General features: G+C 44.0%; 11 protein-coding genes, 2 long non-coding RNA genes, 1 other non-coding gene and 2 pseudogenes across 90 annotated transcripts; 11 read left to right on the top strand and 5 right to left on the bottom strand.

Moving 5' to 3' along the window:
* Positions 1-145,276: 145,276 nt before the first annotated feature.
* Positions 145,277-161,472, bottom strand: HIF1AN (hypoxia inducible factor 1 subunit alpha inhibitor). The gene is made up of 8 exons (XM_003125588.5): positions 161,276-161,472; positions 160,752-161,002; positions 157,202-157,350; positions 153,732-153,877; positions 152,532-152,638; positions 152,048-152,111; positions 151,697-151,807; positions 145,277-150,838 (listed from the first exon to the last, which is right to left on the bottom strand). The coding sequence occupies exons 1-8, from the start codon at positions 161,450-161,452 to the stop codon at positions 150,794-150,796; spliced, it is 1,050 nt and encodes a 349-aa protein (XP_003125636.1). The 5' UTR covers positions 161,453-161,472; the 3' UTR covers positions 145,277-150,793.
* Positions 161,473-162,544: 1,072 nt separating this feature from the next.
* Positions 162,545-164,203, bottom strand: LOC102158751 (uncharacterized). Its single transcript, XR_307758.4, has 2 exons — positions 164,164-164,203; positions 162,545-164,060 (listed from the first exon to the last, which is right to left on the bottom strand). It is a non-coding gene; the product is annotated as an uncharacterized LOC102158751 (long non-coding RNA).
* Positions 164,204-164,300: 97 nt separating this feature from the next.
* Positions 164,301-171,006, top strand: NDUFB8 (NADH:ubiquinone oxidoreductase subunit B8). The gene is given in 5 exon segments (NM_001144842.2): positions 164,301-164,389; positions 164,655-164,781; positions 167,833-167,932; positions 168,408-168,563; positions 170,822-171,006. Coding segments are annotated over 5 exon segments (561 nt in total). The 5' UTR covers positions 164,301-164,304; the 3' UTR covers positions 170,915-171,006.
* Positions 171,007-173,784: 2,778 nt separating this feature from the next.
* SEC31B (SEC31 homolog B, COPII coat complex component) lies at positions 173,785-205,990 on the top strand. Of its 50 annotated transcripts, none has more exons than XM_084995120.1 (26): positions 173,785-173,841; positions 176,299-176,385; positions 176,742-176,865; positions 184,746-184,941; positions 185,156-185,251; positions 186,171-186,311; positions 186,670-186,812; positions 187,652-187,751; positions 187,875-188,036; positions 188,615-188,704; positions 190,623-190,853; positions 193,334-193,408; positions 193,666-193,764; positions 194,107-194,206; positions 194,722-194,900; positions 195,171-195,297; positions 195,665-195,810; positions 196,515-196,688; positions 197,190-197,351; positions 202,056-202,233; positions 202,759-202,962; positions 203,209-203,267; positions 203,578-203,724; positions 204,012-204,128; positions 204,582-204,653; positions 204,879-205,990. In XM_084995120.1, the coding sequence occupies exons 2-26, from the start codon at positions 176,307-176,309 to the stop codon at positions 205,056-205,058; spliced, it is 3,381 nt and encodes a 1,126-aa protein (XP_084851246.1). In that variant the 5' UTR covers positions 173,785-173,841; positions 176,299-176,306; the 3' UTR covers positions 205,059-205,990. The 50 variants fall into 50 exon arrangements, with proteins under 50 accessions (XP_084851246.1, XP_084851238.1, XP_084851233.1 ...); XM_084995112.1 differs by having other exon boundaries at positions 202,648-202,962; positions 203,578-203,679; XM_084995107.1 differs by having other exon boundaries at positions 202,648-202,962.
* Positions 205,991-207,933: 1,943 nt separating this feature from the next.
* Positions 207,934-235,319, bottom strand: WNT8B (Wnt family member 8B). Of its 2 annotated transcripts, XM_084995162.1 has the most exons (7): positions 235,095-235,319; positions 220,729-220,786; positions 214,657-214,690; positions 213,108-213,246; positions 211,948-212,073; positions 210,887-211,029; positions 207,934-210,671 (listed from the first exon to the last, which is right to left on the bottom strand). In XM_084995162.1, coding segments are annotated over exons 2-7 (990 nt in total). In that variant the 5' UTR covers positions 220,731-220,786; positions 235,095-235,319; the 3' UTR covers positions 207,934-210,125. The 2 variants fall into 2 exon arrangements, with proteins under 2 accessions (XP_084851288.1, XP_003125637.4); XM_003125589.7 differs by lacking the exon at positions 220,729-220,786.
* PKD2L1 (polycystin 2 like 1, transient receptor potential cation channel) lies at positions 211,282-398,573 on the top strand. 7 transcript variants are annotated; one of them, XM_084995149.1, is made up of 18 exons: positions 211,282-211,355; positions 222,870-222,958; positions 233,661-233,771; positions 362,938-363,217; positions 363,882-363,995; positions 390,152-390,279; positions 391,132-391,385; positions 392,019-392,243; positions 392,412-392,640; positions 393,303-393,473; positions 393,650-393,831; positions 394,133-394,253; positions 395,086-395,184; positions 395,397-395,518; positions 396,023-396,149; positions 396,918-397,036; positions 397,280-397,403; positions 397,713-398,041. In XM_084995149.1, the coding sequence occupies exons 4-18, from the start codon at positions 362,983-362,985 to the stop codon at positions 397,884-397,886; spliced, it is 2,424 nt and encodes an 807-aa protein (XP_084851275.1). In that variant the 5' UTR covers positions 211,282-211,355; positions 222,870-222,958; positions 233,661-233,771; positions 362,938-362,982; the 3' UTR covers positions 397,887-398,041. The 7 variants fall into 7 exon arrangements, 5 of the variants coding, with proteins under 5 accessions (XP_084851275.1, XP_084851274.1, XP_001927156.3 ...); XM_084995148.1 differs by lacking the exon at positions 222,870-222,958; XM_001927121.5 differs by lacking the exons at positions 211,282-211,355; positions 222,870-222,958; positions 233,661-233,771 and adding an exon at positions 336,847-336,969 and having other exon boundaries at positions 397,713-398,573.
* On the bottom strand, positions 319,818-336,003 carry SCD (stearoyl-CoA desaturase). Its single transcript, NM_213781.1, has 6 exons — positions 335,801-336,003; positions 335,000-335,282; positions 330,085-330,215; positions 328,521-328,726; positions 326,820-327,052; positions 319,818-323,865 (listed from the first exon to the last, which is right to left on the bottom strand). Exons 1-6 carry the CDS (start codon positions 335,825-335,827, stop codon positions 323,666-323,668), a joined length of 1,080 nt encoding a protein of 359 aa, NP_998946.1. The 5' UTR covers positions 335,828-336,003; the 3' UTR covers positions 319,818-323,665.
* On the top strand, positions 341,280-342,602 carry LOC146397023 (large ribosomal subunit protein uL10-like; annotated as a pseudogene).
* Positions 398,574-399,776: 1,203 nt separating the features above from the next.
* BLOC1S2 (biogenesis of lysosomal organelles complex 1 subunit 2) lies at positions 399,777-406,311 on the top strand. Of its 2 annotated transcripts, XM_001929529.6 has the most exons (5): positions 399,777-399,850; positions 400,222-400,338; positions 402,019-402,138; positions 403,620-403,724; positions 405,389-406,311. In XM_001929529.6, the coding sequence occupies exons 1-5, from the start codon at positions 399,796-399,798 to the stop codon at positions 405,418-405,420; spliced, it is 429 nt and encodes a 142-aa protein (XP_001929564.3). In that variant the 5' UTR covers positions 399,777-399,795; the 3' UTR covers positions 405,421-406,311. The 2 variants fall into 2 exon arrangements, 1 of the variants encoding a protein (XP_001929564.3); XR_014826756.1 differs by lacking the exon at positions 405,389-406,311 and having other exon boundaries at positions 402,019-402,335; positions 402,794-403,724.
* A 3,355-nt stretch (positions 406,312-409,666) lies between these two features.
* CWF19L1 (CWF19 like cell cycle control factor 1) lies at positions 409,667-442,795 on the top strand. Of its 8 annotated transcripts, none has more exons than XM_084995156.1 (15): positions 409,667-409,754; positions 412,820-412,904; positions 413,798-413,860; positions 414,383-414,484; positions 416,607-416,821; positions 419,291-419,409; positions 421,833-421,917; positions 423,270-423,336; positions 424,060-424,200; positions 425,136-425,250; positions 426,540-426,619; positions 436,294-436,503; positions 438,247-438,366; positions 438,785-438,882; positions 441,813-442,795. In XM_084995156.1, the coding sequence occupies exons 9-15, from the start codon at positions 424,087-424,089 to the stop codon at positions 441,955-441,957; spliced, it is 882 nt and encodes a 293-aa protein (XP_084851282.1). In that variant the 5' UTR covers positions 409,667-409,754; positions 412,820-412,904; positions 413,798-413,860; positions 414,383-414,484; positions 416,607-416,821; positions 419,291-419,409; positions 421,833-421,917; positions 423,270-423,336; positions 424,060-424,086; the 3' UTR covers positions 441,958-442,795. The 8 variants fall into 8 exon arrangements, with proteins under 8 accessions (XP_084851282.1, XP_084851281.1, XP_084851280.1 ...); XM_084995155.1 differs by having other exon boundaries at positions 413,782-413,860; positions 416,607-416,793; XM_084995154.1 differs by having other exon boundaries at positions 413,782-413,860.
* Positions 437,896-438,041, top strand: LOC146397022 (small nucleolar RNA SNORA12). The gene has a single exon (XR_014828614.1). It is a non-coding gene; the product is annotated as a small nucleolar RNA SNORA12 (small nucleolar RNA).
* A 2,880-nt stretch (positions 442,796-445,675) lies between the features above and the next one.
* On the top strand, positions 445,676-493,746 carry CHUK (component of inhibitor of nuclear factor kappa B kinase complex). Of its 7 annotated transcripts, none has more exons than XM_084992539.1 (21): positions 445,676-445,833; positions 454,270-454,364; positions 456,146-456,260; positions 457,287-457,356; positions 458,954-459,042; positions 461,524-461,613; positions 461,748-461,872; positions 462,357-462,464; positions 463,629-463,764; positions 468,751-468,945; positions 470,737-470,839; positions 475,473-475,596; positions 476,505-476,656; positions 478,620-478,681; positions 479,903-480,012; positions 481,172-481,221; positions 487,398-487,494; positions 487,757-487,904; positions 488,707-488,820; positions 491,139-491,238; positions 492,674-493,746. In XM_084992539.1, the coding sequence occupies exons 1-20, from the start codon at positions 445,729-445,731 to the stop codon at positions 491,205-491,207; spliced, it is 2,157 nt and encodes a 718-aa protein (XP_084848665.1). In that variant the 5' UTR covers positions 445,676-445,728; the 3' UTR covers positions 491,208-491,238; positions 492,674-493,746.
* A 2,250-nt stretch (positions 493,747-495,996) lies between these two features.
* On the top strand, positions 495,997-532,331 carry ERLIN1 (ER lipid raft associated 1). 2 transcript variants are annotated; one of them, NM_001142896.1, is given in 12 exon segments: positions 496,015-496,130; positions 496,429-496,552; positions 498,301-498,382; positions 502,691-502,737; positions 504,682-504,743; positions 507,946-508,071; positions 510,363-510,436; positions 517,925-517,983; positions 519,479-519,570; positions 527,190-527,279; positions 528,648-528,727; positions 530,065-531,276. In NM_001142896.1, coding segments are annotated over 11 exon segments (1,047 nt in total). In that variant the 5' UTR covers positions 496,015-496,130; positions 496,429-496,439; the 3' UTR covers positions 530,287-531,276.
* A 5,170-nt stretch (positions 532,332-537,501) lies between these two features.
* Positions 537,502-538,721, bottom strand: LOC146397021 (10 kDa heat shock protein, mitochondrial pseudogene; annotated as a pseudogene).
* Positions 538,722-542,260: 3,539 nt separating this feature from the next.
* Positions 542,261-570,510, top strand: LOC146397020 (cytochrome P450 2C23-like). 6 transcript variants are annotated; one of them, XR_014826752.1, is made up of 9 exons: positions 542,261-542,467; positions 544,245-544,407; positions 549,371-549,520; positions 550,153-550,313; positions 550,828-551,004; positions 557,031-557,172; positions 559,233-561,027; positions 567,087-568,615; positions 569,891-570,510. XR_014826752.1 is itself a non-coding variant. In XM_084995157.1 (9 exons), the coding sequence occupies exons 1-9, from the start codon at positions 542,288-542,290 to the stop codon at positions 570,070-570,072; spliced, it is 1,485 nt and encodes a 494-aa protein (XP_084851283.1). In that variant the 5' UTR covers positions 542,261-542,287; the 3' UTR covers positions 570,073-570,510. The 6 variants fall into 6 exon arrangements, 2 of the variants coding, with proteins under 2 accessions (XP_084851283.1, XP_084851285.1); XM_084995157.1 differs by having other exon boundaries at positions 559,233-559,420; positions 568,474-568,615; XR_014826754.1 differs by lacking the exon at positions 569,891-570,510 and having other exon boundaries at positions 559,233-560,241; positions 565,446-567,258.
* Position 570,511: 1 nt separating this feature from the next.
* Positions 570,512-575,516, top strand: LOC146397019 (uncharacterized). The gene is made up of 3 exons (XR_014826757.1): positions 570,512-570,617; positions 572,094-572,244; positions 572,531-575,516. It is a non-coding gene; the product is annotated as an uncharacterized LOC146397019 (long non-coding RNA).
* The last annotated feature ends 1,200 nt before the right edge of the window (positions 575,517-576,716 follow it).

The following is a 576,716-nucleotide window of genomic DNA, read 5'->3' as shown; positions in this document are numbered from 1 at the left end:
GGAATAATTAAGATAGATGTGCGGATGGATTAGCTGTCCTGCAAGGTCAGGAGCGCATTGCCGGATCACTCTATTATTTCACCGCGCCACAGCTACCCAGCTAACGCCTTTTTCATGATATTTTGAACATCCACACAGAAAAAAAACCAAGTGAGTGCACGAGAGATACAAATGGATCGTTTGGTGGAGAAATCCGTCTTCGTCACCGCCGCCAGGCTGGGATTAATGCGATTGAAGGCTCCTCCAGGCTCCGCCGGGGAGACGGGCTCGGGAAAGCAAGAGAAATTGGTTTGTACCCCTGGGAGCAGGATTGATGGACCGGGCCGCCAGGCTGGGCTGGGCCATAGCGTTCTCAGGCTGGGCTGGGGGTGGGCGGGGGTCTGGGACCTGGCCTTGGCCTGGGTGGGGCCCTGCCCTGGATGAGAAGCCTATATTGGCCGGAACCTACAGGAGCTTGCTTTGGAGGCCGTGGAGGTGCTGGTGGGGAAGAGCTCAGGCTCTGATGCCCCAGGTAGTCTGAGAACAATAACAGAGGTGCCTGATCCCCAGTGACTCCCATCTTCCTGGAGTGGCCAGGAAGACTGCTAAAGACTCAGGACAAGGGCAGTGTGGTCCATTTATTCTCAGAGCAAATATTTACTGAGCCCGAACCATGGCACTGTGCTGGGTGTGATAAACATAGTATGGTTCCTGTCTTCATGGAACTTGTAATCTAACTGGGAAAGAAAACACTGAGCAAGTCATGCCAACCAAGTGTCATGGGGCTTGTGACAGTGTTTAATCTCCTTGACTAGGAGATTAGGAGGTTTTCCTTCAGGAGTGATGTGAAGCTTGAGTCTTTTTTTTTTTTTTTCCTTTTGCTTTACAGGGCCGCACCTGTGGCATATGGAGGTTCCCAGGCTAGGGGTCGAATCGGAGCTACAGCTACCAGCCTACACCACAGCCACAGCAACGCCAGATCCCAGCCGCATCTGCAACCTACACCACAGTTCACAGAAGCACCCGATCCTTAACTCACTGAGTGAGGCCAGGGATCAGACCTGCATCCTCATGGATACTAGTTTTTGTTTGTTACTGCTGAGCCACTACGGGAACTCCAAAGCCTGAGTCTTGAAGGGTGGGTAGGAGTTACCTTGATAGGGAAGGGAGAAGGGCAGCATTTTATAGGCAGAGGGGACAGACTGTTAGATGATCTGGAAGTTAGTGGGCTTATGGCAAACTCTTCACCCGCCTGATGGAGGAGGCAGAACTTAGCCTCTGAGAGGTCCAGTGACTTGTCCAGGATTACACAGCTAGTGAATGGCAGAGCCAGGACTGGAACGAAAGTCCTTGGCCTTCAGGTGACTGTAGATTCCTGCTCTTCTGGTAGAAGAGACGAGGTCTTCCGTCTCTGACAATGGTCCAGTGTGTGGGTCCCCCTTGGGAGGTCTCCATCAGAAGAGGGGAGCAGGGCACACCTGTGAGCCCAGTAGGTGCACACACTTTCACATAATAGAGCAGAGATGGGCTCAGGGGAATAATCAGAGAAAGCTTGAGAAAAATTTTTTTAATTTTATTATTTTATTTATTTGTTTTTAATTTATTTTTTTAAAATGAGGGTTGCAACATTTATTTCAAGTTCCCTCTTAATATTTTTTTTTTCCTTTTTTGCCGCACAGGCAGTATGTGGGAATTCCTGGGCCAGGGATTGAACCTACACCACACAGCAGCAACCAGAGCCACAGTGGTGAGAATGCAGGAACCTCAACCTGCTAGGCCATCAGAGAAGTTCTGAAAAAAAATAATTTTTCTTTGTTTTTACTTTTCTGCATGTGAATGGCAAAAATATAAAAATTATACATGGTATACAGGGAAAATTACATCCCTTCTTACGCTTTACTTTCAAGTCTTATATTCTCCTTCCCAGAAGCAGCTACTAATGTTGTTTTGTGTGTGGAATTATTGTACCCATACACTGTAGAAATATTCTCTACATTTACAAATGATAGCAAACTATACATGTTGTTTCATATCTTTTTTTTTTTTTTTTTTTTTTTTTTTTTTTGTCTTTTTAGGGCCACACCCACGGCATATGGAACTTCCCAGACTAAGGGTCAAATCAGAGCTGCAGGGAGTTCCTGTCGTGGCGCAGTGGAAACAAACCTGAGTTGTAGCCATGAGGATACAGGTTCAATCCCTGGCCTTGCTCAGTGGGTTAAGGATCCAGCATTGCTGTGAGCTGTGGTGTAGTTTGCAGACACATCTCGGATCCTGCATTGCTGTGCCTGTGGTATAGGCTGGCAGCTGTAGCTTTGATTAGACCCCTAGCCTGGGAAGCAAAAAAAAAAAAAAAAAAAAAAATCAGGCTGCAGCTGCTGGCCTATGCCACAGCCACAGCAATCCAAACCACGTCTGTGACCTACACCACAGCTCACAGCAATGCTGGATCCTTAACCCACTGAGTGAGGCCAGGGATCAAACCTGCGTCCTCACGGATGCTAGTCAGATTTGTTTCTGCTGAGCCACTATGAGAACTCCTTGTTGTTGTTTTTTTTAACAAATTATTTTAGAGATGATTTCAGAGTGATGCATGAAGATCTCCCTTGTTCTTTAGCTCAACAGTATAACATCCCCTTGGAAGAGGTACTCTTCCTTGTTAAACCAGTACTGATGCACATTTAGGTTGTTTCCGGTCTTCCACTACTGCACAAAGTGACTGTCCTTGAGGTGGAATTGCTGGATTAAAGGGACTGTGTCAGAGGGAGTTTTGGCTTTGGGTTGGAAGGGAGAAACCTCTTTCCTTAGAGGAGTGAGCGGAAATGGAGAGGGAGAAGGGCCAGGAGGGATGGTAAGACCGAGGGGCTCCCAGTCAGTGAGGCTGGAAGCTTGTCTCCCCATCTTGCTTCTGTTTCCTGTGGGCTCATGAGCAAGTTGTTGAACTTATCTGAACTTTTTTAAAAAATAAGAATATGGGAGTTCCCATCGTGGCGCAGTGGTTAACGAATCCGACTAGGAAACATGAGGTTGCAGGTTCGATCCTGGCCTTGCTCAGTGGGTTAAGGATCCGGCGTTGCCATGAGCTGTGGTGTAGGTTGCAGATGCGACTCGGATCCCGCATTGCTGTGGCTCTGGTGTAGGCTGGCGGCTACAGCTCCGATTTGACCCCTAGCCTGGGAACCTCCATATGCCGCGGGAGCAGCCCAAGAAATGGCAAAAAGAAAAAAAGAGAGAGAAATTCATTGACTTGTGTGAAGGTTACAATTTTGTCCACGGTTGTGTATGGGGAAAAGAGTGGCCATACTCTGCAATAAAAGCAGCCACTATCTTTGGGGAGTGGTGTGTGAAATGTTTTTATTTTTATTTTATATTTTCTGCATTATCTAGGTTCCCTAAAATGTCTACAATGTACACACATTAGTTTTCACAATCAGAATTAATACAAAGGATAGATGCTTGTGGTGGAGCATGGGAGAGATGAAGGTAGAAGCCACTGCAGACTCAAATATTGGGCAGCTTACTTGGCAGAACCTGCCAGGGGTGGGATGGATTTACAGAAAACAGAGCTGGCAAGAAAGCATATCAAGTGGAGGGACATGAATGAGCATCTGTGGGAAAAGCAGTCGTGGAGCAGATTGTACTTGTTTCTTTCATTCATTCCTTTAACATGCATTTACTGAGGTTCAATTCTGGGCCAGGCACTGCTGTGCCTTGTGGACAGGATGGTGATCAGAAACAGAAAGGACCCCAGGCCTGCAGCATGTGAGTAAGTACAACAAAGAGGGTGTTGTTGTTGTTGTTATTTTGTTTCATTGTTTGTTTGGCTGTTTCTGTGGCATAGGGAAATTCCCAGGCCAGGGATCGAACCCGGGCCACAGCAGCGACCTGAGCCACTGCAATGACGATGCTGGATCCTTAACCCACTGCACCACAGCAGGAACTCCAAAGAGATCTTTTTTAATGAGAATGTCTGCAAAGGAGCAGTTTGAGCCTTCTGAGAGCCTCCAATAGAGAGGTTTGACCTCATCAGGGAGGTCAGGGGAAGCGTTCCAGAGGAAGTCCTCATTGAATTATGGATCAGATTGGAAGGACAGATAGGCGTTAACTCAGCAAAGAGGGGGAAAAGAGAGTGTTCAAGAAGAGGGAACAGAACAGTGGATGGCCCAGTGTCAGCAGGAGCCTGGTGAGTATGAAGGATGAGGGCAGAAAGCAAGGGAAGGGGGCTGAGATGTTGGCAGGCCAGGCTGTCCAGGGCCTTACTCGTGGGAAAATTTGCGAACTTTATATCGAGAGCAGTGGGGATCCCTGGAAGGCTTTAAACCCACAAGTGACATGATCAGGCTTGTGTTTTCTGCAGTCCCTGCTGACTATAGAGAATGGAGGTATGAGTATGAGACAGCTGGGAATAGATGGTGATAAGGCGATAGAGGGGAGTGGGGATGAAGATGGGAGGGAAGGATGGGGCTAATAGAAGAGGAGAGGGAGAAAATCTGAAGGGGTGTGTGTGTATGTGTGTGTGTGGCCTGTGGGGTGTGAATGTAAGGCCAGGATGAAAAGTTTAATCAGTTGGCCACCTAGCATCTTTGACAGTGATGTACCAGAAACCACCATTCATAGAGTGAAGTGCCTACATTTGCAGAGCCATGCATAACTATTTTTGGCATATCTACTTCGATCCTTTTACCTACCCTGTGAGGATGGTACTCTTACTCCAGAGTTATAGATGAGGCTAAGCAACTGGATCTGGGTTACCTGCCACTTAAGAAAAGGAGCTGAGCTTTATACCCTGCATCCTGGTTTCAGAGTGTTAACCGTTGTGGAAGCTTTTCGAGTCAAAGAAGGTTGTGATCAGGGTTGTGACTTTGGAAAATTAATTTGGTGGCCGTGAGTTGGTTGGATGGGTTGGAGAGAGGGTCCCACTGGTTGGGCAGAAGTGAATAGATAGGATTTAAGATAAGTATTGGTTCTTTTTTTCTTTTCTTTTCTCTTCTCTTCTTTTCTTTTCTTTTCAGGTCTGTCTGTAGCCTTGTGTTGTATGTATGTATGTATGTATGTATGTATGTATTTAATCTTTCTAGGGCCGCACCCGAGGCATATGGAGGTTCCTAGGCTAGGGGTCGAATCAGAGCTGTATCTGTAACCTACACCACAGCTCATGGCAACGCCGGATCCTTAACCCACTGAGCGAGGCCAGGGGTTGAACCCACATCCTCATGGCTATTAGTTGGGTTTGTTTCTGCTGAGCCACTACGGGAACTCCAAGTATTAGTTCTTTATTGCTGCTGTAACAATTTACCACAAACTTAGTGGCTTAAAATGACATCCATTTAGGGGCTTCCCATTGTGGTTCAGTGAGTTGCGAACTCGACCAGTATCCGTAAAGATGCAGGTTCCATCCCTGGCCTTGCTCACTGGGTTAAGGATCCAGCATTGCCATGAGCTGTGATGTAGGTCACAGACTGTGTCTTGGATCTGGGGTTGCTGTGGCTGTGGTATAGGCCAGCAGCTGCAGCTCCGACTCAACCCCTAGCCTAAGAACTTCTCTGCTGCGGGTGCCACCCTAAAAAGCCCCCCCCAAAAGAATCCATTTGAAAATGTCATAGTTCCATAGATCAGAAGTCTTGAGTAGGCTGGATTCGTATTTATTTATTTATTTGTAATTTTTCTTTTTACGGCCGCACCCGTAGCATATGGAAATTCCCAGGCTGGGAATGGAATCCAAACCATAGCTGAGGCAACGCCAAATCTTTTAATCCACTTCAAGGGGCTGGAGATCAAACCCACATTTCTGCAGTGACTTGAGCCACTACAGTTGGATTCTTAACCTCCTGCACCAGAGTGGGAACTCCCTGGTTTCTTTTTTAGAATTTCACAAGGCTGAAAGCAAAGTTTCCCAGGTAGTCTGGGTTCTTATCTGGAGGCTCTGGGGAAGAATTTGCTTCCATGATCATTCTTGTTGACAGAATTCCATTCCTGTGGTTGTAGGACTTAAGTTCCTGTTTTCTTAACTGGCTGTCACCTGGGACTCACTCTTAGTTCCTAAAACACTCACCTGTCCTTGCATGTAGCCCTTCTCTCTTCAGAGCCAGCAATGATGCATTGTTCTTGTGCTTTGAAAATCTCCGACTTCCTCTTCTGCCAGCAGCCAGAGAAAGCTCTGAGTTTAAAGAACTCTGTGATTAGATGAACACCGCCCCCCAAGTTCCCTTTTGCCATAAAACATAAACAGAGGGAGTTCCCGTCGTGGCACAGTGGTTAATGAACCCGACTTGGAACCATGAGGTTGCGGGTTCGATCCCTGCCCTTGCTCAGTGGGTTGACGATCCGGCGTTGCCGTGAGCTGTGGTGTAGGTTGCCGACGCGGCTTGGATCCAGCGTTGCTGTGGCTCTGGCGTAGGCTGGTGGCTACAGCTCCGATTAGACCCCTAGCCTGGGAACCTCCATATGCCTCAAGAGTGGCCCAAGAAAATGGCAAAAAGACAAAAAAAAAAAAAAAAAAAAAAAAAAAAAACATAAACAGAGGAGTAACACCAGTGTGCAAAAGTCATGGGACCATGTTAAAACTCTGTATAACTGGGAGTTCCCGCTGTGGCACAATGGGTTACGGATCCGACTGCAGCAGTTTGGGTGGCTTTGGAAAGCGGGGTTTGATCTCAGACCCCAGGCAGTGGGTTATGGAGCCAATGTTGCAGCTATGGCTCGAATTTGATTCTCCCACCACCAAAAAAAATCTGTAGAAACACGAGACCAGTTGTGTTCATTCGTCTTGGAAAGCTGGGTGAGGGAGGGGAGAAGTGGTGGTGTGGGGACATGACAGCCCTGAGATTTGGAAACTGAATAACTGGGAGAATAGTGGTGACAACACTGGGAATGGGAATCAGAAGGATCTGATTTGGGAGGCCGGGAATGATCCTGAGTGGGACATCCAGGTGGACACAAAGCAGTTAGAAATTAGGAATTCCAGAGTGCCTGTCATGAATCAGTGGTTAACGAACCCAACTAGTATCCATGAGGATGCGGGTTCGATTCCTGGCCTTGCTCAGTGGGTTAAGAATCCAGCATTGCCGTGAGCTGTGGTATAGGTTGCAGATGCGGCTCGGATCCCTCATTGCTGTGGCTGTGGTGTAGGCTGGCAGCTACAGCTCTGACTGGCCCCCTAGCCTGGGAACATCCATATGCCGTGGGTGTGGCCCAAAAAAGAAAAAAAAAAAAAAAAAGAAATTAGGAATTCCCTCTCAGGGGAGTGGTAGTATCGCAAATTTTAAACTTTTTCTTATTGAGCTATACCACACATGTAATAAAAAAAACATTAATCCTAAGCTTACAGTTCAGTGAACTTTTACATATGCAGACACGTGTGCTCCCACCACTCGGATCAAGATTTCTGGCCCCTCTGAGTTCCCTTGGGCTCCCTCCCAGTCCCATCTTCCCGCAGGCAACCACTCTTCTGACACTGATCACCATGGATTCATTCTGCCTGCTCTTGAGCTTCGTATTCATGGAATCATACAGTATAAACCCCCATCAGAGAATTTACTGGGTGCCTGCTGGGTGCCAGGCACTGTGCCAAGCCCTGGGGATGCAACAGTGACAAGACAAAGTCCCAGCCCTCATAGAACTTCAGGCTGCTCGGAAGGAAGAGATCAATACTCTCGGTGGCCACAGGATGACCAAGGGGGAGCGTGTGGACAAAGGAGAAAGAGGACAAGGATGAAACAATCCGATGTGCTTCAAATGGGGCGGGGGTGGTGAGGGGTCGAGACTGAGAGAAGCCAGAGCGCGAGGCAGCACAGAAGCCTGGAAACGAACGCTTCAAGACGGAGGGAATGATCCAGAGCGTCATATGCTGCTGAGAGGTTAATCAACACATATTTATGGGGCACCTGCTTCGTACAAGGCTAGGCATGGAGTGGAATAGAGAGTGGCATAAAACTCCCTGTAATAATGATCTCTAACATGTCTATAGAGATAAGAGAAGGCCCCAGCAGGGGAAAACACCATAAAATTCAAATATGATCATGTCATTGCCCTGCTTCAAACATTCCTGTGGCTTCCTTTTGCCATTGGGATTGAGATCAAAGCCTTGGAGTTCCCGTCGTGGCTCAGTGGTTAACAAATCCGACTAGGAACCATGAGGTTTTGGGTTTGATCCCTGACCTTGCTCAGTGGGTTAAGGATCCAGCAATGCCGTGAGCTGTGGTGTAGGTCACAGACGCGGCTCACCCCCGTGTTGCTGTGGCTCTGGTATAGGCTGGTGGCTACAGCTCCGATTAGACGCCTAGCCTGGGAACCTCCATATGCCACGGGAGCGGCCCTAGAAAAGACCAAAAGACAAAAAAAAAAAAAAAAAGAAAGAAAAAAGAAAAAGATCAAAACCTTGCCACAGTCTCCTGGGCCCTTGGGGTCTGACTCTGGATTTCCATAGCCTCAGCTCTCCCTCCTGTGAGTCTGTCTCTCCAGACACCCTGGCTTTCTCTTTTCCCTTAATCGGCTCCCTCCTGCCCCAGGGACTTTGCACACATCATTTCTTCAGCCTAAAAGAGCTTTCGCCTTCCCTCTACCCCTGGAAAGTCCTAGTTAATTCTACTTTCCCTTATTCCTGTCTCTGCTCAATGATTGCCTCTTCAGAGAAGCATTCCCTGGTTTTCCAGCTTAAAATAGTTTCCTGTGTTTGCACTTCCACAGCTCACTTTACAGAACTTTCTTTCCTAAAACTTATCATGGTGAGGGATTATTGCATAAACAATCACCTGTGTGATTATTGCATAAATGTTTGTCTCTCTCACAAATCGGAGGCCCCCCTGAGAGCAGAGACTTTACCTGATTATGATTGTCAGTGATCCCCAGCACCTACCTCAGGGCTGGGCCCCTAATGAGGGCTCAGTAAGTGCTTAATGAATGAGCTGATGAATTTGAATGTGAATTCAAAAGTTGTCTTTAAGTTGTGGCTATGTGACTTTGGATAAGTGACTTTCTCCTTTTCCCAGAGACTCAGTTTCATCCTCCATAAAATGAAGGGATAGACTCTCTAAGGGCCTTTCCAGCCTTATGTCCTCGGATTCGATGACTCACCCTCATAAAAATGTCACTGGGCTGCCCGCCAGCACATTAGCACTGATATTAGTTAGTGCTGAGTAAGAAGGTGCAAAACATCAAGCACTGTGGAGACAGGACAGAGCAGTGTGGTCCGGGATGATCAGAGAAGACCCCCTGGAAGAGGTGGGGAGAAGCGAATTAAATAGGTGGGGAGAAGAGAGGTTTTTCAAGAACCAGAGAAGCACAGAGGCATGAAACATGACAGGAGACCACAAAGAGATGGGGTTGGCTAGGCCTTGTGGGAGGATCTAGCTCCCTTAAAATAAGAGTAGTTCCTGTACTAGTTTCCTATTGCTGCTTAGTGGCTTAAAACACCACGTTTTATTGTTTTCTAGCTCTGGCGATCAGAAGTCCAAAATTGGTCCCATTGGGCTAAAGTCAAGCTGTGCACAGAGCTGGTTCCTCCTGGAGGCTCTAGGAGAGAACCTCTTTGCTCACTTTTTCCAGCCTCTAAACGTGTCCTCATTCCTTGGTTCATCGGCCTGCCTCCCAACACCTCTTTCTCTGACTTTGACCCTGTGGCCTCCCTCTTATGAGAGCCCTTGTGATTACATTGGGCCCACGCAGATAATCCAGGATAATCTCCTGACTGCAAGACCATTAATGTAATCACATCTGCAAAGACCCTTTTACCATGTAAGGTAACAGGTTCACAGGTTTTGGGGATTAGGATGAGGACCCCTTTAAGGGGCCCTTTTCTAGCTTATCATACCCTAGTGGTCATTATGTGGCCTCTGGAGCCAAAATGGCTCAGCTCAAGCCTTGGCTTTGTCACTCCTTAGTGGCTTAATCCCAGGTGATTTATTTAACCCCTCTCCGCCTCATGTTTCTTCTTCGTGAATAAGGAAATAGTGGTACACACCTTATTTATTTTAGCTGTCTATGGCTATATGACCTTACTGGTTCTAAACAATGATTTAAAAATTTTTTCCATGATGGGAGGTTCTTCTGCTCTCTGTGGTGCTGGTTGCATTCATTCTTGCAGCTGCTTCCATCTGGAAACTCAGCTGGGATCACAACATCCAGGTTGGCCTCCCCGACACATCTGATGGTTGATGCTATGCTTGGCTGGAGAGCCCGAATTCTCCTCCAGGTGGCCTCTCAACCCGCAGGGCCTCCCTGGCTCCACCGGCCTCTCCAACGAGATAGTTCAGACTTGTTTAAGTGGTAGCTGACTTCTAAAGAGGTGATTATGGAAGCTGCAAGACTTAAGACCCAGAAATCACAAGGTACCACTTCTGTAAAGTCTGTTGGTCAAAAATATTACATGGCCAGCCCAGAGTCAAAGCAAGGGGAAATAGACTCCACCTCTTATGAAAGTCATGTTGCCCAAGTCTTGTGAGATGTACAATTTGCTGTCATAGTTGTGAGGATTCTATGAATTAAAATAGTTAAAATGGGAGTTCCCATCATAGCTCAGCAGTTAACAAACCCGACTAGTATCCATGAGGTTGTGGGTTCGATCCGTGGCCTTGCTCAGTGGGTTAAGGATCTGGCCTTGCTGTGAGCTGTGGTATAGATCGCAGACACGGCTCGGATCTGGTGTTGCTGTGGCTGTGGTGTAGGCCAGCAGCTATAGCTCCGATTCGACCTCTAGCCTGGGAACCTCCATAGGCCATGAGTGCGGCCTTGAAAAGACAAAACAAAACAAAACAAACAGGTAAAAGGACTTAAAACAGTGGCTGGTATTTAGTAAGCGCTCAATATGATTGGGAAAAGGACAGGATCCAGTGTTCAGCTGCCTAGATTCAAAACCCAACTCCACAGTTTATGGTCTTGTGACCTTGGCAAATTAACTGACCCAAGACTCAGGGCCCTAATCTGTAAATGAAATTAAAACTTATTTACAGGGTTGGTGCAAGGATGAAATACAGTAGTAAGCACCAGCTCTTAGCTCAGAGCCTGGTGTATTGTTAGCATTTGCTTCTGATGTTACCGAAGTTCTGTCAAGTACAGTGCCAGGCATTCTCTCTCTCTCTCTCTCTTTTTTTTTTTTTAATTTAAGCCTATTGTCAACCCTGTGTGGTCCATGTGTAAACACATAGATGTGAGGACACAGAGGCCCAAAGTACTTAAGAAACTCAGGGAAGGAAATGTCATACTTGGGCCTGGGACCTGGGTCTTTGTGACGCTTTCCATTTTACTAATAATGTCAAATATTTATTTTTAGTAAAGTACCTTTCCTCCTCCTTTTCAAACAAACCCAATGGATAAAACTGAGAAAGACAGTATTTTATCAGCGCATATTATGAAGGCATTGTAGCTTTTTAATCATTGGGGAAAACATATGTTAATTAGCACACACGTTTATCTAATGTGTTAAAATTCAGCTGATACATTTCTGTGAGCATATGATTTTTTTTTTCTTTTGTCTTTTGTCTTTTTAGAGCTGTGCCTGTGGCATATGGAGGTTGCTTACACCACAGCCACAGCAATGCCAGATCCAAGCCGTGTCTGCAACCTGTATCACAGCTCTCGGAAACACGGGATCCTTAACCCACTGAACAAGGCCAGGGATCGAACCTGTGTCCTTGTATATGCTAGTCAGATTCGTTTCCACTGAGCCACGATGGGAACTCCAATTTTTTTTTTTTAATAGGAATAGAATACTGTTATATGTACTGTTATACTGTTATATGTACTGTTTGACAGAGTTTTATTTGTGCCTAACTGGCGGACTAGCCCAGAAGCCAGCTTCCCAGATCGCCCCGAGAAGCTACTCCTGAGAAGCAGGGTTTTCAGCACAGTTTTAATTAATTATTTATTTGTTTGTTTGTTTGTTTATTCAAGTATAGTTGATTTACAATGTCGTGCCAATGCATGAGATCTTTTACTGAGCTTTTAAAGACTATATCTTTATACAAATCAAAACTCCATGGACCCTCTAAATACATCAAAGGAATTTTAGGGTGCCATGGATTCCAGATTGGAAATCCCTCTAACAGACCACATCCTTCCACATAAGGGAGAAGTAGATGGAGCATCTGGGTTCTGAGCAATGAGTGTTGGTGGGGGGGGTCTCAAGAACCTGGTGAAGGAGTTTTGACATGTCTTGTGAGCAATGGTGTTTCCTTTAATGTCTTGCAATGCATTATTTATTGGATTTTTGAGGATTTGTGATCAAGAAGAATAAAGGCAAAGAAAAGTAACCACAGCCAATATTTATTAAATGCTTACTGTGTACCATGTACTACTACTCTTTCCGTGTTTTATCTTATTGAGTTATCTCAGTGCTGTGAGGTACATACTGTTATATGTACTGTTTGACAGATGATGAAACTGAAGCTTAGACTGAATAAGTAATTTATCACGCTAGTAAATAATGGAGTGGGATTGCAAATGTATAGGAAGCCATTGGAACTTTTTATCAGGAGGTCACTAGTGATCTGGTGAGTGGGAGCCGAGAGTGGAAGGCAGAGGCCAGTGAGTGTCAGGACCTGAGGATGTTTGACAGTGAGGGACGGGCAGAGTAGGAGGCCAGATGGTGGGGCATGGAAGGAAGACTCTTTTTTTTTTTTTTTTTGTCTTTTTGCCATTTCTTGGGCCTCTCCCATGGCATATGGAGGTTCCCAGGCTAGGGGTCCAATCAGAGCTGTAGCTGCCGGCCTACGCCAGAGCCACAGCAACGCAGGATCCGAATCGCGTCTGCAACCTACACCACAGCTCATAGCAATGCCGGATCCTTAACCCACTGAGCAAGGCCAGGGATCATGGTTCCTAGTCAGATTCATTAACCATGCACCACCACGGGAACTCCGAAGGAAGACTCTTAAGGCTGAGAAGAAAGAGCAAGTGGGGAGGGCAAGCCTGGGAGTGCCGGAGGGAGGAGAGGGTCATTGAAGGAGCACGTGCTTGGAGGACTCCTCTCTTTGTTGTCCCTGCTTCTCCTGAATCTCCAGGGGCATTGGCAGCAAGGGAGCTGAAGCCTGAGATTCTTCTTGAGCCAGGCCTCCTATAGCAATGGCCTCTGGCCGTCCACGAGATGGGGTAGCACGCTTGCAGGCAGTGATCATTATGGGGCAGCTGCTATTTCTCCTTCACACATTCTATGCTCCAGACAAACTAGGCTACTTCCCTTTTCCCAAACACACCTGGCACCATAGTATAGAGAAAAGATCATGGGCTTCAGAAGCAATCAGTTCTAGGTTCAAGGCCAGATTCTGTTGCTTAGTAGCTGTGACCTTGGTCAAGTTATTTAACCTCTCTTCACTTTAGTTTCTCAACTCTATGCATGGTGATGATACCTCTCAAAATGATGGGAGGGGTTTATGAGATAATATAGGTGAAAGCTTCCAGCATATGCTTGGTACAGACTAGATGCTCCTTAAATGTTGGTTTCCTCCCTCTCTGAGTCTCTGTGCATGCTCCTCTCCCCTCTGGCTGTACTGTGTCCCCAGGCTCTACCTGTTGAAGCTCTGCCCAACACCTGCCCAGCTTCAGGGGCACTTCTTCCATCCATTCTTTCCCTGACCCTGCCAACGTGTGGAGATCTGTCTCTTGCTTGTATACCAGAGTATCAATATTACTCACAGGGAATTACAGTACACTCAGTGCTCTGTAGTGTAGATATTTGCATTTGGCTTTAGTAAGCATGTAATAAATATTTATAGGAAGAAGGAAAGATGTGTTAGCTTGAGCTTTGGGAGAAAGCACAGGGCCAGTTTCACATCCCTTATATTTTGTGGCAGCTGAAAGGCCTCTGGCAAAAGCTGGAGGAATTGGCAGACATTTAGTTGACTTTTGGTGGAGGGCAGGCTGACCAAAAATGTCCTTGTTCAGTTCTTTGGTGGAAGGAGGTATTGGTATCAATAAAACTTCAGTGTGGAGCAGTCAATGATGACTTTGGCTGGACTGAGGATTCAGGAAGACTTGACCAATTGAGATGAGGTGCCATGGAGGAAGGTTCCCTAGGGATTAACCAGAGAGTTTGATGTTGAATTGATTCTAAGTTGAGATCAGGTTGGAGACTGGTGGGAACTGGTTGGAGATGATACCACCTTCCTGTGGGAGCATCCCAGCCAGCGCTGACGGTTGGGCCCATGTAGCCTCTCTGGGATAAGGGTAGAGGGTGATGTATCTGGAGCCAACTGAGAAAGAGGAAATGGCCAATGTGGCCAATGTGGCTGGATCTTGGAGAGGTGGCATCTGATTTCCCCACTCCTCCTCTCTGCTACCACATTCTCCTGGGATACCCAGACCATCACCTGCCGCAACCCATCCGCACCCCACCCCAGGCTTCTCTCTCCTCTTAGGAAGGCATCCTTGTTCACTCTGAGCATCTCCAGGTCTTCCCACTACCACCCCCCACCCCAACCAGCAACATTTTGACGCTGACAGCCGAGACCTAATGGGTCCATTCCTATTTCTCAATCCCTTTTCCAAGGAAAACTTTGTTTTCTAATCCCTGAGGCTGGTTTCCTCAATGGAGATAAAGAGTAGGAGAATGTTTTCCTCTGCCCTGTTTATAGGTCAGGTTAAAGAGTCAATCATGGAGTTCTTGCTATGGCACAACGGGTTCAAAATCCAACTGCAGTGGCTCAGGTTGTTGTGGAGCCAAGGGTTTGCTCCCCGGGCCCGTGTAGTGGGTTAAAGGATCTGGCGTTGCCAGAGGTCGCCGCCGCCATGGCTCGGATACAGTCCCTGGCCAGGGGACTTCCATGTACTGCAGGTGTGGCCACTAAAACAAAAAGTCAATCATATAATCAGCACGTCATTTCTTCCTGGCACTTGAATAAGCTCAGTATCCCAACTGGGAGATGAAACTCTTCCAGTTATTTTGACAATAACTTATTTGACAAAAAGCATGACATCCCGAGGCAGCATGTGGGTGGGGACCCAAATGTAGGGGAATCATAGGAATAATCATGTTTCCCCAAGATTTTCTACTTTATAGAACAACTTCAAACCCATTATCTCATAACCCTCCTATGATGTGGGCCTAATTATCTACCTTTGACAGATGGGAAACTGAGGCTCAGAGAGGTGAAGTCACCTGTCAAGATCTGATAGCCAATAAGTGACAAAACCAGAGGGGAAGGAGTGGCTTATCTGGGAGTCTTCCACTGGCTGAGTACTGCCTGTGAGCTGTGAACTCTGCAGTGTGGAGATGTGTTCCCCCCCACCTGCCCCCTGCCAACCCACCAGAGAATCCTTCTGCTTTTACTGCCGAGGTCCTAGGCTGGGAGGACAGGGAAGGCTCTCAGGCTGGGCTCCTTCCCAGGCACACCAGGTTGATCCCCATGGCTATTTGGAGGCCCTACAAATCCCCTTGCCTCCCTCCTGGCCCTAAGCGCCAGTCTGCACCCCTTGCTCATATCCTGAGATCCTGAAACAAACCCTGAGCCATCCGTCTGGGTCCCCTCCCCGCAGGTCAGTGTTCCCCCCCGCCTTGGACAGGCTCCTGTGATGATGGATCGCTGGCCCCAACGCACATATTATTATGAAATGGGTTTATTACACTCTAAATCTCTCACTAATGTGCCGCTGTTTAATCCCTTTATCCAATTCTCAGTCTCTCAGGCTCCGCCACAGTTCTCTCTACCCAGAACTAGGTCTGAATGGTTTATGGGATGATGTTGGGCTTGCGGGGGGGTGCCGGGGCAGGGGGGATGTTTAGAGGAGGGAGTGGGGAGAGGGAGCCATGCAGCCCTTGAGAAGAGAAGTCCAAGGGCTCTCAGGGGCTTCTAACCTCCAGCCTTCCAGGGCCAAGTTCACCGGGGGCCCCTTACTGTCAGTCTGTCTGCCCCGTCTCATCTCCTCCATCTCCATGTCTCTGACTTGGGGCCTCACTCCATCTCCTACATCTTGGCTCTCATCACTTTCTCACTTCCTCTCTGTCTCCTCTTGAAGCCAGACAGTGGTTAGGCTGTGGTGTCTAGTTCTCCCCCCTGGGATGCAGAGGGCAATGAGCCCAGGCCTTTCCCACCCGCCTCCAGCCCCTCTTCTCTGGAAGTTCCTTTAATGCTGCTGGCTTTCTGTCCTCTCAAGTCATTTCTTTGCCCCATCCCCACTGAGCAGCCACCTTCCTCCTTTGGCATCTGCTACCGATGTCCCCATTGGGCTTTCCTCTGGGACCACCCCCCTCCCCGGCTCCTCCATCTGCCCTGCTCTCAGGCCCACGCCCAAGGCCCTGCTGACACAACAGCCTCCACCTCCTCCTAACCCACCCTGGACCGCCCCTGTGTCCCCCCATGGCTGACATCTCAGTCTTCCTTTCCCTCCTCACTCCCGCTCTGCCACCTCCTGGACGGCCTTCTCTCCCTCCCTCCGTCTCTGTCTCTGTCTCTGTCTCTCCCAGTGTCTCTTTCTGAGCCGTCCCTCCCCACTCTGACACACCAGCCGGTAAGGCAGCCAAGGCTTCCTGCTGTCAGCTGGGGAATAGATAAAGATAAATGATATTATGTTAAATTCCACTTAATGACAAATTTTTAATTTTCTGAACATGGTCATTTTCTGGCTAGTGAATCAAGTGGAGGGAGCTAATTACATGAAGATCTGAACAAAAATAACTCCTAATTTTCAAGGATAATGGAAGAGAAATGTTGGAGATTAATGGCACTATTTATCTTTTTTAAATTTCTATCTTTCTCTGTGATAGCCGTGCTCCCCAAGGAAAATATTCATAAAATGAAATTGAAGTCGTAACTTAATAGGTTATTAAAATTTTTGAGTGCATATCACTTTCCTTCCGCAGCACTGTAAATTTAAATTGAAGTTTGCGGCTCCCCGAGTCACCAGCGGAGTTTTTTTTATGATGGCACAATAGAGAGAAACATGCATCTTTGTCAGGAGGTATTTGCTAGTCTAATTTTATGGCAGGCCGGATTATCAGACGGGAATGGCAGCGCCGGGGGAAGCTGACAAGCCCGCAGCCGGCAGCCATGTGTTTCCATTAGCGCCCCGAGCCGTCCGGGGTTTCTCTGGACTCTCATTTTCCACTTCAGTCTTTTATCTTGATTTAAAGTGAGGGCGCCCAATATTCAGGGCCTGTCATTTTTCTCTCTCCCACACTCTCACGGCTCTTCCTCACTTCTCCCCTCCCACTTCCTCTGCGCCAGGGCCTGCTCCCTTTCATCTGGGGGCTCAGGCTCCGTGCCCCCCGTCCACCACCCTCCCCGACCCTCTGGGCTCCACCCCTGGAGGAAGAAGAGAGAGGAGGCAGGAGAGGCTGGCAGGGCAGCCACTGGAGTTGGTTATAAATTTGAGTGAAGCCTTCTCCCTGGGGGCCCATCAGAGGAGCCCTCGGATGGGGGCTGCGTGTGTCTGGGGTGGGGAGAGGGCTCCCTGGCTTGAGCCCATCAGGCCCTCTAATTGCGTGTTAATGGAGTTGCGAGGGGGAGGGGGCGCAGCTGTTGGCTCTGGGGACCTGAGGGCAGTGAGGATCACGGGCCAGTCTCTCTTCCTGTCCCTGTCTCTCTTCTCATGTGGGTCTCTGCCCTGGCTTTGCCTCTGAGTCTCAGAACCTTTGATGCAGCGGGAAACCTTAAAAAGGGTTCATACCAACTCCCGAATATTAGAGATGGACACATTGAGGCCTCAACACGGGGGGGTGTCTTGTCCAAGGTCTCATGGTCAATTAGCGGCTGAGACCCAGCAAAACGCCGGCATCACAGATGCACTTGCCACTGACCCGCACTGCCTCGCTTCGGCAGCATTCTGCCCGGTTGGCTGAAAGCTAACGTCTTTGCATCAGTCTCAGCTCCCACCCAACATTGCCTGCCTTGTTATTGGCGCCAGTGTTCGCCAAAGAGCTGGCCTTTAACCTCAAGGCCATCATTTAGTCCTATCCTACCCTCAGCCCCCCCCCCCACGGCATCACTTACCAAGTGTTGCCATTTCTTTCTTCCCTGTCTGCTTCTTTCCTCTTTGCTGGGGGCATTGGGCCTGTTACATCAGCCCCCGCCCTGCTCACTTGTGTCCCTGTTTTCCTCCCACTCCTTTCCCATAGTGACTTTCCCCAAATACCCTAAATCCCAAAACATTCTCCTGCCCTCACTCAGAAACCCGCTGTGTGCCCTCCGCCCTGGGCCTGCGGGCTTGAGTTCCCACTCCTCACTCAGCCCCATAGCCCTCAGTGCCCATGGCCCACCATTTCCCTGCTGTCCTCCCTCCCCTTGCCCACCAGATCTATGACTCCTGCCAGGGTCGCACCTCCACATCTTTTTTCCTCATGTCCCCACTAGGAGTATCCTCTACCCTTCAGCTCTATCCACCATTCATGACCCACCTCAGGCCACACAGCTGCTGGGCCGCCCCCGGCCACAGGGATCTTCCCTCTTCCCTGGCCTCCCGTAGCCCTCACCATGCAGACGGTCAGCAGCCTGTTCATCTACCACTTGAAACTCCTGCACTTGAACCCTCCGGAATTCAGTTCATGTGCCTTATGGTCACGAATGCTTGCTGGGTCACACACCCTGTCCCATGCATCCCAAGCACAGCAGCCGAGACCCCTGGTTAAAACCTCCAACAGGAAGCCTGCCTGCATAGCATCATAGCATATTAGAGCTGGAAGGGATAGAAGACTTTAATGCTCTCATTTTGTTGATGAGGAAACCGCGGCCCAGAGAGAGGGGTGATGCTCAGGCTCCTGCTGTGAGTTAGGAAGGGAACAGAGACTCAGATCTAGGTCTCTGGACTCAGGTTGCAGTGCCCTCTCCGCTTCATCATTCTGCTTCTAGGGTTCAGGTGTAAATTGGCAATAGTTTGTTTGTTTGTTTGTTTGTTTGTTTTTTATTTATTTATTATGTAGTGTCTTTTTAGGGCTGCACCCGTGGCATTTGGAGGCTTCCAGACTAGGGGTCCAATTGGGGCTTCAGCTGCCGGCCTACACCACAGCCACGGCCATGCAGTATCTGAGCCATGTCTGTGACCTACACCACAGCTCACGGCAATGCCAGATTCTTAACCCACTGAGCAAGGTCAGGGATCGAACCTGCGTCCTCATGGATACTAGTCAGATTCATTTCTGCTGAGCCATGATAAGAGTTCCTGCAATAGTTCTTTTCATCTCAGTGGCTTGGTTTCTCCACATGGAGAAAAGCAGTCCTGGACCCTGTGCCTCCCTCCAAGTGGGGTCAGGGATTGTCGCAGAACCCTGTGGCTGCGGCAGGACTTTTCAGTGCAGATCTATTTGCCCCTCCTGCCCTCCCCTGCATCCCAGGCTCCCCAGCCCTGCCCTATGTCCCCTGGTCTGGCCACTTTCAAGGACTGGGACCCCTCCTCCCCTCTCTACCGGCTCTCCACTGAGCTACCCACCATGGTGTCCCCTGTCACAGGTATGTGGCAGGCATGTTGCAAGCATGTTCGGGTGTGTTTCAGGCATGGCCATTTCCACTTGGCTGCCTGTGCCGCACAGGTCAGGTGGTGAGTGGCCTGGGCCACCCCCACGCCGTGTTTAGCAGTGGAGCTGAGTGGAGGCGGTGCCTGGTTCCCCAGCCACAGTCTCTCGTTAGAAAGAAATTAAAAGCCACTCAATTTTGGCTAATATCCCTCTGAAGGCCTTTAACTCCACCTGTGACTAACCCATTCATAATCGCTCCGTTTTAGTGGCTCAGGCTGATGTCGCCTCAATTAATTTGGGAGGAGAGATAAACGGCCATTCCTCTTTGTCTCCCGTCCCTTCCTCCCTTCCTGCCCTCTCTGTCGTCTCCCCCACAGCCTCTCTGTCTCTCTGTCTCTCTCTGCCTCTGGCTCAGTTCTTCGTTCTCCCTTTCTCCATCTCACCTCTTTCTCATCCCAGATTGATCGTCATTTCTCTCTTTTGAAGTCTCCGTCTCCCCAACTCTTTTTGTGTCTCTTTCAAAGTCTGTCTGAGTTTTTGTTCTCTCTCTCCTTCGCTCTCTGACACTCTTCCTGCCTCGTTCTCTTTCATCCCGTATTTCTCTCTCAGTCTGGGCCTCTGCTCTTTTGTCTCTGTCTCTCCCTCCTGGTTCGTGTGGGCCCTGCTTTTGGGTCACTTGAACCATCACTCACTCATCTTGGGAGCTACGTTCCTCGTCCACGAGCGTGTTCGTGTTTCTGATGCTGGTTCTCTGGCTCCCTCTCCCATCTCTTTCTCTGTTCTTTTCTGTCTTTGTCTCAACCCCTCTGTCTCCGAATCCCTGAATCTCCCGTCAGTCGTTCCCTTTCAGCCCCCGCCCCAGCCACTCCTGTTTGGTCCCTTCTTCCTTCGTCGCCCCTTTGCTTCCTTTCCTCCCTTTTCCTTTATTGGGCCTCTGCCTCTCCATTTGTCCATTTCTGCGGTATCTCCCGGAGTTTTTCTCTCTTCCCATCCTTTTTCTGTCACAGAGATGACTCTTCTCTCGCCCCTCCCCCATGGCTCAAGCACCTTTTCTCCTGGTGCCTCAAACCACCCCCCACCCCAAGCCCAGGAGTCCTTTTGTCTCCTTCTCCCCTCTCGATTATTATTAATGATAAAAGCTCAAACATCACATCAGTAATTTCTGAGTGAGTTTTGCCATGAAACTGGGGCCTTCTCAGCCCCTCCCGAGTCCCACAAATTTTACTTTTGTAATTTCACGCCTCTGGTTATCACCACGCTGCTCCGTCCCTCTCTGCCTCTCAGCTCTCCTCCCCTCCCCCCACCCCCCCGGAGAGAGCACTTAAACTTGTTTTCATTCCCTTATTCTTTATTTTTTTAATGTCCACTCTCTCCGGAGTCAGTAATGTTCTTCCTCTCTTTCCTCTCCCATTTTCTGTTAATTCTGCGCCATCTGCCTTAGCATCTGTTAAAAATAAAATTTCCCTCACACAATGAGAAGCCTCCCTGCTCCTCCCTCCCCCCTATAGCCCCCCAGGTTTGGTGCTGGGCCGTCAGATGCCACTTCCTCTCCTGGGATCTTCCCCCCTCCCCCCCAGTCCCGAGTCTGGTGTTCAGAGAAGAGACACAGCGCTGGGCGTGCAGGCAGCAGGGAGGGAGGGGGCTGCCCAGGGGGCCTGGAGCTGGAGGGGGCAGCTGCAGAGGGCACTAGAACTTGGGGGTACAGAGGATGGAACCAGGCTCCACCCACTTGCCTTCGGGACCGTGCCCAGGCTGGAGCTCTGAGCTGCTGAGACAGAGCACCTGCACAGGTAGGTGACAACAGGTGGGGGAAAGGTTTGAGGAGAAAGCCCGTTTTCCCCAGGGAGGGAGGTCACCAATGAATCCATTTGCCCCTTCCCAAAAGCTATCACTGGGGCATGAGGCTGGATGGTGGTGGGAGGGAATTTAGGAGATGAAAGAACTGCCCTCAAGTCCCAGGGGTTGCCCCAGCTTGGAGTGGATATTGTGCAGGACAAGGTGTCCTCAAGACTGGTTGTCCAGGCACCCTCCCCTCGTTTGCTGGAGGACTGTCCCCGGCTGCCTTGGGCTCAGCTGGGAGAAGGAAGAGGAAGGGAGTCAATTGACCTCCATGCCCTGAAAACCTCAGGAGGCAGGAAACTCTTGGGTTGAAGCCAGCTTCCTGGAGAGTTCGAGAAGAGGGTTTTGTGTGGGTTTGTGAGCATGTGGTTTGTGTGCTTGTGAGATTATGGTTCCCTGCCACCATTGATCTGTGTAGGTGTGTCTGAGGAGTGTGTATATGTGAACTGAGTTTGATTGATTTTCTTTTCGTGTTGTACTCTGCATGGCTACATCTCTCAAGTATAGACGTACTGCATATGTTATAGTGGGTGTGTGCTACACCTCTCCATAGATGATGTGTGACAGTGTGTGGTAGTGGGTATGTTGTAATCATGCATCTCTGTACCTATGTGTGTAAGTGGTGTCTCACAAAAAAACCTCTTTTCCTGTGTATGTGATGCTGTGTGTAATTTTTCATGTCTTTCTAGCTTGTTTATTTGTATGTGAAAGTGTTGTATACTTTGTGTATTCGTACTTCACTTTCTCTCTCCTGTGATGTCGGATGTAACTGCTTCTCTATGTGACCAGTTCTTTACCTAGCGATGTGTGTGTGGAAGCAGCTTTCTGTGAGAGGGTGATCATATATGACCGTCTCTGGTGACACATGCTTGTGTGCATGTATGTGTGTGCACCTGTGTGTGCTGTATGCTTTTTACTCATTGACATGCATATGTGTGGGTATCTGAAGTGGGCTTGGTTGTGTCAGGCAGGGTGGGGCAAGGCATGCCCAGTTTTGTTGGTGGGTCCCGTGAGGTCAATGGAGATAAAAGGTCATAGGTGGGGGACTGAGGCAGCTCAGCAGCAGGATGGTGAAAGGATACAGGCTTTCATACCAAGAGTCCTGATTTCAATTCCTAGATCTGCCCCTGATCAAGTCAGTAGCAGAGCAAGTTACTTAAACTCTGGGTCTCAGTTTCCACGTCTGTAAAATGGGGATGATCATATGTATGGAATACTGTTGTGAGGATTAGGGACAAAGGATGTCAAGCAACTAGCCTGGCACCTAACAGTAATAAAATAATGGTAGTAGCAGTAATAATAACAATAAGCTATTAAGTGTTTACTAACACATATTTACTTCCTTTACTCCTCACATCCATTCCTGAAGGGTTCTTACTGTTTTAGAAAAAGTAAACAGAGGCACAGTGTATAATAACCAAGGTCAGACAGCTAGTAAAGGCAGAGTACTTGCTCAACAAATGACAGTTTTATTTGGGAAGTAGGTGCTTCCTGCAACTACTGCTAATATTATTCATGGGACTACTGGGCGGGGGGTGCATTAGACAGACAGTAGTACTTTGCTCCCTTTTATAGGGGCCTCCTTTCCAAGTCATCCCCTCACCCCTGCCCTCGTGGCCTCACAACCCAGCTGAGCTGTTGGCTCCTAGGACTGTTTGGGGGGCTGGACAAAAGAGAGAGGCTGAGAAGGAGGAAATGCCCCATGCTCCTGGCCGCCTCTTGCCAGGCTTGATCGACACCAAAGACTCCGTAATCTCTCTCTGCCCCGAGGGGAGCAGCAGCGTTTGTGAAACAGATTTTTACAAAATGTTTTGACCCTGCTTTCCCCTCCCCCCGCATCCCTGCCTGGCACTGTGTCACCTAATTAAATCAGCCTTCGCGGCCGGCTCTGCTCCCTGCTAATTGTGCCCTGGGCCGGCTTCCGGAGATGGCTCTCCCCACCCCAGCACGCCCCCCGCAGCTCCCGAGGACGAGGGGAGCTAAGGTGGGCGCCTGCTCCGGGCTCTGGTTGAGGATGGGGGGCGGGGGCATAAATCCCCTGGGGGCCTCCCTTCCGTGGTCCTTTCCCCTTCCCTCCTCCGCCCAGTGGCTATTCTGAAACCCGGGATACTGAGTCACGGGTTCTAGCCCCCGCCTGGTCCTGCTTCCTGCTCAAGGAAGGGGGCCCAGGTCTGAAGGGACCCGGGGCCTCAAGGAGACCAGCCCGAGCGTATCCGGGTAATTGTCTCCGCCAGACGCGTTGCCGAAGCAGGCGGCTCGGCAAATCCCGGATTTCTTTCCCCTTCACCGGCGGCGCGGGGCCGGCCGGAAGCCGGGTGGTTTTACAGACCCTCCCGCGAGCGCCGGCAGAGGCGGGGTAGGGGGCGCGGGCCGCCGCCACCTCTGTCCAGGGTCCTGATCGCGCCCCGGGCTGGGTAGCTCTTCTGCCTTTGCGGGGATTGTAACAACGACTAAAAATCATTACAGGAGACTTTTATTGAACGATTACCGCCAGCCAGGCACTGAGCTAAGCACTTCCAAGATCTATGTAATTTAATAATCTCAGCAACTTTAAAAAGAGAGATTTTCCCATTTTAAAGATAAGCAAACTGAGCCTTCCACAGGTTAAGGAGCTGGAGGTGGGGATGGTTAAGGATTTCCCTTGATCTGTGGTGGCTGATTTCTTCTGTTTCCTACTTCTTCTTTAATAGCCAAGAATATGTTCATGTACTACCTATGCATTAAAAGTAAATTTTTTTTTTTCCCTTAACGTGGGTGGTTCTTCTGGACAGATGACTGAGGTTCTTCCATGAGAAGGGAGAGAGAGCAATAACAATCCCATACATTGTGGGTGGGCCTCTCTTGGTTCCTTATTTGAACAAGCCAATTGTGAAAAAAGATGAAACGTGAATATGGCTCAGGTCCTTGATGACTTAGGGAATTATTGCAGGTTATCTTAGGTGTGATAATGACATTGTGGTTATGTTTTTAAAAACATCTTTAACTGTTAATTTTTTTCCTTAAAAAGAGCTGTTAAATTTCCTGCCCAAGATTACTTAAGAGCACATCACCAGAAGATATGAACATGTCTACAACTTGGTGTGTTATTTGGGCCTGTCTGCAGGTTTGTGTGGCTGTCTCCGCTTGGGTTGATATAAGTGTTGTGATTGTATCTCTGCATGTGAGATCTCTATGTGGGAAATTTTGAGTGCCTACTCTGTGCCAGATCTTCTATTATGCTATCTTGCAGCATTTTAAACTCAGAACCATCCTAGGAGGGAGGAATTGCTATTCCAGTATTGTAGATGCAAGGAACTGAGGCAGAGAAAGTAATTTGCCTGCAGTCTTACAGTTAGTAAGGGATGGAACTGGAACCCAGGTATTTTCACTCTACTCCCTAATGTTCTCGGTAATTGCTTAAACCACAGTGGCCTTATTAGTGTGTGTAAGACTTTTGCCTGGGTATGACTTCATCTAGTCAGGGGGAAGTAAGGACCTATGTGCATAGTGACAGCAGGGCTCCTCTTCCTGTGATGCCCTGGGGTGGGAAATGCAGGGAATTACAGATCAGTGAGAAAAGAAGGTTGATTTGAAATGAACTAATCAATGGGAATGATCAGGTTCACTAAAGATGTACATGAAGAATTTACCTGGTGACAAAAGGGATTTAAATTTGATTTGGAAGTTAGAATCTTCCTCTCCATAATGATAAAACCATCCACTGAGCACCTGCCAAACCCTAGTCTCCTTATCTATAAAGATACGTAGAAACTGTGTATATATAGCACAGTGTCTGGGATAGAATGAGAATTCAATAAAGAATGACCTTCGTTATCAAAGGAAGAGGTCCAGTATAATTCACGGAGACCAGGCTTGGATTCAGGGATTCAGAAGAGGATATAATCTTCATCTCAAAACCCACTAGCTGAGTGACCTTGGGCAAGCAACCTAACCTCTCCAAGTCTCACTTCCCTTTTCTATGATAGGCAGATAATCACACTTAAAGAGATTGTAAAAATTAAATGAGATAATGTATATAGTGCTTGGCATAGTGCCTAGCACATAGTAAGTGTCCAATAAATGTTAGCAGTTATTACTTTGTGCCAGGTGTTTTACATACATTCTCTCTGAACCCTTTTACCATCCTATGAGGTATTTGATATTCCAACAAATTCAGGCTTCTTTGTATTCCAGATTCATACTTGTTCCATTCACCTGGCTGCCTGCCTCTTCAAGGCTGTCTGTTTTATTTGAATGTCTCTGAGATTCAGTACCAGGGCTTGACATAGGGGGCCGGAAGGGAGACTAAGAGGGAGGGGCTTTGGCATATAGGAGAAACCGCGCTAGGGTGGGGGTCATGATATTGGAGTTGACATAATAGATTTGCCATCAACTAATTGTGTGACCTTAGTCAAGTCAAGGTTTTCTTCTCAGAGGCTCAGTTAACCTATCTTTAAAATAAGGAGGGTAGATTGGCTGAGTTACGACATTATAAGACTCTCTGGGTAATTATGTGTGTTCAAGAGAGTTGGGTAAAATATGAAAGAATGAGTGTGAATTCTGTGGGAATCTGAGAGTGTGTAAAAGGGGATTTCAGGGTGGAGATGTAGGCTATGGAGTTGAAGTTGCAATGACATAAATGACAATGATTAGGAGGAACCTGTGACTACACTTCCTTAGGACAAATTATGGCAGTGTGAGACTGTGTAGGAGAGAATATTGGGTAACTGAGTGTGTTTATGTAAGTGGGTGTATGTAAGCATCAAATTCTATGAATGTATTGAATGCAAGATGTGGGTGTAATGGCATGAAAATGATTACACTCAAATTTTGTGAGAATGAGAGTGTAGTTATAAGGGAAGTATATGGGTTGTGGATTATATATGAATGTGTGAGTGCAGAGGTGATGGATGTGAGAGGGAGACTGACCCCGGAGGGAGATGGAGAAATCTGCAAAGTAGGCACCACATGCAGGAAAAGGCTGAACCACATCACCCTCCTCCTTTCCTACCCTATGGGGCCCTCCAGAGTGATTGACAGCCAACTCAGACTTACTGATTTGGGATGATCTGCTCGCTGTCTCCACACGCAGAACTGGAGACCCACAGTCTTATAGTGCTCAGCTGTGGAGTCCGGGGCATCTTCTGAGGAGAGGCTGGATTGACAATTGAAATCCTACCATGGGCAAACCCAGTCTAGCCTTCCTCCTACCCTCTCACTAACTACCTTGGCCAGGAGACCTCAGAGACAGTGGTAAGACTGACAATGGGTGAACATCTTTGGGGCCAGGGAGGCTGAAACAGACCTCATCCATGCAAAGAAGATTTGGTAGGAGGAGAATCCTGTTTTGAGAATTTTCATGTGGGACTTCAGTTTATGAGGTAGAGATTATATACAGAACACATACAGATAAACAATCACACTTGTATACCAGGTTTACAATTGGACCTTCAAATTACACACAGATGTGCGTGCGCACACGTGCACACACACACACACACACGCAAAGAGAGAGAGGTAAACTGCTCTGAAGAATCAGGTATTTCGGTTGTTGTTTTGCCTTTGAAGAAAGAGCCCATTCATTTAAGCAAAGAGTAAAGGACTGATGATACCCTCCTTGGGTAAGAATAAAGGCGGTACAAACTTTTGAGAAGGTGGTATGATAATACGTGCCCAAATGTAGGATGTGTATTTTTTTTTGATCCAATACTTCCATTTCTAAGAACTTACCCTAAGGAGACAATTGTACAAGTGTGAAAAGATCTGTCCACAAATACATTCATCTCAGAATGTTTAAAATAGTACAAAACTGGAAATAACCTAAATGTCTATCACCAGAGGAGTGGCTCAGACAATAGACTAGAATACAATAGAATCGTGCAACAGAGTATAGTGCAACTATTACAACAATCACATAGCTCTATATTTATTGAAACAGAATGGTATCTATGACATATTTTTCTGCAAATGGACGATTACAGAACAGAACATAGAATTTGGTCCTGTTGTCATATTACACACCTGTGCCTATGTTTACTTAGAAACAAAAAGCATTGTTTGGTAGGATGGTCACCAAAATAGCAAAAATAGGAAAGAGAGATGCTTCCTGTGTACCTTCTCTTTACCCATCTGCACTTAGCACTGAGGGCACAGTAATGAGTGAGGTGCTGATCCCTTTGGAAGATGCGCAGGGTGACACATCCACAGCAAGTGTTGAGGCTGACCATGTTCTTGACGGTGACATCCCAAATGTTCTACATCCACAGACTCTGTCATCTTCTTCCCTCTGCCTGCTCTTGCTGGATCTGTGTTCATTTTTAGAAGCACAGTGAGAAGATATGGATCCCTGGAGAGTTTGTGGGCTTGGAAGTAAGGGGAAAATCATTGTGCAAGGCCGGAACAGCAGTGGAGACACCCTGGGGGAGGGAACCTGGGGCAGTCTCTGTCCTTGGTGCACCTCCCCCTGAGAAGGGATCCCTGTACCCAGACTGAATCAATTTTTTTTAAACTTTCTTGTTCAAAATAACCCTCTTGAAAATGACTGAAATAATTCTTCTCTGGGAATGAACTTCTTAGGGCTTTGAACCTGAAAATGATTCTAGAGGCCAAGATGCTACCCATAATGGTCCCATTTTGGAGAGCTTCTACTTGAACACCTGCAGGGCAAGAGACTGGCTTCCTTCTGAAATGGGCTTTTTGGTTTTAGGCAGCCCTAATAATTAGAAAATTATTTCTTAAAGAAATAACACAGGAGTTCCTGTCGTGGCTCAGTGGTTAACGAATCCAACAAGGAACCATGAGGTTGTGGGTTCGATCCCTGGCCCTGCTCAGTGGGTTAAGGATCTGGCGTTGCCGTGAGCTGTGGTGTAGGTTGCAGACGTGGCTGGGATGCCGCGTTGTTGTGGCTCTGATGTAGGCCGGTGGCTATGGCTCCGATTCGACCCCTAGCCTGGGAATCTCCATATGCCGGGCAGCGGCCCAAGAAATGGCAAAAAGACCAAAAAAAAAAAAAAAGGAAAGAAAGAAATAACCCAAATCTGCCTCCTGGAAGGTGTCTAGGCTCTGTCCCACAAAGGAAATGTTCTTCAAGAATGGTAGAAGGTAAAGTAGTGTCTGCAAAGAGACCTGAGGTCAAGGGAGATGTGAGCCACGTCAGTGCAAGGATACAAGTAGGAACCAACCCAGCCACTGCCATTGTACCCTCCAAGTGCCATCGTGCCAACATGTGGACCAATGTGTGGGCACAGGGATTCCCACTTTGAGAAAAGAGCTAAGCAAATCTTAGCAATGTTGGGGAGACAGACATTGTAACAGGGAAAGCGAATGGTGTCAAATACCAGTGAAATCACTTATGAATTAAAGTGACATTTGGCTGGTCACCCTTTGAGCTGGTCACCTCTTTGTGACCAGAATCTGGTCACCAATTCTGGTCACAAAAGAATTTCCTAATTCTTATGAGATATTGCAAAATCCCTTTAGATTTGAGATCCTCTATGAAGAAAGAAGGAATCTATTTGATCTGATTTTATTCCTTGAAAATAATATACCAAGGATCAAGTTCAAGTCCCTTTCCTGGGCATGTCCAATAGATACGATACAATCTGATTCCTGACAATATGGGGAGCTTCTTCCCTTCTCTATGCCTCCGGTTTCCTCAAGCAACACTTACCAGAGTCATGTTCTCCTTCATCTCTGCTCTTTTGAACTTTCTGTGCCCTCTGCCAGGAATTCCACGTCCCACTCTCGTGACTGGTGAACTCTCCCTTTTTTTTTTTTTTTTTTTTTTTTTTTTTTTTTTTTTGTCTTTTTGTCTTTTTGCCTTGCCTAGGGTCGCTCCAGTGGCATATGGAGGGAGGTTCCTAGGCTAGGGGTCCAACAGGAGCTATAGCCACCAGCCTATGCCAGAGCCACAGCAACATGGGATCCGAGCCACGTCTGCGACCTACACCACAGCTCACAGCAACGTTGGATCCTTAACCCACTGAGAAAGGCCAGGGATGGAACCCGCAACCTCATGGTTCCCAGTCGGATTCATTAACCACTGCACCATGACAGGAACTCCTGAACTCTTTGTTTTACGTACTCAGTCCATGCTAAGCCCTGTGCTCTCTGCCCAGGGCATGTTGGGCTACTCGGCCTGTATCTTGGACACTGCTTTGTGGTTGATTAACCTGTAGGTCTTCCTCCCTTACTAGAACTGTTGAGTTCCCCTACATCTTATGTTTTGTACCTCCAGTGCTAATTCAATGCCTGACTCTCAGTATACATGCATAAAGCAGTTGAATGAATAAGGAGATGTTGAAAAGGAGGTGCATGGCCTTTGTCAAAGGCAAGTTCATCCTCTTTTCAAAGTCAGTCTTGGAATGATGAGATGAAGGGGAGAGGCGTTCTCTCTTATCTAGTGTCAATGTTAGGATGGTTGTGTGGCTTTGGGCAAGTGACTGAGCCTTAGTTTATTTAACAGTGAAGTGGGGGTACATAACAGTATTTGCTCCCCAGAGTTGTTATGAAATCAAAGGTAGCAGTTTAGTGTGAAGTGCCTGATATGGTGCCTGCCAAGATTAAGAGCTATTATTACTGTAATTTTCTCTGTTTGGGGTGGTCACAGGGATTCTTATCACTGTTATACAGTAGCCCATTTCTCTCACCTAGAAAACTGCCTTCAAGGTCCTAATTCAAATGCCATCTCCTTTAAGAAAACTTCCCAGACTCCCTCAGGAAATCAGTCATCTGCTCCCCTCTTGAATGCACAGCTTCCATTTGGGTGCTCACAGGACCCTGGGATATTTGTAAAGATCTGTCTCCCTGCTGGATGGTAAATTCCAGGAAGATGAACGTGGTCTCCAAACTCCTCTGGCCCCAGCAAGTCTGACATGTGAGCGAGAAGTTCAAAAATGTTGAGTGAATTGGAGAAACTTCAGAGCTCCTGCAAACCTGAACATGTGCTGGAAATGAGTGAAATGAGTAGTGTTAATGATGACTTGAGGCACTGAGTTGCCACTGCACCACAGGCTGGGTTCCAAGGCCTAAAATGTAATGCAGATGATGCTACAGTCTCAATAGAGAGTTTTCTTTTGTTTAAGAAAAGGAGGCAGAAACTCTGGAGATATCATTATTCCAGAGTAGGAAGGTGGTCCCCTCTGTCTTCTTCTTTTTCCTCCTGCTCCACATGGGCCCCTCCCCAGGACCCCCAGAACGGGGCTCTCAGTTTTGGTCTTGCTCTGGTCTGGGCATGCTGTAAGTACTTTCGTAGGGCCTGGCCTGAAGAACCACTCCCATAGGTGTTTATTTACCCCAAGTATAGCTTAACAATAGCAAACTTAGGAGGGTTGGGAGAGATGTGTCCCAAACTCAGAGGGAACTGTGGTTGAGATCTTATTTTCCATGCACTGATATGTCCACTTGTGGCCTTGTGCACAGGTATTTCCTGTGACCACAGCAGGATGTTAATAATAACTAATGCTTAATAATAACAATTTCCTCACTTGTACTGCATTTAATGGCCTCTCAGATCACGTTTACATGGCCTCATTGTACCCACCAATCTTCGAGGAGTGAGGTTTGGGGGGCAGATATTATTCCCATTTTACAAATGGGGAAACTGAGGCCAAAAGGACTTGCACTGGGCCACCCGGTTACTTAGAGGCAGATCTGAGAGATGAACGCAGGGCCCTGCAGAAACCCCGGGCAGTATTTGGGTCCTGGGCCCTGCAGGCGTTGCCTGCGCACACCTTGGGGAGCGCAGGACTGGGCAGCGGCCTTAAAAGAGGGGAGGCTGAACCATCTTCAGCCTTACATTTAGCTCCTTTCTTGGGGGACCTCGCGCCTTGGGCCGGTTCGGCTGCGAGGCGGATGCGCGAGCGCGGGGAGCGAGGAGGGCAGCGTTGACCAGGCGGGCGCCCTCCAGGGCGAGAGAGCTGCGCGCTGGACCATGCACCCACCCTCCTGGCGGGAAGACTGAGGCTCGGGCGGCGGGCGGCCGCCCTCTGGTGGCGGCGGCGGGGCGGGCGGGCAGCGGGGCCCGGCCCGGCGGCGGCGCGTCCTCGCTCGCCGGCCCGGCTGAGGAGCCTCGGCTCTCGCGGCGCCCGCTCCCCCGCCGCCTCCCCCGCTCCCTCCACTTTGGGGATAATTTAACATGTTTCACACTAACTTTGCCGTAATGGCCGCGGAGCCTTTAGAAATGCAGCCTCCCCGCTTTATCGGCGGCCGCGCTAATGGTTATCTCGCAGCCGTGCCCCCGGCGATCCTGTCAGGAGTAAATAGAAGCTGACACAGTCATTTGCTTAAATCTTCTCCACACTTTTGCTGCATTTCCCTCCAGAGGATACCCCTGAAACAACAATTATTTGAAATGTCACGCGTTTCTGCCCCTGGGCTACCAACAAATGAACATTAAATCTATTAACAGCAAAAAAAATTAAATGTTTACTTTTCCCGAGAAGGTGTGAGGGGCCGGAGTCAGGGAGGGGCCGGGGGAGAGAGGCAGAGACAGGGACAGAAACCCGGAGACAGAGGCCCAGTAACGCAGAGGCCGCCGGGGCTGCGGGGAAGACGAGAAAGCGGGAGGAGCCCCTTGAGGCTGACCCCACAGACAGCAGGACAGACCGAAGGACAGACAGGCAGATGGGGACCCATGGAAGGGGGCGGGGTGGAAGGAAAAAGGGCCAAAGACACAGAGATTGAGACCAAAAAAGACAAATGGGGAAAGACAGCCTCCAAGAGAGAGAAGGAAGGAGGGCCAGGGCAGAAGCCCACAACATGAAAAATGAGAAAAAGCAGAAAGAAGCATCTCCCGCCCATAATGCTGCCATCCTTCCAGTTTGAAAAGCAAAATTAAAAACAGAACCCGTGGAGTTCCCGTTGTAGCTCAGTGGTTAATGAGCCCAACTAGTATCTATGAGAATTCGGGTTTAATCTCTGGCTCCCCCCTTCTCTCTTTCTTTCTTCTTCCCGCCACCTCTGCCGCTCCCCCCTCGCCCCAGCAGCGGGTTAAGGATCCAGCATTGGTGTAGGTCATAGACACCGCTCCCACTCAGGTCCCTTGTTGCTGGGGCTGTGGTGTAGGCCAGCAGCTGCAGTTCTGTTTTGACCCCTAGCCTGGGAACTTCCATATGCCACTGGTGCAGCCCAGCCCTAAAAAGACAGAAACAAACAAAAAACCCCAACAACCCTGTCCCCCACCGAAAAAAACAACTTATGAGCCTTTTCCCAGAGGCATGCCAAGGTGAGCGGTCTTTGATCTGGTACCAGCTCTTACTCTCTTAGGCCTTACCCTGCAGCTTGGTTTCCTTTGGCCCTCAGGGGCTGGCCTGGGCTGGCAGCAGGATGGGTGAAAGGTTGAGCGCTTGGAGTTGGAGACTCTGGGGACAGCAGGTGTTGGGTGAAGCTGGTAGGTGTCGGGGTCCACTGCTGGGGGTCCGTAGTCATCCTAGCCCACTCTGTGACTCAGTTCCCCATCTGTATAATGGGAAGCAGATTTCTGGGCCTCCACTCCACAGGTCACCTGAGTGCTAGGCTTTCCCAATGAGTACAGCGGCTCAACTGACCTCCCATGGGCCTGTGTGACATTTAAGGGATCTTATACTTGGTCATGTGGAAGGATGTGGAATATGGATGACCTTGTCCTTTGGTTCCCCAAGGTCAGTGCCTTGCCCTTGAAGATGGATGTGTCCATAGAACACCCACTGTAGGAAACAGCCCATGGGAGGGCCAGGAAGCCCCCTGATCCCTGAGGGCCACTCTTGCCTCCACACCTCCAACCAGAACCTGGCCTCAGTGAGGGGCACTGAGAGGGTTAAGAGCCAAGGGGCACAGGGGGTGGGGTGGGGGAGGCCGGGGAGGAGGCCAGTGAGGAGCTGCTCCAACAGGAAGGACAGTTGGAGGCATTGGTGGGGATGAGGGAGGTGGGCAGTGGTGAGGGGCCAGCATGAGCTATTTCTACCTCCTGACTCTCCCCTACGCTTGCATTTCCTGGTCCTCCAACGGACTGTGTTAAAACAAACAGGTCAGGTTTCATTTCAGTGTGAGGTGAGGGCTCTCTGTCCTGGGCCAACGCAGTGCGGCCCGGGGCCTCTGGATTCTGGTTTCATTACTCTCCAGGGGACATGTGTCCAAGCCGAGGCTGCACGCCAGGGCTCTTCGTTAGTGTGTAACTGGGTGTGAACACTAGCTCCATACACACGCATCTGCCTGCACCAGTAACTCATATGCAAACATAGAAGTGAGGCTATGAATTGGCTCTGACACTGCTGCTTTGAATGTGCATATTTTTAGGCTCAGAAGAACCCAATTTTGAAACATTACACTCAGAACACACTCATGTGGGCACAGATACATTCCATATTCAGACATAACCTTGTACACATAACCTTGTACATTCAAAGTGACTCCTTCCCCCTGCTCTCCACCCTGACCAGGCATACTGCCAATCCTCTTACTCCCAACAAGAATGGCAAAAGGGTCTCTATGTCCAGGTCACAGAGGCTGTGTCCCTTGTCAGAATATAGAGCCGTGTATGTGTGTCTGTGGGACAAAGAAAATGTGCATGTATTTTTGTGCTTTGAATGTGGACATGTTGCCGCATAAAGGAAATCGTGTGTGTGTGTGTGTGTGTGTGTGTGTGTGTGTGTGTGTGTGTGTATCTCTTGGAGTGTTGTGTGCCCGTGTGGTTGTGTGTGACTGAAAGTGTGGTGGGGGTGTGGGGGGGTGAGTGCTATTTAAATAAAAAAGAAAGGAAGTGAATCAGGGTCGTTTCCATTTTAATTGTAAAACAGATAAGCACTAAACACTTTGAAAAAGTAAATGACTTGAGAATAATTACTCTCTATTACCCAGCGTCCCAGGGGGGCAGTTGGAGGAGCCCAGATGGCTACAAAAATGGGATTTAGCAGAAAATTGAAGACATTATTCACCGTAACACATTATCAATTACCTTCATATCAATTACAATAACCTTACATTAGCGAGGGGCCCCGAGACCCTCAAGCCCTGAGACTGTGGAATCACAGCAGCCCCGTGGGGGAGGGGGCTGGGAGGAGGGGTAAGAGGATGGGAGGGGACTGGGCGGGTCTTGCTTCCTTCTCTCTCCTGGAAATGCTGCCGGCTCAGGCCCTCACACCCCAGCCCGGGTCTTCAATCCCCAGATTTGCCCCATCCCAGTGCCGGGAAGTGGAAGATGATGAGTGGAAGCAGGCAGTGAGCTGAGGGGTGAAGGGCTGAGAAGCTGACAAAGAGAGAAAGAGGCCAAGAGGTGGAGATGATTAGAGGCTGAGGGGAGAGGGAGATCGGGTGGTCTAAATAGGTCGAGAAATCTGAGAGGCCTAGGAGATTGGAAATCTGAAGGGATGGGGGGGCCGAGGTACTGAAAAGTCATATTCTAGAAATTCTGCTTTTATTCTGCAGTCACTTCCTAGTTTACTCCCCTCCCATCCTCTCTCCCTCCTTCCAAGGACTTAGGGCTTTTCTAGGCTTTCCCTTCTCTCACTGCCCACTCCCTGCCCATTTCAGTTTCTGCTGGGCCTTTCCTCCCAGCCCAAAGGCTCTTAGATGGGGGGTTGGTGGGGGTGCGGGGGGGAATGCTCAAGAGAATGAGCTGCACAGGGGATTCAAAACTGAAGGTGAGGAGCCTTAGTTCCCTACAGTAAGAAGCACGGAAGTGAGACTAAAGGAAGAACTTCCTAGAGTAAGATTCTAAAACTGAATGCATGTGTCTCCCCTGTGACCCGGGAACCAGGCAGTGGGAAAGGACCGCTCAAGGGCAGGGTCTGAGATAAAATCAGAATGACGAGTGCACTGATTCCAATCCTGACTTCTCTCTGCTCTCCCCGCTGGCACACACACCACCCCTGACTTGTGGAGAACCAACCAAGACAGTCCTGCTCAATATGGCAGCTACCAGCTTCATGCGGCCACGGAACGCTTTGAAATGTGACTGATCCCAATGGAGATGTGCTGTAAATAAAAAATGCTCACTGATTTTTGAAGAGTTGGTATAGAGAGAGAATTAAAAAGTCTCATTAATACTTTAAAAATATTGGTTACATGTTAAGAGGGTATTATTTTTGGCTGTATTTTAAGTATTTCAATTGTAACTACTTAAATATTAATTTAAAATTTAATAAAATAGAATTAATTTCATCTGTTTCTTTTTATGTTTTAAAGAATGCAGCCACTAGAAATTTTTTGAATTGCACATGTGGCCCACCCACAGGATATTTCTCGGACAGTGTTGGGCTAAAGCGCCTGGGAAGGAACAGGGTTTGGGGAAGGGGGGGCAAATTCCCTCCCCGGCATTCACTTCCAAAGGCTCCTACTTGTCCCACAGGAAGGGGGGTGCCCTAAGGAACAGCCCTTCTGAGATGGAGCTGGCCAGGAACCGCTTTTCCTTCTTCTTTTTCCTTTTTTTTTTAATTTTTAGGGCCACATCAGAGTCATTTCCCAAGCTAGGGGTCCAATGGGAGCTGCCGGCCTACACCACAGCCACAGCAAGGTCAGATCCCAACCGTGTCTGCGACCTACACCACAGCTCACAGAAAGGCTGGATCCTTAACCCACTGAGTGAGGCCAGGGATTGAACTCTCAACCTCCTGGTTCCTAGTTGGATTTGTTTCTGCTGTGTCACAATGGGAACTCTTGCCTTTTCCGCTCCTGAAACCCAGCCCCGCAAATCAGTCTTTCAGGCCAGGATTCCCAAGGAAACAGAAGCCCATGTAGTTTTGGGGTTCCCACATCCAGTTCATCCCCTCTCAATGCCTGTCCTCAACAGGACACGTATGCTTTCTGTCCTCAAGTGCTCATTTGCACGTTGACACATTCTCCCCCAGGGCATGCATGTAGCCATCTCCCTCACAAGTGCACACAAACTCCCCGCTCACCTGCACCATCTCACATCCACACAGGCTGCGCACATGCCCTCACACTTTCTGCCATGAGACAGCTTCACGTGGATGCACATGCATTCACACACCTCCTCCACGGACACGTGCGTCCCGCTCCACACACAGAGCAGGGCGAGGAGGGCAGGCCTGGGCAAAGATGTCAGCTTGATTCATGGTGTGTGTGTGTGTGTGTGTGTGTGTGTGTGTGTGTGTGTGTGTGTCCAGGGGAGTGAGAGCTAATAGTGGCCCCCCTCCCTCAGGCTGGGCCCAGAGGACTAATTGCCAGTAATGAGCTAAAAGGAGCTCAGAGCTGGCCTCAGGCACCGGATGAAGATGTTTCCAGAGACCAGCCAGAATCTGTCCTGCTGTTTTGTTGATAGAAAATCCTTCTCCCCTGGCGTCCCCTCTCTGTCTCTGTCTCCCCTCCTGAGACTCCCTCTGGTTCCCACAACCTCTGAGGGGTCCAGTTGTACCCCATCCTCAACTCTCCCGTCAGCCTCTCTGCCTCCTCCCAAAGGTCTTGCCCCATCCCAGCACCTGCCCTCTGTCCTGCCCACTTCTCTACCCCTGATGGAGGCTTCCCAGGGTATCCACTGAGCAGGAGACAGATTTCCAAAGGCTCCAGATGCCACATCTAGGGCTAATGAGAAAGGTTACAAGGAGGCTGATTATAACTGGATCTAAGAAAAACCTTTTTGATAATGAGATCTGCCCAATAACGGAACAGGACGTGCCTCGCTCTCCATCCCTCAAGTTTCAACAGCAACCACTGAGAATGCCACAGAGAAGACGGCCCTCAGGAAGAGAAGCTGCACAGAAGGACCCAGGAGGCCTCTTCTTGGGATTATCATTAGAATTACGTATAAAATATTCATACAGTTATTCACTAGTACTAATTATTATAGCTACATAGGTCAAGTGCCTATAAAATGCCTGGTACTTTGCATTTTTAGTTACCTCGGTTCATCCTCACAAAGGTCTATCTGCAAAGTAGACATAACCATATTATTATCTTCACTTTACAGATGAGTAAACTGAGACTCACGGAGGTCAAAGCATGTTGCCAAGGTCACAGGGTGAGTCAGTTACAGAGCTGGGATTTGAATAAAGTCTGTCTGCCTTTATGCTCATACAATTTCCACTAAAACTGATTCATTCATTCTCTCAATAGACATTCATTCATCACATAGAGATCCTCTGATTTTGCAAGTAAAGACTAAAAGGGACTGGAGTCTTTAAATTTGAAGGAGTTTTTGGCGGTTGTGGTGGTGGGAACCCATGTCTCAGTTTAGAAAGAGAAAAAGAAAAACCCTCACTGGAGACTCCCTCTGCCATCCGCTAAGCGGCCATATGTGTCCAGTGTTGGGCAGGCATATCTGTGTGTATATGACTCCACCGGGGAACACACAAAGAACTAGCAGCCAGAGGGGCCTTGGGGAGAACTGGAGGGCACCACAGCCCAGGGCATGCTTTGCTAGTCAGTGAGAGGGCTCTGGGTCCAGCAGGTCCCCCCTGCCCGGTATTGCATGTCAGTGATGGCAAGCTGGATTTGCGGGCCCTCTAAGCACACTCATTCCCTTTCTCCACCCTCACTCTGTGACATGTGGAGCAGGGGGTGGGCAGAAGGGAGGGAAGGAAGGAGAAAAAAGGAGGGACAGGAGCTAGAGTGGCACAGGGCAGGGGTGGCACCCAGAGATTTGGAAGCTGTTTATGATGCAAATATGTGTAAAAGCCTTGCATTGCCTCCCTTGAGAAAGGAGCCTAAAATTGAAGTCTAATTATAACGAATGATTGTTAATGAGTTGTCTAAACATAATAGATGGAAAGAATTAAACGCCCAGAAAGAAGAAACAGGGTTTCATTAACACACAATAAAGAAACCACAAGTGGGGTGAACAGAGGACCCCCCTATTGTGGAAGACAACACTTCTTTCCCCCATGGATAGGCCTGGCAGGTGGGAGTAAGGCCAGGATCCCACAGCTAGGAAGGTTGGAACCAGCAGGTGACCTTGAATGTTGAGGGCACATGTTTACTAAGGTGGGCAGTGTCTAGGCCCACACCTGCTTGGGAATACATGGGTATCTGCCTTAAGACAGGCTTATCTGTAGCCCTGCAGGCATTTAATCAAAGTCAGGAGGTATGTCTGTTCCTATGAGCGGACTCTGGTGGATGGTAGAATGCAAAATCTCAGAAAGGACACCTAGGTTGGGAGCAGCCTCTAGGTTTTGGTGGTCCTGCTGCAGCCAGCCTTCTGTTCTCCAAGTCTCTTGGCTCCCAGGGAGGGAAAACATCTGGGAAATGGTGCACCCATGTACACATGTGTACAATTCTGAAGGTCAAGCATCAGCCATGTTCATCAGAACTCAGAAGGCCAGGAGGAGGAAGAACATCAGAGATCATCTAATCCAAGCCAGATGACCTAATACGGATGAGGCCCCTGAGGCCCAGAGAGGGAATGTGCTGATTCCAAGGTCACACAGCTAGGAGCTGGATCTCCTCATAATAGTCCAGGGTGCTCTAGCTTTTAGAGCTGTCATCTCTCATGACTACGTGGCTTGGAGCAAGGCCACACACACAGTAAGATAATGTTCTACATACACACATAGCACACACAGTATCAGTGGGACCTGGGTAAGGCATGAATGTTTAGGGGTTCCAGGGGAGGTAAGAGGAGCTATATTTGTGTGGGGAGAGGGTGGGCAATGCCACGTGGTCCCAGGATGGCACAATGTGCGGGAGCACACGTACATATGGGCTATTAGAGGGTAGGGTATGAGAGTTGGAGAGCGGGCTTTGATTGACAGGTTAATGAAGCGCTTTATACTGGTGGTATAACTGCAGAGGCAGGCTATGAGCAGGCACACACACACAGACACACAGACACACACACACCCAGATACACAAGCAACATGCAGCATGCAGAAGCCAGGCTGGCCCCACCTCCAGAGTCATCTCCCCACATCCAGAAGGATGCCCTCTGGGCACCTCTACCCCTTACTTTCCAGGGTTCTTGTGGCTTGGAGCAGTCCTGAAGTCACATTGGTTTAGTCCAGGTCACACATAGTAAGGTGTGTGTGGGGGGGGACCCAACAGGACCTGAGAGCCCTGATTCTCAGTGTTTAGTAGTAGTGAACTGACCCCACCCACAGAGGAAGTGAGGACAAGGCTCCCTCCAAGACTGAGCCCAAACACCAGGCAGGTCCCTAGACAGGGATGGAGGTGGGGTGGGCTTGGGAGTTAAATTCTGTTGGGATGGGGGGGGGTCCACAGCCTAAGGTGCCTAGACCCACCTCAGACCTGTTAGCCTACCCTCCCCCCATCTTCGCCCTTCCTTTGACCCCGCCTCCCTTGGAGCCAACACTGATTGGCTACTATGTAGGCAGTGCCGGCCAACCAGCCCCCGCAGCGCCAAGAAAAGTTAATTTGGAGTTCTGGTCTCTTCCCAGGATGCATTTGGGCGGCCGCCCGTAATGAGATGCATAATTGCGGAGGCCTGCCAACAAAAGCAGGCTGGATTTAATTGAGTCAACGCATGGCCATTAATAATCTGACAGCGGTCCTCCCCCACCCCCACCCCACCCCCACCCGCCGTCATCCAATGCTCTGCAGCCCCCACTGGGCTCACTGGGCTCCCATTCCTCGCTGGTGTCCTGCTCAGGAGGAAGCGGGTTTGACTACCCTCAGCCTGCCCCCTGTGCTGGAGAGGATGAAGGGAGAAGCCACACTCCCCTAATATAGCCCATATAAACCTGCCCACCCCTCCTTCATACCTTGGTTGGCACCAGTCCCCCACCAATTCCTTTCCTCAATTCGGTCATTACACAAATATATTCCGAACTCCTATCATGTGCCAGGCACTGGGCTTGGATCTGGGAATACAGCAGCCAACACAGAGCTTAGGGTCGCCATTCACTGGTCCTTTCACATCCTTTCCATGTTCCTGACCCTCATGCTTGTCCCCACATTTCCACAACCACACACCAGCCCTCAGTAGACCTTCCCCCCTTGCCTGCCTGCTACACCTGTCCTCAAGCCCTTTCCTCATACCTATCCTTTTTATGTCTTATTCATACATAGTATATTCTTTCACACAGTCCTGTCCCCAGCATCTATTTCCCCATTCATGTCCCCAAGTCTCCTACCTACCCTCATACACAATTCCTGCAGAGAACCCTGTTCGCACACACCCCTCTCCTGCACATCTGCTCCTCTCCTCTCACACCGGTAACCCCATCATGACTGTGAGTGCGTCACTGGTACCCTCTCCTGCCATTTATCCCTTTCCACCCTCCCCCCTCATCCCTCCCTTCCTTAGTCCACCTACCGTCCCAGGCCCACAGACCTCATCCAAACTCTCTAAGTGGCTCCATCGCCTAGAGCTGTTCCTGTGTCTGTAAAATGGGGATAATATTAGTAAAGGTCTCATGGGGTTGCTACGAATGATTATTTCATGAGTTAATCCTGGCAAAGGGCAATTGGAAGCATTCCTCAGTGTTGTAGACTTTTACTGAGCAAAAATAATCTGATATACTCCCCCAACAGTAAGCTCTGGACTGCCCAAGCTCCCCAGTGATCTCCTAGGATAATCTGCTTTTTATAAGATTAGCCTGGAGTGGGCCTGGCCAACTCCCCATGCCTGAGGCTCAAATGGTAGAAATCTCAGCAGTGACCAGCTTTTCACAGCTCCCCAGGAAGCTGTGCTCACCTGTTCCACATACACCTGTTTATCCACGGTTCCCCCAGGGGAAGTGGGAAGACCTAGCATCCCTCAAGGTGAGTATGGAGCTAGGGGCAGGAGGGAATGGCTCACACTACTCTTCTACCCACTCTCCCCCTTTTAGGAAATCTCTCCTACAGTGGGAGAGGTCAGTCTGAGGGTGTGGGTGGAATCCTGGGGGCATTGGGAGGCAAAGTTCTTTCTGAAGGGAGAAAAGGGCTCTCTCTCCCATTTATTTCTCAGTCTCCTCTGTCAAGTCAGAGGAGGCAAAAGAATAAGGGAAAAGAGCCACTACTTGGGGGAGAGGAGAGGACACAGGAGAGGTGGATCTGCAGCCCCCTGTTCCCACTCCTACCCACCAAATTCCCTGGTCAGGGGCGTCGGGCTGTGGCTGCTTAGCAAGGGAAGATACCCCCCTCACCCCTCCACTCCCGGCTGGCTCCGAGCCTCTCCTCTCAAACCAGAGTCCGCCCGCGGGCTTCTGGGAGGTGGTGTCGGGGCCGTGCTCTTTTGGGGCTGCCCGGTGGGCGCGCGCGGGCACGCGACTCCTCGGAGAATCCCCGTCACCGCCGAAATCGCCGAAATTGGCTGCAACTAGTAAAGATGCCAGGAATTTGCACCTTGCTCTGTGACCTAAAGCAAAAATGACATGAACATTGACAAATTTGACAAGGAAATTTGTGCAAAAAACAACTTCTATTTGGCTAGCCAAGCAGCAAATATGCCGGATGATACGCTTTATTAAGCAATCCATTTCTCAGCAATAGCGGCGCCATCTGCAAAGGTTACCGCGCATCAGGCTCGGCACAGAATTTCATCTGCGTCTGCAGTCGGGGCCGCACGCGGACACATTTTTCATGTACATGCGATTCCGGATGCAAATAGAATCCGTGATGAAGGAGGTGACCTTCTGGGCCGAGCCGCGCGCGCTAAAGTCACGCGCGGGCCCGCGGGGAGCGGGCGGGGCAGGAGAGGGGGAGGTTCCTTGCGGTGAGGGAGGGGGGCTGAGGGTTGACTGCAGAGGGGGCTGTGGGAGGGGTTAGGGAGCAGGGGTCGTGGGGGAAGTGATCAGAGATTGCAACGCTTTGGGTCTGAAAGGGATTTACCCTCAGTCCTCTCACTTTACAGATGTGGCAACTGAGGCCCAGAAGAAGGGGCTTGGCCAAGGTCATCAGCACAGCGATGGCACCACTGTAACTGGACCCTGCTGTCTTGACTTCCAGCCCAGTACTGGCAGTGGGGGCTCTGAGCATAGTGAGTCAGAGTATGCTTGGGTTTGGCCTCTTTCACCACTGCCAACTGTGTAACCTTGAGCAATTTAATAAAGTCCTCCAGGCCTCAGTTCCTGTTCTGTAAAAGGGGAATATGCTATTATCCATCTTATGGCCTTACTAAGGAGGACTGAGTTAACATAAGGTGTTTGGAGCAGTGCCTTTCAGGGAGTAAGCTCTATACAAATGTTTGTTGATTAAATGTTTGTTGATTAAGTAAGTGTGTGTTTCTAGCCTTCTTGGGCTAATGGGAGATGAAGGGGAGGACAGGCACAGAACTAAAGCTGTTGTGGAGGCAGAATGGGTGCAGATGGGGGAGAAGTGGGTGAGCCAGCAAGCTTCTCACAATGCGGTAGGACAGATACTTCATCCCTTTCAGAGGAAAGCCACTTGCTCTCTTCTCCCATCCCTTCATCCCATCTTTCCATCACCTCATTCTCCTGGTCTTCCTTTTCCCCTCATGCAAAGAAATAAAATATATCTTCATTTCTCACTCCCAGTCCTGTTCAGTCATCCTTTTCCACTTGTGGCCCATTAGGATCAGGACCAGAGTCTTATCTTGTAGGATCTCCCTTTATACTTATACCTTCAGTTATGCTCATTCCTCTGGGCTTTCTATGGGTGAGGGAGGGCTTCACTTAGGGAAGGGCTGTGCTTCTCACTGATGAAGCCACTCTAATGAAATCTGTCCCTCCCACCATGAGTGAGCTCACTCCGGCTCACCCTGGCACCCTTGGTAACATACTGTCCAGTCTCTGATTTGAGATGAAGCTCTACCTTCTTCTCTGGCCTACATTTTCCTTCCCATTTGTCCTTTTCCAGAAGTTCCTTCCTCTCCCCCAAGCCAGGACTAATGCACTGATGGTACTTATAGAAATCATTGTGATGTTTATTCTCTGGTTCCTAACCCCACCCCAACACAAACACTGGACCCCTGGAGAAAGTTCAAACACCAGCCCCCCAGACCCCAACAGACAAGGTTCACTACTTACCTGGTCTGATTCCTCTGTGCTCCTCACACTCTCTCCCCACAACCACTGTGCAGTTTCTGAACCCACTGCAGCCTCTGCCCAAGTCCCATGACTATGGGAGAGAGAGAGCTGGAGTGTGACAGAGCCTCGAAGCTAGGCTTCCTAACTTAACAATACTGTGACTGTGAGTTAACCTCTTAACCTCTGGAACCTCAATTTTCTCATCTGTAAAATGGGGGGCATTAATAGTAACAGCTTCCTTAGGTTGTTGAATGGATCCCCTGAGTTAAAACGTATTAAATCAATCACTAAATAAATAAATGACTTTTCTCCTCTATTTCCCTTTGGGTCTGCCTATTTTCAGGGACTACTCAATCTCTCCAGTCCTTTGCCACCACCTCCCCCATTTGGGGGTTTGTTTCTTCCAAAAGACCAGGTGTTCAACTAAAAGAAAATCCAGTCCTGCCCCAAGTCCTCACGTGGGGCTCTGAGCCTGGACTACGGGGCAGAAGTCAGAAACTAATGTTTGTTGGTCTGTTTAACCTTTATTGAGTACCTACGAGGTCCCAGTCGACCTCAGCTCCCTGAGGGCGGCTCTCATTTACTCCTGCCTTCGATGTAGCTGTGGGGACAGGTTAGCCCAACGAGGAGGTGGTTTTGGAATGCCCTGTGTCCCTCCACGTACCCCCAAACCTGGCAGTCAAGAGGGCAGGGAACCTCTTGACTAGGAGAAGATGGGGCAGGGAACCACCCGAAAACGTTTGCCAGGCTGGAGAGGACCTATCCCTGGCCTTGACTCTCCTCTACTCCTCTTCCCTTCTTCCAACCCCCTCCCCAAAGAGTTCAGCTCCGGCTGGCCCTTGACTGCCCGATGCACGGGTTCCGAGGGTAGGAGTCGGCACAGGTGCCACCTGGTACATAAGGACCCCCACCCTCAGCCCGTGGAAGTTTCTGGCTTCGCCCAGAGGCTGAAGGGGCGGGGCCTGGGCGAGGGGCGGGCCCATTCCCGGCTCAGCCCACCCCTCCCTCCACAGCTCCGCCCCGCCCTTCAAGGCCCTCGCGGCCGGCCCGCCCCTTCCCCGGCCCCGGCACGCTACAGTAATCCAGAATGTGTATTTCTGCAGATGATTAAATCAATACAATCCTGACAGGACTTGTTGGAACATGCTTCTTTATTTTGCGCAATTCCTTCCCCGCGTCGCCGGCATTTATCACCCGCTCGGCTGTCAGCGCCGAGATTGTGCGGGGCGAGGGCGGGGTGGGGTGGGGGAGGGTCGCTCTGGGAAGGGGGTGCTGGCCCTTGGGCTTGCGGAGCGGACTCGCCGCCACCCTACACTAACACAGACAAATACACTTAAGGGTCAGACTACGCCCCCACCCACACAATGCCCGCTCCGGGCTCCCAACGGTCGTGTAGGTGGGGGCAGGGAACCGGGAAGTTTGGGACGGGGCCGGAGGCAGGGGACGCCGCCGAAACCCGGGCCGAAGGCCTCAGGCCACGCGCACACTTCCCTTTACACTCCGAGCCCCTTCTCGAGGTCACGGCCCCGACGGAGGGTGCTCGCGCGAATCCTCTCACCCTCCTCTGACTTGGTGCTGGCAGCTGGGGACCCTGGTGTGGGATAGGGGAGGGTGGGAATCAGGGTCTGTGGCCCTACCGCAGGCCGGAGGAGGAGGGGAGAGAAGGCTGGGAAGGAGCAGGAAGAGGAGGTAGAGGAGGCGGAGGGAGGGAAGAAGTAGGGTGAAGAAGATCAGGAGGAAGAGGAGGAGGGAGAGGAGAAGGGGGGGAGGGAAGGAAGGTTGAGGGCGAGGAAGAGGAGCGGGAGGCGGGTGAAGGGAGGAAGGCGAGGAGGAGGACGGGGAGGAAGGCTCCAAGGCAGCGGCGGCGGCCGGTGACAGGTGCCTCCGCGGTGGCGGCCCTCGGCAGACGTGATTGCCGCCGTGGCTGCGCGCCGGAGCGTGACTTTACAACTAATCCTGTTTGTAAGTTATTATTTATCTTCAGGAAAGTTTGTCAAACTTGGGCTTTGATTTTTCGCCCTGATTTCCCTCTTGTGGCGCGCTCTCGCACGCGCTCCCATATAATTTATGACTGCCTCTGGTCCTGATGACAGATTATTAAAAGTAGAATTAGTTTTTCGCGCAGAATTTTTCCACTGGGAATTGGGAAGGCAGCGCTCTCCGCGGAAGGTCTCCGGCGAGGTCTCCATTACTAATAGAAGTTTTTTGATGGGGTGAGGAGACTAATGATTTGAATTTACTGTGGCAGCAGTCACGTGGGCGGGAAGGCATCAGCCGAAGAGACAAGAGGTTAACTTTCTCCCTGTGGAGAGGTTTATTGGATTGTTTAGCAGCAGAAGGATAATGTTTTTGTCATAGACTGCTGGTGCCGCGCTGCAGTGCGGTGGCCGCCAGAGGAGGGGAGAGAGGGGGAGAGGGGGAGCCGGGGAGACCGTAAGAGGTGGACGGACGGACGGACAAAACCTGGGCGAGCGAGAGAATTAGAGAGGGATACACAGGCGTAGAGACGCAAGAAAGGGTGGGAGAGGCAGGAAGGACGAGGGGGAGAGAGCGCGCGGGAGAGAGCGAGAGAGAGTGAGAGAGAGAGAGAGAAAAGCAGAGTGACAGAAAGACGAGAACCTCAAGAAATACGACAGAGGGAAGGAGAGGCAGGATGGAGAGATCAGGGGCAAAAAGCCAGCTAAACGGGAAGGAAGGAGGGGCGGAGGGGCTTTAGCAGCCCCCAGGGCTGAGAGGGGAGACCCAGGAGGAGGACAGGGTCCCGGGGGCTGCAATCCAGGCACCCAGCCCTGGGGAGGGGCGCGGGGGCGGGGGGTGCGGATAATGTGACCCGGGACCCGGCTGCCCTCGCCTGGCGGATCTGTTTGGGTATCTGGAGGCGCAGGCAGCGCGGGCGCCCCCAGCGGGGCGGGGGTGGGCCAGGCGGGCCCCGAGGGAGGGGGAGGAGGAGGGAGTGGGGGCGCGCGGCGGCTGCGGCGGCGCGTTCACCTGGCCGTGCGCTCGGAACTTGTACTCCCAGCATGCCTCGACAACATGGGAACCGGAGGGGAGTCGCTGCGCAGCTGAGAGCCTCGGCTTAATCTTATGCACCATTAAGCACTCAGCAGCAAGCCCGTCCTGTTCATATACATCATCCACGCTTAATAAACATAATGATGACATAAGATGTAATTCTAGATGAATTTTCATTTTATAGGGAAATGGAGAATTCCTGTAGAAGGGAAAAAAAGTAAATTATCTGGGAAGTGCAAAATAAATGATGTTGCTCCCAGAGATGAATAGAGGTGTTAGAGGGAGAGAGGGAGAGAAGGAGGAAGGAGGGAGGGAAGGGAGGGGAGGAAGGGAGAGAGAGAGAAAGAGAGGGAGAGAGCGCAGAGACAGAGAGATAGTCACACACAGAGACAGGCAGCAGAGATCTGGACTGGGAAAGCCACGCGGGTATGGGGGTGGGGCGGGATGCTGGACCCGGGGGAGGAACCCGACGTGATAGAGGCAGCAGGGATCCGAGTGGGAGCTGTGGGGGGTCGGGGCGGGCGTTGGATGGAGGGGCCGAGGCTGGGAGCGGCAGCGGCCCGGGCCGAGGCGAGGGTGACGGTGACGGACGGGGCCGGGCCGGGCGGCTCATTCATCAAGGGAAGGATCAGGGGCCCGCGGAGTCACTTACGGGCGGAAATTGAATTCTGATGAAAGCGCGGAGAGGCGAGGGCGGGGGAGCGAGGGCCAGGCTACCGCCGAGTTCCCAGACTTGCTAAGGGGAGGGGGAAGGGCCCACAGAGACCTTCCAGATTGAGGTCCACGCCTCCTTCCTGTCTGGAACCCACCGGACCCTCCTCTTCGCTCCCCAGCACCTGCCCAGGCACCTGGCAGGGATGTCGGGGCTCTGCTTGGGAAGGTGTGGGGCCTGGGGTGTCTAGAAATGTAGCTGGAGCCTTCTTCCTGAGGATTTTGCCTTCAGGGTGCTCCAGACCAGCCAGGGGATATCTGTGCTGATGGGGGAAGAGGAGGGAGGGTAGGGGGTTCTGTGAAAGAATTAGAGGGAAAGGGGGGGCAAGGAGGGTTATGGAGATTTGGTGGTGGCTCTTCAGTGAGAATCAGGGAGGGGAAGGGTGGTTTAAACGGGGAGGGGGTGCTTTCAGAAGGATCAGGGGCAGTTAATGGGGGAAATCAGTGAAAGGGTCTTGGGAGCTGAGGGATACAGTGGAGGGTCTGGTGATGGGCTTGGGGAATCTCTGGTAGGAGGAATGGTGTAGATAAGGTGGAAGGCAGGCCTGGGCCAGGAGGAGTGGGACTGTCAGCACATTAACCACAGAGTCTTCCCCTATTAAGAGGGAAGGACCTCACTAAGAAAGCAGCAGCCTGGAGAACACTGACAGGGTTCCTGGGAGTCGGGAGGAGACCCCCCTCCTGCAGGGCAGCAGGAGGGAGATTGAGTTCCAATCATAGTCTCCAGTGGGGATGGGGACCTCTCTGCTGGCAGAAAGCCCCCTAGCCTCTCCTACCAAGGGCATGGAGTGGACATTTCCTCTGCCACAGAGAATGGAACAGGATAAAGATGGGGGCCATGGAGAACTGAGGCTGGGGTTTAAATCTGCTGGCATAGTGAGAAGAGCTCCAGACATGAGCTTTACCTCCTGAAACATGTACCTAAACTCACCCCAACTCTGTACACCTGCTCTGCAGCCAAACATCAGTTCACACACAAAACCTTTGAGAGCTGCTCCCTACCCTCACTCAGGGGTATTCAAAGCCTGGTGCCCAAAGAGACTGAAGCCCAGAAGGTCTTGTTCCCAGCAGGCAAGGAAAAGGGATACGAAATTCACATCACAGAGGCAGAAAACTCATGCTCCAGGAATCACTGGGGCTATGGATGGTAGGCCTGGTGAGGGCCAGCATGAAAGTCTTCCTGAGAAAGTGGTATTAAATCCAGCCTCAATAATCCTTAGGACCCCACAAGGCAGAAATTGGGATGGGGGTGAGGGTAATGGTGGCATGTGAAGCAGAAGGAAGAACATGGACAAGAGTAGGGAAGAGAAGAAACTGGAGGAGGTCAGGAAAATATCTAGTTACCCTCTTTGCTAGGATGGGGCTCAGGAGGTGTACTGAGGGGGTAGGATAGCATGACTGAGAGACAGGGCTAGAAAAGCAGGAAGGGGAAGGGAGTGTCTTATCATGAAGGGCTTGTCTGCCTGATAACAGAAGAGATATAGACTCTTTCTTTGGGCAGTGGGGAGCCATTGATGGTTCCTGAGCTAGCTGTGCTTTGGGGCTGATTGCATGGGTAGCAGAATGGATTAGGGGAAAGGAACGATGGGGAGGTCAAAGCCAGAATGACACTTTTGTCCCTGTGCCTGGATGTCTCACCTCTCCGAGGACATCAGAGAAGTGTGAGAAAAGCAGCCGTCCCCAAGGAGAGCCCCTCACTCTTGACCGATCACCTCTCACCCCTCCTGAACTCCTTTCCTTCAGCATTTCACCTCTGAGTGATTTTTCTCTACCAGACCTTCAGCAAACAATCTGAGTCTCTACCAGCTATTCCACAGTGTCCTGTGCTGAGGAGAGGGGGGTGGTCTTTTTTTTTTTTTTTTTTTTTTTGGTCTTTTTAGTGCCACACCCATGGCATTTTGAGGTTCACAGGCTAGGGGTCCAATCGGAGGTACAGCTGCTGGCCTATGCCAGAGCCACAGCAATGCCAGATCCAATCGGTGTCTGCGACCTACACCACAGCTCACGGCAATGCTGGATCCTTAACCCACTGATCGAGGCCAGGGATCGAACCCGAAACCTCATGGTTCCTAGTCAGATTCTTTAACCACTGAGCCACGAGGGGAACTCCGAGAGGGGGAGGTCTTCATGTCTGTGGAAAGGAGTGCCGTGATCTCATGGAAGTTGTGTGACTGGTTCTTTCCGGTCCAGGCTGAGAGGTGAGCTGAAAGAAGGTGGGCAGCAGAAGATGATTAGACTGCGAAGATGTTATATCCACAAAGACTGAAGACACACAACCTCACACCGGGACAGGATGTCATTCTTTTGCCTCCAGAGCCTGGGTTTTCAGAATTCTAAAGCTTCGAGAGCAGCTCTTAGTGGGGATTCCAGGGTCCCTGGGAGGCCTTGGTGGGTGGGCCCATCATCTGCTGCCCTTTCCTCAACCCCCTTCACCCCATTCCCAACTCTTCCAACTAATCCAAATTCTGTCTTCGGCTCCACTCCACAGTGAGCCTCATGCAGGTGCCCTTTGGCCCTCGGAGGCGATGGAGCGTTGAGGGATCTCCTACCAGCCCACTCAGGAGTATCTTTGTTCAAGTGGAGCTGGAGCTGGAAGGCCAGTGGTGTGGCCCGTCCTCACAGGGCCAGAGGGCGCTGTTGGTATGGAACAGATCCTGAGGCCCCAGTGCAATTAGCTATTGGGTGGGTGAGGGGTTAACCACTCTCAGAAAGGTGTAGGTTCTAGCAATAGAGCTAAATACACCACTCCAGGCAATGGAGAAACCACGCAAATACCCACCGTGTCCCACCGCCTCTCTTTCTTTATCCACATCATCTATGTAACCATCCATCCCAGACACACACAAGACACCCAACACCTAAAACTAGACATGCACACAAATCCACATACATACACGGACAGGGATGCATACCTAAACACACACACACACACACACACACACACACACACACACACACTTTGTGTGTGTGTGGTTACACTGTGTGTTTGTGTGAATGGTTGGGTTTCAGTTGTCACAGTGTATGATGATATGTTATAATTTCACAATACACACATGATTGTGTATGTGTCATATGGGGTGCTTTTACCTATGCATGAATAAATACATCATGCCCAGTTCTCCTACCCCGGGGATTCATTTAAAGAAGGGGGAGGCAAAGGGGAGCAAGAACATGATGGGGGCAAGTAGGGGTGGGGAACGTGGCGGGGGCAGCACGAAATTGCAAGAACTACAGGAAAGCAATGAGCTGAAACACCCAGGCCGAGCTCCTCCCGCCCCCCACCTCTCCATAGGCCCTCCCAGAAGGGCCCAATGCTGCCGTCCCCTCACCTCCCTCGGAGCCCGAGTTTTAATTTGGGCGGTGTAATTTTGGTGCGAACGGTTGGGCGCCTTTCGTTGGGAAATTGGGAGGAATGCAAACAAGATTTCACTTCATTAAACAGGGGCAAACAGTAGAGAAATTGCACTTACTTATGGAAATGACTTTTAAACATGCACAGCATTTACTGGCACTGCCCGCGCTGAAATTCTGCGAGGATTATACATGTGAATAATTCACCGCGGGCCAATTAGAGCTCACTCTGACCCTAACCCCCCCAGCCCCCATCCCACCCCATCTAGATGATGGCTCAGCCTCCTCCCTCCTCCAGCTCCCTCTTTCCCTCTCATTCCTAGTGTTTTACTTTTGAACCAATGCTGAGAAAGAGATTGTCACACACACTTTGAGAGACACCTCAAACATGGTGACATACAGGTATTGAAACACCTGGAATATGTTCAGATACACATCGACACAAATGTGCAAACCCACAGGGTGACACATTCTGATACCTCAACATGGCAACACACATATATTTTGACAACTCAAACGTGGTAATACACTGAACAATTGTGACAAACAGGCTTTGTAACACTGTAAACACAGCAATACACATCGTGACAACTTGAACATGATATTCACAGACACCTATTGTAACACTGTAACATAAATACAGATGCATAATTCATACATGGTGACATACAATCATACACTGTGACCATTGAAACACAATGATTCACACACACACACATTGTAATAACATCAACATTTGATAACAGGATGCTCAGACATGATGGCATAGCCATTGCGCCAACTCTAACAGAGAGATACACACCAGGTTGTTAACATGCAAATACATTGTTTTGTAAAGATAACCCCTGATAACTCAAACTGGGAGTCATACAGAGACACATTGTGAACATTCCAACCTGGTGAGACTCTCACGATTTGGGGACAGTTAAAGGAAACGTGATACAATTACACATCTTGTATCAACTCAAAACAGTGATGGCCAGATAACTCAAACCTGGCAACACATACAATGCAAATACAATGGTAGAGTCGTGGTGACAGTTTAAACATAAAGACTCACACTCAGCCTGCCGAAACATGATTGCTCCCAAGAACACACGATGACAACTCAGGCATGGAAACACACATTGGGCCACTGAAACATGGTGAGATAGATTTAGGTGCAGGTTCTGTCAACCCAGGCATCATGATGGCTCTGGCATGATGGCACACGGATTCTGACAACTCAGCCATGGTAACTCACAGAGCACATGGTGAAAATTCCAACACAAGGACATTCACATTCTGACATGTCAAGGATTCATTTATTTTCATGTTGTATGAAACAGAGCACAGGGACACACGGACATCCAGAATGTCACATTCGCAGAATACAACACGTATTGAAAGCAATGTTGAAAGAAAATATCTGGTGCATTGATATAGAAATAGCGAACACAAACACCTCCCAACCCATGGACATGCAAATAAGCCAATGTCACATGAATGACAAGTGAAACACTTTTTTTTTTGGTCTTTTTAGGGCCCACCCGCAACATATAATGTTCTCAGGCTAGGGGTTGAATCAGAGCTGCAGATGCTGGCCTATACCACAGCCACATCAATGCTAGATCCAAGCCGCATCTACGGTCTACGCCGCGGCTCACAGCAACACCAGATCCTTAACCCACTGAGTGAGGCCAGGGATCGAACCTGCATTCTCATGGATACTAGTCAAATTCGTTATCGCTGAGCCACCATGGGAACTCCAAAGAGAAACTCTGAGACATAACGACACTCATGACAGGTACATAGTAGCATTTATGTACAAGTACACTGCTACTGTGACCCCCTCATTGGCAGATAGACCATGATGCCTGATGCCCCCTAGCCCCACTAAACCCCTGGTTGCTCTCCAATTAAATGTACAAAGGAACAGGCCTGCGGCCTCCAAGTATGAGGGTAGGGCTGAAAAGGATGCAAACCCAAGATAGACCTTCTGAGAGGAAGGAAAATACCAAATGTGCTTGTCCCATCCTCTTCACATACACCCCTGAGGATTCATGTTGACATCTCAGGGAAGGGACAGAGCTCTTCTCTACCCCCACCACTCAGGGAAGGGATCCGCCTCACACAGACAGGACCCTGGGCCCATCCCTGGTGGCCTTCATTGTGGGTGGGGCCTGTGGAGGAGGTGAGGGTTTGGGGGGAGCTGGGCCCCACCTGGCGATGCAATCTCTTGAGGTGTCTCTTTGGCTCTGCCCGGCACCCAGAGTTTGGGGAAGAGTTTCGTGGCCTGGGTGGTCTTTCCCCCTCATGCTGGTCCACCTTTTCAAGTTGCAGAATGTTTTCTGTTCAGAGGGTCACGATCTTTTGCCTTCTCCGGATAGCATTGAGGGCAGGGCCAAGTAAACATAGGTCAGAATCTGATTAGTAAAGAGGGGTGCTGTTCCTGCTAGGAGCTTCCTGGGTTACTGAGTTGCTGCGAGAATCAGTGAGGGTATGTCAGCATCCGAAAATGTAACTCGTGTGTTCATGTGTCAAAGTGTGTTTGGCCTTGGGCACAGCATGCATCGGGGTGTATATACCACTAGGAATCAATGCCTCTCGGGCCCAAGTATATCTGGGTGATATTTTTTATTTTTTGCTTTTTAGGGCTGCATCCTTGGCATATGGATGTTCCCAGGGGTTGAATCGGAGCTGGCCTTCACCACAGCCACAGCAATGTGGGATCAGAGCCGCATTTGCAACCTACACCACAGCCCACAGCCACACCGGATTCCCAACCCACTAAGCAAGGCCGGGGATTGAACCTGCATCCTCATGGATCCTCGCCAGGTTCATTAACTGCTGAGCCGCAGAGGGAACTCCAAGGCTTTTTTTTGTTTGTTTATTTGCTTGTTTGTACCTGAGGCCTGTGGAAGTTTCCAGGCCAGGGATCAAACCCGAGCCCCAGCAGCCACCCAAGCCACTCTAGTGACAATGCTGGATCCTCAACCTGCTGCACCACAAGAGAACTCCTCTCTGGAGCCTTTATGTGAGCCCCTGGGAGTAACCGGGTCTATGTTTAATTGTTTATACTGTGTTAACAGTGTGTGTGTGTGAGTGTGTCATCTCTGACATAAACGCAGGTGTCAGTATGAATGTATCATCATCATGTTAGTGTTGTCACAATATGTGCCTGGGATCGGGTCAGCAGGTTTTTATTGTCACATGGTGGGTAGTGAAATTTCTTCTGCCAAGACCTCAAAACCATTAAGAACACAAAAGACCATGTTATTGCCTAGTGCCACAACAGGTCACCTTGCCTTAGGGGCTGGGGACTGAGAAGCGACCTCTCAGAGGACTACACTGTATCAGGTGTCTTGGCCCCACGAGGGGCCATCACCTTCAGGTCACTCCCATTTCACAGAAGGAGCAATTGAGGACAGGTGACCAGCAAGGTTACACCAAGTGTGAGCAGGGGGGAGGGAAGGAAAGTCTGAACCACAGAGAGGCACAGGGAGAAAGCAGAGGAACCAGACTGGACCAGCCCTTCCCACGCACGATGGCAAGCACCAGGGCCGCAGCTGCTCTGCTGCCCTCACCACCCTGCCTCCCTCTCCCCCAGTCCCAAGTCCTAGCCTCCCTCCCCCTGCCCCTCCCCACTTTCTCCCTTGCTCTCTCTCTCTCTTTCCAACGGGCACATGTCAGAGAACATTATGTGCACCGTGGATTTGCATAATTCAAGAAGCATCAAATTAAATTTGCATAATTCCTTTGATTACACTTGTTATTAAATGTAAGTGACATTGATTTACAAAATGGCCCAATATAAGGTTAATAGCAAATGTCACCTTCCAACAGGGTGAGTGTGGGTGAGTGTGTGTGTGAGTGTGTGTGTGTGGCAGGGGCAGGAGGATTGCGGGGGAATGGACCTGAGTCCTAGCATTTCTTTTCTGCCAGGCTCGGCCCCTCTCTGCCTGCTCCTTCCTGTCCCTCCCCTCAGCTGCCCTAGGTTCTGAGTCCCAATGTAAGGGGAACCACTGGCCACAGAGCCCCCCTTTTTCCTTTCCCTTTCTTCCAGGGCTGGATCCAGTGAAATTAGGTCGAGGGGCAGAGGCTGTAAGTCAAAGGAGAGAGTGTCAAAAGTTGTGGGGTTAATGGTTAGGGTGGTGAGGGATCAGAAGCTGTGAAGTACAAGGGCACTTGGGAATGTACCTCCAAAGACATTTATGTCACTAAATGGATGTGGGGGGGGGGTTTCTGGTCTGAACGGGATGGGGGGAACTCAGCAGAGGCTGAGTGGCAGCACATGAATGAATGACTTTCCCAAAGCTCCAGGCACATAGCAGTGAGGACTCACACTCCCTTGGGCAACCAGGAGACCCAGGTTCAAGACCACGAGAGCTCAGGGAGGGTCCTTGTGAGCAAAGACTGAAGATGGGGTCAGGGATCCATAGTTTGGTGTTTGAGTCACCATGACTTGCCTTTGAGGCTCAGAGAGAAGTTGAGGGATGGAAGCTTTGTTCAGCCCCCTTCTCAGCAAGAGAAGACCAACCAGCCTCTTCCTAGAACATCAGGAAGTGGGTTCGGGACCCAGAACAGGATGGGAGGAGAGCCTCCCTTGACAACTGTGAAGAGCAAGGACACAGAGGTACAAATAGCAGGATTCAGACGCCCCCCCCCCAAACACACACACACAAAACTATATATGCACACCCTTACATACAGACATAGGTGTTCTCCCGGAGATATTGTGTATACACACATGGTTGCAGGCATACGCAGTCATATATGAACATGGAGGGACAGAGGCCCAGATGTTTTTGTGGGCTGTGTTGCACATTCAGATACATGGATGGCTGGACACCAAAGCGCATGAAAATAGAAACACACAAAGACACAAAACCATGCAGACACATGCACATTCAAACACACGACAGTGGGAACTAGGACAGGCAGGCTCTCCCACCTCAAGAAGGGCCTCCCCTCACGGTGGTGGTGGGGGGGGTCTTCCCACAGCCTCCCAGAACCTGGAGGAGTCAGAGGAGAGGAGTGGGGGGTGGGGTGAGAGGAAGTGCTCGTTCTGCCTGCAGGCCACCACCTTTGTTGGGGTCACTGGAGGACCACAGGGGAAGCTCCCCCCAAGACCTCTGCAGAGCTTCTCCAGAGCTGCCCTCCCCCAGACCCCTTTGCTGAAGGGTCCCTTCCTTCATCCTTAATCTGCCACAGAATATGTGTGTGTGTCAGGGGCAGGGGCAGCGCCTCGCCATTCATCCTCTCCTTGGGTGAGAATATCGACAAGGCGGTAACTAATCATTAAACCCACTGGCCCCTTTAAACAAGGAAGGAGAATTATGGGCAGAACCGTGGGGGTGGGGGTGGGGACCCCCCCCACCCCAGGCCCTCTGAGGGGGAGGTGGGCTCAGGACTGATCTCTGAACATGCCCGAGAGCCAAGCTCCACCATCACTGCCTCAAGCAGAAACAAACTGGGGCACTCAAACCTGGGGGCAGGGTGTAGAAGAGTATCTGATCACACGGTTGAACCTAGGCGTACCCTTCACACAGATGTGCAAAGTCGTGTGGGCGTGCACACACACAAACACAAAGCACACACCATGCAGGTACCTACAAATGCATGCACCTGTGGACACCCACAAATACATACAGAAGAGCACAGAACACAGACACAGGTCCCCTCCACCTCTAACTCATACCTTCTAGGAGGAAAATAATGATCAAGAATGAGAATTCGAGCAACACTTGGATGTGGGTTCAAATCCTTCTTCTAAATTTCCCAGCAGAGTGGCCTTTGGAAACTTTTACTAAATCATTCAGATCTAATTCTCCACCTGTTAAGTGGGGATAACAACACTATCTGCCCAGGAGCTGTGGTGAGTATGAAATGAGATACGTAGCGTAAAGTCCTCAGCATCCTGTACATGCTTAGCAGACCTTGGACGTGGCCATGAGGTCATTGTTATTTCCAATCATAAGTATTGACCCAGCACCTACTGTGTGCCGGACACTGATTTGGGGCTTGGGGTTACAGTGATAGACAAGAGCGACACTAGTGGGGACTCCATGTAGATTAAAGGACTGAGGACAAGGTCCCATTTCCCTTCCTCCACCAAGTGCAGGCACCACAGAAACCTCTACTAATGACAAGGGGCTTCTGGGATCCAAGGATCTCTCACCTGCCTGGGGCATCATGGCTCGCAGCCCTCCACCCTCAGAGATGCTTCATCGGACACTAAGAGTTACCCTCCCCTTTCCTGAGCCGTCTGTTTTCAAGCCTCACGGCTGGTCATCTCCCCCCTTGCAGACCCTGAGTCCTGACCTGTCCCTCAGCATGATTTTTGTTTTCATTTTGTTTTTGCTCTCTCTCTGGGACTGACCAGGTCCACACAGGTGTGAAGAGGGCAAGAGCGTGTGGGCAGGTGCACACGTGTACGTACACACAGTGCTTCTCTTAATGCTTCGCCCAGCCGCCTCCTGACCTGACGGGGGGGGGGGGGGGGGGGACACTGCCGCTGGTCTCCTAATTAGCAAATCCGCAGGCCTCTCGTAGTTTCTTCTCATCGACCTCTGCCGCATTTGGCAGCAGCTCCACCCCTCCTCCTTGAAACCGTCTCCTCTCTCCATTCCCTTGACATTGCACCTTCCTACTTCCCTCCTCCGTCTCTGAGGTTCCTTGTCTGGCCTCGTATCAGCCACTCTGCCATCTCCCATCCCCTAAATGTAATGTAACAGTGCCCCAGGATTCCACCCTCAAACCTCTTCTCTCCCCTCTCTGCATTTTCCTAAACTCTTTCAATGCCAGGTTGACCTGCAATCTCTCTGAAAATGAATGCCCAATCGAGATTTCTAACCCCAAACTCTTTCTACCAAATGACAGCTTTGAATTTCCACCCACTTGTTTCAGATGGTAAGTCAGATTCGCCGTGTGCAAAACTGAACGTGTTCGTTGCTTTGGCAAACACTTCTTGAGGACTTCTGATGTCCAGATGCTGCGCCAGGCAGTGCGGGAAGACACCCAGTGAAGGACACAGCCCCTGCTCTCCAAGAACATAGACTCTAAAGCACTCTTCTTCTCCTGCTCCCCCTCCTCATCCCTTCACCCTTCCCCTTATAAAGCCTGAGCCGTCTGGACCCTCCCTTCTCTGCACTTCCTCTTCCTTCCTCATCATAACAGCTGTTGGGTTCTACAAAATCTTTATCCCATTGCCATGGACCCAGATCAGACCCTCTCATTTCTTGCTTTCCGATCAGTCTCTTTGCTACTTGTCTCTCCAGAATGAAGATTGTCCTGCTCTCCCTACTCAGTCACTCTGTCAAAGCACAGCCCTGATCGTGTCTATTATGGGTCGAATTGTGCCCCCTCCCCTGCCTCAAATGTTGTCCAATTAAGTCCTAACCCTGGTACCTCTGAATGTAACCTTATTTGAAAGTAGGGTCTCTGAAGATGTAATTAAGATGTAAATTAACATCAAGTCACACCAGGAGTTCCCACTGAGGCTCAGTGGAAAGGAACTCCACTAATATCCATGAAGATGAGGGTTCGATCCCTGGCCCTGCCCAGCAGGTTAAAGATCCAGCATTGCTGTTGTCGTGAGCTGTGGTGTAGGCTGGCAGCTGTAGCTCCAATTTGACTCCCAGCCTAAGAATTTCCATATGCTGCAGGTGTGGCCCTAAAAAGCAAAAAAAAAAAAAAAAAAATCAGGTCACCCCTGAGCAGGGCAGGCCTTTAGTCTAATAGGACTGATGTCCTTGTAAGAAGAGGAGGCTGCTGGGTGAAGACACAGACGCAGAGGGAAGGCGGCCATGTGAAGATGGAGGCAGAGATCTGAGTGATGCAGCCACAAGCCAAGAAACACCAGGGCTACCAGGAGTTGAAAGAGGCGGGGAAGGACCCTCTTCTAGAGGCTTTGGAGCAAGCATGGCCCCATTGACACCTGATTTTGGTCTCTGAGCCTCCAGAATATCTGTGAGAGAATAAATTTCTGTGGTTTTAAGCCACTCAGTTTGTGGTACTTTGTTAAAACAGCCCACGGAAATGAATACTATGTCACAGCCCTACTTGGAAACTTCCATGGCTCCCAATATGTATTAAAATCTATCTCACTTTATGATAATCTTTATCACTTCAAATAATTATTTTCATCTATTATTTAACTCAGTGTCCACCACAGTCCTAAGAGGTAGCTATTTTTATTTTGCCCTCTTTTACAAAGGAGGAAATGGAGATATAGAGAGCCCAAATAAGTTGCCAGGATCACATACCTTGGATACCGTTAACCTCCGGGCAATTTTATCTCTGGTCAAGACTGGCCACAAACACATCGCCCTAGCTCCATTCCCACTTCCTTTCCTGTTTATAGCCTAAGCTTTAGCCAAACCGGTCTATTTACTGTTCCCCAAATCCATCTCACCCTTTGGCCTGTCTCTTGACTCACAACGGTCCCTTTGCCTGGAATCACTTCCCTGAGCCCATATATCTCTACCTGCTGAAATGTCACTCGCCCTTCAAGGACCAGGTGAAACACCACTTCCCTTGCTGATTCCCTAAAGAGCGGTGACTTTTTTTTTCATTTTCATATGTTCCCTTTTTAATTTTAGAATTATACTAAAGTGTCTGTACAAATAGGCAGGGTTAATAACGGCTTTTTTTTTTTTTCCCATAATGTTAAATAATGAGAGGTGACTTTTTTCTCACTGTCTGTAACTCCCTGTCTGCTCCACTGTCTCCCTCTCTGACTGCCCCACACAGCTTAGGAGAAGGCCTGGCATTCTAGAAGGATATTTCACATTGACGTGCTGTTCCACCTCTCAAGGAAATCAGAGTTAAACATGTCAAGGGCATAGGTGTTGGAGTCAAACAGACCTGGCTTTGGGTCCAGACTCTAGGCTAATTAGTCTATGTCCTGAGTCTCAATTTATTCACCTGTAAAATGGGGGTGATAACAATCTCACCTCACAGACTCGTGAAGCTTAAAACTGACATAATTGTAGCAGACAACTGGCAAGCACAGCTGGGAGTGGCAATCTCTTCTTTTGGAAAACAGCATGAGGTCTCAGAGAGTCTCTGAACCATATGCCACCCCTAGCCAATGTCCCCTAGTCCTAAACTGAACACCTAATCTGTGGGGACCAATCTGGGTCCCTCTCTGGGATCCATCACACTGGAACTGAGAGGAGAGTTGGTCCTCCCCTCGTGGTGGGAGCTGCAGGTGAAAGTCCAGAGATATAGCATCTTGTGTCCATCCAGGTTCCCTTTGGAATGTTCCAGAAGCTCTATACCAACTCTGCCCTTCCTGCTCTTTGATGATTTGACTCTTGCTTTGATTACCTGAGATGTCCACATCCCTTCCAACAGACTTCCCTCTTTGCCAAAACTGGTTCAAACTGGGTTCTTATCACTTGTGACCAAGTGAGTCCTGATTGACAGGACATACAAAAGGTCTGATGCATGGTACTGAAGGGAAGAGACTAGTATAATCCCAAGTTCCAAAGAGTTGTCCCTTGGGACTGTCCCTGGGGGTATAGAATCGCATCTTGATTTTCAGATGTTCATGTTTTCCAAGTGTTACTGGAACTCAGTGCTGATTAGAACCGTGGAGACAGTTTTGGGTGAAGGAGAAAAAATAGCTTTATTGCTTTGCCAGGCAAAGGAGGGTCACAGCACACTAATTCCTCAAAGACTGTGCTCCCCTTTAGGAGAGTTTGGGGGGTTATAGTTTTAGGAGAGAAAAATAGGACCTCAGATAAGGATCAGGGGTGAAGCAAGGTTGCATTGTTTTCAAAGCTGGTGCTCAGGAGTTCCCTTCCTGGCTCAGTGGTTAACAAACCCGACTAGTATCCATGAGGACGGGGGTTCGTTCCCTGGCCTCGCTCAGTGGGTTAAGGATCTGGTGTTGCCATGAGCTGTGGTGTAGGTTGCAGATGAACCTCAGATCCTGCGTTGCTATGGCTGTGGTGTAGGCCGGTGGCTACAGCAGTGATTTGACCCTTAGCCTGGGCACCTCCATATGCCTTGGGTGAGGCCCCCAAAAGCAAAAAAAGCTGGTGTCAAGTGGCCTGGTGATCTTCCTTCCAGAATAAAGAACACGTCATTGACATCTTCCATTTGTTGGGAGGTTTAGTTCTGCAGAAGAACTCAAAGATATTGTTATCTATATTCCTCAAAGAGGGACCAGGACGCTGCCCTAAAAGCTGCACTATTCTTTTATTTTCTTTTTTTTTTTCCTCTTTTTTGTTTTTTGTTTGCTTTTTAGGGCCACACCCACAGCATATGGAAGTTCTCAGGTTAGGGGTTGAATCGGAGCTACAGCTGCAGGCCTATGCCACAGCCACAACAACGACAGATCCGAGCCACACTGGCGACCTACACCATAGCTCGCCAGATCCTTAACCCACTGAACGAGGCCAGGGATAGAAGTCGCATCCTCATGGATCCAAGTCGGGTTCGTTAACCACTGAGCCATGAAGGGAACTCCTGCACTATTGTGTTTTGACTATTCCTCCCATCTCTGCATCCCCTCCCTTCCCTCATTAGCAACTCTTTGAACCTCCCCTTTGGAACTCAGAGAAGGTCATGGAGGCTTAAGTTTATTCCCTAAAAATAAGAAATGGGGGACACAGAAAGACTTGTGTGCGAAGGAGCCCACAGGGGCCTGCTTGGTTTCACAAGGGGAGAGCCTGTCTGGGGCTGGATGCTCAAAACGACTGGGAGATTCTAAAAAAGGTCCATGCACACCTTTTGATTACTAGCAAAAAAAAATTATGAGCAAACCCAAACAAGCTGAACTAAAATTTAAAGACAGGGAGATACTTATGAAACTAAAAAATGGGGCTTCGCATTAAGAGATGAAGAGAGATTTTTTTAGTTCTTGAGAGATGGTAAAGGTCAGTAGAAATGGAACCTTGAGAGATGATTTCCAGTCAGACGAGGGGCAGAGGAGAACTGTGTTAGGTCCGCACTGCTGCCCCGTCACCCGCCCCCTTGCAGGGCTAGTCTTCAGGGAAAGCCCGGCTTGACCAGACTATGACCATGACTGCAGCAGAGCCTCACAAAAGAAAGTGGCCTTTCTTGAAGGCGAGTGTTAAAACTAATTGCTTCTGAAAGAGGACGTCAGGGGGCAGGGGCGGGGCGACTGTGGGCTATGGGAGAATTTTCGTATTTTACTCTGCATGCTTTGGTATTGTTTACTCCTCTGCTTTGGGCATGGACTGTGGTGAAATAGAAAAATATTTAGAAAAACCAGAAAGTGACTTGCCTGTGTGTGTGTGTGTGTGTGTGTGTGTGTGTGTGTACACACGTGAGGGCCGCGGGTGTGCTTCTGGTACCACACCCCCTGTGGCGTCCTCCTTGGGACACTTGCTGAACGGAGAGCTCCCCTCCTTCTGCTCCTTTTCCTGGCTCAGCGCAGAGGCTCGGGACCAAGGAGGGGCGGGGCAGCTCCGTCTGCTTCCCATATGGGGACATTGTCTGTCCCTGCCTGAGGGCCACCCCCCTCCTGCCTCACATTGTCCCCTTGCTGTCTCCTGCTGGCCCAAGCCCCGGCCAGCCTCTTCCCTTTTCATTAGCCTCCCAGTGGCAGCCCGGGGCAGGACACAGGGGGCTGGGAAGGGGGCTGGGATTCGGCTTTGCTCTTCTCCAGCCTCAGAGCCCCTGGCCAGCTCCCCCTGGACTCTTCCCAACCCAGTGTCTCAGCCTCATGTGCACACGCGGGGTTATGTAGAGGGAGCGGCAGGCTGGGCAGGGCCCCCCGCTGCTCCAGTGACCATGCTGGCCCTGGCTCAGGCCCCAGAGGAGAAGTGGGGAGAAGGCTGCAGAAGCTCCCCCACCCCCCCTTCCCCTTGCAAAACACCCCCTCATTTTGTGAATCTGGGCCTGATGAGAATGAGGCTGGCATCCCTTGCACTCATTCAGGGCTGGGGGCTGACACTTTGGGGGCATATCTAGGGGATGTGGTGGTAGGAGGGCATCCCCTGCTCTGGCAATGTTCCCACCCCACAGGAGGCACCTGCTGGGGCTAATCTATAGTGGACAAATCCCTGCAAAGCCTCCCTCCACATACTCAAGGACAGGTCACTGAGCAGAATACGGTATCCAGGAGAGACCAAAACACATGCACCAAACGGCTTCAGTCTCCGCTTGCAGCACACTCTCCACCTGAAACCTTTGCTTCAACAGGCCAGACTCCTCACCCGCGCTCATCAGACAGTATTCATTCCAAACCCTTCATAGTTCTCTCTTCTACCCATTGTTCAAGGCCCAGGTCCAGCATCTCCTCTTCCAGAAATTTCCCCCAGCCCACCCTGTTCTCTTGAACTTCCACAGCACCTGGTGCCGAGCCCATGCCCACAGTTACTGATTCGGCAGTTGAGGGGCCCTGAGAATCTGCATTTCTAACAAGTTCCTGGATGATGCTGATGTCACAGGACCAGGACCACACTTTGGGAACTACTGCTTTGACCAGTCCCTAGGGGTGGGGACCTTAAAAGCAGAGATGGGGGGATGAGGGAAGGTTGGGGAGTCCGATACAAAGGCAGAGAAATTTTCCTTAATTTACACACCGACACACACATTCCGGGGTATGTTTCTTAGTGAAAAGGACATGGAATTTAAAGTCAGAGACTTGGCTTATCTATCACTCACTTTCTCATTTGCTGCCAGGCTTTGTACAAATCATTGGTCTCTTTTAGCCCAAGTTTCCTCGTCTGTAAATGGGGTGAGAATAATCCTGTCTTAGAGTTTATTGAGATGATCTATGAGCTTATACATGTGACAGTGCTCTGCAAACTCTAGGAGCTGGACGGGTATTAGCTTACAAGATTGTGAGATTTATTTCTGTTTATCAAACACTGTGTGTTTGATAAATATTAACTAATTTAACATTCACAATAGGCCCATAAAGCAGGGCCTACTGTTATTGCAACCATCTTAAAGATGAGAAAGCCAAGGTTAAGTAACTTACTCCAAGTCATAGAGCTGGTAAATGGCAGGGCTTGGATTTGACCTGTCTGGCTCCTGGAGGTACTCCCAGTCACTGCTCTATGCCACCTCCACGTGTTGGCCTATACTTCTGCCAGCGTGGGCATATCTGCACATATGTGTGCATTAGCCAAGTTTAGGAGAGGTTCTGATTTGGATATGTGCTTACAAGTGGGTGCAAAGCGGGTATAATGTAAGTAAGTAGTTCCTGAACACTTACTCTCTGCCAGGCACTGAGCTGTGGCTCTCACTGAATCCTCCCAGTCCCACAAGACAGGTACAATTATTATTCTCATTTTCCTTTTGAAAAATGCTGAGTCGGGTCAACTAACTCATCCAAGATTACACAACTAGAGATGTGTGGAGCAGGTAGGTTTAAACGGATGCCTCAGAGCCTTCAGTCTTAACTCCTATGCTGTCCTGAATGTGTCTGTATGATCAGTGTGGAGGTATGTATGCTGGGGTGTATTTGAATCCATCAATCTATCATCTCTCTGTCTGTCTGTCTGTCTGTCTGTCTGTCTATCTATCTATCTATCTATCTATCTATCTATCTATCCATTCATCCATCCATTTATCCATCCATCCATTCAGCCAGCCAGCAATCTCTACTTATCTATCACTGGCAACTAAGTCATTGCTCTGAGTCAAGTTTTGTGGAAACCAAGCTGTGGGGGAACTGGAGGAGAGGTGAAAGAGGAAGCCATGGCCTGTTTTTCAGCTGTCCCTAAAAAGATCCAGGTTCCTATCTTGTGCTCCCTCTAATCCAGAGTGCCTGGAAGGGACAAAGCCCTATCTGAGTGTGCAGGGGGAGAGGTCTCACCCGAAAGGATGGATGCATCCTCTTCCTCATTCCCACCAACCCAGACCAGTGACCTGCCCCAGCTGGGCACAGGGGGGCCTCATCCCACTCCTCAAAAGACAAATCGGGAGCTGACCATTTCATCCCTCAGGGTCAGGGCTCGTCCAGAGGACCAGAATCTGTACATTGGAAGCCAAACTAGTCTGGATCTTCAAGAGAGACTTCCTTCATGTGCCTCCTTAGCACTTACTAACTTTTGGGACAAGGTGCTCAATCTGGTTTTAAACAGACAGAAAGCTGACAGTCAGAACCGAGTTTATGCTTCAAGGAAAGTGGGATTGGTGGGCAAAAGAATAAGAAGATTGGGAGACAAGACGGGAACTGACCAGTATGACTAATAAGCTACCTTGGGGGCTGGGGGCCAAATCACCTGGATGTGATGGGGTAAGTGTTATTTTCTATCTTGAAGAAAAATGTGTGATGTTTATACTGTCTCAGAACAAATAGGCCTGTGACTGATGGATAGTTTACCATTCATGTAGCTGGTTTCATGTACTTTTGACAGCTCAATCAGGATTCCAACAGTTATAAAAAATGATTTTCTTCATGGAAGTTGCAGGAGGGAGCGTGGACCCCTCGCCCTGGGCTGTGCCCACTGGATCCTGAACTTCTGAGTGAGGAAGGCCGGATGCTCAGAGCAGCAATGGGGAGTGGGAAGAGGCCCGGGGGTGCCCCTGAGTCTTTCTGGATTGGACATAAGGTGTCTCACTTCTCAAGGGCTTCCGTGGGACTCTGGATGACTTGAGGTCCGGAGGGCCATTCAGGAAGGTCCACGAACCCTCCCTGTCCCTAGGCCTGGGATGGGGAGGGGATTGTGAGCACAAGGAAGAGGAGATAAGCCCCTGAGAAACCCAAGAGAGTCAGACCCAGACCAAGGCTGGCCTTGAGGCTGTGAGGAGGTTTGGGTCTCAGCTGAGCCACTTTCTGGAAAGAAGGATATCATGAGGATGGGGAGAAGAGCTGTGGTCTCCCAGTTTTCAAGAGGTGACAGCAAAAATGACAGGGGCCAAAGCAGGAAGGAGGAAGGTAGGAGGCAATATTTTGCCATGAGCGTGTGCCTGGGGCATTTGGAGTCTGGATCCATCCTCTTTGAAGCAATTTCAAAATAGAGAAGTCTAGATGGCACCAAAGATCAACTAGGGATGGTGAAGCTGAAAGCATAGGAAGGTCTCAGCCAGGTTTGGAGATTTTGCCCACACTGGGGCAGGTGACAGGTCTAAGAGCCACCCAGAGCTAGCACTGCCCATTTACCTGGCACAGACCTGCCACCAGAGACATTGTCAAGCCTCTAGCCTATGACTTTGGTAGGATTAGTGGGACCTTCAAAATGACTTTCAAGGAGGCAGCCTCAAGGCCCAAGTGGCTCTGTCCCATGGACACACAGGTCCTCCTGAATAGCAAGGCTGTTCCGGTACTTTTTTCAGCGCCCCCCAATCTGAGCAGGCTCTGGAGCCAGAATACCTGGGTTCCACCCCTGCCCTTCTGTTTACTGGCTGTTTGAATTCGGATAAGCCAGTTCTCCTCTCTTTACCCACTTCCTTCCTTTGCAAAATGGGTATTTTTGCAAAATGGGTATGAGCAAACCAGGGGCTAGCTGAGAGGAGTCCACGAAATAACCTTCTGTCTCTAATGAGCACAGTGCTTGGCACACTGCAAACACTCGCTAAGTCATCATCGTTTCTCCGCCTCCCTCTTTTTTCTAATTACTATTCTATTAATATCGACTATGTGCTGGGCATAATTTAACATAAATTTACTTTAAAATGTATATCAAGCACTACAGTAGGCATCGAGGATAAAGTAGTGGATGCTTATTATGATATTGTACAGCATTTATTAAGCACCTACTCTATACTGAAGCACTACTAATTCCTCAGCATACAGGACCTCATTCACGAAGGTGCTTGCTTTCATGAAGCTAACAGTTTAAAAGTTTTTTGTGTCATATCTCATGCAACCCTCACAAAAAAACCCATGAGGCAGATGGGGCTCCAGTTCCACAGAGGAGAAAACTGAGACCGAGAAAGGTCAAGCAGATTGGAGATGAGGGGGCATAGATTCAAATCCAGCTAAGGAGCCCAAATAGCCACTCAGGAGCCACTCAGTAGCCCCAGTAGCCCAAAGCCCATGCTATTTCCACCACACCAGTCACTACCCCTAGATTGCCAAATAGGGTCAAATTAATTGTCATGCCTAGAAAAGTGTGGGTCTCACGTACAGGGTAGGTCCTCTTGTGTGTCCGCACACCTGAGCCTGGATGCACCTCACTAGAGAATTTATTTGTAACCATATTTCTGCATCTCATGCCTGAAGGGACACTGTTTATGTGACTTTGCAGGATGGAGCAGCTAAGGGCACCTCTGTTCTGATGAAGGGTCAGTGTAGCCCTGTGGGTGTGTCTGCTCAGACGCCTGCAGGTCTGTGCGGCTGTGGTGGCTCAGGTTGCCCTCGGCTGTACCGGGCGAAGGGCCCTTCTGACTCTCCCCTTAAAGGAAGGGACAGAGGTGCTGGGAGCCAGGGCGGGGTGGCCTGCTAGAGAGGCCCTTCTGGGTGGGGACATCCACGGGGCCCAGGCCTGGGCCTTGCCTGCTGGCTCCAGTGCCTGGTGCTGGGCTTCAGGCCGAGAGATGGAGAAGCTCATTTCCCCTTAAGCACTGCAGATGAAGGGCCCGCAGTGGGCATGGGCGGGAGGGCGCCGTGTCGCTCCTGTTACAAATCAATTCATTACCGGCACTTGCAGTCGCCTCCGATCTTCAAGGATCGGGGGTTTGATGAAGAGGATTCATTTCAAGAAATAAACCTTTTAAATTAACCAAGAGATGAGGGAAATTTCTTTATTTAAAAAATGCTCAGGCTCTGCCGCCTTTGTTTTCTCTCTCTTATTAGCGTTGTTATTAATAACCCCACCCTCTCTCTCCAGGGCATGTTCGCCCTGTCCAGGGAGGCGGAGTGAGCCCCTCGGACCTGGGGGCAGACTCCCCCTCCCTAGGCTCCTCTAGCCAGGCCTGTCAGCTCCACCAGGCTGCCAGAGTCCAACAGCAGGGCCCCACCTACACCCCAGACAGACTCCCAGGCAAGTGGCCATGGACCTGCTGGGTGACCTTGGGCAAGTCACTTGAGCTCTCTCCCCTCAACAACAAAATGAACACAAAATCACCAGAATCACCCATTTCTACAACTAGACCTTAAAGATAGGCGTTTAGCCCTTGCAGGTTATCAATGAGAAACCAGGGCCAGAGAGGGGAAATAATTTATCTAAGGTCACCCAGAATCTTTATAGCAGAGATGGCTTTGACGTCCACCTAATTTCTGGGCTACTTTCTACCTGGAAACAAGCATTTGGATTTATGATCTATAAATTACAAAGCACCTTGATGCACTTGATCTCACTTGATGTGTATTTTTTAAAGTTTTATTAGCATTGATTTATAATGTTGTAATAATTTATTTTATTTATTTTTATTTTATTTTATTTTATTTTTTGTATTTTTGCCACTTCTAGGGCCGCTTCTATGGCATATGAAGGTTCCCAGGCTAGGGGTCTAATCTGAGCTGTAGCCATCGGCCTATGGCACAGCCACAGCAACACGGGATCCGAGCCGCGTCTGCAACCTACAACACAGCTCACAGCAACGCCAGATCCTCAACCCACTGAGCAAGGGCAGGGATCGAACCCGCAACCTCATGGTTCCTAGTCAGATTTGTTAACCACTGAGCCACGACGGGAAATCCATTATAATGTCATGATGATTTCTTCGGCACAACAAAGTGCTTCAGTTATACATATACATACATCCATTCTTTTAGCTTCTTTTCCCATATAGATTATCACAAAATACTGGGGAGCATTTCCTGTGTGAAACAGCAGGTCCCTGTCAACCAACCACTCACTGTTAATAACTTGTCAGTTGGATGTCATTACCCCGGTTTTACAGTGAGGGAATTGAGGTGCTCTGGGAACGTACCAGCCAGAGTTTTGATGGGAAACATATGAGATAGTCTATTGGGTTAGCTGCAAAGAGTTTAATGAAACAACTATTTGCAAAGATGTGGGCAGAGATTAGGAAAAGTACCAGTGCTGGTGCAGTGTCCTGGGCTAGTAACAGTGGCTAGTAACCCAGGTCTAAAAGGGACAAAGGAGTTCCCGTTGTGGTTCAGCGGTGAATGAACCTGACTAGCATCCAGGAGGACACAGGTTCAATCCCTGGCCTTCCTCGGTGGGTTAAGAATCTGGTGTTGCTGTGAGCTGTGGCGTTGCTGTGAGCTGTGATGTAGGTTGCAGACATGGCTCAGACTCTGTGTTGCTGGGGCTGTGGTGTAGGCTGGCAACTATAACTCTCATTTGACCCCTAGCCTGGGAACCTCCACATGGCACGGGTGCGGCCCTAAAAAGACATAAATAAATAAATAAATAAATAAATAAATAAATAAAAGGGACAAAGGCGGAGATGAAGAAATATAACCAGAATCAGGAGAGAGCGCTGAGTGGAGGGGTGTGGAGAGCTGTGGCCTCCGGGAGGGAGAGGCAACCTGGGCCAGAGGGAGCCAGGCAAGGAAATATCCCCACTCCCTCCCCTGTCCTTTCAGTCAAGCCCAAGGGGGCCAATTGTTGCAGCCTGTGCAGGCCAGGCTCCTGGTCACTGAGTAGGTGGAGGAGGGTGGGCAAGGAACTGGAGGGCAGACATCCAGGGAGTTAGGGGCTTGCTAGTAAACGGCGGTGAGAGAAGGTGACCTCAGGACTCCCCAGTCTGAGGGTCTCCTAAACCCAAAGCCATATCGTTTCTGCCACCCTGCTCTGTCCCAGTGATACCTGACCCTGTCTCACAGAGTTCTGCACAACTCAGATGCAGTGCTGGGCCTGGAGGTATGGCCTCACCTGAGGAACGGCTGTCCCTCCTGATGGCCACTCCAGGGGGAACCAAATGCTGGCATCAAGCGATGACAGGTGACAGTATCTCACTTCCCAGGGAGTGGATTTGCATCAGAGCAGGAACTTCTGGAAACCCAAGGCTTCATCCAGCCAAGTAGCCAGTGGGGAGTCCTTGGGCTCCTTTCACTGAGACAAAGGTCAGCCCTTAAAGGGCCTGCTGCACACCGCAGAGCTAGCACAGGGACCAGATGGAGCAGATGACCCCTGCCAAAGGACCCCACCCACCACTTCCTTTGGGATTCACGCCACACTTGATGGAGGATGGGCTGGGGGATCCCAGAGAAACGCGGATTAGAGCCCCTTCTCCTTGCCATCCCCCCAAAAGGAAAACTAGGTTAAGGTCAGATTAAGGTCATAGGGAAACTTGAAAGGCAGCGGCATCCAGAAGGGTGTGGAGCTCAGAGCTCTGGAGGGTCCAGGGTGTGGGGACCCCAGGGAATCTGAGGTTCTACAACTGTGAAGAAGGAGGGGATGGAAGTCATCAGAGGTGGGGCACAGCCAGGCTCAATAGACCCTATTCTCCACATCGCAAGCCATCAGTTATCTACAGAGTCCTTTCTAGGGCTGGGGAGTCTGACTTCCTCCTTCAAATGGGCTGCCCAAGGCCAGGACTGTGGTTTTCATCATCAGACAAGGGTCTCTAGCTCATCCTCTGTGTGGCCCCCTAAATGCAGCCCAAGGGCCTGATCTCAGGTGGGAGCGTCAGCTCAGCCAAGCCCTTCCCATCGAGGAACTCCAGACCCCAAGGCTCCCCCTCCCTTCCCAGGTGCCCTCCCAGCCTCCCCCCTGCCAACTGGGGGAAGGCAGGGAGGAGAAAAAGGCCTTCCCAGCCCGGGCATAGACCTGCCCAGGTGTGTGGGGGGGACCAGCTCACCATCTCATTAACGTGGAATTGTTTTTAGGTTAATAATCTTGCGTTAATTTCCCCTTAAAATATTGTCTTTGACCGTTAAATGCTCACACTGTTATAAAAAGAACGTAATAAATGATCTTGAAGCAAATTCTCCTGCCAAATGTCATAATTTATTTGCATAATTAGCTCTTAATTTTAATTCAATATGCAAATCCACGCTTCCTTTCCATTGCAGCCGCCTGTTTCCCAGCCGGGCAGCCATGAATTTACTGTGACGCTCTCTCCACGGCTGTCAGAGGAGGGGGTGGGGAGGCAGGCGCCTTCTGGGGCTGGTGCCTGGAGGAGGGGTTCAGACACACAGACTCAGATGGACAGGTCCATAGGCCCCTGCTGCATGGATGCTGGCTCTCACGGATGGACATGTGTGGACATCAGGATATCAACACAGACTGACATGGGCAGAGACTGAGAAGTGAAGGCACATGGACCCAGACTTATAAGCTGACACGTTAAGAAACCCATGGTACCCACTGAGGCACATTACTCAGGCAGAAACAGGGGCACTGAATCCCATGAAGTACCACGGCCTTCAGACAGATGCGCTGATGCTCAGAGATATGGGCGTGCCCAGAGATACCTACAGACACAGACCAACACAGAGAGACCCAGCCCATGAGCAGAGGCGCCTGGGCATAGTTAACTCTCACCACGGAGAGGGCCATGGGCCTAGCTGTAGACATGCAGGCCCCGCTTGCCAAGACACACAGAGCTGGGAGACCACATCTATGTGTGCACACACATAACGAGACACACCGTCACAGACGAAACTGGACAACCCTACAGGAAAACCAAGATGCAACAAGGACACCTCTACACAGGCGGACTTGACCTTCAAGACTTCTGAGGCATTGTAGGGCTTGTGGGAGGAGCACTGAATTCAGAGTCAAGGGACCAAGTTCCAGTACCAGTGCTGCCACTTACTTGCTAGGAGACTTTGAACAAGATACACCATCATGTTTTTTTTTTTTTTTTTTTTTTTTAGAATAAGAGCTTTATGGAGATATAATTCACACACCAACCAATTCCTCTATGTAAAGTGTACAAGTCATATTCATAGCATTGCTCAACAATCACCACAGAATGTTTAAAAATATTTGAGGAGTTCCCTGGTGGCTCAGTGGATTAAGGCCCCTGCATTGTCTCTCATGTGGCTCCCGTTGCTGCCATGGTGCAGGTTTGATCCCTGCCCTGGAACCATGCAGAGGGCATGGCCAAAAAAAAGAACATTTTGATTATCCTCCTAAACCCTATTCTATCCGCAGTCATAGGGATAGTATAGGGTTTTCTCTTTTCCCCCAACACCATCTCCTCAAACACCCCTCACCCTCCCCATCCCTGAACAATCCTTATCTATGTTATTTCTCTGCCTATTCTGGACATTTCATATAAAAGGGATCCTACAATGCACGGCTTTTTGTGACTGGCTTCTTTCACTTAATGTTTTCCATATTCATTCATGTTGTAGCGTTGAATCAGTACCTCATTCCTTCTTATGGACACATAATGTCCCATTGCATGGTTGTAGGACCGCACTCATTTATGCATTCGTCAGTTGGAGATCTGGATTGTTTCTCCTTTGGGGTCTTTATGAATACTACAACTATGAATATTCTTGTACAAATTTTTTGCGGACCTATGTGTTCATTTCCCTTGAGTTTATTCCTAGGAGTGGAATTTCATTGTCTGGCATTTGGTTTTCCCCTTGATGAAATGAGAGGGTTCATTCTCATGGCATCTCACAGGCTTATTTAACTGCATTTGTTTATGATTAACGTGGCATTCTCCAGCTGAGATTGTTGTTCTCACACAGCCAGACACACACAGTCACTCAGATAACACCGCCCCACACACACACACAATCACCAACACAGTCACCAAGACATATACCACAGCCACAAAGGCACAGGTGCACCCAAGATGACCCATATCCCTGCAGGGACCTGTCCCTGAGTTTGGGGCCTAGAGAATAAGACAGAAATGCAGCCAGAGAGACTGTGAGAGTCACAGGGAGGGTCTTTCAGGACGAAGGGAAATAAAGTCTGAAATTTGAGAAGGAGGAGGTCAGCCACCAGACGGAGAGAAAAGGCAGGATGCAAGGGTGAGGCGTTAGAGACGGGGTTGGGGTCAGGAACTGGTCTGAACACGGGACACTTGGGTCCCCTTCCCCAGCTGTTTCTGCCTCACCCCATCTACGAGGTTACCCTTTGTGTCCCTGTTCCCTCACCCTGGAGGAAATGTGACTCCTCCCCCACCCTTCAGCCACCCCCTCCCCACCACCCCAACAAGCTAAGGAGACAAAGGGGATCCTTTTCCAGGATAATTAAGCCTCAAAGACAGCAGCTCCTCCCAGGGAAACTGATCAGGTTTGCCCTGAGCGAGCCCTTTAGTGTGGGAGGGGAGGGGAAGGGAGACAGGGAGATACAGAGAGATGCCAGGAGACAAGAAGGTGAACTCAGAGAGCGCTGGGCTGACACGGATTCCTGTGGCCATATAGTGCCGGTCCCCAAAGTCGAATCTTTAATTCTCCCTCTTAGGAGAGGGGTTTATGAGGCTAGAGGCCTGATTACCTCCAGAAGCTAACACACTGCCTCCCCAAGATCACAGAAGTCCTGGGTGTGGAGGAGTGGGAAGTGCCTGAGCACGTGTGTGTGTGTGTGTGTGTGTGTGTGTGTGTGTGTGTGTGTGTGTGTCTACTGTTATTATGGACGCCTGTTGATGTTGCTGCTGTGTACCAGTGTGTGTGAGTGTGTGTCTGTCCCCAACCCTTTCAGGCCCCAAACCCCCACCCATGCCCCCCTGCAGAAGACTCACTGTGCGGCCTCAGCGGAGTTTCTAACCTGGAGTGATCGCTTTCCTGATTTGCCACTTTAGTACTCTTGTTAATGAATTTTTAATCTTCTTAATGACATTAAACACGGAAAGTAATTAAGGAAAACAAGTTTGAAACTGCTGACTTCAACCCTTTATTCACAACTATTTAATGTAGAATTAATTTGATTTTGCCCATTATTCAAATGAACGCCCTACCTTCTCCTCGGCCCCAGGCCTGTCCCCTTGCCCAGTTCCCACGTGCCCAGAGACCCCCTGTTGCGACCACCCAGTTATCACTGACCCAAGTGGGCAATGGGTTCTGTGTGACACATCTGGCTGGGAGCCTGCGCTTGAGGAGGGAGCCAAACTCCTAAAGGGTGAGGAGAATGGCTCCGGAGGGAGCCAGGAAGGCCCTGGAGTCTGAAGAGCTGATGCTGCGATGGTGAGAACTCCCTCCCATCTCAGATTTCCAACCGGACATGGTCCACTGTCAGCCCCTGGATGCTCCATGACCCATGTGCTCAAATGCTTGGATGTTGGGGGACCTTCGCAGTCACAGGTATTTGGTATTAGAACATTTAAATCTGCCGACCTCGAGAGAGTCAGTGTTTGGAGGCTCAGATACTGAGGTCCTATGAGTTCCAATTTCAGACCGTTTTTCAGAATTTCAATTTCAAAATTTTAGAGAAAGAAGCTCCTCCCTCTAGGAGGAGCATCAGGCCACTATTTGGATGAGGCCAAAATGGGCAGGTTATAGCTGTTTGAAATTAGGCTTGAAATAGATCCAAGTCCTGGGAGCAGAAACCAAGCCCCAGGGCAGAGCCAGCCAGTCCCTGGGCCTCGTGGGTTTGGCCTCCACCTTCCAGAAGGGGTTTTTAAGTGGCCTCTGAGCCCTGGGGTGAGAAGGAAGACAGGGTCCAAAGGAAGCCCTGGGGGCACCCAGGGCTTGGGCCTGAGTGCTCACAGTGGGGGTAGCTGGGGGAACCAGCAGTAGGTCAACCCCAGCCTCTTACTCCCCAAAGCTCTCCCCACTTGGACCTTGGGTCCCAGATCTTGTTTGGCATGTGTATTGTACCTGTGTGGTGGCAAGGACGGGAGAGGTGGGGGAGATGCGACCCTAGAAGGCAACAGAGGGGGTGGGGACGTCTCAGCAAGTGGCCTCAGGGGGAATGTGACCTAAATCCTGACTCTGCACTTCCGCTGGACTTTGGGCCAACCCTGACCTCTCCCTTCCTCCTTCTGAAGTGGGACTTTGATCCCTACCTCAAAGAGTTGCTGGGAAGAACAAGGCGGAGTCACAGGTAAATCCCAGCACAGCGCCCGGTGCGTTTGGTGGGCCCTCCTTGTCCATTTCCCCCAGGCCCCACCAAAGGGGAGAAAAGAGACCCCAAGAATGTGCCAGAGAAGGAAAATTGAGGGCTTCTGAAGCTGGGGACCAAAAGAAGGTCTCAGGAAGCCGTGGACTTGCCCAGAGGCACTAAGAGCAGGGAGGGGAGCTGGCTCTGGGGAACTTACTCCCTCTTATCCCTCGAACATCCCCAGAAATTTTCCTTGGAGGCATTGCCCTGAATTATATCCCCAGGAGGGGTTCTCTCTTCCTCCCTCTCTCTTAGCCAAGAGTGTCTCTTCTCTCCAAACGAGCCTCCCCCAAGTGACTCCACTCATCTCAGCTCCTGGAAGAAAACCAGCTCTAACCCTTTGCACGGCGCCCCCTCCCACTCTGCACTGAGCCATGACTGGGCCTGAGCTGCTGCAGTCTCTCTCGCCCCTTCCTCCCATTCCAGGGACTTTATGGGCTGAGACGCTGCCGGCTTGCTCACTTCTCCCTCTCTCCCGCTCCTCTCTCCGTCATCCTCCACGTCTCTTTCCTCTCTTTCTGTCCTCCCCTGCCAGGGCCTGCCTTGCTCAGCTCTGCGTCTGTCTCCACCGCACCCCCTCAAAGGCCTCTCTTTTTCTTGTGAGCCCACAGATTCTAGAACATGACAGCTACCGCTGTCCAGCACACACTCTCGGGAGAGGAGACCTGGTGGAGGGAATAGAAGCGCCCCAGCTTGAGGGCACCCTGGGATGCAGACAGTCCTTGAACCTAGCTGTTCAGCTCCGGGAAGCCCAGGGCTGGCGTGAAGGGATCCAGGCCTCTTGTCTCCCAATTGCCCTGCGTACCTCCCCTCCTGTGGACATCCCGGGAAGGGCCAGGAAGGTTCTGAAGAAGAGGACCTGATCCTTTTGCTCCACCTGCTCCACCCTCCCACGCGTACACACCCACCCCAATTCTCTCACACTCATAAAACCCTCTCACAAAGACCCACACTATCTCTCTCTCTCTCTCTCTCTCTCACACACACACACACACACACACACTGGACAAATCTGTCCCTCGCTTACACACAGACGCACGCATATCTGTGCGTGGGCACAGAGACACACACATGCACACTCACAGACACACGCGGTGCCCCCCCATGCGTACGCGCGCGCACACACACACACACATACACACGCAGAGATCCCACAGGCGCCCAAAAGCACAGGGCAATGATTAATGTCCCCTCAGAAAAAGAAATTATATCGAATAAATTAAACTACTGTGGCAGCAAATTGAAAAATAAGGATGTAAATGAGGTTTGAATACTTAATATCGAAGACAAGGGGGGAATGAGAAGGGATGGCTGGGTCCCCTGAGAGGGGAGAGGAGGGTTCCTCCTGCCCCCCAATTCGACTCTGACTCCTATCCAGAGGTCTGAGACGGAGGCTGGGGTAGCACGGGGGCTGCAGTCCGCACAGGGACCTTCTCCCTGGTGGCCATTGCAGAGAACGTCCCGGAGCCTTTAGAAAGACTCGGGGAAGGGGGATGGGGAGGAGACAGCGGGACCACCTGGGAGCACCTCAAAACTCACCTGGGACAGGCCCAGCACACAAAGAGACACTCGCTTTCAGACACAACACATCCCCTTTGGGAGTTCCCGTTGTGGCGCAGTGATTAACGTATCTGACTAGGAACCATGAGGTTGCGGTTCGATCCCTGGCCTTGCTCAGTGGGTTAGGGATCCAGCTTTGCCACGAGCTGTGGTGTACGTGGCAGATGCAGCTCGGATCCCGCGTTGCTGTGGCTCTGGCGTAGGCCGGTGGCTATAGCTGCGATTCAACCCCTAGCCTGGGAACCTCCATATGCCGTGGGAGCGGCCCTAGAAGAGACAAAAAGACAAAAACAAAAACAAAAAAACACATTCCCTTTGAAGGCCCATCCTGCCTTACCTGAGCCCATTCCCTTGTCCCCAAGACCCCCCCCACCAGCCCCAAGATACCCAGACACATCTGATCACACATGCCTCACTCAGCCCTGCACAACCCAACCCCAAAGCTGCGTACAATCTCGGAGCTCGCCTGCCTCCTCACCCCCACCCCTGCAAAGTATCCTAACCTCCCCCCACACAGCCTGACCACACCTCAGACATTCTGCCCACTGCCCACCAAGGACCCAGTACTCATCTGCAGGGTCCTACCCACACCACATACCCCAAACACACCTGTCCACACATAAGCGTTCACAAACACAACTTACTTCTTTGGATCATGTCATGACATACCCATCACACACACCCTACATACAAATTATTGCCATGTGCACATGCATGCACACACACACACACACACACACACACACACACACACACACACACACACACACACAGCAGGGGTAGGCCCTCCCTGGATCCCACTCCCTTCAGAAATTATGAGGAGGGACGATAGGGTTGGAAGAGGCTTCACTTTTCTCCCTAAGCTTTAAGCAAGTCTTATATACAGACACACAGACAAACACACAGACACACAGACAGACAGACAGACACACACACAGAGTCAGGTTCCATTCCAGCCCCTATCTCTGTTTCTCTCTGTCTCCATCTCTGGGGCTGTCTCAGTTTCCCTCACTCTTCCTGTCAATTGCTTTTTCCCGGTCGCCTTTGTCTTGGACATCCCAGTAGATTCCTGCCCCCTCCTCCCCATCGGGGGCTGTTCCTGGGCTGCTACCCACCCCCCCACCCCTTCCCCCCATCTCCGCTTCTCTCGCTGTCGTCTCTGTTCATATATATTTAGTATTTATTTACAAGGCTGGGTTTTTTCCCTGGGCGGGAAGCCAGCCGTGCACAGAAATCCTTAAGATGCTATAAAGCTGGTGAGGTATAAAATGGAAAGTGGTTAGTGCGCTGTTTGGAGATATCTCACCGGCGGCCGGGGGCCCGCGCCGCCCAGCCGCCCGCTGTAAATCTCCCGGAGTTTAGCGCGCTTGTTTGTATGTGGCCGGGAGGGGCGGGGGCGGGCGGGCTAGGCGCCCCCCAGCGCAGGGACCCTTCTGGAAGGGCCGGCGCTCCCTTCTCAAATGCAGGAGGGGTGACAGGAGGGCTGGGAAGTCCTCCTTTTGGGAAGCAGAGGCTCCTCAGCTGTGCCTCTTCTGAACTTCGCCTTGTCCCCCAGGGGGACTCAACGAAAAGGAGCGAAAACCCAGAGTCCAGAGGTCTCCCATCAGTGTGTGACCAGACAGAGACCCTGCAACACTAGGCGCCCGTTTGTGAACCTCCTGCCCAGGCATCCACTTAATCTACCCCCTGGCCCCAAAGAGCTGGTGGGGTGGAGATGGAGTCAGTGACCCTGACCAGGAGTCACTCTAGGAGGGTGAAGAATTTAGGATGTGGAAACACAGCTCTGTCACTCATAAGCTGGGTGATCACATACAAGTTATTTCAAGCCCTGAGCCCCAGTTTTCTGTTCCTCAAAGGAATCATAAGAGTTCCTACTCTGAGGCCCAAGGGATGGTTGAAGGAGTCAGTGCAGGGGAAGGATTTGGCACAGGGCCTGGTACTTAGTAGGTGCTCAGTAAATGCTGAGAGCGGGATTGGCGCTCATCTGCCCAGCGCTTTGTTCATACCCGTGCCTAGTTAATTGCTCATTTTCTCCTTTATTTCCTCAACTATTCACGGCATCCATCCACCCATCCATTCAGCAGCTTTAGTCTGTGTGGTTCTGGGCTCTAGAGGGGAGAATTCCGCAGAAGGCACCAGGGCTCTCAGGGGAGCTGCAGTCTGAATGGGCAATAAGATTTAAACCAAAAGGGTAAAAGAGCCATTTGGGGATTAAGTGGTGTTTCAGGGCTGCTTAGGGGAAAGGGCTTGCTGTCTCCTGCCCCCCGGTTAGTGGCCCATCCCTGTCCACAGCCACGGATGGAGCCCTTTGAGTTCCTGTGGTCTGAGAGTTTCAGAAGGTATGAAGGAGCCAGTGGACTGTGAACCCCCAGAGGGCAGCCCTCTTCCCCTCCTCATCCACCCTCAGCAGAGCCCCGAGCCGGCTTTCAGGAGCTGTCAGTAAGTGCCCTTTGATTGATGAGTTGGGAAGGCTGAACTCTGCCACACTCCCCTCTCGCTCTGGAGTGATGACACACCTGTCATACCTCCTGCACACGTGTGTCCCAGCTCACCTGGACACATGTCAGGAGGGTTGGAAGTAATGACAGGGAACTCTTAGGTGGTCACTGTCCAGAACAGGAGGCTCAGAAGAGCCAAGTCTCTGTCACACAGCCACATCCCAGCTAGTTTTGCTCTACTGGTTCATTTGTTCACTCATTCATTCATTTATTCAACAAGTGTTTACTGAGTCCCCTGGGCTAGAGATGAGGAGGACACCTATGAATGTTACTTAGTCCTGGCTCTCAAGAAGTTTCTAGTCCAGAGAGCTGTTGGGCAAACATCCTAGCAATAACAGTATCAGGAAAGCTATGATAGGAGCTAGAAAAGCTGTAGAGAGGACTAGGAGGTTCCTAGGGAGGAGAAAGCACTTCTGGTCATCATGGGGAATAATAATAACAGTAACAACCAACAGGCACCTTGCTAAGCATTTTACAGGGCATATTCCAAATAGCCTTACTTGAATCCAGGCTTGCAGAGGATGAGAATTGGTGGGCAGGGATAAGCTGGGGTGTTGGAAGGTGATGCTGTTCCAGAAGGAGAAGAGAGGCTGAGCATGAACCAGTGCACAGGTGGGGAAATCGCTAGGTGGGGAGTGTGCAGGGGAGCCACTCAGAGTCCAGTCTGGCTGGCAAATGTGAGCGCAGAGGAGAGTAATGGGAAAGCCTGGAGAGGGAGTAAGTAGGGTCGGATCACAAAGGGCCCTGAACATCAGAGTAAGGAGTTTGTACTTTATTTAGCAGGCAGTGGGGAGCCATTGAGGGTTTTTGAGCAGGGGAGTGACAGGATCGGAGCTGTGCTTTAGGAAACGTAACCTGGCAGCAGTGTGTAGAACTATTGGGAACATAGGACTTAAAGGCAGACGGCCCCATTTAGACGCCTTACCCGGTGACTGGTGCAGGGTAGGCGCTCAGTAACAGTTTGTTGGTTGAATAGAAGAGATCCAGGAGAGCTATGATAAGGGCTTTCCTGGGGCCAGTGACGATGGTGAGGCCAAGGCGGGGGTGCAAAAGACATCAGGGCATAGCTCCGAATTTGTAAGCCAATTGAAGATAGAGAGGAGGACAGAGGATGAGCTACGGACTCCATGGTTAATGGGAGGGAAAATGGGGGGTGTGTGTGACAGGGCTGGTAACAAAAAAGGGAGTCACATGTTGTTGCTGACTTCAGGAGAGATAGAGGCGTTTTAGGAAAGACATGAGCTTTTCAACATTTTAGCCTTGTACTGCCTGGCTTGTGGGCCTGGATCTCAAGAGAAGCTTGGCATTAGAGGTCAGAGTTTCCATCACCTGCAGGGAGTGGATGAGATCACCTGAGACGCTATTGGCGTGTAGTCAAGGGCTGGAGCTTGAGTTTTGCACTGTAGCTGTATTTGGGGGAGGATGTAGAAATGAAAGTGGTGGAGCAGGTGTGTTAGAGATGTGGGCAAAGCAGGAGAATGCAATGGGCAAAGGGGCAGAGGAAGTGCGTTTTCCATGAGCAGTATCCCAAGGGTTCCCAGGGGGCAGGGCCTGGGAATCAGAAGGGGAGTCTGTTGTCAGGAGGTTGGATGAGAGGCCATGGGCAACCCTCTGGGGAGAAGTGCTAGTGGAGTGGAGGCTGGAGGGTGTTCCTGGGAGCAGGGGATACTCCAGGGCGTGGCATTCAGGGACCCTTCATCACGTACTACCATGCAGACCAAACCTCCACTTGAGGTTTCCCCAGAGGCGTCTTTTGTCCTGTGAAGTGGCTGCCAACCTGGCCTGGAGAGGAAAGTGGGAATCAATGAGACCTTCTGCTCCCCAACTCAAGATCCATCCCTGAGACCCTTAGGTCTCAGCACATTTGGGGGTAGCTGGGTTTGTGCTATTTCTTTGGCTGCAAACCATACCACTGTGCTCTTCTCTCTGATGTAGGTGACCCCCTTGTTCAGTCGTCCCCTGGACAGGCTTGGCCGTCCTCCTCCTTGGCATTGGAGATCACCCTGGTCCACGGCCTACTACCTCTGTCCTGGGCTATACCCGAGCTGGTGATGCCCAGGTCCCCCTGGATCCCCAGGACTGTGGGGTACAGGAAGTGGCTGGGGCTCTGGAGAGTAGAGGGGGCACAACCCAGAAGCTTGCTTTCCATTTAGGAAGAGCAAGGCATGGGAGGTGGTGGGGGCCCCCACCCTCCCGGAGGGGACCCGCAGTCCTAAATGCCCCCGCGCCTTCTCCATATTGTGGGAAAAGCTGCCGCATCCATCACTGTCAGGCGCCGAGTTTGAATAAATTTGAATGCACTGAGCCGTGGGCTGCAGTTTCTATAATATCACTTTCCAGTTTGAATATTTCACTTACTTTTTTTTTTCGAATTTCTTTTTATCCAACAGTTTCTCCTCCTTTTCATCTACCCCCGCTGCAGCCCAGCTCTGGATAGAGAGAGGACAGTGCCTTGAGGGCGTCTGAGATAGGAAGAGGCCAGGCCTTTACCAGCTTTGGTATCTCTGTTCTCCCACCCTCCACCCCCACCTAGAACGGGGGCTCCCTGGGCTGGGAGCTCCATCTCCCCCTGCCCCCCGCGTGTGGATGGGGAAACGGCAGGCCACTGGGGATTAAGCCACCCTTGCGCTCCCACCCTTTTGCATGGGCAGACTGTGCACCAGGGTCCTGCTTCTTCCCTACGTGCCCCCCCCTCCCCCGCTGTGGTCCTCACCTACCCACCCTCCATCTCACACACACACACACACACACACACACACACACTATCTGAGATGTTAATATATACCACTAGGAAACTTGCTCTTAAGTCCCTCCAGCCACTGTCCAGCCTCCTCCTGTAAATGAGAACCTCCCAATTCTGAACCCACCCCCATCTCCTGCATCTTTCACTCTCCATTCATCAGCGTGGTACCAATAGCTGTTGCTTCTGGATGAGGGCTGCTGGGAGGCAGAAAGGACTAGAGTCCGAGTAATACCCTCCAGAGGACTGCCTCCAGTTCCTGGCCACAGGACTCGAAATTTTCTAGACCATGGTTCATGCTGTCTCCCCTCCCCACCAAGAGCTCAGGAACCAGGGAGAACTGAGATGCAAGCAAGGAGAGAACATCCAGGAACAAAACGAGTCAGGGTTGCCTGCAAAGTCAGATTAAGATGGGGATGGGGGCTGAGCAGGTTGAGAAGGGTACTCAGAGGACGTTCTGTGTTTATATCTCTCCATGGGAGGTCTGGTCACACTGCCCCTTGGATCATTCGTAAGGCACCCCCACTACAAGGACCATCCCTAGAGGTCAGTGACCATCCAGGAGGCTCATGGCAACGCTGCCCATCAATGAGGACACTCTACCCTACAGGTCACGCTAACTAGCTAGAGGGTCATTGAGCACCCAGCCATCTAAAAAGGAGTCACAGGAGTTTCCTGGTGGTGCAGTGGGTTAAGGGTCCAGCATTGTCACTGCTATGGCTTGGGTCACTGCTGTGGTGGGGGTTCGATCCCTGGCCCAGGAATTTCCATGGCAAATAAATAAATAAATAAATAGATAGGACTCACAGTGACCATATATGGATCCCTGACCCTCCAAGGAGTCACCAGCCATCTAGGCCATCTCCTAGACATCATTTATAGGGCAGCTTCTCCTCTTCCCTGCCAGAGACAGCACTTACTTTGGATATTAATGGTCCCCCAGCATTGCCTGCATCTACCCCAAGGTAGGTATGTACCAGGTGGGAGGCAGGCTTCAGCAAATCTGTGACTTTGGGGGGTGATGTATAGTTCCCTGCTGTGTGCCTGCTCCTGTGTGCTCACTCACAGTGGAAAAGGCAGGTGACAGGGAAGAAAGGGCCAGAGTTTGAGAAGCTCAAAGCAGAGTTGGGGAGATGAAATTGTCATTAAGAGGAGGTTCTCATCATGGTGCGGTGGAAACGAATCCAACTAGTATCCATGAGGATGTGGGTTTGCTTTTTTTTTTTTTTTTTTTTTTGTCTTTTTGCCATTTCGTGGGCCGCTCCCATGGCTTATGGAGGTTCCCAGGCTAGGGGTCGAATCGGATCTGTAGCCACTGGCCTACGTCAGAGCCACAGCAATGTGGGATCTGAGCTGCATCTGTGACCTACACCACAGCTGACGGCAACACCAGATTGTTAACCCACTGAGCAAGGGCAGGGACAGAACCTGCAACCTCATGGTTCCTAGTCAGATTCGTTAACCACTGCGCCACAACGGGAACTCCGAGGATGTGGGTTTGATCCCTGGCCTTGCTCAGTAGGTCAGGGATCTGGTGTAGCCGTGAGCTGTGCTATAGGCCGGCAGCTGTAGCTCCCATTGGACCCCTAGCCTGAGAACCTCTATGTGCTGTGGGTGTGGCCCTAAAAAGCAAAAAAAAAAAAAAATTGTCATTAAGAGTAATATTTATTTCTACTTTACATTTTGCCATGTTCAAAGGGGGGGGGTTGAGTGACTTTAAGACACACATACAAATGCAAAAGCAGTTAAAGAAAATGAGAGAGGAAGCCATTTAAAGGTAGGAGCAAGGTAAATGGAGTGGAGATCTGGTCAGAGCGAGGATTCTCAGTCTGCATGGCCATCGCAGGATGGGGCCTGTGCTGCAATCGTCCACCTCTCTGGAGCCTCACTCTCTGTGGGTCAGGAAGTCAGGGAAGGCTTCCTGGAGGAGGTGGAACCAGTCTGGGCTTTGACAGGGTGAGAAGTTCTAAACAGGGAGAACTAATAGGAGCAGCAGTATTCCAGCCAGGGGACTGGAGTGAGGAAAATCAGAGAAATGGAACTGAGCGTGTGGCAAATGCTGGGTTGGGGAGGGATGGCAGTGGGAGTGGGGAATATGAGGTAGGGGTAGCACATGAGAGAGGTACAGTACATCCAGGGGACAATGAAAAGACAAGCGTCCCCATGGACCACTGATGGAGAGGTGGTAGGCTGGTCAGTGTGCTGGGAGCACTTAGGAGGTGCCCCAGACTAACTTGGCCTCACCCTAGTATTTCCTAATTCAGGTACAGGCCCCTCGGCACCCTCTTCCTGCAGCCCCTGTCCCCCTGAGCTCAAATCAGCATCCCAGCAAAGACAGACCTCACCAGGGGAGGATGAGCCATCCAAACCGTCCCCCTCCTGCCCCCAGAAGGCACATGTCCCTGTTAGAGTGGGGGCCCCCCCGAGCCTCCCCTCCCCCAGTGTACCCCGGCCGGGCCTGCAGTAGGAGGGAGCGTGGTGTGAATGGAGAGGCTCTCCCGCCGCACCATGACAGATGATTGACTCGAAACAATATCTAAGGCGATCAGGATAAAGTGCTGGCCATTTCAAGGCTCAGCAGAATTCAGATTCTAATTAGACTTCTCACCACATTCCAAATAAAAATGGTTCCCCTGGTATCCTCTTTGCCTATCAGGTGTCTCTCCCTGATCGCTGGAACAAAACGCATAAAGAAAGTGATTAAAGCCATAACAAAGGCATAAAATTGGAATTATCGCTGCCACCACATCTGGGAGCACAGAGTGTCACCACACCACCCCCTCCTCCCCAAACCCTCTCACATGCCGAAGTGCTGTCCCACCTCAGCTCGTAGCTGGGCACCCTGCAATGATACCATCAGTTGGGTGAGGAGGTGGGGGGTGGGGGGGAATGGTGGAACTAGGGGGTCCAAGGAGCCAGGAATTGGGGGTTAGGAGACAAGTAAAGTGGGCTAATGAGGGGCCCAAGGCCTGGGGAACAAGGGGGTAAGTGGACCAAGGAGTGAGGAGGGTTGGCCCAGACCATGGTCACTGTCTCTGGTGTCTAGAGGTTTACTAGTGGGAGGGGTCTTGGGGCTCTTGCCTTGAAGACTTCATCACCCCCAGGACATAGAGGCTCACATGCAAACATGTGCACTCGTGTGTCCATCCCTGTTGGGAGACCTTCCTGCTGTCAAGAGACCATTGTGTCCCCCAGCCTACACATCACTTGGGCCACTGGACCCAGTGTTGGCTTTCAGACCCCCTTTCCAGCCTACTTCCAATAGGGGGCACCCACCTACCAATGCTAAGGCCCCATTGGTCCCCAGAGCCTGTGTGTGCACAGCCAGCATGCAATCCAGAGATCTCAGCCCCCTATGCCACACATTTGCACACATGCACACCATGCCAATAACAACACCCTCACACAGTGCATTGCACTCTGGGAATACAGCAAAGGGCCCCCATCTCAGCGGGGTGCCCTGGCCAGAGGGGTGTCTCTGGCCTCTCCAGCTCTTCTGCCTCCCTCGCTGCAGCCCCTCCTCCCCTGACTGCCCCTCACAGCAGCCTGGTACCTGGGACCGAGCAGCCTTGCTCCCTGCGAGTGGGGCGGGTAGGCGGGCGGGAGGTCCGGAGGAGGGCGAAGGAGTGGGAGCGGGGCTCTGAGCGGGGACGATATAAAATTAAAAGGTAAAAAGCAGGAACGCAAATGGAGGGTGCTTTCAGCTTTCACATTATTAATGACTCTTCAAAAAATCGGCGAGTTTTCCAATCTTCTCTGAGAAGCGCTTGAAGGAGCTCACAGATGAAACTGACCTTCAAAATGTTCTTTGGTCTTTAGTTAAGAAATTCGCTCGCCATTATGGCATCATTAGGGAAACAAGGATAAAATTACTCCATGGTTAATGACCTATAGTATCTCCCCACCAAAATTTGTTTCAGATCTAATAAAACTGTGCTTAACACACTCGGATGAGTTATGAGGACTGTTCTGCAGGGTATTAAAATGTGGAAAATAGATTTTCCGAAGCTGGGGGGACTGGACTTTTTGAATCAGATAGCAGAATGGAATTTTCTGGGCAATAAATTCTTCCATGTCTCAATTTCATCTCGCGCTCTCTCTCTCCTGCCTGCCTCTGCCCCTCTCTCTCTCCCTCACTCTCTCCCTCACTCTCTCTCTCTCCCACTCTCTCTCTCTGTCTCCCTCTCTCTGTTTCTCATCTTTTCCTAAAATACTGAAGCGACACAGAAATTTTTAGAATTTGAAGCCTACATCAACTTTGAAAAAGGCAGAATGACAAAGGCCATCTGCATGTGACAGTGGGAGAGTGAGTGTGTGGGCACGTGTATGTTTGTGGGTTCCAGCTCCCTCACGAGAATGGAGGCGACTCTCTCCATCAGCTCACCCAAGTGCTTCTGTACACACCCAGGGTGGGAGTGACCCCCTCCATCTCTCTACTGCCAACCAAGCTGACAGATTTCACTCTCTACACCAAAATCATAGGGCACACCCATGCCAGTGACCCTTCCTAGGACCCCTGCCCCGACTCAGGGCCTCAGCACACACCAGTGCCAGGTGTCAGCCTGTAAGACAGTCCACCTGTCCTAGTCCCCACCAAGCTTCACAGTGACGGGTGGGGGAGGTGGTACTTCACTGGCCTTGCGAAGGGTCAGAGCTGCCCTGTTTTGCACACATGTGTGCACATCAGCACATCGAGCGCTCTTCATGGGGCACACCCAGATGCCCCAGCCAGCCAGGCTGCAGGCAGAGACCTGAGCCCCGGCCCAAGCACTGGCCGAGGGTTTTCGGGGGCTGGATACTGCCGCGGAGAGAGGTGGCTGGCGAGGTAATGGCATTTTGCTCTCTTTAAACTTTAATCTTTCCTATTAATTCCCTGCAACTGGAGAATGTGTGAGAGTTAATGTTCCGTGAACGTGTTTCGCACTCGGCAGTCTCTTCGAGCTAATTACCTTCAGGTGCTAAATGGAGGGAAATTGCAATCCATTTGGATGTGAAAAAATTTCGCCTTCCCGTCCCCTGTGAGACATCCTTTTTCCTGAGTGCTGCAGAAAGAATGCTCTCTGGGTGGGAGTTTTTTTCCTAATGTTTTTTTTCTTCAGCCCTCTCCCCCGCCCCTTTCTCCCAGAGTCTAAGTTCTCCAGGACCATGGTGGTTGGAGACAGGAGGAGGCCTGGGTCTTGGCACAAGGTCCAAGTCTGGGGTGGAGGCCAGGTGGGAAGGGACTTACATGCAGGGGAGACCCTGGGGCTGAGAATCCGGCCCCCATCCTTTGGAGGCCCTGGAGTGGAAGTGTATTTACACGCTTAATAACACGCTTATTACCAGTGTTTCTCAGCTGCTAGGTTTTGAATACAGATATAATAGAATTTTACAAGCCACATAAAAGCTGTCCTTCTCTTGGACCCTGAACTGGGGTGTCTGGTAGGGTGGAGGATGGGGAATGGGGAAGGGAGATGAGGAGGGGACTCAAGGAGGGAGGGAATGAAAATGGGCCAGAGCATTAGATGCGGAGGAAAGGAGAATGAGGTGGGAAAGAGAGGGGCCTCGGATGGAGGCCCATGAGGATGAGAGTGGGGAGAGATGGTTCTCTGGCACTATCCCAGAGGGTACCTGTAATGGCGAAGATAAAAGCATGAAGGCCAGGAGAGTCTGTTCCCAAAGCCTGTGAGATTTCAGCAAAGCACACCCACCATAGCGAAGCATTCATCACTCCATCCTTGATCTCTGATCTTGAACCTCAACCTCAACAAAGCCTCACCAAAAGAGACATCTAACTCTACCCTCTTCCTCTGTGCTGGGTCCAACCTACTAGACTTTGCAAACCCCATTCCTTAACCTAGGTTGGATCAGGGAGATGCCTAGATAGACTATTTTCTTTTCCCACCCAACAAGGAACAGTCTAGTTTAAAAACACAAGACAGAGGCTCCCTTGGAGTTCCCGTCATGGCGCAGTGGTTAACGAATCCGACTAGGAACCGTGAGGTTGCAAGTTCGATCCCTGGCCTTGCTCAGTGGGTTGAGGATCTGGAGTTGCCGTGAGGTGTGGTGTAGGCTGCAGACGCGGCTCGGATCCTGCGTTGCTGTGGCTCTGGTGTAGGCCAGTGGCTACAGCTCCGATTCGACCCCTAGCCTGGGAGATTCCACATGCCACGGGAATGGCCCAAGAAATGGCAAAAAGACAAAAAAAAAAAAAAAAAAAAAAAGAGAGAAAAGAAAAAAAAAAGAAAAAAAAAAAGACAGAGGCTTCCACAGTAAGCAGCAATCCACTTGAAAGAGGATTAGGTCCCCCACAATACTCTGGGCTTCACCCTCCCCTTAGAATTCTCTCTCCGAACTCACCTGTGCCCTACTTGTGAGGGGATATTCATTCTAACACCCCTCCTTTGGAGAATATATTGGAAAAATACAGGGTGTCTTGGGTTTACTTATTTGTTAAAACTTCATTATGGAGAATTTCAAATATATATATATTTTTAAAAATCCATGTACCTATCACCTAGTTTCAACAACCATCAACACATAGCTGGTCGTATGTCTTCTATACCCCTTTCTTATTCCCCTAGGATTGTTTGGCAGCAAGTCACAGACATCAAATCAGTTCACCCATAAATATTTCAATACTCATTTCTACCAGTTAAGGACTCTTTTAACAGAATCACAATATTATTATCGCTCCTAAATAAAAATTAACTCATCTCTTACTCTCATCTAATGTCCATTCAATGTTCAAATGTCCCCGAATCAGGTTTAATCAAGGTCTGTGTACTGTGTGTGGTTGATGAGGCTCAAATTTCTTTTATTCCATAAGTCACGCTTTCTTTCCTTTTTTCCCCTTGAAATTTATTTATTGAAGGAACTGTGGGCCATTTATCCTATGAAGTTTCCTTCATTCTGGATTTTACTGACAGCATCCCTATGGTATCATTTAACGTGTTTCTCTGTCCCTTAAATTGGTAGATTCTGGAATTGCTTCACTTCAGGTTTGATTTTTTTGGCAAGAATGTTTTACGGGTAGTGAGGATTTCCTATCCCATCACATGAGGACCACATATTTGTCATTTTTCCTTTTATGATATTAAGATTAATCAGCAGGTCCAGTAGCTATTAACCAGATATACCCATTAAAAAATTCCCTTCAGCTTTTTTCCCCTCTTATCAGTTTTTCAATTAATGGTTTTAACAGCCATTTACTATCTTCGACTAGATCCATTATTTCATTAAGGATTGTTGTATTTGTTTTATAATTGTTTCTTTTCTTCAGATTTTTATTTTGAAAAACCTTAAACCTACAGAGAAGTTCACCCTTGCAGTGAACACTCACATACTCTGACATAAATGAACAATTTGTAACTATTTCCCACATTTGGTTTATATCTCCCTTTCTCTTTTTGAAACATATGTGGGTTCTTTGCTGACATAAATGACACTTCGCCGCTAATTATTTCAGCATTTATCTCTTAAGAACAAGAACATACATCTGGACTGCACAGTGCAATGGTCACTTTCAGGGAATTTAATATTTGTCTAAAATATCAAAACTCCTTGATTGCCCAAGTAATGCCCCTTAAAACTGCTCCTCCTCATCCCAATCCAACATCCCCCATTGCATTTAGTTATTTTGCTTTAAAACCTCCTTTATTCTGGAATCATTCTCCAACTTTTTTGTCCTTCATGAATTTGGTAATTGTAAAAGCCAGGCTGCGGGATGTACCTCGATTTGGCTTTGTTTCCTTATGGTCTAAACATGTGGGGGCAGACATACCAAATGAGGTGTCTTTCTCAGTGTACCATATCGAAAGGAACGTGATATCAGTTGAACATGATATCCTTGTTGAATTGTTCCTTCTATCAATAAATAATGTCCCAGGGAGTTCCCATCGTGGTGCAGTGGAAACGAATCTGACTAGGAACCATGAGGTTTCGGGTTTGATCCCTGGCCTCGCCCAGTGGGTTAAGGATCCGGCATTGCCACGAGCTGTGGTCTAGGTCGCAGACACGGCTCTGATCCGGCGTGGCGTTGCTGTGGTGTAGGATGGCAGCAACAGCTCTGATTAGACCACTAGCCTGGGAACCTCCATATGCCACGGGTGAGGCCTTAAAAAGACCAAGACAAATTAATAAATAAATAAAGTCCCATTTTATCCCTATTAATGTTGTTGCTCTTAAATTCTTGTCTGTTATCAATATTGCTAGTCCACCTTCCTTTGGTTAGTATTGGCCTAGCATATCTTGTTCCATATTTCCATTTTCAATCTTTTTGTGACTTTTTTAGATAAGTCTTTTGTGAACAGCCTACACCTGAATTTTTAAAAAATCTACATTAAATGTCTCTTTTAATGGGTAGAATTGCTATGTCTACCTTTATTGTGATTAATGCATTTGGATTTCTATCATCTTACTTTGTGTTTTCTATTCTTCCTGCCTTTTCTTTGCTTTTCCTCTTTCCCTCTTTGTTTTCCCTCTTTTATGCCTCCTGTAACATGATAACATTTTCTTCATTCTGTTTTTTTTCTTTTCTAATGGTTTGGAAGTTAAACATTTTATTACTAAAGACATAGAGGTACTCAATTTTTTAAACATTCTTACATTTTTAACATTTTTTAGTGAACAAAGACTAAAGTTTATATTTCTGTTCTCTTAAATAATAAAAGTATCTTAGAATGCAAACAAACCTCTTCCATTTTTTCATGTTATTTTTTGATTAGTATTTTAGTTCCATCATATTTAAAAATATATTTCAAGGTATCATTATTACTATTATTATTATTTAGATTTACCTACACATTTACAAATTTCTTTGCTCACTACTGCTTATATTACACCAATTCTTCCTTTTGGGTTCAATTTCCTTATCACCAGAGTCTTTTAAACATTTCTTCAGCAAAGATCTGTGAATAGTAAATCCTCTTTCATTTGTTTCTGAAATTGTCTTTATTTCACACTTTCTGTGTTGAACAATAATTATCTGGATTATAGTATTCTAAGCTGACAGTTATTTTCCTTCAGTATTTTGAGACAATAATTATTTATCTCTGGTTTCTGTTGCTCCTAATGAGAAGCCTACGGTCTGTTTAATTGTCATTATGCTGTTAGCTTTTAAGACTTTTTTCTTTGATATTCTGCAGTATTACGACAATGTATTTAAGTGTAAACTTTTTTTTATTCTTCTCAGAAACCCAGTTGTGTTCCTTCTTACTGAAAATTTTTGCATTCAATACTGGTCAATTCTCCACCGTTGTATCTTCATATATTGCTTCTCTCTCTTTCTCTTTGTTCTCTCTTCTGGAATTTCTGATATCTCTTTGGACCTTCTCATTTTATTCCTCATGTCTCAACTTCTTCATATTTTCCATGATTTTAGCTCTATGAGCTGCATTTTGGGTACTTTGGAATTTGTTTTCCAATTCACTAACTCTTGAGCAGTGTTATCAACTGCTTAGACTTTCTATTGAACTGTTTTTATGTAAATATTATTTATTTCTAGAAATTCTATTTGGTTCTTTTTCAACTCTGCTTTTCCATTCTGTCTTATTTGTTTTGGATCTTGTTCTTTCCTTTTTTTGTGGCAACATTTTAAAGTATTTCCCATATTGTTTTGTTACCTAGAGAGTTATTTTAATTCTCCAATGTATTGTGTTTATTAATTCTCTTTCTTGCAGTGATTCATTTCTTCTTGTGGTTTGTAGCTTTTTGGGTGTTTGTTTGGGTTTTTTCTGGCTGAACCTGCAGCATGTGGAAGTTCTGGGACCAGGAATCAAATCTGCACCACAGCAGCAACCCCAGGCTGCTGGAGTGAAAATGTCAGATATTAACCCACTGCTGTGGATTGTAGGTTGTTTTTTGTTTTTGTTTTGTTTTCAATACTTCAGCTGCATCTATGGCATATGGAATTTCCTGGACTAGGAATCAAATCCCAGCCACAGTTGTGACCTATGCCACAGCTGTAGCAATGCCAGATCCTTAACCCACTGTGCAACAACGGGAACTCAGGTTTGCAGTTTTTGATTGTCAACTCATCTCTAGCAGGACTTAGTTTCCGTGGAAGGTTTATATGCCATTGGCCATGGAGAGAACATCATGTCACATCAAAATCTTGCATCTAGTGAGATTCTATGGGTCTTACCATCAGTTTATCTGGTATTTTCTTGAACTGAGTTCCCCACACCTTGTGAGTAGTACAAAATTTGCACAGCACATCCATGTTTGGCACAAACTCAGGGTTCTACTTTCTCATGGATAACTCTTATTGTACCCCCACTCCCAGAAAGATGACAAGCTTCTCTACGGTATCCTTATCAGTGAGTGGAGTTTTCTGGTTCCTGTTGCATAGATAAGTAACACATCATGGCTCCTAACTTTATGAAGGGAGTTCAGTTTCAGCTTCCCCAAATGCAGAGGCCAGGAGCGTGCTCTTCTATCCTCATCAGTGTTAAACTCTAGCTCTTAGGACATATTACTGGCTCCAGGGACTCTGTGAAATCCTCCTGGCTACTTTGGCTCTGAGTTTACTTTTCAGTCCTGGCATGTAGGCACTTCCATTTATTGCTTTGGAATGTGGTTATATACTTTTCAATTGTTCTATTTTATACATTTTAAATTTTATCACATATATAATTATAAAGTTTTTACTTCTAGTATGGGACATTTTCCTATATCAGTTCAGTCTGCCATGTTGACCTGAAATCCCTTTATATTCTTGTGTTTATGTTCCAGTCAATCTTTTCTACTAGGTTATAAACTCTTTTAAGGGCGGAGGGTTTTTACTATTTATATTTTTATACTACGCAAGTACCTAGCCCAATTCTCTGTACTGAGTAGGTCCTCAGTAAACATTATTATTTTTCTTCTTCTTATTTTTACTATCTCCAACCTCACTGTTTAGGGGTGACAGAAAACCATCTTCTGGATCTGCTATGAGCATTTAAAGTATACAGTCAGTTTGTTCAGCCTTTGGCATTGCTCATCTGAATTTCATTATTCATGAACAACATCTTCCTCAATCACTTTCAAGGACAATTCATCATCTATTAGACCAATGTTTCTCAAAGTGCAAGCTGCAATCCATTAGCAGGTCATGAAATCAATTTAATGAAATAGAATAAAATAGAAAATAAAATACCAAGATGCATCACATATGTAAGTGTAGGTACTACTTACTGAAACTGTTTCAGGTAGTGTGTGTGTGTGTGTGTGTGTGTGCTGTGCATGCCTGTGGGCTGAGGGAGTCACCATGCAAAATGTATTTCAGGATGTAAATCAGAGTAAAAATGTTTGAGGCTCTCCGATTAAACTTTTTCCTGAGCCCACTCAACCTACCACCCATTTCTAGCAGGCCCATCTTCAAAGGGAAAAATTAATTGCAAAACCAGAAAAACTCTAGGCCTATCTTTTTCATATGAAGTTCTTAGAGTATGATGTCATGCCCCAGGGAGGAGGGCAGGTCCCACAAAGATCCACACTGCCCAATACCGGAAGCCCCACGAGTGGTCAGGAATACCCAGTGAGTTCTGTGAATCACAGATATTCTCTGTGCCCCAGGCCCCCAAACTTCACACTAATATCCTTATCAACTCTCAGGACAAACCTTTCAGCTGATGCTTAGCTGGCCTTTGAGACCCTTAAATGCAGCTTCTCTAGGGTCTTGACCCCAGACAACTCCTTGAATGTAGCTCTCAGGGCCACCATATAGTATCCACCTGGGAGGACAACTGGGAAATTACTCCCTTGCACTCAGCATCCACCGAAATTGTCATCTGCAGAACTCCCCCTACACAGTCTAGAAGGTAGAAGTGTCAGCTGTAAAGACTTTGAGCATCAGAATATTGAGAAGAGCCCCAGCACTTGTTCCTCCTCTGCACCCTCTTGAACGTCTGCAAATCACACAAAGATTCAACCCATTTCATATACAATGATCCCTGGCACGAAGGGATTTGAGCCTCATTTAACTTCCACATTCACTATATCCCAAGGATCCAAAATAAAAGAAAGAGCCAGTTATCTCTCTCAAAATCAAACTGATGTTTGTTGAGCTTCTATTACATGTCAGACACTTTCCATGCATTATCTCATTTAATCTTTATAGCAAACCTATAAGGTTAGTATGATTATCCCCACTTTATAAATAAGTTAAGAATTAGGTTAAATAACTTGCTGAGCTGAGATGTGAATTTTAGCTTGACAGACCCTTGGCCTGAACACTTGACCACTTTCCATGTAGTCTTTCAATAAAGGGACCTCCCTGCCAGTAAAGACACAGACTCTAGGACTGACTTATGCAGATCCAGTGCTTTCTCTGTGTGACTGGCCTAAAAAGTGAAATGATTAGAGGGTGGATACCTGCTCCCTCACTGTCACTGTATGTCCTTAGGCAAGATACTTACCTCTCTGAGCTTCAGGGCACTCAGCACAAAGTAAAGGCTTCACAGATTTTTTTAGGGCCACACTCGTGGCATATGGAGGTTTCCAGGCTAGGGGTCAAATTGGAGCTGTAGCTACCAGCTTACACCACAGCCACGGCAACGCCGAATCCTTAACCCACTGAGCGAGGCCAGGGATCGAACCTGTAACTTTATGGATACTAGTCAGTTTCGTTAACCACTGAGCCACGACAGGAACTCCTGAAATATCTTATTGTTAAAAAACATTAAAAAAAAATGGAGTTCCCATCGTGGCTCAATGGTTAATAAATCTGACTAGAGAGCCCCTTCGTTGGATCCAACCGTTCCTTGAATAAAACTCAAAATGCCATCTTAACTTGTGAGGCCTCATGTTCACTGCTTCTTTTGCAATGTGTTCCAACTTTACCAGCTTCTCTGTTCCCACCCTGGGGCCTTTGCATATGCTGTTTTCTCTGCCTAGTACATTTCCCACCTCTGCTCATAACGTCTACTCTCTGCTCCTACTTTGCCTATCTTCTCATCTTATAAATATCAGATTAATTTCCGTGGGATAGCCCAAACATGAAGAGTTAAGGTCACCGTATTACACACATTCATAGCATCCCCTGTTCCTTTCTTCCATAGCACTTTGGAATATATTTACTTTGTATGCATAGTGAGGGTGGCTGTTTGTGGTTTAATACATGTCTTCCCCGTTGTAAGGGATATTTGATAAGAGCAAGGACCATATAGATTTGAGCAAGTCCTGTATCCCCAGAACCCGGCAGGGCACTCAGCACAAAGTAAAGGCTTCACAGATATTTGTTGAACACACTTCAAGAGTCAATATATGTGAGCAGAGACTGCTTTACTCTTATTTTATCATGTATTAGATGTGCTACAAAGGTTTGTCATGCTATGCTACAAACTCTGTAGACTGGCATTTCTGAGCACGAGACCCATAGATATAAATAGTTGTGTATTGCATGTGAAAAAGGGGTCTGTGATCAAATAATTCAGGAAACAGAAGGTTGAAAAAATGTAAACAGGATTTTCTTTCTTTTTTTTTTTTTTTTCTTTTTAGGGCCATACTGTGGCATATGGAAGTTCCCAGGCTAGGGGTTGAATCAGAGGTACAGCTACTGGCCCACACCACAGCCACAGAAACACAGGATCCAAGCCGAGTCTGTGACCCACACCACAGCTCATGGTGATGCCGGATCCCCAACCAACTGAGCGAGGCCAGGGATCGAACCCACATCTTCATGGATACTAGTCAGATTTGATTCCTCTGCCCCACAACAGGAACTCTCTGTAAACAGGATTTTAACTTTTTTTGTTTTTGTTTGTTATTTTGTTTTGACTGTAAGATTTCTTAGAGCTATGCTTGGTTCCCTTAGAGATGACAAGCCCAGCCAAAGCAGAACTCCAGCCCAACCACGATGTACACATAGTAAGAGTGAGAAATGATCCTTGCCTTAAACCACTGAGACTGGGGGTTGTTACGGACACATACCCCAGTCTATCCTGACTAGTACATCATCCATAGACAGTGTTTTTTATATTGGAAAATCTTCAGAAATAGAAAGCCAGAAGGTTTCCCATGGAGAATGGGTCCATTGAGGAAGCTAGGTGACCTGCACTTGCTCATTTACTAGGGTCTGGGTGGAGTGGGGAGTATAAGCATCATTTTGCCCCACACATGATCAGGGAGACAGAACCACCCTTATATAGCTGATGAACGTTGATGGTGAGACTTTCAAACCAAAGACTTCTGAACTACACAATAAACAATATTCATTGAGCTACATGACAAACACTGTTAGGGGCTAGGTCATGCCAGTGAACAAGACATAAGTTCTCAGAGCTGAGAGCCCAGAGAAGGAGACATAAACAACAAATCAATTACAGTACAGTGTTTTAAGAGCTAAAAAGGCATGCAATACAGATGTGGGATTGAAGAAGCTTCTTGGAAGAGGTGACATCTGAGCTGTGATCCAGATGATAATTAAAAGGTATTGAGGTAAGGAAGGCAGAAAGGGCATTCCAGGAAGAAGGAGCAACTTGCAGGAGGTGAATAATTTGCTCCAGACCGTGGGAGGGATCTAGCAAGAGACAGGGAGGCACCAGGGAGCACACTGCCTTCTCCAAGGTATAAGGCAAAGGAGACACCAGACCCAAATATCAGCCAGGAATCTGAGTGAGAAACTAGCTTAAGCCTTAGCCAGTAAGTCTAAGTAAGTATGCTTTAGGTAATGGGTTTTAAAAGAATAGGAAAAGGAGTTCCCGTCGTGGCGCAGTGGTTAGAGAATCCGACTGGGAACCATGAGGTTGCAGGTTCGATCCCTGCCCTTGCTCAGTGGGTTAAGGATCCAGCGTTGCCGTGAGCTGTGGTGTAGGTTGCAGATGCAGCTCAGATCCCATGTTGCTGTGGCTCTGGCGTAGGCCGGTGGCTACAACTCCGATTAGACCCCTAGCGTGGGAGCGGCCCCAGAAAAGATAAAAAGACTAAATAAATAAATAAAAGAATAGGAAAAAAATCAGTCCGAGGGTAAGAAAAGGGCCTCTTCTAAGGATATGTTACCCAAGAAGCAGAAGACATGGGAATGGGTGGGGAGGAGGAAGGCAGAGGGGACTGAAATCTAACATAGAATGAGCCAAACCTTGACTGTTCTTCCTCGCTGGGAGACTAGTAGAACTCCAGGCGGCCACAGCCAACCTGAGCCGAGTCTGCGACCTCCACCACAGCTCATCTGGCCAGAAGACAGATGCTCGGAGAGAACTGCTAAAAAGAAGATCTGGGGAAGAACTGAGCCTCCCCAGCTCCAGGTCTGATCATGGTGCCAGCCTGAATCCATCATGCTTGATCCACCCAGGGCTGAGGTGAGAAATTGAAATGAGAAGGTGTTTGGCCCACAAACCTTGGCAGCCAAGTTTAGCTTCTGGTATGTCAGGATCATGAGTCCAGGCATTGAGAGTGTAGCTTTGCTGTCTTCCCTTTGTTTTGTAATTAAGATTTTAAAATTCTGGCCAGATTCAGTTGAAATAAAAGAAAGCAGAATTGAACTAAAGGGAGGCCAGTGTTGATGGCTCTCAGAAGTCTAGAATAGATAAAAGAGAGGGAACCCACATGTCCCAGCAGCAGGTGTAGGCTTCCTCCATCACTCTCGGGGGGATTCCCCTGACTCCCAACTCCTCCAAGAACATTCCACCCTCTCACCTCAGGAAACTGCCAGGAATGACAGAGTTCCCATGTGGTGAAGTGGAAATGAATCCAACTAGTATCCATGAGGATTTGGGTTTGATCCTTGGCCTTGCTCAGTGGGTCAGGGATCTGGCGTTGTCACAAGCTTTGGTGTAGCTCACAGACGCAGCTCGGATCCCTCGTTGCTGTGGCTGTGGTGTAGGCCTGCAGCTGTAGATCCAATGTGACCCCTAGCCTGGGAACTTCCACAGGCCTTGGGTGAGGCCCTAAAAAAAACTGCCAGGAATGAGCCAGTTGGTCTTTAAGGGGACATTTTCCCAACTGTAGGAAAATGTCTCCCAACTTCAAGCTTTTCCCTATTCTCTGCATTCACTCATTCATCCATAAGACAAATACTAGAAATAATTTAGCGTAGTGCAAAAAAAGCACAGATTTAAAAATTCGCCAGAAACTCAGCTCTACCACCTAATAGCTATGAGAACTTGAGAGAGTTACTGGACTTCATTGAACTTCAGTTTCCTTATCTATATAATGGGGATAATACTTTCTTCAGAAAGTGATTAATTGAGATATGTATAGAAGCATTTAATACGATGCCTGGTGCAAAGTAAGCTCTTGATAAGTGTAAGTTATTATTACCGACATTATTAAAATGGAACTTTAAACAACCTGCACTTACCTGGCTCACTGGCTTAACTGACACCATCAATTCTTTTGTAAAACATACTGACTTATACTCATGGCTCATCAGACCTTCATGGCTAGGATGCTGTGCTCCCCCATTTGGCTGAATTGCATGCTTATCAGGAGTCATTTGTTTTTAACTCCGCGTGTTTATGCCAGCTGTGCATATTATTCTTATTATATAATTTAACTAAATGTTACATAAACTAATCGAATGAATGCAAAACTAATGTTGCAGTTTGGAATGATTCCATAACAGCAAGTTGCTAAAAAAAAATTTGTTATCAAATTATGTACTGGTGACACAACTGAAAAAGAAGAGAAAAAATCGTTTAAAATCTAAGGTTCTGAATTCAGATTGTTTCTCAGATACTTTTTGAGTTTCCAATCCATATTACTGAAATCAAAACTGAAAATAGAAGTCAATGCATTCTGGGTGCAGCTCATGCGAGAAAGATGATAGTGGAATGCCAACTGGCACTCCCATTCACAAAGAAAGGGCTTGGCCCTATACCTAAAAACCAGGGACTAAATAGTCTTTTATTTGTTTTAACTTAAAAATAAAACATTTAAGATATGCAGAGGCAAACTGAGAGGTGATCTCGGCCCTCAAGAAATGTGTGGTCTAGAGGAGGAGACAGAAAAGTTAAATTATTAATCGTAGTGGATTGTAATGCAGGTTAATGGAGCAGATGGGAGGGATACCTAACTTGTGCAACTATGCAGAGGATTCCTGAAGGAGGTGGCTCCTAAGCTGGCTCTGTCTTCCCTCACATCTGTCCTTCAACTCCTTTCATATCGTCCTCCAACATAAAAACCCAAGACTTGCCCTCTAGCTTTGCAATACAGTTCCTTTAATTTCAGGTCCCAATACCTACAAAAGTCCCACAGAGTGATCCAGGGGACGTGGCTGCCCTCCCTGGTATTAAGAAAGAGCCCCAAGCATCATATAATACCTTAGGGACCTATCTAAATCCATTTATTTAGATTTTCTTTGATTCTTTGATTTTAGCTGTGCCCCATCTCCCAGGGTGAGGTTATGAAGGGCTTGTACAAAGCAGTTGCTGACCTTCTTTGATCATTTTTTTAAAATTAAACTTTTTATTTTGAGATAATTAGCATGCAGTTGTAACAAATAATATAATACTCTTTACTCAGTTTGACTCAATAATATTTTACCAAATTGTAGCACAATATCATAATCAGAATATTGACACTGATAAAGGCAAGATACAGAACATTTTCATCACCACAAAGACCTCTTATGTCCTTCTATATACACACCCACTTCCCTCCAGCCTTCATTCTCTTTCTAAAAAATCTTTTTAGGGCTGCACCCTCAGCATATGGAGGTTCCCATGCTAGTGGTCGAATTGGAGCTACAGCTGCTGGCCTACGACACAGCCACAGCAACGCAGGATACTTAACCCACTGAGTAAGGCCAGGGATTGAATCTGCCTCCTCATGGATGCTAGTCAGATTCATTTCTGCTGAACCACAGCAGGAACTCCCTCATTCCCTTCTTAACCACTGGCAACCACTAATCTGTTCTCCTATGTTGTAATTTTGCTATTTCAAAAATATTATATAAATGAAATCCACAGTATATAACTTTTGAAGATTGGCTTTTATTTTTTTAACTCAGCATAATTCTCTGGAGTCATCCAGGTTGTGTTATGTATCAATAGTTCATTCCTTTTTGTATTGCTGAGTAGTATTCTGTGGTGTGAATGTACAACAATTTATTACCCCAAAGAAGAACATTCACCTATTGAAGGACATTTGGGCTGTTTCCAGTTTTTGGTTATGATTATCAATTGCGTACAGGTTTTGCGTAGACAAAAGTTATCATTTCTCTAGGATAAATGCCTAGGATTACAATTGCTTGGTCATATGATAAATCAATAAATAGACAGGCAGGTAGGTAGTTAGGTAGATAGATAGATAGACAGACAGACAGATTTAAGAAACTGCCAAACCATTTTCCAGAGTGACTATACCATTTTACATTTCCACCAGCAATGTATGAGTGATCATTTCTCTGCATCCCGGCCAGCATTTAGTAGTGTCAGAATTTTTTTTTTAATTTTAAGCCATTTTAATAGGTGTATAATCTCTCATTATGGTTTCCCCTCCCCATTACCCTGAATATTTTTCTGTGTAATTATTTGTCACATGTATATCCTCCTTGGTGAAATGTCTTTCTTCATGTCTTAAGCCCATTTCTATTGCATTGCTTGACTTTTTTTTTTTTTTTTTTTTTTTACTGTTGAGTTTTAAGAGTTTCTTATATATTCTATATACTAATTACTTGTTGGATATATGATTTGCAATTAATTTATCCTGGTCTGTAGTTTGTCTTTTCATCTTCTTAACAGAGTCTTTCACAGAGCTTAAAGTTCTAAATTTTTATGAAGTTCAATTTATCAGTTTTTCCTTGAACGGATTACACTTTTGGTATCCAGTCTAAACTCTTTGCCTAGTTCTAGACCCTAACAGTTTTCTCTTATATTCTTTTATAAATATTTTTAGTTTTATATTTTACATTTGAATCTGTGATTCATTTTGAGTTCACCTTTATATAAGATGTGAGACTTAGGTCAAGGTTTTTTTTTTTAACCTATGGATATTCATTTGCTCTAGCACTATTTGTTAAAAAGACTATCTTTCCTCCATTAAATTGCTTTGGCACCTTTGTCAAAAATCAGTTGGGAATAAATGTGTTTATTTTTGTATTCTTTACTCAGCTCCATTGATCTATGTGTTTATACCTTCACAAATACCACAGTCTTTGTTACAGTAGCTCTATAGTAGGACTTGAAACTGTATAGACAGATTCCGCCTACTTCATTCTTCTTTTTCAGTGTTTTAGCTATTCTAGCTCCTCTGCCTTTATATACAAATTTTAGAATAACTTTGTTTATATTTACAAAAAATACCTTGCCGGAATTTTCATAAGAATTGTGTTAAACCTGAACATCAATTGGAGGAGAACTGACATCTTTACTATAGGAAATCTTCCAATTTGTGAATATGGTATGTCTCTCCATTTTTGTAAAAAAAGATCTTCTTTGATTTCGTTCATTAGTATTTTGTAGTTTTCAGTTTTCAGTCCTGCCCATGTTTTATTAGGTTTACACTTGAGTATTCTACTTTATTTTTGAGCAATTGTGCACAGTATTTTAAATTTCAGTGTTCTCATGTTTATTGATAGTATATAAAAATACAGTTGATTTTTGTATATTTATTTTGTATCCTGCAACCTTGCTAAATTCACTTATTAATTCTAGGAGGTTTTAAAAATATTTTTATAGGAGTTCCCTTTGTGGCTCAGTGGTTAATGAACCCAACTAGGAACCATGAAGATGCAGATTTGATTCCTAGCCTGTCTCAGTAGGTTAAGGATCTGGCATTGCCTTGAGCTGTAGTGTATGTCACAGATGCAGCTCAGATTCCATGTTTCTGTGGCTGTGGTGTAGGCCGGTAGCTGTAGCTCCAATCTGACCCCTACCTTGGGAACTTCCACATGTCATGGGTGTGGCTCTAAAATATATATATTCATTCCTTGGGATTTCCTATGTAGACGTAATGTCTTCCTTTCTCATTCATATAGCTTTTATTGTCTTTTCTTGCCTTACTGTCTTGGCTAGAACTTCAAGCATTAAGTTGAACTGGAGTGGAGAGAATGAATATCCTTGCCTTTTTCCTGGTCCTAAGGGGAAAACATTCAGTCTTTCAACATTAAGTATAACGTTAGTACTAGGATTTTTGTGGCTTTATCAAATTGAGAAAGTTCCTCTCTATTCCTACTTCAGAGATTTTTTCTTTCATTTTTAAAAGTTTTATTGAAGTAGAGTTGATTTACAATGTTGTGATTTCTTCTGTACAACAAAATGATTCATTTATACATGTACACACATCCTTCCTTTTTCAGATGTTTTTCCTGTATAGACCTCACAGGAAACTCTATATTGGGTGGAGTTCCCTGTGCTATACAGTAGGTCCCCACTGGCCAGTCACTCCACATACCACAGTGTGCATGTGCCAGTCAAATGCCCAGTCTATTTCAGAGATTTTTAAAATCATAAATGGGCACAAAATAACTACCATATAAAATAAACCCAAGGAGGAACATCCTGAGACACATGTTAATCAAACTGACCAAAATTAAAGACAAAGAGAAAATATCGAAACCAGCTAGGGAAAAGAAACAAATAACATACAAGGGAACCCCAATAAAGTTATTGGCAGGTTTTTCAGCAGAAACTCTGCAGGCCGGAAGGGAGTGGAATGATAACTTGATGTGATGAAAGAACAGAACCTCCAACCAAGATTAGTTACCCAGCAAGGCTCTCATTCAGATTTGAAGAAGAAATCAAAAGCTTCACAGACAAGCAAAAGCTAAGAGAATTCAGCAACACTAAAGCAGCTTTACAACAAGTACTAAAGGAACTTCTTTAGGCAGAAAAGAAAAGGCCACAGCTAGCAACCACAAATGACAAGGCTCACCAGTAAAGGCATATATACAGTAAAGGTAGGAAACCATCCACAAACAAATATGCTACCAAAATCAGAAATCATGAGACGAGGAGAGTACAAATGCAGGACACCAGAGATGCAGTTGCAATTAAGAGGCCTACAACTTAAAACAATTTCATGTGTATATATAGACTCCTATGTCAAAACTTCAGGATAACTGCAAACCAAAAATCTACAATTGATACACACACAAATAAGAAAAATCAACAACACTAAAGATAATCATCAAACCACAAGAGGAGAGAACAAGAGAAGAAGGGAAGAAAAAAGAGCAACAAAAACAAGTCCAAAACAGTTAATAAAATGGCAATAAGAACATACATATCAATAATTACCTTAAATGTAAATGCCCCAACCAAAAGGCATAAACTGGCTGAATGGATACAGAAACAAGATCCATATATATGCTGTCTTCAAGAGACTGACTTCACTCCTAGGGACATATATAAATTGAAAGTGAGAGGATGGAAGAAAATATTCCATGCAAACAGGAATCAAAAGAAAGCTGGAGTAACAATACTCATATCAGACAAAATAGACCTTAAAATAAAGAGTATTATAAGGAAGGACATTACCTAATGATCAAAAGATCAATCCAAGAAGAAGATATAACAACTGTAAATATATATTTACCCAACATAGGATCACCTCAATATATAAGGCAACTGCTAAAAACCTTAAAAGGAGAAATTGACAATAACACAATAATAGTGGGGGACTTTAATGCCCCACTTACAGCAATGGACCAATCATCCAGACAGAAAATCAATAAGGAAATACAGGCCCTGAGTGAAGCATTACACCAGATGGACTTAATAGATATTTATAGGACATTCCATCCAAAAGCAGCAGAATACACATTCTTCTCAGGTGCACACAGAACATTTTCTAGGATTGATCACATTCTGGGCCATAAATCAAGCCTCATTAACTTTAAGAAAATTGAAATCATATCAACCATATTTTCCAACCACAATGCTATACAACTGGAAATCAACAAGAAAAAAACTACAAAAAACACAAACATGTGGAGACTAAATAACATGCTACTAAACAACCAATGGATCACTGAATAAATTAGAGAGGAAATTAAAAAACACCTAAAAGCAAATGACAAAGATACGATACTCCAAAACATATGGGATGCAGCAAAAGCAGTTCTACGAGGAAAGTTTATAGTAATACCAGCCTACCTCAGGAAACAAGAAAAAGCTCAAATAAACAACCTAACTTTACATCTAAAGCAGCTAGAGAAAGAAGAACAGACAAGACACAAAGTTAGCAGAAGGAAAGAAATCATAAAGGTCAGAGCAGAAATAAAAGAAATAGAAACAAAGAAAACCATAGAAAAGATCAATGAAATTAAAAGCTCGTTCTCATGAGGTTGCGGGTTTGATCCCTGGCCTTGCTCAGTGGGTTGAGGATCTGGCGTTGCCGCAGGCTGTGGTGTAGGTTGCAGACGCAGCTCGGATCCCAGTGTTGCTGTGGCTCTGGCGTAGGCTGGCGGCTACAGCTGTGATTAGACCCCTAGCCTGGGAACCTCCATATGCCACAGGAGCGACCCTAGAAAAGGCAAAAAGACCCCTCCCCCCAAAAAAGCTGGTTCTTTGAAAAGATCAACAAAATTAATAAACCCTTCGCTAGACTTATTGAGAAAAAAAAGAGAGAGGACTCAAATCTATAAAATTAGAAATGAAAAAGGAGAAGTTACAATGGACATCACAGAAATACAAAGGATCATAAAAGGCTACTACATGCAACTATATGCTATTAAAATGGACAACCTAGAAGAAATGGACAAATTCTTAGAAAAGTGCAATCTTCCAAGACTAAACCAAGAGAAAATAGAAAAGATGAATGGACCAATCACTAGTATTGAAATTGGAACTATGATTTAAAAACTTCCAACAAACAAAAGTCCAGGACCAAATGGCTTCACAGGTGAATTCTGTCAAACATTTAGAGAAGAGCTAACATCTGTCCTTCTGAAACTATTCCAAAAAATTGCACAGGAAGGAACACTCTCAAACTCTTGCTATGAGGCCTCCATCACCCTGGTACCCAAACCAAACAAAGATATCACAAAAAAAAAAAAAGAAAGAAAATTACAGGCCAATTTCCCTGATGAATATAGATGCAAAAATCCTCAACAAAATATTAGCAAATGGAATCCAACAATACATTAAAAGGATTGTATATCATGATCAAGTGGGATTTATCCCCAGGATGCAAGGATTCTTCAATATCCACAAATCAATCAGTGTGATACACCACATTAACAAACAGAGGAATAAAAATCATATGATCCTCTCAACAGATTCAGAAAAAGCTTTTGACAAAATCCAACACCCATTTCTGTTAAAAAAACCCTTCAGCACAGAGGGAACCTACCTCAACATAATAAAGGCCATATACGACAAACCCAGAACTAACATCATTTCCAATGGTTCCTCTGAGATCAGGAACAAGACAAGGATGTCTGCTCTCACCACTACTCTTCAACATAGTTTTAGGAGTCCTATCCATGGCAATCAGAGAAGAAAAAGAAATAAAAGGAATCCAAATTGGAAAGGAAGAAGTAAAACTATCACTATTTGCAGATGACATGATACTATACCTAGAGAATCCTAAAGACGCTACCAGAAAACTTTTAGAGCTCCTCAGTGAATTTGGCAGTCAAGCATACAAAATTAATACACAGAAATCGACTGCATTTCTATGTACTAACAACAAAGGATCAGAAAGAGAAATTAGGGAAACAATTGCATATACCATCATATCAAAAAGAATAAAATACCTAGGGATAAACCTAACTAAAGAGACAAAAGACCTGTACTCTGAAAACTCTAAGATGCTGATGAAAGAAATCAAAGATGACAGAAACAGATGGAATGACATACCATGCTCTTGGATTGGAACAATCAACACTGTCAAAAGGACTATACCACCCAAGGCAATCTACAGATTCAATGCAATCCCTATCAAATTACCAAGGACATTTTTCACAGAACTCGAACAAAATATTTTAAAGTTTGTTTGGAAGCACAAAAGACCCAGGATAGCCAAAGCCATCCTGAGAAAGAAAAATGGAGTTGGAGGAATCAGGCTCCCTGACTTCAGACTATACTATAAAGCTACAGTCATCTGGAGTTCCCATCATGGCACAGTGGTTAACGAATCCAACTAAGAACCATGAGGTTGTGGCTTCGATCCCTGGCCTTGTTCAGTGGGTTAAGGATCTGACGTTGCTGTGAGCTGTGGTATAGGTTGCAGATGTGGCTCAGATCCCACGCTGCTGTGGCTCTGGTGTAGGCCGGTGGCTACAGCTCCGATTAGACCCCTATCCTGGGAACCCCCATATGCCGCAGGAGCGACCCTAGAAATGGCAAAAAAGACAAAAAAAAAAAAAAAAGCTACAGTCATCAAAACCATGTGGTACCGGCACAAAGACAGAAATATAGATCAGTGGAACAGGATAGAAAGCCCAGAATTAAACCCATGCACCTACATCCAACTAATCTATGACAAAAGAGGCAAGTATATACAATGGAGAAAAGACAGCCCTTTCAATAAGTGGTGCTGGGAAAACTGGATAGCCACATGTTAAAGAATGAAATTAGAACACTTCCTAAGACCATACACAAAAATAAACTCAAAACGGATTAAAGACCTAAATATAAGGCCAGATACTATAAAAACTCTTAGAGGAAAACATAAGCCAAACACTCTGACAAAACCACAGCAAGAATCTTCTCAGATCCACCTCCTAGAGTAATGACAATAAAAACAAAAAAAGACAAATGGGACTTAATTAAAAGTTTATGCACAGCAAAGGAAACCCTAAACAAAACAAAAAGACAACCCACAGAATGGGAGAAAATATTTGCAAATGAAGTGACTGACAAGGGATTAATCTCCAAAATATATAAACAGCTTCTGCAGTTCAATACCAAAAAAACAAACAACCCCATCAAAAAATGGGCAGAAGATCTACATAGACAATTCTCCAAAGAAGACATACACACAGCCAAAAAACACATGAAAAGATGTTCAACATCACTCATTATTAGAGAAATGCAAATCAAAACTACTATGAGCTACCACCTTACACTGGCCAGAATGGCCATCATCAAAAAGTCTACAAATAACAAATGCTAGAGAGAGTGTGGAGAAAATGGAATCCTATTACACTGTTGGTGGTAATGTAAATTGGTGCAACCACTGTGGAAAACAGTATGGAGACTACTTAGAAAACTAAAAGTAGAATTACCATTTGATCCAGCAATCCCACTCCTGGACATATCCAGAGAAAAACATGACTCAAAATGATACATGTACTCCAATGTTCATTGCAGCACTATATACAACAGCCAAGACATGGAAACAATCTAAGTGCCTGTCGACAGAGGAGTGGATCAAGAAGATGTGGTACATATACACAATGGAATATTACTCAGCCATTAAAAGGAAGGAAATAGCAGCATTTGTAGCAATATGGATGGACCTAGAAATTATCATGCTAAGTGAAGTCAGTCAGACAGTGAGACACCATCATATGCTATCACTTACATGTGGAATATAAAAAAAAGACCCAATGAACTTCTTTGCAGAACAGATACTGACTCATAGACTTTGAAAAACTTATGGTTTCCAAATGAGACAGGTTGTGGGGTGGGGAGGATGAGCTGGGGGTTGGGGATGGAAATGCTATAATTTGGTTGTGATGACCATTGTACAACTATAAATGTAATAAAATTCATTGAGTAACAAAAAGATCATAAATGGGTATTGAGGAGTTCCCGTCGTGGTGCAGTGGTTAACGAATCTGACTAGGAACCATGAGGTTGCGGGTTCGGTCCCTGCCCTTGCTCAGTGGGTTAACGATCCGGTGTTGCCGTGAGCTGTGGTGTAGGTTGCAGATGCGGCTCAGATCCCGTGTTGATGTGGCTCTGGCGTAGGCCGGTGGCTACAGCTCCGATTCGACCCCTAGCCTGGGAACCTCCATATGCCGCGGGAGCGGCCCAAGAAATAGCAACAACAACAACAAAAATAAATAAAATAAAAAAATATATATAAAGAAATGGACAATAAAAAGTGAAGAAATCTTTAAAAAAATAAATAAATGGGTATTGAATTTTGTCAAATGATTTTTATGCACCAACTAACATGTTCATTTGATTGTTCTTCTTTAGCCTGTAAATAGAGTAGAATACATTGACTGATTTTAAAATATTTAACCAGCATCTCATGCCTGGAACTCCAATTGGTCAGGGCATGTAATTTTTTTTATACACTGCTATATTTTCTTTGCTAGTATTTTGTCAAGGACTTTTGCATATATTCATGAGGGATATTGGTTTGTAGTTTCCTCTTTTTTGGATACTATCTTTGTCTGGTGTTATTCAGGTAATATTAGCTTTACAAAACTAATTTGGAATTGTTCCCTCCTCTTTATTCTTTAAACATTTGGTAGAATTCTACAGTGAAAATCTTTGGGCCTGGAGATTTCTTTTATAGAAGTTTTAAAATTATTTTTAAAAGTCATTTCAACTAGTTTATTTAGGGCTTCCACTTTTACTTCCCAATAGATTTTACGAATTATATGCTTCTTCACTCATCAGTTCTTCAAGTTCTGAAGGGTTACTGATTAACATCTTTTTAAAAATGGTTTTTATTTTTTCATTATAGTTGGTTTACCGCATTCTGTCAATTTCTACTGTACAGCAAAATGACCCAGTTACACACACACATATATATTCTGTGAGTACCATCTTGATCAGCCAACCATCTTCATAACAAGATTTGTTGAAAAATCCTGGATTTTCTGCTAGAGTTTCATTAATTTCAGTTGCTTTTCCTGATAGAGGAACACAGGTAGTTCACTAACAGCTTTCACACTTTCCAAAGCATCAAACTCCTCGGTGTTCAATTTTGTTCCAACTTCAAGCAGATTACAGTAAACATCTCCCAAAGCTTCCTGTGCAAAATTGCTAAATCAACACTTCCCAAGGTTCCAACACCGTTTTCTGTTCATGTTTGTCTGAATTTGTGCATGGAGAGTAGAGTGGGGCCAATGCACTGCACCTAGAAGATGTCAGCTTGCAGCCCCCAGGGCCATGGCACACACAGAGACTGTGCATGGACTGTGACCTGCAAGCTCCACACTGCTCACATGCCATGTTCGCAAAGGCTAGGAGTTTTAATATTTTTAATTCAATTTCCTTAATAGCAAGAATGCTATTAGAAATTATCTATTCCATAGTTAGTGAGTTGAGGTAGTTTGTGTTTTTCAATATATGTAGAATTGTTCATATTATTCCCTTATCTATTTGATGTCTGCAGGGTCTGTAGTGATATCTCCTGTTCATTCTTGATATTGATAATTTGTGTCTTCTCTCCCCCCTCCTTTTTTTGTTGGTCTTGCTAAATGTTTGTCAATTTTATTGATCTCTTCAAAGAACCAGATCTTTGTTTTACTGATTTTACTGTTTCCAATTTCATTGATTTCTGCTTTTGTATTTATTATTTCCTTCTCCTGCTTGTCTTATGTTTATTTTGCTATTCTTTCTCTAGATTCTGGAAGTGGGAGCTTATATTTTTCTTTTTATAGCCGCACCTATAGCATATGGAAGTTCCCGGGCTAGGGGTCAAATCAGAGCTGTAGCTGCTGGCCTGCACCACGGTCACAGCAATGTGGGATCTGAGCCATGTGTGCCACCTACACCACAGCTCATGGCAATGCCAGATCCTTAACCCACTGAGTGAGGCCCGGATCGAATACCCTCAATGTATTTTTAAAGTTTCCATTGAGATTTCCTTTTTAAAAAATTTTACTGAAGTATAATTTATTTACAACGTTGTATTAATTTCTGCCATACAGCAAAGTGACTCAGTTATACACATATATATTCTTCTTCATATTCTTTTCCATCATCGTTTATCAAATGATATTGAATATAACTCCTGTGCCATACAGTAGGACTTTGTTGTTTATCCATCCTACACATGGCTAGTTTGGAGGCTTCCTTTTTGACCTATGGATTATATACAGTGTGTTGTTTTGTTTCTAAATGTTTGAAGAATTTCTTAGCTTTATGTTATCAGTTCCATTTTTATAAAATTCCATTTGTGTTTAGTGAATACACCGTGTACGATTTCGATTCTTTTATATCTGTTGAGGTTTGTTTTATGCCCCAGGATATGGTCTACCTTGGTGTATGTCCCAGGTACACTTGAAAATAATGTGTATTCTGCTGTTGTTGGATAGAGTGTTTTGTAAACATTAGTCAGATTCTGTTGGTTGGTGCTGGTGTTGAGTTCCGATTTTCTTTCTAGTTGTTCTATCAGTTATTGTGAGAGAGGATGTTGAAGTGTTGGACAATAGTTTCAATTACAACTATAGGTTTGTATTTGTCTATTTCTCCTTTCGGTTCTACCAGTTTTTGCCTTCACATATTTTGTAGCTCTGTTGCTTGGTGCACACACACACATCTTCTTGATGAATTGACTCTTTTATCATTATATTACCTCCCTGTCCCAGGTAATTTTATTTACTCCGAAGTCTACTTCATCTGATATTAATATGGCACATGGACTGATATACATATGAACTTCTGCTTTTAATTTTTTTTATTTTTTGCTTTTTAGGGCTGCACTTGCGGCATATGGAAGATCCCAAGCTAGGGGCTGAATTGGAGCTGCTGCTGCTGGTCTACACCACAGCCACAGCCACATGGGATCTGAGTCACATCTGCAACCTATACCATAGCTCACAGCAACACTGAATCCTTAACCTACTGAGCAAGGCCAGGGATAGAACCTGCATCCTCATGGATACTTGTCAGGTTCACCACCTGGTGAGCCACCATGGGAACTCCTGCTTTTTAATGTTTTTATGACATACCTTTTCCCAGCCTTTTGCTTTCAATCTACCTCTATATGTATGAGATACACTTGAAGTGAATTCCTTGTAGACAGCTAGTATATAATTAAGTCATGATTTTTAATCATTCTGCCAATCTGTCTTCTTTCTTTCTTTCTTTTTTTTGGGTGGGGGGGGTGCTGCACCTGAGGCATATGGAAGTTCCCAGGTTAGGGGTCGAATCAGAGCTGCAGCTGCTGGTCTACACCAGAGGTCATGGCAATGCCAGATCCTTACCCCACTGAACGAGGCCAGGGATTGAGCCTACATCCTCACGGATACTAGTTGGGTTCGTTTCCACTGAGCCACAATGGGAACTCCCCAATCTGTCTTTTAATTTGTCTATTTATACCATTTACATCTAGTGAAATTATATATTAAAGCCTATCTACCTTTTTATTTTCTGTTTTGTTTGTTCTGTTTTTCTTTCCTGTTTTCATTTCTGAATTCTGCTTTTTTTCTTTCTTCTTTTTTTGGTCTTTTTAGGGCCTCACCAGTGGCATGTGGAGGTTCCCAGCCTAGGGGTCAAATTGTAGCTGTAGCTGCTGGCCTACATCACAGCCATAGCAACATGGATTCCAAGCCATATCTGTGGCCTACACCACAACTCATGACAACGCCAGATCCTTAACCCACTGAGCAAGGCCAGGGATTGAACTTGCATCCTCATGGATGCTAGTCAGATTTGTTTCCACTGAGCCACGAGGGGAACTCCCTATTTTCTTTTCTTTTCTTTAGGGCTGTACCCAAAGCATATGGAAGTTCCCAGGCTAAGGGTCAAATTGGAGCTGTAGCTGGCCTACACCACGGCCACAGCAACACCAGATATGAGCAGTGTCTGCAATCTACATCATAGCTCATGGCAATGCTGGATCCTTAACCCACTGAGCAGGGCCAGGGATTGAACCCATGTCCTCATGGATAATAGTCAGGTTCCTTACTGCTGGACCACAATGGGAACTCCTTGGCTTTTATTTTTCTATGGTGTTTTTCAGGGTATCTCTTTGTACAGCTTTTTTAAAAGTGGTTTCTTTAGGTATTGGACTATATATGCATAACTTATCACAGTCTACTGGTGTCATTATTTTACCAGTTCAAATAAACTATAGAAACTTTACTTCATTCAACATCCCTTTATCCTCTCTCACTTATATCACAGACTTAAATATTTCCTTTACATACATCAGACAGTGTTATTACATTTTTTTTTCTTCAAAAGACATAATTTAGAAAATTCAAGAGGAGGAGTTCCCGTCATGGCGCAGTGGTTAGCGAATCCGACTAGGAACCATGAGGTTGAGGGTTCGATCCCTGCCCTTGCTCAGTGGGTTAACGATCCAGCGTTGCCGTGAGCTGTGGTGTAGATTGCAGACGCGGCTCGGATCCTGTGTTGCTGTGGCTCTGGCGTAGGCTGGTGGCCACAGCTCTGATTAGACCCCTAGCCTGGGAACCTCCATATGCCGCGGGAGCGGCCAAAAGAAATAGCAAAAAGACAAAAAAAAAAAAAAAAAAAGAAAATTCAAGAGGAGAAGGAAAATCTATTGTATTTGTCCCTTTTTTATCCTTCCTCCACCCCAACATGCCAGCCGCTTGATATGGGATTTCAGTTCTCAGACCAGGGATTGAACCCGGGTCTTTCCATACCTTTGCTGAAACTTGCAGTGGTAAAAGTGCCAAGACCTAACCACTAGATCACCAGGGGACTCCCATTTATTCATATTTTTGCTTAGCATGTTCTTTCTTCCTTCCTGATATTCCAGGGATTCCTTCTTTTATCAGTTTCTATTTTGAGTATTTCCTGTAGCCATTCTTTTAGCACAGGTCTGCTAGTAGTGATGCATTCTCTTAGTTTTCCTTCATCTGAAAATATCTTCATTTCCCCTTCATTTCTAAAAGATATTTTCACTGGGTATTATAGGTTGACAGTTCTTTTCTTTCAGCACTTAAAAAAATGTTTTGCCACTTGTTTCTCGCCTGTATATTTTCTGATGTGAAATCCATTGCTTTTGAATTGATTTTCCTCTATAGGTACCATTTCTAACTTCTTTCAAGAGTTTTGTCTTCAGTGTTTAGAAGTCTGACTATGATGTCTTGGTGTGGATTTCTTCGGGTTTATGTTGTTTGGAATTCACTCAGCTTCTTATATCTGTATATTTATATCTTTTGCCAAATTTGGGGGAGTTTCTGCCACTTTGAGTATTTTTTCAGCCTTGCTCTTTCTTTTCTCTGTCAGAAAATCCAATGACAAAAATGTGCAACTTTTTGTTATAGTCCTGCAGTCTATTTTCTTTGTTGTTCAGATTGGGTAATTTCTACCATTCTTTCATCCAGTTAACTGATTCTTTCCTCTATTCTCTCCATTCTGTGTTTGCATTTTTGAGCCTATACACTGAGGTCTTTAGTTTCAAAGTATTTCAAAGACCTTTAGTTTAATAGTATTTTTGAATTCTAAAATTTCCATTTGTTTCTCCTTTATGTTTTTTATTTCTTTGCTAAAGCTTTCCATACCTTTGCTGAAACTTTCTATTTTTTCATTTGTTTCAAGTGTGTTCCTAATGGTTCCCTGAGGCATTTTTGTAATGGTTGCTTTAAAATTTTTTGTTGGATAATTCTAACATTTTTTTCATCTTAGTACTGGCATTATTTAATGTCTTTTTTCATTTTGTTTGGGATTTTCCTTATTCTTGGCATTATGAATGATTTTTTAATTGAAACTTAAACGTTTTGGGTATTATAAGACTTGATTTTATTTAAATCTTTGGTTTTTGCTGGCTTCCTTTGACACTTCTCTAGCCAAAGAAGGGGGAGAGCACAGCTTTCTAATTGCAATGCAGAGCAGAAGTTCAGGTTCCCCACTTGGCTTCTCTCTTTGTTAGTGCTGGATGGAGGTGAAGGCTCCAGCTCTCCACTAGGCCTCCTCTGATACCTCCCTGGCTGCAAGGTAGGGTAGGAGTGCTTTGTTACTGCTACCTACATGGCTTCCACTGACACCACGGAGGCATAAAAGTCCTTACTCTCTACTAGGCCTCTTCTAATACCACCCCAGTGTTGTGGGGCGGACGTGTTGCTTCACTGCTGCTGGGTGTGGATGGAAGTCCAGCCTCTACATGTGGTCTCTGAGGACACTATGCAGTGAGGGTAGGGAGCTTGTTACCACTAGTGGGTATGAACATCCAGGCTCCCTTCTTAGCCTTCTCTGACACCATCCTGCAGGTGGGGGGGATGCCTCTTTACAGACTGGTGAAAGTAGAAGTCTACTTGCAGGCATGGGTGGGAGTGGGGTCACAGGTTTTTCTGTGGCACTCAGCTGGAGTTGAGCAGGTATTGTCTAAAAGCTGTGTTGCTAGTCTGCTCCTTTCCCAGTCCTTTGATGAAAGAGCAGGCTTTCACTGAACTTTTTTTTTTTAAATCCATACTTTCTTTTTTTTTGGTCTTTGTGTCTATTTTCTAGGGCCGCACCCACAGCATATGGAGGTTCCCAGGCTAGGGGTCCAGTCGGAGCTGTAGCTGCTGGCCTAGGCCACAGCCACAGCAATGCCAGATCTGAGCCACGTCTGCCACCTACGCCACAGCTCATGGCAACGCCAGATCCTTAACCCACTGAGCGAGGCCAGGGATCAAACCCGCAACCTCATGGTTCCTAGTCAGATTCCTTAACCACTGAGCCACGATGGGAACTCCGAGAATCCATACTTATTGATGCTTCTGGGTTGCTGGCTTCTCTATCTCCAGGTCTGAGATATGTGAGGTGAAACAAAAAGAAAACACTAGGAACTCACCACCATGTTGTTCCTTGGGTTTCAAATTCCATAGCTGGTCTGCCTTCTTCCCTCTACCTTCCAGAGTTTTCTGATGTTTCTTTTATGCATTGTGTCCAGGGTTTTTAGTTGTAATTAATGGAAGAAATAGGGGAAAGTATTTCTCGGATAGAAACCTCCTTTTTTTTTTTTTTTTTAATAACTTTGGGGTTTTTTTTGCCATGTCAATGGCACTCAGAAGTTTCCATACCACAGATCAAACCCAGGCCACAGCACTGACTCAGGCTACAGCAGAGATGATGCCAGATCCTTAACCTGCTAGGCTACCAGGGAACTCCAATAGTTTTGATGCCAATCAATTAGCTAAGCCTTCAGGACATAGCAGACACTGCATAGACACTGTAGGGTGGCAGAAATACATAAATCCTGGCTCCTATATACCAGCACCTTACCACTTAGTAGGATAGACAACCATGTCCTGTTTAGTCTGGAACATAGTTAGAAGCATGGTTTGGAATTAGATAGGACTGATCCCAATTCCAGCTCTGCCACTTCTAAGCTCTGTGACCCTGAATAAATGAGTTAACCTCTCTGAACCTCAGTCTCCACACTTGTAAAATATGGCATAGATTAGCACTGATCTCATAGGCTCTTAGTGGATTAAATGAAATAGTACATGTAAATCACTTTGCGTAGTGTCAACACATAGCAAGTACTTAGTAAATATTAGTTGGTGTTGTTGTCATTATTACAAGGCAGACTGGGCCAAGTGTAATAATTCTCCCTTAGCCTTGTCCTCTCTAGACAGAGGAGGCCTTCTGGCTTACTTCATGCCCACTGCCTATCTCCTTGATCAATTGTGGGAACATTTTCAACCTCATGAAGGGAATGAGATGGATGTTGCATGGAATGAAGAGGGAATATAATATTTACTATTTGTTTTCACTCATTCATTGCTTTATTTATTCATGAATTTCCTCAGCAAATCTTTGTTGAATAATAACCCTGTGCTTAGAACCATGTGGGAGCTTATAATCTAGCATGATAGCCATCTAAGTAATGATAATTTGGGGCAAACTCGAAGTGCCAAGAAGGATACAATTAGAATATTCTGAGAGTTCAGAAGAGAGAGAAATCACATTTGGATGGAAGAATGAAGAAGGGATTTCGGAGTTCCCGTCATGGCGCAGTGGTTAACAAATCCGACTAGGAACCATGAGGTTACGGGTTCGGTCCCTGCCCTTGCTCAGTGGGTTAAGGATCTGGCGTTACCGTGAGCTGCGGTGTAGGTTGCAGATGCGGCTCGGATCCCGCGTTGATGTGGCTCTGGCGTAGGCCAGTGGCTACAGCTCCGATTCGACCCCTAGCCTGGGAACCTCCATATGCCTCGGGAGTGGCCCAAAGAAATAGCAAAAAGACAAAAAAAAAAAAAAAAAAAAAAAAAAAAAAGAAGGGATTTCATGGAGGAGGGCATATCTGAGCTTGACTTCAATAAGCAGACATGGAGGAAGAGCATAAGATGAGCAGAGGAACAGAGAAGGAAGGTACAAACTACCCTTAAAAAAAAGAAAATAGTATGGTTTGACTAGAACGTGGTGTATTTGTAGGGGTTAGAAAGAGAGGTGACTGGAAAGTATGTTGGGGCTAATATTTGGAGAGCTTTGAACATCAGGTATATCAGTCAGGGTTAGGGTTGACCACAAGCAGTCAAATTATAGTAGTTTAAACTCATAAGGCCTTATTTTTTTCTTAGTTAAATAACTTCAGAGTTTGGTGATCTGAGATTGGTATGGCAGCTCTACTGCCACCAGGGACCCTGTCTCCTTCTATCATAAGCAAGTGTTTTCATCTTTAAAGTTGTCTCATGGTCCAAGATGGCTCCTGAAGCTCTAGCATTCCAGACATGGGGAAAAAAGTAAGGGATGACATAGACTCTGTCCAGCTATCTTCCCTCTTTATGGAACCTTTCTGGAAGTGGCACCAACAATTTGCATTCACATCTTTTTGGTCAGAATTTAATCACATGACCATTTATTTGCAAGGATACCAAGAAATATAAGTTTTAAAACTCTGGGCATATTGCTCTCCTGGATAAGATGTGGTTTCTACTGCTAGAGGTAAAAGGAGAATGAATATCAAATAGGCAACTGGAAGTCTCTGCAACATCAGAGTAAGGGGTTTGGACTTAATTCATCTGGCAATGAAACCCTATAGGGGATTATTTAGCAGGAGCCTGGCATAATTCTAGTTGCTGACTTCAAAGATTGGTCTGGGAGTATGTAGAACAGACTGTAGTAAAATAAGACTAGAGAAAGAGAGATCCAGTTAGAAGGCGACTTCACTGGGCAAGGAGGAAAGTGATGAAGATATGAAAGGAAAAGTGAAGATGACAGAGCAGAGACATATTTCAGGAGTATATTATGGCAGTTGATTGGATGTGAGAGTTAAAATAAACCACAGATTACTTTTGCAGAGGGAAATTCAAACCGTTGACAATGGACTTGGAATTGGATGTGGGGCCAATTCCGCATCCAAGAGGGAGGTCAGAAGAAGAACTTAACTGGGTCCAGGTGATGAGCTTGGTTTGGAACAATAGGTTCAGGCATAAAACTTATGTCAACAGTTCTCAGAGTGTGGTCCCCAGACAAACAGCATTAGCATCACCTTGGAACTTGTTAGAAATGCAAATTCTGGGACCATATACCAGACCTACTGAATCAGAAACTGTGGAGCTGAGGCCTACCAATCTGTTTTAACAAACATATATTGTATTTCTATAAACTAGCAATAAACAACAGGAAATAGAAAATCTTATAGTACCATCAAAAATATTACTTAGGGCCTAAGTTGACCAAAGATATGCAAGGCTATACTCTGAAAACTATAAAATATTGCTCAGCGAAATTAAAGAAAACCCAAATAAATAAATATTAGGTCCATAATGGAAGACTCAATATTGTTAAGCTGTCAATACTCACCAAATTGATCTATAGACAAAAAGCATTTCAATATCCCAGCAGGTTTTTTATTTGCAGATATTGACAAATGGATCTAAAATGCATATGGAAACATAACAGTCCTAGAAAAGTGAAAACACCTTTGAAAAAGAACAAAGATGGAAGGCTTACATTACCTGATTTCAAGACTTATCAAGATACAGCAATACAGTGTGCCACTGGTATAAAGATAGAAAAATAGATCAATGAAGCAGAATACAGAGTCCAGAAATAAGCCCATGCATTAATGCTCAATTGATTTTGGGCAAAAACACCAAAATTCAATGGAGGAAAACAGAATCTTTTCAACAAATGATGCTTGAATATTTGGATAGCCATATGCAATAAATAAAAAATACATACATACATACATAACCAACCTTGATCTTTACCTCACACCACATAATTAAGTCTCACAGACCTAATAAAAGAGCTAAAACCTTTAAATTTCTATAAGAAGATGCAGGGGAAAATATTAGTGATCTTGGGTTTGGCAAAGCTTTCTTCAAAAAAGTGCAAATAATTTTTAAAAACAAAAAATAAGACTTCATCAAGTTTGCTCTTCAAAAGATATTGTTTAAAGAATGAAAAAGAAATATATATATATATGAGAGAAATTATTTGTAAAACATACAGTGACAAAGCACATGTGTTCTAGAATATATAAAGAATAACTAATGGCCCAACAGTAAAAAGACAACAATTTAATGTTTAAGATAAGCAAAAGAGGAGTTCCCGTTGTAGCTCAGTGGTTAACAAATCCAACTAGGAACCATGAGGTTGCAGGTTCGATTCCTGGCCTTGCTCAGTGGGTTAAGGATCCTGCGTTGCTGTGAGCTGTGGTGTAGGATGCAGATTCAGCTCAGATCACGCATTGCTGTGGTTCTGGCACAGGCTGGTGGCTACAGCTCTGATTGGACCCCTAGCCTAGGAACCTCCATATGCCGCAGATGCAGCCCTAGAAAAGACAAAAAACAAAACAAACAAAATAAGCAAAAGAGGGAGTTCCCTTGTGGCTCAGTGGATTAAGGATCTGGCGTCATCACTGCTACAGCTTGGGTTGCTGTGGCATGAGTTTGATCCCTAGCCTGGGAACTTCCACATGCCTTAGGTGCAGCCAAAGAGAAGGAAAAAAAGAAAAAGATCCAAACATTTAACCCAAGAAGATAAATAGATGGAAAACATGCACCTGAAATGCTGCTCAATATCATTAGTTATTAAAGAAATACAAATTAAAACTACAGTGAGGTACCACTACATACCCACTGGAAGACTAAGATTAAAAAGACTGATCATACCAGACACTGACAAAGATGTGGATCAAATGAAATTCTCATACACCGCATGTAGCTGTGTAAAACAGTGTGACCAATTTGAAAAATAGTCTGGCAGTTCCTTAAAAAGTCAAACATACACTTACCATATGACCCAGCCATTTCACTTCCAAGAGAAATAAATGCACAAAGATTTTTATGCAAATATTCTCAGCAGCTTTATTTGTAATAGCCCCAAACTAGAAAACCAAATGTCTATCAACTAGTGAATGGAGAGACAAACTGCTATACATTCATACAGCAGACTACTACTCAGTAAGAAAAAGGAATGAGCTCCTGATACATGCAACAAAATAATTATGATGAGTGAAATAAGCCAGAAATAAAAAAGAGTACATATTTTATGATTCTATTTACGCAAAACTCTAGAAAATGCAAACTAATCTATAGTGACACAAATAGGTTAACGGTTGCCTGGGGATGAGAATAGAGATTGAGGAGAGAGAAAGAAGGGATTATAAAGGGAAACAAGGAGCCTTTTGCAGATAGAGATATGGTCATTATCTTGGTTGTGGTGCTGGTTTCATGAGGGTATTCACCTGTCAAAACTTATCCAATTGTTCACTTTAGGTTTGTGCAGTTTATTGTATGTCAAATATACCTTGAATAGTGCTGTAAAAAACATTCTCAGACTCCACCCCAGGCCTGCCGAATCAGAAACAGTGGGAGTGTGCCCCGAAATTTGTGTTTCAACAAATACTGCAGGCGATTCTGATGCATGGCAATGTCTGAGACACATGACTTAGGTGATAAACTTTCCATCAGGTGGTTGAAATAAGGCTCTGGACTGGAGTATAGATTTGAGAGTCACCCGCTCGAAGGTCATCGCTGAAATTGTAGGATGACAGGATTTAGGGTGTAAAAAACAGAAAGCAAGAGGTGGGGACTAGAAAAAACCTATCCTCAGGAAACAGAAGGAAAAGGAGAAGCAGGTGAAAGAAGCAAGGAAGGACTAACAGATGCCAAGGAAGGTATTTTGAGATAGGGGGTGATCAATACCGAGGATACCATTGAGGTTAACATATCTGCATAAGTGCTGTCCAGAAATTAGTGCATTAATCATGCCAGGACTGGGCAGGCAGACATTAATAATAGTACACCTGGAAGGCAGCACAGTTGCAGGGAGGAGCCCAGGATTTGGAGTTGAACAGGTCTGGGTAGAATCTAGCTCCTTCGATTACTCATGTGTCTATTTTGCTAAGTTTCTTGCAGTGAGTCTCTATTTTCTTGTTTTCAAAATGGAGATCATTCTACCCACTAACAGGATGGAATATGTGTGGTATGTAAAATACTCAAACCGAATGACTTGCAAAGTTGTTCGTTTCTTTATGTTCTTCACCTCCTTCTCATGATTCCTCATCTTACATAAAAAGAAACGGAGGTCCAGAGCGAGGGAGTGATATACCTCAGGTCGCAGGACTCAATTTGGAAGCACATTCCTGAACTGAAACCCATGGGAGCACTGGACAGATCCACAGATGTGCCAGGTGTGAGACTCCTGAGATTATACGCAGACTGGATATGAATGCATGATGCATGTTTTTCCTGGAGCAAATGTTCATTATTTTCATTGGCATCTCCAAGGGATCCAGTATCTGGAAAGGTTAAGAACTGCTGCCTCCTCATATTCTCAGCCATCCTTCTTTCCATCACACATCTTCCAGAGCATAGTTTTACTATTTCTCTGTGACTGACCAGTCTGCACATCAGGAAACTTGCTTCATGGTCTCGCCTCAGATCATTCATTCACTCCGTAAACAGCTGCTGATCACCTGCAGGTCCAGTCGGCACCATATATCTGGTACAGGGAAGGACCCCAACATGGAAGAGGATCCCAGCTTGAAGGAGCTTGCAGTAGGTAGAGGAGGAGGCCAGGGACAGAGATAACTATGAGAGGTAGAGTCAGTCTATGATGGAAACATGAGAGAAGGGGCACAAGCAAAGGTCATCTGGGAAGACTGCATTTGGACTGTCCCGGCATGCACTTTGGTGGCTCTCTCCATCCATAGGTCTGTCCACTCAGAGATGTACAGCCCTCAGCTTCATTTTTATTCTTCAAACCATCACAATTTGCCTTCCACCTACCACTTTGATGAAATGCTCTCTTCAAGGTCAACCTCCAGGAAACCCTTGCTCTCTTCAACAGACCTTGCCACTTTGGAGCTCTGAGACACTGACCTGTATTGGCTGATACATGTGGGGTCTCCTTCCTCCCTTGGCTTTCATGAAGCAGCATCTGCTTCTTTCTCCTGCTCCTCTGGGATCACTTCTGTCTCACTCCCAAGCTCCCTTTAATGATGGTGTTTGCCCTACTTCATCCACAGCCCACAACTCATCCCTTTCCATGTGCTCACCCCAGTGACCTCATCCAGGGCCATGGCTCCCCTGACCACATTCACACAGTCCCCACAATTTTTTTCTCATCCAGCCTTTCTCAAAGCTCAATTCTGAACACCTTATCAGCATCTCCAGCTGAATTCCTTAAGAATCTCCATTTCGACTCATCCACCATGAGCTTACCACTTCCCCCAAATGCATTTGTGTTTCCCAGAATCTTTCACCCAACCAGAAACCTTGGAGTCATTGTGAATGCCATCTTTTTCATCACCTCGTTCCTCCAAGCAATCACTAAGTCCTATGACTTTTACCTCTCAGAAGCTTTTAAACTGGTTTCTCCTTTTACACCTCTGCGGCCTGTCCTAGTTATGGCCTTACCATATCTTTTTTGAATATCTGCAGTAGCCAGCTCTTTCTCCTGGCCTCTGCTCATCCCAATCCAGCCTGTAACAGCTAATAACAGCAGCTAATCTTCACCAGGGGTTGCCACATGCCAGTTCTCTCCATGTTATGTCACTTCATTCTTAACAACTCAAAGAGACAGGTACTATTATTATCCCCTTTTACAGATGAATAAATTGAGGCACTGAGAGGTTAAGTCATTTTTTAGTACCATAGATAGTACGTTGCATGCCAAGATTATTCTAAAATGCAAATTTATTTATTTAGGGCCACATGTGCAGCATATGGAAGTTCCCAGGCTAGGGTCAAATTGGAGCCACAGCCACAGTCACAGCTACGCTGGATCCAAGCCACGTCTGTGACCTACACTGTAGCTCTCAGTAATACCACATCCTTAACCCACTGAGTGGGGCCAGGGATCGAACCTGCATCCTCATGGATACCAGTCTGTTCATTTCCACTGATCAACAATGAGAACTCCCCTAAAACACAAATTTTAATTATGCTATACATTGTTCTAAAACCCTTAAAGACTCCCCATCCTCTTAATACAAAAACTCAAATTCTTTAGCACAGTGGTACAGATCATAAGATCCAAGTTCCCTGTGCCAGCTTTGCCTCTGGGTTTTTGTACATGCTGTTTTTTCAGCCAGAAGCTCCCCTTCCCCTACATGTTTCCCCTCCTGACTTTTCTCTATGCCTTATAACCCCTATTCATTCTTCTAAAAGAATTGTCTCATAGGTGGATGCCTTGCTCTGCCCTCTGCAGCTCAGGTAGCTGCCTGTGGTAGACACTGTGTACTGCCCGATCCCCTTTGATGAAGGACTTAGCCCAGTTACTGGGGGTGCTAGCAGACAGTCCTCAGCTATCAGCTCTGTGGGAGAATGGCTTCAGCTGAAGAAAGCTGTCCAACCCAAAGTCATTCCCACTTCTGGGGCTACTCTTGTCCCAAGATGCAACAAATAGGGGTGTAAAAGCTGAGACCCCTGGCCCCAACCTGGGGAAAAGTTGAACGGCCATTCCAGGCCCTGAGTTACCCAAAGGGTCAGCCTTTGACCAGTCCCAATTCCTCCCTCTTCTTCCCTAAGTTTTGATCCCAAGATCTTCTGAACACCCTGCACATTAATCTCTATCTCTGAATCTGCTTCCTAGGGAAGCCCTCAGTGCTCATGTCTCCCCAGCTAGGCTCCCTGAGGACTCAGTGACCCAGGGCTGGGGCACTACTGGAAAAAGGCACCAGTTCCCAGGAGCCCCAACCCCAGGGGTGCAGCTCTTTAAATGCAGGGCAGTAAGTGACAAAACCTTCTGCCTCCATTGATCCACCTGGTCATGGCTTCTTAACCAGATAATTCATCTCCAGGTGGCCCTGGACTTCCTGACCCTAGGCAGGCCATTAATTTGGTGACTCTTGCTGACCTCCAGTACTCACCTGCCCCCTAACCCCCCCCCCCCGGAAACCCCGTACTGTGAGGCCAGAGCATTCATTTCAGAAGGCAGAGGGTGGGGATATATGGCAGTGGGTTGTAATCCCAATCACACACTGTGACGTCTCTGAAAAAAAGTTACTCATACTCCAACTGCTCTCAGTCAAGATAATGTGGACCCCCTCCCTCAGACCTCACATCCTTGAATTGTTAACTTCAAATCCTGAACTCTTGATCCTCGAATTAAAGAAATAGCACAGTGTCTTGAAAAGGCACAGCTTTGGAATCAACTAAATCTGAGTTCAACTCCTAAGTCTTCCCTGTATGAGTCACTTCAGCTACCTAAAGCCTCATTTCCTTGTTCATGGAACAGATGTGGTGACAATCCTATCTCACAAGGTTGTTGTTTGTTCATTTCTTTGTTTTGCTTAAGGGCCATAACCGTGGCATAGGAGTTCCCAGGCTAGGGGTTGAATCAGAGCTACAGTTGCCAGCCTACACTACAGCAATGCCAGATCCAAGCTGTGCCTGCAATCTATACCATAGCTCATGGCAATGCCAGATCCTTAACCCATGAGTGAGGCCAGGGATCGAACCTGCATCCTCATGGATACTGGGTGGGTTCCAAACTTGCCGAGCCACAACAAGAACTCCCATTGTTTTGTTTTTAATCGAGGCACCACATGTAAGACACTCAGCACACAGGGGCTGCTCAGTAGCTGATAGATCTTGTCTTCTAAACTTGAGAATTCTGTATCCCTAAAGCCGGAAGCATAATAAAGTCAGAAGCAGAACTCTCACTTTCATAGAGTTGTGAAACTATGTATCAGGCACTGTTCTAAGCACCCTACTAATTCCAAGTCAATCCTATCAACAATCCTGTGAGGTAGGTACCACTATTAATCTCATCTTGTCGATGAGGAAATGTGGCACAGAGAAATTAAGGAATTTGCCTGAGGTCACACAGCTAGGATGAGGTGGAGCCAGAATTATAACCGAGGCAGTTGGCTCTGGATCAATGCACTGAGGGTGGAAGGAGCACATTCTACACCCAGTAGGCTCTCAAGGAAGCTTGTTGATGTTGAGAAGGAAGAGGAGGAGGAAGGAAGGGTCACTGGGCAGATAAGAAGGGAAGTTGAGGGAACAGGTGAAGGGCTATCAACCAAAAAATATACTTGGCAAGAGTGGGACTGAGAATATGAAAGGTCTTGGGGATGGGCCATCTCTGGGCCTGGAGGAGCTGGGACTCTGACCAGAGCAGGGCAGAGAGCACAAGGCATTGTGGTGGAATGTCTTGGTGATATAATCAACATTTGTAAGTTGGAGGTCAGTATGCATGCATGTATTTAGTGCCTGTGGTCTCAACTGGAGCCTCTTGCAGGGGGAAATCAGGGAAGGCTTCCTGGAAGAGGCAGCATCTGAATGTGGCTTTAAAAGATATAGAATGTGTTTGGTGGGAAAGCAGGAAACTGCAGACCTGTCAAGGAAGGTGGCCAGTCCTGAAAGGCTTGTGGGGGGTGGGAGTGAGAGTGGTGGAAGGGGTAAGTTGCAGCCCACTGTGGAGAGTTCTGAATGCCATGCTGAATTGTCTTGGTCAATAGAGCACTTGCTCAGAGTAATGCTTCAGAAAGAATAATCAGGCAGCAGCAGATGAAGGGCAAAGATGAGGAGGAGGGGCTCTGACAGGGGAATACCCTGAGGACCACCCACTCCCTGCATCTGTATGAAGTCCTCTCCCCCCCTTCCCTGGTCCTCTGACTGAATGGTTATCCTGGGGGAAAGGAGAAGGGGGCACCACAGAGTCAGTCTCCTGGGTCTCCTATTCTTGGAAAGTGCCTGCCACACTGGCTGCAGCCCAAGTGGGAACTGGAGCCTGAGAGTGCAGGTGGGACGGGTGTGGAAAGACGGGAGTAGAGAGAGCCTAAGTGTGGCATATAGTGGCCACATTGTATCTTGATCCATTAACTAACAGACAGAGATACTCAGAGAGATGCAGAAAGGGAAGAAGAAGAAAAGGTGCCTCCAGGAGAGGGAGTTGTCTTATTCCCCATTTGGTTCCTGCAGCACCAGGCAGTACCTTATACACCATAGCAGCTCAAGAATTATTTGTGTGTGTATGTTTGCTTTTTTGTTTGTTTGTTTTGTTTTTTGGCCACCCTGTGGAATATGGAAATTCCTCGTCCAGGGATTGACCTATGCCACAGCTGCAGCAACACCAGATCCCTAACCCACTGCACTGGGCTGGGGATTGAGCTAGTGCCTCCACAGAGATGAGCCAGGTAAGAATTATTTGTTGAGGGAGATCCTGTCATGGCTAATGACATGGTGGTTAATGAACCAGCCTAGTATCCATAAAGATGAGGGTTCGACCCCTGGCCTTGCTCAGTGAGTTGAGGATCTAGCGTTGCCATGAGCTGTGGTGTAGGTTGCAGATGCAGCTCAGATCCCGAGGTGCTGTGGCTCTGGTGTAGGCCAGCACCTATAGTTCTGATTTGACCCCTAGCCTGGGAACCTCCATATGCCACAGGTGTGGCCCCCAAAAGACAAAAAAAAAAAAAAAAAAAAAAGAAAGAAGAGACTAAAAGGAGACTCAGAAAGGGGCCAATACCTGAGATGGACACAAAAGGTGGAAAGAAGGAGGTTTGGGGTAGAGGAGCCTGGTGGATCTCCCTTCCCTGCGGCCATTTATATTTGCCACTATTTCCCTGCCTTAACAAAAAAGTAAGTCCTGAGTCTGCTCCCTTTCCTCAAACCTGGAAAGTGAAGAGATCTCAGAGGAAGACTTCAAAGGCCTAACCCCAGGTTCTTGGACTCAGGGAGCGGGCAGGGATGGGGAGGGACAGTCAGGAAAAGAACCCTAAGCCAGGACTTCGTTGTCAGATTTTGGAGAGATCCTACCTGGGGTGGCCGAGGGTGGGGTGGGAGTGAAAACTGGCTCTCTGCCTTCCATGGTTCCCATGCTTCTTCACCATCCCAAATCCTAGCCCAGCTCAGAGGCAGCCTCTGTCACACAGGTAACGTGACTTCTCATGGGAGGCAGAGGGTCAGCTATGAGTATGGGGACTTTTAAGGACAGAAGCAGGTGAGGTGGGGGAAGAAAGCAGAGGTGGGAGGACATGGGGGAACAAGAAAAAGAGTGGAAAAGAGGGAATAGGGACAAGATGGGAGAGAGTATGGGGAAAAAGGGAGATAAGGGAGGGAGGGGGGTGGGCAGAAAGACAGAATTTTCCCCCAGAAATAAAATTACATAGTTAATGGAAGTAGGTAGGTAACTAACAGGTGATAAACACTGGGGTCACTGAGCCTGATGGCCGTTCAAACTGTCTGCTGCCCACTTTATCTGTTTACTTCTGTCCATCTCTATCTATCCATTAATGTACTCATTTCTCTCTTTTTACTCTTACATTTGTCTAGCCAGATATCTACATGTCCTAGGTTTGACTACCTGTCTGTCTTTGTTCATCTGCCCATTTGTTTTTCTACCTGTTTTTGAGCTACCTAACCATTTGTCTGCCAGCTTGTCAATTGATTTGTGAAACAATTAGGATGCTTTTGGCTGCAAGTGACAGATGACCCTATCAAAAGTGGCTTTGATGATAAGAAAAATATTATCTCACATAACAAGAAGTTTGGGAGCAGAGAGATTCCAAAATTGGTTAATGTGGCCCAGGGGCATCATTTGGCACCCAGATTTTCCCAGCTGTCCTCTGTCATCCCTGGCAATCAGCTTTTGACTCAAGAGGAAGCTCAGTGTTTCAAAAAGGCTGTTTCAACTCAGTACATGACAACTTCACATAGCAAAGTCCAAAATCGTAAAGGAGAGAAGTGGGCACAGCTCATCCATGAGTCTTTATATAAGTTGGAGGTGAATTTTCCCCAAAGTCTCCTTAAGACTTTCAATGATAAGAATTGTATCATATATCCATTCCTAAATCAATTCTCCAAGGATTTTCCTGGAGAAACTGAGATTTACCTCTAGGGCAAGGAAGAGGTTCAACCTTCCCCAAAGCGCTCGGTCTCCTAACACCAAACAAAAGAGTGGTTCCACCAGAAAGGAGGGAGGACAGAGTGTGGGGCATGGCTGTTGGGTAGGCCCGTTCTATATGCTGAGGTACACATCCATCTGCTCTGTGCAATCAGCTGTCCATCCGGCTGTCTATCGATTGGTCTGCCTGTCTGTTGGTCTGCCAGTCATTCCTCGAGACTGTCTGCCTGCCAGACGATCCACATCAGTCTGTGTGTCTATCTGTACATCTATTTATCTGTGTCTCTATTTGTCTTTTGGTCTATAAATAAATCGTTTATTGAGTTTATGTTTAGTCAGTATGTCTACCTGTCTCTGTCCATCCATCCATCTTGAATTTCTGTCCACCACTGCCCTTCTCTCCCTTACTCGTCCCATATTTTTTAAATGGATAGCGCATTCCTTTTTTTCACCACAGAACAGTGTGAAGTAAGTCTTGAAACTCATCACTCTGGACAAAGCACAGCCCACTGGGCCGACATCTCCTAGCAAGAGACATGGCAGCAGGGAAAGATGACCAGAGCTCCCACCTCTCCACCCATGGAGCACCTCCCCTCTTCCCAGGTCCTGCCGGAAGCTGGGCTGCTCATGGTCTCTATCTGTGATGATCAGGCCCTTCCTAAGCTCCCCGAGTTCCCAAAGTGACTTTGTTCATTCATTCCTTCTTGAATATCTATTGAGTATCTACTGTGTGCCAGGCCTTTCTTAGTGATGGGGATCCAGAGGGGATACACAGTTCCCGCCTCTGTGGGGCTTACTGTCTATGCATAGACACAGCCATACTTACACAGGATTATATACCAAATGGACATTCCCCTGCCTGTGCACACACAGGTTCTCAAACACATATTTGAAGACAAACACAGACATGCCCAGGCCCTGCCAGCCTCTGCAAACATGCGTTGAGCCTAATATGTATATGGTACTTAAGTTAGTATTGTTTAAAAGCACGTCTCACACACACATGAGTGCACATGCCCAGAGTTTACTGCCCTGGGATCCCAAAGGCAGGGCACAGGATTCTTATTTCTGTCCCCACATCTAGGCTTGACTTCCTTCGTGACTTTGAGTAATCACTTCTTGACCTCACAGTATCCCCTTGTACAAAATGGGCAACGCCTGGCCCAGAGATGATCAACTTCGCCTCATTCCCTTGAACTACTCACGTTCCTTTGTGGCACGAAAGTTGCTTCTGATCTGTCTGTCACTGGCAGTATGTCTCTCTCCTGCCTCCCCTCTCTGCTTGTCTGGTTCCCTTCATGTCTCCAGAGGGTATCCCCTGACAGTGCCCCTGCTTTTTTGTTTCCCTTCAGAGTGTGACTGTTTCTGGGTCTCTGTCTTTGTGTGGTGTTTGAGTGTTAGGATAGAGTGTTTGAATTCCTGTCTGAGTATATGGTTGGGCGTGTGTATTCCGATGTGTGTCTGCTGTGGGTCTCTGTGTTTTTATCCAAGTGTGTGTGTGTATGTGTGTGTGTGCGTGAGACACACACACACAGGCACGCGCTTGGCTCCCCTAATATGCTGAACGGGCCATTACACCTCTTGCATGTGGGGCTGGGGGTGGATGGGGACGGGGGACAGAGGGAGGCAGCAGGATTCTGTAAGAACATTAAATCCCAAATAAAGTAGAAAATATTTTTTAAAATTACCGACTTCCCGTTTTCTCCGAAATGGAGTGAAACGAGGCTGGTCCCGAGGCGGGGGCTCCGCAGGGCCAGCCACTGGAAAGGGGCAGCGCTTTATTTTTTATTTTTGTAATAAGAGGAACTGAATTAGAAAAAACGGGGAAGGAAGAGCAGAGTCAGATTGTTAAAGGATTCAATGAGCTGTGGCCAATGTATTCGAAAGGTGCTTAAGGCAGCAGAGCCGCTCACCAAACACACGCTCGCACGCATGCACACACACACACTGTCACACACAGCCACACCAAGGCACCACATACCGCCATCACACTCACACGACTGAGACAAAGGCACATTCAACCACACTTGCATTGGGACACACACCCAGAGAAAGACACACAAACCCATCCCCACACGTCCCCCATTCAGCCAGGGTACACTCCAAGACACACATATCCATTTCGGGTGCCAGGGAAACTCGGATACACCCCGAGACCCCGAATCACCTCGTGCAAACAGATGCATGCAATGATGCAGATACCCAAAGACAAACACACATTCACACAAAAACACTCGCAATCCCACTCTTGGATCCGCACAGATATTACTGCAACTACCAAATACACTTCAAACACCTGTATGCTCACTCCCGCCACAAACTCGTCGCTAATAAAGTTCCCATTTCTGAACACACCTGTTCTCTCACCCACACACCCACGATGACTGATACACAAAGACACTCAGGCCTCCAGACACACCCACACCTTCACACACAGCCACCCAACATGCCCCCTGTGCAATTATTAACAATGATTCTGAGCGTTTATAGAGAGGTTTACAGTTGAACGTTTATTTCACTCTATTTAAGGCCCACAATCATCCTGTGAAAGATACCCTTATCCCTACTTTAGAGATGCAGTAACAGAGCTCAGGGAGGTTAATGACCTGCCCAAAGCCACACACCCGCAAGAGGCTAAGCCAGGACAAGAGCCCCCTGTTTAAAAATTTAAATTGCCACCCGCAGAGAGCTGAACAAACACAAACACACAGGGTCTTGGTCTTGTTCACACGTTCTCATGAACTCAGCCTCACACTCATTTACATACTCAGGTTCCATTTCACACACACAAAACACAGTAAACTGCACGTGCTGTGCCCACTGTCACCCCCTTCTCTACTCCCTTTCTGGTTTTCTGTTTCTCCAGCTACTCCCTAATCCTGTCGCCCCTGGAAAGCCTGAGCTAAGATAAGGTTTTAGGGGACAGAGATGGGGCAAGAGCCAGGCTCTTCCTCTCTGTTACACCTATGACCACATTCCTCCCATCCCACTGAGAGCAACCCCACCTCCTGGCTGCCCCAGCCCCCCTCCAGGGCCTGGGAAAGGTGAGCTCCAGCTTCCCTCGCCCCATTCCTCCCACACACTCTAACCAAGGGGACATTAAAAAGTGCTGACAGGGCAGGGGAGAGGCCACCTGCCTGCTTGCCAGTCTGGCCACTTTCATCTCAGCCGCCTCCTGCCTTAGCCACTGCCCTGCCCTTCCCTCCCCCAGGTCCCTCTTTATTAATCTGGCCCTGTCTAGTCAGCCTCACCCCACCCAGTTGCCCCCATCACCCCTCTTCCCTCCAGCACCAGTGGGGGAGGCTCTGGCTCCCCAGCATCCCAGGGCTGCACCAGGCGGAGTCTCTGTTCCTTGCATCAATCATCCCAGAGGCCACAGAGAGTGCCTCCAACAATCCAGGGAAGCTTGTTCTCCTCCAGATTTACGGCAGGAGATGGGGGGTCTCCCATGCCCCCCGCCGACACACAGACACATCACACACTAAGCCACATACCGACAGACTTACATTCACACAGCACAGCAACACACCCACACCCTCAGCCATACCCTGCTGCTGTTACATTGAGTTACACACAACACCCACAGTGACAGTCACACACAAGGTCACCAAGAGGAGATGGACACCGGTAGCCATATGATAACACAGCCAGCTGCAGTGGCTATCATTTGGAGTACAGGGTTCAAGACAATCACACACAGGCACCCACACATAATGACACAATGCACCAACATCACACACTAGAACACAGGATCACCCAGTCTGTTGGTTGCCCATAGCAATAATCAAATGGTACCTGGCCCCATAGTTGCACTTAAAAACTTAACATTTATTGAATGAACAAATGATACAGTAGCAGCACATTCACACACGACAATGTACACATATACCTTAGAGCCAAAAAATGTCATAAAAAGTGGAAACAAGCCCTGCTAAGAACACCCCAAGCAGCATGTGACTGATGTCAGAAAAGCAGACAGAAGGAGGAGATGGAATAAAAGGAATCCAGCTGGGACAGGGTTTGGGATGGGGCATTCAGTTACCCTTTGCAACTGGAGACAGCTTTTCAAAACACAAAATCTAGGGAGTTCTCGTCGTGGCTCAGTGGTTAACAGCTCCGACTAAGAACCATGAGGTTGTGGGTTCAATCCCTGGCCTAGCTCAGTGAGTTAAGGATCTGGCGCTGCCGTGAGTTGCGGTGTAGGTCACAGATGTGGCTAAGATCCTGAGTTGCTGGTGGCCCTGGCGTAGGCCGGTGACTACAGCTCCAATTAGAACCCTAGCCTGGGAACCTCCATATGCCACAGGAAACAGCCCTAGAAAAGGCAAAAAGCCAAAAAAAAAAAAAAAAAAAAAAAAAAAAGAAAAACCCACAAATCTAAAGAATAAACCTAGACTAAAGCCCCAGCACTTGGCAACAGTCTGTGCAGCCCTGTCTTGAACAGTCTGTGCAGCCTGCCAGGCCAAGGCTTCCCTGCCTGCATTCCAGCCACACCTGCCTCTTCTCATCCTCTCGTTTCTCATCCCACCTTGATCCCTCCTGCCACAGGGCTTTGTGTACACCACTCCCTCCACCAGGAACACCCTTCTCTCCTCGGTTCTCCTAGTTTGCCTTTAGCTCTTGGTTGCAAGTCACTTCCTAAGTTGAGTCCCCCGTGCTATGGACTGAAGGTGTGCATTCCCCTCAAACCCATCTGTTGAAACCTAATCCCTAACATGATGGTATTTTGAGGTGGGGCCTTTGCAAGGCAATTAGTGCCTGTATGAGAGGGACTCAAGTGAGCTCCCTTGCCCCTTCTGCTATGAGAGGACCAGGTGAGAAGATGGTCATCTATGAATGAGGAAATGGGCCTTCACCAGACACCAAATCTCTCAAAGCTAGATCTTGAACTTCCCAGCCTCTGGAACTATGAGAAATTTGTTGTTTAAAAGCCACTCAGCCTATGTTTTGTTTGTTTGTTCTAACAGCCCCAAAGGACCCCACTTATAAGCCCACCTTATCACACCATTGATCTCTTCTTTACGGCACTTTTCACAGATACAGCTGTTCTGCCCCCAATACTAGACTGACATCCCTCTAAGGGCAGACAAGTTCTACTTTTGCTTCCATTGATTTCCAAGACTGGTACCTAATAGTCCTGAGGGCCTACCCAGTACCCAAAGCATAGTAGGTATTCAATAAATATCTAAATGAGTGAATGACAAACACAACGTACCTAAAAGAACACTAGAGAGACAGATTGGCTAGAAGTTAATAAGTCCTAGATGCTAGAACAGGGAGGAATATGGGGAAATCCTGAGATTTTGCTCCTGCTATGTGGCTCTAGGCAAGTCTCTCCATCTCTCTGGGCCTCAGTTTCCTCACCTGTAAGTGAAGGTATCAGACTTTCAGAATGTGCTCTGTGGAGCTCTAGGGGTTCAGGAGCGTTCAAGCTGCTATACAAGGGTGGGAGTGAAGATGAGCAAGCTTCAGTCACAGCATTTCTGCTTTTATCTGTATATGTGTGTGTTTTCAGAATTAAATAGAAAGATATGAAGTTTAAAATATTCTTTGAGGAGTTCCCGTCATGGCGCAGTAGTTAACAAACCCGACTAGGAACCATGAGGTTGCGGGTTCCAGCCCTGGCCTCACTCAGTGGATTAAGGATCTAGCGTTCCCTGAGCTGTGGTGTAGGTTGCAGACGTGGCTTGGATCCTGCGTTGCTGTGGCTGTGGCGTAGGTTGGAGGTTACAGCTCCGATTAGACCCCTAGCCTGGGAACCTCCGTATGCCACTGGTGCGGCCCTAAAAAGACAAAAATAAATAAAATATTCTTTGAAATCCCTGAACTAGGTGATCTCTAGGTGCCTTTCAGAATGTTACAATGCAACAGAAGCAGAAGGATTCCAAGACAGGAAAATGCCAGAGCACACGCTGTTTTATCTGCAAAGTTATCTAAGTGGACCCCCATCTGCAGAATCGGCAGAGGAAAGGAGCAATAAGAATTGAATGAGCCCAATTGGAGGAGGATTCCTTGAGGAGAGGAGTTTTCAACATCCTCTGCTGATTCCTAACTCTGGTGACAGACTCAAAGGGACCAGGGAGTTGGTGGGGGAGGGATCAGGGAACCACTTCCCCAAAGGGACTGTGATCAAAGCAACTGAGAAAAAACAGGCAAGTCTTGCCTGAATAGGAGGAGCAGAAGACAATGGAGGGAGGGGGAGAAGGGCACAGGGTGGTCTTCAAGCTTTCTGAAAAGCCCACATGCACTGAGGATGGCAAACAGGAAAAAACCTCTACAGTCAAGTCTCCTTATAGGAGCTGAACTTTATCCTGGGAAGGGAAGGCTGAAGGCACAGGAGTTAAGAATCGCTGAGTGTGGAAGGCAGGGTAGGAAAGCCAGATAAATCAGGATAGCTCAGGATGTGAGCTGTTTTTCTGTGTTCCCTGAGCCTGGGGCAGATGAAAGAGCCTAAACTGGGGGCTGAGAAAGGGGAGCAGAAAAAAGCCAGAGAATGGAACCTGGAGAAATCCCCTGCCTTATGCGAAAGGGAGGCGTGGTTCCTTGGGAACCCCTCAGCTCAGAGAAGAACCTCTCCTCCTGCTCCACCCCTTCTGCAGCCTCAGGGTTTCCTCTCTATCACACACACCCTCTTCCATCTACCTTGGGAACCTCGGTTCTCTCCCTCGCTCCTGGAACTCCCAAATTTCCTCAGCCCACCAGCCATCTTCACCCACTGCCTCCTTCCTTCAGAAGCTCCATTGCCTGTCTCGGGCCCCACTGGCTGCTGTCCTGAAGTCACCAGCTCCTCAGCTTCTCTCTGGGGTACCTGGTGCCAGCAATACCCTCCTGGAAGCTCTCTGCCCTCTCCTAGTTCTCCAACCTCTGAGACTCTCCCCCAACAACTCTTCTTCTCCGTTAGCTACAGAAGGGGCCCAGGCTCAGCCTGAAGGTTTTTAGTGCTTTCCCCTCCACACTCTTTCCCATGACGAACTTAAAAGCAGGACTTGATTCAACTAGCAACCCCAGAGGAATGACCCTCAAAGGGGTCCTATTTCATATGTGTATTGAGTATCATGAGGACTCAATAGACATGGATTAATGACTCCCAAATTGGCACTTCAGCCCTGACCTCCAAGCAGCATCTCTAGTTCCTTGCCAGACATCTCCCAGTCTCCCTATCATTACATTATATTTGCTGTGATCACCTTGAGTCTCAAACCAACCGATCTCTCCCAGAATTCTCCACCCAGGTCATGTAGCTGCTAGATCAGGCCCAGCCCACTCTCCATTCATAAATCTTCACAATGGAAATTTCCTTTCAAACATGCCTTAGTGTTACCCCTCATGTGTACACTTCCACCCCAAACCCAGTTCAACTCATGTGCCTTTCCTCCAGGGTTTGGCCCAGATTCTCCTCCTCTCACCCAGTGTCTTCCGACTGCATTTGTGGTCTTCCTAAATATGCTGTGTCCTTGTCCAGAACCACACATGTCGCCGTTTCTCTGCTTAGTGTCCAGAGCCCTCAGCCTGGCCTTCTGGGATGTGCTCCTGTCTCCTTTGCAGCCCTAACCCTGCCTTTCCCTCTAGGGAAGCTTGCCTCCAACAAGGTCTAATTCTTCCCAGCCCAACAGATCTTCAAGCTGCTCCCATCCCTGTAATTGCTACTCTTCTGAGGAGTCAAATTCCAAACATCCTTCCTGAGTTTCTCCTGCACATTCTCAACTGGGACATTACTGATCGCTGTTAACACCCCTGGTTCCTGCCCACCAAAGCCCAGTAGCTCCTCCAGGCCACATCAACGAAAATATCCCTCATTGAGAACCACTGGTCAGATCCTATTCTTTTACCTTCCCCCAATTAGCTGTCCCTCTCTAAATTTCCAGGATGCTCCAGGACCTTCTTTCACCTTCCTCGAAGTGCCTGGCTTCTGACTGGAGGCTATGAGGAGTAATGACAATAATAATGATGATAATAAAAATAATGGCCCCTTAAGTAGCACCATGTACCAGACACTGTTTTAAGTCCTTTACTTAAATTAGTTTATTTAATTGTCACAAAAATCTATAACATTATTATTATACCCACTTTTCAGATGAGGAGAGTGAAGAAAAAATTAGGTATCTGTTCAAGGTCACTGACTAGTTAGTAGCTAATTAAAAGGCATAGCAGAAAGCATACACTTTGGAGTCAGAAAAACAATTCAAATACTAACTCTGACACCAACTGGCTGTGTGATCTCAGCCAAGCTACTTCTCTTCTCTGGACCTCAACTTCCTCCTTTGTAAAATGTTAATAGTACCTATCTAATTCATGGACGGTCTTGTGAGGGTTAAACGAGTTAATCTAGAACGGTGTTTGGCACACAGCAGTGCTCCCTTTCTGCATCTCCTTGTGTTCATCTCTCCACTCAGACTCATCTCAGATACTTAAAAATAGTAACAATGATAATGCCTCACATCTGAACTCAGGCTCTTCCCCCGTCCACTGGCTGCCCCTGTTCCATCAAGCCCTCCCAGGCCTGTTCTGGCAGCTGTCCCTCCCTTCCCCAGTGAGGCCCCTCTTAGATTTCATGCCAGCCTGGCCTCTAGGCCCCTGAGACTGTTGTAATTTTGTCACACCATGGATTGCTTGCTCTACCCTGCCCCCAGAAGCACAGCATCAGACCTGATCCAAGGCAAAACCCCAACCTGCCCACCATTACTTGAAGGAAAAGACTTCAACCTTGGCTCCTACTTCCAAGGGGTCAAAGTCTAGGTCCAACTGGAGTGCCACAACTTCACCCCTTTCTTCCCACCTGCAGCTTTGACCCTTTCCAGGACCTGGCGTCCTGTCCTTTCCTTCCTGTCTGTAACTTGGCCCTTCCCAGTGTCTGCTCAATCTCTTCCTCTCCAACAGCTCCTTCTGCCCTGTCCATAAGTTTGTTCCTCTCCCCCTGGCTAATAAAGTTTTGCTGCAGTTTCTTTTTTTCAAAATACTGCTCTTCTCCAGTCCTCTGTGTATTTCTCAAAGGATAACCTAGAGTAGTAGTCTACATTGGTTCCCATTTCTTCTCCACCAACTCACTCCTTAACCCTTACTGTCCTGCTGACCTCTTAATCACAAACTCTAATGGCCTTCACTGGGTCCTCACTCTCACCTCCTACCCCAAAGTACTCTCCCTAGTTTAAGCCTGCAACCCCCTCTCCTGTGATCCCCTCTATTTCAATGACCTCCACTCTCTGGGTTCCACTCCTGCACACTTGGGCAGTGCTTCTCTGACACGCATGTTCACGCCTGCCTCTGGAACCCTCTTCTCTGTCTCTTTGGATGTTCTCATCTGCTCCTCAAGCCTCAATCCTGTGTCCCTACTCTGAGTCCAACCCTGAGTTTCTTTCCTCTGGCTTCCAGCCTCGTTCCTCGCCACAGCCAGACTTCTCTGACCTTCTCTCTTACTTTGCCCTGACAGGGGTTCCAGCCCTCTAACCAAGCTGGTCTCCCTACTGGCTCGAAACCTGAGATGGTTTCAGACCTCTGTAGCTTTCCTTCCCTACAGATGGAGGAAGATGCCTCACCCTCTCATTGCAGTATTTTTCGTTTCCTTCATTTTTCATAAAATCATAGTAAAAACAAAAGTTAACTAAAAATAACTTCTACACATTTTAATGTGCAGCTCCAGCTGCCCTGCTCTAGGGAGACTTCTGTAGGCGCTCACCCACCTCTGACTTCCTGGCGTTCACCAGCAGAACACAGAGCCCTACCTGACTCTGCTGTCTCCCTTTCCCTAGATGATGCATGAGTCTTGTCTCCCACACCAGACTCTGGGATGCCCAAAGGCTCAGAAAGCAGGGTGTCCTCACAAGGTGTCGATTCCCTAGGAACAAGTTGAGGGAGATGGCATCAGATGGCATCTAAGTTCTCTCCAATTCCATTGTTCAAGGAGTTGAAATTTGAAGATTCTTTCTAGAATGTTCCTCTAGGAAGGTCTTCAGAGTTTCTGGAAGGTGTTTTCAGTTAGCAGACACCCACATGTTCATGAACTGCCAACAAGAGTGCCCCCTTTTGGAGAGTTGAGCCCCAAGAGAAACCAGGCATGTCCAACATTATTTTGTATGTGAAGGTAGAGGGGAGGAGAGTGTCCTGGAGACTGACTTCCTCTCCTCAAGTCAGTCAGGAAATCCAGAAAAGGACTTTTGAAAATCTCATTGCATAAGCTCACCTTCCCCTCCCCATTCTCATTCTCTCTCTTTCTCTCTCACACACACACATACACAAATGCACACTTGACCTATACACCCTGGGGGCAGGAAAGTTCTCCCAGAAGCTTACGGAGCATCTTCCTTCCCTCTTATGCCAGAAAACAGAAGCCTGGGCTCAATGTCTCACCATAAATCACAAAGCATGGCTGCCCCCGTGGGGTTTCAATGAGCATCACAGTCTCCGCCACTTTGTCTTCTTGGCGCCATCATGATACAAAAAACCTTCTCTAGCCTCTCAAGAAAACCCCAAAGGACACCTTCCCATCTTTCAGCTCCCTCCCCTCCCAGTACACTCTCACCCCAATCCCTTCAACAGCACATTACGCTCAGCACACCAATACACTGTCACGGTCCCATCACCCCACCACTGTGCCCCTATCCCTGGGGCCAGCGCCCCAACTCCTCTATGGCCTGTAGTACACCCAACCTCCCCAAGTATCAAACATCCGTTTGGAGCTTAAATAATTGTCCCCATCTCCAGACCCATCCTTCTCCCCCCGCCATCTGGCTACAGTCATCTGGAGAGCAAACCAGTGTATTCTGTCCTTCTATGGGCTCTGAGAAAGAGAATTAATGCATACTAGGTAGCTTCATATGACCTAGGTCAGTTTCTCAGAATGTGGCCAGAGAGCCACGGACATCAGAAACACCGGGGCAGCTGGTTAAAATAGATTACTGAGCTCCCTCTAGAACTACTAAATGACTGGTAGTGGAACCCCAAACTTGCACTTCCTACAGCAGTTCAGAGTCATTGCCCTAGATACCGGAATCATTCATTTCTACAATTCTATGAACTTGGCAGTGTTATTCTACTTCAAACAGTTAAGAAACCCAAGAAAAACGGAACTCAGTTTAGGTAAACTGGTGACAGCCATTCAGCCAGCCAGTAGCAGTGGATTCTCGCTGGACCATGACTCCACAGAGATGGCATTTAGAGCCAGGGAATCCTCTTGCCATAGGAGTAGGCCTGTGCACTGTGGGCTCTGTGCCAAGGCAGACAATAGGTCATGTGTAGTGTTACTCAGGCCTGAATGTGTGGCCCTAACAGGAGCTACACCTGGGCTCCATGTGCCTTTGTGCCAAGAACAAGCTCTTCCAGGGATCGAACCTGCACCACAGCAGCGACCTGTGCTGCTGCAGTGACAGGCGGGATCCTTAACTTGCTGCACTGCAGGGGAACCCCCCCCCCCCACGCCCAGTCTTCTTGCTGCACAGGAGACCCAGGCCAGGTGGGCCTAAGAAGAATGGCCCCTCGGGCTCCCCGCAGTGGGGAGTGCGGGAAGCGCACCTGCGGCCTCGCTACCCACTCTGCTCCCGCCATTGACTCAGGATCCCCGCATGGAGCGAGGGCGCCACACTGTGACCGAAGTGAGGACTGCACGTCCCGGGGGAGGGCACTGGAAGTGCTTGAGGTCCAAATTTGCAGGTTTCTTCCTACTATACTGCCCGGTTTTCTACCCACTCCCACACTGATCCCCATCTTTAGACCCCTTCTAAGAAACCCCTAATCTTGACTTCAGGAAAGCCTGGGATGAAATTCACAGACCAATACCTCTGGGTGCCCATGGGAAGTAAGGAAAAGCAGGCCCTGTATTTTCTCCCAAATAACAGAATAGTGCTCCAGATACAACTGATTTTGCCTGGGGTCAGACCATACCCTCCTGCTCTTCATCCCAGACCCTTCAGCACCACAGAATTTCTGGTAGTATTCAGGGCCAAGGCCATACTGGCTGCTTGTCCAAAATATTCTCTCATTTGTCACTGAAATCCTTTTGAAAAAGAACCACAGAATTGGACCCAGTAGTCCAGAGGTGGCCTATCAATCTCAGAAAGCAGTAGGGTAAGCGCCTCCCTTGATCTGGCTGCTCCTTTTTGGTTAATGCAATTCGTGATTGTATTAGAGGTTTTAGCAGTCACATCACACATCTGACCCATATTGAGCTTGCAGTCAACTAAACCCCCCAGGTCTTTTCTTCATGAACTGCTGTCAAGTTGGGTCCACCACCCACCCGGTACTTATGTCATTGATTTTGTTTTAACCTAAGTGCAGGACTCTACATTTATCCCTGTTAAATTTAATCTTGTTGGTTCCAGCCCAGTGTTCCAGCCTGTTGAAATCATTTTGAATCCTGACTCTTTCATGCAAAGTATTAGCTGCCCCTTCCTTGCTCTATCACCTGCAAATTTGATGAGCCTGCCACCTTGGTCAGTTGTCAATAAAAATGTCAGACAGGACACAGGCCCAGATTGAGCCCGAAGGCATAGTGCTGGAGATATCCCTCTAGTCTAGGCTGACATGGATGTATTAATCAGCCCTCACTGGGTCTTGTTTCTCACCAAGCTTCATGACCATTTGGTTCAGATTGTTTGTGTGTGTCTACAGATATTGTGAGAGACTGTCAGCAGCATTGCTGGAAATCTCTCCTGCCCCAAGCTATGGTCCATGGTCCATCATGGCCATGCCCTCTTCCTACTCCCCAAACCCCTAGCATCATTTACGTAACCCGAACTCCAGGGAATTAAAGACTTCCAACAGTGCCCACTCCTGCGTCTCTGGAGGTGTTGTTTCTGAACTTTGAATCCTGACTCAGGAATTCAGAAACCTCTCTCCTGCTGCCTTCTCCTCTGCCTACAAATATGTGCAGTGGCCTCTCTCAACTAAAAAGCCTTCTACTGGCTGCCTCCTTAAACTGTGGTTGGTTTCTGCCTCTGCCCTTCTCTTGAATATGCAAACACTTCCAACCTTACTTCCCATATCTCCTGAACCTTCGACAATCTTCTATCCCTCAGCCAAGTAACCAGATTACCCAGAGAGTGAGCAGTGATGGTGGAGATGGGGTTGGTTTTGGGAGTCTGAGTCAGAAGGTTCACAACCAAGCCTGACAGACCAGGTATAATCAGGTATGAGAGCTTCACAAAGCAGAGCCTGGGAGCCCTCACACTCCAAAGTGAGGCTGCAGTCAAATAATGAAAGTAAGCAGGAAGTTCGTAGGAACTGAGACATGAAGTTAGAGCCCAAATTGTCTGGGCAAGAGAAGATCTGGAACCAGTCTGGTTACAGACAAGAGCAGCACATAGAAGTCTGAGCCTAGGAACTTCCTGCATATTTCCCCTGGGACCAGGTGGATGGGAAAAGATCGCCACCTGAAATGGGGATGATGAGAAGTGGGGGCCAGGGGGGTTGGAGTGCTGCACTTTTCCTGAGCTCTTATCCCAGGCTATAAATCAGCTGTTAGGATCCTCAGAAAAACTCCAGTTCAAGGGTCACATGCAAAAACCTATGTGGGTCAGACAAGCCACAAAAGTGAGATAAACCAGGTATTAAGTACCAAAATGAAGAGAGGTGACTGTGGCAAACTGGAAGGAACATGCCCAAAGGGATGGTAGCTACTCGGCTTGAGAAAACTGTTGTCATATGGGAAATGTGATTTTCTCATTGCCAGAGCTTCTAATTTTCTAGAGAAGCGAAAAGCTTTTGAACTTTTTTTTTCCAAAGAAAATTTAATCCAATAAAAAAAATTCAAAAACATGTCTGTAGTTATGATTTGACCCATGGTGGCCATCTTGACTGCTGCCAGTTGCCTTGAGAACAACTGACTTGGGTTTTTTTTTTGCTTTTTTTTTCCCGCCTTTTTGTCTTCTAGGGCCACATCCACAGCATATGGCGGTTCCCAGGCTAGGGGTCTAATTGGAGCTGTAGCTGCCGCCCTACACCACAGCCACAGCAACGCCAGATCCGAGCCACATCTGTAACCCTCACCACAGCTCACTGAAATGCTAGATCCTTAACCCACTGAGAGAGGCCAGGGATAGAACCTGCAACCTCATGGTTCCTAGTCGGATTCATTTCCACTGCACCACAAAGGGAACTCCTGACTTGGGTTTGTGATAACACTACATGTAGAGTTTCTCTGAATGAAAGACCTGTTTTTGATATCCGTGAGGAATCCTTTTGTGTATAGAAATAATTATCCAGAAATTACTTTGATTTTTAGAGCTACACTCAATTTTCAAACTTACATATTCAAAATTCTAGTTCTTGTCTAAGCTTTTAAAAAGTTCAGATTATAAATCTTATTGTTTATAAAACAAAGGAGCTTAAAGTTCATATCTTTAAGTATTTCATTTATCTGACTAAAACAAACCCTCCGAAGTACTTATTACACCTCCAATAAATTAGGTTCACAAATACAGCAAATCTCAAATCATTTTAAATGTTCCAAAATATATATAGAAACTTCGCAAGATTTCAACTTAAAATTCATGTCTAGACAAATTATTCAACACTCTTTAGTTGGTATTACTAGGTAAACTTATCAAACTAAAAGGCAAATGCTCCTCCATATGGCAAGGATTTAAGAAAAAAAACAAAAACAAAAAAACACTGCAGGAGTTCCCACGGTGGCACAGCAGAAACGAATCCGACTAGTAACCATGAGGTTGTGGGCTCGACCCCCGGCCTCGCTCAGTGGGTTAAGGATCGGGCATTGCTATGAGCTGTGTTGTAGGCAGGCAGCTACAGCTCCGATTTGACCTCTAGCCCGGGAACCTCCATATGCTGTGGGTGCAGCCCTAAAAAGCAAAACAATAAAAAAATAAAAACAAACTGTGTTGATTCCTTAGTGAAAACACAGTAATGCTATAGGTTCCAGGTTCTTAAACATGACTATCCTTCATTCAAAGTTCTCCAGGGTTAAAAGATGCTTAATAACAACTGATGCTGCCCCATGTATTTTGGTGGTTGCCTCCTCAGATGGCTGAGGTGGCAAAATAACCAGGAACATTGATTGGGCTCCTGGCTGGATTCTAAGAAGGGACCCAGAAATTCCTATTTGTGGTCTCTGAAACCCCTATCACAGGGCCTCCATTACCTAAGAAGATGGTCACCCAGCCCACATCCCTGAGATTGATGCACTTTGTACCTAACTGCATTTTCTCAGACATCCCCTCCTAGGCTGCCATATACCCTGACTGGGTGGTACATTTCCTTGGCTCCATCTTGAAGATCTCTGCTTTCTTTTTACATTTTTCCTTTCTGGGAGGAGCCCAACTCTTAGAGACAACAGTTGGTTGAATGTAGGACTTTTCTATCAACTTTGACTTACAGTCATACTTCCTAAGGTTCTCCTGGCAGAACTCTGGTTTCATCTGTTCTATCCACTCTGCCCCTCCTTGACTGGTTCTTCCCTCTATCACTCGGCACCTACTTCTTGCTTCAAACTCACTTCTCAACATCATGCTTCTTCAACCACCTCCATGCCAACTAGATGACCAGAGGACCTCTGCTCCATCTCCAACATAGTGGAGTCCTGCCCCCTTATCCCATGACTTTTCCATACTCACACTCTCACTCCTTTAGGGCAACTGAGCTCACCCTAGAAAAGGGAATTTTTTTTTTTTTTTCTTTTTCTTTTTGCCTTTTCGAGGGCTGCTTCCCACGCATGTGGAGGTTCCCAGGCTAGCGGTTGAATCAGAGCCGTAGTCACTGGCCTACGCCAGAGCCACAGCAACGCGGGATCCAAGCCTCGTCTGCAACCTACACCACAGCCCACGGCAACGCCGGATCCTTAACTCGCTGAGCAAGGCCAGGGATCGAACCTGCAACCTCATGGTTCCTAGTCAGATTCGTTAACCGCTGCACCACGACAGGAACTCTGGGAATTCTGATATTATTTGTTCACACTGAGGCACAGACAACTGAGTCTCTTTTATGCTGCATAAAATAGATGCTTCCTAAGGGAAAAAGAAAGCAAACCCGTATTTATTGGGCAATAGGCACTCAGTTTCACTTGTAATGTCTCATCCATTCCCAACAGCCACATGAAAGGGCCTGTTAAGAAAGCAAAGCTCAGAGACATTACGTAATCTGACAGTCTCAATGTTGGCTATGGTGAAACCAACATCCATAGAACTCCACAACCTATGCTCTTTCTCAGCACACTGCTTTTCCTTCTTAAATCAAAATAAAATCCTTATCAGTAAAATGTTGGCAGAATGAAAGGACAATGTCTGGGTGGGAAATGCTGCTTTACTATTTCCTGCTGGAAATGTAGGAGGCTCTTATCTGCGAACTTCAGTAATTCTATGACCCACTCACTCTGGAAAAGCTTCCCTAAACCCTCATCCCAACCACCTCTCAACATACAGTGCTCAATTTACAAAGCATTTTCACATATATTGTCCCATCCACCCTGCAAGGAAGGCAGTAGTAGTATAACCACCTTTAAAGATGAGGGGACTGAAGCACAGAGACAAATGTCACCCAGCCTGTAAAAAGGACATCTAAGATTTACACACAGGTTCATGCCCCTGAACCCTGCGTCCTTTCCACTTAGCAGCACAGTGTCCTTCCCAGATACCCTCCTGCCCTATTCCCTTTGTTCTTATGGGGATCAGGTGTAACCCAGAGCCTAGGTCTCTGCTTCTGCTCCTCCAGACCCCACCTGAGCAAAAGCATCTCTGTGCTCAGCCCTGCCTTCCACAGACTTCCAGTCTCTTCCACAAGCTGGTGATCTTTTCCATTTTGCACCCTCCACCCCCACAGAAGTCATCTCTTCTGTGATTCCACTTCAAGCATCATTATCTTGAGAGAGTAGGACCAAAAAAGCCCAGCTCTCCAAGCAGTAGATACTGGGTCTTCATAACAAACCATTTCCTGAGTGCGCCCACTGAATTTGGTGCTTTAGAATCATCACAAGTACTCATTAAAAACGAAAAAAAAAAAAAAAAGAGAGAGAGAGAGAGAAACCAAATTCTCATAGCAGTGCTGCAAGCCATGTGCCATTTTCCACCCAACATGGTGAGTGGCAGAGACCTAGGGACTAAATTTAGGATATGAGGTTACAGTTAGAAAGTGGCCAATAGGAATTCAAACCCAGGAATCACACTTATACTTCCATTCTTGCCAAGACATCATATAAACCCTTGTAGGAACAATGACCACACTGATTGTAAAGTGGGTGCGGTTTTGCTCAAACATAATCAAAAGCTCAATTCAAAAACATGGAGGGAAGCTTTGCAAGCCTATGGTCCTGCTGCCTCTAGACTAGCACGATAGCTCTTTGCTCCTCTCATCTCCTGTGTCTCTGCTTACTGCAACCCCTTCACGACTGCTGTACCATCAGCTCGTACACACTTCTAGTGCCTTTTATCCCCTTGGTGGCAGCAGGTCTGATGTCTTCTACGTTCCCTGACAACATGTTTCTTTTTTCTTTCTTTGTCTTTTTTTTTTTTTGGGCCACACCTGTGGCATATGGAAGTTCCCAAGCTAGGGGTCAAATCAGCTGCAGCTGCCGGCCTATGCCACAGCCACGCCAGATTCAAGCCACATCTGTGACCTACACCACAGCTCACAGTAACATAGGATCCTGAACCCACTGAATGAGGACAGGGATAGAACCCTCATCCTCATGTATACTAATGGAGTTCGTTAACACTGAGCCACAACTGGAAGTTCTATTTCAGGTATTTTTAATACCATAAAAAATTTAGGAAGATTACTCCCTAGTGATGGCAGTATGAGAGTCCTTGTGAGCTGGTGTCACTGAGCAGGGGTAGAGACTGCTAACACGAGCAGAAAATCTATGCTCATACCTCTGCTCTGCCTATGACTTGACAACAAGACTTGCTCTGGGAGTAGAAGCAGTACTTTTTTCAGAAAGCTGGATGGGGAAGAGAAGTAAACGGTCTGGAAGCAAGGGCTGGACCGCCAGAAGCCAATGACAACCGAGCCTTTGCTCAGAACAGTCACCCTGCTCAGTCTTTCTTTACATACCTTACGTCATATAACCCTGGCAAGATAGGGTTATCCCCACATATATGAAATTGAGTTTCAGGCAGTTTGTCATTTGCCCAAGGTCACACAGGATGAAGGTCTAAGATTCAAAGCTAAATAAAAGCCTTCATTCTTAACCATTACTCCATACTGCACCCTTCACTATACATTCAGGAAGTAATAAAAACCTAGCCCCGAAGCAGCTTGGATTTGGAATCATGAATCAGAGCTTCCCTGAAGCGCAGGATTGACCTCAATGACCAACTGATTAAGCTTTAAGCAAACTGAATAAACACAGTAACATTCTCTGGGGGAAAAGAGAAAGCTTCCAAGCCCAGAGCCCAAGAGATGACTGCAAAGTGACTACAGAATGGCCTGCAGTCCAGAGATGGTGTAGCACTAGCTAGAGAGGGGTCTTCTTCACCCAAGGGGCTGGAGACCACAGCCAGAGGCAAGAGGACATGAGTGGTTAGAGGGAAGCCGAAGAGAGGCATGGCTCACATGGGGGTGAGGGGAGCAACTAGGGGTAGACTATCAGTGTGGAAGAGGCTGAGAATTTCAGGCAGTCACCTCGGGCTGGTGACTGAGAAACTGGATCTAGCACTCTTCCAAGCAGGGTGGCAGGGTGAGACTTCAGAGGCCAGAATGTAGTCTTCCGAGGAAGCAGTGAAGGGGTTACAAATGAGCAAGTCCAATCTATCTGTACTCCAGGACAAAAGGGCTGACAACCAAAATGATTTTCAAAAGTTTCTGTGGCTAACCTAAGGGTTGTGTGTGTGTGTGGGGGGGGGGGGGGTGTCTGGCTCTTTCCTAGGAGTGATTTGTGAAAACCTTAAACATGGAGGAATAGAGTGCTTGCTTTGGGATTGGGAGAGAGACAGAAGCTAGAGGAGAACCATGTCTTTTACTACTCACCAATTCCTGGTTATCTTCCAGATACCAGCTTAGACCTTGTGACTTCTTGCAGGAAGCCTATCGTGAACGCCTGAGCTTTCAGATGCTTCTCCTCCGCCGACCTTGTAACAGATTGTCTGTTCGACACCCCAGTGAACTGGGAGCACATGGGTAGAGACCAGCACTGGCTCTAGAACAGAAATGCTCAAGGCTCCACAAATGATAGCTCTTAAGACCTCACCTTTAAATTTTTCAGAATTCTCTTCTGAATGCCCCTCTCACATAGAATAGTCTCAACCCATATATAACTTGAATACACAGAAGGGCATGAAATAAAACTGAACCATAGGGGCCTGATTTGTTTCACAGTATATGAGGCTGGCAACAGCTTCTCCAGGTGTAATGGGCACATTCAGCTGCCTTCACCCACCTCACAGTGTAAGAAGGGCTCACACCTGCCAGCTTCTCATGGTGGCCCTGGGCTGGTGTGGACAGTGGGAAAGGCTGGCTGACCAAGCACAAGGCATCAGACTCTTCCCTGTTTCCCTCCCTCTCAGGGGGGTTTAAGTACGAAGGCTCTTCTGTTTGCCCCCAACTCAATATGAGTTTCTCCAGCATAATTTCCTTATTTCCCCCTATGCTTCAGAGGGAAGGAATCACTGAGATCAGGTTTCTGAATAAGCCATATAATAAATGTAACAACCACCACCACAGCCATTTATTAAGTGCTTTCCAGGCACTGTGCTAAAGCTTTACAAACATTGTTTCAATCAATTCATCAGCCCTGAGGTAGACATTTTCAACACCCCCCTTCCCCTATACACATAGCATTACAGTTGAGGAAACTTGAGGCTCAGAGAGGTCAAGTCAATCAACAAGGTCAAACCCAGCTGGTAAGTAGCAAAGCTAGAAATCTGAACCAAATACATCTAACTCCCAAATCCATGGTATAAACACTATAGACTGTTTCTCAGTGAAGTTAAAGACACAGGCTCCTTCTCAAAATACTCCTGAGGAACAGATTTTAGGTGGCGAAGAAGTTAAGGCCCAGTTTTTTTAAACGTCTTTAATCAGCTATTGTACTGAACATTGGAGGAGTGAAGCAAGTCTGAGTAAATAAGCTAAGCACTGGGTCCCTTTCTCCTGCTACCACACCTTCCAAGGCCTTTTTCATCTAAGACCTCCACTCCTGACACATGACTACTCGATATGCTATTTTCCTTCCATCAAACAGTGAAATGCAGAAGTCAGCCAAATTTGGTGACTTGGAGCATCACCAAAGACACCTGAGAAAAATTAGGCGACATTCACAAAACACCCACCATCCCTGAACTGTTGGACGCTAAGGCACACAGATGCATTAGACAGAAACACAAAATTCAGTTCTCCCCTGCTCCTGGCTTCCCAGGCCCAGCCTCCCTCCCAGGGAGTCTCCTGCTCAATCTCCCCTTACTGGTTCTCCACTGCCTACAACTCTCTACGTTCCCCCCCTCACTCATCTCTGGAGGCCCAACCACAGATTTCTGGGCCTCAAGGCTGCTGGTATTTGAGGCTTCACTTCCCAGAAATGCATCAAATGTGCTCATCAGGGTTCCACTGAGGATCCTAAGCCCTATGAGGATTAAACAAACTGGCTGAAGACTAGCAGAAAGGGCCCCCAGAGTGAGAAAAGCTAAAGCAGGATGTACAGAAGTGACAAAAGAATAGCAACAGAGCAGACACAGAACAGATGGACTAACCCAGAGTAAATAAAATATTGCCGATCAGAAAAGGAAGATGAGAGTTCCCTTGTGGCACTGCAGGTTAAGGATCCAGCATTGCCACTATAGTGGCATGCATCACTGCTGTGGCGTGGGTTTGATCCCTGGCCCAGGAAATTCTACATAAATGCAGGTGCAACCAAAAAAAAAAGATGAATGGATCCTAAAGAAAATATTTAACCACTTGCACCCATGGAACTTCTGAGGAAAAATGACCTTGGTGAAGGGGCTGCTGGAGAGACCAGGCAGAAGTAGGAAAAACTGGGGTGCCCTGGAAAAGGAAAATGGTACATCTCTTCAGAGCAGGCAACTTGAGAGGATACCAGAGAACTGGGCAGGGATTTGTGGGTGGGGGGAGCATTGGAGGTCCCAGAAAAAGGGAAGACAACATGGACAGAAAACCATGGCCTCTGGAACCTCATGATCACTTCTGGGTGCATCCCAGTATTCACCCTGTTTGGGTAAAACTGGTCAGAGGGCCATGCCCTGCAGTCCCACCAAACCCTGCACTGTATCTGAAGGGGAGAAGACCCACAGGTACGGAACTTCCCAGGAGAAGACACAGCCCTGTCCACAGAAGTTCACATTCTGAGAGGAGACAAAGTACCGCCACTGCTGCCTCCAATCCTTGAGGGAGCCCAACAAGTCACAAAGCTGAGAAACAAATAATTGATGCAAATACTGTCCTTGATGTTTGAAGAGATGGATGAGAGGTGGGGTGACACGGAGACCTAGGAAGATCCAAGTTGGGCCTCTCCACACCGTAACGCTCAGCCTGTTCATCTCATCACCTGCTCACACATTTGGGAAGGGGTGGGGAGTGTAAGAACAACGTTGCTGGGAGGCCTAGGATGGAGAGTCCTTCCTGGAGGGCCCAGGGGCTTGGGGGGTGGGAGTGGAAGCTGAGCTCTGCTCCCTCCTGACCTTCCTCCTCTCTCAACAGTCTCTAATCTTGTCCTCACAGGATACACAATACATGGCTTCATAACCTCTGCCTGTTTTGTGTGGTTTCCTCTCCAATTAAGCAGAAGCTCCTAGAGGATAAAGAGCAGGTTGTCTCCACACCCTGCAGTGTTGGAAAGTAACAAATACTTGCCACAGGTGGGGTATTTAGTGTTGATTATAAAAATATTTTCCACAAACATCAAACACATGTCAAAACCATTCTACTGTCATTCTTTGCCCTATCACCTGCATTTGACACCTTTCTGTTTTTGTTGGTTCGGGCCTCTAGATGTCTGTTCCATCAACCACCTCAAACCGGAGACTGGGCCCACCTAATCTTTGTTAAGAAGCATCAGTTCAGCCTGCTGTGGGGACAAAGAGAGGGTTTATGGCCCCAAAGTCTCTGAAGGGCAGGAAGGTCTCCTCACGTTGGGCTGGCCCATTGATAAGGATCCTTCCCCTGTCTCCTAACAGATTCAGATTAATGATTGCTCATTCCTAATTGTCAAATTTCTTTTCCTTCATCCTGTGTCTAATCACCAGTGACAGAAACCATTACGCAAATGAGAGCAGACGACTTCCCCCAACTGTTCGCGTTGGTAAAAACCTTGTAATTTAGAGCTCTGATTTGTAGGGGAAGCTGGTCTCCCCCAGGCATCCTGGGCATCTGCTCAACTGATGCCCAGAACAGCCCCTCCTCCACCACCCAAATTCCAACCCCCCAACAAATATTTGACTTCACAAGACAGTAGCTTCTTCTGTACCTGCTGGTGTAACAAACAGGCGCTTGCAACATGGCTAACCCTCATCCAGGCCCATCTTCCCTTGGTATGTCTGCCTTCCCACTGCCAGATAGGACTAAGCAACAGAGGAAATGTTTCCCCCGCTATGAGCAGTTTGAGCTTGAACAGCCCTAACCTAGGTATGTGAAGGAAAGAGCCTCAATCACTTTCATTTGGAGAAATGGAGGCAGAACATGCATCAAAAGTTCTTAGTATCTAGATCCACATCTTCAATCCTATAGATGCAGAAGCCTACTGGGAGCAATTATGGGACCTATTCAAGGACACACAAGTAATTCAGTGGGATCCAGAACTCAGTTTCCCCAAGAAGTCTTTAGCTGGAGCCCAGAAGAGCATTCGTCTTGAGCTATACCTTCTATATTGTTTTGGCCTAAGTCTATCTGCACTAGATACTGCTCAGTAGGTGAGACCTGAGAACAGCCTATAGTCCAAAGGAGGTAAGGTAGGAGAATCAACATAGTTTGGTGGAAAAGAGCAGCAGGGGGGTTTGTAGCCAAACAGTACTAGGAGTGAATCCTGACTGACACTCATCACTTATTTTTCAGCTGTAAAATGAGAATACCTACCTTGCAGCATAGTGAAGGATAAAGATAAAAGCACTAGGTACGTATGAAGTGTCTATTAAGTTGGGGTCGCTATTATACTATCCAAGGATCAGGACCCATTTGTGAAGGACCCTCCCCTTCGGTGTGGCCTGTTAGCATAGCACCCAGAGAGGACCAGCTGAGTAGCACATGCTTCCCTGCCACCCAACACCCACATCTTTAAGGAATAAGCCAGGAATGCAGCAGACCTGCTGAGGAGAAAGAAATAATCTGCTATCTTTCCAAGTGTGATTGTGGTCAAGTTTACCGTCTGCCTTGTTTTCTGTGCTGCGGTCCTTTCGCAAAAGAGATGTAGGGAGGGATGGAGATCACTGCAATCACATTTTCCAGCATTGGCTATATTTGAAAGAACTACACTTGAGAAGGTACCGTGTTTGCACACCCACACTGCATCAGAGACCCCCAGGATGGGGTACTAAAAATAAACACCCCTCCCCAAAATACACACAGGTGCACACATGCACACACACGTATCCTCTCAGTCGGTCAGTGCACTGTAACTGTAAACTGAGCTGTGGGGGTAAGGGCCAAAGCTCAGACACTGGAAGTAAACCTTTGGCCAAAAAAAAAAAAAAAAAAGGAGAAAAATGAACCCAGACACTTCCAATTCCTTTTTCTTTCCAGAGAGTAGGGGCATGGAGATGGGGATGGAGGTGAGGAGACGCAGGGCCACCACACTGCCCAATTCCAGGGGACCCACTTTCACTGAACAGCTGTGACAAATGGCCCTTTGAGTTGCGCAGTGCACAGCTGCCTCGCTGTAAGCTGCAGCCCTGAGAGGGGTTCCCGTGAGTAGCGATTAACAGAAAAGGAAGTTCAACTCCATGCTCCACAAGTTGCCCTGACTTCTGAGGGTGTTGTTGGAACACTGCAGTGGGGTCTGACGGAGGCGCTGGCTTTAAGACGCAAGGCTACATTTTTGCCCTTGCCATGAGGTGGATGACAGGGTGGTGAGTTAGATGCCCAGGCTTGACCCCATTTTGTCTACTCGGCCAAGAAGCTCGGCAGACGTAGAGGACGTGGCCTGGCCCGAAAGGGTCATAGGACCTGCAGGCTCTAGCCAGTCAGCCTCAGGCAGGTTGTAGTGAGACCTGACCAACACCCAATGGCTAAAAATGAGTTTAAAAGCTTTAGATCAGGCCAGGCAGTACTGCCTTGGGGCTCCCGTTGTATGTCCCACTGCACGAGGTGAAGTAGTACAAACATGGTAAGGAGAAGAGGCAGGCCAGTGTGGACACACATGAACACACACAGGCACACACATCCACACAGAGGCTTGCACTCCTAGAACCTAGAGAAGCCACTGCTAGGAGGGCTCTCCTGACACCCAGGACAGAGAGCAAGAGCTGGTGCTGGAAGAGAGAAGCTTATGTGTCTGTAATCTGGAAGCTATGCACAATCCTTGGTTCCTGTGTCCCAAGGCGCTTTTCTGTGTATGGCTTGAGTTTGAAGGTCCAAGTTGGAACCCAGTCTGATTCGCTCTCCTAGGACACTATCTAGGCTCTCAAAAGCAAGCCACCCTCCCGCTCCTCAATGGAGTCCCAGCAACCATCCTCACCAGCCTGGAACCTCACTCTGGGAAACCTGGGAGGGGGGCAGACTGACTGCATGGTTACGGTACTGTGGCCCTGCAGCCCAGATGTAGTGGGTGTACAAGAGGCTCTCCTCTCTCTCAGGCTGAGGCACTGAGGTTGCAGGAGACAGAGCTGAGAGCCAGAAGTGGCATCCTGACCCAGAGGGGGAGACCAAGGAACAAATACATCCACGCGTGTGCACGCACACACACCCCGAGGTCGACAGACTGAAACACAGACATGATGACAACCGGAAGCTGGGGACTCCACACACTGAATGCAGGACTTTAGGGGGCAGAGGGGGAAGGTGCTGGGGCACAGGGGCAAGGGTAAGAAGTCCCTCCGAATGGGAGTGGAGTGCCAACCACCCTGCCTTGCCCCGAACACCTGCCTCCAGGGCCATGGCAAGAGTCCAGTCCATTAAGTGCAGCGTGCAATACTAGCGCTTGGAGTCTCCTGTCCTCATCAATGAAGCGGTGTGGACGGGCTAGCAGTCACCTGGCAGGAGGCCTCGACTCCTGGCAGGCTAGTTGTATCGGCCCTTGATCATTGTGTTCAACAAGGGCCCCACCTGTGAAAAGACATGAGGAGCCAGTCAGAACTGCCTGTCCCCTGGCCCCTGGCCCCAGAGCCGGATGGGGTGCATCTGGAGGCATAGATGTCCAGCCAAGGTCAAGGACAAGGCTTTCATTTAATCTTGTAAAGCCTCCAACCAACTCTCTTCCTGGAGGTCAACTCAGTTCTGTGGGGCATGGCCCTCTCCTCTGGGTCCATCTCTCTTACCTTCCCTCTCACAACACCCAACATCTGTAAGCAGCACCAAACTGACAGAAAGTCAGAGGAGCTAATAATCCCCAAACAGCCCAGACTGTTTGTCTGCATGTTTCATTAATGTGCCTTAAGAATGTTAAATGGCTCTACATCCTGGAAAGGTCACTTGGAATGGGGGCTGATGCTATCGCCCACCCCCACGGGTGCTCTGGATGCTGAGGCTGTCCCCAGGACGGAGGCAAGAGCACTACAAACACAAAACCTCCCTCATTTACCCAATGGGCCACTGGCTCACCTGCATGGGAAGCAGGTCTAACCATTATCTAGAGCAGCCTTGGCACAGCTGAGAGAATGTGAGGAGATGTGTTACTGTACGCTTCCCGTTCCAGAAGAATCCCCTCAGGGGTCCCCAGCTGGCACACAAGCCCCATGGGGAACATTACTACTAGCATGGAACAGATTATAATTGATCCGCCAGTCAAACCCAGCTCTCACCAGAAAATAAGGGTTTTCTAAACATACCCATAACCTCTAATGGAGAGAGAGGACAGCAAATACTGAAATAGAAGAGCTACAGACAATGTGACACCAATCCTGACTTTTCCTGGTCACTCTGCCCAATGAGCCACAGGAGTGCAACCTTGGGGCAGCCACATACCTCTTGTGGGTTCCCCAAGGCCTCTCCAAGCATCTTCTCAATGTTCCTCATTATGGCCACTTTCTGATGGGCTTTGAGAGGATATTCAATTCTCTTAGGGGTGGGGGCCCCCTGCAAAGGAAGCAGCAGCTCAGGAAATGTCTTTAGCAGGCTTCAGTGTCACCCACTGTTCCTAGCACCATCTTCCCTTAAGAAACCCAGTTTAACCCCATCCCTATTCATCTCCCCAAAGACCTTGGGATCCTTCCAGAGATATCCAACCTCCCTGCCCTGCCCCAAATAATTTATTATATCTACCTCACACCAGTCCCATCTAGTAAAAAAAAAAACAAAAAAAAAACCCATATTCACCTTATACCAGAAGTTCACAGTGATGGTAATCCCCCCATTTAGTAATGACTCTATGTGATGCCACCTGCAAGAAAATAAACAAGCTCCTGTTTGCCACCAGTACTTTTCAGAGGGAGGGAACCTCTGAAACTGGGTAGAGTCCAGTTAAGGGAAATAATTAAGATAGTATCTTCACACTCATCCTATCAAACACACCCTGGGGCTAAAGGCAATCACGTTCAGTCTCCAAATACCAAAGAGCCAGTAACAGTTTTTCCAGCTTCAAATCTGGGGAACCTCTTTGGACTTGAGGAACTGTCATGTCTAGAGACATGGCTGTCATTTCCCCCACATCCAGTATGCTTACCATCTGGATATGCCAACCTGCCTGTCTATTGCCTAAGACCAATCCTGCCATAACTCAAAAGAAAAGATACGGATAAGGCTTTCCAGGGCATGCAAAAGAAAGCTCCCCAGAAAGCCCCAGTCCTAGCCCCATCCTCACCAGTACATTGGGATGTAAAGAACATCACCAGGGCCAACCACTGTCTCGTAACCAACCACGTTCTGGAAATTGGGGAACCTCTCGTAGTCAGGATTGTCAAAGTCCACCTGAGAGGTTCAAGAGAAGAAAAAAAAAAAAAAAAAAAAAAATCAGTCAATCACCAAATTTTTAATCAGTTACTTTGGTAATCAAGAAAGATGCCTTAAAAAGTCTTTAGAATTTATATCTGGCAAAGACACAACATACAATAAACATACACAAACTCCTTCTCCCTCTCTCAGACAATGTTAGAAGGCAGACATTGCTGAATGTTAAATGATAAAGAATTCCAGGCCTCAGTGCTCCTGAGGTCAGAAGATCATCATCGGTTTGCAAGACCAAGGTACACCTGCTCATGGCATGTAGAGCTGAGCAATTAGGACTCACCTTTCACCCAAACCTTCAGAAACGTGCTCCCAAACACATATTCTAACCAGCAAGGACTCCGACAATGAGGTAGCTAAGCAGTCCTCTCCTCAAGAAAGGAGAAGAGGAGTTCCCGTCGTGGCGCAGTGGTTAACGAATCCAACTAGGAACCATGAGGTTGCGGGTTCAATCCCTGCCCTTGCTCAGTGGGTTAACGATCTGGCGTTGCCGTGAGCTGTGGTGTAGGTCGCAGACGCGGCTCGGATCCTGCGTTGCTCTGGCTCTGGCTCTGGCTGGCAGCTACAGCTCCGATTAGACCCCTAGCCTGGGAACCTCCATATGCCGCAGGAGCGGCCCAAGAAATGGCAAAAAAGACAAAAAAAAAAAAAAAAAAGAAAGAAAGGAGAAGAGCTCTCTGGTTGGCCACAAAGTCAACACATACCTCACTGAGATCCAGAAAAGACACTGACATACCCCAATTCTATTTATCCTTCTGTAATCAAAAAGAAGCACCCATGACAAATGAAAACATTATTAAATCCAATGGAGATGTACACATTTTGTTCCATAAATTTATAATATAATCAAACAGAGTGACCACAGTCCACCAACATCAGTGATGGGGTCTGCCCTAAACATCTGGGGTCCACCACAGGGAGCTGGAATTTGCAAGCCATACAGTGAAATTATCTTCTGAGTTTGTTTAAATCTGGCATGCCACCACAGAGAAGGGGAGACAGTCCTGCCTTTGATCCCAAAGGAGTTCGACACCTTCCTCAGACCACATGAACTCACCTGGCTCTGTCTGTCACACGGGTGATGAACAGGATACGGGTAGAGGCATTCAAACTGATCCGGAGGGAACAAAATGCATCGCTTGTAGCCTTTTATCTGAGCAAAGAAGTTCTGTTGCTCATCATAGTGAGCAGGTGTCACATTTCCTAAGGGAAGAAAAACATTTTCTAATTAGGAGTGGTAGCTCTATTGCACAGGCTGGAAGACAGGCCCCAATGCTGAAGAGAAACCCAACCTGCCCTCTAAGCAAAGGGTTCCAAATCAAAATTTCAAGCAAAATCAGGGAGACTGTCATTATGACTCTGAGCAAATTAGGTATCATACTTTTAATGGGTGATATAAGTCTAGCAGCAAACAACACTGGCAAAGCGTTTACCATCAATTAGCAAAGTAAACTTAAATGATGCCTGTGCCCTTAATGGAAGCAACTGCACATCAAATGACACAAATGCAGAGTTCCCGTCGTGGCTCAGTGGTTAATGAATCCGACTAGGAACCATGAAGTTGCGGGTTCGATCCCTGGCCTTGCTCAGTGGGTTAAGGATCTGGTGTTGCCATGAGCTATGGTGTAGGTCGCAGAGGAAGCTGGGATCTGGCATTGCTGTGGCTGTGGTGTAGGCTGGTGGCTACAGCTCCAATTGGACCCCTAGCCTGGGAGCAGCCCTAGAAAAGGCAAACAAACAAACAAAAAAACCAAAATGACACAAATATGACAAAATAATACACTCTGCATACAGGTATGCCCTGCTTTTCAAAAGTTCACTTTATTCCACTTTGCTTTTACAAAGACTTACATTAGTACCTGTCTTTGCTAACAATAACAACAAGAAACCAAATGGGATTTTCATTTTTACCAAAAAAAAAAAAAAAAAAAAAAAGCACAAACATCACTCAGTGCTTTGCAGCAAGCCATTATATTAGCACTGCCGATCTCCTTCCCTGGCAACTACACTCAGCATCTCAGCATCAAGCCAGCATCTCTCAGTATCAAGGCACCATAGCTTTGAACTGTGTCTGTGAGCATCTGTGCTTATCTCAATTTACACTGTGCATCCATTAGCGAGATGCGTCCTAAAGTAATTGCTTCTTTTACACCATCTCAACTTACAGAAGGTTTCGCAGGAATGCTCTACTTTTGGGTAGCGGGGGGAGTCTGTACTTGCACTTTTCTTGACTATGGGAAGCAAAACAAGCTAGAACCAACTGAAATGACTGATATCAATAATGCATGCACAATCTTCTTTGATAGAGTGAACTAGTCATTTTAAGTTGAATGAGTATGTACTCGCTTTGGGTAGCTCTTCTACAGCTCAAAGATACTCAAACTTTGCTCCACTTCAACACACCTATAGGATGCACTCCTTTAGATCAGCACCAGAGTTGTTGACTCTCATCAAGGGGAAGCATATCAGATTCCTGAAGAATGTTGTATACTTTCAATAAGGCAAATTATTTAAAATGCCATCTTGAAATAGTTCTGCCCAAGTGTATGTATGCTCCATCCACTATAACTGGAACTGCATCTGATGTTTATCCTTTGCATAATCCTTGAGAGCTCAAGGGCCCTCTGCAGGGCATGGGGTTTAGGAAACATTCCCAGGTCTGCCTGGGCGAGCCAAGACGCTGCCTTCCCGAATGCAGAGAGTCCAGGCATATCCTCAAAGGAGATGTGTTCTCTCACCTCTACCTGAGGGATCTGCTTCCCTGTCCTCTACCACAGGACAGAAAGGGAACATAAAAATTCAGAGTCAAGTGGAGTTCCCGCTGTGGCACAAAAGCATGCCACCATGCTTTTGGTGGTGTCTCTTCAGTGCTAGGATGCAGGTTCGATCCCTGGCCTGGCACAGTGGGTTAAGGATCTAGCATTGCCGCAGCTGCAACACAGTTTGCAACTGTGCCTTGGATCTGATCCCTGGCCCAAGAACTCCATATGCTGCAGGTAAGGAAAGGGAAGGGAAGGAGAGGGGAGGGAAGAAGGAAGGAGGGAGGAGGAAGGGAAAGGGAAGAAATTCAGTCAAGTAAACAAGAACCGGCTCTCGGCAAGTCAACCAGGAGTTTCAAAATGGCAGGTTAAGGGTCAGTTCATAAGCCGCAACGCTGAAAATGTTTATTAATACTGGCAGCAAAGGATATAAATGTGAAGAATCAAAGAAGAAGAGACTTCAGAGCCCAGTGATGAATAACAATCAATAATTATTCTGCTACCTTGTTCAATCCAATTTACTCACCATTTACTAAATACAGACTATGGGCGGGGCACTGAGCTAGGGACAGAAATAAAAATAAGAATAAGACGATGACACTGGCTGGTAAAGCCAATGACAATGGAGTTTAAAGGCTTCTCTTTTTACTCAAAAGAAATAGTAGTCACGTATTTGCTTATGTATGCATTAACTCCTCTAGCAAGGTACAAAAGCAACTAATAACATACAGTGCCTCCAGGGAGGGAAGAAAACTGGAAGGCTGGAAAACAGAAGTGGAAAAGAGACTTATCACTATTTACCTATTCATACCTTTTGAATATAACCCCATGAATGTATCATCTGTTCAAAAGATAAGGTTCCTGGAGTTCCCGTGGTGGCGCAGTGGTTAACGAATCCGACTAGGAACCATGAGGTTGCGGGTTCAGTCCCTGCCCTTCCTCAGTGGGTTAACGATCCGGCCTTGCCGTGAGCTGTGGTGTAGGTTCCCGTGTTGCTGTGGCTCTGGCGTAGGCCGGCAGCTACAGCTCCGATCGGACCCCTAGCCTGGGAACCGCCATATGCCTCGGGAGCAGCCCAAGAAATAGCAAAAAGACAAAAAAAAAAAAAAAAAAAAAAAGATAAGGTTCAACTTATACTGGAAAAAATGTTCCCTCTTCTACTAGGATTAAAAAAAAAAAAAAAATCTTCTGAATACAGACAGCTCCAATAGAAAAACAGCAGGATTTTAGAGCTCCTTAATATCTGTGTATATGCACTCACACAGCAGCTGAGGAAGGAAAAAGGAAACCTTCTTTTTAGAGTGCCTGAAACCAGCTTAAAGATGTAACATTTGTTACATCTCACTGAATCTTCATAGTTCATTATATCACTGTGTTCCTTTTATATTCAGGAGGCTGAGACTTAAAGTTACACGACTCGGAGTTCCCACTGTGACTCAGTGATAATGAACCCGACTAGTATTCATGAGGACTCAGGTTTGATCCCTGGCCTTGCTCAATGGATTAAGAATCTGGCGTTGCTGAGAGCTGTGGTGTAGGTCACAGATGCAGCATGGATCCTGTGTTGCTGTGGCCGTGGTGTAGGCCGGCAGCTACAGCTCTGATTCGACCCCTAGTCTGGGAACTTCCATGTGCCGCAGGTGTGGTCCTTAAAAAAAAAAAAATTACATGACTTGTTCAAAGTCATGGAGCAAATAAGTGGTGGAGAAAGGATTAGAAATCTGTTCATAGGACTCCAAGCCATGCTGCTTTCTGAAAGATTTCTTACCTTCCATGCCAATGAGCAGCAGGTTAGAGGTCAGCTGTCCCCAGCCACGCTTTCCCTGTTGCTTATTAATCCAGTTCCAGTTAAAACCCAAGAAGTCCATGACAATCTTCCTGCCCACAGTGTCATTGAGTGTTTGCTGCAGATACAACCTATGTTCCCCAAGAAAAAAAAATCCCATTAGCGCATATACACTGTCCCTGGCATGGCCTCCCTACCCCTGGAAATCCAAACCCAAGCCCACACCAGCATTTCCTACAGAGAAGAGCTGCAGTCATGGGAACCTCACAGAACTGAATCCTTAGCTATCCTTCTCTGAGCTCTGTTCAACCCCAAATTTTGTATTTTCAAGAAGTGATTCTTAACCTTTTCTAGGTCACAGCATGAATCCTTTCAAGAATCGGGGGCGGGGCAGGGGGGGCAGAATCCAAGGAAGGTTCCCCATAAAAATGCACACACACATGAAACTTTCATTTAATTTCACAGGCCTTAAGGCCTGCCCATAGACCCTAGAATGAAGGGACTCTGCCTTGTTCCAGAAACTCTCAGAGCCCAAGACATCCTCTTCAACCCTTGACAGCTACTGTGGCAGATTGTTATCACTGTTTACCAAGAGCTAGTTCTCTCCCTGTGGAGTCATTCTTCTGTACCCCCTTGAAGCCAGGCTTGCTTATTTAACTTGCTTTGCCAATAAAATGTCCACAGAAGTGACTGGTGCTGCTTCCAAACCGTAATTTTAAGAACCAGTACAAACTACCACATCACTTTCCCTCTGCCACAGCCACTTCAAAGTTTCAGTCAGCAACTACTGGAGCAATCTGGGTCCCAAACTAGAGAAGATATAAAAATAGAGTCTCCAGGTCATCTGAGATGGACATGTAGCATGAGTGAGAAATAAACCTTTGTTGCTTCAAGTCACCAAGCTCTGGCCCGAACCCTAGTTTATCTTAACTGATTCAGCCACCTATCTACAGCAGCCATCTATAGCAGGATATCTCACCCAGATTTCTGCAGACCTAAAGCTCCTAACATGTCTGAGGAAGGGCAGAAGCTACTTGAGGGATGTGAAGACCCAGACACACCTGGTCAAGCCCTTGATCAAGAAACATTGATTAGGAGACAAACATGAAGAAAAGTAACAGAAACACTCCCTCCTGGTCCTGAGAACATTACTTCAAAAGGCTCAAAGGTGGACTTCCCGATGTGGTACAGGGGGTTAAGAATCTAACCACAGCTGCTGAGGTCACTACAGAGGCACAGGTTTGATCCCTGGCCTGGCACAGTGGGTTAAAGGATCCAGCATTGCTGTAGCAGTGGCAAAGGATTCAATCCCTGGCCCAGGAACTTCCATATGCTGAGGGTGTGGCCATTTAAAAAAAAAAAGGCTCAAAGGTATCTCACTGCCTGAAATTATGATGTTTAAAGCAACATTAATTAAAAATCTTGCTAATTTGGAAACAGCTGTCTGTCTGGGGACAAGAAACCCTCAAGACTCAAATGCAATCTTGCAACTCTCCTTAGAAATTATGATGTATGTATGTTCATACAAATATTTTTCAAGTAACTTTGAAAGAGTCAGGAATACCCCCCAAAAATGAATCTAAGCAATCCTATTAAAACTTAACAGTCAATGCTCAAAATAACATAAAGAGGATCCTAATACTCTTTACCCCAGAATCATAACAACCTGTACGTAGTTATATAATGGAGTTGGCTGGTGCTAAAGTCAGCTGGTAGAGCAAAACTTTTACACAGTAAAAAAAAAAAAAAAAAAAAAAAGTTTCCTTAAATCAGTCATAAAGTACAGATTACATCCATAGCTCATACTTAGGCAAAATGCTCACTATGGAAAGCAAGAAACTTAAAGTGACTGAGTAACCAAAGGATTCATGCGTCTCATCTCATGCTCATTCCAGTGCATACATTCATTCAATAAATAGATTTACACTGCACCAGCACCATTTAAATCAATCTCTCTTCTTAATTGGGTGCATGTGCATAAATGCACATGTATGCTATGGTAAACTTGAGGACATTAATAATGTCTGAGATGGGTCAACAGAACCAGTCTCTATAAAACATAAAGAAACAAATCAATCATAGTTCAGATCCTAGAAACTATTTTGGTCAAAGTCCTATCAAGACAACTGCTAAGGAGTTCCTGTTGTGAAGCAGTGGTTAACAAATCCAACTAGGAACCATGAGGTTGCAGGTTCAATCCCTGGCTTTGCTCAGAGGGTTAAGGATCTGGCGTTGCAGCAAGCTGTGGTGTAGGTCACAGACGAGGCTCAGATCTCACGTTGCTGTGGCTCTGGCGTAAGCTGGTACTACAGCTCCGATTCGACCCCTAGCCTGGGAACCTCCATGTGCCACGGGAGCGGCCCTAGAAAAGGCAAAGGAAAAAAAAAAAAAAAAAAAAAAAAAGACAACTGCTAAGAGTCAAGAAGCTAGGGGGGAAAAAAAAGGGAGTTCCCGTCATGGTACAGCAGAAATGAATCTGAACAGGAACACAGGAACCATGAGGTTGCAGGTTAGATCCCTGGCCTCACTCAGTGGGTTCAGGATCCGGCATTGCCATGAGCTGTGGTGTAGGTTACAGACGTGGCTCGGATCTGGCATTGCTGTGGCCCTGGCCTGGGCCGGCAGCTGTGGCTCCAATTAGACCCCTAGCCTGGGAACCTCCATATGCCACAGGTGTGGCTCCCAAAAGACAAAAGACGGGGGGGGGGTAATTTCAAATCCTCTCACTCTGCCACATTTTGCTAACAGGGTTAGGAAAAAAACTGAGGCAGGAAAATGAAGAAAAGCCCAGGGTTGGGCACCAAAAGTGACAAGGAGCTGGTTATTCACCATGAAGTACTCAGTGACTGCCAATTTCCCAGAGACAATGTTATAGTGTGGGACTGAATGCTGTCTGGGACCTACAAAAGAGGCAGCCCTCATAAAGAGATCAAGAGGGAGTTAAGGAATCAGCCCTGTGTGTGGGTGTTCTGTTTACTATCAATAAAATGCAGGATATCAATATTCCTCACCCTCACCTGTACAACTTTCCAGCCTACACTGCCTCCAGTGCCTTAGGACAAAAGCTACAAACCCGCAATCTCAAAAAACCCAACGACAAACATTTTTAATTGCCCCCTTGTAGCATTTTAGAAAAACCTGAATTAGTTGCCCATATTTAGACGTCAAAAAGACTTTAAATAAACATCCTGACTTCTGACTTCTTATGAAAAATCAAACTATCTGGCAACACTGGACTGCACTCCCAAATGAGAGTCAAGTAATGATTTCTCACTCTGAATAGGACATGTGCCTTAAGCTTCATCATGGTTTTCACCCCAACGACTTCACTCATTCCATTCACCCCCGCCCCCACCCAGATTCTGCTAGGTAATTCCTGACTCTCATTGTATGGATACGATAAATTTGAGAATCGAAACTCACGTCTAACCATTCCCTCATTCCTCAAGCTAGAGAACACATCCTCAAATAAGTACAAGAAAGGAAAATGGATGCCCCACATCCAATGGAAAACCATGATCTGGGAACTTACCTCTCTTCACCTCCTCGCCGCTGAATATCCTGCAATTTCTCAACAAACTCATGAAATTTCATTTCTTCCCTGTTGGACCTTGGCTTAAAGTTCTGGAAATTAGCCATCTTCTTCTCATCGTAGTACAAGAATTTGTGGGTGCTGGCACTGTACACAGAGAAGTCTCCGTTGCCAATATTCTCTTGCAGGTATTCCAGGTCCCATTTTAGGGCAGGATATACAAGATTTGTGTCGGTCAGCACCACAGGCTCCTAAGAAGGAAAAAAAAAAACAAGTGAAGTCGTGCCAAAGAGTTGATGGGTTTTGGTCCAAGATTCCAACAACTTCCCAACTTCAAAATAATTTCTCCTGTTAACAAGCACGAACCCCGCAAGTCCCATTTCTCCTCGCTTCCCTCTCCATCTCCCTTTAGGCCCTACTCCTCAGCCCGGCTAGTCCCACGCTTCCAGCACCGCTCGCCTTTGACCTCTCCTCCCATCCTGGTCCCTTCCCCCTCCTTGTTCGGACACGGCCCCGCCCCCTACCTCATTCTCGATAAGCTCCTCCGCCCGGGGGTCGCTATGACTCAGACGCGGGATAGGCCGGGTCGGGAAGCTGTAACTGCGCAGCTGGGACTCATCCCAGGCGGGGCCGGGGGCTTCAGCCTCTTCCCGGGGTTCTCCTGAGCCCGAGGCCGCGAGCTCCGCCGCCGTCGCCGCCATCTCCGCCGCTGGGGCCGGCCCCACCGGAACCGGAAGCTCCGCCCATTCCGAAGAAAAACAACGGAAACCATAGAGATAGGCTGCGCGCGCGCGCGCGCGCGAGAGAGAGGCCCAGAGACACTAAGAACGCGGCGCCGAGTCCTGGGGGAGCGCCTCCTAATGGTGACCTACAGCTCTACACCCTACAATCGGCCCCGGAAGACGGGGACTAAATATTATTCCCACTGATTAGGGGTGATCATTGGGTTAACCAACTCACAATTTTTTTTTTTTTTTTTTTTTTTTTGCTGCAAGGCATACACAACAGGCAAAGAAGGAGGCAAGTTTAGTGAGGCATTAAATTTTACACTCATGGATGGGGAGAGACACAAACTTGACCTACCTAAGTCAGAAGGAAAAGCAAAGAAGAATGGAAAAGCGATGGATAGACGTTGGGCAAAGAAAGGTTGCTCTGAAGGCCTCAGCAAAAGATATATGGCAAGAGCCCAGGAGTCACTGGTGAATTCCATCAAACATTTAAAAAAGTATTCTTTTTTTGTTTGGTTGGTTGGTTTGTTCGCCTTTTAGGGCCGCACCCACAGCATATGGAGGTTCCCAGGCTAGAGGTCTAATCAGAGCTACAGTTGCCAGCCTACACCACAGCCACAGCAACGGCAGATCCAAGCGGGTCTTCCACCTACATCACAGCTCACAGCAATGCCGGATCCTTAACCCACTGAGCAAGGCCAGGGATGGAACCCACAATCTCATGGTTCCTAGTTGGATTCGTGTCTGCTGCACCAAGACGGGAACTACTAAAAAAGTATTCTAAAAAAAAAAATTGGAGTTCCCATCATGGCTCAGCAGAAACAAATCTGAATAGTATTCATGAGGACGCACGTTTGATCCCTGGCCTGGCTTAGTGGGCTAAGGATCCAGTATTGCTGTGAGCTGTGGTGTAGGTTGCAGATGCTACTCGGATCCCATGTTGCTGTGGCTGTGGTATAGGGCAGCAGCTATAGCTCTGATTTGACCCCTAGCCTGGGAACCTCCATACGCTGCAGGTGCAGCCCTAAAAAAAACAAAAACAAAAAAACAAAAAAAGCACGTGAATAGATGCTCAATATCTTTAATCACCAGGGTAATGCAAATCAAAACCACAATGAGAAACCATTTATACTCACTAGAATGGCTATGATAACAAAGACAGATTAATAACAAATGTTGGTGAGAATGTAGAGAAGTTTGAACTCTCATACACTGCTAATGGAAATGTAAAATGGTGCAACTTCTTTGAAAAATAGTTTTTATAGTTTTGCACAAAGTTAAACACAGAATTACCCTATGACCCAGCAATTCCACTACTGGGTTTATACCCAAGAGAATTAAGAAAATACATCCACACAAAAACTTCTACAAGAATGTTCATAGCAGCATTGTTCATAATAGCCAAAAAGTTGAAAGAACCCAATGTCCATCAACTAATGAACATATAAACAAAATGTTATATATCCATATAATGGAATATTATTTGGCCATAAAAAGTAATGAAGAAATGAAACATGCTACAACATGAACAAACCCTGAAAACACTAAGTAAAATAAGTCAGACACAAAAAGCCACATATTGTATGATTCCATTTATATAAAATGTCCAGAACAAGCAAGTCCTCAGAGATAAAAGGTAAGTTAGTGGTTGCCAGGGGGTGGAAGAAGGAAGAATACTCTATGTGTATATAGGGTTTCTTTTGGGGGTTGAAAAAAAAGTCTTAGAATTAGAGAGTAGTGGTAATTGTGCAACTTTGTAAACATATTAAAAATCACTTTATTGTCCACTTTAAAGGGATGAATTTTTTGGTATGTGAATTATATATTAATAAAAATAAACAATTTAGACCAACTCTGTTTCTTTACCAAATTAGTCAGAAATTGCTATTGATTGAATACAAATGTCATCCAACCATTCCGAACTTTTAATTAGATGCTCATTTACAAGAGGGCAAGTTGCTGTGAAGCAGTTCTTCCTCCAAATTCATATACCGAATACTACATAACAGTTCTTATTGCGCTGATAAATATGAGAATGTCTTTAATTTTGGGCTCTGCTCCAAATAAAAATCACCCTAAAAGTTCCTGGAAATATCAGCATATTTATACTGTGTAAATTAAATCCCATTTAAGTACATAAAAACATTCATATGCAAACCATAATGCCCCCTATTCTTTTGTTAGGCTAGTGTTTGTTAATTGTGGTTTGGCTTTAAGTGAAAGCCAAGTCCTAGCAAATCTGAGGCAGGTTCAGATGATAGGAAAGGTTGAGGTAAACATGGACTGAAACTGAAGAACCAGTTCGGCGCCGATTTTTGTGTTGCACTGTACATCTAACAGAAGGAGGTAACTAATCTAGAAAGCCGAACAAGAACAAACGAGACCAAGGGCTGAATTTCAATAATGATCATGTTGGGAAATGGAAGGAGAAACGGCCAGTGAAGGAGAGGAAAAAGGCAAGCAGCTAGAGATTAAGGAAGGGTCATTTTACTTGTAGAGCTCCTGGGAAAGGTGGGTCAGCCGTCCACCTGTGATGCCCCGGTTCTGAGTTCCTGTTATCCCTGGATGCCTCTGATTTCAACTGAGGGAGAAAAAGGACACAACAATCTTAAATGTCAAAGCAATGGTTGGCTTGTTTTTCTCTCCTTCCTGCCCTCCCTCTCTGCCTCAATCCATCCGCTCACCTTCCCCCGGGCTTCCCAGCACCATTTAAGCCACGCCCTTATGGAACCTTTGAGATGTTTCTCCTTTATCGTGTTTGGCCCAGCTCAGCCGCCGTGACAGGCCTTTGCGCATGTGCGGGGTGAAACTGGAAGAAGGTGAAGATGGCGGCGGCCAAGGCGGGGGTACTGGGAGTACGATGGCTGCAAAGGGCAGCCCGGAAAGTGGTGCCGTTGGGTGCACGTACAGGTCCGCGAGAATCACCGAGGTCTCAGTGTGGGGAGGGGTCGCCTGAGGTTTGGTGTGTCGAATGGAGGGTGCCTATCGTGGATACTGAGGCGGCTGAGTCCGGGCGGGGGCGGAGGTGGAGTTGGTACTTTTAAGAAAAACAGGTAGCGGGTCTGCTGGTCCTCTGAAGTCTCGGGCTTCGACCTCTGCAGCCACTGCACCTCGAAGCCTTCACAGCGGCAGGAGGAATGGGGGCGCTTCTGACTTACCCTCTTTTGCTCTCTAGCCTCCCATGTTACCAAGGACATGTTCCCAGGACCCTATCCCAAGACCCCGGAAGAACGGGCTGCCGCCGCCAAGAAGTATAATATGCGGGTAGAAGACTACGAGCCTTACCCAGATGATGGCATGGGGTGAGACAGGGTCTCCTCGCCCTTGGGCAGTTGTGGAAGAAGGTCGGCTGGGTTGGGTGGCTCTACTCTGACCCTTTTCCCCCGAACCTTCTCTTGATCCCTCAAAGTCAGTGGTGTGGGTGCCTTTCTCTATCTGTCGGGAGGTGGGAGGGGATGGGTGAGCAGCTGCAGCCGAGAGGACTTTAATTTTCTCCTTGGCTCAGGCAGTTTCCTCAAATGAGGAAGCCGAGGTTTTAATAGCTCCCTTGAGGGCCCCTGAATAGCAGGAACCTTCCTTGGCTCCATCCAGAGCGCAAGGTTTCATTTAGATTGAGCATCTGCTGGGCTCAGGTGCTGTCATCCAAGCACTTGACCAGGCTGGAGCTGGACTCCTGTCATGAGAGCTTTATTTATAGATGGAATACGCTACATTTATGTGTATATCTTTTTTTTTTTAACAATATCTTTGCCATAAGGCCGTGGAAATCATAACGACTTTAAAGCAGATTAAATAGCCAATCCCTTACTACAGTTGATAGTATTCCCCTGAACCCCATAATATCCCTATGGTTAATTATCTGAGGTGATTACCAGCACCGTCCTCTTCTGTCCTAGAATCACTCTTTTCAGTCGTGGTTTTAGCAGCTCCTATTCATCTTGTTGTTTTCCAATCACTTTCTGTGACACATATCTAGTTGTCATCATTTCCTATGTATTTTATTGTGCTGTGGAGAAGACTAGCCTCTTGATCAGTCTGTATAAGTTGAACCTGGAATTATTGGGGGGAAAACCCATCTTATCAAGAAATCCCATGAAGTGTTTGAGATATGGAGATGTATGCCAACTCCGTGGTTGAGGAACATAGTTGTAATGAAATGAGTGTTCTTCTTATCTGTATTATTTATTCTGATTAGCTGGGTGAACTTATGTTTAGACTCTAAACTTCAGTTTTATTTTATAATGACGGAAACAGTGATTTCGCACTAAATTTCCTTCCAGTGCTAACATTACAACATTGTGTTCCTTTTGTTCTTTTTATTGAACGAGGTAAGAAAAGCTTATGTAGGGGGTTCCCCTTGTGGCTCAGCAGTAATGAATCTGACTAGCATCCATGTGGATCGAGTTCGGTCCCTGGTCCTGCTCAGTGGGTTAAGGATCGGTGCTGCTGTGAGCTGTGGTGTAGGTCATAGACAAGGCTGGCCTGGGAAATTTCATATGCCACAGGTGCAGCCCCACAAAGCAAAAAAAAAAAAAAAGGCTCATGTACATTAAAATGTTTCAGAGTTTGACATGAATTCTTTTTTTTTTTTTCCCCAGTCCCTGATTCAATCCATAGTCCAGGAACTTCCATATGCTGTGGATGCAGCAATTTAAAAATAAATAGGAGTTCCCATCATGGCTCAGTGGTTAATGAACCCGACTAGTATTTGTGAGCACCCAGGTTCGATCTCTGGCCTCGCTTATTGGGGTGAGGATCTGGAGTTGCTGTGAGCTGTGGTGTAAGCTGCAGATGCAGCTTGGATCCTACCTGGCTGTGGTTGTGGCTGTGGCCAGCAACTACAAGTCCAATTTGACCCCTAGTCTGGGAACTTCCCTATGCCGTGGCCCTAAAAAAAAAAAAAAATAGAAGTTCCTGTCGTGGCGCAATGGTTAACGAATCCGACTAGGAACCATGAGGTTGCGGGTTCGGTCCCTGCCCTTGCTCAGTGGGTTAACGATCCAGCGTTGCCGTGAGCTGTGGTGTAGGTTGCAGATGTGGCTCAGATCTTGTGTTGCTGTGGCTCTGGCGTAGGCTAGTGGCTACAGCTCCGATTCGACCCCTAGCCTGGGAACCTCCATATGCCACAGGAGCGGCCCAAGAAATAGCAAAAAAGACAAAAAAATAAAAAAATAAAGTTTGTGTATATCCTTTTTTTTTGGCTGTGCCTGTGGCATGTGGAAGTTCCTGGGCCAGGGATTGAACCCACACCACAGCAGTAACCCAAGCCACAGCAGTGACAATGCTGAATCCTTACCCACTAGGCCACCAGGTAACTCCTTGACATGAATTCTTTTTTTTTTTCTTTTTGCAGCCACACCTGCAGCATGTGGAAGTTTCCGGGTTAGGGGTTGAATCAGAACTGCAGCTGCCGGCCTGTGCTACAGCCACAGCAATGCCAGATCCAAGCCACATCTGATCTGTGCCTCATCTTGCGGCAACACTGAATCTTTAACCCACTGAGTGAGGCCAGGGATTGAAACCACATCCTCACAGACACCATGTCAGGTTCTTACCACTGAGCCACAATGGGAACTCCCTGACATGAATTTTTTTTTTTTTTTTTTTTTGGTCTTTTTGCCTTTTCGAGGGCCGCTTCCTGCGGCATATGGAGGTTCCCAGGCTAGGGGTCGAATCGGAGCTGTAGTCACTGGCCTACGCCAGAGCTACAGCAACTCGGGATCCGAGCCTCATCTGCAACCTGCACCACAGCTCACGGCAACGCCGGATCCTTAACCCGCTGAGCAAGGCCAGGGATCGAACCCACAACCCCATGGTTCCTAGTCGGATTCGTTAACCACTGTGCCAGAACGGGAACTCCCCTGACATGAATTCTTAATGACAGCTTGGACTTCTACAGTTAGTTCTGTGTTTAGTAAAAATTGAGATCTTGGAGTTCCCGTTGTGGCGCAGTGGTTGACGAATCCCGACTAGGGATCATCATGAGGTTGCGGGTTCGATCCCTGGCCTTGCTCAGCGGGTTAAGGATCCGGCGTTGCCGTGGGCTGTGGTGTAGGTTGCAGACGTGGATTGGATCCCGCATTGCTGCGGCTCTGGCGTAGGCTGGCGGCTACAGCTCTGATTAGACCCCTAACCTGGGAACCTCCATATGCCTCGGGAGTGGCCCTAGAAAATGCAAAAAGACAAAAAAAAAAATACTGAGATCTTGACTTGAAGATCATATCTTCTGTCCCTGAGTGAGGCAGTTATCTCTATCATTTGGTTTCTCATCTCTGAGATGAGGTGAGGTGACTGAATTGTCTAAGTGAGGCTACTCTTTTGAGCCTTGTCCAGAAGTTCTTGCTGTCTCTCAGGTATGGTGACTACCCGAAGCTCCCTGACCGCTCACAGCAAGAGAGGGATCCATGGTATGACTGGGACCACCCAGACCTGCGGTTGAACTGGGGTGAACCGGTGAGAGAAACATATCCCATTCGACCTTCTTTCCTTTTCCTTAAGGTCTTCCTGTAGCTCAGATGTCACTTTCCCGCCCAAGTAACACTGAGTCTTTTCTGCCAAAGGAAACAAAGTCCAGCTATCTGAGATCTGAGGTTCCGTGTGGCATGAGGAATGGGACTTCTGGGGATTAGCAAAGCTCTATATTGTGCATTCCCATGGTTGGGCTGTCTCTGGTCAGCTGAACCTAGACATAAGTCAGCATCCAGTCCTGTGGGCCACAGTATCTCAGATGTAGCTCTCCGAATACTGATAGGAGTATTGCTACTCCAGCTTTCTTTTGAACCCCGTTTGCATGAAATATTTTAGCTCTCCAAATACTGCCCAGGGTAGTAGAATGCCTTTCAAGCCTTGGATGAGGCCCTGATCACTCTGACTGCCTGCCTTTTGCAGGAAGAGCAGTGTGTGACCATTATCTGCCTTTCTGCCTCAGATACACTGGGACCTAGACATGTATATCAGGAACCGTGTGGATACATCCCCGACTCCTGTTTCTTGGAATACTATGTGTAAGCACCTCTTCGGTTTCGTGGCCTTCATGCTGTTCATGTTTTGGGTAGGAGAGATTTACCCCAGCTACCAGCCTGTGGTGAGTATCTGAGAAGTGCTTCCTCAGCCTCATTTACTTAGCCCATTTCCTGAGGGAATGAAGACTCCAAAGTAGGGATCCAGCCCATACCAAGCTTGGCTTCCTGGGAAGACCTGTTGAGCTCCTCACCCACTGGCCTGGTGCAAACACCAGAGGACTGCTCCTGCCTACATCCTGGGTCAGTCTGAGTGAGAAAGAATTTAGGACTAGGTGAGGAATGAGAATGGGGAAGCCAACTAGTCTCTGGAGTTGTCATGTGGGGCCTCTGCTTACCGATAATATTTCAGCAAGTGATCTTTCAAAGAATCTAGAGTCAATCTAGAGTTCACACCTTTGTTGGTGTGAAGGGCACTTCCTGTAGGGTATTGGAAGCAATTGTTTACTACAGCATGTATCATTAGATTTTAGAACGTAAAGGACATAGAACATATACTATCTAGTTTGAAGAAAGTTTAATTTGGATAAGAAGAAAATTTAGATAAATGACATGAGCAACAATGGAACATATATGTAGGAATTTGGCACATTTTTATGCATATGTGTGGTGAATGTGTGCTGGGGGCTATCAGGTGCAATTAAGGACAAGGATTATATTAGAAGGCTATGTACACACACACACACACACACACACATTTATATTTTTTGCCTTTTTTTTTTTTTTAGGGCCACACACATGGCATATGGAAGGTCCCAGGCTAGGGGGTTGCAGCTGCCGGCCTGTACCACAGCCATAGCAATGCAGGATCCAAGCCACATCTGTGATCTACACCACAGCTCACGGCAACACTGGATCTTTAACCCAGTGAGCAAGGCCAGGGATCAAACCCGTGCCCTCATGGATACTAGTCAGGTTCATTACCGTTGAGCCATGACGGTAACTCTTTATATTTTTTTTTAAGATGGTGGGGCGAAGTTGAAGAGAACATTTGAGGCAGGAGAAAATAGAATGAAGGAAGGAAGAGGACAGGGAATTAGCTGGAGTGGAATAGGCTTATAAAGAGTTCCTAGATAACCAACTGTATTGGTTACCTGGAGAGCTGCTAAAAATTCAGATTCCTAGGCTCCATTTCCTGGAGAGCCTAATTCAGTGCCTCTACCATGGGGTTCTAGAATCAATATTTAACAAGTTCCCAGGTAATTCTGATGTCCTGGAAAATCAGGTGTAGAAACTGCTGTGTTAAAAAATATCTTGAATTGACTTGATCATTTAGGTTAGGTTGGGTGCCTTTTATTGCATGGCTAAGAGATCTGGACTTGATAGTATAGTAATGCATTAATTCAGTAAATGTTTATGAAGCCCCTATCACTTAGCAAGTACAGAAGGTGCTATTGGGGTTGGGGATACAGTGATGAGGTCTGTCTCTAGGCAGCAGGGAGCCATGTTGGGTTTTTGAAGAGAAGAATGCCATAATGAAGGCTAGGTTTTTAGGAGGGTTAATCTGGAAGTAGTCTACAGGGTAGATTGTGAGGAAAGGAACTTGGAAGCAAGAGGCTGCTGTGTTTGCAGCTGGCTGCACACTGCTACCTCTGCAGAGAGAATCAGTGTCCTAACGGTAGCGGGTCTGTCTGTGTGCACTGACACAAGCCTTCCTACCGAGCCCCAGGGGCCCCAGGCTAGAGAGTGCACATAGGGCTGGTGTGAGCACTAACTTCTTTTCAGGAGAGCAAGAAACACAGTGTGGCTCTCCCATCTTTCGGTTCTGTAAGCACATCACCCTTCTCTCCTCCTCTTGAGCTGTGTTCTCTGACAGCTGTTTGTTGGTAAAGCCAGCAGCCCCTAAAGCACGTCCCAGTCGTGTCTCCTCTGTGCTTTCCCCCACTGCTGCTCCTGCACGCCTCATTTGCTAGGCCACTTTAGTGGTGGAACCATTAGAGGCTGAGTGACTTAAAGGAGATTGAGTCTGTCTCGACCCCGAGAGAGAGTGGGATGGATGGATGCATCGTCTCATTTAGAAAGCTCTCCCTCACACTCCCTCTCTCTCTCCTTTCTCCCCCCACCCATCTCTCTCTGTCTCTCTCTCTCTCTCTCTCTCTCACACACACAATGTAGGCAGCACTTCTCTTACAGTCTAGGCTTTCACTCTGCCTTGGGCTGAGCGGAGAAGAGGAGTGCTGTGCCTGCTGTTCTAGCCAGGCCAGGTCTGACCAGAGGCTACTACGTACCCAAGTACTGTGTGTAATTCTTCCCCAGAGTAAGGTGTAGCCAGGCCAATACCTGGATATATGTTGTTCTTGCTGACCTGTGTTTTTTCCCTTAGGGGCCAAAGCAATATCCTTACAATGATCTGTACCTGGAACGAGGCGGCGATCCTACCAAAGAACCTGAGCCAGTGGTTCACTATGAGATCTGAGGAGGCTTTGTGGGCTTTGTGCCCCTGGACTGACTCCCTCAATCCTAGAGATTTAACCTTAGTGAAATCCCTAATAAAACATAGTGCTGTGCTATCTGTGCCTCATTTTCCCAGGAGTAGCCACTGCTGTGAGGAACTTCACTCTGTTCCTTTTTTTTTCTTCCCCTGCCTGCTGTCTCCAAGATTGGAAGGATAGGGGATGGGGGCGGGGGTAACACAAGAAGATGTTCATTTGTTAATTTTGCTGGGAAAGGTAGCTGAAGATTCCAGTTGTACAGCAGGTGTAAGGGTAGCTCCTTCCCCAATTTACAGGGTTGAGGAAGAAGGAAGATAAGTTGCTGACTTCTCATGTTGGAACAGGATTTCCCATTAAAACAAACAAACAAACAAAAAAACCTTTAAATAATAATACATACTCTAACATGTTTCAAGTATATTATAGAATATATAGTTGTTTTGAGACTGCCCTAGGGCTGTGACTGCCTCTAATCTTAACATCTCTTAAAAGAGTATGTTTTTATTCCAAAGCAACTTCTGAATCCTAGACTTAAAAGTTGACATTCCATATATTTATGAATTAAAGGATAGTCATTGAAGTTATTGAGTCATTGAGGAGGTTATTACTGAACCTATGCATGGTTTTCATTACCTTAATGATTCATCCAAGCTCCTGTAATAGTCTTAGAGAAAAACCATGTTTTTGAGGGTCTAGCTCTAATGCATCTGTTTTAAAGAGAACCCATTTATGTTCTTCCCTTTGGTGATGTCTTAAATTACAATCATATTGCCTGAAAACGTGTCCTATAAAACATACATTCAGGAGTTCCTGTTGTGGCATAGTGAGTTAATGATCCGGCTTGTTTATGTGGTGCTGCTGGTTCTATCTCTGGCCCAGCACAGTGGGTTAAGGATCTACCGTTGCCACAGCTGTGACTAGGGCACAGCTACAGCTCAGATGCAGTCCCTGGCTCAGGAACTGCCATATGCCACAGGTGTGGCCAAGAAAGAGAAAAAAAACCCATACACATACATCCAACATGATCTGTGGAAGCAGGTCCTTTAGTAGTGAAAAGTCCATGCAGTGCAAGACCTTCATAAGGTCAGGATGTAGGTACTTCTACAGAAATGCCTCTCTGAAGGTCTCCACTGCTTTTTGTGTGTCTTCATTTTCTGTCCTTTAGCGCATTTGATGATTATTTAACCAACATCTATCTGCCTAATCTCAGACATTGATGGGCCCTGGGAATGTAAAGTTGAACAAAAGATTGCCTTCTAGAAGTTACCTAGAAGAGGAGACTGGCAAGTTACAAAACAAAGTGAAAAGAGTTAATAAGATGTTTGAGTTGAGGGAAGAGTGCACTTCTTGTTTTTGGCCTGGTCCATGGCATGTGGAAGTATCTTGGCCAGGGGTCGAACCCAGTCCACCTAAGTGAGGAGGCCTGATCCCTAAGCTGTTGCTGCTCTATAAGAGAACTTTCTCTTCCTTTTTTTTTTTTTTTAAATCATGTCCTACTTGAAACTGACCTTATGTCTTTGGTTCAGCTATCTTTCAGAGCATTCCAGTGACACCTAGGCCTCATTCCCTACTTCAGGGTGTTGCCTGAGGTTGTTTCTCACCCATTGCTATAGAGCTAAGAAGTCAAGAAGTACTTAGTGCGTAGAAAGAGCAGGCAGGTACCACCAATACCCTAAATTGTTTTCTGTCCTGATTTAAAAACTCCCAAGTCCACACAAAAAGGAAATCGAGAGCTGTGTCAATGACTTGGAGCCCCGTGATAAGACAGCCAGCTCACCATCTTTGGAGGTATATCAAGTGGGAATACAGTAAAATTCATGCATTAGAGTTTTGAATCAACTTAGGTCTAAGATTTTCAGCTGCTTACAAAACATTGTTTGGAAATGCCATAATTCAGTCAACAAAAAAATATGTGATACCCCCCTCCCCACACTCCTCACCTTAATCAGTCACAAGAGTTTATAGAGCTTTCTTTTACAGTCATTGCCGCTAAATTAATTCAGGTGACTTTTCATCACCTGGTACCTGGATTCTTCTATTGTAAGTCTCCTAATTTGATTCCCTGTCTCCAGATCTGTTCTCTCGCCAAAAGGATCCATGTTGTTAGTCTGATATAATCTTAATGCATTTCTTCCCATAACTTTCAGTAACTCCCAATTACCTGCAGCGTTGAATTGGTAGTCCATAATCTGTATCCAGCTCACTCCTCCAACTGTAACCTCTTTCATTCATGGTATGGGAAATGCCAGGGTGTCTATTAGCTTGTTTGTCCTCTTCCTCCTTGCTGGGACTTCACCTGTCTTCTTGTAGCTTCAACGAATAGCACTTTTCTCTTGTCCCTGAGATACAGGAAGTCCCTGGTCTGCAGTACCTCGCCCTCCACCCATCTATAGCCCTTAATTCATTCAACCAGCGGCTTGAGGGCTCCAGTTGTTGCTGGGATGCGGTGCACCACTCACCGCTATTTATGGTCTAGATTGCTTTTTACCTTTTCAAGTAAGTGGATTCCACCAAGAGCTCCTGGAGCTAGGGCCACCTCTTCTCGGCTTCAGTAAGTAAATGATGAGTTACTATTTTCCCTTTTAAGAGGCTGCTCCTGGAGCCTGACTCAAATTGAATAGGCCAGAACATACTGGTCACAAGATCTGACCCACTGCGTGATCACAGGTCAGGTGAGGGAGGGTCGACTAAAAGCCATAATTCTATTAGGGAACGTGCTCCATTAAGTCAACCTGGACCTAGGACCTGGGCCCCAAACTCAGCGGCGTGTGGGCGGCGGCGCCCTGCAGGCCAGGACTACTTTTGGCCCTTCGCAGCCGCCGTCCACAGCGCCCCGCTGAGCCCCAAAGCCCTTGGAGAGGACCGGCTCACGCTCCGCACTGCCAGGCCCCCACCACGGCTCTCCGTGCAGGTTGGTTTTCCCCGCCTGTCCGGGGCCCCTGAGAGCAGAGGCCGGCCCCGACCGCCGCTCCTCTGTCGGGAGAGCGCCGGGGGTGAAGCGCTTTCCCTCCGCGGAGACCCCCGCCCCAGGCGCTCCGGCCAGTGCGCTTCTCAGGGGCGCCCACGACGCCGGCCGTCGGATTGCACCCGGTTCCGCTCCCGCTGCTGCGCGCCCAGGCTTCCCCAGCCCGACGAGGGTCTCTCTCTAGCGCTGCCCTCGCGCCTCCCTGTCCGTCCTGGGCCCAGACCAGGCCTGGGTTCAGAGACAGCAACGGGTGTCTGCGTCCTGCCCGGACTGGTAGGCCTGTGAGTGCTGACGCTCGCGCGCCGCGCTTCGGGGAAGGCTGACCGCCCTCTGGAGGGACTGGAGGTAGCTGGCCAGCTCTTGGTTAAAGGGTCGTAGATGCCCACTTTTAACGCCCCCGGCCCCCGCCATTCTGACCAAAGCGAGGGACCTTCCTTGTGAACACGTCTGAACAGGGTTGATTAAAAGCTCACCTGCCCAATTTCTAGGCTGTCTATGAATTAAGCACCTTATGGAATTGAGTTTAGACTGGTATAAGGTTAAAAGCACTGGGCTCTGAAGGCTGGTTAGGGCTCACATCTTGGCCTAGACAGTTTTCTTTGTAAAATGGGGATGGTAATAGGATGGACAGCACAGAACCGTTGTGAGAATTAAGAAATACGCAAGTCAAGTGCACAGTGCTAATTACAGCTCCCACTTATCAGAGGCTTTCTTTCCAGAAACGTGAAAATGGTTTTGACCGGCAGGTGGCACTGGTGACTGTATGGTATGATGTGCAGACTTGTTCAAAGATTCCTTCTGTAAAAAAGGGTTTAAAGGCCCCCAGGAAATCTTGGCCGAGTTGGCAGCTTTAAACTTTCTTCAAGCTAGAAAGTACATTTGAGATTAAGTAATACTAATCTTGTTTTTGTAGGTTGGGACTAACCTGGCTATGGCTTGCTCAAGCAGGTCACAGTGGGTCTCAAGTTTGCTCCTTCAAGTTCAGTGTTACTTTTTTTTTTTTTTTTTTTTTAACCTCTGATGCTTTGCTAGCCTGTTGGGATGGCACCTTGAGTATGCCTTAGAATTGGTTTGGAAACTACAGAGTTAAAATAGATGTCTACATTCATTCATCAAATATTGTAGAGCACTTACGATGTGCCAGACATTGTTCTGACACTAGTTATAACATGGTGAACAAAACAGATACAGTGCTAGCTAGCTCTCATTGAGTTTACTTATTAGTGGACAACACCAACAATATGACTGTAAATAAGTATAGAATTATAAATTGCTAAGAAGAAAAAAAAGGAGGCTGTTTTGGATCCGGTGGTTCACTTTGTTGAGGAGGTGAGAAGCTGAGCCCAGAAAGATGTGATAAGGAGCCAGTAATGCGGAGAATGAAATGAAAAGCCTTCAAAGGATAGGAAACAATTTACAAAAGCTCTAAAGTGGGAAAAAAGCCAGGAAATGAAAAAAGGCTAATGCAGCTGAACACAATGAGTAAAGGGGAAAAAGTAGCAAGAGATGAAATTGAAGTGGTGGCTGGAACCTTTGAGCAAAGTTCAAAGGGGTTTGCATTCCATTCTGAGTGTGTTAGAAGCCACTGAAAAATCTCTAAGCGTGGACTACCAAAATCCTGTTTTTGATTTAAAAAGTACTCCAGCTGCTATGCAGAGAATGAATTAGGTGATGGAAATGAGTAGCAGGGAAATGACCAGTAATCTAGATGCGAGATGGTAATATCTTCAAGTAGAGGGGTGGTGGTGAAGATGGAGAAAAATAGACAGATTAAGATATATTTTGGAGGTAAAATCTGGAAGACTTAATGATGGATTAGATGAGAATTAAGAGAAAAAAGGATCTATGATGATTTTCAGGTTTTGGGGTTGAACAGTTGGGTGGATAGTGATACCGTTTGCTGAAATGGAGAAAACTGGAGGAAGAACAGGTTCAGGGTGGAGTGGGGAGATGGTGGACTAGAGAATTCCATCTTAGACTAATTTTTTTATATATATTTGATTAGCAATTGTATATAAGAACTTGTAGCTCAGAGGAGAGCTTTCTGTTGGTGATGTAAACTTGAGAGTCGTCAGCATATGGATGGTATTTAAAGCCAAGGGAATGGATAAAGTCACGGAAATTATCTGTTTTCTCATTATCATCACCGTTGGGCCTGTGGCCACCAATGCAGTTGTGTATCTTTGGGGGTTTAAAGCACTAGATTTCAGTAATTAAGTATGAACTGTCATTACAGCTGTGCAGTCATGTATTTGTCACCCCATATTGCCCCCACTTTCCCCACCCTATGGTAGAGAAACAAGCTCTTGTGTCCACAGGTGCTTCTTTGACCTGGCCTTTAAGCTTGCTTGTGAAACGTTTGTAGTAGGCGGAGGACCATGACAGTTTTCTGCTTACCTACAGGACAGACGATGAAGTTGAAGGAACTTGAGCGACCAGCTGTCCAAGTGTGGAGCCCAGCCAGCCAGTACCCTGTGTATCTGGCCACAGGTATGGTGATACAGTAGATGAGGGTCTGCTGAAGTACATAGGTTGAGGGGAACTTCATGTCCAGAATTGTTTATTGTGCTTCAGAGAAAACTTTAGAGTCCTGGAAAGGTGGGACTGGCTAGCAGCATAAGCAAGGGGATACTAGGGGGTTTTGGTACCTGGGAGCAGCCTTGGATTATGACTCAAGGCTAAGCATGTCACGCGTTCTTGCTTTCTCTAGAAAAACCATTTGAAAAAAGGGTATTTCCACTCCTCTTTTGTTCCTGCTCTTCCCTACTGTCTAACCATTTATACATCAAATCCATACATAGATTGTTGTTCATATGCTGCCTCTTCCTGACTTTTCTTATGCCTAGGAACATCTGCGCAGCAGCTAGATGCCTCCTTTAGCACAAATGGCACATTGGAAATCTTTGAGGTTGATTTCAGGGACCCCTCTCTGGACTTGAAACGCAAGGGCATCCTTTCTGCCTCCAGCAGGTACTATGTCTGACCTGTTAATGGGTATGCAGGGTGGATCCTGACGTAGACCGTGATGGGGCCTGGGAGTCACGTGTGCTTCTCAGGGCTCATGAGGAGACAGGTGAGGGGAGAAGATTCTTTAATTTGAAGAGACGTTAACTCTGGGTTAATTTTGCAAAAGAGTGGTGAAAACAACCCCCCCCCCCCCCCCCCCGCCGTGGTCACAGCAGCAGTGTCAGGCAGAATCATGCAGTAGAGATGCCGCACACAAGCCTGGACCCACGAGTACCTGGTCTCTCTCTGAACCCAGATATGTTGGCTCCTTCCTCCCTTGGTTCTTGTGAAGATAACAGCCTTACACAATATCTTTCTTTTCTGCCAATGGCAGATGAATGAATGATCCTCTCCTCATTGCTGTTGGGCACTGATTAGGCCCTCAAGGAGTTCCTGGCTCTGGCAGGCTTACAGGGTTGGGTTCCAGCATTCACTGAGCACATGTATACATGCCAGGCACTGGGCTAGAGGCTCTGCCTATCTTATTCATTCCTCAAAATGATCCTAAGCAGTAAATACCATGATTCCCATTTTACATAGAAGGGAACCAAAACTCTGAGAAGCTAGGATTTATGTCTGGGCCTGACTCCAAAACCTACCTTATTTCAACTGCTCTTTTGTAGGTTTTGTAAAGATGAGGCTTATGCTCTGAATCAATGGTCTCCTTATTTTTGTACCATCAGGAAAAATATAAATATTCACTATACTGAAGTATATATTCAATATAGATAATATGATATTACTCAACTATTTTTGAATATTAAACTTACAAATTTTTTTTTTATAGCCCAGAAAATTATCTTGCCCATCCCAGTTTAGAGATTGCTGGTCTAGAATGTTGCTGTCCATCCTCTTGTGCATTTTTTGGTTCCATCTGAGTAATTAGGTTAAGATATTTAGACAGAAGTATCCTTTCTTTTCATAGTTTAACCTAATAATGAAATTTAGTTATTCGTCTCCCTTTCTTGAGCTCCTATATCACTTTATGCACTTTATGAGAATATCCCTTATTTTGCAGTTTTTTATATTTCTTGGTTTTTCCAGAACCTGTACCTTTTACCTTTTGAAGAGTAAGCCTTGGAGGGCTTACCAATAATGCTGAGATATTCTTAGCCTTCCTAAGCAAGCATTTCAGAGAGGGCTGCTGAAAGGGTTGAGCTAATTTAATAATGTTTATACTCTTGGAGATAAGATGGGAGCAGTGAGCAAAGACTCTTTTTTTTTTTTTAGATTTGTTTATTTACTTTTTAAGATTTATTTATTTATACGCACTCACGGCATATGGAGATTCTCAGGCCAGGGGTCTAATCGGAGGTACAGCTCCTGGCTTACACCACAGAAATGCCAGATCCGAGCCATGTCTGCAACCTACACCACAGCTCATGGCAACACTGAATCCTTAGCCCACTGAGAGAAGCCTGGAATCGAACCTGCAACCCCGTGATTCCTAGTTGGATTTGTTTCCACTCTGCCACAATGGGAACTCCAAAGGCTCTTTTCTTTGACGAGCCAAGCAGCAGCTTCAGCACAGTAATGGCTCTTTAGGGCTATGAGTTCTTAAGACAGAGGCAATGTAATTAATTGCTTAAGAAACCTTGAAACTGACTCCTGAGATCCATGTAGGTAGAGATTTTTATTCACTGCTTTAGTCACTGTTGTATCTCTAGCATCTAGAACAGTGCCTGAAATTAGGTGGTTAGTAAGTATCTGTTGAATAAATGAGTGATATCAGAGACTTCTAGATTACCAAACAGAGTGTTCATATCCATCACTTCAGTTAGTTATAGTTAGTCTTCAGTCAGTCTTAGTGCCTTAGGTGAAAGAGACCCTTTCTTTTCTTTTCTTTTCTTTCTTTCTTTTTTTTTTTTTTTTGCTTTTTAGAGCCGCATTCAAGGCATATGGTAGTTCCCAGGCCAGGGGTGAAATTGGAGCTGTAGCTGCTGGCCTCCGCTACAGCCACAGCAACACCAAATCCAGGCTGTCTGCAACTTAAACCATAGCTCATGGTGATGCCAGATCCTTAACCTAACCCACTGAGCTAGGCCAGGAATCAAACCCACATCCTCATGGATACTAGTCAGATTTGTTACTACTGAACCATGACTGGATCTCTGAAGGGACCCTTTTTGAAATGTTAGTACGTATTCAGGAATCATGAAGCATCACCTCATACTCTTCCCTTCGGGAACTTGGGGGCTACAACCAAAACAAATACAGTTAACACTCTTGGTAGTATTTCATCTCTACTTTTTTTCCCCACCTCTATAATTGTGTCCAAAGATTGATTCTCATTCTCAAAGATCTAAGGTATTACCTTTGACACAGTCCTGTTGGGGCTTTCTTTTTCTTTTTAGTCTTTTTAGGGCTGCACCCAAGGCATACAGAAGTTCCCAGGCTAGGGGTAGAATCAGAGCTGCAGCTGCTGGCCTACTCCACACCCACAGCAATGCCAGATCCAAGCCTTGTCTGCAACCTACACTGCAACTCATGGCAACACCAGATCCTTAACCCACTGAGCGAGGTCAGGAATCGAACCTGTGTCCTCATGAATTCTGGTCAGATTCATTACCATGAGCCACAACAGGAACTCCCTGTTGGGGCTTTCTGGAGAAATCATCTTAGACACTCCAGGGCCTAGGACATCCACTTCTTTCCATTCCAACCTGGGTTAGGTCACTTTCTCAGAAGTAGCATCCCAAACAATTGAGATTATCAGGGTCAATAAAGGACAGCCCATTCTTTGCTTTATGCTTTCCTCTTTTCTGTGTCATCTTCTGCATGGTTTAAGGGAAAGCATAGTTGTGTTGGATTGCTGCCTTGGCTGAAACTATGTAACTTTGGGGAAATTGAGTTCCATCAGTTATCTTAGATTTCCTCACTTATATGTAAAAAAGAGGTTGTACAGGATGACTTGTAAGAACCTACTGAACTCCAAATTTAGGTTTTATATTCAGTCTCTCCTTCCCTTTTTCTAGCTTAGTCTCCTTTTTTTCCCCCAAAAAACAAAAACCCACTCCTCTCTGTATCTTTTCATTATTAACTAAACATACTTTTCAAAATCTTCTCCTTTCCACTGTCTGCCCTTTTTACCAGATCCCTGCCTCAATCACATTTGGATCCCGATGAGTCCCTTATCTTCAATCCATGTTGCATCAGAGAAATTGAGAAATACCTGACTGAAAGGGAGATGTTCTGAAACACTAGTAGGATGTAGATGAGGGACAGCCTAGAGCTGTAAATAGGCTGAAGAGAGTGCGTGGATAAATGCCACTGGACGCAATCAGAATCAATATGGATTTGCATGTGCACTGAAGCAAGTGATATTTGGTTTGTTCAGTGAATCTCCCTCAAGAAGAAAGCTTTCTGGGAGAACAGTACATGGCTTATGTACTGACTTTTGAGCTGAGAACATTGCTGCTGTGGCTGAATGAGTTCAGAGGTAATGGGTGATTTGCTACTCTCTACCCTCTGTCTACACTGAGGTTCTAGATCTCTGAGTAGCCTCTGTAACCTATTCCTGACTCATCCTCTAGTAACATGGAGAAAGTAGATGAGCGATCTTTCAGTACGTTTATCTCATTTCTAGCTACTTGGGGTGCAGTTTGACCCCTCTTTAAGTGCATGTGTAGGGGATAGCACCAAGCAGTAAAAGATCATTTTGGCACAATTCCTAGTTTTCTTGTTTCAGAGACTTGCCTGCTGTCTCGAGGCATCAAGATCGCAGAGTAGGGAGTTCCTGTCATGGCTCGGCAGTTAACGGACCCCACTAGCATCCATGAGGACGTGGGTTCCATCCCTAGCCTCGCTCAATGGGTTAAGGATCTGGCATTGCTGTAAGCTGTGGTGTAGGTGGCAGATGCAGCTCAGATGGTGCTTTGCTGTGGCTGTGGTATAGGCTGGCGGCTACAGCTCCGATTAGACCCCTGGCCTGGGAGCCTCCATATGCTGCGGGTGCAGCCCTAAAGGACAAAAAAAAAAAAAAAAAAAAAAAAGATCTCAGAGTAGAGAGCATGGGTGTTGTTGTTAGACAGATTTGGATTCAGATCCTAGCTCTGCTCTCAGCTCTCCTGGACACATTATTTCCACTTCTCTGACCCTGTTTTCTCTAGTGTAAATTTGGGATACGTAGTCAGCATGTAGTTGCCTGGTACACACTAGGCATTCAGAAAAGTAGTTCTCTCAAACAGCCATCCCTCCACCCCACTGTTTTCCTTCTCTAGCTTGGAGCACTGCCCTTAGTGCTCTGTTTAACTGTTTTTTTTTTTGCTTTCCAGGACCGCACCCGCGGCATATGGAGTGTCCCAGGCTAGGGACTGTAGCTGCTGGCCACAGCCACAGCCACGCAGGATCCAAGCCACGTCTGCAACCTACACCACAGCTCACGGCAACACCAGATCCTTAACCCGCTGAGTCAGGCCAGGGATGGAACCCGTAACCTCATGGTTCCTCGTTGGATTTATTTCCAGTGTGCCGCAACAGGAACTCCTGCTCTGTTTGACTTTTAAGGAAACTTAGATTTCCTTTAAAAACTAATTTTCACTTTGGTCCACTAACATGAGGTTGAGATTTTTCCAAAGGAACCTTTCTAAGCAAATGAACTCAAAATGCAAAACAAAGAAGAACAGAAATCATGGGAGCAAGAATTTGTAGAGCACGTATTTCCTAATCATGAGGTAGCTCAAGCTTGGCCTCAGATGAACTTAGCTGGTGTGATGTTCTGATCTCAGAGGTCTCAGTCTGTTTTCTCCAGCCTTATCTTTTTCTTCCTGTCAGGAGCATAGCCACTAGTTGGCTGTTGGGGCTAGTTCTATCTCTATGACATTCAGCATCTTCCTGTTGTTCTAGGCTGGTATGCAGTCTCATATATCTAGTTCAGTGCTTCTCAACCTTGGCAGCTTGTTAGAATCACCTTGGGGCTCTTGTTAGAAATATGGGTTCCGAGGACCTGTCTCTGGAAATTCTCCTTCACAAAGTCTGGGTATGAGTCAAAACCTATATTTTCTGTAGGTGCCACCCCCTCATTCTATGATGCTAGATGGTCTCCATCACTCCCATTGTTATCCTAGGAATCTCTTTAGCAGAGGATTTCACCTGTATTCTCATGTTTTCAAAGTTCCCACCGTCCTATGCAAACTCTTCTCCCTATACCTTCTCCTTAAATCTCCTAGTTCCTATTTGCCCTATACTTTTTTTAATTTTTAAAATATTCAAATTTGCAAATAGTACAGTGAATAATTATATACCTTCACGTAGACTCATCAATCATTAGCATTTTGCCACATTTGCTTACATGCTTGTGTGCTCTCTGTCGACACATGTGCACGCACGCGCGCACACACACACACACACACGGCTGTTTCTTGTTTCCTCATCCAGGGGCTAGAGCTAGAGTTCAGCATGGGCAGAGGGCAAGGCAATGGAATAGCCAGAGGAGCCCGTAATAGCTCAATGTCACAGAGATAGTACTAGCCCCAACAGCCAACTCATGGCTGTGCTTGTGCTCTTTTGTTTCCTGTCTATTTGCACAGCAGAGATGATTGCCATTCCTTGAGCCCACTGAGTGATCAAGTCTCTGCCCTTACCTGCCTGGTCCCAGGTGTGCCCCCTCTCCCAGGTGTTCTCTGTCACATCTATTAGGGCTCCAGTTTCACCCACACTAGGGGGGTGTTAACCATAGGAAGGTGCATGCTTCCAGGAAGAAAATCATTTGCCATGCCTGATAGTCTGCATTTGGGCCACTCTAAAGTAACTGGGCACTCTTCTCTGACCCTTTGGTGACTCCCTCTTGAGGTCTCAGGTACCTTTTACTCTGGTTTGTGTGTCATGTGTTCTGACCGTAGTGAGGTCACTGCATTCCCATACCAGTTTCCCTAGCCATACCTTCCTCTGGTTTCTGTGTGACCTATTATGGGCTCCCCTGGCTATTTCATTGCCTTGCCCTCTGCCCATGCTGAACTCTAGCTCTAGCCCCTGGATGACAAGGCAGCCTCTGGAGCCAGCATGGGACACATTTTTCTGCTCTGTTAAGGTCAGCGCAACCTTAGAAAACATAGCTTTTCTGACCGTGGCTTTAGATCCACCAATTGTTACATCTCTGCTCTTTTGTTCAGATGCTGACCTGGTTCTGAACTGTTACTCAACTCTTCACTTCTGACAGGCTAGCTCTGCTCTAATGACTGGCCAAACAGGTCCTGTCTGGTTATCCCATTCAGTTTCTTTGCTGACTGTTCCCGGGGTGTGGGAACATTTCCTTTTACTTAAGGATCTTATGACACCATTCATTGTGAAATCTCAGAAGGGCTGTGGAAATATCCTTGGCTAGCAGCTGTGAAGGAGGACAGATCACCATCTGTCTCTTGTGTACTGTACAAGAACTGGCAGTGTGAGATGCTCAGAAAGCCAGAAGAGTGTTTCCCAAGCAGTGCATTTATTCTTCATGCCTTTGTGTCTCTAGGGCTGGTCCACTGAATCCACATGGTAGCTCCAGTGGGCCAGCCACATGGGAGAGGCTTGGAATGGTAAGGTCCTTAGATCTTTTCTCACTTCCAGCTTAATAGGAAAGAGGGCACAGCAACTGTTGGCCTAGGGAACTTGCTTCTTCTTTTTAGAAAAATTTTATTGGAACATAGTTGACTTACAGAGTTGTGTTAATTTTAGGTATACAGAAAAGTAAATCAATTATGTGTATACAGATATCTATTCCTTTTCAGATTCTTTTCCCATAGAGGTTATTATACAGTATTGAGTAAATTTCCCTGTGTTATACAGTAGGTCCTTGTTACCCATCTATTTTATAAAGTAGGCAACTTCCTAGTTTATCTCTCCCCTCCACATTTCCCCTTTGGTAAACATAAGTTTGGTTTTGAAATCTTTGAGTCTGATTCTTTTTGTAAGGTCTATTGTATCATTTTTATTAGAGTCCACACATTAGTGATCTCATATGATATTTGTCTTTCTCTGTCTGACTTACTTTACTTAGTGTGATAATTTCTAGGTGGGAACCTACTTCTTTTCAGTTATGGAAGAGTTTGGCTCTTCCTCTAAGTAGAATACAGTGTTTTATGATGATTAGGAGCTCAGGCTCTGGAATAAGATAGGCCTGATTTTGGAGTTCGAGTTGTGGCTGCAATCCAACTAGTATCCATGAGAATGTGGGTTTGATCCCTGGCCTCGCTCAGTGAGTTAAGGATCCGGCGTTGCTGAGAGCTGTGGCATAGGCTGGCAGCTATAGCTCCAAATTCAACCCATAGCCTGGGAACTTCCATATACCCAAGTGCAGCCATAAAAAAAAACAAGAAACCTGTTGTTTTTTTTTTAAATGATTTTTATTTTTTCCATTATAGGTAGTTTACAATGTTCTGTCAATTTTCTACTGTACGGCGAAGTGACCCCCTCACGCATACATATATATATTCTTTTTCTCACATTGTCCTCCATCATGCTCCATCGCAAGTGACTAGATATAGTTCCCAGTGGATAAGCAGTGAGCTAGGCCTGATTTTGAACCTTGACTCCATCACTTCCTAGCTGTCAAATGGGAATACAATTACTAGCTATATATATACAGAAGTTTGTATTAACCCCCAATAATATTATCAACAACAAAGCACCCTTCCCCAAGCCCAAGGCGGTGGCTTCCTGCTTCTAGTGTAACATAAGTTGAATACTTTTTTAGGACCAGGCAAAGGAGACCTCCGTTCTGTGTCTGGGAAATGAGGGAGACAGGCAGGCCCTGATTAAGAGTGGGGATGCCTGCGTAATGGCAGAGGCTGACACAAATGCCCGGTCTCTACTTACTGACCTGGACGCGAGTTGGTGCTGATGCCAGTTCCTCCTCTTTGTAGGTTTCACAAGCTGATCTGGGGGAGCTTTGGCAATGGGCTTCTGGAAGGCTCCGGGGTTATTGCAGGCGGCGGGGACAATGGCATGCTTACTCTATACAATGTGACCCACATCCTGTCTTCGGGAAAGGAGCCTGTGATTGCCCAGAGGCAGAAGCACACGGGGGCTGTCAGAGCCCTTGACTTTAATCCTTTCCAGGTACTTCATTTCAGTTGATCAGACATGGCTGAGCCATGGAGCAACAGATCTGAAGGGAGGCATTCACTTGTGACCTCTGGTCTCTAACTCTGGGCCCTTCCCAGGTCGTTACGGGGGAGGCTTTGGAAGCCCCACATATGGGTCTCTTTCCTCCTTTTTTACTGTCATTTCTTCCTGGGATGTTGTGTCTCCAAAGGCCTATTCCTTTGTACAGGGCAACCTCCTAGCCTCAGGGGCCAATGATTCTGAAATCTTCATTTGGGATTTGAATAACTTGAGTGTGCCAATGACCCCGGGATCCAAGTCACAGGTGAGGAACCACCCGGTGCTGCTGCTTATGAGGGTGCAGCTGATTTTCCCTGGACTTGAATTCTAAGGGCACCGGAGATTGCAGTCTTTACCACTGGAGGGCAATAAAGCTCCACAGACTAACATGCTACCTACCAGCCAGTCCGGGGAGGGATAGAGGGGGGCCCCGGGGTGTGGAGGGGGTGGGGTGGTTTGTAGTCATTAAGTGTCCTAGGGGTTTCTAGGAGGCAAGAGAAGGGTGAGGGGAGTGAAAGACGTTGAAAGAAGGAGTGAGAGTACTGTTCATTGTAGGATAGTTTAGGCGGGGTTGGGCCCTGGACTCAGCTGACCCAGTGCAAGGGGAGGACCCCCAGATATACCCCCTGCCCTTTTTGTGGGAGGATCAGCCTTGTCTTTGTATCTGGTTCTCGCATGCAGTTGGGGGTCTCCTGTGCTTCTGTCTGAGTGTACCTATTTTGTCAGTTGTAACCAAGTCCATCTTTTTCTTCCTGGCTTTTCCATCTTATGCTTACAGTATCGTGAGGTAAGTTCAGTGTGAATTTGATAGCACCTTGGGCCCTAAAAGTATCAATGACTTTTCTTTCTGTCTCACTCTCTCCGCGGGTCTCGAGTGTCTGTATTTCCCTCCCTCCCCTTCCTCCTCTCCTTCTCTTTGTCATAGACAGGAGGGCCCTTTTAAAATCTTGACTCTATGCCCTAGGAGCACCAAGGGTATCTGTCCTTCTCTCAGCTTCTACAACAGTTTCCTAAAGGATCCTCCACGGAAAACTCACCAGCTTCCTGGGACTGGCTTGGTTTGGGCAGCCCCATGTCTACCCTTGGTCTTCCTGTGGGTGGCTGGAGCAGTGGGAGATGAGCTGTCTCTTGGTCCAGGGGTGACGGCTTGTCCTCAACCCACCATCCCAATCCTGCCTCAGCAGCCCCTAGAAGACATCAAGGCACTCTCTTGGAACCGCCAAGTTCAACACATTCTGTCTTCTGCTCACCCCAGCGGCAAGGCAGTCGTGTGGGATCTCAGGAAGAATGAACCTATCATCAAAGTCAGTGATCACAGCAACAGGGTAAGTTGGATAAAGGCAGAATGTAGACTCAGGTTCTGCTGTCTCTCTCAGGCCTAGCACTGGAGCTGCTCTTCTCCAGGCCAGGGTTCTGCTTTCAGTTGTTACGCACGTGGATTCAGCCCCTTAGCAGATTTCCTGCTGAGGGTGAAAGCTTAGGGAAGCTAAACTGAGCTGATCTGGAGGTTTCTAGAGCTCCTTACTTGTGGTCATCACCTATTCCCTGATGGCTGTGGTGTTCCTAGTCACACAGAAGAAACACAAAACCTGCCCTCAGAGAGGTCCTATTTCACCTGGACAAGAAAGGTCATAACCAGAAGAGTCAGATTACACCATCCATTGGGGTCTGCTTTGTTCACAGATGCACTGCTCAGGCCTGGCCTGGCACCCAGACATAGCCACCCAGTTGGTGCTATGTTCAGAAGATGATCGTCTTCCAGTGATTCAGCTGTGGGACTTGCGCTTTGCCTCCTCGCCCCTCAAGGTGCTAGAGAGTCACAGCAGGTAACTCTGTCCACATCCCTGGTGGAGGGTGAGGGCATAACTGACCGATGCACGCCTCACTTTGGCTACCAGATTCCTCCCTCACTTCAGAGTCATCCCAGTGAACGAACACACAGTTACCTGGTTCTAGCTCTAGCTCCAACCAACCAGAGTTCCTTTAGACCCAGGGGTTATGGGAAAGAGCCTGTGATTCCATCTGACTTCCAGAGATGAGAGTGAGGACAGGGTCTAGAGAAATGTTGGAGCCAAGGTTTAGTCTCCCTGGAAGAGTCCCCAGGCTCTGATCTGAGGACCGTGCTCATTTGTTTAAGGTGATGAGGTTGCCTCCTCCAAGACTTCTCCTTAATTAAAGAACCTTGGCTTGGGCCTTTCTGTGAACAGGCTTGCCTCTGAAGTGGTAGCTCTTGGGCCCACAGCAGAGAAAGCAGCCCCACGGTCTGTTCCTAACTCAAGGGCCATGCCTTCCTCGCTCCTTGGGGACTTTAGAGAGTTAGATCCTCGTTATCCTCCTGGGCCAAAAGCACCTACAGAGATGGGTGCTTGCCTGATTCGTGCTGATTCACAGTTCCTACCCTACAGTCTGGGAAGAGAAGCAGGCCGTTGTGCAGTGACCTGTGGGAGGCAAAGTGTATGGTGCACAGGCCCTGGGATTGGACTTAGGTTTGGGCTGCATGACTGCTAAAAGTTTCTTAATTTCCTCCCAAGCCTTACTTTCCTCATTTGCATAGTGAAATCAGGCTGCTCATCTTGGGAAGATGAAATTTAGCCAAGATACACAAGGCATCCTACTCATAATAGGCATTCAACGAATGTTAGTTCCTCTTTCCTTTCCTTCTTAGGGGAATCTTGTCAGTGTCGTGGAGTCAGGCTGATGCTGAGCTGCTGCTCAGTAGTGCCAAGGACAGCCAGATCTTGTGCTGGAACCTTGGGAGCAGTGAGGTAGGCTGGGCCTTCCTTATGTGGGCATGCTGGGATGGTTAGGGAATCCTGGATGCACTCATGTGTTCTGGGTTGCCTTACCTAAGTCAAGATCTCCGTAATGGCTGTGTTCCCTCCTCTTAGGTGGTGTATAAGCTGCCCACACAGAGCAGCTGGTGCTTTGATGTGCAGTGGTGCCCTCGGGATCCTCCAGTGTTCTCTGCTGCCTCCTTTGACGGCTGGATCAGTTTATACTCCGTGATGGGTAGGAACTGGGAAGTCCAGCAGATGAGACAGGCTGACAAGGTTTGAACGGCTTGGCGGAGAATGCTGGAGGGAAGGGACTGTCTCTATTTTGGGGTGAGAAGGACACAAGCCTGGGAAGAGGTGGGGACTGTTGGAGACTTGGGAGACCAGGGCCCTGGGCTTGGGAGGGCTGAACCTTTGCTCCAGCTTTCACCTTCCTGGAAGGATGTCAGTTTCTGCCCAATACAAAGGACGCCTTTACCTTGACTCTTGGTCTTGGATGTTCCCTGTGGTAGATCAGGGAAATTGGACCTCCCATCATTGTTTTGGAAATATGAACTGTCTTACCTCCCTGTCTCCTATAGACCTATTTTATGTCACACTCCACGGTAGACATTGGATGTAGTAGGCTTTCCCAGAGCCTTATGCATGGGATTTCCATCCTCACTACCAGTCCCCTGGAATATGAGAGTCCTGCCTTTGTGGGCCAGATTGGGTATCTCAGGGATCCCCCTCAAGATGGAGTTTGTAGGTGGAGCTCCTGGCTAAGCCACCACTCCACATTGGTGATGCAGGTGTCCTCTTGCCCTCAGATCTCTTCTTCCTTCAGCAAAGGCCAGCCTCTCCCACCATTGCAGGTGCCAGAGCAAGTGGTCCAAGCATCACTGATACCTCCTCTGAAAAAACCCCCCAAATGGATGAGAAGGCCAGCAGGTGTTTCATTTGCTGTAAGTGTAGCAGTGTGTGTGTGTGTGTGTGTGTGTGTGTGTGTGTATGAAACCTGCTGGAGCCCGGAGTTATGTCCTGCAAGAGGTTTATTCACATTCCTGTGTCTCAGATCAGGTCCCTCTTTACCGCTCCAGCAGAGACTTGCTACAGTTTTCCTCTCTACCCCTTTACTCTGTGTCCTGTGCCAGTCCTGTCTAGATTGATTGCTCTAGAACTCTCAGTTATGGAGAACTGCCTGAGAGTCCATCTGACATCTCTCTAGCCTCGACATACCTGGACTGGTAGTGAGTCCAGACATATAAAGGTTAGAACACAAAGCAAGAAAATGGTGACTACAGAGCAGGAAAGAAAAAAATGTAGATTTCATTCTCTGCTCCAAACCTTTTCCCCCTGCCATTGCCTTATAGACTCAAGACCAGATATACACAGAGCCCCGCGTGTGTCCAGTTGTTAGTCCCCCCTTATTCTCGTGGGTTTGCTCTGCTCCAGGTCCATGTGACTGCTTTCTCTTCCATGAGTAACTCAGCTCTGCTGCCTCCAGATTCTCTTCAGCTTCTCTTCTGAACATTGACTCCTCCTGCAGCCTTTCAAGGTCCCTGCTTAAATGCCACCCCCTCCATGATGCCCATCTTTAACCCTTCAGAGGTGAAGAACTCCAAGGTCAAGATGCCCAAGTTCTTAGCTCTGTCTCTTAGCAGCTGGGTAACCTTGGCACGTCCCTTAACTCAGGACTTCTGTGTTCTTACCTGTAAAACAAGGATAGTAGTACCTGCCAAGGTTACGTTAGTGAATTGCCATGAACCTCAAATAAGAATATATGTAGGAACTTTGTAAAACTATCCAGTGTTTTACAAACCAAAAGTTAAGATGGTTCTGTTTCACACTCATCTGTAGTGTAGAAGTTGTGCTGTAGGAATCAAGAGAAGACTTCTGGCTGAAAATGTTCACTACGGAGGGGGTCGTAATGAATAGTTGGGGAGTAGAGCAGTAGTTGTCAAGAATGGCCGCAATTGGAATAACCTGAAGAACTGGAAAAACAAACAAACAAACAAAAAAACAAAACAAAACAAAAAAAAACCCCTATGCCCCGTACCACCCCTATGGCTTTGTCTGGGGTACAGCCTAGCGACTCGGGATAGTTCCCCAGGTGGTTGTAATGTGCAGTCAGGGCAAAGAACTGCTGGAGTAAAGGAACTTTACTGAGCTCTGCTTTTGTGCCAGGTGCTTTCTATAAAGTACCTCATTTGGTGAAAAAGATGCTCTTGTGGGGGGTGTTGTGATGTATGACGCAGGAATGAACCAGGCACTTTGGGGCTGTGGAGCGATCACATAAATGAATAGGGAGAGAGGTGCTGGCAAAACGGGTCTGGTCCTGATTCTGAAATATTTTGTGCGCTATGAGTGAAAGAGCTTAGGCTGTCTCCCATGGCTTTGTGAAACCAGTACCAGCTGGGAACACAAGGGTAGGATGGGAACAGGGGTAGGGTGATCACCTAAGGCTTGGAATGGAGGAGGTAAAACCCCAGAGCTTAGCAGCGTTTTCCAGTAATCTAGGTTTGCGAGCACTGAGCGTGAGGCACATTGAACAAGAGGTAAGACTTTGTTGTCGCTGGCTGTAGCGGGTGTAAAGACTGATGATCCCAAGGAGTTCAGTCCAGGTGACTGGGAGGATGGTGGTACCAGCACAGGTGAGGAAAAGATAAGTACTACGTCCTGAATTTCGGAGCTGTTGGTGCCACAACTGCAGAGGTGGTTTTGGGTTGGGAGCACATTCGCTCCTCACTTCCTGATCTTTTCTACCCCCAGGAGTTCTCTTATTTTTGCTGTCCTGTCCTAGGGTCAGCCAATAGAGAGCCTTCCCAGTGGTCCTGACCCAGTATTAATTTTTGGCTTTCCCTTCTTGTTTTTCCTCACCAGTTTGGGGGGAAGCTGGTTACCTTTGGCCTTCTCAGCACCACTGCCCATCAGGTGCCACAGCCTTGTCTCCACCTGGTGTTCATCAGTCAGGTCACCACGGAACCTGAATTCCTGACACGGTCAGCTGAGCTGCAGGAAGCCTTGGGATCAGGAAATGTCCTGAATTACTGTCAGAACAAGATCCAGCAAGTGACACTGCCAAGTGAAAAGATGCTCTGGCAGTTCCTGAAGGTAAGAAGCCTGAAGGCTGGCAGCTCAGAATTGTTTCCCCAAAGCCAGGTACTCCAGCCTTTGTCAACCCCAATCTCTGTCAACAGTCACCCTGTGACCAAGAGTCCAGAGGCCCTAACCCATCCCTGGACACAAAATCTTCACCCTTTACTAGAGGCTCAGAGACCATTTATGGCTAGGAAATGAGGAGTACAACTGACATTTGCCTTTTTTTTTCCTACTGTCGCTGATGTCCTAGATTCTACCACAGCCAAGGTGAAGGCTTTCATGGTGCCATGCCTTGGGACAGTTAAGGTGATGGGAAGGGAGAAGAAAGGGAGGGAAAGGCAGGGGAAAAATCAGCTGAAAGGCTTTGAGTTTTTTCAGGGAACCCAAAGCAAGTCATTGTGGTGGCCTCAGGACTCTCAAATCCCACTCTATTCTGGAGGCATATCTTCAGTTCCAGTATCAAGTTAATTTCAGGTTGCTTATGACACCAGGATGAATGCTCTACCTGTCAAAGGAAATGAGCCAAAGAGAGGAGAATGCTGGAGGAAGAAAGAGAAATAACTGGACAGGCAGTGATAGGATTAATCAGATTTGGGGGATTATAGAGAAGAATGCAAAAAAGAAAGACAGGGCCTGTCCCGGAGGGTCTGAGAAGAACTCGAGTCTGTGCTTCAGAGACAGTAGAACTTCATGAAGGTAGACACCCGGAATCTGAGAAGGAAAAAAGGATTGTGAAAGATCAACTGTAGAGGGAAGCAAGAAAAAAAAATGGGGGGAATAGTAAGAAATAATGCTTTTGTTATAAGCAGGAGGGAGAGAGGTAGTAGCTCCAGAGTGGTGGGTGGGAGAGAGTAGAGGGAATAAGCAGGAGGTCAGCCTTTACTCTGCTAAACAAAAAAGGTAGCGGCACCCACAGGACAGAGGGGGCATCTGAGTTGAAAAACTATCTAGGAGTTCCCGTCATGGCGCAGTGGTTAACGAATCCGACTAGGAACCATGAGGTTGCGGGTTCGGTCCCTGCCCTTGCTCAGTGGGTTAACGATCTGGCGTTGCCGTGAGCTGTGGTGTAGGTCGCAGACGCGGCTCGGATCCCGCGTTGCTGTGGCTCTGGCGTAGGCCGGTGGCTACAGCTCCGATTAGACCCCTAGCCTGGGAACCTCCATATGCCGCGGGAGCGGCCCAAGAAATAGCAAAAAGACAAAAAAAAAAAAAAAAAAAAAAAAAACTATCTAAGAGTTCCTGTCGTGGCACATGGTTAACGAATCAGACTAGGAACCATGAGGTTGCGGGTTCAATCCCTGGCCTCGCTCAGTGGGTTAAGGATCCAGCATTGCCGTGAGCTGTGGTGTAGGTTGCAGACGCAGCTCAGATCCCACATTGCTGTGACTCTGGCGTAGGCCTGCGGATACAGCTCCAATTGGACCCCTAGCCTGGGAACCTCCATATGCCGCAGGTGCGGCTCTAGAAAAGGCAAAAAGACAAAAAAAAAAAAAAGCTATCTAAGAACCATCCATCGTGATGGTTCCGAAGCTGAGTACAGATGAACATTTCCAGGGGAAGGGCATGGAAGAAGGAGGGGCCCCTGAGGAACTATGAGAAAGATCATAGTCAGAATTCATGGTTCAGTGTGGGATGAACGAAGGGCCCAGACCAGCAAACCCATTAGGGCTTCAGGAGGCCTTGGCCCTCAGTATCTGGGACACTGAGTGGGTAAGCTGATTCTGTTTACTATATCTGTGCAGCTTCCAATAGGAGTCTTCTCACCTGGCCCTTTCGACTACCAAAGGCTCACTTGGCATCAGTCCCCTCAGAAGGACAGAGGGCAGGAACCACACCTTGTCAGCAGGGCAGCACCAGGGGGTTCTCTTCTGTGGGAGTCCTTGTAGCAGCCCATAGGGCAGCTTAGAGTTCTCTTCTTCAGTTCCCAGGAAGACAGGTCAGGTGCGAGAAGGTGAGATATAGATCAGGCTGATGTGTAATCTGCCCTGGTTTAGAAGCCTCAGGCCCTCAAGAGCCAATAATCTCTCTTGTACAGATTCCAAAACCATAACTTCTAGGATCCCTGCGAGGGTTCTGTTTAGTACAACAGCCCTCAACAGTCAGGGAAGCCTAGACCATGGTGTCCACTTCAGGTGTTTACGTAGTTTTACGTAGTTCCAGTCCAGATGCAGTTTACCAGTCACGAGCTCTGTTGCCCAGAAACATAGCTGACATCTTACTCTTACCAGGTTACAGGGTAACAGATCTAGGAAATCAACAGGAAGGTCCTGTTCTCATTCAGAAAGGGGAAAGGGTGTGTTAACACATCTGCCCACAGCCCAACGGGAATCAAATCCAGGGAGAAAAAGGAAGAGATGGCGGTGGCCTCAGGGGGCACTTAGGGTAGTACCAAGAACTGTATTTGAGGTACACTGGCACAGATGTCCAGCTGGTGTGGGAGACAATCATTCGTATTTGTTTAACGGAGACTGCTGTGTTCTGTGGTTCCTTAGGTGACCCTAGAGAAGGACTCCAGAATGAAATTCCTAAAGCTACTAGGATACAATAAAGATGAGCTTCAGAAGAAGGTAAGCTTTCACATCAGAAACATTTACTTGATGTGGAGAAGCGAATCCTGCCAGTGGAAGCCATCTCAGAATACCTCTTCCTGGGCTTCATGAATGCATATTTGGGCATTTTACCTCCTGGAGGTAGTTTCTTTCCCAGGAAAATTGCTCAAGGATCTTAGCAAGTCCATTTGGTGGAGTCTGGAAATCAGAAGAAAGTGTAATGCTTATTTGACCTTGTGCTGGGAAGAGAAGGACTCATAGATCTCTCCTTGCAGGTGGCCATGTGGTTGAAGAGTGATTTGGGGCTGGGTGAAAGCCCTCAGCCCAAGGAGGATGCCCCCAACAGTAGCAGACGACAGGCCTTCTGCAGCCAGGTCTGGTAGGAGCCCAGTCAGCCTGACATAGGGGAGCACAGAAGACCCGCCTTCAGGGCCTCTTCCCCTGCCTAGACCTTTGCCTTGCTGTGGCAGAGCTCTTCAGACTCCTCACTCACTTGGAACTAGAGTGACATACAGAGCCCAGAAGCTTTGGGCCGGGGGTGGAGCTGTATCTTAACCTTGAAGTAGAGCCCTTCCCAAACCTGACCTGGTTATTCTTTTAGCTTTACCCATTAAGGGCCAACTCTTACTAGCACTCCCAGAGAGAGCTACTAAACCAGCTCTGTCTTCTGGGCTCATTTCCTAAGTATCCACCTCTGTCTGTCTTTCTTTGTACAGACCTCTGAACATAGCGCAGAGGAAGCCTCTGCCTCCTCATCCTTCTTTGATGAGCTGGTCCCTCAGAACATAACTCCATGGGAGATCCCCATCACAGAAGGTACCCAGACCCTGAGGGAGAGGAACCCTCTGCGGAGGAGTTGGTGGGCTCAGGGTTCTCTTCTTGAGGACATTCCCTTGCCCCTGGCCTCCTGTCTCCCTCCGCAATCTCAAATGCTGGGTGGTTCTGTACTAGTTAGAGCTTTCTGTGGCTGTAGATTTTCACAGATGGGTCCTTCCTATGAAAGGTCTTATATCAAGGAGTTTTTTCCTATCCTTTTGTCTTCTTGCTTAAAGAACTGTGACCCTGTTCTTGTTGAGCAAGCGCACATCGTACCTCTGATACTGCCACGAGTCCCTCCCTTGTCCTGGGTCCTGTCCTTAGAGAGTTACCACTGGACCTGGGCACCCCAGGACACCCCACTACATTTCGTTGTGAACGAATGAATCTTGGGGGTTTGTCTGGGGCATGGGAGACAGGGACACAGAGTATAGGAGGCAGGCTGTGGCCCTTGCAGGGACATGAAGCTGGGGTCTGAAGGCGGGCTGATGCCGAGGGGATACCTCTGTCTGCAGACGCAGATGGACTCCTGAGCCAGGCTCTCCTGCTTGGAGAACTGGGCCCTGCCGTGGAGCTGTGTCTGAAGGAGGAGCGCTTTGCTGATGCCATCATCCTGGCCCAAGCTGGGGGTGCAGACCTGCTGAAGCAAACACAGGAGCGTTACTTGGCCAAAAAGAAAACCAGAATCGCCCCGGTAACTGCTCACCATGCAGGAGGGGAGGGCAGGGGATTACTTGGACCTTACCATGTAGATGCCTACACTGTGGAACTGATGTTTAGGGGATCTGCCTTTCTCTCTCTCCTGTTTTGCCCACCACTGCCTCACCCCTAGCCCCTCATCATTGGTCTAAACAGGAAGGCTGTTTATGAGGAGCTTTTGTCAGCACGGCGTGTGATCCAAGTGTGACCCCTGCTGCCTGTGCTGGAGATGGCTGATGGCCTCTTTCACTCTGCCCATTTACAGCTGCTAGCCTGTGTTACCCAGAAGAGTTGGAGAGATATGGTGTGTGCCTGTAGCCTGAAGAACTGGAGAGAGGCTCTGGCCTTGCTACTGACCTACTCAGGGCCAGAGAAATTCCCTGAGCTCTGTGGTAGGTGGCCCTCGGCTCCAGGATGGAGCAGTGTGGCTCTAGCATGGATTCAAGGGACATGCTGAGTGAGGAGGCAGAGGAACAGCTGAGCTCTGGGAAGCCAGGCCGTGTTGTCAGGGACTAGAGTGCATGCCCCAACTTTCAGTAGGGGTCGGTTGGTTTTTTTTGTTTTTTTTTTTTTTAACTTTTTCTTGTCACATCTCAGTGCAAGAGCTTTGCCCTTCACTGCAGAGCAGGATTAGCCTCAGTGTTGTCTTAAAGCCGCTATGGCTGCTTGTCCCATAGGTCATGGTCCCCTACCTATTTTCAAACAGGAGAAGAAGTGCAGGGAAGCTGTGCCATTTCAGAAGTTTCCATCTCTCTGCAGACATGCTGGGAACTCGCATGGAGCAGGAGGGCAGCAGAGCACTAACCTCCGAAGCCAGACTCTGTTACGTGTGCTCAGGGAGTGTGGAGCGGTTGGTGGAGTGCTGGGCAAAATGCCACCAGGCTTCATCCCCAATGGCTCTGCAGGTACCCCTTCTCTGCAGGGCCCTGGTCCCTCCACACCAGGCTTTTGCAGAGGCTAATGGTGGAGATGTGCAGGGACATGAGAGGCAAGTCTTCAGGGTACCCTAGCTGGAATCAGGGTATTAAGGAAGAGAGAAGGGCCCTCAAAGTCTAGGACCTTTTCCCGTGGATCAGCTGTCATCTCCTTCCCTCTTTCTCAGTCAGGGGAGACTGAGCAGCAGCTGCTTAGATATGAACCCTCATAATTTTTTTTCCCACTTCAGGTTTGATAAGTTTATATTTGAGAAATTGTGAGTTTGGGCCTTCTATTAGCTACCAGGGAAAGTCCTGTGGTTGTAAATTGTACCAGACACTCTGCGGGTATCCAGAGAAGGTGGGGGGGTCACAGACTCATGGGGAGACAAAATCACACATGAAATAAGAGTTCAACAGAAATTGAAATTGGTGATGCATTAGCATAAGGGGTAAAGAATCCAAAAAAGTAGAGGCAGAGATTACCAGAGTGTAGACCCAGACAGCTTGGGAGGTGAAGCCAAGTGGCCCTTCTCTGATTGTCATGTCTCGTGTATCATCACCCACTGCCGGTGCCTGGCTATGGCCAGGGGCCCTCATGCCCATAACAGGGACATCCTTGGATGAGCTACCCAGGTTTCGAGAACAGGATGTGCTTGGAAGAGGGCTGACTGCCCTTATCCTCGTCCCTGTAGGACCTGATGGAGAAGGTGATGGTCCTTAACAAGAGCTTGGAGCTACTGCGGGGTCCTGATGGGGTGAGCCCAGGCCCTGCCACAACCTCCAGGGTCACTCAGTATGCCCACCTCCTGGCAGCGCAGGGCAGCCTGAACGCTGCCATGAGCTACCTACCCAGTGACTGTGCTCAGGTGAGTGGGGCCCGGTGGAAAGAGTGAACCATTTCACTCCTCTCACACTGGCACTTCCATGTTCCAAGCACTATGGTCATGCTGAAAAAATCAGATGTCAGTGATTTATCATGTCGTAACAGTAGCTTATACAAAGCACTATGGGACGCCACAGCAAGGGGCTGGCTTTGTCTGGAGAAGTCAAAAAGGGCTTTCCAATGGTTAAAACTGTTGAGGGGGACCTTCAGAGAGAAGTGGCTCATCAGCAGGTGGTGTCAGACATTCCAGGCAGAAACAGCAAGGAGGAAGGTTTGGCAGGGATTAGAAGACCTTTGAGTTGCGTATGGCGGGTGAAGTGTAGCGGGTCAGCTGAAAAGGTGAAAGATTTATGCAACCTGAAGGAAACCCAGACTATAGAGGGTCAGCTGACGTTTGAATGCTGGAGGGGGCCAGGCTTGTAGGAGAAGATATTTGCTTGTTTTCATTTTATTTAACAGTTCTTTGTTATTATAACTTTTATAGCCACCAATTCAGCAGCTCAGAGATCGGCTTTTTCATGCCCAGGGTTCTGGTGTCTTGGGCCAGCAGTCTCCCCCTTTCCCCTTCCCCCGGGTTGTTGTGGGAGCTATCCCCACCTCTCAAGAGACATCATCTCACAGACTGGGATTCCAGTCTTCTCACCAGGTAAGACTGGAATTCATTTAAAAACACCTTGTTCATTCATTTAAAAACACCTATTAAGTGTCTACCAAGTGTCAGGCATGGATCAAGGCACTTGGAATATATATATATATAGTAGGAGAAAAAAAAGATGAAAATTCTGGCCTTCATAAAGCATAGATTCAGTTATTTTTCTTTTTCTTTTTGTTTTGTCTTTTCTAGGCCCGCCCCAGTGGCATATGGAGGTTCCCAGGCCAGGGGTCTAATCAAAGCTGCAGCTGTCGGCCTACACCAGAGCCACAGTGATGAGGGATCCAAGCCGTGTCTGTGACCTACACCACAGCTCACGACAACACCGGATCCTTAACTCACTGAGCAAGGCCAGGGATCGAACCCGAAACCTCATGGTTCCTAGTCGGATTCGTTAACCACTGAGTCATGACGAGAACTCCCAGTTATTTTTTGATTAACTGTTTATTGAACAAATGCTAGGCACCCAGAACAGAAAGGCACACAAACCATGATTCTTGCCCTTAATTAGCTTATAGTCTAGTAGAAAGATGGTTATGTAAAAAATAACTACAGTAAAATTCGTAAATGCCATGATTAGAGTATGAAAAAGATCCATGAGATCACACAGAAGGAAGCAACTTGCTAAGGGATGAGGGAAGTTTAGAGAATGCTTCAGAATGAGTATGAGGTTGATCAGAATCTTGAAGATTAAAAGTTATTTCGGCAAAGGAGGAGGTAAGGAAGGGTATTTCAGGCAGAGGGAATGGCATGTACAAGTCACTGAAGGAAAAGTTAGAGCCCATTTGAGGAACGACTAATATTTTAATGGGGCTACAAAACAGCTCTTTATGGTAGTAGAGTGAGTTAGATGAAGCTGGGGTAACAGGTAGTAGTTAGATCAGGGGAGACCTGGCCTTCTGTGTTCAAGAGTTTAGACTTGACCCTGAAGGCAGGAGCTATTGGTCTTATGCATAGGAAAGGCTAGCTATGTGTCTAGAAAGGGCAGGCTAGAGGCAGTTAGGAGGCTATAGCAAGAGATGATTAGGGCATGAGATGATCTAAAGCTGGAACTGAGGTTGGATTTGAGATACTTAGTAGGTAGAATGTACGGAAACTGGTGATGGTTTAGTGGAGTGTGGGGATTTGACACCAGTTTCTGTCCATTCTACCTACTAGCGGCGGGGACTGACCACAGTGCCCAGAATGATAGGATGCTGTTAACTCATGAGACCAGGAGCCTACTAAAGGGAAACAAAATCTAAGGAGATTGTAGATAGAGGTATCTATCTGGCAGAGGTCTGATTCATCCTGACCCACCTGTAATTCCCACCCTAATTTTCTTCCCTCCCTTGCCTTCCCAGTCCACCCTCTTCCTTCTCTGTCCTTACTTGCTCACTCTCAATCCCTCCATCCCTCCCTCTCACTCTCTCTTTTCTATTTTGAAACAATTATAGATTCACAGAAAGATACAATGAAATGTACTGGGAAGTCTTCTGCATCCCAAGCCCACCCCATCCCATGCCAGTGTCCCACACAACAGTACAATATGAAGACCAAGAAAATGACATTAGTATATAATCTAGATGCAGATTTCACTGGTTTTACACAGACTTATTTGTGTATCTATGTGTGTAACTGTGTAAGAATTTGTTTTTTCATCTCTTTAACAGAGTCCTTCACAGAGCAAACATTTTTAATTTTATAAGCTCCTTGGAGTTCCTGTCGTGGCTCAGTGGTTAACAAATCCGAATAGGAACCAGGAGGTTGCGGGTTCGATCCCTGGCCTTGCTCAGTGGGTTAAGGATCCGGCATTGCCGTGAGCTGTGTTTAGGTCACAGATGCAGCTCAGATCCCATGTTGCTGTATCTGTGGCGTAGGCTGGCAGCTACAGCTCTGATTCAACCCCTAGCCTGGGAACCTCCATATGCTGCGGGAGCAGCCCAAGAAATGGCAAAAGACCAAAAAAAAAAAATTTTTTATAAGCTCCAAGTTTTCCTCCTATGGATCATGCTTTTCATGTAAAGTCTAAGAAAGCTTAGTCTAGTCCAGGGTCCCCCAAATTTCCTATTATGTTCTTTCTAGACATTTTATAGTTTCATAGTTTTACCTTTAAGTCCATGTTCCACTTTGAGTTAATTTTTATATAAGATGTGAAGTTTGAGTCAAGGTTCATTTTTTTGCCAATGGATATCTAGAATCATTTATTGAAAAGGCTGCCCTTCTTCAATTGAATTGATTTTGCTCCTTTGTCAAAAATTAGTTGGACATATTTGTATGGACTTATTTCTCAGTTCCCTATTCTGTTCCATTTATCTGTGTGTCTGTTCCTGTGCCAGTACCACTCTGCCTTGATTACCACCTCTATATAAGAAAGTCTTAACGTGGGAAAAAGTAATTTCCCCTACTTTATTTTTCTGTTTCAAAATTGCTTTGGATATTCTAAGACCTTGTCCTTTTAACATAGATTTTAGAATGAGTTTATTTATATCTAAAAAGAAACTTGCTAAAATTGACAGGAATTGTATTAAAACTATAGCTTCGTGTAGGGAGAATTGATGTCTTTACTATGTTGAGTCTTTCTATCCATGAACATGGTAAATCTCTCTAGTACTGTCTCCATCAGCACTTTATAATTTTATTTTCTTCCTTTTTTTTTTCCTCTCTGCTTTTTAGGGCCACAAGTGTGGTACATGGAAGTTCCCAGGCTAGGAGTTGAATCACAGCAATGCTGGATCCTTAACCCACTGAGTGAGGCCAGGGATCAAACCTGCGTCCTCATGGATGATAGTTGGGTTCATTACTGCTGAGCCATGAAGGGAACTCCAGCACTTTATAATTTTCATGATACCACTCCTGACATGTTTTGTTCAATTTAAACAAATACGTAAGTTTTTAATTTGTCTTCAACAATTTGAAATTAAATGGTAATGCATTTTAAATTTTGGTTTCCACTTGTTGTTAGTACACAAGAAAATAATTGGTTTTTATGTGTTAATCCTGTATCCTGTGACTTTCCAGTGCTCAGAAATGAGATTCCTGAACTCATTAGTTCCAGGAGTGTTTAATGGATTCCTTGGGTTTTTGTTTTTTGCTTTTGTTTTTTGTTTTTTGCTTTTTTGGGCCGCACCTGCAGCACATGGAGGTTCTCAGGCTAGGGGTGCAGTTGGAGCTGTAGCTGCTGGCTTATGTCACAGCCACAGCAACACTAGACTCCAGCCATGTCTGTGACCTACACCACAGCTCACGGAAGCACCGAATCCTTAACCCACTGATCGAGGCCAGGGATCGAAACCACAACCTCATGGTGACTAGTCAGATTTGTTTCCACCGTGCCACGATGGGAACTCCCCTTGAGATTGTCTATGTAGATAGTCATGTTGTCTGCAAATAGAGACAGTTTTATTTCTTTTTTCTCCAAATTGTATATTTTTAATTTCTCTTGCCTTGTTATAGGCCTAAAATAAGAATAGTGAGTGTGAATACTATGACCTTGTTTCCCGTCTTAGAGGAAAAACATTCAGTCTTTCACCACTCAGTATGATGGTAGCTCTGCATTTTTTTTGTAGATGTTCTTTATGAGGCTAAGGAAAATTTCCCCTCTATTCCGTTCTGAATCATGAATCAGTGTTGAATTTTGACAAGTGTTTTTTTCTGCATCATTTTGTATGATCAAATGATTTTTTTCTTTAACCTATGGATTATGTTGATTGATTTTTAAATATATCATGGTATATATTGCATGACCTGGAATAAATCCCACCTTATTGTGGTATATTATTTTTATATACATTGTTGGATTTGATTTGCTGAAATTTTGCTGAGGATCTTTGTGTTTAAGTTCATGAGAAAATTGGTCTGTATTTTTTTTTTTTTTTTTTTTTTTTTGTGTGGTATTGGTATCAGGAGTACTGACCTTAAAGTGAGTTAGGGAATGTTCCTTCCTTTATATTCTGGAAGAGATTATGTAAACTTTGTGTTAATTTTGCCAAACTTTGAATGTTTGGTAAAATTCTCCAGTGAAACTATCTAAGCCTAGAGATTTTTTTTGTGGGGATCTTTTTAATTACAAATTTAATCTCTTTAATAGTTATAGAACAGAAGTTCCTGTTGTGGCTCAGCAGGTTAAGAACCAAACATAGTGTCCATGAGAATATAGGTTTGATCCCTGGCCTCTCTCAGTGGGTTAAGGATCCATTATTGTCACAAGCTGCGGCAGCAGAGGTCACAAATGCAGCTTAAATTCAGTGTTGCTGTGGCTGTGGTGTAGGCCAGCAGCTGTAGCTCCAATTCGACTCCTAGCCTGGGAACTTTCACATGCCACAGGTGCAGCTGTAAAGAAACAAACACACACAAAAAATATAGTTATTGAACTATTCAGGTTTTCAATTTTATTTTGGCTGAGTTGGTAATTTGTGGTCCTTGAAGAATTGGTCCATTTTTTTTCTACATTGTCAAATTTATGATGTAATGTTATTTATAGTATTCCTTTATTATCTTTGCAGTGGCTATAGGGTCTATTGTAATGTTTCCTGCTTCATCCTTGATCTTAATGACTTGTATCTTCTCTCTACATCTGTGTCAGTCTTTATAAAGATTTATCAATTCTGTTAATTTTTTAAAATTAGCTTTTTGTTTCATTTTGTCTGTTGTTTTTCTGTTTTCAGTTACTTACCTTTCTTTTCCTTTCCAAATGTTGACTCATTTTTTTCTTTACAGGTTCCGACTCCATCTGTAAGGCCAAGGATTTCCACACCTCAGTCATCACTAGTGATGCCCTCGACATCTTCCCATCCTGTCCCTTATCAGGGCTCCCGAATGAAGAATACAAGTGACTATAGGCCACCTGGTTTCCAGGAATCCCAGCCTTTGCCCCTGGGCCCTGGGGTAAGGCCCGGTGAGTGACTGAGTGGAGTTCAGTCTAGGCAGAGGTCAGAGGAAAACAGTTGGCATGGCCAGCATGTATTGGGGGGATAGTATGTCTACTTAGTGAGAGGAGCTTGGATTTGAAGCCTGAATTCTCAGTATTATCAGTTACTGGCTTTGTACCTGTGGACAGGATACCTAGTCACTTCGTATCTTTTGAAAATAGTAGTCGTTCTATAGTCATTTCAACCCCACAGGATTGTTTTGAGAGTCAAATAAGGAATATAGTAAAATGACGTGGTAATTGGTAGATCTCCATTCACATGTGTTAATCATTTATTGTTACGGATTTTTTTATATCACTACCTTACTCCTCCCTGAGGTGCTCTGAGTCTCTTCCACATTGAAATTTGGTGACAAATGGCCTGTTACTGTCCCATTTCAGCTTCCTCTCAGCCACGGCTGTTAGGAAGGCCACGGGTGCAAGCTCCTAACCCTGTGAGATTCCCTGGAACATGGCCTCTTCCTGGTCCCCCTCCTCCCATGGCACCCGCAGACATCATGCCACCTGGCTCTGCCTCCCTGCCTGAGACTCCTCGACTGGTCCCTCTGCTTCCTGTGAGAACACCAGGCCTCGGTCCCATGAACTCCCAGCCGCCAGCCCCTCCTGTCAGCCTCCCTGCAGCACACCCCTCAGGAGGCCCAGGCGCTCCATGTGCTAGCGCCCCACCAGCCACCGACCTCTTGACCCCTCAGCCAGGTCAGTCTTCCCCCATGGCCTTCCCCTTCCGCGTCATGGCCTCTCTCTCCTCCCTCCCCCACTACCACCTTGAGAGTCTCTTTCCTCAAGCCCATGAGCTGGGATTGGAGAGTGTCAACTGAGAGTGTGCTGGTCCACAGAGAGACCTGTGGCACACTCCAACTAACATAAGGTTGCTGCCCTTCAGACCAGAAATCTCGGTGTTCCTGATCATGCCCCTAAATACCTCTATATTTTACTCTCCAGGGCCTCAAGATTCCTTGAAAAATGCTCCAGTGCCCAGGGGAAGCCTTCAGAGGAAAAAGGTCAGTGCATCTCTCCCCACCTAACCCCTCGTACATTCCGCGACGGCTCACACGCTAGATGCTTACAGAAAGCAGCCCAGTCCTTCCCATTCTCAGGCATACACTCTGTCCTCTCTATTTCCCCACCCACTCTTCTCCTCCCAGCCCCCTCCTCTTTCCTTCTTACAGGCAGTCCCCATCTTCCCACTTCCAGGTCCCCCACTCACTGTTCTGTCCCCTTGTTCACCCATAATTTCTACTGCTCCCTCAAAGCAGGGCCGAAGGAGTCTTGCAGCTTAAACTCATGTGCCTTTCTTTTCTCTCTCTCTAGTTGCCAGAGACATTTATGCCCCCAGCACCAATTACTGCTCCAGTTATGTGCCTCACCCCTGAGCCACGAGGGCTCCTTTCCTCACAGCCAGCTGTCCCCAGTGTGAGTCAGGCTCCCTCTGGAGCCCCAGGAGAACTCGGCCTGCAGGTGACAGGAGCGATGTTCCCCTCCTACTTTTCTTGGGTGTAGAAAAGCAGGGCGCATGGTAGATGGTTTCATTCCTCAAGGTGCAGGCAGACTCTGGGCCGAAGGAGATGGGGGGTGAGGGGCAGGTACCAGGTGTCCCTACTGCAGAGAACGGTGGGTGCCCCCTCCCCAGCTCTGCCCTGCCTGAGTGGGAGCAGTGTGACACTGAGTCATTGAGGACTCGTCCTGAGATGAGCCATGGGAAGGACAGCTTGCTCAATCTCTCCTACTCCCTGCTCCCTCCTCAGCGGCTTCAGCAGCCACCTGAGAAGATGGACATGAAGGAGCTGCCCCCCGAACATGAGTCCTTGAAGATCAGCTTCGAGGCACTTCTGCAACGCTGCTCCCTTTCTGCCACTGACTTAGTGAGTCTAAACCTTTCCCATGACGCCCCCACTCATACCCCAGCTGGACCCAGGACCACTTAGTTATAGACCAGTTCCTTGTGTGACTCTTCTTACTGTCCCTGGACATGCTGCCTGTATCTTATACCTATTTGGTGTCCATGCAGAATCAGGAAGGACCTGTCTGGTCTGGAGCTTAGCCCCTTGGTAGCAGGGCCAGCGGCACTGAGACTTAGCTCTTGGAGAGGCAGCAGGGAGTACTGGAAGAAGGGTGAGACCAGGGGTAAGGAAGCCTGCCGCTCCTTCCTGGCTGTTTCTGCCTGAGCGAGTCACGTACCCTCTTTGGGTCTCCATTTCTTCCCCTGTGAAGTGAAAGAAGGAACATTAAGCCATTCTAGCTCTAAGGTACCGTGCTTCTTTAGAGCCCTGTGTAGTGTTAGGGGCTGGAATCGGAATCCATTTCCCTCCTTGCAGAAGACAAAACGGAAGCTGGATGAGGCAGCCCAACGCCTAGAATGTCTGTATGAGAAGCTCCGTGAGAGGACAGTAAGTGTGCTCAGTGGTGCTCCTCCACCTTCCGCCCTTCCACCCTCGCCCATGGCCAAAGGGCATCCAGTATCCCTTCCACAGGCCTCAGTGGCCCTGAGTCCCCACAGAATATGGACACCTTGCCCGGCCTGGGCTCCAGAACTTGTCCTCTCTTCTCCCTCCTGGGCCTCCGAGGCAGGGGCTGGGCTGGGCTGATTAACCTCTGGGCCAATCCCCCCACAGCTCTCGCCTCCTGTCCTGACTGGGCTCCACGAGGTTGCCCGATGTGCGGACACAGGAAGCTTTGAGCAGGGCCTCGCCGTGCATGCCCAGGTGGTGGGCTACAGCAGCTTCAGCGAGGTCTCCAGCTTCATGCCTGCCCTCAAGTCTATCCTCACCATTGCTCTTAAGCTGCACGTCTGAACTAGCAGCTCCTCCTGCCAGGAGGCCACTTCGACTGTTCCTTAACTCCTGCCTTCAGGGGAGGAGAATAGATTCCGTTTGTTTTTCCCTTGCTGCGGGTGTATGATGCTGTAGGCTTGGCTCCAAACCAGCAGAATGCCTGTTCTCCACCCCTTAATACCTGGCCCTCTGGGAGCTGCCCCGGGCTCTCTCAGCCTGTTCTTCTTCACTTTCCCTCAAACTGTACTTCGACAAAGCTCGGCACAGGATGTATTCTCCCCAGGGATATTCTAAACGGCTTCTGAATTCTCCCCAGGGATATTCTAAACGGCTTCTGAGGGGGTAAGCAGGATCGTTGCTTCCAAGTCTACCTCTGCAGTACCCACCATGTGGGTCTTTTGTTTTACCCCTTCTATGGACCATGAGCCTGACCTTACATTTCCAGGTCCGTATTTCTCTGAGTCCTGGAGGCTGGGGTAGAGTTGACTGTTCATCCTTTGAACAAATCATAGATGTGAGGGATGGGTGCTGAGCAGAACCGAGAAAAGGATCTTAGTCCCTTTGGGGAAGGGGCTTCTCATCTGCCAGCATTGTGAAGGGTGGGCTAAGTGAGATGGAAGGTGGAAGGGGTGCACTGCCTTTCGCCGAGAGCTGTCTTAGGCTATGGAATAGGAGCAGAAGGACCACACTGCCTGTGGGGAATGGCCCCTGACTTAGCCTGAGCCCTGGCCCAAGGCCTAGACCATTCATTCTGTGTTAGAATCCCAGTTCTGGAATAAGAGCCATATTAATGACTCTTCTGGCACTGCTTCTCAAGGCTTGGAGACCCTTCTCCCCCACCCCCCACTCATCTCAGGGCTGCCTTCTCTGGCTGCACTTTCTTGGTTGGACTCTGCGTTTGAAGCACTGATGTACTTAATGTGCAATAAAGCTGCTTTAATTTGGTTTCCTCAGTTATCTCCCAATTATTATGTCCTCTGGGTCCTATTTTGCCCTTACCTGTCTTCCCAGGCTCCTTTGTTCTTGTTCCCTGTGCCCTGATAAGGCAAGAGAGAGGCTTGGGGACAGATGGGAAGTCAGGAGATTGAAGAAAGGAGGTGGCACTGAATTAGGCTCTCTCCTTGCAACATATATGGTCAGCCTGGGGTGTGTGTATGTGTGTGTGTGTGTGTGTGTGTCTGTCTGTCTGTCTGTCTATCTGTCTGTCTCCATCCGTGCCTGATGTTCAGCTCCAGGGTTTTCCCCATACCACTTCAGGGCTGAGCTCAGCTGCACAAAGGGGCTGGGTGTGAAGCCTGGGGTACTATCTCTAATCCTGTTGTAGATCCCATCATGTCTGCGGGCTAGATGGTGTGTGTTTGGGAGGAAGGGATTGTTAGGCAGTATTTGTTTGTAAAGCCACTTGCTCTTCAGATAATACTTGCACTAACTTCTATTGATGAAGCAGTGTGAGCCCCAGCAAAGTCCTTTCCCAAAGTGTCTTTGAAGCCAAGAGCCCATTGAAGGGAAGAAAGGCCGGGAGAGGGGATTAGTTTGTTCAGCAGCTGTGAATTTCAGTGGGAGGTTGATGAACTCCGAAGTCTTTGTTTAAATTAAAGGGGGGGAGAAAAAAGCCGCTGCTGGAGCGAGAGCCCCACTTGGGGCCCTGAACTAACACAAGGAGAAGTCTGAGCTGCGGGGAGCTGTGTACTGACTGCGAAGACTTTTCCCAAACACTTTCGGGAAAGGTGTTGTGAGAAGAGAAGGGGGCGGAGTGGGGGATTAGCATGTGAAATGAAGTTTTCATTGACTCCGGCGGGGGTAGAAGGCTATTTTAATGGCATTTTGTTCTCTTATTTTCCCTTCCTGAGCTCTTTAGAGATATTGTTTTGCTAAGGCAGGCTTTCTCTTCCCCCTTCTTTCCAGTCTGCAGATTGCCTCTATGGGAGCCAACATAAATATTTCTCCTCAAGGAATGCGGGTTAATTAAAAGGAAATGAATGAGTGGAAGCATCCAATCCAGACCCACAATAGGCGAGTGCCCTGGCCTGCCCTTCCCTCCCACCACCACCAGCGCTGCCAGCGCTGAGCGCGACCCTGTCTCTGTCTTTGCCCTAACCTGCTGCTAAGGCCAGTTGAGGCTGGGATTCTTTTCAAGAAAAGAAAGCCCTGCCTGTGTCTAGGCTCACAGGCCAGGGACAGGAAGGAGACAGTGTTTTGTCCCCTCCACCCAGCATCCTTGTCACTTCTCAGGACCTCCCTCTGCTTCTGTCCCCTGGCTGAGACAGATGGACTTCTACCAAAGAACACACAGGAGGAGGGAAAGGGCCTGGGTTCCAGGACCCACCCCATGGTTACTTACTAGTTGGTGGAACAAGCCACACATCTTTCTCTGTGACAGTTTAAATCTGTAAAACAGGAGTGCCCGTTGTGGCTCAGTGGGTTAACAACTGGACTAGCATCCGAGAGGATGTGGGTTCTATCCCTGCCCTCTCTCAGTGGGTTAGGGACCTGGTGTTGCCATGAACTATGGTGTAGGTCACAGATGAGGCTTGGATCTGGCATGGCTGTGGCTTTGGCGCAGGCCAGCAGCTGCAGCTCCGATTCCACCCCTAGCCTGGGAACTTCCATATGCCACAGGTGCAGCTCTAAAAAATAAAAATAAAAAAAAAAAGGAAAAAAAAAATCTGTAAAACAGGTTTCACTAGCTGACCACGAAGGTGTCTTCCCAAGCAACCGGTCTGGTTGTCCACGTTTGTAAAGGAGAATATAGCACAGGAGACTGATTATAAGAGAGAATCTAAACTCTGTGAAAGAGGAGGTCAGTGTGTTGTTCACCACTGTATTTCCACTCCAGAGTTTGTTGAATGAATAAATGAATGGATAATGCAAGAGGAGGAAAAAAGCAATCCAGATCTAAGGTAGCTCAGCCATGTTTTCTTTATAGATGCAAATGAATCATATCAATCATATCCATTTGGGAATATAAAACAAGAACCAATGAAAGAACTTTATGACAGCATGACATGTTTTGAGTACCACCTGGAATTATCATATGTGAAGCACAGTAGTTCTCCTACTTGTATGCTGAGAGACCTCCTGGAAAATGCAGCTTTCCTTTCCAACATTGTATTTTTATATTTTCTAGCTGCCTTGCCAGATTTTCTTACTGTACACTATCAAGTAATTTTGCCAAGTGGAACAGCTGCTTGAGGGATGGAGGGCAAGTTGGGAGATTCAAGAGGCCCAGATCAAAGCTGACAGAAGGAGCAAAAGGCCTTTTGCTGGCTGAACTGGGAATGAAGCACTAGGAGTCCCTGAAAGGAAGCGTGTCCCCTGTAAGGAGGGAAGGGGAATCTCTCTCCTCGGTGTTAGTGGGACCAGAAGATGTGTAGGGATGAGGCCAGGGGCTTGGGCTGTTTCTCAATTCGGAACATGGCAGCCCTTCCACTCTCACAGGTTCGCCCCTAGAGCCTTTGCCCCTTTTAGCCACTTGGAGCCATACCTCCTCTATGCTCGCCTCTCCTCTGCAAGAGTTGAGATGAGGGTGTCTAGCATTTGACCAGTTCTGCTCTGGAAGAGCTACCTGGTGCCTAGACTCAGGAATTATTTCCGGGAGGGAAGATGACTGGGAAGCTCTTTGGGCTGCAGAGGGTCCTTCAGGGATTAGTTTGTCCCTTCCCAGAGCCCTATTTCATCAAGTCCCTGGTGCACTGCTTCCTTCTGAGAAGAGAACCAGAAAACTCAAGCACCACAAGCAGCAAGATCCTAACTACTGAGTGAATGTATTAGTGGAAGATTTATGGGGATGATTTGTTAAACCTTGGCAGATTAGCCTCAGTCAGGCCAGGAGTACTACTTAGGCCATCAGGGAAGTGAGGCTTATGGGAGGATGGTATCCTGGCAGGGTTGGAGGGAGGAGAGGGCCTAGAGGTTATGTCTTCCATGTGCCCTTCCCTATATCCCCAAGAACAAGTTCAATACCTAGGGAGTGGGGGGATGTGTATATCACAGTCACTGCAATAAATTAAGGTTCAAGGTGCTGAAATTCCTATTAGCAACAGTTTTATTGCAAGGTTTTACCTAATGAAGGAAGGTATCCAATGCCTTGAATCCTGCCTGTTTGAGAATCAGGTTAGTGAAAAGGAAGGGGTCACAGCTTCTCTTTCTTCATGACCTGTCTTCAGAGGTGCAAATTCTCAATGGGAAATTGCCTTTATTTATCTCAGTCTTGACTCAGGGGAATAAGATACTTGGGGGAAAAGAAGGGGTAAAGTTGATTGCTAGGAGGATATAGGTTAGAAATATAAAGAAGTTTACTTTAAAGGGTAGGAAATGACTGACAGTTTGGTCTTACATCATTCCTAGATGTGGGGATGTGTCTGGAGCACCTTGGGTGATTGTCTAGGAAGGTCATTTCTCCCACTGGCAAAGTCCCTTAGAAGCATGTTATCACAAGTGGCATCCTTGGTTTTCTGCAGGTCCACACTGTAGGGTCCCCACCTCCTCCACCTTCAGCCCGTCCCTCTGGGGACCGACTCCCAAAGACATGCTTATGCCTGGGTCAGTTTCCTCAGTATCCCTTCAAGGAAAGAGGGAAGAAGAAGAAGGGAGAAGGCAGAGATTCCTGGAAAGCCTGTGCCAGCAGAGGGCCTCTGCAGAAGGAAGACGTGGCTACAGCGGAGACCTTTCAGCAGAAACTTGGGGCGGGGAGAGATGAGTAAATGCGAAAAGCCATGCTTTCCCGGACCCTGCATATCTCAGAAGCATTCTTCCAGTTTCTAAGATCCACAGGCTTTAGGGCAACGAGGACAGAGAGGAGGAACGCCTGTACACATCCTGGTCTGAGAAAAATCACTAGCTCAGACTCTCAAAACGGTTCCCAGAGCTAAGTGTGGTGAGCGGACGATGCAGATAGCTCGAGGAGAGCGCAGAGGAATTGTGGAAACAGGTTGGGAAGTGGCAAGCATCGGAGAGAATGCAGAGTCTCTCCCTCTCGGGATCCCTGGCCTTGGTAGTGTGGAGTCCCTATTCCCTAGATTCCTCTATTTGGGGTCTCTAAAAGAAGCCAAGGACAAATAAGGAAACAAGAAGGGAGAGAGGAGGCCCTTAGGGTTTTCTCCCAGGTTTGTGAGCCGCGCCCCCCGGCGGCCGCTCCGCGCGACTGCAGAAGTATTTGGTAACCCGCCGGCGGCACTGCTCGCAGCGGACCGCGCAGCACCAGTGGAACTTGCAGTTGCAGCTGGACACTGTCTCCGCGCGGCGCTCCTCCACCGACAGGCCGCAGTCGCCGCAGAGCCGACGGCAGCTGCGACGCTCCCAGCGGCCCAGGGCCCGGCCGCGCCGCAGGCACTCTCTGCCTTCGGTGCCCAGCAGTCCTAGAGTTTTGTTCTCCAGGCAGTAGTCCGGGGAGTCCTCCAGGTGCACCAGCTCCCGCGTGGAGATGGAGCGAAAGGTGTCGGCGATGGCGCCGCGGCCCGCCGCGCTGTTGCCAGCACCCTGCAGCAGATCCACCTTGAGAGCTGCGTGGTACTTCTCTTTCAAGTGCGCGCCCACCTCTCGGAACTCGGGCAACTGCAGCCAGCAGGTCTGCGTGGTGCAGCTGCCAGAAACGCCGTGGCATTTACATGTGCGTTTCATGGTGCCCTTTACTGCCTGAGGAGAGAGCTAGGAGTGAGCAAGCCAGGAATTAAGCGCGTGAGGAGCCTCGGCCTCAAGGGGGTTGCGAAGCGTCTAGCTAGTCTACGTGGCCAGCCGGCCTGGTACCTCATTTCCCCAGTCTGATAAATGAATTGATGAGCTGTCCGCACCTAGCTCTGGCAGTGGGTTCATGGAGCCAGCTGCCTGATTCCAGGGGCTGCGGGACTCACCTTGCGACCAGCCTCGTTGTTGTGTAGATTCATGGCTGCCCGGGCATCCTGTCCTGTCTCCAGGGCATCTACGAACTGTTTGGATATTGCCTCTCCGAAGCCCACGTTGTCGCTGCAGCCTCCCCACAGCCAGCCTTGGCCCCCTGGAAGCGTGCGGTGGGAAAAAAGGCCGTTACGGCGGGCGGGCGCGGAGCCTCCTGGGCTACTGATTCTAAGTGGGTTTGGGGAAGGATTCAGGTGGGGCGAGTGCTCTGTCTCCAGGTTACTGTCACCCTAGATTTGTTTTTGCCACCTTTGTGCTCCTATTTCCAGCCTCAGCCAATCCCCTGCGCAGGGCCGTATGACGTAAGTAGCTGACAAGGGAATTCTCAGCCAGGTGCTTGCCCGCCCTCCTCAGTGTTTCCGGCCCTTGCGCACAGCGTGCACGTGCTCCGCCAGCGATGGCCGGGACAAAATGGCGCGGAAAAAGGTGAGGAAAGCGCGAGTCCTGAGGGGGAGAGAGAGGCGCAATTGAAATTATATGGAACAAAGAACTATGTCTAGTCACTTATGAGGGAGCATGACAATGGGAGAAAAAAGAATGTATACATGTATGTGTAACTGGGTCACCATGCTGTACAGTAGGGAAAAACTGTATTGGGGAAATAACAATAAAAAATTAAAAAAAAAAGAAATAGTATGGAGCAGCAGTTGGAAGGTGAGCTGGAGGGCAGAGGATTGGACAAGGCAGTGAAGGTAAACAGTGGAAAGGAGACAGGGAGAGGCGGCGTAGAAGGGCGTTCGTTTCCCCTATGTTCGAGATCATACTAGGATAGAGTCCGCAGAGAGTGTTCTTTTATCATTATTGTGTTTAAATTAGGGAAACCACACAGTCAGAGAAGGGCCCTCACCTACATTTAGCCTGGTTTGTCCCTGTAGGGTTTGAGGCCAAACTGGTTCGCCCTGATTTTCCTCAGATTTAGAAGAATAAAACGCTTCTTCACCACACCAAGTACCCACCAAGTTTTTCCTTAGGTGGACTTTACTGGGCCACCCTCCCCACCCCCAGTATCACTACTCACCCAGTTGCCCATTGCGGGAATCATCACAGCCACAATTGTCAAAATCCCCAAGGCTGCAGTTTCTAGTCAGAGTGTACATGACCCCAGCAGAACTGATAGCATGCACGAATGCCGTTTCCCGATTAGCTGGCAGGAACCAAAAATGGAGCGAGTTAGAGGGAGGAGTTACTGCCCAAAGACACGCCTCTAATACCATCCTGATACCCTCCTTTCCCTACTCCATCCTAATAGCCTCTGCTCCAGCCCTGTTCCTTTCCCTTTCCATCTTTTATGACTAGGTGGCTAGATTGTTGTTCATGTGAGTGGGATTTAGGTGGGAAAGAGCCGGAGAAAGAAATGGGGGAGACTCTGAAGGCCAGGTTGTGAAGAACCCATCCCCAATTCCTCCTGGAACACTGAAGTCTGAGAGGCAGGTGGTAACTAGTCCTGAAAAGAATCCCTGATTGGCAGCTCTTTCACTAACCGGTTGGCCACTTTTTCTCTTCTCCATGGGAACCTGGTCTCCAAGTCAGTTCCCACTTGCCCTGTCTGTCTGTACCTTGCTGCTGAGCCTGTGGAAGAAAGGGGCTAAGGGAGTGCCCATTGTGGCTCAGTGGAAATGAATCAGAATAGTATCCATGAGGACGCAGGTTTGATCCCTGGCCTCGCTCAGTGGGTTAAGGATCCAGTGTTGCCGTGAGCTGGGGTGTAGGTCGCAGATGTGGCTGGGAATCCCACATTGCCGTGGCTGTGGCATAGCTGTGGCTTCGACCCGTAGCCTGGGAACCTCCATATGCCGAGGGTGCGGCCCTAAAAAGACAAAAAAAGGGAAAAAAAAGAAAGAGGCTAAGAAGCATGGAGATTTATGACCCCTACCTACCTCCTGATGTTATATTTTGAGAAAGCCTTTAGCCAACTGGGAGGCTGAGGATGTATGGGATTGGGGCTGAGACAAGGTCCACTTGTTGAGTAGTGAGGGTGTTGAGAAAGAAAGAAAAAAGCCCTATACATAGGAAGGAGGACCTGGAGAAGGAACCGAAGATCCCAGAGAGGGAGATGACCTGGAAGCAGAGACCAGCTGAGGAACAAGGCGAGAGAGGAGGCAGGGGGCCATCCCTGGAGAGTGGAGGTCTAACCTGTGGCCAGGGGGTCCAGGGAGCTGTGGCCAAGGCTTTCCTTACCACTTCGAAGTCCACCATGGCTGGACAGCTGCAGGGCTCTCTCAGGGCAGTTCCAGCGATCCCATGCAAACTGGTATTTGCATTCTTCAATGCCACTCTGAGCGCCAGCAGCTACACTGCTGGAGTAGATCAGGTAAGCCTGCAGGGACACAAACTTCAGACTTGCAGCAGCTGACCTTGGGAGGCATTTGCACTAAAGTGGCCAAGTGCTTTTCCTGGGCACGTTCCCATCCCTCCAGAGTTAGGAGAGTGAGCACTTTCCATATGCTGTCTCATTTAACATCACAAATAACCTTGTGAAATAGGTACCATTTTATAGATTCGAAACCTGAGGCTCAGGGAAATGATGTAAAGCAGTTTGCTCAAAGTCCCACCACTAGCAAATGGTAGAAGTAGGAATGAAAATCGGTTTCAGTTAGACCGATCTCACTACCTCTATTCACTATAGTGTTCTGTCACTCCAAAATGAGCCCCAATTACATCGTTCACAAATTTTTAGGTGTTCTCATTCTATTACTAGTTTAGAAAGAGCATTTTGGTAGTTCTCTTGTGGTTCAGTGGGTTAAAGATTCAGTGGCTCGGGTTGCTGCTGTGGTGTGGGTCCAGTCCCTGCCCCAGGGACTTCTGCGTGCCACAGGAGCAACCAAAAACAAAAAAAAAAAAGAGCATTTGTAGCTGGAAATGTACTTAAAGATCATGCAGTACAGTGCCAGCATCTTTTTTTTTTTTTTTTTTTTTAGGGCCACACTTGCAGCATATGGAGGTTCCCAGGCTAGGGGTCGAATCAAGAGCTACAGCTGCCAGCCTACACCACAGCCACAGCAACGCAGGATCTGAGCCACATCTGAGACCTACACCATAGCTCACGCTCACAACAATGCAGGAGCTTTAACCCACTGAGCGAGGCCAGGGATCAAACCTGCAACCTCATGGTTCCTAGTCAGATTTGTTTCTGCTGTGCCACAACGGGAACTCCACCAGTACCAGCATTTTAAAGATGGAAGACTGCATCCCACCCAGTGCTGAGAAGGATGGCCAACTGTAACCTGACACTGTAAAAAAAAACTTTTCTGGCTCTGGAAATTCTGGCCATAAATTCAGAATCAGTATTCCTGAGTTCTTGTCCTAGCTCTGACACTAATTTGCTGTGTGGTTTGCAGTGTGTCCCTAACCCTTTCTGTGCGACAGTTTTTCTCCCTGTAATATATCCAGCATAATAAGAGGTATGGATATAATGAAGAAAAATTGACATGTATAGTCTCCAGTTAAGAAGCTAAGATGAGGAGTTCCCATTGTGGTGCAGCGGAAACGAATCTGACTAGTATCCATGAAGATGCACTGGCCTTGCTCAGTGGGTCAGGGATTCAGCATTGCTGTGGGCTGTGGTGTAGGTCTCAGATGTGGCTCAGATCCTGCGTTGCTGTGGCTGTGGCTCCGATTTGACCCCTAGCCTGGGAACTTCCATAAGCCTCAGGTGAGGCCCTAAAAAAAAAAAAAAGCAGCAGCAGCTGAGTGAAATCCAAATAAATCAAAAGAATTTTTTTCTTACCTTTGGACCAGTCATCAGGAAATTGTTCACTGACCTAGAAGGGAGAAAAACCACAGAACATAAAAGAGATACACCAATTCATTTCTGCTGCCAAAAGGATTACTTCAGCAAATATACAGGCGTGCTTCAGAGAGATTACTGGTTTGGTTCCAGACCACTGTAATCAAGCAAATACTGCAGTAAAGCCAGTAACTGAATTTTTTTGTTTCCTGGTGCATATAAAAGTTATGTTTACACTATACTGTAGCCTATTAAATGTGCAATAGCATTATGTCTTTAAAAAACAGGAGTTCTCCTGTGGCACAGTGGGTTAAGGATCCAGCATTGTCACTGCAGTGGCTTGGGTTGCTGCTTCGGCATGTTTGTTCCCTGACCTGGGAACTTCCACATGCTGTAGGCACAGCCAAAACAAACAAAAAGCAATGTACATGCCTTAATTTAAAAATAGTTTATTGTGGAGTTCCATTGTGGTGCAGTGGAAAGGAATCTGACTAGGAACCATGAGGTTGTGGGTTCGATCCCTGGCCTTGCTCAGTAGCAAGGATCTGGCATTGCCATGATCTGTGGTATGGGTCACAGACTCAGCTCGGATCCTGGGCTGCTGTGGCTGGGGCATAGGTTGGAAGCTGTAGCTCCGATATGACCCCTAAGCTGGGAACTTCCATGTGCCTTGGGTGCAGCCCTAAAAAGAAAAAAAAAAAAAAGTATATTGCTAAAAAGTGCTAACCATCATCCTGAGTCTTCTTTGACTGACTGAGCAAGGCAACCTCATGGTTACTACTCAGATGCATTTCTACTGGGCCACAATGGGAACTCCCGTCATCTGAGTCTTGAGCAAGTCTTAATCTTTTTTTCTTTCTTTCTTTTTTTTTTTTTTTTTTTTTTTTGCTATTTTAGGGCTGCATCCAAGGAATATGGAGGTTACCAGCCTAGGAGTCCAATTGGAGCTGTAGCTGCCGGCCTACACCACAGCTCACTGCAATGCCGGATCCTTAACCCACTGAGCAAGGCCAGGGATTGAACCTGAATCCTCATGGATCCTAGCTGGGTTTGTTAACCAGTGAGCCACAAAGGGAACTCCAAATCTTAATCTTTTTCCTAATAGAGGGTCAGGACTCGTTGATGGCTGCTGACTGATCCAGGTGGTGGTTGCTGAAGCTGGGGTGGCTGCAGCAATTTTTTAAAATAAGACAATAAATTTTGTCAGGTCAATTGGCTCTTCCTTTCACAAATGATTCCTCTGTAGTATGCAATGCTCTTTGATAGCATTTTGTCTACAGTAGAGTTTCTTTCAAAGTTGGAGTCAAAAAGAAAAACAAACAAAAAAGGAAATTGGAGTCAATCCTCTCAAACTCTGCCACTGTTTTATCTACTAAGTCTATGTAATATTCTAAATACTTTATTGTCATTTCAACAATCTTCGCAGCCTCTTTATCCTGGGTAGATTTCAACTCAAGAAACACTTTCTTTGCTCATCCAGAAAAAACAACTTCTCATCCATTCAAGTTTTATCCTGAGATGGCGGCAATTCAGTCACATCTTCAGGCTCCACTTCTAATCTAGTTCTCTTGCCATTTCCACCACATCTGCAGTTACCTCCTCTGCTGAAGGCTTGAACTCCTCAAAGTCATCCAGAAGGGTCGGAATCAACCTCTTCCAAACTCCTGTTAATATTAGTATTTTGACTTCTTCCCATGAGTTATGAACGTTCATAATGGCATCTAGAATGGTGAATCCTTCCCAGAAGGTTTTGATTTACTTTACTGAAGTCCATTAGAGGACTCACTATCTATGTCAATTCTACCCTTGTAAAATGTATTTCTTAAAGAAGACCGGAAAGTTGAAGTGACTCCTTGATCCATGGACTGCAGAATGGATGTTGTGTTAGCAGGTGTGAAAACAACCTTCATCTCATGGTACATCTCCATCAGAGATCTCAGGTGACCAAGGGCATTGTCAGTGAGCAGTAATATTTTGAAAGGAGTCTTTTTTTCCCTGAGTAGTAGTTATCAAAAGTGAGCTTAAAATATTCAGTAAACCATGTTGTAAACAGAGGTGCTGTCATTCAGGCTTTGTTGCTCCATTTATGGACCATAGGCAGAGTAGGTTTAGCATAATTCTTAAGGGCCCTAGGATTTTCAAAATGGTAAATGAACATTGGCTTTAGCTAAAATCACTAGTTGCCTTAGTCCCTAACAAGAGAGTCAGCTTGTCCTCTTAAGCTTTGAAGCCAAGCATTGACTTCTCCATTCAAGCTCTGAAAGTCCTAGATGGCATCTTCTTCTAGTAGAAGGCTCTTTCCTCTACATTGAAAATCTATTGTTTAGTGTAGCTTCCTTCATTAATTTTCTTACCTTGATCTGGAATCTGGATAACTTACTGCAGCTTCTATGTAAGCATTTGCCGTTTCCTGTTGCATTTTTATTTTATGAAGATTGCTTCTTTCCTTATTCCTCATGAACTGACCTCTGCTAGCTTTGGACTTTCCTTCTGCAACTTCCTTACCTCTCCCAGCCCTCATAGGATTAAAAAAAGTAAGATTGCTCTGGGATAGGCTTTGGCTTAAGGAAGGGTTGTGGGTGGTTTAATCTTCAATCCAGACCACTGAAACTTTCTCTATATCAACAATAAGGCCATTTCACTTTCTTGTCATTTGAGCCAATCTCAAAAGGATACATACTGCACGATTTCATTTATGTAACAGCAGTGAAATACATCATTTTGTGGAGCTAAAGAATAGATTAATGGTTGCTAGGGGTTATGAATGCGGGTGGATACCCCCATAAAGTGGTAATACCAGACAGTCTATGGCGATAGTAAAGTGTCTTGATTGTGGTGTGGTTTTGCAAAGCTATACATGTGGCAAAGTTGCATTAAGCTATACACATACCTACATTAATATATACATACACACATAAATGAGTGAGTATATGCAAAACTGGTGAAGTCTGAATAAACTTCACGGATATCGTTCTATCCATTGTAAGATGTTAACGCTGGGGGAGGCTGGGGAAAGGGTGTATGGGACTTTCCTGCATGTTTCTTTGCAACCTTCCGCAAATCTATAATTATATAAAATTAAAAATTAAATACATAATGAAGAGTGCTGGAGATTTGGCAAATGAACTTCAGTATGGGCACTTGAAAATTAATCCAAATATGTCACCTATTATCTTTCTTTTTCTATTATAAAAAGTAACATGGGAATTGTTATGTATTATTCCGTGAAAGTTGGTGTAATCTGTGTGTCTAAAGGCCAGTAAGGTTCTGGCCATCATCAGAAAGCAAATTGGAAATGAAATAGGCTGAGAAATTTCAGTCTCTCATCAGGGGCCAAAATAGCTTGGCTGGCTTCATACAGAACACACACAACACCTAAAGTGTGGGGAGTTTTTGAAAAACAGTATTGATGATCTGTGGGGCTGCCATATGAGAAAAGATGGAAAAGATTCAGAAAGAAATATAAGAGAATTTTAGAAAAATCACAAAAGACTAGAGTCTAGCCAAACCAAGGCCTACTTTTTAAAGCTTGGCACACAAAATTAAGTTGAATTAAAAGAAGCACTATTATCTTCGGGGCAGTAGCACCAGCAGAGCACAAAAAATAAATTCAAAACTATTTGAATGGGTTTGGAGATAAATTTCTTTTTTTTCTTTTTGTGCTCTTGATTGTGATTATTTCCTTTTTTAGAAAAGTTTCTCATTATAGTTGATTTACAATGTTCTGTCAATTTCTGCTGTACAGCAGAGTAACCCAGTTATGCATATATATACATTCTTCTTCTCATATTATCTTCCATCATGTTCTATCACAAGTGATTTGATATAGTTCTCTGTGCTATACAGCAGTACCTCATTGCTTATCTCTTCTAAAAGTAATTTTTTGCATGGAGATAAATTTCTGATCCTTAATGGCTGGTATCAGAGAAGTCAGCCAAGTCCTGTGCCTCAGAGAAAGGAACCTGAGCTTACTATGGCTCAGAAGGGCAATCTTTATGTGAGGGATAACTTTCAAAGACTTTTGGACATTTCCAGGCCAAACAGAGGCTGGTTGCCATTCCACAAGAGTGAAGGAAGGAAAACAGAGCAGCAAAACAAAAACTGAATGGCAACCATAGGTAAAAGCTTTGCTGTGAGCCTGGGTCAAGGAACTTCCTGTAAGAGGGTACTGAGTTGGAGTCACGCGGCGTGATGGGCAGAGATGCTAGAGGATTCTTCTTTCCTTGAAGATCCTACAGTATGTGAAGATTTGTGCGATATGCTGGTCTAGCCCAGTTGATTAATCAGTCGGATTTAATTGAGCATCTGCCATGGGACACGACTGTAGGCCTTATATGGAAAAATATTCCCATGAGTTGACTTGGGTTGTTAACCCCCAAGGTATTTGTAGACATATTTGAAACACGTGGTAGGCGTTACTTTTATCCAAAATATCCAGTATGAAGAAAAGACTGTATATCCTTGGCCTGATCACCAAAGGAAGAGGACTTTGTTCTTGGTGAATCAAACAGTGGCAAGATGTCCTTTTGGAGATTAAGGTTATGGAGAGCACAGAGAGTGTGTAATGTGAGAAGGTGGGAGGAGAGTCAAAGAAGGAGGAATTTAAGTGTTTGTAGGGGTGCCACCTAGGGACAGTTATATGATTAAAGGAAAGATGTTAATAAACAGTGAAAGATGGAGGCAGCTCTTTGCAACATGGTCCAAGCAGTATACTACTCAATAGATGCACAAGCTTCCCCTTCCCCCTATATACATTTGCTGATGGTCCTACCCCCCAGGTTGGGTGTCAGTCAAAAGGTATATGTCCTTCTGGACCCTCCCAACTCTTTTCAGACCTTTGATTAAATGCAAGACTTGCGTATCCAACTATACTGTTGATATCTCCACTTTAGTCTTTAATAGGCAGCTCAAACTTAACACATCCAAAACTGAACTCCTGATCTTCGCTGCCACCACTTCAAACCTGCTCCTTCTGTTGTCTTCCCCATCTAAGGAAAGGACAGTTCTTTTTTCCAGCTGCCAGACAAAAATCTTAGAGTCATTTTTGACTCCTTCCTTTTACAGCCTGTATACAATCTGTCACCAGCTCTTGCCAGCTCCGGCTCAAAATATATTCATATTTTAACCAGTTCTCAGCACCTTCACTGCTGTCACCTTGGTCCAAGTTGTCATCATTTCTTACCTGGATTATTGTTAAGGCTTCCTAACCGATCTCCCAGCTTCCATCCTATTCTCACATATCCTGTGTTCAAAATGACTTGTCCCTTTAAAGAGTGATCCATTTAAAATATAAGTCAAATTTTGCCCATATCTGCTCAAAATCCTCTCATTTGTGTGTGTTTTCATCTCACATAGAGTGCAAACAAATTCTTACTGTGATTTATAAGATCCTATACAATCTGGGAGTTCCCTGGTGGCTCAGCAGGTTGAGGATTCAGTATTATCACTACTGTGGCTTGGGTCACTTCTGTGGCACAGGTTTGATCCCAGGACCAGGAACTTCTGCATGCCATGGGCACAGCCAAAAAAAAAAAAAAAAAAAAAAAAAAAGATTTTATGCAATCTGGCCCCCAGTTATGCCTCTGGCCTAATCTCCTGGTACTTTCCCCTCTCCCCTCACTTACTCTGCTCCAACTGCACTGGTGCCCTTGTTCCTCCAAAACACCCGGCCCTCTCCAGCCTCTGACCATTTCACTTGCTGCCTTTTCTGCCTGGAATGCTTTTTACTCATATATCCACATAGCTTGTTCCTCCACCTGCAGCTGCCTCTTAATCAAATGTGTCATTCTCTCTAAGGCTTTACTGAATCATCCACTTAAAACTGCAACTTCCCCACCCTCTTTCTCTGCTTCATTTTCCTCCATGGCACTTTTCATCATTAGAACACTAGGTTTTACATCTCTATTTGTATATTCTTTGTCTCTTTCCACTCGACTGTAAGCTTCGTTAGGCAGTTTCTTGTGAGTTTTTTGGTCTGTTTTATTCACCAAGTATTATCAATGCCTTGAACAGTGCTTGAGGATAGTCAGCATTTAGTAAATATTTGTTGAATGAAAGAGCAAAGGAACTCACATTTAGGGGTGAGAGCAGGAAGAAGTATCATCTGAGGAAACTCAGAAGGAACAGCAATCTAGAGAGATGGGGGAAAGGAGAGAATCCTTCATTCATGCCCAAAGTCTTACGCCATGATTATGCAACGTCTCCCAAATCTTTACCTCCAGCCCTGTCTTTGATCTTGAGGTCCAGGTCTGCATTGTCAAATGAATGTTAGACTTCTCTACTGGAAATGTTTCAAATTATAAGGACAGTATGTTTAAAAGTTAACTCTTCTTCCCTGTCAAACCAGGCCCCTTCTGACTTTACTGTCTTAACTCTCTCTGAATCCATTCTTAACATGCAATCAGTTATTAAGACCTGTATCTTACCTCTGTACCATTTCCCTATTTTCTTCCTTACTGTCTCAGTGACTTTCATTATCACAGCCTTAGTTGTGACCTCTGACCCAGACGCTCCACTAACTGACCTCTCTACTTAGAGTTTTTATCCCTTTCTGATTCAGTGTGTAGTCTACAGCTAGATCACTTTTCTGAAAGCCCAATTCTGATGTCATCCTGCTCAAGAATCTTTTGTTGTTCTCCAGCTCTGGATGCTCAAGGCCCTCCATAATCTGACCCATGTATCTTTCCAGCCTCATTTCCCATTAACTATCCTTCATTGTCCAATCTTCTAGTCAAATTGAACAAGTTGCTATTCCTAGAAATCCATGCATTCATGCCTGTGTGCATTTGCTCATACTGTTCTGTTAAATCTTTTTTTCTTTTTTTTTCTTTTTTCTATTTCTTGGGCCGCTCCCAAGGCACATGGAGGTTCCCAGGCTAGGGGTCTAGTCAGAGCTGTAGCCACCAGCCTACGCCAGAGCCACAGCAACGTGGGATCCGAGCCGTGTCTGCGACGTACACCACAGTTCACGGCAACACCAGATCGTTAACCCACTGAGCAAGGGCAGGGACCGAACCCGCAACCTCGTGGTTCCTAGTCGGATTCGTTAAACACTGCGCCACGACGGGAACTCCTGTTCTGTTAAATCTTATCTCTTCTTAGTATTTTTAACCATTGGTGCTGGGACAACTGGATATCCACATGCAAAACAATGAAGTTGGACCCCTATTTGACACCATATGAAAATTAACTAAAAGTGGATTACAGCCCTAAATGTAAGAGCTAAAACTGTAAAACTCTGAGAAGAAAATAGGTGTAATTTTTCATGTCCTGTCAGGGAATGGTGCTTTAGATATACCAAAAGTACACATAACCAAAGAAAACATAGATAAAATGGACTTTATCAAAATTAAAAACTTCAGTGCTTCAGAAGACATCATTAAGAAAGTAAAAAGATAACCCACAGAATGGGAAAAAATATTTGCAAATCATATATCTGGTTAGACACTTGTATCTAGAACATGTAAAGAACACTTACAACCAAAGAATGTTTAAAGCAAATAACCCAATTTGAAAGTGGACAAAGGATCTGAGTAGACATTTCTCCAAAGAAGACATACACATGTCCACTAAGTATATGATAAGATATTGAACGTCATTAGTTACCATGGAAATACAAATAAAAAATATAATCAGAATTCATGCCCACTAAACTAAAATTAAAAAAACAACAACAACACTGTAACAAGTGTTGTCAAGGATGTGGAAAAATGAGAACCTTCATACATTGCTGGTGGGATTACAAAAATGGTACAGCTACTTTGCAGTACTAGTCTAGCAATTCCTCAAAAGATTAAACATGGAGTTACCCAATGACTGAGAAATTCCACTCCTAGGTATTTACTCAAGAAAATTTTAAACATGGGTCCAGCAAAAAACTTATACATGAGCATTCATAGCAGCATTATTCATGATAGCCAAAGAGTAAAAACAACCCAATGTCTATCAGCTGATGAATGGATGAGTAAATTGTGGTCTGTTCATACAATGGAATATTATTTGGCTATAAAAATAAATCAAGTACTGACAAATGCTACAATTTGGATAAACCTTGAAAATAGTATTCTCAGTGAAAGAAGCCAGATACAAAAAGCTTTATATACAAAATATCCAGAATAAGCAATTCCATAGAAACTGAAGTAGATCAGCAGCTGCCAGGGGTTGAGGGGTGGAAGAATGGCATGTGACTGATAATGGATATGGGTTTTTTTTAGGGTGTTGAAAATGTTCTAAAATTGATTGTGATGAGCATTGCACAAATTTGTGAACATACTAAAACCCATCGATCTGTACATTCTAAGAGGTAAGTTTTATAATGTGTGAATTATATCTCAATAAATGTTAGGTAGGACTGCCTTAATTATTATTGTATCTCCTCCAGCTCCCAATATAGTACCTGAACATAGTAAATTCTCTATAAAAACAAATTAAAGGGTTTTGAAAAAATAATGGAAGAATCATCAGAATCAACAGAAATTTCTAGGATAATACGGACTGAAAAAAGACTGGGTGGGGGTAGATATGACAAGGAGGTTTGTGGCAAGGCAGTGTTCCCATTAGTTGTCTAGCGTTGTGAGCAGAGGACCAGAAGATTGTTCCATAAGAGCAACAGACAATAAACACGGAGCATATATACACAGAGGCTGATGTTATAATCAAAACTTTTAGCAAAGTTAATCTGACACACTTAATGCCATATATAATTGTCATTGGGCTTCATAGTAAGTAGGCATATGTAGCAAGCAATTTACATAAATAACTGTAGTTAATTTTGTTTTCATACTGCCAAATAAAAATTTTATAATTATTTCTTCTCCTTTTGTTAATCTTCCAAGTATATATACTGATACCATATAAAATTTAATTTCTATCACACAGTAATATCTAACATTTATTGGCTATATTGGCTATGCTAGGAGCTCTTCTGAGTGCTTAACCTGTATCATCATTTTCAATTTTTATACATATATAACTGTACAACTTATTGAGTATTTATTCTTCGCACACAGACTACTATTTTTAGTGCTTTACATGTTTTAAGCTCACATAATTATTATAGCAATTATAAGGGTGCCTGGGGCTTCCCTGTACATTTCTTTGCACCCTTTTGCAAATCTGTAATTATGTAAAAATAAAAATGTGACATACATTCAGATATACGTAATCTGGAGTGCCAGAGATTTGGGGAATGGACTTCATTAAAGGCATTTGGAAAGCAATCTGGACATATTATCTGTAGAGTGCATGAGACTCTTCTGGGGAATTTATTAAACATGAAAGATCCCAGCTCCAGAGACTTTTGCTGAGCAGTGGTAATGGGGGAGTAGGTGGTAGGAATCTGTATGCACATTTTCCTGAGATAATTATATTGCAGATGATTCTGAGAGTCCAACTTGAGGAACATTGATTCAGAGGGAGAAGAGGGAGGTACCTACAAGCATCTGATACCTAGGTATAAAGTGAGGGCCTGGAAGGCTCAAATTATTGCCTCATTATTCTGGAAAATGGCTACTCCAACTGCAACAGTAACAAATAGGTAGACGTTTTCTTCTTTTGTATCTGGATGGAGCACCTTCTGGTTTCTGTAGCTTCCAAAGCTCTCACTGGTCACTGCCTTGAGGGACTGAGTCTCTGATTGTATTCAGCATTAAAACTGTGGACCTCTTTCCTTCCCTGCCGTTTTTTCCTTGGTTTCTATAGTATTTTCCTGGCAATTATAGCTGCCCTGTTTATGCCCACATTCCCATACCAAGACACAAATATTGGGGAGGAAGGAAAATGCCTGCAAGGATTCTGAATCTTTGTCCAGGGCTCTCTGTCCTCTAGGAAATATGTTAACTACTTCTACTCATGGAAGTCTTTAATCAAACCCTGCAGTGAGTCTTTAACTCTTTTTTTTTTTTTTTTTTTTTGATCTACGGTTTTCCCTACAAGCTTCTAATGCTATTTTATTCTTCTCCCAAGTTAATTTACCAACAGTAAGAATTTGAGACAGCAATCTGATCTCTCTCTCTTTCTCTCTCTCTGCCTCCCTCTCCCTCTCCCTCCTCCTCTACTTGTCATTCACTCTGAGCTCTCACAGTAATGTTTCACTGTTTCACCATAAGCAGCTTAGGTTGTCACTTGCTCCCATCTGGGCAGATTGGCCAAATTGTGTCCTTTTGTCCTATCTTCACTACCTGTAGCCACAGTTCCTCTAATGGCAACAGTAAAAGTTCCTTCCCACTTCCTTTTAATGTGTGTTTAAGTCTTTGCTATTTTCTTCGTTACTAAATATCTTTTGAACGCTGGTTAAGGAACCATCCACACATACATGTGTTGATGGTTTTGAAGTTGTGGCTGACGGCTAAAGCAGAGCCCTGTGGACTTTCCTTTTCCCATTGCTTCTCTAATCTAGAGATCTTCTAGCCTTGCCTCACCTCATTGGCTGTAATCTGGCTACAATCTGACCGCAATTCAAAATTCTTTCATCTAGGGCACCAACACCCATAGCTTTCAACCATGTACAGCTTTTTCTCTTGGGCGACATGGCCTCCTGAATTGTCTGTTGCACAATTCAGCCTGATCACCAGCAAAACTTTTTCCCAGGGAGCTGGGGCAGGAGGGGAGGGACTTTGGATTAACCCAAATACAAATGCCACAGCTTCTCTTTTAGCTCTTGGAAAACCTCCAAGTTTCTTTTGTTTGTTTGTTTATCTTTTTTTAACTAACATTTATTACCCATAAATCCATACACTAAAATTTGCAAAGCCCTTCTTCATCTGATACCATTTGAAGAAATTTATTTTACCCCCTTAGGAAGTGCAAGTTCCAATTCTCTGTCAGTTATGGCTAATTATGGATGAGCTGGTAAAGCCACTATCTAATTAGTGTGACCCATATCTTCCTTTTGGGGGGCTTTCTCCAAGCCAGCATAGCCCATGAAGCAGTCTGTAGCACATCACCTTGTACAGTGAGCTGTTTGGCAGCCATGGTGAGGACACATGCCCGATTCTGTAGAGCCCGTGGCACAGATAGGCACAGGACCAGCAGCCCCCAGCACCGTGCTATCTGCAGACTTACTTCTCCCTTTTCATGACCAGGACCTTGTTACTGGGCCAAGTTTATGTGCATGACTCCCTCTTTTCTCAGTATCCGAGTTCCCTCCCAGGAAAGCCTCTTGTAGGCTAGCCTTACTCGTTTGCCAAGTGTTCCCAGATACATTCGAATTCCAGTGGTTGATGTAGCTTCCATTTAACTTAGGATTCCCCTTTTCCTTCCCCCTACATATTTTAAAAAACAAAGGTTCTGAATGTAATTCTCCAGAACTTGTTTTCCTCTCAACGCCCAGGACTTGCATCTCAGCACCCTCTGATCCCATCCTTTGTTCTGTCTCCCTTCACTTTCCCCACGAGTCCTTGAATAACAGGTTGGGCTTCTCCTTACCCTTGGAAGGCCATAAAAAGTCTCTGGGTCATGAAGCTCTAGTTGGCTTGCATTAGGAGGGATCTTCTGATATTACAATTTTGGGTGATGGCCCAGAGAAAAGGAGAAGTGGTTTTGAATAAATGTAGGTACAGATCTCCATCTGGTGATTTGGTACAGAAAGTATAGGGGAAAAGGGTGAAAAGATTAAGGGGAGAGTCCAGAGCAGGGGAGCTGCCTGGAGCTGCAGCAGAAGGTGCTCCAGTAAAACAACTTTCTCTTAGAATAAATGCCTGATGGCTAGGTTTTTCACCTCATAGAACTCATGAGATGCCTTGGGACGTGGAAAGCCCAAAGACAGCTCTTTCTGAGCTGGTTTCACTGTGACTCTAGTCTCTATAACGTCTGACCCACAGACAGAGCGCACGCGCGTGCACACACACACACACACACACACGCTCACACAGATGTGTACACACACACACAGTTATGTACATAGAAGGCAAGCCTTACTAATGACTGTGAAATAATATCTCATTGGCCCCAAAATTTTCACTAGCTTTGTTGACAATGCCTGAGGATATTTAAGCTAGAAACAATTCACTGTACAATTAGAGAGAGATGCAGCTTTTTCTAAGAGAGACCAGCATGACTGATTCTTATCCATTGTAAAGTAGAAATAATTGAAATCAGGCTCTTTCCTATTTAGTTAGGGGAAGGGATTAGGAAATAGAAGGCACAAGATAGCCGAAGTCTTGAAGGAAAGAGAAGTATTCAGAATTTCAAAGACAAGTTTCCTCCTACTTAAAAATTTGTCAAGAGGGAACAAAGGTGATATCAGTGGAGGGATCTGTTTCAATCAAGAAATAGAACAGAGGCCAGAGTAAAGCAAGGAAGCAGTTATGAAATGAAAGGAGCTAGTATAGGTCCACTGAAAGAATACAGATGTGAAAGGAAAGAGAAATGATGCAGTGAAGAATGGGGCCGAGTGAAGGTTTTTTCAAGATGAGTATAAAAGGACAAATTAACAAATGTGCAGTTGTAGCCATATCCCCATAATCTATTTCACTGATTTAAATTCCCTTTCTTCAAAAGGAATTCAGCCCTATGAATAATTCTGTTTTATAGAAATGTAAATTTTCTATATTATAAGGCAGTACCCTAAAATATTAAGGAAAAAAGTCTTGTAAACCACTTGCCTAAGAAAGTTAAGCAGATGCCTCAGTTTTAGCAGCTGTCTTTACGTATCCTAAAATCCTATGTTATCTCCAGTCTAGCCCTTGCCAAGTAACTACCGGCAAAGACCATATAATGGCCCACAGGCCACTGTGTACCATGAGGCTCTCAGGCAGATTCCTTCCCAAGCAAATCACAAACTTTCAAGGGATAATCTTTTCCCTTGAAACTGAAAAGTCATTTGTATTCCAGGATATTTTATAGAGGATAGGCTGTCATTCCGTGTCCTCATTTCCTTCCTTCTTTCTGTATTGTAGCAAACTCTGCTGAGAAACACTAAGCTACAAAAAAGCATTTCAGCACTTAGCATGTCAATGAGGACTCTAACTGGGAATAAGCTGCACTCATTCTCTGTTCCGGGGTCTCTAAGAGAAAGCTTCTAAGGAACAGCTCAAACCACTGTTCCCAGAAAGCATGGGACTGCAGGAACCTCTTCCAGACTGTTATGGAGGCAAAGGATTTCTTTCTTTCTTTCTTTTGTAAGATACTGTAATGTTGGTTCCTATGGTGCAAACTTTAGAAAATATTCATGTTCTCAGTTGCATTGATGGATCAGTCAGTCTGTTTATACCAAGCTAAGAATTATCCTACAAAACAACCCGATGACCAGTTTAAGGTAGCAAAATTGACAGGCTTTGGCACTTTGGTGCCATTTTCACTACTAAATCCAAATGGATGGTAGAATTTTTCTTTCCTCAATCTGACCCAACTATCAATTTTCTGATGCCTTTACTAACCAGCTACACAGCTCAGACAGAAATAAGCTCAAATATGTATTTGAATAAACTCTCTTTTATTAATTTTATTCTTGATCCCCCCCCCCAAGGGCAGTCATATCTGTATGATGTCCTCAAGATTCACTCTAATTACTGGCTCAAGATCTCTCTCAATTCAAGTTTCCTTTTCCTATCCTTCTTTTTCCTATTTAGAACCATGGTAACATTTGGAAGATTTAGACAAAGGGAAACATATGCAGTTGACAGTGCTACAAAAAGTATAGATGAAATAAGATTAGCCAACGGGTGATAACTGTTGAAACTGAGCTATGGGGGTTCATTATGTATGCTGTTCTGTCTTTGTAAGAAAATGAAAATGTTCATAATATAAAATTAAACAACAGAATTATAATCTGAGCAGAATCAATACTCTGTGCAATCTAGGCTCTACCAGATGACTTGGATTAACATGAAGAAATGCCGAACAGAATAAAATGGTCCACTATTTATTATCTTGGGTATTAGTGTGAAATGAAACCTTCGAAGTCTGATACGGTGAATCTGGAGAGCCTGAGTAAAGCAAAAGCACTGCGATTTATGGTAGCAAAAAAGAATTACAGTTTTGAATGAAGGGAAATTTCTTTTAATACTGGCTGGTTTAAGCTTAGCCTAGCAAACATAAGGATTTCATCTATGGAGTAGCACAGAAAGATTGAACTAATGGTTCACTTACAGGGTCTTATTGAAACTACTGGCACATAGCCTTGTACTGTGCTGGAACCAGAGGATGCTGCAGTTGGGAAAACAACCTATTAAGAAAAGTGAATTCAAACTGGTCAGATAATGGTGAATTAAAATGATCCCCCTATGGTCGGATTTCTCTTGGCCTGGAGAAAACTCTGACCTTAGAAGCATACAGTGAAATGATATGATCAATAACAAGAGCCGACAATAAAGATTGAGAAAAACAAACCATAAAAGTTTGGCTTATGAGAGTTGTCCAAAGTGGATGGTAGTTTCTTTCGAGAGGCCCTCAGAGTGTAGGTATATTTCAAATGGGAGGCAGTGAGGAATGTTATTTATGTGAACCAAGCTCAGAGTTCCCCCAACTGTTAACCCAGCCTGATCTTTTACCAAGGAAGAAAAATCCGCTTTCTGAAAAATGAGGGCTTGTCTTCAGAAAAATTGTATTGACCTCTTTCTCTAGGCCCTATGAATTCTCCTCTGCCTTTCTGATGGAAATAGGAAAGAGGGTTTTTGGTTTTGATTGTTTTGTTTTTTTGTTTTGAAGGCCAACACTATACTTTTATTCTACACATCTCTCCATCATGTGCCTGAATTAGGGATCCTGGGGAATTTAGTTTTACCATTGGCTAGTTACTCTGATAAGCAAAAGGCAAAAGAGCTCTAAAGATTCCAAGTGTCTATTTAAAAGCTGTTAAATGAAAAACAATGAAATGGAGTGTACCCATAATAACTCTTGGACTCCTGGAAATCCTAAGAGATGCAACAAATATAGGTCTTTATTCTTAGGAAAATATAAGCAGAGCTTCCTTATGCTATACGTAAACTTTTAACATCAGAGGCAGTACAGATAGTTTTTGTACTGATCTCCAAACGAACGCAAATCCACTATGTTGAAAAGAACAGGTAATTTGAGGTTTGGGGCAAAAGCCAGTTTATTTAATCTAATCCCAATCAAAGAAATTGCAGACAGTTTTCAGTGAGATGAAAGAAATGAAATAAGTATCAATTCTATGGATAAATACATGTAAGAGACAATTTAAATAAGCTAACAGAAGAAATACTTTTTAAAAGAAAAATACTCATTAGGGACAAGCTTTTGTTTCTCAGTGTCAGACTTCTGCATGTTTATTAGACTAAACTGTTAAAAATTCCCAGAAGAATTGGAGTGCCAGACAGAGAAAGATGTCTGGCCATAACAAGAAAGAACATGGTCCAGTGTTCTGGTTACTGAGCTACAAGTCATGGGCAGAGGAAACAAAGCAGGGTTCTGTCTGATGCAGGATGGTTTAGTGGCTCAGAGTAGCAGGTGGTATAGAGTCAAATTCCTGACTCACCAAAGACAAGCTGTGTATCTTTGGCCAAGTTACATACTGAATGCTCACTAAATGTTGGTTCACGTTATTACTATTCCTGAGTATAGATTTTGTCCCAGGATATGGGGCAGAACCAAGGCTAATCATAAATTACTCTTTCTCAGGTCTACAGCAGTATGGCAGTAAGAACTTCAGCAAACTAGGAAACTTCTGCTTTTAAACTAGAAAACGAAAAAGGTGTACTTCTGAGACTTGATACCTATTCGTGAAAATTTCTGAACTCAGGAAAAGATTCAGCTTAAATTGTGGTTAAAATTTTCCTGTCATGGTTCTCACCTCATGTAAAATAGTTTATATGAGTAGTTCAATTCAAAATGCATGTGCTGCTGGTAGGGTAGAATGGTTAAACTTGCAGGCTCCACAATCCTGTTTTCTGTGTTCACATTCCGTCTGGATCATTACTAGCTGAGTGATCTTACCAAGTTACTTAAGATCTCTGGACCTCAGTTTCATCATCCATAAAATGGAGATGTTCATAGTACCTACTTCAGAGGATCAGCATAAGGATTTGTAGAGCACTTGTAACAGCGCTTGCCTGCATAGCAAGTTACCCCTTATTACAATTGTCATTCATTTCCAGACATCATGATAGACATGAGACACAATGATAAATAATGCAAGGTGTCTGATCCTAGAGGAGTTTCTGGACTAGTGGAGAAGACATTCAAAAGCAAAATTCCAATAAAATGTGCCAAATACAACCATGGCTTAACCTACCACTGTATACAATGAGGGCAAAAGGAGGGGTAGCTAATTTGACCTGGACAGACTTCCTGGAGGAGGGAATGCCTGAACTAAGTCTATAGGATGAGTAGATGGCAAAGTTCTGGTGGAATTTTTGGAATGTTTTAGCTAAAAAATCATTTCCCCCAAATGGAAACAAATAAAATCCTTTCTAAATGTCTTGATTTATAATAGCAATAGTAATTAACCAGCAGATAAAGATAATTGGATCATATCAGTTGGAAAAAAAAAGAAAAGAAGAAATGGAATCCCAGGAAAAAGGGATTTTTTTTTTTAATAGTCCCAAGAGAAAACAGTACTACCCAGTATAGAGCAGCATTAAACTGATTTTCCCAGCTGGGGAAAAAAAAAAAAAAAAAAAAAGGAAACTTTCCATGGAAGAGAGAGTGTTTGGCTTGAAACTCCTTTTCTTCTTGCCCTTTCCAAAAATACCCCCATTTATATAATATCACAAAAAAGGAGATCCTTCTTTGTATCATATTAGCATCCACACATTAAAAAAAATTGAAGCTGGAGTTCCCGTCGTGGCGCAGTGGTTAACGAATCCGACTAGGAACCGTGAGGTCGCGGGTTCGGTTCCTGCCCTTGCTCAGTGGGTTAACGATCCGGCGTTGCCGTGACCTGTGGTGTAGGTTGCAGACGCGGCTCGGATCCCGCGTTGCTGTGGCTCTGGCGTAGGCCAGTGGCTACAGCTCCGATTCAACCCCTAGCCTGGGAACCTCCATGTGCCGCGGAAGTGGCCCAAGAGATAGCAACAACAAAAAGACAAAAGACAAAAAAAATAAATAAATTAATTAAAAATAAATAAATAAAAATAAAAAAAAATTGAAGCTGCACCATGGAGCATCCTCCTCATCGCTTACAAACTGGTTTTGTAAGAAAAGCTGTAATGATATGTCTCCTCCCAGACCACACAGCCCTAGTAAATAATAATAATTATTAACATTATTATCCATGGCATGAGATACAGAGACTCTGAAAGGAAAAGCACAGGGCTCTGCTGTTAAGAAATCAATAAGAAAATGGGAATTAAATTTCAGTGATCATGTCTCCAGCCTTAGAAGGACTTCCTACAGTGCAGCTGCCAACCTAACCCTCCTCGGTGTTAGCCTATGAATCCCAGACCTTTTTTTTTTTTTTTCTCATGGACTATAACCTTTTTTTATTGAGCAGGGAAGCTATTAAGCATGTGAGTCTTTTATATTGGCATATTATCTTCATATTCCAAAGCAATTTCACACACTTTACTTTTTATTTTCTAAACTTTGGAGATTCCCAACCTCCGTAAGGATGAGAGTCCCTTTTTTAACCTGACAAAGTTTAGTGGATTCTCACTCGACTGCACCTGTTCCTTGTGTATCTGCCAGTGGGAAGAACTCAACAAAAACTTAATGTGACAACAAAGTACCTTGAATTCAACCATTTTAAATGAATGTGCATTTTATTGTTCATAATAGATATGAAAAATATTTTCACATATATGCAGAGAATAATAAACTGTAGATGATGTTTGGTGAGAATATGGATTCAACTTCCCCACCCCACCCACACAGTAATTGAAGTGCTTGTTAATTAGAGGTCTTGCATGACATTAGCAGATAAAATTTTGAGAGCCACAGAGGGGTTACCCTAAAAACATCCCTGAAGAGAACCAAGGAATTATGTATTCCAAAAGCCGCCTTAAAACCCAAAGATTTCAGATAAATTCTTGCTCTGTTGAACTCCGTTGGAAAGAAGTAGAGGTAGTGATCTCTGTTGAAGGATAGGGCAAAGCCAGGGTGGACTTCTGTGTCCTAGTGCATCTTTCTGATTTGGTGGTTGATTGGAGCAGCGAGAGAGAGAGAGAGAGAGAGAGAGAGAGAGAGAGAGAGAGAGAGAGAGAAATAGGCAGAACTGAACAAAACCCAGTATCATTATGAGACATCATTGGGAGTAAAAGAAAGGCAAGAGTTAAGGAAAAACACGTTCTAGGCCTGTTCATTCCAGATGAGTAAGGATATTGGAAGTGAAAAGTCAAATTGGTTCATCCCGGGCTACCACTGTAACCATCGCCATCTGCTTAGCTGTATCATGGGCTTGTGCATTCCCATTCTTTTATTTTTTTGGAGCCATTAAAATTAAAAAAGCAAATTCAAAGAGAAGATTTTTCTTAGGTTACTAAAGGAAATTATCCTCAGAAGTATCCCAACAAGAAGAAACTGTGGAGGATGCTCCCCCCCCAATTATCTTGCACTGAGATACCAAGTAAAACTGCACATTGTAGGTGAATGTCATCTTTATTCTCTCCTTTTCAAACCCAGGAATTTCTGTTGATGGGCTCTTTTAGACAGTAATTTCAGGAAAGCCTACAACTGAACAGCCAAGCAGAAATTGTGGTTTTCTATTTGTTAAATGCTTTTGAGGTCCTTACATAAAAGGTTGATAATGAAGTATTAAGAGAAACTCTGAAAGGCTGCGGTTGGTCAAATTTCTCTGCCTGGCACAAAGGCGAGGATGACCTTATGCAAAACCCTGATAGTTCCATTATAAGAATAATCAAGATTTAATGTGAAGTGTAAAAAATCGCTTTCCAGTGCTACCAAAACCAGACTCTTGGCAAAGTATAAATGTTTCATTCAAGCTGGGACTTATAGGGGAAAAGCAATTAAAATCTAATTGCATTATACAGGAGATTTGTACATTTTCTCCTCAAAGTCAGGCAAGGCGAGAAGGGGTTCTTAAACCCTGTTTTTAAATTAGAACTTTCTTTCACATCTCTTTTTTTCTTGTCTCTTTTTGAATCCAGACACTTGAATTTGGACAGACAAGCAACCCAGCCACCTTTCAGTGTGGCTGTGTCAGTATTGGAATGAAATGAACATGACCCCCTCCAGCAGGGAAGGAACACACAGTAAAGGTATTTTTTATAGAACAATTCTTCACACTGCCCTGGTGACTGGGGAGAGGAATCTCGTGTTTCTCTTTTGCTGATACTGAATCAGCTGAAGAATACCATGAACGTTAGTAGAAATGCTCTGAAATAGTCTCCTCTCCCTTTTGTCTTTTTGTTCTCAGAGAAGAGAGATTTTTTTAAAAAACGTGAAATATTTAATGAAAATGCCAATTAAAAATTGACCAGTTATTTGGTGGTTCAGTTTATAATCAGAAGTGTTGCTAATTATTGCATTAACTTGCAAATCGTTGTAGTAATTGGGCATACTTCTGATCCACTCTCTAATAAAGATGGCTATTCTCATTTACGATAAGAACACACTCTCAACTAGCAGAGAAAACTGATTTCAGCAAAGAAATTCCCATTCTTGTTTTCTCAACAGTTTATGTAGTGATTGGATTTATATCTTGGCAACATAGATTGGCAAAATTGGAACTGATAAAGAGAGAAACTGAGTTTATATCTTAACTGGGGAGAAATTCCAAACACCCTAGCAACATGCATCTCCCAGGTCTTACTTCTGTATGTTATTGCACACTTGCTTATTAACATTTCCTTATATAGATACTTATATGTTTTCCAAGAGCTTAATGAAAATGATGATAATATCATCTATCCTCTCTGCAATGGTTTATAGTTTACAAAGTACTTTCACACACATTTTCTCATTTTCTGAGCAATTTGGAAATATGTGTAAATGGAATAAAGTAAATAAATTTGTAGAGAAGTTTAAACTTCTAAAATAGCTTATTTTGAATATGTTTGTTAACCCAAAACCAACTCAATAGCTCAAATAAATTTTTAGTCTCTAGGAAGTGTCAATATGAGCAGTTACTTAGAATATTCTGAAAAAAATTAAAGTCCGAAAGTACAAAATAAGATCCTGTTGAATTCTGTCTCCAGTCTTTACCTCAAAGGTCAGATTCAACACACAGTAGAACTTGCTTTGAACCACCTTCTTCTTATCCGCAACGCTGACATCAGGATTTGATAATTAAAAAAAAAAAATCTACTGTCCATTTTCCCCAAGACTACTTAGAATATTTATGGTCCAGCAATTTATAAAAGTGAGACTGCTTCCATCTTTTAATCCATGCCTTTATTGCTAAAGCTTTACTAAAACCAGCCATAAATTTAGGAAGAACCTTAGTCCATAGAACAATTTTTTTTTTTTCCTAGAGGAGATCCCAAGGCTTCCTACAATTCTAGAAATGAAAATAAGCTCTCTCCAATAGATTACATACATGTACCTATTCCCAGTTCCAGGTAAGAGTCTAGGTTACTTACCAGGTGTGGCTGAGTTGGAGGACACAGGTAAAAAGAAAGATGCACACAGAAGGCTTCATAAGCAACATAATCCTCTGGAGTAACAAGGATAGAAAATTCTAAAAACTTGGGAGACGAGAGGTAAGATGGAAAAGTAGTCTCCTCAGTGGTAGTGGGGGAGAATTCTCCTCAAACCCCAACTTCCTTGGTGTAAGCGATCCCAAACAGAGTTAAGGGGAGGTGAAATGGAGCTGCCAAACTTCCAAAGAGGAGATTATCTACTTAATTAAAGTTTTTTTTCCCCTCTAAGTCCTTCGGCCAATCAGAACTCAAGTGCCAGAGAAAGATTGAGTCGATCAAAAGAACACTCCAGGATCCTCCCAGACAAATGCAGAAGAAGGGGACGAGGAAAGGGGGACAAAGAGAGGAACACGGAGAAAGAGGACAAAGAAAGAAGGGGGAGGAGGAAAAGGGACATAGCAAATCCCCTCCACATAATCACTGCGTGGAGTCTCTCTCCTCCCTCCTGCCCCCTGCCCTCCCCCACCCCAGCCCCCCCACCCACGCACACTCACCGCAGACACAGACACACGGAGAGGGGAGCCTGGTCCCCAAGGGGATTTAGAAGGGACCGTGCTTTCCTGGTTGTCCTTTGTAGGGCTTTGAGACTTAATTTGCATTCAGGGTAGCTTTCTTCAGAGCAAAATACACCATGTACTGGGTGAACCTCAGCCCTCCGATTTGAGAATACAGAAATATGACCCAACTGGCTCTGGTATTTGTTGTTAGAAAGATGCTTAGGAAGCTTTAAGGAGCCTGATGGTTTCTTCCTTTCAACTTTTCCATCAAACACTTACTTGTTGAGCACCTATTACGTTCTCAACCCTACACTAGGCATTGCAGACATTTTTAACACCAAAGTATGATTTCTGCCCTAAAGACGTTTACAAGCTAAGAAAGTCATAATGAAAGAATATAATCTAATGAGATAGTAAATTGCTACAAACTGACTATAAATCATATAGGCTTATGTGGAGAAGGTTTTCTGGAGAAGGTAGAATTTGAGCTTAAGAAAGGATGAGATTTCAATAGGCAGCCAAGTCCCTACCCCCTTAAACCTATGGTGAAGCCAGGAGGGCGCCTGAGCTTCTTGTTCTCACAGCCCTGAGAGACAGCCCTTTGCTGTCTCTTCTGTTTCAGTAGGAAGGAAGGGTCATCTGAGTCACAGTTGCAGGGGTCCCCAAAGGGCCCCCAACTTCCACATGATCACATCCTTTCCTCAGGGCTCCCCAGAGAAAAATGGCCTGTCTTTGTTTCCTTCCCTTTATCTTTATTTCGAACCCTCTCTGGCCAAATCTACACTGGCAAATGGAACTGGAAAATAAAGGATGATTAGATTATTTCATTGTCAGATTGTTCAGGCCAGATGATTTAGAGTTCTTGATTTGAACATTTTGAATGGATAACTTTGTTGTCCATTTGGAATCTTTATTTGAGAGTCCTTATTACGAGATGAACTCCATCAGTATTGACCCACACACAAACAACTTGAGGTCCTTCACCCTCATTTCTTTTCTCCTCAGCTTTATTGAGGTGTAATCAACAAAATTACACACATTTAAGGTGTCCGATGCGATGGTGTGATATGTATCTATGTTGTGAAATGATTACTACAATCAAGTTAATTCATACATCCATCACCACGTGGTTATGGGGGGGTGTAAGTGGTGGGGAGTGAGAACATTTAAGATCTACTTTCTTAGCAAATTTCAAGTATATAATGCAGTACTGTTGACTGCAGTCACCATGCTGTACATTAGATCCTCAGAACTTGTTCATCTTGTAACTGAAAGTTCGACCCTTTGTAGGGCCTTCTCTTCGTTCATCATTTGGAAAGGGAGGAGCTGCTGAGTCTATCCAAGACCCAGAGTCCAGCCTAGGAAAGTGAGGCATGATGACTCCTGAATTTCAATCTTGATTTCTTCCCTGATGACAGGGACAGTGTTCTCATCATTTACTTGACTAGGGGATGGAAAAACTTGAGGAGATAGAACAGACTTGGGTGATTTTTATGTGAAAAGGGAGAGCCAGTTTCTTGATGTGCTCTCCCACCCTCTCAGAATTTTTTCTCACAAAGCAAAAACTTAATACCCTTATTTTTTGTACCAAAAAAGTGGATGTCTTTCAAGTTTTAAAATATGCATATGTAAATATAAATACGTACACACACATTTTTCCTAAAAATGAGATTAGATTATATTTTGCAAGTTGCTTTTCTTATTTAATAATATATTATATAGCTTTCTATGTTAGGGCCGAAAGATCTCTCTCTTTTAAGAGTAGAGTAGTATAGGGAGTTCCCATCATGGCGTAGTGGTTAACAAATCCGACTAGGAACCATGAGGTTGCGGGTTCGGTCCCTGCCCTTGCTCAGTGGGTTAACAATCCGGCGTTGCCGTGAGCTGTGGTGTAGGTTGCAGATGCGGCTCGGATCCCGCGTTGCTGTGGCTCTGGCGTAGGCCGGTGGCTACAGCTCCAATTCAACCCCTAGCCTGGGAACCTCCATATGCTGAGGGAGCGGCCCAAAGAAATAGCAAAAAGACAAAAAAAAAAAAAAAAAAAAGTAGAGTGGTATAAATTTTTGGATATATAAATTGTCAGCACTCTTATTTTGCTGAATACGTAGGTTTTTTTCAGTTTAGCAAAGGAACTGACAATTTTTTTTTGCCACACCCGCCCGTGGCATGTGGACGTTTCCAGGCCAGGTGGACAACTTTTTAATTTATTTCAATGTGGAGTCAGGTATTGCTGTTTTAATCACTTCCATACTAGAGAATGGAGTTACCTTGATATCTGCGGTACAATGGATTATACATAAAGTTATAAGTTCCACGGTACCTTTGGGTTTGTTCCCAACCTTATAATCTTCTTTTGAAAACTGAAATATAATTGCCATGTAACTTCATGTAAATTTAAGGTGTACAACATGTTGATTTGATACATTGCAATAATTTTACCATCATAAGATTAGCTAATACCTACTATGAACAACTATACGGCAACAAGTTTGACAATCTGGAAGAAATGGACAATTTTCTAGAATCTTACAGCCTGCCAAAACTGAATCAAGTAGAAACAGACCAACTGAACAGACCGATCACTAGAAATGAAATTGAAGAGGTCATAAAATCACTCCCTACAAATAAAAGTCCAGGACCAGATGGCTTCACAGGTGAATTTTATCAAACATATAAAGAGGAATTGGTGCCCATCCTCCTTAAACTCTTTCAAAAGGTTGAAGAAGAAGGAATACTCCCAAAGACATTCTATGATGCCACCATCACCCTCATTCCAAAACCAGGCAGAGATACCACCAAAAAAGAAAACTATCGGCCAATATCATTGATGAATATAGATGCAAAAATTCTCAACAAAATCTTAGCCAACCGAATCCAACAACATACCAAAAAAATGATACACCATGACCAGGTTGGGTTCATCCCAGGTTCACAAGGATGGTTCAACATACGCAAATCAATCAGCATCATACACCACATTAACAAAAGAAAAGTCAAAAATCATATGATCATCTCAATAGACGCAGAAAAAGCACCTGACAAAGTCCAACATCCATTCATGATCAAGACCCTCACCAAAGAGGGTATAGAGGGAACATTCCTGAATATAATCAAAGCCATTTATGATAAACCCACAGCAAATATAATAGTCAATGGGGAAAAACTGAAAGCCTTCTCACTCAAATCTGGAACAAGACAGGGATGCCCACTCTCACCACTGCTCTTCAACATAGTTTTGGAAGTCCTAGCCACAGCAATTAGACAAACAAAAGAAATAAACGGCATCCATATAGGAAGAGAAGAGATAAAACTGTCACTGTATGCAGATGACGTGATACTATACCTAGAAAACCCTAAGGACTCAACCCCAAAACTCCTTGAACTGATTCATAAATTCAGCAAAGTAGCAGGATATAAGATTAACATTCAGAAGTCAGTTGCATTTCTGTATACCAGCAATGAAATATTAGAAAAGGAATACAAAAATACGATACCTTTTAAAATTGCACCTCACAAAATCAAATACCTTGGAATACACCTGACCAAGGAGGTAAAGGACCTATACGCCGAGAACTATAAAACTTTAATCAAAGAAATCAAAGAAGATGTAAAGAAATGGAAAGATATTCCATGTTCCTGGATTGGAAAAATCAATATTGTGAAAATGGCCATACTACCCAAAGCAATCTACAGATTCAATGCAATCCCTATCAAATGACCCATGACATTTTTCACAGAACTAGAACAAACAATCCAAACATTTATATGGAACCACAAAAGACCCAGAATCGCCAAAGCAATCCTGAGAAACAAAAACCAAGCAGGAGGCATAACTCTCCCAGACTTCAAGAAATACTACAAAGCCACAGTCATCAAAACAGTGTGGTACTGGTATCAAAACAGACAGACAGACCAATGGAACAGAATAGAGAATCCGGAAATAAACCCTGACACCTATGGTCAATTAATCTTTGACAAGGGAGGCAAGAACATAAAGTGGGAAAAAGAAAGTCTTTTCAGCAAGCATTGCTGGGAAACCTGGACAGCTGCATGCAAAGCAATGAAACTAGAACACACCCTCACACCATGCACAAAAATAAACTCCAAATGGCTGAAAGACTTAAATATACGACAGGACACCATCAAACTCCTAGAAGAAAACATAGGCAAAACACTCTCCGACATCAACATCATGAATATTTTCTCAGGTCAGTCTCCCAAAGCAATAGAAATCAGAGCAAAAATAAACGCATGGGACCTCATCAAACTGAAAAGCTTTTGCACAGCAAAGGAAACCCAAAAGAAAACAAAAAGACAACTTACAGAATGGGAGAAAACAGTTTCAAATGATGCAACTGACAAGGGCTTAATCTCTAGAATATATAAGCAACTTATACAACCCAACAGCAAAAAAACCAATCAATCAATGGAAAAATGGGCAAAAGACCTGAATAGACATTTCTCCAAAGAAGATATACAGATAGCCAGCAAACACATGAAAAAATGCTCAACATCGCTGATTATAAGAGAAATGCAAATCAAAACTACCATGAGATACCACCTCACACCAGTCAGAATGGCCATCATTAATAAATCCACAAATAACAAGTGCTGGAGGGGCTGTGGAGAAAAGGGAACCCTCCTGCACTGCTGGTGGGAATGTAAACTGGTACAGCCACTATGGAGAACAGTTTGGAGATACCTTAGAAATCTATACATAGAACTTCCATATGACCCCGCAATCCCACTCTTGGGCATCTATCCGGACAAAGCTCTACTTAAAAGAGACACGTGCACCCGCATGTTCATTGCAGCACTATTCACAATAGCCAGGACATGGAAACAACCCAAATGGCCATCGACAGATGATTGGATTCGGAAGATGTGGTATATATACACAATGGAATACTACTCAGCCATAAAAAAAGAATGACAATGCCATTTGCAATAACATGGATGGAACTAGAGACTCTCATCCTGAGTGAAATGAGCCAGAAAGACAAAGACAAATACCATATGATATCACTTATAACTGGAATCTAATATCCAGCACAAATGAACATCTCCTCAGAAAAGAAAATCATGGACTTGGAGAAGAGACTTGTGGCTGCCTGATGGGAGGGGGGGGGAGTGGGAGGGATCGGGAGCTTGGGCTTATCAGACACAACTTAGAATAGATTTACAAGGAGATCCTACTGAATAGCATTGAGAACTTTGTCTAGATACTCATGTTGCAACAGAAGAAAGGGTGGGGGAAAAATGTAATTGTAATGTATACATGTAAGGATAACCTGACCCCCTTGCTGTACAGTGGGAAAATTAAAAAAAAAAAAAAAAGATTAGCTAATACCTTTATTATGTCACATAATTATCATTTCTTTTTTATTGTGAGAACAATTTAGATCTGGTCTCTTAGCAACCTTGAAGTTTATACAACCTTTTTTTTTTGGCCACACCTGCAGCAAGCAGAGGTTGCCAGGCCAGGGATTTAAGCCGTGCCCCAGCAGTGACAATGCTGGATCCTCAACTGCTAGGCCACCAGGGAACTCCTATACAAACTTCTTAATCTCCTCCCATTTTTTTTTTTTTTTTTTTGCTTTTTAGGCCACACCCATGGCACATGGAGGTTCCTGGGCTGGGGTCCAATCGGAGCTACAGCTGCCAGCCACAGTCACAGCCATAGCAACGCAGGATCCGAGCCACGTCTGCAACCTACACCACAGCTCATGGCAGTGCCAGATCCTTAACCCACTGAGACCCTTAACCCACTGATCAAGGACAGGGATCAAATCCACAACCTCATGGTTCCTCATCGGATTCATTTCCACTGCTCCACTACGGGAACTCTTCCTCCCATCTTTTCTAAATCCTAGGTCTGGAGTTTCCTCTTAGTGTTCTCACATCAACTGTCCCAGGTAAAGGTGAACTACTTTTGCATTATTCCCTAAAAGTGAACTATTTTACATTACTCAATAACGTTCAGTATTACAGATATTTTAAAATAAGATGTTCTTAGGTCTCCTGGAATTTTATGCAAGCATCTGTTATATCAAAGAATTTTTCAACCAAATTTCTTAATTTTTTTATCTCCTAGTTTATCTTCTGAAGTTGTTTGCTTGATAATATTATTTTAGACCTAAAAATGTGGCAGTTGAAGCACAAGGCAGACCAGCAATATATCGAATACTCAAATGATAATGCATTTAAAAATGATTGTTATTGGGAGTTCCTGTCGTGGCTCAGTGGTTAACGAATCCAACTGGGAACGATGAGGTTGCAGGTTCGATCCCTGGCCTTGCTCAGTGGGTTAAGGATCTGGCGTTGCCGTGAGCTGTGGTGTAGGTCGCAGACTCGGCTCGGATCCCGCGTTGCTGTGGTTCTGGTGTAGGCCGGTGGCTACAGCTCCTTTTCGACTCCTAGCCTGGGAACCTCCACATGCCAAGGGAGCGGCCCAAGAAATGGCAAAAAAGACCAAAAAAAAAAAAAAAGAAAGAAAAAAGAAAAGAAAAGACAGCTTAGATGAGACTAGAGGCAGAGACAATTTAGGGCCACTTTCAGAAATCCACATGAGAAGAGACAAAGGCTGAATAAAAAAAGGATGCAATTTGATTGCTAGCAATATAACAGAGGTTGCTATGATTGCATATTTGCTTGGCACTTCATACTCATTAAGTATTCAAGCTTGTAATCTATTTCTAAAAATTAAAAAAAAGGTCATTAAAGTTGATCTGAGGACAGTTCATATTTAGGTAAAAGCATTGTTTTGGATTTATCCAAGCATCAAAAAAAAAAGCTCTATAAACAAAATAAAAATACTAATATAGATAGAAATATTTTCAACATAGATCTTGAAAAATAAATTTCTTATATATATATAAACAGCCATTATGAGCCATTAGGATGAAAAAGAATAGCACTATTTTAAAATGGCTAATTTGTATGATTAGAGTCTTCAAAAATGCAGAAATATCCAAAAAGCAGATTAAAATATTCGGCTTTCCGGAGTTCCTGTTGTGACTCAGGGGTTAATGAAACCAACTAACATCCAAAAGGACGCAAGTTCCATCCCTGGCCTAGCTCAATGGGTTAAGGCTCCGGCGTTGTGGTGAGCTGTGGTGTAGGTTGCAGACACAGTTTGGATCTCAAGTTGCTATGGTTGTGGCATAGGCCTGTGGCTACAGCTCTGATTCCACCCCTAGCCTAGGAACCTCCATATGCCACAGGTGCGGCCCTAAAAAGACAAAAAGACAAAAAAAAAAAAAAAAAAAAAAATCAGCTTTCTTGATTATAAGAGAAAAGGCAGATAAAAACAGAGACACCACCTGCATTTATCAAACTGCCAAAAGTTAAAAAAAATGAGACCCAATATTAACAAAGGAATTGTGTTTTATCAAATGATCATTTTATATATTGCTGGTAGAGACTGAATGAATCCAGTGCTTTGGAGAGCAATTTAATAACATGAATTTAAAACTTTAATCATATTAATACATTTGACCTGATAATTTCACCTTTAGGAATTTGTTTAAAGGAAACAATCAAATAATGTTTATGAGGGTCTCTCCACAGGGTATTTACTGAACTATTATAAACAATAGTTTTAGTAGAAAACTTTCACAGTATCTGCCTAGCTCATAATGACTGCTTTTGTTTATTTATTTTTTGTCTTTCTAGGGCCACACCCATGGCATAGAGAGGTTCCCAGGCTAGGGGTCAAATCGGAGCTGTAGCTGCCAGCCTACACCACAGCTACAGCAACATGGAACCCGAGCCGTGTCTGCAACCTACAGGAGAGCTCACGGCATTGCCGATCCTTAACCCACTGAGCAAGGCCAGGGATCGAACCTGCGTCCCCATGGATGCTAGTCAGATTTGTTTCTGCTGAACCATGATGGGAACTCCAAGGACTATCTTTTTTCCAATGGAGGGCCTCCAGCAGCAATTTTGTACCCCTTGGCAGCCTTTTCCCACCCCTACCACAATGGTCATAACTAGGTCGGTACTCACCCCAGCTGAGTCAATCAGGTTTCCTTCCCTGGAAGTATGAATGGCAGAGATAAGGACAGAATACCTCTGTCAACCTGAACTGAATAGTCCAGTTTTTTTGTTTTTTTTTAAATGTCTTTTTGTTCTTTTCCAGTTTTGTTTTTTTTTTTTTTAAATGTCTTTTTGTCTTTTTGCCTTTTCTAGGGCCACTCTCACAGGATATGGAGATTCCCAGGCTAGGGGTCTAATCAGAGCTGTAGCCACTGGCCTACACCAGAGCCACAGCAATGTGGGATCTGAGCCGCGTCTGTAACCTACACCGCAGCTCACGGCAATGCCGGATCCTCAACCCACTGAGCAAGGCCAGCGATCGAACCCGAAACCTCATGGTTTCTAGTTGAATTTGTTAACCACTGCGCCACGACAGGAACTCCAATAGTCCATGTTTTGTGGTTGTTTTCAAAAAGAGAAGAATGCTGAGAGCAGAAAGGAGAAGCATGAGATAGCAAAATGCTTTCTAAAGCAGATGACTTAGAGAATCTAGAAGTCCTGTAAGAGCTTGTGGCTGTACCGCTCCCACCTCTGCCTCTGTCCTACCATGGTGCTCTCCCTGTGTCTGTGTCTCTGTGTTTCTTCTCTTCTTGTAGGGACAACAGTCATTAGGTTTAGAGCCCACCATACTCCAGTATGACCTCATCTTAACTACACCAGCCATGACTATTTCCAAATAAGGTCACATTCTGAAGTACTGGGGGTTATAACTTCAAAATCTTTTAGGTGTCGCAATTGAACCTGTAACACATCACACACACACACACACATACACACACACACATACATATATACATATACACATATATTTAAGCATTTAATTCCAATAAACCTTGAACTCTTATTCAGGTGTTGTATAATCTCATATTTTAACATTTTGGATCCTTTCACTTGGGTGGTCAAATCCCACACATCAGATGTTGGAAAGTTTTCTGATTCTAGAGCCTGCACTTCCTCACTGAGGCATTTGATTTATTTTGAGGAGAATTCTTCACTTATTTGCCCAAAGGGTAGATACTTGGCTGATGGAGGGAGAGTGGAGTTAATGGCTTGGCTGTTGTGTATACAGACTTTTAATTAATAAACACCATATCTCACTTACTCCCTCCGTGGTACCTGGTGTTTCCCAGCTAAGAGCTTCTCCAGATTCCAAGGACCTGATAGTGCCCCTGGCGATATCACTCTCCACATACTTGGGCGGTAGCTTCCTCCCCCTGGCTTCATTAATTGCCTTTTCTTTTTCCATTCTCTAACTTCCACATATTTGCTGAAATCTTTCATTTACTTATGGGCTCCCTCCTTAGTTTCACCACTGTAAGTTTTATGTATGTGTGTGTTATTTATTTGTCATCTTTTTTTTTTTTTTTGCTTTTTTTAGGGCCACACCCACAGCATATGGAGGTTCCCAGGGTGGGGGTCTAATCGAAGCTATAGCTGCAGGCCTATGCCACAGCCACAGCAGCTCGGGATCCAAGCTGCATCTGTGACCTATACCACAGTTTGTGGCAACACTGGATCCTTAACTCACTGAGCGTGGCCAGGGATCAAACCCACAACCTCATGTTTCCTAGTTGGATTCGTTTCTGCTGTGCCACAACGGGAAATCCTCTTTGCCATCCTTTTAATGGGCTGTTGTCCCAACAGGGAATGGGGAAAACTGTTTTCGCAGCCATCTAAAACCTGCGTATAGGAATTCTCAATGTGGCACAGTGAGTTAAGAATTCGACTGCAGCAGCTCTGGTCCCTGCAGAGGCATGGGTTCAATTCCTGGCCCCTCACAGTGGGCTAAAGGATCCAGCATTGCCATGGCTGTAGCTCATATTCAATTCTTGGCCCAGGAACTTCCATATATTATGGATGTGGCCATGAAAAATAAAAAATAAATAGGAGTTCCCATTGTGGCTCAGCGGTAATGAAACTGACCAGTAACCATGAGGATGCAAATTTGATCCCTGGCCCCGCTCAGTGGGTTAAGGATCCAGCTGTTGCCCTGAGCTGCAGTGTAGGTCACAGACTCTGCTCAGATCTGGTGTTGCTGTGGCTGTGGTGTAGGCCGGCAGCTGTAGCTCCCACTCTGACCCCTATCCCAGAAACTTCTATATGTTGCATGTGTGACCCTAAAAAGCAAAAAAGATAAATAAATAAATACATTGTGTATATACTTTTTTTTTTATGGCTGCATCCTAGGCATGCAGAAGTTCCAGGGCCAGGGATTGAACCCATGCCACAGCAGTAACAATGCCAGGTCTTTAACCTTCTGAACTGCTAGGGAACTCCATTAGCTTTTTGATAGATATTACCAAATTACTTTTCCTTTTTAGTATTTATATTTGTCAATTCTTTTTCTTATTTTATTGCATTGAATAAACTTGAATAGTGAGCTGGTTGTGGTTGGCCTTATCCTATTTAGGTGGAAATGCTAATATTTCATCATGAAATATGATTTCTGTTGTAGATTAGTGTCCTTCATGAGGCTGAGAAGTTTTCTTAATATTTTCTGCTGAGTTTTAAAAAGATCTATGATGGGTTTTGATCTTACTAAATTATTTGGGTGGTGTCTATTGAGATGATGGGACTTCCTCCTTTAATATATTAATATAGTAAAGTATGTTAATATAGTTCCTAATTCAAAATTATTCATGGATTCTTGGGATGAACCTTTCTTGATCATGATATGTTATTACTTTACACATTGCAAGATTAATTTGCTAACACGTCATTTCAGATATTTCATCTATGCACATAAATTTGGCCTACCTCCCTGCTTTCTTAAAATGCCGTCATAGTTTGGTGTTGGTAGCAGAATTGTGCTAGATTTTTGGAACAAACTGGAGGACTGTTATCCTTTTCTAAGCCCCGATACAAATTATGTAACATAAAAATTATCATTTCTTTTTTCTTTTGGCCACCTCCCATGGCATATGAAGCTCCCAGGCCAGGGATCAGACCCAAATCCCACAATGGCAAGCCAGGGATCAGATCTGAGGCCCACAATGTCAGTGCCACATCTTTAATCCACTGTTCCTGGCTGGTGATTGAACCTGTCTGCCAACGCCCCCAAAATGAAGCCAATCCCATTTTGCACCACAGTGAGAACTCCAAAATTATCATTTCTTTGATTTGTTGGACTCACATACAATTATCTGAGTCAGATGCTGTTGTTTCGAGGAGTGAGGCTTTTCCATTTCTTTTGTAAATAGTCTTTTCAGGTTTTCCACATATTCTTGAATCATTTAAAAGTACTTAAAATATTACAAAATATATCAAACATAGCAAATATTAGTATCCATTCCCCCTCCTTCAAATCTGAACATTTTGTTTTACTTGCTTGCTTATTTATTTGTCTTTTTAGGGCCACATCCTCAGCATATGGAAGCTCCCAGGCTAGGGATCAAATCGGAGCTGTAGCCATTGGCCTACACCACAGCCACAGCAATGCCAGATCGGAGCCATGTCTGCAGCCTACACTGCAACTCTCGGCAACACCGGATCCTTAACCCACTGAGTGAGGCCAGGGATCAAACCCACATCCTCTTGGATACTAGTTGGGTTCGTAATCCAAAGAGCCACAATGAGAACTCTTATTACTTGCTTAATTTTTAAAAAGGAAATAAAGGATTACAGACACACTTGAAGTTCCTAGCATTCTTCCCCCACTGTGTATATGGTATTTTGTTTTAATTTGCATTTGACTGGTTAGTAATTATAGGTATTCAGATTGTTATTCTGCAGGTTGCTTCTTCCTATCATTTGTTTTCTATTTCATTTTGGCTTTTATCTTTACTAATTTCATCTGCTTTCATTGGGTTTACTTTATTTTTTAGAGCTTCTTATATTATATACTTTATTTATTTTCAATCTTAGTTAATTTCTAACATATACATTTAACTTTTTTTTCCTGAGAACTATTTTAGCCACAACCGCCTTTTTTGATTTCAGCTCTAATCTGAATTATTTCATCAGGCATTTAAAATTTTCTAAATGGGAGTTCATATTGTGGCTCGGCAGGTTAAGAACCCAACTAGTATCCATGAAGATGCAGGTTCAATCCCTGGCCTTGCTCAGTGGGTTAAGGATCCAGCATCGCTGCAAGCTGTGGCATAGGTTGCAGATGCGGGGATCTGGCGTTGCTGTGGCTGTGGCGTAGACTGGCCAGCTCTGATTCAGAACTTCTATGTGCTGTGGGTATGGTCCTAAAAAAAGGTTAAAAAAAATCTAAATGGATATATTTTTTAAAAATTATTTTTAATCTTTAATTTTATTTCATCATGATCAGGAAATGTGGCCTTGTATACTCTTTTTTTTTTTTTTTTTTTTTTTGTCTTTTTGCTATTTCTTGGGCCGTTCCTGCAGCATATGGAGGTTCCCAGGCTAGGGGTCGAATTGGAGCTGTAGCCACCGGCCTATGCCAGAGCCACAGCAACGCGGGATCTGAGCCGCATCTGCAACGTACACCACAGCTCACGGCAACGCCAGATCCTTCACCCACTGAGCAAGGGCAAGGACCGAACCCACAACCTCATGGTTCCTAGTCGGATTCGTTAACCACTGCGCCAAGACAGGAACTCCTTGTATACTCTTTATTTTTTGAAATTCATTGGGATTTTTTTTTCAAGTTATGTGTCTGTTTCATTTGTGTTTGAAAAGTGGGTATAAAAAGTCTTACATGTACTATTATAGCTAGCTTTTTAAAATTGTTTTTAGATATGAATTAAATAGAAAGCAAAATTTATAAGTGCATACTAAAAATAAACAATCTACAATGAACACCTCTACAGCTTAATATAGTGGTATAATTCTATTCTGTTTGAAATACACATTATGCATTATCTCAATCTCATCTCCTTATTCTCCCTTCAGAGATAAATAATATCTTGAATATTTTTTTTTAGCATGCCTTTGCTATTCACGTGTTTTATTCCTAAAGCATGTTTGGTTTTGTGGTTTTGAACTTATATTAATGAAATCATACTGTATGTATTATTCTGCAATTCCCTGCATTTTTTTTCACTTAACATTACATTCCTGAGATTATCCATGCTGTTATATGTAATTGTAATGAGTTTATTTTCATTTAATTACCTAAATAGTGTCCCATTTATCCATGTTACTATTGGTAGTATTTGGGTTGTGTTAAATCTTTTGCTCATCCATGACCGTGGTGCTGAGTGTTCTTATACATGTGTATCCATGCACAGCAGTTTCTTCAGTACATATACCTAAAGTAAAATTCCATGATCTTAGGGTTAAGGCATCTTCTACACTACAAGATGATGTTAAATTGTTTTCTTTCTTTTTTTTTTTTTTTTGTCTTTTTGCCATTTCTTGGGCCACTCCCGTGGCATGTGGAGGTTCCCAGGCTAGGGGCCCAATCAGAACTGTAGCCGCCAACCTATACCAGAGCCACAGCAACGCGGGATCTGAGCTGAATCTGTGACCTACACCACAGCTCACGGCAACGCCGGATCCTTAACCCACTGAGCAAGGCCAGGGATTGAAGCCACAATCTCATGATTCCTAGTCAGATTCATTTCTGCTGTGCCATGACAGGAACTCCTGATTCATAGAAATGCTTAATGATAATGTTTTAACAAAATATAAAAACTTACTATTATTGTTATTAGTTTGTTCATTTATTGTCATCAATGATATGTATCACCAATACAAAAGGTTTGTGCCTTTTGTATTTTATTTAAGAACTTCTTCCCTAACCCTAGGTTGTAAATATAAACTTACAAATTTAACAAACAAGTGAATATATGTGAAGCTCATAGAACAGTACCTGGCATATTAAAGAGCTCTATAAATTAGCTAATATTGATAATATCAATTTTATCAGTTCTTCGATGTACATTTTTCACACTTTAGCATCTGCGGTAGACTGAACAGCCTCCCACTCCCAGGCTCCGCAAAGATAAAGAGGTCTTAAACCCCGGAACTGGTTTGTAACTCTTACCTTATATATGACTAAAGTTACTTTGCACCTGTGATTAAATTAAGGATCTGGAAATTCCCATAGTGGCTCAGAGGTTAACAAATCTGAGTAGGAACCATGAGGTTTCGGGTTCAATCCCTGGCCTTGCTCAGTGGGTTAAGGATCCGGCGTTGCCGTGAACTATGGTGTAGGTCACAGATTCAGCTCAGATCCCGCGTTGCTGTGGCTCTGGTGTAGGCCAGCAGCTACAGCTCCAATTAGACCCCTAGCCTGGGGTCCTCCATATGCTGCAGGTGAGGCCCTAGAAGAGACAAAAAGACAAAAAAAAAAAAAAATTAAGTATTTGGCATTGGTGAGATTACCCTGAGTTATCTGGGTCGGCCCTAAATTAGCAAGTGCTGTAATAAGAGAGAGGCAGAAGGAAGCTTATCTGCAGTGACAGAAGGGAGAAGGCAATGTAACAGTGGAAGCAGAGAGAAATTTGAAGATGTTGTGCTGCTGGCTTTGAGATGGAGGAAAAAGCAATGAGCTAAGGAATGCAGCTCTAGAAGATGGTAAAGGCAAGAAAATGGTTCTCCCTTAGAGCCTCTGGAGGGAATACGGCCCTGCCCACACTTTGGTTTGGGTCAATTGAACATGATTGCAGACTTCCAGCCTCCAGAAATGTTAAGAGGATAAATGTGTGTTGTTTTAAGCCCCATGTTTGTGGCAATTTCTTACAATAGCCGGAGGAAACCAGTACAGCATCCCTTATAATTGGCAGATCTTACAATCCTGCCAGCCAGGCAATGAGTCGTGATGTAGTTATTACCTTTGAATGAATACAGGGACTTAAGGTTGTTACTCCTGATCTCATTATTGGACAACTGCAATCCTTTGACATTTCAAACAACAGAGTATTTAAAGACTATATGGTAGAATTTCTGCTGTGGTGCAGCAGAAAGGAATCCTACTAATCCGTAAGGATGCGGGTTTGATCCCTGGTCTCACCCAGTGTGTTAAGGAACCAGCGTTTTGGTGAGCCATGCTGTAGGTTGAAGACACGGCTCAGATCCTGTGTTGCTGTGGCTGTGGCTGTGGTGTAGGCCAGCAGCTGTAGCTCCAATTCAACTCCTAGCCTGGGAACTTCCACATGCTGAGGGTGTGGCCCTAAAAAGCAAAAAAAAAAAAAAAAAAAAAAGACTGTAAATCCTGATTATTATCTGAAATATTCTGTTGACCCTTTCTTGTAAATCAAGGAAATGTTAACCTCAAAATTTGCTAAATGGGTGCCAGTGGCTTGAAGACATAGTGATAGCATGGAGTACTCTTTAAGAAATTCTTTGATCACCAGCGTTCCTGATGGCAGAATGTGTCACTGTGTGGAAAACTGTGATGTCAAGGATAGATCCAAAAACTGTTCATAAGATTCAGGATCTGAATATGAAAACATTTTAGGACTATTTTAAACAGTTTATTTATCTCAATTCTTCTTTCTTATGCATGTACATAAAATCTGTGTTTAGGAGTTCCACTGTGGTGCGGTGGTTTAAGAATATGACAGCAGCGGCTCAGGTCACTGCAGAGGTATGGGTTAGTTCCCTGGCCTGGCACAGTGGGTTAAAAGATCCAGCCTTGCTGCAGCTGTGGCTCAGATTCAATTCCTGGCCCTGGGAACTTCCATATGCTGCAGGTGCTGCCATTTAAACAAACAAACAAAATCTATGTTTAAATAAGTTTATAATAGTATAAGATAAAAATTCTGATTAATAAGAAAACATTGTCCTATAGTTTAATTGGCACACTTTCCCTCTCTTAAAATAGTGGTGCATCAGAATTGTTAGTATCTGAGGTTCTATGAAACTTTATTATTATTGTGGTTGTTTTTGTGGTGGTGGTTTTTTTGCTTTTTAGGGCTGCGCCCACAGCATAGGGAGGTTCCCAGGCTAGGGGTCCAATTGAAGCTACTGCTGCCGGCCTACGCCACAGCCATAACAACGTGAGATCCGAGCCCCATCTGCGACCTACACCACTGCTCACGGCAATGCCGGATCCTGAGCAAGGCCAAGGATCAAACTGCAACCTCATGGTTCCTAGTCAGATTTGTTTCCGCTGCACCTACAAGGAACTCCATTATGTTATTTTATTTTAATGACTTGTGCTTTTTGTGTCTTGTTTAAGAAATTCTTTGCTACCATAGATTGTAAAGGTAATCCCTGATATTGTATTCTAAAAATATTATAGTTTTCCCTTTATATTTAGATTCTAGATCACTTAGAATTCATTTTGTGGGAGTTCCTGTCGTGGCGCAGTGGTTAACGAATCCGACTAGGAACCATGAGGTTGTGGGTTCGGTCCCTGCCCTTGCTCAGTGGGTTAATGATCCGGTGTTGCCGTGAGCTGTGGTGTAGGTTGCAGACGCGGCTCGGATCCCGCGTTGCTGTGGCTCTGGCGTAAGCTCCGATTCAACCCCTAGCCTGGGAACCTCCATATGCCTCGGGAGCGGCCCAAGAAATAGCAACAACAACAAAAAGACAAAAGACAAAAAAAAAGAATTCATTTTGTGTATGGTATAAGGCGGGGATGCCATTTAGTTATTTTTCCTATGGATAACAAAGTACCATTTATCAAAAAGAGGTATCTATCCTCTTTCCACTCTCTTTATTACCAGCTCTCTCGTAAGTCAAGTTTTCACTTATTCATGTGTCTGTTTCTGGGCTATTTTATTTCATTGGCTACATTTTAATCTCTAAATTAGTAAGATACGTTTTAATTACTAGGGACTTATAATAATGCTTTATACTTTGCATGGCAGTTCCTCCTATCTAGTTCTTCAGAATAACTTTGTCAGTTCTTCCCTTCTCCCAAAAAACTTTTAGGATTTTCATTAGAATTTATCAGACCTACAGATCAGTGTGGGGAGAATTGGCATTTCACAGCACTGAGTGTTGCAGTCTACAACTATGACACAGCCCTCCATTTCTTCCGTTCTGTAATGTTATTCAGTGCAGTTTTATAACATTCTCCTCCAAGCTCTTAGCTGTACTTTGCTAGGTTTATTCCTAAGCACTTCATATTTTTCTTGCTATTGTAAGGGATATGATTTTTTTTTTGTCTTTTTTTTTTTGTCTTTTTTGGGCCACACCTGTGGCATATGGAAGTTCCCAGGGCAGGGATTGAATCTTCCCCTATGGAAGTTCCTAGGGGTCGAATCAGAGCTGCAGCTGCTAGTCTATACTACAACCACAGCAATGCCAGATCCAAGCTGTGTCTGTGACCTACACGCAGCTCATGATAATGCCAGATCCTTAACCCACTGAGCTGGGCCAGGGAGCAAACCCTCATCCTCATGGACACTAGTTGGGTTTGTTACCACTGAGCCATGACAGCAACTCTGGGATATGATTTTTTAAATTGCATTTTATTTGTTTTTTTTTTCTTTTCTTTTCTTTTTTTTTTTTTTAAGGACTGCACCCAGAGCACACGGAGGTTCCCAGGCCAGGGGTCGAATTGGAGCTACAGCTGCTAGCATTCACCACAGCCACAGCAATGCAGGATCCGAGCCACATCTGCAACCTACACCACAGTTCACAGCAACACTGGATCCTTAACCCACTGAGTGAGGCCAGGGATCGAACCTGCAACCTCATGGTTCTTTTCCGCTGCACCATGATGGGAACTCCTAAATTGCATTTTCTGACATTGTTGCTGGCTTATAAAAATTAAGCTGATTTTTGTACGTTGGCTTTGTTTTCAGAAACATATTATTCACCTTAATTCTTACATCTTGTGGTATATTCTTTTGCCTTTTCTATGGTGACACATCATATGATCTGAAACCCATGACAGTTTCTGCCTTCTGTTTACTCTTCTTGTTTTTCTGTGTCAGCTAAGACCTGTAGTTCCATGTTGAGTAGAAGTGGCAACCTTTATCTTGTTCATGAAATGAAAGGGAATATTTTGAATGCTTCACCATAAATTAAAATATTTGTCATGGCATTGTGATAACCAGTCCCCAGGATGGTCCCAAATGATTTTTGCCTAATGATATTCACACCCCAGTGCTGAATAGGGCTCACCTGTGTAATAAATAAGAAAAGGCAGTGTGTGACTTCTGAGGCTAGATTATAAAAGATATTGCTGTTTCCACCTTGCTCTTCTTTGGAAACCAGATGCTGTGTTGGCAGCATATTCAAGCAGCCCTATGGCAGGGTCATGTGGCAAAGAGGTCTTTTGCCAGCAGACAGCATCAATTTTCAAGCTCTGTGAGTGAGCCCCCTTGGGAGAGGGTCCTCTAGCCTCAGTCAGGTCTTCAGTTGACTGTAGTACTGGCCAGCATTCTTGACTGAAATCTTACAAGAAACCCTAAGCTAAAAGCACCAAGCTCAGCTGCCTTGAATTTCTGACCCACAGAAATTATGTGAAAATATAAGTGTTTATTACTGTGTTGAGCTATTAAGCTTTGGGGTAATTTGTTGTGTGAAAATGAATAACTAATACAGAGAGTTTTTGTAGAGGCTTTACCAGATTAAGCAAGTTCCAATTGATTTCTAGTTTCGTAACAGATTTTTTAAAATTATGAATTGATGTTGAATATTATTGTGTACATTTGTCAACCGAGTGGATGAACATATATCTTTCTTTAATATGCAAATATGATTATATTGGTTTATTTTCTAATATGAAAACAAACTTGCATTTCTAAGATAAACCCGAGTTGGTCATAATGTATTGTCATTTTTTGCACATTATCAGATTTAATTTTCTCACACTTTATTAGGGTTTTTTGGGGGGTTTTTTTTGCTTTTTTAGGGCCTCACCTATGGCATATGGAGGTTCCCAGGCTAGGGATCAAATTGGAGCTACAGCTGCTGACCTACACCACAGTGACAGCAGTGCCAAATCCAAGCTGTGTCTGTGGACTTATGCTGAAGATTATGGCAACACCAGATCCTTAACACTCTGAGCAAGGTGACAGATCAAACCTGAATCCTCATGGACACTATATTGGATTCTTAACCCACTGAGCCACTGGGAACCCAAGGAATGTTTTCATCTATGTTACTGAGTCAGTCAATCTATTATCTTCCTTTTGTAAAGTTAGTTGGGGAGTGATTTATCCTTTTATATACTCTGGATTGGTTTCTATAAGGTGAAATTGTTTGGAGTTCCCATCATGGCTCAGTGGTTAACAAATCCAACTAGGAACCATGAGGTTGCTGGTTCGATCTCTGACATTGCTCAGTGGGTTAAGGATCTGGCATTGCTGTGAGCTGTGGTGTAGGTCCCAGAAACGGCTTGGATCCTGCATTGCTGTGGCTCTGGCATAGGCTGCCAGCTACAGCTCCGATTCAACCCCTAGCCTGGGAACCTCCATATGCCTTGGGGCATATGGAGGCAAAAAGACAAAAAAAAGAAAAAAAAATTGTCTTTGTCTGATTTACTTCACTTGGTGTGATAACCGCTGGGTCCATCCATGTTGCTGCAAATAGCATTATTTCATTCTTTTTTATGGCTGAGTAATATTCCTTTGTATGTATGTACCACATCTTCTTTTTTTCCCCCATTCTCACCCCCTTGGTGACCACAAGTCTGTTCTCCAAGTCCATGAGATTATTTTTTCTAGAAAGTTTCCTTTGTGGCATATGTTACATTCCAGATATGTGATATCATATGGTATTTGTCTTTCTCTTTCTGACTTACTTCACTTAGTATGAGTTTCTAGATCCATCCAAGTTGCTGCAAATGGCATTATTATTTTTTTTTTTCTTTTTAGGATACTCATACGGCATATGGAGGTTCCCAGGCTAGGGGTCAAATCGGAGCTACAGCTGCCGGCCTATACCACAGCCACAGCAATGCAGGATCCAAACCTCGTCTGCGACCTACACCACAGCTCATGGCAACACCTTAACCCACCAAGCAAGGCCTGGAATCAAACCCTCAACCTCATGGTTCATAGTCGGGTTGGTTTCTGCTGAGCCATGACGGGAACTCCTATTTTGTTCTTGTTTAATGGCTGAGTAGTATTCCATTGTGTATATATCCCACATCTTCTTAATCCATTCATCTGTCGATGGACATTTAGGTTGTTTCCATGTCTTGGCTATTATGAATAGTGCTGCCATGAACATATGGGTGCATGTTTTTTCACAGAACGTTTTGTCTGGATATATGCCCAAGAGTGGGATTGCTGGGTCATATGGTAGTTCTATGTATAGTTTTCTAAGGTACCTCCATACTGTTTTCCATAGTGGTTGTACCAATTTACATTCCCACCAACAGTGTAGGAGGGTTCCCTTTTCTCTGCACCCTCTCCAACATTTGTTATTTGTGGATTTATGAATGATGGCCATTCTGACTGGTGTGAGGTGGTACCTCACTGTAGTTTTGATTTGCATTTCTCTAATAATCAGTGATGTTGAGCATTTTTTCGTGTGCTTGTTGGCCATCTGTATATCTTCTTTGGAGAAATGTCTCTTCAGGTCTTTTGCCCATTTTTCCATTGGGTTGTTGGCTTTTTTGCTGTTGAGTTGTATATGTTGTTTGTATATTTTAGAGATTAAGCCCTTGTCAGTTGCATCATTTGAAACTATTTTCTCCCATTCTGTTAAGTTGTCTTTTTTTCTTTCTTTTTTTTTTTTTTTATGATTTCCTTTGCTGTGCAAAAGCTTTTCAGTGTGATTAGGTCCCATTGGTTTATTTTTGCTTTTATTTCTGTTGCTTTGGGAGACTGACCTGAGAAAACATTTGTAAGGCTGATGTCAGAGAATGTTTTGCCTATGTTCTCTTCTAGGAGTTTGATGGTGCCTTGTCTTACGTTTAAGTCTTCAAGCCGTTTTGAGTTTCTTTTTTGTGCATGGTGTGAGGGTGTGTTCCAGTTTCATTGATTTACATGTGGCTGTCCGGTTTTCCCAGCACCACTTGCTGAAGAGACTGTCTCTTCCCCGTTTTATATTCTTGTGTCTTTTGTTGAAGATAATTGACTGTAGGTGTCTGGGTGTATTTTTGGCTTCTCTATTCTGTTCCATTGGTCTGAGTGTCTGGTTTGGTACCAGTACCACACTGTCTTGATTAGTGTGGGAGAGTTATGCCTCCTGTTTGGTTTTTGTTCTTCAGGATTGCTTTGGTGATTCTGGGTCTTTTGTGGTTCCATATGAATTTTTGGATTGTTTGTTCTAGTTCTGTGAAAAATGTCATGGGTAATTTGATAGGGATTGCATTGACTCTGTAGATTGCTCTGGGTAGTATGGCCATTTTAACGCTATTTTTTCCAACCCAGGAGCATGGAATATCTTTCCATGTTTTTGAATCCTCTTTGATTTCCTTGATGAATGTTTTATAGTTCTCAGCATATAAGTCTTTCACCTCCTTGGTTGGGTTTATTCCCAGGTATTTATTTTTTGGGGGTGCAAATTTAAAAGGCATTGTGTTTTTATATTCCTTTTCTAATACTTCATTGTTAGTACACAGAAATGCATCTGATTTCTGAATGTTAATCTTGTATCCGGCTACTTTGCTGAATTTGTTGATCAGTTCAAGTAGTTTTTGGGTTGAGTCCTTAGGGTTTTCTACATACTGCATACAGTGACAATTTTACCTCTTCTCTTCCTATTTGGATACCTTTTATTTCTTTAGTTTGTCTGATTGCTGTGGCTAGGACTTCTAAGACTATGTTGAATAAAAGTGGTGAGAGTGGGCATCCTTGTCCTGTTCCAGATTTTAGAAGGAAAGCTTCAAGCTTTTCTCCATTGAGTATTATATTTGCTGTGGGTTTGCATAAATGGCTTTTATTATGTTAAATTTTGTTCCTTCTTTACCCACTTTGGTAAGAGTTTTTGTCATGAATGCATGTTGGACTTTGTCAAATGCTTTTTCTGAATCTCATGAGATGATTATGTGGTTTTCAACTTTTCTTTTGTTAATGTGGTGTATGACATTGGTTGATTTGTGTATGTTGAACCATCCTTGTGAACCTGGAATGAATCCCACTTGGTAGTGATGTATGATCTTTTTTGTATGTTGTTGGATTCGGTTGGCTAAAATTTTGTTGAGAATTTTTGCATCTATATTCATCAAAGATTTTGGCCTATAATTTTCTTTTTTAGTAGTATCTTTGTTTGGATTTGGTGTTAGGGTGATGGTGGCTTCATAGAATGACTTTGGGAGTGTTGGTTCTTCTTCAACGTTTTGGAAAAGTTTAAGAAGGATGGGTATAAATTCTTTGTATGTTTGGTAGAATTCACCTGTGAAGCCATCTGGTCTTGGACTTTTGTTTGTAGGGAGTGTTTTTATTAAATACTCAATTTCATTTCTAGTGATCCATCTGTTCAGTTTATCTATTTCTTCTTAACTCAGTTGGGTGGGCTGTAAGTCTCTAAAGGGTGTTCATTTCTTCTAGGTTGTCAAGTTTGTTGGCATATAATTGTTCATAGTATTCTCTTTTTTTTTAATTTCTGCAGTACCCATTGAGATTTCTCCTTTTTCCTTTCTTATTTTGTTTGTTTGGGTTCTTTCTCTCCTCTTCTTGGTGAGTCTGGCCAGAGGTTTGTCAATTTTGTTTACCCTTTCAAAGAACCACTCTTGGTTTTATTGATTTTTGTCTATTCTTTTTTGAATCTCTGTTTTATTGATTTCCTCTCTGATCTTTTATGATTTCCTTCCTTCTGCTGACTTTAGGTTTTATTTGTCTTGTTTTTCTAGTTCTTCTAGGTCATATTACATCTTCTTTATCTATTCCTCTGTTGGTGGACATTTAGATTATTTCCATGACTTAGCTATTGTAAATAGTGCTGCTATGAATATTGGGATGCATGTATCTTTTCAAATTAGAGTTTTCGTCTCTTCTGGATATATGCCCAGGAGTGGGAGTGCTGGATTGTATAGTAACTTTATTTTTAGGTTTTTTTTTTTTTTTTTGTCTTTTTGCTATTTCTTGGGCCGCTCCCACGGCATATGGAGGTTCCCAGGCTAGGGGTTGAATCAGAGCTGTAGCTGCCAGCCTACGCCAGAGCCACAGCAACGCGGGATCCGAGCCGTGTCTGCAACCTACACCACAGCTCATGGCAATGCCCGGATCGTTAACCCACTGAGCAAGGGCAGGGACCGAACCCGCAACCTCATGGTTCCTAGTCGGATTCGTCAACCACTGCGCCACGACGGGAACTCCTATTTTTAATTTTTTAAGGAACCTCCAAACTGTTCTCCACAGTGGCTGTACCAATTTACATTCCTACCAAGTGTAAGAATGTTCCTTTCTTTCCACACCCTTTCTAACATTTATTATTTGTACGATGGCCATTCTGACCTGATGTGAGCTAATACCTGATTGTGGTTTTAATTTATATTTCTCTAATAATTAGTGATGTTGAACATTTTCTCATGTGCCTCTTTTCCAACTATATGTCATCTTTAAAGAAATGTCTTCTGCCTTTTTTTTTTTTTTTTTTTAAGGCTGCACCTGCGGCATATGGAGATTCCCAGGCTAGGGGTCCAATTGGAGCTACAGCTGCCAGCCTATACCATAGCCACAGCCATATCAGATCCGAGCCACATCTGCAACCTAACCACAGCTCATGGCAACATGGGATCCTTCACCCACTGAGCGAGGCCAGGGATCAAACCCGGCAACCTCATGGTTACTAGTCAGATTTATTTCTGCTGCACCACGATGGGAACTCCCCTTCTGCCATTTTTGATTGGGTTATTTGTTCTTTTCTTTTTCGGCCATGCCCACAGTATGTGGAAGTTCCAGGGCCAGGGATTGAACCCATGCCATAGCAGTGACAATGTCAGATCCTTAACCTGCTGAGCCACCAGAGAACTCTTGAGTTGTTTATTTTCTTTGATATTGAGTTCTATGAGCTCTGTGTGTGTGTGTGTGTGTGTGTGTGTGTGTGTGTGTGTGTGTGTGTGTCTGTGTAGTCTTTTTAGGGCCACACCCATGGCATATGGAGGTTCCCAGGCTAGGGGTTGAATTGGAGCTGTAGCTGCTGGCCTACGCCACAGCCAGAGTAATGCCAAATCTGAGCCACATCTGTGACCTACACTACAGCTCATGGTAACGCCGGATCCTTAACCCACTGAGCAAGACCAGGGATTGAACTTCTGTCTTCATGAATGCTAATCGTATTCGTTTCCACTGAGCCACGATGGGAAGTCCCGTGTATTTTTGATATTAAATGCTTGTTGGTTGCATTGTTTGTCAGTATTTTCTCCCATTCTGTAGGTTGTCTTTTTGTTTTGTTGATGGTTTCTTCTGCTGTGCACAAGTTTTTAAACTTTTATTAGGCCCCATTTGTTAACCTGTGATTTTGTTTATTTTGCCTTGGGAGATTGATCTAAGAAAATATTGCTATAGTTTATGTCCAAGAATGTTCTGCCTGTGTTCTCTTCCTCTTCTTCTTCCTCTTCCACTTCTTCTTCCTCTTCCTCCTCTTCTTCTTCCTCTTCTTCTCCTTCTCCTCCTTCTCCTTCTCCTCCTTCTCCTCCTCCTCCTCCTCCTCCTCCTTCTTCTTCTTCTTCTTCTTCTTCTTCTCCTTCTCCTTCTCCTTCTCCTCCTCCTCCTCCTTCTCCTTCTCCTTTCTCCTCCTCCTCCTCCTCCTCCTCCTTCTTCTTCTTCTTGCCTCCCTGCATCATATGGAGTTCCTGGGCCAGGAATCAGATCCAAGCCACAGTTGCGACCTAAGCTGCAGCTGTAGCAACACTAGATCCTTAATCCACTGTGCTGGGCAAGGGATCAAACCTGTGATCCAGCACTCCCTGTGCCACAGCAGTATTTCCTGTGTTATCTTCTGTGTTGTATGATTTTCTTAAGTTAACAAGTGCTAAGAATTTAAAGCAGTAACCAGCACATAGAAAGTGCTATGTGAAGTCTTTTTTTCCCCCCTCTTTTTACAGCCACACCTGTGGCATATGGAAGTTCCTGGGCCAGGGGTTGAATCAAAGCTGCAGCTGGGACATATGCCAAAGCCACACCACATCTGTGACCTACACTACAGCTTGTGGTAACACCGGATCCTTAACCCCCTGAGTGAGGCCAGGGACCAAACCCACATCCTCACAGACACTATGTTGGGTTCTTAACCTGCTGAACCACAATGGGAATTCCATAAAGTCTTATTTTCTGATGTCATTTTTATTATTTCCTTCCTTTTACTTAACTTTCTTTGGATTTACTATGTTTTCCTTTTCTTAACTTCTTACATTGTCTTTCATTTTGTTCTCACACTTGGATCACTTGCTCTGGGGCAAGCCAATTGCCATGTTAGAGGAATACTCAACTATCATAATCATTTTCTTTTCAAAAGCATATACTGTTATAAATTTCCTTTTAGGTACTGCTTTAACCATACCACGTGTGGTATATTTGTGTCACTCGGTTTTAAGTTTTTTGGCTTTTTTTTTTTTTTTTTTTTTGTCTTTTTGCCTTTTCTAGGGCCACTCCCACGGCATATGGAGGTTACCAGGCTAGGGGTCAAATTGGAGCCACAGCCACCAGCCTACACCAGAGCCACAGCAACGCGGGATCTGAGCTGCATCTGCGACCTACACCACAGCTTACGGCAATGCCAGATCCTTAACCCACTGAGCAAGGGCAGGGATCGAACCCACAATGTCATGGTTCCTAGTCGGAGTCATTAACCTCTGAGCCACAACGGGAACTCCAATTTTAAATATTTTTGAATTCTAAAAGAGTATATACTTTGTAGTGTTGAGTATCTTCTAGAAATGCCTGTAGATTAAATTGTGAATTATGGTGTTCAGAATTGTAAAACTTTCCTGATGAATTGATCTTCTTTATCTCAAGTAATGCTTTTTGCTTTAGAGTTTATTTTGTCTGATATTAATATAGCTAACCAAATTGTTGTTGTTGTTAGTGTTTGGTATATTTTTTTCCATCCTTTTACTTCAAAGCTTTCTGTGTCCTACAGTTTATGTCTCTCTTGTCAAACCTCATATAGATTTACTTTTAATGAATCTATCTTTGCTTTGAATGGGACTGTTTAAGCCATTCACGTTTATTGTGATTATCAACATAGAATTTCCTCGTATATGATTTCTATTTGTCCCACCTTTCTCACATGTTATCTTTTTCTATCTTTTCTTGCCTCTTTTTAAGTGATTGAATATTTTTTCATTCCTTATTTCCCTGTAGTAACTTAGAAGTTATATGCTCTCTCTATTCTTTTAGTATTTGTCCTTAAAGTTTTATTACCCATACTCAACTTTCCAAAGTCCAAAGGTAAGCAGTGTCTTTACCACACCTGACAATAAAAAGACTCCAGAAAACTTTGACTCCAGTAGTCTCCTTTCAAATTCTTATGCTATTATTTTCACACACTTTAATTCTATCTTGTTTTATTTAAACCCAGTAAGATATTATCATTACTATTATTTCACCTAGTATTGCTCTTTTGGATTCATCTATATATTTACCACTTTCTTTGCTAATTATTTTATATGTGGTCTCAAGAAACAGATCATTTTCTTTCTGAGTTACAACCTTTAGAATTCCTGCAGTGTTGTGGCAAACCCTCAGTTTTTGTTTGAAATGTTTTTATTTCATTATTGTTTTTGAAAGATAGTTTTTACTAAATATACATTTCTAGGTTTATAGTAATTTTATTTGAATGTATTTTATATATATATATATATATATATATATATATATATATATATACACACTCTTTTTAGGGCTGCACTGTGGCATATGGAGGGTCCCAGGCTAGGGGTTGAATCAGAGCTATAGCTGCTGGCCTACACCACAGCCACAGCAATGCTGGATCCAAGCAGCATCTGTGACCTATACCATAGCTCACTGCAATGCTGGATCCTTAACCCACTGACCAAGGCCAGGGATCAAACCTGCATCCTCTTGGATGCTGGTCAAATTCAATTCTACCAAACCATGATGGGAACTCCTATATATATTATTGTTTTCTGGCTTCCATTGTTCCTACTGAAATGTCAGCTATAAACCTAAATATTTCCTTTTTTTTTTTTTGTCTTTTTGCTATTTTCTTTGGGCCGCTCCCTCGGCATATGGAGGTTCCCAGGCTAGGGGTCAAATCGGAACTGTAGCCACTGGCCTATGCCAGGGCCACAGCAATGCGGGATCCGAGCCGCGTCTGCAACCTACACCACAGCTCACGGCAACGCCGGATCGTTAACCCACTGAGCAAGGGCAGGGACCGAACCCTCAACCTCATGGTTCCTAGTCGGATTCGTTAACCACTGCGCCACGACAGGAACTCCTAAATATTTCCTTTGAAAGTTGTGACTTTCTGTTTGCTTTCAAGATGGTCTTTTTAAAATTTTTATTTAATTTTTAAAATTTATTTTAGGGCCTCACCTGTGGCATATAGAAGTTCCCAGGCTAGGGTTCCAGTCAGAGGTACAGCTGCCAGCCATAGCCACAGCCACAGTAACTCCAGATCCGAACGACATCTGTGACCTACGCCACAACTTGTGGCAATGCTGGATCCTTAACCCACTGAGCAAGGACAAGGATTGAACCAGCATCCTCAAGGATTCTAGTTGGACTTGTTTCTGCTAAGCCACAGTGGGAACTCCTCAAGACAGCCTTTTTGTCTTGGGAGTTCTGCATCCACGCTCTGCTGTTTCTAAAGGTGGGTTTCTTTTTACTTAACTTTCTAATGATTTCCTATGTTTCTTGAATCTGTGGGTTGATGCTTTTTATTAATTCCAGAAAACTCTCAGCCAATTTCTCTTCAAATATTGCATTTGTCTCATGTTCTTCTCTTCTAGAATTGTGATTGAATCTGTCTTAAGTACTTTTTCACCATGTCCTCCCTTACCTCTTTTTCTTCTTTTTAATATCTTTGTTTTTTGTACTGCTATGGGGGTAATTTCCTCACATCTGTGTTCCACTTCACTAAATCTCTTTTCTTGGCTTCTAATTTGCTGTTGAAAGGAGCTACCTGACATAGATCCACGGAGGAGCATTCTAGTGAATGGAATAGTAAATGCCATGTCCGGAGGTAGGAACAACTTAGGTTTATGGAACAAAATGAAGATCAGTATGGTTGAAGCATAGTAAGCAAAGATTGGAGAAGAGTTGGAGATAAGGTCTAAGAGGTGGAATAGACTAGATCAGGAAGAGCCTTGAAGATATTTGGATTTGATTCTAAGAGCAATGGGAAGCCATAGGAGGGTTTTAAGCAAGGGATTATCGAGATATGATTTATATTATTGAAAAATGTATTCTGGTTGTTCTGTGAAGAACACATTAGAAGAATGGTAGAGGAGTTACCTCATGGCTCAGCAAGTTTAAGATCCAGCGTTGTCACTGTGTGTGGCTCTGTTTACAGCTGTGGTGCATGTTCAATCCCTGCCCCAGGAAATTCTGCATGCTGCAGTCATGGCCAAAAAAAAAAAGGAGTGATAGAATAAAAGCAGAAAGAATCTTACACTGAGGTATATGGAATGGTTGGCCAATGGGACCTGCCATTGCAGGTCTGTGCTACTCTGTATCACAGAGAGCTCTACCCAGTAGTCTGTGATAATCTATGTGGGAAAAGAATCTGAAAGAGATGGATATGTGTATATGTATGACTGAGTCATTTTGTTGTATAGCAGAAATTATCACAACCTTGTAAATCAACTACACTTCAATAAAACTTAAAAAAAAAAAAAAAGCAGAGAACCATTTAGGAGACTGCTTTGGTAGTCCGGGTGGAAGATGGTGGTTTAACCAAGGGTGGTATAAGCAGACATAAAGAAAGTGGACAGATAAGAAGTTTTTTCCCTAGTATGTTGGTTCTGTGTTTTTCCAAGGAAATTATGTTTCTTTTATTTCCCAAAAAAAATAATGCAGGCAAGAAGCATGACCATTTAACTGTTAGTGCCTATGATTTCACAATAGCTCATACATTTACATTGTTTGGGGATGGGGAAGGCATTCTTTGAAACGAGAGTACTGATGAAATCAGTGTCCTAGTGTTATGGAATGAGCTCGATGGAAATGCATTCTCTGCTTTGTACACTGACGGTGGCTCTTTTCTTCTTGTCAATCCTCTAAAGTCATACCATGCTTAATAGTGATAAGGCGAGAAAGATAAATTATGTCGTATCATGCAGAACCTTGTATTATAATCTAAGGACGCTATATTTTATTTCATAGGGGGTGTCATTGAAGATCTTTCTGAACAGAGGGTACTATGATTAAAACTTTTTATTAAAAAATGTTAATTTGGTAAAGAATGGATCAAAGGGGACAGCTCCTGAAGAAAAGAGACTTATAAAACTCTTACAATTATCCAGGCAAGAAATAATAAGGCTTTAGATTAGGAAAGAAAAGGAGATTGGAAAGGAAGGGACTGATGTGATGACAAACATTTTGGAAGCCGACTCAGTCAATGCAACTTACAGATGGAACTGCAGCAAGTGGAACAGAAGTAGTTGAGGGTTATTTCTGAATTTTCTGGTTCATTCTGAGATTTTGAGTCAGATGACTAAGATGCTGTTAAGAAAAAGTGGAGTACAGAAAAGGAGATGGTTTGGGGCTATAAGGAAGTAAAGTAGATCTGTTTCACAGTGAGAGTTATAGATAACACTTCTGAACTGTACACTTAAAAATGGTTAAGATGGGGGAGTTCCCATCATGGCTCAGTGGTTAACGAATCTGACTAGGAACCATGAGGTTGCAGGTTCAATCCCTGGCCTCGCTCAGTGGGTTAAGGATACAGCGTTGCCGTGAGCTGTGGTGAGCCGCAGACGCGGCTCAGATCCCACGTTGCTGTAGCTGTGGCATAGGCTGGTGGCTACAGCTCTGATTGGACCCCTAGCCTGGGAACCTCCATGTGCCGCAGGAGTGGCCCAAAAAATGGCAAAAAGACAAAAAAAAAAAAAAAGAAAAATTGTTAAGATGCTAACTTTTATGTTATGTGGGGGATTTTTAAGCCACAATTTTTTATAAAAAAAAGAAGAGAATAAAGGAAACTGTAATAAAGGCAAGCTATTCTGTGTCAGCAGCAGCAATCTGCCAAGGGACAGGCTGGAGAGGTAGAAGAATGCCTTAGTTTGGGGAATTATGGGACAAGTCAAGGAGACAAATGGCTGCTCTTCAGCTTAAGTCCTGCAAGAGTAAAACATGCTGTCTAATGACCATATGAGCCTGTCCAAAAGCCAACCCTGGGGTTTTATTTTACTCCGGATTTCTGAGGAAATATGTTTCACATTAAAAAAAAAAAAACAAACAAGAAATACACAGATCTGTCTCACCTAAGTGCTCATACCTCTGCTAATGCGCTAGGGTAGGAATGATGAAATTACACCTCACCTGTGGCTTTCAGTGGCTTCTTGCCTGACCATTGCCTGTATTGTTTAGCCATTCAGCTTTTCTGAGCACCAGCCTGGATGGCTCCCAGTGAGGGTGTTTTATTGGTTTGTTTCCTACTGGTTGTGGTTGTCCCTTCTTTATCAGTCATTCCCTAGTCTCTCTTTTTCTCTCTCTCTCTCTTTTTTTTTTTTTTTTTTTTGTAATTCAGCCATATTGAGGTATAATTGACAAAACTGTAAGATATTTAAAATGTATAAATGATGATTTAATATACATATACTTATGAAAGGCTTCCTCCTATTAGTTAATTAACGTATCTATCACCTCACATGTTTATCTTTTTGGCCGTGAGTATATTTAAGTTCTCCTGCCTTAGCAAACTTCAATTATACAATACAGTGTTATCAACTCCTACTTCTCCCCAGCTTCCTATCACATTTTCCAGGCAGCCACTTATTTGCTTTCTGTCACTATAGATAAGTGTGCATTTTCTAGAATTTTATATAAATGGAATCATACAGTGCATACTCTTGTTGTCTGTATTATTTCATTCCTATAATGTTTTTTTTTTGGCTGCACCTGCAGCAGGTGGAAGTTCTTGGGCGAGGGACTGAACCCAAGCCACAGCAGTGACCAGAACCACAGCAGTGACAGCACCGAATCCTTAACCCAATGAACCACCAGGGAACTCCAATATAATGTTTTTGATGTTCTTTCAAGTTGTTCATTTATCAAGAGTCTATTTCTCTCTCTCTCTCTTTCTGCTGAGTAGTATCCCATTGTATGAATATACCACATTTTGTTTACACATTCATCTACTGATGGTCATAAGGATTGTTTCCAGTTGTTAACTTTTACAAAGAAAGCTGCTATTAAAATTTAATACAAGTCTTTGTAGGCACATACACTTTCATTTATTGGGGGTAAATACTTAGAAATGAAATGACTAGTTCATATTATTGGTGCAGAGTAACATTTTAAGAAACTGACAGACTTTTCCAAAGTGGTTGTATCATCTTACATCTCTGCTTCTACTGGCAGCAACCATTTTACGTTTCCTCCAGCTTTCTGGGACACTGATAACACCAAATCCTGGTGAAGATACAGAGCAACAAAAACTCTCATCCATTACTGGTAGGAATGTGAAACGGTAGTCTTTTTTGGAAGATGATTTTGTAGTTTCTTACGAAATTAAACATGTTCTTAGCAAACAATCCAACAACCCAAAGGAACTGAAAAGTTATGTCCACACAAAACCCCCACACGGATATTTATAGCAATAGTTGACCAAACTTAGAAGCAACCAAGATGTCCTTCAGGAGGTGAATGGCTAAATTGATACATCCAAGAAATGGAATATTATCCACTGTTAAAAAAAAAAAAAAAAAAGGTACAGAAGATCCCCTCCTGATGCAGCGGAAACGAATCCGACTAGGAACCATGAGATTGTGGGTTCGATCCCTGGCCTTGCTCAGTGGGTTAAGGATCCCCCTGTTGCCAGTAGCTGTGGTGTTTGTCGCAGACGTGGCTCGGATCCTGCATTGCTACGGCCAGGGCCTAGGCCAGCAGCTGTAGCTCTGTTTGGACACCTAGCCTGGGTCTCTCCATATGCCATGGGTGTAGCCCTAAAAAGGAGAAAAAAAAAAAAGTTATAACTAGAGTTCCTGTTGTGGTTCAATGGTCACAAACCCAACTAGTATCCATGAGCACGTGGGTTCGCTGCCTGGCCTGGCTCAGTGGGTTAAACATCCCATGCTGCTGTGAGCTGTGGTGTAGGTCGAAGACAGGGCTCAGATCTGGTGTTGCTGTGACTGTGGTGTAGGCTGGCAGCTGCAGTTCTGATTTGACCGTTAGGCTGGGAACTTCCATATGCCGCAGGTGCGGCCCTAAACAAACAAACAAACAAACAAAAGGTACAGTCAAGCCATTAACAATTGCAGAGGGGAGTTGCCGTTGAGGTGCAGTGGAAACGAATCTGACTAGGAACCATGAGGTTGCAGGTTCCATCCAGCAGCTGTAGCAACAATTCAACCCTTAGCCTGGGAACCTCCATATGCCACAGGTGCGGCCCTAAAAAGCAAAAAAAAAAAAAAAAAAAAAAAAAGACAGAAAAAAGAGAGAAAAAAGAAAAAAGTGTGAAATCTTAAATGCTTATTGCTAAATGGAAGAAGTCAATCTGCAAATGTTACATGCTGTATGCTTCTAACTATGTAACATTCTGGAAAAGGCAAAACAATAGAGATTAAAATCAGCGGTTGCCAGGGACAAATAGGGAGGGAGGGATGAATAGGGGGAGCACAGAGGATTTTTAGGGCAGTGAAATTATGCTGTATGATTCCATAATGATGGATACATGTCATTATACATTTATTCAAGCCCATAGAAACCCTGGCATGAACCCTAATGTCAAGTAAAGACTTTGGGTAGTTGTGATGTGTCAGTGTAGATTCATCAATGTAGATTTAAATTCTGGTGGGAGATGTTGATAATGGGAGAGGGTATGCATTTGTAGGGACAGAGGGTATATGGGAAATTTCTGTACCTTCCTTGTAATTTTGTTGTGGACATAAAACTGCTCTTTAAAAAAATCTTTTTAAAAAAATTGCTTACAGAGTTCCCTGGTGGCTCAGTGGGTTAAGGAACTGTAATTGTCACTGCTGTGGCTCTGGTAATTGCCATGGCACAGGCTCAATCCCTGGCCCAGGAACTTCTGAATGCCATGGGTGCACCCCCCAAAAAAGAAAAAAAGTCACTTAGGAGTTCCCACTATAGCTCAATGAGATTAAGAGCATCTTAGGAGCACCAGGACATGGGTTTGAGCCCCAACCCGGCACAGTGGGTTAAGGATCCAGCATTGCCGAAGCCGCTGCTTAGGTTGCAACTGTGGCTCAGATCTGAGCCCTGGCCTGGGAACTCCATATGCCATGGGGCAGCAAAAATAGAAAATTAAAAAAATCACTTTAAAAAGCTGGAGGTTCTTGGGATAGACCTTGATGGAAAGGACAGACTGAACTTCTTTGCAAAACAGATGCTGACTCACAGATGTTGAAAAACCTATGGTCTCCGGAGGAGACAGTTTGGGGGCTGGGGGGATGTACTTGGGTTATGGGATGGAAATTCTGTGAAATTGGATTGTTATGATCATTATATAACTACAGATGTGATAAATTCATTTGAGTAATAAAAGGAAAAAAAAAAGCTGTAGGTTCTTGGGATAGACCTTGATGGAAGATAATATAAGAAAGGGAATGTATATCTGAATGGTAGCTTTGCTGTACAGCAGAAGTTGGCATAACATTGTAAATCAGCTTTAATTTTAAAGAAAAAGAAAATTAGAAAAAAAAAAAAAAAAAAGGCTAGAAGACAGGAAGGTCCTTCTGTGGTGCAATGAGATCAACAGTGTCTGCAGTGGCCGGGACACAAGTTCACTTCCCAGCCTGTTGCAGTGGGTTAAGTATCTGACATTGCCGTGAATGTGGCATAGGTCACAGCTCCATCTTGGATTCAATCCCTGGCCCAGGAACTTCCATATGCCATGTGGGATGGCCAAAAAAAGGAAAGAAAGAAAGAAAAAAAAGCTAGAAGACAACCTATTCTGGTACTAGAGGTAGATATGGGGATATGGGCAAGTGGATTTCCCATAAGACTAAATTAGGGCCCCTTGGAGTTCCCATCGTGGCTCAGTGGTTAACAAATCCGACTAGGAACCATGAGGTTGCAGGTTCGATCCCTGGCCTTGCTCAGTGGGTTAAGGATCTGGCGTTGCCGTGAGCTGCGGTGTGGGTCACAGACGCGGCTCAGATCCCACATTGCTGTGGCTGTGGCATACGCCGGCAGTTCAGCTCCGATTGGACACCTAGACTGGAAATCTCCATGTGCCACAGGCAGCCATAGAAAAGACAAAAAACAAACAAAAAAACCCAAGACTAAATTAGGGCCCCTTGAACTGCTATATGTTTTTGTAAAATTTATAAAAATAAGATTTTTTTTTTTTTTTAGGGCCACACCTGCCACATATGGAGGTTCCCAGGCTAGGGTCGAATGGGAGCTACACCACAGCCCCAGCAACACCAGATCCGAGCCGTGTCTTCGACATAACACCACAGCTCCCGGCAACACTGGATCCTTAACCCACTGAGCGAGGCCAGGGATCAAACCTGCATCCTCATGAATACTAGTCAAATTTGTTTCCACTGAGCCATGATGGGAATACCTGTATTCTTTTTCTTAAAGAGGGCTCCCCAATTTGTATAAGCTATAGGACCCATAAAATCTAGATTAGTCCAAGATACAGGTGATAGGATCCTGATCCTTGTTACTTTCTTCATCTTGAGTGTTCTTTTTTTGAAACTAGCTAGACCACACTTTTCCTGGGAAAGAGGGACTTGGGAGTTTAATCAGTGAAAAACTTTTAAGATCATTGCATGAACTCAGTATTTTTTAATTTATGATAAACTGAAAAGTTAAAATATTTAAACTTCTATGTTCCAATTATAGTTGGGATCTCCCCCAACTATGAGAGTATGGAGCTTTCATCTGTATGTTGGATGAAACATACAGATGAAAGCTGTCTCCTTAACATTTTGAATTTCTTTTTGGGTTTTTAAAGTTTCCTTCTGTTCACCTTCTAGTTCTCGTAAAGGTGTTATCTGCTATGATCGTTCACTCTGGTGTTCCTAGTTGTTGAAAGTCTTACTGAACGTTTCCCTTTTATTTCTAATTCTTTCGTGAGTTCTGTCACTTTATTTCTTCTGAGTATTTCTGTTTCTGGTTTTCACTATTATTTTATTTTATTTTATTATTTTTTTATTTTATTGTCTTTTTGCCTTTTCCTGAGCCACTCCTGCGGCATATGGCGGTTCCCAGACTAGGGGTCTAATCGGAGCTGTAGCCGCCTACCTACGCCAGAGCCACAGCAACTCGGGTTCCAAGCCGAGTCTGAAACCTACACCACAGCTCACGGCAATGCTGGGTCCTTAACCCACTGAGCAAGGCCAGGGATCGAACCCACAACCTCATAGTTCTTAGTTGGATTCGTTAACCACTGTACCACGATGGGAACTCCCTTCACTATTCTTTTAATGTCTCGTATCATTTAAAAATGATTTTTGGGGAGTTCCCACCATAGCTCAGTGGTAACGAACATGACTAGTATCCATGAGGGTGCAGGTTCTATCCCTGGCCTTGCTGGGTAGGTTAAGGATCCAGCGTTGCTGTGGCTGTGGTGTAGGTATTGCTGTGAGCTGTGGTGTAGGTCACAGACACAGCTTGGATCTGGCATTGCTGTGGCTGTGGTGTAGACTGACAGCTGCAGCTCCAATTCAGCCCCTAGCCTGGGAACCTCCATATGCCGAGGATGCCACCCTAAAAAAGCAAAAACAGAAACTGTTTTTCAGTTGGTTTTGAAGCAGAGTCTAATAGCTTTCATCTGCTTCTGGTGTGCTTTCGTTTTCATTGTAAAAATGTTATCTGCTGCTCATTCTCTTTTCCTCAATCATAACTTTTATTGGGTTTAAGCTTGATACTTTTCTGTTGCTTATTTTTATGTCATGTTGGCTTTCCTGAAATTTTATGAGATAGGTGTGTAGTGTTTAAAAACATGCTGTCTTGCTTTCTGCAACTTCTTGACAGTGTTCCCTTCCCCCACGTGGTCCGACCTTCTCTTTCCTTGGCTCGATTATCCCAGTTCTGCTTAATTTTGATTTGACACCCAGAAGTTTCTCCTCAGTGTGTGGCCATGTCCTGGGATGGATCTCTGGCCAGTCAATTTCCAGAGTTTATAGGGGCTGGACTGCGTGAGTCACTTCAGATTTTCCTATGGGCTCCATGCACTCATCTACTAATAGGATTAGCCCAGACCCTTCCAGTTTAATCTCTTGTTCTCGAATGGACTCACCTCACTCTTCTATCAGCATTTTCCCATTTGGGGGGAGTCTGTCAGATGTCCTCTTGCTCCCTCTGCTTTCTCCCACACAGATGCCGAAATTATGTAGACATTGTGGCTGCTGGTGATTTGCCCTCACCTGCTTCTTCATCGAAATACTTTGTCAACTGCTTTTGCAAAATGTGGTTGGTCTATGGATTTTGGTGTTGCTACCTGTTAGTTTTTACATGAGGGCTTGGAGAAATTCAGCAACTACGCCATCATCACTGCCACCTAAGACCTGTATTTTATTTTTAAAATACATGTATTATATTTATTTATATAGCTATTTATATTAAATATATATATGCACACACAAAATGATACATTGTGGAGTTCCCGTCGTGGCGCAGTGGTTAACGAATCCGACTAGGAACCATGAGGTGGTGGGTTCGATCCCTGCCCTTGCTCAGTGGGTTAAGGATCCGGAGTTGTCATGAGCTGTGGTGTAGGTTGCAGACGTGGCTCGGATCCCGCATTGCTGTGGCTCTGGCGTAGGCCAGTGGCTACAGCTCCGATTGGACCCCTAGCCTGGGAATCTCCATATACCGTGAGAGCGGCCCTGAAAAAGGCAAAATGACAAAAAAAAAAAAAAAAAAAAAAAAAAAAAAAAAAAAAAAAAGATACATTGTAGTTGTTTTTTAAAAATTTAGAGATTACCTAAAAAGGAAATGCTCTTCTCTCCCTAGTCCCACTCCCTGGAGGTATTTCCTGTTAAGAGTTAGGTAGAGGAGTTCCCATCATGGTGCAAGGGAAACAAATCCCACCAGGAACTATGAGGTTGCGGATTTGATCCCTTGCCTTGCTCAGTGGGTTAAAGATCCAGCGTTGCTGTGAGCTGTGGTATATATGTTGCAGACGTGGCTTGGATCCTGCGTTGCTGTGGCTGAGGCATAGGCCCGCGGCTGTAACTCTGATTGGACCCCTAGCCTGGGAACCTCCATATGCTGCAGGTGTGGCCCTAAAAAGCAAAAAGAAAAAAAAAAGAAAAAAGAAAAAAGAAAAAGAGGTATAGGAATTCTTGTGTGGCGCAGGGGAAACAAACCCGACTTGTATCCATGAGGATGTGGTTCAAGCCCTGGCCTTGCTCAGTGAGTTAAAGTATCTGGCATTGCTGTGAGCTGTGGTGCAGGTCCCAGACGTGACTTAGATCTGACATTGCTGCGTCTGTGGTGTAAGCTGGCAGCTACAGCTCCGATTCAACCCCTAGCCTGGGAAACTCCATATGCCACAGGTGCAGCCCTAAAAAGAAAAAAAAAATGTATACATCTCTCCAGATATTTTCTATCCTTTCAATGTATATATATGTGTGTGTGTGTGTAATTTTTTTCTTTCGCTTTACTATCTGCATTTTCAGTTTGGTCTTTGCACCTGGGGACATCTTCATGGACTACTGTAGTCTGATAGTTCTTGTTGTTGACCACCATCGCCAGAGAGATAGTTCTCTCAGGAAGGACACAAACTGCTCTGGCTGCTTTGAAAATAAACATTTAAATAGTGTTAAGCTCCATCAAAAAATAATGGATGACATCTGTTGGTCTGCAGTTGGAGGGGTCTTGGCATCCAGGACCACTGGGTGAGGACCTCTTCCATGAACCCGAGGCTGCTCTGCCCAAGAAAATTCTCGGTGGGGGAAGAGTATAGGCTGGAGTCATCTTCTGGGCTGAGCTTTCTCATTGCTGGGCTTCCTTTTCTCCAACTGGGTATGAGATTTAATCTCAGGCCAAAAAAGAAAGAGACTATTGAGCTACACTCATGAAGAAAACAGGATCTTCCACCAGCTGAGGCTCTGGGCCCAGCTCTATCACCACTGGAGTAATACTGAGCAAGTCACTTTACATGTTGGTGCTCAGAGACAAATTTTACTTGTCTAGCAAATTGTTTCCAAAAGCACTATAACATAATTTTAAAAAAGAAAAGATGAGGCGTTCCCATCGTGGCTCAGTGGTTAAGGAATCCGACTAGGAACCATGAGGTTGCAGGTTCGATCCCTGGCCTCACTCAGTGGGTTAAGGATCTGGCGTTGCTGTGAACTGTGGTGTAGGTCGCAGACGCGGCTCTGATCCCTCGTTGCTGTGGCTCTGGTGTAGGTTGGAGACTACAGCTCCAATTAGACCCCTAGCCTGGGAACCTCCGTATGCCGCAGGTGCGGCCCTAGAAAAGACAAAACAAAACAAAAAAAGAAAGAAAAGACAATAGAATAGATAGGACATGGACTTTCCCGTTCCATTTGGTAAGGAAGCATCACACCATTTTATCGGACACCCTGTCCCCGCATCTATGTGCAAGATCTGCTTGGCTTCTGAAAGCTTTTGAGTTTGATCTGCTGGGACTGGGTAATGGTTCCTCCAGTTGTACTGAGATATAATTGACACATAACATCGTATAAGTCTAAGGTATACAACATGCTGATTTGATATATGTATGGATTGCAAAAGGATTACCACAGTAAATTTAGTTAATATCCATCACCTGGGACTATTTAGGCCCTGTTTCTCAACGTGTGAGCTAGGGGTTTGTTAAAGTGAAGATGCCTGGGCTCCATGCCAGGTTTTCTTAATCAGAATCCCAAGGTGCAGCCTAGGAAACCACATGCTTAATATGTGTTCTGGATGATTGGATGGCTCCCCAAACCTGAAAACTCCTGCTAAGGTAAGTTCCAACTATATCATTCTCACGTTATAGATGACAGGAGGGGGACTAAGAATTAATAAATGTATTTATTTTATCTACTTGATATGATTCAGAGGAGGGAAGGACGCTGTCCTTACCATACCCTCTTTACAGGTTATTGGTGGCAAAGCCAAGCAGTTTACCTCAAAACGGCATTAGGATGCAAAAAGACCATGCACATAGAGTGTTTTAGGTTACACAGGTGCTGGAGAGGAGTTTTAGAGATCAGGCTAGCAGGCTACTACTACTACTATTAATAAACACCATGTGCCAGGCAGGGTATAAGGACTCTAAGTTACTTCACTGGAGTCTTAAAACAGCCTTCAAACACAGTTATGACTATTTCCTATTATAAATAGTTCAGAAAATTTAGGTAACTTTTTGTCTTTTCTAGGGCTGCACCCACGGCATATGGAGGTTCCCAGGCTAGGGGTCTAATCTGAGCTGTAGCTGCCGGCCTACACCACAGCCACAGCAATACGGGATCCAAGCTGAGTCTGTAACCTACACCACAGCTCATGGCTAGGCCTAACCCACTGAGCGAGGCCAGGGATTGAACCTGCAACCTCACGGTTCCTAGTCAGATTCGTTAACCACTGAGCCACGATGGGAACTCCTAGGTAACTTTTTTAATGTCCCATAGTTGATGAGTTGTTGGGTTGGGATTTGAACTCAGTTCGAAATGATGCCAAAGTTAATCAGATCACCCCTGTTCCTTCTGAATGATGCTAAAGTTAACCAGATCACCCATGTTCCCTAACTGGGATGACAAGTACATGGAAGGGAGATGATGTGGTCTGGTACTAGGGAATTATGAATCTGCTGGGTCAAAAAGTCTTTGCCCAAAATGGGCAGGAGAGAACACTGAACAAAGGTCCGTTAGGTAAGCTCCTAAAGTCGATAGATGGGCTCAGTCAACCAATTGTGCTCTTATTTCCTGGAGAACTCACTGCCACAGAATAGATTCGGACTGTGTTTGCTGTTGTTTTGGGCCGCTCCTGCGGCATATGGAGGTTCCCAGGCTAGGGGTCCAATCAGAGCTGTAGCCCCCGGCCTACACCAGAGCCACAGCAAGGCGGGATCCGAGCCGCGTCTGCAACCTCTACCACAGCTCACGGCAACGCCCAATCGTTAACCCATTGAGCAAGGGCAGGGACCGAACCCGCAACCTCATGGTTCTTAGTCAGATTTGTTAACCACTGCGCCACGATGGGAACTCCCTGTGTTTGTTGTTTTTGAATTGAAGCTGTGTTTGCTGCAAGGACTGACTCCTCTTAAAACACTCTTCTTTTCTAAATCTTGTATAAATGAATCACCAATGATCTTCGGGAGAGCTTTTAAAAAATATAGGTGACTGGGCCCCTCCCCAAATGTATGAATCAGAGTTTCTTGGGGGTAGAATCTAGGGGTCTGTATCTTAAAAAAAAAAAAAAAAAAAAAAAAAAAGTTTCCCTGGTGATTCTGCTGGGAATCACCTGGTCAGCCAGATTTGGGAACTATTGGATTACATGATCCAAAATGAATTACTTGGGCTAGGTGGCTAACTTTCCTAATTGCAATGGGTCTGCCTTGAGTTGCCAGGCAAGCCCTCTCTGGTAGCTTTCTTCCTTAAACCCTCTCTCTCCTCCTAAGTCCCCTTGTCCCCCTCCCCCCCCCTTCCCGTCACCCTGTCTTTCCCATCCAAAGCTGGCTGGAAAATGACGCTTAAAACAGCAGCGCCGCATTGTGGAGAGAAACAGTGTAGTGGTACAAAAAGCATAGGACCAATCCTCATGGATCACTGGGGGTGCAGTTGCCACTTTGTCCTGCAGAGGACACCACTTCCTTACTTTTTTTTAGGCAAGGAGGTTTCTTTTCCTTACCTCGTGGATGATCTCAGTAAACATCCCTTATGAGAAGGTTCCAGGTGGAACATTGCGCTCGATTAAAAACCAAAAATCTTCCTTGTAAAAGTAGAATAAACTGGGGTGACTAAATACACAGGTATACCCAAGCTTTCTGCTGCCCTTAAAATCTAATCTCTGTGACAGTCTCCAAGACGACAGTGATACCTGATATGTAACTTTGTTTTTAATATGTCCATCCCTGGTAGTACCTGTTATATGAGATGTCTTGGAAAGATTCATTTTTTTAACATGGTACACATAAATCAGGCATTAAAATAGATCAAGCCTATTACCTGGTGATATTTTCCCCCAACAAAACATTGATTTATTTTGGTGCAAAGGGTTGGACCATGGTGTTGTTTCTGATTCTGCATCCTTTGGTGGGTTCCTACCAGGCTAAGTCTCTCTCTGTCTCTCTGTCCCTGTCTCTCTCTCTCTCTGTCTCTCTCTTTCACACACACACACATTTTTCTGATATTTGTCTCTGGGCACCTTTTGCAATGGCCTAATCATCTTAAATGGTCCAGCTAAATTCATACAGCTGGAAAGAAGATGTTAAGAACATTTACATAAATCCGGAGTTCCCATCGTGGCGCAGTGGTTAACGAATCCGACTAGGAACCATGAGGTTGAGGGTTCGGTCCCTGCCCTTGCTCAGTGGGTTAACGATCCGGCGTTGCCGTGAGCTGTGGTGTAGGTTGCAGACGCGGCTCGGATTCCGCGTGGCTGTGGCTCTGGCGTAGGCTGGTGGCTACAGCTCCGATTCAACCCCTAGCCTGGGAACCTCCATATGCTGCGGGAGCGGCCCAAGAAATAGCAACAACAACAACAAAAGACAAAAAAAAAATTAAAAATAAAAATAAGAACATTTACATAAATCCGCTAGTCTACCTGTCTGTGTCTTGTTTTCTTTTCTTTTTTTTTTTTTTTTGTCTTTTTGCCATTTCTTGGGCCGCTCCTGCGGCATATGGAGGTTCCCAGGCTAGGGGTCGAATCGGAGCTGTAGCCACCGGCCTACGCCAGAGCCACAGCAACGCGGGATCCGAGCCGCCTCTGCGACCTACACCACAGCTCACGGCAACGCCGGATCTTTAACCCACTGAGCAAGGGCAGGGATCGAACCCACAACCTCATGGTTCCTAGTCGGATTCGTTAACCACTGCGCCACCACGGGAACTCCTGTGTCTTGTTTTCTAAGAGCTGCATGTAGGCTCCACCAAGTGGGGAGATGGCACAGGGGAGGACCCACATCTCTGCAGATGTGCATGAAGATTGCCTGACCGATGATGGCTTTGAGACTTCAGGATGCTTGGATCACAGGGTTTAGTGTCATGGTTTTGTTTGCTCTGATGTGTTTGCTGTCTCCCTAACTAGACTGTAGACCCTTTACCTGCGGGCTCCAAGCCTAGATCTCTTACATCCCTCAGACACTTACATTATTGATATATACTACTTGCTCAGTACAAATGTTTGCGTTGGTGAATAATGAGGAAAGGTATATTAAAAGAATGAGATTTAAAGGGAACTGGGAGAGAGAAAAGGACACACTGAAAGACTGATTTAACTGACCAGTGGAAGGAAGTATTTAAGAAAAGGATAATGCAAAAGTTCTAAAATCTCGTTTCTTCAAAAAGTGGAAATGCTATTGTGGGCAATAATAACTTCTGAGGATAGACATGGTCCATACAGAAAGAAATAAGATTACTTCTGATCAAAGACCAAAACAAATGGTGCAAAAGGTTATCTTGTGAAAAAAGTTGTACTTTTGGAATGAGTTGCAATTGGTGAATGAGGCTGCAGATTGAAAATGGGCCACGTTTCAAATTCTTCCTGAATGTTGCAATCAAATATTGAAGGTCGAAGCTTTAAATTCTGCTTTATTATTGAGCCAGTTCATGTGCCCACTAAGACTTCCAGGAGTTCAGGTTTTGCTTTAACTCCTTAGATACTGTGAATCGAACAGAGTAGCCTAGACTTTCTGACAGTCTTATCAGTAAGGTACCTTCCCCAGAGACCCTTATTAGCATATTTTAATGCTTCCAGAGTTTTAGAATTTAGAAAGGATTAGGATTTGTTGAAATAAAAACTTACTTGGGAAATCGAGGTTTATTTCTTAATTTTACTTGCTTTTTAATTGCACATAAACTCGATAGACTATATCTGGAGTGTTGTAAAGCAAAAGTCAGGATTTGTTCACCTTGAGACATGAGAAACATGATTTCTTACTTTGTCTCTCTCTTACAATGGTGGAGAGCAGGGGTACATATTCTCCTTTCCTATCCCGGCCATTGACGGGAGACTCCCTTATTCTTGCCTCTTTAATAGATGCGTTCTCAAACCCCAGCCCCTGCCTCTAAACATCTTCTAAGCTTGCCTCTAGTCTCCTTAAGATGCCCTGCTCTCCTGAGCACCTACCACCTGCAGTGTCTTGTCTCCTGAGCTGTCTCCTCAAGTGACTGCACTATGTTGGGCACCTGCCCCTTTAAGTGGCCCCTTAATTAAAAAAAACAAAACAGGAGTTCCCGTTGTCATGGTGCAGTGGTTAATGAATCCAACTAGGAAGCATGAGGTTTCAGGTTCGATCCCTGGCCTCACTTAGTGGGTTAAGGATCTGGCGTTGCTGTGAGCTGTGGTGTAGGTGGCAGATACAGCTGGGATCCCGCGTTGCTCTGGCTCTGGCGTAGGCTGGCAGCTACAGCTCCGATTCGACCCCTATGCCGCGGGAGCCGGCCCAAGAAATGGCAAAAAGACAAAAAAACAACAAAAACCAAAAAACAAACAAACAAAAAATCCTCAGAATTTTATGTCTTCGCTCATGTCTATTTCTTATTTAAATAAATGTTCTTTCTGTTCTCTGAAGTGATTGTTTCAGTGGTGGTTCTCGTATTGTTTGAGGGAGAAATAATCCATGATTTTAGTGTATAAACATGAAATGGCTGGGATTTGGATCAGTGATTTGGTTGGGGTTGTAAAGAAGAATAAATAAGTCTGAAAAAACAGTAAACTCTTGAAAGAGAGCATACTGGTTAATTGGGTTTCTGATTAACTATGGGTTAATGAGAAGACACTTTTGTTTGAAATCTCTCTAAATTGGCTCAGTGCATTTTCCTGCCTTAATAAGTAGTCTAATGAACATAATTAAATCTTCTCTTACTGATTCAGCATCCTTCAATGTCTCAGGATCATTACTCTGAACATAATATATAATTCTGTATCATACTGTAGCTACAGAAAGTGTAGGAGTTTAAAATGGCTCCTGGACATACTTTTGAAAAATAAAACTCTGTGATCCATACATTTTACTGTATGTAAATTTACCTTAATTAAGTGCCTCGTATCATAGAATAATAGACTATTCAATCCAGGAGTTCCTGTCATGGCACAGTGGAAACGAATCCGACTAGGAACCATGAGGTTGCAGCTTTGATCCCTGGCCTCTCTCAGTGGGTTAAGGATCCGGCGTTGCCGTGTGCTGTGGTGTAAGTCGAAAACACGGCTCTGATCCAGTGTTGCTGTGGCTGTGGCTAGACTGGCAACTGCTAGCTCTGATCTGACCCTTAGCCTGGGAACCTCTATATGCCTCGGGTGCGGCCCTAAAAAGACAAAAGACAAAAAAAAAAAAAAAAGAAAGAAAGAAAGAAAGAAAAAGACTATTCAATCCAGAAGAGACTTTTGAGATTATGAAATTTAGTGCTATTATTGAACAGATGAGAAAACTAAGACCTGGAAAATAACATGGAGGATTAGGACAGCTAGATGACATACAGCTAGACTACAGTGTCTCTTTATTTTATTTATTTATTTATTTATTTTTTGGCTTTTTGCCTTTTCTGGGGCTGCTCTAGTGGCATATGGAGGTTCCCAAGCTAGGGGTCAAATCAGAGCTGTGGCCTCCAGCCTATGCCAGAGCCACAGCAGCGCGGGATCCAAACCGAATCTGCAACCTACACCACGGTTCACAGCAATGCCAGATCCTTAACCCACTGAGCTAGGCCAGGGACCGAACCCGCAACCTCATGGTTCCTAGTTGGATTCGTTAACCACTGAGCCACAACGGGAACTCCTAGACTACAGTGTGTCTCGATTGCAAATCCAGGGGCCCTCTGACTCTACTGTGCTGCAACTTCAATATTTGGGGTTCTTGTCATTTGCCACCCTTCCCCCATAAAAAATGGAGTCCTCAAAATTGGCTATTTGGGGGTTTTAGTTTAATGAATACAAGTTCCACTAACATGCAGTCTCCCCAGGGGAGCCTGTTTGGTTCACTGATGTCTTCTCGATACCTAGTGTAGGGTAGTGCCTGCCCATTGGAAGGCCCCCCAATAGTATCTGTTGAATGAAAGAAAGAAAGTTTGGATACTTATTTAATACAAGATACTTTGATTTCAAGTTGCTAGGACCTCTAGCTCTGTGTTGATCTATATGGCATTCATTAGAACTGACGGTATACAGAGAGAGTTCTGGTTAGAATCATTATAGTCAAATCTTTGAGTTCATGGCTAGAAAGTGAAAGGAAAAGGATAAATACTACATAATTGTGGCAAAACATCTTGAACTTTTGTCTCACTTTCACTGTCTACCTCAGTTTCAAACCCCAGGTGTTTGAAGTGAGGAGCCCAAACATTAAACTGTAAAAACACCCTTCAAATGGTCAAATGCATCAACAAGAGAGAAAATGTCACAGCTCAGCTTTGCAAAGCTTGTTAAGTGTGAATGCTATGTAATATTTAAACACTTCTCTTCAAACAAAGCATACAAAGCCGTCAGAACTAGGGAGGACAGAGTCTTGGACACTATACCCTATGCTTATTACCAGATATGCCCTTTGACTCTCAAAATGTGTGGGTCGATTTAAGTCATCCAATGGGTGCTTCGGTATTAAGAATTACCTCAGTAAAAAACTCAAGAGTGAATGAATTGCAAAACCCTTCTATTTAAGGATCAGTTTAAAGTTTAAACAATGTAAACATCTGAGGTTACATGCATTCACAGGTGGATGAAGACTTAGAGTCAGGGTTTCTATAATACACAATCAGAAAATAGCACTTACCTTCAAAATTCCATCCAGATGTTATCACTTTGATATTCCTGAAATTGCTTTTAGGTCACCAGAGTTCTTTGAGGTTCTTATTTATTTATTTATTTATTTATTTTTGTCCTTTAGGGCCACACCTGTGGCATATGGAGGTTCCCAGGCTAGGGATCTAATCAGAGCAACAACTGCCAGCCACAGCCACAGCGACTCAGGATCCGAGCCTTATCTGCAACCTGTACCACAGCTCATGGCAATGCCCGGATCGTTAACCCATTGAGCAAGGCCAGAGATCAAACCCCCATCCTCATGGGCACTAGTCGGCTTTGTTACCGCTGAGCCATGATGGGAACTCCGAGGTTGTTTTTTCTTGAATCACCACTAAACTCTAAGTTCTTGGAAGTTGGGGAGCATATAAAATTCCCCTCTGTATCTGCAGTGCTTGGCACAATGTTGGAAAATAAAAAAGGGATTTAATATTTGTTGAATGAATGAATGAATTTAGGGACAGACTTAAGGGCCCTTTTATAAATTGTAAGAATATATGGAAATGTTAATAGAAAGAAGTTAGAGTTCCCGTCTTGGTGCAGTGGAAACGAATCTGACTAGGAACCATGAGGTTGTGGGTTCGTTGGTTAGGCGTTGCCGTGAGCTGTGGTGTAGGTTGCAGCTGAGTTGCTGTGGCTGTGGCCCGCAGCTGTAGCTCCAATTCAACCCCTAGCCTGGGAACCTCCATATGCCAGTGCGGCCCTAAAAGCACACACACACAAAATAAATAAATAGAAGTTATCATATCCAGGAAAACTTAACTGGAGTACAAGAGATTGGTAAAGATGAAAGGAAATGAAGACCTGTCTTTTCGGACTCCAGCCTTGGATTTTTGTGAGTTTGCCTCTAAACCCTTTAATCCTCGTTATTATCAATGTCCATGGCAAGAGCTTTGTGAGAAATGCATACACCCAAAAACATCTTTGCTATTATTACCCAAGTACATTGAAAAGATGGCTTTCCTATAATTTCTTTATTTCTAATTGTGCCTAATTTCTGAACTCCCATGCCTATTTTTTTTTTAATTTTTCTTTTTTGCTTTTTAGGGCCGCACCCATGGCATATGGAGGTTCCCAGGCTAGGGGTCAAATCAGAACCACAGCTGCTGGCCTACACCACAGCTCATGGCTATGCCAGATCCTTAACCTACTGAATGAGGCCAGGGATCAAACCCACAACCTCATGGTTCCTAGTCGGATTCGTTTCCGCTGCACCACAACGGGAACGCCCATACCATGCCTATTATTTATGAACTTTATATGTGCTGTGGAGATGTCAACTAAAAAAAATACAACCTGAAAGTTGAGAGTTAAGTTTCATTTGGGGTGAAATTAGGCCTTAAGCCCAGGAGACAGCATCTCAAGCAGCCCCGAGAAATCACTCCAAGGAGGCGAGGGGGGAAGCTAGAAGACATGAGTGTTTGCGACAATGGGGAGGTATGGCGTTCCTATCCTGGTGCAGTGGTTAACAAATCCTGCTAGGAACCATGAGGTTGCAGGTTCGATCCCTGGCCTTGCTCAGTGGGTTAAGGACCCGGCGTTGCCGTGAACTATGGTTTAGGCTGAAGACGTGGCTCTGGTGCAGGCCGGTGACTACAGCTCTGATTAGACCCCTAGCCTGGGAACTTCCATATGCCGTGGGAGTGACCCTAGAAAAGGCAAAAAGACAAAAAAAAAAAAAAAAAAAATGGGGAGGTAGTAGGAACAAAAGATTTACAGACAACCAGATTTGTAGAAGGTTTACAGAAAACCATTTCTATGGGAAGAGATAAAGGTCTGGGCTTACTGGAATCACTCCTTTGCTACGCTTTCCTGAGTTGCCTCAGGGCTCATTGGCCCACCTTTGGAAGTGGCTGTTCTCACAGGTGACCTTGACATCTTTTGTTTTACCCACAACTATAAGTCATAAAGGTGAAGGGGGGAGTAGTGGTTAATGAATCCGACTAGGAACCATGAGGTTGCAGGTTCAATCCCTGGCCTTGCTCAGCGGGTGTGGCTCTAAAAAAAAAAAAAAAAAAAAAAGTGAAGGGGAAGGTGGCTGCAGCCATGCACACATCTTACAGAAGTTTTGCTGCTGGTGAAGCTTACTATTGGTCATCATTGATGAATTTTATTTTATTTTTATTTATTTATTTATTTATTTTTTGTCTTTTCTAGGGCCACTTCCATGGCATATGGAGGTTCCCAGGCTAGGGGTCCAATCGGAGCTGCAGCCACCAGCCTATGCCACAGCCACAGCAACTCAAGATCCGAGCTGCATCTGCAACTTAAACCACAGCTCACAGCAATGCTGGATCCTTAACCCACTGAGGGAGGCCAGGGATTGAACCTGCCACCTCATGGCTCCCAGTTGGATTCATTAATCACTGAGCCATGATGGGAACTCCCATTGATGGATTTTAGTGTTTTTCTAGATATGAGGAGATGCAAGAATTGGGCTCATAAAATCTTCTGAAAATATCTATCTGAAGGCCTATTCTTCTACTTTTCCCAGAGCACGGGGTGCCTCACTCTGCACTCAGGGGGTGGTGTGGGTTACCAGCTGCAGTGGCTCATGTTCCACTCCATGTAGAGGCTGATGGCATGTGCCAAACTTCAGTCCACAGAGATAATGCTTCCTGGGTAGAATTTTGACTTTCTGCAATCAGATTTCTTTCCAACTCAACTGTAACCTCCCCTGAATGAGAAGTTTATGGTAGGGGAGATTCCAGGGGGTGGAAATGATTGGACCTAGAGACTGTGGGGGAGCGGATCCTCCTGATCCTTAGACTAGGACTGTGCAAAAGAACTGAGACCTGGCCACTTAGGCAAGGGATGGAATGTGCCTCCACCTCACTGCAGCTCTGTTAAGACCCAGCGTCACTTGGAGGGCAGGTCGAGACCTCAGGGGTCAGGGTTGTTGTGAAGGTCTGGTTTTTTGTACTTAAGGCTTGGAAAGTCATTGTTCATTCCACCTTTTCCTAATCTTAACAATTCTAGGAATTCCCTTGGTGGCGCAGTGGTTAACGAATCCAACTTGGAACCATGAGGTTGCAGGTTCAATCCCTTGCCTTGCTCAGTGGGTTAAGGATCCAGCATTGCCGTGAGCTGTGGTGTAGTTCGAGGACGAGGCTCAGATCCCACGTTGCTGTGGCTCTGGTATAGGCCAGCGGCTATAGCTCCGATTGGACCCCTGGCCTGGGAACCTCCATATGCCTCACGTGCAGCCCTAAAAAGACAAAAAAAAAAAAAAAAATCTAGAAATTTCAAGATCAGAGATGGAATCTGTACTTCTTCTTTCCTTTTTTTTTTTTTTCCTAGCTAGCAACTGGGCTGAATGTATAAACCTCCAGTAATAAATGGCACTTTAGGTTAATGTTTAATTTATTAATGCTTAGGAAAGGAAGTGTCCCCTGGTGTTTTTATCATTGACTTTGAGGTTTTAAGCATTTCAAACAAATTCTGTCATCTGTTCTTCCCAACATCCTTATAACTAGATATGGGGCACGAATGCTGATACCCAAATATATCAAATCCCTGAACCCCAAAAAGAGGTTGGCTGACCAGTAATCTCAGTTTCTCAGCAAAGGGAGGTTTTGTGGTGGTTTTTAAACATTCTTTGATTGCTCTACTGGTTAGCTTCTTTGTAGGGCAGAGGCTAAGGAGCTTAGAGAAATGTCCTAAAATTTCTCAACAGAGCTTTATCTTCTTGCTGTTTGAGTGAGGACCTTAACAAAATCTATCTGCAAGAGGTGGAGTTCTGTCAGTTAAATCCTGGCAATCTTTTGACCTTTTTTTTTTTGTCTTTTTTTTGCTATTTCTTGGGCCGGCTCCGGCAGCATATGGAGGTTCCCAGGCTAGGGGTCTAGTCAGAGCTGTAGCCACCAGCCTACGCCAGAGCCACAGCAAGGCGGGATCCGAGCCACGTCTGCAAACCATACCACAGCTCACGGCAACACCGGATCATTAACCCACTGAGCAAAGGCAGGGATCGAACTCGCAACCTCATGGGTCCTAGTTGGAGTCGTTAACCCCTGCACCACGACGGGAACTCCGATGACCTTTTTTTTGGAAGGTAAGGATTAGAGTTGACCTAAAGCAAAATGATGAAATAATCAGTTATCTACCCTACTCTCCTTCCTGCTTTTTTTTTTTTTTTTTTTTCTTCTCTTAGAGCAGCACCCGAGGCCTATGGAGGGTTCCAGGCTAGGGGTCCAGTCAGAGCTACAGCTGCCAGCCTACACCACAGCCACAGCAACACCGGATCCTTAACCCACTGAGTGAGGCCAGGGATTGAACCCGTGAGCTCATGGTTCCTAGTCAGATTTGTTCCTGCTGCGCTGATGGGAACTCTTCTCCTCCCATTTAGAGACCTCCTCCTCAGCCCCAGATTATACTGTTTCAAGGAAGCCTAGATTACACTCCCCCTATATAACCCCTCTCTTTTTTCAATTTTTTTTTTTTCTTTTTTGGCTGCCCTGCCAAAAAAGACTCCATATGGAGTCCTGGGCCAGGGATCAGATCTGAACCACAGTTGCAACCTACACCATAGCTGCAGCAGTGCTCAATCTTTCACCCAGTATGCCAAACCTGTGTCCTGGTGCTCCAGAGAGGCCACCGATCATGTTGCACCACAACAGAAACTTCACCCCTCTCTGTTTTAGTTTTATTTTAATTTTTTTTGTCTTTTTAGGGCTGCGCCCACGGCATATGAAAGTTCCCAGGCTAGGGGTCCAATCAGAACTGTAGCCGCTGGCCTACACCACAGCCACAGCAACATGGGATCGGAGCCACATCTGCGACCTACACCACGGCTCACGGCAACACCAGATCCTTAACCCACTGAGCGAGGCCAGGGATTGAACATGTGTCCTCATGGATGCTAATCATATTCATTAACCGCTGAGCCATGACAGGAACTCCTGACTCTATAATTTTTATCCTAGCTCAGCAAATCTTTTGCTGCATGACCTAGAGAAAGCTTTCTCAGTTTTTCTACATTAAATGACTATCAAGGTATGAGCTTATCTTGCCAACAAAGAGAAAGAATAATGATTAAAAGTTGGTATAAGAAAGAGGGGCTCCCATGGTGACACAGTGGTAAGGAACCTGACTATTATACATGAGGACGTGGATTCGATCCATGGCCTTGCTCAGTAGGTTAAGGATCCGGTGTTGCCGTGAGCTGTGGTGTAGGTCACAGACATAGCTCAGATCTGGCACGGCTGTGGCTGTGGTATAGGCCGGCAGCTGCAGCTCCATTTGACTCCTAGCCTGGGAATTTCCATATGCTGTGGTTGTGGAGCCAAAAAGACCAAAAAAAAAAAAAAAAAAAAAAAAAAAAAGAAGAAGAAGAAGAAGAAAAAGTCAAGATCATGAAATTCAAGAAGAAAGACTGTTCTAGTTTGAAGAACTAGTTTGAAGACATGATAACTACATGCAATGCAATGCAATGCATGATTCCAGATTGGATTATTTTGCCACAAAGGACATTATTGGCATAACTAAATGAGGTCTGAGGATCGATGAGTATTGCGTGGTTATGTAGGCAAATGCTCTTGCATAATGGAAATGTACACAAAAATACGGAGGTGATGTGGTATCATGAGGCAACTACTTTCAAATGGCTCAAAAATTCATTGTACTCACAACTTCTCTAGAGTGTAAGATTGTTTATGTAAAAAAGATAATGAAGTTGATAATAGAGGTGCAAACATAATCTAGGGTTATTGAGGGAACTGCTAGAAGTGGTTCAGAGAGGGAGGAAAGAGGACATCTCTATCCTCTTTTATTTAACAGTTTGTTGGCTCCCTTTATAAATTCTAAATATTTAAACACACTATGTCAGCCTTCGTTTGTTCTCTTGCCATAGCTCTGTAAATGCTAGGGGCAAACCTGTTGAAAATCCTCCTGCTAACCTTTGTTTTTCCCTTACCATAAAAAAAAAGAAAAGAAAGAAATAAGGAAGAACCCTCTGAACCTGTGTCTTTCAACACAATATTTAAAACTGCTTGTAAATGTTGCATAAATCAAGTTGGCACAGGCACAACTCAGCTATGGGAAAAACCAGCATGTGCCAAGCAGCCACCATCAAGGTCCCAAAGCTCAATGACCAGAGGTGACATTATCTGATCAGATGAGCTGCAGCTCCCTCTAGCATCTCAGGCTGAGCGTGTTGCTGACTTAACTCCATTCAGGTTGAAGCTCATTGCATTCGTTGTATGTCACCTTTGTAGTGATTTACCTTCTTCTACCAAAACAAAGAAGTCATGTTCACAGTAACTGAAAATTCAGGTTCTCAAATTGGCCCGCGTCTGCTGTTTTGTAAAAAGTTTGAATTTGAAAGTACTCTGATTATTCTCTCTTTCTCCTTTCCTTCCTTTCTTCTTGAAGACAGGGTTCATAGACATTTGTTCACTCCAAATGAAAGTTATTGAGACAAAAAAAAAAAAAAAGGAAAGAAAGTTATTGAGAATTTCTTTCATCCCCAAAGTAAACAAGCTTTTACATAGGACAGAAAGCAGACTGGTTTATGGGCCCAGAGTCCAGACTTTAATTTTTCCTGCTATTGCTGGAGGGTCCCCATCCTGTGCCCTTAAGCAAGTTCTGCAGCTTCTTTAAGCCTCTTTTTCTTCATTTCTAACTACGCAGTGCTGAGGCTCCTGTCCTACTGCCCAAAGAAAGTAGCTATCTGCATAAACTGAATAAGGAAAGAAAAGTACACAATGTCATGTGAATATGTTTTATTCATGAGAAACAGTATGAAAGCAGGGTACAGTGATGAAAGAACTATTGGTCACAGAGGGTATTTTTTTCCAGCCACACCCACGTACTGACAACAATCTCAGCCAGTTGTGTTTTCTCTGATTACAAAGAAGTAATAGACAAAAAATTCTGGGTGCACCAGAGTCCCACTTCACAAAAAAGGGACATTCTTGGAGGCAAGACTTGTGAGTAGCAAGATTAAGGGGTAGTCACAAGGACAAAGATCTCTTCCAGTTCTAAAATTCCAGAATTTTAAATTTTTTGAGAGTTGGAGAGGAAGACTCTTCAGCTGAACAGGAGATCCATTCCAATTTTCTATGTCATTGTCAAACTTTTGGCATCACCTGGTCTTGTCTGATGTTGAATTTAATGCTTTATCTCAATCTGGGATTAAATCAGTTGACCCCACAGGATTACAACTATAGGATTTTAAAACACTTGTTGACTTGTTGGATGAATCCAAAAGATAGGAAGGTATGCTGTTTATTGCTCAAAACAATTGAGCAATGTCTTTTCCTTTTATTGATTTCCTCAACTACTTGACTGAGGAGATAGAAGTATGTATTTCCAAAGCCAAGGATAATTGAAGGTAAACCCTTCGTAGCATACCAAGAACAGTGCTATGAAAGTTCCAGAGCCTATTTCTTCCCAGACAGAGGGTGAAAAGAAGTGAACATACTGAGCACTGACAGAGAAGTTCATGTCTCACAAACAGAAAGGAAGAATTACTGACAGAAAAAGCAGAGGCAGGTCCCAGTCGTTCCTGCCCTAAGATGTCATTCTGCCTTCTGGCCAGCACCACTGAATTTTAGAGCCTACACCTGGCTGGAGAGACTCAACTTCCTCTTAATCCCATGAAACATCCTTAGAAAGTCACTTATTGAGTAAAATGTTAAAGAGATTCACTTTCTTAATGCAAGTCTAGCAACTGATGGAAGTGTTATATTCATCCGAAGTGTGGAAACCCTGGAGATCTTGCATATGGGTCCTCCATCACTAGAGTGAAATGAATGAATTCCTGTGTGTTTCCTCCTGATTCTCTTTCTTTCTTTTCTTTCTTTCTTTCTTTCTTTCTTTCTTTCTTTCTTTCTTTCTTTCTTTCTTCCTTCCTTCCTTCCTTCCTTCCTTCCTTCCTTCCTTTTTCTTTCCTTCCTTCCTTCTTTCTTTCTTTCTTTCTTTCTTTCTTTCTCTTTCCTTCTTTCTTTCCTTCTTTCTTTCCTTCCTTTCTTCCTTCCTTCCTTCCTTCGTTCCTTTCTTTTCTTTCTTTTCTTTCTTTTTCTTTTTTTCAGGGCTGTACCTGCAGCATATGGAGGTTCCCAGGCTAGGAGTCAAATCGGAGCTGCAGCTGCCAGCCTACGCCACAGCCTCAGCAATGTCAGATCCAGGCCATGTCTGCAACCTACACCACAGCTCACTGCAGTGCCAGATCCTTAACCCACTGAACAAGGCCAGGAATCAAACCGGTATCCTCATGGATACCAGTCAGATTCTTAACCCACTGAGACACCACAGTAACTTCTCTCCTGATTCTTGTGGTAACTAAATTACTGTGAAAATAGCTTTTACTATGAAATGTTTAAAGAAGATTAAATATATATATATTGGGAGTTCTCTTGTGCCTCCACAGGTTAAGGATCTGGTGGTGTCACGGCAACGGCTTGGGTCGCTGCTGTGGCACAGGTTCAATCCCTGACCTGGGAACTTCCATATGCTGAGGACATGGCCAAAAAATTGTAGTTGTTATTGCAAATGTCTTCATGAAAAGAATCTTTTTTTCTTAGAATCTACCATCTTAGTCCTAAGACTAGATCCAGGTGGAATTTCTCTCGTGAAGGAAATCTGAAGATTCTCACTATAATATGTTAAGCACTTTCCTCTTATCTTTCTTAATGAAGGGTCACTATCTCCCATTGCAATTCTTTGTAAGGGCTTCCAGAGCAAACCTATTAGTTGATTTTGACTCCAAACCCAGCTTCCATTGATATGTCCAAGTGACTAGTGTAGCTGAGGAGGCAACCAAGAGTCTAAGGGGTATGTTTGGTATATGCTTTATCTCTTTGCCAACCTAAACTCTGTGGAGGGTGTAGGTTAGTTTTGTTTGTTTTGTCTTTTTAGGGCCACACCCTTGGCATATGGAGGTTCCCAGGCTAGGGGTGGAATCAGAGCTGTAGCCACTGACCTACACCACAGCCACAGCAATGTCAGATCTGAGCTGCATCTGTGACCTACACCACAGCTCACGGCAACGCTGGATCCTTAACCCCCTGAGCAAGGCCAGGGACTGAACCTTTGTCCTCATGAATGCTAGTCAGATTCGTTTGCCCTGAGCTGTGACAGGAACGCCTATAGCTTAGTTTTTAACACCGAGGATTTACAGATCAGTATGGAAATATTCTCACCTAAGTTTATAAAACTTTCTGAGTTCATCCATATAAATAGTATCATTAAGTAGGTATGTATAAAAAAAATCTATGAAAAAATTTTCATGTAGGTCTGTCAAATTAATAGCTAGTGTGTGTTTCTCACAAAATCCTGAAACAGAATCAAACTCCCAATTTCAATATGGAGTAGAAACTCAGTTTGATAAAGAGGAAGGCTTGTTATACAAAAGTATAAAAGCCACGAGGTTCCAAGTCCTGAATTGCTTTCAATCTCATTTCCCATTGCTCTATCAAAGAAATGGGCAAATACGTTTTGTTCTGCTGGTGGGCACAGTGATAATAAACTAATGTTGGCAAGATCTTTTGAGATGAGAATGTAGAATTTAGTAAAGAAGCAAGAAACAAGATTAGAGAAAGCCCTTTTGATTGGCCAGATTTTCTGGTATTACATAACATGTTTTTTGCACCAAAAGAATAGGGCAGCTGACTTTAAAAAGAGGTTTGTTTTGTTTTGTCTTCCTGTTACTTTGATAATAGCCAAAAGCAGTCCAATTTTCTTAAAAAGTGACTTAAAATATTTGAAAAGTCAAGCATCTGAAAGAAAGTGCCAAATGATGTAGCCACTACATCAATGAAACTGTAGTTTTTACCGTTTCATTCCTCGACCTCTACTGAATATACAGTGTGTGTCAGCAATCTTCCAGGCTGGGTAGGAGATATGAAGATGTCTAAGACAGGAACACCTTCCACAAATTAATTTATAATTTAGTAGAGGAGGTAAGACACGCACATACACGCATCAACAACATAAGATGACGTAATGCAGGCGGTAAGAAAAGTGCAAAGTACTTTCCTGGGGCGATTAGAACATTTTGTATGGAGTTGACCTTTGAGCTGGTCACAAACAGGACAAGACCTTCCAGAGTGAGAACAGGGTCAAACTAATTCCTCTGTGAAGGCTTTTCTGACCCTCCCCCCATCCCCTTCTCCTCTTTTCCCTGCCCCGATGGAGGCAGATTTGTGTGTCCTTCTGCCTTACTGCGTCCTGTAATTTATAAAGACTTTATTCTAATAATTATGTTCTAATCATTGTTTGCAAGTATTGTCACTCCAGGAAGCTTTAAAGTCCTTTAAACTATATCTTTCCATGTTTGTTTTCATGTTTGTTTTAGCAAGGTTTCTAACATAGCATACCTACTCAATATATGCTTGAGGGAGAAAGGAAATACATTACAAAATACATTCAGGCATCAGCCAGTACTGTGATTTGGCTGGAATCAAAGATTCATGAAGGAGAGCAGTGGGAATTAAAGCTACAAGAGTAGCTTGGAAAGTAGGTCCAAAACTATCAAATGTTGGTGAGTAAATGGAGCAGGGGAAACTTCTCCACCCTCATGAGACTACAAATTGGTGCAACCATTTGGGGGAACAATTTATTAACATCTAATCAAGTCAAAGATGCTCATATCTTTGTTCAAATCCCAGTTCTAGAGTAAATCTTTGCTCATGTGTGTTAAGTAGACAGATATGGGGGGAGGGAGTGAGATGGACTGGGAGTTTGGGGTTAGTAGATGCAAATTATTACATTTAAAATGGATAAGCAATGAGGTCCTACTGTATAGCACAGGGAACTATATCCAGTCTCTTGGGATAGAACATGATGGAAGATAAGAAAGGGAATATATATCTATGTATGACTGGTCCCTTTGCTGTATAGCAGAAATTGGTACAACCTTGTAAATCAACTATACTTTAATAAAAAAAATTAAGTAGACAGATATGGGAGTTTCCTGGTGGTTCAGCGGATTAAGGATCCGGCATTGTCTCTGCTGTAGCTCAGGTCATCATTGTGATGCAAGTTCAATCCCCGGCCTGGAAACTTCTGCATGCCATGGGTGCAGGCAAAAAAAAAAAAGGAGATTGATATAGAATATTCATAGTAAAATGTTGGAAACACATTCAATGTCCATCAGCAAGAGAATAGATGAATAACTACAGATATATCAATAATAAATAATGAATAGCTATAATAATTTTATCTATGTTTATATATATTTTATTAATATTAATGATATATGATGTATAATAAGCTATATCAACATAGGTGAATATAATTCATATAATATTGAGTAGAGGAAAAAAACCCAGTGCTGCAGGGCAAGTCCTATGTTATCTTTTATTTAAAGATTAAGACACCATGAAACAATATTATGTATTATTTAGGGGCCTATATATATTCAAATGCCTGGGCAGAATGGGTATCAAATTCAGGACAGCAGGAAATGAGGTGTGATAAGGGCCCTCAACTCTACTGACCATTTTCCATCTCTTAAATTTGATGCAGGGCATATGGGTGTTTTGTTGTGTTGCTGTTTTTTTTTTTGCTTTTTAGGGCCACACCCACGGCATATGGAGTTTCCCAGGCTAGGGGTCAGATCAGAGCTGCAGCTGCCGGCCTATGCCACAGCTCACAGCAATGTGGCATCCTTAACCCACTGAGTGAGGCCAGGGATTGAACCTGCATCCTCATGGATACTAGTCAGATTCATTAACTGCTGAGCCACGACGGGAACTCCTGTGTTATTTTTTAATATTTAAAAAATTTTTTTTCATCTTTTCTAGGGCCACACCTGTGGCACATGGAGTTTCCCAGGCTAGGGGTCTAATTGGAGCTGTAGCTACCAGCCTACACCACAGCCACAGCAATGCCAGATCCCAGCTTCATCTGTGACCTACACCACAGCTCACGGCAGCACCGGATTCTCAACCCACTGAGCAAGGCCAGGGATCGAACCTGCAACCTCATGGTTTCTAGTCAGATTCGTTAACCACTGAGCCACGGCAGGAACTCCTAAAAAAATATTTTTAATACAGTCTATGTATTGTATATATTACATACACTTTCTTTTAAGTTAGTTGGACCCATATTGTGGCAGGGAATACCATGCTAAGGAGTTTAGGTATTGTTAGGTAAGTAAAATGACACTTTCAGGCTCTAGTGCAAGAATTATATATATATATATATATATATATATATATATATATATATATATATATATATAAATTATAATTGAGCTTCCTAATCCATTCATCTGTTGATGGGCATTTAGGTTGTTTCCATGTCTTGGCTTGTCTTGTGAATAGTGCTGTAATGAACATATGGGTGCATGTATCTTAAGTTTTGTCTGGAAATATGCACAGGAGTGGGACTGCTGGATCATATGGTAGTTCTATATTTAGTTTTCTGAGGTATTTCCAAACTGTTTTCCATAGTGGTTGTACCAATTTACATTCCCACCAACAGCCAAAGAGGGTTCCCTTTCCTCCATATCCTCTCCAGCATTTGTTGTTCATTGACTCGTTAATGACAGCCACTCTAAATGGTGTGATGTGGTACCTCATTGTTGTTTTGATTTGCATTTCTGTAATAATTAGTGATGTTGAGCACTTTTTCATGTGCCTGCTGGCCATCTGTATGTCTTCTTTGGTGAAATGTCTATTTAGGTCTTCTGACTGCTTTTCAGTTGTGTTGTTTGTTTTGTTGTCTTTGAGTTGTATGAGTTTGTATATTTTAGAGATTAAACCTTTGTCGGTTGAGTCATTTGCAAAAATTTTCTCCCATTCTGTGGGTTGTCTTTTCATTTTTTTAGTAGTCTCCTTTGCTGTGCAGAGGCTTTTGAGTTTAATTAGGCTCCTTGGTTTATTTGTGTCTTTATTGTCTTTATTCTAGGAGGTAGGTCAAACAAGATGTTGCTGTGATTTATGTCAAAGAACATTCTGCCTATGTTTTCCTCTAGGAGTTTTATAGTATCTGGCCTTACATTTAGGTCTTTAATCCATTTTGAGTTTCTTTTTGTGTATGGTATTAGAAAATGTTCTAATATCATTCTCTTACCTGCAGTTGTCCAGTTTTCCCAGCACCATTTATTGAAGAGGCTATCTTTCTTCCACTGTAGGTTCTTGCCTCCTTTGTCATAGATTAATTGCCCATAGGTGTTTGGGTTTATTTCTGGGCTTTCTATCCTGTTCCATTGATCTATATTTCTGTTTTTGTGCCAGTACCATATTGTTTTGATGACTGTAGCTTTGTAGTAGGGTCTGAAGTTAGGGAGCCTGATTCCTCCAGTTCTGTTTTTTCTTTTCAATATTTCTTTGGCTATTCAAGGTCTTTTGTGTTTCCATACAAATTTTAAAATATTTTGTCTAGTTCTGTAAAGATCGTCATTGGTAATTTGGTAGGGATTGCATTGAATCTTTAAAAAAACAAAACAAAACAAAACAAACCCCAAAAAACCCTGGGAGTTCCCATCATGGCACAATGGAAATGAATCCAACTAGGAACATGAGGCTGTGGGTTCGATCCCTGGCCTTGCTCAGTGGGTTAAGGATCGGGTGTTGCCATGATCTGTGGTATAGGTTGCAGATGTGGCTCAGATCCGATGTTGCCGTGGCTATGGTGTAGGCCAGCAGCTGTAGCTCTGATTAGACCCCTAGCCAGGGAACCTCCATGTGCTGCAGATGCAGCCCTAAAAAGCAAACAAAAAAACCAAATCTGTAGATTGCCTTCGGTAGTATGGTCATTATGACAATATTGATTCTTCCATTCCAAGAACATGGTATATCTTTCTACCTATTTGTGTTGTCTTTGATTTCTTTCTAACAGTTTTCAGAGTATAGGTCTTTTTTCTCTTTAGGTATGTTTATTCCTAGGTATTTTATTCTTTTTGATGCAATGGTAAATGTGATGATTTCCCTAATTTCTCTTTCTGCTCTTTCATTGTTAGTATATATAAATGCAGTCAATTTCTGTGTATTAATTTTGTATCCTGCAACTTTACCAAATTCATTGATGAGCTCTAATAGTCTTCTGGTAGTACCTTTAGGATTTTCTAGGTATAGAATCATGTCATCTGCAAGTAGTGATTGTTTTACTTCTTTTCCAATTTGGATTCCTTTTATTTCTTTTTATACTCTGATTGCTATGGCTAGGACTTCCAAAACTATGTTGAATAAATTGGTGAAAGAGGATATCCTTGTCTCATTCCTGGTATTAGTGGAAATGCTTTCAGTTTTTCAACATTGAGTATGATGTTAGCTGTGGGTTTGTCATAAATGGCTTTTATTATCTTGAGGTAGTTCCCCTCTGTGCCCACTCTCCGGAGAGTTATTTTTTTAATCAGGAATGGGTGTTGAATTTTGTCAAAAGCTTTTTCTGCATCTATTGAGATGATCATATGGTTTTTATTTTTCAGTTGATGTGGTATATCATATGGATGGATTTGTGGATATTGAAAATCCTTGCATCCTTGGGATAAATCCATGGAATATGATCTTTTTTTATGCATATTTATATGCAGTTTGCCAATATTTTGTTGAGGATTTTTGCATGTGTGTTCATCAGTGATATTGGCCTGTGATTTTTTTTTTTTTTTTGTGGTGTCTGTCTAGTTTTGGTATCAGGGTAATTGTGGCTTCGTCAAATGAGCTTGGGAGTATTTCTTTCTCTGCAATATTCTGGTAAATTTTCAGAAGAAGAGGTGTTAACTCTTTTCTGAATGTTTAGTAGAACTCAGCTATGAAGCCATCATGTCCCCGACTTTTGTTTTTTGGAAGTTTTAAAATCACATTTTCAATTTCAGTACTTGGGATTGGTCTATTTATATTTTCTATTTCTTCCTGGTTCTGTCTTGGTAGGTTGTACCTTTGTAAGAATCTGTCCATTTCTTCTAGGTTATCCATTTTATTGGCATACAGTTGCTTATAGTAGTCTCTCATGATCTTTTGTATTTCTTCAGTGTCAGTTATAACTTCTTTTTCATTTCTAATTTTATTTATTTGAACCCTCTCCCTTTTTTTTTCTGGATAAGTCTGGCTAATAGTTTATCAAGTTTGTTGATCTTTTCAAAGAACCAACTTTTCGTTTTATTGATCTTAATTGTTTTCTTTGTCTCTGTGTTTTTAATTTCTGCTCTAATCTTTATAATTTATTTCCTTCTACTAATTTTGGGCTTTGTTTGTTCTTCCTTCTCTAGATGTTTAAGGTCTAAGGTTATATTGCTTATTTGAGTTCTTTCTTCTTTCCTGATGTAAGATTGTATTGCGATAAACTCTCTCTCAGAACTGCTTTTGCTATGTCCCATAGGTTTTGGATTGTTGTATCTTCACTGTCATTTATCACTATGTATCCTTTCATTTCCTCTTGGATTTCTTCAGTGATCTATTGGTTGTTTAGTAGCAGCATATTGTTTAGCTTCCAAGAGTTTGTGTTTTTGCTGTTTTCTTGTAGATGATTTCTAATCCCACAGCATCGTGATCAGAGAAAATGCTTGAAATAATTTCAGTTTTTAAAAATTTACCAAGGCTTGATCTGTGGCCCAAGATGTGATCTCTCCTGGAGAATGTTCTGTGTGCACTTGAGAAGAAAATCTGTTCTGCTGCTTTGGGGTAAAAAGTTCTATAGATATCAGTTAAGTCTATTTTGTCTAGTTTATCATTTATGGCCTATGTTTCCTTATTGATTTTATGTCTGGAAGATCTGTCCAGTGCTGTAAGTGGGGTGTTAAAGTCCCCCACCATTATTGTGTTTCTGTCAATTTCCCCTTTTATGGCTCTTAATAGTTTCCTTATATATTGTGCTGCTCCTATATTGGGTACATATATACTTAAAATTGTTATTTCATCTCTTTTATTGATCCTTTGATCATCATGTAATGTCCTTCTTTGTCTCTTGTGACCTTATTTTAAAATCTATTTTGTCTGATATGAATGCTACTCCTGATTTTCTATAATTTCCATTTCCATGTAATATTTTCTTCCATCCCCTCACTTTTAAGTCTGTATGTGTCCTTAGATCTTAATAGACAGCATATAAATGGGTCTTGTTTTTGAATCTAATCAACTAGTCTTTTTATTTTAGTTGGAGCATTTAATCCATTTACATTCAATGTAATTATGGATAAGTATGTACTTATTGTCATTTATTTAATTTTTTATTGCTATTTTGGGTCTTTTTTCTTCCCTTCCAGTTTTTGTTGTTTTCTCTTGCAATTTGCTGACCATCTTTAGTGTTATGTTTGGCTTGGTTTTTCTTCTTTATGTGTGTGACCATTATGGTAATTTGATTTGTGGTTCCCCTTATATTTGAATATGCCCATCTATATGTGTGCCAAATTGTTTCTGCTTACTGGTCTCTTAATTTCAAATGCATTTTCAGGTCTGCCCGTGTGGCTCACCACCTAACTCCGCAAATGCATTTTCATTGTTCTGCTCTTCTTATGCTTGCTAGTTTAGATATCATATTTGTCAGTGGGTGATTTCCTACTTTTAAATTATCTTTGCCGTTACTGGTGAGCTTTTTCATTTTTAACATTCTTGTTTCTAATTGTGGCTTTTCCTGTTCCGCTTAGAGAAGTTCCTATAGTAGTTGATGTAGAGCTGGTTTGGAGGTGCTTTTGCTTGTCTGTAAAGCTTTTGATTTCTCCATCAAATATGAATGAGAGCTTTGCTGGGTAGATTATTCTTGGTTCCAGGTTCCTCTTCCTCATCAAGTCAGATTTATTTTGCCACTCCCTTCTGGCTTGTAGAGTTTCTGCTGAAAGTTCAGCTGTTAGCCTTATGGGGGTTCCCTTAAATATGATTTGTTGTTTTTCCCGTGTGACTCTTAATATTTTTTCTTTGAACTTATTTTTGTGTGTGTCTGGCTGTATTTCTTCTTGGGTTTATTTTGTATGGAATTCTCTGTGCTTCTCCCGCTTGAGTGTTTCCTTTCCCATATTTGGGAAGTTTTCAGTTATAATCTCTTCAAATATTTTCTCTGGCCCTTTCTTCTTCTGGATCCCCTATGGTGTGAATATTGGTACATTTAATGTTGTCCCCAGAAGTCTCTTAGACTCTCCTAAGTTTTTTTTTTTTCATTCTTTTTTCTTTATTCTTTTCTGTAGCAGTGATTTCCATCACTCTGTCTTCCACCACACTTATTCATTCTTCTGCCTTCGTTAACCTGCTATTGGTTCCTTCGAGATTATTTTTCATTTCAGCTATTGCACTATTCATCTTGTTCTTTAAATCCTCTAGCTCTTTGTTAAACATTTCTTTTAAGTTCTCCATTTGCATCTCTATTCTTTTTCCAAGATCTTGGATCATCTTTACAATCATCACTCTTAATTCTTTTTCAGGTAAATTGCCTATCTCCTCATCATTTAGTGGTTTTTGTGTGTTTTTGTCTTGTTCTTTCGTCTGAAATCTTCTTTGATGTCTCATGGTGTCTACCCTTCTGTTTATCATTACCTTGACAGTTGTGGATCTTGAAGCAGGTGCCAGTCCTGGAGTTCTCAGGGGTGATAGTGGTTCACATGTACCCAGAGCATGTGTTGGGAGCAACAGTATCACACTTATTCTCCTGTAGCTGGGTGGCTGCCAGGAATAGGGATAGGGTTTGTGAGGCAGGTGGTAGTATTTCACCATTCACAGGATTGCTTTTTTAGGTCTCAGGGGCAGCAGTGTCTCTTACAAACCTTCCCATAAGAGGGCTATTTGAGGGCTATTTTTCACAGCTTGCAATGTCAGCAGTTTTTCCTGCCTCCTCTCCCTTTGCCAGGTGGGCTCTAGGGGCTGCTCTCTGAAGATATTGGAGCAGGTGCCACTGTTCTGCCAGCACTCCCTTTGCTTGGCCACTCTAGAAATCTCTCTCTAGAGCTCCAGGGGCAGAGGGCTTCTCCCTAATTGTTGCTCACAGGCTCTCTTTGTAGATGCAGGATGTGTGTTTCTGGCAGTCTCTCCACCTGCCTTGCTGCTGGTAGGAATGTTCTCTGTAGAGCCCTGTGGATTGGAATGTGGGTTAATGGGCCTCCCCCAGCTCCCTTGGTATGAAAAAAGTGCCACTGACATGAGCCTTCGCAGGGCCACTGGCAGAGGCCCTGTATCTTGTGCTTTGTTCTGGTTGGGCAGCCCACAGCTTCTTCAAGGAGTGGGCACTGGTGGCCCTCTCATGGGCACTGCCACCAGAAGCTTTTCTGGCACTTAACAGGTGCCTCTGTAGATTATCTGGGCAGAGCCAGGATGCCTGTGTTTTCCCTCATCTCTTAGGGGATGGGCAGCACAGCTGCCACCCAGCTGGGTTGCCTCCACTTAGATGCTCTCCACTGTGGTCGCCCTATACTCTAGTCCTCCAGGCTGTTTCTGCAAGGCCAACCCCAGTTTTTTCCCCCACATAACTGGCCCCAGCTCCCTCTTTGGGTCTGATCTCTAAGGCCAAAGTTTTAATTCCCAACACCTGCTGGCACCCTCCTATGGTTGTCTGTTGCCTGTAGCACTGACCATTTGTGGAGTACTGTCTCCTTTTTAACTGCTTCACACCATTTGCCTGGAGTTCCTGTTCCATTTTTGGCTGATCTCATCACTGGTGGGAGAACTTCCTGGGGTGCAGGAACTATTCCTCTTTCCAGCTCACTCCTGGGAGAGCAGATCCTGTCTCCTTTCCTTTTTTTTTTTTTTTTAGAGCCACACCAGTGGCATATGGAGGTTCCCAGGCCAGGGGTCGAATCGGAGCTGTAGCCATTGGCCTACACCACAGCCACAGCAATGTGGGATCTGAGCCGTGTCTGCAGCCTACACCACAGCTCAAGGCAATGCCAGATCCTTAACCCACTGAGGGAGGCCAGGGATTGAACCTGCAACCTCATGGTTACTAGTTGGGTTTGTTAACCACTGAGCCACGATGGGAACCCCCTGTCTCATTTCCCTTTGCTTCTTTCTCTCTTGTTCTTCTTCTTTCTTCTGTCCTATCTGGTTTTGTAATGTTTTTCTTGTTCTATCATAATCTTGAGGTCTTTTGTCAGTTTTTTGCAAATTTTCTGTGCAAATAGTTCCACATGTAGTTGTATTTTCACTGTATTTGTGGGAGTAGGTGAGCCTTACATCCTGCTACTCCACCATCTTAGACCTCTTCCCTATAGTTGAGCTTTAAGTCAGCTTAGATCAGTGCTATATAAGATATTGAGCAAAGGAGTTCCCATTGTGATTCAACAGGTTAAGAAGGTGACACAGTGTCTGTGAGGCTGTGGGTTCTATCCCTGGCCTTGCTCAGTGGGTTAAGGATCTGGCATTGCTGCAAGCTGTGGCATAGATTACACATGCAGCTTGGATCCAGTGTTGCTGTGGCTGTGGTGTAGGCTGGTAGCTGCAGCTCCAATTTAACCCCTAGCCCAGGAACTACTATATGCCACAGACTTGGACCTAAAAAGAAGAAAAAAAAAAAAAGATTTTGAACAATAGTCACAAAGACATGCAGAAGTTCCTAGGCTTGGGATCAAACCTGCACCACAGCAGCAACCTGAGCCAGAGCAGTGACAATGCTGGATCCTTAATCTGCTGAACCACCAGGGAACGTCCTGTTTTCCTTTCTTAAAAGCTTAAGTCTTTTTTTTTTTTTAATTTTTCAATTTTTTGGTCTTTATGCCATTTCTTGGGCCGCTCCTGCGGCATATGGAGGTTCCCATGCCAGAGCCACAGCAACGCAGGATCTAAGCCGCGTCTGTGACCTACACCACAGCTCACGGCAACACTGGATCCTTAACCCACTGAGCAAGGCCAGGGATCGAACCCACAACCTCATGGTTCCTAGTCAGATTTGTTAACCACTGAGCCACATGGGAACTCCTCTTTTTTTTTTTAATCAGTTGATTTCCAGATTCTTCTGTCAACACTTGATATTCCTTTCCCATTTTATTTGTTCTTTTTTTTTCCATTTTATTTGTTCTTATAAAATCCTCTCAAAATTCACTCTGTTCTCATCTCTTGACTATTTATTATGTTATTCCTATCTGGGGATATCTTCTTTCCAGCCTTTAAATATTTTCTCAATTTACTTGTGCTACAAAGCTTTCTTGGATTAAATCAAAACAATCTCAAAGATAAGGAGTTTCTATTGTGGCTCAGCGGGTTAAGAATCTGACTAGTATCCATGAGGATGCAGGTTCTGTGGGTTAAGAATCTGGCATCGCTGCAAGCTGCATAGGTCATGGATATGGCTCAGATCTGGTGTTGCTGTGGCTGTGTGTAGGCCAGCAGCTGCAGGTCCGATTTGACCCCTAGTCTGAAAACTTCCACATGCTATAGTTATGGCCCTAAAAAGACACAAACAAACACAAAAACAACTCTAAGATAAACATGTTTCCAACACAGTCTAAAACAAAGAATGATGTTTATCTACAATAACTAATTCCTGGAGTTCCTGTCATGGCATGGGGGAAACAAATCCGACTAGGAACCATCAGGTAGAGGGTTCGATCCTTGGCCTTGCTCAGTGGGTTAAGGATCTGGCGTTGCCGTGAGCTGTGGTGTAGGCTGCAGACGTGGCTCGGATCCTGCATTGCTGTGGCTGTGGCTGTGGCATAGGCCGGCAGCTGTAGCTCTGATTTGACTCCTATCCTGGGAACCGCCTTTGTTGTGGGTGCAGCCCTAAAAAGCCCAAGGGAAAAAAAAAAGTAACTAATTCCTTAGTGTATTCCAGGCATTGTTCAATTCACATGTATTATCTCATTTAATCCTCATATAACACACCTATGAAATATGTGCCTTTATCTTCCTCCCTGGAGTTCCCATGGTGGCGCATTGAAAACTAATCCGTGAGACCTCAACATCAAATGCTTTCACTGACATGTGGAATCTGAAGAAAGGACAGACTGAACTTCTTTGCAGAACAGTTGCTGACTCACAGATGTTGAAAAACTTATGATCTCCGGAGGAGACAGTTTGGGGGGTGGGGGGGTGTGCTTGGGTTATGGGATGAAAACTGAAATTGGATTGTTATGATCATTATACAACTACAGATGCGATAAATTCATTTGAGTAATAGAAAAAAAAAAAAAAAAAAAGAAAGAAAACGAATCCAACTGGTTAGTATCCATGAGGTTGTGGGTTTGATTCCTGGCCTGGGAACTTCTATATGCTGAGGGTGCAGCTCTAAAAACCAAAAAAAAAAAAAAAAAAAAAAAGGGAGCTCTTGGCCTCTGTGCCTTCTCATCTTCATGACTCGTTTGAGTGAAGGGGTCAGGAAAGTGCAAACTTGAAACTCTTCTATGTCAATGAATGACCTTTTTTTTTTTTTTTAAATCTTTTATGTACCTAATGTAAAAAAAAGAGTCCTTAAAATGAAAACATCACTGGGATATTTAAGCTTTTGTATACATTTATTGTGGTGCAGCGGAAATGAATCCAACTAGTAAACCATGGCATATGGAGGTTCTCAGACTAGGGGTCAAATCAGAGCTACAGCTGCCAGCCTACACCACAGCTCACAGCTACACCAGATCCTTAACCTAGTGAGTGAGGCCAGGGATTAACCTACAACCTCATGGTTCCTAGTTGGATTCATTTCCACTGAGCCACAATGAGAACTCCAGGAAAGAGCTCCTTGATCTGAATCTCTCAAGCTATTTGTTGAGTGAAAAGTAGACTCTGGATATTCAAAATTCATGCAGGACTCAAATATTAGCCCAGTGGGAAAGACAAATTTAATTAAATTCATCTGAAACCTAGGAATAAGAGGGAAATCTAAGGGACTTGGACGTGGCAGTTTATATGATATTACTTATTTCAATGGATCAGTTGGTAACATGGAAATCCTTGGGGTTGAAAATACTACTTGCCAGCACTCAAGATGACAGGAAGGGATCAAGATGATCCCCACACCACTAGGTCACCTCAGGTACTCTCAGTAGATATTTGTGCTTCTGTCAGTGAGTTCTTCTAATCCTCTTTTTTTTTTTTTTTTTTTTTTCATGTCAGCGTAGCAGAAATTAAGCTGACTAGGAACCATGAGGTTGAGGGTTTGATCCCTGGCCTCACTCAGTGGGTTAAGGATCTGGCGTTACCATGAGCTGTGCGGTAGGTTGCAGACGCGGCTCGGATCCTGTGTTACTGTGGCTGTGGTGTAGGCTGGCAGTTGTAGCTCCCATTTGACCCCTAGCCTGGGAACCTCCATATGCTGTGGGTGCGGCCCTGAAAAGCAAATAAATAAATACATTTATAAAGAACACATAGTGTTCCACAGATAGATCAATGCAAGAAATAATTTATACTCCGTATAAAAGACCTTTTATATTTCTCTTCTAATAATGCCTCTTAGAGAAATTAGTTTCCTAAATTTATTACCTACTGTGATGGTTTATTTTATGTGACAACTTGATGGGCCGCAGGGCGCCCAGATTGTCAGTTAAATATTATTCTGACTGTGTCTGGCAGGTGCTTTTGGATGAGATTAACATTCAAATTGGGAGACTGAGTAAAGCCAGTTGCCCTCCCCAATGTGGGTGGGCCTCATCCAGTTAGTTGAAAGCAAGAATAGAATAAAAATGTGAGTAAGAAAGTATTTCTCGTTCCCACTGTGGCTCAGCGGGTTAAGAATTCAACACAGTGTCCATGAAGATGTGGGTTCAATCCCTGGCCTTGCTCAGTGGGTTAAGGATCCAGCATTGTAGCAAGCCACAGTGCAGGTTGCAGATATGGCTTGCATCCTACGTTGCTGTGGCTGTGGTGGAGGCTGGCAGCTCCAACTTAGATTTAACCCCTAGCCTAGGAACTTTCATATGTCATAGGTTTGGGCCTAAAAAAGAAAGGGAAAAAAAAAAGATTTTCTCTCTGCCTGTCTTTGAGCTGGAACATCAGTCCTCTGCTGTCTTTGGACTCTGACTCAGACTAGAACTATACCATCGCTCTCCTGGGTAACTAGCTTGCTGACACACACAGATCTTGGCTTCTCTGCCTCCATAATCATATGAGTCAATTCCTTACAGTAAACCTACTCTTCTGTTGATCAGCCAATAGAGTGTTAGATGGATAAAGATCATGTTGCTTCTTTGTCTGGAAAGAACTTAATATGTTTATTATATAAAATCAGTTTTTTATTTTCTTACTAACTTTCTCACATTTTAAAAACTCTTCCATTCAGTATCTCTGTGTTTGATGAATCATAAAATGTTCAGAACTGCAACTCTGGGAGACTGTCCTTAGAAACAGTGTGTTGTATAGAAAGGGCTCATGCTTGGGAGTCAGACTGTCATGGTTGAATTTTGGCTCTGCCACTTATTAGCAGTTTTAGACAAACCATTTACTCTCTTGAGATTCAGCTTCCTATTGAAATTAGGGTCATAACTTAATGTCTCATCAGGCTGTGTAAGTGTTCACTGTGGGGCATAAAACACTGATGTTCCTTCCTTGATTGTGCCTCTGGATAGAACAGCATTGCTTGGACAGCACTGATCATGAAGCCGGCCTGCAAAAATATGGGTTGGATCTTAAGGGGTGGGTGAGTGGGAATGGTAGGATCAAACTAGCTGACCTCACTACAGTCTGAAGTTAATTTAAAGTCCAAGATAAGAAGTTCCCTGGTAGCTCAGCAGGTTAAGGATCTGGCATTATCCCTGCTCTGTCTCAGGCCACTGCCATGGCACAGGTTCAATCCCTGGCCCAGGAACTTCCATGGGCCACTATTTTATTGTAGCCAAAATAAAAATAAAGTCCAAGATAAGTTGAATATTTTCTCCCAGCTGAAAAAAACTGTGGGCTGTGTCAGTCACTCTTTTATCATTAAAAAATATCACAGAGTTCCTGCTGTGGCAGAACAGTATTTGCAGCAAGGGCACAGGTTCAATCCCTAGTCCAACACAATATGTTAAAGGATCTGGTGTTGCTGCAGCTGCAGTGTAAGTGGCAACCATGATCCCTGGCCTGGGAACACCATATGCTACAGGGGAGCCAAAAAAGAGAGAGAAAAAAAAAATAATGGGCATTCCCATCGTGGCTCAGGAGTAACAATCCTCACTAATATCCATGAGGATGCAGGTTCAATCCCTGGCCACGCTCAGTGGGTTAAGGATCTGGCGTTGCCGTGAGCTGTGGTGTAGGTTGCAGATGGGCTCAGATCCTGGTGTTGCTGTGGCTGTGGTGTATGCTGCAGGTGTGCCCCCCCCAAGAAAAAAATCATAATCATCACATGAGTTTCATTGTACTTTCACTTTACTAATCATAGAAGCTCATGGGTACTAGTTTCCAGGAAGAGAATGAGATCCAGCAATTTACCATTATTCCCACACACAAGTGGAGAAACTGAGATTTAGGAATTGTGCCCTACCCAGAAGAATATGGCAAGTCAGTCCCTAGGGGTTTTTTTGTTTGTTTGTCTTTTTTTTTAAGGGCTGCACCTACAGCATATGGATGTTCTCAGGCTACGGATCCATTTGGAGCAACAGCTGCCAACCTACACCATAGCCACAGCAATGCTGGATCCGAGCCGCATCTCTGACCTATACCACAGCTCACAGCAATGCTCACGGCAACACTGAGTTAACCCACTGAATGAGGCCAGGGATTGAACCCGAAACCTCATGGTTCCTAGTTGGATTTGTCTCCACTGCACCACAATGGGAACTCCCCAGCCCCTAGGTTCAAATAACTCTCCAGGCACACAGGCAGCTCAGGTTCTTTGAAGAATTAAATGCCGGGTGCAGTGAGGGTACAAAATAAGGAGAAGATGTTGCTCTCCCTGCAAGCTAAGGATAAGGAGAAGATAAAACTTAAGGAAAATATGTAGAAACCCTTCCTATGAAGAATATACATATTTATGATTCCAATTCCTTCAAGTCTTTGCTCAGATTTTACTTTCTCAATGACATCTGCCTTGGCTATTCTGCAGCCTACCCCCCTGCTCATAACTTCTATTCTCCATTTCCTGCAGCACTTTTTCCTTGCCTATATAATATCTATTACATAATCTATGTGTTTAGGTTTATTTATTTATTTATTTATTTATTCATTGTCTTTTGTCTTTTTTTGTTGCTGTTGTTGTTGCTATTTCTTGGGCCGCTCCCACGGCATATGGAGGTTCCCAGGCTAGGGGTTGAATTGGAGCTGTAGCCACCGGCCTACGCCAGAGCCACAGCAATGCGGGATCCGAGCGGCATCTGCAACCTACACCACAGCTCACGGCAACGCCAGATCATTAACCCACTGAGCAAGGGCAGGGATCGAACCCGCAACCTCATGGTTCCTAGTCGGATTCGTTAACCACTGCACCACGACGGGAACTCCTAGGTTTATTTTTTTAATTTTTTAATGTTTTTTTTAGTCTTTTTGTTTTTTCTAGGGCCACACCTGTGGCATATGGAGGTTCCCAGGCTAGGGGTTGAATCGGAGCTGTAGCCACTGGCCTATACCAGAGCCACAGCAACTCGGGATCTGAGCCACATCTGCGACCTACACCACAGCTAACGGCAATGCTGGATCCTTAACCCACTGAGCGAGGCCGGGGATCGAACCCGCAGCCTCATGGTTCCTACTCAGATTCATTAACCACTGAGCTACGATGGGAACTCCTAGGTTTATTTTTTTATTTCCCGCCCTACACACATACACACTAGAATATAAATTCTGTAAGTACAAGGATATTCTATTCTGTATGCCAAGTTCTTTTTTTAATAATGATTTTTGTTCCATTATAGCTGGTTTACAGTGTTCTGTCAATTTTCTACTGTACAGCAGGGTGACCCAGTTACACATGCATGTATAATTCTTTTTTCTTACATTATTATGCTCCATCAGAAGTGACTACATATAGTTCCTGGTGCTATGCAGCAGGATCTCATTGCTTATCCATTCCAAAGGCAATAGTTTGCATCAATTAACCCCAAATTCCCAATCCATCCCAATCCCTCCCCCTCCCCCTTGGCAACCACAAGTCTGTTCTCTAAGTCCATGATTTTCTTTTCTGTGGAAAGGATCATTGGTGCCATATATTAGATACCAGATATAAGTGATATCATATGATATTTGTCTTTCTCTTTCTGACTTCATTTAGTATGAGAGTCTCTAGTGCCATTCATTGTTGCTGCAGATGGCATTATTTTGTTCGTTTTTATGGCTGAGTAGTATTCCATTGTGTATATATCCCACATCTTCTTAATCCATTCATCTGTCGATGGACATTTAGGTTGTTTCCATGTCTTGGCTATTATGAATAGTGCTGCCATGAACATATGGGTGCATGTTTTTTCACAGAACGTTTTGTCTGGATATATGCCCAAGAGTGGGATTGCTGGGTCATATGGTAGTTCTATGTATAGTTTTCTAAGGTACCTCCATACTGTTTTCCATAGTGGTTGTACCAATTTACATTCCCACCAACAGTGTAGGAGGGTTCCCTTTTCTCTGCACCCTCTCCAACATTTGTTATTTGTGGATTTATGAATGATGGCCATTCTGACTGGTGTGAGGTGGTACCTCACTGTAGTTTTGATTTGCATTTCTCTAATAATCAGTGATGTTGAGCATTTTTTCGTGTGCTTGTTGGCCATCTGTATATCTTCTTTGGAGAAATGTCTCTTCAGGTCTTTTGCCCATTTTTCCATTGGGTTGTTGGCTTTTTTGCTGTTGAGTTGTATATGTTGTTTGTATATTTTAGAGATTAAGCCCTTGTCAGTTGCATCATTTGAAACTATTTTCTCCCATTCTGTTAAGTTGTCTTTTTTTCTTTCTTTTTTTTTTTTTTTATGATTTCCTTTGCTGTGCAAAAGCTTTTCAGTGTGATTAGGTCCCATTGGTTTATTTTTGCTTTTATTTCTGTTGCTTTGGGAGACTGACCTGAGAAAACATTTGTAAGGCTGATGTCAGAGAATGTTTTGCCTATGCTCTCTTCTAGGAGTTTGATGGTGCCTTGTCTTACGTTTAAGTCTTCAAGCCGTTTTGAGTTTCTTTTTTGTGCATGGTGTGAGGGTGTGTTCCAGTTTCCTTGATTTACATGTGGCTGTCCGGTTTTCCCAGCACCACTTGCTGAAGAGACTGTCTCTTCCCCGTTTTATATTCTTGTGTCTTTTGTTGAAGATAATTGACTGTAGGTGTCTGGGTGTATTTCTGGCTTCTCTCTTCTGTTCCATTGGTCTGAGTGTCTGGTTTGGTACCAGTACCACACTGTCTTGATTAGTGTGGGAGAGTTATGCCTCCTGTTTGGTTTTTGTTCTTCAGGATTGCTTTGGTGATTCTGGGTCTTTTGTGGTTCCATATGAATTTTTGGATTGTTTGTTCTAGTTCTGTGAAAAATGTCATGGGTAATTTGATAGGGATTGCATTGACTCTGTAGATTGCTCTGGGTAGTATGAAAAAATAGCAAATTAACGCTATTTTTTCCAACCCAGGAGCATGGAATATCTTTCCATGTTTTTGAATCCTCTTTGATTTCCTTGATGAATGTTTTATAGTTCTCAGCATATAAGTCTTTCACCTCCTTGGTTGGGTTTATTCCCAGGTATTTATTTTTTGGGGGTGCAAATTTAAAAGGCATTGTGTTTTTATATTCCTTTTCTAATACTTCATTGTTAGTACACAGAAATGCATCTGATTTCTGAATGTTAATCTTGTATCCGGCTACTTTGCTGAATTTGTTGATCAGTTCAAGTAGTTTTTGGGTTGAGTCCTTAGGGTTTTCTACATATTGCATACAGTGACAATTTTACCTCTTCTCTTCCTATTTGGATACCTTTTATTTCTTTAGTTTGTCTGATTGCTGTGGCTAGGACTTCTAAGACTATGTTGAATAAAAGTGGTGAGAGTGGGCATCCTTGTCCTGTTCCAGATTTTAGAAGGAAAGCTTCAAGCTTTTCTCCATTGAGTATTATATTTGCTGTGGGTTTGTCATAAATGGCTTTTATTATGTTTAGGTATGTTCCTTCTGTACCCACTTTGGTAAGAGTTTTTGTCATGAATGCATGTTGGACTTTGTCAAATGCTTTTTCTGAATCTCATGAGATGATCATGTGGTTTTTCACTTTTCTTTTGTTAATGTGGTGTATGATTGATTTGCTTATGTTGAATCACCCTTGTAAACCTGGATGTATGCCAAATTCTTAAACAGTATCTAACATCCATGAAACACTCCATCAATATATGTGGGATAAATAAATTCTGAGAAACTACAGGAAACTTTCAAGATAAGGAAAACATTGTAAACACATGCATTTGCTCCCTCTCTAAACCCTAGTTATAAAATAATCGTAAATGGATATTTGAAAGAGGCGGAATCCTGCAAGGAGAAGAATGGGAGAAGAGACCACGATAACACTTTGGAAGCTGGAAAACAGATGAATGAATGATTGTTGCCTTAGTAGAACCTGGAAAGTTGACGCTTCAGCTGGCAGTGGGGAGAGCCAAGAAGCAATGTGATATACCCTGAAGAGCCACAAATGTTCAACATTTGGGGGTACCAGTTCCCTTTGGAAGTGGGGCATGTGTGAAGTTATGGCTAAGAACAGGATGATTGTTCACTTGTGAGGAGATCCCCCAACTCCAGGCAGAACACTGGAGGTTTATCCATTGGACTGGATAAAAGCAAGGGCCCCTTGAAGGGGGAACACCAGATTGACTTAAAGGCAGAGTTTTTGTTAGTCTAGGTCCCTTCACGAGAGAGAAACTACACAGCATTATACCCAAAAATGTCAGCTAAGTAGAATATTTACATACTGAGGTTTAGACTCCTCAGTCCCTTTCCTCTTTTGGCTTCGAAAATACCAGCAGCCAGGCTGAGCTATTTAAGCAGGAAATCGAAGGAAACTTCTTTGCAGCCTCTTGGCCTAAAAGAAAAAAAAAAATCTATTATACTGAGAATGACTCAAAAAAACACTTCAGTCAGAAACACAGAGATCTGCTTGCATCAGATGTGCTGGGTCACACACTCAGAGCTTCTGAGTGGATTTTGGTGCCCTGCTAGTATACATGAACAAATAGCAAAGGACCATCAGTTACCTGTGGAAACATATCGGCCAAAACAAACAAACAAACAAAAAGTAGGAAAAAGAAAAAACTTGAAGGACTATGCAAGGAGAAGGAAAACATTCCTTCAAACTATCATTAAAATTTTTATAAGAATAAGAGAAAATATTGCATTCATGGAACAGAAAAGAGGCAATAAAAAAAGGAAATTCCAAAAGAACTTTTGGAATTTAAAGTATGATGGGGAGTTCCCATTGTGGCTTAGTGGTTAACGAATCAGACTAGAAACCATGAGGTTGTGGGTTCAATCCCTAGCCTTGCTCAGTGGGTTGGGGATCTAGTGTTGCTGTGAGCTATGGTGTAGGTTGCAGACACGGCTCGGATCCCTCGTTGCTGTGGCTCTGGCATGGGCCGGCAGCTACGTCTCCGATTAGACCCCTACCCTGGGAACCTCCATATGTCGTGGGAGCGGCCCAAGGAAATGGCAAAAAGACAAAAAATAAAAAAATAAAGTGTGATAGCAGATCTCAAAAAGTCAATAGAAGGTTGAAGGATGAAGTTCAGGAAACCTGGAAAACCAAGCAAAAAGAAGAAGACATGGAAAATAAAAGAGAAAGTTTTGTTTTTGGATAGAGTATCAAAAGCTACAGCTCCGATTAGACCCCTAGCCTGGGAACCTCCATATGCTGTGGGAGCGCCCCAGAAAAGACAAAAAAAAAAAAAAAAAAGTCAGCATTTTTGGAGTGAAAGAGTCCACCAAATGTCCTTGATGCTGGATGAAAATTGGTCCCAGTTCCTATTGTGGCTCAGTGGTAACGAACCCAACTAGTAACCATGAAGACTGAGGTTTGATCCCTTGTCTGGCTCAGTGGGTTAAAGATCCAGTGTTGCTGTGAGCTACAGTGGTAGGTCGCAGATGCAGCTTGGCTCTGGTGTTTCTGTGGCTGTGGCATAGGCCAAAAATTGCAGCTCTGATTAGCCCCCTAGCCTGGGAACTTCCACATGCTGCAGGTGCGGCCCTAAAAAAGAAAGGAAAAAGAAAAAAAAAAAGAAGAAACTGGGTCCAAACCGAGGGACAGCATCAGGAAATTTTGGAAAACTGACGACAAAGAGACCATCTTAAGAACACTCCTTTTCAGAGTTCCTGTCATGGCACAGCAGAAGTGAATCTGACTAGGAACCATGAGGTTGCAGGTTTGATCCCTGGCCTCGCTCAGTGGTTTGGGGATCCGGTATTGCCTTGAGTTGTGGGTGTATGTCACAGATGCGGCTCAGATTTGATGGTGCTATGGCTCTGGCGTAGGCCAGCGGCTACAGCTCTAACTTAGACCCCTAGCCTGGGAACCTCTATATGGCATGGGTGTGGCCCTGAAAAAAAAAAAAAAGAACACTTTTTTCATGGAGTTCCTGTCATGGCACAGTGAAAACGAATCCGAATAGGAACCATGCGGTTGAGAGTTCGATCCCTGGCCTCGGTCAGTGGGTTAAGGATCCTGTGTTTCTGTGAGCTGTGGTGTAGTTCGCAGATGTGGCTTGGATCTGGTGTTGCTGTGGTTTTCACGTAGGCTGGGGGGGATGGTTACAGCTCCGATTCAACCCCTAGCCTGGGAACCTCCATATGCCTCGGGTGCAGCCCTAAAAAGACAAAAAAAGCAAAAACAAACAAACAAAAAACACTTTTTCAGAGTTCCCATTGTGGCCAAGCAGAAATGAACCCAACTAGGATCCATGAGGATGCGGGTTCCCTCCCTGGCCTTGCTCAGTGAGTTAAGGATCTGGTGTTGCCATGACCTGTGGTATAGGTCACAGATGCGGCTTGGGTCTGGCATTGCTGTGGCTGTGGTATAGGCTGGCAGCTGCAGCTCTGATTTGACCCCTAGCCTGGGAACTTCCATATGGCACAGGTGTGGCCCTAAAAAAGGCAAAAACAAAACAAAAACAAAAAAACCAAACTCTTTTTCATGAGACTAACAGAGAATGGGATTCTTCAAAATAAGGAGGGACCAGGAAAGAGGGATACAAAGGATCCAGGGGCATAGAATCCAACCTAGGAGTGAAGAAAAGGGAATCTCCAGAACAATGCTGAAGAGACTTCCCGGGACAAGAACTCTGCTGCAGCTTAGAGAGCAACCAGCCTGGGTTGGAGGGTCAGAGGGCTCGGGATGAGGTTTCTTCAAGATGAGATTGATAGAATACTGAATGCACCTAAATGTATTGAGAATTGGTGGGGAGGTTGGGTTGAATTAATGATTAAGTACAAAGAAAACTGAATGAAAGAAAGGTAATTATTAGGATCAGAGAAAACAAAAAGTTGTGTGAGAAAGGAATCATGGATATCTTACATGGCTATGTGTGAGCAATATTTGCATAGTCATAGTAATATAAACACTGAATATTGATATAACCAAAAATTACAACACAGTTGTACTGGGAGGACAGGAAAAGTGAAGACTGCACATGTCCACGCAGATGAGTGAGAATGTGGAGGTGGTGGGGTAGTGACGGTGAAGAAGGTGAAATTCTCTGAGTTCCCATCATGGCCCAGTGGAAACAAGTCCAATTAGGAACCATGAGGTTGCGGGTTGGATCCCTGGCCTTGCTCAGTGGGTGGGTTAAGGATCCGGCGTTGCCATGAGCTGTGGTGTAGGTCGAAAACAAGGCTCAGATCCTGCATTGCTGTGGCTGTGGTGTTTGCCGGCAGCTGTAGCTCCGATTCATCCCTTAACCTGGGAACCTCCATGTGCCCTGAGTGTGGCCCTAAAAAGCAAAGCAAAAAAAAAAAAAAGGGGGGGGGTGAAATTATCATCAAATTCTCATCTTCCATGGAAGGAAGGCAATAAATAATGTATAAAAAATTTAAAAAATCAATAAGCAGCCATATAAGCAAGCCATTTAGAGATACAGAGGTATATGCTGAAAGAGGCAGCTAAAAAGAGTTGAAACTTGTTACCTGTGAGGAGAGGAGGATGGGGTACTGTTATTTTCAAAACAAGTCTTTCATAACTCTGACTCTTTAAACTATGTACAACTTAGGCATAAAAGAAAAGCAAAATTCAGAGAAACTACGAGAGACGTTTCCAGTGGACCGAACCCACTGGGACATTCCCCACCCCTCCCGTCTGTTACCACAACATTGTCTTATCTCATACTCGCCAGCCTTCTCCCAACACCACTGCTGCCTCAACACCCAAACCAGGGTACTGAGAAAGGAGACCCTGGTTGTGTCTGGGATCTGCTCTGCCAGGATCTTGTTAGGGGCCCTGGGTTATCTTTAGTCCATGATCAGTAGATAACTTCTCTCTGCACCATTTAAAGGCTTTCTACTGAAGTTATAAATATCAAAAACGAGATCGTCTCTCCTAATGTATTTCCTCTTCTTTACATTTCACTGAATATTTGATTCCGAAACCCTTGATTCTAAATACACATTTTACTCCTTCTTTCTTTAGATTCTCCCTATTTCCCTAAATAGGGGCAGCTTTGGCCTCAGGGTCCATCTGTTTTTGGCAGATGCTCACACTTACCAAGTCCTTAACACTAGGGTAATGCACTATTTCTGCTTCAGTGCTAAAGGCAGAGGTACTATTAGCTGTGATTACTTTTGTACAGAACATTACCCTTAACCTACCAAGATCTAGAATATTTTTTCTTTCTTTCTTTTTTCATTATTCAATGAATTTATTACATTTATAGTTGTGCAATGATCATCACAATCCAATTTTATAGGATTTCCATCCCATAACGCCAGCGCATCCCCCCACACCCCCTAGAATATTTTCTTTCTCTTTCTCTTTCACTGGCTATTCTACTGGCTCTGATTCTAAGGCTGATCCACGACATGCATAAGAGAATTCCTGGGAAGATATAGTTAGGTGACGCTGTTAGTTCAGGTGAGCTCATCCATTCATTGCACAGTATTCAGGGGAGAAGAATGTCTCGTTTTTTTATTATTATTATTATTTTTTTTTTCAGCCTCACCCTCAGCATATGGAGGTTCCCAGGCCAGGGACTGAATCTGAGCCACAGCTGTAGCAATGTTGGATCTTTAACCCACTGCACTGGGCCAGGGATAGAACCGGCGCCTCTAGAGAGACAAGCCGGATCCCTAACCCACTGTGCCACAGGGGGAACTCCAAGAATGTCTCATTTTAGATGTCTTTTTTTTTTTTTTTTTTTTTTTTTTTGCTTTTTAGGGCCACACCCACCGCATATGGAGTTTCCCGGGCTAGGGGTCCAGTCGGAGCTGTTGCCACTGGCCTATGCCACAGCCACGCCAGATCCTTAACCCACTAATCGAGGCCAGGGATCAAACATACAGCCTCATGGTTCCTAGTCGGATTTGTTTCTGCTGCTCCATGACAGGAACTCCTGGATCATCTTTATTTCTCTTCTAATCACCAAGATCCTTATTATTGTTTACTAGATATTTTTTCCCATGTGGTTATTTTTCTTGTAACTTAAACTCCCCACATCCAAAAGTGAACTCCTATTCCCTTTCCAAAATCTGCTTCTCTCTCTCTGTCTTTTTTAACTACCTATTTCAGTTAATGCTCCCCTTCTAGTGACACAGGAGAGAAACCTAAAAGTCACCTCTGACTCTCCTCCCCACTTATCTCACATATCTAATCAATTAAGTGCTATTGATTCGGCTCCAAGATACCTCACATCCCAGTGCCCTTCCTTTCCATCTGACTGTTACTGTCTTAGTTTTTAGGTCTCATGACCTCCTAACTGATCTTCCAGCCCTAATCTGGTCCTTCTTTGATCTGCTCTCTATGTTAACTCTCTGAAACACGAAGATCTTTTTCCTCTCCCAGTAGAGAGTAACCGACTGCTCCCTATCTTTTACAGAAGCCAAGTCGAAACTCTCCAGGCTGGCTTTCCAGGGCTCCCTCCACGTTGCATTCCCTCCCTCCCTCTCTCACTCTTCCTGCAGGCTCTGTTCTACTCAGTTACATCAGCCCTGACATTCCAAACAAGTTCCTGCTTCTGCTCTACTCTGTGACTGGCCAACATCTTTAGCCTGTTTTGCTGATTCTTAGCTCTTTGCCTCTCACGTGGTGGGTGATTGCGCTATTGCAGTGAGACTAAAAATTAGAGCTGCCTATTGGCCTGTCCTCCTTAGCAAGGTCTCACGCCCATCTCAAAGGCAGTTGTGGATTTAAGAGCCCGTGTTGCTGATCATGGCTTAGGGAGGGGCTGACAGTTAGGGAGGAGAAACTCTCTTTATGTTTTTTTCTGCCGCAGAGAAGCATTGGATTTGTGCTGGGAAAGAACACTGCTCTCCATTCTTATGTAAAACACTCCTAGAATTCTCAAGTGCATGTATTTCAGTATTTTCCCCATTCCGGAAAAAGGCAAACCTGAGGTCTAGGAGAGCCGAGCTCTGAGTCAGACTAGCCTCCCCAAAAAAGGCGAGAGCCGACCTGTGATTCAAAGTGAGAGAGGCTATAAGGCTAGCACCTCCTGATTGGCGCTGACGGAGTCAGACAAGCTTGGGGGCTGCTGATTGGCTCCGGCTTGATCAGGCGCTGTCGGGCTGTTGTAAATGTAAATAGCTCTGTGACCGCCAGTAACCCCGGTAAGAGGGGGTGGAGAGGGAGGCTCTTCTTCTCCATTCATGCCTGCTGCCAGCCAGGCCCAGACAGGCCCAGAAGGGCAGGCCCTTGAGCAAGGGGGGCTGGGCAGGACAAGGCTAGGGGTTGTGTCTTCAGAGATCTTAAGCTCGAGCTGAGAGTTAAAACGCTCGCCTTCAGGTCGGGGGTGGGGGGTGGGGTGTGCAGCTTCCACACGGAGCTGCTTCCTTTCTGCTGTCGCTTTTGACTGTTTAAGACGGTTTAATGGTATGTTCCGTGTGAAGACGGAGGTGTTGGAGGGTAGTTTATGGGGTAACATAAATGGCTGTGGTGGGTGTGCCACAGAGGGAGATGGGTGCCTGTCCTCACCTATTCCTGGTCACAGAATCTTATTCGTTGAAAAGGCAAGTGCAGAGACAGAGCGGGAGAGCAGAGGAGTTCCTGCTGCTCAGCTGTGTAGATCACCTTTCTACTAGAGGGACAGCTTCTTCCACCCTCCACTCCAGGGGAAGGAAGGTCTGTGGGGACTGGCTTTCCTACAAGTAGGGAGGAAGGAAGGAAGAAGTGAGTACATGTACACTTTAACAGTAAAGGGTGACCTTCACACGTTGCTGGTGGGAATGCACAATGCTGCAGCCACTGTGGAAAGTGATTTGGCTGTTCCAGGACAAGTTCAACAGAATTGCCATATCACCCAGCTCGTAGGTATAAACCAAAATGAATTGAAAACAGGTACTCGATTACTTACACACATATGTTCATAGCAATTCTATTCACAATAGTCAAAAGGTGGAAACAATCCAAATATTCACCAACTGGTGAATAGAGAAATCAATTGCAGAATATTTATACAGTGGTATATTATTTGGCAACAGTAAGAAATGAAGTCCTGATACATGCTATGATGTAGATGAACCTCAAAAGCACCGTGTCAAGAGGAGGAAGCCAGGCACAGAAGGTCAGATATTGTAGGATTCCATTTGTATGTTATATCCTGACTAGGTAAATCCGTAGAGATAGAAAGCAGACTGGTGATTGCCAGGGCTTGGCGGGAGAGGGGAAGATGGAGAGTGGCTTTTGAACAAGTACAAGGTCTTCTTTTGGGGTGATGGAAAGGCTTTGACACTGAATAGACTAAAAGCCACCAAATTGTTCACTTTCAAATGGCTAATTTTGTGGTATGGGAACTTTACCTAAAACATATAAATATATGAAACAGACACACTCAAAGGCTGAAGGGGAAATCCTTACTGCTGTTCAGAATTGTTTAAGGATTCCGACTGTGGTGATGAGCAATCCTTTCACTTTCCCCTCTGGGATGGTCCTAGCCTGGACAGAGAAGCGCCATGTGAGTCAGCACAGCAGACACTTGGGCTTTGTGAGCTCTCTGTGGCCTGGGTTGCAGCAGGCTGGGCAGGCCCCGGGCGGGGGAGGGGCAATCCCAGTATAGAATCTCAACTTCTTGGAACCTGCAATTAGAGCTTGTGGTATTTGCCCCAAAGTCAGCATGCAGGAATCGGCTTTTTGCCTGCAGTTTAGTAAGTTAACTACAGGTCACAGAATGCAATTCCCACTCCCTGTGACATTTCACACAGTTTGTCACAGAGACAGAATTTAAAACTAGAAACGAGGTCTTTCAATACTTTTATTAAGCACTGATCCATTAGGGGCAGGAGACATTTCTAAAAGAAGAGATGCCCTTAAAGATCTCAAAACACAAGAGCAGGGTGGATGGAGTATGGTTTGCAAAACGATAGAGGAGGAGTTCCCATCATGGCTCAGTGGTTAACAAATCTGACTAGGAACCATGAGTTTGCGGGTTCGATCCCTGGCCTTGCTCAGTGGGTTAAGGATCCAGCATTGCCGTGAGCTGTGGTGTAGGTTGCAGATGAGGCTCGGATCCCACATTGCTGTGGCTGTGGCGTAGGCTGGTGGCTACAGCTCCGATTCGACCCCTAGCCTGGGAACCTCCATATGCCGTGGGAGCGGCCCAAGAAATGGTTTCTATGGTCTGAGAGCTTTAAAACTCAGGTGTGGTTGAATGTTAAAACATGTCGGGAGGTGGAGTGAGTTGGGTTCCTCTGGAACAGAGGACACATCTGCGATTTGACTTTGCATAAACTAAGCTCTGTACCATTGCTACCAAGTTTTACCTCTGAGCATAACTGAATATCGCCAGGCATCTACTTACATATATGGGACTTATGCATCCAGACTTATCAAGTTGCTTATCTACTTTACACCCATTTGGAGAGCAGTAAATAAGCAAAGTTCTGAGCTGAATCACAGCATCCTTGCATACTCCCTCGCCTTGTGTTCTTTCTCTTCTAGGGAATTTCATCAATAAAATTAGGGTAATGATGGCACCTGCTTTGGAAATGCTGTGATAATGCACTGTCAAGCACTCACTACAATGGCTGTTTATAGTAAATGTTATTGAGTCTGGTGGACTCACAATTTGGGTTTCCTGCACCAAATGTTGTCATAGCGAGTTCCTGCTGTGGCACAGTGGGTTAAGGATCCAACATTGCCCTAGCTGTGGCATAGGTCACATAGGAACTTCAATGTGCTGCATGTGCGACCAAAAAAGAAAAGAAAAAAAAAGAGGGTGTGAGATTTCTGTTGACGCATGGTCCCAATCCCTCTATCTGATATAGATTGTTCCAAGGAATTTGGTTTCATGAGTATCATCCTAGACTCACTATAGTTTATCACAGCTGCCCTTTCTCATGTGGCTGATGTCTTTGCCTCCAAAAACAGAGACTTGGGCGGAACCATGCCATTATATAAAATGGAAAAATGGTCCAACCCGAACATTTTAAACACAATAGAGGGAAAGGGGTAGAAAGCCAGATATTAAGAAAGTGCCACCATCAATTTACGTTATTAAGGCCTGGCAAGGCCTCACTGAATATAGACTTGATTTGGGATGAATCACTGAGAGTCGTGCTTGTCCAAGGTGAGGGCGACGTTACACTAGAAAGTGTAAGGGGGGGGTCTGGGGAATGCTCAGAAGCTTAGGTGGCTCCTGTTGGAAAATGAAGCCTCTTCAAAAAAAGCCCTTCTCGTTTGCACATCAAGATTCTTAGCTGAGTTCCCGTCGTGGCGCAGTGGTCAACGAATCCGACTAGGAATCATGAGGTTGGGGGTTCGGTCCCTGCCCCTGCTCAGTGGGTTAAGGATCTGGTGTTGCTGTGAGCTGTGGTGTAGGTTGCAGACGCGGCTCGGATCCCGCGTTGCTGTGGACCCCTAGCCTGGGAACCTCCATATGCTGCAGGAGCGACCCAAAGAAATAGCAAAAAGACAAAAAAAAAAAAAAAAAAAAAAAAGATTCTTAGCTAAAGCAGTAAAAGCCAAAGCCTTTCTAGTTGATGATCATGAAGCCCTCTCTATTCCAGGAATTTACAAGGCTTCTCTAGGATTGCTTTTCCTTTCTTCCTGCTGTTGTTAATCAGCATTTTCAGGAAGCCACTTTATTCCCAGAAGGGGCTACATTTCAGAGGAATGAAGCAGGATGGCCCAGCCTGGGTTGCCAGGTACAGAACCCCTTTCCAGGGAAGTGTCACCTGCTGCTCCTTTCCTCTCTCAGTATCATTTTGGCCCATGTTACCGAAAGAGACCTGGCATTTCCCCAGGGCCAAAGAGCCAGCTGGGGTTAACATGTCTGATCTAATGGCAGCAGACTCCTGGCTTCCTGCTGCCAAGGCTGAGTTTAACCTAAAGTTACCCCTAAGAAGGGCAGGGAGGGCAGGGCGGGTTACTAGAGTGTGAATCAACCATTGTAGCTTCTACTTTTTTTACTCTCTTAAAGGTACAGGAACAGGACATAGGGTGGCAGATTAAGTCCCAAGAGACTGACTCACAGGCAAAAAACCTCTCAGACACAAGGCAATCAGATTCACTTCCCTTTTATTATGAACAAACACAATCTCAGATCAGTACAACTAGCTTCAGAGTTGATATTAATAGAAATTATTCCAAAATTATTCTTAGGCCACAAATAACTACTATCCCACATAAAAAGGGGAAAAAATCCCACCCAATCAAGGAAAAGGTATCCTGTGTATGTTTCCATGGCAATGAGTTTATGCATTCTCAGATTCTGTCTGACTAGTTATCCACCACTTATCTATTGGGTTTATTCAATTTCTCAGAGAGAACCATAAAGATTAATGACAGCATCCAGGACACAGGGTTCATGGTGGACACAGTTCATGGTGGATACTGTTATTATAAAAATACTCAGGACTTAAGAGAATTCCTCTGCTGAAGGATCCCAAAATGCTTTATAAAAAGCATTAGTCACGCCTCAAAACTGCCCTTTGAGGTAGGTCAGTATTATTATCCCATTTTAACAGAAGGAAAACTGAGGCACATTATAGTTAAATGACTTGCCCAGGGTCACATAGCAAGTCAGTGGCACAGTGGTAGGAGAGGCCCTGGCCTTAACCACCCGTGTAACCTTGACATCGTGCTTTCTTTAACTTTTCTTCACGCTGACCCATTTGAGCTACACTTACAGAGAATACACTCAGGATACTAGCTAACCAGGAGAAAAGGTTTCCGTTTTAAATGCTACAACCATCTTTTAATCTAAAAAAATAATAATAATAACATTATAAATCAAATACATTCAAATTCCTTCCACCTTCCGTCAAATGTGGGCACTTAATAAAAACAGCCCTAAGGAAAGTTTCCAAAACAAAGCCCAGAAAGGAATCCTGCATACTGATAATTCTCCAGCCAGCCCCCCACTTCTACCAGCCACTTCTGCAGGCTCTCAGGGGCAAGGGAACGCCACAGAGGGAGTGCAGAGGGAGTGAGGGAGCAGAGCAGGCTCGGACGTAACACCGATTAAAAAAGATGTAAGGCCCCCAGATAAGTTGTCAGTACACCTACAAAGCAAGGCCTGTTAGAAATTCAGATTCTATCAGATCTGAGTTTCTGGGTCATTAATGCGTCATTTGAATTCAGCTTTAGAACCTTGAAAAAAGTATTCCTTACTCCCCGCCCTCCCACCCTACACATCCACACATACACTGGGGCCCTTGGCCTAAGAACCCCATCCAGCCTTGTGTAGGGTTATGGTATGGATCAGATCCATTGAAAACAATTAGAATAGAAAGATAAAAGTTGGTTTTGATCATCAGCTATAAAGCAGGCATCTGACGACCTGTGGAATTAAAACTAACCCAACAGTCATTTCCAAAGAGTAGGTGCTTGGGTCTGGGAATGTGAACTACAGTGATCTTCCATCAGCTTTTTTTTCTACTGAGAAGAATGGCTCAAAAGACAAAGATGCCTCTAGTCCAGCCCAACCCCTTTATCCTCCATTTACTCAGTTAATACAGGAAGAAATGCTCTCTGCCCTTCCACTCCTGGGGCTCAACAGTGGACAGAGCATCTGGTATTGTATATTTCCAATCTTTAGAGTAAAGCCAGGCTTCTGTGTTGACGACTGAGGTTACAGGGACAGGAGTGGGCCAAGGTTCTTATTTTTTGTTTTCCAGCCCTCTTCTATTCTCTTGTCTGCCTTGGGCTGTGCTGTAGGGAATGCTGGTTAGTTTGCTGAACAGAGACGCTGTTCAGCCCAAGACTCAGCCAAAGCTTTGTGGTACACCCTAGCTCCAGGGGACAGGGTTCCCTTTCGAGTGAGGCACTTTGGAACTTGTCTTGGCCTCTTGTGCTTCCCAGTGAAGACCAGGCTCCCTCCTGTTTCTGCAAGCATTGCACTGTCAGCCGTGAGCATTGACTCAGGCTGGGCAGGCTTACCGAGCAAGCAGGGGGCATCCAGCCTGCTCTCTGGTTCTGACCCAGATAGAGGAGACTAACCACAAACCCTCTTTTGCTCTGTGGCTGACTCACTGGCACAACGTGAGCATTTGGCTTGGCTGTGCCTTATGAGAAAGGATGCCCGTGCCCGGGATGTTTCTAGGAGGGTTTGCCCGCCTTGTCTTGAATCATTGGAGTGGCAGGGGAGCACAAGGGTGCAGGTGGAGACTCTGGAGGCCACGTGGAGGTGGCAGCTAGCTCACCTTTGTGAAGAGAAACAGTGGTTCAGTGACCCTGAGCATTCTGACTGTGGGAGAGGAAGCTGCCTGTAGAGCAGCAGCCATCACTGCCTTTGCATACTCCCAAAGGAGGCCTGCCCTCCAGAGAGAAAGGAAAAACCTCAGGGAGGAGATAGAACCGGCAGGAAAAAACGGATAGACAGGGCAGAGCAGGAATCCATAGTCAGGGTAGTACGCTTGAGGCTAGAAGGCAGGAGTGAAAGGCTTTCACACTGTGGGGAGCAGCCTTCTAGTTCCTTATTCCAAGCAGCAACTGGAATGAATGAAATGAACCCCAATATCTAACTTGCCTGTGTGACCAGCTTCCCATAGGAGGACGTCCAGTAACTTACTCAGTAACCTTCTGAATCCCCCAGAGCCCTTCGTTTGCAATGTTATGTCTCAGGAGCTGCCTCTAGACCCTGCCCCTCAACCCCTCCATCTCCTGTTCAGCAGAGAGAGGAAAGGAGACCATCCACCCCCATTCTTCCTCTTCTCAAGCCTCCTTCTCTTTCAGAGGGAAATAGTCCAAGAGAATTATGTTGGTATTCCAAGCAAAGTACCGAGGTTTAACTATCTTTATGTGGGACCCACCTCCACCTGCTAAAATCCTTTCTTTTTGGGAAGATAGTTAAGCTCACCACGGTACCACCAACACACCTCAGTTCCGATGTCTCAAAATGCGGCAGCCACCTTATTGTTACTATGAGGGGAGCTGTATCCCAAAGATGGCAGAGCGGGAAGATGAAAAGAGTGAGGACAATTCCATGAGTTGCCGATTCAGCAATTCCGGAAAGAACCTCAAGATTTCTCACTCTATGGAATAAGAAATCTTCCTGTTATTAAAGAGACAAGAAAGACTTCTTCCCCAGCAGAGACCACTGCTGCCACAAACTAAATGCTGCTTCTTTATCCTCAGCCTAACGTACATTGGGACACTGGGATGTGCTTTTGAGTTCTAGCATTGCCAAGTTCCACGGCCATTCCCCAGAGTCAGGAGAGAAAGGAAGCATGCTGTGTGCCAGGGCGCAAAGCCCTCACTGGGCAGTCAGCCGAGTGTCCCATCACAGCAGGAGCCTCCTGCCTGGTTTCCCACCTCACCTCCCCCTTCTTTATCAACCCCACCACACACAGCATGCTAACTCCCTCCCCTGACAAGTTACCTGCTTTCGAAGCTTTGTGCCAAAATAGAGTTATTTTTGTCATTGAGCAAAAGTCTGGGCTGAAAATAATGAACAGGGGCTTTCCCAGAAGATTTTATCACCTCTCTCCCTTGAGCCACCCACCTTAAAGCTCAGGACAACTCAAAGAAAGAGCTATCTGGGGCAAAGACCGCTCACCAGTTTTGGACTACTGAAAGGTCTAGGCTTTGGAAGCTGGAAACCCACCAACGACTGACCAGCTCCTTGCCTGGGGCACAGTGAGGGGGAAGAGAGAGGAAGGTGACAGGAACAAAGCCAAGAGAAGGACAATGGGACTAGAAGAGAGAGAAGAAACAAGAATATGAGCTTAGCATCATAAAGGCAGAATTGTAGGCTTTCAATCTTAAAAGAAATTTTAAAAGAATACTGTACTGGAACGGGTTAACATCATCATCTTTAGCATCCTGGTAGCATTATTCAGTAGTTAATAAACAGAACATTAAACCTCTGCCCAGCTGGCTTTCAGAAAAGGAACCCAAGGGACCCCAAACTCAGCCACTCTTGTAGCTCTCATCTCCAGTTCTTTTAATCCTGGCCAAGATGGCAGCCTTGGATACTTTCTTCCGGTCATAAGCCAGACCCAGGGCAGCCATGCAGTCGATGAAGAACGTGGTTAAGTTGATGTGCCAGCGGTACTCGCTGGCAGAATAGTCATAGGGAAAGGTGTGGTGGTAGTTGTGGAAGCCCTCACCTGGAATAAAAAGCAGAGAAAAGTCATGAAGCTACACTGGGGGTGGCACAGCTCAAACCTAGCAGATAACTTGCTGTGGTTGAATGAATGAATCCAGTCTTTTCAACTAAATAGATCCCCTCAGAGGCACCTTAAGAAACAACTGGGGACACCCTGGTCGCCATGGCTCTCTGGGAGCCTCTGTGGGAAGAGGACTGACAGTTCCTCTGAGGGGATAAGATGACCGGAGAGAAACTGCTATCACAGGGGATAAATTTTAGATTGGGAAATTCCAGAGCTTCACTAGTTATTGGTCTGAGACCTTAAAGCTCTGTATGAGTGAGCATGTGTTAGGGTGAGGAGAGAAGAGTCTAGAACAAAGAACTGCTGCCGTGTTTCTGAAAAAGGTGAGCAAGGGGGTATACCTTTCCCCACTGTACCATACCATCTCTAAGGGCAGAAGGTACCACGGAATCAGGCACCAACAGTCAAAAGTCAGAAAGAGGCCCAGACCAGGGGCCCACATTTCCTCAGTTTCCACTGGTTCAGAGGGGACTGCTCTGGCTTCTAATTCTTTGAGCTTGAATCCTGGTGTGGGGGTCAAGCTGATAAGACAGAAGCTCTCTGAGGGAAACAGAATCAAAAGGCTTAGAATTAGAATAAAAAACCTCTATGCTTCTGAGAAGAGTTCACTTTGCTCCATAGAAGAAAATCAGAGAAACTCTGGATTCAGAATAATGTCTGTCATGAGTTGAGCTGTGCAAACTCCAGAGCCAGAGGTCTCCAACCCTTGGCGGGATCTTTTTTCCGAACAGCATTCAACTATGACAATGCTGACCCCTTATGACGCCCAGGCAGAGCTGGGCAAGAATAGCTAATAAAAGAGCATGTTGAGCCCTTTGAAGATGAAAGAGCCTTAGTAGAGTAGTAATGACATTAATAACAAGCAAGGAAGGAAATTCTGCAAAGGAAATGACACCATCCAGGGCATCATTCGAGGTAGGTCCTCTGTCTGACTCTCTACCAAGTGGATAATCAGCTTATCTAGTGTGAACTGAGTAGGAGGGTAGGATAACCCCAAGGCTAAAAGTACGAATTTCCATAAAATTCTGCAGCTAGGATCTTGATAAGCACTAGCCAGGCTTATCAGATATACTTATCAGATTTAAAACTTTAATCAGACACACACTAGTTGCCAAGGGAGAAAAAAAGAGGAGAAGGACAAGACTCTGCAACTGGGGCAGCAAGACACAGTCCAGGAGAGGCTCAAGGCAGGAGGTCAGCTTTAGCGGAGAGATGAGCATGTGACTGTGGGGGAGGTAATTCAAGAAGAAAAAGATTAGAATGACAGGGAAGCCAGCTATGGGAGAACAAAGGGTGAGGTAATAAGGGGGAGAGCAGCCAGGATGGAGGGATGAATGATAATTGAGACAAAGGAAGATGTTGGCAGCTACTTTGAACGGATGGTTAGAAAGAGACTGGGGTTGGGGGAGCTCATTCTAAATCCAGGACCAGTCTCATTCCAGAAACTTCCGCAACATTCATAAATCTATGAAAATAGCCTGTTAGATTTCAAACATGGTTCAGAGTAGATACATGCACAATGGTAGAGGGTCCCTGAAAGGAGGGGGAAGATACATGAAAGTTAAAAAGAGATACAGGAGTTCCCCTTGTGGCTCAGCAAAAACAAATCCAACTAGGAACCATGAGGTTGTGGGTTCAATCCCTGGCCTTGCTCAGTGGGTTAAGGATCCAGCATTGCCATGAGCTGTGGTGTAGGTTGCTTGGATCTGGCATTGCCGTGGCTGTGGTGGAGGCCAGCAGCTGTAGCTCGGATTGGACCCCTAGCCTGGGAACTTCCATATGGCACAGGTGCGGCACTAAAAAAAAAAAAAAAAAAGATACAAATGAAATGTCTTTAGTACAGATTGTAAAAAAAAAGATGCTCAGGGTTGAGCACATAAAGAAAGGTTTTAAAGAGAACAAAGCAAAAGCTAGGCCGCAGTGTACACACATGTGGGGAGCAGGGAGGTTGCCTAGATATGCCAGACAACCAGTGGCACTGATCACTGGCGTGGAAGAGGTCACAGGCGCTGCTTAAGGAAAACTGCTTCCAGGCGTTAGTCAAGATCTATGTTTAGTTGAAAAGAGTGGCAGGGGAAAAAATAAAAGGGAGACAGATGGTAGAACACTGTTGTCTTAGATTCTGGCTATTGCAACTGGAATGAGAGAAAGATATAACTTTTTTTTTTTTTAGAAAGATATTCTTGAATAGTCAGCATTAGATCAGTGAGCAGAGACTTGTGATCAAATTAACTGCTTTATCAGGAGTTCTCCAAGCCATGTTAAGGGGAGCGGGTGTTCCCAGCACGGGTTAGAGAAGAATAAAGGACAAGAGAAGAATAAAGGACAAGAGATGAGAGCGGTCGGCGGTGATAAAAGGGCCACCAACAGTTGCTTTGAGGTCCTTCATGTTGGCATCACCAAACAATAAGGCATGAAATACACTTTGAGTTCAGCCTCTCTGAATATAGCAAGGTGATAAAAGAGAAGCTTGTTGAAATGTTAAGGATTTGTTCTGCATTTTGTATAGCATGTCTAAATATAAAACACTAGGCTTACTGGCCACCCAGAAGACCCTACTGTTCTATTCATGCAGTCCCTGCCCCTAGCCAGACCATGTGCCAGCTCAGAGATGACTGGAAAAAGGACAAGCCAAAGCGGTTCCTCATCCAGAGCACCTGGGGATCTTTTTGGAACCTGGACTCAGAGACATTGTTATTTTTTAGCCCAATTCTCTTTATATAAGACTTGCTGCCCAACTCTCAAGGGGTATCTACTATTGCACCTTAGTTTTATAGCAGAGAAACAGAGAGGGGTCATAAAGCAGGTTAATCTGGTTTTTCTGGCTCCTAGTCTAATACTCTTAACCAGCAGCCCACTAGATGGGGTCTTGCTATGGACTGCTAACTTACCCACAGCTCCCAATGAAACCAGGATATTCTCCCGGGGGCTAATAGTCTTGTCATAAGGGCGATATCCGTATAGGTGGGCAGCACTGTTTACCAGCCAGGTGGCATTGAGCACGATGGCGTAACGAAGAAAGGTGGCGACGAACAGGCTTTGGGGAAAAGCTTCACCCCAGCAATACCAGGGCACGATCGTGGGCAGGATGAAGCACATCAACAGGATACCGGGTTTGTAGTACCTACAGGGAGAGATCACACACCCCATTCATGGAGGGGACTCTGACTTTGTCCTTTCATGGGGCTGAGCTGTCCCCTACCCTCTACGCTGTGAGCACAAGGTGGCAGGAAACAGAGCAAGAGGGATGGGGTGGGTAGTCTTTTGAGAAGGCAGTGTTATTATCATACTTTTTTGATGAGGTAAGGTAAGGAGGGGCTAAATGACTTTTCTAGGGTCATACCACCAGGAACCAGTGGAGCAAGGGCTGGAATGCCTTGTCTCCCGACTCTCCATCCATTGCTCTCTTTGACCACAGCCTAATCGTACCACAACAGGGGCGGCCCAAATTACAGATTACTGAACTGAGTTCTCCTGCCCAGGTCTTTCCATTCTGCCTGCTCCTCTCTTGGTGTCAGTGCTCTTTGCAGAATCTGTGTTTGGTATCTTGCCTTCCTCTCTTGCTAGCCAGCAAGCCTTCTGATCCTTTCTCTTCTTTTCCCCTCAGGGGCACACCGAGTGTCCCGGATGCCTGCAGGCTGTCCCTCTGGAGGCCCTGGCCCATTCTTCATTCTCCCAAAGTAAAACAGGCTACTGACATTCCGAGGGAGCTGATTTCCTGCACCTCTTCAGCAGTCAAGTCTGCTACTCTTGGATCACGTGTGTCCCCACATTTCGCCTCCTCTCCGTGCCACCACTTCCCCAGCACAGATGCCCAGTACCTCCTCACCTGGGGCCCTGCAGCTCACCTCTTCAGCCCAATGGTTTCTTTCACCTATCTGCAGGGTGACCTCTCCAGAGCACACCTCTGACCACATTCCGGCTCAAAAACCCTTCCATGGTTTCCTATTGCTGGAGTTGAATTAAACCCTGTCTGCTCTTAAGGCCCCACAAGAAAGGTCTCGGTCTCTCTAGTCTTTATTTCCTACCACACCCTGTACTTTAAGCAGAGGGACTCTATTGCTGGAACATGCTTCATGCTTTAGCTCATTCTTTCTGTTTGCACTGCCTCCCCCTCCGCCAACACTTGTGAAAATCTCTATCCACCAGTGGATTCCTAAGCTACCTTCTCCTAAAACCCTTCTCTAATGTTCCCCACTCCACAGTCTCCCTCCCCTCTGTGCCTTTCCTGGGGACAGAAAAATATTTTGCCATGTCATAGGTATTTGGACACCTGGCTTAGTGCTCCCATCCCCAACAGGCTATGAACTTCTTGAAGGTAAGGACTATGGCAACATGTAGCTTTGTATCCATGACTGTAACAGGTCAACACACATTGTTGACCTTAACTGGTTTTTTTTTTAGCTCAGAGAGAAAGAATCAACAACAGTCTATGGCTGTGGCCCATAAAAGAAGGGTTTTGAATTATGATTTGGGGTAGGCAGACCCTGTCAGTTTCCCAGCTTATGTGGACAAGTCCTAGAAGAAAAAACAGGGAGGGGAGAGGGTGTCCCCAAACACCAGGCGCCCAGCTCCACCACCACAGCACTCACCTCCTCTGGAACATCACCAGCTTCTCGGCTTTTAGGTCAGACATGTTAAGCAAACCACCCTTCTCTTTGACGGCTGGGTGTTTGCGCACAAGCAGCCAACCCACGTGAGAGAAGAAAAAGCCACGTCGGGAATTGTGGGGATCAGCATCTGTTTCTGAAAACTTGTGGTGGGCACGGTGATCTCGGGCCCATTCATAAACGTCATTCTGGAGGGACAGAGAAGAGGAATGGAGGCCTGAGGAGAGACACCCTCTCAGGGGAATGCCAATGGCTAGGTGTCTTCAAGAGCCCGAGGCGCTCAGCCCAAGCTCGCGAAATACCTGGGAGTCAGGGCTCCAAAGGAGGAGTCAGGGAGTTGCCTCCTCTCTAACTGGCCACTGATGCTTAAGTGGAAAAGCACCTTCAAGTCTCAGGACCACATGAATAGGGCTGGCTGCTTCTTGCGGGTTATATGGTGGGCAGAATGGAGATGGATTGTATAGAGCTTGAAGAGTTTCACTAGGAGGTAAAATTGCAATTCTTCCAGCAAGAACTGGAGCAAAGGGTCTTCACAGGCTGCCTAATCCCTTGGCAAGATTCAGCTCCCACAACTCAACAAGGCCAGACACATAATCATGATTTGACCGCATTTCCAAATGGTCTCTGGGCTCCTCTGGGACACTTTCTATCGCTTAGAGAGGGTGCCAATATCTCTTCCTTCTTTTGCCCCAACAGGGACCACATCAGGGGCCTTCAAGGCGTTAAGTGCTATGGCAGAAGACAGTTATGCAGCTGTGTGAGACACTGCCACGAAGAAAGGAACCGATTTGGTTTCCTTCTTTTTGCCCCTTGATCCAAGCTAAGCCCCACACAACATGCTAGCCTTTGCCCAGTGCTGCTGTTCAATAACTCGGAGTTCCCTTTCTCCAATTCCCTGCTATGAGCTTCCGGCTTCAGCAGACCTCAATATTTGACTTAGACAGCTTGGCAGCTCAACACAGGACCATAATGATGGTCTACCTACACCCTCAGTGACACAGCTTCCCCCTCCGTGAAATGGGGATCACAACAGTACCAACCTCCTAAGACTGTTGGGAGGGCTTAATGGTGTAATCCTTGTCAAGTGCTCAGAATAGGGCCAGGAGGTATAGTTAACACTATAAAAGTGTTTGATCTTCTCACCTGAAAACAATAGGGTTCATGAATCTGTGAAACATTAACTTTAATCCCTTTTGGTGGAGTCCTGAGATGTTCACCTAAAATAGTGAATGTATTGTCCAACGGCTGCCTAGGAAATCAGGGTCAGTTCCTGCCTCGTGCACTAATGAAGGGACCACAACGACCAGACTGTGTGACAACGGAGGCTCGAAAACGATCCTATACACAGAGGCTATTTCCTCTTTATCCCCTATTTCCCTTTTCCAGTCACTCCAAAGTACTGCAGGTGTTATGGACCCAAGGACTGAACCTGAACTTGAGGTGACTGGAAGCAGAGAGGAAAGTGAAGTAGCTGTCCAGGTGCTGCTCCCTTCCAGGCACCCATCGCCTGCGTTTGATAAAGAGCTGAGCACAGCTGGCTTCTTACCTGGAATGCCATCGTGTTGGCAATGATCAGGAAGACCCGCAGGGGCAGTCGAGCTTTGTAAGTTCGGTGACTCCACAGGCGGTGAGCTCCTGCCGTGACACCCACAGCACTCAGCAGATAGTAGGCAAACGCTGCCGGAAGACAGGACAGGGAGTCAGTAATCGGGGCAAGTCTTACACGTGATGTTCTCCTCAGGTCAGCGTCTAGGTGTCCTTCAGGCTGCAGGTGAGGATCTGCTTTTCCCTGAACTCCACGGACACCTAGATCTCTTAGTCCCCTTCAATTTTACCACTTGGAAAAAAATTACCATCGCCTCCTATCCTCTTAGCCTCACAGCTGGAATAAGCTTACAGGTCCCAGAAAGTTCAGGAAGGCGGGACAGAGAAGAGGGCTCTCACCCTCCAGCCACTTGTCATTCTCTGTCATGAAGGACATTATCCCAGGTCCCATCTCCTCTGACCTTCACTAAGCTTCTCCACAGTTTTAAGGACCACAGAGTACTCTTGCAGAGCTGAAGACCCATAAACAAGGGCAGTATTAAAATATGTAAGACAGGATGGCCTGGGCACTGACCAGTTTGAGGGACTCTGGGTTCTAGGGGACATGGGGGGCAGCGGGGGGCGGGGGGGGGGCTCAGAACTAGAGCTATTTACCATCTGGTACAAAACCATTTCAGTCTTTTGGCAGACTGCGTGGTCACAGAATGGGGAAAACTCGCCTTGCACCTAAGTCATATCTGCACAGTCTTAAGCTTTGCCAAGGATTTTTGTTTGTTTGTTTGTGTTTGTTTCTAGAGCCACATCCCCAGCATATGGAAGCTCCCAGGCTAGGGGTGGAATTGGAGCCACAGCCGCCAACGTACGCCACAGCCACGCCAGACCCCAGCTGTGTCTGCAACCCACACCACAGCTTACAGGAATGCTGGATATTTAACCCACTGAGCGGGTCCAGGGATCAACCCGAGTCCTTATGGATACTAGTCAGGTTCGTTACGGCTGAGACATAAGGGGAACTCCAGATTTCTGTATTCTTTGATTCACTGGATACCTTGCATGGGGTTTAAGCCAAAGAAATAGACACTCAGAAAGATTAAGTGTTTATCTAAGGCCACATGGCTAGTAAGAAAGGGAGCCATAGGAGTTCCTGTTGTGGCGCAGCAAAAACTAATCCAACTAGTAACCATGAGGTTGCATGTTCGATCCCTGGGATCACTCAGTGAGTTAAGGATCTGGCGTTGCAGTGAGCTATGGAATAGGTCGCAGATGCGGCTCGGATCCTGAGTTCCTATGGCTGTGGTGTAGGTGGGTGGCTACAGCTCTGATTAGACCCCTAGCCTGGGAACCTCCATATGCCGAAGGTGTGGCCCTAAAAAGCAAAAGGAAAAAAAAAAAAAAAATGGAGCCATGGTTTGAAATGAGGTGTTCTGTCAACAAGTACTTGGTGCTCCTGAGCCCTGGCTCGAGGATGTTTACCATGCCCCCCCCGCCCAAGATACTCGCAGCGCTCCTGCATCTCTCCTTTGCCACCTTCCTCAGTCAGCTCATACCCCCGTCAGGGTTAATTCTAGGCAACGGTAGGGCAGGCTCAAAGCTGTGGTGGGGGGCACCCCAGCGCTGTCTACCTCATCTTCCTGGGGGCCTGCAGGTTCTAGGGGTGCAGGTTGGAGTCTCTAACTGGGAGGCGGGTTGCTGGGCACACCCACCTTCCTCTGTTCAGCAGCTCTAGGAGGCAGAGGCTGAGGCCTTGGGAGAGCAGTGACTGTTGACAATGTTTCATTCCTAGGGAAGCAGCTAGAAACAATGGATCCTCAGTGGCCACTGAACTTAGTTGCAGTTGGAGACACCACACATTGTAACACATTGTCTTGTGTTCTCAGCCACAGACACCAGTTTCCTAAACAAGCCCCCTGTCCCACCCACCTTCCTCTACCCTAGCCTATTCCTCCTACAGGACAGGGAGGAGAGCCAGGGAGCCAGAGTCTGTCTCAGGGAAGTGCCACCCACGGTCCTCGGGGCTGCATTAGGGGTCCAGGTGATTTTCTGGCCTCCCCCGCCTTGTGGTAATATCCTCCCAGAGGCAGCATCTGCCTGCATCTGCACCTGGATAAATAACAGTTGAGCCGCAGCCCGCCAATCACCAAAGGCCAAGAAAAGTCTTTGAGCACGAAAGAGGTAGCTCAGAACCCAGGAAGCTACTGGGGTGGTTACATGCAACCGAAGACCCTGGCAAGCTGACTCAGAAAGCACACGCAGGCAGTTCTGACTGTGGCTCAGTGAATTACGAACCTGACTAGTATCCATGAGGACATGGGTGTGATGCCTGGCCTCACTCAGTGGGTTAAAGATCTAGCATTGCCATGAACTGTGGTGTACGTGGGAGTTGCTGTGGCTGTGGTGTAGGCCAGCAACTGCAGCTCCCATTTGACCCCTAGCCTGGGAACTTACATATGCCGCAAGTGTGGCCCTAAAAAAGCAAAGCACAAAAATGGAAGCACATATGATCCTAACAGAGAACCTGGGGAAACACCCAAGTCTCTGGTGCCTTTTTCTACCAGCACCCCTAAGCCTGTCAGTTGGATATTCATTCTCTACTAAAGTCTAGATTTATGGTTAAGCAAAACTTCATAGTTTTAGCCCTAAGGAAGAGCCTGGAGACGTTTCGCCTCAGAGCCCCCAGGTGCTGCCAGGTATCGCTTCAGCCCTCAGGGCTCTTCTGAGACACTCAAAATTGCTCAGTCCTGACAAATGCTGGAATCACAACCATTTGCTAATTCAGCACTGTCCTTAGGGACAAGACAAGAAAAGATGAAGCCAAGTTCCTGAACTCTTAAGGTTCGGGAACTCTGACCCTCCCCCCAACTCCACCAGAGGAGCTCGGATATGGCCATACCAAAATGGTCATTCCATCAGCTAAGCCATCCACCACCACAGGATCCAGGGACAAGTAAAAAAGTCACCATCCAGTCTGTGTGACAGGTTTCTGTCCAAGGGCAGAGCACACATCTACAGGCAGGGCACCAAAAAGGCGGCAGGCACAGCCTTGGTTGGGGACAGCATCCTGTCCCCTGCAGTAGCAGCCAAGGGAGAAGAGCCAGCAGCAGCTGCCTGGCCAAACTCGGAACTTAACGAGGCCGACAGGGAGTCCTGAGGCTGGAGGGGGACTTGGAAGTGACTAAACTTGTGAAGACTCCTCTATGGGGGAGAAGGGGTCAGGAGGGGAGCCCACAGATTCCCTGGGGCATCCATGTCCCTGGCTCTTGATTCCTCACACTGCAACTCAAGCTCTGCTGGGTTCTCAGAGGGGCTGGGGAGCAGAAGTCCCCCTCCCCTTACAATTATAAGAGCCCTTCCTGGTCTGAGGATGAATTGATTTCCTCTGCACCTGGCTGGCCCCAGCAATGACACTCGAGGAACTCCAGGAGCACCTTTCTTGGAATGTCCGCTGTAGCACAACGGGATCAGCGGCACCTTGGGAATGCTGGGACTCAGGTGGAATCCCGGCCTGGTAGGGTGGGTTAAGGATCCGGCATTCCTGCAGCTGAGGCTTAGGTCTGATCCCCGGTCCGGCAACTCCACATGCTTCAGGGAGGCCAAAAGAGGAGCACTACCTTTCTAAGCTTAAAAAAAGTCCTGTTGTCCCCAGTTTGTGTCTGGGAAAATTGAGAGAGGGAATCTACCCAGATGCATTTCTCTGTCTGTGGCACCAAGAGGATCTGCCAAGACAAGGCTCCGCAGACCAGATCCACCCTCTTTAGATCAAAGAGGTCCTGGAGGACTTTGCTGAAACTTGGCCCACCAGTCCTTCTGTAGAACCACCCTCCAAGAGCATAGCTGCCAGCAAGGACCCAACATCCGACACTGCTCCAGAAACCATACCGTGGCTTTCTGAACAGGGAGTTCTGAACCCCACACCCATCACAGAGGGTAGCAGCATGGAGCTCCTGGATCTTTAGAGTTCCCTGCTCTCCTCTTCCCAAGTCAGACTCGAGGCAGGAGTGGCAATGCCTGCAGAGCGCATGTGTGTGAGGGGGCAGGGCTCCACTATCAGCCCAAGCCATGGATTCCTGAAAGAGCTGAGCTAAGGGCAGGTCAGGGACGCACGGGGGACTGTCTCCCTCACTGCAGCAGCCTGAGGGCCGGGGCTGCTCCGGAGTCTCTTTTCTGGCTTGGCTGTCCCCAGCAAGGAGGCACTCCTGGCATCAGGGGAGAGGGGCTGGAGCAGGATGGGTGGGGAATGGGGCAGGAAACGTTTCTTTAACCTTATTTCATTAGAACATTTTCTTGAGTGGCATGTGCAGTTCCCTGGAGACCCACGTGGAGTCACAGAGCAAGACATCCATGTAACATGAGTTATGCAGGAGCCGCCTTCCTCTGTCTGTGTAATTAAGGAGCCTGATAAGGCTAAGGATCAGGGCAAAATAATTTCATGGATGACCACAGCTCTCTTCCCCCCTCTTCTGCTTAACCCTCTTCCTGAGTAGTTTCTCTTGCTACCCCGTGACTATACCCAGCATGTGCCCTCTAAAGTCACACTAGTCTAGCCCCATGTTCCCATGCATCCAGGTAAGGGCCTTGATTCTTTCTAGGCTGGCAGGGCTGGGACAAGCAGTCAAGAAAATGACTTGAAACAGAAAAGCTGACTCCCTGGCACAGATCTACTCACTTCAAAGTCTGTGGCCCATGGTCCCAGGGCTCCCTCTCCAACCCCCCCCCCAAATTAAAGGCCCCAGAATCGACACTCCTGCATCCCAAACCCCCTAGACTCCCTTCCCAGCCCACCACAACACCTAAGAGAAATGGTTGGAAAAACCTCGGCCTGGAGGGGCTGGTGTTTCTACTCTGTGTAAGTTGCTACTGTATTAAAAGAGTGGAGAGAACCTGGGATACTGAGACAGGAGGACAAGGGGACCTCTTACCCCAGAGCAAGGTGTATATCTTGCAGGTGGGGATCAATATGATCCCATACAGGGCTCCCAAGTGTAGCAGACTCATGAGGATGATGTTTCTCCAAACATATTCAAGCTTGGGCCTTGGGCCCTCCTTATCCTGGTAGGTTGGGTCATAGATGTCATCTTTCATTTCAGGGCGGATGTCTTCTTCCACGTATTGGGGAGTCTTCTCCAACTTGCCCCCTCCATTCTGCAGGACCCTGGAGGAAGGTGCTGTGATGGTAGTGGTGGTTGTGTAGGAGCTAGAGATCTGAAAGAGAGTGGAAGTGCAGAGCTGGGAGAGAGGGGAGGACACGTGGAGACACTAGGGGCCACTTCACTCCCTGGTCTAGCTGGGGGAAGGGCGGGGTATAGGCACAGACCTGGCCCCAATACCCAGGTTACCTGAGGGCAAGGTCTATCCTAGATGGAAGAGACGCAAGTCCCCAGGAACTGTGCGGAGAAATTGGGGAGGAGGGTGAAACCTCAGGGGAAGGGGAAATAGAGGGGTAAAACACTCGCACCCCTTCAAACACACAAAGGAAAGCCCGCATGCCTACACACATCAGGGTACAGGTACCACCAGATTTTTCTTTGAAGCTTTAGGAAACAAAAGTTGGAGAACTAAGTTCCCAAATTACAATCCACATTCCCAACAAACTGAAGACTATACAACTCGAAAAAGGTGGCTGTCCTCGGCGATCTCAACTCTCTTCTACACCGAGTCACCTAGAAGCCCAACCAGCACTGGCGAGCCCGCGGTCTGGGGGCCATTACTTGGAAACTCACCTCCTCTTGCAGCAAGTGGGCCGGCATCTGGGCTCTCGGACGTTGGGATCACTTTCCCAGGGATGAGACTTCAGGGAGGAGTTCGTGGCAGACCGCACTGAGCGTAGACTAGTGCTGGAGCCGGCTCTTGCGCGGAGATCAGCGATGCTGCGCTCGGAACCCTTTGCTGCACGTTGGGTCGGTGTCTGCACCCGACCTGCTGTGCGTGGGTCTCCCCAGGCTGGGTATTTAAAGGCTAGAGCTGGCAGTGGGCGACCGTATCCTGTATTTCCTCTGACCCCTTTTATTCGCTGCCAAGAAGGGGCAAAGTGCGCAGAGTTGGCTCACCGTGGGAGAACCGCATGGGCGGGAGAGGGGAGGAGACAGAGAGCCGGGGCTTGCTGGGGGCCGGAGACGCAAAAACTGGATGCTGCAGACACTCCGCGGCTCGGTCTCCGCAGCCCCTGCCTCTGCCCCTGCCCCTGGGGAAATGCTAATGGGCTTCTGTAGACTCTGGCGCGTCATTGGCCGAAGGGAATTTGGTGCCACCTCGTCCTGCCGTTGCCATTGGCTCGGCGCAATCTGCTGTTCCCTCTGCCGCGAGCTCCTCACTCCCCCTCCCCTCCCTTTCTCCTCCTCAGCTTCTCTTCCACCGGCCGCTGGGCTTCTGCCCGGCGTCCTGCCTCCTCGGAGGCGCTCGAGAGCGTCTTCCCTGGAAGAGGAAGAGGACTCAGTAGGGGGGTGGGAGGTGGGTGCTAGCCCAGGACTGGCCCTGGGGCACTTCGCGAAAGGATGGGCACTAGGGAAGTTTCCGGGGAAAGTGTGGGTGAAGCCGCGCGGGCGACCGCTACGCACAACTCCACTCCCGCCTTCTAGCTCGCGGAGACGCGTGGGAGGGGGAGACGTGCCTTCAAACCCCGGGTTGGGGGCCGGGGGCCCGGCGAAGCCCCACCTCCCTCCGTGACGAACGCGCGTGCCGCAGGGGCTGAGGGTCGGCCGGCGGCGGAACAATGGCTCTGCGCCGCCCACTGGCGGCGGGGCGATAGATGCGTACTGCTGAACTCGCCGGTCTCCAGGCCGGCAGCCGTGTACACACACGTAGATGCATAGATAGATGTGTGGACCTGCACGCGCGCACGGCGTTCAGCTACTAGGCAAGCCCAGCAGGGGACGTTCGCCGCCAGGCACCAGTGAGCGATCCCGTCCTTGTGCCCACGCCCCCCCCCCACCCCGAACGTGTGCGGGATGTTTTGGAAATTCTTCAGATTGTCGAGTTGTAATTTTGGAATGGCTTTCATGAGAAAAGGGAGGAAGCGCAGCGTGTGCCTTCATCCAGAAGCAGGCAAAAGGACTTGTAAGTGGGACAAAAATAGCTATCAGCTATAGAATTATTAGGCAAGTCAGTCCACAAGAATCATTTTACTTAATCATTAGTCGTGGGAGTTCCCGTTGTGGCGCAGCGGAGACGAATCCGACTAGGAACCGTGAGGTCGAGGGTTCGATCCCTGGCCTCGCTCAGTGGGTTAAGGATCTGGCATAGCCATGAGCTGTGGTGTAGGTCACAGATACAGTTCGGATCCAGTGTTGCTGTGGCTGTGGCATAGGCCAGCAGCTACAGTTCCTAGCCATGGGTGCAGGCTTAAAAAGACCAAAAAAAAAAAAAAAAAATTTCCCCTTAAGAGAACAGGCAAGCATATAATCGTCTACCATTTCTAGTCAACATTGTGCTAGAAATCCTAGGTTGCATGATGGACAGGAAAAAAGAAATGAAAGATATAAAGATAGGAAAAGAAGAAAGAAACTGTTATTATTTGCAGAAGACCTAACTGTGTGTATGAAAAATGTATAGAATCTACCACCAAAAAAGTGTCAAAATTGGTAAGTGAATTTAGAAAGGTCAAGATAGAAACCAGTATAAAAAAATTATTCTGTCCTATATTCTATTAAAAAACAATTGCAGAATGAAATTTAAAATATACTGTTTAAAATAGCATCAAAAATGGAGTTCTCCTTGTGGCTCAGCGGGTTAAGAACTCGACTAGTGTCCACGAGGTTGTGGGTTACATGCTGGCCTTGCTCAGTGGGTTAAGGATCTGGCATTGTCACGAGCTCCGGCGTACATCACAGATGCGGTCCAGACCTGGCGTTGCTATGGTGGTGGTATAGGCTGGTAGCTTTGGCTCTGATTCGACCCCTGGCCCAGGAACTTCATGTGCCACAGGTGCGGCCCTAAAAAAACAAAAATTAAAAGAACATCAAAAATGTCACAAAGAATAAATCTAAATGTTTATAGGATAGCTACACTGAAAGTATCAAAACAATGCTGAGAAAAACTTTAAAACTCTTAAATAGAGAGAAAAAAAGAATTTGTTATATTCTGTGTTCATAAATGGACAGACTCAGTGTTGATCTATAGATTAATTTAATCACTATAGAAATCCAACAGATTTCTTTGAGGAAATAGACAAGCAGATTCTAAAATTTAAGTGGAAATTCAAAGGGTCTAGAATAGCCAAAAAACAATTTTGGAAAAGAAGAACAAATTTGGAGGAATTAAACTATTTTAATTAGGAATTACTCTAAGTCTAGAGTAGTTAAGAGAGTGTGGAGTTAGAAAAGGTAGAGACAAATAGATCAGTGAAACAAATTACAAATTTTAGAAATCCTCCAACACCTATACGGTCAGCTCACTTTTTATGAAGTTCCCAGGTCAATACAATGTGGAGGAGCAAGTGCCTGTAACAAATATTGCTGGCACAACTGGATATCCACATAGAATAAATGAACTTCACCCTCACTTCACATACAAAATTAATTTGAGAGGCATCAGAGAGCTAAATGTAAAACCCACAACTGTAAAGTTTCTATATAAAACAGAGGAAAATATCTTTGTGACCTTGAGGTGAGAAAAGGTTGTTTGGACAGGACTCAAAAAGTATTGACCATGGGGGGGGGGGGGATGGATAATTTAGACTTCATGAAAGTTAATATCCTCTGATACCAAAAGGAACTATTTTTTTTTTTTATTAGGGCCGCACCCCTGGCATGTGGAAGCTCTTAGGCTAGGGGTCATATCGGAACTGCAGCTGCTGGCCTACACCACAGCTGCAGCACAGCCACAGCAGTACCTAATAGGTACTTGATACCTATTAGGGTAGCTGTATCAACAAGACAGATAGTAGGTTGTTGGTGAGGATATGGAGAAATTGGAACACTGCTGCTGGAAATGTAAAATGGTACAGCCACTTTTCTAAAAGGGTTTGGCAGCACAACAGATTAAACATGGAGTTACCACTTAATCCAGCCATTTCACAACCAAGAGAAATGAAAATATATGCCCACACAAAAACTTGTGTGCAGATATTCTTAGCAGCTTCAGTCATCACAGCCAAAAGTGGAAACTACCTAAATGCCTATCAGCCAACTAATGGATAAATAAGATGTAGAATGTTTTTACAAGAGAAATATTATTCAGCAGTTAAAAAAAAAAGAAAAGAAAAAGAATGAAGGGCTGGTATTCACCATGACATAAAAAAAACTTGAAAATACACTAAGTGAAAGATACCACTCAACAAAAACCACATGTTGTATGATGCTTATATGAACTGTCCAGAATCGTGAAATCTATAGAAACAAAAGCAGATTAGTAGTTGCCTAAGGCTTGGAGTGGGCAATCCAGAGGTTGTGTGTGTTGGGGGGTTGTGATTGCTGAGGGGTACAGGGATTCTTTTAGGGATAATGAAAACGTTCTAAAATTGATAGTGTTTTTGGACATACAACTTTGTGAATATACCAAAAGCCACCAAATTGTACAATTTCAATGGATAAGTTGTATGGTATGTGAACTATATCCTTTTTTTTTTTTTTTTTGCTTTTTTTGGTAATTTTTTCTATAATGATTATGTGTACTTTCGTATGTGGAAAAAATAATTTTTTTTTAAAAAAATCGTCATAGGGGAGTTCCCGTCGTAGTGGAGTGGTTAACGATTCCAACTAGGAACCATGAGGTTTTGGGTTCAATCCCTGGGCTGGCTCAGCGGGTGCAGGATCCGGCGTTGCCGTGAGCTGTGGTGTAGGTCGCAGATGCGGCTCTGATCCCAAGTTGCTGTGGCTCTGGCGTAGGCCGGTGGCTACGGCTCCGATTTGACCCCCAGCCTGGGAACCTCCATATGCCATGGGAAGCGGCCCTAGAAAAGGCAAAAAGACAAAAAAAAAAAAAAAAAAAAAAAAAAAAAAAAAAAAAGTCGTCATAGGAGTTCCCGTCGTTGCTCAGCAGTTAACAAACCTGACTGGCATTTATGATGACGCAGGTTCGATCCCTGGCCTTCCTCAGTGGGTTAAGGATCTGGCATTGCCATGAGCTGTGGCGTAGGTCGCAGATGAGGCTCGGATCTGGCGTTACTGTGGCTGTTGGCCTAGACCAGCAGCTATAGTTCCAATTCTACCCCTAGCCTGGGAACCTCTGTATGCTGCAAGTGCAGCCCTAAAAAGACAAAAAGACAAAAATAAATAAATAAATAAAGCCATCATAAAAACCTGAGGTTCATTTTCTTTCTTTTTTTTCCTTTTTAGGGCTGCACTGTATCTGTGACCTACACTGCAGCTCATGGCAACACCAGATCCTTAACCCACTGAGTGGGGCCAGGGAATGAACCCGCATTCTCCATGGATACTAGTCAGGTTCTTAACCCATTGAGCCACAGTGGGAACTCCCATGTGAACTATACTTTTTTTGTGTGTGTGTGTGTGTTTTTAGGTCTACACATGCAGCATATGGATGTTCCCAGGCTAGGGGTTGAATCGGAGCTGTAGCTGCTAGCCTATACAATAGCCACAGCAACGAGGGATCAGAGCTGTGTCTACGACCTACACTGCAGCTCACGGCAATGCCAGATCATTAACCCATTGAGTGAGGCCAGGGATGGAACCCACATCCTTATGGATCCTGGGCAGGTTCATTAACCACTGAGCCATGAAAGGAAGTCCCTGAACTATGTCGTAATAAAGCTATTTTTTAAAACTACAGTGAGATATCACTAACACTAGAATGCCTAAGCTCTAAGGACTGTGATCACTAAATGGTGGTAAACATGTGGGATCACTAACACTCTCATACAATTCTGGTGGGACCATGAAACAGTACAACTACTTTGGAAACAGTTTGGCAGTTTCATAAAATGTTAAACATTCAGGAGTTCTCACTGTGGCTCAGCAGTTAAAGAATCCGAATAGCATCCATGAGGACATGGGTTCAATCCCTGGCCTGGCTCAGTGGGTTAAGGATCCGGCATTGCCATGAGTGTAGGTTGCAGACACAGCTCAGATCCTGCATTGTCATGGCTGTGGCTTGGGCCAGCCGCTACAGCTCTGATTCAACCCCTAGCCTGGGAACCTCCATATGCCATGGGTGCAGACTTAAAAAGGAAAAAAAAAAATGTTAAACATTCATCCATCCTGAGATCCAATTCCATTCCTGGGATATCCTCAAGTGAAATTTAAGCTCTCACCAGGCGTCCTCGTGTGAGTGACATCATCTTTAAACCCTGCGTGGCAATTCCGGACGCACTGCCGTGATGCCCAGGGAAGACGGGGCAACCCGGAAGTCCAACTGCTTCCTTAAGATAATCCAACTTCTGGATGATTATCTGAAATGCTTCATTGTGGGAGCAGACAATGTGGGCTCCAATCAGATGCAGCAGATCCACATGTCCCTCCGCGGGAAGGCCGTGGTGCTGATGGGCAAGAACACCATGATGCACATGCAAGGCCATCCGAAAACCACCCAGTCCTGGAGAAACGGTTGCCTCACATCCGGGGGAACATGGGCTTTGTATTCACCAAGGAGGACCTCACTGAGTTCAGGACATGCTTCTGGCCAGTAAGGTGCCAGCTGCTGCCCATGCTGCTGCCATAGCCCTGTGTGAAGTCACTGTGCTTGCCCAGAACACTGGTCTGGGGCCCAAGAAGACCTCCTTTTTCCAGGCTTTAGGCATCACCACTAAAATTTCCAGGGGCGGGGAGTTCCCGTTGTGGCTCAGTGGTTAATGAATCCTAGTAGGAACCATGAGGTCACAGGTTCAATCCCTGGCCTTGCTCAGTGGGTTAAAGCTGTGGTGTAGGTCACAGACGTGGTTCGGATCCCACGTTGCTGTGGCTGTGGCATAGGCTGGAGGCTACAGCTCCGATTCGACCCCTAGCCCGGGAACCTCCATATGCCGTGGGAGCGGCCCTGGAAAAGGCAAAAAGACAAAATAAAATAAAATAAAATAAAATCTCCAGGGGCGCAATTGAAATCCTGAGTGATGTGCAGCTCATTAAGACTGGAGACAAAGTGGGAGCCAGTGAAGCCACATTGCTGAACACCTCCCCCTTCTCCTCTGGGCTGATCATCAGCGGGTGTTTGATGGCAGCATCTACAACCCTGAAGTGCTTGACATCACCAAGGAAACTCTGCATTCTCGCTTCCTGAACAGTGTCCGCAATGTTGCCCGTGTATGCCTGCACACTAGTTACCCAACTGTTGCATCTGCACTCCATTCTATCATCAAGGATACAAGTGGGTCCTGGCTTTGTCTGTGGAGACTGATTACACCTTCCCACTTGCTGAAAAAGTCAAGGCCTTCTTGGCTGATCCATCTGCATTTGTGGCTGCTGCCCCTGTGGCCGCCACCACCACTGCTGCTTCTGCTGCTGCTGCAGCAGCCCCAGCCAAGGTTGGAGCAAAGGAGGAGTCAGAGGAGTCGGGCGAGGATATGGGATTTGGTCTCTGATTAATTACCAAAAAGCAACCAAGTCAGCCAGCTTTATTGTGAAACAAAGAAATAAAGGCTTACTTCCCCTTAAAAAAAAAAGAAAGAAAGAAAAGAAAAGAAATTTATTTATTTATTTTTGTCTTTTTGCTATTTCTTGGACCGCTCCCGTGGCATATGGAGGTTCCCAGGCTAGGGGTCTAATCAGAGCTGTAGCTGCCAGCCTATGCCAGAGCCACAGCAACGCGGGATCCGAGCCGCGTCTGCAACCTACACCACAGCTCACGGCAACGCCGGATCATTAACCCACTGAGCAAGGCCAGGGACTGAACCCGCAACCTCATGGTTCCTAGTCGGATTCATTAACCACTGCGCCACGACGGGAACTCCAAGAAAAGAAATTTAAAACCTATGTCCATAAAAAGATTTGTACAAGAAAAATATTCATTATAACTTCATTCGTTATACCCTCAAATGGGAAATATCTCCAAAGTTCACCAAGAGGAGAATGGATAAGCATTCATGGAAAGAAGGAACTACAGACGCATGCAACAACATGAATGATTCTAGAAACATGCTCGCCAAAAGCTAGACACCAAAAAGTACATACTAATTTTACCTAAATGCACAGGAAAAATTGATATTTAGTGTGAGAAGTTAGAGTGTGGTTGCCCAGGATGGGGGATTTGACTTGGAAAGAGGCCCAAGGGGAGAGTCTGGTGGTTGAAATATTTTCTATCTTGTTTGGGGTGCTGGTTACCTGAGTATATACATCAAGATTCATCAAACAGAACACTTAGGATCTACTTGTTTTCTTGTATGGCAGTTTTATCTTAACTGAACTACACGGGCTGGGAACCGGAAGAGAGCTGAGGAAAAGGAGTCCTGAAATTTGCATTATTCATTTTTTTGATTCATTCATTTAAACTGCAGTAAATATTCTTGGAGCCCCTGCTCTAGAGCGGGCACTGTTCTGGGAGCTGGGGACATTGGTGAAAAAACTCCAACTACATATATATATATATATGTATGTATAAAATGTCAAGGGCAGGAAAAAAGAGAATTTAGAACAAATTGTTCTATGAAATGCAGGAACTTTGGAGATTCTGGGCATGTTCTGGATTCAAGAGGAACCCAAAGCTCATGTCTTTCTTTTCTTTCTGTTTTGAATGGCTGTCCACTGGCCCTACTAGTTGCCTGCTTCAGTGTTTGCATCTATTACTGAGCCACCTTCCCAATGAGCTGTGACTTTTCTGGCTTCTCTTTGGGACACAGATCTTGAACTCTGGATGTTTCTGGGCCAGACCCAGAGTCTGCAGAATCTCCACCGGAGGAGGCTGAGGTTCACCTGGTACAGGTGGATGCAGGGGACAGCCTGGGGGCAGAGCTCACCAGAGGGGCTGGCCTCTTCTTCTTCACCTGGCCTCTCCACACTTCCTGACCTCCACCAGGGGTTGAGGATGTTGTGTCTTGGCTCTTATTTCATTTTGCTTCCCATCAGAGTCTGACAGCTGCGCTGTCTCTCCCTAGTACTTGTGCTGTTGCATGGACCTGGCCTCTGCCTCCCGGGGCCACATGAGGAAAGGGAGAGCAGTTCAGGGGATTTCTCTACCTCTTCCCACTGCTGGGAGGGCAAAAATGTTGACTCTCCTGTCAAAATTTCATTCCACCCATAAAGAAAGGACACGACCCCAAGCAGGCAAGCAGGTCACTGTCAAGAGAGAGAAGAAAGAGTGAGAGAGAGAGAGATGCCTCTGGGATTTAAAGGCCCTTCTCAGTGTGGCCTCAGCCCCTCTCCTCTTGCAGAAGCCTCTCTTTAATGACCTCCCTGCTCCAAGCCTGGCTTTCGGTGTCCTGCTCTAAGCAGCGCAGAGAGACTACAAGACTACTGTAGACTTCCCTGGGAAGCTGTGGCCTCCCGGGGCGGGGGGGGGTGGGTGTGGGGGCGGTGGTCCTCCAGAGGTGGGCCTGGGGAGAGTGGCCCACTCCCAGAACTTTCTTTCCTGGGCTTTCAGGAAGAAGCAGACTTGTGAGGCAAGGTTGCTTCCTCCTTTTTCACCTCCCGTGGTTGTGAGTCACTCTTGGCTGCAGAATCAGTTGCCACTTGTCTGTTAGGGCAGTCCTTCAGTTGACTCTGACATGGCCTGGTGAAGGGTTGTGAAATGTGGGGGCACCCTCCACGGGCTGGATCTTAGGACAGTGTATTATTAGTGTCTTTCTGCTTCCTGGATTCAGGTTGAAGCCTTCAGAGTCACCATGAAGACCCTGGAGTCCTGGGTGTTAAGACACTGGCTCCTGGAGTTCCAGTTGTGACTTAGTGGTGACAAACCTGATTAGTATCCATGAGGACTCTGGTTTGATCCCTGGCCTCAATCAGTGGGTTACAGTTCCAGCATTGCTGTGAGCTGTGGTGTAGGTCGCAGACGCGCTCGGATCTGGTGTTGTTGTGGCTGTGGTGTAGGCCGGTGGCTACAGCTCCGATTAGACCCGTAGCCTGGGAACCTCCATAGGCCACAAATGTGGCCCTAAAAAGCAAAAAAAAAAAAAAAAAAAAAAAAAGAATAAGAAAGCCGCAAGGAATGGGGACCCCACACTTCCTTAGGTATACTGGTTCCCCATTCACATTCAGTGAATGCTCGTGCAAGGCCAGTGGTCCCAGGCACAGTGGTAAGTGCTGAGGGCATAAAGAGGTCCTGATCTTGAGCAGGTCACCATAGTGGAGGAGATCCATGTAATTCTGGATGGCAGAGCTTAGCACAGGGTGCTGTGGACTCTAGAGGAGAGGCACACACCAGCCCAGCTTGGGAGAATCAGGGAAGACTTTCTGGAGGAGATGGCAGTGCTAAATCCCAAGGGGCCACTGGGATAGCTATGGAGAAGGGCAGTTGACAAGCTTAGAGGCCCAGAAGAGGGAGAGATGCTCAAAAGGGACACTCCACGGACGAGGACCTGGAACATGCTCCTCTGGGGCCCCGGGCATGAGGTCTTGTGCTGTGTGACCCTGGTTGAGAAGAGGCCAGTGCACTTGTCCCGCCAGCTCCCTTTGTTACCAGATGTCTACCTATCGCCACCAGGCCTAGAGCCACGACCTACCTCTCTGCAGCCCTTCTCCCCCAGATTCTCCCCTGTCAGGCGCAGAACAACAGTGTGTGTGTGCCCGTGCCTGTGTGCACATACTTGCCAGGGCAACTGTGTGTGCCAGGGGAGGGGCCTTTTCTAGGTAATTACTACCCATCTCTGGGAACTGGGGATATGTCTGCAGATCAGAGTGAGTACTACTGGGAATAGTAATGCCTCTGGGCAGAATGTGTGACCCAGGGACTGACAATCTGGGCAGGTAAGACCTGGGGACAAAGGTCTGATGATCAGAGCCAGAGATGTCACTGATACCCCGGGTAGGTAGGGCCTGGGCACCGAGACCACTGGACCTGGGCCAGGCCTGGAGATTTATGTGGTGGCCTGACAGCCCGCAGGGAGCCTTCTTCCGGCCTGGAAAGGCATCCCACGCCTGGGCTTTTCATCTGTGGTGGACACAGAGAGGACAGGCATGCAGAGGCCCAGGGCCTCCAGTAACAGATACACGAGTGGAAAGGAAAGTCTTTCTTGTCTTGACTCTGTTCGAGCTGAAACAAGAGGAGAGGGTTTGTGCCAGCCTTGCTTTTGGGGTCAGAGAGAGCTATAGCCCCATTTGCTTCCTGTAGTGCTAAGAGTGCCCCGAGGGGCTCACACGATCTTCTAGAATTCCAAACCACTGCCCCCTCTCTCCTCCAGGTGGAAGGTATGGGACCTTAGCCATTCCTTGCCCTTCACCCGCTTAGTCTGGCTTCTCTTCTTTTCCCTCCCTTCCTGCTGCTCCCTGCGGGCCTCTGTCCTTACTCAACCCCATAAGGCACCCTCTCCCCAGCTGATCCAGCCTCTAGCCTCGTGCTCCGGGGAAGCACCGCCAGCCAGCCTGCTTTCCCCTGCTCTTCCCTTTGCCTGACAGTAACCTCTTCCACAGCTGATGTCACCCTGCTTTGCACTGACACAGCAGCTGAGCCAGGCACAGCAGGGCTGCAAGGTCCAGAGGGCAACTGGCTGTGTCCGGAGCCAAGCTTCCCTCTGTGGCCCCTCCAGCCTTTCCCATCCAAGAGTCGGCTGCTCTCCCTCTGAGTCAATTCCATCTCCGAGCCAATGTGTCCACCTGGGGATTGAGTGTTGACGGAGGCTTTCCAGTGCCCACTGGAACGTCAGTTGTCTGTTCTGAAGAATGGAGTGAGTTCTGGTCCCGCCTCTGGGGAGCTCGCGGATTTCCAAGAGAAACAGGACAAAGCACAATAGCCAAGTGGGCAGGATAGTATCTGATGATGGCACAGTGTAAACACACCATAAGTGGGGCATAGGTTCAGGAAAGGGAGAGGGCCCTTCCTAACAGAAGTGCCCCTAGAGCTGGTTCGAAAAAGAGGATGGGCTTGAAACAAATGCATTTAGCTTTTTTCTAAGTGTCCCCTCCTGTGCACTTGGCTGGGTTCTTTGACTAACTACCAATATTTATTCACATGTGTAACTTTTTTTACAAGCTCAGAAAAGTTGTATGAGAGTTCCTGTTGTGGCTCAGTGGGTTAAGAACCCAGTATAGTGTCCATGAGGATGTGGGTTTGATCCCTGGCCTTGCTCAGTGGGTTAAGGATCTGGCATGGCTGTGAACTGTGGTGTAGGTCACAGACATGGCTCGGATCCCGAGTTGCTGTGGCTCTGGCGTAGGCCGGCAGCTGCAGCTCCGATTAGACCCCTCACCTGGGAACCTCCATATGCCGCGGTGCAGCTCTGAAAGAAAAAAAAACAAATAGAAAAAACGGTTGTGCCAATTGAAGTTGGGGGGGAGCTGCTATGGTGGAGATGACATGGTGGGAATATGTCAGGTCCTTCTGTTAGGTGTGCGGTAGGTTGTCAGATTTTCTCTAGTAAGTGGTCGGTTCTTTCTTTCTTTCTTTCTTTCTTTCTTTCTTCCTTTCTTCCTTTCTTTCTTCCTTTCTTTCTTTCCTTCTTTTTCTTTCTCTCTTTCTTTCTTTTTTTGTCTTTTTAGGGCCGCACCTGTGCCATTATGGAAGTTCCCAGGCTAGGGGTCAAATCAGAGCTGCAGCTGCCAGCCTACACCACAGCCACAGCAACACAGGATCCCATCCACGTCTGCGACCTATACCACAGCTCATGGCAATGCTCCCCCACTGAGTGAGGCCAGGGATGGAACCCGAGTCCTCGTGGATGCCAGTCGGGTTTGCTAACTGCTGAGCCATGAAGGGAACTCCAGAAAATGGTTCTTTCTAAACACAGAACAAATGTGCTAAGTGGAGAGTAGGAAGGGGTCTTGCTGGTCCTGCTTCTCCCACTACCCACCACGGTCCCCATCCCAGTTCCATAAACCCAGGTACCAGGGTCTGGGCCCCTGGGCAAGTTACAGTCTGGAAGGGCCCCGGGGCCATCTGGGGTCATCTTCTTTCTACTCCTCTCCCCAACTCCACCTTTCTTCTCCATCTCTCTCCACTCAAGAGGGAAAAGGGTAAATCCCACGCCCACCCTCAGCTTCGCCTTTGACATCTCATGTATAAATCATGTAAGGGTGGTTTCCAGGTCATCTCTCTGCTGCTCCCACACCAGGGACTGGCTGGATTCCCTTTGAAAACCCAGAATTATTTCCTTCAGTTTTCCTAGGGGACTCTGTATTTGCGATGTCATCTGGCCCAGACATGCTCTTGCAGAAAGATTGCTTGGTTTCTTCATGTGCTCCTTTCAAGCAGCAGCCCAGAGAGCCAACCATATACATGCCATCCCTCCCAAGCCTGTCTTTCAGCTGAGGACCAGCTGCGGGGAGAGAGGCGTCAAATTCAGAGATCTGTGCACCGCAGGCCCCTCAGAGGCTACTGACTCGGTCAGTCCCTTCACGCTGGGCGCCCAGCAGTCTGCTTCCTTAACACCACTTCTTACCAAACCTCAGCTTCCTGCAGCCAAATGCCAGCTTCTTCTTCCTGGCCCTCTGAACTACCTGGTAGAACTATGGCTGCCCTGTTATGTACTTGGCCTTAGGTGAGGGAGGCCAGAACCATGCTGCCAACTCTGTTGCCAGGGGAGGGCCACCTGAGAGAGTGGGACCTCAGGGAAAGCATGGGGCCTGGTGCTGGCCAACAACTCCTGCCAGGACAGACTGGTGCCTGGGCCTGAGGGTCAAGGCTGAAGCCAACACCCAGCTAATCCTATTACCTCCTTCACTTTTCCAGGGCTTACCAGCCAGAAGATGTCAAAGGCAGAGGCCTGGAAAAGATAGGGCTTTTTTGGGAGGGTGCTATATACCCTGATTCATCTGGGAGATCCCCTCAGAGGGGGGAACACAGGCGGCATTTGGTGGAGGCTCCTGAGGGCTGAGGCTATTCCTTTTCATGGAGGCCATGAGAATGGGCTTTCTGGACCTCCAACTACTCACAGACCAAAAGCCTTCACCTGGGCGACTTCTAGGTGGCAGCCTAGCCAATAACAAAGCTTAGCAGGGACACTAAAGCACGCCCCCTCCTGGGAGACACAGAACTCCCCTGGAGGTTTATGTTGGCTCCCAGAAGGCAAGGCTTTGGCACACCTTTCTTAGATGACTATACTGCACAAATCCACCAACTTTCCTACTCTTTCCCCTTCATTCAGGGTTAGACTTACACGATGGCCTCAGCCTTCCTAGGCTCCCTCCCTATTTTCCCTTATAAGTGTTTCCCCCATTAAAACTCTTGCACCTTTATCCAGCCTTGGCTTCTGCTTCTCTAAGGACCAAATTAACACAGCAGGTGCTGTGTCTCCTGAATGATACATCCCCATGGGTTAGGACCTGTTACCAGGGCCAGATATGAACCTTTAGAGTTACCCGGAAGAAAAGAATAAGTAATAGGAAGGATCTGGGGAAAGAAATAGTCTCTCTCACTGCCTTAGCCTTCCAAACTGGTTTGGTCTGCTCCTTTACTAAGAGACAGTGCAGGGTCCTGCTGCCACCTGGTGGACACTTTAGGCCAAGCAGCTTTCCACTCTTCTGTGGTTCTGCTTAAGAAGGTGGGGATGGAATTTTTTTTTTTTCTTTTTTTTTTTTCTTGCTTTTTAGGGCCGCACCCTCAGCATATGGAAGTTCCCAGGCTAGGGGTCAAATTGGAGCTGCAGCTGCTAGCCTACGCCACAGCCAAAGCAGCGCAAGATCCGAGATGCATCTGTGACCTTCACCACAGATCATGGCAACACCACCCGATCCTTAACCCACTGAGCGAGGCCAGGGATCAAACCCAAAACCTCAGCGATCCTAGTCAGGTTCGTTAACGCTGAGCCATGAAGGGAACTCCCAGGGGGTAAAAAATTTATTCTGGGTTTCATTTACAGCATAAATTACAGGGATTGAATTCCAAACTTTGCATTCAAACATTCACCTTTTAAGATCAGCCCCATAGTTGTACATGTCTGAATTTAATAAAAATCATTGGGGAGTTCCTGTCGTGGCTCAGTGGTTAACGAATCCAACTAGGAGCCATGAGGTTGCGAGTTCGATCCCTGGCCTCACTCAGTGGGTTAAGGATCCGGCATTGCTGTGAGCTGTGGTGTAGTTCACAGATGCCATTCGGCTCTCGCGATGCTGTGGCTGTGATGTAGGCCGGTGGCTATGCTCCGATTAGACCCCTAGCCTGGGAACCTCCATATGCTGAGGGTGTGGCCTAGAAAAGACCAAAAAAAAAAAAAAAAATCATTGGATTGTACACTTTAAATGGGTGAACTCAAAGGTATGTGGATTATATCTGGTTTTAAAATTCAGAACCACAAGAGGAGTTAGAATGAACTGAAGCTTTTAGACCATGAAGATGAGGATGACTGGTTTTGTTTTCCTGGGACATCTCCAAACAGACACACAGGAAGGTCACACAGCACGTCCTCAATAAAGACTTAATAACTTTCATGTGCAGTTAAATGGAGGCATTTCTTTCATGGCTTTTACCACCCACTCTTTAACCTCTACACTCCCATTCTTGCAAATGCAGCATCTCTAGCCTTCTCACTTTCCAAGGTCTTCTGGGAGATTTTAGTCTAAACTTCCGAAGACTTTTTACCAGAATCCTTGACCCTTTAGCAGCATTTGATACCGTGCAGCAGCATCCCCTTCTTAAAACACTCTTATTTTTGTGTCTTGAAAATCCTTGGTTCTCCTTCTATCTGTAATGACTCTGCCTTTCTGGCTTCTCTTCCTTCCTCCCACTCCTACGCCCTTTTCTCTCTTTATTCGATCCAGTCCTTTGGCAATCTTGACTGTTCCTGTGGCTCCAATAAAAACTTCTAGCCACATGATCCTCCCATTGCTCTCCTCAGTCTTTATTACTTTCTCAAACTCTAACCCAAATTGTTCAGCAGCCTCTTAGATTTCATCATCTGAGTGTCCCATTAACACTGTAGACCGGAATATACCTAAAGCTGAATTCATCACCTTCCTACTGAAACCTGCTCCTTTTGCCTCTATTCCCCACTCCCTTTTATTTTTTTATTTTATTTGTTGTCTTTTTGCCTTTTCTAGGGCCGCTCCTGCGGCATATGGAGGTTCCCAGGCTAAGGGGAAAATTGGAGCTGTTGCTGCCGGCCTACACCACAGCCACAGCAACGCCAGATACAAACCATGTCTGCGACCTACACCACAGCTCACGGCAACACCAGATCCTTAACCCACTGAGCAAGGCCAGGGATTGAACCCGAAACCTCATGGTTCTTAGTCAGATTCGTTAACCACTGAGCCAGGACAGGAACTCTCCCACTCCCTTTTAATAGCGCCACCATTCTTCTAGTTGTCCAGGTTTTTTGGGGGGGCAGGGGGGAGGCGTTTTTAGGTCCACACCTGTGGCATATGGAAGTTCCCAGGGTAGAGGTCAAATCAGCGCAGCAGCTGCCGGCCTACGCCACAGTCACAGCAAAGTGGGATCCAAGCCATGACTGCAACCTACCCCACAGCTCACAGCAACGCTGGATTTTTAACCCACTGAATGAGGCCAGGGATCAAACCCACATCTTCATGGATACTAGTCAGGTTTGTAACCTGCTGAGCCACAGTGGGAACTCCCTAGTGGTCCAGGTTCGAGACCTTAGACCTCCCTTTGATTTCTCTCCCTTGCATCCCCATCCAGTCAGGCGCATTATAATCCCCACAGGTCCTGCCTCTCAGACTTTGCATAATCTTTCCATTCCTTTCTAATCTTATTTCACCACCACAATTCAGGCTTTTATTATCTGTTCCTAAACTAAGATAGCAACCTTTCAACTGATTTTCTTACTTCCATTTTCTCCCCAAACCAGCCCATCCTATTGTCAGACTCTTTTTCATAAAATATACCTTGGATTTCATTACTCTGTTCAAATCCTTTCTTTTTCTGTTGCCTAATGAATGAAAAGTCTGGCATTTGAGGCTTTCCATATTTGCTCCCAACCCTCCTTCCAGACTTACTTCCTATTTATTCTCCAGCCAAAGTGGGATTGTTCTTCCAAAAGAGCACCCCAAGTTCCCACCTGTTTGCCTTTGTACAGGCTGCTGTCCCTGCATGAATGTCACATAGGAAGTCATTACCACTGTAGTCAGAACTGATTCAGAAGCCTGATGCCACTAAAAGTTCTTGCTCTGAGCCTCAATTTCTTCCGCCTGCAAGATGCAGATAATGGCAAGTTGCTCCATAGGACTGTGTGACAATTAACTGAGATGATACGCAATAAAGTGTCTGGCATGTGAGTGTTTAAATATGGTAACTATACTCTATGACCGTCTCTTAAAATATTGTCCATCCTTTGAAATCCATCTCAATACCATTCCATTCAAAATTCCTTTCTTGACCTTCCCACTTCCAAACCGTCACCTTCCTTCCTGTTAGAGACTGTACTTCTCATTACATGGCTTCTCATTACTTTTCATACCTGTCACACATGTCACTCATTCTTCCTAACTGTAATCTCCAAGGAAGCAGCAATTAGGCTTAGAGCAAGCAGTGATAAGCAAATCTATTGCATGATGACTCCCATGTTAAGAAACGAACTACACAGACTTTCTTTTCTTTTTTCGGTCTTTTTTTTTTTTTTTTTTTGTCTTTTGGTCTGTTGTTGTTGTTGTTGTTGTTGTTGCTATTTCTTGGGCTGCTCCCGCGGCATATGGAGGTTCCCAGGCTAGGGGTTGAATCGGAGCTGTAGCCACCGGCCTACGCCAGAGCCACAGCATCTTTTTTCTTTTTTTGCTTTTTGGGGCCACACCCACGGCTTATGGAGGTTCCCAGGCTAGGGGTCTAATCAGAGCCACAGCCGCCGGCCTACACCACAGCCACTGCAACGTAGGATCCCAGCCATGTCTGTGACCCACATCACAGCTCACGGCAATGCCAGCTCCTTAACCCACTCAGTGAGGTCAGGGATCGAACCCGCAACCTCATGGTTCCTAGTCGGATTTGTTTCTGCTGCACCACAACAGGAACTCCATATGATGACTATTTTTTTTTTTTTTTTTTTTTTTTTTGTCTTTTCTAGGGCTGCGCCCATTGCATATGGAGATTCCCAGGCTAGGGGTCCAATTGGAGCTGTAGCTTCTGGCCTATGCCACAGCCACAGCAATTCGGGATCCGAGCTGCAACCTACACCACAGCTCACAGCAATGCCAGATCCTTAACCCACTGAGCCAGGCCAGAGATCGAAGCCAGAACCTAGTCGGATTCATTAACCACTGAGCCACAATGGGAACTCCATGACTTTTTAAAAATAATTATTCTTTTTTCCAAATGTGAAAGTACCACCAATCATTGTAGAAAAAATGATCGGAATAAAAAGCATCTATAATCACACCCAGGGCTACCACCGCTAAATCTTTATTCTCAAAATTAGTCCTTTTTGGAGTTCCCATGTGGTCAGTGGGTTAAGAAATCGACTAGTGTCCATGAAGATGCAGGTTCAATCCCTGGCCTTACTCAATGGGTTAAGCAGCCAACATTGTTATGAGCTGTGGTATGGGTCACACACAACTCAAATGTGGCATTGTTGTGGCTGTGACATAGGCTGATAGCTGCAGCTTTGATTCAACCCCTAGCCTGGGAACTTCCATATGACACAGGTGTGGCCCTAAAAAGAAAACAAAAACAAAAACAAGCAAAAAAATTCGTCCTTTTTGGAGTTCCCTTGTAGTGCAGCAGGTTAGGGATCCAGTGTTGTCACTGCAGTGACTCAGGTCACTGCTGTGGCATGGGTTTAGTCCCTTGCCCGGAAACTTCCATGCTGGAGTCCAGCTCCAGCGGCTAGGGATGCACACCCTGTCGGGGATGGATGGTGTCGGCGAAGGCACACGGAGACAGCCTCTGTGTCTCTTTTTCAGAGCGCTGGACTGCTCAAATTTTACTGGCATAGGTGATTGTTTATATAGACAGTTTTCAATTACACCACAATGTTAAAAGTACACCCGAAGGCCAAGTTCTAAAAGTTAACTCCCAGACTATGCTTCCTAAAAGGCTACAGACATGAGGATGTGGCATTCACAAGTCTTGTTTTTAGATTAGTGCTTATCTTCAAAGCGTCATGGCAGGAGGACAGTATGAGAAAATCAACTTCAGTTAGCTATCACTTAAAAGTTTCTAAAACCAAGGACGACTCTCATAGCTAGGTTTCTCTGACCATGAATAATGTATGTCTAACTTTATCTGAGTCTGTAGTACATTCCAACTTCTAAAGTGTACAGTATAACCAGTTAGTAAATAAACACTATTTTTTTTTTTTTTTTTTTTTTGTCTTTTGTCTTTTTGTCTTTTGTTGTTGTTGTTGTTGTTGCTATTTCTTGGGCCACTCCCTCGGCATATGGAGGTTCCCAGGCTAGGGGTTGAATCGGAGCTGTAGCCACCGGCCTACGCCAGAGCCACAGCAACGCGGGATCCGAGCCGTGTCTGCAACCTACACCACAGCTCACGGCAACGCCGGATCGTTAACCCACTGAGCAAGGGCAGGGACCGAACCCGCAACCTCATGGTTCCTAGTCGGATTCGTTAACCACTGCGCCACGACGGGAACTCCAACACTATGTTTTTAATTAAATTGGATTTGAATAGGGGAAAGTCCATCAGGATGAAATTCTTATATTATTGTTGTAATTTTGTTAAATCACAAATCACCACAGGAAAATAAGAATAATAAGCAAATAACAGGAAAGACTGAGGAAAAACTGAATAAAGTAAAGCAGGAAAGACTAGGCCACCTGGGAAACAATCCATGTTCTCTGGTGCAAACACTGAAATTGTTTTCCCAGGAAAGCCCCAGTTCTTCCCCATCAGCATCATCAAGAGAGCCGTGTAATCTGAGGCCTGCCCTCGGATTGCACCACACAGGCAGGCCTCAGCCTGCCCTCAGTTTTGCACCGTATGGGCAGGCTTTTATCCTGACCAGAAGCCCACCTTTGGCATGCAACGTTCAGGTGAGCTCCCTTCCTTGGTTAGGAACCTGCCTTTGGGTTTTTTTTTTTTTTGCTGTCAGGCAAGGAAGGTCCCTTCCTCAAGTCCCTGAATCACCTTGGCTCCCCGCACTTCCACATGCCGCAGGCGCAGCCAACAAAAAAGAAAAAAAATTACACATACACATATATATGCACAGAAAACTTGGATTCTATAAATGTATATGCCAGAATTTTTCATATACTTTCTTATGACATTAAGTAACGTTAAAAAATGTTAATTTTGGCAGAGTACTCCATTATGTGAATGTGACAATTTGTTTAACCTTTTGTCTGTTGTTAGATATTTGGGCTTCCTTTTTTTTTTTTTTTCCTTCTTTTTTTTGGCCAAGCCCATAGAATACATGCAAAAGCTCTTGGGTCAGGGATTAAATCTACACCACAGCAGTGACCCAAGCCACAGCACTGAAATTGCTGGATCCTTAACCTGCTGAGCCACCAGGGAACTCTTTGGGCTTCCTCTTTTTTTTCAGTTTTTTTTTTTTAATTGTTATCAATCATGCTGATAAAAGTCTCAGGATAGAGTTCTAGATTTGAGATTACACAGCCAATGGAACAAAAGAAAATAAAGATCTTGGGAGTTCCTGTCATGGCTCAGTGGTTAACGAATCCAACTAGGAACCATGAGGTTGCAGGTTCGATCCCTGGCATTGCTCAGTGGGTTAAGGATCCGGCGTTGCCGTGAGCTGTGGTGTAGGTTGCAGACGCGGCTCAGATCCCACGTTGCTGTGGCTCTGGCATCGACTGGTGGCTATAGCTCTGATTCAACCCCTAGCCTGGAACCCTCCATATGCCGGGGGAGTGGCCCGAGAAATGGCAAAAAGACGAAAAAAGAAAAAAAGAAAATAAAGATCTTGGTTCTGAATTACTGTTCAGGAAACTAAAAAAAAAAAAATGTTAAGTATGATTGACTTTTATTGAGGTATGAATGATATACAAAAAGCTGTACAGGAATTCCTGCTGTGACCCAGTGTGTTAAGGATCTGACGACAGTGGCTCTGATTGCTGCAGAGGTGATGGGTTTGATCCCCAGACCAGCACAGTGGGTTAAGGATCCAGCGTGGCTGCAGCTGTGGCGTAGGTCACAGTGGCGGCTCAGATTTGATCCCTGGCCTGGGAATTTCCATATGTGGGTGCAGCAGAAAAAGAAAAAAAGGAAGGAAAAAAAAAAAGCTGTACGTATCTAAAGTACACAACATGGTGTGTTTAGGGCTAAGTATGCACCAATAAAACCATCACCTCAGGGAGTTCCCATGGTGGCTCAGAGGAAACAAACATGACTAGATTTCGCTCAGTAGGTTAAGGATCCAGCGTTGCCCTGAGCTGTGGCAGCATTGCTGCAACTGCTGTTCTGATTTGACCCCTAGCCTGGGAATTTCCCTAGGCCATGAATGCAGCCCTAAAGACAGACAAACAAACAGACAATCCCATCACCTCAGGAAAATTTTAATCCACTGGTAATTTCATCAGCTACTCTAGTTTTTTTATCCACTTGCCTCTTTTTCAGGTTTTGAAGAGAGAACCAATTTCAGGAGAGAAAAAGTAGTTGGATTCTGTGTCTTTGGAAAGAAGACAACACAAGAGTAATTCAAGCTTAGCTCAGCTCACATTCCAGTGACCATGAGGGATAAAGATCACTCTAAGTCCTGACATTTCTTTTTTTTTGTTTTTGTTTTTTAGGGCCATACCCACTGCATATGGAGTTTCCCAGGCTAGGGGTCTAATCAGAGCTACAGCCGCAGGCCTGTGCCAGAGCCATAGCAATGCCAGCTCTGAGCCACGTCTCATCTACACCACAGTTCATGGCATCGCCAGATCCTTAACCCACAACCTCATAGTTCCCCAGTCAGTTTTGTTTCCGCTGCGCCACGACGGGAACTCCAGTTCTAATATTTCTTGCGGGTGTTGAAACTTTCTCCTTGTTTGGTTTTTAACTCAGTCTGGTTCCTTGTGCATACTTGCAGTAAAACATTTTTTGTATCTCAAGGACAAGAAAGGGGAAGAGAGAGAGAAATCATTCCATTCCTCGTTAGCCTCAGAAAGTTGAGTCTTCTGCGGTGCGTTCTCCTGACACCTTGTGCTTTTCCCTGGCAGCACTTTTTGTGATTATAAATCATCAGTTTTGGGGTATTTTTTTAATGTTTATCTTCTTCATCAGAATGTAAATTTCAGAGTTCCCGTCGTGGTGCAGTGGAAACGAATCCGACTAGGAAACCTGAGGTTGCGGGTTGGATCCCTGGCCTCGCTCCTTGGGTTAAGGGATCCTGCGTTGCCGTGAGCTGTGGTTGCAGACGCAGCTCGGGTCCTGCATTGCTGTGGCTGTGGCATAGGCTTAGCTCCGATTGGACCCCTAGCCTGGGAACCTCCATGTGCCCTGAGTGCGGCCCTAAAAAGCAAAAAAATAAAAAAATTAAAAATTAAATTAAAAAAAATTTTTTAAAAAGAATGTACGTTTCATGAGGCAGGGGCTCTGATGGTCTCATTCATTGCTTCATCGCTAGAGTGGAGCATAGTCCCCGCTGAATGGTCAGCACTCAGTAGACCGCTCTAGGATGAACTGCAACTGGAACGAGGACTCAGAATGGAAAAATATGTGTCCTCTGTATTGAGACTCTCAGAGGTGGGGACAAAGAGGTGTCTTGGGTGCCTGAGATGATGCTGGGAGAGTGAGCCCAGAAGGATCTGCCCTGGTGCTCCAATCTCCCCTCCTCATAGGCTCGGGACATTCAGTCAACCGTGCCTTATGTGAAATGTGGTGAGTGGCTCTGAGGGGAAGAATTGCATCTCTTGCATCCTCTTCCCTGAGGCTCTCTGTCCTCCATCCCTTTCCTCTCTCATGCCTTTCTTGATCCTCCCCTCCCCTTTCTAGCTTGAGGACTCAAACTCACCTGGAGCTCTTTCCTTCCCTGCTCCGCCCCCACAAGCAGGTGGCCTGATCTACGCACAGAGCCCTGCCTACCCCAGCAGGAGCTCTGCCTACGAGGGATAATACTGATGGGTTACTTCGGGACACCTGAGCTCTATATGTCAGGCCCTCACCCAGCAAGAGAACACAGTCGTGGCCTCAGACCCATGTTCCCAGGGGCTTAGTCAACGGACAACGAATTTCCTTATTTGTGTTGATGATATCATCTGTCTCCTATCATCTAGGTTTGACTGCTTCCTTCCAAGTGTCTGGTTTTCTGTAGAAGGTATGGGCCGATGGACATAGATGTCCAGGAGGGTCTTCTAGAAATGGGAGGAAAGCGGAGGGTCTCATTCAAAAGGGCTCTCTTTGGAGCGATGGAAGAGGCAGAAAGTGTTCCAGTAGGACTTTGAAATCAGGGAGGTGAAAGGAAGGGAGAAAAAAGCTAAAGTGGGTTCTTTTGATGAGGAGGTAGGTCACCACCAGCCTCTCTGTGAGGTCCTGGTGAAAGAACAGAAGCCATTTCTTTGCCTTCCTGGGCTGGGACAGCTGCAACAAGATTTCACACACCCGAAGCTTCCAACAGATCTGGCTCGTTCGTTCTGAGGTGTGGAGCAGCTGGGGCTTGTGGAGGCCCCCAGTGCAGTGCTGTGGTGTTTGTTACAGCAAAACAGGTAGGGTAGGACTTCCTTCAGCCTCGCCTGCTCAGGTCAGTTTGCTTGGTCCTCCGCGTTTGTTCTTGAAAACTTGAGCTACCCAAATTTCAGTATTTTGTACATCGGTAACGATTAAACCCTTACACTCAGGTTTCTCTCTTATGGATAAGTGATTTCCAGTGTCTTCCACTGAGAATCATCGCCAGGAGTTCCCGTCATGGCACAGCGGAAACGAATTCTACTAGGAACCATGAGGTTGTGGATTTAATCCCTGGCCTCGCTCAGTGGGTTAAGGATCTGGTGTTGCCATGAGCTGAGGTATAGGTCACAGATGCAGCTCAGATCTGGTGTTGCTGTGGCTATGGTGCAGGCCAGCAGCTGTAGCTCCCATTCGACCCCTAGCCTGGGAACCTCCATATGCTGTGGGTGCGACCCTAAAAAGCAAAAAAAAAAAAAAAAAAAAAGAGAGAGAGAGAGAGACAATCAGTGCCACAATGAGCCGGTGTTACTTCTGAACTGTGTTTCCTACTGTTTATGTCTGTCATGGTGAAAAAGTTTGAGTCACTATGTAGCAGACAGGAGGTGGTTTGCAGCTTGCTTCTCCCTGTAGAACCTGGACTATGAATCACCCCAGGTTCTTTTCTCTAGAATATGCAGAGAAGCTTATCCCAGGGGATCTTCTATAGAGAACGTACAAAAGGGTAGGCCACAGGTTTCCATCCTGTAGACATTGATGTCTCTGGACTCTTTGCAAGGCGTAGTAGATCTGGGTAGCACGGAAGCAACTGGCTGGGATGGGATGTTGCGAAAAGGGAGTGCGCTGGTGGCAGGACCAGGGTAATCCTCTTCCTGGTGGCTGCATGAGGAGAGCACGTGACCAAACAATGTATCCCCAGTGAAGCAATGGGAGCAATTCACCAGGTGGCTGAGAGGTATCACGATGACAAGGTATTTTGTTTTTGATGAGCCACAAGACTTGCCCTGTGGTTATAAAACTCTTCTAAGAGGTGATTTCATTCAAAGTTTATGTGTACAATACCTCCAGCCGAAATGCTGCCATTCCATTCTGTTGGTGTCAGCTGAAATGGAATGGGCATGGGCATAGGGAATTCTGGGACTCTTGTCCCTCGGAGGCAAGGACAAGAAAGTCCTAGCCAAAGGCGTCCGCCTTAACCGCAAATTGCTTGTATGAATGGAACACACAAGGAAGGATGCTCTGCTATGTGCATTATTATTAAATTAAATTAATATTAAATTTGTTGTGGGCTTTATAGTGCACAGTTTATAAGGACTTCTATATTCTATTTTACTTCTAAAATAGTCCTTAAGGTCAACAGGGCAGGCCTTACTATCAACACTTTGCAGACAGATAAACCTAGTCTCAGAAGGACCCATCTGATTTGTATACTGTTGAGCCAAGAGTTAAATGCAGGAGTTTTGGGTTTAAGTTCAATCCTCCTAGGTTTTGCTGAACTGTTAAGAGACAGCCTAAGCCACAGGACTCCCTTGAAATCGGTTGCTCTTTTTTTTTTTGCCATTTCTTGGGCCACTCCTGCAGCATATGGAGGTGCCCAGGCTAGGGGTCGAATCAGAGCTGCAGCTGCCAGTCTACACCAGAGCCACAGCAACACAGGATCCAAGCTGTGTCTGCAACCTACACCACAGCTCACAGCAACACCCAATCCATAACCCACTGAGTAAGGCCAGGGATAGAACCCGAAACCTCATGGTTCCTAGTTGGATTCGTTAACCACTGAGCCAGGCCAGGAACTCCCTCGGTTGCCCTTTTTAACAGAGCAAAGTCAAATGCCTATAGAGGCTGGAGGGCGTGGAGAACTACTGGCCACTCCATCATCAGGAGATACCACTTGATTACCACATTTGAATACAGAATACCTCTCCAGAACATTTCTCAAACTCTGTTGCACAACATGAGTTCCCCAGAGGCATTATAGGTTGAGCCACATGTGGGGAGTTCTCAAGATCAAGCAGGGAAAAGCAGTGTTGGCTAAGTAGATGGCTGTGGCACCTCCCCCCCCCCCGCCCCCCGCCTTAAGCTCCCAGGAGTCTGAGAGCTGTCATGTGATGAACCTCCTTGAGTCCATCCAAACCTCTCCTTTATTTTTTTTTAAGCCTCCCTTAGAATACAGAACTACTCCCCCCGAGTCAGACCCCATCTCCTGTTCCTCTCCCCACTTCTCTGCATCCTACTATTAGCTTCCTATATGTTCCCTCTGTCCCAGAGTTCAGTTTTGCAAGCCAGAGGTCCTTTTGCAACTGTTTGAAAAGCGTGTGGATGACAAGTGGCAACTCCTGTTCTTTCACTCTGAGATGATTGCAGAGAAAACATTCTGTAGGAGTTCCCGTCGTGGCGCAGTGGTTAATGAATCCGACGAGGAACCATGAGGTTGCGGGTTCGGTCCCTGCCCTTGCTCAGCGGGTTAACGGTCCGGCGTTGCCGTGAGCTGTGGTGTAGGTCGCAGATGCGGCTCGGATCCCGCATTGCTGTGGCTCTGGCGTAGCCCGGAGACTACAGCTCCGATTGGACCCCTAGCCTGGGAACTTCCATATGCCGTGGGAGTTGCCCAAGAAATAGCAAAAAAAAAAAAAAAAACAAAAAAAAACAAAAACAAAAACAAAAACATTCTGTAGAGGCCCACTTCCTAATCCTTTGTCTTCTCAAAGAAAACAAACACCTTGGAACGCGTCTCCCTAGCCAAAAAAAACCCAGAGATGGGAACTCTTCCATGGAGGAATGCTCACAGAGCTGTCCTCCCAGATGGAGAGTTAACTTTAGTCTTTAATGGTTTCTGGGCCTGGGGCAGGAGATCCATGCAGCAGACTCAGGATAGGACAGTCAGTGAGCTGTCGAGGTACACTTATTTATCAAGATGCTGAGCCCAGCCCTGGGTTGTCTGGGGTCAGCACCTCTTTATGGGGACATTTGAGACTGGTGACTTCCACCAGGGTGATGGTCTGTTGCACCTGAAGGTGGCCTCAGGCCAGCGCAGCGAGAGAGTCCAGAGGGGGGACCAAGTTGGAGAGAGGGCAACCCCCACTCCAGCCATCAAGGAGGAGGGAACCACCTGCACTTGTGGGGCCAGCCCCACGCTGCGCCACAGCACCTGCCCATAGGCGAGCCAGTGTAGGTGATTGGAGGCCGGAGCTGGCTGGACACAGGCGAGGATGTGCTTGGGGGGGTGGGGGTGGGGGAGTCCTTGCTGGGGCTTTTAATTCAGAAACCTGAGGTTGAAAAAAAAAAAGCAGACCAGCCCTGATATCTCCCCTGCAAGCATTTTGTGCTCATGCTAACAGTTCTAGGTCGGGTACTGAACAGATCCAAAAGAGAGGGTTGTCAGCTGAGCTAGGTCCATGTATACACTCCCCTTAAGGAGTCTCAAGTCAAACGATCCTGGCCCTTTGCTCTCTAATCCATCTCCCCAATCAGTGCTTAGCCTCTTCCCTAGCCTGAGCCCCACACCCTTAAGGAAGACCTTTCTATTGGTATCGCTCACCCATAAGCTATAAGAGCCCAGACAAAAAAAAAAAAAAAAAAAAAAGAAAGAAAAAAGGAAAAGAAAAAAGGATACAGATGATCTGGAATTCTGTAGGGTTTTCCCCCTCCTCATCTGTGGTCAGAGAGCCTGTCCCTTCAATATCTGAAACAGGGGATACTCCTGCCACCATCCTTTTCCCCCAGCTGTGGGGGTGGAACAAAGGAGGAGAGTCCCTGTTTCCTGCCCCCCCCCCCCCCCCCCCCCCCCCCCCCCCCCCCCCGCGCGCGCGCCTTCTCCACCAGGGGGACAGCTCAAGGTAAGACAGTAAAAGAGCCTTAGACACCACTGGCTGAGCCTGGGCGGGAGGTGGCACTTTTCAGTCTCCCAGGCCTGGCCGAGGTCCCCACCCTAATTCATGTCCGTCCTTTCAGGAGCTTTTAGTGGAAATTAGCTCTGACCTGCCTCCTCTTCTCCCAGCTCCGCCCAGTGCTTTTTCATCACTGTTTCTGTTGGATGCAGGACCATCCCCCCAGGCCCCATCTGCAAGCAGCCCTCCTCTCCTCCCAGCATTTACCTCTTTCACCCCTCCTTCCTGCCAACCCCAATCTCCATATCCTCTATTCCCCCCCCCCCCCCCCCCCCCGCCCCCGGCCCTGCACCTATCAGACTGAGAGCCCCTGACGGGATTGATGGCCACCCCCCACCTTCTGCCTCTGCTCCCTCCCCCAAATGGGCACAGATTTCCCCTACAAAAGGCTGGAGGCAGAGGCTGTGGGAGACCAGCTGCCCTCACGCTCCCTTCCTTTGCCCTCTGCTGGCTGGACTGGGCTGTGGCTTTGCTCCCTCTTTCTCCAGGTGAGAGTGGGTACCTGAGGCGCCAGGTTCCCCACCTCATTCCCCATGAAGGCTGTGGAAAGTCCCGAGGCGCAGGAGCTACACAAGCTGGGGAATGGAGCCTGGGACAACCCAGCCTACAGTGGTCCCCCTTCCCTGCATGGGACACTGAGGATCTGCACCATCTCCAGTGTGGTGCCTCCTCAACCCCAATCCAAGCAGCCTGAAGATGGACCCCAGGAGAAGGCACCCAAGACCCTGGTGTCCAGCTGCTGCCTCCAGATCTGTCGCAGCATCAGAGGTACCTGGTTGGGAGGCGTGGTGTTCTCCTGGGAGAGGAGTCAGGAGAAGGGTCACCAGAAGTTTTCAGAAGGGCATACAATCTGGAGTTCCTGTTGTGGCTCAGTGGTTAACGAATCTGACTAGGAACCATGAGGTTGCGGGTTCGATCCCTGGCCTTGCTCAGTGGGTTAAGGATCGGGCGTTGCCGTGAGCTGTGGTGTAGGATCCCACGTTGCTGTGGCTGTGGCATAGGCTGGCGGCTGCAGCTCCAATTCAACCCCTAGCCTGGGAACCTCCATATGCCATGGGAATGGCTCTAGAAAAGGCAAAAAAAAAAAAAAAAAAGTGGGGGAGGGGAATACAATCTGAAGGAGAGGTGGAATCTCAGGATCTCTTTGGGAGTTGTGAATTGTCTGTGTTAGAGCTGAATTCCCCAGAGTACAGAGGCTGGTCTACTGGTCTCCCAGAGGATGAGGCTGGCACAGTCATCTCTTGGGGCCACAGAATGGTATGCAGAGCTAGTTTGAGGGAAGACATGGAACCTTAGACTGCCCCACCTGAGATAAGGTGATGGGGAAAGGGGCTGGGGTGGAAATGAGAATAAAGTGCAGGGATGGATGGGTGGGGTCACTGGAAGGCACCCTTCTGTTGGAGATCCTGGGCATCTTTCCAATGTCCCTTAGGACTCTGGGGAACAAGCTTGACTGAGAATACAGCTGAGAACCGGGAACTTTATGTCAAGACCACCCTTCGGGAGCTTTTGGTGTACATCGTGTTCCTGGTGGATATCTGTCTCTGTGAGTAACATCTGCCTCTATGTACATCAGTCCGTGAGGACATCTATGTGTACAGTATCTGTGTACACACCTCCCTAGGCAATGTCTGTGGGGACAGCCTCCATCTATGTAAGCAGGCTGTGTCCTGGGATCTGTATATCAATAGTAACCTTATATATATATATATATATATTTTTTTTTTTTAACCTTTTCAGCCCAAGATATTTTGATTAAAAAGCACTTGTTAACTGAGTTCAGGAGAGAAAGGCATATTGCTGGAAAACGTTTAATGTACGTTTCTTTGTCAAGAGTTACAAGGGAAATCCAGTTTTTAAGTTCAAGTTCCTGGTACCTACTCAGCAGTCACTGCTTTCTATTAGCAGGTGGAAGTTTTGACTCTTCTGTAAAGAGTGGAAGACACTTCTTTCTGTTCAGAAAAAAATAATTTGCTGGGTTACACATAGTTATACGATATCTGATCCATGTTTATTTAGAGGCAGGAAGAAAAAGATTCAGCACACCTTTGAGCTCAGATCCCTGATAAAAGAAAGGCTTAAAGATGTAAGCAGTGGTCAGTGCAGCTAAGGTTCTCCCATGTGAGGGAGCGCCCTGTCACAGGCATTGAGGGAAACTTAACTGAAGCTCTAGCTCTAGATATACGCTGTGAAGGTTTGGTCTTTTAAGTTGAGAGAAGCAAGTGAAAAGATAGGTTGGTAAACCATGGAAGGATAGAGTCAAAGAACTGTAGATCATAATAAAGATGCACCAAACGGATGCTATAAGGCTGATAGATAAGGGTGTGTTGTACTTAGTTCATTGCTTCTTTAAAATTTTGTGCACCAAGAGTTCCCACTGTGGCTCAGTGGGTTAAGAATCCAATGGCAGCATCTTGGGGTGCAGAGGAGGCTCAGATTCAATCCCCGGCCCAGCACAGTGGGTTAAAGGATCTGGCAGTGCTGCAGGTGCCGTGGGTCAGATTCAGTCCCTGGCCTGGGAACTTCCACATGCCATAGGTGTGGCCATAAAAGGAAACATTTTTGGCACAAGAGAATTTCGGCTAGTCTCATAGCATTGTGTGTGTGTATATGTGTGTACTGATTGAATTTGTACCTCGGACCATACAATTAAGGTACTTCCATCACTAGGTGTCTTTATACCCCCACAGAAGGCTCTGTTCTTCTTCGCATGCATGAGTCTCTTGCAAGTAGAATCTGAAGGTCTGATAATATAAGTTTTGGTTAAAAATTTCATCATCTTTGCGAACCATCTACATTTATATGAGCCCTCTAGGAAAGGTGAATATTTGCTTTCAGTTGTACTCTGTTGGGACTCACTCTCTGGGGGTAGAGGGGACAGTTCTGAGTATTGACCACAGGCCATGAGCATGGAATGAATGGAATCAGAGTTTGAGGGGGGACAACAGTTGGCCCAGTGAACACTTTTGGGACCCATTTGATTCAGCAAATGACTATCAGAAATTCATTTGTTGGAGTTCCTGTCATGGCTCAGTGGTTAACGAATCCGACTAGGAACCATGAGGTTGCGGGTTCGATCCCTGGCCTCACTTAGTGGGTTAAAGAGTTGTGCTGTAGGTCGCAGACACAGCTTGAATCTGGTGTTGCTGTGGCTGTGGCGTAGGCTGGCAGTAACAGCTCCGATTGGACCCCTAGCCTGGGAACCTCCATATGCTGTGGGTGTGGCCCTAGAAAAAGACAAAAAAAAAAAAAAAAAAAAAGAAATTCATTAGTTGACATTTTTTTGTTGTTGTTGGTTTTTTGTTTTGTTTTGTTTTGTTTTGTTTTTTGTCTCAACCACCTGCTAGGAGTGAGTGTTCCTCTCCTTTTTCAGCTCCTGTGACAGCAGCTGAAACCTGCAGGAAGATCTTTGCTCTGTAAATGACTTGAATGTCTCTATTTCCAGATTAGCCTTTGGAGCAAGTTTGAGAGTTTTCTCACTCCCCAGATTTAGGGTGAACCATTTTGCCTTCAAGGTGAAAAGCTTTGGGTCTAGGAGCTCAAAACTTCCAGCCACTCATGTGCTCCACTTTTTGAAATCTCAGTACACTGACTCAGGCTAGATGGTCTGTAATTTGCCCAAGTCTGAGTCATAGATTCAGTCAATAATTACAGAATCCTTGCGTGGCCAGGAGCTTTAGAGGTCATCTAGTTCTCCCTGATCCTGCCTGTGGTGCTCTATTAGGTAATGCTCTATTGAGGGAGCATCCATGGGGGTTTTAGCTCTATTTCCTTCAACCCATGGAGGTCTTCCTTCCGTGCCAGACATCGGACTGAGATGTACAGAGAGAACCGGTTCTTGGGTCTTTCAGGGGCTCATCTTCTCCTTTTGAGAGCTTTCTTCTCTCGAGCCATCTATTTCCCTATTACTCTTCAAAGTGACAACTCCTACCTGTGTAATGAATATGGCTATCATGTTTCTCCTTGGTCATCTGTTCTCAGGATTAAGGACCTTCTAGTTTCTCACTAAATCAGCCTTATAATATCGTTTCCAGAGGTGGTATTCTGCAGAGGTTGAAGGCATGGGCTCTGAATTTACACAGACTTGGGTTCAAACACCAGGCCCTACCTTTTACCAGTTGAGGGACCTCGAGTAAGTTGTTTAACTTCTCTGGGTTTCAGTTTTCTTGGCTGTACCTCCCCAATCCAACAGAATTATATGAGGTTTACATGAGGTAATATCCATTAAGTCATTACCTCAGTACCTGCCATATAACTTAAAATATTCCATAATGCTCACTATCTTGGTTGCCTATCTTCAGGCTTGATCTATATTATGCCCAGTAATGGACAAAATACTCCATGGTCAATCTGACCAGTACAGAGTTCTGTGATGCTATTACTTCATTTATATCCAGATTTGGGGAATAGATGAACACATACAGAAGAATTGGATGTCTAACCTAAAGCCTGAAAGAAGAGGAGAATTTAGCTCCCTGAAAGGGGAGTGAAGATAAAGGAAGTTTCTGGGAAGAGAATAGCATGTGCCAAACCCCAGAAGTGACAGAGGGCATCGTTTTTTTTTGTTTGTTTGTTTTTTCTAGGGATGCTTCCCATGGCATATGGAGGTTTCCGGGCCAGGGATCTAATTGGAGCTGTAGCTGCTGGCCTACGCCAGAGCCACGGCAATGTGGGATCCGAGCCTCATCTGCGACCCACACCACAGCTCGTGGCACTGCTGGATCCTTAACCCATTGAGCAAGGCCAGGGATCGAACCTGCAACCTCATGGTTCCTAGTTGGATTCGTTAACCACTGTGCCACGACAGGAACTCCCAGAGAGCATTGTTAATGAGACCACATCTGTGTGGCTTGAGCAGAGAGTTTGAAGAACAAAGTGGCAAAAGATGACAAGGCTGCTAAAAATACAAAAAATAAAAATAAAAAATAAATCTAAAAAGGAGTTCCTGTTGTGGCTCAATGGAAACAAATTTGACTAGTATCCATGAGGACACAGGTTCAATCCCCGGCCTCGCTCAGTGGGTTAAGGATCTGGTGTTGTCATGAGCTGCGGTGTAGGTCAAAGACATGGCTCGGATCTGGCATTGCTGTGGCTGTGGTGTAGGCCAGTAGCTGATTCACCCCCTAGCCTGGGAACCTCCATATGCTGTGGGAGAAGACCTAAAAAGACAAAAAATAAAATATAAAATAAAAGATGACAAGGCTGGCCATTTAAGCAGGGGCAGGTCATGAAGGGCCTTATGAGGCATAATAAAGAGTGGGGATATTATCCTGAGGACCCTGTGGGAAGCCACTGAAACATTATAATCATAAGAGTGACATGATAAATTTCGAGTTTGTCTAATTCTGGGAAGAGGATAAAAGCCTGGATCTTGGGTCAGAGAATATCTCTGATGAAGTTGAGTGAAAAAGATAGTCCTATGCTAAGATTATTAGTGAGATATTTAACCCTCAAAACAACCTTATAAGGGCTGCTGAGTCAATGTAGTGGAAGTATAGCATACTGATTAACCACTAGAATGCTGAAGCCCTAGTGGGTTCAAGGCCTGGCACTTCTTTTTCTTCTTTTTTATTATAGTTGATTTTCAATGTTCTGTCAATTTCTGCTGTACAAAAAAGTGACTCAGACACACACACACACACACACACACACATTCCTTTTCTCACATTATCCTCCATCATATTCTATCACAAGTGACTAGATATAGTTCCCTGTGCTATACAGCAGAATCTGGCACTTTTAATTATCAGCTGTGTGATGTGGGACAAGTTTGCTAATCTCTCTTAGTCTTGGATAATGATCATATCTACTTGATAAGATTAGTGTGAAGTTTAAATAAAATGGCCATTTAAGGAGTTCCCTGTTGGCTCAGTGGGTTAAGGATCCCGAGTTGTCACCGCTGTGGCCTAGGTCACTGGTCAATCCTTGGCCCAGGAATGTCTGCATGCCACAGGCCAAAAATAAATAAATAAATACATGGCCCATTAGCATGCTATATATCTATGTTATTATTTTCAATTCACAACGGACACTATAAAACTGTACTGAAGTGTCATGAACTCAACCATTGAGGTTGAGGGAGAATTAACCTGATACCTTTAAACTTTTGAAAAACCTCCAGCTCCTATGGAAATGGGCTCTTAGTAAAGACCTTTGAAATCATTATACTACCTGAAGATATGCCATTAATGGCCTTTGACAGTTGAAGTCCCTGTCCATAAAGTGCCAGCTCCCTCAAGAACTTTCTTATGAAGATCAATTTGGAAGTCTTCATGTTCTGATGGTTCCTACAAAACACAATAAAATAGCACTAATACTGTTTCCTAGGCCCTGTCCCCTGCCAGCCCCTTATTTCCTTCAGGCAAATAAATTCTCTGGCAACCTTGAGTCCTGCGCAGTGTCTCAGTAGGGCATCTTTGGCGCTCTCCAAGGTGCTGACCACACCTTTCTGGTATCACAGCTTCCTGTCAGCCTTCCTGAGTTCTGGCCATCTCTAGCTAGACAGTATATTCTCACTGGGGATGATATAGCTCCCAACGGGATGGAAATAGTTTCTTACAGGGCAAAAAAAAAAAAAGCCACTTAGATATTTCAATAACTGTTGGCTCTCCAAAGGACCATAGTACATAAGTAAATGTAGGGAATATACATGGTATTAAAATTTAATTGGGATAGAGGGTGATTAGGAAGACATATCTCATGAGACTCCTGGGTTAGGGTGCAATACAAAAAATGTTAAGAAATGCTAAACTAGACCCACCTAATTTTTCTAGTTAGTAGACTGACTAAGCTCTCCTGCCTAAGGATGGGGAAGCAAGTCCTGACCCTATATCTGGCATAAAGCAAGGGTGGCTGTTGTATTGTCCTATCAGAAAACTGTCTTCTTTTGTTTTGTATTTGTTTGTTTTTTAAGGCTGCACCCATGGCATATGGAAATTCCCAGGCTATAGGTCAAATCAGAGCTGCAGCTAGTAGCTGTGCAGCCACAGCTCACAGCAACACCAGATCCTTAACCCACTGAGTGAGGCCAGGAATCAAACCCACATCTTCCTGGATAGGAGTTGGGTTCCTAAGCCGCTGAGCCACAATGGGAACTCCAGAATACTGTCTTCTAAGAGCTGCCAAGACATATGGTTGTATAGGCACTATACCAGTTTGCTTTTCTCTGTCAGTTCCTGCCATTGGGTTCAGATGCCTCTGGGTCCATATTTGGTATTAAATAAATACTGTGGCATAATGAAATGATAGGAACTTAGAGTTAGGCAAATTGGATTCACATACCAGCTCTTCCCCTTACTGGTTTTGTGACTTTAGGCAGTTCCTTGTTGGTAGAGCAAGAATAATAACAATTATTTTATGGAGATAATGTGTCTCAAGAATCTAACATAATCATTGATAATAATTACTTGTATGTTACCTAGTAGAATTTCATAATGCTTGGTCTTTTAGACTGGTTGTAAAATGTACCTTTTTAGAAAGAAGCAAGCTTGAAAAGTCTACATGCTTTATGAGTCTAACTATATGACATTCTGGAAAAGGCAAAACTATGGAGATAGGAAAGGACCTGTGATTGTCAGGGTCTAGGGGGAAGAAGAAATGAATAGCTAGAGCACAGAGAGTTTTAGGGCAGTAAAACCACCACATATTATACCATTATGGTAGATACACGTCATTTGTCCAAACCCACAGAATGTACAACACCAAGAGTGAGCCCTGATGTAAAGTATGGACTTTGGATGTTAACAAAGTTTCATTAATTGTTATATGTACCACTCTGGCTGTGTGTGTGTAGAGGTGAGGGGTGTGTGGGAAATATCTGTACCTTCCACTCAATTTTGCTTTGAACTTAAAACTGTTCTTGAAGTCTGTTTTAAAAATGCATTTCCATTTTTAAATTTTATTTATTTATTTATTTTTTGGCCATGCCCGTGGCACACAGAAGGGAACAAATCCAAGCCACAGCAGCGACCCAAGCTGCTGCAGTGACAACGTCAGATCTTTAACCTGCTGCACCACATGAGAGCTGTCCCCCACAAAAACCTTTACGTTTTTTTCAGTGGACTTCACATTTATGGACAGTATCATTTGAGCAGTATCCACTTCTGATACTCATCAAGATCCTACCCTACCCTAAAAGTAGCAGATTCTTGCAAGAATTCTACCAGCTGGTTTTTTTGGTCTTTCTTTTTATTGCTCTATTTAAACGGTGATATAAAAACATTAAGGAATACTTTGAAATATAATTAACCACTACAACACCAAAGATATCTTCACATTACCAATCCTTATTCATATATTTACATATTATGCCTAGTTGTATCATCTTGTACAGTTTCACTTAGAGTGACAGCATAGTTCCTCGTGTTTGTAAGCAGGTTTTATATTTTCTTTCCTTTCTTTCTTTCTTTCTTTCTTTCTTTCTTTCTTTCTTTCTTTCTTTCTTTCTTTCTTTCTTTCTTTCTTTCTTCCTTTCTCTCTCTCTCTCTCTTTTGCTTTTTAGGGCCACTCGTGACATATGGAAGTTCCCAGGCTAGAGGCTGAATCTGAGCTGTAGCTGCCAACCTACAGCCATAGCAACGCCAGATCCTTAACCCACTGAGAAAGGCCGGGGATTGAACCCAAGTCCTCATGGATATTAGTTGGGTTCATTACTGCTGAGCCATGACGGGAACTCCTATATTTTCATTTTAACGGCTATCATCATACCACAGTTAACCAAAGCATTTCTCTTGTTGTTTCAATATTTGCCTATAGTAGGTAAACATGTCTAAATTGCTGCTTTTTTTTTTCTTTTTTTTTTATTTTCCCACTCTACATCAAGGGGGTCAGGTTATCCTTACATGTATACATTACAATTACAGTTTTTCCCACCCTTTCTTTTGTTGCAACATGAGTATCTAGACATAGTTCTCAATGCTATTCAGCAGGATCTCCTTGTAAATCTATTCTAAGTTGTGTCTGATAAGCCCAAGCTCCCGATCCCTCCCACTCCCTCCCCCTCCCATCAGGCAAAAAAAAAAAAAAAAAAAAAAGAATGACATAATGCCATTTGCTTTTTTTTTTTCAACTTTGTTGAATTATCTTCTTGGACTTTCCAGGGAGAGAGAGTACTATGCCAAAGTCAGGAATATCTTCTCAGTACTTGCTGTGTGTTGTTATTTTGTCTCTGTAAACAATCAATAGGAGTTCCCGTAGTGGCTCAGCAGAATCCGACTTAGGAATCACGAGGTTGCGGTTCCATCCCTGGCCTCAAACAGTGGGTCAAGGATCCAGTGTTGCAGCAAGTTGTGGTGTAGGTTGCAGTCGCAGACACAAACAACTTGGATCTGGCATTGCTGTGGGTGTGGTGTAGGCCAGCAGATGCAGCTCCAATTCAACCCCTAGCCTGGGAATCTCCATATGCTGTGGGTGCGGCCCTAAAAACCAAAAAAAAAAAAAAAAAAAAAAAAGCAATCAACAAATTTATGATATTGCTGCTACTGTTACTGAAACAGCCTCTGTCCACAGATGCTGAATAGAAACACAGAGATTGAGTTTTGGGGGAAGGAGAAAAAAAAATAGCTTTATTGCTTTGCCAAGCAAAGGAGGCCACAGCAGGATAATGCCTTAAAGACTGTGCCCTCCTTTGGGAGAGAATAAGTGGCTTTACAGTTTGGAAGTAGAAAATAGGGCTGCAGATATGGATCAGGGTAGATGCAAGATTTCATTCTTCCCCCGAGTTAGTGTTTAGTGGCCCCAGGACTTGTTCTGGTGGTCCTCCTCTCCTGTTTTCATTTCTTGGGGGTTTCAGTTCTACAGAAGAATTCAAAATATCTGTGTATATTCCTTGAAGAGGAATCTGGACTCTGCCCCAAAGCTGCACTATTTTCTCTGGATTTCGCCTCCCTTATCTCTGCATCCCCTCCCTTCCCTGATTAGCAACTGTTTGAATTTGCCTTTTGGAACTCAGGGAAGGTCATGGAGGCTGAAGCTTATTTTCTAATATCAACGAATGGGGGGACATAGAAAGGCCTGTGGGCCCAGGAGCCCCACAGGGTCCTGCTCTGCTTCTGTACTATAAGATCCCACCAGTTTTTTCACAACTTCATCAACATTGGATAGTATCATTTATAATTTTTATTCTTCTTCCTGGTGCTCTGTTCTAGGAACCGAGTGGGTCTAGATATCAGGACTCTTTGGAGTCTCATCTGACTAAAATGGATCTGTCTTTTTAGCGCAAGCATTGTAGGTGAACCATCAATCTTTTCATAGTAACCATATCAGTTGTGTAAACCTTTAAACCTCACAAAGAGCTTTCACACCTATTATCTCATTTGATCCCAACAGCAATCCTGTAAGGGATAGATATTATTATTTCTGTTCCACAAATTAGGAAGCTGTTATTATTGCCATTATGAATAGTTCAGGAACAATCAGTTATTCAGAAGCGTTCCTGATGGGTGGTGTCAGTCTTATCCCTGGGCAGAGAAAGTGCTGGAGAATGATTTTCCTGCCTCTACCCCTTCCCTCCCACCATCACGATATTTATGAAAGGGCTTCCAGCCTTTTGTTTTCTTGGCAGGATGGCTGTAGCCTTTTGTTGATGGAGGAAACATTAAAGGTCTTTGTGTGGAAACAATGGCTGTTTGTTTTAGGAGACAGTATTGTTATCTCAAAGATGCACCTGGGACTGCCCCCCAGCCCCCATAGGAGCGGCTCTGAGCCAAGGCAAGGCTGGGTCCAGTCACCATGGAGCAGGGGAGGAGGAGGGCAGAGGCCCTTGGCCTTTGATGACTTGTGTCTACACATCAATTAGTGCCAACTGGATGTTCTTTATCCATTACTGGTTGTAAAGAAATGCCTGCCTCTGTTCACTCTGCTTTCTTTTAGGGGATTTGAAGTTCTGTCTGTAGATTGGTAGACTCTCTTGTTGGCTGGAGAGGCTGAAGTAAGCTCAGAGATCAGGAAGAATACATCTCTTTTTCGGGGGGAGGGTCACACCCTTGACATATGGAGGTCCCCAGGCTAGGGGGAGAGGCCTACTCCACAGCCACAGCAATGTCAGATTCAAGCTTTGTCTGTGACCTACACCATAGCTCATGGCAATGCTGGATTCTTAACCCACTGAACAAGGCCAGAGATTGAACCTGTGTCTGCATGGATACTAGCCAGATTCATTTCCGCTGAGCCACGACGGGACCTCCGGGAATACATCTTTTTAAAATTGAGATATAATTGACATATAACATTGTGTTAGTTTTAGGTATACAAATGATAATCTGATATATGTATGTATTGTGAAATGATCTCCAAAATAAGCTCAGTCAACATCCATCACCACACAGTTATAATTTTTTCCCTGTAGTGAGAACTTTCAAAAACTACTCTCTTAAAAACTGTCAAATGTGGAACACAATATTATTAACTATAGTTACCATGCTGTGCCTTCCATTCCCAGGACATATTTATCTTATACACGGAAATTTTACCTTTCGACCACCTTCACTAATTTCTCCCACATCTTGCCTCTGCTAACCATCACTTTGTTCTCTGTATCATGAGTTCAGGAATTTTGGGGGGTGTTTGTTTGTTTGTTTGTTTTTTTAAGATTCTACAAATAAGAACATACAGTATTTCTCCCCCTCCTACACACACACATACCACATCACACCGTTTCTTTATCCATTCATTCGTCCATCGGTGGACACTTCGGTTATTTCTATGCCTTGGCTATTGTAAATAATACTGCAATAAACGTTATCTTTTTGAGACAGTGATTTCATTTCCTGAATAAATATCTAGAAGTAGAAATACTGGATCATGAAGTAGTTTTTTTTTTTTTTTTTTTTTGTCTTTTTAGGGCCACACCCACGGCATATGGAGGTTCCCAGACTAGGGGTCTAATCAGAGCTGTAGCCGCCGGCCTACACCACAGCCACAGCAACACCGGATCCGAGCCATGTCTGCGACCTACACCTCAGCCCACGGCAACGCCGGATCCTTGACCCGCTGAGTGAGGCCAGGGATTAAACCCGCAACCTCATGGTTCCTAGTCAGATTCATTTCCGCTGCTCCACAATGGGAACTCTGAAGTAGTTCTATTTTTAATTGTTTGAGGAAACTTTCATAGAGGATGTCTTTCTTGACTGAGCACACCCAGAATTAACAAACGAACAGAAAGATATTGGAGGTTCAGGAAATGTGTGTGGGTGCGCCCCATCCCGTATGTGGTTGTAATGATGCCTGAAGATAATTAGTGACGTAGAATCATAACATTAGTGAAGGCACATGATGATGGAGAGAGCAGAGGACCTGGAGAAAGATGACTTGCTTCAAATGATGGTGCAACCAGTTATTAGAAATGTGCCTTTGGGGGCTCCTGCTGTGGTGCAACAGGATCAGCGGTGTCTTGGGAGCACTGGGATACGGGTTTGATCCCCAGCCCAGCACAATGGGTTGGAGATTCTGAATTGCCACAGGTGCAGCTTAGGTCAGGACTATGGCTTGGACCTGATCCCTGGCCTAGGAGCTCCATATGCCATGGGGCAGCCAAAAAATGGGAAAAGCAAGCAAGCAAGCAAGAAAGGAAGGGAGGGAGGAAGGGAGGAAAGGAGGAAAAAAGAAAGAAAGGAAGGAAGAAAAGTGCCTTTGACAACTATAGGCCATGATATGTAAATCTCTGGAGGCCTTGATTTCCCTGTATTTCACATGAGGACAACATCTGCCTTTGTGAGACTGGTGGAAAAAAATAATGTACTTAGTACAGAGTCTATCATATAGTGGGCTTCCAGGAAGTATCAGTTGCCATTCCACATCATTTCCATAAATTAGGAAATATTGAAATGTAAAGTTGAACCCACGGGAAGCCTGAGATCTGTTTGAAATCACCAGGATAATGCTTAGCAAGGATCAGAAAGACTAGCCCTCTAAAAACACTTGCCAGGGCGTAACAATGGCCATGGAATAATGATTTCATGCCTCTTCTAGCACCCTCAGCTCCCAGACACAGGAGCCCATCCAAACACAGAGAATTTCAAAGACTTTCTAGGGTGAGGTGATATGAGCCAGTTCAGCTTAAATAATAGGGGTTTTGGCACCATCAGCAGGCTTCGGCCTGTATTTTCTGTAGCAAAATTCCCCAGTGTCCCAGAATTTCCAGGGCCTGGATCACTTTTACAAGACTCATGGGCCCGGACATTATCCTGTGGTCCAATGCTGACAGCTTGTCATCTAGTTTTCCCCCATGGGGGGCGGCCATTGGTCTCTAGCAATACGGTGGGACATTTAAGTGCTAGATTTTAGGATCAGGGAAAGGAGCAGCTGTGTTTCCATCCAGCACAGAAGTGCAGGCAGTACTAGCTGATAAAATCTGGGGCATCACATATGCGAGTGGCCAGAGAAGGAACACGTAGTAGCTCCCATACCTAAGGCATGGGTCTGGGTGCTGCCTCTGCCTCTCGCCAGCTGAATGACCCTGAGCAAATCACATATACTCTGAACTTCATAGGAAACTGCTCCTGGGTAAGGTGGAATTATCAGATCATGTCTGACAGGCTTGTAGGGAGACATTGCAGGGGAAAAGCTTTTTGAAAGCTATGAAATGTGGTATACAGATAAGAGATACAATGTTTATAAGGATCTCTTTACACCATGGGGTGGTGGCAGCAGGAAGTCCAGGGTTTTAAGTTCAGGCAGATTCTCAGGTCTGCGTGGAGTGCTAGTTACAGAAATAAGGCTTAGGGCAGTGGTTCTCAAAGGTGTGCTCTAAGGACCCCCTGAACATATTCGGAGACCCTTTTAGGGCTTCATGTGGTCCTCCCTTAACCAACTACATGTTCGTGGCAGGTCATATTTTCTTCATATACTTCAAGTAAAACAGTGTATTGCAACAGATTGAATGCTGAAACACATATGAGGATCCACGTCTTCTCTTAAGCCAGACATTAAAGAGATGTGCAAAAATGTAAAACAGTGCCACGTTTCCCACTAAATTGTTTTGCTTTGTTTTAGAAAACATGAATGTTTTTCATAAAAATATGTTTTATGTTTATATGTATTGAGCTTATCATTGTTTTTCTTTTTTCTTTTTTTGGTTTGGCCATGTCCATGGCATGCGGAAGTTTCCGGGCCAGGGATTGAACCTGTGCCACAGCAGTGACAATGCCAGGTCCTTAACCTACTGAGCCACCAGGGAACTCCCAATCATTGCTTTTATTTTATTTTTTCAATTTATTTTTCTTTTCTTCTAGGGCCACGCCTGCGGCATATGGAAGATCCCAGGCTAGGGGTCGAATCAGAGGTACAGCTGCCAGCCTACACCACAGCCACAGCAACACCAGATCCCAGCTGCATTTGCGACCTACACCACAGCTCACAGCAACACTGGATCCTTAACCCACTGAGCGGGGTCAGGGATTGAACCCACATCCTCATAGATACTGGTCGAGTTTGTTTCCACTAAGCCACGATGGGAACTCCCCAATCATTGCTTTTAAATGAATGAATTGATAAATATTTTAATGTTTCCTCAGTGGTTTTTTATTGTTTTTGTTTTTTGCTTTTTAGGGCTGCACCTGCAGTGTACAGAGTTTCCAGGCTAGGGGTCAAATCAGAGCTACAGCTGCCAGCCAGCCTACCCCACAGCCACAGTAACACCAGATCAAGCCACGTCTGTGGCCTATACCACAGCTCACAGCAATGCTAGATCCTTAACCCACTGAGTGAGGCCAGGGATGGGATTGAAACTTCAACCTCATGGTTCCTAGTCTGAATCGTTTCTGCTGTGCCACGATGGGAACTCCTTTCCTCAGTTTTTTTTTTTTTTTTTTTTTTTTTTTGTCTTTTTTTGCCATTTCTTGGGCCGCTCTCATGGCATATGGAGGTTCCCAGGCTAGGGGTCGAATCAGAGCTGTAGCCACTGGCCTACGCCAGAGCCACGGCAACGCGGGATCCGAGCTGCGTCTGCAACCTACACCACAGCTCATGGCAACGCCGGATCCTCAACCCTCTGAGCAAGGGCAGGGATCGAACCTGCAACCTCATGGTTCCTAGTCGGATTCGTTAACCACTGAGCCACGTTGGGAACTCCATCCTTTCCTCAGTTTTAATTTCTATAAGGTAGTGATTGATAGCTATAACCCAAATAAACAAAAATTTTCTGGAGTCCTCAGTAATTTTTAAGAGTTACTGGGGTCCTGAGAACACAATGTTTGAGAACCACTTGCTTCGAGAATGCATCTGAGCTAGTCAAACCAGATTATTTCACAGCATGGAGGAAAAGGACAGATGAGATAAGGAGAGCTTTTTAGTAAAGGGTTCAAACTAAGGACAAGAGCTGGGTATTGACACATTCATTCATTTAAACATTTATGAGGTCCTACTATGTGTCAGGCCATAGTCAAACTATCAAAGGGTTTGAAATACAGAGACTCATCCTCTGCCTGCAAGAAGCAAAGGAGGCAGACATGTAAACCAATAGTGATATATGATGTGATGAATTGGATGGGGAAGGAGTGCTCCTGGGCCCTGGCAAGATATGGGGGGCAAAATGGTCAGAGAGACCTGGGAAACATTCATATCTGAGGAGGCCAAAATCACTGCCAGGGAGGCCTAAAGTCACTGCCATTTGCTTGCTTGTTTGTTTTAACATCATTGGCTGTCAGCCTGGAGGAAGCAGGGGTTGGAGGAAGAAAGAACCAACTAAGGGCTCTGGTTATGGATTTGCAAGAGCTTTCCTGTATTCACAGTCTGGAAGGGTAAATATGAGAGGAAAATGTAAAATAGTATGTCTCTGTTCCTTATCAAAAAATTCCACCCCAACCTCCTCCCTGCCCCCACCCCCAAATCCTGGGTATATCTTTATTGAAATGTTAGCTAATACAATCTTGGTTTTTAAAAAAATCTAATAATTTAGAGAATGTTAAAGGCCACTGTTATTAACCACTGTTAATAGTTTGGTATATATCATGTCAACCGTTTTCTAAGCACATATAAATATACATACATTTTAGATAAGAGGCTTTAGTTGGTTTCCACTAGAAGGCTGTTTGTGAGATGGCATGTCTGCCAAAGGTAATAAGTGTAGGAGACTTTCCTAAGGTGTTGATGGCTGGTGGCAATAAAGCCAGTGTAGGAGGATCTCTTGATGCCCTCTGTAGAAAATAACTCACACTTCAAAATATCTGCCAGCGGTGCCAGCTGGCAGTGAAGGCAGGGAGGGACCAGGAACACTGCTTCTTGCTGGGTACCTCTGTATCCTGAACTTCCTCTCCCAACACCTCTTTTCTTTTCTCTAATCTCTCTCCCCAGGCTCCAGTCGACTTTGCTTTCTTCTCATCCATATCTGTCCACAGTGTTTGACTCTGCTTTCTTTCTATCTTTCTTTCTTTTTTTGTTGTTTCTTTTTTTAGGGCCGCTCCTGCGGCACATGGAGGTTCCCAGGCTAGGGGTCTAATTGGAGCTGTAGCTGCTGGCCTACACCAGAGCCACAGCAACACGGGATCCGAGCCGTATCTGCGACCTACACCACAGCTCATGACAACGCCAGATCCTGAACCCACTGAGCAAGGCCTGGGTTCGGACCCACAACCTCATGGTTCCTAGTCAGATTTGTCTCCACTGTGCCACGACGGAACTCCTGATTCTTCTTTCCCTTTGACTTTCTTCCCTGGTCCATTGGCCATCGCTTTCCCCCATCCTTCCGTCTCTGACACAGCTTCTTGAGATTTCTTTGAAAGCTTCTCTCTGCTAGGAACTCCAGGGAAACGTTTTTCATTTTGGTTCTTGAACCCCAGTGAAAGTTTGATAATGTGTTTCAAGGAGTTCATGGCCTTTGAAGTGATAATGACATGGTCTCTATTTCAATTATTTAAAAATCAATCCCTATATTAATGACTTAAATATGTCTTCCTTCTTATAGAACCATTTGAGGGCCTCCAGTTGTGTATTGAGTGAACATGCCCTATAATAAAGGAGGTGATGCATTTATCTGCAGTGTCTGAAGCTGTCTTCATATATTTTTCCTGGATTGCCTTTATTTTGCAACGTCTCATGAGCCAATCAATGATGAGGCTACCCTTAACAGACCCTGTTACTCCAGAGAGAATCAATTCTTGGCATTGGATGAACATATGATTTGGTCATGGTATTGATTATCATATAATCTTCACGGAATCCTTGATGCATGCAGCTTGGACTGCAAAATTACAGGTGAAGTCCAGGGCTTCTGTGAGTGAAATCCCTTGTTACCGGCTCTACCGCTTTAGTCAACTTTCTCTGATCTTTTGTTAGGACGGTGTATGAAATGGCTAGCTCTAGTCTTGCCTGGTTTCCCAGCTTTCCTGGGTCCACAGTTTCAAGGATTCTAGCCATGGCACCCTTTAACATTAAGCGCTCTTCTCTTAACACGTCCTCGGTTTTAGTATTAAATGTCTCTTCGGTGTAACTAGATATAGGCAACAAACATCTTTAAACCTCAACTCTGTACTATTCTCCATGATGATCAGTCTCTGGGAAATCTCAGGCAAAATCATTCAAGGAAATGGATAAGAGCAAACACGGTCTTCCTTATAACTTTCTAGGTGTAGAACCACTTCTGACTCACTAGCCAGAAAAAAACCCCATCCTAAAGGCAGGTCTCTTATGTTATATCCCAGTTGGCATCTTCTCTTGAAACAGTGTACCCTTCTTTGTAGAGACCAAAGCTGTATATGCCTTATATATCTCTCATGACATTGCTGAAGTTCATTCTATGTCTTGAGGTTTATGGATAACATAAAAACTATGCTATTTGGGGGCAGTATTTTTCTTTCCAGGATGGCTCCGAAGAAGACCATCCATCTTCCTCAGGGCCTTTGACCTCCTGGTTTGACTGCTGTCTTAATAAACTAGCCAAACCATTCTGAAACTATGCAATAGTTTATAATGCGTCAGCTTAGGTTGTATTAGATCTATAAGAATCAATTGCTTTTGATCTCCCTTGCATCTGCACTAAGAAACTGAATAGAATAGAGAAGTTCTAGCAGCTGATCACAAGTATATCCTTGTGGCCCGTTCCTTAGTCCCATCTCTAATCATCTAGGTATCTTATTTCAGTATATCATCTCCTGAGATAATGTTACATTGATTCAGCACGGGCAGATATTTATAGGTCTTTCTGCCCCTGTCCTAAGGTCTCAGAGCTACCAGAAATTTTAGGGGGATTACTAGTCAGCGCTTGGATTCCTGTTCCACTTCTCCAAATGATCACCTTCAGCCTGATTGAATTCCTTCAAAAGCAACTCATAACGCTTTAGTCCTAAACTGGATTTCCTAAGAAATTGGCCATGTCTAGTCATAGGTTCTCTAGAAATTTAATCTTCTCAACCTAAGCCCTGAAAGGCTTGGCAATGCTCATAGACTTAGTTACCAAGGCAGATATGAGTGATCTCGTTCTCTCTGGTATGTTCTTTTTATGTACACTGATATGAAATCCTCCAGTGAACGCTCTGAGAATTTAACCCTTCCCTCATTTCCAGGTCACAACTTTCTTCTGCCTACTGCCCATCTTAAGAAACATGAGGCATTTGGAATCCAACTTTGGATGAGCCAAGAGTATTAATCAGAATATGCAGGTGGGATAGCAAGCAGAGAGTGGAAGGAGGAATTGCCCAAGAAGAACAGCAATAAAAGAATTTCTCATAGTGGACATCCTATGAAGAAAAGGAAAAGTGAGAGTTCCTGTCATGGTGCAGCAGAAAGGAATCTGACTAGGAAACATGCCATTGCGGGTTCCATCCCTGGCCTTGCTCAGTGGGTTAAGGGTCCAGCGTTGCCATGAGCTATGGTGTAGGTTGCAGGCGTGGCTTGGATCTGGCATTGCTGTGGCTGTGGTGTAGGCTAGCAGCTACAGCTTGGATTTGACCCCTAGCCTGGGAACCTCCATATGCTGCGGGAGCGGCCCAAGAAATGGCAAAAAGACAAAAAGACAAAAAAAAAAAAAAAGAAAGAAAGAAAGAAAAGGATAGTTATGTGCCATTAGCTAGTAATTAGGAGCAGGGAAGGAGCTCGGTAGCATATAATGATGACCTATATGGCAGTCACCTGCGAAAGGGGACTCAGGAAACAACTGCTGGCTTATTATTATTGCTCTGAGCTGGGAAGCTCTTCCAGCAGTTCAAAAAAGAGGACAAGAATACTGTCCCTACTGTAAACACTGGAATGGATGAAATCGAGTTATTATCCAAGCTTACAATGATGATGAGTAATAATAATTATTACAGTCATGCTTCTTTAATAACAATATATTTTTGTCCCACCTATGTCCAAAAGGAATCTGAGCCAGCTTACATTAAAAAGCACAGAAACAATAAAATATAGTCCTTTAGAACTGCAATAAAAAGTCTTACCAAAAGAAGTGAGGAGAGAGAGAGGAGGAAGATAATTTGTACCAGAAAACTTAAGATAAACAAATATACTGCAAAGGAGAACAAAGCTGAAGTTCTTGGCAGCCGAAGCAAAGAGGAAAACACAGATTGTCTAATTCTCGTTGTAAGAAAGGTCTCACCAGTTAATAAGGTCACACCAGCTGCTAACTCTGGGAAGAAGTGGCTTTGTTGGATTTTATGTAAGGGACATGGAATATCATAATGGATAAAAGCGATGTTAAAAATAGGAGCTGCTTTTCTTTTGATTTTTTATACCTACCTCCCTTTAAATCTATATTATATCCTTATTCCATAAGGGCAATTTTTAGGAGTAGGGATAAATATTTACATACACATAGTATGTATGTCTCTCTACATATGTGCATATGTGCATGTGTGTGTATATGAATGTTATGATATTTTAGAAACCTGACTTTACCCAGAAATAAAGTTCAGAAAGCTCTGAGAAATTAATTTTAGACATGTTGCTAGAATATCATCATCAGTTGGCTTTGTCAGCAAGTCCCCTTTAATATAGGGTAATAAAATATTTTAAATAATGTAGACTCTGATACAAATATGCTAAAATCATCCACTACCCTCCAGAGATGCTTAGACAGTAGCCAAAGCTTTCATAGCTCCATTTGCCTCATGCGGTCTTTTTAAAAAAATTTTTTTATTACTCAAATGAATTTATCACATCTGTAGTTGTATAATGATCATAACAATTTGATTTCACAGGATTTCCATCCCACAGCCCAAGCACATCCCCCCACCCTCCAAACTGTCTCCTCTGGAGACCATAAGTTTTTCAATGTCTGTGAGTCAGCGTCTGTTCTGCAAAGAAGTTCCGTCTGTCCTTTTTTCAGATTCCACATGTCAGTGAAAGCACTGGATGTTGGTGTCTCATTGTATGGCTGACTTCACTTAGCATGATAGTTTCTAGGTCCATCCATGCTGCTAAGAATGCCGGTATTTTGTTCTTTTTAATAGCTGAGTAATATTCCATTGTGTATATGTAGCACATCTTCTGGATCCACTCCTCTGTCGATGGACATTTAGGTTGCTTCCATGTCTTGGCTATTGTAACTAGTGCTGCAATGAACATCGGAGTACATGTGTCTTTGCGAGTCGTGGTTTTCTCTGGATAGATGCCCAGGAGTGGGATTGCTGGATCAAATGGTAGTTCTATGTAGTTTTCTGAGGAATCTCCATAGTGCTTTCTACAGTGGTTGCACCAATTGACAATCCCACCAACAGTGTACTAGTGTTCCTTTTTCTCCACACCCTCTCCAGCACTTATTGTTTGTAGACTTTTGGATGATGGCCATTCTGGCTGGTGTAAGGTGGTACCTCAGAGTGGTTTGGATTTGCGTTTCTCTAATAATGAGTGATGTTGAACATCTTTTCATGTGTTTCTCAGCCATCTGTATGTCTTCTTTGCACTCATGCAGTGTTTTTGAAAATGTCAGGTTGAAGTTCCCTCATGGCTCAGCGGGTTAAGGATCTGGCATTGTCACTGCTGCGGTGTCGGTTCAATCCCTGGCCCAGGAACTTCCACATGCTACAGGTGCCGCCAAAATAAAACAGAACAAAACTGTTTTTGTTGTTGTCGTTGTTGCTGTTTTTGTCTTTTTGCCTTTTCTAGGGCCGCTCCTGCGGCATATGGAGATTCCCAGGCTAGGGGTCTAATCGGAGCTGTAGCTGCCAGCCTACACCAGAGCCATAGCAACGCGGGATGCGAGCCATGTCTGCGACCTACAACACAGCTCACAGTAATGCTGGATCCTTAACCCACTGAGCAAGGCCAGGGATCGAACCAATGTCCTTATGGATACTAGTCTGGTTCTTAACTGGCTGAGCCAAGATGGGAACTCCAAAACAGGCTTAAACTTGAATGGGAGTTTTTGTCTAGGTAATGAAAGTCCAAAGGAGGGCAGGGTTCAGGGTTGATGAATCCAGTGACTTAATGACATCATCAGAGGCCCTCCTGTTTCTGTTATTCAGTTCTGCCAGCTGCACAATCAATTTCATCCTAAGTCTGGATCATCTGAGGCTTTCTTTCTAATATCTGATAAGAGAGATTAGGTCCCAAAAGATTCCAGAAATCTCTCTTCATGAGTCCTTGGTCTGAAATGGATTATATGTTTATCTCTGAACAGATGATGGTACCAAGGGAGGAGTATTTATGGATTAGTTTAGGCTTGAGCTCCCTGTCCAAATTCATGAGCCAGGGTTAGATTCAGCATCAGCATCTGTGAAATAATTGGGACAGGTGGGATACCCTGAATAAAATCATGGAATGAGCCAAGAGAGGATCTTAGGTTCCAAAGATCTCCCAAAGCCAAGTACAGCACCCAGCACCTGGGAATTTCAACCTGTGACTTGAAAACAAATAGGTAGAATGATTTTTTACTTATTTATTTTTAATTTTTAAAAATATTATTATTATTGTTTTTTTAGGGCTGCACCCGTGGCATATGGAGGTTCCCAGGCTAGGGGTTGAATCGGAGCTGTAGCCACCAGCCTACGCCAGAGCCACAGCAATGCAGGATCCGAGCCACATCTGCGACCTACACCACAGCTCACGGCAACACTGGATCCTTAACCCACTGAGCAAGGCCAGGGACCGAACCCGCAACCTCGTGGTTCCTAGTCGGATTCGTTAACCACTGCGCCACAATGGGAACTCCAATTCTTGATACAGATGTATATACCTTTATCTGTTTACACCAGAATGAAGAAATTTAAAGCTCTTTGTAAGATGTTGATCTTTTGAGTTTATGAAGTGCTTTCATAGTTTACCTCCTGACTCAGCTATTGAACTCTTCAAATAGTTTTCTTATAACGACACCTTATGAACTTGCACCATCTTAACTGTTTGTTTACTTTTGAAGGAGAGTCAGGATCCCTAATCAGAAGGATTTTTTGAGTAGTAGAGTGAGGTAATACTATAATGTAGAACAGTGGCTAAATTCATGCATAAATTCAGTGTATCAGACCTGAGTTTGAAACCAAGTTCTACTTGCTTAGTATCTGATCTTTGGACATATTATTTCATAACATTCTGGATCTCAGTTATCCACATAAAATACAGATAGTTCCTACTTTATGAGGTTTTTTCAGGATTAGGAGAGTCAATGTATGCAAATCCCAGTGACTAATGAGTGCCAGTAATGGTGATTATTGTTATAATTCAACAACTGTGGATTTGATCTGAAGCCAAGGTTAAAAGGCATGATACAGTGTATGGAAGAACTTAGTTTATGTCCAAGAGGTTAAAAAAAAAAATCAGATTCTCTCTGTCGGATGGCCACCTGGGCTCTGAATCTTTTTCATAACATTCACATGCAGTCATTCATTGTCCAGGGTCTGAAAATTTCCTGGAATGAGGTCCTCACAATTACAAAACGGTAGTAAAGTACTAACATACTGGGAGTTCCTGTTGTGGCTCCAGGGTAATGAACCCAACTAGTATCTATGAGGACATGAGTTCGATTCCTGGCTTTGCTCAGTGGATTAAGGATCTGGCATTGCTGTGAGCTGTGGTGTAGGTGGCAGATGCGGTTTGGATCTGGTGTTGCTGTGGCTGTGGTATAGGCCAGCAGCTGCAGCTCTGATTTGACCCCTAGCCTGGGAACTTCCATATGCCGCAGGTGCGGCCCTAAAAAATAAAAAAAAGTACTGACATACTGACATTTGTGATATACCTGATGCAAATTCCGACTCCTCCTTGCTCCCTTCCTTTCTTTGGCCTAGTGTCACCTTTTGAAACACATGCAACAATCCCACTCCTTCACTGGATCTTAAAGGAAGGAACCAGAAAGGCCAAGCACTGTCCATGGTAGGACCCTCCCCCCGACACGTGACCCTCCGCAAGTGGTCCTTTGCAGACATTCTCAGGGGTGAAATGGATGTTTGTGAAGTGGTCCATTCCATAATGCAAAGAAGTTCTGCCTTTTATGGAGCTTAGGTTTTTCCCTCCTATAACTTCTTCCCCTTGGATACATTTCTGCCTTTAAAGCAGAACAGAATTTACTAGGGAGGCAACCAGATTTGCATTGGAACCTGGCTCCATTAGTTGTTTACCTTGGGCAAGTTACTTCAGCCTGGAGACTGGAAATAGGGAAAACAATAGCACCTAATACACAGGATTATTGTAGGATTTAATGAAATGGGCAAGTTAAACACTTAGCATTGGGCATATATAGGTGTTTTGAGTATCGGTAGGCATTTGATGAGGTGAAACTATTTTTCTCAAAGTACGTAGTCTTTACTGTCTTGGATAATAGAGATGTTATGCCTCCATGAAGGGGTGACAACCAGTTCAGAGCAATTCTAATTATGATTGGTAATTCAGAGTTGAGGATTGGAGAGGAGAAAAAGATACAGCCATGAATACCACCCAGTGGCCATCCAGATGGTATTACAACAACTTAATCAGCTCACTGACCATCAGTTTTAACTGTGGTGAGATTTCAGCAGACAGAAGTTTGATTTCCAGCCCATTTCCCAGATGCGGAAGAGTTGAGTCTGAGTGCTCTAGATGCTAAGGATGGGTAGTCACAAATTTGATTTAGAGAGAAGTAAAATCATTTCTTGGAATTTATAGAGTGGAATGGGGAAATGCGGAGTAATAATGCTTTCTTTCTGCTGATTCCCCCTGGAAAAATACCATGTTTCTTGTAGGCCTAATCTAGTTTTTGGTGTGGTGACCTTTTTACAGATTATAGAGTTGTAGCCTCTTTTACTTCTGGTGTCTGCCCCTCTTGTGGCTGAAGTTGGTAGTGGCTTGCCGAAGGCTTCCTGATGGGAGGGACTGATGCCTTCCCACCGGAAGGTGGAGCTTTGTCTCCCGATGGGATTAGAGGCGGCTGTGTACCTGGGGGGTCCTTGGGCAGTCAGTTTACTGATGGGAGGGGCTGTGATCCCACCTGAACTGTTTGCCCTGGGGCTTCTCAGCACTGATGGGTGGAGCCAGATTTTCCCCAAATGGCCACCTCCAGAGGAAGGCACTCTGCTGGATATTCTCGAGAGCTTTGCTTCCAAAGTCCTTCCCCCACAACAAGCCACATTCACCCCTGTTCTCCCAGGAGGTCCTCCAAGAACTGCAGTCAGGTTTGACGCAGATTCCTATGGAGACTTTGCTTTGCCCTGGGACCCAGTACATGTGAAATTCTGTATGCGCCTTTTAAGAATGGGTTCTCCGTTTCCCCCAGTCCCGTGGAGCTCCTGCGCACAAGCCCCACTGGCCTTCAATGCCAGATGCTCTGGGGGCTCTTTCTCCCAATGCCAGATCCCCACATGTGGGAGTTTGATGTGGGGCTCAGAACTCTCCCTCCTGTAGGTGAGTCTCTATGAAACAGTTACTTTCCAGTCTGTGGGGCTTCCCACCCGGGAGGTATGGGGTTGCTTATATCACATAATAGCCCCCTCCTACCTCTTGATATGGCCTCCTCTTTGTCTTCTGGGGTAGGATATCTTTTTGAAAGTTTCCGGTCCATTTGGTTGAAGATTGCTCAGCACTTGGCTGTAAATTTTGTTGTTAGGAGAGAAGTTGAGCTCCAGTCCTTCTGTTCTGCCATCTCAATCCCATCTCTTCTCGTGCCTAATCTGGGACCACTCATTATCCTCTCCCCTAAGGATGGAGATGAAACTTCAGTCTACCACAAGGCATTCCCTTTCCAGACGGAGTGGTGAAAGATTTGGAAATGAAAATTCTTCAAGGGAATTGCACACAAGAGGCTGACAAATCCTACCTTAAATTTTTGTCATAATTACAGATATACAGAAAAGTTACAAAGATAATACAGAGAGTTCTTACATACATTTCAGCCAGATTTCCCAAATATAAGTATTTTACCACATTTACTTTTCCTTTGTCATTCTCTCTGCCTTCCTCTTTCTCTACACATGCACACACAAAAAACTGTTTAAGGAGTTCCCGTCGTGGCGCAGTGGTTAACGAATCCGACTAGGAACCATGAGGTTGCGGGTTTGGTCCCTGCCCTTGCTCAGTGGGTTAAGGATCCGGCGTTGCCGTGAGCTGTGGTGTAGGTTGCAGACGCGGCTCGGATCCCGAGTTGCTGTAGCTCTGGCGTAGGCCGGTGGCTACAGCTCCGATTCAACCCCTAGCCTGGGAACCTCCATATGCCGCGGGAGCGGCCCAAGAAATAGCAACAACAACAACAACAAAAGACAAAAAGACAAAAAAAAAAAAAAGTGTTTAAAAGTAAATTGCAGACAGGAGTTCCCATTGTGGCACAGTGGAAACCATGAGGTTGCAGGTTCAATCCCTGGCCTCACTGAGTGGGTTAAGGATCCAGTGTTGTGTGAGCTGTGGTGTAGGTCGAAGACGCGGCTCAGATCTGGTGTTGCTGTGATTGTGGTGTAGGCAGCAACTGCAGCTCTGATTAGACCCCTAGCCTGGGAACCTCCATATGCCATGGGTGTGGCCCCCCAAAAAGAAACAACAACAACAACAACAACAAAGAGTAAATTGCAGACATAATGCCCTATTACTCCTAAATACTTTAATGTGTATTTTCTAAAATCAAGGAAATGATCAATGTCAGGAAATCAATGACCCAGTACTATCCTCCAATGAACAGACCTTATTACAGTTTTACTAATTATTCCACTAATAGCCTGTATAGCAAAAGAAAAAAAAATTATGGTGCAGGATAATCTCCTAACTAGATGCACACATTGCATTTAGTTTGCACGTTTCTTTAGTCTCAATCTAGAACAATTTTTTAGTATTTTAGGAGAACTCCTTTTTCTTTCATGACCTGGTTAAAAAATTAAATAACAACTCATAACATGTAGACATTATTAAAAACTTGATAGAATTATAGAGATTTTAAAGAAAAGACAAGGATCCATCCGTTCATATTGATACGCATAAATGAAGAAATGAATGAGGAAGAAGGGAAACTCTTCTTGAAGAGAATGCCAACTAATAAATGCAGAAGGAATGTGGAATGAGAAAAATCACAGCTTGACAACCTAACAGTAATGATCAGGCAAAAGTCATCAGTGGACATTAAAAGTAGTAGATGAAAGACTAATGATTAACAGGGTATCTGCATAGTTTCAAAGTATTTTCTCACAAAAGATGTATTGATTACAAAGAGAAAAAAAATAATTATATATTGAAGAAAGCTGGAAGACACTGCCTTAACGAGATCAAAATTGACATCACCTGGAGTTCCCGTCATGGCGCAGCGGAAACGAATCCAACTAGGAACCATGAGGTTGCAGGTTCGATCCCTGGCCTCACTCAGTGGGTTAAGGATCCGGCGTTGCCATGAGCTGTGGTGTAGGTTGCAGACGCAGCTCTGATCCCTCGTTGCTGTGGCTGTGGCGTTGGCTGGTGGCAACAGCTCCCATTAGACCCCTAGCCTGGGAATCTCCATATGCTAAGGGTATGGCCCCCATTAGACAAAAAAAAAAAAAAAAAAAAAAAAAATTGACATCACCAGTAATGATACAATGAGACAATTTGTGCCTCCCAATAAGATATACTGAAAAGGACACAATCTTACTTCTTTGGTATTCCTGACCAAAATGCATACCCTGAATTTAAACAGAAGAAAACATCAGACAAATCCAAATTGAGGGGAAATCTATAGAGTTAATGGCTTATACTCTTCAAATTATGCCTTTTAATCAGAAAAACTTAAAGCTTCCCTTGACAGCCCCACTTTAGACTGGATGTGTGTTAGGGTGGTTGGGGGGAGATCTAGTTCTTCAGGACAAAGGCCACCTTATTTTTGATCTGAGGATACTCTGAGTCCCTCTCTCAGGATGCACCAGGGCCAGCATCCTACTTCCATGGTTGCAAGAGGCACTGACTAAGGTACCGGAGACCACATCTCCATTCCAAGGTTTTGGCCAAGGCCCTGGTGTACTCTAGAATTTGGAGGCACTTTCCCAAGGGCATAGATATAGGGCAAATAAAAGGAAGCCCTACCTCATGCAGAAGGTAGAAATTTCTTTGTTCTGGGAAGCAGGAATTAAGCTGGTTCAAAAAGAGAAAAGTGACTATTCAGAATGACAATGCCAAGAGGCAATTACTGAGCGGAGTTCAGTCTTTCTGAGAGGAGTTAGAAGAAGAGGAGGAGCCCCTGTAACCACAACTCTTCACTACTCCATTCCCTGGTTTTCTCAGTGGCACTGTCAGCCTCCTATGCCAACTCTAGGGGATAGGTCCCCACGAGGTAGTATCTCTGGTCCCAGAGCAATGGCTTCCCTGTCTCCTCTGGATAATGGAGACGGGAACAGTATTTGGGACACAGCCTCTTGGGTTGGTTTCTAGTGACCTATGGAATGACAAGCTCCAGTGCCTATTACTACACCAAAGTCATGTCTGAGCTCTTCTTACATACCCCGTCGGACACTGGTGTCTCCTTCCAAACCATCGGCAGCATGGCGGACTTCTGGGATGTGAGTATGAGATCACCCCTACTTCTCCCCTCTACTTCTCGTTGGCCTACAGCCTGAGGCTACAGGCCAGGGTTCCGAAATGGATAAGGCCATATCCAGAGGCCAGGTCCTTCCAGAATTGGGCTGGGTCAAAGGGCCGGGCAAGAATTAATAGGTCACATAGAGTTCAGGTGGTGAGAGGTTAGTGATCAGGATGATAATCAGAGAGATAAGTCAGTAGTTAAACTAATATTGAGTAAGCCAGATCTTCAAAATGTATTTTAAATAAAGAGTAAGGTCTTGGAATTCCCGTCATGGCTCAGTGGTTAATGAATCTGACTAGGAACCATGAGGTGGCGGGTTCCCTCTCTAGCCTCGCTCAGTGGGTTAAGGATCTGGCGTTGCAGTGAGCTGTGGTGTAGGTCGCAGATGCAGCTTGGATCCCGCGTTGCTGTGGCTATGATATAGGCCGGCGGCTACAGCTCCGATTAGACCCCCTAGCCTGAGAACCTCCATATGCCGCAGGTGCAGCCATAGAAAAAGACAAACAAACAAACAAAAAACAAAAAAAGGTAAGGCCAGAGTTCTCCTGTGGCACAACAGATTAAGGATCCAGGATTGTCACTGGTGTGGGTTGGGTCACTACTGTGGCATGAGTTTGATCCCTGGCCCAACAACTTCCACAGGACATGGGCGTGACCAAAAAACAAACAAAAAGAGTAAGACCACATCAGGTCAAGATCTGGCCAAGGTTCATGGGTCAGCTGAAGAGTCAACAGAAGCAGACCAGAGTCAGAGAGTGTGGGAAAAGGTCATTCTCAGGCTAGGGGTCAAGATGAGGCTGGGTCAGACCCAACCTAGCTTGTGATCTAGTTTGCCCAGGGCCCACTTCTGGACAGTTTGTATTGGACCAAATGGTACAACAACCAGAGCCTGGGGCATGGCTCCCACTCCTTCATCTACTATGAGAACCTGCTACTGGGAGTTCCAAGGTTGCGTCAGCTGAGGGTCCGCAATGACTCCTGCGTGGTGCATGAGGACTTCCGCGAGGACATTTTGAGCTGCTACGATGTCTACTCTCCAGACAAGGAAGAGCAGCTCCCCTTTGGGCTCTTCAATGGCACAGCGTGAGTGAGTCCCCCTACCACCCGTCACAGGGCTTGCCCCTCTGAGCCTGACACCATCCAAAGTTTGGGAACCACTTCCATTGAGCCTAAAGAGTCTTGGGGGCACTCAAGATTATCTCAGACATCTTGGTTTTACTTTTAGTTTCCTTGTCTCTAAAATGTGTATAGGAGTTCCCGTCGTGGCTCGGGGGTTAATGAACCTGAGTAGGAACCATGAGGTTGCGGGTTTGATCCCTGACCTCACTCAGTGAGTTACGGTTCTGGTGTTGCCTTGAGCTGTGGTGTAGGTTGCAGAGGCGGCTCGGATCCCTCGTTGCTGTGGCTCTGGTGTAGGCTGGTGGCTACAGCTCCAATTAGACCCCTAGCCTGGGAAACTCCATATACCACGGGAGCAGCCCAAGAAAAGGCAAAAACACAAAAAATAAAAAAATTAAAAAAAAATGTGGATAACATTTTCCCTCCCTTCTTAAAGGTATATTAAACAAGATAATATATGTAAAACAGATATTATATATGATACATACACAGAATATATATGAAACTGTAAAGCCCAGATAATCATAAGCTGCCTTGAGAGACCAGCTTTGGGACCTGGCTCAGACCTCTCTGCTCAGATGGCTTCTTCCATGACAGATGGACATACCACTCGCAGGATGAGTTGGGGGGCTCCTCTCACTGGGGTCGGCTCACAAGCTACAGTGGAGGTGGCTACTACCTGGACTTTCCAGGATCTCGACAGGCCAGTGCAGAGGCACTCCGGGACCTTCAGGAGGGCCTGTGGCTGGACAGGGGCACTCGGGTGGTCTTCGTCGACTTCTCGGTCTACAATGCCAACATCAATCTTTTCTGTGTTCTGAGGTGTGTCCCTTTTCCCTGCCTTCCCTCCATCCGCAGTTCCTTGTTCCCTTCTCCTCTGTTGGAGACCCTTTCCTAAACTTGTACCCTGTGGTAGTGGTAGGCAGGGGTGGGGACGGGAGGAACCATCCCAGTCCAGGCCCCATCAGACCTCTCTCCCTCCTCCCACAGGCTGGTGGTGGAGTTTCCAGCTACAGGAGGTGCCATCCCATCTTGGCAGATTCGCACAGTTAAGCTGATCCGCTATGTCAGCAACTGGGACTTCTTCATCATTGGCTGTGAGATCATCTTCTGCATCTTCATCTTCTACTATGTGGTAGAGGAGATCCTGGAGCTTCACATCCACCGGCTTCATTACCTCTGCAGCATCTGGAACATTCTAGACCTGGTGGTCATCTTGGTGAGGAACAGATACCTTTGACTTGGGACATAATGGGAGGTGGAGGGGGATCCACCCTGATAGGGGCTCAAGTTCTTCCTTTGAAGTCCCAAGTCCTCCTTGCGACTTCTGGTCAAATCACCGTAGCAGCTCCTTAAGCCAAAGGCTGATGTCCCCTTGGCTCAGCCCTGGAAAAATCCTGTCTTCATATTCCCCTCCCTCTGACCTGTGATCCAGGCCCTGCTCTTTTATTTATGTACTTGATATTATGTTCCCCTTCTGTCCCTTGCCTCTATGACCTGTCCCCTTGAAACTCCTACCTTTTCTCTCCTCTTCTGGTAACACTTTCTGCCTCTTTCTTTGTTTCCTTCCTATTAACAGGACACGTTAATTTCTGACAAAGGCTGGGAAGTAGGGGGGAAATAAAATTGTCTGACTCCATCCCCTCCTTTACAACCTACAAATTGACTAATAGCCCCAAAGCTTTCTCTTGGACTTTAAGAGATTCCCCAATCATCCTATCCTGTTCCCTTTGAACCTGAGATAGTCAACAACTCAGTAGGGAAGGATACGATTTTTTTCCCCACCTGTCTTACCCACCCCAGCTCTCCCCTGGGACCCTATTGTTGAACATCCCTTGAGATCCTCTTGACTCTTTGACACCCTGACCCCTGTGATGACAGCTCTCCGTTACGGCTGTGGGCTTCCACATATTCCGAACTCTCGAGGTGAATCGGCTGATAGGGAAGCTCCTACAGCAGCCAAACACATATGCTGACTTCGAGTTCCTTGCCTTCTGGCAGACACAGTACAACAACATGAATGCCGTCAACCTCTTCTTTGCCTGGATCAAGGTACCCTGGGACTCCTCACCCCAGGAATGCCTCAGGGCATCCATTCTCCCTTCCTCAGTACTTGTCTCATTTTCCTTGTCTGGTCTGGCAACTCCTATGGCCTCCGTAGGCTCCTAGACTATTCAAAGCTTTTCTCTTTTCTTCTTTTACCACTTGGTTCAACATGGCCCTTCCAGATATTCAAGTACATCAGCTTCAACAAGACCATGACCCAGCTCTCCTCCACACTGGCCCGCTGTGCCAAGGATATCCTGGGCTTTGCTGTCATGTTCTTCATCGTGTTTTTCGCCTATGCCCAGTTGGGCTACCTGCTTTTCGGGACCCAAGTGGAAAACTTTAGCACTTTCATCAAGTGCATGTGGGTGTTCCGCCCCCTTCACTCCTCCCTGGCCCCTCACCCTCCAGCTTTATGGGTGTATGTATCCTTGAGGCAGTTGGGTATTTGTGTGGGGGTGGTGTCTGTGCTTAAAGCATCAGTGTGAGTCTCCAGAAGCCTTGATGTATATTCTCAGTATTTCTGCACCTCGTTATGTCTCTATCAGATTGGGTTGGAGGTGCGGTGAGGGGTCTGAGTTCACCGAAGAGCAGTAAGGAAGAAAGTGGGATGGGGTCAGGGTTATGGTTGGGCTGTGGGTGAAGCCCAGACCCTGGTCTTTCAGCTTCACTCAGTTCCGGATCATCCTCGGGGACTTTGACTACAATGCTATCGACAATGCCAACCGCATCCTGGGACCTGCCTACTTTGTCACCTACGTCTTCTTCGTCTTCTTTGTGCTCCTGGTGAGGGTGGGGATTGGGGAACCTGAAGGGTAGAGTTGTGGATGGGCTGCAGGGTAGGGTTTTTCCCCCATTCCATGTTCTGCACTCATGGTTATGATGGGTTTCTCAAATCAAGGATGGAGAGGTGGAGAAGGGAAGAGCTTCTGGATCTTCTGAGAGCTGGCTCCTGTGTGGTCAGCACAGTTAGGCAGTTTGCAGAGTATAAGGGAATCTGCAGGCTCCCTCACTAAAATCAAATGCTCATCCTCCAAGGATGGAAAGAGAAGGAAGAGTGCCTCATGAGAAGGGATTGCCCCTGGAAGCTTCTCTGACTATTCTCTAAGACTCCCCTTCCTCTGGGAATCACTGTTTCTCCTACTGCTGCTTTGTGTTGCTCTCTTTCCCTGCCAGCCATGAAAGATACGATTTGTTTTCATTAGAAACTCCAGCAGGTTTCTGTATTTGATCAGTGGATGGGGATACAGAGATGGATTAGAGCTAGATGGTAAAGAGAGCACAATTTTACTTTGACCTTGAAAAGTTTCTGGCTGCAGTGATTGGTGGACCCTTATATGGAGCAGGACTATGGCCTATGTTGGGATTTGTGGTCAGGTTACTGCAGCAATTGAGTGGAGACACCAGGTTGATGAGGGGGCGTGACCCACCCATAATAGAATTGTGCTGAAAGGCTGGCCTCTGGGGTCTCTGAGATGTGGGGATTAGTGGGCTGCAGAGTTGGGTTTGAAAACATTTGCCCTTGTAGAACATGTGTCTGGGACGTTATATGGTGAGTGGGCGCATTGTTGTTAATGGGTCTGGGAGTGAGGACCCAGGTCCCTGTCTTATCCTCTAGAACATGTTCCTGGCCATCATCAATGACACATATTCAGAGGTCAAAGAGGAGTTGGCTGGACAGAAGGATGAGCTACAGCTTTCTGATCTCCTGAAACAGGTGACTATTCAGTCTCTTTGAGTTGCACATCTGCATTGGGGCCCAGGTCCGAGGCTCTGTGTCCTGCTCTGCACCTGACTGGTTAGGGGCCTGTGCCCTTGCATGCCTTTGACTTATCCCTGGGATCCTGTCACCCTGTGGGTGGGGGTGGGGGTGGGGGCAAGAGATGAAGAGACTGTGGGAACTGGTGCCTGTTTCCTTTCCCCCTCCAGGGCTACAACAAGACCCTGCTGAGGCTGCGTCTGAGGAAGGAGCGGGTTTCAGATGTGCAGAAGGTCCTTCAGAGTGGGAAGCAGGAAATCCAGTTTGAGGACTTCACTAATACTTTGAGGGAGTGAGCAACCAGAGAGACAGCCTTCTCTGATATTGGTCTATAGGTCCTTGAACCTCAACCATGCCCCCTTTGCCTATAAACCTCTGATCTTGGACTGTGGACCTTTGAGCTTGGTTTATAGGCTTTTTTCGTTTGTTTGTTTTTTTGCTTTTTAGAGCCTCCCCCATGGCATATGGAAGTTCCCTGGCTAGGTGTTCCCAGGCTACAGCTGCCAGCCTACACCACGGGCATAGAAATGCTGGATTCTTAACCTTCTGAGTGAGGCCAGGGATTGAATCTACATCCTCAAAGATACTAGTTAGGTTCATTACCACTGAGCCACAATGGGAACTCCTCAGGCTATTTCTTGGGGGTGTCAAATTGCTAGACCTTGGAGACCCTGGCTTTCCAATGTGGCCCCCTCCTTCCCTAGAGAGCAAGACTCTTGTTAGAGTGTGGCAAAAAAGAGTGGGGAGATCACAGGATGGCCGGTCAGAATTCATTTCATCACCCTGTTCTCCTCAGGCTGGGACACACAGAGCATGAGATCATGGAGCTCACAGCTGCCTTTACCAGGTTTGACCAAGATGGGAATCGCATTCTAGATGAGAAGGAGCAGGAACAAATGCAACAGGATCTGGAGGAGAAGAGGGTGAGCCCAACTGGCGGGTGGAGAGGCTGTAAGGAAACTGCTCACCCTCCCCTGCCAGCACACCTGGATCACAAACCCAAGCTGAAAATCCTCTGATAAATGGGTGGGAAAGAACTCTCTAGAACAGAGAGTTCTAACTATTGCACCATAGAACAGCCAGGAGGGCTTCTAAAAATCCTCATGTTCAGGACACACTCTAGACCAGAATCTCTGGGGAGTTGGGGCCAAGCCATCAAGTCCTTTTTAAAGCTCCCCAGGTGACGCCGGTGCATGGCCCGGGTTGATCACCATTGCTCTAAAAACCCAGTCTTAGGAAGAAAAGGACCAGTTTCCCAAGAATCCCTGATGATTCCTTCTGAGTACTTGCCTTCTTCTTGGGGTTCTCAAACCCCAGTCCTTAGCTTCCCCTGCTCTATCTGCTCCATCCCTATCCAGGGTAGACCAAAAGTCCAAAGGCAAAAGGAACAGTGCCAGGACTCTGCCCCTCCTCTCTCAAATGGAATTGGCTTCTACTGAGCACCTTATTCATCTGTGCTTCAAGGAGCTTGCGTTTTGTTCCTTGGGGAGGTGATTCTCTCCCAAAGGTTAGGCCAGCTTTGTGTCCAGCACCACCACTCTGATTCAGTTGTCTCCAGAGTTTGAGAGGGAAGGGGAATAGCAAGAACTGGAGCCCAAGACCTTGTCCTGATAGCCCACTAGAACAGGTGATGGAGAAGAGCTGATGGCTTCCTAGATCTTCTGCTCTCTGACCTCTGACTTTCTGAGCAGGTGGCCCTCGACACTGAGATTGAGAACCTGGGCCGGTCCATTGAGAGTAACCCACCAGGCGAGCTGAGTCCAGAGACCGCCAAAGCAGGTGGCTGGATTTCAGGAGAAGAATTCTACATGTACGTGCAGCTCCAGGGCTGACTGTGTTTATGATATCTGACCTTGAGTTTTTTTCCACAACCTTCCAATTCCCTGTCTTATCCCAGGGAAAACCCTGCCCCCCTTTAATTCTCCCTACAAGGCTGGACCTTACCTTCCTTGTTCCCATCCAGAAACACACTGTTCTGTACCCCCTACCCCTGGAAACCTAGCCCTCCAGACACATATTTCTGCCCCCTTGGTCTCTCGCAAATCCTGCACAGGCTCACAAGGAGAGTTTTGCAGCTGGAGACTGTCCTCGAAGGAGTCATGTCCCAGGTTGATGCCGTGGGCTCAAAGCTGAAGATGCTGGAGAGGAGGGGGCAGCTGGCTCCCTCTCCAGGCATGGTGAGTGGTCCTTTATTGGGCTCCTTTTTGGCTCCGCACGGCTGGACTCTACCATCTTTTCCACTCAGTGGGTAGAGGCAAAACATTTTTGAAAGACCAATGTTTTCAGGCTCCCACGTTTGCGCTAGTCACTGTATCAGCCAAGGTGGGAGGTGGGAGGTGGAGGGAAGACCTGAGGTTGGTTGCTCTGGCCTGAGGGCTGCCTTGGTCTCTAGGAGATGGTCTGGGGTTGGAGAAACAGATCCAAGTACAAGGAAAGTGGGACACAAACTCCTCCTTCAAGTGACCTGTCTCTTTTTCTTCTAACAGGGGGAAGAAAGCATTTGGGAGCAGCTGCAGGCAGCCACATCCGTGACTCCAGACCCCTGGGAACTCCAGGGCAGGCAGGAAGGTGGTGGGGGAGGGGTCCTAAAGCATCAGACAGCAGGCTCCTCTCTCACTGCCTCCCCAGAAGCCCCCTTGGCACATGCCCTACGCTTCTAGGGCAACAGGTCCCACCACTGCTGCTGCAGAGGCCCACCCTGTGCCTGGCCTTTTGAGCTGTGTTTCTGTGTGTAGCTGTGTAGCTCTTTGAAATAGTTCCCACTGGGCCTCTCACTCCCTGTGCTCTGAGCTCTGTTGTGATGATTAAAAAAAAAGAAGAAGAAGAAGTAAAGAAAGGGAGGGTAATGACTTTTCTAAGATCTGGATAGACATGCTTTGTGAAAAAAATACAGCTAAGAGAATAGCTGTATCTAGATGGCATCCTACTTGCCAATGAGTCTTTTCCTCTGTACATCTGGAGATGGGCTGCTGCACCCTTGAGGTTCGTGTCTTCCTCATAGGGTTTCCCTGTGAAAGAGAAGGGGGAGCCAGAGAGGAGAGGAGACTTTCTCCATGGGAAGACTACAGTGTTGCCGAGGCTCTGGAGCGATAACCTCCCCCAGCCTTCCCCAACAAAGTCCACGAAGGCTCAGTGAAAGAGCCTGCCTCCGTGCATGCTACTGAACACCGAGGGGGCTGTAAACCAGGACAGAGATGGAGCATGAGGAGAATCCAGCAAAGAAATAACCTCAGGATTCTGAGATCTTTGGATGAAATGTGGGGGAGCTGACTCTGTCCTTCCATAGGACAATGTGGGGACACGTCACAAACCTGTTGCTTATCAATAAAAATCCTTAGGAAAACTAAGACTTTGCACTTGTTTCTGGGAATGCAGGGGGAAGAAGAGGGGCTGGAACTGTGAGCCATCCTTGTACTTGGGCTGGAGAAAGCTCATCCCTGCTGGGCGGTGACATCGTGAAGAAGATGGGCTGTCCCAGGGGTCCTGAAATACAAATTTCTGGCTCATAGGAATGGTTTGAAATGGTTGGCACTGTGACTGTATCATTAGAGAGAGTGGAGACAGTGGCCTAAGGAGACCTGGTCCTCAGAGGGAAGAGAGTAAGGGGTATGTGTGTGTGTTTGTGTGCCCGCACATGCTTTAGGGTGTGGGTCGTGGGAGAATGCCGATGGAGGATAACTAGGGATAAGACAAACCCCCCCACACAAAGATTTCAGGGTATAGGGCTGTATCCCAAGAGCTGCTATATATCTCTTCTCTCTTCCCTTGTGACCTCTATCCCTCCCTCATTTTGCACCTTCCATTGCTTCTCAGTCTCTTTTTTTCATCAATTCCTTTCACCTGCTTCTGTCAAATACAGGAGTTCTCCCATCCTATCAAATATACTCTGTACATTCAAGAGTCTTGTCAACAGCTGAATGCAATCAAGATAACCAGAGTATATCCTCAGCCCTAGAAAAGTTATCTCAGCTTTCTTCAAGAAAGGCTGTATCAACTGAAGAGAAGTGGGTGCCAGCCTGCAGTTTGAGAAAAAAAGTCCAACGAGTTGACGTTAATCTGGGACATTGGAAGAGAGAGTATTTCGGCTCAGGGATCATGCCTACAGGTTTCCCTGGATAAGACTATCTTCAGAAGCATGGATTTCCTGAGCAGTCAGTCTTTCAGCCACTAAAACCAGCTGGGTAAGGATTCTCTGCGTAGGGGCTGACTCGTCTCCGTCACTTCAGCCAGCAGGCCACTCTGGGCTCGATCCACCCCATTAGGTCTTGGGTCTTCCTAGACTAGTTAGTGATCCCTCCGCCAGTGGCCACAGGATTGGGCGCATCCTTTGTTTCACACGTCGGGCTCTTGACTACGGATTGACTCACGAAAGCCTTTTTTAGTCTCAATTTCGGCTTAGTGTTTACGCCCTAAGCTTACATTCTCTTACTGCTCATTACCCTTTCACCTGCGGTACAATTTAGCCCAGAGGCTCGGGATCCCAGGGCAACGAACCCAGGGCAGGGAGGGCGGGGCACGCCCGGCACGCATGCGCAGGCACCCGAGAACCGGAAGCAACTCCTGCAGGGCATGGCGGCGGCGGCAGAGGGGGTTCCCGGGGCTCACCGAGAGGAGCCCGTTCGAGGTATGTGGAGTGAATGGGGAGGAAGTGTCCTGTGAAAGGGCTGAGGCTCCGGGTACGGACCTGGAATCCCGGAGCTCACCTGACGGGAGCAGGCAGGTCGGAGAGGCGCTTCTGTGTGTGCGTGTGTTTGTTCTGTCAGGGCGAATGAGAAGCTTCGGCCGCGGGATCGAGTGTGAACTGAGGTCAGTGCAAGGGAGCAGAGTTGGCATGTCAGGTGGGGCAAGGACGAGGCGAGGTACCTGAAATTATGGTACATGGAGAATGGAGCCGCTGTGATGGAAGGACAAGTGGAGGTGTGTGGGGAGAGCCTGCTTCGGCTGGATTAGGACCGGGTGTAGGGCGGGGCCCTTACTCATTCTCCTTTGATCCAGATGATGCCGCGGTGGAGACTGCTGAGGAAGCAAAGGAGCCCGCTGAGGCTGACATCAATGAGCTCTGCCGGGACATGTTCTCTAAAATGGCAACTTACCTGACTGGGGAACTGACGGGTGAGGCGGGAACTGGGTTGATTCGGGTAGTGCCGGGCACCACTTGCTGGAGCTGGGGTTTGGAGCAGGTAGACCTGTGAGGTGCCTTAGCAGCATCAGTCTGTGGCTCCCTCCCTAAACCCACACACCCTGAAACAATCCTGTTGCAAGTTTGGGGAGGTCATGAATGGGTAACAAAGAAGCCCAAGTCTACTGACATCAACTGCCTGTCTTTTTGCCTCACTTCTAGATTTCTCTGTGCCTTAGTGTCTTCTCAAGAGGTAAACGTATTCCTATTCTTGCCAAGACAACTCCTCCTGCTGTGCTCTTGGTCCCAAATCCTTCTACCTCATTAGGGCCTCTCTTCATCATTTCCTTTCCCTTGCTTTTCCACACTCTATCCCGGCACCTTCCTCTCTATCTAGAAACATATTCAGGTTTCCTCCAGCCCCAAAGCACTCTATTTGACACCCCACATCATTTGCTCAGTAAAGCAAAGGAGCGTCACAGCTAACCCTTTCGAAAGAGTAGCCTACATTCACTGCTTCCTCCTTGTCACCATTCACTCATGTAAACCCTTCCGGTCTGGTCTCTGCTCCCACCATTCAGAGAAATTACATGCCCCAAGACCATCATACCCCTTAACTATCAGCTCCTAACCACCAAATCTATGGCTTTTTCTCAGTTACTATCCTCCTGGACCTCCGTAGTATCTGACAGGCAGTTGATGTCAGTAGACTTGGCTTTTGGGAAAGTTGGAGTAGGGGCTATTTGCTTTGTATAGGGATTGGGAAGGGAAATGAGGATGTGAGAAGCAGGCAAATGGTTTGAAAAAGTCAGTGCATAAAATGCAATGTTGGGAGTTCCTGTTGTGGCTCAGTGATAACGAACCCAACTAGTATCCATGAGGACGAGGGTTTGATCCCTGGCCTCACTCAGTGGATTGGGAATCTGGTGTTGCCATGAGCTGTGGTGTAGGTTGCAGAGAAGGCTCAGATCTCTCATTGCTGTGGCTGTGGCTTAGTCAGGCAGGCTATAGCTCTGATTTGACCCCTAGCCTGAGAACTTCCATGTGCTGCAGGTGCAGCCCTAAAAAGAAAAAAAAAAAAATGCAATGTTGAATCAAGTAATAAATGAGTTACTAAGATGTGTTGAGTTCCTAGTTGATTTTATATATATATTTTGATATATATGTATTTATGCTGCAGTCTGCCAAACTGTATGTTTTCATGTTGTAGAGGTACCAGGACTGTTTCATTTCCTTTTTCTTGGTACTTGAGTTTATCATTTCCCTTTCTAACTAAGATCCTGAACTTCTGGATTTTATTTGGTTTAAGTAGTTTGCTGATTGTTGCCTGAGTTTCTACTTAGATATTCATAGTCCACAGGCTGAGTATAAATGTCATAGATCAAAAGTGGCCTGCTTGGAGTTCCCTGGTAGCCTACTGGTTAAAGGATTGGGTGTTTTTACTGCTGTGGCATCGGTAACTGCCATGGCATGGGTTTGATCCCTGGCCTGGGAATTTTTTTATGCTGAGGGTGTAGCCAAAAAAAAAAAAAAAAAAAGAAAAAAAAAGGAGGGAGGGCCCCTTTCTTTGACATTCCCCAGGTCCTGCCTTGAACTACTATTTAGTAGTTAATTCCACATTCCAATGATATAAACACATCTTAAAGGCATCACATCTTCTGTTTGTTTTAAAGCCACCAGTGAAGACTATAAGCTCCTGGAAAATATGAATAAGCTTACCAGTTTGAAGTATCTTGAAATGAAAGATATTGCTATAAACATAAGTAGAAACTTAAAGGACTTAAACCAGAAGTGTAAGTAATAATTTTTACAATTAAATGTATTTGTATTTAATGTTTTTTTGTGCTTAGGGAAGTGGAGAAGGGAAGGGAATATGGCCCCTGTCCCCAGAGAGCTCATTTTCTAAAAGTGAATTACAAAGTTAGGATGAATTTTTTCTGGAGTTCTCGTCATGGCTCAGTGGTTAATGAATCTGACTGGAAACCATGAGGTTGCAGGTTTGATCCCTGCCCTTGCTCAGTGGGTTAAGGATCCGGCATTGCCGTGAGCTGTGGTGTAGGTTGCAGACACAGTTTGGATCCCGCATTGCTGTGGCTCTGGTGTAGGCCGGCGGCTACAGCTCCGAATCGACCCCTGGCCTGGAAACCTCCATATGCTGCGTATGTGGCCCTAGAAAAGGCAAAGAGACAAAAAAAAAAAAAGGATGAATTTTTTTTCATTCTGAGCATTAGTGTGCTTTGCTGGTGTGGCTATTTTTACCTCTTCTTTTTTTTTTGTCTTTTTGCTATTTCTTGGGCTGCTCCCGCTGCATATGGAGATTCCCAGGCTAGGGGTCGAATTGGAGCCGTAGCAACCAGCCTACATCAGAGCCACAGCAATGTGGGATCCGAGCCGCGTCTGCAACCTGCACCACAGCTCACGGCAACGCCGGATCGTTAACCCACTGAGCAAGGCCAGGGACCGAACCCGAAACCTCATGGTTCCTAGTCGGATTCGTTAACCACTGCACCATAACGGGAACTCCTATTTTTACTTCTGAATCTTGATTTGATCAGTATATTCCTGGAAAAATGGGGCAAAGGAAAGGTGGCCAGATTCTAGCGAATTAATTTAACAATGAAATCCAGGGGTTCCCCTCGTGGCTCAGTGGTTAATGAACTTGACTAGCATCCATGAGGACGTGGGTTAGATCCCTGGCTTCAATCAGTGGGTTAAGGATCCCGCGTTGCTGTGAGCTGTGGTGTAGGTCACAGACTGAGTTGCTGTGGCTGTGGTGTAGGCTGGCGGCTACAGCTCCAATTCGACCCCTAGTCTGGGAACCTACGTGTGCTGCGGTGCGGCCTTCAAAAGACAAAACGAAAAACAAAACCAATGAAATCCATAAAGGACTACTCGGTAGCAGAAAGCCAGAACATCTATAAATGGCAAAATGCTACTTTAGACTGGTAGAGTATATTTTTACATCGACTTGCATTTCTGTTCCCTATCTTTTGAACTCTCTTTCTTGGTCTGGAAAGATTACTTGAGGAGCAGGAATTTAAAAGAAGAAAACTGGTAGATAAGAGAGATATAACTTTGTCTAGGTCACAGTTGTGCCTGATAAGCTAACTCTACCAGTCTTCTAAGGCATTGCCCTGCTGGTGATCAAAATCATGTCACTCCACCTACTCTGTCTAAGGCAGAGCTGGAGAGACACTAGCGTTCTTACTTTCCACTCTTTTCTGCACTCCTTGTTGATGCCAGATAAACCCGTGGTCTATCTTTGTTTTTAAAGATGCTGGACTGCAGCCTTATCTGGATCAGATCAATGTAATTGAGGAGCAGGTAGCAGCTCTTGAGCAGGCAGCCTACAAGTTGGATGCGTATTCAAAAAAACTGGGTAACCATTTTTACTTCTGTTTTGATTTGATAAAAGTACCCTCCTGCCAATATGACCTTATCTAATATGGTAGGTAACGTTTATGGTGTGCGTACAGTGTCTCTTTTAATCTTCACAAAACCTCTTGAGAGTAACTTTTTATTCGTATTGGTAATAAAATAACGTTTCCTGAGTACTTAGCAATATATCAGGCACCGTTCTTAGTTCTTTGCATCTATTATGTTTTTTTATCGTTTTATCCTTTAATCTGTGAGGTAAGTACATGATTTTTATCCCCATTCTATAGAAGAGGAAACTGGTTGAAGGGGTTATAATTTGCTTAAGGACACAAAGCTAGTATATGGAAGAGCCATATTCCAAACTAGGTCTGATTGACTACAAAGCTCTAGCTCTTAAATGTGGTTCAGCAGGCTAAAAACATCTTTAATAATGCAGATATATGTCTTAAAAAAAACAGAATAGGAGTTCCTTTCATGGCTCATCAGAGATGAATCTGACTAGCATCCATGAGGAAAAAGGTTTGATCCCTGGCCTCGCTCAGTGGGTTGAGGAGCGGGCATTGCTGTGAGTTGTGGTGTAGGTTGCAGATGCGGCTCAGATCTGGCTTTGTGGCTATGGTGTAGGCTGGAAGCCACAGCTCCAATTCGACCCCTAGCCCGGGAACCTTCATGTGCTGCAGGTGCAGCCCTAAAAAGACAAAACAAAAACAAAACAAAACAGAATAGTTGAGAGAGTTCCTTGGCAGCCTATTGGTCAAGGATCCAGCATTGTCACTGCTGTGACTTGGATTGCTGCTGTGGCACAGGTTCAATCCCTGGCCTGGAAACTTACACATACTATAGGTGCAGCCATAAAAAAATAAATAATAATGCAGTTGTTTTTAACCTAGATATATTTTACAGATTATTTTATTTTTACCATTGACAGTTATTGACAATGTACAGTCAAGAGATTGGTTTGTAGCAGACTGAGATTTGACATGGGTGGTAGTTAATAATTTCCTTGTCCACAGTTAAATTCACTGAATGATGACTACAACTAAATTTACTAATGGTGAAGGCATTGTACCAGATGCTTTCAAGTTTTTGAGGAAAAAGGGAATCGATAACATTAAGAGATTTTTTGATAGTATTTTAAATTTCTGTGTCTTTCAGAATTGTTTTTCCTAGAGTGAGGGATATGAATAAGAGGATAAAAGGTGAAACATATACTCTTGAGAGTTCTAGTCTGGCTCCCAGAGGGTACCTGGGATAGAGGCTTGAGAGGCAATTTCCTGTGCTTTGAAAGGCACCTAGTGGTTCAAGTGCCAGTAGACCTGCTTAATCCTGGTGGAGCCTCTGAGCAGGTACTGGTGACAAGGTTAGAACTTAGGGAACTTGTTAACACAAGTTCTCAGTTCTGTGTGTGTATATTTGACTCCTTAAGTTGTGCACACTGATCATAATTGGACAGATACACAAATATCTGTCTTTAGCTACTATGATGGTTAACCTTTGTGGTATGCCTGTAATTTGGATACAATTTGGACAGCTAGGAAGACTGAAATTATTAGATTGTTTAAAAATATCTACATTTTGGAATTTGCCTAGAAATGCTAACTAAAAAGTATCTTTGTAAGAGCCAATTTTAAAAGATATAACTTTCTCTCCCTCTCCCTCCTGCAGAAGCCAAGTATAAGAAGCTGGAGAAGCGATGAAAAACTTACTCCTGAGGGACAGTCTTTTTTAATATGGGAAGAATGTTTTATAAGACCTGAATCCTAAGGCCGATGAATTGTCAGAACTCCTTAAAAGGCAACTGTGTGTTTGTCCTAGAAAACATCACAACATTGGAGTAAACTGGAGAACTGTGGCTGCTCCTGAACTTCTGTTGAGGCAGAATCCCTCAGAATCTCACACTTATAACTCCTTACCTTTTACTTGAATGTCTCATCATCCATTCAGGACAGAGTCAAAGTTTGGGATAAACCTGGCCTTGCCAATAGGATCAAATGAGAGGACCTATTTTCCCTGGTAGTTGTTGTACACTGTATTATTTTCTTAAATGATTGGTTTTGAATTACCTTATAAATGGTTGTTTTTCCCTATTAAGGATGCTAATGTATTGCTAACAAGAGCCTAAATTAAAAAAGGAAAACAAAACAGTCCTTTTTTTTTTTTTTTTGGCCATGCCCTGTGGCATGTGGAAGTTCCCAGGCCAAAGACTGAACCTGTACCACAGCAGCAACCTGAGCCACTGCAGTGACAATGCTGGATCCTTAACCCACTAATCCACAAGGGAATTCCAAAATAGTCTTATTCTTAACAGTTTGTCACCTTGTGAATGTTGGTAATTTTCCATAATGTTGCAAAGAACAGAAAAATCTTAAAACAATTTCAGGCCAAGTCATCTTGACTGAGCAGGGACAGTGAAAGGAGTGTTGTGAGAGCTTGGTATATGCAGTGGGCCCCCCCTGCCTCTTCTCTGCACTTTTGCCTGGGGATGGATGACACCTTTACATGTGCTCCCTTTTGTGTGTATGTGTTAGGTGGGGAGGTAGGGCTGCCAGTTGGGCTGCTGCTCATTAAATAAACGGTTTTATAAAATATCTTCCTGCTTGTGTCTGTAGAATCAGGGGAGCTCCTGTGGACCTGATTGGCTTCGTTTCAGATTAAAGATGTCAGTGGATGGAGGATACCGACTGACCAGTCTAATTTGGAAGATAGGCAACCATATCCAGAGTTGGGTGTTAGCAGTTAGGGAGGTGCCCGAGGTCCCCAATTCCATCTCTGAAAGAGTTCTTAACTTTGTTTCTGTCATTTCCTACCAGTTATGTTCTAGCCCACCATCCTTTATTCTCTGCTTCTCTGCCTGTCGCTATGGTCTTTTCTCATCATAACTATCCTTCCAACCCTCTGTCCACACTGACAGACCTATCTTTCTAAAATGTAAACTGGCCACATTACTCCCACCGCTTAGAATCCTTTCATGATGAATAAATAAATAAGAAAAAAAAGAATCTTTTCATGATTTCTGATGGCCTCTTTGAAAAAGCCAGACTTTTTTAAAACTTAGAAACCATAATTTTAATAAATATTTCATATTGCTTTCTTTTTTCTGAGGATGGACTAGTCTACTGTAATTCCCTTTGTTTCTTTCTTTTTTTATTTGCAGCACCACCTGTGCCATATGGAAGTTCCCAGGCTAGGGGTTGAATCAGAGCTCCAGCTGTGGCCTACGCCATAGCCACAACAATGCAGGAGCTGAGCCACACCTATGACCTACACTGCAGCCTGTGGTAATGCCAGATCCTTAACCCACTGAGGGAGGCTGGGATTGAGTTTACATCCTCATGGATAATAGTTGGGTTCTTAACCTGCTGAGCCACAAAGGGAACTCCCTCTTTCTTTCTTTTTTTTTGTTTTTTCTTTTTAGGGCCGCACCTGTGGCATATGGAAGTTCCCACCAGAGGTCAAATTGGAGTTGCAGCTGCTGGCCTGTGCCACAGCCACAGCAATGCAGGATCCAAGCCGCATCTGTGACCTACACCACAGCTCACAGCAACACTGGATACTTAACCAACCAAGCAAGGCCAGGGATCAAACCTGCATTCTCATGGATACTAGTTGGGTTTGTTACCACTGAGCCACAATGGGAACTCCACCCATTATTGATTTGTTCAGATTTTCCATTTCTTCATGACTCAGGCTTGGTGGGTTATGTGTTTCTAGGAATGTATCCATTTCTTACAGGTTGTCCAGTTTGTTGGCAGATAATTGCTCATATAGTCTCATGATTCTTTGCATTTCTGTGGTCTTCCTTTAATTTATAATTTTATTTGAGTCCTATCTGTGTCTTGGTTAGTTAAACTAAAGCTTTGTCAATTTTATCTTTTCCAAAGCCAATTCTTAGTTTCTGATGAAACTTTTCTATTGTTCTCTATTTCATTTATTTCTGTTCTAATCTTTATTATTTCCTCCCTTCTGCTAGCTTTGGGCTTAGTTTATTCTTTTTCTAGTTTCTTGAGGTATAACGTTAGGTTAGTTTGAGATCTCTTTTTTCTTGATGTAGTCATTTATAGCTATATATTTTCCTTTTACAACTGCTCTTTCTTCATCCATACATTTTGGTTTGTTATGTTTCCATTTTCATTTGTCTCAAGATTTTCTTTTTTGTTTGCCCATTGGTTGTTCAAGAGTGTTATTTAATTTCCACGAGTTTGTGAATTTCCAATTTTCCTCCTATTACCAGAGGCTAGTTTCATGCCATTGTGCTCAGAACAGATACTTGATGTAATTTCTGTCTTCTTGAATTTATTAAGACTTGTAGCCTAACGCATGACGATTGCTTGTTTCATGTGCGCTTGAGAAGAATGTTTCCTAAAGCCAGATTTCTTAGCATGCATGCAATATTATTTCGTATTACTCTGACACTTAATGCTGTATTCAGCCATCTTGAACAAACTTAAATTCTCATGGATGAATTGTTTTTCATAAACTTTCTATTTTATAATAGATTTAGATTTGCTGGAAAATTGTAAAGATAACACAGAATTCCATATATGTTAAAATTTTTGGAATTCCCATCGTGGCTCAGTGGAAACGAATCTGACTAGGAACCATGAGGTTGTGTGTTCGATCCCTGGCCTTGCTCAATGGGTTAAGCTGTGGTGTAGGTCACAGATGCTGTTTAGATCCTGCATTGCTGTGGCTATGGTGTAGGCCAGCAGCTGTAGCTGCGATTTGACCCCCAGCCTGGGAATCTCCATATGCCTCGAGTGCGGCCCTAAATAATAATAACAATAATAATAATAAATATAACAATCCCATGGATGAGTTTTCATATGTTACTGTTATTTTCTCTTCCTGAAATTATTACCTGCCCATGTTTGACAAGCTATTAGTCTTCTTCAGGATTCAGTTTTCATCTCCACTCCTGGGCTGTGCTATATTACCCCCAAAGTAGAAAAAATTACATCTTTAGCATGCCAGCAGTACAGGGGCATCAGAATTTATGGGAGAGTTAACTTGATTTTTCCCAAAAAAGCATAGTAGTAGTTGTGAGGAAAACCAGAAATTTGTTCTCCCTGAACTTATTTTAAATTTTAGTTCATTTTTAATTGCTTGGCTGCCCATGGTGAGTCTTCCATGCCCCTCAATTGTCAGGAACTCTCCTTTGTTTCCATCTCCTTAACTGTTGTCACCTACCAATTGGTCTGAATTCTCAGAAAAAGCCGATGTCATGAAAAACAAACTAAAAAGTTAGAGGCGGAGTGAGGGGGCGGCTACTGTGGATTAAAAGAGACAAGATAGAGTAGAATCCTAGTGAGAAATTTGATTGGATCTTAAAACAAATAAAGGTATAAAATAAATTTGGGGGGAACAAAAGAACTTTTAAATATAAATGTGTGTTAGGTGAATATTATTGAACTAATGCTTATTTTTTTAGGTGTATTAATGGTGTTACCTTTGTGTCAGAGGATGTCCTTATTCTTAGGTAATACATGCTGAGATACTCCTGCTGTTTTCAATTTACTTTCAAGTGACCCTGACAATAAAAGTGCTATGCACTCCAAAGGACAGAACGGGGAGGGAAGAATAAATCTGTCAACTTGTTGACACTTATGAATACAGGCGATGGCCATTATTCTTTTGACATTTTGTTAAGTTTGAAACTTACAAAGATCACGTGTGGAAGAAGTCTGTCTTTCCCACGAGAGTAACATGGTTAGGTTGGGGCCATTGTTGTGCCAGGAGCTTTTTAGCAGCTCAATAATTTCAACTGCCCCAAAATAAGTTACAATCGGAATGCTTTTAGTCAGTCCCTCTTCCTCCTTCACTCTTTTGGTGGATTCCTCCTCGAGGCAAAACGACCTGAGAGAGGCTTCTGTCCCTCTGCGCTCTCCGTAGGTAACTGAGCTTTCATTGGCTGGGCGTGCAGACGGCTTACTGCTGTGTGACTGCATTTCATTTCCCGGAGGAGCGTGCGTTCGCTGAAGCAGGTCGTTGTAACCAGGTTATTAGGGCGAATGGCTCAGAAACCGCTGCGCCTGTGAGTGTCCCTGAGTCTGAAGCGTCTGTGTGCCTGTGTGCGTGTGTGTGTGTGTGTGTGTGTGTGTCTCTACCGATTTTTCTCAGAACGGAAAGGGTGGAGGGAAAGGGGAAGGAGTGGGATCCGGACATTGGCTGGTGAGATGCGATCGCGTCTTTTCCTGGCCGGGGCCGGCCTCTTTTCCAGGCCATTTTCGCTTCCGAAAAGAACTCTTGGCAGCCCTAGCTGGGATAGGCGGAAGCTCCCAGCGTCAGGCCTCCTCCGTGTTAGGCCGTCCTGGCCTCTGACATTTCCTCATCATTTCTCCCCACCCTATATTTATTAACTAAAAATTGTAGGCATGGGGTTTATTGAAGGGCCCTGGGCCGTGATGGACAGGAGAGAGAAATAGGGCCTGTGCCTTGGCGCGCTTTTTGACGGGGTGGTGAGGAGAGGGCTTTATTCATCCATTCATTCAACAGTATTCACTGAGCAGTTGCAGTGTGCCAGGTCCTGTGCTAGACATTGCATAGATGGAGTTCCTGCCCTGATGGATCTTATAGTTTAGAGGAAAGGGTATCAGAGAATCCAGAAACATGTTGAATTACAGTCCTGATAAATGTTGGGAGGAAAATGTTCATGATTCTGGGAGGGTGTATATAGGATATTTAGCTTAAGGTGAGGCATCAAGGAAATGATGATTGAACCTTGGTTAATAGTTTTGTCCTTATCCTAAAAATGCCATTGCAATGTTTAAGAATGTCTTGGCATGATCAGATTTTCGTTTTGGAAAGCAATTCTGGCTGTAATGTGAGGAACAAGTAGAGCCAAAGTAGAAGACAGCTAGGGTTAGGTAGAGTGACGACAGTGGAAAAGTGTCAGGATTCGAGTTTCTTAAGCATAAGACATCAGAGTTCCCTGGTGGCCTAGCAGGTTAAGGATCCGGCGTTGTCACTACTGTTGGGGTCACTTCTGTGACACGAGTTTCTATCTCTGGCTGGGGAACTTATGCATGGGTGCAGTAAAATAAATAAATAAATAAAAAAGAAAAGAAAAAAGGAGAGGACATCAACAGGGTTTAGAGATGGTTTGGTTATGAGTGAGCAGTCAGTACTGTCCTGGTCCTAGATTTCTTTCTTCAGTGGAATGGGAAACATGGGAAACAGGTCCAGATGAGAAGATGATGAATTTTGAGATGTGTCTTACGATGTACAACCAGGCAATGGCTCTCCCCAAAACAGTTGTAATTCCATGTGACAACTGCTATGAGAGAGGAAGTGCAGGATCCTGTGGGAGCACCAGGTAACTGGTAGAGGCTGGAGGGCTTCCTAGGAGAGCTGGTGCTTAGAAGACAGCTCTGAAAAGCTGTGTGGGTTTCTAAATTTTTGAGAAGAGGACTTTCTGAGCTGGTCAGGAAGGCTTTAGAGATATGCTCAGCCTTGAAGGATGGGAAGAATTTAGACTCAAGATGGGTAGTGTGGGTCTGTTGGGAGAAGTGAGTACTCCAAGGGAATGGCAGAACCAGAGCGCTCAGTGTGACATAGGGAAGATTTCTGTTATGGAAACTGGGAGAAAGCACTGGGAAGAGAGATCAGGGAGTTGTGGGAAAGCAGTGGTTCCTCAGGCAGTGAGTTGTCTTAATGTTGTTGAGGAAAGAACGTTAAACTGTTGGCCTTATGTAAGATGGACAGGAAGAGGGAAGGTATTAGAGGAAATGTAAGCACATTCTCTACGTCATATCCAGTAGCAGATTCATTATATTTCTCTCTGATTCTGCCTCTGTCATAACCACAAGACTCTCAGTTGCTCAGCCTTGTAATTCTCCATTCTTACTTCTCACTCCAGTTTGTGTTCAAGTTCTCAGAATTTTAAATTTCTCATGTTTCTCTCCTCCCTGTCTTCATTTGACATTGCCCTCTTTGCTGGTATTTTTGCTTATAGTCACTTGTTTCTCTAGACTATCTTTTACACTGTTACTAAAATGATCTTTCTAAAACAGATATATTTTGTCTCTCTCCAGCTTGAAAATATTCAGTGATATGGACAATAAAGCACACCAGAAAGACATAGGATAAAACAGTAAGAATGGCAATCTTTGAAGATTAGTTAAAAGACTTTAAGAAAATATGAGAAGTGGAAAAACCATACATATCAGAATTATAAGCAACAACAACAACAAAGACAAAAAGACCAAAAAAAAAAAAAAAAAAAGAATTATAAAAACTCAGAAGAGTTCCCTGTTGGCTTAGTGGGTTAAGGAGCCAGGGTCGTTACTGCTGTGGCTTGGGTCACTGTGGTGGCATGGATTCAACCCTTGGCCCTGGAACTTCTGTATGCTGCCGGCATGGCCAGGAAAAAAAAAATCAACTCGGAAATGAGATAATAGACCAAGTTTCCTCACAACTTAGGGCCAGTTCACCTTACAAATTTCAACTCATGCCGATTTCTACCTCCCTACCCCCTAACATTTTACATGTACCTCCTATTATTGCCCTTTTTCATATGAACTTATCAGAGTATTTTCCCCTTCCCTGATTGTGAACTCTTTGAGGTTTGAACTGAGTCTTCCTCTTCTTTATATACCTAACATATCTTTAGCATAGTACTTGCCATATTGCACTTAGCAAGCATGTTGTAGCTATCCAGAGTGTGTTTGTTGAATGGATGACCGAAGACCTGTGCTAAGATAATAACAGTGGAAATGAAAAGGTCAGGATGACTGTGAAAGATATTTTTAAAAAAGGGATTGATGAGATTTGATGATTGGATGGAGGGTTTTTGACTTTTGGTAACCAAGTCAGTAGTAGGTCCATTCACAAACTTGGCAGTGAGAAGAAGCTGGCTCAATTTTGGAAGGAAATGGTAGGCTTAATTTTATATATGGTGAGTTGAAAGTATTGTTGAGACCTTTAGGTGGCGCTGCCCAGTGGTCATTAATAGTTCACATGCATTGAACCTCTCAGATAATTTCAGAAAGACTAGGTCGCATAGTTCCCTGATCCAGGAAGACTAGTATATACCTGTATCTATCTGGCAGGCCTATTTGTGTGTCCTGAATTGCCTTAACATTTCTCTCTTCTTTGCAGCTTGGCTTGTGGCGATGTTGAAGGAAAGTTTGATATTTTATTCAATAGAGTTCGAGCAATTCAAAAGAAAAGTGGAAACTTTGATGTAAGATGTTTCTTTTTACTGCATTTAATTTGACTGTTGTAATCAAACATACTAAAATAAAGTTTGGGCTCCTTTATACATTTCTCAATTGAACCCACACTCTCCTTTTTTTGGCTAGATTGAGTTCCTTTTGTGAGCATGAGAATTCTCACATTATGTCCAGTAGCTGAAGGGTGGTTTGGGTTGTTTTTCACACATTAGTGTTTACTGTAGACCTTTTTATACTTTTTGAATATGAATCTCGTTACTTTTTTACTGTACACAAAACTGAAAATAGACTAGCAAAACTTCCCTAAATGGTTCTGACCACTGGGTTTGGGAAGCACAGATGTAGTTCATGACTATGTGGTATGGGTGAGGTCAGATAGTGTATGTGCAAATGCTTCACAAACTAAAGAGCCCTTTGTAATTGTTGTGTGTGGTTGCCCACTAGACTGTAAATTCTTAAGGTCCAGAAGAGTATTGTAGGTATGGGAATAACTTGTTCAATGGGTTAAAAATTGAGTAGGACAACCAGCATACAAGAAGTGTGTCCTTTATGCCCTATATCTCTCAGCATATCTAATATTTAAAGTTTTGTATTTCACAGCGGGATTCTTCGACATTGATTTCTCAGTTTCTCCCTGACCCGCTTGTTCCCTTCCCCAGCATGAATCTGACAGCCAGTGAGCCAAAGTTTAGTGATTTGTAGACTCAGACTAACTGTTCCAATTGTTGCTAAAGATTTATGTATAGCAATTCTTTAAATTGACTAAGGAGAAAACTGGGTTGAGATCATTAAGTAGGGTCATTAGCTGTAGCTGAATAATGTTACTATCAATTATGTCCTGTTTGATATTTAAAAATCTCATATATCTGTTTAAAAAACTCATTTTAGCTGCTGTTGTGTGTAGGAAATTTCTTTGGTTCCACTCCAGATACTGAATGGGAGGAGTATAAAACTGGCGTCAAGAAAGGTACAGAACATATTTTTAACATAAGATTACTAACAAAGTTTCAGGGCTGCATGGTTCTTGCTGGGTTGTTTTTCACACATTAGTGATTTAATTTAAAAGTTTGCCTTTGACCTCTGCATTGACCTGGAAAGAATGCCTCTGCATCCAAATGTTGATGTATTGAATTTGGTTGGATTTAGTTCCAGGAAAAGAGTTTTCTTCTCCATAGGAAGGAACTGAATCAATGCAACCAAATATATGCCCTTTCCTTTTTCCAGTTGCAGTGTTTTTTAAGCTCTTTTGGATCTGTGTTTTCCTAACTACATTGACCATCTTCTGTAAAATGTTACTTCATCAGCTTATACCGTTTAATAGTTAGCCCACACGGTTGGGTGTAGGATATCCTATGCGGTGAGCATGTTCCACATATAGGATTGCAGACTCTTTACTTTTGCTATGAGTGCTTTTCCTGTGGGGAAGCAGTTCTCAAGTTCTAAAGCAGGTCTGGTAACTATCTGATGTCATGTCTATTTCTCTCACTAGCTCCTATTCAGACATATGTGCTGGGTGCCAATAACCAGGAAACAGTAAAATATTTCCAAGATGTTGATGGGTGTGAATTAGCTGAAAACATTACTTATCTGGGTAAGTTGATATTTTGTGTGCTTGTAATGAACATAACATGTCCCAGGAAATTTGTCATTACTGCTTGAGAGAATGGAGATCAGGGGGTTTCTTTCTAAAGTCTATGTCTATACCCTTAAGACCACAGTATTTTTCCTCTGTTGTCTCCCTCCTCGCCTCAGTCTCCTTGTAACTTCTACAACCCATATGTACTCTTTCAGCCAACTAGAGAAATAATCTACTTGACTACAGTGTTTGGAGTACTTAAGGTATAAATTGTGTTTTTTTAAAAATCCCATATATGTGTTCTCACCATATAACATTGCTAGATATATACAGTGTTCATTAAACTCCAAATTTCCTATAGTTCTAGGTTTCATTAAGGTTTTGAAAAACTCAAGTCTTTAGTGCTAATCCTTGTTTTTTACTACTTTTGTCCTTTTTCTTTTTGCTTTCTAGGGCCACACCTGGGGCATATGGCAGTTCCCAGGCTAGGGCTCAAATCAGAGATGTAATTGCCAGCCTACACCACAGCCACGGCAACGTGGGATCTGAGCTGAGTTTGTGACCTATACCATGGCTCATGGCAGTGCCCACCGTGTGAGGCCAGGGATCGAACCCACAACCTCATGGATACTAGTCGGATTCATTTCCGCTGCTCCACAGCAGGAATTCCGCTTTTGTTCTTTTTCTGATTTCAGGTCCATTCTTTAATTCCAGGTTAAAATTGTTCCTTCATAACCCCCTGAAACTTAGCGGTTCTTTAAAAAAATCACTATCAAATTTTGCTTTTCTTCTACATCTTTCCCCTTCCCTCCACCATGGTCATTCAACTCATTTTTTTCTAAAATGGCTCAACTGCTCTTCATAGTCCCTCTCTCTTGGTCTTTCTTTTTTTTTTTTTTTTTTTGTCAAATTGGAGTTGTAGCCGCCAGCCTATGCCAGAGCCACAGCACAGCTCACGGCAACCCCTGATCCCCAATCTACTGGGCAAGGCCAGGGATTGAACCCGTAACCTCATGGTTCCTAGTCGGATTCGTTAACCACTGCGCCACAATGGGAACTCCTTGGTCTCTCATTTCTTTAGGAAGCTTCTACATTTCTTTTGCTGTAAATGCTTCTTTTATGGCTTTTTGTTAGTACGCGTGTTCCTTTTTATCAGTGTGTATGTTCCTTTATTCTTTATTATTCTTTGTTAGTTAATATGTGTGTTCCATTATGAGTTAGTATGGGAAGTGCCATTTGAGAAGAGACTCAGTAGGTAAAAGGGAGGTGAAAATTGATGGAGCAAGGTCTTTGAGGCAATAGGAGGGAATAGAATCAAGGGCACAAGCCAGGAGTAAATTTAGAAGATGGCAGCATCTCTTAATTTTTCCCTAGTAGTTGCCTTTTCTGAATGTTTTCCTTCATTTTGGAAGCTTCTGCCTTCATGATTACAAGGGTACGTCTGTTCTAGACTATCGCTTACTCAGAACTGCAATTATTTTTTCTTCTCATTGCCTCTCCCTGTGTCCAAGTTCTCGATATCTTTTAGTCCATATAGAGTCTCTAGAAGGCAGAAGGCCATTTTTGTTTTCTTTTTTTTAAATTAAAAAAAATTTTTTTTGTCTTTTCAGGGCCCCATCCACAGCATATGGAGGTTCCCAGGCTAGGGGTCGAATTGGAGCTATAGCTGCTGGCCTACCCCATGGCCACAGCAACTCAGGATCTGAGCTGCGTCTGTGACCTACACCACAGCCCACAGCAACTCCAGAATCTTAACCCACGGAGCAAGGCCAGGAATTGAACCCATGTCTTCATGGATGCTAGTCGGGTTTGTTAGCCGCTGAGCCATGACAGGAACTCCAGAGAGCCATTTTCTTAATCAGTGCTTCCCAAGTGTTTTCATTTGTCATGCACTGGGGACAGTCAGGCTGGACTGTGGGCTCCAGCATCCAACACGTAAGGGCTACTCTTACTTACTGAACAGGAGGACTGTTGTAGCATCCAGCATTGAGACCTAAGAATCGGAAGTGGGGCTGTAGGGGAGTTTAGAAAAGGCAGGGAGGTGGGACAGTTGGAGCCTAAGGAAAGAGATTCATCACCAGAGTGACATTTCATTCCGCAGTTTGACTAAAACTTGTACATTTTTCTTTTAATCCAGGTCGTAAAGGAATCTTCACTGGAAGCTCGGGGCTGCAGATTGTGTACCTCAGTGGGACAGAGTCCTTAAATGAGCCTGTCCCAGGTTACAGTTTTAGTCCCAAGGATGTGTCTTCCCTGAGAATGATGCTGTGTTCAACACCCCAGTTTAAGGGTGTTGATATCTTGCTCACATCCCCATGGCCCAAGTATGTGGGGAACTTTGGGAATTCTTCTGTGAGTAGTGTTTGTTCAGTTGGAATTCCTAAAAGCAAATTTCAGTGGCTTAATATGAACTTTTTCTTGCTCTTTATATGAGTATTTCAGCTCTTAGTTCCTTTCAGTAGAAATGTTTTTTTTACTGTATTTTTTCTGGCTAAAGCCTTAGCTAACCAAAGCAAAAGTTGATCTTATGAAAGCATGATTCACAAATAAGATTGATGAAGTCTTTTTTGCTTTTTAGGTCCACATTTGTGGCATATGGAAGTTCCCAGGCTAGTGGTTGAATCTGAGCTACAGCTGCTGGCCTGCGCCACAGCCACAGCAGTGCTAGATCCCAGCCACATCTGTGACCTACACTGCAGCTTGTGGCAGTGCCAGATCCTTAACTCACTGAGTGAGGCCGGGGATTGAATGCATATCCTCATGGATACTAGTTGGGTTGATTTCCAAAGCCACAACAGGAACTCCAAGATTGGTGAAGTCTTAATTATAAATGAATATTTTTTTAAAAATTACCCTTTCTTAAGCTTCTTAATATTTTTTGAGGGGTCACTAACTTTCAGTGAAAAGATTTATAGCTAGTGGCAGCTCCGTGGTTTTATTTCCCCCTTTTTATTCCAGATTATATCTTTTTGGCCATCAAAATATTTTAAAAGAGGAAATCATGGGATTGAAGGTAGTCATCTAAAGTTGGGAAACAGAGTTCCTGTTGTGGCTCAGCGGTAGTGAACCCGACTAGTAACCATGAGGATGTGGGTTCGATTCCTGGCCTTGCTCAGTGGGTTAAGGATCTGGTGTTGCTATGAGGTGTAGGTTGGCAGTTGCAGCTGCGAGGTAGCAGATGCAGCTCGGATCCTGTGTTTCTCTGCCTGTGGCATAGGCCTGCAGGTGCAGCTCCAATTCCACCCCTAACCTGGAAACTTCCATATGCCACACGTGTGGCCCTAAAAAGCAAAAAAAAAAAAGTTAGGAAACACTATTTTGAAAACTTAGTACTTCTCTAATGGGAAAGATTTAATGTTGGAATGTGTTGGAGCATACCATTGCATTTGATATAAATATTTTTATAAGCAATGTAGAAGAGCTTGTACCCCAGGTTGGTGAGTGACAGCTATCATGGGGAGCTACTTTTATGGAAGTAGCCTAAGGAAGGCCTTGAAAAGTTGTATGTGAGGGCAGAAGGCATCAGCTGAGCTTCCTTGAAGGAAAATGCAAGGATCCATTTAGGGACAAATTTCAATTCCTAGATGCAGAGTAGTCAGTGATGATCCAGAAAAGGGCCTTGTAGACCACTCTGTACCAACTTTAGCACAATGTGTCCATGATCGGAAAGGCCAACAAAATACTCGGCATTGTCAAGATATTGAAAGGAGAAGGGAAAATGGTCTCTTTCCTTTCTGCAAACCCATGGTTATTCTTCCATTAGAATACAAGAGGCATGCTGGGTGCAGCACAGAGAAGATAGAGCAAAACTCAGAAAGATCCAGAGAAAGTCTACCTTAGTGATGATGGAAGGGAAAGAGACTTGTGATATTCTGTAAGGAAGAATAAAAAGAAGGAGGCTCTTTCATTATGGGGGTGCTAGAAAAGTTAACCATTTTTGACTAAAGTTGATTTTGATGAAAATTTATAAGTAATCATATAAGATATTTATAGAGGAGAAAACAACATAGTTCACTAGTCTCTATTACTACACTTAACCTCAAAGCCAAATCCCCACTCCTCAGCAGAAACTGGAGGAGGTGAGCTTAAGACAAAAGGAAGTTTTTGCTTTACGTAATGAAAAATTAACTTTGGTAATTTCTTTATTTCCAGCCAGTATCTCTTAGAATGAAGTTCATAAATAATGTTATGGATGAGAGATCACATAATTTGTTGTTAATGGAAGCTAGGCATGTTCTGGGAACAAGCCTAAATTTTCACAAACTTTATGTTACAAACTTTGTAATAAGAGCATGGTTATGTCCTTCCACAAACCACACCTTCCTTGACTGAAGCAAAATAAAGGATTATACGCTTATATAATGAAGTTCTTGAATATTCTATGCCGAATACGCTATAGGTCCTAGGGACCCTGAAAGCTCGCTTTTAATTTTGATTTTCTGCAATGACTGTGACTGTATCATCAAAACACAGGAGCACAACAAAGCAAATTATGGAAGCACCATCTGGGCTCCAGAGAGAGAGCACTTACTTTTCAAAAAAAGATTTTAATAAACCTTGTTTTGCGTCTTAGTATGGAAGAGTTATCTTCCCTTTTAACCTCTGATTTCCACCAATTCCTATTTCTGCATTCACATTAGCCCAGTTCCCTATATTGTTTGAGATTTCTCTGAGGGCCAGAAGTATGGATTTCATGATGCGAATCCCACTTCCCACATTGTAGCCTCGTAAAGATTCCAAAGACATATCACTGTGTCTTACTTCTCTGCATTTCTTGATAACTCCTAGGTCTGTTATGATGACTGAGTTTCCCTTTACTAGGGAGAAGTGGATACCAAAAAATGTGGCTCTGCTTTGATCTCCAGTCTTGCCGCAGGCTTAAAACCCAGATATCATTTTGCTGCTTTGGAAAAGACCTATTATGAGAGGCTTCCATATCGGTGAGTAGCATTTCATTCTTAGTGGGTTTTTGAAGAATTTACCTTGGATTTTTTGTGTAAACTTCTCACATTCATTTTGGCCATGTGACATCTTAATTCTTTTTAGTTACTCTGGCATGAAATCGGTGACCTTCAAATCATTCCCGAGTTTGGTTTCCTAATTTAAAATACAAGGAATTAGACAATATAGAGCCACTGAAAGGGTTGAGGGTCTGAGATTACAGTACTTTTTAATCATTGCTTGATGCTTCAGTAAGTCCTGTTTTGATCAGGTTAAACAGTACTCTTTGTATAGTCTTAAACTTAGTGTAATCACCTAGGAAGTATTTCAATTCAGATAAAAAAAAACTTGGATCAAGTCTCTGTCTCTCTCTCTTTTCATATAGTTTGGAGGTTGATTTTTTTTTTTTAAAAGGATGAAAATAAAACCAATGTTTTATAAGTAATAGAGCTAGGTAAAGTTAATTCTCAAAGATCTTCAGTGTAAAGGGCGTGGATAATCTCTAAAATGATTTATAAAAACTTTTTTTTTAAATGCTAAAGCAATGTATGTGTTGCTAAAAGTAAAAAAAAAAAATAGGTGAGCAAAAAGGGGAATATAACCTGCCCTTTCGTTATAATCCTGCAGCCTAAGATATATTCATAGGTATTCCAGATTTTTCTTTTATATCTCCATATATACATTCCAGAAAAAACTTTGTTCTCTAAAACCATGAACTGAAAACAGAAAGGTTATAGGAACAAGCAACTCAAAATCTGTTCAACTTTTAAGGGTACGAATATACATTTCTCTGAAGAACATAAACTAGTGGTCAGTAGGCACTTGAAAAGATGCTCACACATCATTAGCATTAGGGTAATCCAAATCCAAACCACAATGAGATAGTACTTATCACCCCTCTAGGATGGCTATAATCAAAATGGCAAATAATGAGTTTTGACCAGGATGTGGAGCAATTGCAACCTCATACCCTGCTGGTGGGAATGTAAAATGGTACAACTGCTTTGCAGAACTGTTTGGCATTTCCTAACCATATGTCTCAGCAGTTCCACTCCTACACCAAGTGAAATGTCAACATAGGTTCCCATATACACAGTGGTCATAACAGCATTATTGATAATAGCCAAAAAGTGGAAATGACTTAAATATCCATTACCTGATGAATGGATAAATAAAGAGTGGTATGTATATCCGTTCTGTGGGATGTTATTCAGTAAGAAAAAGGAATGAAGTACTGATACATTGCTACAACATGGGTGAACCTTGAAAACATTGTTCTATTTTTTTTTTTTTCCTAGGGCCGCACCTGTGGCATGTGGAGGTTCCCAGACTAAGTGTCTAATCGGAGCTGTAGCTGCCAGCCTATGCCACAGCCACAGCAAGTTGGGATCCCAGCCGTGTCCGTGACCTACATGACAGCTCTCGGCAACGCTGGATCCTTAACCCACTGAGCAACCTCATCATTCCTAGCTGGATTCGTTTCCACTGCGCCACGACGGGAATTCCAACATTATTCTAAATAAAAGAAATGCCGCATATTATATGACACAAAATACCACATATTGTATGATTCCATTTATCCATAACGTCCAGAATAGGCAAATCCATATAGAGAGAAAGACTACTTGGTTGTCAGAGGTTAGTTGGAGGGAAATGGGAAATGACTGCTAATAGATACAAGGTTTCTTTTTTTAGGTGATAAAAATGTTCAAAAATTAGATTGTGGTAGTGGTTTAATATATATGAATATACTACAAACTGGTGAATTGTACGGTATTTGAATTAGATCTAATGAAGCTGTTCAAAAAAAACCCAGCAAACCAAAAACCCTGTACAACTTTGTAACCAGAGCTGTAACAAATCCCCTTAACTATCCATAATAAACACACTTAACATTTTTTTCTATGAAACATAGACAATGTATTTTTATATTTTTCCTAAAAAAATGAAATCATACCATATATTACTATTTGAAGCATGTTTTTTCCATTTAAAACTCATTTCTCTTTGGTTTTCATTTTAGCTTTTTATTACGCAGAAGAGAGAATAGTATAATGAACCCACCTGAACCCATCACCTAGCTTCAGCAGTTATCAGCATTTTTCCAGTTTTCCAACTCTTCTAACCAAAAGTTGGAGTTTTTTGTGCTTTTCAGATATGAGATCTTATTTTTTCCGAATAGCAGCCCTGGGAAGTAGGGATGATGATTCTCCTAGACGGTAACATCTGAGATTGTTAACTCGTGGTGATGGACTCAGGACCTGTGCTCTCTCTCTCTCTCTCTCTCTCTCTCTCTCTCTCTCTTTTTTTTTTTAAGGACGTGAGCTCTTTTCATGGCTCCATGAAGTCTACATATTTCATAACTGCAGATCAGAAGTAAAGTTAGTTGATAGTAACCTGTTATCTCTCAAATATATTATAGAAATCACATCGTTCTGCAGGAAAATGCACAGCATGCCACCAGGTTCATAGCTCTGGCAAATGTTGGAAATCCAGAAAAGAAAAAGGTAAATTTTGAGTATTTGGTGTTTGGTTAGTGTTCATCGTCTGCCTGATAAATGTTCCACTTGCCCAGTTAACATTCAGGTCTTGTCTTCTCCCCAACTGCAATGACCCAGCATTTTAGTAACTTTACTCTTTGTAACGACAATGAAAGGTCCGGTTCTCTTGGGTCCTTTGTAGGAGATTTTAGAATAGGGTTTGGGGAGAGAGGCCCAATGGAACAAAGGCAAAATTTCAAATGAGTGATGCTCCTTTCTTCCCACATCCATGTGCTTGTCTCTATATTTTTCATGAGTTTGACCTCAGATGGCGCTCTTGCTTTGATTGCTTCTCTCTCTCTTTTTTTCTTTTTCTTTTTTCTTTTTTTTTTTTGAGGGCCACTCTCAAGACATATGGAGGTTCTCAGGCTAGGGGTCGAATTGGAGCTGCAGCTGCCAGCCTATACCACAGCCACCACAACACCAAATCTGAGCTGCGTCTGCAATCTACACTGCAGCTCACTGCACTTTCAGATCCTTAACCCACTGAGCAGGGCCAAGGTTTGAACCCATGTCCTCATGGATTCTAGTTGGTCTCGTTATCACTGAGCCGCAGTGGGAACTCCACTTTGCTTCTTTTAGCAATTTCATTTAGCAGAAATATAATCTCAAGGATTTAACCCAAGCCTTCCTTGGCTTTGGGAAATCTTAGTGATGCCTGGAATCTGTCTGTGTACTGGGAAACAGTGCAGGTGAATGAAAGAGAATATACCAGGGAAGTATGTTGTTTTTCTCACTTGCCTGAGAGCGTTTCTGATTCTTTAGGGCTGAAAGCATGATATTGTGGATTGGGAGAGCTAAAAATTAGGACAGTCAGTCAAGTGGGAGAAATAATCTGAAGACTAGTAGTTCCCATCATGGCTCAGCGGTTAACAAACCCAACTGGCATTCATGGGGACTCGGGGTTCGATCCCTGGCCTCTCTTAGGTGGGTTAAGGATCCAGCATTGCTGTGAGCTGTGGTGTAGGTTGCAGACGCGGCTTGGATCCCGTAATGCTGTGGCTGTGGTGTAGGCCAGCGGCTACAGCTCCAGTTGGACCCCTAGCCTGGAAACCTCCATATGCCATGGGGGCAGCCCTAAAGGACAATCATCATCATCATCATCATCATCATCACCATCGGAAGATTATCACACTATAATATGCCATAAACTGTGCACATGCAAAAGATAAGCCAATACATATTTTGTTTTTTTCCATAATACCTTAAGCTTTTAAGCCCAGTGCATTCTTTTCAAATTGCAATTTGTAATTTTTTAAACTGCCCTTTCAAGACTGAGTGTCACGCACAGTATTTATAGTCTGTTGCTTTACTTTCAGGGACATGTTAGCCTGAGCCCTAAGCAATGTGTACTTCACTCAAAGAGTATGCACATTTTAAAATTTGGCAAGTATTATTAAATTCATCTCAAAATTTTCTTTCAGTTTACACCCTACCAGCAGTGTATGAGTCTGTTTTCTGTCTACATTCTTAATGAGTAGTGTCACATTTTTATAAAGCTTTAGCCATCCTGATAGAAGATTGTGTATTATCATAAATTAGTTGCATTTCCTTGACCAGTAGTGAGGTTAGGCATATATTCACATCTCATGTAAAGTTTTCAATATCTATGCCATTAGTCCAAGATTTAGATAATCTCTGTGAATATTTACTTCTTTGATACTAGCCTTAAGAAAATTTATCAGCATATATACCAGAAATTGTATCAAGTCAGAGGGAAACATTAACTTGTCCAGTTTAGTTTTCATTAGAAAAAAATGGCAATGCAGCGATTCTGTTGACAAAGTGCACAAAAATAAAGGACTGAGAGACAAACAATTTGGTTTCAGGTTATGGAGCAAGTCCCCCTGGACCTTGCAGTGATAGTTGTTTTGTGCAAGGGCTTGGCTTTGATTAGTTGCCTGTTATTTCATCAGTCCTTGGTTAGCCCATGCAGAGCTCACTGAAATGGCATTGCTACAGATTCTCTGAACCATAGGTAGGCTGGTTGCTGCTCTTTAATCTTACTCAGTTTCTGAAGCTTTATGTGAAATTTTCACAGTAAGATAGGTTAGTTACATTTACATAATAGTATTTCCTTTAATATTATTATGTTATTCTTCTTCAAAGTATCTTTATGCATTCAGTATTGTTCCCATGAAACTAATGGATGCAGCAGAACTGGTAAAACAGCCTCCAGATGTCACTGAAAACCCTTACAGAAAATCTGGGAAAGAAGCATCTATAGGAAAGCAAATTCCTGCCCCTGAGGTATGTTCTGACTGAGAGGAGAGGTGCATTCTCTGGGCAGGATTGCCCAATACAGGTGTTCTTTTCCTGGTTATAGTTTAGTTCATAAGTCAAGTTTAATCCCTAGAATATAAATCTTTCCCCCCACTTTGGGAAATCAGGAGATGTTTAGAAAGCCTTAGTAGATTTCAAGGAAGCTCAATTTTTTTTTTTTTTTAATTGTAGTTTGGGGTTAACAGTTTCATATTTTAAGTCTTTCTTGTCTAAACTTTGTTCATATGTTGGGGTTACACATGTAAATCTTCCCTTGTTTAAAGGTAATTCTCTGTTCTTTTTAGGCAAGATCTAACTTGGTAGCAGTGTAATTTGTGATTTTATAATGAGTGGTAGTAGGTAAATAAGATTCACTCTGAAGAAATTTCTCTTTTTTCGGCCACAGCATGTAGAAGTTCCTGGGCCAGGGATCGAACTCACGCCATAGCAGTGACCCAGGCTGCTGCAGTGATAATACAATACCAGATATCACTTAACCCTCTGTGCCACAAGAGAACTCCTCTCAGACTTTTTTTCTGAGCAAACTTCTTATCTTTTTTATTAAAACTCAGAGTTGTTTGACCTATGAAATTGTAATACTGCACAATGGCAGAGAAAGGAGAAGGAATTTGTGTAGGTTCATGCTGTTCTGTTTTTTGGCAAGAATCACTGTCTAACCTGCATTTTAATTTGCATTTCCAAAGGGATGAATTTGGTGGTAGCTTGGATAGGTGTTGAGAAGTATAACCAAGAGTCCAGGCATCAGGACTGGAAAGATCCTTTTCTTCTCCAGAAGAGGCAGAAAGGGTTGGGAGGAAAGATAGACATGACATGGCAGGAATGCTCCCTTGAGTATGCATGGTTGGCTACTTGTTTATAGGTTAGTTTAATAACATTTACTCTTCTACCTTTGACCATTCCAGGAAGAATCAGCCTGTCAATTTTTCTTTGATTTAAATGAAAAGCAGGGAAGGAAGCGTTCATCTACAGGCAGAGATACTAAGTCTTCTCCTCACCCGAAGCAGCCACGCAAACCTCGTAGGTACCTTTATTCTAGAGGCCTCTGATGTGAGCAGTGGGTCTTGTTTGGGCAACAGCATTGCTAAGAGAGCCACTTCTGGCAGAAAAAGATTGTACATTGAATCATTAGGACCAATAATAAAAACAAAGGAATGTAAAGATGGCCTGACTTTGAGGCTGTCTGAGGCTATTCCTGTAAGAACTGGAAAAACTCATTTTCTTAAAAAAAAAAAAATTTAGGAGTTCCCGTCGTGGCGCAGTGGTTAACGAATACAACTAGGAACGATGAGGTTGCGGGTTCGATCCCTGGCCTTGCTCAGTGGGTTAAGAACCCAGCGTTGCAGTGAGCTGTGGTGTAGGTCGCAGACGAGGCTCGGATCCCGAGTTGCTGTGGCTCTGGCGCAGGCTGGTGGCTACAGGTCCAATTAGACCCCTAGTCTTGGAACCTCCATGTGCTGTGGGAAGCGGCCCTAGAAAAGGCAAAAAGACAAAAAAAAAGAAAAAGAAAAATCGTTTTCTTTATGTCTGTAAAACATGAGGTTAGGATCCTATAAAACCAATGTAGATTTATGAAATGATAGAGTAATCAAACTGATAGAGAAGACTTAGCGTTGTTTCACTGAGATCCTCTTCCTTCACCTTCTTGTTTCAAAGATGAAGAAGCTGACTTTGGGAGGGTAAACTTACTCCCAGGCTAGCTAGTGACATGGCTGGAACTAGAATTGAGGCTCCAGACACCCAGTTGAGTGTTCTTTAGTTGTAACCAGTTGCCAGTTTCTTTAGTCAGTATGTGGTTATCACTTGTGGATCACTTACCTGTGGATTCGTTACAAATTTAGAACTTTTTTTTTTGCTTTTCTATGGCTGCGCTTGTGGCATATGGAGGTTCCCAGGCTAGGGGTCCAATTGGAGCTACAGCTATCAGCCCATAGCCACAGTCACAGCATCATCAGGTCCAAGCTGCTTCTGCGACCTGCCCCACAGCTCATGGCAATGCTGGATCCTTAACCCACTGAGCAAGGCCAGCAATCGAACCTGCAGCCTCATGGTTCCTAGTCTGATTCATTTCCACTGCACCACAACAGGAACTCCAAAATTCAGAACTTTTAATAGAGGTTTAATTTCATTGATAATAGTGATGGGGCAGGGGTCCTAGTGGGAGCACAGCAGACCTAGCCTGTTGGGGCAGTGCTAGGTGCATACCAGTCTTTGCAGGATACAAAGATCAGACAAGGCTGGTTTCTGTAGGGTCATTATGTGCTGGGGTGCTGGGACCGTAATAACGTTTTTCCTTCTTCCACATGAAGCTCAGCCTCCAGGACCCTGCTGGTTTTGCCTTGCCAGCCCTGAAGTGGAAAAGCATTTGGTGGTCAACATTGGCACACATGTGAGTTATTTCCATGAACAAGAGGAGACACCTGTTTGTTTCCTGTTAACCTCACTGAGTCATAATTTACATATCATAAAATTTATCTGCTTTAAATGTACAATTCCATGATTTTTAATAAGTGTACTGATTGTATAACAACCGCATAATATAGTTTTAGAATATGTTCATCACTCCAGTAAAATTCCTCATGCCCATTTACAGTTAAGTCCCAGGCAATGGCTAGTGTACTTTCTGTCTTCATTTCTGTCTGGATAATTCATATAAATGGAATCATACGTTGTATGGTCTTTGCATCTGGCTTCTTTTACTTAGTATACTGTTCTTGAGGCTCATTCATGCTGTAGCATTTATCGGTTTTCTATTCCCTCTCCTTGTCAAATAGTATGCCATTGTATGGATAGACTACCTTTTATCTATTTATTTATCAGTTGATGAACACTTGAATTTCTACTTTATGGATATCGTGTGAACAAGAAATATTTTTTCATTTCTTTTGGATAGACATCTAAGGAGTGGAATTGTTTGTAATTTTATGTTTAACTTTTTAAGAAACTGCCAAACTATTTTCCACAATGGCTGCACCATCTCATTTTCCCACCAGCACTGTATAAGGATTTCTGTTTTTCCACATCCTTGCCAGCATTTATTATTTTCTGTCTTTTTTACCATCGCAGCTATAGCAATCATCCTGTGTTTTAGTAGAGCCGGTTTCTCAAGGCTCCTCTCTCCATCCGTCCTCTGTGACAAATAGGTATGGCTCTTCTAGGGTGATGCTTTTTATGAAATTCTTTTTTTTTTTTTTTTTTTTTGGCTTTTTGGACTTTTGCCATTTCTTGGGCCGCTCCCGCGGCATATAGAGGTTCCCAGGCTAGGGGTCGAATTGGAGCTGCAGCCACCGGCCTAGGCCAGAGCCACAGCAATGTGGGATCCGAGCCACGTCTGCAACCTACACCACAGCTCATAGCAATGCCGAATCCTTAGCCCACTGAGCAAGGCCAGGGATCGAACCCGCAACCTCATGGTTCCTAGTTGGATTCGTTAACCACTGCGCCACGACGGGAACTCCCGAAATTCTTTTTTTTTTGATGATTTTTATTTTTTCCATTATAGGCGGTTTACAGTGTTCTGTCAGTTTTCTGTCGTAGAGCAAAGTGACCCAGTCACACATACATATATACATTCTTTTTCTCACATTATCCTCCATCATGCTCCATCATAAGTGACTAGATATAGTTCCCAGTGCTGTACAGCAGAAGGAATCTTGAACTTAATGTTTTTAGACCATACTGCTTGGGGGTGATGAGTTGCTTTTTTGAATTACTCACTATTTAAAACAGGGATTTCCTTTGTCCCAAAAAGGGAGTCCTTTGTTGCCTATACCCTCATACTGAGTTAAATATGTTGAATATTCTTTTCATATCTTTGTGTGTGTGTGTGTGTGTGTGTGTGTGTGTGTTTGCCTTTTCTAGGGCTGCTTCCTGCAGCATATGGAGGTTCCCAGGCTAGGGGTCTAATCGAAGCTGTAGCCACCAACCTACGCCAGAGCAACAGCAGTGCGGGATCTGAGCCACATCTGCAGCCTACACCACAGCTCACGGCAACGCCAGATCCTTAACCCACTGAGCAAGGGCAGGGATTGAACCTGTAACCTCATGGTTCCTAGTCGGATTCGTTAACCACTGCACCACAACGGAAACTCCAGATATTCTTTTTCTATCTTTAGATTTAGAAACTTGAGTTATTTTTTGTTTTCAGCCATACCTGGGGCATATGGAAGTTCCCGGGCCAGGGACTGAATCCTAGCCACAGCTGTGGCAATGCTGGATCCTTAATCTGCCACACCACAGCAGGAACTCCCTAGAAACCTGAGTTTATTTGCCTAGTAGTAGAGGATATAGCTTCCTAATGACAGGAATGCCCATATCCTCATTCCTGTTGTGGGTATCTGAAGACCCAAGATAATAATTGTAAGGTTGCTTGGTAAGCACTGAATCAGACTGTGAGAACCTGGATGATCTTTTTTTTTTTTTTTTTATAATTACTCAATGAATTTTATTATATTTATAGTTGTATGCTGATCATTACAACCCAATTTTATAGCAATTCCATCCCAAACCCCCAGTGCATCCCTCTACCCTTCAACCTGTCTCATTTGGAAAACATAAGTTTTTCAGTCTGTGAGTCAGTATCTGGTCTGCAAAGAAGTTCATTGTGTCCTTTTTTTAGATTCCACATGTAAGTGATAGCGTATGATGTTGATGTCTCATTGTCTGACTGATTTCACGTAGCATGATAATTTCTAGGTCCATCCGTGGTGCTGCAAATGCTGTTATTTCTTTCCTTTTAATCGCTGAGTAAGATTCCATTGTGTATATGTACCACATCTTCTGGATCTACTCCTCTGTCGATGGACATTTAGGTAGTTTCCATGTCTTGGCTATTGTATATAGTGCTGCAGTGAACATTGGAGTACATCTATCTTTTTGAGGCATGGTTTCTTTTAGATAGATGCCCAGGAGTGGGATTGCTGCATGAAATGGTAATTCTATTTTTAGTTTTCTGAGGAATCTCCATACTGTTTTACACAGTTTACATCCCCACCAACAGTGTGATAGGGTTCCCTTTTCTTCACACCCTCTCCAGCATTTATTGTTTGTAGACTTTTTGATGATGGCCATTCTGGCTAGTGTACGGTGGTACCTCAGAGTGGTTTTGATTTGCACTTCTCTAATAGTGATGTTGAACATCTTTTCATGTGTTTCTCGGCCATCTGTATGTCTTCTTTGGAGAAGTGTCTGTTTAGATCTTCTGATGGGGTTGTTTGTTTTTTTGGTATTGAGCTGCAGGAAGTGTTTATAAAATTTGGAGATGAATCCCTTGTCAGTCGATTCACTTGCAAAGATGTTCTCCCGTTCTGTGGGTTGTCTTTTTGTGTTGTTTAGGGTTTCCTTTGCTGTGCTGAAACTTTTCAGTTTGAGTAGATCCCATTTGTTTATTTTTGTTTTTATTGTCATTACTCTGGGAGGTGGATCTGAGAAGATGTTGCTGTCGTTTATGTCAGAGAGTGTTTGGCCTATGTTTTTTCCTCTAAGAGTTTGATAGTATCTGGTCTTATATCTAGGTCTTTAATCCATTTTGAGTTTATTTTTATGTGTGGTCTTAGGAAGTGTTCTAATTTCATTCTTTTACCTGTAGCTGTCCAGTTTTCCCAGCACCACGTATTGAACAAGCTGTCCTTTCTCCATTGTATATCCTTGCCTCCTTTGTCATAGATGAGTTGGTTGTAGGTGCGTGGGTTTAATTCTGGGTTTTCTATCCTGTTCCACTGATCTGTATTTCTGTCTTTGTGCCAGTGCCATGCAGTTTTGATGACTATTGCTTTGTAGTATAGTCTGGAGTCCGGGAGCCTGATGCCTCTGGCTCCATTTTTTTTTTTCTCAGGATGTCTTTGGTGATTCTGGGTCTTTTGTGCTTCCAAACAAACTTTAAAATATTTTGTTCGAGTTCTGTGAAAAATGTCCTTGGTAATTTGATAGGGATTGCATTGAATCTGTAGATTGCTTTAGGTAGTATAGTCATTTTGATAATATTAACTCTTCCAATCCACGAGCATGGTATATCTTTCCATCTATTTGTGTCATCTTTGATTTCTTTCATCAGTGGCTTATGGTTTTCAGAATACAGGTCTTTTGTCTCTCTCTCTTTTTTTTTTTTTGTCTTTTTGTCTTTTGTTGTTGTTGTTGTTGTTGCTATTTCTTGGGCCGCTCCCGCGGCATATGGAGGTTCCCAGGCTAGGGGTTGAATCGGAGCTGTAGCCACCGGCCTACGCCAGAGCCACAGCAACGCGGGATCCGAGCCACATCTGCAACCTACACCACAGCTCACGGCAACGCCGGATCGTTAACCCACTGAGCAAGGGCAGGGATCGAACCCGCAACCTCATGGTTCCTAGTCGGATTCGTTAACCACTGCGCCACGATGGGAACTCCGGTCTTTTGTCTCTTTAGGTAGGTTTATTCCTAAGTATTTTATTCTTTTTGATGCAATGGTAAACGGGATTGCTTCCTTAATTTCTCTTTCTGATCCTTTGTTGTTAGTGCATAGAAATGCAGTCAATTTCTGTGTATTAATTTTGTATCCTGCAACTTTGCCAATTCATTGATGAGCTCTGACAGTTTTCTGTAGCGTCTAGGATTCTCTAGGTATAGTATCATGTCATCTGCAAATAGTGATAGTTTTACTTCTTCCTTTCCAATTTGGATTCCTTTTATTTTCTTTTTCTTCTTTGATTTGGAAGTCCTAGCCACGGCTTCCAAAACTATGTTGAATGGTAGTGGCGAGAACTGACATCCTTGTCTTGTTCCTGATCTCAGCGGGAATTCTTTCAGCTTTTCACCATTGAGAATGGTGTTAGCTCTGGGATTGTCATATATGGCCTTTATTATGTTGAGGTAGATTCTCTTGTATGCCCACTTTCTGAAGGGTTTTTAAAAGAAATGGGTGTTGGATTTTGTCAAAGGCTTTTTCTGCGTCTATTGAGAGGATCATATGATTTTTATTCTTCAGTTTGTTAATGTGGTGTATCACACTGATTGATGTGTGGATATTTAAGAATTCTTGCATCCCTGGGGTAAATCCCACTTGATCATGATGTACAATTCTTTTAATGTATTGTTGGATGCGGTTTGCTAGTATTTTGTTGAGGATTTTTGCATTGATGTTCATCAGTGAAATTGGCCTGTAGTTTTCTTTTTTTGTGGTGTTTTTGTCTGGTTTTGGTATCAGGGTGATGGTGGCCTCATGGAATGAGTTTGGGAGTGTTACTTCCTCTGCAGTATTTTCGAATATTTTCAGAAGGAGAGGTGTTAGCTCTTCTCTAACTGTTTGATAGAATTCGCCTGTGAAGCCATCTGGTCTTGGACTTTTGTTTTCTGGAAGTTTTTTATTTATTTATTTATATATTTTTTTTCCTTTTTTTTTTTTTTTTTTTTTTTTTTGTCTTTATGTCGTTTCTAGGGTGACTTCCACGGCATATGGTGGTTCCCAGGCTAGGGGTCGAATTGGAGCCATAGCCACCGACCTACACCAAAGCCACAGCAACGCGGGATCCGGGCCGCATCTGCGGCCTACACCACACCTCACGGAAATGCCAGATCCTTAACCCACCGAGCAAGGCCAGGGATCAAACCCGCAAGCTCATGGTTCCTAGTTGGATGTGTTAACCACTGAGCCGCGACAGGAACTCCCTTGTTAGAAGTTTTTTAATTATAGTTTCAACTTCAGTACTTGTGATTGGTCCATTCATCTTTTCTATTTCATCTTGGTTTAGTCTTGGAAGATGGTACTTTTGTAAGAATTTGTCCGTTTCTTCTAGGTTGTCCATTTTATTGGAATATAGTTGCATATAGTAGTCTCTTATGATCCTTTGTATTTCTGTGATGTCCATTGTTACTTCTCCTTTTTCATTTCTAATTTTATTGTTTTGAGGCCTCTCTTTTTTTCTTGATAAGTCTGGCTAAGGCTTTATCAATTTTGTTGATCTTTTCAAAGAACCAGCTTTTAGTTTTGCTGATCTTTTCTATGGTTTTTTTTCGTATCTATTTCATTGATTTCTGCTCTGATCTTTGTTATTTCTTTCCTTCTGCTAACTTTAAATCTTGTCTGTTCTTTAGCTGCTTTAGATGTAAAGTTAGGTTGTTTATTTGAGCCTTTTCTTGTTTCATGATGTAGGCTGGTATTGCTATAAATTTCCCTCGTAGAACTGCTTTTGCTGCATCCCATAGGTTTTGGAGTATTGTATCTTTGTTGTCATTTGCTTTTAGGTGTTTTTTAATTTCCTCTTTGATTTCTTCAGTGATCCATTGGTTGTTCAGTAGCATGTTGTTTAGTCTCCACATGTTTGTGTTTTTTGTAGTTTTTTTCTTGTTGATTTCCAGTCGTATAGTGTTCTGGTTGGAAAAGATGCTTGATACGATTTCAATTTTCTTAAAGTTACCGAGGCTTGATTTGTGGCCAATCCTAGAGAATGTTCCATGTGCACTTGAAAAGAATGTGTATTCTGCTGCTTTTGAATGGAATGTCCTGTAAATATCTATTAAGTCCATCTGGTCTAATGTTTCTTTTAGGGTCTGTGTTTCCTTGTTGATTTCCTGTCTGAGTGATGAGAACTGGATGATCTTGAAGGTGATTTTTTCAAGTTATGGAAATTCTGATGAACTATGTGTGTCTCTTAGTAAAGTCACTTTTTTTCAGATTTCCCCAGATATTTTTCCTTGGGAAGGGCTTTATTAGGTATTAAATAATCCTAGTTTTTGACTCTCATTCTTCTGGGATCCACATAGACCATTATCCTTCTTTTTCATTCACTTAGAATGAAAAAAACTTAATTTTTAGTGTTACATTTGCACTCTATTCACTCCTGACTAGAATTGGTTATTTCCTAAGGTTTCTGAGGGAAATATTTATAGATCATTTTTAAATTTTTATTTATTTATTTATTTTTTCTTTTTAGGGCCACACCTGTCCCATATGGAAATTCCTGGGTGAGGGGTCAAATCAGAGCTGCAGCTACAGCCACGTGGGATCTCAGTCACATCTGTGACTATACCTGCAGCTTGCGATCCTTAACCCACTAAATGAGGTCAGGGATTCAACCTGTGTCCTCATGGACACCATATTTGGTTCTTAACTTGCTGAGCCACATAGGAACTCCCAGATCATTTTTTAGTATATGATGCTTCTGCAGACAGATACATTCATTTGTTTTTCATTAATTTATTTTAATTTTGATTTCTGAGAATGACCTTTTCCTCAACTTATCCCGACAATCTGAGGGCCCTTCCTGTGGCCTTGTATAGACTAACTGGAACCTCAGTGTCATCTTACACTCTACGCCATATGCTCCCCTGCCATTGTTGTTTCAGACTGAAAAATCCCAGTCATCTACTTTTAATTTTTATGTCGTTTTTACTGGCACACTCCTGTCTCTAGGGGGAGCATAAATGGGGTCAAGGTCTGTGACACGGTTGTGGATGAAGTCTTCAGTGGGAAGAAAAGCAAACTTGAAAAGCTCTGTTTTGAGTTCCCTTTGTGGCTCAGTGGTTAATGAACCCGACTAGGATCCATGGGGATGCAGGTTCATACCCTGGCCTTGCTTTGTGGGTTAAGCATCCGGCATTGCTGTCAGCTATGGTGTAGGTTGCAGATGTGACTCCGATCCTGCATGTGGTGTAGGTGGCTGTGGTGCAGTCTAGCAGCTGTAGCTCCAATTGGACCCCTAGCCTGGGAACCTCCATATGCTGTGGGTGTGGGCCTAAAAAGCAAAAAAAAAAAAAAAAAAAAAAAAAACTAAGCCAAATACAAAGGAAGAAAAGCTCTGTTTTTTTCACAGGAATGCCCTTTTTGGATTATCTCTCTTGGACCTTGCTTTCTTCCTTTAATTAGTTTATGCCATCTTTCTCTCCCATACAGCTTGTGTAGTAAGATGGGCTTCAGACTACCATCTGTTTTGGAAGTTTCAGTTGGTTCAAAATTCCATGTAGGGGAATTTGGATTGGGTGACTTAGCTCCATGCTGGTCTGGGCCTCCTGGAGAGATGACATTTCCTTTCCATTTGCGTTCCTATTGCCCAGGGTATCTGGCTCAGGGTATGAGCCTAGAGGATAATCAGGAAGCCTGTTTGTTTGTCTTGTTGGTCTGAAGCTAGAGGGACAAAAAGCATCTCAGATTTTGACTGTGGCCCAGCCCAACACTCCAAATAAGAGGTCACATGATTTTAGCCTAGAGCTTACCTAATAATCAAGTTTATCCTTATCCGCACTGTCCTTTGTTGGTAGAAACCTCTAGGGAACCTCTGGTGACCTGCGGGTGTCTGGCAAAGGGTTTGGAGTCCCCTCTCTATAGTTTTTCCTTTAGATCTCCCTTCATCACTTTTTCCCCCTTGCTTTGCCATGTCTTCCTCAAGGGATATACGTAAGAACTGTGTTGATAGCCTATGGCCATAAACTGGTAAAAGTAGGGGCAGGCTGCTAAGAGTCTAGAATAACTACTGCAGGAGTTCCCACTGTGGCGCAGTGGTTAACGAATCCGATTAGGAACCGTGAGGTTGTGGGTTTGGTCCCTGGCCTTGCTCAGTAGGTTAGGGATCTGGCGTTGCCGTGAGCTGTGGTGTAGGTTGTAGATGCGGCTCGGATCTGGCGTTGCTGTGGCTCTGGTGTAGGCCGGCGGCTACAGGTTCAATTAGACCCCTAGCCTGGGAACCTCTATGTGCTGCAGGAAGCGGCCCTAGAAAAGGCAAAAAGACAAAAAAAAAAAAAAAAAAAAAAAAAGAGAATAACTACTGCAAAACCCATTCCTTTTACTATGGGAGAAATATTCATTCAGGTCCTACTTATACATTTGAGATAAAATTAGAGGTAATTGGAGAGTTCCCATTGTCGCTCAGCGGGTTACCAACCCCGCTAGTATCCATGAGGATGTGGGTTCATTCCCTAGCCTCACTCACCGGCGTTGCTGGGAGCTATGACATAGGTCACAGATGCAGCTTGGATCTCTTGTTGCTATGGCTGTGGTGTAGGCTAGCAGCCACAGCTCCGAATCGACCCCTAGCCTGGGAACTTCGTATGCTGGAGGTGCAGCCCTTAAAAAAAAAAAAAAAAAAAAAAAAAAAAAAAAATTTAGAGATAATTCAAGTGTAGAGCAAGTTAGAGAGTAAGAGTTTGAAAGGGAGGGAGGAGGTTGGGCAAATGTGAAACTATTCATAAGAACTGGAAAGTACTTCCTTGAGGGGTGCTATTTAGTCCAGGCTAGAAAGCTTGAGTAGTAGCTTCCGTGCATATCACAATATAAAAACTGCTGTTTATGGCAGTGACCCCCCTGAGATGAAAGAAAGGCTAGAAAACAGACTTCTAGAGTGAGTAATCTTTTAATCACAATGGTTTTACAAAAAAATGGTTTTACAAAAAATTTTCAAATATTTTGGTACTTATGAGATTTCATTGAACTTAAGTCATCTGAAATATTAACTCTGTAGATACATTCAGTCCTCTGCCAACGAGATCAAGGATGAGCATGCTTTAGTTTGTTTCTGATACCTATCCTGTCATTCTATTGGGCTTTCTCAGTGTAGATGAAAAATAAATGACTCCTTCCTTTAACCTTCATTTTGAACCACATCAAAAGTGTACTTTCAATTGTTTTTCTAAACCTCTCTCAAACACCTTCACTTATGTGCACTGATATTCACTGGCCCTTTCTCTACTCACTCATTGTCTTCTCTTCAAACAATGTCTCAGTGGCAGATCACTCTCACAAGTTTGGGTTTTGACAGAAATATTTTAGTTGCTGTTTAGCTCTCCATATCCATTGTTGGGAAATATAGGGAGTTTTTGGATGTCCCTGAGTTTGAAGTTTCTTCTTCCTTCCACCCCATTAGGTTACATATTTGCTTTCACTTTGTAGAGGTTAGTCAGCAGCTTAAGGCTCTATGGACACAGAATGCTAATAATGTCATCTTAGCCTTTTTCATGAGCCTAGGAAAGTGAAGAACTTCTACTGATAGCCTCTTGAGCACTTTTTCCACACCCTCGGGTTCACTCATTTATAGAGGCTTTTCTCCCGGAAGAATTACGCATGCAGCAGTGATAGCTCATTTGCTTGTGCTTCATCTTCAGTGCTACCTTGCCCTGGCCAAAGGAGGCCTGTCTGATGACCATGTCCTCATTCTGCCCATTGGACACTACCAGTCAGTGGTGGAGCTTTCAGCAGAGGTGGTGGAAGAGGTGGAGAAGTATAAGGCTACACTGAGACGGTTCTTCAAGAGTCGAGGCAAACGGTGTGTTCTATTTGAGAGAAATTATAAGAGCCATCACCTCCAGCTGCAGGTAGGTGATCTCTGTCCAAGAACTTGGAAGGGCTGTATGGGGACCTGGATATTGATAATTATTTAAATAATGTTAAATTTTTTTTATTAAGTATAGTTGATTTACAATATTGTGTTAGTTTCAGTTGTCCAGCAAAGTGGTTCAGTTATATATATTTATTTTAGGTTGTTTTCTATTAAAGGTTATTAAAATATACTGAATGTAATTCCCTGTGCTGTACAGTAATTCTTGTGGCTTATCAATTTTATGTATAGTATTTTATATCTTTTAATCCCACATACTCCTAATTTATCCTTTGCCCGCTTCTTTTCCCCTTTGGTAACCATAAGTTTTCTATGTCTGTGAGCCTGTTTCTATTTTGTATATAGGGTCATTTGTATTATTATTTTTTTTAGGTTCCACATATAAGTGATAACAATTATTTGTCTTTGACTTAAACTGAGTAGTATTCTTTAGTTTCATCTATGTTGCTGCAAATTGCAATAGTTCATTCTTTTTTATGGGTAATATTCCATCATTAAGCCAATTGTTTGTTGATGGGCACTTGAGTTATAATGCAAATTGGTGCAGGCACTGTGGAAAACAGTATGGAGGCTCTAAAAACAACTAATAATAGATCTATCGCTGATCCAGCAATCCTACTGCTGTGTATATATCCAGAAAAGACAGAAAACTCTAATTTGAAAAGATACATGCATGCCAGTGTGCATAGCAGCACTGTTTACTGTAGCCAAGACACCGAAGGAACCCAACTGCCCATCAACAAATAGTGCTAATTTTGATACTTAATTTATACTTAAATATTTAATTCTAATATATGATTAAGTATTTAAATAGTTGATTTAAATTTAAAATATTTAATATGGAGTTCCCATTGTGGCTCAGTGGTTAACGAATCCGACTAGGAACCATGAGATTGCGGGTTTGATCCCTGGCCTTGCTTGGCGGGTTGAGGATCCCAAGTTGCTGTGGCTGTAGCGTAGGCCGGCGGCAGCAGCTCCAATTAGACCCCTAGCCTGGGAACCTCCATATGCCGTGGGTGCGGCCCTATAAAGACAAAAAGACAAAAAGAAAATTTAATATGAATTTTCATATAATAGTTAAATAGTATTCATTTAGAAGGTTAAAGAGTTTCTGGTGATAATCTCCAGGGATTTCACAGGGAAGTGCATGGTCAGTACAGGTGAACAGCACAGATAGTAAGTGCCTTTTTGAGAAAAGGAATGGGTAGTTGAGGAAGGTTCCAAAAAAGACGTGGGCCTTAATAGATAGGGTTTGGAGGAAAGTGGGTATTTTGTGTGAAGCTCATAAGTGAAAGCTTGGAAGTAGAAAATACTCAAATCCTGCATGGGGCTAGCAGCTCAGAAATACAGAGACTGTTATGGATAATTTGGTTGTGGTGGTTTTCTTTCTGGCACATTTGCTAAGTTTTCAAATGGGCCTGACTCTGCCACATATATTATACAGGAGCTGGCAAGGGCTTGATGACAAAGAGATCTTTCTAGCCTTTCCTGCAACCGAGATGGGCTCCCACATGTGGCAAGCTATCTCATAAGTTTAAGTCCTTACAGACAGGCTGACATAGACCTGTCTGACCTGAGGAGAATCTCTGCTGAGGGGTGCTTCTCCACCCCTGTGATGGATTTGCTACTTCTCAGGGACTGTGCAGGAGGCCTGACCTCTCTGGGACCTGTGTGAAGAATTTCTTCTGTCTTCCCCTCTTCATCTCACTCCCCTCTCCAGGTCATTCCTGTGCCACTTAGCCGCTGCGCTACTGATGACATTAAAGATGCCTTCATTACTCAGGCACAGGAGCAGCAGATAGAGCTGTTGGAAATCCCAGAGCACTCTGATATCAAGCAGGTAAAACAGGAGGGGAAGATGATATTCCAGGAGAAGTAAAGACCTGGTTTCTAATATGCTGAGCCTTAGAAGCACAATTTGGTACTAGAGGGGTATTGATTAGACTGGAGATGAAGATGGTATTACAGCAATGCCTTAATGCTTTCTTGGGAAGGGCAAGAACTTGGAAATTTCCTAAGGCAGGAATTTAGAAAGGTGGGTGCCACTGGAAGGATCTTTGTAGTATCTGCCAGTTTGTCTTTTTAAAATCTAGTTCCACTAGGTGGCTTGAGATCTATATTGCTCACCTCCTTTTTTTTTTTTTTTTTTGTGCTTCTAAACTGAATTCTTGGCCAAATTAAAGTTTTCAAGAGATGAGCTAGGACTTTTGGTTTTTAAAGCACTATTGCATGTCCTCATATGACTCTCTTTACTTTAGATTGCACAGCCAGGAGCAGCATATTTTTATGTTGAACTTGACACAGGAGAGAAACTTTTCCACAGAATTAAAAAGAATTTTCCTTTGCAATTTGGAAGGTTTGTATTTTTTTCTTATTTTAAATGTATTTTCATTAGACCTACTCTGAACAAAGTAGTGGGCTACATGGCCAGTTGAACAAAAAGCCAAACAAAAGTTCCCGTGATGGCTCAGTGGTTAACGAATCCGACTAGGAACCATGAGGTTGCGGGTTTGGTCCCTGGCCTTGCTCAGTGGGTTAAGGATCCGGTGTTGCAGGGAGCTATGGTGTAGGTCACAGACGCAGCTCGGATCCCGTGTTGCTGTGGCTGTGGTATAGGCTGGCGGCTACAGCTCCAATTAGACCCCTAGCCTGGGAACCTCCATATGCTGTGGGAGCAGCCCTAGAAAAGGCAAAAAGACCCACCCCCCCCCCCCAAAAAAAAAGAAAAAAAAGAAAGAAAAAAAGGCCACACAAAAAATAGTCCTTGCCCTAAGGAACCAGTAATCTCAGGGCAAATCAGATATTTACATTTAAGACAGTAACGAAATGTAGAATGTGGAAAGTACCATAACAAAGTTTTGAGGAACAGTGTACTTTAGAAATTCAGAGAAGTGAGAGCCCATTTCTTCTTATGGAAGGTGTCATGAAAGAGTGGAAGTTAATTAAGCCTGAGAGATAGATTTAGAGGATAAATGCTTGCAGTGTCGGCATTCTAGCCTGAGGGAGGAAAATGCTACCATTAATTGAATGCATGCTCTGTGTCAGGCACTGTGCCAGGAACTTTCCATGCATTGCCTCCTTTAATCGGCCCATCTCTGTAAGGTAGGTACTGTCATCCAGTTTACCATTAGGGGGAGAACGAGGCTCTGGAGGAGTGCCCAATAAAACTTTCCACAATGATCTACACTGTCCTTTACAGTAATCATGAGCCACAGCACTAGTGACTACTGAGCCCTTGAAATGTGGCTAGTGTGACCAAGGAACTCAATTTTTAATTTATTAATTAGGATTAAATTTAAATGTCAGGCTTCGATAGTGGACAGCCTGGCTCTAGAGTGGTTAGGTGCTTGTCTGTGGTCACACAATGACCCGGCCTGTTAGACCCCAAAATGTGAGGTCTTAGCCTCATTACTCTGTGATGTCCTAAAGGTCTGGGTGAGGCTTCATTTCTCCTCCTCATGTCATGCAGAACATGACTGCAGAACTGTTCAGGGAGTGGTATAAATTAGGTGAAGACTGAACGCAGAAATTTCCTGGCAAGAAGAGAGAGAGAATATGGGGGGGGGAGTCAAAAATACGCAGAACAGATTATTTGATGCTGGTATTTGTGATTTGCAGCAGTTTTTTCCCCCTAGTTAAGAGCCGAGCTTTGAGGCAACCTTGAACCCCTTTTGGACCAATTTGGAAAGCTTCCAAGAGTTTGCCTCCATTGAATAAGTTCAGTAAATTTTACAAAAAGATAATAAATGAGAATAATAAGTGTGTCAGGAGTTTCAAACATCTGACATCTTTGTGTTGTTGTTTCACCAACAGACACAGGTTTGGACACTGATGAGACAGGCACATAAGCTCACAAAAGAGAGATTCTCTGAATGATTTTGGGCTCTTGATAGTTGGTTATATTTTCAACATTGAGTGTTTTTCAAAGTAGTAACTTACCGTTACATAGCATTTTATAGTTTACGAAATGCTTGAAAAGACATCTTTTTTTCCCTGCTGTACAAGAAAGATGGTTCTGTTTTCATTTTACAGATGAAGAAGTAGACTGCGGTCTGCCCAGAGAACTAGAACTTGAGCACGGGTCCTTTGACTTTTAGATGATTCATATGATTTGTTTTCAGCCTGTTTTTCAGAGTGGGAGATGAACCATACAAATGTACAAGTAGAGTTATTTCTAATATATCAAAATAAGTAAAAGTATAAAGTAGTGGCATTTATTTATTTATTTTAGGGCCACACCCACAGCATATGGAAGTTCCCAGGCTAGGGGTCGAATCAGAGCTATAGCCACCAGCCTACGCCACAGCCACAGCAGTGCCAGATCTAAGTCACATCTGCGACCTACACCACAGCTCACGGCAATGCTGGATCCATAACCCACTGAGCAAGGCCAGGGATTGAACCTGAGTCCGCATAGATACTAGTCAGGTTCTTACCCTGCTGAGCCACAATAGGAACTCAAGTAGTGGCATTTAGAAGGTAGCTTGTGTATGCATTTGTTTTGTTGACATTGAGCCTGTGCTGTTGTCCCTTTGTTGGCCTGTATGTATGAGAAGGCAGGGCAGAAAGTCAGAGTGAGGTATGAGACTTGGTGCCTGACTTTTCGCTATCCCCTCAGCATACTCACAGTCTAAGTGAGAAGACAGAACTCGAGTTTAAGGCAGGATGTAATCACAGCTAGTTTGATGCTTTGTGTTATCTCCATACATCAGAAAATCCTTATTTTGCATTTTATAGATGAGGAAATCAAGATACAGAGATTGAGTAATCTATTCAAATCACAGACAGGAAGTGGCAGAAATGGAATCCATTCTTTGATCTTTCTGATACCAGGGCCTAACCTCTTACTACTGTGCCATGTTGCTTCTCTGGGTACCAGTAATGTAGCTCCAAGTTGTTCAGAGAAGTAAATGGGATTTGAGGGGTTAAAGAAGAGCTTAGACCTGACCTAGTCACTTAAAACAGGTGTGATTTTGATAGGTAGGATGGCAGAGATGGCACTCTGGACAGAGAAAATGGTATGAGCAGAATTAGAGGAATTTGCTGTGAAATTGGATTGTGATGATCATTGTACAACTACAGATGTGATAAATTCATTTGAGTAATAAAAAATTAAATTAAAAAATAAAGCCTATATATGAGGTTAAAAAAAAAAAAGAATTAGAGGAATTTGCATACTTTCTTTGGGTGATGCTGAGCAGAGCTCTCTGACTGGAAAGGAATGGAAGGAGGAGTGGGTTTGGGGCTGATACTGTCTGTTTTGACTACTTTATGCTGTTTCTGCAGAGAGGTCCTGGCCAGTGAAGCCATCCTTAATATTCCTGACAAGTCTGACTGGAGGCAGTGTCAGATCAGCAAGGAAGAGGAAGAGACCCTGGCTCGCCGCTTCCGGAAAGACTTTGAGCCTTTTGATTTCACTCTGGATGACTGAGCAAAGAGAAAAGCACTTTATGAACTTCACAGGAAGTAATAGCAACCTGCTTTGTTTTGTTTTGTTTTTTTTGCTTTTTAGGGCCGCACCTGTGGCATATGGAGGGTCCCAGGCTAGGGGTTCAATTGGAGCTACAGTTGCCAGCATACGCCACAGCCACAGCAACATCAGATCCAAGCCACATCTGTGACGTACACCACAGCTCACAGCAATGCCAGATCCTTAACCCACTGAGTGAGGCCAGGGATTGAGTCCACAACCTCATGTTTCCGCTGCACCACAACAGGAACTCCGAAACTTGCTTTTGTTTGTTTTTTGGGTTTTTTTTTTTTTTTTTTTTTTTTTTTCTTTTTAGGGCTACACTTGTGGCTTATAGAAGTTCCCAGACTAGGTGTCAGATTGGAGCTACAGCTGCCAGCCTACACCACAGCCACAGCAAGTTGGGATCCAAGCTGTGTCTGCGACCTACACCACAGTTCATGGCAATGCTGGATCCTTTAACCTGCTTAGCAGGGCCAGGGATTGAACCTGCGTCCTCATGGATATTATTCAGGTTTGTTTCTGCTGAGCTATAGTGGGAACTCCAGCAACCTGTTTTTAAGAAACTACAGTCTCCCATGGGGACTGTTTCCCTGCCTCTTTTTTGTGTATTCCCATGGAACCTGCCTGCAGCAAGAGGCCTAAGATTGAATCTTTTTTGGAAGAAGTCACATTCTAGAATGAAGATCTTATGTTAAAAGAATGTGTGTCATTCACCTCCAAATACAGGGATTGTGTTTATCAACATTTTCAAAAATATTTAAACTATCGTATAAAATCCAAATGCTTTTTCATGGTTGGGAAGTGTCTTGTGTGCATGATTCTATAACCAAAATGAAGTAGTGTGTGTTTATAATCAGAGGGGCCAGGGCTTTAGGCCCCACTGTTATCCCAGGCTTTCACAGGTGGCTTCTCGCTGCGCAGGATAGAGAAGGGACCCAAGGCCTTTGCCATTTTGCCCTCATAGTATTCATCTTTTGATATAAAAAAAAGCTCATTCATACTTAACTCTTGTGCTAGGCCTTTTTCCAGACTCTAGGAGTATCGCCATGTCCCAGCATGATCCCTTTTGTCCTAGAATTTATAGTCTAATTGGGAAGAAAAGAGGAATATTTTTAAAAAGGAGACCAGGTCTGCTTTAGATAGTGAGTTTTAGTTATCATTTGATAGTTAGAAATTCATGGAGGTCTGGATTGGTGATAGGGTTTTGGGAATCATCAGGATATAGGCCATGGGTGAAATTATGAGAATGGACAAAAATGATGGGGTTTCTTCATGGCTCAGTGGGTTAAGGATCTGGTGTTGTCACTGCTGTGGTACAGCTTTGATCCCTGGATGCCATGGATGCGGTAAAAAAAAAAATTAAATTAAAAAAAATAGGATGAATATAGTCCGAACCTGAGTAATAATCAGTATTTAGGAAGTGCTTGGAAATAGAGTGATCCAACAAGTACATGGAGAAGGAGCAGAGAGAGATCACAAGAGAATGCTGTATCTTAGAAACCAAAAGAAAAATAATTGGTCCAGGAGTTTCTGTCATGGCACAGCAGAAACGAATCTGACTAGTATCCATGAGGATGTGGGTTTGATCCCTGGCTTTGTTCAGTGGGTTAGGGATCCGGTGTTGCCATGAGCTTGGTGTAGGTCACAGAGGCAGCTTGGATCTGGCGTTGCTGTGGCTGTGGTGTAGACTGGCAGCTGTAGCTCCGATTTGACCCCTAGCCTGGGAACTTCCATATGCCGCAGGTGTGGCCCTGAAAAGCAAAAAAAGAAAAATAATTGCTCCTAAATATTGGGCACTTATGGCCCAGACATTGTTTTACTTAATCTTCATAAAATATGAGCTAGGTATTATTACCTCCATTTCATTTATTTCTTTTTTGTCTTGGTTGCACCCATGGCATGTGGAAATTCTAGGGATCAAACCAACCGTGCCACAGCAGAAATATGCGCTGCAGCAGTAATGCCACTCGTTCCTAAACCTTTGAGCCACCAGGGAACTCCTTATTACCTACATTTTACACAAGACAAACTGACAGACCTGAAGATTGTGGAGCTTGAAGTCAGTCAGCCAGGATTTTTTTTTTTTTATCTTTTTTTCAATTCAGAAGAAGCCTCAAAAAGTAAACTATGGGAAACAAGCCATTTCCTGCAAAGATGGCCACTTCAGTGTCTTCAGGTCCTCTGCATTCCTTCCTAGCTCTTCCAAGTGAGAATTATGAGATTTTGGCCCCACCTCTGGAAATCAGATACACTCCACTATACACCTAGCAAATAAGGGTTTTGTGCTATTAGAATAATCTGCCACAATCACATGTGTAGTCCTCTAGCTGTAAGGGACATGCTCTTGGAGGAACTATTTGCCACCTCCAAGTCTGATGCTCCAGTTCCATGGCTACCTAGCACATGTGGGAAACTACAACACACACAGATTACTTATGACCTATAGTACAACATGGTTTGTATCATACAGATTTCAACATTCTGTTTGCAGTAGTTAGGGATTCTGGGGATAGTGGACATATGCTGTCAAAGCCCAGCCAGAGCTTTCAAAGCACCCGGCAGCAGTGCTGTGGTGCACATGCTGCATCCACCTTTGTAAGTCTCAACATGCTATGTCTGTTGCTGCACAGTCATGTGTCACAATTGTTAGCTGGAATTCTAAGTAGTCATAGACCGGGGTACACAAATGATGATTCAGGTGCACATAATCTCAGGAGGATCAAATGACTGCTTAACACAGCTGACATATTTTTTCAGAGAATTTGATTCCATGCTGATGTTATACTTGAAGTAATTGAGCTTGGTAAGTTCCATGAAGCTTAGAACAGACTTAAAGCGAAAACGAGATGGTTCCGCTATTCTAAGGCCACCTACCATTTGGAAGCGCTTCTTGTTGCACTAACAGCATCCCCAAGCTTGCCTCTGCATCCCCGCCTGGCGCATCAGAAACAATCCCCACAGTGAGGAACAACCCTGCTGGCAAACCCATAACTGGAGCTGTGCCTGACAGCAAGCTCCGTGAGGCATTTGGGGAAAAGCTTCCGAAGTCAGGAGGAGCATTCTTTACTCTAGAACAGTGTCACATCCTTGAGTTTGGGGTTACAAGCGAGATCCTGGAACCGATGTATAGGAAGTCAAGCAAAAGAAGAGCTGAGCCTGACTGTCGAAGGAAGATGATTAATCATTTTGGGAGGTGGGGGGCGGGGGGAGAACTCTGAAGCCTGGTGCATCAGTGGGCCTGTTAGTGCAGGATTCTTTCTAGTTCTTCAGATTTCACAATATTTAAATCCTTGGTAGCTTTGCCAGTGCCAGCTCAGCGGGTGCTGACGCTGGAGGGCAGATGGCAGAGGTCTGAAGAGAGGTTAAGTGTAAATAGGGGTGGAGACGATGGGAAGTTTAGAAAGATGAATATGGGAGAGACTGGTTTGGAAAGTGATTTAAAAGGAATCTAGGGTTTGGAGAGGTCTTATATTCTTGAACACTGTAAAGACAACTGAGTTCCCTCGCCAGAAAAACGTCCAGGGAATTTACAGCGGGTAGAAAGCACTCCTCTCTCATTTCGCCGGCAGCGTCCCAACAGTCCCCAGAGGACTTGGGGCGGGGCTTTTCCGGCAGCAGTTAACGGAAGTGACGCAGGCCTCTCGCGAGAGGAAAGACGCGCGATCCGCGGCTGCCCGGAACCGGCCTTGGAACTGTGGCGGAACCGAAGGCCGCTTGCCCTCCCGCCCCATGGAGCGGCCCCCGGGGCTGCGGCCGGGCGCGGGCGGGCCCTGGGAGATGCGGGAGCGGCTGGGCACTGGCGGCTTCGGGAACGTCTGCTTGTATCAACATCGGGTGAGGCGGTGCTCGCGGGGGAGCGGCTGTGGGTGTTTGTCAGAGCGCCTGTGGAACACGGTGACTGTCAATATGTGAGGTTGCCGCTGATACCTGGGGCAGTATTGTTGGCCACTGAGCCTGTGTGTGTGTGGGTGAGAGAGAGGGAGAGGGAGAGAAAGGATTTGAGGGCGAGGAGAGATTGCGTTTGTGAATCCGGTGACTGAGTTTGAGGTTGTGTCTGAGGTCTTGGTCAGTGTGTGTGAGAAGGAGCTATTGGGGGAACTTTTGTTATGATTGTCAAGATCTGACAAAGAGTTTTCTGAGTGTGACGGGGGTATGTGTCCCTCTGAATGTAGAGGTAGAGTGTGTGAGGCAGACACACCTCAATCAGGGTGTGTATTGTGGGCACAACAGGGTAAGAAGATGGGGCGGAAGAAGGGGCTGCCTATTGGAATGTGTGTGTTCGTGTATGTGTTTGGAGAACATGTGGCGTCAGTAGGGTCTGGAGTAGACAAGGGTGGTGTCATGGTGGGTCCACAGTTAAGTTTTGGGGCGCATTGGGTAGGCTTTGGAATTGGGATGCTTTCCAGGGTAGGGAACCCTATGAGGATCAGCTGGTGAAAATGATCATGGCTTCGCGAGGGAAGGAGATAGATTGGGGATGAGGTGCTGTAACTGGTGGAAGACAGCTAACATCAGTCTTGGGAATTGTAGTTTGATTTCATTGAAAATGTTTAACCAGCAGCTAATAATCATTTTTGAGCTAACCTTTTGATATACCGATAAAAGCTATGAAACCTTTCCTTAGCTGGATGCACAGATGCACATCCACACAACCTTATGCATTGACATTTAAGGGGGTCTGTGCTCTCCTGAAGGATTTTGATAGACTCTCCTGAAGGACTACGACAGATGTGTAGACTTGGGAATAATAATCCCTGCAGTATAGCTTTTTTTTTGTCACCAAATGGTTATAATAATGTATTAGACATCATGGGTCTGTTTGAAAGGGTTTTTTTGTTTGTTTTTTGTTTTGTTTTTTGTCTTTTTAGGGCTGCACCCATGGCATATGGAGGTTCTCAGGCTAGGGGTCTAATCAGAGCTGTTACTGCCGGCCTAAGTCAGAGCCACAGCAATGTGGGATCTGAGTTGCCTCTGCAAGCTACACCACAGCTCACGGCAATGCTGGATCCTTAATCCACTGAGCGAGGCCAGGGATCGAACCCGCAACCTCATGGTTCCTATTCGGATTTGTTTCCGCTGTGCCACTACGGGAACTCCAAAAGTTAAATAAGATAATAATGTATATAAAGTTAAATAGAATACCTGGCCCATGGTAAGCTCACATGTTAGCTCCTACTGCTGCTGTGTTGTTGCTTTGTCTTCATATTCATCATCATTAATTGATATTCAAAAAGGGAAGGTCAAGGTAAAAGTAGTGATCTCAAAGATTTTTTGTTCTGTGTGGGAGAACATATAGAACAGGATAAACAGTTAAGAGAACATAGAACAGGATAAACAGTTAAGATGTTACAGAAACGGTGTACTTTGGGCTGTGAATTAAGAAGTAGGTTCAAGAGGAGAAATCATGATGTGCTGTCTTAAAGAATATGGGTGTGAGAGAGAGCATACAGTATAGGGTGGGAGGTAGGGTAGATGGGGGTCTACCTGGAAGGACTAGGCTTGTTTGTATGGCAGTTAAAGTGACAAATGTAACTCTTATAACTGGGGAAATTTTGTGAAGCAGGTTTCTAGATAGAGCATAGGAGGGAGTTTTGGAGTGAGAGAGAAAGGAGGCTGAAGGACTAGGTCATTAAATACTTTGACAGCCAGACAAGTAGTAAATGGAATAATTTTCACCATAGGATACTCAGAGAGTAAAGAGGAGCCAAGTACTTCCAACAGAATGTTGCCTGTGGCTTTGTTATCCAAACCTGCACATCAGCCTTGGACATAAGGAAAAAACGTATGCATGTTAGCATGCTTTGTGTGAGTGTTTTGCTTAGTCTCTAGTGGAGGATGGATGAATACATCAGTCTTTTAACAAATTGTGGTAAAGTATATAGAACATAACATTTACCATTTAAACCATTTTTAAGTGTACAGTTCAGTGGCATTGTTTACATTGTTGTGCAACAGTCATCACCATTTATTTCCAGAACTTTTTATCTTCCTAAATTGAAACTTTGTACCCTTTAAACAATAACCTTATATTTTCTCCTCCCCTCAGCCCCTGGCAAGCACCATTCTACTTTCTGTCTCTATGGAATTTATCACTTTTTAAATAGATTTGGGTTCCTCTAGAATCTTAGAGCTTTCTCAGGAATTTCCCAAATGTGTGTAGTGGCCCTTCCTCAGAACTGGCACATTTGATAACTGGACTTGTAGTGAGAAGAGAAGAAATACTCTATCGTAAGACTTGGAAGCAGCATCATTACTTTCTCATTTACAGCTTTGCATTTACAGCTTTCAGCATCCTTGTGTTTTGGTGGAAGCCACATCCTAACACATCCTAATACATCCTATACTTATTAAATCACAATGAGAAAGAGAAAAGGATGTGAGATGTTTTATTCAGCTGATTACTGTGCTGGGTGCTAATGGTATCAGAATTGACAAAACAGTATTTTCTGCCCTCAAGGACATTTCAGGTCTAGTGGGAAAAGTATACACAGAAACACTTTTTAAGTACAATGTGATAACCTTTATAGATATAAAGATGATGAAGGTATTTGTAAAGTGATGTGGAAGCATGGCAAAATAACCAAAGAACTCTTCCTAGGCAGTAGGTTGGCACTTATTAAAATGCATTTGGAAAAACAAATCTTGTGAAACGCTTTGAAAGAAGGATACAGGGGTCATCAACATTGTATAAATGCTGTATATAATATTTCTTCATTTGGAGAGTCCTAACCCATATTAGCACATATTAAAAGCTCTGCAAAGTCCTATAGTAAATAAAGAAACTATTTTCTGATTTTTTTAAAATTGTGGTAAGAATCTGCATGATATTTGCCTTTTTAACCATTTTTAGGTTCATAGTTCTGTGGCATTAGGTACATTCACATTTTGTGCAACCGTCACCACCATCCAGCTCCAAATGTTACCTTTTTTTAAAATATAGATCTCTTTTTTTGTTTTGTTAGGCATCTGTGAACTTTCCACAGAACATTCTTTGTGAAAAAGTAAAGTGAGGAAGACCTTCACAGACTAGGTGAAATATAAACTGAGAAGTTGAAGGATCCTAGAGGATGGGATCTTTTTGAAATAGAGAGCTTTCTGCCTCATTCATATGAGAATTTAGGGCTTAATTTTTTTTTTGATTGAAGTATAGTTGATTTTACAATGTCATGTTAGTTTCAGGTGTAAGCACAGTGATTTGGTTATATATAGCTGATATATAGACTATAAACTGGTATATATAACTGTGTGTGTCTACATGTGTATACACACACACATCTATTCTTTTTTCAGATTCTTTCCCCTTATAGGTTACTAGACAATATCAAGTGTAGTTCCCTGTGCTGTACATTTGTAGGGCTTAATGTTCATGGTTGTACCAGATTGACTCCATGATGAAACCTAGCAGCAACCAGGAGGTACTAACTCAAAACATAAGTTGAAGGGAGTGAGGACAGTGATTAGGCGGCACTGTAGTCTGTCTTAGTTCCTTACTCTCTCTCTGTAAATCAACTGTCTTCTCTCTAGCTACCCCCATTTCAGGCCATCCCATGCAAGATATTCTTACTTCCTGTTCCTGGGCTGTATTATTCCTATTGTCAGAATGTGGTGTGGTCTGGCTGCTTCCTGTAACGTGCATCAGGTTGTGTTTAATTTCAGTTACAATTGGCTAAATTACTAGTCATAGAGGCAAGAGCTGTTAGGTTCATTTTATTTTATTTATTTTATTTTAAATTACTCAAATGAATTTATCACATCTGTAGTTGTATAATGATCATAACAATCTGATTTCACAGGATTTCCATCCCACAGCCCAAGCACATCCCCCCACCCCCCAAACTGTCTCCTCTGGAGACCATAAGTTTTTCAGTGTCTGTGAGTCAGCGTCTGTTCTGCAAAGAAGTTCCTTCTGTCCTTTTTTCAGATTCCACATGTCAGTGAAAGCACTGGATGTTGGTGTCTCATTGTATGGCTGACTTCACTTAGCATGATAGTTTCTAGGTCCATCCATGCTGCTAAGAATGCTGGTATTTCGTTCTTTTTAATGTCTGAGTAATATTCCATTGTGTATATGTAGCACATCTTCTGGATCCACTCCTCTGTCGATGGACATTTAGGTTGTTTCCATGTCTTGGCTATTGTAACTAGTGCTGCAATGAACATTGGAGTACATGTGTCTTTGCGAGCCGCGGTTTTCTCTGGGTAGGTGCCGAGGAGTGGGATTGCTGGATCAAATGGTAGTTCTTTTTTTTTTGTTTGTTTGTTTTTTGTTTTTGTTTTTTGTCTTTTTGCCATTTCTTGGGCCGCTCCTGTGGTATATGAAGGTTCCCAAGCTAGGGGTGAATCGGAGCTGCAGCCACTGGCCTACGCCAGAGCCACAGCAATGCGGGATCCGAGCCGCATCTGCAGCCTACACCACAGCTCACGGCAACGCCGGATCGTTAACCCACTGAGCAAGGGCAGGGACCGAACCCGCAACCTCATGGTTCCTAGTCGGATTCATTAACCACTGCGCCACGATGGGAACTCCCAAATGGTAGTTCTATGTGTAGTTTTCTGAGGAATCTCCATAGTGCTTTCCACAGTGGTTGCACCAATTGACAGTCCCACCAACAGTGTACTAGTGTTCCTTTTTCTCCACACCCTCTCCAGCACTTATTGTTTGTAGACTTTTGGATCATTCTGGCTGGTGTAAGGTGGTACCTCAGAGTGGTTTTCATTTGCATCTCTCTAATAATGAGTGACGTTGAACATCTTTTCATGTGTTTCTGGGCCATCTGTATGTCTTCTTTGGAGAAGTGTCTGTTTAGATCTTCTGCCCATTTTTTGAAGGGCTTGTTTGTTTTTTTGGTATTGAGCTGCAGGAAGTGTTTATAAAATTTGGAGATGAATCCCTTGTCAGTCGATTCACTTGCAAAGATGTTCTCCCGTTCTGTGGGTTGTCTTTTTGTGTTGTTTAGGGTTTCCTTTGCTGTGCTGAAACTTTTCAGTTTGAGTAGATCCCATTTGTTTATTTTTGTTTTTATTGTCATTACTCTGGGAGGTGGATCTGAGAAGATGTTGCTGTCGTTTATGTCAGAGAGTGTTTGGCCTATGTTTTTTCCTCTAAGAGTTTGATAGTATCTGGTCTTATATCTAGGTCTTTAATCCATTTTGAGTTTATTTTTATGTGTGGTCTTAGGAAGTGTTCTAATTTCATTCTTTTACCTGTAGCTGTCCAGTTTTCCCAGCACCACGTATTGAACAAGCTGTCCTTTCTCCATTGTATATCCTTGCCTCCTTTGTCATAGATGAGTTGGTTGTAGGTGCGTGGGTTTAATTCTGGGTTTTCTATCCTGTTCCACTGATCTGTATTTCTGTCTTTGTGCCAGTGCCATGCAGTTTTGATGACTATTGCTTTGTAGTATAGTCTGGAGTCCGGGAGCCTGATGGCTCTGGCTCCATTTTTTTTTTTCCTCAGGATGTCTTTGGTGATTCTGGGTCTTTTGTGCTTCCAAACAAACTTTAAAATATTTTGTTCGAGTTCTGTGGAAAATGTCCTTGGTAATTTGATAGGGATTGCATTGAATCTGTAGATTGCTTTAGGTAGTATAGTCATTTTGATAATATTAACTCTTCCAATCCACGAGCATGGTATATCTTTCCATCTATTTGTGTCATCTTTGATTTCTTTCATCAGTGGCTTATGGTTTTCAGAATACAGGTCTTTTGTCTCTTTAGGTAGGTTTGATCCTAGGTATTTTATTCTTTTGGATGTGATGGTAAATGGGATTGCTTCCCTAATTTCCTTTTCTGCTTTTTCATTGTTAGTATATAGAAACGCTGTTGATTTCTGTGTATTGATTTTGTATCCTGGGACTTTGCCAAATTCGTAGATGAGCTCTAACAGTTTTCTGGTAGCGTCTTTAGGATTCTCTAGGTATAGTATCATGTCATCTGCAAATGGTGATAGTTTTACTTCTTCCTTTCCGATTTGGATTCCTTTTCTTTCTTTTCCTTCTCTGATTGCTGTGGCTAGGACTTCCAGAACTATGTTGAAGAGTAGTGGTGAGAGCAGACATCCTTGTCTTGTTCCTGATCTTAGCAGGAATTCTTTTAGCTTTTCACCATTGAGAATGTGTTTGCTGTGGGTTTGTCATATATGGCCTTTATCATGTTGAGGTAGGTTCCCGTTATGCCCACTTTCTGAAGTGTTTTTATCAGAAATGGGTGTTGGATTTTGTCAAAGGCTTTTTCTGCGTCTGTTGAGAGGATCATATGATTTTTATTCTTCAGTTTGTTAATGTGGTGTATCACACTGATTGATTTGTGGATATTTAAGAATTCTTGCATCCCTGGGATAAATCCCACTTGATCATGATGTACAATTCTTTTAATGTATTGTTGGATGCGGTTTGCTAGTATTTTGTTGAGGATTTTTGCATTGATGTTCATCAGTGAAATTGGCCTGTAGTTTTCTTTTTTTGTGGTGTTTTTGTCTGGTTTTGGTATCAGGGTGATGGTGGCCTCATGGAATGAGTTTGGGAGTGTTACTTCCTCTGCAATTTTTTGAAATAGTTTCAGAAGGAGAGGTGTTAGCTCTTCTCTAAATGTTTGATAGAATTCGCCTGTGAAGCCATCTGGTCTTGGACTCTTGTTTGTTGGAAGTTTTTTAATCACAGTTTCAATTTCAGTTCTTGTGATTGGTCCATTCATCTTTTCTATTTCATCTTGGTTTAGTCTTGGAAGATGGTACTTTTGTAAGAATTTGTCCATTTCTTCTAGGTTTTCCATTTTATTGGCATATAGTTGCATATAGTAGTCTCTTATGATCCTTTGTATTTCTGTGATGTCCGTTGTTACTTCTCCTTTTTCATTTCTAATTTTATTGATTTGAGTCCTCTCTCTTTTTTGCTTGATAAGTCTGGCTAGGGGTTTATGAATTTTGTTGATCTTTTCAAAGTACCAGCTTTTCGTTTCATTGATCTTTTCTATGGTTTTCTTTGTTTCTATTTCATTGATTTCTGCTCTGATCTTTATGATTTCTTTCCTTCTACTAACTTAAGTCTTGTCTGTTCTTCTCTCTTGAGCTGCTTTAGATGTGAAGTTGCTTGTTTATTTGAGCTTTTTCTTCTTTCCTGAGGTGGGCTTGTAATGCTATAAATTTCCCTCGTAGAACTGCTTTTGCTGCATCCCATAGGTTTTGGAGTATTGCATCTTCATTGTCATTTGCTTCTAGGTATTTTTTAATTTCCTCTTTGATTTCCTCAGTTATCCATTGGTTGTTTAGTAGCATGTTGTTTAGTCTCCACATGTTTGTGTTTTTTGCAGTTTTTTTCTTGTTGTTGATTTCCAGTCGTATAGCCTTGTGGTCGGAAAAGATGCTTGATACGATTTCAATTTTCTTAATGTTACCAAGGTTGGATTTGTAGCCCAGGATATGATCAATCCTAGAGAATGTTCCATGTGCACTTGAGAAGAACGTGTATTCTGTTGGTTTTGGATGAAATGTCCTATAAATATCTATTAAGTTCATCTGGTTTAATGTATCATTCAGGGCCTGTGTTTCCTTACTGATTTCCTGTCTGGTTGATCTGTCCATTGGTGTAAGTGGGATGTTAAAGTACCCCACTATGATTGTGTTATTGTCGATTTCTCCTTTTAAGGTTGTTAGCCATTGCCTTATATATTGTGGTGAACCTATGTTAGGTGTGTAGATATTTAAAATTGTTATATCATCTTCTTTAGGTTCATTTTATAGATATAGAAAAATAAGTATAATCATTGTTAGGATTTTTTTTAAATGTCATTTGCAGTGCAAAGATTAGGAACTACTTTTGGAGTTTTTTGTATTAAATTTGGTCATATTAAAACTTATTTCTTGCTATTGAAGCCAGGTAGCCCTGAATTATTCTCTTCATTCTAGTTATTCTGGAGCCTGGAGTCCTTGTTAGCTGTCTTGACTAAATTAAAAAGGGATTTGTTGGGGAGACAAGGTATTTGTATTTTTCTTGCAGTATATATATAAGACAGTATTCTGAAGAGATCTGTTATAAGATCAGCCTTGGTCACTTTTTGCTTGTGTATTTTGGTGTATTTGAAGGTCAGTTTTAAAGCGTTAGTCTGATGGTTTACCTGGCAAAGTATTGGCTCAAGAGAACTATAGATAAATATGTTGAATTAGTAAAGCTAAAGAGTTTTGTTTCCCCAGGTTGGCAATTCTTTGATAGCAAGTAAACCTGCACAAGGACCTAATTTGTAATTATTTTTTCTGTTGATTTTCTATTTTGGCAGGAACTTGATCTCAAAATAGCAATTAAGTCCTGTCGCCTAGAGCTAAGTACCAAAAACAGAGAACGGTGGTGCCATGAAATCCAGATCATGAAGAAGTAAGTGTATTTGATGACTTAAGTTTCCCCAGTTCTTCAGCTCAACCAGATGTCATCATAAGGAAGGAGGCTAGGGGTCCTTTCTTCTCAGGATCTTTTGGGGAACATATTTTTCTCGAAACGTTAAATATATGTGTTCTGTTTCAAATAATCACATCATACTTAAGTAGGTTTAGTTTAAAAAGTCAGCGAATTATTATCAGACTTAGCTCTCTGAGGGCAGAATCTACTTCCTCTGGATCTTGGGCAGTGCTCCTGTATTATACTTTATAGTTAAACAACAATCACTACTCATTTTTTCACTCTTACCTACTTTTGTTAAATAGTATATCTATTGCTTTGTTAATAAAAAAAGAAAAAAGAAAAAAAATCCCCAAACTTAGTGGCTTAAAATAGCAAATGTTTGGTATCTCACAGTTTCTCTAGTTTAGGAACTTGAGAGTGACTTAGCTGGGTGGTTTTGATTCAGTAGATCCTTCTTGAAACATCCCAAAATGTTGACTGGAATAGCAGTTAAGTATACACTTCCATTTATGTGGCTGTTGGCTAGAGACATGGGTTCCTCACTATATGGGCCTCTCCACAGGAAAGCTTGAATGACTCCATGGCATGACAGCTAGCTTCCCCCTAAGACACTGATCTGAGAGAGAGAGCAAGTTGAAATCTGACTTATCTTTGTTATTTTTCTCAGAAGTCACACCCTATCTTTTCCAAATAATTTCTGTTTGTTAGAAATTAGTCACTAAATATAGCCTCCATTCAAGTGGAAGAGAAATAAGCTCTTGAAGGAAGAAGCAGACATATTTTAAAACCTCCACAGGTAGTATACTAATAAATGCTTGAAAATAATTCTTCTAGTTGTCATAGCAACCTTGTATTTAGACATTACCTGTATTTTGTAAAGGTTGGAGTTACATTTACAAAGCCATACAACTGGTAGGTAATAAAGTCTGGATTTGAAATAAGCACCTTCTGACTTTGATGTTTTCATTGCACTTGAATGGTTCTCAAACTGGGAAAGTTCGTTAACAATATAAATTCTCAGGCCCTACACATGGAAATTCTGTTTCTTTAAGTCCCTAGGCCCTGGGAATCTATTCCACTTTTGAGACGTACTGTATTATGATGAGGAGGAGGAGGATGGCTGGGATAACTTATTTTTAAGGTTAAAAAAAGGTGTTAGGAAACAATATATGATTCAATATTTGTTTAAAAAATATATTTGGGCACAAATTAAAAACTGGGAGGAAATGTGCCAAAATTTTATTAGTGATCACAGCTGGGTAATATTGTAAGTGATTATGAGAGAGGCAGTATGAGATAGGCTTTAGAGCCAGACTGCCAGATTTGAATGCTTACTTGAACATTTACTTGCTGTGTGATCTTATGTTACTTAACTAATTTGTGTTTCAGTTTTCTCTTGTGTGATGAGACTCTTAATAAATCTACTTAGATCGTTTTACAACTATAAATGTAATAAAATTCATTGAGTAAAAAAAAAATAAATCTACAGGTAAGGATTATTGTGACAAGGAAATGAGTTAATGTGTGTAAAGTGCTTATTACTAGGAACATAGAAATGTAATAGTAATAATAACGATAGTATTTTTATCTAGATTTTCTTTTTAACAAGTATTAATTTTTAATTATACAAATGGGAAATTAGAAAATTATAAATAATGACAGCCTTTCTTCCCCTCACTGCCCCCCAATTAACTATAGTTTCAAACTCGTCTCTTTTCATTGGAAACACATTTTTGATTATGTTTTCCCGTTGTTAGGTTGAACCACGACAATGTCGTAAAGGCCTGTGATGTTCCTGAGGAACTGAATTTTTTGATTAATGATGTGCCTCTTCTAGCAATGGAATATTGTTCTGGAGGAGATCTGCGTAAGGTAATGTGGATGTTTTAAAGAAGATGAGATAGTAAATCATGAACTTTAGCATTTTTTGAATCCCACTCAATATGATAATCTAGAGTAAGAATCAGTACGCTGTGGCCTATTATCTGTTTGTATGGCTGTTTTCTTACTATAGCAGCAGAGTTGAGTAGTTGTAACAGACACTGTATGGCCTACAAAACCCAAAGTACTTACTCTTTAGCCTTTTACCGGGAATGTTTGCCGACCCCTGATTTAGAACATGCATTTTTTGTTGTGCTGGTGTGCTCTTTCCAGGATGGGACTGTATTGATGATGTTAGACCACAGTATCAATGTTTAAAGTATTTATTTAAAAAGTTTTTCTCTGTTGCAAATCTCTTTCTCATCTCATTTTATTTTCATTTTTATTTTTTTATTTTATTTTTTTTACATGTGAAGAATGGTTTCTAGCACCATCTCTTAAAAAAACTGTCTTTTCTCTGTTAAGTGTTCTTTTTTTTTTTTGTCTTTTTGTCTTTTCTAGAGCCGTACCCGCGGCATATGGAGGTTCCCAGGCTAGGGGTCTAATTGGAGCTGCAGCTGCCAGCCTACGCCAGAGCCACAGCAATGCCAGATCCAAGCTACGTCTGTGACCTACACCACAAGTTACGGCAATGCCGGATCCTTAACCCACAGAGCAAGTCCAGCAATCGAACCCGCAACCTCATGGTTCCTAGTTGGATGGTTCCTAGTTGGAGCCGTTAACCACTGCGCCATGACAGGAACTCCCCCATCTCATTTTAAATCTACTATAGATTTATGTGAGATTTTTCAACCTTCTTGAATATCAAATTCTTTCCCCCTTTATTTTTACTTGTATAAGCCTTGTCATGAAATGTACATGTCCTCGTGTGGATTTGGTAATTTGTCCCCTCTTATATTTTCTTAATCATGTTTTGTTTTCTTGAGTATACTCCGAGTATAATGATTAATGATTAATGTGTCACGTTCTGCCCAGCAATATTGGCAATATACATTTTTAGGCTTTTTCTTTCTTTAGCTACTCAACAAACCAGAAAATTGCTGTGGACTTAAAGAAAGCCAGATACTTTCTTTACTGAGCGATATAGGTATGTAATAAATATGAAAATACCATCATATTAATACCTCTTTGATCTGTAAAAGATTCTGAATACTACTTGGGAATTTAAATAGAATTGTGGGTGTACTATATACAAAGCGTAGATTTTTAACTATAAGAAATTTTTATCTATAAGAATTTTTTTATCTGTAAGAAATTATCAGAAGAATTTAACTATTACTGTTTGGTTTTGTTTTTAATTGAGGATTGTATCTTTGGTATATGGAAGTTCCTAGGCTGGGGTCCAGTCAGAGCTGCTGCTGCTGGCCTACACCACAGCCACAGCAATGTGGCGGTCCAAGCTACGTCTATGAACTACACCGCACCTTGCAACAAGACCAGATCCTTAACCCACTGAGTGAGGCCGGGGATCAAACCCACATCTTCATGATTCTAGTCAGATTCTTAATCTGCTGAGCCACAGTGGGAACTCTAGCTATTGCTTTGTCGCTAAGTTAAAACTATAATGGTTTTTGTTTTTAATTTTTTAATTTGTTAAAAAATGATTTTTGTCTTTTTCTGCCACACCCACAGCATGCGGAAGTTCCCAGGCAAGGGATCAAATCCAAGCCACAGCTGCAACCTTTACCACAGCTGTGGCAACACAGGATCCTTAACCCACTGCTCTGGGCCAGGGATTGAACCGTTGCTGCCAAATAGACAAGCCAAATCATTAACCCACTGTGCCACAGCAGGAATTCCTTGTTTTTTATTTTTTGTTTTTGGCTAGGCATCTGTTTAATTAAAAGATATTCCATTGCTGGGGGAAAAATGGTGTGAGTGACCTTATTTTGTTGTACTCCCCTTCCCTCCCTAATTAATATAGCAACTTTATTTACCAGTGGCATTGCTTCTCACAGGTGTAGGTTCTCATAGGGTGAAATCTCTCTTTTTTAATTTTTGCTATGTCCACACCTGTAAGTTACTGGGCCAGAGATTGACTTCGAGCCACAGCTGCGGGATCACTGGATCCTTAACCCACAACGGTGGGCCAGGGATCAAACCTGCACTGCCACAGAAACAATGCCAGATCCTTAACCTATTGTGCCTCAGCAGAAACTCCTGAAATCTCTAATCAGAATTACTCCTGAAAGATTCCTAAAATTACAAGAACATAAGACCCTTGGAGAAAGCTCAAAAGTCAAGACTATGTTTCCCTATATATTTTGATTTTGTTTCTTTTCTTAGGTTATGGAAGCCAAAGTCTAATTGAAGAGGTTGATTTAGGTTGGAGGGAAAAGCTACAATGATAAATATAGGAATTTTCTCAATTGCTTGTTCCATTTCTTTTTATAAAAAATATTAATTTTCATAAGTTAAGTGAGCATATATTATTTGCAGAAATATTTGTTTAATGTTACTGGATTTTCTGTGAAGAAAATCTGAGAATCTGAGTTTCTATAGTATCATTAATCATGTAGTTATGATCCATATTAATTGGAGCATCAGAGCAGATCTGTATAAAATGTGAGATGAATTCTTTTTTTCTTTTTTTCTTTGTTTTTTTTGTTATTTTTGAGATGAATTCTTTTTTAATTCCGTTTTTTTTTTTAATTACCTCAAAATACATTTTAAACTTTATTTAGGATCTGGGATTCGATATTTGCATGAAAATAAAATTATACATCGTGATCTAAAACCTGAAAACATAGTTCTTCAGGATGTTGGTGGAAAGGTAGGTAAAACCTGAAGAAATGTTCTGTACCAATTGAATAGGGTCTCCATGATGTAGTTCAGTGCCTTCTATAGCCCTCTTTTCTATCCCAGCCCTTACTGCACTGAACTGTCATTGAAAGTCTAATTGAAGTTTCATTGTTTGTCTCCTCTGCTAACATAGAAGCTCCATTAGAGAAGGAACTACTACTGTTCACTTCTTTTTTTTCCAGCACAGTATCTAGCAGAGATGGTAAGCAGTAAGTAATTAGTTAATCCTTATGAACACATCCAGAAAACATACATGTCCTTGGTCTGCTTTAAGAAAAAAATGTTTACTTAAGTATGTTTCTTATTTAAGAAAAACAAAACAAAATTTAATCTTCTCTTCGGAAGTCCTAAATTCTTTTTTTTTTTTTTTTTTTTAACCTTTCTTAGGGCCGCTCCCGCGGCAGATGGACGTTCCCAGGCTAGGGGTCAAATTGGAGCTGTGGCGGTTGGTCTCTGCCACAGCCACAGCAACGCGGGATCCGAGCCGCATCTGCAAGCTACACCACAGCTCACGGCAGTGCCGGATCCTCAACCCACTGAGCAAGGCCAGGGATCGAACCCACAACCTCATGGTTCCTAGTCGGATTCGTTAACCACTGCGCCACGACGGGAACTCCAGAAGTCCTAAATTCTATATTAAAATTCAAAACCTTGATTTCTCAGATTCCTAAGAGTCATCTGGAGAAGAATCGGAAATTGTGACTTGATTCCTGAAATATTTATTTTTATCAGAGTAATTTGAGCAGTTTTGCTTCTGATGCCCAGATTCTATTCCAGTAATAAAGACATACAGCCAAGTATCCTAACCTTGAGTTGGATTGCATGGTTTTATTTAGGGAAGCTAGTGATCAGTTGGAGGTGATGAAACCTTTTTTTTTTTTTTAATGATTATGTATTTAATTTCCAAAAAAGGTTTTTTGTGTTTTTTGTTTGTTTGTTTTTTGTCTTTTTGCCTTTTGTTCAGCCACTCCTGCGGCATATGGAGGTTCCCAGGCTAGGGGTCTAATCAGAGCTATAGCCACCGGCCTACACCAGAGCCATAGCAATGCGGGATCTGAGCCGTGTCTGCGACCCACACCACAGCTCACGGCAACGCCAGATCCTTAACCCACTGAGCAAGGCCAGGGACCGAACCCGCAACCTCATGGTTCCTAGTTGGATTTGTTAACCACTGCGCCACGACGGGAACTCCCAAAAAAAGTTTTAATGAAGTTAAAATGTTCTGCAGTAAGGAGAACTTATTCACCGTATCAAGCACCAAGGCTGTTGACATTTTATTTTTTCAAATAATATTTAAGCAATATGAGAATCAGGGACTGGATGAAATTTAAGTAACAGAAAGAAGAAAGAGAGAGAGATGGGGTGGGAAGGAGGGAAGAAGGAAGGAAAGGAGGGAGGGAGGAAGTGAGAGAAAAGCCACAACCTAAGAATTCTTCAAAGTATTTTCATGCTGAAATATTCTTGGAGGTGATGAAACCTCAATAGTGCTTCTTCTCTTAGGAACCCTTTGTGTAGGCTTCACACCAGCTATTTGCTTCAGGATATTCTTGAAGTTAGATACCTATCTAACTCACATTGATCTAAGGTGGTGTGATGCTTTTTCAAATTTGGAAGTCACCCTTTTGCTTTCCAGTTTAATAGATCAAGCTTATTCTGAATATAGCAAAATAAAAATTAATAGCCCAGTTCCCATTGTGGCTCAGCAGGTTGTGAATCCGACTAGTATCCATGAGGATATGGGTTTGATCCCTGACCTCACTTAGTGGGTTGAAGTATCTGGCATTGCTGTGGCTGTGGAGAAGGCCAGCAGCTCAGCTCCGATTTGACCCCTAGCCAGTGAATTTATATATGCCTCAGGTGCGGCCCTAAAAAGCAAAAAAATAAAAATCAACAGCCAACCTATATTTAGTTTCTACCATATTTTATAGTGAGACATTTATTAAAGTATTTTCTTTCACTACTCATTGAATCCCAGTAGCAAGTCTGTGAAGTAGGGATTTTTTTTTTTTTAGGGCTGCACCCGCAGCATATGGAGGTTCCCAGGCTAGGGTTCCAGTCGGAGCTGTAGCCGCCAGCCTACACCAGAGCCACAGCAATGCGGGATCCGAGCTGTGTCTGCAACCTATACCACAGCTCACGGCAACGCCGGATCCTTAACCCACTGTGCAAGGCCAGGGATCAAACCCTCAACCTCATGGTTCCTAGTCAGATTTGTTAACCACTGCGCCACGACGGGAACTCCCCGAAGTAGGGATTGTTAATAATACTATTAAATAGGAAAGTAACTTGATTGAGATCATATGGCTTTTTAAGTGGTGGATCTTAGGCTTGAAACATGTTTGTATTATTCTAGAGCCTAAGCTCTTTACCACCACCCTCTCCAGAGCCTTATAAGGACATTGCTGCCGTTCCTTTCACATTGCTCAACCTTTTCATACTTACTGTTTTGCAGATTTTGCATAAAATAATTGATTTGGGATATGCCAAAGATGTTGATCAAGGAAGTCTGTGTACGTCTTTTGTAGGAACATTGCAGTATCTGGTAAGATATGTATTGTTTCTTTGAATTTAAGTGTACAAAATTCTTGTCCTTGTATCAGAAAGTTGTGAATATAATAGTTCAGAAATCAAGTAGTTTTTATAATATTGATGTTTAAAGCATTTTTTCTTTTTAAGGCCCCTGAGCTCTTTGAGAATAAGCCTTACACAGCCACTGTTGATTATTGGAGCTTTGGGACTATGGTGTTTGAATGTATTGCTGGGTATAGGCCTTTTTTGCATCATCTGCAGCCATTTACCTGGTAAGAGATGGAAGAGAACTTTGGTATGCTTAATGGGAGTGGAAATTTTCAGTTGCCTCCTTCCCCCTCACCCTTTTTTAAAATGGTATAATTGCCTTCTAAACACATAATTAAGTAAAATTAAATGGCAAAAATTCTTTTTTTTTTTTTTTTGTCTTTTTGTTGTTGTTGTTGCTGTTGTTGCTATTTCTTGGGCCGCTCCCGTGGCATATGGAGCTTCCCAGGCTAGGGGTTGAATCGGAGCTGTAGCCGCCGGCCTACGCCAGAGCCACAGCAACGCGGGATCCGAGCCGTGTCTGCAACCTACACCACAGCTCACGGCAACGCCGGATCGTTAACCCACTGAGCAGGGGCAGGGACCGAACCCGCAACCTCATGGTTCCTAGTCGGATTCGTTAACCACTGCGCCATGACGGGAACTCCGCAAAAATTCTTAGTATTTATGAGAATGGGGTTGTCAACTGAGGTAGCTTTTGTTTTTTAGGCATGAGAAAATTAAGAAGAAGGATCCAAAGTGTATATTTGCATGTGAAGAGATGACGGGAGAAGTTCGATTTAGTAGCCATTTACCTCAACCAAATAGCCTTTGTAGGTATGTATATTTTAGTTAAGGAAGTTGTCTCAGTTTCTTTAGGGCTGTAAAAGAACATTAGAGTTGTCTGTTTTGAGCAGCATTATCTAGAGAAACATTCTTTGATGATGGAAACCTTTTATATTTATGCTGACACATGAGTCTATCTGAGCACTTGAGGTGGGTAGTGTGACTGAAGAACTGAATTTTAAATTAATTAATTAATTAATTAATTTTTTCGTCTTTTTAGGGCCGAACCTGTATCATATGGAGGTTCCCAGGCTAGGGGTCGAATTGGAGCTGTAGTTGCTGCCCTACTCCACAGCAGTGCTAGATCTGAACCGCTTTTGCAACCTACACCACAGCTCATGGCAACGCCGGATCCTTAACCCACTGAGAGAGGCCAGGGATCGAACCTGCATCCTCGTGAATATTAGTTGGATTTGTTTCTGCTGCTCCACCACGAGAACTCTCTCTTTTTTTTTTAAATTTAATTTTAATTAACTGAAGTGTAAATGCATATAGCCACTTATAATGAGTAGCTACCGTATTGGACAGCTAGGTCTAGTGGAAACATAATTGCCATTCAACTAATTGGCTTAGGTGCTAAGAAGACTCTTAGATACTGTAGTAAATAGATTCCTTAGGGAATGAAATTGGACTCACTTATTGGGGTTGCCAGTAATTAACTTGGATACATTTGTTGTGGGTTTTTTTTGTCTTTTTTTTTGGTCTTTTTTTTTTTTGTATTTTTGCCTTTTCTAGGGCCACACCTGCAGCATATCGAGGTTCCCAGGCTAGGGGTCTAATCTGAGCTGTAGCTGCCGGCCCATGCCACAGCCACAGCCACAGCCGCTGGGGATCCGAGCCGCGTCTGCAACCTACATCACAGCTCATAGCCATGCCTGATCCTTAACCCACTGAACAAGGCTAGGGATCAAACCCGCAACCTCATGGTTCCTAGTCGGATTCGTTAACCACTGAGCTACGACGGGAACTCCTGTTTTGGGTTGTTTTTTAAGGAAAAAATTTGTCACCTACTTTTTCGTGAATTATTTGAAAGTAAGATACAAAATGGTACAAATAAAGACAAAGGAAATGGACAACCTATAAAACTACCTTTTTACAAAACAAAGGGAAAATTGGAACATGATGATTTTTATCTTGTTTTTGTGTGTTTTCTAGTTTAATAGTAGAACCCATGGAAAACTGGCTACAGTTGATGCTGAACTGGGATCCTCAGCAGAGAGGAGGACCTATTGATCTCACTTTGAAGCAGCCAAAATGTTTTATATTAATGGATCACATTCTGAATTTGAAGGTTAGTTTAAATGAGTTCTCCTTCGTAAGACGTGCATTGAAGTTAAATCTATTTGGAAAATGAGCATAAATATATTTTAATGATCTTTTCCTGATGCTTATTTGAAAAAGAAAATGATATTCTTAGAGAGGATGAATTTTTATGTCTTAGTAAGCCTTCTCAGTTTTATTTCTGAGTGGTCTTATTGATTACTCCTTTGAAGCATCTTTTGGATTTTCCCCTTCCTCATATTGGTACCATCACCTCATTCATTTAGGTCTAATCATACTGGATTTGGTTCGATGAGGAAGGTTGGTACCTGGCTTTCATGCCTCTGTACTTCCTTTCCATCCTGGACTATAGTCCATGCATTATGAACTGCCTATCTCATCTTCTGAAAATGTTTTTTTTATTCTATGTGCAAGAAACTAACAGTTCTTTCTTGCCTACCAAGTCAAGTCTAAACTGATCTGCTTGGCTTTTAGGGGCTTTCTTAATTCACGTCCATCCCAACCAAGTTCTTGTTTCATTTCTCTTACCCTTTACTTTACTTAGAACCAGCTTGTCGCTGCTCCTTATGCCATCAACTATAAGTCCATTTTTGACAGATGTTGTCCTGCCCAGATGGATCTCTATCTCTGTCTCCTGACTTACACTGGCACATATTCAACTCCCCTTTACTTTGAATGGTCTCTACCTCAGTTTGTCATTTAATTGTATTTACTCTATTCTCTAATTGTCTCTGATCTTCCACTCATGCCTCTCTATATAGGTTGCCTTCTTCAATGCTGGGGTTGTTTTTACTACTTTTATTAACAGTCACCTACCTTACCACCACATCATCCCCAATCTGCCATTCTGTACAAAGCAGGACATGTACCAGGTTCTCAGTAAATATGCACCGATATAAATGAGAGATTCTATTATGCTGGATACACAGAAATAACTCCCATCTATGGTCTTTTCATATTTGTTGATTGCTTGTAGTAGATAGCTTTCTAAAATTGAAATGAGAAAGAGTAGTCATAAAAGGTTTTACTCTGATCTTAATATATTTTATTAAATAGAAACTTGAGGCCATGTAGATGCTGTTCTTGGCTAACATTGGAAAGATATCTGGCTTCTTGATTTGGTTTTCTTCTACTGTGCCAAGGAATAAATTATCTCTCAACATGTTAGGCGAGAAGGACTTGGTGACACTTTTTAGTTCTTTGTTGTCTTCAAAAATTTTGGTTTGTTTTTTGGGTTTTTCTGTGGGGGGGTGCTGCTCCTATGGCATACAGAAATTCTCAGGCCAGGGATCACACCTGTGCCACAGCAGTGTCAAAGCTACATCCTTAATCCACTGAACCACCAGGGAACTCCAAATTTTGGTCTTTATCTCATTTTCTTTTCAGACTTGTCATGGTAATCATAGCATCATTTTTACTTGGAAGAGGTCTGTGAGCATGGGGAAAGAGTCCTCATGTGTTTCGTGATCTATAGACTTTTGTTTGTAGCAACACTATTTGCATATCTGTGAATCTGGACAAAACAAAAAAAATTGTTTATTTATAGCTCAGGTACATTAATATTTTCTTTAAAGGATCAATATTATTGTGAGGTTGTACAGAATAAGATACGTGTAGGGTCCTGTTCATAGTAGTTTAGGGATGCTTCCCAGAGAGGATAATAGGACTGAATTTTGAAGAGTAAGAAAGTGTTAATCTGGAGAATGGGCAGAGGGAAAGAGTTAAAGGCAGGGGATGTTGTGAACACATAAGTATGAACTGCAAAAGAGGTTCGTGTTATTATAGGGGAATGTTCTAAGGTGTTTATTATATTCAAGGAGGGAATGGCATCTGTTTTATTTTCATTTAAAGATAAAATCAGTAGGAGTTCCTGTGATGGCTCAGCGGTAACAAACCTGACTGTTATCCATGAGGATGCAGGTTCAATCCCTGGCCTTGCTCAGTAGGTTAAGGATCCAGCATTGCAGTGAGCTCTGGTGTAGGTCGCAGATGCAGCTTGGAGTCTACATTGCTGTGACTGTGGTATAGGCTAGCAGCTACAGCTCCAATTCCACCCCTAGCCTGGGAACTTCCATATGCTGTGGGTTCAGCCCTAAAAAGCAAAAAAGAAGAAGAAATCAATGAAACAATTACTGAAATATTTCTTACCCTTAAAAAAAGTTTAGGAGTTCCCGTCGTGGCGCAGTGGTTAATGAATCCGACTAGGAACCATGAGGTTGCGGGTTCGGTCCCTGCCCTTGTTCAGTGGGTTAATGATCTGGTGTTGCCGTGAGCTGTGGTGTAGACTGCGGACGCGGCTCAGATCCTGCGTTGCTGTGGCTCTGGCATAGGCCAGTGGTTACAGCTCCGATTCGACCCCTAGCCTGGGAACCTCCATATTCCGCGGGAGCGGCCAAAAGAAATAGCAAAAAGACAAAAAAAAAAAAAAAAATTTAGAGAGTCTGTTGCTTATTTTTCCAACTATTTATTATGAAAAACTTTAAAGGTGAAAAAGTTGAAAAAATATACTGAACTTGTCACAGAAGATAATGGTGAAACAGAAGTATTTAATTATTCCTTCTCTGCCTCCTCTTTCTTGCCTTTAAGTATAATTAGATCCTATGAGTCTTTCCTTGTCTTTCTCTGTTGCTATATTACTTTTCTTCCTTTTCTTTGGCAGTCTCTTCAGTTGTATAACTTTAACTATAAACTGAATGTGTGTAACTCCCAAATTTATCTTTGCACAGCTCTGCAGAATATTTATAACTATACTTACTGGTCCCACTGGCACCCAGGATGTAACTCATAGAAAACTGAGCACATTTGCTCCATTAACTGCTTCTACAGCTTTTCTTGTACCTCTTACTTGCACTATCGCCTTTCTAGTTACTGAGATTGGAAACTGGCTTTCTAACCATTCCTTCTTCTTCAATCTACCTATTCAGTTATTTTGTGAGATTTATTTATTTTATTTTTTTTGTCTTTCTCTAGGGCCGTACCCACGGCATATGGAGGTTCCCAGGCTAGGGGGTCTAATCCAAGCTGTAGCTGCCGGCCTACACCAGAGCCACAGCATTCAGGATCCGAGCCGTGTCTGCGACCTACACCACAGCTCACAGCAACGCCAGATCCTTAACCACTGAGCAAGGCCAGGGATTGAACCCGCAACCTCATGGTTCCTAGTCGGATTTGTTAACCACTGAGCCGTGACAGGAACTCCTGTGAGATTTATCTTTTGAATGTTTGAACAATTCTGAACTTGTCAGGTTTTCAATTTAGAAAGCTTTCCATAGTTCCTTTTTGCCTATTGAATAAATTCCAAACCCTTACATTGGTGTTTAGAACCTATCTTGGTCTCATTTCATCCTACGCTTCCAGTCTTACCTCCTATTATACCCCAAGGGGGCATCATTTTAGGTACAGTTGAACTGAAAAATTTATATTCTCTGATTATGCTCATCCCTTTCTACTTCCTTTGCCTACCTTGTTTTCTGCCTAGAAGAACCTTTCTTTTTTTAGTCTTTTCTTGTGCTAATCATTCTTCCTTTTCAAAGCTTAGCTCAAATAGTGCCTCCTCTATAAAGCCCCCCTTTTCTCTCACCAAATGATCTCCTTTGGAATCTGCACAATACTTTATATCATTACAGTACCTATTGTGTTTTGCCTTGTATTTTAGTTCTTTTAATGTTTATTAATATCTTTTATTTAACTATTATCCTTTGGAGGGCAAAGATCATTAAGTTGCTCAATTTGCATATCCACTGCTAGCACAACACACTTAATAGTGTGTACCATAGTAGGTTCTGTCAAATACTTGAGTGAACAAAAGGATTAATTTAGGTCGTATTTCTTCTCCCTTTCTTTTGCTCACCTCTGCTCAGCTTAGGTAATGAGATGCCATGATCACTTAGCCTTGTTGAAATGTGCTCTGTGTAAAGTAAATGTCCACATTGGGATTTTCATACTAAGTTTCTGCTATTGCTCTTTGTGGCCACTGTCACAGTGTGAAATCTGCCTTGGCTGGGAAGGAGTGGAAGGTCTCAGCTGGTATGCTTGTATTGTAATCCACGTCAGTTTGAAAGAATTCTTTCTCTTACCCCTATGTGTTTCAAACTTAGAAGGTCATTATATGTTAAAGGAACATTAATGCTTTACCTCTGTAATAAACATTTCTAGCAGAGATAATTTTAATCATTTGCATACACTAGTCAACGTAAGGCATTGGGAAACATGGGTATTAATTTTGTATGGCTTATCTAAGGACAGTGAAAGGAAAAGGATTTAAAAATTTTTTATGTTGTGTTTGGGAATTCCTTGGTGGCCTAGCAGTTAGGGATCTGGTGTTGTCATTGCTGTGGCTTGGATCACTGCTGTGGCTCAGGTTTGATTCCTAGCCCAGGAACTTCTCCATGTCATGGATGTGGCCAAAAAATTATGCTGTGTTCAAAAGACTGACCTCTAACTCTGTGGCTGTCCTTGGTTACCTGGGTCAAGCCATACCTAATTCTCTCACAATACTTTGCTTATCAGGCTGCTTTCAGTGGGGCTTTAGGTGAGAAGTTCTAGAGCTCTGGTTTCTCTCTGCCAAAATAGAAATTAAAAGATGTAATTAATGGGATGTTATGTGGATCACTTAACTTGTGGATAGCATCTATTAGGTACTTCATAAATGGGAATACTTCTTTCTAGGTTAGTGATAATATTTCTCAAAATAGGTGTTGTCTTTTATTTATTTTTAAGTGTTGGCTTTTAAGATTGGGGTTTTAATTTTTTTATTTTGTGCATCCCTAGAACATTGAAACTTTATTCCTTGGAACTAAAATCTGTTGTAGAAAAGTAAACTGTATTCTTCAGTTTTCAGATTGTCATTTTATAATTAGAGATCTCACTTTGGAAAATGATTGAACCTTGTTTAATGCAGAGATAATGCCTTTTGCTTATATTTCCCTTTGTGTCTAGCACTGAAATCTTTTATGTAGCAAATGACCAATAATTATTCCTCTTTTTTCTTAAACAGATAGTACACATCCTAAATATGACTTCTGCAAAGATAATTTCTTTTCTGTTACCACCTGATGAAAGTCTTCATTCACTGCAGTCTCGTATTGAGCGTGAAACTGGAATAAATACTGGTTCTCAAGAGCTTCTTTCAGAGATGGGAATTTCTCTTGATCCTCGGAAACCAGCCTCTCAATGTGTTTTGGATGGAGTCGTAAGACAATTGCAATATACCTAGAGCATAAGAAATATGTTTGCATAGAGGGATTGCATGCTCTGTATTTTTGATGTATACTTGGAATCCTTTGGGGGATGGTATACATCCTAGAATTCTTCTTTTAGGTTCATCCTACTCATCATTCTTATTGCTTTGCAAGGTGTAAAGGTAGAAGTGAAACATTTGTTACTTTGAACTGTACATGCCTTTCTCTTTGGTGCCAGTTTTCTCCGCCTGTTTTTTTCCCCTTTTTGTACTGAAGCTTAGAACCTTGAAATTAGATCAGTGGTCTCATAGATCCTGCCAAGGGTAGATGGATGATTAAAATGTGATGGTGGTCATGACTCTTTCATTTTTTTTCTTTTTTTGACTTTATTGAAGCATATTTTATATATCATATAATTTATGCTTTTTTTTTTTAGGGCCTCACCTGTGAGAATTATGGAAGTTCCCAGGTTAGGGGTCAAATTGGAGCTGCAGCTGCCGGCCTGCGCCACAGCAATGGCAGGATCTGAGCTGCGTCTGTGACCCGCACCATAGCTCATGGCAACACCGGATCTTTAACCCACTGAGTGGGGCCAGGGATCAAACCCGCATCATCATGGATGCTAGTCAGGTTTGTTACCGCTGAGGCACAACAGGAACTCCAATGTATGCATTTCAAGTGTACAATTCAGTGACCTTTTTTTTTTTTTTAAGCAAACTACCCTTATTGCACAGCCATTACCATAAGTCAGTTTTAAAACATTTCCATCTCAGTAAGATCCTTCATGTTCATTACCTGTTAACATCTACCCCAAAAGACCACTAATTTATTTATTTATTTATTTATTTATTTATTTTTTGTCTTTTTCTAGGGCCGCACCCATGCCATATGGAGGTTCCCAGGCTAGGGGTCTACTTGGAGCTGTAGCCACTGGCCTACACCAGAGCCACAGCAACGCAGGATCTGAACCGCATCTGCGACCTACATCATAGCTCATGGCAACGCCGGATCCTTAACCCACTGAGCAAGGCCAGGGATCGAACACACAACCTCATGGTTCCTAGTCAGATTTGTTAACCACTGAGCCACGACAGGAACTCCAGACCACTAATTTATTATTCCACCTTTATAGATTTACCGTTTCTGAACATTTCATATAAATGGAACCATATAATCTATAATCTCTTGCAACTGACTTCTTTCACTTACCATTATGTTTTTTAGATTCATTCATGTCATAGTATATATCAGTACTTTATTCCTTTTGATTATTGAATAGTATTCCCATTGTATGAATATATGTTAATGACTTTTTGCTTTTGTCCTTTTGGGTTTAGTGATTGTGTTTCACTTTAGTCCGTACTATAGTTTTTCTTTCTTTCTTTTTTTTTTTTTTTTTTTAAGGGCTGCACCCACAGCATGTGGAGGTTCCCAGAATAGGGGTCGAATTGGAGCTGTAGCTGCCGGCCTGCACCACAGCCACAGCAACGCCAGATCCGAGCCTCGCATGTGACCCAACACTGCAGTTCACAGCAACGCCATATCCTTAACCCACTGAGCAAGGCCAGGGATCGAACCTGCAACCTCATGGTTCCTAGTCAGATGCGTTTCCACTGCGCTGCAGTGGGAACTCCCACACTATAGTTATTTTTTTTCTAAACAAAAGTTTAGACCTTAAATCTGAGATATATGCTAATGAAATTTACTTCATTATTTGCATTTCAGAGTAGGAAATCTAGTGCTTAGGTACCAGCCTAGGATTTTCAGGGATTTTTTTTTTAATTGTTTGTTTCTTTTTGCAGAGGGGCTGTGATAGCTATATGGTTTATTTGTTTGATAAGAGTAAGACTGTATATGAAGGACCATTTGCTTCCAGAAGCTTATCTGACTGCGTAAATTATATTGGTAAGTATAGTCCATTTCTGACTGAGCTTTAAATCTGAAATAATAAAATTTTGACTCAATATGATGAGTAGAAAGGGTCTTTAGGTGTTTCTGTTCTGTATCTCATAGTTCAAGGTTCTACATATGGTGGAAGATGGGTTTGCATGGTTTGGAAGGTGAAAAGGTAGATTTTAAATTACCACCAGATCAGAGTTCTGGCTCAGCAGAAATGAATCTGACTAGGATCCTTGAGGGCACAGGTTCGATCCCTGGCCTTGCTCAGTGGGTTAAGGATCTAGCATTACCATGAGCTGATGTGTAGGTCGCAGATGAGGCTCAAATCTGGCATTGCTGTGGCTGTGTTTGTAGGCTGGCAGCTGTAGCTCCAATTTGACCCCTAGCCTGGGAACCTCCAAATGGCACAGGTGTGGCCCTAAAAAGGCAAAAAATATAAATAAAAAATGACCACCAGATCCCTCATTTGGGAGAAGACTTACTTTCCTGTGGATAGGGCTCTCATATATAAAACAATGAATCTCCATTATTAGTTAAGCCCACTTTTTAGTTGGTCCTTCACTATTTAAGCGTATTCAAGTACTTCATTTTATCTTGTGAATACTGCTTAACATTTAAATGATTTCATTCATCCTAAGAGAATTATGTTCTTTTGAAGAAGTTAAGTGATTAATTTCTATCTACCCAAAATTAAAAACAAGCACAAAAATGTAAAATTAAGAACAAAATTAGGCTTAAGAGCTAAAATTATGTAATCTTTCCTTTTCATTAGTTTTTTTTTTTTTTTTATTTTTAATTTTTTTTTATTTAAGTTTTTTGTCTTTTTGTCTTTTAGGGCCACACTGGCGGCATATGGAGGTTCCCAGGCTAGGGGTCCAATTGAAGCTGTAGCTGCCAGTCTATGCCAGAGCCACAGCAACGTGGGATCCAAGCCGAGACTGTAACCTACACCACAGTTCAGGACAACACCAGATCCTTAACCCCCTGAGCAAGGCCAGGGATGGAACCCGAAACCTCATGGTTCCTAGTCGGATTTGCTAACCACTGAGCCATGATGGGAACTCTGGATTTTTTTTTTTTTTTTTTCTGTCTTTTTAGGGCTGCACCTGTGGCATATGGAAGTTCACAGGCTAGGGGTCAAATTGGAGCTATAGCTGCCGGCCTACACCACAGCCCCAGCAACTCCGGATCCTTAATCCACTGAGTGAGGTCAGGTATCAAACCTGAGTTCTTATGGATCCTAGTCTGATTCGTTTCCACTGAGCCATGATGGTAACTTCATTAGTATGATATTGTTGTTACAGTTAATGAACCAATATATCATTATTAACTAAAGTTCATGCTTTATTTAGATTTCCTTTGTTTTTATCTCTTGTCCTTTTTCTATTCCAGAATCCTATGCAAGATACCACATTACATTTAGTTGTCATGTCTCCTTAGGTTGTAGTAGTTCCTCAGATTTTCCTTGTTTTTGATGACTTTGAAAGTACTGATCAGGGAGTTCCTGCGGTGGCACTGTGGTTTAAGGATCTGGCATTGTCTTTGTAGTGGCTCATGTTACTGCGGAGGTACAGTTCAATTCCAGGCCAAGAGCAATGAGTTAAGGATCTGACATTGCTGCAGCTGTGGCATAGGTTGCAGCTGGCCTCAGAACTTCCATAAGCTATGGGTGTGGAAAAAAAAAAGTACTGGTCAGATATTTTGTAGGATCCTCCTCTGTTGCAATTTACATGATTTTTTTTCTCACGATTAGACTGGGCTAGTGGGCTTTTGAGAGAAAGATCACAGAAGTCAAGTGCCATTTTTATCATGTTATATAAAAGATACATAATGTCAACATAATTATTGGCTACTGGTGATGACCTTGCTCACTGGGCTAAAGTAGTGTTTATAAGATTTCTCCAGTGTAAAGTTTAGTCCTTTCCCCCTCTTTCCATACTGTAACCTGTGGAAGGAAATCACTATATACAAAAACTCACACTTAAGGAGTTGGAGTTATGTTACCCATCCTTTAGGGTAGAATAGTTACATAATTTATTTGGAATTTTTCTGCACACAAGATTTATATCTTCTGTCCCATTTATTAATTTGTTCAATCATTTATTATATCAATTTGAATTCATGGATTATTTTATAATATGGATTATGGTCTAATACTAGTTTATTTTTTCTGTTCAAATTGTTGCAGCTTATATTAGGAGCTCTTTCAGCACAGGCTTTTTGTGTCTCTTTATTTGCCCCATCAATGAGAGTTACTTGTTTTTGTTTTTTTAAGCACTTCTTTACTTTCTGGCACCACATGCTACTCCAGGCCCATCTTGAATGGTCCTAGAGTCAGACATTCTCCAAGGAGCCCTAGTTCCTTTAAGAATAGTATTAGAGGAGTTCCCACTGTGTCACAACAAGATCCTTGGTGTCTCCACAATGCCAAGGACACAGGTTCAATCTATCCCTGGCCTGGCACAGTGGGTTAAAAGATCTGGCATTGCTGCAACTGTGGCTTGGATCTGATCACTGGCCTGGGAACTCCATATGCCGTGGGGCAGCCAAAAAGAAAAAAGAGAATAGTGTTAGAAGCCAAGATCTAGATACTTGATATGCTTCTTGCTATTAGGGTACCTTTCTGGGACCTTTCAGACATTTTTTTTTTTTTTTTTTTTTTTTAATGGAGGTTCCCAGGCTAGGGGTCTAATCACAGCTACAGCTGCTGGCCTATACCACAGCCATAGCAGCACCAGATCCTTAACCCACTGAGCGAGGCTAGGGATTGAACCTGCAATCTCAAACTTCCTAGTCAGATTCGTTTCCACTGCGCCATGACAGGAACTCCTCAGACTTTTATTTTTTAAAGAATGTTTTTTGGGGTTTTTTTTTCCCCCCTTTGATCAGGTTTTCCTCCTCCAGATTCTTTTTTTTTAAAAGTGTGTGGGGTTTTTTTGGTTTGTTTTGCTTGGTGTATTACAGGAAGCCTCAGGAGTAAATGAGGCTGTATAAGAATAGAAGAAAAGTTAATTGAGGCTGTTAATTATTAATAGGAGAGGCAAAGATTTTTATAGACACGCAGGTTCATTTTTTTGAAGCCTGCTTCAGATAATGTGTTTTCTCAATATGGAACCTAGTGTAGTGAAGATTTACATTGGAAAAGATTTTTTGTTGTCTTTTTAGGCTGTACTCATGGCATATGGAGATTCCCGGGCTAGGGATTGAATCAGAGCTGTAGCCACTGGCCTACACCACGGCCACAGCAATGTCAGATCTGAGCCACATCTGTGACCTACACCATAGCTCATGGCAACACTGGATCCTTAACCCACTGGGCAAGGCCAGGGTTTGAACCTGCATCCTCATGGACACTAGTCAGATTCGTTTCCACTGAGCCATGACAGGAACTCCCTACATTGGAAAAGACTTAACAGAGATATAATTGCCACCTTAAAGTACGGGATGAATCTCTTCAATCTTGGAGAATTTTATACTGTTAAAATGGAATTTCATTGAACTTAATACATACCTTCCATGATTTTATTTCACTTTATTTATTTATTTTTTTAAGGTTGCACCTGAGGCATATAGAAGTTTCCAGGTTAGGGGTCCATTCGGAGCTACAGCTTTGGTTAACGCCACAGCCACAGCAACACCAGATCCAAGCTACGTCTGTGACCTACACATTTCTCGGCATCACCTGATCACTAACCCACTGAGCAAGGTCAGGGATCGAACCTGCATCCTCATGGATGCTAGTTGGATTCTTTTTTTTTTTTTTTTTTGTCTTTTTGCTATTTCGTGGGCCGCTTTCGCGGCATATGGAGGCTCCCAGGCTAGGGGTCGAATTGGAGCTATAGCTGCCAGCCTACGCCAGAGCCACAGCAACGCAGGATCCGAGCCGCGTCTGCAACCTACACCACAGCTCACGGCAATGCCGGATCGTTAACCCGCTGAGCAAGGGCAGGGATCGAACCCGAAACCTCATCATTCCTAGTCGGATTCGTTAACCACTGCGCCGCGACGGGAACTCCCGCTAGTTGGATTCTTATCCTGCTGAGCCACAGCAGGAACTCCTGCCATGGTTTTAGAAAGAAGCATTCCCTTTGCCAAAGAAAAGGCAAGAGATAATTATAGATATATAATTTTGTAAGTCTTACATTGAAGAAAACATATTTTATTAAAATGTTATTTACCCTGTATGTTTTCCTGAAGCTTGATTTGTAGTCTGGGAGATGAAATTTGTTATTCAAAAGCTGGAAAGACCATGACAGATTGTGGAGGATGTGGGGCTTGATTTAGAACTTCAAAGAAATAGAGAATTTGGATTAGTGGAGAGAAAAAAGAATATTCCAGGTTGGAGAGAAGCAAGAAAAAAAGACAGATGCAGGAATAATTGTAAGCTTTGTGATTATTTAGTGATTATGCCTTCATTTTTATTTCCCTTGTAACTGGAGCAGGGCTCGTGTATTGCAGGTAATCAGTAAATGTACGTTGACTGAATGTAACAGTAGAAAGTGATCTTTCTAGCGTCAGTTAACATCTATGGGAATGCTATTTGTATGGTCAGGAAATCACAAAGAATAATTAGTGAATTCTAAGATTTTAATCTTAAAAAATGACTCCCCTTTCCTTTTCCCCATCCTCTTACATACAGTACAGGACAGCAAAATACAGCTTCCAATTATACAGCTGCGTAAAGTATGGGCCGAAGCAGTACACTATGTGTCTGGGCTAAAAGAAGACTATAGCAGGCTCTTTCAGGGACAGAGAGCAGCAATGTAAGTGGATTCTGCTGTTTATAGGCACATTGTCATGTGCATTAATACTCATGAATTAACCTTGCCAGTTTTCAGTAGTCCGTATCTCATATAATACTTTATTACTGGGCCAATTTGATATGTAATATTCTTTTTTTTTTTAAATGGCCGAACCCATGGCATATGGAGGTTCTAGGGCCAGGGATTGAATCCAAACTGCAGTTGTGACCTACACCACAGCCACAGCAACAATGGATCCTTTCACTCACTGCACCAGGCAGGGGATCAAACCCATGCCTCCACATTGACCCAAGCCTCTCAATACAGATTCTTTTTTTGTTCGTTTTTGTTTTTTGTTGTTGCTTTTGTCTTTTTAGGGCTGCACCCTCAGCATATGGAAGTTCCCAGGCCAGGGGTTGAATCGGAGCTGGTGCAACTGCTAGCCTAGGCCAGGGCCACAGTAACACGGTCTGAGCCGTGTCTGCAACCTACACCACAGCTTACGGCAATGCTAAATCATTAACCCACTGAGTGAGGCCAGGGATTGAACCCTCATGGATACTTGTTGGGTTCGTCACTGCTTAGCCACAATGGGAACTGCTACACTGGGATTCTTAACCCACTTTGCCACAGAAGGAACTCCTGAAATGTAATATTCTGATCAGATTTCTAGAATTTTTACCAGTGGTCTGAAACTACCCAATTGCAATAGCTTGACAGTTGTTCCTGAACAGCCCTAGTGTAAGAAAATTGTTTTATCACAGAGTATCGTAGGCAGGAAGTCTTTAGAGACCAGATTCTAGAAATCAACTGTTTCTTGTAGATTGATAATAGAAACATAGACTTTGGGCTTATGGCTATTTGAGTTTTAAAATTTTTGTCCAATATTTCTGAAATGCTGGTATCTTTTTTTTCTTGCTATGGTTTAGGTTAAGTCTTCTTAGATATAATGCGAACTTGACAAAAATGAAGAACACCTTGATCTCAGCATCTCAGCAATTGAAAGCGAAATTGGAGTTTTTTCACAAAAGCATTCAACTTGACTTGGAAAGATATAGTGAGCAGATGACTTATGGGATATGTAAGTGTTGGGTAATGTATCTGAAGGAAGTGTCTAGTCTCTTGAAGCTATCTGCTGTTATTTCCTTCTTACCTCATAGCCAGTTGTTTCACTTTCATTCATTAGAAAAAGACACGACATCTCAAATCATCATAAACCATGTTCAATTTGAATGTTACTTCTTTTTTTTCTTAGCCTTTAGTTGAGCAACAACTCCCTCTTCCACCGCCACCAAAGAATTGCACTTCATCTTAGCCAAAAGGCCGAGAAGTGTTTTGCCAAGGTATTGGACTAAATAAAATTGTTCAGCCAGGAAGATACAGAAATGATTTAAGAATTTGTGATTGTCAAACCTTATTTTAAGAACAGATATAAAGTCTGTATTGGGGCTACTTTTTAGCCTGAGAAGTCTTAAACTACTTACCTTTTTGTAAACAATAACACAAATAATTCTAGGTGTTTTTGTTTCTTTGCTTTTTATTCCCCAAAGCACCTATTGTGGAGTCCAACTGTTTTTTATTGTGTACATAGCCACTAATTTTTTGGTTTTTCACTCCAAGCTTATCTCCCTTCAGATGTACTAAGGCAATGTGAAAAGCAGAATTAAAATTCAAATAATAAACCAAAGGAGTCACCCTCAGCATTTTTGTTTTCCTTCATGAAACAAATCCTTTTTTTGGAAAACAAATCCTATTTGTATACTTAGGTTGAGTAAGGTATGTGTAAATGATCAGCAGGGTCCAGTTGGATAAATAAGTTTACCCACTAACTGGTTCTATGATTGATGTTTTATTTCTGTTTGTATATTATAGGCATTCTGATAGGTTGTAAAATATTATAATTATCCCACCAAATTATCTTTGATTTGTCTTGTCAGTTGTCTGTCTTATACTACTATTTAAAAAGAGTGAGGGAGTTCCCATTGTGGCATAGCAGAAACAAATCCAACTAAGAACCATGAGGTTGTGGTGTAGATCCCTGGCCTCCTTCAGTGGGTTAAGGATCTGGTGTTGCCATGAACTGTGGTGTAGGTCGCAGACTCAGCTCAGATCCTGCATTACTGTGGCTCTGGTATAGGCCGGCAGCTATAGCTCTGATTCGACCCCTAGCCTGGGAACCTCCATATGCTGCAAGCATGGCCCTAAAAAGTAAAAATAAATAAATAAATAAATGAAGGAGGTGGACCTATGTTTGCTGATATTACAAGATCACTTAGGTCTTTAATAGCAATGTTTTAAGTTGGAAAAAAGCAAAGAAGGAAAGATATTTATAGATGGTCCCATTTGTGTGAGAAAAGGATATGTGTTCTATGTAATAAATGATTGAGTGGGATCCCTGAAGGGAGAGGGTGGAGAGGAGGAAGAGAGAGGCTTTTTATATCCCTTTATAGTGTTCGATTTAAAAAAAATCGTGTTCATGTATTACTTTTTAGATTTCCTTTTTTAAAAGAGAATATTATCTGTATTAGTTTCCTAGGGTTGCCATTGCCTAACAAATTGCTATAAAATGGATGGCTTAAAACACAAGTTTTTTATCTCATAGTTTCAGAGGCTGAAATTACAAAATCAAGGTGTTGGCAGGGCCATGCTCGCTCTGAAACCTGTGGAGAAGAAGCCTCTCTTGATTTTTCCCAGTTTGTCAGCAATCCTTCACATTCCTTGAATTGCAGCTATATAGCTCTTGAATCTCTGCCTCTTGCCAAATGGACGTTTCTGTTTATATGTCTATGTCTCTTCTCCTCTTATAAGGACACTAGTCATACTGGGTAAGAGTCCATCTTAATTTAGCTGATTGAATCTGCAGTGACCCTGTTTCCAAATAAAGCCGCATTCTGAAGTACTGAGTTAGAACTTCAGCCTATCTTTTGGGGGGACAGATCAACCTATAACTCTGTTTTTGATGTTGAAATGGTAAGGAAATGGATAGATCAGTAATTAAAGCTTTGGCTGTTTCTGGGATAACCAATCAAGACTTTTTTTTTCAGCCTCAGAAAAAATGTTGAAAGCATGGAAAGAAATGGAAGAAAAGGCTATCCACTATGCTGAGGTAAAAATCACTGAGCTCACTCTGTGTGCTTATTAATTCCTGAGGTCTCCTTTAGAAATTGTCTTTGGTTTTGCTACATAAAGTATTTTTCATGTCATTCCTGAATATCAGACAAATATCTAGTAGATGCTTTGTGTGTATAGAAGGAAGTACCATAGTGGATAAAAAACAAGTGCTTTGGGCAAATGAAACTAAACTGAAGCTTCACTGAGTTTTAGTTTCTACATTATAATATGGGGACTATAACTTTTTTAGTTATACAGATTAAATGGGAATGAATAACAAATGATAGTTATCACTATATTTTTATGACTGGTTTAGATAGGATGGCTGCATATTTCGGTTTATACCTGTCTTGTCATAACTTTCAATAGTACTTATTTTCAAAATTATGCTGTTTTGAACAGTAAATTATATGGTCACACTGGGTATAGGTCATTCTTTAGGCGGCAGATTCCTTCCTTACATCTTTTCTTGTTCCCATTAAATTATTGGTCTCCTTGATGCCAGCACTTTCCTGAGGACATGGGTGGGGCAGTTCGTATCCTGGGTTAAGAAATCCAGTGTCTTTATCTTTCTGCATCCTTATTCAAGGCATTTGGATTTTTTTTTTTCTTTTTTTTGGTCTTTTCGCCATTTCTTGGGCCGCTCCCACGGCATATGGAGGTTCCCAGGCTAGGGGTCTAATCGGAGCTGTAGCCACCAGCCTATGCCAGAGCCACAGCAACGCGGGATCTGAGCCTCGTCCGCGACCTATGCCACAGCTCACAGCAACGCCAGATCCTTAACCCACTGAGCAAGGCCAGGGATCGAACCCGCAACCTCATGGCTCCTAGTCGGATTCCTTAACCACTGAGCTGTGACAGGAACTCCTATTCAAGGCATTTGGGAACAAGAGGTAATGAAATCTTAAAACTGAGATGCAGTGGTTTTGATGGCCACTTTTTCATGTTAGTGACACTTCTGTCTTTTTGCCTCTCAGGAGAAGAAAGAAATGCTAGTAGTTTACTGTTGTCAGGAGAGAAATGAGAGAAGCATAGGAATAAGTTTGTTCTCATGTGAAAATTAAGTGTTATAATATGAAAGATAAGAAAACTTGAAAAAAATCAGTATTTTGCATTAAATCATTTAGTTTTCTTACTGCAGCAAGTTATTCTCTGAGTTCTTCACTGTGTTGTGTGGTAGAGAGCCTGTCATTTACTTTGTTTCATCATATTTTAGGTGGGTGTCATTGGATATCTGGAGGATCAAATCATGTCCCTGCACACCGAAATCATGGAGCTACAGAAGAGCCCCTATGGACGGCGTCAGGGAGACTTGATGGAATCTCTGTAAGGGTAAACTCATGTTGTTGGTGTTGGTATCTGTATTGGTAGCAGATTGTTTGTTCTTTGTGTTTCTGGCAGATTAAGTCTGTATGTGGTTCTTTTCTTTTTCTTTTTTTTTTTTTTTTTGTCTTTTCCAGGGCTGCTGCCACAGCACGTGGAGGTTCCCAGGCTAGGGGTCGAATCGGAGCTGGAGCTGCCAGCCTATGCCAGAGCCACAGCAACGCCAGATCCGAGCTGCATCTTTGACCTACACCAATGCCAGATCCCCAACCCACTGAGGGAGGCCAGGGATCGAACCCACCACCTCATGGTTCCCAGTCAGATTTGTTAACCACTGAGCCACAACGGGAACTCCCTGTGGTTCTTTTCTACAGTTTGCCTTTCCCCACATATATTGGAATTGTATTTAAAAAGGAAGTTCTTAGTCACAGGGAATTTTGGAAATAACTGGGTTGACCTTATTTATTTATTTAAGGGCCACACCTGCGGCACATGGAAGTTCCTAGGCTAGGGGTTGAATCAGAGCTTCAGCTGCCAGCCTGTGCCACAGCCACAGAAATGCTAGATCCCAGCCACGTCTGTGACCTACACCATAGCTTGTGGCAACACTGGATCCTTAACCCACTGAGTAAGGCCAAGGATCAAATCTGCATCCTCATGGATACTAGTTGGGTTCATTACCACTGAGCAACATCAGGAACTCCACCTTTTCTTTTTTAAATCAAAGCATCTTTTCATGTGAATGTTAAGAATTTTTCAAGTATTCTAAGTTACAAACTAATTCCTTACTTACCATACTTTTTGTTCAAGGAAGATATTGTCTATTAAATTACCTAAATAAGGTTAACTTTCTAAGTGTTTGGATTAGAAACTTCAGATTTTTGTCTCAAACTACAGGTCACAATTTTGCCCATTTAAGTGTTTCTGATGCAAGGATATTATATATGTGATAGTAATCAGAACAGATATGAAGTATATTTAACTTTGTGTCTTAAGATCTTATTACTAAGTGAAATGCTCTGTAAAATATTCTTTGGCAGTATGTACTTGCTTTAAAAAAGGGATCATTGAACTATTCAGATAACATTGTTCATTTCAATTTGGGAATTATTAAAGTCATTAAACTATCTTCACATATGAAAGCATGTTTTCTCTTTCATAGGGAACAGCGCGCCATTGATCTCTATAAGCAGTTAAAGCACAGACCTGCAGGTAAGACAGTTTTTCACAGCACACAAAGGCATTTTAGAAAACCATCCCTAACTTAAGATATTAGGAGTTGGATTTTAAACAATAAATTCTAGTTTTGGTATTGCCATGAGATGTTTATGGTACAACAGCTTTTAAGTTTGTAAGAATTTAAGAAATTAGGAAGATAAAGTAAGAAAATTGAAAAGGGGAGTTCCTGTTGTGGCTCAGCTGATTAAGAACCCAGCATAGTGTCTGTGAGGACGAAGGTTCAGTCCCTGGCCTCGTTCAGTGGGTTAAGGATCCGGCATTGCCATGAGCTTCGGTATAGGTGGCAGATGTGGTTCAGACCTGGTGTTGCTGTGGCTGTGGTGTAGGCTGACAGTTGTAGCTCTATGTGAACCCTAGCCTGGGAACTTCCATATGTCACAGGTGTGGCCTTTAAAAAAAGAGAAAATTGAAAAGGGAAGTGAAAGGAAGGAATGAAAGAAAAAAGGAACTCAAGGGAAAGAGGAAGAAAGAAAATGTGTGGAAAGATGGAAAAAATACATGCTGCTTAAAATTAAAGATATTGGAAAGAATTTGATGATGTGGGTTTGGGTGTAGAATGGCGAGAGGGATGGCCCATGTGCTAGGCCAAAGCAATTTACTTTGAAAATGCTGCTTTCATTTGTACCTGGTCACTGTGAATTTCACTGGCAAAACAGTTCTTGAATACAGAGAATGTTCTTCTGGAAAGACCACTTGTTTGGGGATCAAAAGTATTGAATTCTTTTTTGTTTGTTTGTTTGTCTTTTTAGGGCCGCACCCGCAGCATATGGAGGTTCCCAGGTTAGGGGGGTCTAATCGAAGCTGTAGCTGCCGGCCCATGCCAGAGCCACAGCAACGCCAGATCCAAACCATGTCTGCGACCTACACCACAGCTCATGGCAATGCCAGATCCTTAACCCATTGAGCAAGGCCAGGGATTGAACGCGTAACCTTATGGTTCCTAGTTGGATTCGTTTCCGATGCGCCATGATGAGAACTCCCAAAAGTATTGATTCTAAATTGTGACCTTGGGCAGATAACTTTTTCTCCCTGTATCTTGTTTCCCTCTTCTGCAAAATGGAGTTGAAACCTATCTTTCCTAACTCAGTGACTCTGTGTGTGGCAAATTAGAGTGGATGCCTGTGAAAATACTTTGAAAACTATAAAGTACTATGTATGTGCAAGATAATTATCCTTCAGTTAGAAGCTTTTTTTTTTTCGGTATTTTCTAGGACTGCACCCACAGCATTTGGAGGTTCCCAGGCTAGGGATCGAATCGGAGCTGTAGCCGCCGGCCTTCGCTAGAGCCACAGCAACGCCAGATCCAAGCCGAGTCTGCGACCTACACCACAGCTAATGGCAATGCCAGATCCTTAACTCACTGAGCAAGGCCAAGGATCGAACCCATAACCTCATGGTTCCTAGTTGGATTCATTAACCACTGAGCCATGACGGGAACTCCCCCCCCCCCTTTTTTTTTAAATGGCTATACCTGCAACTTGAAAGTTCCTAGACTAGGGATTGAATCTGAGCCACAGCTATGACCTATTTGCACCTGTAGCAGTGCTGGATCCTTTAACCCACTGCACCAGGCTGGGGATTGAAGCCTCACCTTTGTAGCAGCCCAAGCCACTGAAGTCTTAACCCATTGTGTCACAGCACGAACTCCAAACTAATTTGTTTTCATAAGTTATAGGAGAAATAAAAGGTGAAGTCTTTGCCCTAATTTGCTAAATACCTGTATTGTAAACAAAAAAACATGTTTTACACCTGAAAATTTACACATGCAAATTAATATATATGTTGAATTGTATTTAGCAAATAACATGATCTCCTCTACATTAATTTTTTTTTTTTTTTCTTTTTAGGGCTGCACCCTTGGCATGTGGAAGTTGCCAGGCTAGGGGTCAAATCTGAGCTACAGCTGCCAGCCTACACCACAGCCATAACAATTCAGGATCCAAGCCACATCTGCGACCTACACCAGAGCTCATGGCAATGCCAGATCCCTAACCCACTGAAGGAGGCCAGGGATCGAACCTGCATCCTCATGGATACTAGTCAGATTCATTTCCACTGAGCCAGGAAACTCCTACATTTATTTTTACTATGGTGGAGTTTGTTCATCTAATTTCTATAAACATTTATGAGGTGCATATACAATAGGCACATAACCCTGACTCCAGGGTTCCTCCTGCAGGAGATGACATCTGATTTGAGGCTTAAAGACTAAGTAGCAGTAGTTGGAGAAAAGGCTCTTATAGATTCAGGTATAATAGATAAAGATATGTATATGTAGCAATTAGCATGTTTGAGGAAATGCAGTGTGACTAGGTTGTAGAGTTTCAAAAGGAGAGAGAGATGTGGCTGGATCATAAATGATCTGGTATGTCATGGTAACGATTTTAGATTTCATGATGATAGCAAAGAGAAACCCTAAAAAGTTTTAAGCAGGGGAATGGCATAATCAGATCAGCATTTTAGAAATACTTCTCTGGGGAGTTCCCGTCATGGCTCAGCGGTTAACAAACCCAACTAGGATCCATAAGGATGTGGGTTCAATCCCTGGCCTCGCTCCGTGGGTTAAAGATCTGGTGTTGCCGTGAGCTGTGGTGTAGGTCGCAGATGTGGCTTGGATCTGATGTTGCTCTGGCTGTGGCATAGGCCTGCAGCTGTAGCTCAGATTAGACCCCCTAGCCTGGGAACCTCCATAAGCTGTGGGTACGGCCCCCCCCTGCCAAAAAGGAAATACTTCTCTGGCAGCATTGTGGATGATGGATTCAAGTGTGGCTGGGGTAGAGCTGCACACTAGTTATGAAGTTGTTAAATAATCATGGCTCAGGGTAGGGTGGGCCATGAACTAAGGCAGAGAGCCTGAACTGTGGCAGTGGAGTGAAAAGGAGGAGGGGAAGGGCAAGAGAGAGATTTAAGAGGTAGAACTGATAGTGCTGGGAGATAGACTGAATATGGGTGGCAGGAGACAGGGTAAAGAGTCATGAATGCCTGCTAGCTTTCTGGCTAGGGCAACTGGGTGCATGGTAGGACTGCTCACCATAATAGGAATTGCAGGAAAGATGACAGACTTAATGGGAAAAGAAAAGGAGTTCAGTTTTGTATGTGCTGATGTTAAGATGTCAGTGAGACATTCAAATAGAGATGTCTATAATATTTAATATGTATGTATATATGCACATATTATAAACACACACATGCACACACACACACACACACACACACACACACACGTACGTACCTATATATATATGAATTTACTAGAGAAGTCCAGGCTAGAGCTTTAGCTATTTTGAGAGTAATCAGGCATAGGAGTAAAATGATCATCTTGAAAAAGTACTTTGAAGAAGGAAACCAAGGATGGAATCCTAAAGAGTACCAACATTCAAGAAATGGCTAGAAGCAGGAGAGCCTCCAAAGAAGATTGAGAAATGGCCAGAATATATAGTAATAATTATATGATAGGAGTAGGACAGAATTTTAAGAAAATGATCAATAGGGTGAAATGCTACAGAAATGTGGATAATAAAAATAATAATGAAAATATTCACGGGATTTAGCAGTTTGGACATCCTGGCAAAATAATGCCCTTTTGGGAACAGAATCCAAATTGTAGTAGGCCGAGAGGGAGTGGGACAGGAGGAAATGAAGTCAGTGTGGCTCATAAATCCCTGAAACCTTTTCAGAGGAAGTCAGTGAAATCAAAGCTGTTTTCATAATATTAGGATGTTATTTGCCTTTTTTTTTTTTTTTTTTTTTGGTCTATTGATGGCCACACTCGCAGCATATGGAGATTCCCAGGCTAGAGGTCTAATTGGAGCTGTTTCTCCCGGCCTACGCCAGAGCCACAGCAACGCCAGATCTGAGCCGAGTCTGCGACCTACACCACAGCTCATGCCAACGTCAGATCCTTAACGATCCTTAACCCACTGAGCGAGGCCAGGGATCGAACCCGCAACCTCATGATTCCTAGTCAGATTCGTTTTCACTGCGCCACGACGGGAACTCCTGCCTTTTTTTTTTTTTTTTTTTTATGTTGACATTTTCACTGATGCTACAAAAGCATTGGTGGGTAGTGGGTAAACAGCTCGCACCTTACTTAGCATGAACAAAGGTACTAACACCAAACTATGCTAGTAGTCATTGATTTTTACCAACATGCATTCATAGTTTTAAAAAAATGCTAGTTTCATTTAAGAGCATCCTTGATAAAGCAGTAAAAATTCTATTTAAATCTCAACCCTTGAGTGTATGTCTTTTTAATATTCTGTATGACAATGTACAGAATGGGAAGATTGAACCCACATCCTCATGGATACTAGTTGGGTTTGTTACCACTGAGCCCAGTGGGAACTCCTTCATTGTTTATATTGGAGAAGGTTGACATTCTGAGGTCTTTGTCCATCTGAAAGGGCTAGTTATATGGGAAAGCTATGGGGCTTGGTCCATGTGATTTATGAAGAAATGCTGTTTGGAGAGGAGCCTTTTTGGAATCTCTGTATCTGGAGGGAGAGACAAAAACATGTAATGGGGAATAAAGTTGAGTGCTAGGGGGAAGGTCTTTGCAGTGCTAACCAAGGACATAACTCCTTTCATAGTAAAATGTGGGTAACAATGGTAGCCATCTCATGGGAGTCCTGTGAGGGTTAAATGAGAAAATTGTTAGTAGATAATAGATGTATTTTTTGCATTCAAGATTAATTATTGTTCAGGGAAATAGCAGCATGATACATGAGCAACCTTCTAATTTTTTAAAACTTAAGTGGCCATTTTCTGAAATGTAGCAGTTAATGCTAGTTGTTCAGTTTGGGTTGTTTTTTTTTTTTGTTTGTTTTTTGTTTTTTTGTTTGTTTGTTTGTTTGTTTGTCCTTTTGTCCTTTTGTCTTTTTGTCTTTTTAGGGCTGAACTTGAGGCATGTGGAGGTTCCCAGGCTAGGGGTCCATTTGGAGCTGTAGCCACCGGCCTACGCCACAGCCACAGCAGTGCAGGATCTGAGCCACCTACACCACAGCTCATGGCAACACCAGATCCTTAACCCACTGAGCGAGGCCAGGGATTAAACCCATGTCCTTATGGATGCTAGTCAGGTTTGCTAACTGCTGAGCCAAAACGGGAACTTCCAGTTTATCTTTTAAATGAGATGGCATCTCCTATAAACATAGAATTCACTCACTGTAACCACACGACAGTCCCATTTGGGGACATTTTTCAGCTGCTAGTTTGCTTTAAGATGTCATACTAGTCTCAAACTGAACTTTCAAGATGTCTACAGATCCTTTTATTAGTGTATCAGATTTGGCTTAAATTGGTCAGCTTTTTTTTAAAGTTTTCATGGGTGTAAAAAAGTGGATGAACATGAAATTCCAAGCAACCTACTTGGGACTCCTTCGAGTCAGTGAAAGTTTGATGAATTACAGTGCTGTTTCTAAATAAATTCTGTTAATCATCTAAAAAACAAACAAAAAAATGATCTCTTGGGAGTTCTCTGATGGCGTAGTGGGTTAAGACTCCTCCTGGCTGCTGCTCTGTGGTGTAGGTTCGATCCCTGGTCCAGGAACTTCCACATGCTGCTTGTGTGGCAAAAAAGAAAAAAACAAAACAAACAAAAAAATCAAGAGAACCTGAAATAAACATTGCAGATCTCATTTAAAAAAAAAAAAAAAAAAGATCCCTTGGCTAGAAGACTGCATATGTGTCTGGGGCTTGAGTTAGTATGGATTAAAGATAGCCAAGATGATTCTTCTCAAAATAGACAACTAAGGTCTCTGAAGATAAAGTGATAAATTTATATATACATTATACATACAAACATACAGACTTCATTTTTAGTTATAAGATTATTTGTAGATAATATATTTTGTAATCCTAATATCTTATATTTTAATCTAGCTTTGAAATTGAGATGTTAATTAATTAAAACTAGTTTCAGGAGTTCTCTTGTGGCCCCGTGGGTTAAGGATCCTGTATTGTCATTGAAGCAGCTTAGGTCATTGCTATGGCGTGAGTTTGATCCCTGGCCTGGGAACTTCCGCATGCCGCAAGTGTGCACCCCCCCTCCCCAAAAAAACCTAGTTTCAGATTTTTAGGAATTTTTTGTTTGGAGGCTGGTATGTTCACACAGAAGAGATGCTATACCTACTGACTGAGATCTTTTATAGATCACTCTTACAGCGACAGCACGGAGATGGTGAAAATCATTGTGCATACTGTGCAGAGTCAGGACCGGGTTCTCAAGGAGCTGTTTGGTCATTTGAGGTAGAAATATTGTTTTATTTCATGTTCCTTTCAAAGTGTAATAGCCCTTTCTGGTAAATATACTGGACCTAGGAAGAGTTCTGGCAGTACCTTGGATAGCTTGATCACAGCTGCATGCATTTAAGTGTTCTGTTTGTGTGCATTGCTTTGCAGATCATTAAATCTGATGCTAATTGTGATTCATTTCCCCAGTTGGGTGTGGGAGTATGGGATATAGTCTTAGGGGATGTGTAAGTGTCTGACACAGATTTTACCTCTTCAGCAAGTTGTTGGGCTGTAAGCAGAAGATTATTGATCTACTGCCCAAGGTGGAGATGGCTCTCAGTAACATCAAAGAAGCTGACAATACTGTCATGTTTATGCAGGGAAAGAGGCAGAAAGAAATATGGCATCTCCTTAAAATTGCCTGTGTAAGTAATTATTAATGAATCATTTAATGTAACAATGATTTGCTGTTATTCCTTGCAAAAGGGATTTTTATCAGCATGATCTGAGTCCTCTTGAAGATGTGTGTATTTTATGTTGGGCTGATGCTCATGTTCTTTGCTTGGTGTCTCACTAGCAATTCAGATGCAGGACTTTGTGATCATCTTTCACTATGTCTCTTTTCAGTCTCCTGTTTTTTATATTCCTTCCAGCCCTTGACCACTCTGGTATCCCAACCCTATCTGGGGATAGATGTACCTGACTGGTTTAAAAAAAACAGCCCTTGGAGTTCCCATCGTGGCACAGCGGAAATGAATCCGACTAGGAACCATGAGGTTGCGGGTTCGATCCCTGGCCTCAATCAGTGGGTTAAGGATCTGGCGTTGCCGTGAGCTGTGGTGTAGGTCACAGATGTGGCTTGGATCTGATGTTGCTGTGGTTGTGGTGCGGGCCAGCAGCTGTAGCTCCAGATTGGACCCCTAGCCTGGGAACCTCCGTATGCCGTGGGCACAGCCCTAAAAGCCAAGAAACAAACAAAAACAGCCCTTTGTTCAGCTGGAGTTTTTTTTCCTCCAACTGTAGTATAATAGAGGGATGGATACATTTGGTTTTTGTCAATGAAGAAAAAGGTCAAGGACAGGATAGTAGTGTGTTATAGTGGGGATAGTTTTGTACAGAAATACTCTGGTTATGCATAATAGTAATAGAAATGTAAGTCTTAGGAGCATGAATGCTTGGAGATGCTTGCCTATAATTGGTTGTTTTGTTTTGTTTTTCCCCTTTTAGACACAGAGTTCTGCTCGGTCCCTTGTAGGATCCAGTCTAGAAGGTGTAACCCCTCAGGCCTCAGCATGGGTGCCCCCAACTTCAGCAGAACGTGAACGTCCTCTGTCATGCGTGGTAACTCCTCAAGATGGGTGGGTTCACTTTGTAACAATAGATGGTTGTGTTTTCAAGAGCAGTGGTAGGAATGAGGCAGTGTTAATGGTTACGGCATAATCTTTAGTGGCTTATAAACCAGGGTTGAATCCTGATTGTCCCTTTGTGATAACCTTATACAATTAACTTGACTCTTAAGGTTCACATTTCTTCACCTGTTAAATGGGAAGTGCTGTGAAAATTCAGCTAGAGAATGTATATGAAGAGCTTGGAAGAGCATATTTAGCAAATGTTACTTATTAGTTAAATCCAAGTTCTAAATTCTTTATCTGTTATTGGCTTATCAAATCTTTTACGCAAACTTTATTGCTAACTTAACCATTTATCTTTGAAAAATTATGCTATCTTGTTGCAGCTATCATTTTGGGGCCCTTGATCACCTCTCTAATGAATTGAGTTTAATCTACTCATTTTATAACTCGTATTTCTAAAGTCAGACTTTTTTCAGTGCCTTAAATCAGTTTCGCAAATAACTTGTTTGATGTCCTGTATTTTCTTTTAAATTCTTCTTTTCTGCTAAAAGCTGAATGACTATCCATTTCTGTTATTTTTCTCAGCATAAGATGTGCCATATCCAGAGCCAGTGGCTCTTTGCTAGCTTGTGTATTGCTATTTTTCACACAACCCATGGAGGCCTCTACAGTACCAGCATTTCCTGGAAGCTCTGCCCATAATTAGTTTTGCAGAAGTGCAGCCATGTAACATCACTGCTCAGGAGGTCATGCAGTTATACATTCTGTACTACTTTTATGAAAAAAAAAAAAAAGCACATGGCAGGAAGGCAAGCTGATATCAGGTATTTTATCTTTTTGAAGAAAGCAAGTTTCAGGGTATATCTTAGGGTCATTGTAGATCTGGCCCAATGTAATACAGCTACAGCATAGGCTATAATTAATTATATAGACTTTAGGAAATAATCCATTGATCAGAGTTGATGCAAATAAAAGTTTTGTATTTCCTTTTTGCTTTCATTAAAGACAGGTTGGTTAGGGGATGGTAATTGTTGCAGATGTTACCTCTGTATAGGTAATTTCCAATTTGAGGTTGTGGTTTTTTGCAAAAGTGTATCCTACAAGAATTTTAAAATATATTTTCCAGTAAGAAATTATAAAGGAAAACTGATTGCAGTTATTATATACCTGAGTGCTACTTAACCACCAAGGATTGGCCTCAATTTTTCTTTTTCTTTCTTTTTTTTTTTTTCTTTTTGTTCTTTTGTTTTTTTAGGGCCGTACATGTGGTATATGGAGGTTCCCAGGCTAGGAGTCCATTTAGAGCTGTAGCTGCTGGCCTGTCACAGCCACAGCAACACGGGATCCAAGCCGTGTCTCCGACCTACACCACAGCTCACGGCAACACTGGATCCTTAACTCGCTGAGCAAGGCCAGGGATCAAACCCACATCCTCATGGATACTAGTTGGGATCGTTAACCACTGAGCAACGACAGAAACTCCATGGCCTCAATTGTTTTGTTGAATAAGCTGAATGAAAATTTAGTTCTAAGGAATAGTAGCAATCATCCATGGCCTAGAACTGATTTTAGTAGGGCAGGGACTGAGGGTTAGTAAAAGGTAAGGATGGAAGAGGAGACTGTGGAAGGTGGAAACCAGATTCAGGATTTCCTTCTAATACAAACTTCCAGGGATAATTCTTGGTTCTGAGCAGGTCCCCTGTCACACTATTTTCTTCTGCTGTCCTCAGGAATCAGCTTGCTTGTTTTCTTGTTCATTGCTGTCATCTATAGTTTCTGAAGTTTTTTTTTTTTTTTTTTTCCCCTACCTTCCCTGATCTTTGAAGAACAGATTGTACTTTTGAATCTTCTCCCCTACATTTGTATCTCTAAAACAAGCATCCTGATGTTCTTACTGCTTGTAAGGAAAGGGAACTATTCCAGAAACAGAAAGAGATCTTTCATCTTTCTGTGCCACAAGGATCTTCTCCCCTCTCCCTGCTGCCTCCCTGCCCCGTGAGCATTTTTGGGGGTAGAAAGTTGTGTATAAGTGCCACTTATATTTCAGAGGAAAATCAGATTGGAGTTATAATGGATTCCCTATCGTTAGAGTTGGGCAGAGACAGCAGCTTGGAGTATCAAACAGGACTCTGACTCTGGGCTGGAGGGATGAGGAAACTGAAGACTACAGGAACTGGCTGCATGGGGATGCTGGGTTGCAATGTTGCAGGAAGGGCAGTTATCATCCTGATCCTAAAGACTAGAAAGTAGAGGAAATTCACATGCCCCTTTGAGCTGAATTTGAAAACGCTGTTTTTCATTCCACAGGGAGACTTTAGCACAAATGATAGAAGAAAATTTGAACTGTCTTGGCCATTTAAGCTCTATTATTCATGAAGCAAATGAGAAACAGGGCACTAATATGATGGTAAGTTTTATATGGCTATGGATATGTGTTTTAGGTATGTTGGGTGCAAAGGGTTTAACTTTCCATGCTAGACTTATCTGGCATTTGGTATGCAGACGGGGAATAGAACTCTGTGTAATGGAGTTCCCACTGTGGCTCAATGGGATTGCTGGTGCCAGGATGCAGGTTTAGTCCTCGGCCCGGCACGGGTGGGTAAAAGGATCTAGTGTTGCTGCAGATGCAGCTCAGATCTGATCCCTGGCCCGGGAACTCCATATGCTGAGGGGTGGCCAAAAAAAAAAAAAAAGAACTCAGAGGAAAGAGCATTTGAGGAATGCCTAATGTCAGTTTCCTATCTTCTCTTATTTATGTATACACTAGGATTATGTTATCAGTAATCTTCAACAATAGCATTTTTGGTCAAGTTAAATGAGTGGTGAGCTTTCTTTGTGGTGTGACCACTGAAATTGAATGGTTTGTACTTTGTTGCTTCAGCAATCAATTTTCCCCAATAAGATGGGGCATGATTTGTACTGTAATTCAAATACAGTAACTGCTGTATGCAAAATGAATAATGTTCATGTGGTTATAATTAATAGAAGCATTTATATGAAAAAGACTGGTTACTATGAGTTATTGATTTGTTAAAACTTGAGGAAACTACAATAAAATGTTTACTGAGTTAATTTTTACTACATTTAGTCTTGATAATTTCCTTTTATTCCCTTTTTCATTAATTATTTGCTTCAAATATTTATGAAAACTGCTTGAAATATTTTTTTTTTATTGAGAAGAAAGTAAACTTTTTTTTTTTTGGGGTCTTTTTGTCTTTTAGGGCCACACCTGCGGCATATAGAGGTTCCCAGGCTAGGGGTCCAACTGGAGCTGGAGCTTTCTACCTACACCACAGCTCACGGCAACACAGGCTCCCCAACTCACTGATCGAGGCCAGGGATGGAACCCATGTCCTCACGGATGCTAGTCGGGTTTGCTACCTGCTGAGCCACACCAGGAACCCCGTAAACTCTTTAATTATAACTTATTTATACTTTTGGTTTTTCAACTTTTGATTACAGAATATCTAGATATGGAGTTCCCGTTGTGGCTCAGTGGTTAACGAATCCGACTAGGAACCATGAGGCTGTGGGTTCGATCCCTGGCCTCGCTCAGTGAGTTAAGGATCTGGCGTTGCCGTGAACTGTGGTGTAGGTTGCAGATGCAGCTTGGATCCTGCATTGCTGTGGCTCTGGCGTAGGCTGGCAGCTGTAGCTCTGATTAGACCCCTAGCCTGGGAATTTCCATATGCCGTGGGAGCGGCCTTAGAAAAGGCAAAAGACAAAAAAAAAAAAAAAAAAAAAAAAAGGCCAGACATACAGAAAACTTGAAAAATTGAACACCCATATAACTACTGCTTACAGTCAATATGTAATTGTAATCTTTTTGTGTCTGGTTTTAGAATCTTGATTGGAGTTGGTTAACAGGATGACTTGACCCCAAACTTATGAAGTTGTTGCTGGAAATTTTTTTCTCCTGTGAAATCATTCTTCAGACACCTGTCAATGGACGTTTGAACAGAGAATTTTATAAGTCAGTGGACTTGTTTAAATAATACAGCTACTTAGCAACACTGGAATCCATTTATCTACAAATTTGGTAAAACATTACTGAAGTATCTTTTAACATTTAACTTTTGGTCATAAGGCCAGAATAATGTATACAGAGAAGAAAATCTCAGCTAACCTCTAAATTGTTTGCCTGTGTTTCTATGTGGAAGAGACTGCTCACAAGTAGAAGTGTAACTTCTTGAAGAATAAACCCTACTTCCTTGTGTTGCACTCAAGAGTACTCTTCCTGGCATCATAGGAGTTATTTTAATCCAATTTTCACTTGTACTGCACATTTGACAAGATTGTGCATTTGTGCCTTTAATATCATTGATTCTTATAAATCTTAAGTGTGCTGTGTGTATATGTATTTAAGATGTACATTTAATAATATCAGAGAAGATGCTTGTTAATTTATAATGTATTTGAAAACATCTGTTTTTCATTTGTAAAAATGGATCTTTTAAGAATCTTTTATGTCTTATCATACAAATGCATAAAGATCTGCACTCCCTTATCTGTAATTCCAAAATCCAAAAAGCTCTAAAAATAATGTATTTCATAAGCTTGGTGACAAAATTTGTTTGCACATCTAACCTGAACTGACATTATGACTCTACTTACATCATTTAGTGTGAACATTCATTTGTTTTGCTGCAGAAGTATTAACATGTTTGATTGTTTATGGGGAGGGTGCTGCCACAGACCCTGCCTGGGTATATGCAGTATGGTATGTGCACTGAATTATCTTTCTAAAATCTGAAAATTTCATAATTCTGGAACATCTGGCCCAAAGGGTTTCAGATAAAGAGTTGTGGATCTATCATCTGTAAAATAATTTAGAAGGTTTTTGTTAAAAAAAAAATGTGAAATGTTTTGTATTCTAGACAGTTTTTCACTTTGTATTAAATGATTTTTAAATTTCTTTTTGAATCTCTATTCATTAAAATCAGATTATAATAGAATAATTGAATACGCTTTGGGAAAATGTGAAGGTTCCATGAAGTAGAGTTGCAGCATAGAATAACATAATGAGCTCTCAGTGTACTCTCCTTAGTAACTAAACAGGACCTATGGTAAAGACATTATTGGGTAGCTTCTTTAATATAATCTTTTCTCCTGCGATATCCTAGCATTACTATTCCTGCGTAAAGACAATGCTCATACCTTGTTTTATAAACCGACACACCCATTTCTGCTAGTAGTGCCATTTTCCCAGTCATCTGAGTTTGAAACCTTGGGATTGTCTTCTCCTGACTTTTTAGTCATCTAGTACTACTGTTTTTCTGAATATGGACAGTCTCACTATCAGCTGTTAAAGTAGTCAGTCATTCTCTTGCTCCTCCAGTTATAGGTTTTTACCAAAAACCATTTATTGGGTACCTGTTGCTTGGAAGATATTGAGCAAGTTGGGAAGATCAGAAGTCAACAGGCAGTACAATAAAAATGCTTATTTGGGAGTTCCCGTCGTGGCGCAGTGGTTAACGAATCCGACTAGGAACCAAGAGGTTCCGGTGTTGCCGTGAGCTGTGGTGTAGGTTGCAGACGCGGCTCGGATCCCGCGTTGCTGTGGCTCTGGCGTAGGCCGGTGGCTGCAGCTCCGATTCTACCCCTAGCCTGGGAATCTCCATATGCTGCAGGAGCGGCCCAGAGAAATATCAAAAAAAAAAAAAAAAAAAGCTTATTTGGGACTCTGAACATTGCAAGCCATCCAAGCAATGAAATTATTGTTAAAAGTGTTTAAATGATTGTGCATTTTCTAAATGTCACTGTGATAACTGATAAAAGATTTTTATAGATCTTTATATGGGATGGGAACATTTTTATGGTTTGTGGCTCATGTGACTTCAGGATAGCCTGATGTATGTGATATGGGCAAGTGGTGTGAGTCTGAACAGATTGTTATAGTGAGATCATCTCAGATTTGCTTTTGATACATGAGTTGACCACTCTATTTTAGTTGGGTGACAGCTTTTCAGAGTTGAGTGACAGCTGTGAATTGTATCCATTTCATTCTTTAATTCAAGCAATATTATGAAGAACTATGAGAATCCATTCAGAAACAGACTGGACATAATTCTTTTTCTTTTTTTTTTTTTTGCTTTTTGTAAGTTATAATAACTAAGCTCTGCAAATATAACTTATCTAGTACAGACAAGATCCTATTCATGCCTAGGGAATAAAAATCAAATGAATAACAGGTTAAGTGCATTTATTAAAGAGAGAGGGTAGAATGGTCTGGGAAGGGACTGCTTTAATGAAGACTGGGGTTCTATTTACCTCTTCCCATTTCCATTGTTATTACCATTGTGATCTTGAGCCTGCAGTTCTAGCAACTTGGCTTCTTTGCCTCCTATCTAACAACAATGTAAACCATCTTGTAGACTCACTGGCTCCAAAGCACTACTTTCCCCTACTTCCCGCCCAAGAGGTTACAGAACCCTCCCACCTTAGTCTACCTTGTCCAGTTGTGGTCCCAGTGCTAGCCTTTCAAGGCTTACACCATTATTACCCAACCCATTCTAACATATTGCCATTATTTCCCTTATATTTATCTATCTCATTCCCATCTCTACTCTTTCACTTTGTCCTGTTTCTGATAATATATGCAGAAAATGCATAATTTAAAAGAACGAAGACTACATGGGGAAAGAAAGTGTGTCTGTAGCCATCCGGTTTCTGCTCCCTGAAGAAAAAGTGCATTTGAGCCTTTCAAAATCTGGGCCTAGCCTAGTATCCCTTCCCTCATACAGGCTTCAAGGAAGCTCAAATGCTCACTGTTCTCTTTAATCTTCCTGGAGTCACTCCAGCTTATGTCCTTATTAACTCATTCTGTTCCTATTGTTGGATGGCCTCCATAAAGCCCTCATTGATTCAGCATTCTGGCACGTTAACAGGTGTCCCTGCAACAAAAACAAACTGACCAGTCCCTTGTCCCAGAGGCCCTCTTCTTTCCTCTGCAACCTTGCTTACTCCAAATGCCCCCCTTCTCTTCCGGGGCAGGAAACCAGCGGTACACAGAGAAGAGCCCGCTTACCTTCGCGCGAGATCGCGCGGCGGTGGCGGTGGCGGTGAGGAGAATTTTGTCCCGTCCGCTCTCCGTCTCTCTAGCCCCGGGGCGAGCGCAGCGTCGGCGTGCGTGTCCGCGCAGCCGCAGTGCCCCGCGGGTGGGCGGGGCTGGCTGTCGGCGGCCGTTGGCGCGGCCCTTGTGGCGGCTGCACGTGCGGGCGGGGGCGATGCGTCACTGATCCGTGAGGCGCGGCCGAGGGGTCGGCCTCCGTCCTGAGTCTGCGGCTGGCCCCTTTCGCAGTTAGTGCCTTCCGCCGGGCGGGGAGGGGGCCGGGAGGAGCTGCGGTTGGCGGGGGGCTGGGGAGGGTGTGGGGCGGGAGGGGGGGGAGTGTCACGACGCTCACCGGGCAAAGGCAACCCACGGGCCGCCTCGGGCATAGGGGCTGGCGAAGGGAAGGCGTGTGCTGCGAGGAGGGAAAAGGGGCATAGGACTCCCCGACTCAGCCTGCGGGAGGGCGCCACGTCTCTGGAGAGGTGGAAACTGGAGGAGGTGGGCCTGTCACTCATGGGCTGGGTGCTCCGTTCCTTCCTCGTCCAGGAGGAACTAGGATGAATATGACTCAAGCCCGGGTTCTGGTGGCTGGAGTGGTGGGTCTGGTGGTCGTCCTCCTCTACGCCTCCATCCACAAGATCGAGGAAGGACACCTGGCCGTGTACTACAGGTGAGTGGCACGTGCTGTCAGCCCAGGTTCTAGAGTAGGAAGAGAGGGGATAGTTAGAGGCTAGGAAGTTGTTCTTTCTGCGGTGTCAGGGAGTTCTTTCCAGTTCTAGAAAGTGATTTTCGTCCAGGCACTAGGAAGAGCGTGGGGAATGTGGCACTCTTTCGCAGAGCACCTTCCAGGTGTTAGACAGTTTCAAGACAGTTGTGTGCAGAGGTTAAGACTCCCTGCAGTTATTTCCAGTGATCAGTCGACTCAATTATTTGTAGGAAAAAATGAAGGGTGGAAGGCAGTGATCTTTCCACCTGTGGCTGAGGTAATGGATAAATCATTGTTAAATTCCATACAACTGTGCTGGCTTTTAGTTTGCAGCTGTAGGTGCTATTTAGAAACCCTGGTCCTGTTTGTGGTTGTTTCTTAGATTTTTTTTTTTTTTTCTTTTCGCTTTAAGAAGTCCTAGTGTCTGGTTTGGGCTTGTAAGGCCATGATGTTCATGACAATCATTCAATTCCTGCACCTGGGGAAAGAAATAGAGCAGTATGACAGACACACCCTCCTCCCTCCCACCTTTCCGTTTCTTTTCAGTGTTGGAAAGGAATGGTGTGGAATGCTTTGTTCTCTAGCTGAGATGAATAACTTTTCCACCAGTTCTTTGATATAGATGGAGAGCGGGCAGTTTGGAGAAATTGCAGTTATTTTAAAGATCTTCAACTTTTTACTGGCTTCCATCATCCTCTAAAACTGCTGTTTCTACCTTGAGATCCATCCTGAGTCTTAGAAATTAGAAACAGTCTTCTTTGTGAAGCACTAGCTTTAAATACAATATTACTGATATGTTTTAGTCAGGGGGGGTCTAGCATTAAAAAATCGACAGATTAGTCCGTATTTCCATCTAGTTCAGCATTGTCTTGATAGTGAACCCAAGGAAAGAACATTTCAAGGTTTGGCTCTCAAAGAATTAAAGATGGACCTCAAGCACTTCATCTTTTCTTAGTTGTTGTGAAGTCTTTGCAAACTTATTTATATTTTGAAGATAGGAAGCTAAGTTCTATGAATTTACTAATCACTGTTTAAAATAGGACTTCTTTTTTTACATTTGCCTCCTTTTTATAACTTCCAAAATGTACTTTCATGTTTCTCACATCCAGGATTCGGTGAACAAGTCCACACTCATAATCTATTTATAGTCTTATCCCTTCCCCTGTCATCTTTCCATGCTAATTTTTTTATTGTGTTGATTTTATAGAGACTTTATGCCCTCATTATTTTAATTGCTTTATGGATAAATTAAAAGAATCTTGAGCTTCAGAAATTTTCTCCTTCCTCAAAAGTTTGTGTTGTTTTTGTTTGTTTTAGCCTGGTGATTAAATGTATTAACTTTTGATCTGGCTCATATTGTGTACAATTAAAGTATATCAACTGAGAGCCATACCTTTTTGTTTTCACAAGTATTTCTCAGAAGATTAAAGACCAAAGAGAACCTTTGTACCTGAGAGTGGTGCTGGAAACACAGAGCTGTGGTTGGTCGAGCTTATGAAATCAGGTGTAACATTGGCAGTTTAATTTGATCTTTTCACCTTTTTAGGAGTGGCAGATATTTTAGGGACTAGCAATTGTTCATCATGAGTAACTCATATTAGTGAGGCTTTAGTAGGTATTGACCTGAATAGAAGTGAATATTACAGCATTTTAGATTTGGAAAGAGAATTTCTCTCTTTATAATCTTGTCAAATTGAAACATCTTTTTGCAGGGGAGGAGCTTTACTAACTAGCCCCAGCGGACCAGGCTATCATATCATGTTGCCTTTCATTACTACGTTCAGATCTGTGCAGGTGAGTGATTCTTAGGGAAGCCCCCACACTGGATAGACGGGTGTGACAGGGACAGTTACCACATTTTTGGGTGGGGATAGAGTTCCTTATTGCTTAAGCAAATGGTAGTATTTACTTAAATGCAAGAGTTAAAGTTCAGAGTAAAATTGTCACAGCTGTAAGTTATGATTTTGAACCACCTCACTGTCTTGAAGTGTATTGGAAATATGGGTTAGGCAGCTTGGAAGGACTGACTTCTCCCATCTATATAATGGTATACAGCAGGTTTTCTGTTGCTTCTATCAAAATAAAAGCAGGACACTGAAACAACTAGAGACATAAACCAGTGATTACTTGGTTTAGAACAGTGTTTGGTTTCCATAGAGGCAAGCTCCTGGGCTACTGTTAATATGGAGGATCTGAATATTTATACACAGCTTCTCTGCCTCATATTTTTCCCTGGAACATGAGGCATAATTTTATCTGGAACCTTAGTGAATGTTCTATTTTGACAGCATCCCAGGATATTTGAAATAAGTGTCTGGTTCTTGAGAACAGTGTCTTGGCAGTGGGAGACACTTAGTAAATGTCTTTGACATAACAGATGACAAAATAAGATTAAATTGTTACTAGTTTTGCAAGCACTGTGTGATTATAAATGTTTGGGTTCAGAAACATTATCTATTGCTAATTTTTCAGGACTCAGGAAAATTCAATGCATTTAATCTTCTAATTTAAAGTCTAGGCTTCCTGCTAAGTGGGAGTTTCATTGTGAATATTTAAATCCTCCATATTTCCTTTCTTCCTATTCTCTTCTAGAGGGCTTAGGGCAAGAATTGTGTCTGTTGAACTGAAATATAGTGTCCTTCTCCCAGTCAGACTGATTTCCATATTGTTTTACCATATTTATTTTATTTATTCTTGCCTGGATTAATACTGTCACCTCATCTCCCTTCATTCCTTATCTCCTGTTTAGATCTCACCAGGCTTTTTAAGGCTCATTACAAATCCTCCCCCTCTTGTTCCATAGCTCTTAAAGTTGATATTGTAGATTTTGGCCCTTGGTTTTATTTTCTTCAATTATGTTGTATTGTTCTCTTAAGTTTTTGTGTGAATTTTTTTTCCCCAGAAAGTTTCCAAGCTTGTGGAAGGCAGGGGTTGTAACCTGCCTTCATATTTCTGACCTTTCTACATGTGGTAAAAGTTGTTAAATTGAACTAATTTCTCGGGAAGCTTTGTGGTGTGGTGAACATGTGGCCAGAAACCTGGAGATGTGAGTTCTGGCCTTGCCACCAGTTGGTCACATGATTTTGCAAAAATCATTTAACCATTCTGGACTTTAGTTACTCCTCTATGAAAGAGGAGATTTTAATTGCATGGACCCACCATGGTCCATAATGGTGCTTAAATGGTCCATAATGATGTCAGTGCCATCATTATACACCCTTAGAGATCAGGGGCTTTTTAAATCTTGTTCAAAGTCAGGCAGATCTGTCTCTGCCTTCTTGGAGTATGTTGAGTCATAGTGATACAGACAATAAACTAATAGATTTTAGGGTTTAATTCTGTATATAGCAAATACATGGTGTATATATATTTGTGTGTATATTTTTATATACACATAAGAGTGATAGACTATCATAAGATAGGAAAATGAAATTAGTAAAAAGTTTTCCATGTAAACTAATATACTTTGCATCTACAAAAAAATTAAATTCTAGAGCCTGTGTGACTAAATAGAAATGTTCTTTGTATGTGAAATAGAAACACTCTAGGAAACAATTAATCAAACCCTTTTAAGAAATTGTTCTTGTAAGGATGAGATAAACTTATTTTTAGGAATTTTTGGAATATATTAGAAGACATAGCTTATAGGAACAAATGGCTTAACTGAAATGGCATTTGAAAGGAATATTTAAGAAGCATCTTGGGGAAATATGAGATCCCATAAAAGATGTAAGAAAAAAAGCTATGCTTAGAGAAATATAAAAGTCTTCAGTCTTTAACGTATATTTAATATAACCAAAGACTTTTAAAATAAATCTTCAGGGAGTTCCTTCATGGCTCAGCGGTTAATGAACCTGACTAGGATCCATGAGGACATGAGTTCGATCCCTGGCCTCACTCAGTGGGTTAAGGATCCAGTGTTGCCATGAGTTGCATTGTAGGTTGCAGACGCGGCTCAGATCTGGTGTTGCTGTAGCTATGGCCTAGGGTTTGGCCTTGAAAAGACCAAAAAAAAAAAAAAAAAAAAAAAATCTTATACTGGGAAAATAATTTTTGAGATACTATAAAAGAAGTATAAAATTACATGAAAATAGGGAGTTCTTATCTTGGAGCTCAGGAGGTTACAAACCTGACTAGTGTCTGTGAGGATGCAGGTTCAATCCCTGGCCTCACTCAGTGGGTTAAGGATCTGGCATTGCTGCAAGCTGTGGCATAGGTCACAGGTGTGGCTTGGATCTGGTGTTGCTGTGGCTCTAGTGTAGGGAAGCAGCTGCAGCTCCAATTTGGCCCTTAGCCAGGGAACTTCCATATGCTGCAGGTGTGGCCGTAAAAGAAAATTAATTAAAAAATAAAGTTGATGTGAAATACGGAAATTGAATTTGGTTAATGTTTTGAAGGAAATAAAATAAATTAAGCTCACCTTTTTATCAACTTCCCTCACTCTACCTAGAACCTGTCACTAATATTTATCATCACCCTTTTAACCCCAGGCTTAATATTCTATTCCTAATCCTCTTGGAATTTTATATGCAACTAGTTATCACATCTTTCCTCTGTTATGTCTCCTGGATTGACAACTTTCAGTTTCCATGGTCTTTACTATAGTAACCTAAAGAAATTACTACTTAAGCTTATCAGCTGGTTTTCTTGCCTCCAGACAGTATAGATGATGAGAACCACATTATACATAAGCAAAGGAATGAAGGAAAAATCATATTTTTGAAAGGTTCATTTTGTGGCTATATATAATATGGACTATGGAGAGCACAAGCCCCCACTGAACATTCAGGGCCCTCTACCTAACATCATCATGTTCTTTTCTCAGAATTTTACCTCTCATCTATATTGCCCCTTCTGATCCAGGCAAGCCAACTGCTTCCTGACACTTGTATATTTAAATATGATGTTCTGTATAGAATATAGAACCTAAGAAATTCGTAGGCCTTATCTGTTCTTTTTCTCCCCCTCTAGATCTGGCTTATAAATACTTCACCTCAGAGATCTTTTCATGTCACTTTTTTTTTTTTTTTTTTTTTTTTTGCTTTTTAGGGCCACATTCGCAGCATATGGAGGTTCCCAGGCTAGGGGTCCAATTGGAGCTACAGCTGCTGGCTACAGCTGCTGGCCACAGCCACAGCCACGTCAGATCTGAGCTGTGTCTGCTACCTGTACCATGGTTCCTAGTCTTATTCGTTTCTGCTGAGCCATGGCAGGAACTGCTCAGAGAGCTTTTCAAATGATTATTTTATTCTGTCACTTAATACCTAACAATTCAGTTTATACTTTGTTATTTGTACCTGTTGCAGGTTGCTTTGTAAGGATTTTATCTCCTGTGTTGGATTGTGAGCTCTTGGGAAACAGGGTCCATTCTTCCTTTTTCCTTTGTTTTCCATAAAGTTCTCTGTTGCTGTGGGCTTAGTAAGGTGCAGTGTGTCTAGAATATACTCATGTGCTCACCTGTCGGAAGCCTCAGGGTGCAACAGGGAGTCATTCTGGATCCGAACCAAGTCGTGACAGGGTCAGAGTAATTAATATTGGTTCGCTAAGAGGAAGGAGTGCTGATGGTGGCACTTCTGTTACAAAGGAAATTGAATAGACCATCTGAGAGATCATTAGGATCTAAATTAAGATATCGGCTATAACTTTAGAGGAAAAGGTTGCTGTTGAGTTCAAGGGTCTCTTTGAGTTATAAACTACTTGTGTGCATATGTAATTATCTTTTACCTTCATTGTAAACAGTGATATTAGCAGTAGAATCAAAGTTCAGAGCAGAAGTCCTACATAAATTATCCTTGAGGGTAATTTATGTAGTTTGCAATCTCAGTCCAGCTCTAGGCAAATGAGGGACTCTGATTGAGAGATTGAACATGGAAACTTTCAGATTGAACATCACAACTTTCCTGGTGCATTAACTGTAAAATATTTTGTCTCTAGCTTTTCATGTCTGCTAGAACACAAAAAGAAATTACTTTGATAGCTAATCTTTGGGGACTAAAATGGAGCTCTCCTATACTTACCTCTCAACAGTTCTCTAAAGGTTTTCTTTTGGGACAAGGGTTTCTTTGATGCCGATTATTGATGAGATGTTTTTTTCCTCCCCAGACAACGCTACAAACAGATGAAGTTAAAAATGTGCCTTGTGGAACAAGGTAAGCGTTCCTCTTGCTTACCAACTTCCCTTTGGTTCAGATGTAATTTCTGTTCATAAGCTGTGACCATTTAAATATCTTTCAAATAGGCATGATAGTGACCCAGGGGGGTTTTTCTTCTGAGCATTATTTGAGAAAAGTCCTGTTTCCAGAGGAGCTTTCCGTCTTAGGAGCTGTTTTAAACTGTCAATAACATAATTTAAAATGAAATCCACTCACCTTTTTGTATTAAATACCATCTAATTTAGAGTTTATGATTGAGTAGGTCTGGAATGATACCCCAAAATTTGCATTTCTAGCAAAAGTTCGCAGATGGTGCTGATGCTGCTGGTCTCAGGACCTTTCTTTGGAAATCACTGCCCTAAAGGGTTTTGGGGTAAGAAAGGCAAGGCCCAAATTATTTTTAGAGTATAATCAGTGTGTCGAATTGTATCAAAAGAAGAATGTAAAGTTCAAAGTACATTTTAAGTTCTGTATTTTAAGTAACTGAAATATCACTATTATGAGCCTATAAAACAGGCTTTGACATCTGTGGAAGGACAGAAATGCTCTTAAAAAAGGGGCAAACTCTTTGTTTTAAGTTATACATATATATGATATCAGGTTCTCCGTAGGTCTATCTGTAACTCTCTTTTATGGATTCCCTTTAGAGATGACTCAAAATTGGCAGCTAATGAGATGTTGGATAAATTTTTATCTTCATGCCATCTTATGTTTGTCACACTTTTTTCAGTGAGCTGGTTTTTATCAGAAAAAAAATTGTCATCGTAATTTGGTAGGAAGGCTTAGTTGTTTACTTTCAAAATCTTTTCATGTATCTTAAAGCAAGGTTTGCATGTCCCTCAAGGTCTGTGCTGATAGGCCAGAAAGTATAGGAAGTCATTAGTTAATGAGGCCTGTCTTTCTGGAGTGCCAGTTTTACTTCATGTTTTTTTGGGAAACATTCTTCTTTTCTTATTGGAATAAATACATATGAAAATTAGATTAAGATAAGGCAGGAAACCAAAAGAATTTCAGTGTGGCTGGCCTCCATATCTCTTGGGAAACCACTTTAGTTCCTTGAGGGAAAAGTTTGAGAAGTACACACTTTAGCTGTTGGCTTTAGTTAACAAAGGTAAAGCACTAAGCAGCTCTAGGTTACAGGTCTAGTCTTCATGTGAGCTGATCTCATCACATCAGTTATAGGGCTGAGTTTTGGTTATGAGAGGATTCAGGCAAGTATGTGTAGTGTCATTTGAGTAGTGATTAGTGAGATCAGATTTTATTTTTTTATTTTTTTTATTTTTTATTTTTTGGTCTTTTTGCTATTTCTTGGGCCGCTCCCGCGGCATATGGAGGTTCCCAGGCCAGGGGTCGAATCGGAGCTGCAGCCACCAGCCTACGCCAGAGCCACAGCAAGGCGGGATCCGAGCCGCGGTCTGCAACCTACACCACAGCTCACGGCAACGCTGGATCGTTAACCCACTGAGCAAGGGCAGGGACCGAACCCGCAACCTCAAGGTTCCTAGTTGGATTCGTTAACCACTGCGCTACGACGGGAACTCCGAGATCAGATTTTAATAGGGGAGTTCCCCTCGTGGCGCAGTGGGAACAAATCCAACCAGAAACCATGAGGTTTCAGATTTGATCGCTGGCTTCGTTCAGTGGGTTAAGGATCTGGCCTTGCTGTGAGCTGTGATGTAGGTAGCAGACGCAGCTCGGATCTGATGTTGCTGTGGTTGCGGCATAGGCCAGCAGCTGTAGCTCGGATTTGACCCCTAGCCTGGGAACCTCCATATGCTGCAGATGTGGCCCAAAAAAGAAAAAAAATTTTTTTAATCAGTAGTATATGTCTTTAGGTTTTCCTTCTAAATTTTTGTCATATGGGATTTATTTGACAATGTGGGATTCATCTGGGACTATAACAGATTTATATTTGGCTCACATTCTTCTTTTTGTTTTTAGTGGTGGAGTCATGATCTATATTGACCGAATAGAAGTAGTTAATATGCTGGCCCCTTGTGCAGGTATGGTACCTATCTATTCTGCTGTTTTTATGGTTACAATTGGTATTTGTAACTGAAAGATTCCCTAAGGAATAGAAAGGTACTTGTAAAGTTTTATGATCTCATTCATTTCTTTTTTGTTGTTGTTGTTGTTGCTATTTCTTGGGCCGCACCCGTGGCACATGGAGGTTCCCAGGCCAGGGGTCGAATCGGAGCTGTAGCCACCGGCCTATGCCAGAGCCACAGCAACGCGGGATCCGAGCCGCGTCTGCAACCTACACCACAGCTCACGGCAACGCCGGATCGTTAACCCACTGAGCCAGGGCAGGGATCAAACCCGCAACCTCATGGTTCCTAGTCGGATTCATTAACCACTGCGCCACAACGGGAACTCCTCATTTCTAATACATACGTGTGTGTGTGTATGTGTGTGTATATATATGGAATACTTTCCATTTACTGGAATACTTTCCATTCCTAGGGAATGCTGAAAGAAATAGGTCACAAATACTTGACAGAGTTGACTTTCTGCAGTTGTTTAGGTCAGTCTTCTCTGAGCTGAGTATATCTAAGAGCAAGACAGTCATTGATTATTTCTAGAATTTCTGTAGCATTTTGTCTAGTCAGAATGAAAAATAATTTCACATTAAAAATCTATAGCTTATCAATTCTTTGTCCACAATGATTTGTGACCATAGAAAAATCTTTTCTAGTAGAGATTTGCTATAACTTACAAAGCAGTCTGAAAGTCCTCCATGTGGGGAAAGAATTTTCTTGGTAAAAGATGAAAACCCACAGAGATGGAATATTATTCAAATCAAAAACTTATAGAAGTTCTGGGAGTTTCTGTTGTGGCTCATCAGAAACAATCCAACCAGGAACCATGAAGTTGCAGGTTTGATCCCTGGCCTTGCTCAGTGAGTTAAGGATCTGGAGTTGCTGTGAGCTGTGGTGTAGGTCACAGACAGGCTCAGATCCTACATTGCTGTTGCTGTAGTGTAGGCCGGCTGCTGTAGCTCTGATTCAACCCCTAGCTTGAGAACCTTCATGTGCCATGGGTGTGGCCCTAAAAAGCAAAAAAAAAGAAAAGAAGCTCTGAAGTAAGATTGGCCTTTTTTTTTTTTTTTTTTTTTTACTTTTTCCCCAATTTTTTACTGCATTAAAATATATATAATGTAAAATTTATCATTTTAACCACTTTTATTTATTTGTTTATTTTTGTCTTTTGTCTTTTTAGAGCCACACTGGCAGCATGTGGAGGTTCCCAGGCTAGGGGTCTAATCCGAGCTGTGGCTGCTGGCCTACACCACAGCCACAGCAACATCAGATCTGAGTCGCATCTGTGACCTATACCACAGCTCACGGCAACGCCAGATCCTTAACCCACTGAGCAAGGCCAGGGATTGAACCCGCAACCTCATGGTTTCTAGTTGGATTCGTTTCCACTGCGCCATGATGGGAACTCCTCATCTTAATCACTTTTAAATATTCAGGGGGTATTAAATGCATTCACATTGTTATGCAACCATCACCAACATCCATCTCCATAACTTTTCAATTTGCAAAACTGAAATTCTCTACCTATTAAATAATAACTCCCTGTTCCCCCACCTCCCCACTCCTTGGCCCCTGGCAACCACCATTTTACTCTCTGTTTCTGTGATTTTTGACCACTCTGAAGTACTTTATGTAGGTGGAATCATACAGTATTTGCCTTTTTGTGATTGGCTTGTTTCACTTAACATCATATCCTCAGGGATCATCCATGTTGCAGCATATGTCAGAATTTCCTTCCTTTTTAAGGCTGAATAATATTCCATTGTATGTACATACCACATTTTGTTTATCCATTTATCCATTGATGGCACTTGAATTACGTCCACTTTTAACTATTGTGAATAATGCTGCTATGAACTTAGGTGTACGTGGATCTCTTCAAGACCCAACTTTCACTCAAAAGATCTGCCATTTAGTCTTTATCCTTACTAGTAACATTTGCATACTTAGTATGTTAGGATACTGTGTTCTGCAAAAATAATTCAGAAAGGTGAAGTTAGGACCTTTGCCCTAAAGGGTTTGTATTTTACTTGAGAAGACAAGATATTGACTTAAAACATGTATATGTGTGTGTGTATATATATATGTAAGTTCATGCTAAATTTCATGACAGTGGTACAGACTCAAATAGCAAAAGGATTTCAGAACAGAATGCAAGCAATATTATTTTCAAGTGGATTTAGATTATATTTTTCAGCGATTAAGTATTTTCCTATCTTTTATTACCTACTTTTGCTGGTCACAAATCAGTGGAATGGACTAAAATTGGAAAAATAAAAGAGAAGGAGAGATTGCTTGTTCTCTGGCCAGAGATAAAGAGGAAACTATTGGATCACCAACTCATTTGGAAATGACCAGGAGAATGAGTTAGTCAGCAAGTTGTGATCTGGAATCCTCCATGGGAAGGCCAAAGGGCAAGTCTTGGGTCTGAAGGGAGAAAGCAGCATGTTTTAATAAGCAGAGCACAGGTTCTGGCACTCTCTAGTATGTATTCTTAGGCACATTTCTGAAATTTTGATTCTTAGTTTCATATTATGCAAAATTAGATATTTTGTAAGAATTATGTATTAATTATACTATACAGTTGTATTAATTATACATAAAAAAGTATATATAAATTGCCTGACTTAAAGCCTGGCCTAGTAAATGTTAGCTTTTTTCCCTTTTAGACTGATACCTTTTTTTTTAACAGCCTTTCAAAACTGCCTTTTTGAAAATGGTCTTTTGCAGCTTGTTCCTTCTTTCAATTCCAGTGTTCCTCAATTAGTTCAGGCCCTCTTTACCTCTTAGCTAAACTTTTGCCTTGCAATACTTGCTTTACATTTCACCTGTCTCTAATTTCTGTGCCTCACAATTCATTTTCACTCTCCAGCCAAAGTACAAATCAATTGTGTCATGACCTTGCTCAAAAATTTTGACAGTCCCTTATTACCTCCAAGAAATATATGTTTTCCTTAGTTTGGAATTCAAAGTTTGCCCATTAGAATTGCAAATGCAGTAATATCTGGAAAATTAAGCACAAAGAACACATCAGTGTTTAGAGTTGTGTTTCATGTTTTCACTAATTTCATTGGCACTTTTCGTCATGTATATTTCATCACTGTAACTTTTACCTTGGCTGAGTTAGAGGATACATGGGTAAACATGGATTGTACCTCTCTTTCAGTGTTTGATATTGTGAGAAACTACACTGCAGATTATGACAAGACCTTAATCTTCAATAAAATCCACCATGAACTGAACCAGTTTTGCAGTGCCCACACGCTTCAAGAAGTTTACATTGAATTGTTTGGTAAGTGTTGTATTTGTTTTAAATATGTAAATAATCAATAAGAAATCTCATTCAGCTTGTTTGTGGTTGCTTTATTAATAAACATTATGCTCTTTGAGCACTTCTGAATTTATAATAGTTTAAATATTCTTTAAGTTTAAATTTTTAAAATATTCTTTAAGTTTAAATTTTTTTTGCTTAAAATTGCTTAAATTAAGCAAGAGTTACTCAGACAAGATATTTTAAGAATCGTAACCTTTCTCTGAAATGGATAGTATATAACTTGGTAGAGATTGGGAAAAGATCATTTTTTTTACAGATTATATTCTGTTTTTACTATAATTTACTGAAAATTAGCTGTTGCTATTTTAATAGATAATTTGAGAAATTTTAGAAGCCTGTGTCTTGAAATTTCCCAGGAACCATCCCTATGTTTGATGATTTGCTGGGAGGATTCACCTGTCATCATAATCATACTCATAGCTAAAATGTACTACAGCAAAAAATACAAAGCAAAATCAGCAAAAGGAAAGACATATGAGTGAAGTCTAAAGGAAACCAGGCACAAGCTTTGAAGAGTTCTCCCAGTGGAGTCATGCAAGATACACTTAATCACTTCCACCCTGAATTCTGATAACGCATGTGAGATGATGTCTGCTAGGGAAGCTCATTAGGGACTCTGCTCAGGATTTTTACTTGGGGCCTGGTCGTGTAGGTAACCTCTGCCTAGTACATACCAAATAGCCCAGATTCCCAGAAAGTAGGTATTCAGCATAAACCACATGGTTTGAATAAACAATTTAGGCATAGTGAGTCATTCTTACCAGTTCTGGGGAGAGTGGGAATCTGCTCTAAATTTGCCCCAGGTGACAGCCAAGGGCCAAATTGCAAACAGGCCTCTCTAAGGATAGTAGTTTCAGGCTTGTTGTGTTAGCTCTCTTCTGCACTTTTCATTTGTGATAGTGAAAGTTCTAGCCAGAGATTGGGTTGCTGCTATTGGCTGCTCTTGTCTCCCTCCTGCAGTTTCTTAGTGAATTTCTTACAGGCAGTCATTGGAATGGTTGATCTGTTTAGAAATCTACCAGTTGATTCCTCATTGATGATTGAGAACTGTTGGCATGGTGTTTGAACTAGTCCTTATTTTTCATATCACTGGTTATTTAATAGTGGTGAAAGTACTTTTGAGGTGGATAGAAAATTGCTAAGTTCCAAAGCCAAGTGAAATGATATATATATATATATATATATATATATATATATATTTTTTTTTTTTTTTTTTGTCTTTTTGCCATTTCTTGGGCCACTCCCGTGGCATATGGAGGTTCCCAGGCTAGGGGTCGAATCGGAGCTGTAGCCACCGGCCTACGCCAGAGCCACACAACACGGGATCCGAGCCACCGCATCTGCAACCTACACCACAGCTCATGGCAACACCGGATCCTTAACCCACTGAGCAAGGCCAGGGATCAAACCCGAAACCCTATCGTTCCTAGTCGGATTCATCAACCACTGAGCCACAATGGGAACTCCTGAAATGACATCTTTATTATTCATTCTTGTGTGCTTCAAAGGACCTTCCTGTGAGCCTTACCCTGACCCTTTCTCTTTTTATTTTTATTTATTTATTTATTGTCTTTTTGCCATTTCTCGGGCCACGCCCGTGGCATATGGAGATTCCCAGGCTGGGAGTCCAGTTGGAGCTGTGGCTGCTGGCCTATACCAGAGCCACAGCAACGCAGGATCCAAGCCACGTCTGTGACCTACACCACAGCTCACAGCAACTCGGGATTGTTAACCCACTGAGCAAGGCCAGGGATGGAACCCAAAACCTCATGGTTCCTAGTCGGATTCGCTAACCACTGAGCCACTATGGGAACTCCCTTTCTCTTTTTAAATCTAAAATAATTGGCAGAGGTCCATGGAAATGAAATTTAGTTATTTGGGAATTTGTGTGAAGATTAACTGAAGATGGGAATTTTTTTTTATGAGAATCAGAATGTAAGTAACTACACTGAATTTTAAGATACTAGAAACCTAGATTCTCCACTTATTGAATAAACTTTAGCTGCTTGTTATTTTCTTTAATTTTTTGTTTGATAATTAGTCACACCTTTTCTTATAGAAAAGGAAAACTATACCTATATAGTTTTATTTTTTTTTTCATATGTATCTGAAATGGTTTAAACCCTGTAAAAGAATAGTACCATGGAAACTTTAGGTCTAATGATTTGTTTTGTTTCAATATTACTACAATGTAAAAACATTTTTTTTTTGAGTGTCATGAGAGCTGTTGTTCTTGACTTCAAAAACAGATCAGATAGACGAAAACCTGAAGCAAGCTCTGCAGAAAGATTTAAACGTCATGGCCCCAGGCCTCACCATACAGGTAAGCCTTTCTCCTAGGGAAATCCTCTGGGAATTTTGAGACCATTGAATTTAATTGTCCTTTCATCAGACTATTTATTCAGCAGGGTTTTTTGTTTTGTTTTGGCCACACTCACAGCATGTAGAAGTTCTGAGGCCAGAGATCGAACCTGAGCCATAGCTGCAGCAACACCAGATCCTTAACCCACTGCACTGGGCCAGAGATCAAACTTGAGTCACCACAGAGACACCACCAGATCCTCAACCAGCTGTGCCAGAGTGGGAACTTCTATTCAACAGTTATTTAATTGAAGTGCTATGGTGATTTATAGGATATCTTTTTTTTTTTTTTTTTTTTTTTTTTTTGCTTTTTAGGGCCGCACCTGCAGCACATGGAGGTTCCCAGGCTAGAGTTATCGGAGCTGCAGCTGCCAGCCTACACCACAGCTCACGGCAACACCAGATCCTTAACACACTGAGCGAGGCCAGGGATTGAACCCACAACCTTATGGTTCCTAGTTGGATTCGTTTCCGATGCGCCACAACAGGAACTCCCTTTTTTTTTTTCTTTAATATGGCCGTACCTGTGGCATATGGAAGTTCCCAGGCTAGGAGTGGAATCGGAGCTGCAGCTGCTGGCCTACACCACAGGCATGGCAACATCAGATATGAGCCAGATCTGATACCTACACTGCAGCTTGCAGCAGCTCTGGATCCTTGACCCACTGAATGAGGCCAGGTATCAAACTTGCATCCTCACAGAGACAGCATCAGGTTCTTAATCTGCAAAGCCACAATGGAAAGTCCTGAGAATATCTTTCTCAGTTTGACTTCAGGTTATGAGTGGCATTTTTTTCTGAACTCTTAGAATAAACAGATTTTTTGAGGCTCCTGCAAGGAAATAAAATCTGAATACTGCTGTGCATGAGGCGTTATTAAGATACACTAATGGTTATAAATCAGTGTAAGACCAGTACTTTCTCTCAGTAAGATTATGAAAAAGAATTTCAAACATAAAATATTTGAATAGTAATTCTAGACAAAAGTAGATGTCACAGAATATTAATCGACAAATGAATTGGTTGGATGATTATTGCTCTGAGTTTAAAGAACATTTCAAGAGAATCTGCCTGGAAATGACTGTGATTGAGTTGGGATTTTAGGTAGGTCTAGAAGTATCAGTAGGATTTATATGAGAGAAAGGAGAAAGGAAGATATATAAAGTGGATGGAATGGCTCAAGGAAAAGCAGATGAATTTAGTGGTCGTGTGGTGGTGGTGGCAGCATTGGGAGATAAAAACGATGAGAACAATTCTTTTTTGGCAGTATTTTTTTCAGATTCGGTTGAAATCCATTAATGGGGTCTAAAATGAATTTTAGAAGTTCCCATTGTGGCTCAGTGGTTTACGAATCTGACTAGGAACCATGAGGTTTCGGGTTCGATCCCTGGCCTTGCTCAGTGGGTTAAGGCTCTGGCGTTGCCATGAGCTGTGGTGTAGGTCGCAGATGCGGCTCGGATCTGGCATAGCTGTGGCTCTGGCGTAGGCCGGCGGCTTCAGCTCTGATTAGACCCCTAGCCTGGGAATCTCCATATGCCGCGGGAGCGGCCCAAGAAATGGCAAAAAGACAAATAAAACAAAAAAATAAATAAAATTAACTTTAGTGAGTCATGTCCAGCATCTTAAATAAATTGGAATTGAATAGGAAAAGAAATCTGAGCACATGGCCTGTAGTAAGTTTAAGATCAATCTCTGAAACTTTTGTTTTACGTAAACATGTGGAGTAGGTGTTAATATTGGGTGTCACTGTAAGATGCCTTTTCTGCTGTAGTCATGGTCAGTAAGTGACCTTGAAAAGTAGTGGCTCTGGATCTGGATTACTTGAGAAGTGGTAACAGGGCTTCCCTAGTGTCCTTTCTTAGTTTCTAGGAGATCACACGGCTACTGAGAAGCATGTATTCATTGCGAGTAATCATGTTTGAGCTCATAAACACGTTTGGGCAAATGCTGGGGGGTTTTCCCCTGTCCTCCCTCATGCCATGCCATTTTTAATCAGTTAACTACGACTGGTGACTGAGGGGGAGCTGGTGAAGTTAAGGGGTCATTTGGACTATCCAGAGCTAAACAGAGTAAAACCCTCTGGGTTGTCCATTCAGTTGTGGCTGAAATAGCTTTTCAATTTTTAAAGATAATAAACGTGAATGTCACAGATTCCTGGATTCTGCTGAGGTTGTTACTTGGAGATCTAGCTCATTCTTCTTAACAGCTGCCTAGAATTCCTTGCCTTATGTTACATAATCATTTCTCTATTGTTTCCAATTTTTTGCTATTGATAAATAATAGTGTAGTGAACATTCTTGACACATCTCCTTATATATACAAATTATCTTTCAAGGTGGCTGTATAAATATACATTCTTACAAGCAGTATTTGTGAGTACTTGTTTCTCCACAGGTTCATCAGCATTTGAAGCAATCAGACATGCTTATTTTTGCTATATGGATAGGTGGGAAACTATATCTCTCTTTGATTTGCTTTTCCTTAGTCATTAGCATCTTTTGATTTTTTTTTTCTGTCCATTTGTACTCTTCTGTCATTTTCCTAGTCGTATTCTTTGCCCATTTTTCTGTTGAAAAAAACATTTTTTTTTTTTTTTACTGATTCGTAGTGGTACTTTGTATAGTCTGAACATTTCTGTATATATACATTATATATTTTGTAAAAAAATTAGATATTAAGAAAAAGATGAATAATGGTGAAATTCACCATTAATCTTAGTATGCAGAGATGACAGTTTGTTATATCTTTCTTCTCTTCTTAATATAGAACAACATATGTTAATAGTTATAAATAATTTTTAACTAAAATGGAATCATACCTTAGCTGTTTTTTTCCACCCACATATATGTATCTTTTCTAATCAAAAATATAGATCACAGGAGTTCTCTTGTGGCACAGTGGGTTAAGGATCTGGTGTTGTCACTGCAATGGCCTAGTTTGCTGCTATAGTTGCGGGTTTGATCCCTGGCCTGGGAAATTCCACATGCCTCAAGTGTGGCCAAAAAAAAAAAAAAAAAGAATCTGACCAAGATGAGAAACCCATATCCCAAGTTAAATTTATCCTCATAATTTCAAGTGTACACTTCATTTTCTTCCTTACTTAGATGCTCAACTGTTAACTTTAGTGCATTTGATTTACCAGCTACTTTCTCTCTCTTTTATACCATTACCACTAGGTTTTTTTCAGCCATTGGGGAGCGATGGTGAACATTGTGAACTCTTACCCTAAACTGACCAGTGTGATTTTACCTAAACAAAGACACTCTCCTCCATGACAACCTTACTGCCCTTTGATTTAAAAAATGGATGTAGATACAATACCACTTTCTATCCAGAGGTCCTGCTTAAATTTTCCATCTGATTCAAAATATGTTCTCTTCTCTTCTCTTCTGGCTGAGATTCCCAACCAAGATCACATGCTGCATTTTGTTATGACTTTTCCTTCTTCTCCCATCCCAAACTCTTCCTCTGTCATTCCTTTCTTTTTCATATTTTCAACCTACTTCACTCTATAGAATGACCCTCCCCTTGGTGTTTCTGATGACTCCTCACTACCAGATTGGTTTTCACTTCCTTGGCAAGGGGCGTCTTGAAAATAGGATCTTGAAGATCCACTCCATTGGCAACATTACTCACAATATTAAAACAAGCTATGTCTCCATCAGTGAGTGAATGGATGAATGAAATGTAGCATATATACATTGGCATATCATTCAGCCATAAGGAAGAGGGAAGTCCTGCGTTTTTCAGTAACATGGATGGATCTTGAGGGCATTGTGCTGGGTGACATAAGTCAGGAGAGAGACATTTTGTGTGATATCCCTTATATGTGAAATCTAAAAAATAATCCTTGAGTCAGAGAGTGGAATAGTGATTTCCAAGACCTGGAGGTGCTGGAAATGGGGAGATGTTCATCACAGGCACAAATTTCAAAGTAGAAAATTAATAAGTTCTGAAGATTTGCTGTGTCATGATTATAATTTACATACTGTATTATATAATTGAAATTTGTTGAGAGTAGAAATTAAATGTTGTCACAAAAAAATTTATCCTCATGAATATAATGAGCTTTAATGCTGTTAAATATGTGGTCTTTTTTTTTTAAGCCTTGAGGAATGCAAATGACTTTTGGTGACTTTATTGTATATCTACAAGCTTGCTGAAATAACTGTCTGATAATTTTGGGGGTTAATTTCCTTAAATTCGTGTGTGTGTGTTGTTAAAATAATACATGAAGTCTACCCTCTTAATTTTTTACCCTCTTAAAATATTAAGTGTACAATGCATTGTTATTGACTATAGAGTACAATATTATATAGCAGATCTCTAGAACTATTTATATTGCTTGACTGAAACCTTATGAATTTCCTCTAGACTTTTTTAGTTATGTAATTGTGTAGTTATATAATTATGCCAAAATAAAAGTCTTGATTCTCCACACGCAACCTAGTATTTCCCAGTCCCAGAAGCATCCTATCTTATTTTTTCACATAACACTAATAACTATCTGAAATTGTCTTGTTCATTTATTTGCTTTTTATTATTATTTATTGTCTCTTTTCTCCCTTTAAAATTTTAAAGGCCATGAGAGTAGTCTTGCCTTTTTCATTGATATAGCCACAGTGGTTGGAAAAAAATAGCACTTGGTACAGACTAGACACGCAATTAATATTTGTTGTTGCATGAGCTTTCTCTGTAATAACCAGTATTTTAATCTTTCTCTTGTCTGTGTTGATACCCCATTTTCTTTCTTGAACAACTACGTTGGCAAATTGAAGTGAAAATGGGCATACCTGATATTTTTTTTCCAGTGTTAATTAAGGCAGTGACTTTGGATTAAAATATATGCTTTTGGAGTTCCCTCTTTGGCGCAGTGGATTAAGGATCCAATGTTGCCACAGCTGCGACTGGGATTCAGTCCCTGGCCTAGAAACTTCTCTATGCTGCAGGTGCAGCCAAAACAAATACGCTTTTAACCCAGGAGTCAGTTTCAACAGATATATTCATTTCATCAGCTTTTCTCCCTTTCTCCATTCACTCTGTGTGTGTGTATTTTGACCATTGTTTTTTTTTCTTTTTTTCTTTTTTTTTGTCTTTTTGCCTTTTCTTGGGCCGCTTCCGTGGCACATGGAGGTTCCCAGGCTAGGGGTCGAATCGGAGCTGTAGCTGCCAGCCTACGCCAGAGCCACAGCAACACAGGATCCAAGCCCCGTCTGCGACCTACGCCACAGCTCACAGCAACGCCAGACCCTTAACCCACTGAGCAAGGGCAGGGATCGAACCCGCAGCCTCATGGCTCCTAGTCATATTCGTTAACCACTGCACCACGATGGGAACTCCTTTTTTTCTTTTTTTAAAATTATGTAATTTTATTACATTTATAGGTGTACAACAATCATCACAACCAAATTTTACAGCATACCCATCCCAAACTCTCAGTGCATCCGCCTACCCCTGACCATTGTTTTTTGATGTGTTACCACTTTATTTCTTAAATCTCTTATGAAGCAGATTACTCATGGTATCTGTTACAGTAGGTGCTTAAATTTCACGTATTTGAAAAGTGTGAAATTTCCCAAGATTGGCAAGCATGTAGTATGTTCTTCAGCCTTATATAACAAGATAGAAGTCTTCAGAAGACAGATCTATTTCATGCTTCTTCTTATAAGACTAAAAAGATACACGGCCAGTCTCATAATTAAATGCAATATGGCAGTGTTTCCCTCCGAATCACATTGAAAGGTGCCTGTATTCTGGTAGTCACAGAGGGAAATCTTCTCTCACAAATTGTGATTTTGAATTTTTCTTCATCTTCTGAATATGTCCATGAATTGTTCTTTATGGCCTTATGTGCCTCACCTTCAGCTTCTGAAATCAGTATTTTCACCATGGTTCCCAGCTTCTTATTCCATTTCACTCTAATTTTTGTATTTGGTTATAATCCTTAAAATTATGTATAGATCTGTCTTGTCTTTTTTACATAGGGGAAGCTATGTTGCTTAAAAGTTCAACCAATTTTCAGAGGAATTAAAAGTTTCTTCACATCAGCAAAGTATTGTATGTGTGTTTACAGTAGGGTGGAGAGGTGATGTGGGATGTTGAAATAGTAAAATCAAACACTTTTGAGAGATCATGTCCTTGATATGGAAAAGTCAGCCTTCAGAATCTGTTTCCCAAGTAGATGTAACCATGTGAGAACTTATGTGCCTATATAACACAGAAAGCCAAACTCTGACATTGGGTGTTTGCAGCAAAGTAAAGGTTTATTTCCAGGACTCAGCAAGGAGAATGGGCAGCTCATATTCAAAGGACCCAAACTTCCCAATGGCTTTCAGGGAAGAGTTTTTAAAAGCAACATTTGGGGTGAGGGTTGCAGGAGGCATGACTTTTTTCTGGATGATATTCCAGGAATCTTAATCATCAGTCTTCTGGTTCCAAGTAGTCTGGGGTCTATGTGCTCATGCTCAACATGTAGTAACTATTCTCCACCTGGGTGAGGGCCTTAGTTCCTGCAGAACCACTCAAAGTTTGCATCAGATTGTTATGTTTATCTCTTGAGGAGGAACTAGGACTCTGTTTTATAAATTATTGTTTCTTGACTGCTTTCCTTTTTTTTTTCTACATTTTTTCACTCCCTCATTAGTAACTGCTTGAGTCTGTTACTTGGAACTCAAGGAAGGCCTGGGAGACTAAAACCTTCTTCTAAACACAAGAAACAGGGGACACAGTTGGGCATTTGTACCAGCTCTTGCATCCCCAGAATATCCTGTCTCATAGACAATTATGCCAAAGTAAACTATGATTAGGGAAACAGTGTCTAGTAAACAGTGTAACAAAGACAAGTAGACTTTGTCCTAAGAAAGACTCTAGGAAGAAAGAATGTAAGCTGCTAATTTGTATTTGTTGATTGGGATTTGTTTTCCCTCAATGTTGGGCTGTTTATTTGTAGACAGTACTGAGTGGTTACAGATTTAGGAAAAGTGGTAAATTCGTTTACTGTCCACTGTATTAAATTGCATATACTGACCTGGGTTTTTGTGTTTTAATTTTGTTTTTGAGTGTTTGTTACTTTACAATTTAAATCTTAAAATTTTGCCTTCCTTCTCTTTCTTTGGTTTTCAGGTTTGAGAAGAAAACAAAAAAAGTATCCAACTTAAAGAACTTTGTGAAAAGTCTTTTGAGGAAGAACCTTTTCCCTAAAGGAATTTATTTCCTCAATATATAGATTGGTTTTTCCTATAGCAAGGTGTTTGTTTTGGAAATAAGAAGTAGTTTATCTTTGATTTTTGGTGTGATGGCAGGAAAAGTAGATTTTCTAGTAGGATCCCTACATGCGTTAGGGGACAGCTGTGTCATAGCTGTTTTATTTTCATTTGAGGAGCTTTTATGTAGAAGATTTAGTATGATTTATTTTTCAAATATATTTTGGCTTTTATACTTTTATTTTTTAGGCTGTACGTGTTACAAAACCCAAAATCCCAGAAGCCATAAGAAGAAATTTTGAGTTAATGTGAGTAATATACTTGGGATTCCAGTATTTTTATTTAGGTCTATCTATATATTAATCTACTAGTCTAGAGATTTATGTATAAGATATTACACTGGGGAGGGCTGTATATCTGTCTTCCATACTTTAGGAATATTACCTATTGTGATACCTTAATTCCCACTAGATTCTTATAGTTTTCTCTTTATATATGGACATTTTAGGAGGAGCTTCAGTGGCTAAGGATGCAGTTTGCTGTAGAATTGTTGTTGGAAGCCTAAGGAGCTCTAATTTGGATGTGAATAATACTTTGAGTTAAATATTACTAGAGGAGAGAAAGAGTGCTAGCTGTTAAGGTTGAAGAGAGTGCCTGTATTTTGTTACTGTATTATAAATGGTAAGAATAAACACATTGGTATCAAGTTTGCTTTTCCATTGTATATGATTATGTATGTAAAACTAGACCTGATCTTTATAATTTACATCTGGGGAAGCTGTGCCTGAGTTGACTTGTGAGAGTCTTCTTTTTTATGTGTCCGGGCCTGACTGGGAAGGAGAAGAAGTTACTTACTTGACACGAAATTAGTTTCTAAGTGTTTCAGAAGATCCTTTTTAGGGGAATACCTATTGTGGTTGAAATGTCAGTATTCTCATATTACAGATACTGAAAAGAAACAAAAATCTTTAGGAAACGGCAGATCTGTTAAAAGGAAAAATATGAAATGCTGTAAAACTAACTTTGCAAAAGTCAAGAATACAACAGATGTATAAATATGCAGGGGGGTCCAAAAAGTGATAATAATACTTATTTATAGAGTGATATACTTCTGAGTCCTTACTGTTCCCAAGCCTGTATCATTTATTATGTGAGTTTTAGTTTCCTTTTTCATTGCACAAAAGGAACTTTTCTTATAAAATTACGAAGTACAAAGTGCTAGGCTGGGTAGACCATGGGTCTGATCCGTTTACAGAAGAAAAAAAATTTCTTGCTTAGTGATAGGCCACCTAGTTCCACTATTAGAAAGCTCACATTCTTAGAAAATTCTTCTTTACATTGATCCCCAGCTTACCACCTAATTAATAACTGCTACCTAGTTACATCTTTTGTACAACAAATACGGCCACTGCACAAGAGTATTCTCTTGAAGAGGGACTGAATTCTAAACCATTAGTGCCTTTTGCCTATTGATCCAGGTTAGCTGGAGGCCTAACAGCAAAAGAAGCATTTATATACACCTGACATGTCCAGATCACAGGGCTTTACATGATGTAGAGGAAAGGGTCAGACTAAAATTCAAGTGTACTGAATTTGCTTCCCATTTGTGAATGACTTTGGGCAAATCATTTTAACATTTCAACTTCAGATTCGTTATTAGTAGACTAGGGTAATATCTCTCTTGGCTACCTTGATGAATCAGAAAGTTCTTGTGAAAAATGGTTCTCTGACCCACTAGAGAGTCAAAATTACTGCCTTTGACTGCACGTCATTTCTAATTTTCCCTGATACTTTACTCTGCAGGGAGGCTGAGAAGACAAAACTTCTTATAGCTGCACAGAAACAAAAGGTTGTGGAGAAAGAAGCTGAGACAGAGAGGAAAAAGGCTGTTATAGGTACTTGCATTTCTTTCTGAAATGAATGTCTCTAAATACATGTGTTATGAGTTGTCTTGTTTGTCAGTCTCATATTGGATGTTGACAGGACTCAAATAAGATTACATCATACATGGTGGAGAATTCTGGAAAAGACTTTTGTCTTTAGGACATTCAGATATCCTAAAGCCTTTAAAAGTAGATAAGCCAGGAAATCCCTTGTGGTGCAGTGGATTACAGATCCAGCATTGTCACTGCCACAGCTCAGGTTGCTTCTGTGGCATGGGTTTAATCCCAGGCCCAGGAACTTCCACATGCTGTAGGCAAGGCCAAAAAAAAAAAAAAAAAAAAAAAAAAATAAAGTAGATGAGGCCAGTACTTAAAGTGCTTTGGCTCTCCACCATGTTGCTGGCCCCCACTGTTGTCTTTTTCGAGGACAAGGAGAATAGATAGGGTTTTAGAGCAGCTCTAGCCTCTGGTGGAGTAGGGATTTTGTTTATACAGATTCAGAATAGGGAAGTTTTCTGGCCAAAGCTCAGGATTATAGTGTGCATCCCTGCTATAGACATGCACCTAGTTTTGTCCAGATTTTCGAGGACAAGGAGAATAGATAGGGTTTTAGAGCAGCTCTAGCCTCTGGTGGAGTAGGGATTTTGTTTATACAGATTCAGAATAGGGAAGTTTTCTGGCCAAAGCTCAGGATTATAGTGTGCATCCCTGCTATAGACATGCACCTAGTTTTGTCCAGATAGATAGATATTGCCATCTCTGAAAGTACAGCAGGATTGCTCCTGGATCATTTTGAATCATAGTGACTTCACTAACACTCCACCATACTCTATATTCGACTGACATCTGAGGTTCTCAGTTGTTTGTTCCTTGGTGTACTGAAAGTTTAAGGAGTTTTATATTAAATATTTCAAATATGCAGGAATATAGAGAGAACAATATAATGAAGGCTTAACATTTTGCCATCTCTCCTTCAGGTCAGACTTTGTTTTTGTTTTGGGTTTTTTTTTTAATGTTTGTTTGTTTTGTTTTTGTCTTTCTGCCTTTTCTAGGGCTGCACCCGAGGCACATGGAGGTTCCCAGGCTAGGGTCCATTCGGAGCTGTAGCCACCGGCTCACGCCAGATGCACAGCACCTCGGGATCCGAGCTGTGTCTGCGACCTACACCACAGCTCATGGCAATGCTGGATCCTTAACCCATTGAGCCAGGCCAGGGATAGAACCCATGACCTCATGGTTTCTAGTCAGATTCGTTAACCACTGAGCCACAACGGGAATTCCCTAGACTTTAAGAAAAAATTTATGTATCTATTTGAAGTCTCTTTTGTCTTATTTCCTGACCTTTCTTTTCAGGGTAGCTTCTATTCCAAAGTTGATGTATATCTTTTCTGTCCGTGTTTTTATATTTTTACTATAAAATGTAACAATAAACAATTCATAGAGTTGTTTTGAACGACAAAGGTGGTATCGAAGTCCACCTTTTAGTTCACAACTTTTTTTTTTTTGCTAACATTGAGTTTTATTCACATTGATACATATAGATCTAGTTTATTTTAAACTGCTGTGGTATTTCATTCTCAGTGAGCCTCATTGATTCTGATGGATTACTAATGAAGAGTTAGGTAGTTCTTGGTTTTTCCTTATTACAGACAGTTCTACAGTAATACCAATAGCCATGTCTCTCTGAGCACCCATCCAAGAGTTTTCCTAGAGATTTGCTACTCAACATGAAATTTGGGTTGGTGCCCTGTCACTGGCTTCTTGTTTCTGACCCAAATTAAGAATGAGTGTTTAGAAGTTCTTATAGCATTTCCACACAGTAATTTTTATTGTCTATTGAATCTAATAAAAAACTGGAGCTGTTTTTCTTTTTTAATATTTTTCTTGTAACTCATTTTTCTTATACTTTATAAAATATTGGTTCCTAACAAATCAAAATACCAAAAAAAGGAGCTTTCGCACAGGTGATTTGAGAAGCACTGCTCTAGAATATTTATCTCAAAGTAGAATTTGCTGAGTCATAGGGTACACACATCTTCAAATTACAATTTACTGCTAAGCTGCTTTCCAAAGTGATTTCTTCATTTTCCTCTCTACTCAGCTGTGTTTGAGTTTCAACTTCTGCCATATTCATTTCCCATTTCCATACTCCCCCTCTACCATTGGAGTTAGCAGATTTTTAAAAAATTTCTGTTTAGTTTGATGGTGGACATGGTGTCACATAATTTTGATATAAATTTTTCCAGTTCCTAGTAAAGTTGAGTATTTTTTATGGGTCATTCAGGTTTCCCCTTTTTAGTATGTGGATCGCCTGTTAATATCTTTAGCTTGTGATTTGATTGCTTTTTTGAACTTATTTATAGAAGTTCTATCTTCTGTATATTAATCCTTTCCCAGATTGACGCATTGCAAATATCTTCTCTCAATTTGAGACATGTCTGAACATTATGTCTTTGACATTCACATATATTTAATTTTCATGTAATTAGATTCATCAATCTTTTCCTTTCTGGTGTGTGCTTTTCTTATGTTGTTTAAGAATTCTTCTCCAACCTCAAAGTAATAATTTTATTCTAAAAGTTTTAATATTTTTGTTCTCATATTTAAGTCTTGAGTCATCTGGAATTTAATGTTTAGTGCGATATGGGAATTCAGTTCAGTTTTTCCAAATGCAAGCCAATTGTCTTATTTATTGAATAATTCCTTATTTCTTCTATTCCTAATGCCACATCTTTCATGTAATAAGATCCTATATTTAATTCATTTTGTTGCTGGAGTTTTATTTTCTTTCAATTTCTTGTCTATCCTTTTCCACTAATACCTTGCTTTAATTACTTTAGCTTTTATTTTATCTGGGAGAGCAAGTTTTTTCTTAATGATTCCTCTTTTTTTATCACTTTTTTATTTATTAATTTTTTTAAATGATTCCTCTTAACTGTTCCTATTTCTAAAATTGTCTTGGACTGTTCTAGGCCCTTTATTCCCTCATATAAAATTTAGAGCCAGCTGCTCAAGTTCTGTAAACTACTATGTTGTGGTTTTGATTGGAATCACATTACTTATATACAGTACTTCAATTTGGAGAGAATTAAAATATTTCTGATATTGAGTCTTATCTTTTATATTTCTCCATTTATGTGAATGAAAAATGAAAGAATTGTCTTTCAAAAAAGTGTCAATTTTCTTCTTAAAGTTTTTACACACTCTTTGTTAGAGACTTACTCCTATATAGTTCTCACATTTTTTGCTATTATAAATAGGCTTGTTTCAAGGCACATTTTCTAACTGTTTTTTACTTTTGTACAAGTATGCTGTTGATTTTTTCATTTAGCAGTCTTGCTGAAAATGCTGTTATTTATAATAATCTCTTGGATTTTCCAAGCAATATTATTTTCAGATTAGGACAGCTCTTTTTTTTCTCTGTACTCGACACCCTTTAGTTCTTACTGCTTTAGGCTATCATATGTTAAAAAGGAAGATGGTGACAGGCATTCTTGTCTGGTTACTAAGTTTAAATACACAGTCCCAATGATGTTTGTTGTATTTAACTTTTATCGGGTTAATGACATTTCCGTCTGTTTCTTGCTTGCGAAAGGCTTGTATCATGAGTGACTGCCAAAATTTAGGATTTTTTTTTCTCATCTGTCGAGATAATCATAAAGCAGTTAATATGACTAATTATATTAATAGATTTTCTCTTACTGAATTATTTTGTCTTCCTGGGATAAAGTCACTTGATCATGAAGTAGGAAGTTCATCTTAATACACTTATTTATATGGCTTGCTGATTATTTCTTATAGTTTTTTACTTTTATTTTCCTAAATAGTCAAATTTTTTCTTTTATTGTACTCTTACTGTCACGTTTTTGTCTATACAGGTTGTTTGGAGTTTTTTGTATCATAGTTACACTAGCCTTAAAATGAGTTGGAGAGCATTTCTCCTTTTTCTGTGTTCTGAAACATTTTGTATAAAATACGTACAATCTGCTCTTTGTAGGCTTGATGAAACTCAGTTGTAAAGTCCACTGGGGTCGTCTTGGTCTAGTGGGGTTTGTGCTTTTTGTATGCTTGTTTGATTTTTATGGTAATATTTAACCTGCTGATTTACCGTCTGTATTGTGTAAGGCATTTGTTTCTTTTTAAGTCAGTTTGGTAGTTATATTTTCTAAACAGTTTCCCATTTCATCTCATATTTCAAGTTTTGGAGCATAAATTTGTAGAGTTCTCTTTATAATTTTTTAAACCCTCTACCAAATCTGAATGCCCCTTTTATTCCTGATATTGTTTATTTGTGCCTTCTGTTTTGCTGAATCAGAGGTCTATCTTATTCATCTTTTCAGAGTACTAGATTTTGATTTGGTTGATTGATTTGTCACTTTCTTTTCAATTATTATTTACACTTTTAAAATTATTTTCTACCTTTTTTGAGTTTACTTGTTTCTTTTCTAATTTTTACTTAATTCTTTAGTTTTTAGTCTTTTCTATTAGAAACATGTAAAATAATACATTTTCTTCTAAGTTCTGCTTTAGGTACATTTCACTTGTTTTGAGTGTAGTTTATTTATTGGTGTTTGGTTTTCATTTTTTAAAAAACATTTCATTATTCTTTGACTTGTGAATTATTAAAAGGATATTTTTCAATTTCTAATCAGGGGGCTACCTTTTCATTGTTGATTTCCAGTGTTATTGCATTATAGTCAGAAAATAGGATCTGTTATATGGATTCTTAATTATCTGTTAAAGTTTGTTTGTGGCCTGTCAGTACATGGTCCATTTTTGGTAAATGTTCTATGTGTGCTTAAGAAGATTGAATGTATATTCTCTGTTGGATAGAGGTTTCTCCATATATTCATTATGTCAGGATTATGAATTGTAGTGTTCACATCTTCTGTATTCTAATTTTTGCCTTCTTGAGCTATTAATTACTGAGAGGGGTCTATTAAAATCCCTCACTGTGATCATGGATGTGTTGACTTGTAACTTTATGTATTTTGGGTCTGTATCATTAAAAGTGTTGTTTCAAAATTGGATTGTTACATCCGCATGGAGAATTGGTTCTGTTATGTAATAACCCTCTTTTAACCCAAACATGCTTGTTGGCTTAAGGTCTATTTTGTCTGATGATAATATCACTATGACAGATTTCTCTTGGTTAGTTATTTTCTTGATATATCTTTTCATATCCTTTTACTTTCAACTTTTCTATGTCATTATGTTTTAGGTGTGTCTCTTGTAAACAGCATATAGCTGGATTTTGTTATCTTATCCAATGTGAGAATCTGTCTTTTAACTGGTGAGTTTAGTCTTTTTATATTTATTGTGGCTACTGCTATATTTGGACTTGTTTGTATCATTTTATTTTGTACCATTTACCATGCTTCTTTTTTCCCCTTTTCTGATTGGTATGAATTTATTGAATTTTTTTATTCTTTTGTTCTTTTTACTTGATTGAAGTCTTACATTCTGTTTCTAGAATATTTAACTAGTCACTGCCTGTAAAATGTTAACAAGCATACCTGACTTGACAGAATCTAAAGTTAATCATTCTTTCCATCCTCTTCCTGAACAATACCTTATCTCCCATCACTCTCCTCCAGGTTTACTTATTGTTGTTGCCTAGTATTTAGTTTTGTGTTGTTTTTATTCCCCCATTGATTATCATCATCATTGGATTTTACAGTAAAGATTTTATTTTGTTTTAATACATCATATAATTTTTTTCCTCTCCATTGTTTCTGGCAATTCATTCTTTTTTTTCCGCTAGCTTTTTTTTTTCCAGTGAAAGCTAAGGAGTAGAAAACTCAGTCTTCCTTGGTCTAAAATACTTTTATGGTATTTAGTCTACAGTTCTAAGTCCAACTAAACTTAACTTTTCTTTGTCACTTTGGCAGTGTTATTTCAGTTTTGTTTGGTCTCTTCACTTTTTACTTTTCAGATTTTTCTCTGTCTGGGTATTCTCTAGTTTTATTATGATCCGTTACTAGGCTGGTGGGTAGAGTATTTTAGACTCACTGGAGTTGCTACTCTTTAGCAGGTGTTGGGTTTTGTATGGGAATTTCAGTTCTAACATCTCAAGGCCTCATCTCCTGGCCCTGTGTGAGTAACCCCAGTCCCTCTCCCTTACTTGTTGAATATCCCCCCAGGGCTGCCACCATACAGGCTCTCCGCTCTCCCTCTACTTGTGTCTCTCAAGGATCTCACATTCTTTCTTAGGATCTCAACTACGCATTAGAAAACAAATTTGTTCTATTTTATTTATTATTTTAAGGTGTTGGTAGCTGAAGGATTTCTCATTAGCCTACGCCACCATTTTTTAGAACTAGAGTTCTGGTCCTGTTCTTTATTGATTTATACCCACATATCAGAAAACAGTGTTAAGAGGGATTACCACATCCATTCCCCATGTTAAGATACCATTCTCTGGGTTCTAGCTGCAGGCTCCAGATTGCTTACATTTTATTCAATTTTTTTTCTTGAGTTTCTGTTTATAGCTAAATGTTTAGCCCATTTAGCTATACTAGAACATAGAAGTCTAGTCTTAGGATGGTATAATAATAGAGTGATTTTATGATGATAGAGAAATAGGGGAGTATGCTCTGCAATAGTTGGTAAAGGATCCTGCCTTGTGGAAAGAAGAAACCACTTGGAAATGTTCTTTCCATTATGCACTCCTCCAGAGGCCAGGAAGAAGATAGCTTAAAATACTCAATTTCTTTAACTGAAAAGAAGAATTGAGAAGGTTCTTCAAGAATTTCAAGTGATTGAATTGCAAGTGTAATTAGAATCTTTCTTTTCTGGTTCTGGATCCTTTGGTTAGACCAGAGGGTTCAGAAGGATGTTTTGTTTTCTCTGCCTGCTGCAGCTACCTTGTTCACTCCCAGCACTTGTATTCACATTCTCTGATGAATTACCTTGCTTTTTCTTTTATCTACAGCAGTCAGAACACTCCTCTTCTGGTAACTGTTCATCACATCATTTCCCTGTTGGTAACTTAACAGTTGATCCTGAGTATATGTTAAAGCTAACATCCTTAGCTTGTACTCAAAACAGGGATCTTGTAGCCCTCTCTGTAATCTTTTTGTTGTCTACTTTTGTCAGCTGGCTCCTTGTCACCTCTTCATTGTGGTTTGCTGATTTGTACCTTCTTCTCTTTGTTTACACTTTTCTGCCAGGTTTTTCTAGGCTATGTCTATTATTTTCTTTAAGACTTCTTCCAGAAGGTTTTCCTTAGTTTATCTTCCTTATTTCTTTCTTTCTTCCGCTACATTATATAATTGTCCTATGTCACCATGCATTTGTGTTGCTATTTTTTTTGTTCTGAGTACTATCATAAAGTTGCTTTTCTTCCCCCATTAGTTTGTGAGCTGTTGCTTTGTAGTCTCATGAAGGACGGGAACTGTTACCTTTTGTACTCCTCTTTCCCACAAAACTAGTACTGTCAAAATAGAACAGTGAAGTAGGAAATAAATTCCCTTTTATCTGTTGGGTTGTTTACAGTCTGGGTAGCTAAAACAAGGAAATAATTAAAACCATTTTATAATTAAATGTTAGAATTTGTACTGTTGTTTCTAAGTAACCTCTGGAACTAGAGAAATGTTTTTGAAGTTGTCTTCTTTTGTATATTATTATAGAAGCAGAGAAGATTGCACAAGTGGCAAAAATTCGGTTTCAGCAGAAAGTGATGGAAAAAGAAACTGAAAAGCGCATTTCTGAAATTGAAGGTACATCAGGGAGAAAAGAGGCTCTGACCATTCTTAACTGCTTTTTTGTTTTGGGGATTGGGGTTGGTTGTAGTAGGTAGGAGGCCATGGACAGAATAATCTGGTCTGGAGAGAGTTTTTAACAAAATCTTTTCATTATTATTATTTTTGTCTTTTAGGGCCACACCCTTGGCATATGAAAGTTCCCAGGCTAGGGATCTAATTTGGAGCTATGGCTGCCAGCCTGTGCTGCCATAGCCATTGGCAATGCTGGATCCTTAACCCACTGAAAGAGGTCAGGGATCAGACCCATGTCCTCACGGGTACTAGTCGGGTTCTTTATCTCCTGAGCCACAGCAGGAACTCCAAAAAAATGTCTTTTCGGAGTTCCCGTCAGGGTGCGACTGTTAATGAACCAGACTAATACCCATGAGGATGAGGGTTCGATCCCTGGCCTTGCTCGGTGGGTTAAGGATCCAGCATTGCCATGAGCTGTGGTGTAGGTTGAAGACGAGGCTTGGATCCTGCATTGCCATGGCTGTGGTGTCAGTCAGCAGCTGTAGCTCCAATTCGAACCCTAGCCTGTGTACCTCCATATGCCACGGATGCGGCCCTAAAAAGACAAAAAATTTTTTTAATTACCGTTACATAGCTAACTCTTTTGTTTGGTTTGCAACTGTAAGTAACTCAACCTTACATTTTTCATCCTTAAATTGGGGCTTATTTGTTCTCAGGCAAAGTAATCAGATGTGAAGAATGTAGAAGATAAGAATCCCACAACTACCAGTTTCTCTTTACCTGTCAGCTGAAAAATAACCAAACATTTAGCCCGTTTTCATAGAGGCTCCCAAACTCTTGATTACACCTAGTGAAATGTCTGTGTTCTTAGTTCACAGTCTTGAAGACCAAACATTAAACTTTTTTTGCTTATATGCTGTTGTTTCCTGTTATTCTGTATTAACTGGTTTTGGGTCATATTTGGAAGGAGACGAGGCCAATGCAGTAAATAGAGCAGAGCTTTCATGTCTGGAGTTAGTTAGTTATTTAAAGCCTAGAGCCTGAGTGGGGTGTGAAGCTTTGGGTGATGGGGATGTAGGAAAGAAGAAGCAACTTTATGTGGAAAATGAAGTGGAGTCAGACCAGCTGAGAGTTAACTTGACATTGATAAAAGTACTAGCCTTTGAGAAAGAGCTGTCTGGGGACTGCAATTTAAAAACTGCTAATAACATTGTTATATACCTTTAAAATGAAGTAAATGATTGGACTCTCAGGCAGTGGATAAAGGGGCTCCTACTTAAGGTAGAGTCTGAACTCTTTCTTACCTGGCTGGAGAAACAGATTGCAACTTTGCTCTGTTTTAAATAACCCTGGCTCTGTTTTGCTTACTAGATGCTGCATTCCTGGCCCGAGAGAAGGCAAAAGCAGATGCTGAGTATTATGCTGCACACAAATATGCCACCTCAAACAAGGTGACTGGCTCACCATGCCATTCTCCTAGTAAAACACTTCAGGTTTTTGCTTTCCCTTGTGGGGGGTTCTAATGTGATAGAGGTGATTTTATCCAATGTCAAGAAAGGGTAGAATCAGACAGTCACTTAGCAAGATGGGTATTGCACATTCACTGGGTAGAGAACTTTGTATTGTTCCTTGCAATGAAAGTGGAGAGTTAAGATAAAGGCAAGCAGATATATAAACCCAGGTCAGATCCCATAAATTCATTCATTTGTACTGTTATTTAAGAGCTCAATAATCAGGAAAGTTAAGGGTTTTCTCCTAAAATGACAGGAGAGAAGTAAAGTTCATTTAGAATTGCTTCCTAAATAAAATATCCCTTTGGGGTAGATGCTAACCTTTTTCAGAACAGCTGTTCTCATCAGACATTCTTAGCATTTGGGGGTGAGATATTTTTTCATTGTTGAAGACTTTCTCATGCATCATGGGATATTTTGCATCATTGGCCCTTGCCTACTAAACTCTCAGTAGTGCTTACCAATTATTTTGACAACCCACACCCCTGCATACACACATTTCCAGATGCCCTCAGTTGAGTACTGCTTGTCTGTTGGGTTTAAAAAATACTCTATAGTCATAAAGAATTTATGTGGTAACTTGAGAAAGATTGGGTGAATAATTTTTGTGTAAGGACTGGTGTAAGTTTAAGTCTAGAGAGTACAAACCTAGTTAAAAGGAATTATTTAATTAAAAATCAGCTAGAATCCATAGTATTCTGAGAAGAGAAGGATATGACCCAGGTTTACAAGGTTATTAATTATACACTAGAATGGAACAGAGAAAAGGTTGAGGAAGAGGTTGCTAAGTTTTATGATGCAGTTTGAAGGGTTAGAGTCAAGATTTAAGGAACAAACAGGTCTTACACTTTTTCAGTGTAAAAAAGAACAACATGATCTGTATCAGAACTCTTAAGAAATTAAAGGTTGTCAGTACTTTGAAATCCACTATAACTCTGGAAATATACTTAACATGTTGGAGGACACAGCTCTATAGAAACTGAGTGGAATTTAGTTTCCAAACCAGTGATCCAAATCTGTCATGAGAAAAGCTGGCCAGGCACAAGTATCAAGACTTTGTCATTGAAGTCAGCCTTGTGCTGAAAGGGGCAGTAGTTTTATGCCATTCTGAAAAATGCTATTAATGTGATAGCCACACTTGGTAGTGAGAGAGGGTCATTGTTAACAGTTCAAAGTTGCATAGTGATGTTCAGCATAGGGAGATGTGTGTAAGGAAAGAGAGTTGACTGTTGGCACCAAAATGTGCTGATGCTTTTGCTCTTGTTTGCCTCTCACAGCACAAATTGACCCCGGAATATCTGGAACTCAAGAGGTACCAGGCCATTGCTTCTAACAGTAAGATCTACTTTGGCAGCAGCATCCCTAGCATGTTTGTGGACTCCTCTTGTGCTTTGAAATATTCAGATGTTAGGACTGGAAGAAAAAGCTCTCCCTCCTCTAAGGAGGCTCTTGAACCCTCTGGAGAGAGCCCCATCCAAAACAAGGAGAGCACAGGTTGATGCAACAGGTGGAAATGTTCTCCCATATCAAGATGTGGCCCAAGGGGTTAAGTGGGAACAATGGTTATACGTCTCTTCAGATTTACAGAGGACTCATGCTCCATCTGCTCTGCCTCTCCTGTGGTAGCCTGGTTCATCAGCTGATTGCAGGATAGAGCTGGCTGCCTGGCACCCAAACCGTCTTTTCAGCCACAGTTTTATCAAGTATCCTGTGTATTCCTTTCTAAACTGGTACTCATGAATGAGAGAAAGTCTGATGCTAAGATACTGCCTGCACTGGAATGTTAAACACTAAATATATAACAAGCTGTGTTTTCTAAGCTGAGATCTATTGGATAATGTTTACATTGGTCCCTGGGGAAATGTGTGCTCAGCCATCCAAGAGATAGGAAGCCAGAGAGAAGACGACCAGGATGTGGTAAGTGTAAAGACTGATTATACCAGGACCCAGGCTCTCTCTTTGGGTCCAGTCCCAGCATTCATCCACGTGATTAGCATCTAGTCCAATGAAGTTCCCCCGGAAAGATTTTCCATTTAAGCAACAATTACTTGATATGATTTGCACCTTTTTGTTCTCCTACCATCTAAATGGTGGCCTGTTGTGATATGCACCTTGCCACCAAATCAGAGATTCCTTATAGAGATTCCTAATCATTACTTTATTGCATTAGTAGGCTCAGAGATAGAGCTTGGTTTGAAGTTTGGGTAAGATGAAACCTTTGTTTTGAACCAAGCCTCTGGGGCTTTGCATTCCCCTCAGTTGGGTGATGGCTGTCTGTTTCACTGCCCCAGGCTATGTGTGACTAAGGTGCCTGGTTTTTAGCCACAGACAATTCTTTATATGTGACCTCTCAGCTCTGACCAGGAGTGGAACAGGACTTTAACCAGAAATAGGAGCAGCATCCAGTTCCTAGCTGTTCACTGCACAGTATTGTATCATAACTGCAGGAAGTTTTTATTTTTAAAACTGGATTTGGGGTACATTCATTTGCCCCAGTACCTCTGCCTAAAGGTCAAATCCTGGGGCTGCCATGGTTACTAGCACATGGATTCTCCTCAATATTGTTCATCAGGGGTCCACATAGGATGGAACAAAGAGTAACCTAGAATGCATCCTGGGTTATCTTTGTCTCCTTCCCTCCTGGCCCTGAGATGCTGAAATCAAAGTTATTCCCCAGCTTTCACCTCACCTAGGAGATCAGGATTATTCTACTGACTTCCTGGGCAACCAGTGGGTTTAATCTTCCTTGAGAAGATGACAGAGTTTGCCTGTGGCTATAGGAGATCTATTTCATCTGGACCTTTTTTCCTTTCACAGTTTCTTGAATCAGTGTGCCCTGTAATTAGGCCTGAGTTTATGCAGTTTAAGCCATCTTTTGTGTACACTGTGTTCAAACCAGATAGAAAAATCATGGGACCACTTCCAGAAACCTTTAAGCTAACTGTCACTCTCATGACAGCTTATGGTTTGTGCCAAACACTTAACATGGAAAAGGAATCCCAGATTTAAGGTCATTTACCTGGGTTTTGTCCTATAAAGGCATTTGTAATAGGGAAAGAATATTTTTTTTTTTTTTGCTCATTCAATTACATATGTTCTCTTTATGAATGAATTTTATGTTCTCTAGCCCTCTTTAAAAGAATTTTAGAGCTATAAAATAAACTCTTTATCTGCCATATACCATTGCTGCATATAAATAACAGTTATTGTGGGTAATCTGGATCATTGACCTTTGTGCTTTCATTCTTAGAGATGTGTCCTATTCCCATGAACTAAAAGCCGTTGCCCAAAGTGATGGATGTGGGTTTTCTTACTAGCCACAAGCCCTGGTGGCAGAGTTGAGGAACAGGGAAATAGCACTGTGAAGTTTTCAAGAAAGGACTTCCATTTAAACTCTCCATGGAGTGTGCTTCCCTGTGCTCAGTGGAGCTCTCAGTCCGTCCCTCCTTCAGGGATGTTCCTTTTGGTAATCTTGAAATCTAAATTTATATGTGAAATGCTACCTTTTTAAAAAAAGAAACTAAATAAAATTATTTTACTATCAGTGATTTGTGTTTTTCCCATATGTCTCCATTCTTTGTTGCTTAACCTGCTCCTCAGCTTATTTTGCCCATTTCAGCTAGGGAGCCAGTTTATCTACTTAGTTTAACTTCACTATAGAGGCTACTTTCCCGGAAAACTTGTAAGAATTTTGAAAGCAGGGTTTCCATTTCTTCATGACTCATGGAATTTAAGAAGGAATATTTTTCAGATTCTTTGTGGGATGCAGCCAGCAGCAGATGATGGAAGGGGGAGGATGGAGCATCATGCCCCTCACAGCCTGCCTGAGAGCTGAACCACTTACACTGAGGAGGGGAGGGCTGTTATCCTGAGGTGGAGGAAGGACACTGTATAAATTATAACTGGCAATGGCGTGATGTAATTAACTTCACTAATTCAGATGTTAGCTCAAAAGCCAGGATTAGACCTACTCTTCCCAAGCTCTCAGCATTCCCTTCTGTGGGCAATTTCACAGTGATGTTGGGGCAGCAGAGCTCAGTAATTGGGAGTTTGGGGAAAAGCAACCTTTTACTTGGGTTCCTGTGGAATCCAACCCCATTGTGTCCTTTATCTGTAGCTACAAGCCAGGAAAATTTGATTGAAACAAATTATCCTGTAGGCTTTTGACAGGTCTTAAAATGAAGTGATTTCTGTCTCTTGCCGTAGGGAAGGAATTTTTGTGAATTAGAAGCTATGGCTTCTGGTTGCTTTAGGATTATGTCCCAAATGTATGTATGCAAGGCTCTATGTGATTTGCCCCCACTGACCTCTCCAGCCTACTCTCTGTCCATTTTCATGTATTATTCCATCCTCCTGGCCCATTTTTTCTCCTTTATAGCTCCAACCTTCCTTTGCTAACTCCTAGCCAATCTGCACTTCAGAGAAGTCTCAGAACTACCTGCTCAGGTCAGCACCCTATATGTCCTTCTTTGTGACACTTCATATTACCTGCTTAATGTCTCTTCTCACAAATATTCAGCTCTCCAGGGGCAGGGACTCTGATCCCACTCTTCCCTGGGATGGTATCTGTTGCTCATGCCTAACATGGCCTATATGGGTTGGTCACTTATGTTGGGTGAAAGAACAAAAGGATGAGTGTGAAATGTAAGTGAGTAGTGGGGGGAAAAAAAGACATAGACCTTAGGCTAGAGTGTCCATGTCAGGACTTAGTATTTAACCATGGGAAATTACCTGATATCTCCGAACTTGTTTATGCATTCTTGCAGAGCTATTCAGTGGATTCAGCAAGATCTGCTTATGCACCTAGAATAGTGATTTGCACATGGTGATTGTTGGGGTGTGTTAGTTCACCCAGCCTGTAAGAGTCAGTATATGTTTCTATTTTGAGTAGACTGTCAGCTGTGGTGGATAGAGAGCACAGTGCCTGATACATATAGGTACATCAGAAAACACATTGAATTTTTTTTCTCGGAGTTCCCGTCGTGGCGCAGTGGTTAACGAATCCGACTAGGAACCATGAGGTTGCGGGTTCGGTCCCTGCCCTTGTTCAGTGGGTTAACGATCCGGCGTTGCCGTGAGCTGTGGTGTAGGTTGCAGACTCGGCTCGGATCCCGCGTTGCTGTGGCTCTGGTGTAGGCCGGTGGCTGCAGCTCCGATTCGACCCCTAGCCTGGGAACCTCCATATGCCGCAGGAGCGGCCCAAGAAATGGCAACAACAACAAAAAAGACAAAAGACAAAAAAAAAAAAAAAAAAAAGAATTTTTTTTCTCAATTACATTGTTTATTTGTTGTTGAGTTGCATGAGTTAGTATACTTTGGAGATTAGGCCCTTGTCTGTTTCATTGTGTGCAAAGATTTTTCTCCCACTCTGTAGGTTATCTTTTTGGGTTTTTTTCTTTTAATGGTTTCCTTTGCTGTGCAAAGCTTTTGAGTTTAATTAGATCTTATTGGTTTATTTGTGTCTTTATTGTCATTATTCTAGGATGTGGATCAAATAAGATGTTACTATGATTTATGTCAAAGAGCATCCTGCCTATGTTTTCCTCTAGGAGATTTATAGTGTCTTTACATTTAGGTCTTTAATCCATTTTGAGTTTATATTTATGTGTGGTGTTAGATGTGTTCTACTTTCATTCTTTTACATGTAGCTTTCCAGTTTTCCCAGCACGGTTTATTTAAGAGACTGTCTTTCTTCCATTGTATGGTCTTGTCGCCTTTGTCATAGATTATGTCATGTCGTAGTTGACCATAGGCGCTTGGGTTTATTTCTGGGCTTTCTATCTTGTTCCACTGATCTATATTTCTGTTTTTGTGCCAGTACCATTTTGTTTTAATGGCTGTAGCTTTGTAGGATTGTCTAAAGTCAGGAAGCTTGATTCCTCCATTTTTGTTTTTCTTTTTCAGTATCGCTTTGGCTATTCTGGGTCTATTGTGTTTCCATACAGATTTCAAAATACTCTACTTCTGTGAAGAATGTCCTTGGTAACTTGATAGGGATTACATTGAATCTTGCCTTGAGTAGTATAGTCATTTTGACAATATTGATTCTTCCAGTCCGAGAGCATAGTATATCTTTCCATCGTTTGTGTCATCTTTGATTTTCATCAGTGTCTTACAGTTTTCAGAGTATAGGTTTTTTGTCTCTTTAGGTATGTTTATTACTAGATATTTTATTCTTTCTGATAGGATTGTAAATTGGGTGGTTTCTGGATTTTCTCTTTCTGATCTTTCATTGTATTGTATATAGAAATGCAATTGATTTCTGTATTATTTTGTAGCCTACAACTTTGCCAGATTCATTGATGAGTTCTAACAGTTTCCTGGTGCTGTCTTTTGGGTTTTCTAGGTATAGTATCATTATCTGCAAACAGTGATAGTTTTACTTCTTTTCCAGTTTGGATTTCTTTTTCTTCTCTGATTGCTGTGGCTACAACTTCCAAAACTATGTTGAATAATAGTGGTGAAAGTGGACATCCTTGTCTTCTTCCTGATCTTAGAGTGAAAATGGATGAAAGGCCTAAATAGCCATTTCTCCAAAGAAGGCATATGAAAAAATGCTCATCATCAGTAATTAATAGAGAAATGCAAATCAAAACCACAGTGAGGTACCACCTCACACCAGTCAGAATGGCCATCATTAACAAGTCAACAAATAAAAAATGCTGGAGAGAGTGTGGAGAAAAGGGTACCTTCCACTGTTGATGGGAATGTAAATTGGTACAACCACTATGGAAAACAGTATGGAGGTACCTCAAAAAACTAAATACAGAACTACGATATGATCCAGCAATCCCACTCCTAGGCATATATCTGGACAAAAATTTCATTGAAAAGGATACATGCACCCCTATGTTCTTTGCAGCACTATTTAAAGTAGTCAAGACATGGAAACAACCTACATGTCCATCAACAGATGAATGCATCAGGAAGATATGGTACATATGTACGATGGAATATGACTCAGCCATAAAAAAAGATAATGCCATTTGCAGCAACATGGATGGAACTAGAGAGTCTCACTAAGTGAAGTAAGCCAGAAAGAAAAAGGCAAATACCATATGATACCACTTACTTGTGGAATCTAAAATATGGAACAAATGATCCTGTCAAAAAAACCAGAAACAGATCTTGGCCAAGGAGAGCAGAATTGGGGTTCCCAGGGGAAAGGAGGAGGGAGTGGGGTGGATGGGCATTTTGGGGGTTTTTTGGATGCAGACTGTTAACATTTGCCATGGATGGGTGGTGGGGACCTACTGTCTAGCACAGGGAAATGTGTGTGATTGGGTCATTGTGCTGTACAACAGAACTTGAAGAATTGTAAATCAACTATAATTTTTTTTTTAAAAAAAGGATAAGACATTGAATTATGTCTTCATCAGCAGTGACCTAAGCTAACTTGACTTTAAACCTCAACCACCCCTCTAGGATATCTCAATAAGTTGTGCTAGTTTCTTGGCTTTCCTGTGGTCTCTTGTCTTTGTATAAGCATCAAAAACTAGTTTACTGTCAATTCATTACTCACCCCTAAGTGTCCATTATTATACAAACCCTGGCTCGATGACGTTTTACTTGTTTAATCTTACCGTGTTTCTTTGGAATTAGTGCTTTTCATCTTTTTTCTTATCTCTTTCCTTTCTACCTTCTGTCTGCTACTAGGTATCCCCCTAAAAGTCATGTTGAAGCCTTAATGCCCCATGTGGTGGTATTTGGAGGTGGGGCCTTTGAAAGGTAACTAGGTTGTGAAAGTGGAGACTTCATAAATAGAATTAGTACCCTTATAAGAAGAGACACAAGAAAGATGTCCATCTGGGCCATATGAAGACACAGCAAGAAGGAGGCCATCTGCAAACTGGGAAGAGAGCTCTCACCAAACACCAAATCTGCTACCACTTTGATCTTGGACTTCCCAGTATCCAGAACTGTGAGAAATGTTTGTTGTTTAAGCCACCCAGTTTATGGTATTTTGTTATAGTGGCCCAAGCAGACTAAGACATCAACTCTGTCAATTTTATATCTTCCAAGTATTTTTAAATCTTTCCTTCCTTTCTTCCTATGAATATGTACTGGACAGGTAGTATATGCTAGTTGCCAGGTTAACAAAAGCTTTTAGCCTTGAGTTGGAGGTAGGGTGGTACAGCAGATAAATAGGCAGGTATAATAGTGTGATAAGTATTGCAGCAGGGTACACACTGGATGCAGGGAGCCCGGATCAGGGTCAGCACAGGTGAGAGTACAGTCTGGTGGTTTCTAGGAGGCAGTGCCAGACCTGAGCCAAAATTTTAAGGATACACAGGAGGTAGCCAGCCACCTGGAGAGAGTGGTGGTGATGGTGGAATGTGTTCTAGGCAATAGGAGCACCACATGCTATTGTATTTTAAAATACATGCAATTTGCTGGGCCTCCATGCCTCAACAATGCCATGTATGCAGCTAATGTTTTTCACCACAGGGTTCCTCCCACACTGTAAGAGCTGTAGTCATTCCCCACATACATCCTGAGGGACAACCCTCAACCAATGGGAGACAAGAGTGCAATGGGTCAGAGAGGAGGTGACTCCTAAAACCTTTTCTTTTCTTTCTTTTTTTTTTTCAGTTTGGATATCATTAGTTTATTATAAAAGACAGACATGGAAATTATTTACATGATGAAAAGATCTCAGAACTTCAGTGGAATGGGGCAGCTTCATGTGATGCCATTTTGACAGTGACTTATTTTCAGTCTACATATTTTCCAAGAATGTCACCATCTCTAAGAAATAATCCTTGTCATCCAGAACTACTTTGGTGCCTCTATAATCTGGCAGAAGAACTTTATCTCCAACTTTCACGCTAACTGGTTGAATCTCTCCACCCTTTCCTTTAGAGCCTGATCCAATAGCTACTACTGCTGCTTGCAATATTTGTCCTCAAGATTTTTCTGAAAGCATAATGCCTCCTTTGGTTACTGTTTCAGCTGCACTTCTTTGAACTAATACTCCGTCAAAGAGAGGAAGAAACTTTCTAAATGCCTGTCCTGCTATGACTCTGACCACCACAGCTGCTACTCTGCTCTCACGCCGCCACAAGGAAAGACCTCCTAAAACCTTTTCAATGGAGAAAAGCAACCCTCCTGACACAAGAAAAAAAAATGAGAAGCAATGTGAATATCAAATTAAGTACAATTCAACAAGTGTAGAGTGCCAGGAACCATTATAAAATATGTTAATTATTGAACCAATAATGAACAAAACAATAGTGAATAAGACATACAGTCTTTGTTCTCTCTGAATCAACAAGCTAATAGGAAGATAGACTTTAATCATAGAATTCCAACTATGATGAGGCTATAGAAATTTTGGGCATGTGCTAGGAGTATAAAAAAAAAAAAACAGTTAAAGATGGGGATAACAATTAAAAAAGTTTTTTTATAGGGAGTTCCCATTATGGCTCAGTAGGTTGCAAACTCAGCTAGTATCCATGAGGATACAGGTTCAATCTCTGGCCTCGCCCAGCGGGTTAAGGAACTAGCATTGTCGTGAACTGTGGTGTAGGTTGCAGATGTGGCTCAGATCCCGAGTTGCTGTGGTTGTAGTGTAGGCTGGCAACTGTAGTTCTGATTGAACCCCTAGCCTGGAAACTTCCATATCCTTGAAGGTACAGCCCTAAAAAGACAAAAATTTTTCCTTTTTTTTTTTTTTTTTTTTTTTTTTTTAAGACTACACCTGAGGTATATGGAGGTTCCCGGGGTAGTGGTCAATCAGAGCTGCAGCTGCCAGCCTATACCACAGCCACAGCAATGCAGGGTCCTTAACCCACTGAGCAAGGCCAGGGATCAAACCCACATCCTTATGGATAGTAGTTGGGTTCGTAACTCACTGAGCCACAATAGGAGCTCCAAATTTTTTTTTTTTACTAAAGATATATGAACAGTTAATAGCATGAACGATGTTTAACATCATTAGTCATTAGGGAAATGACAGCCAAAACCACAGTGAGATAGGAGTTCCCACCGTGGAACAGTGGGTTAATGACCTGGCTTGTTTCTGTGGCCATGCGGGTTTGATCCCCAGCCCAGGACAGTGGGTTAAAGGATCCAACATTGCCTCAGGTGTGGCCAAAAAAGACAAACCCACAATGAGATGGTGCTTTATACCCACTAGAATGGTTATAACAAAAAAGACAAATTATCAAATATTGGCAAGGATGTGGAGAAACTGGAATCCTCATACATTGCTAGTAGGAATGTAAAATAGTACAGCTACTTTGGAATATGTTTTGACAGTTCCTCAAAATGTTAAACAGAGTGACCATATGGCCCAGCAATCCCACTTCTGGGTATATACACAGAAGAATTAAAACATGTCCACACAATGTGAACTGTATATTTTTTTTAATTTATTTTTTGCTTTTTAGGGCTGCACCTGTGGCATATGGAAATTCCCAGGCTGGGGGTCAAATCAGAGCTACAGCTGCCAGCCTACACCACAGCCACAGCAACATGGGATCCAAGTCTTGTCTGCAAACTATACTACAGCTCACAGCAATGCCAGATCCTTAACTCACTGAGTGAGGCCAGGGATTGAACCCACAACCTCATGGTTACTAGTCAGATTCATTTTTGCTGCGCCACAATGGGAACTCCCAAACTGCATACTTTAAATGGGCGAGTTCTATGTGAATTATATCTCAATAAAGCATTTATTTTTAAAAATGAAGGCTCACCTGTGAATCCTTATAGTGTAAAGAACTCAGTTGAAGAACTTTCCAGGAACAGACCAACATTGACCTTATGGGAATTTCTTATATGTGACTTGTTGCTGACATTCTTTACAGAACTAGAACAAAATATTTTAAAATTTATATGGAAACACAAGAGACCTTGAGTAGCCAAAGCAATATTGAAAAGAAAAAAATGGAACTGGAGGAATCAGGCTCCCTGACTTCAGACCATACTACAGAGCTACAGTCATCAAAACAATATGGTACCAGCACAAAAACACAAATACAGATCAATGGAACAGGATAGAAAGCCCAGAAATAAACCCAAACACCTATGGACAATTAATCTATGACAAAGGAGGCAAGAACCTGCAGTGGAAGAAAGATAGTCTCTTCAATAAGTGGTGCTGGGAAAACTGGAAAGCTACATGTAAAAGAATGAAAGTAGAACATTGTCTAACACCATACCCAAATATAAACTCAAATGGATCAGAGACCTAAATGTAGGACCAAACACTGTAAAACTCCCAAAGACATAGGCAGAATGTTCTCTGACATAAATCACAGTAACATATTGTTTGATCCGCCTCCTAGAATAAAGAGTATAAAGACCCAAATAAACCATTGGGACCTAATTAAACTCAAAAGCTTTTGCACAGCAAAGGAAACCATTAAAAAATGAAGACAACCCACATAATGGGAGAAGATTTTTGAAAATTAACAAAGGTTTAATCTCCAAAACAAAAAACAACTCCTATAACTCAACAACAAATAACCCAATTGAAAAATGGGCAGAAGACCTAAATAGACATTTCACCAAAGAAGACATACAGATGGCCAGCAGGCACATGAAAAAATGCTCAACATCACTAATTATTAGAGAAATGCAAATCAAAACTCCAATGAAGTACCACCTTACACCATTTAGAGTATCCATCGTTAATAAATAAATGCTAGAGTAACCGTCATGGCTCAGCAGTTAACGAACCTGACTAGTATCCATGAGGACTTGGGTTCGATCCCTGGTCTTGCTCAGCAGGTTAAGGATCCAGTGTTGCCGTGAGCTGTGGTGTAGTCCACAGATGCAGCTCAGATACCATGTTGCTGTGCCTGTGGCATAGGCTGACAGTTTTGATCCCAAGCCTGGGAACCTCCATATCCCTCAGGTGTGGCCCTTAAAAAAAATGCTGGAGAGGATGTGGAGAAAAGGAACCCTCGTACACCATTGGTGGAAATGTAAATTGGTACAACCACTGTGGAAAACAGTATGGAAATACCTCAGAAAACTTAAATACAGAACTACCATATGACCCAGCAATCCTCTCCTGGGCATATATCCAGACAGAAATTTCATTGAAAAAGATACATGCACCCCTATGTTCATCACAGCACTGTTCACAATAGCCAAGACATGGAAACAACCCAAAAGCCTATCAACAGATGAATGGATTAGGAAGATGTGGTACATTTGTACAATGGAATACTACTCAGCCATAACAAGGACAAACTAATGCCATTTGCAGCAACATGGATGGAACTAGAGAGTCTCATATCGAGTAAGTCAGAAAGAGAAAGACACCATGTGATATCGCTTATACTCTCATACTGAGTGAAGTAAGTCATGATGTCATTTATATGTGGAGTCTAAAACAGAGCACAAATGATCTATCTACAAAACAGAAAAGATCATGGACAAGTCAGACTCATGTTTGCCAGGGGGAAGGGGAGGGAGTGGGATGGATTGGGGATCTGGGATTAGTAGATGAAAACTCTTGCATTTGGAGTGGATGGGCAATGAGCTCTTGCTATATTGCACAGGGAACTATATCTAATCACTTGTGATGGAATGTGACGGAGGATAAAGTGAGAAAAAGAGTGTATATATATGTATGACTGAATCACTTTGCTGTATGGCAAACATTGACAGAACATTATAAATCATAATAAAATTTTTTAATCATTAGAAATTTAAAAAATTGTAAATTATAATTTTAAAGTTTTTGTGTTTTTTTTGGAATTGTTTATCAAAGTATAGTTGCTGTACAATATTATATGTTACTGGTGTACAATATAGTGATTCACAATTTTTAAAGGTTATATTCCATTTATAGTTGTTATAAATATTGGCCATATTCCCTGTGTTGTATAATATATCCTTGTAGCTTATTTTATGCCTAATAGTTTGTACCTCTTAATTCCCCAGCTTTATATATATATTTTGTTTGTTTGTTGGTTGGTTTATTTGCCTTTTCTAGGGCCACTCCCACAGCATATGGAGGTTCCCAGACTAGGGGTCTGCCTAATCAGAGCTGTAGCCACCGGCCTACATGACAGCCACAGCAACGAGGGATCTGAGCCACATCTGCAACTTACACCACAGCTCACGGCACCACCGGATCTGTAACCCACTGGGCAAGGCCAGGGATCAAACCTGCAACCTCATGGTTTCTAGTCGGATTGGTTAGCCACTGAGCCATGACAGGAACTCCTCCCCTGCTTTATATTTAATAAATCATTAGTGCTGAAAGGGAATAATGCATGTAATGGAGAAGCTTAAAAAAATTAAAAGTTGCAGATTTTATGAATGAGAGATAGGAAAGATATGAATCCTTCCTAATGTCAAGCTTCAGGAAGGTACATAAAGCCCAAACCAATTCCAGGTTTGCCCAACCCCCCCACCCCACCCCCGCCCCTACCTTGTCCAAGGACACAGACTAGCCTTTGGCTGGCAGGTCACACTCCACGTGTATATAAGACTTTGCTAACAAGCAATCCAGACAGTTACTAACATTGAGTAGCTGAGATGGAGCTGCTGGGAATCACTACCCTTGCTCTTATGGTTTGTGTTACTTGCCTGGTTTTCCTTTCTGTGTGGAAGAAAAATCACAAGAGGAGAAGGCTCCCCCCGGGCCCAACTCCCCTTCCCATCATTGGGAATCTGATGCAACTTAACCTCAAGGACATCCCTGCGTCTCTTTCCAAGGTAAGTGGGTTTCACTTGGGGCTGGTCCTCTCCAGGTAAGAGGGTCATTTTCAGGCTCTTCAGGTTGTCTGCATGTCATCTTCAAGCTTTCTTAGTTTACTCACCACTGAAGCACTTTGAGGCACCTATTTCTTTAAGACAGAGATTTTTTTTTTTTTTCTTTTCTGGATTGGATCACTTTAGAGCAGATAGTGAGGTGTGTTGACCTCACCTGAGCTATGTGTTGAATTCTACTGCACTGCACTGGAAAATTCTAGGATCAGAACTTATCTTAACTGAAAAGCGTTCAATCCCCTATGCATGATAATATTTACCAAAAGGCAAGCCAAGCAAATGTAAAGGGTGGAATAAATGTTCTTTTATATTATTACTATTACTGTTTCACACTCATCTATGGGATACTTTGTGATCCCCCCTTCTAAAGAGTGGACCCCACATCTTGCTCTGACACAACCCAGATCTGCTGCCCTGACTGCATTCACTCCTTTGGAAATATTCTTTGGGGAAAGGGATGATTTATCTCCATGAGTTCGTTGTGCAAACATATATTCTCCAGAACAACCTAATTGTTGTCGTCTTATGGGTCACACACACACACACACACACACACACGCACGCACGCACGGGAATATTATTTCTCCTTAAAGAAGGGAAGGGGGAAAAAGGGTGATGTTGTTCATTTGCTGTAAAGAGGAAAGTCCTGTTGTAGTAGCTGGAAGGGAATAAAATCCAGTGCACAAGTTGGAGCACAGATGCGGGTAAACAGATGCTATGGTAGAAGCCCATGGAAATCCTCTTCTGGTTATTTTTAATATTTCTGAGAAATAGATAGCAAAGCCATCAGCTGAGGGTGCGGTTGGAAGAGAAGGGCCTGGCATTCTGTATAAAGATATGCTCATTCACAGAAACAAAGGAAGTGTTATTTTCCTGGGACAGAGAAAAGTGGTGAAAAGTGGTAAAATTCTCTACCATTTAAGGTAAAAAAAAGGCCGAATAAAAAAAAGGTGGTAAGCTCAGTAAGTGGCCTCTTAGAAGTCAATCGTCAAACAACCAAACCAAAAAAAAAAAAAAAAAATGGATTGTAATGTGCAAAAGGTTGTTAATGTGATTTATTTTTCAGCAGTTTAATTTAGAATGTGAACATGTTTCCATACCGTTATACATCCTCCTATAAATAATTTCAAATGGCTGCCTTGAATTCAATTGCATGGATGTAGAGTTTGGAAACCAACCCTTAGCTGCCAGCTGTTTTATCGCTCTATTTTCCCCCTGGGCACAACGATATCATAAAGATATAGGTTTTATCCTTTTTAGTGCCTATTTATTACACTCTCCTCCTAGCCCTTTTCCTGGCTGCTTCCTTCTCATCTTTATTTTTACTTTAAGTGTTACCTATTCATAGAATCCTCATCTCTCTATTTTATCAAGTTTTCCCAGTATCATCCAACACAGTACACATTCTTTATCACTTTCATAGAATTATGCTCAGTTAGTATTGCAAATGAAGTCTGGCCACTTACTGCCTGTTACTTCCACTAGACTCCAAGTTCCCCGAGGACGCATGGCACAGTGTCTGACACAGTGTAGGTGCTTTGTAAATATTTGCTCAGTAGTTTCACACATGAATGAATACATGGCTGTACCCCAGGTTAAATTCCTAAAGGGAAATTAATGGAGCAAAGTCTAAGCTGCATATGAATCACTACTTAATTTCCACTGAAGACTCCAACGATGAGACTTCACAATAACACTCACAGCCGTTTGCATCTCTTTCCAGTTGGCCAAACAGTACGGCTCTGTTTGTACTGTGTACTTTGGATCCCAGCCTGCCGTGGTCTTACATGGATATGAAGCAGTGAAGGAAGCTCTGATTGATCAGGGGGATGAATTCCTTGGCAGAGGAATTATTCCAATTATCGATGATACCCAGGGAGGATATGGTATGTTTGAAAATAACAAGTCAATTTTCTTAAGCAAAAAAGTCTGATTGACTAATGTGTGTCTGTTCTGCACCAAGCAACAAATTTGATGCTGCAACACTGCATGCAATTCTGATATGACCCAGAGTTAGTCCAGACTCTGTAGGTTAGGGACATCATTCCCCAAAGACTACCCTCACTTCAGATGCCTGCCACAAGTTCAGGGATCTCCAGGCTACCCACACTTTTGACTAACTGGCTAAAAATTCAAGGTTTCCATGACTGCCTCAGGTTCTGTAATTTGCTAGAATGACCCACAGAACTCAGGAAGGTGTCTTACTTAGGAATTACAGTTTTATTATGTGGAGGATACACATGGAGAGACAGATAGGGCAAGGTTTGGGAGGCCCTAAAAGCAGAGCTTCACCATTCCCTTCCTAGGAATCAGAATGCATTACCCATTTGATGCATCAATGTGTTTACTAACCAGGAATTGCACCAGAGCTTTGGTGTCCAGAGTTTTTAATCGGAACTTCATTACTTGGGTATGACTGATTGAGTCATTGGCCAAGTGATGGAACTCAGTCTCTTAGCTCCACCACTCCTTGAACATCAGGAGGTAAGGCAGTTATCCTTGGCTCAAATTTACCTCCAGTGCCCTAAATACAAAGTGGATCTTTCTGGCATGGCCAGACCCATCTTAACATTGTCTAGGGGCCCACTGTGAGTTACCTCGTTCCCATACACTCAGGTGGGATCCCCAGGGCTGGGCGTGAACAACAACGACACTTCTAACATTTGGGAAATTCTGAGGGTTTAGAAGCTCTTTCCCAGGAACAAGGGACAAAGACCAGAATTCTTTTATTATGCAACAAATGCTCTGAAAGCCCATATTGAGGTAAACATTGGAAACAGACTCCAAGTTCCCTTTAAGGTAAAATTGTAGATATGATTGGGATAAAAAAATCTGGGAACATTTTGAAAATTAAAGTTATTACCCAGAGTTCATAGAGTTTAGGGAGCTGGAGAAGCTATGCCAGGGGTGTCATTTCACAGGGTGCAAAGGTTGCAGTGGCATAGTGGCAGCAACAATAAACAGATGCCTAGGTGTAGAGATTACTGTGTTTTCGATGTCAGCCTGGTTTGGGGGCAGTGATGGGGTGGGATAGGGCAGGGAGAGGGTGATAGAAGTAGAGAGGTAACACACAGGGAGCTACAACTGTACTTAGTCAAGCTCTGGCTCTTCAGGGGGACAATAGGCTCACAGATCATTACTTTATTATTCTGTCTCAAAATTTAAACATGTATTACATACATGCCTTTGTGTGTATCAAATATTACACAATTAAAAAAAACAACCAGAATAGCCTGAAAGTCTCCTCCAATCCATTAAAGTTGTAATGTTGCAAGTCCCAGAGAGAGAAAAACTTAATTCTTTTCAAAGCATATTTATGAATAAGTAATTAAATACCATGCAGCATACTAAATGATAAAAGAGAAGCAACTTTTAATTTCTCTCACACAAATCACTTCAGGTGAGTGATGCATTTACGCATCTAAAGAATCAACCACACCTTCCCTCTACTTCTTCCTTTTTTCTAAACAAGTTGATTACATTAGCTGCATATGAGTTTTAAAATTAATTTTTAACTGGAGCAGGAGGCTACTGGGCTGAATTGAGCTCAAGAGGGGAAAAATTGTTGGAGTTCCTGTCGTGGCGCAGTGGTTAACGAATCCGACTAGGAACCATGAGGTTGCGGGTTCGATCCCTGGCCTTGCTCAGTGGGTTAAGGATCCGGCATTGCTGTGGCTCTGGCGTAGGCCGGTGGCTACAGCTCCAATTAGAGAAGCTCCATATGCCGCGGAAGCGGCCCAAGAAATGGCAAAAAAACAAAAAAACAGAGGAAAAATTGTTGCTCAGAAAGCTGCGATTTTCACAACTCTGAGAAAACTGGTTTCTAAACTTCCCATGAAATTCTTGTTACTGCTCCTTACTTGCCAGTGACGGGCACATGTAATTCAACTCTTCCATTCCTAAAACTTTCCTGGAAGAGAGCAAAGAGAGGAACCATTCACCGATATTTCAGTTTTCCCTCTGCATATTTGTTTCCAAGGTCTGCCATAATAAAGTACCAAAAATTGGGTACCGGCCTTAGAACAGCAGAACTTTATTGCCTCCCAGTTTTGGAGTCTAGAAGTCTGAGATCAAGATGTCAGTGAGGCTGGTTTCTTCTAAGAGCTGTGAGGGAGAATCTGCTTCAGGCTTCTCCCCTAGCTTCTGGTGGTTTGCTGACAATCTTTGTTGTTCCTTGACTTGTAGATGTATTACCCTAATCTCTGATTCATGTTCACATGGCATTCTGTGTGTGTGTGTGTGTGTGTGTGTGTGTGTGTGTCTGTGTGTGTGTGTGTGTGTGTGTCTGTGTTGAAATTTCTCCCTTTTAGAAGGATATAGTCATAGTGGATGAGCCCACCCTAATGATCTCATTTTACCTTGATTCCTTCTGCAAAGACCCTGTTTCCAAATATGATCATAGTCACAGATACTGGAGCAAGGGCATCAACATATTTTGAGGCGAAACAGTTCAGCCCATATCACCTTTGTACATGAAATACCTACCAAAATAATAGGTAGCTTTCTGATCTAGGGATCCTTGAACAGTATAATATGGTGCTGCAGACTTTGTGTCTAAATAATCAAGTTGTTGAGACATTTCCTGTTAGTTATCAACTCAATATTTTGCCTTCTTTCTTTCTTTCTTTTCTTTTTTTTTTTTTTTTGTCTTTTGCCTTTTGCCTTTTCTAGGGCTGCTCATGAGGCATGTGGAAGTTCCCAGGCTAGGGGTCTAATCAGACCTGTAGCCACCGGCCTACACCAGAGCGACAGCAACTCGGGGTCTGAGCCACGTCTGCGACCTACACCACAGCTCACGGCAGTGCTGGACCCTTAACCCACCGAGCAAGGCCAGGGATCGAACCCGCAACCTCATGGTTCCTAGTCGGATTCGTTAACCACTGCACCACGACGGGAACTCCATAGTTTCTTAATCTTTAAATGTTTACCTCATTGACAAATTGCAACAGCCTAAGCTCTATTTTAGTCATTTGATCCACATACCTTTGTAGATGCCATTGTTCTCTCACTAAAATGCAAAGACTAAAATCACTTAGTGCTCTTGAAGTTAGGGATAATCAGCCATTCATTCCTTACTTGGAGGAGTGCAGACACATTTTTGGAAGGTAATCTACTATATCTCTAGACATAGCAGCTATAGAGACCTATCGAAGAATCTGGTTTACATAAATAGAAACAACCAACTGTGTAATTATTCACCCATGCACATACTCACCCCAGCTCAGTGGGTGTGGAGGGGATATTGCCTCCTTTGACCACTCCAGGCCTGCAGGGATGCAGGTGTGCTAAAGAGAAAGAAGTGTATTTTAAATATATATATGTTTACGTAATAGGTATAAATTCTAAACAAAGTGAGAAAAATAGGAAAAGTATTCCAGTTATCTCTTGTGTAACAAGTCTCCCTAGACTCGGGATTTAAAACAACAACTTAAAAAAAATGTTTTGAATACTCATGTATTCTGTGATCAGAAATTTGAACAAGGCATCGTAGCAGTGGCTTTTTCTCTGACCCACCATGCTTGGGGCCTCAGCAGACAGCCAATTTCTTCTCTTTTCTTTCTTTCTTTTTTTTTTTTTTTTCTGTCTTCTTTTCATCTTTTTAAGGCCACACCCTCGGCATATGGAGGTTCCCAGGCTAGGGGTCTAATCAGAGCTGTATCCGCCCACCTATGCCAGAGCCATGGCAAAGCCAGATCCGAGCCGTGTCTTTGACCTACACCACAGCTCACGGCATTGCCAGCTCCTTCAGAACAGGGCCACTTTGCAACTTTTTACATCTGTAAAAATGTTAGCACCTGCCCAGTGGTCATGTGGTATGAATTGACAAGAGGGGGCAGATGAGAAAGAGGTTTTGGAGGTGGAACTGATCGGGCTTTCCCAATGCAGATGTGTAGAGTGAAGGGCAAGAGGGATGTAATGATGCCCTGAGGTGTGAGTTTGGGGGCACAGGGAAATTAGTAGTGCGTTAAGAGAAGCAGGAAAGTCAGGGCAGGTAACTGGTTTTGCACAGAGGAAGAAATGAAAAGACACTGGCGTGGAACATACCGAGTTCCTTTGCTCCTGAGTTTCCTCTTGTTCAGATTAGCTCACACTAGCTGTAGTACATTTGGAGAAAAGAAACCTATATCCCCTGCTGATCTGCTTTGAAGTTCCTTATCCTCTAATAGAGAAAATCACATGCAGAACTAAACCACAGGTTAGAGGGATATTAAGTGAAAAGACAGAGGCTCAGGAAAGGGTGTGTGAGAACACAAGCTTGACTTTTTTTGTTTTTTCGCCTTTTTTTATAGGGCCACTCCCGCGGCATGTGGAGGTTCCCAGGCTAGGGGTCGAATCGGAGCTGTAGCCGTCGGCCTGCGCCAGAGCCACAGCAATGTGGGATCGGAGCTGAGTCTGCGACCTACACCACAGCTCACGGCACCCCGGGATGGATCCTTAACCCACTGAGCAAGGCCAGGGATCGAACCCGCAACCTCATGATGGTTCCTAGTCGGATTCGTTAACCACTGAGCCATGACAGGAACTCCCTGCTTGACTATTTTTGACAAAACCAGACAGAGGGCCCTTTCTACACTTGGGACTGTTGTCCACCTGCTAACCTGTTGACCCTCCTCCCGGGTCCATCACCTCTGCCCCTGTCGACCAGAGCTTGGGTTTTGTTTTCTTCGTGACAGATACTCCACCCAAACCACAGACTCTGTTGTGCTCTTAAAAGGCCAGTTGTTGAATCCCGGAGAAGGAGCACTGGCATCAGTCTTCAGGGTAGATGCAAAAGGAAAAGTCTGACTTCATGGAACGTTTTCACTCCGTGATCCAAAACATTTTCCTGCTCTTTCCTTCTTTTCCTAGGACTCATATTCAGTAATGGAGAGAGGTGGAAGCAAATACGGCGCTTCTCCCTCATGACCCTGAGGAACTTTGGGATGGGGAAGAGGAGCCTCGAGGAGAGGGTCCAGGAGGAAGCCCAGTTTCTGGTGGAGGAGCTCAGGAAAACAGAGGGTGCGTTCCACTGACCATCCTTTGGCGACAAGGGGCGTGTTGTTCTGTGTGGTTCAACACACACAGCTTCCCACCGAAACTCCTCTGGGAGCCACTTATTGGTCCACAGTCTGCTCCATGGATCAGGGCATTGGCTAAGGGGAAAGGGGCGGGAAGAAAAGCATCCAAAGCTGATGCCTAGGACTCTTGAACCCCTTTGCTGGGATTCATTTTTCAACTTCAGCCTTTACGAGATGTGTAAATTTGGACAAGTTGCTAAACTTCTCTAAGAGGCAGTTTCCTCATCTGAAAAATGGGGCTAAAAATCAAACCTCAGAATAAGGGTTAAATAATACAGTTGGCAAAACATTTACACAGTATCCAGCATGTGGCAAATACTCCGTAACATTACTTGTTGCTCTCATAACTATTCCAGCCTTCATAGACTAGTGCAATAATTAGTAGTAGTAGCATAGTATGTAATACAATAGAGCATACGGTATTAGTAGAAGATGCTTACGTCCTAATGTGGAGGCGTTTAGAGAAAATAAAATATAGGTATCAATCTGGGCAGGAGGGAAGCCCTGTTCCTGAAACCCTAATGCAGGCGGATGAAAACCCTCAACGTTAAAATTGTTCTTTTCTCATATCAGCTCAGCCCTTTGACCCTACCTTCATCCTCTCCTGTGCTCCCTGCAATGTGATCTGCTCCATCCTCTTCAATGACCGTTTCCACTACGACAATGAGACATTTCTCTCTCTGATGAATCTGTTAAATGCAAATTTTCGTCATTTAAACTCTCCCTGGATCCAGGTAAGGCTAAGTCTGTATTTGCCCTTGGGATTGATCTCACGGGTCCACTGGGAGCCAGCAGGCAGGGTAAAGGGCTATGAGCTCACCACCTCACCCCAGAGCCCAGTGCCCACGCAAGCACTGTCACCTTCCCTCCACTCGGGTCTTATGTCAAGTGGGTGCGTGCAATGTCCTTTACCCCAGCACCTGTGCAAGGCTGCCCTCTGCTTGCTTCTATGAGTTCACTCCCACCAAAGAAGGCAGGACATTCCCACTTGCCTACATTTCTTGTAAGGCCCCTACGCACATTCTCCCCTTCTCTGACTCCAGGGTTGGCCAAGGGTGGTTGAGCAGGGGGATGGGGAGAGGCTGCTCTCATGTGTCTGATGATCACCCTCACTTCTCTTGTGCTTGGAAGCTGGAGGAAGGGACTCTCCCTGGCCAGACCTGCTCAGAGGGTTAGGTGCTTGACTCAGAAACCCTGGTCCCTCTTCACAAACTGAATTTCTGGTATACTCCCCCCCCCCAATTTTAGATTTACAATCTATGGCCGCAAATCATAAAGCATCTCCCTGGAGAGCACAGAGCATTTTCAAAAAGGCTTAAAGACTGTAGGTCTTTTATTCTGGAAAAAGTAAAGGAGCATCAAAAGTCCCCGAATCTTAACAACCCTCAAGACTACATTGACTGTTTCCTCAGCAAGATGGAGCAGGTATTGTATGTGACATTCTTCCCCAACACTAGATTTTATCATGCCAGGGACGTGTAGGAAAACGTAATCACACATGCAGGTCATTCTTGATGTTTTGAAACTTTAAGGTAGCGGGGTACACCATTAAAAATAATGGAAAGGTTAAAGTAGTTCAAGGGCCTCTTTTTCTTTGGTGTTTCTATTTAATTCCTACACTTGGGCATTAATATTTAATGAAATGTTCTTGATATTTATATACAATGAGCCATATTATATATGGAAATGTGTGTGTTTCTGAACATATGTTTATCTTGGAGAGGATAAAACACACATGCGTCTTCCCTACACGTTATTTACACATCCATAGACAGCAACTTTTGCAACGATGCTTCCCAGGTAGCCTATAAAAACCAGATTGCATTTTCCCGTAGAAACAATTCTGTTGTTTGAGATTGGTGGTGGATAGAGGATTCTAAGGCAAATACATTATACATTAACCATGAGTGGTATTAAATGTATTGAATAGCAAGTAACCCACAAGCCACCCATCCTTCGAATGTCACTGACATGAAATACTAGCGTTGAGTGTCCATGAGCATGTCAGCAGAAAACAGTCAAGACTGTGACAAACAGGAGTTCCTGTCATGGCTCAGTGGTTAACGAACCCGACTAGTATTCATGAGGACGCAGGTTCAATCCCTGGCCTTGCTCAGTGGGTCAAGGACCTGGCATTGTTGTGAGCTGTGGTGTAGTTAGCAGCCGCAGCTTGGATCTGGCATTGCTGTGGCTGTGGTGCTGGCCGGTGGCTACAGCTCTAATTGGACCCCTAGCCTGGGAACCTCCATATGCTGCTGCTAGTGCAGCCCTAAGAAGACAAAAAAAAAAAAAAAAAAAAAAAAAAAGGCTGTGACAAACAATAGATTGTAAGAAGATATTTAGGAGTTCCCACTGTGGCTGAGCTGTTTAAGAATCTGTCTATGAGGGAGTTCCTGTCGTGGCTCAGTGGTTAACGAATCCGACTAGGAACCATGAGGATGCAGGCTCGATCCCTGGCCTCGCTCAGTAGGTTAAGGATGCGCCATTGCTGTCAGCTGTGGTGTAGGTCGAAGTCGAAGCTCAGATTCCGCGTTGTTGTGGCTGTGGTGTAGACCAGCAGCTATAGTTCTGATTAGATCTCTAGCCTGGGAACCTCCATATATGGCCCTAAACCCTAAAAAGACAAAAGACAAAAAAAAAAAAGGGAACTTGTCCTTGAGGATGCAGGTTCAATCCCTGGCCTCTCTCTGGCATTGCTGTAAGCTGTGGTGTAGACCAGCAGCTGCAGCTCCAAGTCAACCCCTGGCCCAGAAACTTCCATATACCACAAGTGTACCGGTAAGAAGAAAAAAAAAAAAAGGGAAATTTAAATGTATGTACACATGTAATAACTTAAAATCTAAAAATTATTCTTTGAGGAGTTCCCGTCGTGGCTCAGTGGTTAACGAACCCGCCTAGGATCCATGAGGTTGCGGGTTCGATCCCTGCCCTCGCTTAGTGGGTTAAGGATCCAGTGTTGCCATGAGCTGTGGTGTAGGTCGCAGACGTGGCTCGGATCCTGTGTTGCTGTGGCTCTGATGTAGGCCAGCGGCTATAGCTCTGATTGGACCCCCAGCCTGGGAACCTCCATATGATTGATGCAGGAGTGGCCCTAGAAAAGTCAAAAGGACAAAAATTTAAAAATAAAATAAAATAAAAAGATTAAAATTATTCTTGGAGCCTTGTAAAGTTACTTCACTTATGCCAAAGTTCCCCAAATATATATAAATGGAAGAACTCCATTCAACTGTATCATAAATGTGCAATTTTACAGCAAACAATAATCACTTGTTTAGTCGTCTTAATCTCTAGCAGGGCTGATTTGGAAAGTCTGGTTTCCTTAGAAAACATGTCGAAGGAAGGCATGTTGATGCCCCTTTGACTTGTCAGAAGTTTATTCCCTTGAAAATGTCCTCTTCGTTCTGATGGAAAAGTTCATTGTTAGCTTTCAGAAGACTTGGTGTTTGTCTGAGAAAGAAAAAAATAGCTAGGTTTTTATCTGAATTACTGAAAGGTTTTATTTAGCACCAACACTGTATCAGTTATGGTGCGTGGTAAAGGGAATAAAATGATGAATCAGATAATACCCTGCAGTTTTCTTTCATAGCGCTGGTCATTGTTTAGCAACTATTTACTTAATTTATGTCTCTATTCTCCACTACACTGTGTACTCCAAAGGGCTGGGGCCATGACTTCCCACACTTTGTCTCACTAGCAGCTAGCACAGTACCTAGAACACTGTCGATGCACACAAATATTTCCTGAATAAATACATTAATAAAGATATAGTCCTTGACCTAATGGCGCTTACAGTCTAGTGCAAAGATCATCAAAACAAGCAGCAACAATGAAGTGCTAATAGGGAAAGTATAAGCTGCCATGGGAGAATGGGCAGAAACACTAACGGTAGTCTGATGTGAGTCAGGAAGGGACTTCTAAACCAAGGCCCAGTGGATACACCCCTGCTTCCACCGACGAACAACTGAACTGAGAGCTGAGGCCTGAGTAGGGACTATCCATGTAAAGGTGACAGAGAAAAATATGCCAGGCAGAGGAACAAGCTATGCAAAGGCTCTGAAGCAGAGGGAAACTTGGGGTGTATGAAGGGTAGATGGTCAGCCTTGCGGCAGGAAGGGTGAGAGCAGGGGAGGGTGGTGTGAGAGAAGCTGGAGCAGCAGGAAGTCGGCAGGCAAGGCAGACCATTCCTGCAGGGCCTGGCAGGACATATTCATTACTTTAGTCCTGAATCCTAATATCAGTGAACATTGTTTGCAGGGTCTGAGCACTGCCTAAAGGATGATCATATTTGTGATGTGGAAAAGAGTTTGGAGGGGTCAACAGTGGATGCAGGGAAAACAGCCAGGAGTTGCCTTAGGGTAACTTTGCTGGTAGTAGAGCCTAAAACTGGAATTTGTGTGTGAGTAATTTACTGAGGGAGTGCTCGCAGGAGAGACTTGTATATGTGTGAGTGGGGAGAAACAGAATAGGGAAGGAGGAAGATTAAACGTGGGGAGGTGGTTTCACGTGAAGTCTAATCTCTTCCTGATCCTACAGGGAGGGCTCTACTGTATAAATTGCACTGCAGGGTTTGTCATTTCCTCAGTGGGGCGAGGAATCTGGGCTTTTGCACCCGTCAGCCGTTGGCCATAGGCTGTGCCATGAGAGTGGTCTGGGGGCTGATTCACTCCCAGGCATCTCTTGTCATTATGTCTCCGGTGCCCAAGGGAACCAAAGCGAAAGGGGTGAACCAGAGCAGCTGCGAGGTAGGTGATCAAACCCAGGAAAAGGGATCCGGGCAGGGCCTCGGCAGCATCTTCCATACGAAACTACTGCAGTGGCCCAAGGCAAAGGACATGGCCAAGGGTGCTGGTGGTGGAAATGAAGAGAAGTGGATAGATTTGCGATATTTCTAGAAGGTAACATTAACAGTCTTGGGGGTAAGATGGGGTCCTGGGTTCCTGGGTTGCCTAACTGGATGGAAGTTGGGGCCGTTCACCAATACAGGAGATAGTGGAAAGAGACCATGGGCAGTGGTTAGCATACATACTAAAGCCTTGAGATTCTCTGAACTAGGCTAGAGGAAGGGACCAAAGAAGTTTGATATGCCCAAGTCTGGATTTCAACCATTCCTTCCTTTCCTCCTCTCTATTCTGGTTTTTTTTTTTTTTTTTTTTTTTTTTTTATAGCTATCAATAGGAGGTGGGTAGAAACTTCTGAAGCATTTTTGCTTTCCTGTAAGTTTTGTTCCATTACGTTTTAATATCCAATCTCTAAACATTACTACATAGTAGATTTGGGTTATACTAAGAATTAAACAAAATGGTGGAATTCATCCTATTTAACTAAATTACAGAGTTAGAACAAAAATAAAAGAAATGTTGGAGTTCCTGCTCTAAGGCAGTGGATTAAGGATCTGGCTGCAGCCGCAGCTTGGATTCAATCCCTGGCCTGGGAACTTCCTTGTGCCACAGGTGTGGCAAAAAAAAAAAAAAAAAAAAAAAAAAAGTTGAGGCGTTCCTGTTGGGGCGCAGTGGTCAAGGAATCCGACTAGGGACTAAGAGGTTTCGGATTGGATCCCTGGCCTTGCTCAGTGGGTTAAGGATCCGGTGGTGCCGGGAACTGTGGTGTAGGTTGGAGTTTTGGCTCGAATCCCTCGTTGCTGTGGCACTGGCATAGGCCGGTAGCTACAGCTCCAATTAGACCCCTAGCCTGGGAACCTCCATATGCCACAGGAGTGGCCCTAGAAAAAGCAAAAAAAAAAAAAAAAAAAAAAAAAAAGTTGATATTTCCATTTCTCTCTCTCTTCACAAGCAAAGATTTTTAAAACTCTACTGGACTTTCTGTTGGGAGAGAGTTATTGAAAATGCTCAGTATTTTTGATTCTGGATCCAGGCAGTAAGGACTATAGGTAGGAAGTGGCAACATGCCTAAAAAGTTGGACATCCATATGCAAAAAGCATCCCATTTTGAAATAAGCAGGAGAGGCATAGTATAAGGAAACTGAGTGAAAAAAACTTGATGTAAAATTTTGAAATGAACCTAATGTTTAAAACAAGTACTCTAATGCTTTTAAAAGCCAGTGGTATTAAAAGTTCACCAAAAAATAAACATCAATGGAAATAATTTCATAGTAGTGAAAAATAGAGATATTTTTTAGCTTATTTATATGTTAAACATACTTTTGAGTTCCTGTTGTGGTTCAGCAGGTTAAGAACCCGACTAGTATCTGTGAGGATGTGGGTTCAGTCCCTGGCTTCACTGCAGCACAGGTCATGGAGATGGCTAGGATTTGGCATTGCTGTGGCTGTGGCGTACCCGGCAGCTGCAGCTCCCATTCAGCCCCTAGCCTGGGAACCTCCATATCCTGAGAGTATGGCCCTAAAAAGAAAAAACAGAAAAAAGAAAAAAAAAAAAAGAAACAAATTTTTAGTGGCAGCTATTATGCCGAGAGTTGGGGATACATCAAAAAAGAAAACTTACTCCCTGTTATTTTTAGTATAGTTATTGTAAAATAGGAAGTTCACTCACGGAAAGTTAATACCTCGATCAGTTTACTTTCTAAAGACTTTGTAGATCCCAAGTAAAACACTGTAAGTCAAAATGTCCTATAGCTACAACAGTCTTCATATTAGACATGTCATTCATAATGGCGAGTGGCACATGTGAGAGGGTACAGCAGCTGGGCGTGCCTGAGTCTTTTCAAGTGAAGGCAACAGACTAGTCCCAAACCAGTGATTTCTCTACATTCTGCTCATATAGAGCTTATCATTTGTCTTTGTTAAATTAAACATAATCAAAGAAGATACCCATTCACTGAGTATTTGTATATATGAAGAATTGTTCCAAGACTTTCCATTCATTAACTCTTTTAATCTTTATAATAACTTTTTCTGGTTTTTTGTTTTTGTTTTTGTTTTTTGTTGGTTTTGTTTTTTTTCTTTGTCTCTTTGCCTTTTCTAGGGCTGCTCCCGCGACATATGGAGGTTCCCAGGCTAGGGGTTTAATTGGAGCTGTACCCTCCGGCCTACAGAGGGTACAGCTCCAATTAAACAGAGCCACAACAACGCGGGATCCGAGCCGCGTCTGCAAACACCACCACAGCTCATGGCAATGCTGGATCCTTAACCCACTGAGCAAGGCCAGGGACCGAACCCGCAACCTCATGGTTCCAAGTCAGATTCGTTAACCACTGCGCCATGACGGGAACTCCTATTTTCCATTTTTTTAATCACAATTACACAGTTGATGAAACTAAGTAAAGAAGGAAAGTAACTTGCCAAGGGTGCACATATGTTCATTGATTAACCTGGGATTTGAACCAGAAGTTTCAATTCCATGACTGATTTTTTTTAATTCACTACATTGTAATATGTAAAATGAAGCTTATACTAGTGATGGGGTGTAATCATGGAGCTCTGATAAGCCATTGCCTTCTTTTTAACTCATGGGACTATTGACTATACCATCTACAGGAGAAACAGAACCCAGACTCTGAATTTCACCTGAAGAACTTGATAAACTCCGGAACAAATTTGTTTGTAGCAGGAACAGAGACAACCACTAGCACCCTGAGATATGGGCTCCTGCTCCTAATGAAACACCCTGAGGTTCAAGGTACAGCAAATATCCTCCGTATTTACTTAGGATAAAAGATGAGCTCCTGGCACTGGGGCGAGTGGGTGGGAAAATACTGCTGACAGTGATGACTTCTCTTTCTCTGTGCTACCTTTGACCCTCATGCAAAGGGCCATCCATGTGATTTTGCTTGTGTAGATCTGAATATTTTTTTTTTTCTTTTGTAGGGCTGATCCAGTGGCATATGGAGGTTCCCAGGCTAGGGGTCAAATTGGAGCTACAGCTGCCAGCCTACACCAGTGAGAGCAATGTGGGATTCAAACTGTGTCCTCCACCTCCACCTCAGCTCACAGCAACACTACATCCCCAACCCTCTGAGCGAGGCCAGGAATACAACCCAGATCCTCATGGATTCTAGTCAGTTTTGTTATCCCTGAGCCACAGTGGGAACTTCCATAGATCTGAATTATATCAAACGATGCTGATGAACTCAAAGACTTCCATTGCAGTTTACAAACAGAGGTGCTGGAGTTTCCAGGTTCAATCCCTGGCCTTGCTCAGTGGGTTAAGGATCCAGTGTCTCCGTGAGCTGTGGTATAGGTCGCAGATGAGGCTGAGATCCCACATCGCTGTGGCTGTGGCATAGGCCGGCAGTGACAGCTCCAATTTGACCCCTAACCTGGGGCCTTCCATATGCCATGGGTACAGCCCTAAAAAGCAAAATACATACATACATCCAGAAGTGCTTCTGAATCCCAGCTCTTCTGCCTAAGATGCAAAGAGTGAGCCCCGTTTAGACGAGGGATGCATGAGTTCCCATGCTGGATTCTCATTCTAGGCCTGCCAATACCTGGCTGTGTGACATCAAACCAGTTATTTCTCTCTCTCTCTCTCTCTTTTTTTCTGGGCGGGGGGGGGGGGGGTGTGCCTTTGGACACAAAATTTCCTGGGCCAGGGATCGAACCCATGCCACAGCACTCTGTTTTTCCATTTTGAAAATGGACAAGATTCCCCAAAGGGGCTTTTTAGCTCCAGTGCAGTTTGTTCGTTTGTTTATTTATTTATTGTTATTTTTTTTCTTTTTATGGCCACATCTGTGGCATATGGAAGTTCCTGAGCCAGGGCTCAAACCAGGGCAGCAGCTGCAACCTATGCTGCAGCTTGTGGTAATACCAGATCCTTAACCCACTGAGTGGGGCCAGGGCTTGAACCCGCATTGTCTCATAGAGACAATGTCAGGTCCTTCACCTGCTGGGCCACAATGAGAACTCCATTCCAATATAATTTAAAATTCAACAATGAAATTGGCGTAGCTTGATTTTCTCAGGTACATTCTTAGAGCACAGGTCTTAGAAAGCCAGTGTTGATAATTGCTCAACAAAATGATGTTTGCCATTCCCACAAAATATGTGGGCGAATGGACGAGGCTGACAGAGGAGACGCTCCTGCTAGAGTGGGGATTAAATACTCCTGTGGCTGCTTTGCCAGGCATCTGAGGTAAACCTCAATGTCTACCACAGAAGTCATTTCCTCACCTGCACAGGACGATAAACCAGTTCAGGCAGGAAGCTGAGGACATACCTGACCCAGCCTTTATGTGTCCTGCAGCAAAACCTCTGGTCTTTGCAGCAAAAGAGAAAATAGAAATTCCAGGAATTCCCGTTGTGGCTCAGCGTTGAACACATCTGACTAGCATCCATGAGGACGCAGGTTCAATCCCTGATCTTGCTCAGTGGGTTAAAGATCTGGCGTTGCCGAGAGCTGTAGTGTAGGCCGCAGAGGTGGCTCAGACATGGCGTTGCTGTGGCTGTGATGTAGGCCAGCAGCTATAGCTCCGATTCAACTCCTAGCCTGGGAACCTCCATATGCCGCGGGGGCCGCCCTAGAGAGCTAGAAAAAAAAAAAAAAAAAATGGAAAGAAAGAAAGAAAATAGAAATTCCAGGAGGAGCAGAGCCACTGGTTGTTTAGCAACATGTCTTTGACCTTGGGAGCCTTTTCTAGGCAACTTTCTATTCTATATGGTAAGCAATTCCAGGTCATTTCCAGGTGTTCAGGGAACACATCTCGTGAGGGGCGGTCACGATTCATGTCTCTGCAGCCAAAGTTCATGAAGAAATTGACCGTGTGATTGGACGCAGCCAACGTCCCTGCATGCAGGACAAGATGAAGCTGCCCTACACAGAGGCCGTGTTGCATGAGATACAGAGATACATCGCCTTACTTCCTTCTAACTTACCCCATGCCACAGTCCGGGACACGAAATTCAGAGAGTACATCATCCCCAAGGTTAGCAGTGTCTGGGGAAGCTGGCTGGGATGGAAGGGGCAGGGTGAGAGGTGTCTCAGTTCTGTTCCAGGAAGAGGGTCCTGGGAAGAACAGGGTCAGAGTCACACGGCCTGGCTTTGAAACCTGTCACTGCCATGCAGTGCCCTCTCAGGCCAGCCTGTCGCCTCTGTGGTCCTGTCTCTGCTTTCCCGGAATGGGGAAGCTGACCTGGGCCTTCTGAGGCCCCCTCACACTTTGATACAGGATGTGTTAAGGAAGAAGTGGTTTGCATTAATATGAATCTTGTGGGACCTGGAATCTGATTGTTCATGATGGATTTTGAAAGGGGGGAAGAGACGGAAAAGGAGCCTGCAGCTCTAAGGCAATCAAGCTGTTGTCCAGTTTCTTTATTCCAAACTCTCTCCTCCCAGGACTTCATATACGAGGACCTTTGGGATGTTGCTTCCCCAAACAGTGAATCCGTATCAAAATATGTACACGAACACTGGGGTGTAGTCAGTCTCATGTAGTGACTAAGGGCTTGGGTTTTACATTTGATGCATTCAAAAGTATAAAAGAGGAAGAAAAGATGCCAAATCTGGCCAAAATGCTGAAAAACCGAGATAGCCCCCATCTTACTACTACATGTCAATGTGAAATTCTAGTAACACATAAGCCTCGCGTCACATCAGAAATGCAACACCACCAAGTGAAGGCAATCAGGACCACAGGAGCGAATGGACTAGCACCAGAACATCTGGTTTACTAAAATTCACCATATCCAGGCGTTCCCATTGTGGCTCAGTGGTAACAAAACCGAACTAATATCCACGAGGACAGGGGTTTGATCCCTGGCCCTGCTCAGTGGGTTAAGGATCCAGCGTTGCCGTGAACCATGGATCTCGTGTGGCTGTGGCTGTGGTGTAGGCTGGCAGCTATAGCTCTGATGTGACCCCTAGCCTGGGAACTTCCAAATGCCTTGGATGTGGCCCCCCCCCCAAAAAAAAGAAAGAGAGAGAGAGAGAGAGAAATTGACTGTCTCCACAGAATTTTGAGAAAAATCACAAGATAGTCTCTCATTTGTGCAGAAACAGCTTTTGACAATATTAAAAAGCTTAACCATTACTAATCGAAATAGATGAATACCTCCTTAGCTAGAGAAAACATATTTCCCAAATCATGCTTATTAACTAAAAGTATTCCAATTAATATAAGAAATAAGACAATGCTGTCCACCATTACATGCATTATTTAATGAGAATTTAAAAAAAGGTAATAAGATAAAACATTTAAAAGGAGGGGTCACTCACGTTGTAGTTGATGTAATTTTACCTGAAAAAAACGCAAGAAATTTAAGTGCCATTGCAAAAATAGAGTTATACAGTGGTTGCGTACAAATGTATTTTTAAAACTTTATTCACTCATTTGTACAGTTGACTTACAATGTGTTAATTTCTTTCTTGCTTTCTTTCTTTCTTTCTTTCTTTTTTCATTCTTTCTTTTCTTTTGCCTTTTGTCTTTTTAGGGCCACTCCCGAGGCATATGGATGTTCCCAGGCCAGGGGTCCAGTCAGAGCTGTAGCTGCTGGCCTGTCACAGCCACAGCAGCACAGGATCCGAGCCATGTCTGTGACCTACACCACAGCTCACGGCAATGCTGGATCCTTAACCCACTGAGCAAGGCCAGGGATTGAACCTGCATCCTCATGGGTACTAGTGGGGTTCGTTAACCACTGAGCCACGATGGGAACTCCACAATATGTTAATTTCTGTTATACAGCAAGTGACTCAGTTATACACACACACACACTCACACATTCTATTTATAGTCTTTTCATCATGGTCTATCCCAGGAGATCGGATGTAGTTCCCTGTGGGACACAATAGGACCTCATTGTTTATCCATTCTAAATGCAATAGTTTGCATCAAGTGGATTTCCTGCTGTGGTGCAACGAGATCAGTGGCATCTTGGGCGTGCTGGGATGCAGGTTCAATCCCCAGCCTGGCATAGTGGGTTAAGTAAGGATCCACCGTTGCTGCTGCTCTGGCTTAGGTCACAACCGTGGCTTGGATCTGATCCCTGGCCTGGGAACTCCATGTGCTGCAGGGCAGCCAAAAAAGAAAAAAATAAGTAAAAGTAATAGTTTGCATCCACTAACCTCAAACTCCCAGCCCATCCCTCTCCGTGCTCCATCCCCCTTGGCAACCATGAGTCTGTTCTCTATGTCTGTGAGTCCGTTTCTGTTTTGTAGATGGGTTCATTTGTACCATGTTTTAGATTCCACATATAAGTGATGTTGTATGGTATTTGTCTTTCTCTTTCTGACTTACTTTGCTTAGTATGATAATCTCTAGTTGCATCTGTGTCGCTGCAAAAGGCATTATTTCATTCTTTTTAATGGCTGAGTAATATTCCGTGTGTGTGTGTGTGTGTGTGTGTGTGTGTGTGTGTGTGTGTGTTTATCATATTTTTCTCCTTTCATCTTTATCCATTCATGGGCATTTAGGTTGTTTCCATGTCTTGGCTATTGTTAATAGTGCTGCTCATGAACATAGGGGTGCCTGTATCTTTTCAAATTGTGGTTTTGTCTGGGTATATGCCCAGGAGTAGGACTGCTGAATCATATGGCAACTCTACTTTTAATTTTTTGAGGAACCTCCATACTGCTCTCCATAGAGGCTGCACCAACTTGCATTCCCACCAACAGTGTAGGAGGGTTTGAGTCTCTCCACACCCTCTCAGCATTTGTTATTTTAGACTTTTTTTTTTTTTTTTGCTTTTTTTTAAGGGCCACAGGTGCAGCATATAGAAGTTCCCAGGCTAGGGGTCAAAGCAGCTGCCAGCCGGTCAGCACCACAGCCACAGCCGTGCAGCCACAGCCGCATCTGAGACCTACACCACAGCTCATGGCAACACTGGATCCTTAACCCGCTGAGCAAGGCCAGGGCTTCCCCATGGGTACTAGTCAGGTTCATTACTGCTGAGCCACAATGGGAACTCTCCGTAGAGTTATAAATGATAGCCATTCTGACCAGTGTGAGGTGGTACCACATTACGGTTTTGATTTGAACATCTTGATTTGCTTTGATTTGAACATTGAAGGGATGTTGAGCATCTTCTCATGTGCCTGTTGGCCATCTATATGTCTTCTTTGGAGAAATGTCTATTTAGGTCTTCTGCCCATTTATCGATTGGATGGTTTGGTTTTTGTTACTGAATTGTATGAGCTATCTGTGCATTTTGAAAATTAAGCCCTTGTCAGTTGCATCATTCACAAACATTTTCTCCCAGTCCATTGGTTGTCTTTTTGTTTGATTGAAGGTTTCCTTTGTTGTGCAAGGGCTTATAAGTTTGATTAGGTCCCATTTGTTTCTTTTTGTTTTTCCTTCTGTCGCCTTGGGAGGCTGACCTAAGAAAACACTGGTGTAATTTATGTCAGAGGATGTTTTTCCTGTATTCTCTTCTGAGAGTTTTATGGTGTCTTATCTTATGTTTAAGACTTAAAGCCATTTTGAGTTGATTTTTTTGTATGTTGTGAAGGTATGTTCGAATTGCATTGATTTTCATGCAGCTGTCCAACTTTCCCAACCAGTTGCTAAAGAGACTGTCCTTTCCCTCTTGCATATTCTTGTATCCTTTGTTGAAGATGGAGTGGACACAGACGTGTGGGTTTATATCTGGACTCTCTGTTCTGCTCCATTGATTCGTATGTCTGTTTTTATGCCAATTCCGTGCTATTTTGGTTACTGTAGCTTTGTAGGATTGTCTGAAGTCTGGGAGGGTTATGCCTCCTGCATTGTTCTTTTTCCTCAGCATTGTACTGGCAATGTGGGGTCTTTATATTCAATCCTAATATAAATGTTAGGATTATGTGTTCTAGATCTGGGGGAAATGTCAGGGTACCTTGATGGGGATTGCCTTAAATCTGTAGATTGCTTTGGATAGTGTGGCCATTTGGACAACATTAATTTTTCCAATCCAAGAGCCTGGGGTATCTTTCTATTTCTTTGAGTCATCTTCCGTTTCCTTGATTAATGCTTTGTAGTTCTCGGCATGTAAATGTTTCACGTCCCTGGTGAGGTTTATTTCTAGGTTTTTTTTTTTTTCTTTTTTTTGTCTTTTTGCTATTTCTTGGGCCGCTCCCGCAGCATATGGAGGTTCCCAGGCTAGGGGTCGAATTGGAGCTGTAGCCACCGGCCTACGCCAGAGCCACAGCAACGCAGGATCCGAGCCGCATCTGCAACCTACACCACAGCTCACGGCAACGCCGGATCGTCAACCCACTGAGCAAGGGCAGGGATCGAACCCGCAACCTCATGGTTCCTAGTCGGATTCGTTAACCACTGTGCCACGATGGGAACTCCTATTTCTAGGTATTTTAATATTTATTTATGTATGTGTGTATTTGCTTTTTAGGGCCGCGCTTGCGGCATGTGGAAGTTCTCAGGCTAGGGGTCAAATCAGAGCTGCAGCTGCCAGCCTATGCCACGGCCACAGCAACACGAGACTCAAGCCACATCCGTGAGTTACATGGCAGCTCATAACAATGCTGGGTCCTTAACCCACTGAGTGGGGCCGGGAATCAAACTTGCATCCTCACGGATACTAGTCAGATTCGTTTCTGCTGTGCCACAATGGGAACTCCCCTAAGTATTTTAACTTTTGATGCGATTTTTGAAGGGATTGTTTGTGTACGTTCCCTTTCGGATATGTCATTGATAGTGTAAGGAAATGTAACCAGCTTTTGTGTGTCGATCTTGGATCCTGCTGCCTTGCTGACTTCATTTATTAGTTCTAGTAGTTTTGTGGAATCTTAGGGTTTTCTGCCTCTAGAGTCTCATGTCATCTGCATATAATGACAACTTTACCTCTTCTCTACCAATTTGAATACCTTTTATTTATGTTTCTTGTCTGATTGCTGTGGCTAGGACTTCTAGTACTGGGTTGCTGAGAAGTGGTAAGAGTGAGCATCTTTGCCATGTTCCAGATTTTAACAGGGAGGCTTTCAGCTTTTCAACGTTGAGTATTATATTGGCCTTGGGTTTGTGATAAATTGCTTTTATTGTGTTGAGATATGTTTCCTCTATACCCACTTTGATAAGGGTTTTTATCATGATGGATGTTGAACAAACACACATTTATTATTTAAAAAAATCACTTTCCACCCTTTATTAGTGAAAACTCTTTTAAAAAACACGAATAAAGTGTTCCCATTGTGGCTCAGCGGTTAGTGAACCTGACTAGCATCCATGAGGACGAGGGCTTGATCCCTGGCCTTGCTCAGTGGGTCAAGGATCCGGCATTGCCATGAGCTCTGGTATAGGTTGCAGACGCGGCTCGGATCCCACACTGCTGTGGTTGTGGCAGAGGCTGGCGGCTATAGCTCTGATTCGACCCCTAGCCTAAGAACCTCCATATGCCACAGGTATGGCCCTAAACAGACAGAAAATAAAAACAAAATAAAATAAGAAAAGGTTTTATTTTTGTTTGTTTGTTTGTTTATTTATTTATTTATTTATTTATTGTGGCTGTATCTGTGGGATGTGGAAGTTCCTGGGGCAGGGAGGAACCACGGTAGTGACAGTGCCAGATCTTTAACCCACTGCATCACAAGAGAACTCTGAAAAGTTTTTATTAATAAAAACAAGAATAAAATACTTAGGAATGTACTTAACAAGACACCTGCAAGATTTATTTAAAAAAAAAAACACCTTAAAATATAAATGAGAGGCATATACATTTTGAATAAATTAAAAGACTTATTCTGTGTTCAGGTAGCAATGATCCTAAAATGAATTGATGCATTTATGAGACCTCGATGAAAACATAAACTAGATTGTTTTGGAACTTAACTAACCGATCCCAATTGTTTTCGTTTTAGGGCCACACCTGTGGCATATGGAAGATTCCAGGCTAGGGACTTAATTGGAGCCACAGCCTTCCAGCCTATGCCAAAGCCACAGCCACGCCAGATCCTATCCACATCTGCAACCTATGCCATAGCTTGTGGCAACACCAGATCCTTAACCCACTGAGCGAGGCCAGGGATCTCCAACCTGCATCCTCTTGCATCCTCGTTGGGTTCTTAACCCACTGAGCCACAGTGGGAACTCCAGACCCCAAATGTGATATGGAAAATTAAAAAATAAAGAATACTTACTTTCTTCAGGTCCTACCAAACATTAAAACATAGTATAAGGTCACAGTTATTAAGGCAGTTTAATACAGCTTCTTCTTTATTTTTTTATTTTTTATTTTTTTGCTTTTTAGGGCCACACCCATGGCACATGGAAATCCCCAGGCTAGGGGTGGAATTAGAACTGCAGCTGCCAGCCACAGCCACAGCAATGCAGGATCTGAGCTGCATCTGTGACCTACACCACAGTTTATCTGGCAACCCCAGATCCTTAACCCAATGAGCGAGGCCAAGGATTACACCTGCATCCTCATGGATCCTAGTCGGATTCATTAACCACTGGACCATGAAGGGAACTCCCTAATACAGCTTCTTGAGCAGACAAACAGATCAATTGAATAAAGTCTAGAAATAAACTTCATTACACATGGAAAATTAGTACGTGATAAAGGTGCCTTTTCCCTTGTAACCTAGAGGGAAAATATGGGTTATTTGGTTGTAAACCTCCCAGGTGAGTTGAAAAAAATAAGTATAGAATAAAAAATCCCTACCTCAAACCTTATATGAAAATTTATTCTTTGATGGCTCAAATACGTACACATAGAATACTGAACTGTAAAAGTGCAAGGGATAAAAGCCATAATTTCGGGGGCGGGGATTTCAGAGTGACGAAAAGCTTTCTCATATTAATCAAAGAAAAGAGGAATAAAAGGGCTATACATTTAAAATTGGGTACCTTTGGTTATGTGCATGTAAGAAAAATTTACCTAGGAGAAAGAAGAAGTCAAAAGGCAGATGACAAACTGAGGGGAAATATTTCCTAGTTCATGAGAACAAAGGACTAACTACTGGAAAATAAATTGAACTCTTGCAATCAGCATAAAAAAAAAAAACAAAAACCCAAACCAACAGATAAAATGCATGGGAGACAAAATTAAAATTTGAGTAAAGAGTAATTACAAATGGTTTTTAAATGTGTAAAAATATAGGAGTTCATGCAGTGGCTCATTGGGTTAAGAATCTGACTGCATCAGCTCAGGTTGCTTCTGAGGTGTGGGTTCAGTCCCTGGCCTGGGAACTTCCACATGCTGCAGGTACAGCCAGAAAAAACAGAGACACACACACACACACACACACACACACAAATATATTGAAAATGAAATTTATGGAGTAACATGTTTTACTTATATGTTGGCAAGATATATAAAAAAAAAAGCATATGTTTTTGCTAGTAGTAAAACTGGTGTAAGTTCCATGAAAGACATTGTTGCAATTTCTGTGAAAATTCAAAACATGCATAACAATTTGAAAAGCAGTTTCACTACTAGGAATTTATCCTTTGTGTATATTTTCCCCAACATAATATTCATTGCAGCAATATTTGTGCTGAATATCCATCTTGAAAGGATTTAAAAATTCCTTTATTTAAAAAGTGGAACACTGGAGTTCCTGTCGTGGCGCAGTGGTTACGTATCTGACTAGGAACCATGAGGCTGCAGGTTCGATCCCTGCCCTTGCTCAGTGGGTTAAGGATCCGGCGTTGCCGTGAGCTGTGGTGTAGGTCGCAGACGCGGCTCGGATCCCGAGTTGCTGTGGCTGTGGCGTAGGCCGGTGGCTACAGCTCCGATTGGACCCCTAGCCTGGGAATCTCCACATGCCACGGGAGCGGCTCAAGAAAAGGCAAAAAGACAAAAAAATAAAATTAAATTAAATTTAAAAAAATGAAAAGTGGAACACTAAGCAAGCTATCGAACACGGCAGAATGCTCCAGTTTGTGTGGGAAAGGTGGGAATTATGTGCGTAGCTTTAAAAAAAAAAAAGTCTATATGCAATCTCCAAAGGGTATATCATAAACTGGTAGCAGTGATTACATTAAGAGTGAAACCAGGGGACTTGAGTTTAGGAAAAAGAAACAGATTTATTTTGACTTTGTACTTTTGTAGATTTTTTTGTTTTTTTTTTTTTGTATTTTATACCAAGGGCATGTATTAACTACATCGATAGTTGTGAAATAATGTTTCAGGAAATACAAAATGAAGTAAAAATGGAGAGAGGAAGCTTTCACTTACACAGGGTGCTTTATGATCAGATAAAACTTGGGTCAACTTCTAATCATGCCACTGGCTAAAATTATAACCTCACATTAAGTTATTTCTAGGAGTTCCCTGGCGGCTCAGTAGTATCCAGCATTGTCACTGCTGTGGCATGGGTTTGATCCCTCTGCGGTGCAGCAAAAAAAAAAAAAAAAAAAAAGCTATTTTTTCTCTCTGATTCTTAGTTTCCACCTTTATACAATGTGAGTCCCCCCCACCCCCCAAAATAGAGCCTACTGATTATCACTGAAGTGAGAATTAAATGATATGTATAAACAACTAAACATAGTATCGGGTAAATGGGAAGTGTCCAATATAAATGGTAGTTATCCTTATTATATGGTCACTTAAACCTCACAAAATCTAGCAGGGGAAAGAAGAAAGTCTATTGTAGGCTGGAGGAAAGCCCCACTCCATCTTACAAGTGAAGGAAGTGGACTATGAGCCAACAGATTTTGTAGCTTACAAGGCTCGGTATCTCATTTTCTTCCATTCACACCTGAATTCACAAAGGAAAAAACTGTGAAAAGTGAGCTCTTCCAATTTGAGGCAGCAGTTCCAGCAAAGCACTTGGAGAGACAACATGGGTTGCAAACCTTCGTTTTTTACCAGTTGATCATTGCACACCGACCATTTCTCTTCCCACGGAGAACCGTCTTACTACCCGATAAAGGATAACATATAATGGTGTGTGTAAAAGAGCCATCACACAATACAGTCCTCACCAGGCAAGCTTGCGAGTGCTTGGTCCTATTTAATCTACTACAGTTAAGAGTGTTAGACTTTTTATGAACGGAAGATAAGCATGAAACATGGCACTCCATTCTCCATTTCTCGGTTCCAGGGCACTACTGTATTGCCGCTACTGTCTTCAGTCTTACACGATTGCAAGGAGTTTCCCAATCCAGAGAAGTTTGACCCAGGCCACTTTTTGGATAAAGATGGCAGCTTCAGGAAAACGGAATACTTCGTGCCTTTCTCCATTGGTAAATACGGTTAGGCCCCATCCAGACCATGCATGCGCACATTTTGGACAACCTTTAGCTTCACCGAATGCGTGGCATAACTGCGTAATCCACTGATGATAGCAAAGCCAGTCAAATCAATCTGTTGTAGCACTCAAATCGGTATGGAGCCCTTTAAGTTTGTACACCAGTAGGGTCAGGTAAGTCTTCCAGGGACCGTTTTGGTTTTTGGTAATTGAGTGTAATGCCCGTTTTTACAGAAACCAAAGCAAATCGGCTCAGTTCAGATGTCACACATTATCAGATGACGAGGGGACCTGATTTTGCAAACTCTTGCTTGTTGATCATTTGGGATATTGACTTTTCCAAAACAAAATGAACCGGTTTCTTTCGTCTTTTAAAATTATTAACCCTGATTAATCTCCTGGTTCTTAGAGCCAGAGGCCCTCAAAGAGACCGTGGCCACGAAACCTTCTTTTTTCCCCTCTGAAATCCAGAGCCCCACCTACCCTTACATCTTTGCAAGACTGCTTGGCTCCCAGTTGCTATTTCCCATAAAGGCAGAAAGGCAATTTGGGATTGGTCACTACACATTCTTTTTCTTTGTCAACCTAGTCAATCATCTGATTCGTATTTTCAGAAGTAGCAATTAATATGTTTTGTGTCTAATTACAAGCATAGCAAGTGTTCAATAGAAAAGATGGAAAATGCAGAAAAGCAAAAAAAAAAGAGAAAGAAAAGTTATTTGCAACTTTATCCTACAGAGAGAATCACTGTTAATATTATGCTGTAAATACTTCAAATGATTGGGTAGGTATACATAACATATATATATATTTTTTTTTAAATAAAATCTGGTGTGATACCCTGCTTTTACTTAACTTAGTGCGTTGTGATAAAAGACAGCCTGTGGTAATAAATAATTTTCGTCAATCATATTTAGGTTTCATTTATTTAATCAGTCCGACATAGACAGATGTCTAGTTTTCATCTAACTCGTCAGGGCCGTAAATAGCAATGCAAGTGACACCCTCATAGGGGAATTGCTGCTTCCTGCAGACAAATCCCCAGAAGGAGAAGTACTGAATTAAAGAGTGAAAATTTCCTCGGAGGTTCTTGAGATGTATTGACAAATATCCCTCTAGAAAAACTACCAACTCATTGTCCGCCAGTGGTTTCTGAGCAGTGTCTTCTCTGATCCGTATCTTCAGCAGCGTTTAGGAGTGTATTGCATTTGAATATGAGCTATGGCATTTGAATTTGGAGCAAGCTAACGGAACTGTCTCCTCGTTCCAGGGAAACGGGCCTGTGCTGGAGAGAGCCTGGCTCGCATGGAGCTCTTCCTGTTCTTCACCACCATTCTGCAACACTTTGTCCTGAAGCCCCTGAAGGAGCCAAAGGACCTAGAGACCAAACCCATTTCGGTTGGGCTTTTCAACTTGCCACCACCCTTCAAGCTGTGCCTCATCCCTAGATAAAGGAAGATCTTCTTTTACCAATTGAAATCAAAGTAATTGCTTTTTCCTCTCACTCCTCCTACCCAAATTGTCTCTCTCTGCATTTTAGATATTGCCTGGGACAGAAACACTAATCATTAAACTCTGACGGACATTTGTTTAAGTCTACAAATCTCTTGACAAAAAGGAACAGCGTCCTGAAAGTTCCAAGGGTCAAGCAGTATACTTATACCCTAGAGAGTACTTTAGCAACTGTGGTCTAGCCGAAGGCCTTTATCAGGCAATCAGCAAATAATGCAGCCTTCACTCTTTCTGTGACTTTGGAGATATGCTGATTTGCTATAGTTTTTCAAAATAGAGAAATTAATATAATCGCCCATGTGCAATGGTTTTCCTCTTTTCACTCGAAAATGCATGATTTCTGCCACGTGACAAAATAAATCCTTTTTTCCCACAATAGATCTTCTTTGTGTATCTGACTTTATTTCAAGTCTTAAGACCCCCTTTGTGGCGTTCCTGCTGTGATGCAACGGGATCGGCGCCATCTCTGGAGCTCTGCTTCACAGGTTTGATCCCTGGCCCGGCACAGGGGGTTAAATAAATATCCAGCGGTTCTGCAGCTGTGGCATAGGTCACAATTGTGACTCCCTGGCCTGGGAACTCTAGATGCCACCGGGCGGCCCCTCCCCCCAGAAACTCCCTTTTCCTTGAGCTCTGGGCACTCTGTCGTTAGACTAGAGTCAACAGCTTAAATGATAAGCCCCATCACAAGTCTTTCCGTGTCCCACCCTACCTATTTGCAGCCAGTGACTTACACAAAGAAGTCAAACCCTGTCCATAGCTAGGATTCAGACATGCGTAGCTGAATCTTCAGAAAATGGTGAGGGCTGGGGCTTGGGGGTCGGAGAGCAAGAGGGCAGGTTGCAAAAAAAGACTGACTATTGCCAAGAGACCAAAGACTCAGAAGAGAATGGCTACAACTGCCCAGCAGTGGCCCAGTGGAGTGCTGTGAGCAGCAGCTGCTACAGAAGGATGGCTCAAATGCCAGCACGCAGACCAGCCTCTGGGCCCTGGGAGGCAAAGAAGCTTTAAAAGCAGAGCCAAGGCGTTCCTGTTGTGGCTCAGCGGGTTAAGAACCTGACATGAGGATTTGGGTTGGATCCCTGGCCTTGCTCAGTGGGCTAAGAATCCGGTGTTGGTGCAAGCTTCGGTGTAGGTCCCAGAAGCAGCTTGCATCTGGTGTTGCCATGGCTGCAGCATAGGCCAGCAGCTGCCGCTTTGATTCAACCCCTAGCCTGGGAACTTCCATATGCCACAGGGTGGCTGCAAAACTTAAAAACAAAAAACAAACAAAAAGGCAGATCTGAGTTTCTGGGCATATACCCAGAAGAACTCAAAGCAGGGACTCCAGCAGATATCTGCACACCCGTATTCTTAGCAGCATTCTTCACAATAGCCACAGGCTAGAAACAACCCAAATGCCCATCAACGGATGAATGGACAAACAAGACTTGATATATACATACAATAGAATATTATTCAAAGGGAGGACACATAGTTTAACACACGCTACAACGCGGATAAACCCTGAAGACATTATGCCCAGTGAAATAAAGAAGCCAGTCACAAAAGGACCAATATTGTCTGATTCCACTTGAATGAAGTACCTGGAATAGTCAGACCCATAGAGACAGAACGTAAAATGGTGCTTGGTGGGGGAGGGGGCAAGGAAAAAGTGGGGAATTAGTATTTGATGGATATGGAGGTTTTGTCGGGGATGATGAGAAAATTCCAGGTGGGTGGATGACGGTGCTACTTCACCACAATGTGAATGTGCTGAATGCCACTGAAGGGTCCACCTGAAAATAGGGAAAATGGTAAGTCTTATGCCATTTACTTTACCACACAAAATAGTAGAGCTGAGGTATTTGAGTCAGACAGGTCGGGATTTGGCAGCTGTAAAGTTTTGGATCCAAATGGTCATGTGATTTGCTAACGTGTGATTGTCTCTGCCTCCTTCCCACCCTCACACTCCTTTCTAGCTAATGGGAATTTTGCCTTTTGTCACCCGGATTCTCCTCCTTCCATGCGTTCTGAGAAGTTTTGAATCTGCCAACCAGGTTCCCTGGCTTGGGATGCAGAATTAGCAGAATGAAGAGCAACCAGAGAGAAGAGGAAATGTTAGTTTGGAAGGTGAGGTTAAACGCCAAGATAGAAACGCAAAGAGGATAAGATAAGGGAAGAGGGTGACGATGGTGCCGAGACTTTGGCTTCATTTGGTGACTCTGGGGAGACAGGGAGCAGAGAAGTGAGAAATTCTAGGGACACTGCTGAGAGCGAGGGAATTGCGAAGGAAAGAGAAGAGAATCGAGGTATGGCTGTGGCTTAACGTTCTTCGGAAGCGAGAAATAAACAGTGGCATTCTCTTTTAATTACTTTTGGTGGCTACACTATTCTTTTCCTTTGCATGCCCCTTCAGAGACTAAGCTGCATGGGGTCAGCTCAATCATTTAATTATCCCCACCGGCTGGGAGCCATTTGGATTGCCGACCTACTGTCCACATGGACTCTGCTGAGGTGAAGCTGAAGAGATATCACTTTGGGCAAGCCCTTTAATAGTTCCCAAACTTGATTTCTTCCTTCATCAAGCCCTTTAATAGTTCCCAAACTTGATTTCTTCCTTCATCACAATACCCAGTCTCAGAGTGGTTATGGAGACTGATTGAGCTGATGTTGCGTTAAGGCAAAAACATTCTCTACAGATGTGTAATAGTGCGTTAAAATGGAACCCTGTGTCTTCACCTCAGCTGGGGCACCCAAGCAGTAGGTACCAAAGATGACCATCTCCCAAGGCAAGGTGCTAGAGCACACGTCGGGAGTTGCCTGCCGCACAGATAGTTTGCTAAAAATAGTTGCTCCAAAGGTAGCTTCTACAACCCTTAGCCCCTCATTCTCCTATAAATTATCCTAAGATTGAAGTTGAGAGACAGTTTCTTAGGAGCGGAGCGAGTAGTCAGAATGTTGGGTGTTTCCCTCGTCTCACCAAGAGGAATGGAAGGAGGATGCTTCCTCCTCATGGCAAACTGAACAAGACGGGCTTTGGGTTTGACAAGTGTTCCTAGGATGTGGGTAGCACAATGTACTGAGGTCTGCGGTATACCCGGACAAGTCTTTGAGAGACAAGAGCTGCTTTGGAATAGCCATTTTGGAATGACCTCTACTCCCAGAAGTCCAACGATCAAAGGATGTGTGGGTGTTTCCTAGAGATGAGATGTCAGCCAATGGCAGAGCCAGATCTTAAAGGGGTTCTGCCCAAGAGAACAACACCTAGCTTTGGGCTGTGGGCATGGTGGGCACCTCCTATATGAAGAAAGTCAGGTGAGAAAGAGTTTCATATAACCCAGCATAAAGAGACTACTCAATTTAAAAAATGGACAAAGGATTTGACTGAGCGTTTCTCCAAAGAAGATATGCAAATGGCCAATAAACACATGAAAAGATTCAGTATCATTAGTCACCAGAGAAATGCAAAGCAGAACCACAGGGCCGCCTCACTTCACAACTACCAGTAAGGTAAAATAAAAACACAGTAACAGGTGCTTTCAAGAATGGTGAAGTCGGTGAGTTCCTTGCTGGCCTAGAGGTTAAGGATTCAGCATCGTCACGGTTATGGTGTGGGTTGGATCCCCGGCCTGGGAACTTCGGCATGCCATGGTTACTGCAAACAAACAAACAAACAAACAAACAAACAACAAGTGGTGAAGTTAGAATCCTCTTACCTTTCTGGTGTGAATGTAACATGGTGGAGCCACTTTGGAAAATAGTCTTGCCGCTTCTTAAAAGTTTAAATATGTGCTGACTATACAACCCAGCGCCTTCACCGAGGTCCACACCAAAACTTATGCAAGAATGTTCACAGCATTATTCCTAATAATTAAGAAGTGGACACAACCCAAGTGTCCATCAACTGATGAATGCATAAACAAAAGGTGTTATGTCCATACGGTGGAATATTTTCTGGCCATAAAAAGGGAATGAAGACTGGTACCCGTTACAACACAAATGAACCTCGAAAGCAGCCCGACACAAAAGACTACATACTATGCGACTCCAGTTATATGAAATGTCCAGAACAGGTAAATCCATAGAGGCAGAAAATAGAGTAATGGTTGCTTAAGACTGGAAAATGACTGCAAATGGACATGGGGTTTTCTGGGAGGATGACGAAAACATTCTGAAATTAGATTGCAATGACAACTGCACCGTTCTATATTTTCTAAAAACTACCGAACTGTATACTTAAGTTGGTAAATTTTAGAGTATGTACATTATATCTCAATAAAGCTGCACTTTTTTGGGGGAAAAAAAGGAATATATAGACAAGCATCAAAGTGTAACAGCATCAATACTTAGCCCACATTATCCTGAAAAAATAGAAGCATGATGACTAGTAAGTACTGTACACCTCAGGTATCTTCTAAACCCTGCCTCAGGGCAGGCAACAGTCAAAACTCAGCTTCCAGGCAATGTCCCAGGTCAAGGTGAGCGAGGACATCAGCAGGATGGAACTTGAAACAGGCCCTTAAGGGAAAGGGGGACATCCTAGTATCAGGCACAGCCAGAACTAGAGGGGACTGGACCGCTTATGGGGCGTCAGCAAGGCAATCTTGAGTTTTCAAGGGAGCTTGGCAAACCGAGGCTCAATTGAGGCTAATGTTATTGGAGGAAGAGGCAGGAGAAATGAATTCAAGTTCATGCATAGGTCCTGTCTTAAATAGGAGGTATTTCTACCAATTTAAAATCCCAGCCAGAAAGATTTAGGGCAAAATACCTTTGGCCTTAGTGATAGCAAAGTTTAAGTCTTTACAAAGGCCTTTACGTAGTCAGTACAAGACATTACAGTACAGTGAGTAGTCCGTTCTGGTGCTCTTAATTTTCAGTGAAGCAGAACTCAACTCTATGGTCACTTGGGATGAAATAACCCCCATGAATTTCCATTCTCGGGGCCCAGGAAGCTTACTCAAGACTCTCCTGTTTACTGACTCCATTAGTTTCCAAGGCAGAAAGAAGAGGTTTCTTCAGTGATGACCTAGTTGCTCAAACTGAAAACATTTTTGGTCTTCGATAACAATTAGCTTTGTCTTGAGGGTCAGTGCTTGCTTCCGAAAGAGTACAGAATAAAATAAAGCCAATAGGTTTTACAATCTGATCACATCTGGGAGTTCCCATCGTGGCTCGGCAGTAACGAACCTGACTAGCATCCATGAGGCACGGGTTCGATCCCTGGCCTCGCTCAGTGGGTTGAGGATCCGGCTTGCGGTGAGCTGTGGCGTAGGTTGCACACTCAGCTTGGCTCCCCCTTTGTTGTGGCTGTGGTGTAGGCTGGCAGCTACAGCTCCGAATCGACCCCTAGCCCGGGGACTTCCATATGCCGCAAGTGCAGCCCTAAAAAGCAACAAAATAAATGGAATCAGTAACCTCTGATCATACCTGACATTTTCTAGCTGTGTGGCCTTGGGCAGGTCCAGACTTTCTCTGATCTTCATCTAAAAGATGGAATTAACAACAACTACCTTCCAGGTTAGGAGGCTGAGTGTGGATGATGGGGTATGTATGTTCCCTGGCAATTAAGAGGGGCTCATAAAAGATGGCTTTTACTGTCAGGTCATTGAAAATTCTACCACAGTCAATGCAAATTCAAGGTTTCAGCTCTGTAAGTCATTCATGGCCTTCCCCCACTGTTTCCTACTTTAATATGTGGTATTCCAGGCTTAGTTACTATTAAGTCAGTGTTTGTCATATTTCTCTGATATAAATAATGTTGGTTTTCTCTTATACTTCTTATTGTAATATCATATTTCTCCGAATCTAAGATGCTGCCTGCTTTAAGATACATTTCAGGAGCTCCTGTTGTGGCGCAGCGGAAACAAAGCCTACTAGAAACCACGAGCTTGCGGGTTTGATCCCTGGTCTGGCTCCGTGGGTCAAGGATTCAGCCTTGCCGTGAGCTGAGGTGTAGGTTGCAGATGCGGCTCGGCGTTGCTGTGGTGGTGGCGTAGGCTGGCAGCTGTAGCTCCGATTTGACCCCTAGACTGGGAACCTCCATATGCTGTGAGTGCGGCCCTAAAAAGCAAAAAGCAAAAAGCAAAAAAGAAAAAAAAAAAAAAAGAACATTTCAGTTTCAGAGACATGAAAATGTGTAATCAGTTAAGAGCCTGCCCAGAATCCGACGTCTATTAGTCCCTTCATCCCAGATGACCAGATCACTTGTTGGAAGGAGGCTCCCCTTTTCTGGTTAACCTTTTGCCGAATACCCTGATGCCCTCACACCTAAAATGATGTCACTTCAGTAAACACACATTGCATTCGTTTTTTCAAACTCAGAAAGAACCTCTGTATTCCCAGGAAAGAGGGTGACACAGGCACAGGCTACTGACAAGTTAGGCAATAGGGGTACACAGAAGGGATTCAGAGTCCATGCCATACATGCTTTCCATGGGCTAGAGGGCAATCTGAATCAACATGTCACTGACCCAACGACTGGCCTTTTGGAAGCAGGGTCCATGGGGGCATGTGGAAGAGCCTGGGTTTCTGGAGTTCCAGTTAGTCATTTCCTACCCTGAGGCAAGGTCAACAACACGCAAATGCAGAGAAGATAGTTCACT

The sequence above is a fragment of the Sus scrofa genome, chromosome 14 (assembly GCF_054392235.1).
Source record: "Sus scrofa isolate SSC_HxYL_T2T_F1_AM1 chromosome 14, Sscrofa_HxYL_maternal_Yorkshire_Landrace_v2.0, whole genome shotgun sequence".
NCBI lineage: Eukaryota > Metazoa > Chordata > Mammalia > Artiodactyla > Suidae > Sus > Sus scrofa.
The sequence above is the reverse complement of the archived record's forward strand: the minus strand, read 5'-3'. Positions and strand labels throughout refer to the sequence as shown.

Bases quoted from the DNA above. Each gene is read 5' to 3' on its own strand.
- SCD (NM_213781.1), bottom strand. From the start codon at position 335,827: ATGCCGGCCCACTTGCTGCAAGAGGAG. The intron at 327,053-328,520 runs GTGAGTGCTGTG...CTCTCCCTGTAG, and splicing joins CTGGTGATGTTCCAGAGGAG to GTACTACAAACCCGGTATCC. The intron at 323,866-326,819 runs GTAAGTTAGCAG...TTTTTATTCCAG, and splicing joins GGTTTCATTGGGAGCTGTGG to GTGAGGGCTTCCACAACTAC.
- SEC31B (XM_013993157.3), top strand. From the start codon at position 176,307: ATGAAGTTGAAGGAACTTGAGCGACCAGCTGTCCAAGTGTGGAGCCCA. The intron at 176,386-176,741 runs GTATGGTGATAC...TCTTATGCCTAG, and splicing joins CCCTGTGTATCTGGCCACAG to GAACATCTGCGCAGCAGCTA. The intron at 195,811-196,514 runs GTACCCCTTCTC...TCGTCCCTGTAG, and splicing joins CATCCCCAATGGCTCTGCAG to GACCTGATGGAGAAGGTGAT.
- LOC146397020 (XM_084995157.1), top strand. From the start codon at position 542,288: ATGGAGCTGCTGGGAATCACTACCCTTGCTCTTATGGTTTGTGTTACT. The intron at 557,173-559,232 runs GTACAGCAAATA...ATGTCTCTGCAG, and splicing joins GAAACACCCTGAGGTTCAAG to CCAAAGTTCATGAAGAAATT. The intron at 559,421-568,473 runs GTTAGCAGTGTC...TCTCGGTTCCAG, and splicing joins GAGAGTACATCATCCCCAAG to GGCACTACTGTATTGCCGCT.
- CWF19L1 (XM_001929531.8), top strand. From the start codon at position 409,732: ATGGCTCAGAAACCGCTGCGCCT. The intron at 409,755-412,819 runs GTGAGTGTCCCT...TCTTCTTTGCAG, and splicing joins GCTCAGAAACCGCTGCGCCT to CTTGGCTTGTGGCGATGTTG. The intron at 414,485-416,606 runs GTAAGTTGATAT...CTTTTAATCCAG, and splicing joins TGAAAACATTACTTATCTGG to GTCGTAAAGGAATCTTCACT.
- PKD2L1 (XM_001927121.5), top strand. From the start codon at position 362,983: ATGAAGGCTGTGGAAAGTCCCGAGGCGCAGGAGCTACACAAGCTGGGG. The intron at 363,218-363,881 runs GTACCTGGTTGG...AATGTCCCTTAG, and splicing joins GATCTGTCGCAGCATCAGAG to GACTCTGGGGAACAAGCTTG. The intron at 393,474-393,649 runs GTACCCTGGGAC...TGGCCCTTCCAG, and splicing joins TCTTCTTTGCCTGGATCAAG to ATATTCAAGTACATCAGCTT.
- BLOC1S2 (XM_001929529.6), top strand. From the start codon at position 399,796: ATGGCGGCGGCGGCAGAGGGGGTTCCCGGGGCTCACCGAGAGGAGCCC. The intron at 400,339-402,018 runs GTGAGGCGGGAA...TTTGTTTTAAAG, and splicing joins CCTGACTGGGGAACTGACGG to CCACCAGTGAAGACTATAAG. The intron at 402,139-403,619 runs GTAAGTAATAAT...TTGTTTTTAAAG, and splicing joins AAAGGACTTAAACCAGAAGT to ATGCTGGACTGCAGCCTTAT.
- CHUK (XM_084992539.1), top strand. From the start codon at position 445,729: ATGGAGCGGCCCCCGGGGCTGCGGCCGGGCGCGGGCGGGCCCTGGGAG. The intron at 480,013-481,171 runs GTAAGGGTAAAC...TCTCTTTCATAG, and splicing joins GGAGACTTGATGGAATCTCT to GGAACAGCGCGCCATTGATC. The intron at 481,222-487,397 runs GTAAGACAGTTT...GATCTTTTATAG, and splicing joins GTTAAAGCACAGACCTGCAG to ATCACTCTTACAGCGACAGC.
- ERLIN1 (XM_084992762.1), top strand. From the start codon at position 502,707: ATGAAGTTAAAAATGTGCCTTGTGGAACAAG. The intron at 510,437-517,924 runs GTAAGCCTTTCT...TTTATTTTTTAG, and splicing joins CCCCAGGCCTCACCATACAG to GCTGTACGTGTTACAAAACC. The intron at 528,728-530,064 runs GTGACTGGCTCA...TGCCTCTCACAG, and splicing joins AATATGCCACCTCAAACAAG to CACAAATTGACCCCGGAATA.
- WNT8B (XM_003125589.7), bottom strand. From the start codon at position 235,162: ATGTTGCTTATGAAGCCTTCTGTGTGCATCTTTCTTTTTACCTGTGTC. The intron at 213,247-214,656 runs GTAAGAAAAAAA...GTGTCCCTGCAG, and splicing joins TCCTGATGACTGGTCCAAAG to GCTTACCTGATCTACTCCAG. The intron at 211,030-211,947 runs GTGAGTAGTGAT...GCACGCTTCCAG, and splicing joins TTCCCGCAATGGGCAACTGG to GGGGCCAAGGCTGGCTGTGG.
- HIF1AN (XM_003125588.5), bottom strand. From the start codon at position 161,452: ATGGCGGCGACGGCGGCGGAGCTCGCGGCCTCGGGCTCAGGAGAACCC. The intron at 161,003-161,275 runs GTAGGGGGCGGG...TTTCCTTCTTAG, and splicing joins AGGAGCTTATCGAGAATGAG to GAGCCTGTGGTGCTGACCGA. The intron at 157,351-160,751 runs GTAAGTTCCCAG...TGGGGAACATAG, and splicing joins CGGCGAGGAGGTGAAGAGAG to GTTGTATCTGCAGCAAACAC.